The sequence below is a fragment of the Nesoenas mayeri genome (genome assembly GCF_963082525.1).
Source record: "Nesoenas mayeri genome assembly, chromosome: Z".
Classification (NCBI taxonomy): domain Eukaryota; kingdom Metazoa; phylum Chordata; class Aves; order Columbiformes; family Columbidae; genus Nesoenas; species Nesoenas mayeri.
Window position 1 is genome coordinate 1,052,810 of NC_137542.1, and position 514,165 is coordinate 1,566,974.

General features: G+C 39.9%; 7 protein-coding genes across 9 annotated transcripts; 3 read left to right on the plus strand and 4 right to left on the minus strand.

Annotated features, from left to right (window-relative positions):
- Nucleotides 1–21,646: 21,646 nt before the first annotated feature.
- Nucleotides 21,647–24,289, minus strand: RFESD (Rieske Fe-S domain containing). Its single transcript, XM_080362455.1, has 4 exons — nt 23,924–24,289; nt 22,922–23,102; nt 22,797–22,831; nt 21,647–22,573 (listed from the first exon to the last, which is right to left on the minus strand). The coding sequence occupies exons 1-4, from the start codon at nt 23,999–24,001 to the stop codon at nt 22,283–22,285; spliced, it is 585 nt and encodes a 194-aa protein (XP_080218581.1). The 5' UTR covers nt 24,002–24,289; the 3' UTR covers nt 21,647–22,282.
- A 3,676-nt stretch (nt 24,290–27,965) lies between these two features.
- GPR150 (G protein-coupled receptor 150) lies at nt 27,966–29,645 on the plus strand. Its single transcript, XM_080362750.1, has one exon. It carries the CDS (start codon nt 28,049–28,051, stop codon nt 29,273–29,275), a length of 1,227 nt encoding a protein of 408 aa, XP_080218876.1. The 5' UTR covers nt 27,966–28,048; the 3' UTR covers nt 29,276–29,645.
- A 425-nt stretch (nt 29,646–30,070) lies between these two features.
- ARSK (arylsulfatase family member K) lies at nt 30,071–53,431 on the minus strand. Of its 3 annotated transcripts, XM_080362985.1 has the most exons (10): nt 53,204–53,431; nt 49,031–49,160; nt 47,298–47,457; nt 41,535–41,817; nt 37,683–37,854; nt 36,023–36,247; nt 33,749–33,973; nt 33,397–33,663; nt 32,386–32,421; nt 30,071–30,485 (listed from the first exon to the last, which is right to left on the minus strand). In XM_080362985.1, exons 1-9 carry the CDS (start codon nt 53,315–53,317, stop codon nt 32,414–32,416), a joined length of 1,584 nt encoding a protein of 527 aa, XP_080219111.1. In that variant the 5' UTR covers nt 53,318–53,431; the 3' UTR covers nt 30,071–30,485; nt 32,386–32,413. The 3 variants fall into 3 exon arrangements, with proteins under 3 accessions (XP_080219111.1, XP_080219112.1, XP_080219113.1); XM_080362986.1 differs by lacking the exon at nt 32,386–32,421; XM_080362987.1 differs by lacking the exons at nt 30,071–30,485; nt 53,204–53,431 and having other exon boundaries at nt 32,154–33,663; nt 48,299–49,212.
- A 133-nt stretch (nt 53,432–53,564) lies between these two features.
- SKIC3 (SKI3 subunit of superkiller complex) lies at nt 53,565–102,991 on the plus strand. The gene is made up of 42 exons (XM_080362626.1): nt 53,565–53,596; nt 53,755–53,865; nt 55,484–55,585; nt 56,063–56,206; nt 57,252–57,343; nt 58,078–58,153; nt 59,964–60,104; nt 61,986–62,084; nt 62,178–62,286; nt 64,101–64,241; nt 65,925–66,026; nt 68,756–68,889; nt 69,339–69,425; nt 69,515–69,618; nt 69,730–69,856; nt 71,000–71,179; nt 71,998–72,122; nt 72,557–72,810; nt 75,227–75,329; nt 76,126–76,302; nt 77,230–77,374; nt 77,542–77,620; nt 77,745–77,806; nt 77,929–77,985; nt 79,053–79,121; nt 80,092–80,166; nt 80,795–80,936; nt 82,702–82,795; nt 83,339–83,416; nt 84,723–84,847; nt 85,723–85,846; nt 88,132–88,350; nt 89,139–89,211; nt 89,954–90,007; nt 90,114–90,225; nt 91,360–91,488; nt 92,069–92,190; nt 93,970–94,128; nt 96,847–96,999; nt 99,178–99,308; nt 100,983–101,106; nt 102,590–102,991. Exons 3-42 carry the CDS (start codon nt 55,496–55,498, stop codon nt 102,665–102,667), a joined length of 4,689 nt encoding a protein of 1,562 aa, XP_080218752.1. The 5' UTR covers nt 53,565–53,596; nt 53,755–53,865; nt 55,484–55,495; the 3' UTR covers nt 102,668–102,991.
- Nucleotides 102,992–108,906: 5,915 nt separating this feature from the next.
- Nucleotides 108,907–153,148, minus strand: FAM81B (family with sequence similarity 81 member B; the record flags this gene model as incomplete). The annotated part of the gene is made up of 8 exons (XM_080362178.1): nt 108,907–109,013; nt 111,331–111,526; nt 114,321–114,456; nt 117,782–117,888; nt 120,865–120,994; nt 127,186–127,304; nt 130,340–130,583; nt 153,048–153,148. 8 exons carry the CDS (start codon nt 153,146–153,148, stop codon nt 108,907–108,909), a joined length of 1,140 nt encoding a protein of 379 aa, XP_080218304.1.
- Nucleotides 153,149–169,785: 16,637 nt separating this feature from the next.
- MCTP1 (multiple C2 and transmembrane domain containing 1) lies at nt 169,786–443,321 on the plus strand. Its single transcript, XM_080362212.1, has 21 exons — nt 169,786–170,376; nt 272,005–272,119; nt 290,654–290,796; nt 294,186–294,265; nt 294,823–294,931; nt 301,198–301,250; nt 314,560–314,770; nt 316,431–316,561; nt 329,437–329,623; nt 334,523–334,616; nt 346,358–346,460; nt 348,500–348,602; nt 348,975–349,076; nt 349,441–349,515; nt 351,253–351,372; nt 390,521–390,640; nt 405,880–405,933; nt 435,555–435,664; nt 438,321–438,430; nt 441,717–441,814; nt 443,128–443,321. Exons 1-21 carry the CDS (start codon nt 169,801–169,803, stop codon nt 443,197–443,199), a joined length of 2,766 nt encoding a protein of 921 aa, XP_080218338.1. The 5' UTR covers nt 169,786–169,800; the 3' UTR covers nt 443,200–443,321.
- Nucleotides 443,322–457,595: 14,274 nt separating this feature from the next.
- Nucleotides 457,596–496,207, minus strand: SLF1 (SMC5-SMC6 complex localization factor 1; the record flags this gene model as incomplete). The annotated part of the gene is made up of 18 exons (XM_080362179.1): nt 496,131–496,207; nt 495,441–495,554; nt 494,793–494,868; nt 492,224–492,467; nt 489,894–490,056; nt 484,177–484,308; nt 482,700–482,753; nt 478,747–478,905; nt 478,012–478,178; nt 476,469–476,606; nt 475,619–475,784; nt 468,048–468,195; nt 465,702–465,847; nt 463,836–464,002; nt 463,210–463,343; nt 461,108–461,200; nt 460,521–460,703; nt 457,596–458,080 (listed from the first exon to the last, which is right to left on the minus strand). Exons 2-18 carry the CDS (start codon nt 495,552–495,554, stop codon nt 457,596–457,598), a joined length of 2,769 nt encoding a protein of 922 aa, XP_080218305.1. The 5' UTR covers nt 496,131–496,207.
- Between the last annotated feature and the right edge of the window lie 17,958 nt (nt 496,208–514,165).

A 514,165-nucleotide genomic window follows, 5' to 3' on the forward strand; every position in this document is an offset into this window, starting at 1 on the left:
AAACAAAAACCATCACAGAGTACAAATATTTTAGACACATTTCATTATAAATAAACACCTTGTATTATGCCAACACTTCCCACTGGCAAGAGCTTATTCAACACAGGTCTTGATACAATTATCAACAGAATAATTAACAGACCTTTGCCTGCAATGCCTCATGCTCTGAGAAGAAGGTTCCATTCCACCATTGGTGAATTTTGGAGATGATAATTGATGTCACTGCCAAAGTTTTATACCAACTTTGTGTTGATTGGCCGGGACATTTTTGAAGATCATAAGCATTAGTTGTATGCTAATGAAGTCATATATTAGTTTTTATATTTTTATTATGAAATCTGTGGGCTTTATTGAAACCAAAACTAAACCAAAACAATAAACAACAAACAAAACACCACACACACACAAAGCCCAAGAAGAACATGAACAAAGCCAAACATAAACCAAATAAACAAAAAGAAAAATTACCAACCTTTTTGTTTCCCCATGTTGTATCACATTCCCGTTTCTTCTGCTTTTCAATCTCGCTTTGTGTAGAAAAGCGAAAGACAAATGACAGATGGGGGTTTTGGTTTTGTTCCCTCCCGCCGTAAAAAAATAAAAGGTTTGGATCCGTGTTTCTCTGGTGAGTTAAAAAAATCAATCAAAGGGAAACACTGTTTTTTCCCCAGGTTATCCTCAGACCGTGTTGTATCATCCTCCACATCTCAATCTTCAGTAGCATCCAAACACTCCCTATATGAAGTTCATTTAATGAGAGCCAACATAGTCAGAGACATCACACCTTTTCCACCATGACTACTACTGTACTTTTTAAAGGGCACTAAATATCCCCTGGAATTCCTAAATTTGAACTTGTTGTGGCCTAGATTTTGAAAATGAGGCAACATTTGAGATAAATGTTCTGTACAACACTAGTGAACAAAACCTAGCGCAGCTAAGTGCGCACACACACGGATATATACACACACATATATTTAGACATATTTATACATCCATACCCGAAAACAAGCATACACATAGAATTGTAATACTGGGAAAAAATGGCCTGGTAAATAAGGTGGCCCTAGTGAGAGGTGACCCAATTAACACAAACAAACTCCAATTAGCGCAGATTAGTCGTTGCTGCAGCCCTAGCCCTGCCGAAGGGCACGAGGGGCAGAGGTACCAACGGAGGCGGACGGCCACAGAAAACACTTGTTTTCCTCTCGCTCCTTCTTTCAGCCCCCCGGGAAGATAATTAGGGCTGCACGAAGCTTTAATTCCGGCACATTGTGCAGATGGTAGATGTGGGATGTGTCTCACCTGGTGAGCAGCACTTAGAGCTTAGAGGCTGAAATACTGCACTCTTTTAGCAAAACTTCAGCAATCAGAAGATGTAAAACAGCATTTGTAAAGCAAGCATTAAAATTGGATGAAAACGCTGCCTTTTCTTCTGTGAAAGTAGGTCTGTTGCCCCGTTTTTGCCTGCACTGCTGAGAGACTGCGGAATATTTTTCAAACAAATAAACAAACACACACAAAAAAAGCGAATTAGTTCACTTTTGCAGGGTGATAAATATCACGAGCTGAGAAGGTGCTTGGTGCTGCTACCTCAGGTGCATTTTGCAGGTTGCTTGGGCACTGCAAGGGAAAGCCATAGAAGACTGTTTAACAGAGAGAAGAGGATTATAGAGGATTGTTTGACTGTTCCCTGTTTGGCAATGTGGAAGCCGAATATCCTACGACCAGCAAACGTTGCGGCCAGCAGGCATTTGCCATTGCTGCCGACATACAAACGACAAAACTGCAGAAAAAGGAGCCTTTGACAGGGCTCAGAAAACAATGGCTTGCTTGAGCTTGTGCATTTTACACTGGAACATTATTATTTTGTTTCAAATTATTCCTGTTGAAGCTCTCCAGTGAGCACCTCAGATAAAGCAATGAGAACAAGTATGCAGTTTTTGCTGACAACAGGATAATGATATTTTCCACAGCAAGAGGATAACTGCAGCCAAGTCAAGGAGGAGGGTTTTTTCCTTTCCAAGCTTTAGCCTTCCTTGCACTGATTCACATATGACTAACTGGCCCATATTTTCAGGACACTGAGGGGGTTTAATGCACTTGGACTGAGAAGTTGTTGCCAAGCCCAGTTGTTACTTGAGCCCGCACAGAGCTGCTGATGTTCTGGACAGAGAAACTGTGTTATTCTAGGAGAGGTAAGTTTTTGGGATATTTTTTTTCAAATATATGTTTTGATGAATAGAGGCGATGTTGCAAATATAACCTATGATAGGCTTGACTTGATTGGTGCTCATCCATGCTACAGACATTGCTGCTGCAGGATTCACCAGCCGAGACCTCGTGCATGGACAAAGCCTGAGCAAACAGAAGGACTCTTTCTGTTGTTGTCACCATCTGCCACATCCAAACCAATAAAAGCCACCTGTGTGTGGAAAAGCAAGGAATGAACCGCCAGTGTTAAGGAACACTAATATTTTTCAGTACAACTATGCCAGAAAAAATGGTGTAGGCTTGGTCGGGCTTGGGAGAATGGGTTTGATTATATTCCCCTGTGTGAATACTCAAGCAAGTTTCAGAGATGGCCCAGGTGCTCCTGGCCAGAGGTCACTGTCCCTCCAGCCCAACAGATTTCACTGTTTACTGTTTTCCAGAGATAGAGAAAGCAAGGAACATCAGCACACATCCCAAAGATTTGGTACCAAGTCTTGGGGTTGCGTCCTTGGAGGCATCGAAGGTTTCACTGGAAGAGTCCTTGTGCAATGTCAGCTCACTAGACAGCCTTGGAGTGGAAGCTGGGTTAGATGTCCCCAAGAGGTCCCTTCCGACCTGAATTGTTCCTGGAGAGTGATCGCTAAGCCCTGTCCTTCACTTCCTCTTCTTACACCAGCTTTCAACCCAAAAAACAACCTCTCGTCCAATCTCAGTTTCTTTACAAAGTTTAATAAGCTTTGCAAAAAGCTTCTCAAAGGCTTTTTGAAAATGCAAGAGGATTATTATGCCCACACGACCGCCTTCATCGGCATGCTTACCACCCTTCCTCCAAATGCCAGCGATGCTGGGCTTCACTGGAGCCTCTCCAACACCTTCCCAACAGACCGTGTTCACCCACGTGTCCCTCAGGCTCATTCTCCACCGCAGACTGTGTCACCTCACCAGCAACTGCTGATGGGCCCATTGCTTCAGCATTCCCCAGATCCTGATGAAGCAGTTTTTGAATGCACCAGCAGCCTCTGATGGCACCTCCAACAATACACAGACCCCAGACCCAGTTTTGTGGTTTCTTACCTGATTTGCTGAGGAACACTCTCATAAATGTTATCTACTCCCGGCCACTTGTTAACATCTACTTTAACTATTTTTTCTAGTATTACTGTATCAAGTAATGTAATATCAGCCCAATGTTGAATCAAAGTATGCAGGGCATGGAGAATGATCTGATGGGAGGAGAAGGAGAAAGAAAAAAATGACACTTTTTAAATTTAAACCAGATCCAGTTTGTAGTGCAACAGAGCTGTGAAAGCAACTACTGAGCAGTGTAAAGCTGCTGACGCACGAGGCTGAGCTGTGGACTACCAGGATCCACCTCTGCTGCTGCAGGAGCCCGGTGGAGGGTCTGTCCTCCAAGCTTGCTGCCTTTGGCAGAGAGGGGACAAGTTCCCGAATTATGGCAATGGGACTCATCTCCTGCCTGTGTGGTCCAACCTGCTGCAGAGATGTGTGCTGGTTTGATTGAAAATGGGTTCATTTTCTTCGTGCAGTTAGAAACCTTTATTTTCCGTAGCTAGTATGCTCGTTATTAGGACTTAGTTTGAGAACAAGAGATAACAGCCCAGCACAGAGTTAATGTTTCGAATTGCTCTGGTCTGAGAGCAGCTCTGCCCACAGGTGTGGGGCAGCAGGGATGGACAGACAGAGCTGGACTGACACCCAGACCCATCAATGGGAGTGTTCCAGCTCATTAGTGTCATACTAAGTATTCAAGGAGAATTAGAAGCTGGGATCCAGTGCTACCTCTCTCCTTCTCTTCGCTCTTTTTGCTGGAGCCAGGGGAATGCAGTGTGGGACATTTAGTTCATTTTTTTTGCCATTTTGCAGAGGCCTCTGCACTTTTCTGTCTTTTTCCTCTCCTTTCTCTCTCTGGGATCGTCTGTTCGGACCAGGTGTGTCTTACTGGGACTGGCTGCTCAATGTGGGCAGAGTTTGTGAGGAATTGCCTTGAGTATCTTTTATTTCTATTTTTTATATATCTATATTTGCTAGTAGTGTATCAGTATTTTGTTGTTTTACTGAAGTGTGTTTATCTTAATCCAAGTTTCTCCCTTCCCTCCTGATTCTCTCCCTGGCTGAGGCGGGGATCAGGGGAGCAGGTGATCGAGCGGCTATGGTGGTTGTATTGCCAGCTGGGGTTAACCCACGACAGGGTGCAAGGCTGAAACAACATGATGTGCTGCAGAAGACACTCCCTTCACGATGGGAAGAATCCCCAGATGCAGATGCACAGCTGCGCTGTACAATTCCCATGTCATTGTTTAACGAGTGCTACTAATTGCACTGTTTTAATCCACTTTATGATCACCTGGATAAGCGCTTAAGACTGAGTGACCCAGCATGTGAATTCTACAGGGAGGAGACCCTCAGAATTACTTAATGTGCTCCTGCAGAAGTTCTGCCCTTTGCCCACCCACAGCTTCGTTCAGTAATGTATACAGTTTGTAGTTTTTGTTATTAAAAATGCACTGCAGGGGTGCAGATAGGATTCACTGCATCAGGTAAAACAGAATAGTCTAATAATGTCAGATCAACATCGAGTTAATATGCATTTTAAGAAGAGAAAAATTAAAGAACAAAGTTTATACCTAGATATACAAATATCCACCCTGTATATATGCCTCACAGCACTAACTGTTCAGCTGTCAAAGTTGTAATTTCTTAATAAGTTATAAATTAAATTTAACCAGAAGTAAGTTTACTGTTTAAAGTTACCTTCTAACTCTTTTCATACAACTGCACCTCTCCAGAATTAGAAGACAGCACATAGTTACTCAGCTTTCCTCATACAGATGTTAAACCTCTCCACAGATGTCACTGGGTGGCCATTTCATGTTTTAAATGTTAGTTTTGTTTCAAAAAGTCCAAGGATTAAGTTTAGAGCTAGATTCTAAATTGTCTGCTTAGTAGTTCATTTATTTATCTTATTTCTGCTTTCTTATTTTCCCTTCTGTTACAATTTCATGGGTATTTAATACTCCTTCCACCTCTCACTTGTTCTCAGCCTCCTCTGCTGCCCGTGTATCTCTAACTACAGGAGCGTGTATCAGGGCAGCAGGAGAGAACAGCCCATGTATGAAAACCGAATGTTATTGCTTTCACTGTAATAAATAAAAACCACTTAATTTTCACCTCACAGCCTCTGACATTCTCCTTCATTCCCAGGTCACTTGTTCCAGAACAGTTGCTCAACACCTCAGAGGCATTAGCTGCTCTGGAGCCTTTGCTGGATGATAAACTACACGTGATGTGAGAAATGGGACATGATACAAGGACACAAACTGAAGTGTCTTTATAAATGGATTATTTTTAAGAGCAGAAGCCAGTGAATGACTATTTCGCTGCCTCAAGCGTTGGTATATAATGTGTAGTCACAGAAGTGCTCCTGTTGTGGCTGTTGTCTCTATAGGAGCATTAGTTGAGGTCTTGCTACTGAGCAGCCTATTTTTACAATACTAATAGGAATTTACTGTGTTCAAGGCTTTTCCACCATCTGTCCGCTATAGGTAAAGTTCACTACTAAGGGCTGGCAGATGGATGGTGTGATCAACATGGCTTTAAGTGTTTCTTTCTTGGGAAACGAGCCTGAAAAGGGCTCTCTCTGCCCACGAGGGAGATGGAAATTCACAGTGCGGTGTCATTTTCATTTCCACAACATTTTATTGGAATTGGTGGTGATGGTGGTGTCGTGGGGTTTATAAGAGAGTTTTGGTTTGGGTTTTGTTTGATTTGTTTTGGGCTTTTTTTTTTTTTTGGTGGGTTTTTGTTTGGTTTGTGGGTTTTTGTGTTTTTGCTTTGTCTGAAGGACAAATTTGATAAGTTTCCATGTAAAAAGCTTTCAATAAAAAGCTGACATTTCTGAATGCCAGCTCTCCAAACCAAAAATGTAAATCCGTAAATCAGTATTTTTCTTTTATGTTTTATTTTCTCTAAGTTGGCGTAAATAAAAAATAACCACAGACTACCTTGTATTTGTTATTGATCTAGAGTTGGCACAGATACAAACTGACTAATTAAGACTAGATGTTTTGTGGTAACTAGCTTTAATTTCTATTCTTTTATTAATAGTACTGTAGTTGCAATAAAAATGAGGCAAAAAGGCCAAAGAGATGGTCTGGTCTGAAAAAATCAAAACAGATTAGCATTGGAGTCCTAAACTTGTCATAGTGCAAAAAAGAAAAGAGCAAGAGGAATTTTCCTATATTATAAGAACGTACTATTCTTGATACTGCAGAAAAACTACAATAATTACCAAAGTTTGAAAAAGGGGCTGATAAACAGTTTCAAAGAGCTGGTTGAGCTGGATGGAAAGAACACACACACGAGTCACTTATCTGGTTTGTTTTGCACTTAATGTGTACAAAGGTGTAGCAAACACTGAAATCAGTAACTTGTCTAAACTTCCTCTTTTACTTCTCGTATTTTCTTTTCCATGGCGGGTGTGGTGCTTTTCTGATGGCAGAATACGTGTTATCACAGTATCACAGTATGTTTGGGATTGGAAGGGACCTCAAAAGCTCATCCAGTGCAATCCCCCCATGGAGCAGGAACACCCAGATGAGGTTACACAGGAAGGTGTCCAGGCGGGTTGGAATGTCTGCACAGAAGGAGACTCCACAACCCCCTGGGCAGCCTGGGCCAGGCTCTGACACCCTCACCCCAACAAGTTGCTTCTCCTCTTTCAGTGGAACCTCCTGTGTTCCAGTTTGCACCCACTGCCCCTTGTCCTGTCCCTGGTTGTCACCAGCAGAGCCTGGCTCCATCCTCCTGACACTGCCCCTTTCCATATTGATCCCCAGCAATGAGTCTCCCCTCAGTGTCCTCTTGTCCAGCTCCAGAGCCCCAGCTCCCTCAGCCTTTCCTCACACGGGAGATGCTCCACTCCCTGCAGCATCTTGGTGGCTGCGCTGGACTCTCTGCAGCAGTTCCCTGTCCTGCTGGAACTGAGGGGCCACAGCTGGACACAAGATTCCAGGTGTGGTCTCCCCAGGGCAGAGCAGAGGGGCAGGAGAACCTCTCTGACCTACTGACCACCCCCTTCTAACCCACCCCAGGTCCCATTGGCTTCCTGGCCACAAGGGCCCAGTGCTGGCTCATGGTCACTCTGCTGTCCCCAGGACCCCCAGGTCCCTTTCCCCTACACTGCTCTCTAATATGTAATTTCCCAGCCTATACTGGAACCTGGGGTTGTTCCTGCCCAGATTCAAGACTCTACACTTGCCCTTGTTAAATTTCATCAGGTTATTCCCTGCCCAGCTCTCAGCCTGTCCAGGTCTCTGATGGCAGCACAGCTTCCAGTGTCACCACTGCTCCCAGCTTGGTGTCACCAGCAAACTTGCTGATAGTCACTCAATTCCCTCATCCAAATCGTTAATCAATATATTGAATAATATTGGCCCCAGTACTGACCCCTGAGGCACTGCACTAGACACTGGCCTCAGCTAGACTCTGCACCATTGACTACCACTATGAACTTCTTCCTTCAGTTAACCTCACAATAAAATGACATGCTTCACTAATATATATGCAATTCTGTTTGAATTTCATAAACCTTTTTTTTTCTCCTTTCTTAATGTTATTTTTCTTCTGCAATGAATTATAAGAAATAAAAGAATTGGTACTGTTTTCAAAACGCATGTTCATAGCCTGCTAATGGTGACATCTCACCTCCCAGTTTAAAATTGAAGACAGAGGCAGCATATGACAAATAACATCAATTTTGTTGTGGCAAAGGCCCTATTTTTTTGCCTTATTTTCACTTCAGAGGCACTGCAGAAGCCTACAAATAATTAAGATGGTCTGACATTCTCATAATGTAAGTATAAACAGCAAATGCTACTGAAAGGTAATTTTTCAGGCACACATTTGACAGGTTTTTTTTTCTTCTCTGAAGACATTTACAAAAAATAAATCAAGCTTTTTTCTGCAAGGAAAGATTCGGCAGTTCTTGGTTGTTTGTGCTTTTGGTTTCGTTCTTTATTTTTAAATCATCAGTAATCTTCAGATTTCTACAGTGGGGAGCCTTAAATTACTTAGTGATTTTCAGTTATGTATTTGGCAGCAACTCGAGCTATAGTCTTGCATGCAGATCCGTATCTCCAGAGATCTTGCCAGGGTTACCTAACAATGCTTTTTCACCTAACAAAAATGGGAAATTAGGGGCATGATGTTCAAAAAAGACCAAACAAGGCAAAACACTTGGAAACAGGGTAAAATTAAGTGGAAAACTAGCTATAAATAATAAAATCAATTTTGTTTTCTCTTTAGTAATAATAGTGGTTTTCTATAAGCTTCTAGGTTTATAGACTCTCCCGTGTATTTTACAATAACGGTTTATTCAATGATATCCCTACATGACAGTTTTATTCTCTTCTTTGGTTTTCTTTTGACAAAAATGTGATCTGGTGGGACAGAACATTCTGGTTTTACACTTAATTTTCCCCTCTGAGCCAATTTCAATAAAGTTCATGTGCGATGATTTATGAAGCTCGTGCTTGTTAACGAAAGTCTTTTCAAGTGAGTTCAAAACTAAATAATATACAACATCATGACTAACACAGAAATAACTCATGCTTTAATTCCAGGAGTGGAATCAATGGCTCAATTTACTTTTTATTTCCTATTCACGACATGAAAACACAGAAATTTAAGAGAAAAAATATTAATGGGACTTATTTGAGAAGCTGTGGTCTTTAGGAGTATTTACCATTGTCTATCAGTATAAACATTTGTACCAATTTAAAACTGAGCTGTCAGCAAAGTAATGAGATAGTATATAGAAATATTTTATGTGACACATTTCTACAGATTGCTAAATAGGATATAATTAATGGAGTGTTGATCTTATTTTGGTGCGCCTATGGTTTAATATGTTCTTCTCTTCCAGTGAACCTGTCATTTCAAAATCCAGTCCTTCTATGAATTTAATTCCTGCCCAAGAGAAACCTTCAACGACTGGTCAGTAAGAGCAATGAATCTGACAATATTATCAATAAAATGCCTAAATCCTCTAAAAAATAATTTGTTCAAGCCAGATATATACTACAGAAACCTCAGATGGAGTAAGTGGGCTCTTAAAAATCTCAGCCACCTTCTTCCAACTCCTGTGCCATGGTACGGGGCATATATGGTAAATGTCTATCCATTAGATACATCACAGTATAAACATCTCCTCAGAAGCTACAAAATTTCTAAACAAGGATTAACTAATAAGTGCATGATAAAGATATTTTCTCGTGAGATAAATGAACTTTTTCTGGTTTAGATGTTTTGAATTCTGCCAATAGTGTTCTGCATGCATCTGAAATCATGGCTCGCTTGATTTATTATTTTATATATGAGGCAGTTTGTTGGCCTAAATTTGCAGTTTAATGCTTGGCTGCTGAAGACAGGAATAGCTCAGCAGTGGTAAAAACCAACTTTTTAAAGAAGGTAATAAATAAAACTTGAAAGAAAATTGATAGTGCAATGTTTTTCCTGTGACTAGCGCAACAAGTGAGGGATTTAAAGCCAAAAACTTCTTGTTTATATCGATCTCTAACCTGATATCAAGCAGACTTTGAAAGCTAATGAAGAAATGCTCTCATTCTTAGTTGATTCTTTTGATTCTGTGTCTTCTGTCTCATTTCAGTTGCCATATTACTCTGGTGGTAACACCACAATTTCTGCTATCAAGGAAATAATTTCTCCCCACTAACATGCAAAATCTGGACTTATTTTTTAACCTTTTGAGACTCCTGAAATAGCTGAGAAATGGCCTCAGTTTCTATATGGATTGCCCTTTTAGGGTGTCTTTGTACAACGTTCTACCAGCGTCAATTAAAGCACATTTGTCTGTTGTTCTTGTTGTCATCACTTAGTGCAGCCCATGTCTCCATGAACGTGCACCTTCTACTTCATCCTCTTTTCTCTAACTTTTTAAGTCTCTCGTTACATCCTGTGGCACGGAATGACCTTACAACCCTTGAAGTTATAAGGAAGGTATGCGTTTATTTACGAAGTCGGACACACAGGGAATCATTTCACCCAATGCATGTGTAAAATTACAGTAGTAGTTGGTTAAATGCAGTAAAGTGTTACATATTCATGAAAGTTTTAGGAACACCTGTACATATTCATAACCTGTCCCGGAGAAGGCAGTTCATATTACAATGAGTTCAGGGGACCATTTCCATAGTCTCCACCTCTGGCTCCTCCTGATTGTAGCTGTGCAGTGATTGTGAACCCAGGTCCTCTGCTCTGTACATGGTCACCTTTGGTCCAGTGTGATGAGTTGGTTGGGTCTCAGACTGCTGAGTTGGTTAAACTGATGTATCTCCTGTCCTGTGCCCAAGTTTCTGTTATCTAGTTCACCCAAGGATGCACCAAGGATGCACCCAAGGATTATTATCCTTGCAAGGCATCAGGGAAGTCCTATTTTTTGTACAATAAGTTACACAAAGCTAAGCAAGGGTGGGCAATAGTGATGTGGGTTAAAGGATTAGCTCCCTAAGTGTCTTTAGTGATGTGGGGTAGGGTTAGTTCTCTAAGTGTCAAGTGTTAGTTTTTTAAGTGTTAATTAGTTAATTGTCAGTTCCCTGTATCAATCCCAGATTACAAGGAAACAAGGAGGTAGGTTCTCAAATCCATTACCAAGGTGATAGCAGAGGGCTGGGATAGCAAGGATGACCATGACAGCATTAAAACATTCTTGTCTCAAATCTTTGCAGTACGCTGCCACCCGCAGCTTGAGTGAATGAGTTCATTCCAGGTGTGGAAAACTTGTAGTTACTCTTAAAGAATGTTTTCCTTGCTACAATTCTTAAATAAATCTATGCAAGTCACTTGAAACAAATTTTAATGGGCAGTGACTAATTGCATTTCTCATTTTCTTGACACTTCATGCTATGATTCATTTAAGTGCAGGGTCCTTACCTGAAACCACCACTGAAGCAAGCTGTCGATTCATATGGAAGTGCTGTATGTTATTTTGTACTCAGGAAAAACAAAGACAAAACCAGGTTTTCAGCATCTCAGCTCAGATATGGGACTGGACCCAAAGTTAACAAGCGCCATTTATGTTAATTGTTGCCTCATTTGTCAGGAATAGTGGGGATCATTATCCCTTCATCTTGCTAGAAAACTGTGTTTTTTCCCCAAAAACTTGGACATTACTGTGGTGCAGGTTGAGACATGCACGCACCAGTTAAGGTAAAACAAAACATCAGTCAGAGAATATTTAACACATAAGAAGCAAACTACTGGACATTAGATCTTTAATCCTTCAAAACAGTATTTCTGCCTTTGTCTTTATTCAGCTAATGAATTTTGCTAAGCCTACCTTTGCATCAGTGAGCATTAATTAGGGGGCAGTGTGGGATTCCCAAAAATTCGTATATGGGCTTTCTGACGAACATCTGAATGAAGAAGGGACCTCACAGCCACCTCATTTGTCATTTGTCGTGTGATATAGCCTAGCAGCTAGAGCTTTATTTATAAAGTGTGTACAATATGCTTATATATGCATGACTGTGCACCTTAGCTCCTCTCAATCCAAATTAAAAGAAACCTCTGACTAGGCACCGTTCCCAGGTCCACGCTGTGTTGTGCCAAGATCCCGTCTCAGCACAGCGAGCACCATGTGCATCCCATGTGCCGTGGGACAGGACACGGCTGCAGACAGTTCTCAAACGTGGGGCTGCCAAGTGCCGCTGGGTTTAAAAAGATCCTGCAAAGCGTGAGGGCTGCTTGTTTTGGAAACTTAGTTCCTTCCCTTGGAAATAACCATCTGAAGTTTGCTGGCAGCCAGACATGTTGCCGTCCATTGTTCCACCTCCCTGGCTGGGAGAAAACTTGGAGATGGGTGACACGTGAAAGACCTTGACAGTGGTTTTCTTAGAGGTATTCACTCTTTACTAATTGCAGAATCACAGGATCATTTTGATTGGGTGAGATCAAGATCATCGAGTCCACCCGCTCCCCCACCCCTGTCCCTGTCTCATGTCCTGAGAACCTCATGTCCGTCTGTCCAGCCCTCCAGGGCTGGTGACTCCAGCACTGCCCTGGGCAGCCTGTTCAATGCCCCACAGCCCTTTGGGGAAGAAATTGTTCCCACATCCAACCTCAACCTCCCCTGGGCAACTTGAGGCCGTTTCCTCTGCTCCTGGCGCTTGTTCCTGGGGAGCAGAGCCCGACCCCCCTGGCTCCAAGCTCCTTTCAGGCAGGTCAGAGATCAGAAGGTCTCCCCTCAGCTCCTGTTCTCCAGCTGAACCCCCAGGTCCCTCAGTCGCTCCATCACATTGTGCTCCAGCCCCTCACCAGCTCCGTTCCCTTCTCTCCACTCGCTCCAGCACCTCAAGCCCTTTCTTGGCGTGAGGGGCCCAGAACTGCCCCCAGGATCCAATTTTATGTTTATATTCCATGTTCATGTATATATTGTTCCTGAGGTACAGAGATTACATTGCAGAAGCTTGTTTTATGTCAAACACCAGGAGTTTGTCAGGGGTCCCGAGGTGAAGCGGCACTTTTCATTCCACTTGCCACAACTCTGGCCAAATAATCTGATATTCTCACTGTCACTGTTCCCACCTTTCTGAAGGATTTGGAGGGGCCACCAGGACGAAATGTTCCTCTGTAACCGACCTGGTCACCAATTCCCAGCTGCTCCACAGAATTTCACAAACATCACGAGCACAGTACCCAGGAATGGGCACAGACCATCCACCTGCACTTCCAGCTTTTGTCGGCAGCCACCCAAACCACCACAGCTGCAGCAGGAACCACCGTTTCTCAGGGATGTACGGATTTATTGGCATCCAGTGATGTCAGTCAAGGAATGAGCTATTGGAGAGCAGTATAGGGAAAGGGACCTGGGGGTCCTGGGGACAGCAGGGTGACCATGAGCCAGCACTGGGCCCTTGTGGCCAGGAAGCCAATGGGACCTGGGGTGGGTTAGAAGGGGGTGGTCAGTAGGTCAGAGAGGTTCTCCTGCCCCTCTGCTCTGCCCTGGGGAGACCACACCTGGAATCTTGTGTCCAGCTGTGGCCCCTCAGTTCCAGCAGGACAGGGAACTGCTGGAGAGAGTCCAGCGCAGCCACCAAGATGCTGCAGGGAGTGGAGCATCTCCCGTGTGAGGAAAGGCTGAGGGAGCTGGGGCTCTGGAGCTGGACAAGAGGACACTGAGGGGGGACTCATTCATGGGGATCAATATGGAAAGGGGCAGTGTCAGGAGGATGGAGCCAGGCTCTGCTGGTGACAACCAGGGACAGGACAAGGGGCAGTGGGTGCAAACTGGAACACAGGAGGTTCCACTGGAAGAGGAGAAGCAACTTGTTGGGGTGAGGGTGTCAGAGCCTGGCCCAGGCTGCCCAGGGGGTTGTGGAGTCTCCTTCTGTGCAGACATTCCAACCCGCCTGGACACCTTCCTGTGTAACCTCATCTGGGTGTTCCTGCTCCATGGGGGGATTGCACTGGGTGAGCTTTACAGGGCCCTTCAACCCCTGACATTCTGAGATTCTGTGATATTCTTGCACAGAAATAAACCATCCCTTGGGTCCCCACCACCGCTGAGGGGGCAGCTCTGCAGAGCCAGGCATGGGGAGGGTTCCAGACTTTTCTGGCAAGCAGCCTTGTACATGTCAGAAGTGGTTGAGCACGTCATTGCTTAGGTAATGGAAAAGCTACTCATCACCGCCGAAGAACAGCAGCGCTGCCCTTTGCAAGGGGCAGCAGCCACGAGCCGCCTTGCTTATCGGAGATCTCAGGAAGGGGATTAAGAACAGCTCTGGTTTTGTCTCTTTTGAACTTAAAAGGACAAGAAATAAGGTTTATTTTATTACTACAAAGGAAGTTTTGGATTCCTTCTTGTTTTTATTTTGCAACAGGGAGATATGGGGAGAATGTTTGGCTAAATGCCATAAACATGCTTTGTATTATTTTTGTTTAATTTTCAGTACTTAAAGTCTCCCTTTTTTTCCCTCTATTTTCTTTTTCTCCTACAGGAATATTCATCTGCACCAAAACTAGGGAACATTTCAACCATTAATTTCTGCTTCAGTTTCACAGCCATGAAGTACAGATAACATTATTCACCAAGGAACTGACTGACAATATTTGAACATGCAGGCAAAATGAGGCAATGTTATTGACCTACTGTATTTTATTGCTATGAATGTTTTCAGAAGGGATTCTTCCATTCTGCATAGCAAAGGAAAAATTTTGTAAAAGATGTGCATAGAAATGAACAGATCATTACGATTAAAGCTTGCATCATCCAAATTATGAAAGCAAAACCCAGAGATTGCCACAGAAGGATAATAGCACATATTTTTAAATGCCAGTATGTTTTGTCTATAACTAGTCATCAGTTATTTAAAAAGCAATGGAAAAAACAACCAGGAGTACAACATTTCATAAAATCATAGAATCACAGAATGGTTTGGGTTGGAATGGACATTTACAGACCATCTAGTCCAACCCTCCAGCCTGGCCTGGGATGTCTCCAGGGATGATTCATCCACCACCTCTCTGGGTACCTGGCACAGGCTCTCACCACCCTCAGGACAACAATTCCTTCCTCATGTCCGGCCTGAATCTCCCTCCTTTAGTTTAAACCATCAGCCCTTGTCCTGTCACAACAGGCCCTGCTCTAAAGTCTGTCCCATCTTTCTCATGGGCCCCTTTTAAGCACTGAAAGGTGCACTAAGGTGTCCCGGAGCTTCTGTTCTCCAGCTGAACAGCCCAGCTCTGTCACCTGTCCCCAGCAGAGCTGTTCCAGCCTCGGGTCATTGCTGGGGCTCCTCTGGCCCCTCTCCAGCAGCTCCATGTGTGTCTGTGCTGAGGACCCAGAGCTGGACCAGCACTGCAGGGGGGTCTCAGCAGAGCGGGGCAGAGGGGCAGGATCCCCCAAACCTGCTGCCCACGGGGCTGGGGATGCAGCCCAGGGCACCATTGGCTTCTGGGCTGCGAGCGCACGTGGCGGCTCATGGCCGATCTCTCAGCCCGGTGCCCCCAAGTCCTTCTCCTGGGCTGCTCTCCATCCTGCACCCCAGCGGGACTGGTACTGGGGGTTGCCCCACCAGGGCAGGACCTGGCACTTGGTCTTGCACATTAACTTACTTAAAATCGAGACTCCTTTCTGCTTTGCATAGGCTTGAGTAGCCAAACTGATAATGAAAATTCACATGAACACCTGCATCTCCAAGCTGACGTTGAGCTTCAGGTTTTCTTTCAGTGCTGAGTCTCATGAAAAACACCGTGAGCACTGCAAGGTGACACGGCCTCCTGGGAGGTGATGTTCATCCTCACCTACTGCTTTTCAGATTCATATGGTGGTGCTGGTTTCTCAGGTGCTGAGCCAGTCCAACACCTCATGTCCATAGAACCCATACGGGGGTGGCCACCAGCGCACCGCTCTTCTGTGCCTTCCTGGGCCAAACTGCATCTACAGAGGTTGCAATCTTCCTTGGAGCAATCCGTGCCAAATGAGAATGACATTTTTTAAGGTAAAAAAGATTATACTTTTTACTTGAATGAGGATACAGCTATGTGTCTTGGACATTAATTGAAATCAAGGCAGGAGATTTGCAAGCAGAAGTAATATTTCCTATTAAACAACTCATCCACAAACATGAATAAATCAGAAATGCTCTAAGGTGCTACAGCCCCACTTCAGTGTGCCTAAAAGCTTTAGCAATTATTCTAGCTACATTGCCTGGCTTAATAAAAAGATATTACCTTTATCTGTAATCCCTGTGTTGTCCCAAGTTAACCACAGCCTCAACAAAGCACCAAGAGCGCATGGAAGCCACAAACAAAATAATTTCCTTTGTTCACTGTAATCTGAAGAGTTAATTTTATATATACACATATATATATATTTATATATTTTAATAAGATATCTTACATTTTACCATAATCTTCAAAAAGGATAATTATTTCTGGAGCAGCCTTTCCTTCATAAGCCTTGGGTTTCTGACCACTACAGTTTGCAGCAACAAACAATGCTTCTCAAACATCTCTTTTAGCAAAACAACCCAACTGGTCCAGAATCACAGCCAGTGCTCATCAAGGCACTCTCCTCATCTCACAGAAGAGTCATTAATGAGATAATCAAGATATTTTTCATTGATTTATCAGTTTGTGTACCTACAAGCAAAACTGGCATTTTCCCTTTTAGCCTAGTTCAGTAATTTATACGTGTCAGGTGTTGAGAACTGTGCTTACTCTTTATTCAAGTAAAAAATAGCACTTAACAAAATCAGCAGGTTTAAATGAACAAATTCAACAAAAACAGCAGCTTGCTGGATAAGAGTCCAAAGACCTGACCCAACCCATCACACGCCCCCACGTTTCACCCCCTGCTCCTCCTGCATCCCCGCACCCCCAGCATGGCACAAGTTCAGCCGCTGGCAGAGATGGATGGAATTAGGAACCATATAACACTATTCAAAAGGGCTTTGGCAGTGAAAGAGTGGTCGTAAAATTGTTTTCCTACAGATCAGACATTTTTCCCCACCCGATGTGATGTCCTGTCCTGAAAAGACCCCTCTCACCATTGTATGTGCTCCATATGGGGTATGTTCATAAGCTTGTCAATCACAGAATCCCAGAATGTGAGGGGTTGGAAGGGACCTGGAAAGCTCACCCAGTGCAATCCCCCCATGGAGCAGGAACACCCAGATGAGGTTACACAGGAAGGTGTCCAGGCGGGTTGGAATGTCTGCACAGAAGGAGACTCCACAACCCCCTGGGCAGCCTGGGCCAGGCTCTGACACCCTCACCCCAACAAGTTGCTTCTCCTCTTTCAGTGGAACCTCCTGTGTTCCAGTTTGCACCCATTGCCCCTTGTCCTGTCCCTGGTTGTCACCAGCAGAGCCTGGCTCCATCCTCCTGACACTGCCCCTTTCCATATTGATCTCCAGCAATGAGTCCCCCCTCAGTGTCCTCTTGTCCAGCTCCAGAGCCCCAGCTCCCTCAGCCTTTCCTCATACGCGAGATGCTCCACTCCCTGCAGCATCTTGGTGGCTGCGCTGGACTCTCTCCAGCAGTTCCCTGTCCTGCTGGAACTGAGGGGCCACAACTGGACACAAGATTCCAGGTGTGGTCTCCCCAGGGCAGAGCAGAGGGGCAGGAGAACCTCTCTGACCTACTGACCACCCCCTTCTAACCCACTCCATCAATTCCAACTTTATAACACTTTTCACATTGAAGTTGTCCTTTATTTTGTGTAGAGCACCCACAACACGACATTGCAGAACAAGGCACTGCATGCAGAAGGAAAATGTACAGCACCCAGCCTGACAGCTGATATGGTCTAATTGAGGTTGACAGTGCAGCTACATCAGGTCAAGCCTCAAGCTGCAGTTCAACATGCTGCAGTCACAGTTTTCACCTGTCTTTATCAAAAAGGTGGCTCCCTGATAGGAAAAACATGATTTGTTTATTTTGTTGAAGCTGCTTGTGAAAGCGTCTTACAGAGCTTGAACGTCTCGCAGAGTCTTCCTGAAAAATTCTCAAGCCAAAGCACAAAATACATTTCTCTGTTCGTTGCCGGGCTGATTAATGATGGTAAAACAGATGGTGTTTTCTCATTTGTCAAATTAAACTAAACCCCGAAAACTATCAGCAACAAAACACTCCTCCTGAATAATCTGGAGGGTTGACCTTAACATCCTGCTCATTAACACATCTCTCCAGGAAGCTCTAATTATCCAGCCAGTGACTTTTTGGTCTCTTGCCCACAATTACTCATTCCTGCTGTCTTTGTGGTCCCTTAAATGCCATCCCAGCCCCGCTGCCTTGGCTTCACCGCTCCTCATCTCCCTCCTTTTTCCCCATTAGTTTCTAATTTGCTGATGACACCAAGTTGGGAGGGAGTGTGGAGCTGCTGGAAGGCAGGAGGCTCTGCAGAGGGATCTGGATAGACTGGAACAATGGGCTGATTCCAATGGGATGAAGTTCAGCAAGGCCAAGTGCCGGGTGCTGCCCTTTGGCCACAACAACCCCCTGCAGCTCCAGGCTGGGCGCAGAGTGGCTGGAGAGCAGCCAGGCAGAAAGGGACCTGGGGGACTAATGGACAGGAAGCTCAACAGGAGCCAACAGTGTGCCCAGGTGGCCAAGAAGGCCAATGGTGTCCTGTCCTGTATCCAAACCAGCGTGGTCAGCAGGACAAGGGCAGTGACCCTTCCCCTGTGCTCTGCACTGGGGAGGCCACACCTGGAGTGTTGTGTTCAGTTCTGGCCCCTCAGCTCAGGAAAGAGATTGAAGTGCTGGAGGGTCCAGAGAAGAGCAACAAGACTGGGGAAGGGACTTGAGCACAAGCCCTATGGGGAGAGGCTGAGGGAGCTGGGCTTGTTCAGTCTGGAGAAGAGGAGGCTCAGAGCTGAGCTCAGCACTCTCTAGAACTACCTGAAGGGCAGTTCTAGCCAGGTGGGGATTGGGCTCTTCTCCCAGGCATCAGCAATAGGACAAGGGGCCATGGGCTTCAACTCTGCCAGGGGAAACTGAGGCTGGAGATTAGAAAGTAATTCTGTGCAGAGAGTGGTCAGGCATTGGAATGGCTGCCCAGGGAGGTGCTGGACTCACCGGCCCTGGAGGTTTTTAAACTGAGATTGGACATGGCACTTAGTGCCGTGATCTGGTCAATGGGCTGGAGTTGGACCAAGGGCTGGACTGGATGATCCCTGAGGTCTTTTCCGACCCGTCGATTCTGTGATTCTGTAATTACAAACCAAGCCGTCCTCCACCCCACCAGCAGCTCCCTGGACCATTCTCCATGCCCTTCAGTCACCTTGCGCCCAAAAGTGCCTTTTCCTGCCCTTTCTGTTTTTTCCCACTAAAGTTTCCTTCCCCCATGAGTACCAAGACCTCCTCTTATCACCCAGCTCTGGTGTCTGCATCCCCACTCCCCGTCACATCCAAAATCCCCCCATGTTCCCCCTCCATCCTTCCCCATCAACCTCCTGGCTCCTCCCTTTCATGAAAACCCCACATTTTCCATATTTTTACATGATACGCCGGTATAACTAAAGACCTAGAAAAGGGCTGGCAGGACAAGAGACTCAGAAAAGTCCAAATCCGGGACACTAAATGGTGACAGTATTTTCAAATCAGGTGCATATTCTAGCACTTCAGAGCTCAGACAAATAAAACAGAATAGGGAGTACATATATATTTTTTAAAGGTAGCAACTGTAGGTTTTGTTCATTGCATCAAAAAAGAAGGAAAAAAAAGCAAAAAGAAAGCAAAAAGAAAGCAAAAAGAAAGCAATCCAACAGTCAGCCAACTCTCCCTCTTCTTTTTGCAGCCATGATCATCAACAAGAAAACAGAGGAGAAAGCCAACTGACTGATGAACTTTAGGTATTAAATTAAGACAATCTTCTTGAGAATAAGAACACATTTAAATTAAAAGCAACACCACCTTAAAACCTTGCGGTAATTATTATGTCTGACAAATACTGAGAAAAAAAGGGACTTAGCTAAGCCTGGGCATTCAGTCCCACTGATTGCATATGATTAACAGTAAACATATCATTAAACACTTTGCTGGATTTTAGCCAGAAAATTCAGTTCCACAAAAGCCTGAACACTCTTCCAGTAACATGATCACCAAACTTTCAAGTAAAACTTCCTGTTACTAACATTCTACTAAATGTCACACAGGAAACTGCATGTTGCTCATTATTCTTACTTTCCTGAACTGCATCTCTATTAATTTAAATAGCCAACTTTTATTAATGCAGTACTTTCAAAAAAACCCCAAAGCAATAAAAATGCTGTCTAAGCAATCACATGAGCCAATGCAGCTGTATATGAAGACCTCACAATACTTTGATCTGCGTTTTTCAAGAAGGAGAAGCGGAAGAGAAAAGGAGAGGGGAGGGGGAAGGGGAAGGGGAATGAAGAGGAGGAGGAGGGGAAGGGAAAGGGGAAGGGGAAAGAAGGAGAAGAGGAAGGGGATGGAGGGGAAGGGGAAAGAAGGAAAAGGGGAAAGAAGGGGAAGGGGAAAGTAGAAGGGGAAAGGGAAAGAAGGGGAAGGGGAAGAAAGGGAAGGGGAAAGAAGGAGAAGAAGGAGAAGCGGAAGGGCAAGGGGAAGTAGAAGGGGAAGGGGAAGGGGAAGGGGAAGAAAGGGAAGGGGAAGGGGAAAGAAGGGGAAGGGGAAGGGGAAAGAAGAAGAAGGGGAAGGGGAAAGAAGGAGAAGAAGGAGAAGGGGAAGGGCAAGGGGAAGGGGAAGAGGAAGGGGAAGGGGAAGGGGAAGAAAGGAAAGGGGAAGGGGAGGGAAGGGGAAGGGGAAAGAAGGGGAAGGGGAAAGGGAAAGAAGGGGAAGGGGAAAGAAGGAGAAGAAGGAGAAGAAGGAGAAGGAGAAGAAAGAGAAGAAGGAGAAGAAGGAGAAGGGGAAGGGCAAGGGGAAGTAGAAGGGAAAGGGGAAGGGAAGGGGAAGTGGAAGGGGAAGGGGAAGAAAGGGAAGGGGAAGGGGAAAGAAGGAAAAGGGGAAGGGGAAAGAAGAAGAAGGGGAAGGGGAAAGAAGGGGAAGGGGAAAGAAGGGGAAGGGGCAAGGGAAAGAAGTGGAAGGGGAAAGAAGGGGAAGGGGAAAGGAGAAGAAGGAGAAGAGGAAGGGCAAGGGGAAGTAGAAGGGGAAGGGGAAGAAGGGGAAGGGAGATGAAGAAGAGGGAGGGGAAGGGGGAGAGGGAGGGGAAGGGGAAGGGGAAGGGGAAAGAAGGAGAAGAAGAAGAAGGGGAAGGGCAAGAGGAAGGGGAAGGAGAAGGAGAAGGTCAAGGGGAAGTGGAAGGGGAAGGAGAAAGAAGGAGAAGGAAAAGAGAAGGAAAAAAAGTGTTTCTGTGCTGCAGTTCTTCCAAAACACAAAACTGAAACAGGTCAGCTCGGGTGCCACTTCTCCCTATCAACCACAAAAACAATGTAAGCAGGCGTGGTGGAGGCGAACCTCTACACCTGAATGCGGCGAAATAAATTCATTGTGTGCTTTGCTTCTTTTCATTGTGATCAAACAGGCACAGGGGTTTTCCTCTGGTACTTCCCTGTGCCTCACTGCTGCTAAATACATTTATATGAATAATGGTGTTGACACAGACCTACTTATCCTTTATGTGCGTTAAAAGGACAACAACCCACTGCACACACAAAACTTTCAGATGAGGCAACTTCAAACTGAACCCGATTATCACCAAATTTTGCATACAGCCAACAAATCACCCAAAAATGCGCCCCAACTTTTGGCTCTAAACCAAAAGCACGTGGGTTTTTTTTTTTTTCCAAATGAATGTATAAAAATGTATTTTAAATAAGTAAAAACAAACAAGAGGCACTACATTATGTATCAGGTTTTTATACCAAATAGCTTCTTTCTTGTCCAACGGAATCAGGAAGAACAAGCCATAAATGACAAATGCGTGTCACATTTATTTGGTGAACTACCAAAAGGAGTTCACTGGGGAGAAGGAAAATGAATACTTCTATGGAATCACAGTAGTAATAGACAAAGAGGCATTAAAAAGCTCATTAAATACACTCAAGTTTTGTACTTTTCTTTGTGACACTTATTAAACATCCAGAGATTGCTCAGGTATCTAAAAGATTAAAAATTTCCATGTCATTCCAAAGGCATCATAAGTATAAACTGTTAAGTATATATAAACATAACCTTTACACCTGACTATTTAACTTAAACTATGTAACATGTTTAAGTAGTAATATACTATATCCCCTCTGAAAAATTAAAACAATACTATCAAAATAAGATTTCTAAAATATCAAGTACTATGAAGCACTTTGCTGTAAATAATTATTTTTGACATGCAAGTGCAGATAAAAATTTCATTGGCACAAGATCAATCACATTTCTGACAATGCAGAGCTTCCTATCTTACCCAGTCCTATGTGTTTCAGTGTTTTAACATAACCTTAACACCAGAATTTAATCTGGAGACAATCTTTATGGCCGTGGCATGTTTTTTATCTCACAGTAATGTTTCTTCTTTGGGGCATTCACCAGCATTCTGCTTTCTGGCCACAACTTACTTGGCTGGTTTTGAGTTGCACATTTTTTCCAAATTTAATTCATTCTTTCTGTACTTTTCAGCAAAATAATCGGAGTCGAATTTCACGGAGAAATCTGGAGGGCTCACATAAACATTCCCACTGTCTACCGTGACTTTGTGAATCCTTTGTTTGACCCCTTTTGATCGCCACTGTGGTGTTGGTGATGGCTCCAAAGGATCTACTCCTTCATATAATCCTTCTCCTGTTTCCAAAGTAATTACGTACTTATGCCAAGGACAAACAATACATGCTTGGCCACCGATATCCTGCAAAGAAGAAAACAAAGCAAGTCATTATCTTCTGATTCTTCTCCTGGAAGTATCTGTGGGATAAAACCCACATTTGGTGATTTAGCTGTATGGCTGTCTGCTATTTTACATATACATCCATTTCTTTCAACGTTATGTTCAGATTAAAATATTCAAATAAACATGCTAGAGATTCCACACGTCTCTACGCCCCTACGTTATTTTTATTTTGCTTACGTACCTCGATGTCTCCCAGACGTAAAGCGCCTCCTTCATCTGAAACAGCGTAGAACACAGTATTAATTTACATAGCGGACTTTTTGTTTAATTGTTGCAATGCTGAGATCATACATGCAAATATCTTACGGTAGCAGCGAGAGTCCATAGCATGAAATTTCCCTTCATGGTAGAAAACAACAACTTCCCTGCCATCGACCTTGGCTGTTACTCTTCCAGACTTCTTTATGTCATCTTCTTTGCCGATTAATATAAGGCCATCTGGCCCCTTTTCAACTGTTCCTGTACTTGGGCCGTGTAAAGCCACATCCTTAAAAAAACACAACAAAATAATCAAGAAACTACTTGCAAAGCAGTTGATGTTTGGATTTCTATGTGTAGAAAGGATGTTTCAGTCCCAGAGAAAACCCCAACCCATTTCACACGTGAGGCTAAAGGAGCAGAACTTTTAGTGAAAAGCCATCAAAGTGCACATGAAGAAAAGCACGTGAGTTCGGTGATAATGTCTGGTCAGCGTGCTCACCGACAGAACTGGGACCAGGGAAACCAGCTGCTGCAAACCTGATACCTGGGGCTGAGGAGAGATAAATTCTAAATCACTATTCCCTTACTCTGCACTTAAACCACCATACCCCTGTGAAAGATGCACACAAAAAGATACAAGGGCGTTTCAGGTAAAATACTCTACTATTTAGTTTTGCTATCAGTAAACAGCAGGATCTACATGGAAACCAAATACCCTTTACATAATATTATGGCTAGAAATGCAAACAGATACAAGCCGAAAAAAACCTGAAAATGTCAACTCCAAGAGGGGAAAAAATTGTTTATTGAGAAGCTCAATCCAACCTGGGCTTTTCAGCACGTGTGTCTGCATTTCCCTTCCTCCTCTTACATATTTCAAACATCTAAAAGCCTCTCCCAGCAGACAACATAAGCAGTTTAATCACAAAACCTGCCTTCCTGTTAAATTTGCTTACAATTAGCTAAGCGCTCCTGTTCCCTTTGAAGTCCTAGTACAAGGAAAAATCTGATTTCTCATAAAAATAAGGCTGAGAAAGGCGTTAGCAGGTGCTGAGATGGGAGGGGAGCCCATTCAGGGCTGCATGCCCCAAGGGCAGCCGCCCGTACCTCACGTTGGCGCCAGATCGCGAGGGAGATGAGGAAGCAGAGGAAGAAGTGGAGGCTCAGGATGACGAGGTCCAGCATCGCCTCTCCTTGCCGTGCCCGCCACAGCTGTCCTGCCCGCTCACATCTGTAACGGCGTGCCCGGTGCGCCCGGCTTTACGTGCAGACTCCAGCAGAGGGGCTGGCCCCTACAGCGCAGGGGGCAGGATGTATAGAGGCTCAGCGCCGTGGGACACAGCTCTGCCAGGGCTGATAAGGAGCAGGGACGTGCTGGGGCTGCGCTGATAACGGGAGGGGAGAGCTGCAGGTTCCTCCTTCCTCCCCACCAGCCCGGGCCACCACCACGTCCTCCACGTGGGACCCGCCAAAGTGAAACCCTGCTTGGAGCCACCATCACGTTATGTGTTTATTCCAGATCAGCAGCTGCATGGTTCCTAACTAACCCTTGCACCATAGTTCCTAATAAACCCTTGTTCCTAATAAACTCTAATAAAACCTTGACACCACCATGTCCTGCACACAGGACCTGCTGAACTAAGACCCTGCTCAGACTCACCATCACATTATGTGTTTATTCCAGACCAGCAGCTGTGTGGTTCCTAATAAACCCTTGCACCACGGTTCCTAGTAAACCCTTGTTCCTAATAAACCCTAAAAAACCCCACCACCACCGCCTCCTCCACGCGGGACCTGCCGAAACCCTGCTCAGAGCCATGCGTCGTGTTACGTGTTTATTCCAGATCAGCGTCTGCGTGGTTCCTAATAAACCCCTGCGCTGGGTGTAAATAACAGCGTGGCGTTTTCAAGGGCAGTTGTTATCTGATTGGCACATGATCAACCATCAGGAACGACTCTGCTGTCCAGTTCAGAGGAACTTCCACCCAGTCTTACCTAGAAAGTGTCACTGTCAGGCTCACAGGACCATCCAATAAGGCATCTGCACTTATCTCCTTTAGGAAATGGGCACAGGGTGTAGCAAATGAACCACAAGAACTGGAACAGGAAATGCCTAACTTTACTATCACCTTTTGGCTGACTGTGCTTATAAACTTCCCAAACTGGCCATAATCTTAAAATGCAGAAGCCTGTACCTAGAAACACTCTTAGAAACACAATTCTAAAAAGTTTTGTGTCTATACATGTACACATATAGAGATACAGACACACGCGCGTATATCCACATACATCAACACACACATGCACACATACATATGTATGTCCAGACCAGAGTTAAAAGAACACTTGGCACCAAATCTCCAGTTCATTTAATGATGACATTCCTATGGTCGGCCTGGATTTTGTACACATAAATCACCCAGGGACCACGGGCTGAAACCTGGCTCAGACTGTCAGCGCATTGTGGACCTTACAAGGCCCAACTGGCATAAGGAATCAACAGCCAATGGCTTCATTTTACAGTAGAGACATCCATGCTCATCTAAAACTGAAGACTAAGAGTTGCCTTGATACATTGAGGGTCCTCCAGAAGAAAGCCATCAAGGCAATGTACACTTGTTAATACACTAATGAGTTTGTTAAATGCATGGTGGCAAAAGATTTATTCCTTTAGGAAAAGGGCGCAGCTAAGAACCCCTCATCACAAAAGACCTGTAAGTAGATCCTCCTACAACAAGCCTGCTGGTGGCAACTTTCTCATCCATGAGGAGGACGTGAATCTGCAAAGAACAGAAAATGAGACATTTCAACCTAGAGCAGACCAGGAGGCAGAGGAAGCCCCAGGGGAGGCAGCAGTTCTTGCCTAGAGGGTCCCCTGGATCTGGGACAGGACCATAAGGGAAGGGCAACAGACCTCTGGGTGTTTTCCACCAAGTGTGACCTTTTCCTCTTCCATTCAGCCCCCAGCCTGGCGCCACTGGACAACGCTGCCTCCACAGCTGGAACCAGACGAACAAACACCTGCTTTCTCCTCCCTTTCTTTAAATAGGCACGGGTGTTAAGCACAGACCAGGAGACAACTGAGCTGGTGAGCATCACCTGCCCGTCAAAGGTGCATTAAAATGGCATTTTGTCTGCCTGCCCTTTCACAATCCCTTGGAAACTGCAATCTTCAATACGCTCTAAGGTGAAATAAAAACCAGTTTTGCTTGCTCCTGTGTTTTTCCAGACTGATGACCATCTGAAAACCATCCATTCAAATGAGACATGGAGCACAACAAGTTGTATGTGCAAGGCCAAGTGCCAGGTCCTGCCCTGGTGGGACAACCCCCGGTATCAGTCCTGGCTGGGGTGCAGGATGGAGAGCAGCCCCAGGAGAAGGACTTGGGGGCACCGGGCTGAGAGATCGGCCATGACCGCCATGTGCGCTCGCAGCCCAGAAGCCAATGGTGCCCTGGGCTGCATCCCCAGCCCCGTGGGCAGCAGGTTTGGGGGATCCTGCCCCTCTGCTCCGCTCTGCTGAGACCCCCCTGCAGTGCTGGGCCAGCTCTGGGTCCTCAGCACAGACACACATGGAGCTGCTGGAGGGGGGCCAGAGCAGCCCCAGGAATGACCCGAGGCTGGAACAGCTCTGCTGGGGACAGGTGACAGAGCTGGGCTGTTCAGCTGGAGAACAGAAGCTCCGGGACACCTTAGTGCACCTTTCAGTGCTTAAAAGGGGCCCATGAGAAAGATGGGACAGACTTTAGAGCAGGGCCTGTTGTGACAGGACAAGGGCTGATGGTTTAAACTAAAGGAGGGAGATTCAGGCCGGACATGAGGAAGGAATTGTTGTCCTGAGGGTGGTGAGAGCCTGTGCCAGGTACCCAGAGAGGTGGTGGATGAACCATCCCTGGAGACACCCCAGGCCAGGCTGGACGGGGCTCTGAGCACCCTGAGCTGGTGCAGATGTCCCTGTCATGGCAGGGGCACTGAGGGAGCTGGGAAAGTCCTGCCGACACAAACCATCCTGTGATTCTATGGTACAACAGCCCACACACCCCGCTTGGGTCCCACAACAGGATTCTGAGCTACCAACAAGCAACCAGAGTGCCACCTATGAATGGAAGTAAAATCGTTTCAATCAACAAGACAAAAAAGTTATTCCCACACAAACACAAGTTCAGTTGATTTTCTACTAGATTTTTCCTAATGGTTTCTTGACAGTTTGGCTGCTTTGATGTTTTCTGAGTCACCACACACGGAGCTGAATGGAGGCGTCAGTGCAGCCAAGTGCCATCTGCTGGGAACAAGAGTCAAATAAACTGGTTTGGGAGCAGCAAAAGGATTTGTTTTAAAGCAAGAAATACAGCTGGGTTTATGAGTTGTAGCAATTCCTTGCTGTTCCCTGCTCTAAGTCCTTTTCCTCTTTTGGGGAAAGGGGGAAAAAATCACTGCTGGGGGGCGTGGGCTCGACGTGGTCCGCGGACACAGGTGCGAGGGTGGGCAGCTGTCAGGGGTCACAGAATCCCAGAATGTGAGGGGTTGGGAGGGACCCTCAAAAGCTCATCCAGTGCAACCCTCCCCCGGAGCAGGAACACCCAGATGAGGTTACACAGGAAGGTGTCCAGGCGGGTTGGAATGTCTGCACAGAAGGAGACTCCACAACCCCCTGGGCAGCCTGGGCCAGGCTCTGACACCCTCACCACAACAAGTTGCTTCTCTTCTTTCAGTGGAACCTCCTGTGTTCCAGTTTGCACCCATTGCCCCTTGTCCTGTCCCTGGTTGTCACCAGCAGAGCCTGGCTCCATCCTCCTGACACTGCCCCTTTCCATATTGATCCCCATGAATGAGTCCCCCCTCAGTGTCCTCTTGTCCAGCTCCAGAGCCCCAGCTCCCTCAGCCTTTCCTCACACGGGAGATGCTCCACTCACTCCCTTCAGCATCCCAACCAGAAGAAGTTGCCATGAGACCCCCAGCTCGCCGCTCTCCTCTGCCGCTCGCCCTGTCTGCCCTCCGGGGGATGCTCGGAGGGCCCCGCTCCGCCGGGGAGGTGCTGCCGGCAGCGAGGGGAGGAGGTTACTGAGCCGTCGGGGGAAGATCTCGGGCGGTGCATGGGAGAGGACTGACGGAGGATGATGCCCGGCGATGCCGGGAGGTGCAGGGGAGCGGACCGCCGCGGGATGATGCCCGCAGGTGCCGGGGGCGGGGGGCGTGCGATCCGCCGTGCGCGCAGCCCACCCCCTGTGCCGGATGACGGCGAACCCCTATATAAACTGCGGGGAGCGCCGCGCCGCCGTCGGGGAAATCTCGGGGGCCCGAGCGGCGGCTGCCCCGATGGAGCAGGACCCCTTACCCCCCGGCCTCAACCTCTCGGCCCCCGGCGCCGCCTCGCCCCTCCCTGGCCCGCGGGCGGCCTGGGCGGGCTCCGTGCTGCTGCTGGCGCTAGTGGGCAACGGGCTGGTGTTGCGGCGGCTGTGCGGGGGGCAGCCGCGGCGGCGGCGGGACCTGCTGGTGGGGCACCTGGCGCTGGCTGACCTGGCGGGCTGCGGGCTGGCGCTGCTGCCGCGGCTGGCGGCGGAGCTCCGCGGCTCCGCCGGGCCCCCGGGAGCCGCCGCCTGCCGCCTCCTGCCGCTGCTGCAGCGCTGCGGGCCGCTGGCCTCGGCCCACGGGCTGGTGCTGCTGGCGCTGGAGCGGCACCGCCCGGCGCTGCCCGCGGGCGCTCTGGCCGCCCTGGGCTGGCTGCTGGCGCCGCTGCTCGCCCTGCCCCACGCCTTCGCCTTCAGCCCGGCCCCGCGCCCCGGCGGGTCCCGCTGCCGCAGCGTCTTCGAAGAGCTGCCGCGCTGGCACGGCCTCGCCTTCGCCGTCTACGGGGCGGCCACCGGCTTCCTGGCGCCCGCCGGGCTCCTCTGCTGGGCCTGCGCCCGCAGCTTGACCGCCCGACGGCAGCGGATGCCCGGGCCGGGGGGCGGCCTGTCCCGCGGGCGGGCGCGGGCGCTGCGGCTGCCGCTGGTGCTGGCGGGTCTGTTCGCTCTCTGCCGCCTGCCCCGCTGCGCCGCGGAGCTCGGCCTGGCCTCGGCGCCCGGCGCGGGGCGGCGGGAGCTGCTGGCGGCTCTGGCCATCGTGGCGGCGGCCAACAGCGCCGTCAACCCCTTCGCCTGCCTGCTGCTCCAGAGCCGCCGGCCCGGGCCGCGCCGCCTCCGCCGGGACCTCCCCGGGACCGGAACGGCCGCCGCCGCCTGCTGCTGCTGCTCCGGCCTCGACGGCCAAGGGCGGCGCGGGGCAACGCTCCGCCGCCCGCTCCGCCGCCGCGCCGGCACCCCCGGGACCCTGGCAGCCCGCTGCACCCCGGGAATCCCCGACACCCCCGGAACGCCCGGAACACCCGGCCCCTCGGGAACCCCGGGCACCCCGGGCATCCCCAGCCCCGGCGCCCCCGCGGCCGCAGCGCGCAGGCCGAGCGCGGCCCCGCGGTGTTAGCGCGGGTGGGCAGGACTTGTCACGGAACAGCTGTTGTGTCGAGAACGGGACAGGGCTGCGACGCGTTTGTGCAGCCACACGCGTGGCCCGTGGTCTTTCACCTTAGCGCTGGCTGATCTTGGGGATATATATTATTTTTTTCTTTTTTTCCCTGTGTTTCAGTCTCAAACAGGCTTACGGAAGAGGGGAAAATCAGCAGGATGGCTGTTGCAATGCAAACTGCCCGAACGTTGTTCCCATTCAGAGCTCGACTTGTCATCCTTACAAAGCCTTATGAGTATTTTGTTAGTACCGTGCGGATTTTGTGATAACTCATTCAGAAATAAAGTCGGTCAGTCCAAGAAATTACTCTTGTTGTTTGAACAGACTAGAAAAGTGTGGATGTGACCTTTTCATCTCAAGCGGGCGGGTGTAATTCTTGCATTAATTAACCAATTCGGTGTACAGACGAAGCAGGGGGCTGGAACAGGCACACTCCAATGGGATGTATGTGTGAAAAATGTGACAAAAGTCTTCTAAAACTTAGTATTTATTCCTGTTTAGCGTGTTCTAAGGCAGAACAGTGAAGAAATACTGCACTGAGATTATATCCTCCTCATTTAGCTCCGGTTTTATTGCTAAGATTTCCATTACACCCACTTCACCAGCTGCATATTTTTTGTTGACTTTTCTGAGATGCAAGAGCTCCGTTTCTGTAGGACTGGGAATGAATGATGTGCAGTGTTTACAGCTCGTAGTATATGCACATCAATACCCTCAATATGTTGAGGATATTGATGAAATGTATGAAAATACATGTATGAAAATAATTGATAAACCAGAGCTGTGTTGGGTGCCCTCGCTAGACCCAGGAGGGACCTGCCGATGCCTGACGGAGCCCGAGACACTGAACACAACCCAAAATGTGCTCATGCTGTGGCTGCGTGAATCTGTTTCGCCCCAAAGACCCCTCTGGAGTTCCTGTGTGCGGGGAACAGCAGGGCTGGCTCCGCGGTTTTCAGCGGCCGTGCAGCATTTCTGACGGCAACGTCTGTTTTCAGGGAAAGCTGCCAATCGCGGCTTTTCGGTTCTTACATTCTGCAGTGGCGTGCGCGCGTTTGGGCTCTCACTAATGCTGCTCATGCGGGGAGCAATGAAGGTCAGCTCAGGGCAGGGATCCTACTTGTGCAGGGTCTCTCTGGTTCTTCAGCAGGGCTTTTTCTTGCTTATTCTGTGTAAAAAAATCAGCACTAATTCAGTGACACGGGCCCTGAAGCTAATTACATCCGTGCTGTCTATCTGGCTCTCACTAACCTATCCGATAATCTCTTCTCTACACTTTTTATCTATGAATATATGCTGTGTATCACATCCTGTATCAAAACTGTCTCCTGGTGGGTGCTCTTGTTGTACTGGGGTTACTTGTGAACGTACCAAGTGCTGACAGCAGCTGCAGCATCTCAGTCTCAATGAGCTTCCTCTGAGGAAGTTTGGCTTAAGGTGGCTGTTCTCAGAAGACACCATCACCCTGGAAACAATGACCTTGCAGTGTTTTAGCAGAACCTCACTGCAATAATTCACGTCTGCTCATAATTACTGCTGCTGCTAAGGGGTGATTATCACAGAATCACAGAATGTCAGGGGTTGGAAGGGACCTTGAAAGGTCATCCAGATCAATCCCCCCACTGCAGCAGGAACACTCAGGTGAGGTTACACAGGATTATAAAGGTAGGTAAAGCTGAAACTGCACTGTGTAAATGAGGCTGAATTTTGTTTAGTGAGAAATAAATAGTGGATGAGCCTAAATCCCCACCTCACATGCAGAACAGGGCTGCAAACAGCATCACGGGGTTCAGATCCCTGACCCCATGCAGGATCACACATACCTTGGCCATCCCTGACAAATATTCTCAATTTATATTTAATAAATTCCAGTGACAGAGTTTGGATAGCTTCTCTTGATGGGCTGTTTTAAAGTTTAACAATTTACAATTCCTTTTTTTCTCTCCAAATAGCTCATCAGAACAGCCCTACTTGAAAACCAAAGACATTTCTTTGTCTGCTCTCAGTGGCAGCGTTTGCTGTGCTCATAGTTATGGACTTGAAATGTTTTCTCTGATGGCTGAAATAAACCTAATATGATTTACAAGCCCAGTATTTATATTATCTTCCTCTGAATCCTCTCTTCTATATCCTTCTTGAAACATAAAATCCACAAAGTGGAGACAATACTATGAGGATTCACTAATGCTAAGAATAAAATAATTTCCCCTTGTGACTTACACACCACACTCCTTTAATCACCCTGGAACGTCCCTTGTTTCCTCCATCACCACATCACGCTGTTTGTTCACACTCTGCTTCTGTTTTTGCCAGGCATGTGGGGCTTCTTTTTCTTTTTCCTGCAAAACTGCAGCCTTGGGAATTTGTTGTTCACCATTTCAACATTCTTCTCCTTTTTACTTTAACTAAACCATGATGAATTTTGTCAGATTAATTTCAGGCAATTTTTCCAGCTAACCAAGACTACTTCGAATTTTAGCCTATCCTCAGGACTGCTGATAGCTCTGCCAGGGTGCATTTTTGTCATGTTTAATGAGAAACAAGTGCCTACTCCTGCACTCAAATTACTAAATATATCTGTTTTGGACTTAAATTAGCTCAGTTCTGTACCAACACAGGTAGTTTGTTTACTGCAGATGGAGACAGGAGGGTGTTAGAGGGCTTTTGCCTCCTCTCTCTAGCTCTTCCAAAAAAAAGTTCACACCTAAATAATAAATAACTGGCAGAAGTCAAAGTTTTGCTTTTAACATCCAATGTTTTCTTTTTAAATAGGCATTTTAGGAAGACCAGATACAAAAAGAAGCACCAGAGCAGACGTATTGATGTATGTGTGGTAAGTTGTTTATGAAATGCATGTGGTCACCAGAAAATACATCTATTTTTCATGTTTACTTTTACTAGCTTACTGTTACTTTCATTACAGATTCCAGAAAGCATTTAGGTATGAAGTATAATGTCATCCTGAACCGTTACTATAGCAGCAACAACTGTGATCAAGAATAAGCAAACCTAAGTGCTGCTACAATTATGTTTTCCCTTAAGCAGAAGAGTTACTAGCTAAATCTTACCTTCTTCCAAAACTGCTTTGTTTTGTTGTCACAACCCTGCAAAAATGTCAGATAGTATTTTTATGTTAACTTTCCCTGCAAGCTCCAATTGCATCTCCACTGTGTACATTTCAGGTTCCAGTTCTCCACTCCTTGATGTGCATTAAAACATTTCCTTGCAAAATCTGACTACATAATGGAGATTTATTCAGGCAGTTTTCATCTTATCCTCTGCAAATCACAATACCACTTTTCAGAGGACTGCTCTGCTCACAGGTTTAAACAGAGGGGTTTTGTTGTTGTTTTTGTTTGTCTGCCTTTAATTTCCAACAGTGACCAGCTACCAGATTTCCCTTCACTTGCACATATTTGATTAGTGGCCTATGCATAATATGAAATTTTAAACAGCACTAAATCCAAAAGCAAGCCATTAGAAGGCAGGGCTTGAAAGATGAAGAGTCAATCATGTATAAAACAGGAATGCTGACATAGTACTTGAAAAAACTGCATCTATGTTCAGACTGATACTAGTCAACCTTTTTATTTTATTTTAATCTCCATGGCTTCCCTAAGATGGATGAATGTGTATGCATTGTGGATTTAAAATCTGTCTGATGGGAAAGGGGCTCCAGCACATTCCACTGTAATTGGTATCTCACTACACTAAATTTTATAATCCTTGCTTTAGTCTCTCCTTAGAAATGGAATTTCCCGTTGAGTTTTAATGCTTAATACTCTGCATATTTGCAACCAGCTAAATATTCTGTGCACATGTACTTATGTACTTTCCTTCCCATGTATATGTAAGTATTACAGAATTATAACATGTAAAAACCTAGATTTGTTGTGCTGGCTTGTTACATAAAATGCTTTTGGCTTTCTAACACAAAGTAGTAATTGTTTGGGCATCTTTGCCTTCAGTAGTTTATACATGACAATAATTCTAACGCTTGAATACAGCATAACATTATAAATGCAGAATGTTTTCATACCCTCAGTCATATAAAATCTAGGTTATTTTTATTTACTTACTTCGACTAAGCCACTTGTCAATTGCGTTCTCGTATTTTTTTGGTTCCTTTAACCAGTCTTGATGCCACCTAAGGTTGGCAATAACGTTTGAGTAATTCTGACCCAAACTTTGTTTCCAACTGATAAACTGTCTTTTGTTGTACTCCTGAACAGAAGAAGAAACCTTTGGGTAATTTACTACAGAGCGGAGCTTTTTGTCCAAGGAATGTACAATTATTGGGAATTTTATGGCAACATTTGTTAGCTCATCTGGATCGGCAGAAAGGTCTGGAACAAACAAAAAGCCAGTTAAAAGCCAAGTTGCATTTAAGTAAACTAATCAGTCAATCGGGACATAGAAGTTGTGACGTACCAAACAGCTGTGGAAGTACTGAATGCCCATCTGAGTACGTGATATATTTCCACTTGCCAGTTCGAAGCATGTACGTGGAAGAATTCACATTGCATCCGTGGAACTCGCTCAACACCCATGAGGGCCGAGGACCTCTAGGTGACACTTCATTTTCAGCCTTTCCATGTAGCAACGGTATGAGAGAATATCCACTGATATTCTGCGGGACAGGAATTCTTGCTATATCTACACAAAGGGATACAAAGTCAAAATGCTACTGCAGTTGTCATAATTTTAAAAAGCCTAATATAATGGTACAGGTGTCTGAACATAAACTCAATTTCAGTACTAAAACATGCTTTCTTAAACATTCTCCTTGTAGAACACAAAACCCCACAAATTATAAGAAAAACCCTTAAGGAACTTTCCAAGGTCAGCTGCCTACCACATTGACGAAAAGCAGGATCAGCTATGTCTCAGTCAATCTTTAAAAGATGTTTGCTAAAACTATTTGTGATAGCCTATAGCCTTCAGTGATGGCTGCTGGTTTTTTTTTTTTTGTAATCATGGTTTTTGTACCCTTCCCTTCTGCTCTCATCACGACAAGCAGGAGAAAGAGATTGTCACAGCATGAAAGCACTCTAAAAGCTCCACATCCAACATGGTCTAAACGTTTATTTCTTTGATAATAACAATGCTAAGCTCCTCTGTAGCATTCTTCATCAGTGAATTACAAAACACTTTATGAAAGCTTATCATTATGGTCATTATCCCCTATAACTGGGGACCAGAGCCACTTGTTTCTCTAGTATGGCTGGAGACAAATGGTATCAGAGGTGGTATCAACACAGTGCACATACAGAGAACATTGGGTGGCTCCACAGCCTACTAGGTGGCCACCAGAAGATACCATAGATTGAATAAACTCCTCAGTATCATTAGATGACAAGTGTCTCTAGCTCCCAAAGATCAGGTTGACATTAAGAGACTACAAAGACACCTCAGAGACACTCTGAAAAACATAGCTGAGAATCCTAAGGGTGTTACATCCCGAACTCAACACTTTCCATTTCACAGAGCACTGTGGCAGTATTTTATCTTCTATTCTATGCTGAGTGGAGACACTCAATGCCTGCAGATCGCCCACAGGTGACTTCTTCCTTCATCAGCACGTACTTTCTTTTTTTGTCTCTGTTTCTACAGCATCTTAATATATACCTGTTATTAATCCATAGTTCTTCCTCTAGTAAACAAAATGGCCAGCATTTGTTTAGGAAAACCTGTAACATGTAAACCCAGTAGCTTCCAGTGTGTGGGCTAAAAACTTGAGCAAGGCACAAAGAAGAAAAAAAGGGATTTGTAACTCTCTATGTATGATACCACAATTTATGTAAGGACCATACATAATACAGATTATTTCATATATATAAAAGATTTGATACTGGAATTTGGAAGGGAAAACTATACAGCTTACATCTTCTTTTCAACTGGATAACTGCTTCAAAAGTTTTGAGAAGAGACAGGCAGATAAATACCTTTTGTTCTGTTTTTAGAAAATCAACTTAAAAAGATATGCAAAAGGATTTTTCACTGGCTTTTACTGCTCCTAGTACAGTTTTATCAACTGCTCCACATCCTCTCAGGCAATTGCAGTCTACTTGTAACAGTTCTTAAAAGAGCGAGCTTTCCAGACTGCCTTCAAAAGGACATTTGTCTGATCAGTAGCCTAAAATATCCCAGATAAAGTGACTTAATCTAATGTTTAGTTCCAGTGAGATTCATCTCTTGCATGATTTATCACAGGTAACTGCTCAAAAATTCACTCTTGAAAGTGATTTCCACCATGATTCTTCCATGTGACTCTTTACAAAGGACATTCCTTTGACAAGCTAATGAAGCTGCCTTCCTTTTAAGGTTTAATCTCATCTCTGGACACATTTGCTGTAATTTCTATAGTAAACTGTTAGGTATGAAGGCCAGCAAGGATTATTCATATCTAAAAAGCATCTGATTGGGTTTTATCAATTTTTCTTTTACACAAATAATCTCATACATAATCATTCACTGTAATTGTGTTGATCACAGTAATAAGGAACATCATCAGCTCCTTTACTTAATTTCTACAGCCACTTTTTTGCGTTTTATATTAATTCTGTATGTATGCTCCACAGATAAACTGTCCTATTGTGTTACTACATTGCCTCACAAAGTGGAGATGCAATTCTGACTATATTACAAATGCATAATAATAAAAGTAACTGGAAAAAAAAACCAATTTGAAATGACTTAACTCACCAAGCATAGTGGGGTATATATCCACAAGAGATACCACGTTTGGTACTTGCTGCTGTTCTTTTACGCCTGGCCCCATAACTAAAAGAGGAACATGGGAACTTCCTTCGTACATACTCATTTTATAGAACTGGCGGTGCTCCATAGCAAGTTCCCCATGGTCTGCAGTGAATATAATGATTGTTTTTTTCAGAAGCCCAGTATCTCTCAGAGCTGAAATAATCTCACCTGCAACAAGAAGAAGATACTGAAAAGGATATGTTCAAAATATTCCTTCCAACCTCTGCAAAGCAGCACATAAACCCGAATAAATCCTAGCTGGAGGGTTGGAAACTCATCCCTCTGCCACAGAAGGCAGAGCCCAAAGTGCTCAGCCCAGAGTAACATGCAGTCGGCAGTGAGTTGCACGTTTGGCTCTCAGTGAAGTGTGGAGGGCACGGAACAACTACCACAAAAATTTCCAGACACAAGGGCACACCACAGGACAAGCTGCATCTTCTCTATTGTCATTTTGTTTAATATTTCTAGCATAACTAATAATAGTTATTTCAACAGCAGCAGAACAGGTCAGCAGAAGCCCTGGAACTACATTTAGGTTGAAGAGCTCTTGAAAGTATCCACTTTACACACACATTTATTGAAGTTCCTCCTTCCTGTGCCTACATCCCCACAGGAGCCCCTTGCACATACTTTTGTGCAATGAATACAGAGCCAAGATCAATGAAGTCAGTAATTAAGCAAAGCACTTACACATCTTTAATGTTAAAACACTAAGATGATTTTTGCTTAGACTAGTTAAAAACATAAAATACGTTACCAAACTAAACCCCAGTGCAGATACTTTGCAGCACCTTAATTCCCCACACTGTAAGGTTCCCGTTGATCTCTTACTTAAAAAGTAAGGAAGAGCAATTCTGTATCTTTTAAAATATTGCTAAAAAGATTTGGTTATTTATTCATTGATTTCATATTAGCATGCAAGATGCAAATTCTTGCTCTTTCAGGGTCACTTTTCGAATTAAGAAAAATTACTGTAAATGAAGACCAACTTGGATTATAATTTTTATGTATGTAGACATTACTGCAAACTAGGAAGAATTCTGAATACTTAGTTAATATTTTTTTTTCTTAACTTTAAGTAATACCTTGCTAAATGAGACTTTTAAAATAACCTTACTGTTTAGTCTATGCGTAACAGCTGTCACCCAGTCTATGCATTTGAAATCAATCTCTACGGAAACTGCTTATGCTCTAAAATTTATCTTCCCTTCCAGCTTTGCTTTGCCCGTCAGTCACCTCCACAATTGTTTCAGCTAGCACTTAATCAAAGGGTATTTAGTTCCTCTTCTACATGGATCAAGCAATGTTTTGCTGCAGTTACTGGGCTTTTACATGGTCTCTGACTGGTGGTTGTGATTACCTTTCAGAGTGTTCTGAATTAATCTTGTAGTAGCCTTAAAAGCTATCCAGCTATGTATCATACAGATTCATTAAGCAATAATCATGTGACTTACTCCCAGATGTGAACAGTGATGCTGGTGTTGTGGTGTTTTTTTTTCCCTCTCTCCTTTTTTTTTTTTTCCTCCAGAAAACCAGCCCTATCAACATTTTCTTATTAAAAAAATGAACAAGAAAATTGACTGTATAAGGAAAAACCACCTACCCAGCATGGCATCTGTCTCTGCACACATAGCATAATAAAATGCTCTAATATTTCTCACTTCTTGCTTTGTAAACTCTCCTGTGCAATTCTTGGTGTATGATGAGTAATAGTCTACTGGATGCATCTCTGAAAGAGAAGACCACTTGGGAATTTTAATTGCTTCATAAGCAACCTAAAAATAAGAGGAAATTAACATTACTTTAGCAACTGAATTATACATATTTTTTTAAAAACAGATTTAATTTAACACTTTTTAGCATAAATTCACAGTTCTCCATTTGTGGTTCAGGGAATGCCAGCTGCTTATCTGTTACATGGTGCTTCTGCCTCCTCCATACTTTTCCTCTGCTTCCACAGGTATCAAGTAATTTTAAAAGACAACTGTAAAAATCAGCTAGAAACTCAGGATAGGAGCCAGAAAAATGTGCTTTACCAGCTGATATCTCTTTTTAAGAGAGATGTCGCAGAACGAGCTTCTAGAACTTCACTCCAGAGTAAGTACAGAAGTATTGGCATAGTGTCTCATTAACTACAGGATAACTATAAACCATATATATCAAAATGACTGGGTGTTACGTGAGCCTACATAACAACACAGAAATTTACTTAGTCTGGTAATGTCTCCAGGATAGTGGATGACAAATCTTGACAAATCACTACATTAGTCCAATTTACAAATACTTCTCTATTTTTTTTCCTAGAGATGTCAATCCATTTAGTTATAAAGAAGTGTTAAGATCAATTTCAAACTAAAAAGTAGGAGCCAATCAATTACAAAAAATGCTGGATTTTTATATTCAGACTGGCATGCTCACAGATACTGTGTGATGCAGTACCAGCTTTAGAGCCTCAAAGTTTGACATATACATTTGGCCTAGGCAGTCACACTTGTAAGCATTCCCTTAAGCGCGTGTTGCATTTAACAGCATTAACTATTTCTATATTGCAGACTTAGAGCACAAATTACCACAAAGCAGAGATTATGTAATCTCAGTATGGAAAACTTTAGCTTACTAAATAAAACTACACCTGTTGCTCTCTTTTACCTCTGAAAACCTGGCTTTGTAATAGTCAGATATGTCAAACTTAAGTTTCCCTAAGCTCTATGGAAAATAGGCTGAAAGAAGATAAAATAATAGCAGACAACTGCTTCAGTCATTTTCCTGTTGCTGAAGGTCCTTGGCTACATAAAGTCACATTTTAAACCCCTAAAGAGTTGCTCAAGATACAATGGGAGCAAAAAGTGTCCCTCTGCATTCACAATTTGTCAGAAGACCTTTTCTATAGGACTACAATCTACTTTTAAGGATTCACAGTCATAATCTGTTGGTTGTAATTCATAGCTAGGAAAGAAGATGCATGCCCTGAAAAACTGTCAGCTTGTGCAAAATACAGGGGACCATCTGCTTAGCAACACAGGATTTCATAAAGACACCATGTCAATACTTCGTTCTGTGTTAGATCCCCTGTAAACATATTTAATTCAATTTCTTGATCTGTGCAATCAAACTTCTTCATGAGACTGATCTCTGACATTTTCAAAGACTGCTTCTTTCATGGCCAAAACAGATACATTTTAGAACAATCAGCCAATGGTCAATTAATGGTAACATGTGGTTCACATAACTGAGTATGTATATGTAGTGGTGGAAGAGAACTCAGCAAACTATGGAGTTTAAGTACTCTAACTGGATTAAAGATGACAAAAAATTTGTCAGAGATGTTATAACTCCATCTGCGACTTGAAAACAGGTACCTCCACTTACCAAGACATGTCTAACCTAGCAATTAGAACCCAGGAAGTTTTCCTTGATATCCAAGCTAGATCTTGCTTCTTGGCAATGACGAGTTTTCCCATGCTCTTCCTCTCCCCAAACTACTGACCATTCCTAGAAGAACCCACAGACCTCACAATTACAAAGAAACTCACATCTCTCAACTTTCATTTGTATATTCTTTTTTTCTAGGTCTTTGTATTTTTGTCTTATCTAGCTAAAGAGACTTTGGAATTCCCCAATATGGGGTTTTTGAAGTAAGCATAAAGTCTTTCCAAACCTACTTCAGCTGTAGAGAATCTTAATGCCCTTATGCAGTAAAAGCTGTTGTAACCCATTTATATTTTTAAGACAGGTAAAGGCACCTGGAGACCACAAAAGACAAAAAAAATTACTTCTTCTTTGGCATGAAGTGCTGTTCCACATATGAACATAATGGAACTTTTCTGCACTGTAAAATATTGAAAAGCTACAGTAGCATGGAAAGAAGTTAATAGAAAAGACAGACTTCTGGTGTGTCTTGCTCATTCACATTCTAGCTTCATATTGCAGGAAAAGTCAATCTCTCACTATAAAACTCGGAATTATTACATACAGTGTCATTTATAACAGGCACAATACAGAATGCTATAAACCATGAACTTCATATCATTACTGAAAAAAATATATCTAAGTAAGGCAACAATTTCATTCTTTGTTTAATGTGTTTCTAGTCGTTGAACACCAAATTTCTTCATTGATTCACTGACTACTGTTACCAACCACTTTGCTACAACCGTGATAAATAATTCACTTCTATTTGCTTTGCCTTAAATCAGAAATCATAGAATCATAGAACTCTAGAATGGTTTGGTTTGGAAGGGACCTTCAAGATCACCTAGCTCCAATCCTCTGCCATGAGCAGGGACATCTGCACCAGCTCAGGTTGCTCAGAGCCCCGTCCAGCCTGGCCTGGGATGTCTCCAGGGATGGTTCATCCACCACCTCTCTGGGTACCTGGCACAGGCTCTCTCCACCCTCAGGGCCAACAATTTCTGCCTCTGTCTAATCTAAATCTCCCCACTCAGCTGTTTAAAGCCATCGCCCTTGTCCTGTCACTACCTGCCCTTGTAAAAAGTCTCTCTCCAACTTTCTTGTGGGTCCCCTTTAGGTACTGAAGGCTGCTGTAAGGTCTCACGAGAGCCTTCTCTTCTCCAGCTGAACACCCCAACTCCCTCAGCCTGTCCTTCCAGAAGAGCAGTTCCAGCCTTGGACCATCTTTGTGGCCTCCTCTGGACTTGCTCCAACAGGTCCATGTCATTCTTATGTTGGAGTCCCCAGATCTGGACCAGCACTGCAGAGGGTCTCACCAGAGAGGACTAGAGGGGGAGAATCACCTTTCCCCACCTGCTGATCATGCTTCTTGTGATGCAGCCCAGGGCACCACTGGCTTCTGAGCTGTGAGTGCACATTGCCGGGTCATGTTGAGCTTCTCATGAACCAACACCCCAAGTCTTTCTCCTTGGGCTGCTCTCCATCCTGCACCCCAGCCTGGACTGATACTGGGGGTTGTCCTGTCCAGGTGCAGGACCTTGCACTTGGTTTTGTTGAACCTCAGGAAGTTGGCAGGGTCCCACCTCTCCAGCTTGTGCAGGTCCCTCTGGATGGATCCCTTCCCTCCAGTGCGCCAACCGCACCATTGGGCTCAGTGTCCCCGGCAAACATGCTGAGGGTGCACTCGATCCCATTGTTTGTGTTTCTGACAAAGATCTGAAACAGCACCAGCCCCAATACCAACTGCTGAGGAACACCACGTGTCACTGCTCTCCACTTGGACATCGAGCCATTGACCACAACACTTTAAGTCCGACCATCCAGCCAATGTGGTCCATCCATCAAATTCGTGTCTCTCCAATTGAGAGGCAAGGATGTTGTCTGGATTGTGTCAACTGCCTTGCACAAGTCCAGGTATTTAACATCTCATTCAAGTACTTTCTTAGTGTGTACTGAAATATCAAAATGGGGTCTAATTTCAAAAATCACATGAGGAATAAAATACTGTTCATAAAAAGTATATTTAAATTTCATCCTCACATACCTTTTCAAGCCAATAGGGAGATGTTAAAAAAGTAGATGATCCAAAATTTTCTCCCATGTAGGGTGATGGATACGGGTGTGGTAAATTTAGTCCCAAGTAGAGAACAAATGGTTGAGTAAGGTTAATTGCTTCCTCCTTTATCCAATGTACTGCTTTATCGGTATTCCGCCAATCTGCTTCCATCACTCTCACATGCTTCCTATCACCAGTAAGTTTTACCATGGGTCTCCCTTCCTGCCGGAGTAGGAAGTCAACATCCCGAGTCCAGGCTTCCACACGGTTACTGAAAATATACAGACAAGATACATACTCAGTGGAAAATCTTTTCTTCCAAGTACAAAGAGTCCAGCATTCCTGAAGAACCTCCCCTATACCTGTAGCTGCCATCTATTTGTAATTTCTACATAAAGGAGAATTGTTATTCAATTGATCAATAGCTATTGTGCATTTAATTTTATACTTAAAGTTTTAGCCATTTTTTTCTGCTTCTGAATCTTCCTTCTTATTTATTATAACTTCATGTCAGAATGGTTCTTCTCACATCTGAAAAACAGTATTTAGAAATACCATTTCCTTCTGGTTGACCATACTCCTCATTTTGGTATGGATTCACATACTATTTTTCTGGTTAAGTGGGTCTTAGATTTTTGTAATTTGAAAAACTGCTGTGGGAAATAACTTGCCTGGAGAGGCTGCCTTTAGAAGCAACACTCTGGTTTTGAATTGTCATATTACAGCATTTTTAAACACTACCACAACAAAAAACTGTAAGAATGATTTATCTTGTACAATAGGTTTTGATGTAGTTGATAAATGCTACTGAGAAAACGGAATAACAGAGGAGAAAGCCACAGAGAAAGTAAGAAAGGGAAAAAAAAGACAACAACTTAATGAGAAAATACTATCGGAACTGATTTTCTAATATAATGACAACTGTTGCCTCCCTAAAACACTGAAAAAAATATGAGCTGCAGATGTCCTTGTTTCTTTGCCAGAGTGAATAACACCACAACTTCCATAAACAAGAGTTGGGAGGAAACGGCCCATTTAAGACCTTGACTAATCGATTTTGTTCATGGCCATTTAAACATCACAAAAAAAAATTATAAAAGAAAATATGTAACTGCTCAAGGTTTGATCATGTATTTTCATTGTTTGCAAAGCACCTAACCAGTTTTGTCCCACAATAATTTTACCAGTGTACTTTTAACCTCTAAAAAAATGATTCAGAATTACCTGTAAAAACAATTTTTTAAATTGTTTTAACTCTTTGTTTAGGATCACACTTTCAAGGTAAACAGAGTTAAACAAATTACTTAGAACAAATTAAGGTAGCTAGCTAGTCTATAAAGAAATCACATATCATAAACATTAAAATGAAATGATGCTAAATGGGGGTGTATGTGTGCCTGTGTGTCAAATTGCATCTGATGTCATAATGCTGACTTATGCAGAAAAACTTACTATGTAGGCCATAAACCTGCCTGACTATAAAATCAGATTCAGGTCAGGACCAGGTTAAAGATCAAAACCCTCAAATCTCAAAGGAAGTAACAAAAAAATTCCACTTCAGACCCTTTCCATATTCTGGAGCAAAAAAGAGAGGTTTCAACACACCTAAGAGGAAACCTAATTCTCAGGCAGAAGAGGAGAAAAATATATGCCAAAATAAGAATTTTCAAAAAGCCAGGTGGAGAGATGAAAACCGGAGCAATACTAATTTCAATCCTTGAATTTAAAAGGAAAGAGCGAGGACTTGACAGATAATTATTTAAAAGCTTCAGAAAATGAATTCCAATTTTTATCACTTTCAATGGGAATGAAGGGGGAATCATATCTCCTTTGCCAGAAGATAGTACTCCAGCAATTGTAAAAAACACACAATGGAAAAAAAGCCAATAAAAAAGGGTGGGAATACAACAATACAAAATTGTAGATAAAGCTTAACGAACTAGCATCATTATTAACCTAAGTGGAAGTAATTACCTCACAGTCAGTAACTGCACCTGTTTTTAAATTTAGGTGAAAAGGGCTATCAGCACTCAAAAGGACATTTGGAGTCTTTTTGACAGGAAGCAGAAGCTTCACGTATTCAACAGCCCAAAGGATGAAGATTCAGCTCTATGTCAGCGTATATTTCCTTGTACCCACTTCCTAGAAGGTCTCTCCCTCAAATCTCAGTAATTCACAGCTAGGTGTAACATGAGTAAGTCCCATTCAAATGGCTACTTTGTATGTTTCACTGTGTATTTATATTTTTAAGATATGTAAAGTCCTGTAGTTACAGATATGATTCCCCTTAGCAATGCACTATTCGTAACAGTTTAGGACAAAGCAGAATCAGTTTATGTCACACAACTTAAATATTGCAGCACAAAAGTTATAATTTCTTTTTTATTAGGTAAATATGGGATGAGGCAGCAGTGGTGGTTTTGTTGTTTAAAGAGACAACATATGTGCTTAAGAAAAGTTTCTAAAGAGAGAAGACTATTTGTAGTTTACTTAATTGGATACTTAGGGTTCTCAAATGCCTACACAGACGCCATGCTAGGAATGAGATGTACATTTTTCTCTAACTGAGGAATTGTATTTGCAGTTTTCATTTTTTTTAAATTAAAAACTGTGTAAACTGCCATTTTCCAGTTCCTTTTGTATAGCCATAGAAAGGCTGTGTGTTTATTTTCATTTACTCTCAACACCTAGCTGCACTTATTCAAATAAAACAACAAGGCCTTAATGCTGTTAAGTACAGATCTCAAACTCTCACTGAAGGCAAAGTTAGAAAAACATGTTTCAAAAATTTGCACCAGGTGAAAACACAGGATAAGGGCCTAGGACAAAGATAATTAAAATCTGCAACACCGTAGACTTCACAGTATTTTTTTGTTATCTCTGAAGTGTCCAAGAATTCAGTCTCATGGGACCAAGAGCTATGTATACATGATGTAACATATGGTTACATCATAATTTCTGTTTGTGAGACTCAAATCCTAACACTGAAGTAGATGAAGCTATACATGGCAGAATGAGAAAAATCACAGCACACAACTGTAACTCCACTGATACCGATGCTGCTACAGTTTCCACACCCCTGAATTGTCTTGTTTTATTTCTCATCTGTGGAGATTAATAACAAAAGTATTCAGAATGGTATCAACAGAACTATTCAAATGTCAGAGTACCAGACAAAATAAGTACGAGAGGAAAGCTAAAGCAATGGTGTGCATCAAATAGCCAAGAACAGGAATGACATCAGCAAAACAGATCAATCCTGAAGAAGGGGCTGTCAGTGTTAGGATCACTGTACAGATGACTTGCCAGCAATATCCTGAAAACAGGATGGCAGCCAGGTCATTGTTTACTCCGTGTGTCATTCCTCTCCTGTTATTCCAACACAAAACCAGAATACAATAACATCAGTACAATAAGGAAACAGAAAGGCTTTTGCCTAGTTTTCCTGAAGATTGAAGTAAGCAAAATTGAAAGGCAAAATATCACAAGATAGTAACTTTCACTCCCAACAGTGTAAAATACCTGTGCAAAATGCCATTTCACCACTGCCAGTCAACAGGAAAATAGGAAATACCTCATCAGGTTAAATCCCTTGCGCTAACACATGCCAGCAATCCTGTTCAGACTACTTGAACCGTGATCTTAGTATTTGTGAGTATAAGACTGTGAGTTGGCAGAGTTTACCAACTTAGAAACTTAAGCAACATAAAAATTATGTTCGTCTTAAATATGGTCTCACATCAAAGGGTGGTTGGGTTTTTTTTTTTTTGCATGAATTCCTACACAATAAAATTTATTTGAGAACTAAGGACTATCTGTTCAGCTTTGCACTCCCCATGTGACAACCTTTGTATTGAAGCCAGAATTCACCTACGGTCTTCAGCTCAGGCAAATGAAAGCAAGACTTCTGGAATCCAGACATTTATACGCAACCAACTTCTTTTCAGTGCCACCTTCGTGTTCCAGTTACCATATGAACAGCCAGGAACTTCTGGAATTACTTAGAGCTGCTCTTCTTTAAACCTGGAGTGACTTTAGATTAGAGATAAACAGATTTAAATGTTATAAGACATTTCTTCTATCTTAGTGAAGGGCAGGGTGACTGCATACTATATAACATTTAGACAACACAGAATGTTCTCTGCACAAAGAAGTATTCAGAAGAAAAGTATAAGGATCTGTGTAATACTGCAGGTACTTTTCATTTTTCAGAATAATTTTAATGTACTGAAAATCTATTCTAGAAATATATATGAGTGATGCACCCACAGAACAATTTCTGTATTGCTTCATTATAGAGAAGAAAATCTGACCCTTTGCCTTCTCAAAGAATGGTCTGTTACTGGCACCTTACAGTCTGCTCTTAACACTACACTCTTGAAAAGCATGACTGTCTGAGGCAGTCACGACAAACCATCTGTACACTACAATAATACAGACATCTGCAAGCATTCATCTTAATGTTCAGTCGTTTCTTGCCAGAGAGGAAATTTTTCCCAACATTCATAAAAGCAAGGACAAAGAATCATAATACTACTACTTTTCAGTATGTTGTAGAAGTAATTGTTTCTTACTGGGGAAGAAAAAAGAGTTTTAAGAATGATGCAGAATAGCAGTCTTCAGAAAAAAAAGTCTAAGCAAAAGACTAGACGTTGAACACCCATCTGTCCATATTTAGATGCTAAGTTACTAAGAAGAGCTGCAGACACAGACAAGACAGAAGCATCAGTAGTACACAAATATGTGCACTGTTTGGTAAAGTAAGTAAACATGAAAATTTTGCTGTAAGTCTGTATTTGAATAATGTTTTATTTCCAGTGTAGAACAGGAATATGGAAAAAGGGGAAAAAAAAGCTGTCTTATCCTTTTTGATAGTCCTAAACTGGGTAGTTAAATATTATTTTGGCCAGAAACTGAAGTGGATACTATTTATAAAGTTTTTTGTAGACGGAAAGCAGCGTGGAAGTGCAACATACTATTAACTGCTAATGTGACCTTTTGACTTCCAATTGCTCATGTGAAGTAAGTGAGGAAATTTTAAGTAACTCTAACCTGTTTAACATGAAAGAAAAGCCACTCGTTACTATAATTTCAATAATGGACATCATTATGAATAAGGGAGATAGTGCATCTTCTTAAAAACTACACAGAAGGAAGACAATGTATTTTGTCCCAACTGTCCAGGCATTTTATGTTTATTATTTTTTTAACATAACACAGTTAAGTCTCTACACATTAAAGTATTTTTCACAAATTGCTGTAATTCTAGTCACATTTTTTAAAATAAAGCTTTAAAGAATAGAAGTACAGCATAAGTATGCGAAAACACATGGCCTTCAAAATAAAAAATAAAAAAACCCCTCAAGTTTCATGATTCGAGAAGTAATATCAGAGTCCTGTCAAATATGTTTATGCTTTTCCTACACTGCTAGTATAATCAAGCCAGGAAGTTTCAAGGCAAGGCAAAAATGGTTTATGAATTTCATTTAGGGAGCAACACCAATGATCAAATATAACCTTAATTCATGCTGGGCAAAACCACATTCATCTTTCAGCTACAGGTAAAATCCAAAGTGCATCTGCAAGAGATATGCTTGCTTCTGCAAAAAGCTGCAGGACAGACCCCTGTTAGTTTCCTAACACAGTTTCTTTTAAATTAAAGCTACTACAATTTCAGATACAGAAACCACTTGCCAGACCATTCCGTGATTTATTCACCCCTCTCCACAGAAAGTGAATCTATCTGTTTACCTCACTGAATGATGTCCAGAAGTATAGTCTAATTTCCCATACTTCTGTGTGCGGTAGCCATATTTCTTCATGAGATCCATCCACGTGGTATAATTTGGATCTAGACCTTTGAAGTTATTCCAAGATTCTGTTAAATGAGTGAAAAGACCACTCCACATAGCTGGAGAAAAAAAAAAAAAAAAAAAGTGTTTATTTGACAAGTAAGTGGTACTTCCTACCCAAACGTAAGTTGAATATACTTGAAAAGAAATCAATCTTATTATTCTAGAGGTGAAAAGTCACACTGTCATTCAATAAAGTAGGTAATACAAGGTATTACTCTTCCAAATCATATTTCCATCATCAATATGAGTAACAATTTTTACTAAAATAATCTCCAGAATTGCAGAGCAAGGTGTCATCTTTCCAGGAGCTATGAAATTACTAAATTAAGCCTTTCTGTAGATCAGGAAATATTCTTACAGATTGCAGAAAGAAACAGCCATGGTAGTACTGATCCTGATACAACACTCATATATTTGCTTGTGTTCCAGAGCATAGCCTCCATCACTTTAGTTAGATTTTAATGTTAATTTACAGTTAAGTATGTTTGTGAAGGGAATTAGAGTATATTATTTTAATATATTTTAATATTCTTTTTAGGTCATTTACTTTACTATCAGCTGTAGAGATAAAGCAAGATTATAAAAGAGGAGGCCAAGAAGAAATGAAACCAAAAGAAGTATTGCAAAGAAACTATACGAAAAGGTTTTATTAGTGAATTCTGGTGTTTCTTTGCAGCTTGTTGAGAATTGTTCACTCTTCACAACACTAATTTAGAGTCAAAAGGAGTCCTAAACAAAAACTAATCTGCTCTTTAAGCGATGGATATATCATGTAAGCACAGTGTCAGCCCCAACCCCGTACTGTGACATCACTTCTACTTTCCCACCTTAAAGTCCTCCTTCCCATCATTTTTTATAGCATCGTCCCCAAGACCTCCACAATAGATGCACCCTCACCTTGCAAGGAAAGGGCTGGGCTCACTTTTACCTATAGATGAAATTTCATTTACATCATCTCTGGAGGGTCTTTGCAATAGTGAAAAAGATGAGAAATGTTTCAAGATGTAACATTTGATTCAAGAATATAGTCTCCTAATTTTGCAGCAAATTCTGCAAGATTCTGCGATTGTGAAATTGCACACAGGACAATGATTGCAGCATGTAAAGAAAAACAATGAAGTATTCAATTAAAACTACATTATGGATATATTATGTATTTAACAGGATGTCTGGAATTAATGCCATTGCAAGGCAGTGCTAACAGCCACCGATTTATTCAGCTGTTTTTATTTAATATTTTTTCCTGACAATGGGAAAGAGATTTATTAATTTGTATTGGGAAGGTAAAGTAGTCCTGAATGCAGGTTCAGCACTGCAGCAGACAAACTGATGATTTCTCTACAAATCCTGAAGATTTTTAAAATACATTGAAGCTTCAGTTAAGTTTGCAAAAAGATTTGGGAGCTCACATATAGCTGGAAAAAAGAAGAACAGAGAATCAGAAAAGAGAAACAGATCACATATGACAATACTGTATAAATTCAAACACAAACTAAAAAAAAAATAAAATTAGTCTTATTGAAAAACTAAACAAATCCCCCAAAATTCAATGCTTTTAAATTTCCTATCATTACCACACATTTAAATTGACATACACAAGTATTTATCTGATGTTTTGCTTGGTCCTACCTGCACGGGAAGGGCAACAAATTGGAGAATTGGTATAGGCATTGAGAAAAACAGTGCCATGTCTTTTGATAAAATTTATGAAAGGCAAATCCACAGTCTGATTTCCTGGATAAAATGTCAAGCGTCCATCCTGCAATCAAAGACAGAAAAACAGTGTGTAAACAGCATTATCCCAAACTATTGTCTGCATTAATTCTTAGATTTGTTACCTTGAACTTATACTACTCAAATGTTACCAGTTCTACTCAGGTACAGAAAACAAAGTGTTGAGAAGTTTTAATTAAATCAATATAAAATGGATTACTTAAGAAAAAGTATAATGTAAAAGTTAACTGGACTTCTTCATAGTAAAATTACTTCCTTACAGCTATAGATATTCTAAGCTCCAGTTTTTGCAGGAGAAGGGTCCTACGATGACACATTCAACAGGGATAGGTATGGGGGAAAGTTGAAGAGGAGTCAGTCCCAATGCAGTCGTGTGCACTGGTACATTGTTGGTCTCTTCCCACAAGTAGCCAGTGATAGGACAAGAGGAAACAGCATCAAATTGCGCCAGGGGAGGTTGAGGTTGGATGTGGGGAACAATTTCTTCCCCAAAGGGCTGTGGGTCATTGGAACAGGCTGCCCAGGGCACTGCTGGAGTCACCAGCCCTGAAGGGGTTGAACAGACAGAGATGAGGTTCTCGGGGACATGGGGTTGTGATAGAGTTAGGTTATGGTACGACTCGATGATCTTGACAGTCTCTTCCAACCACAGCGATTCTATGAAACCAGAACTGATCCCTCAGCCTTTTCCTCTTTTTAAAGATGTAACCACACCACATCTCTGTGAATTTTATTTTAAACTATGGACTAGAAACGTGATCAGCAAGCTGAAAGAAGCCTATTGCCCCACTGAAACTCCATTTGCATAGTTCCCTTTTGATACTTTATTGATCCTTCATGTTACCTTTTTCTTTAGCTAGAGTTTTTAACCAGTAACTTTAAACAAAGACACCCAATCCTGAATTGGTACTTCTACTGTACAAAATCATGAAGATGTAAAACCAGGTTTCATGTAAACTATCCTGTTTCAGGTCACTGTCTTATATGTTTTTCCTTGATTTGGAAAGATGTCACAACTCAGCCCCAGCCTCACTGGTCAGCTCTTTGGTGAAGGAACGGTTGACAGTGGATATGCACAGTTTTAACAGATCTTTCAGTTAAAATCATTACTCAGATTCAGGGACCTGAGTAACACTCTTCTAGATTTGAGAGAGAAGCACAAACACCTTAAAGCTTAAGTATCTTAGAAGCTGTGTTTTGCAGAGCATTTAGTTCACAAGAGCATATAAGCAGGCAGACACGAAAAGTCAGGAGAGTGCAGCAAATTCCAATTACAAATTCACCAGTTACCAGCTCATTTGTTCCAAAGACCATGTACAAATTATCACATCAGCCTCTGCAAAATAAATGCCAGCATTCAGATTCCTCACTCTAATCTGTATATAGGCAATGGACCATCTTACCAAATTTATTTAAATTATTTTTATTAAGTGAGAATAGTTACTGTATGAGAAGCCATAGCAAAACAGCTGGTATGTGATTGTTTGTAACCCTGCAGTAACTCCTCTGCATCACACACAGCCTACCAGCACCAGCAGCCTACAAAAAATGCTTTCCATGCCATACATCGGGCAAGCCTCATTTGGCACAACGGGTTCTTGGTGTCTGGTAACAGTCATCATTACATGACATTAAGTACAAAATTCCACTGTGGCTTTTACTGCAATATTTTGTTGGGTGAGGAATCTTGAAACAAATTATTTAGTGAGATTTTATCTCTTCAACAGAAAATATTCAACTGAATGACCACTTTGCTCCTGCTGAATCAGAACCAAAAATAAGCACATATGATCAGCAGTGAATCAGGGCAGTTGCTTCCTCTTAAGACTGAATACTTAGTTTTATTCAACTAATAAAAACTTCATGACTGCTTCAGATGGAGACCTTTGATAATCTATTTCAAACTATAGGGAATGTGTACAGTTTCAAGGGATGCAGGATCGAGGCTTTCTGTGAAATTTCACCTTTAAATAATGGTACCTCTGAAACAGATAAAAACACTTCTTGTATTTGATTTGAAAGTAACTGTTTGAAACAAACATTGTGTTTAACATAATATTCTCCTATATGAACCATTAGCCAAGATTACATGGAAAGAATAGCTTATTTCTTTTTTCTGCATTTAAGCAGACAGATCAGACAATGTAAGACTTCCTATCAATTTCATACCATGCTGTTTCTGCACATTAGCAGATGTGTTTCTGAATTTTCTCTTCAGTTTTACTAGTTTCATTTTCTGTAATAATTTGAGAGAGGACTAAAAAAAAAAAAAATTAAGAACTTAAGAGTCCATGTTACTACCCCTTCCATTACCCACAATTCCCTGTGGAAAGTACTCATTGTCCAAATGAAAATTTACGAAGAATACCACATATAATCAGAGTTCGCAATGTTTCAGAACCCAGTAAAGAGAGTTAAGCACAGCCGAATTGTGCTCCACAGTAGGAAATAATTCTTATAAACTACCGAAATGTTTTAAGATTAGAATTATTCTGTCATTGTTTAAAATGTTTTAACCTTACAGCATGATCACTTAATTTCCTCACTAGGCACTCAGCCGTTGTTTATATATTAAGTCCACAGTCAGAGACTAACATCATTTTCTTCACTCTTTAGAGTTCAAGACAGGGACTGCATGCAGAAGAGAACAATTTTCCAGCAGAAAATCTGTTAGTTTCAACTCTACCCAGCTCTACCTGTTCTCTACTAGAGACGTGATCAAAATGGTTAACCTATTTCTGCCTTCAAATCCATCTAATAAAAAATTTATGCAACATAATTATTCTTCGGTATATTTTTCTTTGTACACTCTACGTAAGCACCTATTGTAATACGGGTACCTTTCAGAAACAGCACCTTGTTCTTAATCATTTTTGTGAAGCACATCACAAATATCCGGGCTTCAGCTTTCATTTCTGTAAGAATTACCTCAGTAATCGTTGTAAAACAGTCATGAGAATCTTTCTGTTTGCAGGACAACATACAGAAGCCTTACTAAGATTTTCCTGCAGCTTCTCACACCATCTAGAGACACGGGTGCCTCATGAGCTGACTGAAAAGCAAAAAAAGTCATCATTTTGAAGTGTTGTCTTGTCTTATTCTAAGCAATAACAAACCACTTATTGATCAGATTGTGATGTGCAACAAACAGCGGATTTTATACAACAATCAGCAATGAGCAGCTCAGTCGCTGGACTGAGAAGCACCTCCAAAGCACTTCCCAAAGCCAAACTTGCACCCAAAAAGTCATGGTCACTGTTTGGTGCTCTGCTGCCAGTCATTTCCACTTTCTGAATCGCGGTGAAACCGTTACATCTGAGAAATCTGCTTGGCAAATTGACAAGATTCACTGCAAACTGCAACACCTGCAGCCGACATTGGTCAACAGAAAGGGCCCAATTCTCCTCCATGACTTCTGCAACTTTTTTTTCTTTTTTAGGTTAAAAATTGAGGTTAGTAGTTTAGCACAATATTTAGGTACCCAAAAGTGCTGTTACAAAAACAAAACATTAGCTACTAAACCAGGGGATGGTTTAGTGCTAGATTCAGGTTATGGTTGGACTCACACAGAATCACAGAATCCCAGAGTGTGAGGGGTTGGAAGGGCCCTGCAAAGCCCATCCAGTGCAATCCCCCCATGGAGCAGGAACACCCAGATGAGGTTACACAGGAAGGTGTCCAGGCGGGTTGGAATGTCTGCACAGAAGGAGACTCCACAACCCCCTGGGCAGCCTGGGCCAGGCTCTGACACCCTCACCCCAACAAGTTGCTTCTCCTCTTTCAGTGGAATCTCCTGTGTTGCAGTTTGCACCCATTGCCCCTTGTCCTGTCCCTGGTTGTCACCAGAAGAGCCTGGCTCCATCCTCCTGACACTTATCCTTTGTATATTTATAAACATTCATGAGCTGCCCCCTCAGCCTCCTCTTCTCCAAACTGAAGAGCCCCAGCTCCCTCAGCCGAGGGTCCCTTCCAACCGAAACGATTCTACGGCTCTGTTTTATGAGGTGCGGCGCCCCGCCCGCCGCAGCCCCGCTGTCCCGGGCTCCCCGCGCTGTCCCGGGCACTCACCATGGAGTCGCAGGCCACCAGCACCACGCTGCGCCGAGGCTGCTCCCCGGAGGCAGCGGCGGCCATGAGGAGCAGCGCCAGCCCGGCGCGCCCCAGCGGCCCGCCGGACCGCATCGCCCCGCCGCCGGGAACCCCCTTCTCCCGGAGAGAGAGAGAGAGAGAGAGAGGAGCGGCAGTCCCGACAGCCGAATCGCGGAGAACTACAGCTCCCGGGAGGCGGGAACTACATCTCCCACAGCGCCCGGCGCAAGATGGCGGCCGGCGTGGCGGTGCGGCCGGGGGCGGGAAGGGCGCGTGCGCGGGCGGGAGCGGCGGCGGGTGAGGGGAAGCGACCGGGGAGGGCGGCGGTGGCGGATCGGGCCGGATCGGATCGGAACGGATCGGGTCGGATCGGTCCGTCGTGTCCTTCCCCCGCTGTGTCGGTCCCCGCGGGGATGGCTGCCGGCGCGGGGCCGCTCCCGCAGGCGGGCCGCGGGCGCCCGTCGCTCCGGGGCCGGGCTCCTCCGGGGCGCCCGGTTGTGCGCTGACGTGGTGTCTTCGTTTCTCTGTAGGTGAAAATGGAGCTCAGGCTCCGGAATGTCAGCGGAACGGTGTGTTTGTGGTGATCGAGGAGTCTTTACCCTCTTAGGAAGAGAATTTGTCTCCAGGAGCTGTTGGGCGATGTAAGTTTGACAGATGCCATTTTTCTTTCTCTCTCTGAGGGAATCTTTGGGATACACCATCTTCCTTTGTCCTTTCCTTTCTAATTTCTCCCTAGGCCTTTCATCCTCTCTTCATCTTTTGCTCTTCAACTGCTAAAAGGTTTTTTGTTGTTGTTGTTGTTAAGTTTCTCCCTTTTTCAGCCTTTTTCAGTGCCTGCACCATCAGTGTTGTTCCTCAACCTTAGTTTTGACTGTGGTGTTTCTAAAGTGGATTTGAGGCAAAAAATGCATCAAAATACTGCATGATTATGGCAGATTTCAGGAGCATGAATACCTCTGTGATGTGTCCTTTGATGCTCATTCCTTTCGGGTGTACGGACACGGTGTCTGCTGTAGGTGTTGAGAAGGGTGAGGAGCATCGTGGCCCATGAACATGTGCGACAGGCGGGCCATGGCCGTGGTCCTTCTGCAGGCTCCACACCAGAACCTGAGCACATTGTCCAGGGTAATATGCCTCTTAGGCACAGTTTGATGCTTAGTAATTCCTCTTTTAAAATAAAATATAGGCAGGGTGCCTTCCTAGCAATCACCAGCTGCATGAAGTTTGAGTGCTGGATTTTGCACTTGGGACACGGCAACCCTGGCTGTACAGGCAGACTGAGGGATGAGATGCTGGAGAGCAGCTCTGCGGAAACCCCCAGACGGTTCTGGTTGACAGCAAGGTGAACATGAGCCGCCAGTGTCCCTGGAGCCAAGAGGGACCCGTGTCCTAGTGCATCCAGCACAGCACGGCCAGCCGGGCAGGGGGCGATTGTTCCTCTCTGCTCTTGCCTCACCTGGAGCATTCACTGTGTGCAGGGCTGGGGACGCAGGATAAAAGGAGATGAAGCTACTGGAGGGTGTCCAGAGGAGGCTACGAAGTTGGTGAAGGTCTGGAGGGGAAGCCATGGAGGAGCAGCTAAAGTCCCTGGGTTTGTTCAGCTGGAGCAGAGCAGACTGAGGGCAGAGCTCATGGGCTGCAGGTTCCTCAGCAGGAGCAGGAGGGGCAGAGTGAGCTCTGCTCTGTGACAGTGACAGAGCCCAGGGAGCGGCAGCAGATGTGCCAGGGAGGGTCAGTGGGACATGAGGAAAAGGTTCTTCCCCAGAGGTGCTGGACACTGAACAGGCTCCTCAGGGAGGTGTCACGGCCCCAACCTGACAGTGTTCAAGAAGAGACTGGACAATGTCCTCAGACACACGGGGTGACCTGTGGGGTTGTCATTGCAGGGACAGGAGTTGGACTCCATGATCCTGTGGGTCCTTCCAGCACAGGAGGTTCTGTGATTCTAGGAGTCTAAGGTGACTGCCATGTAACACCTTTCCTTCTGTTTAAATTTATCTTAAACCTCAAGTAAAATTTCATTCAGGGGTAGACACTTTGTGTCATTTAACTGTTTGGAATATTGACTTAATCGTACATTGAAGCTAAGTGTAAGTTACTAATTTTAACCATGTTGTTTGTTTCAGCAGCTTTTAGTGCTGTATGCATTTTGCTGTGTTTCTGTGTTTAAAATGCTCACTGTGCAGGTACAGTAGGATATTAACAATGTTTTGAGTTCAATATATCCTTTTATAAGAACTGTCTATATGTCCTTTTCAGTTAATAGCCACAATGTCGAATAAGGAGGTGAAGGCAGCATTAAAGAGTGCCAGAGAAGCAATACGAAATAAAGAATATAAAGAAGCCTTAAAACATTGCAAGGTAATTAATTTTTTACTTGGAAGGTAAAATGTTTTTGCGCATTTTGTTCGCTGTGCTTATACCCATACAGCTGTATGGTAATGCGGAATGTCCAGTACCTTGTTGTCGTAAGAGCTGAGATTGATTTTTCAAATTTAATTTCATTGATCATGTTAGCTGCCCACACGTAAACTTTTGTTGCTGTTACTTTTGCATTTGCATTTTATGTGGCAATAAGAATGTTAAGTCTAGAATGATAGAGATAAAAATCCTTGTCAGGAGTTCTTTAATTGCTGATCTACAGATACGGTTACTAGCAGAAGAGTTCAGATATGGAGCGTTCTCTGGTATGAAAAGCTGAAGTTATTAATCTTAGCCTTTTCCTAAAAATTTAACTTTTTAACTTCTAATGTTACCATATGGAATAGTCCACCAAACTGTAAGGATAAAGACAAGGCATTTCATTCATCAGTTTCACTTAAAATTGTGTATTTCTAGGCAGTCTTGAAGCAAGAAAAAAATAACTACAATGCCTGGGTATTTATTGGCCTGGCAGCTGCTGAGTTGGAGCAGCCTGATCAGGCCAAAGGAGCATATAAAAAGGCTATTGAACTTGAACCAAACCAGTTACTGGCATGGCAGGTACGTGAACGTCCAGATTCACTTTTTCTTTCCCTAAAAATGTCACTATGGAGTTAAATATGGGAATACAGCAGCACTGGGACTTACATCATGTTTTCCTGAGGCCCTTAGTTCTACTGAAGCTTTGGAGTGGCTGAGGTTCAAATTATTTGTGTGTCCAAAGTGAAGCTGTGGGTGGCTGCATATGTATAGCAGGGTGAACTTCAGTTTCAGTGTATTTAACTTTGTGTTTCTTGTGCAGACCAGATAGCAGTGAAACGTGCAAGGGATAACATGAATACAGTGAATTCATCCATGCTTAGGGACTCCCATGCTTGTAGCTCAAGAAACATTTGACAATGGTTCTCTCATAGGAGAAAAAATGTTTTACTCAGTATGTTCTTTTTCCAGCATTGGGGGGTTCGTTACTGAATTATGTTGTTGTTAGTTAAAAACAACAGTATACATTAAAAATAGCTGTGTGCTGGGTGGTGTGTGCATGGCAACCTGTAACAGTATTTATTTGCAATATGTGGTTGTGTTATTTGGAGACTTCTGAAGCATAAGGTTGTATGTTAAGTCTGTCTCCGGTACCATCAATTGATATTTTTCTAAGTTAGTAAGGTTCTTAGTATTTTAAATACAAATACATTTTAAAGTATAACCATTGGTGTCTGATTTCAAGGTATATTGAAGTTTCCTCAGTTTTGCAATCATATTCTGGATTTCTGTTACTGTACAAGACAGTATGATACTTGAGTATAGGTCTTTTATCATATGACTTAGTGTGATTTGTATACTGTCTATTATGAAAAAAGATTTTGTAATATATGCAAGTTTCAAATACTTGTTGGTGTTAGTTAAGAAAGTGAGAAAAGCTTTTAATTTAAAACAAGTAGCTTCGGAAGACTGTACAGAAGTATCAATATAGATACTGCTCAGAGATTTCTTCATGACGTCATGGAAGGCAATAGAATAATTTTTACAGGCAGAACTTGCAGTGTTTGCAAGGCACATAACTGTTGACATCAAATCTTACTTATTTTTAATATATATTTTTTTAAAGGGGTTAGCAAATTTATATGAGAAACCCAACCAAACAGATGCCAAAGGAGACTTAGCAGATGTTTACCGGAAGCTCTTAGAACTCTATGAAAGGTAAAGGAAATTCAATTCCATACTTTAGTCTTAAGATTTCTAGCTCCGTGAATGCCATTGCTGATACACAGGGTAGGACGTTTTTTGTTGTTAAACCTTGTCACAACAGTGGCTCAGCAGTTCTTACTCACATTTGCTGTGCCTGTATAAGGTTTCTTGATCCTGTCTCTTTTGATAGCACAAAAACTATTGGAATAATTGTACTTGAGGTTAGTAGTTTAGAGAATTCTGTGTTGTCCAATGTCCTCTGTCTAAACTCACTGCCTTTAAGCACTTAGCTCTGATAGTTCACTGTCTGCATTAATAAGGAGACTTATTTTTATCTGCTTTAAGATCACAGGTTATATGTCATCCGATTCTTCTAGGTACAGTTCTAAACAAGTCTGACTCTCAGCTGTTACTGGAACTGACTGGAGTGTTCGACTTGTTTCCTTAATCTGAAAATTGTTCAAAAAGAAAAGTACAATGGCTTGAAGTTTGTTTTGTTTTGTTTTGTTTTGTTTTGTTTTGTTTTGTTTTGTTTTGTGTTGGTTGGTTGGTTGGTTGGTGTTTTTTGTTTTTTTAATCAGAGCAGCAACAAGTAAAACTTTTAGGGCGATCTGTAGTAGTTATTCTAAATATTTGTTTGGCAACTGAACCTACTAAAATTATTTGACAGAACTTGAAAAACATCACACTATTTTATAGAAAACTTAGCTTGTTTGTGTTGAGTTTTCTTCCTTCCTCCCTTCTAGTGCTGACAAGCAAAAATGGTATGATGTGTGTAACAAGCTTGTGGACCTGTATCATCAAGAGAAGAAATATTTAGAGGTAGGTTGGCTACTTTATCTCCTAAGAAATTTCCCTAAAAGTAACTACTCTTCATCAAGAAATCCCCAATTTTTTGGGCTACAGAGTACTCAGGGTCCCTTTGTGGACAACTGCTAGGAAGAAATTATTTTAACTATGTTCCTTTTTTTTCCACTGTGTAACAGACTTGGATGCAATCCGTTAAACTGCCAAAACTTGTCAAAGGATGTTAGTATACAGGCTGAAAGATTAGAACATCATTTTTCTGTTTTATTTCCAGAAGTCAAGCATGATACCAAATGCACATTTACATATACATGCGAGTCAGGTATGCTTTGCCTGGCTTGGCCAGCTCTAGGTGTCTGATTAGCCCTTCACTGATGTGGTGATCCCTTCCTAGACTGTCCTTATATTTCATGCCAGGGATAGGGTGGAATTTGTAAACAACCTGAACTCGATTGCCTGTGGCTGATTGCCCTTGTATGGGACAGACATGGACCTGCTGGAGAAGGGCCAGAGGAGCCACAGGAATGATCCAAGGCTGGAAGAGCTTTGCTGGGGACAGGCTGAGAGAGCTGGACTGTTTGGCTGGAGAAGAGAAGCTCCGGGGAGACCTTAGTGCACCTTTCAGTGCTTAAAAAGGGCCCATGAGAAAGATGGGACAGACTTTAGAGCAGGGCCTGTTGTGACAGGACAAGGGCTGATGGTTTAAACTAAAGGAGGGAGATTCAGGCCGGACATGAGGAAGGAATTGTTGTCCTGAGGGTGGTGAGAGCCTGTGCCAGGTACTCAGAGAGGTGGTGGATGAACCATCCCTGGAGACATCCCAGGCCAGGCTTGACAGGGCTCTGAGCACCCTGAGCTGGTGCAGATGTCCCTGCTCATGGCAGGGGGGAACTGGGGGAGCTGGGAGGGCTCATGCCAACCCAAACATTTTGTGATTCTGTTATTCTGTGTGTTGCATTCCATGCACAATGGTCAGGACCTGTAAAGCTGCTTCAGAGCAACCCAAGCATCAGCCCAGCAAGCACTCCCAGAGTGTCCCTGTCAGCGTCATTGCAAAGTAGTTGTGGCTCTGGTCGCTTACCACGAGGTGGAGCTGTTAAATGCTTGAAGGGTTCGACAGAAACGTTGCTTATAGTCTCTTTAGTAATGTTAAAGGATACATGTTGTTGTAGTTATGCTGTTTACTCTTCCTTTGAAAGGGTTTCTTTCTTACAACATGGTGGATGGTCTTATGACGTCTTCTCACTGTTCCTCCAACAATGGAAAATGAAAAATTTTACATATTACTTAGCATCAGGCTCATTACTATTAATTAGCTCCAAAGCATCTTTATATACCAGTTTCTGAAATTAAATTCAATATTAATAGCATATGAAAGCAGACTTGTTCTCTGTGTAACAGGAAACTGCAAGTTAGGCTGCAGAGTCCTATTTACTCTTTTTCAGTTTTGTTGATTTTTCCACTCTGGAATTTCAACATATGCTGCTGCTGTTCTTCCAACCAGATTTCCCTTTTTTCTTCAGAGCTTATCAGAGGACTGTTTAGGTCTATTTTTACTGTTTTTACTATTTCCTCCGGGAGCCAGAGTCAGAATTCACAGTTTTGGTGTTGCCTCTTTTATTTACTGTACCTTATGAGGCAGACAGGTCCCTCTCAATGCTTTGGGCTTTGTTATTGCTTTTATCAGAAAGCAGGTAAATCTGGGTCGTTACTTTAACAGTTACTTTGTTGTCTCCCCTGATGTGGTTGAGTGGCCAGTAATTGGAAAGCTTGTATCCAGTTCTTTAAAGATTGGCAACATATTTTATTTGCTTCCTGTTGACAGGTGGCTGAAGCATGGCAGAAACTGATCCAGATGAAGCAGGAGGAAGGTACAGAAAAGGCAGAGCTTCATCAGCTTTGGAAGAAGATGATCCAGTTGCTGAAAGACAGTACACCGACCCAGGATAATAAGACCGAACAGTTGGTAATGTTTATCCCTCCTCATCTAGATACATACATATGCACAATGCAGCTGGACTTGAAATGAAGCCTTAAAACCCCTATAAATCTTGCAATTTCATGTCTCGTTAATCTGCAGTAGTACTAAACTTCTCAGGAAAAGGTGTGTGATTTTAACTTCTGACAGAAACGGTGAGGCGGCAGCTGCCTGCAGTGGGTCTTATGTGGAATAAACACCTAAATCCAAGCAGTCTTCCTGGAACTCCCTCATTAACTGCCTCCTAAATTCTGCAGGAGCCCCAGTTTGGCCTGTAGCACCGTGTAGCACTGCAGCACAGTTCTACCTCTGCATGTTATGAGAAGCATCACTCATAAGCTTTCACAGAGTCTAGAATGTAGGCATTATTCAAAACAAGAAACTTCCCCAGAGGTTCAAAGAATTAACACTGTTTTTCCTTTGTACATAGTGCTTAGCATTGTTTGGGTTCAAATTTTCCTTTCTCCTGTAGATTTTAAGCTCTCTCTTCTTGGGAGAATGTCAAAATTAATTGGAGCAAACAGAAAGATAATGAATTACACTAATCCTGTGTTCTCTACGGCTAAAGTTGGTTTTGTTTTATCTGGCTTGTCTGCTCTTGCAAGATGAACCTACTTCAGCATGAAAGGTGGAAATCACCATTCTGGTTGACAGTAGTGCTCCAGAAGGTAGAAAATAGAAATTGAAATACTTTCAGACAGCAGAAAATTGTATCTGGATCTCTACTTTTTGAGAAGGCAAATGCCTTACATTATGAGCTCTTATAGAAAAGAGGTGCTGTAGGCTATACTGCTTGCCTTTTTGGGGACATGAAGTTTCAGAAATAAATAAAATTACAAAAATATCAGGAATAGTTTTCACATGGAAATCTACAGTTCAGTTTACTGCAGTTTTGAGTAAAGCAGCTGAACCTAGAAGGATGTGGCGTTGAAGGCAACCTCCTATTTAGTGTTTTGCTTGTGACAAACTGTGGGCAACTTTTGTTTGGCATGCTTATTGGTGGTGTAGACTCTGTGGTATCTGTGTTATCCAATGTATAAGGAGTCAAGAAATAGAGGACTAGATTTCCAGACAAGAGCAGAGGGAAGGGCTGACACCTAATCCTAGAGGACAGTAACCTAGGTTTTGTGCTACCAATTCCTTCTTTGAATTTTGATTAGGTTTGAAGAAGAGTCTATGTTCTCACAAATTTCGTCTTCCTTGTGCCCGTCTTATGTTATGAAACAGTGTATTACTGCTTCATCTTGTAGCAGACAGTTAATGTGCTTTGGATTCTATTTGAGTACTACTTTGTGATAAGGAACTTTGAGACTTTCTCTGTTCACAGTACTAGTGTAAATTTAATTGGTAGGATCTAGATAATAAGATGTAAATATCCACTTAACTATGGAAGAGCTGGAAGGCAGGTCCTATAAGCGGCAGCTGAGGCCCCTAGGTTTGTCGAGTTTGGAGCAAAGGAGGCTGAGGGGCGACCTCACGGCTCTACAGCTTCCTGAGGAGGGGACATGGAGAGGGAGGTGCTGAGCTGTTTTTCCTGGGGTCCAGTGACAGGGCATTTGGGAATGGCTCGAAGTTGCAACAGAAGAGTTCAGGCTGGGCACGAGGAAGCATTTCTTTGCCGAGAGGGCGGCCAAACCCTGTAACGGGCTTCCTGGAGAGGTGGTTGATAGCCCAAGCCAGCCAGTGGTTGAGAGATATTTGGTCAGTGTCCCTAATAACGTGATTTAACTTTCAGTCAGCCTTGGGGTGGTCAGGCAGGTGCACTAGATGGGTGTTGTAGGTCCCTTCTGCCTGAAATAGGCTATGCTATGAAGATAACCTTTTCTTAGAGTCACTATTTCTTTCTCTCCTAATTATTTCTTATTTCAGCTTTTGACTGCATTTGAAAATGCGGTGAACTCTGCTGACCCTGTTCCTAGCGAAGACCACCGAAATCTTTACAAGGACTTTATTCAGTGCTTGTCAAAAGTAAGGTTATGTTAACCTATCTGCTTCAGTGAAGAGATATAATATTCCATATCTAATAATTCACATAAATAACTTATTTTTTTTCCTTTCAAGTTTCCTCATGAATCAGCTAGATTGGAAAAGGCCTGTAATGATATGATGGCTTTGTATCCTTCTGTGAGTTATCCTTTAGAAGTACTTTGCTTGCACTTTGTTCAGTCGGGTGAGTAGGATGGATTTAGATATTTTTGGGGCTTAAGTTATTTGTTCCATAGTTTTGTTACAATCTTTTTACAAGTTTTTACCCTTCACAACCCAATGCAAATGCACTATTTACTTTTATGCTATATTTGTGCCGGTACAGAAATGCAGTGTTTGGTCCTACGGTTTGCTGTTTCTTAGCTCTGTAACTGAGTAGTGACTGTAAATGGGCAAAAAACTTCTCCATGTTAAGTCCAACTCTGACAATGTGCAAAGTTGCAAAAAAAAAAAGGCCTTAAAAACTCAGAAGCAGCGTAAATGAAATTTAACTTCTTAAGCTTAGAAGAGAGAGTGGAGAATGTTAACCAGTGCTCTAAGGCTGAAGATGGGCTACACTTAAGTTATTATTTACACAGAAAATCTCTCTTGGCAAAAAGACCCAAACATTTGTGAAACTTTCTTCAAAAGAATGCATGGTGAATAGGGAATAAACAGATCTGTTTAGATATATGTTCTAAGTAGAAAAGGAGAATCAGTGAGGGGAATGAAAATACCATGGTATGTTCAATAGTGCAGGCATCTGAAAGTATACAATTGCTATTTTTGGTAGTTCATGAAAAACATTGCAATAGTGTTGGGTGCTTTCTCAGCATTTTCAAATATAACTACTGAATTTTGATCTTTCATTTTATTGTTTAAGGTGTCAGAAGTTGATTTTATTTCTTTTTGAAACAAGGAAAGAAAATCAGGGAAAAAAAACCAGTCTGATTTATGTAAAGAGAAATAACTTTCAGCTTAGGTAGAAGAATGCCTTTTCCAGTTTTGACAGTAGGCTTCATGAAATAGTGAGAGAGAATTTTTCACTTTGATTGAAAAAGGATGAAGATAAATGAGTCCTAGACCCTTATTTCCACTTGAGGATGCTTTACAGTTGAAACATGCAGAAACTAATTTTCAAAGGAAAAGGAGCATCTGGTCGGCACAGTTCTTATATACCAATGCTCTGACAACATCTCACCATCCCACAGCCGTATTGGGGTGGAAAGGATGATGCTCCAGTTTCAATGAGGCTGTTTGTTTTCATCTAAGCCATTCCAACCATGTCATAGTCCTTCAGGCCCCAAACTTGTGGGATGGTAACTCAGATGCATTATTAGTCACCTTTACCAAATGCAAGTCAAAGACAACCCTTATGTCAAAGGAGTCCCTATTTTTTTGAAGAAAATAGTAGTTCAAAGACTGTTACTGCAAGTCACAGCAGTTGCTTTAAGCAAGGACTGCCAAGTCTACAATCACGGCTAAACAGTCATAAAGAGTTAGTGGCATCAGTTAAAATTAAGCTAAGATATTAAATTATGTGGTTTCAAAGCAAGACAGTTTCAGCAGGCCTATCCCAGCAAGTTCGCAGGCACACAAGACCTACTGTGGAAGGAAATTATTTTGATTTATCAGTGGCAGATTTTGACATGTGGGCATTTAGCTGTGCTTACATGAAAGCCCATGAAGGAATTAGTTTCTATTTATAAGGAAATATACCTGTAGTAGTTTAACACAAGTGGTTAAAAATTCAGGTGTCAAACTGACAGTTTATTTTCTTTGGTGGTAACTGGGTACTTACATTACTGTGTGGTTTTCAAGTTTTGGGGGTGGAAGGTTTTGGTGGTGGAGGGTGATAAGTATGTAGTACCTTTAGAAAAAAGTTTAGTAAATAAATTTCTTACTTTGAGCTCAAAGGGTGAGCCTCATATTTATGTAGATAAGATGTGCTGTTGCATTTTTTAAAATCTAAAGCTCTGTATAATGGTTTGTTTGTTTGTTTCTCTTTTCTGAAAGCAGGTACTTTGTCAGAAGAGGCCCTGCAGTATATTTCTAAGCTTTTGGAGATGGATGCAAGTAGTGGTCCAGGCATCATTGGTTTTGGTGTAAAATGCCTCCAAGAAAAAAAATACAAGGAGGCTATTAAGAGTCTTACTGAAGGTAAATGTGTAATATGAGCTGTAAATAGCTTGAATATCAACAGGTTTATGCTGAACATTTTTGAAATCTTATACTTGCGTAGTAGTTTGCCCGTTCTAAGACCAGCTGGATTTTAAAAGACTACTCAACAATTGGGCATTGAAGTTCTTCAAAATATATCTTTAAGTAGGATTTTAGTGTGATCAAGTTCAGACTTTTTTAAAATCTGAGTGTTATTGGGGAAATACCTAGATGAAGCAGTAGTTACAGCAATACCAATTAATGAAGGAATGCAGAATTTATAAAGTAATATGTAATGCAGCTTCCTTAATCTAATCACTGCATTTATATACCTGAACAAAGGTGACTTCCCTTTAAAGTTATATCATTTTAAGGCCTCTTTAGCACTTATATTAGGTGAACACTTATATTGGATATAGAAAGGGAAGTATCAGTGGATTTTTTTTTTACAGTAGCCGGATTTACTGAAGAGTTGGCTTACTAATCTGTAATAATCTTGCTTGTATTGAAATGGCAAAGCTCTTTGAAAATTATTCAGAAGTATACCAGTGGGAGAACAGGACTCTTCTAATCGCATGGTGTTGGGTGTGGGAAATTCAAAGCAACTTACTGACAAAGCTGCGTAAATAAACATTCGGGTTCTATGCAAACATGAGTCAGTCAGGCTATGCTGTGATATCCTGCATCCTTTCTCCCAGGTTTAGAATAAGATTGTTTCTGAAATTAGATTTTGAGATATTCTACAATATTCTATGGCAGTTTATCCACAGTGGAAAAACATGTCTTGCCTAAAATCTGAAATAAAGTTTTCAGGTGCTTAAGAGGAAAAAGCCTTCTAAGGAAAGCAAGTTCTTCTAGCTCACATGATCGTTGGATGTTTTGACAAGACATACATCCTGGTTTTGGCAAAAGATACATCTCTCAAATTATTTTATTTATTCGTTTTCACTTTTACATCTAATACTCTGCTCATGAAGGGGAAAATGCAAAGAATAATGCAGTTGGTATCGCTAGAAATTTCTAAAGCTTGGAAATAATGTCTCCTCAGTAAGCCAAATGTTTGCATCTTAGGCATTAAAGCTTCAAGGCATTATTTAGTAGTTTTACATATATATATCTATATATATCTATACAGATATATACATATACATATGTATATATAGATATAATCTCAGAAGAATCAAATACATTTTTATTACCGAATCTCTACTAAAGGCAAGTTTATCAAGAAGTTTCAGTGAAACACTCTTGCCATCATTTTTTTACTGTCTTGAAGTTCTATTGGTGTTTTTCTCATTTCTAAGAAAAACTTTATAAAGCAATCTACAGGCTGCTGATGTCAATGTCTGGTCAAAGTGAAGGACATTTTTCTTTTTGAAACAAAAATGCACCTTAGGCTAGTGTTGTATATTTCCTCACTTCTTTTTCCTGTTTTTATTTTCTGTGTGTGTAATGTTATACACAAAAGTAAGCCTAACAGAAGCTTACGTGCTTCTTAGTCTTTGCCTTACTGCATGGAGGTCTTTATGTCTAAAACAGCTTAAAATAAGACTCAAATGAAAAAATAACCGCAAGTCTTATTATCTGATTGATAACATGTTTGGCATTATATGGCAATACAGCATCTGCCAGCTACAGTGTCTTTGCAGCGTTTTTTAATTGCTCTTTTTAAACTCTTACTAGGTTTACAGAAGACTAACCAGTGTCCAGCAGCATGGCATTATCTGGCAGAGGCACAGATGAAAATTCACAAACACAGGGATGCTGTCCTGTCCTGCAATCAAGGTAAATGTCTGCTAATTGTAAGAGCAGCTTCAGGGCTTCACCACTTTATGTAATCCTGCCAGTGTACCCTTAGTCTCAGGAAAGGAGGAATTACTTGGCTGATTAGAACCAGAAAGCTGTCTGATGGCTAATGTTTAAGAGGTTTGCATGTTCTGGTGTGCTTCTTCAGCTGCTGGTTGACCAACTCTGCCAAACAGCAGAGAATTGCCTGGAACCGCAAGGGCAGGTGTCACAGATTTTCAGTCTCATAAACTTCATATTTAGACTTAAAAGATAAGATTTTAGTCAGGTTAACATAAAATGCAGCTGTGTTGCTTAGTACAAGTACATTTTAAGAAACCTCAGTGTAAATCTTCATCCAGGCAAGCTGGGAATGAGGGCAGTTCCTGTGATCTAGTGATCCATACCTAATCCAAATTGAGCCATTATCTAATGGGTGTAATTGAAGGGACAGCCAAAGTGGATGTTTTTCTGAGTGGGACAAATGCAATGAAAAACTTCTCAATAAGGACTAGAAGAGGTAAAAGTGTGCAGACTTGGCTCAACAGTCATGGGAAGCTGTTAAAACCAAGAGGAAGTACTTGCCAGCAAAAGAGATTCAAAAGGTCTATAAATTTTGGTGAAGGAAATGTGAAAACAGAACAAAGTAGGTAAAAAGAAATGTGTTGCAGAAAGAATGAAAGTGACATGTTGTTTTCCCATCTGTGTTCAGTGTAGAAGAGCTCAGGGTGACTTCTACACCATGTACACCGTGACCTTTTTGAGGGGATTCATCAAACAACGTCTCTGTGATTACAGAATTAATAGAAGCTGCTATGAAACAAAACACAAAAAACTAATATCAAGGAACGATGAGATATTGACCTAGAAGTTGACTAAGGAACATAAAGATGAAATTGCTGAAGTACTGAGTGGTTTATGTAACTGCTTGTTTAAACTGTCTTGCCACCCAAATGCTTGAAGGTAGATAGTGTGAACATGACTTTTAAAAAGAGTTCTAGGAATGATCAAGGAAACCACCACCAAGGCTGGTATGTGTAGTGGTTAAATTAGTTAACACTGAAGGACAGAGTTAGGGAATTTATGTAGAGATGTTATTCTAGGGGATAGCCAGCATGGCTTTTGTAAAGTAAAGTTGGTTTTTTAGAACTTCTTGAAGGAGTTTATGAGCACATGGGTGAAGGAGTTGTGATATAGTCTACTCTGATTTCCAGGTAGTAACTGATAAGATCTCTTATAAGACTGTTAAAGAAACTGAGCAGCCTTGGTTTAAGAAGCAGAGTTGTAGCATTGAATGGTTTTGTCAGTTTTAAATAAGTTAAAAGCTAGGGCACAGTATAGTAACAATGATGATTTTCAGGCTGGAATGTGTCCCTGACACTTTCACTGGTACCTGTGTTGTTTATCCTCTTTTCTAGTCCTTTATGAATATCGAGTAATAAGGTTATAATGTTCGCTACCATTCAAAGGAGGCTGAAAAACTCTAAAATGCGATTACCGGAGGGGGTAACTAGGTGTTAAAATAATTAATGAAATTCCATAGTCGTAAGTGAAAAATCATGAAGTTGTGGGAAGAAATGTTCTCACAAAGCTGTCCTACAGTCTTGTTGAAGTAGATACCAGAAAATTATTCATTTTGTTTCTTTCCTTTTCCATGCTTTATAAGCAATTCAAATATTAGGAATTATGGGGAAGGGGACAGTTAGTGAAACAGGTCACCCACATCTATTTGTTTTAAGAAATTTAGCCACATGGTGAATTTTGTGTGCAGTTTTGATACCCGTCTGCTCCTTCTCAAAAAACAAAATAATAGTAGAAGTTAATAGACTACGAAAAAGGATGATCAAATGTATGGACAATGCAGCACATCAGAACAAGTAAATAGCCTCTAAAGTCCTTTTCCAGCCTGGAGAAGAGGTGATTTTGAAATCTGTGAATGAAGGTCAAGGGTTTTGTTTTCCTGTGCAAGGTCTGTTTGGTACCAAATGCAACTAAAAGCTGGTAGGCTCAGAACAAACAAAATAAGGTGTTTTTTTTCTCAATGTTAGTGTAAATTAAGCCATGCAGGAAATTTCCCAGAGTCCAAAGAAAGTGTGAAGTCTGAGAGAATTCTCGGGAAGGATTGCTTTATGCTTGGCCTGTTTACTGACTGCATCAAGTCAGACAAAAGTTCATCATATGTGAAAATAAATATAGCTAATTGAGTTATTCAGAAAGTTCCTGGCTTTGGAGAATGCTGAAGCTCAACAGAGATGCCCTCATTCTCTGGGGTGAGATTATATTGGAGAAGTAATCAGTGCTGCCTAAAAGTACAAAGTTACCTTTGCACAGGCACAGAGTTAAATCCCGCGTTTCAGTAATATTTTTTTTCTTTGAACACTGAAGTATAAAACAACTTTTTTATTGAAAGGTCACAGTTTCTTCAGAACATAGATTGAAAAATGTAGCATTCCAATTATAAGGCCAGCAGCTATAAAGCGATCAGTCTCTCCACACGTCTGAGAGGACCTTTCTAAAATTGATTTAACTTTTAGAAATGAATGGATAGAAATTTTACAGAACAATTCCTTCAGCATGGGGGAGAGCAGTCAAAAAAATGTTCCATTAAGTGTTGTTCTGTTAGACTGAAAAATTGTAATTAACAAGATTTAAAAAATATCGGGAAGAGCAGTGCTCTTTGTTGTTCCTTTTTCTACTTTTACTTGACGAAACTTTTGTTTCGTCAACAGCTCTTGAGGCTCTTGGAACTCCTGAGGGCCCCAGTCTTCGGTGGAAGAACCGTATCCTTCAGTTGAAAGCAGAGGCTTTGATTAAAATAGCTGATGCTGATGCTGCAGAAGAAGCCATTAAAGCACTTGAGCAGGTATTTTCATTGACTAAAATGTGTGGTTTTTCTTATTTGATTTTTTAAAAGTGCTCTCATCTTTCTGTACTAGAAGCTCAAGCTGTGTATTTGTACCCTTGTCTCCTTTTTATGTTCTGCATGGTTTAGATAATGCTTGCCAATTATTGTGTAACACACTGTCATTCTCTGTTTTTTAGGCTTTACTACAACTCTTTTTCACTAAAAATTCTAATTTTAGAAGCCGTCACTTTTGACCTGGTCTGGTCTTGCTGCGTTCTTGCTAGTTCTATGGCTGTTGTTCATCTTAATTTGAATTATTATTCTAATCCTACTCCTCCTTTCCTTCATTCACTTGTATTCTGTCTAAATGTTTTCTTATCTTTATGCAGTCTGCCTGATTTTGACACTCCCGTTTTCTTAATCTGGGGAGAGAATAACTTGGTCATGTGTGTTATTTGTTTTTCTAGATGGTGGATGCAAGCAGTGATCCAGTGGTTGTAGCTATCAGAGGTCGGGCTTATATAAACAAAGGTTTATTGGATCAAGCTTCTGAGGTTAGTGCTGTATTGTAATTCCTGTAAGCTAAGTGGAATTCTTGGTTTCATAGACAAAATATCTAGGGAAGAATTACATCCTTTTGCAGATCTCACAAGAGCTTCTGCAGTCCCACCCTGATCTCGCTGAGTCCCATGCTCTAGACGGTTTCATCCATTACTCCCAGAAGAACTATGAACAGGCAGAAAGAAGGTAGATTTATTTTTTTCTTTCCTTTAACAGGGAAATGTCGGGGAGAATAGAACATATTGTTTTGCAGATTTTGAGAGTTTGTCTGATCTGAGCTCTGTTCCTTTTATTTAGTTTCTTAAATGCTATTGAAAGAAAGGCTGAAACTGCAGAGTATCATCAGTACCTGGGACTCACATACTGGTTCATGAGTGATGAGACAAAGAAAGACAAAGGAAAAGCACTCACTCAGTTCTTGAAGGTAAAGGCTGCTTTAAGTATTCATGTAGAATTAGTGAGAGAAACCAAATACAGAAAATAACACTGACTGAAATGACAGGTTTGAATAGTCTGCTTGTTACCATTTACAGCACTTCAGACCCTGTAAACTGTGCAAAAAGGCATTGCAGGAACCTGTGCAGTTACCTGGAAGCTCCTTGCTTTTGTTTTCCTCTTCTCACCTAATTCTTGAGGCCTTTGATTTAGCCAAACGTAGTGGTGATTCTCATGATCTTCTCCCCTTGAGGACTGTAAAGTCAAAGTCTCCAGCATAGATACGTGAAAACATTTTGAAATGGGAAGGGCAAAATTCAAATTGGAAAAAAAAGTGAGGAAGGAAAAAATATGAGAATGGTGTTAGAGTTTCAATGTCTGTGCAGGGAAGTAAGTCTGCGAAACTCCACAATTAATATACTTTTCGTGACCTTTGGGATTTGGTGGTTGTGGCTTTTTCTCTGAACATATGTAAGGAATGTAAATCCAAACGGTTTAGTCTGACATCTGTATTGGGAACATGGAAATACACAAAGACATTGTAAACTCACAGTATAACTTCATGGTAGATGTTGACTACTGTTTGCACTTCAATAACAGCAGAATGCACTGGGAAGTGTAGTTGAAGTGAACAATACTTTTGGTTCTAAACCATTTTATGTGAGCTTTTGTTTTTATTGTTATCAAAGCTGTTTTCTGCTTCTTGGGGGCGGTGGGTTTATTAAGTATAAACGAGTCTGCCAAGTGTATCTAGAAAGAAACTTAAACTTCAGAAAAGACTGGAGTTAATTGTGGTGTAGTAAGCTAAGAGTGTGAGCATAATGATTGAAATAGAGTAGGATATTAAAATGATGGGATGCAATAAGGAGTTGTTTTCTCCTAGCACAAGTAACTTTTTGGTACTTCATGTACAAAATGCTTTGTTTCACAAGGTTTGTAGCAGTTTCTGCAAGTATTTAAAGGTCATGTAGTCTCTGAAATCTTAAAATATATGTGTGACTACTCAGATATATCGCAGAAGTAGCTTAAATAATTTGATAAGCAGAGACTGAACAAGTAGTTGTCGCTGGACCTGTCCATCAGTATAATCCTTCAAAATGCTGTCTTATATTGTGTTCATATTTCCTTTTAGGCTGCAAAACTGGACAGCTACTTGGGAAGTGTCTTTTGTTATTTAGGTAACTACTACAGAGATGTTTCTGGAGACAAAAGTAGAGCTCGTGGTTGCTATAAAAAGGCTTTTGAGCTGGATGGAACTGATGAAGAATCTGGAACAGCAGCTGTAGACTTAAGTGTGGAACTTGGAGACATGGTATTGTACATTCAGGATTTTGGATTACTGCTGTTTTGTTTTTCTGTCAATCGTGCTCTTTGAGGGGTCACTTCAGGTTTTCTCTATATTTGAGAATAAGATCTGAAAACAGATGTTCTGTCTTTGCTTAGCAGCTTTCATAGTTGGACCTGCTTCAGTTTCATGCTTCAGTTTCAAATTAAATCTATCTGGGGAGAAGCATAGGAGAACCAGCCATAACATTGCAGTCATCACATATGTGATTTAGATTAAGGATGTTTTTCAGCAGGAAACATGAAAAGGAAGTCAGTTTTGGTTTTATGTTTAACCTGTGCCACTTCTTTTCTCCATCCTCCATGTTGCTGCTTTCATTAAAAGCATACAAAGTCATCAGAACATTTAAATTATTTCTTATGTAGCATTGTATAGAAAGTTCTTAGCTATGACACTATAGAGCAAGAAAGCAACCCATACTTTGACAGACTCCATTGGAACATCTGGGAAGTCAGTCTAAGTATCTGACTTGCTGCAAATACTTGTGTCATTCTCTAGTTTAAAACAACAAATATAAAAAGTCTACAAAACTGCAGGAAGTTACTGTCTATTTGCAAAGACAGGTGCATAAAAAGTAATCATCTATTTCAATGTGATAGTTTCCTCTTCTAATCTGCCACTCAACCTGCCAGCTTTAAAAGTCCCTGTAACACTTCTTCATTACAGTAATTAATAGATTAGACAGTTTAATGGTTTGCTGGATTAGGAGTATTCTTCTATAACAATAACTTAGTTCTTTACACATATATATGTTTACTAACCTGCCATTTTTGGTGCTTGGTTAGGACACTGCTCTGTCCATCCTGAATGAGGTAACTCAAAAAGCAAGTCCTGGTACAGCAAAATGGGCCTGGCTTCATCGTGGACTTTACTACTTGAGAATTGATCAGCCGTCGAAAGCAGTGGCTGAGTAAGAGAACTGGTGGTCGATTTCTGTAAATCCCAATAAAATGGTCTTTTATCTTAGCAAGTATTGAAAATAAGCTAGCTGATTATCGCATGGCTTGTGCTAAACAATGGGAAATGGGTCTGAGCAAGCTGTCTCTATCTTCGATTCCAGAATTAGCACAATGCAGTCTTTTCTGCATAGCAGGCTCTGTACTAACAAGCCTGGTGACAGGCTTGTCATAGACAACCACAGTATAGCACTGAATAATGAGCCAAGATTAGGTACAATGTCTAACCTTGTATAATGTACTCTGAAGATGGAAACACTACTGGGCTATGCTTAAAAGTTCTCTATAATTATGCGTTTGTGTCCTCAGAATATGTAATGCAAGGAAATAATTTATGTTAACTTGTATCAGATTTTATTTAAATAAATTTATATCTCAATATCTTCAGTTTGCAGGCAGCTCTCAGGGCTGATCCAAAGGATTCCAACTGCTGGGAGTCTCTGGGGGAGGCTTACCTGAGCAGAGGTAGCTATACAACAGCTCTAAAATCCTTCAGAAAAGCAAGTGAACTGAACCCGGGCCTTGTGTACAGCATTTACAGAGCTGCAACAGTTGAGCAGATTCTAGGCAAATACGAAAATGCTATAGCTACATATAAGGAAATCTTGAAGAGGACAGAAGACTATGTCCCTGCCCTGAAAGGTAATATGTCTGAATTTGAAAGCGTTAACCCTTTCTCCCTCTGTGCACTGTAGGGTTTCAGTCTTGTGGAGAGGTTCTTGGTGTATCGAGGTTGTCCTGCATGTAAGGGTAGGGTTGAGTTTGGGTGTGTTGAGCACTGTGATCCCCTGCATCAAAGCGAGCATATAGTAGGCTGCAAATATCTGAAGAGCTCTTAGATGATGATGTAGGGCATTATATCTCTTTCAAGTAAGTATGAAAGGTAGTTATTCCTGTGTAGCTACCAGGCCAAATTGATAGAAGAGCGGAGTATAAATAGGGAAAACCAGCTAACGGTGCTGTAGTATCACCTGAGCAGTGAAACACTGGCTCAACAGTCAATGGAGTCAGGCTGCCTTTTCAAAGAGCTGGGCTGTACTAATCTTCTGCTGCTCCTGACCATGAGCTAACACCTTTTTTGTTAGCCCTGGTGATTCAGACCCCTCTGAGCTTCTTCAAGTGATGAAAAATACCAGTAAAGTATCCCAGCAGGTCTCACAAGCGTTAGAGGTGGCAACAGATAGAGGCCTTGAGTATATAGCGGAGAGCAGAGATAAGTTGGGGAACTGGAACTACTTTCTGGTGACAGAAATCTGATTTTCAAGACATATAATACTGGGAGCGTATAACATTTCAATAGCCAGTGAATAACTGTTTGGTTCACATTCTCCCTGCCACTTAGTCTTCAGTCTTTCTCACCCATACATGCATCTTCTCTCCTATACATCCATCTGAAATAGATGCTATTTGCTGCTTGGTACTGGTATGAATTTTTAAGCTATACAGTGTTCTTTTGTTGTATGTAAGGCCTTTTGATTTTTGGGTGAATATAACCTGATTCTTATAAGTCAGAACTGTTTGGTTACTGTTCAACATTAAGTTTTTCATCTGAAAGGGTGACAGAGTGGTTGTCCCTCTACCTTCTTCTGTACAATTTTGTTGCTTGGAGTTTGCCAGACTAAAGTGACATGGCAAAAGCTCCGTGATGGAGTTGGAGAATATTGCAGACAGGCAGTTTTACTCGTTGGACAGGAGGGCAGCAGCTAACTGCAGCAGCAGTTTGCAAAGGTGTTGTATAGAAATGTATATATGGCTATGTCTGTAGGTGGCAGTTGACAGCGTTACCTGGAATAAGATGCATAGAGAGGACATAAGCACACAGTATCAAGGTTTGCCCCCCTGCTCGCTTACCTCTATACTTAGTATTTTCTTAAATCTCCCAAGTGGTCTCTCTTAATCCCTCTCATCCTAATCTCTGATTTGTTAACTCTAGTTCCTACTTTAAGTCTCAAAACAGTCTTCACCTTCGTAGAGACCGTTTAGTGTTTCGTCTGGCAATGCTATTTTTTGTGGCCTTTCTTAAAACTCTCTGAAACTAGGTCTTTTGTATTTTTGATACTGTTCTGGCCAGTTTCTGGATTGAGTTGTTCTAAGCCTAGTCTCCTAGTAGGTGAGAAGCAACTAGACCAGTGTCACTTGAATGCATCTTTTAGATCTATTTTATTTTTGTGTTATTAAATTATCTGTTTATTCTGCCTCTGCTCCAGTATATCTTTTGATGAATAACTTTGGAGAATAGAATCAGTTTTGGTTTTAGATTACAGAGCTTCTTGACATCTGAGAGTCTCATGATCTTGGGACTTCTATGTGGTCAAGACACATACTTAGCGGGGGCAAGATAAAGGTGCTTGCAAAACATGACTGCTCTAATTAGTGGTTTGGTACGATAGCGTGAGGAATGTAGCTTCAGAACTGTGAAAATAACTCTGAGAATGAATGGTTGTCATAGCCAAGGACCTGCTGCCAGACAGAATCACTGCTGGTGCCAGCAAAAATATAAACCAAGCAGTTATCTTGTTAGTTCCAAAATGCTAGAAGTTGTGGCATTAGATGCAGTTCCTGTTTAACAGTTGGATTTATTTCCACCTGAAGTATATTCTTACATAAATAGGACTAAATAATGTTGGTTTTAAGTCTTCTTCAAAGAAGACTCCCCCATTTGCCTGCCTTGAAATTCTTTCTTCTTTTTCTGTTTTGGCAATGATTTTTGACCATTGTGAACTGAAAGTTGGTGTATTTGTCAAAGACTTACCAACAGATTTCTCATCAGGGTTTTAGTTAATATTTGAGAACAAACTCAAGGCTTAAATGTTTTGGGTTTTATAATTAATTAGGTTTATTTTAATACTAAAATTATTGTACACGTCACACTTGACAGGCTTGGTTAAAAGAAGAGCAGAAGAGTCACTGTGGGTCTTTTTATTTTCGCGTAACATGTCCAGGGTATAAATCTTTATATCAAGTAGAACACTGAGTAGGCTTCCACCCTCCCACCCCTCCTCCTTTATCAAGCAGATCATAAAACCATCTCCCTTCACAGAGGATATTTTCTTTTCAGGACTTGGTGAGTGCTATCTCATGCTGTCAAGATCAGCCCTTAATGACTATCTTGATAGGAAGGCAGTGGATTACATAGAACTGGCTCTTGAATTTTTTACAAGGTTAGTACTAAATATTTATTTAATTTACACTGGGATTGTGGGTTGATAGGCAGAAGAATAAGAGTTAAGTGTTTGAGGATTTCAGTTAAACTGAACCAAATGGACCAGGCTTCTGATCTAGAAGAATGTACCTATTAAAAGTGGTTTGAATAATACATTCTGGATTTAGGCTGTTTGAATGAATTGTAAACGGAGAGTTTTGTTTTTTCTTTTTAAAGAGTAACTTGATAATAACACAAGTGTGAAATGACACACAGTTCTCTCCAGCAGTCCTCTTGTATATATGAAACCGGAAGGAGGGGATTTCTACCAAAAATGGTGGATAAGAGGAAAATGTTCCTTCCCTCCCTCAATCTTTGTGTTTTCCGTTTCATACAAAATGCTTTAGTGTCCTAAATTAAACCTAGGGATAGCTGCTCTTACAGGAGAAGGTCCATCAGGTTTCTGCAGAGGAGTCGTGTCTGGTAATATAACATGACAGTGCTCTGAAATGCAAGAGTGGGTGTAGTCAGCTGACACGTTAATAAGGAATGGCTAATTTTCAGAACTGACTCTTGGTCCCAACAAAGTTGGGGCACATTGGCATTTCATAGTTTCTCTTTGTTTTGGCTATTGTTGAGCTTTTAAACCTATAGCTTTAATAGGAAGAAAACTGAATCAACAAAAATCAAAGCAGCTCATTGGTAAATTAAATTTGAGTTTGTGCCACTCTTCAAAGTGGTGAATTTTCTTTCCAAAAAGGATATTGAATTGTCTGAATGGGTATTGTGTGGGTTTTCTATATTATGGATTACAGGGCAGCAAAACACCGTCCTGATGTATCTTGCCTCTGGAAACTGCTGGGAGATACGTGTACTAGCGTGCATGTTATTTCACCAACCAAAGTGAAAGTTCAAGTTCAAGGATGTCTTGTGGGTAAAGATGCAGACAAACAGATGCTGGAGAAAAGTGAGCTGCTCATACTGGGAGGAAGGTAACAATTTTTATTACCAATAGCTTCTATGCAGCCTGAGACTCTCAAATATTCTAGACCATTTCTAGAAAATGAAAGACATGCTGATCTGTCAACACCTGCATATTGAGCAAAGATTAATGAGTTGATAAATGGATTGTCATGCTTCTTCCAAATCACACTGCTCATTTCAGGGTACGTTTCCTTGACTGCCAGAGTGGCTGTCAACACTTCATGTCACAGCTGCTCTTCTCCTTGTTTCTGTCTCCAGAGCATGGCTGCATCCTGCCTGTCACTCAACAAATTGTGCCTCTTTAAATACAATTCTCCCAGGACTACTGAAGTCCAGGATAATACTTTGAGCTTTATGTCTATGCTTCTTTCTTATAAAATTATCAAAAATTCTTGCTCTGAGTATGAGGTCTAGAATACACTGGAAGAAGTAATTCTTTGTTTGTGGGCCTGGAAGCTCATGATTTAGAAAATATTTGTAGTATTTCTATAGCCTGTTCTGTGACTCCCTCTGAGCTTTGTGCGTTTGGTCCTGTAAGGCAGGGAATGCAGCTGCTTAATAAATCTCAGTGACGATATATGAAGTCAGATATTTCCTAGGGGAAGTCCAATTAACTATAAAAATGACTGATGCTTGTTGTAAGTAAAAACATGCATATTGCAACTGACCTAACTCTGATTTAATGCACATCTGTGGCTTCACAAGTGGTGGGCACTACAGACGGCCTTTAGACCGGGGTAGATTCTGTGACGATAACTGTCTGAATGAAAATCGATTAGTTGTTGTTTGCTTTCCATTCTTGTCTGGTTTTGTTTGTATTTATGCATGTTTGCTTGGTTTAGGTTTTTAAGTGCTCTTTTGAATGTGTTTTTCAGCTTTTTGCTCTTCTCGTAGGGAGGCTTGGAATAATGCTTCTGTGATTCATGTTTCTGTAGGTGTTACGGCAGAGCTTTAAAATTGATGGCTCTGCCTAGCATATGGTGTGATCTTGGAATAAATTATTATCGACAAGCAGAGTACCTCACAGCAGTGGGCACTGACATGAATGAGATCAGTGAACTGCTGGAGAAGTCTTTACAGGTACTGCCTGTTTTTCCTGTTACATTCTTTAAAATTTAAATTGGTATTGATGCTTGTCTGCATACCATCTCTGTCCTCAATAAAACTTACATCTCTGATTAAGTAAGTGAATAAAGTCTTAATTTTTGCTCTTCTGGTGATATAGTCCACATTTCATTTTCTTCCAGTGTATCAAAAAAGCTGTGAGGCTTGACAGCAAAAATCATCTGTATTGGAATGCGCTTGGTGTAGTTGCCTCCTGTAGTGGTAAGTCTTCATCAAAACCCCTAGCTCCATAATATCCTAAACTGAAGGCAACTTGACTAATGGTGTTTATGAAATTCAGTTAGATTTTAGGTCTCCTTTTTTTTCTTTCTTTTTCCCCCTCCAGCTATTGGGAATTATGCTCTTGCTCAACATTCGTTCATCAAATCTGTTCAAGCTGAGCAAATTGTAAGTGCTGTAGGCAGCTGCCATCTGTTTCAAGTGGGCATTTAAAACTTTTTCTCCTGATGCAGTGTTATTTTTGAATATAGCAATAATACATCGGTTTTAACTTTATTTGTTCTGTCTAGAATGTTGTTGCCTGGACCAACTTGGGGGTTTTGTATCTGGTAACTAGAAACATCGAGGTAACTCCTTTTCCCATCTTCAGATATTGTTTTCCTCTAATTATTTCTTTTAAGGGTGTGTATGGGGGTGGGAGCATGGGCAAACAGTGAAGAACATCCCTCTCAGATTCAAGAAACTCATTTCCTTTGAATGACATAAAATTGGCATCTGTACTTTACTTGAGGAACACAAATGCCAAATATTTATTCTGGAGGAGATAAGTGAACTACTTCTGAATTGGTGAGGTTGCTGTCCAAGTAACTGTATGGAATTAAAAGTATTTGGAAGGACTGAGAAGTGGACAAGCATACCAATGCGCACCAGGTTTAGCCAATAAACCTTTTAATTTTAAGTCACAAACTAAACTTTGAGTTTCCCATAGATAGCTAATTTCTGCTCATAAGCATGTCATATGATTTACTGTAATTCTGTATAACCTTCAGAGTTTCTCTAGGGAAAAATTAGAGTATATCTTAACTCCAGAGTTCTCATGCAGCTAAAACTACATTCTGTCCTATTTGCTGGTCAGAATTACAGAAAATTTGTTTAATTGGAAATGTGATGGTCAGAATTATGTTTAATAAAAATAACTTGATACTGCAGACTGCTTACTGCTAAAACTGCTAATGCCAAGATTTTATTCACTTCATGCCATGTTGAAGAACTCTAAATAGAAGAAATCCATAGGGAAAAGATAATTTGTGGATGATAATCAGTTTTACCATTTCTAGAATGTGTTTAACTGTTTGCGTGGAGGAAAAGCAAATTTCCAAAACTGGATCCTCCAAGTGTCAGATTTTAAAATAATAATTGTTCCAAGAGGTAATCTAGCTGATGAACTGTTTTAAGAAGGAAATATATTTGGAAGGGAGGGGAACTTTGATCTTGTAAAGATTTTTATTTATTTTTAATAAGACTGAACTGGTTTATTTTTCTGGGCAATGCATTGCTCTGTATAGGACAGTAGATGTTTTTAGTAGTGGCCTGATTTTGCCTGTGAAATCTCTTCCAATACTACTGCATGTTGATACCTGTGCTCTGTTACCATGCCAGAAAATACAATAGACTGTTGTCTCTGGTTCTACAGCAAGCTCATGAAGCCTTCAAGATAGCCCAGTCTCTGGACCCTTCTTACTTACTGTGTTGGGTTGGACAGGTAAGGTGATGAAACATCATAGCACTCTGCACCAAAACCAGTTTTTAGTCAGAGAGAGTACTTGGTCTCCATGCTAATAGTTGACATTTAAGCATGCTCCTGAAAATTGCATGTTTTAAGTAAAGGGAACTTCTGTTTCCCTGAGGGTGGGTGGGACCCTTTGTTTCCATAGTGGTAACACAATGGAAGAAGCTACGTTCATCAAGTATCTTTATGTGATGTTTTTCTGCCTGATCTTGTGAGTTCTCTAAGAAAGTAGCCATTAAAAAACCAATCACTGTTTGTGCTCTGAAGCTTTTTATTGAGCATTGGCAACAAATAACCATATTCATATGATACTAGTTATTTCAGCTTCATCTGCACCTCTAGCTCATTATATGGCGCTACTTAACTCTCCTCAGCCCCTGCTTCTAACATCAGCATTAAAAACAGTGTGTCTCTCATATACCTGGGACAAAAGCAGTTCTTATTTCCTGGGAGGTCCCTTCATCTCCCTGCCACTGGGGGCTGGATGTGCTCCAACTGGTATCTAAGCTGTCGCTGAACAGTAGAAATACTTGTGACTCATATTTTTATGATCATTAAAGGTCCTTTACATAACCCTGTGCCGCTGACCTGGTAATGATATCTATTGAAACTGCATTATATGGGAGAACTAGCACCATCACATGCTGAAATTCAGCTCCTGTCAGATGCTGTTTTAAGTTGTGCTAAACACACACCATCTGAAGAATGTAAAGCAGCAGAAGCAGACCTTAAGCTTTAAGTACTGATACAGTGGAAACTGCTTCTGCTCCCTTTAATTGTGTTAACTTTATTCTTGAAACTGATGTTTCTTGGGGAGTATGAGGAAAAGAAAATGTCTCCATGCTAAATGCCTAAGATGTGCCTGAAGGAACGTGTGCTGGATTTCTTGTCAGTGTCAGTATTTTTGAAGTACTTGACCACAGCAACTCTTGCTTCTCTGTAGGCTTTTGTTGCAGAGAAGGTAGGCAGCTATGATACTATGGACCTCTTCAGGCACACGACTGAACTCAGTATGCATGTAAGTATAACAGTTGTATTCTACTGAAGTTTCTGCTTATCCAATCTCTCTACTTAGGTGATGTAATATTTTAAAAAATAAGCATGTGTTGATTGATGGAACAGCTATGATCATGTTCCAGATGAGACTGAATGACTTCCTTGTTGTTGTTCCTGGCCCGTACTGGCATTGAACAGCAGGCAGCTATTTTATTAAAAGCTTTAGTCCCAGTGGTCCAAGAAATCAGCACCATAAGTTGTGAAAAAACATCCTTGGTGTTCCACATAATCAGAGAGAGATCAAAGGCATAACCTGTTCCAGGAGAGCACAAGGATGTTGCCAATACACTGTGTTCTAAGAAAGTGGAGCACTTTACATTCTCTTACAGCTTTTGTCATCTGTCATCCCACCAGTGGTGCAGCAAGTGATATGTTAAAATAAGAATTCTCTTTGCCCAAAGGGCAGGTTTAAACTGTATGTGAAGCAATTCAGTTTGGTATTTTCTTCTCCTGCTTAGCACTGATGCAGATTTTTAGCCCAGACTCTGCCTTAAAACACAGAATTGTTATTATAATCTTTAATTATTTTGATGTCACTTGAGCAGGTTTAATGACTCCTATTTGAGCTTTTTGTTTGTTTGTTTCTTGAGACTGAGGGGGCAAAAGGCTACGCCTACTGGGTATGTTCAACGCTGCAGGACAAAAGCAACAGAAACACTGAACTATATCGATACAACATTGTTGAAATGAATGCTATTCCAGCAGCACAAGTGGTCTTGACCAAATATACAGGTAGGTAATTTAAAAGCCTCACCAAGGTGTCAAGTCTAACAGATGCATTCAGAATAAATGGATAATACACCTGTACTAGTTCTAGCAAAGGGTGATCTGGCTGGGCTGGGGAGAGGCTTTTGAACTATAAAGTAACCAGGGTAACTGGGCCACTGATACTTAGTATTACACGAAGATGAAATAGATGTGACTTCTGTCTTCTTATTCACTCACAGAATCCTAGAATGTCAGGGATGGGAAGGGCCCTGTAAAGCTCATCCAGTGCAATCCCCCCATGGAGCAGGAACACCCAGATGAGGTTACACAGGAAGGTGTCCAGGCAGGTTGGAATGTCTGCACAGAAGGAGACTCCACAACCCCCTGGGCAGCCTGGGCCAGGCTCTGACACCCTCACCCCAAACAAGTTGCTTCTCAAATTCTTCTCAAAACCTCCTATGTTCCAGTTTGCACCCATTGCCCCTTGTCCTGTCCCTGGTTGTCACCAGAAGCGCCTGGCTCCATCCTCCTGACACTGCCCCTTTCCATATTGATCCCCATGAATGAGTCCCCCCTCAGTGTCCTCTTGTCCAGCTCCAGAGCCCCAGCTTCCTCAGCCTTTCCTCACACGGGAGATGCTCCACTCCCTGCAGCATCTTGGTGGCTGCGCTGGACTCTCTGCAGCAGTTCCCTGTCCTGCTGGAACTGAGGGGCCACAACTGGACACAAGATTCCAGGTGTGGTCTCCCCAGGGCAGAGCAGAGGGGCAGGAGAACCTCTCTGGCCTACTGACCACCCCCTTCTAACCCACCCCAGGTACCATCATTGACCTTCTTGGCCACAAGGGCTCCAGCAGATTTTGTTTCAAAGACCAAAGAAAATTAAGACGGGAGCCTTTTCACGCTGTTGTCAGACTTCCTTCGGGTCTGTCTGTGTGCAGAGGTGCAGATTGGTGCCAGCTACTCCACCCTGTGCCGCGGTGTTTGGCAAAACTCGCTCCTGGGTGCTGTGTCGCTCTGTCACCTCAAGCACAAGGCTGTGTAACCTGCAGCAAGAGACAGACGGTGTTCTCAGGCACGGTTTCACATCAGTGTGACCTTTCTGTTGGCACACTTGTGGTGTATGTCTAGCCTGGAAGGTTGATAGGGCAAATGTGTTTTTTCTTTGTATCTACTGTAAATTAATCCTTTGATGACTAATCTGTTGCTGAGTTTTGAGAGCTACAAAATATGGTGCAAGCACTTAAAATGAGATAAATAAGAAACTGTATTTCTTGGTGAAATCCCTGTTCTTAAATGGACTACCAGAGAGGCCTACGGGATCCTTCCTAGTCTGGGAGAAAAAGTTAGAATCCTGAGGTGAGGTGACATCTGACAAATCTGTTCTTAGCTACTAATAAGTATGTCTAAGTTGCACCATTAAACCAGAAGGTTCTACTATTATTTTCCTAGAGTCAATACAAGCTGAATAGTTTCCTATTTTATTACCAGAAAAAAACCAACAAACCACCACAGGCTGAAAAATTTGAAATATATTGAGTACTTTAATCCCATGTCTTAAAATTTTAAATGTTTTTGAGCTAACATGATGTCATGTTGTGGATGTTATCTCTTCTTTATTTGCCTGCAGCCTGTCGAAATGATCCAAGTCAGCAACTGACAGAAGCACTTGGCAAAGTGTTTTGTATATATGCAGACACTGCAGCATCAATGTAGCAATGTTTTTGTAATGCTTTTTGACAGCTCCCTCTGATCATGTTCTCCTATACTATCAATTCTGATTTTTCTAGAAAGAAATCCAGACGATGCATCTGCTTTCACAATGCTTGGTTATTTGAGTGAGTATCTGCATCTAAAAAGACAGGCGGCAGATGCCTATGAGAGGTAAGCTATACATCCTGAAAAGTTTACTGATAGAAGCTCCTTGACCTCTTTCCATGTACCAGTTGAAAAAATTAAGGGTTTTTCTCTTCCTTGGATAAACCTTACCTGCTCAGTTCAATAGAACATTTCAGTTAAGTGTATGGGAAGGTGTGGACATGCAGAACACAACTGCAGAAGATATTCCAAGGCTTCAGGGTCTTACCAGGACATTTAACTTATTCACTGTGTGGGATTTAAGTGAAATTTGGGAGTTTAATAAGCTTGGTTTTACTTTTGGTCTCTACCCCATTCTAATGAGGTGGTTGGGTTTTGTTTTGTTTTGTTTTTTTCTGTTTTCAAACAGCAGGGAGAGGTGGTGAAGGAAACCATGTTTGGTGAACATGTCTATTGATGCATTAAAGTGACAAAATGGGCTCTGTTTGTGCTTAATTAGCTAAAAAAAGCTTCTCCATAAAACATTTGTCCATTCTGCTCTGAGAACTAATGTTGAAATATGCGTGTTATAGTTAGATGGTAATTATTCTTAATTGCGGTTATTTTCAGGGCAGCTGCATTACTGAAAGACTCTGGGGATACTGAGAAGTATTATACAGCAATGCAAAACTATGGCAGGTCACTGTGGTAAGTGTTTGTTGGCATATTTTCCCAGCTCCTAACTTCAACTTTGGATATAGTGAATACACTGACACAAAACATGGGTGAGCCTGAAAGGGGAAATGCTGTTGCTAGGAATAATTTATTAAACATAATTCTTAACTGTAGACAAGTTTGATTGAACTTTATATGTGTTCCAGAAATGGGTAGTGTACATTAAAAAAAGTCAAATTGCAAGGAGTTGCTATAGATCGTGATAGTTTACAATATCAGTGATTCCTTTATCCTTGGCTTGATACTTAAATGCCTTAACATAGTCTACACAATGTAGCTGTTGTATGGTCTCCAGAATAAAGTGGCTTTTTTTTACTGTCTCCACACTTGAGATATGTAGTAGGCTTAGTCTGAATAAAAGAGCTGCTTCAAGGTTTGTTCGAAATCCCTTCTACATGCTCTTTGAGTTTTTATTTACTTGAAGAACCTGAAGTAATGTGAGGCTGGGGTGTTGTATACATGTGTGTGATCTTTCTGCTGATGACCCTCTGTGCTGGAGTCCTACTCACAATTCTGAGTTCCCTTCACATTTTCCTTCTGGTTCTGAGGGAACGCAGGACACAATTCCTAACAGATAAAGACTGTCAAACTTCTCTTTGATATGAGACACTTCAAGCTCTGCTTTCTGCTTTCTTAGATTTCTGTTAGCTCTCTAGGGAAACTTCATATAGTCTTAAGTTTCTGTAGATCACACTGGGACTTCTAGACTGTGATAATGCAGTAAGTCATTATTTAGCTTCAGGGAAGATTTTAGAAGCAACTCTTCAGTTTCCAGTACTCTCACATCCAAGCTGTATGCATGGGGCAACTTATGCAAGAGCAAATCCGTAGTATCTAATAACTAGTTCTGATAAACACAATCCTGTATAATTTCTTCCATGGTGGTTTTAGAACAAGAATGCTGCATCTCTGTGTGTGTGCTTTCCTGTCTGTGTGCATGGATACTTTAATTTGCTTTTTACATGTTTCTCCTTTGCTCTTTTCTCTCACTCTGTTGTGTGGACTATTAAGTGACATCCTTACATATAGCTGTCGTGCAGATTGGGAGGATTTTTTGTATCAGTTATTCTTCATGCCACAGATAGTTGGAGAAAGTAGCTGCTGTAACAGAAGGAGAATGGGGTGTATATTACACATTCTTGTCTTAATCTTGCTCTTTTCCAGATGTCTGCATATGACTGCTGTGGAGAAGAGAATACTGGTCTGCAAGGACATCTTGTCTGCATCATAGCAGCTGTTGCTACCTCCTCCATACCAGTGACTGTTTTTGTTTTTACAGTGCCCTTGGTCAGTGTGATAAGGCCATTGAGGTTTACACATCAACACCCCTAACTGAGTTTGATGGCATTGTGGGGATAGCGTTAGCCTACTTCAAGAAAGGGCTCTTACAAGAAAGTATCAAAGGTAAGCTTAATTCAAATTCAGGTGCCTAATCCAAAGCATTACAGGCCACTTCTCTCAAGATGAAGCTTACGAAAATTTGTTAGTCTGACCAACCTAACTGTTGTTCAGTTTATTTCAGTCTTTCAGTCCTAATGCTGAAGTACAAATTCCACAGCTGTTTTAGTCATTAGGCCATTCGGCAGGGTACTAGAACTATTCAAATGTACAAAGGGAAGCTACATTTCTTTAAGTGTGTAATTCTTGTCCATTAAGCTGTTCTGCTCTTAGCTTCTGTTATTCTCAGATGAAATTACTTCCCTGGAAAAATCTGTTCTAGGTAGGAGATTAAACTGTTGTTCAAAGCACTTTACCTTTAGTGCTAAATGTAAGTGCTGTGTTGTTATGTTCTGCACTGCTAAGATGTGAGACGTACAAAAAGCTATACTGAATTGTCAGTGTAGAAGTGTAAGTACTCACAAAGGAGCAGCCAGCTCAGCATTTAAAATAACTCTTTAGTTTTTAATCAGAGTGATATGTGCCCATCTGAAGTTCTATTTCATAGATAAACTATGACAAGGGATTATTTAAACTGTGTTCTTTTGGGGTTTTTCTGGATATCCCAATATTGCTTTTCAGTTCTGTTTTCACTTGCTACATATTAAACAACTCCCAGGCTCTAAGCAGCCTTGAATATCTAGCATTTCCTAACCTACAGTTACTTCCAAAGTCTTGGTCTACTTTTTTTGTCTTCTGCCTATTATTTGAGGTATGAAAATATAGTGGACCTGAAACAAAGTGCCCCTGTTTGTGTGTTCTAATATCAAGCCTTTCTAGAGGCTTTATGAACGTTGTATTTTTTTCTCCTACTTAAATTTGGGGTCTTGCATTTTTACCAGCCTATGAAAAAGCCTTGTCTGTTGCTGAGTCTGAACAAGATAAAGCACATATCCTGACTGCCTTGGCAATAACAGAATATAAACAGAACAAAGTTGATGCTGCCAAGACGCTGCTGTTTAAATGGTGAGTGGAGAGAATAATAATCAGTATATGATATTTTGTTGTATTGCTGAATCCACAAATTTACTTTTTGGGAGATCTCAGGTGGGATTTTTCCTTTTTATGTTGCAGAGTAAAAGTAGGAGTGGAGGCAGTGTTCTTTTAGGCTTATTCATGTGATATATCTGTTTTGTTTTATGGTCTGTGTCTTCTGTATTCTTAAAGCAGTATGGAGTGGAAGGGTTAGTTGGCTGGGCAGTTTGATATCTAATATCCTTGAATGGTAGCTTTAATAGGTTTATCTTTTAAGATGATGTTAATCTGTAGCTGTCCTGCTAGCTGTGAGAAATTCAGATGACTAATGAAAACAATTTCTGTTTAAATAGTCTGAAATCTCCAGAACAATTGTTTTCCAAGCAGCATAGACATGGACAGTCTTGTAGCTTCCCCATGGAAAGAAACAGATCTGTATCAGTTTTTCACTTGAGTCACAAGTGTCATTTTTCAGAACTGTGGAGGCTAAAAGCCCCTGTGTCATTGTTAGTCTCCTGTTAGCTATGGATTAAGAGCTAACACCTCAGCCTCTCAGCATCAGCTCTTTGTTAGTAGAGAACTCCAGTCTCATGTTGCCAACAGACTCCTGAAGTTTCTGAAATAGTGAATGTGCATGACCTAGTACACTCCAAATCCTGAGTAACTGATGATTAACTAGCTAGGAACCTGATATTTCCTACCTCCTATTAATCAGACTTTATTTTTGTTATAAACATCAACGATGAGAGTTTTCTAGATGAAGTTAGTTTTTTGTGTTTGGAGAAAAAGTAGTGAATGGTTTAGGAAAGTAACACTACAGTGGTTATATCTAGATCTGAATTGGAAGCACAGTGCTGCAAAGGTACACAGTGCATTTTAGTAATAAGGTGCAATCTAGTAGGCAGATGTCTTTATTGATGAGAATTCATGCTAGAGCAAGACCATGAACAAGAAGCTGCCTTTCTTCTTATCTCATGGGCAACTTGACACTGAGATTTTTAGCAATGAGTATGTCTCCGTCGCTAATACGATAGAATCCCACTTGTCAACGGGCAGCGCCTTTGCACAGTGCTGGCTGTTCAAGTTTATGTTTAACAGCTCCTTGAATTTTTTCTTGCTAGGGAATGAAAACAAAGCATAGAATCAGAAGTTTACATTCTTGTCTTTTTTTTTTTTTTAAGGCAAAAGTAGTCATTAGAAGCTTGATTAGGAGCCAGTAGTCACCTGATAAGTGAAACTAAGCAGCACTTCATCCTGTAGTTATGTTTAGGACATGACAGTGAGGTAACTGCAGATTACTGTTGCCACGCTATGTTTTGCTGTTTGCCTCCATTCAGTTTGTATTGCAATAAGAACACCCTCACCTAGTACATTAGTCAAGGTCTTCGATTTTGGTTGTTTGTACTGAGCTCACTGTTTGTTTTACCAGAGATGAAGATCAGTGGATTAACTGAAGAGTTCTCCACCTATACTAGAAAAACTTGCTGGAAAAAGTCAGTAACTGCATCTAGTAGGTCTGTAATAAAGCTAGGAATAGAATCATAGAATCATTTCAGTTGGAAGAGACCCTCAGGATCATCGAGTCCAACCATAACCCAACTCTAGCACTAACCCATGTCCCTGAGAACCTCATCTATGCACCATCTGTACTATTGATGTGAGGTTAAACTGCCTCTCATTATGAAACAAATAGAACAGTGCAACTGGTAATGGTACTAAAACTAATAGATGGTGGAAAGTGTGCTCACACCACCTTACATAGGAGCAAATTTGATGTAAACAAGGGATAATTTCTCAGAACATCCCTGTTCTCAGAAAGACCAGTTCTGTGCAGCAGGCTCGTTTCTGGCTTTTTCCTTCCTGGATTTCTGTTGCAAACTGCAAGCAGGCATGCTAAACTTGGGTTTGATGCCAGTTAGATGTACAGATGCCTTCAAGAAAAGAAAATAGTTGTCAGTGTTACATGTTGTCTCTTAGCATTCATTTCATGGCTGCTGCTGAAGGACAGTTAATGTGTCAGAGTCTTGCCAGGCGGTTATACGTTATAGCTTGAGTGCTGAAATGGTACATAACCACTGCTGGTTTCCACATCCTGAGATCTCAAGGATACTGATCTAGCTTGATCCATGATCCCACCATGAAAGGCTGTTAATTCCGTAAACTTTACATGATGTGCATGAGCAAGAGGACTCAAAAGTAATGCGTACTCTAATGTTAACCATAAGTTTAGTTAGTGCTCCAAAATAGTCTCTCCTTCCCTCCCTCTTATCCAACAGCTCATTAAAGGAACCTAGTACGGAAAGTCTGAAGGCTTTGTGCACACTGGGACTCGTAAAGCAGGATGCTACGCTTGCAACAGCAGCCCTAAAAGAGTTACTGAAGCATGGAAAAGGGGATGACGGAATTTACGAGAGGTGCCTTATTGCATCTGCTGTTTATGCTTTGCAAGGTAAAAATGTGGCAGTCCAGAGAGAAATCTCCAGAGCAATACACAGGTATGTATTTTTCTTCAGATTGCCTTGTAAATGTGTTGCTTTGATTACATTTACTAGTAAGCAGACCTCTATTGGCCTGCAGTGTTCTTTTGAAGAAGTTATTTTTCAAGAGTCCTTAGTTGAAATTGTAGCAGCAACCAACAGAAGCTTGCTTTCTGATTTATGGGGTCAAAAGGCAAAAGCTTCATGGCTCATTTGGGGTTTTCTAGTTTTGTTTTGGTGGCTTCTTTGGTAGCTAGATCAGCTCACTGTGCTCTAAGAACGTTTTTCATCATATGTAGCAGAATTTTAAACCTAGAAAAGTCTTCAGGGCTTTATTTAATATTTAACAGTCTGAAGCTGTTTGTTCCATTAGCTAAATGTCTGTGTTTAAATGTGTTTCGATTAGCCTTAGCAATATAGAACGGAGGAATTTTAATGAATGCCTTTAAGCAAGCCACACCTCATACTCTCCGCAAGTGTTTTCAGAAACTATTCTTTATGCAAATTGCTTTTCTCCAGCTGTAACTAAACTTCCTTGTTCTTCAGACTGTGAGGACATGACCTGTGGTCTTAGAGTTTGTTTTCTTCACATGAATATTGATATGCATATTTTACACTTTACTTCTTTAGCCAGCAATATAACTTCAATGTTGTGTTGATTGAAATTACCACCCATGTCTGTTTTGAACCACACTGGATTAGTTTTTTAATAGAAAAAGATGCATTTCAGATTTATAGCAACTGAGTCATGGAAGACCAGGTTCACCTCTAAACCAGAAAGTCTAATATCCTTGTTCTTTTCCCAGGAACCCTGATAATCCTGCCCTCTGGTGTCTCCTGTCTCGACTAGTCCCCCTATATGCATCACAAAAGGCAAAAGTAAGTGTATGGCTGTAATACGTGTGTGCTGTTTACATCCTGAGTAGTCTGTGTTTTATCTAAACTAGTTTTCTTTACTACTTAATATGAAAACTTAAGGCTTACACACACAAGCACATACAGAGCAACACACAGGTACCTACTGAAGTTACACATCCAGTTACTTGCATCTTCCGTGGGGTTGTGATTCCTTATCTTCTTGAAATAAACTTACAGGAAAAAATAGAATTATTCCAACAGGAAAAGGCTGTACTATGTGTAATTCTTTTGTTTAGTTTTTTTACATATGTATGCCTGTATGTACATATATATGTTAGGATTTAGGTGGGTTGAATTTGGTTAATCTAGTCAATTTGATTTTTTGCATTAGCCAGTATTTCTTTGCTGCTTTTATGCTTATTATTAGTTCTTCTCCAAATATATACTACTTGTCTTAATTTATGTCAATTATGTAAACAGAAATAGTACCTGAAAACAAACCCCTTTCCCTAACATTCTGTGATTCTGTGTGATTCTATGTGGTGCTAAAATTAGAAACACAATGAATGAATAAGATCTAATCTTGAATGCGTCTTCTTAATTCTTTATAGAGAGATTGTTCTCTAGGCAAGAAAAATATCTCTTTGTGAAAACTTTGTATTTCTGTTTAACAAAGATTAAAAAGATCTTGGCTTTACATTTTGTGAAAAATCTTTAATTTATCAGTTGTATAACCAAAACAATTGTTTTTTTAATCTTACAGGGAGGAGCTATGGCAGGAAACATTGCGCATGTACTTGATCTAAACCATGGAAAGGTATGGCTTTCTTAAAATGCAGACTTTATAATTCCATAAACAGTCCTAAAATTAATTCCATATGATCACTTACAGTGTTAAGTCACTTTTATGTTCTGTTTTATAGGAAGCCCTGCTGAATATTGCAGTTAATCAGTTGACAGCAGGATGTCACATGTTAGAAGATAAGAAAAACAACCCTCTGAAAAATATTCAGAAGGCAATCCACCTTTTTCCAGGTGACTCTTGTTCTCAAACACTGCAGTGATATTTTTACTCATCAGAAACAAAATTCTTGTGCTAGCAAAAAGATCTACTTTTCTTGGGTTTTCTTCTTGTTTTGGGTTTTCCATGTATATTTTGAGGAAAATGCTTAGAGTCAAAATTTTAGCTGCTATTCCAAGTTGAGGCTTGAGAAATTAAACCAGTCAAGAAGAACAAAATGACTGAGTTTTAAAGCTAGTTCTGAAAACATGGGCAATTTGTTAATCCCTCAGCAGGAGAAGAGACAAGTATCATTCAGCACATTAGACAAAAAGGAAAAACACGTGTTCCCTCAGAGTCAGTATGCTACACCAAGCAGGAGAGATTTATTCATGTAGCTTGACAATCTGTATTTGAAATGTTCTGTTAAAATATGCTGGTTATGAACTACAGGCAACTGTTTACCTGTTACTAAATGGTGATCTTCAGTAAATGGAAAGCGCAAATCTAATTTTCACACGCCAGTTGCATATGTTAGTGAATATGTTGTTTCTTCTGCAGTGATTTTGCTCTGATGCACTAGTGTGGCCCCAAGTTTAAAATTTCAAATACTTTCCTACGGGTGCACACAAGACTGTGACTGCTATTCAAAAGCGGTGCACTTCACATTTTACTTCATTAGATCTTCAAACTTTGTTTCATTTTTACTGGGAAAATGAATTGTCTTTGGGATGAAAATTTCCATGGGTGAAATCTTTAGCTGAGCATTGTTCAGTTCAGGAAAGCTCTGAATGACTCTTGGGGTTTTCATTGCCACTGTTACCCAGCACTAAGTGATCATCACGTTTAATCTGTGTAGTCAGAAGTAAAGTGGCACCTTCAGGTCAGCAGAGCAGTGTCTACGTGAAAAATGTATTTGTTGGCTTTAGAAACATCATCTTTGTCTTCTAATTTGAAGATTCTTACTAGATAGAGGTAAATAATAATCACATGGGCTGACCTGATGGGAGGTTTTGATTTAACTACGTGCCTTGTTCTTGCCATCACTTATTTACAGTGTGTGGTTCCATTGATGACTATGTTTTTATGCTTAATCTAGTAAAGACCATTCTAGATGAACTACCACCATATGTAGAATGGGTTAAACACATTTAACCATCCTTTTCTAGATAATCCTGCTGCCTGGGCAGTGCTAATGGCAGCCTGTCATGCTGAAAACACCGTTGTCTGCCTAAACAACACTCAGCCAAAGCGAACAGATCTAGAGATGACACTTGTATCGACAGTTTCAGCCAAAAGTAAGCTATACAATTTTCTAGTTAAGAAAATAATAAAATAAAGTAGAAAATCTCTAATCTTGCCGTACTCTTCTGAATTTCAGAAACTTGCATATAAGCTGAGAATTGCTTAGTAGTGGTTTGAGCTGTATTTTATCCCATAAAAATGCTAAATCTTAATGCAGAGCTAGAGGTAATTACTTAAATGCAGCTTGCTTTCCCCTGCAAAGCTTCAAGTGCTTTTTTAACATAGTGCTTCTGAACTCTGATGTCTAAATGGATGGATGAATGTATTACAGCACAGGAACACTGCTTACAAGGAACTTTTCCAGTAGAGGAATAACCTCAGCCTCAGTCTTGCTCAACCTCTGTAGTGTTTTGAAAGCTGGAATTAAAATTCCCTGTTTGATTGATTGTTCTCAAACCATTAATTCAAATGGTGTAGTTTTTTTCCTCTCCTTCTTGTTCCTACTGATGAAGGAAGCCATGTCAGGTTAATACTCCTAAAAGTTCTTCTGTACTGTATCTAGAGCATGTGACATGATGTGACACTGTAGCATATAGAAGAATCTGTTTAAGTGTTTTATCTGTTTTTTTGCAGCTGGAGAAAATAACCTTCCACGTAATTATATCCAGACTCTTGAGGACTGGTGTCTGTGTCAGGCTATTACCAGTCTAGAGGAGGCTGGTAAACTCTCCGAGGCTGAAGCTCTTTGTACCAAGGTATAATAGCATCATACTGGCAGATTGTCTTAGAATTGTACAGATTTGTGTGCATTTTACAGAAAGGTAATCTTTGAATTAGCAACCGTCTGTTCCATCAGAGCTCTGAGATACAATATTTGTTGGTACTTTCCCTCTCCCCAAGATACTTACTCCGGTTGCAACACCAAAACCATGTTAAAAGTTGAAACAAGCAGTGTATGACATGACAAAGCTAAGTCTGCCCTTCCTGCCTTTATTCATTAACCTGGTTTTAAACAAAACATTACAGAAATTCAGGACAAGAATTCTAGGCAGGAGACTTAAGGGCCTTCTGCTCTTCTGTGTAGGTACTCCACTTCAGAGCCACAAGTGGATGCTACAAGTTTAATTATTAAAAAGAAAATTCCTAAAGCAACACAGCTGGGGACGGGGCTGCGTGTTAATGAGCCTCAAGTGTGTGTTTCATGTGTCCGTGAGCATAAGACTTGGCAAAAGATAGGCAAAAACACAACTGGACTCAGCAGCTCACATCCCCGACTTACATTAAGGAAAACAGCTAATCCCGTACAACTGTGCTGCTTCTTTATGGCATTTCTATATTAACAGGGAAGGGAGTTTAAAAAAACAAAAAGACAACAAAAGGATTCCATGAATATGCTGATTTTCTGGGGCTTAGTACTTGTCTCTTTATTTGGTGGTGAGAACATGATTTCCTTTTCTGGCCAGCATGTCTACTGACCTGTCTTAGGTTAACAAAAATCACAGATTTCTAGACATACAAGGTGGTATCTGATCATGTGAGAAGGTTATGTTGGGTTTTGCTTGTTTTTTGTTAGTTAAATAGCCACTGAAGAGGACAGTCAGTGCCTGCAATTTGTGAAGAAAAAGAGTAACATTTGGTACCACAAGCTCTTATTGACGGTTTTAGACCCCAGGATTCTCAGAAAGCAATATAACTGGGGATGATGAGTCAGGCACTGCTGTTGTTCCATTTGAGACAGGCAACGTGATTCCACATTTATTAATGGAGGAAAATTATGGCAAATACTAGAAGCTTCTGTTGTGTTTCATAAAGTATCTATATGTCCATGCGTTCTTCACAAAGCAGCAGATTGTTAACGGCTCACAACATATTTTGATTTAAAAAAAAATGAGTGAAAACTACCTGTATTGTTTCTTAGATCTAGTTTGAGTTTTAATTCTTGAAAGTATTGTGATTTGAACAGGTAACTTGCAGAAGCTTCACATGCTTCACCTAGGAAGGGTAAAGAATAGATGACTAGTTTTCTGTCCTTGCTTTTTTGTATGAGTCGGTTCCGAAAATTACTCTGTGGGTATCTGCTGTTATTGGACAGGTAATGTTTGGTAAAGTGCTTCTGTTTCAATGAAGATAAAGCACCTTAGCTGGGAGAACTGAAATTGCTTGGAACATACTCAAGGTCACTTTGAGCCATTAGACTCATTTTATCCTCCATTAGCCCAAAACTCATAATGATTGTGAAGTCAAAGGAGAACTAGAAGTCTGCTGGTTATCTGTCTGTCTTTCAGAAACCTATAAGGGTAGGACAGGTACAAAATTTAGGATAGACTTGAAATGTATTTTGAGGACAGAAAATATGTTACCTGTTTTCATCTGGAACTCTCCTTCGTGCAGAGTAGGAAGAAAACACCATGTTGCAAGCATCCTGAGAATGCTCTCAGTGCTCTTTTCTGTAAAGACCAAAATGGAAAAATCGAAGGATCTTGTGATGTTTGGAAATAATTCTGGTGTCATGTTGAGCCTTGTTTTTGTTTTAGGGTTTAAAAAGCTACCCTGAACACCCAGCTCTGTTTTTGCTTCTGAGACAAGTTCAGTGTCAGCAGCTGCTGCAGTCTCACAAAGAACTTCCAGACAACGTCCTGGAAGAGCTTCGCAAGACGGTCATGGCCAGTTCCCCTTCGGTGGCAGCCTGGCAAGTAAGTGTGGATTCTCTCCTGACTCAGTCTGCCACTCTCAGCAGAATTTGCAATATTAGTGGCTGAGAGCTTGTTTTGCTGTTTGCTTTTATTTGTCTGCTGACAGACAGTGACGGAAAAAACAACTCATTTTCGCTTGTAACATTTTGTTAACTGTCTTTAATAGCTGATGTAGGAAGGACTGTTAGTAAGAGCAAGCAGACGTGGAAACAGGAGAATGGCAAGCTTGAGATAAACCGCTGGCAGCTGTGTCTTTAGGGATCTGCAACTTGGCACATGAGCAGAAACCAGGGAAATATTTCATAACCCGTAAGAATAGATGGAAGTAAATGTTTTCCTAGTGTAGTACTATACAACTCCTAATTCAGGGTCTGAAAACCTGAAAAACTCTCTTTTCTCTGAGATCTCCTGGTGTCAAGTGTCAATGTTCCTTTGAGTAGATTAAGTCTGCAGGGAAAATAAATCACTCCTAGTAAGAGTGATCACTCACTCTCTTCCACGGCATCACAAGAAATCATTTTTAGTTAATATGAAGGTGTTAAAACTTGCTTTATGTGCTGCTTCTGTGAGACAATCTGAGAAGTCTGTCTCACACATGCCAAAAGATCTTTCTGGTGATGCGGCATGTTTATTTCTTTCCTAACTGTTGCTGTTAGTTACAGTTACTATCATCCTTTACCAATGTTAGACGCATGTTGTTCAGAAAAATTCTATGAACTTTTAAAGCCCTTTGTACAGTTGCAGGATTCATGGTGCTCCCTCTGCATGCTGAACAAATAAAACCCTGTTTGTGGTAAGATTCACTAAAGCTGATTTCAGTCTTAGAAGATCAGGTCAAGGGTGCTGCAGAGATCATTATCTTGCTTGTTATAAGGCTGCAGATGCTCTTCCCTTCTGTAACATGTGACTGCCATTTGTGGAAAGATGCTTTTTTGATGCTTATTTTTGTTTGTTTGTTTGATTTGTTAGACTTCATCTTTCTGAACTGCAGAAATGTTCAGACTGGATTTGCAAAATATGAGGCCATGATTGTATCCTCTATTTTAGTAATATATCTTGAAAATTGAATTGGGGCTTATATATATTCTGCAAGCATCCCTAGCATAGCCAAGTGTCATTTTGCTTACAAGCAGGGAGAATAAATGAACTGAAAGTGTATGTGATTGGGGGAAGGGTTGTTTTGCTTTTCTTAATCCAGACCACAGATAAGATACCTCTGAGGAAGATCTTTCCAGCCTTCAATTAAAGCAGGTATCTCAGGGCTTGGATAGCATTCTGAAAAAGCCTGGTTGCTACCTCTGTTCCTAATGGATAGATCTAGGCTTTTATGTTTTCTGGCTCTAGACTTCCCAAGAGTTTGATAAATGTTTTGGCTTAGTCAGAAGTATTCATCATGATGCCTTACAATTTTAAAAAGTTAGAGGGGGCATTGACTTTGCTTTTTCCTTAAGTCTTTGGCTTTTGTCTAAATGGCTGTTTTGCAGGATTCAGAAGGGCTGCTGTCCTGATAGCTTTTCTACTTTTTCTGCTGTGTCTTACCAGGAAAATAGAGAAAAGCTGATCTGCCAGAGCTGACATTGTGCCCTTGCGTGAGGGTTCTCTTCTCCTTCACATCTTGAGCGCTAGATACTTCCAGCTGCAAAGAGCTGAGGCCAAGGGGAGCCTTTTCTTTCCTTGCACATGAATGAATGTTTTACTTTACAAAGCAGTTCGGCAGCTTGATGTCAAGAATGCACAATCTCACTAGTGCTAATAAATACTTCCCAGTTTGTCTCTTCTTCTTTGCATCTTCTTTGCAATAACTTCTATGCATCAGAAAGAGTTAAGAATTTTACCCCTTCTAACACCAGGCACTCTTCAGCTAGCAAAAGTCTAAGGACCTTTGCTTAAAAGCAGTGGAATTGTTTTTTTTTTAATAAGAAATTGCTTTGTTTGCTTGATGATCCAGCAAAGAATATTTCTAAATGTGACTTGTACATCTTGATGCATATCGTGTACATTTCAGGGATTTGCAAACTTGTGGCTGTATCCACTTTAAAAAATGTGACAGGACTAGAGAATTAAAGAGGAGTTAGGATCCTTTTCTTTCTCTTCATGAGCGAGTCCAGGACATATTGTTCTGGCAGAGCAGGCAGCAGGAGCACAAAACTCTGCGCAGATCCCAGTGTCTGCTTCCTTTGCCCCATCTGACTCCTCCAGTATGACCCTGCTGGGTCAGAAGCTGTTTAACCCAAGTCTACACCCATCATCTGAGCTCTGGTTCACATTGTGGCATCTTTCATGTTCCTGGCATTACTCAGATGGGTTGGGAGAACCCTTGTTCTGGAGGAAAAATTATCTTTTCATCACTACAAAGCTTTTAGAGACAAATGAGGCAATACACGGTGCTCTTCTAGTCTGAAAGGTGACTTTCACAAAGCCAGTCGAGTAATTCGTTCACCTCTGAGCAATCTCCAGATTAACAGAGCTGTCAAACAGTTGTCCATGGGTGGTCTAGGGAACTCCAAAATAAGTCACCGTAGTGAGGTGAACTGCCAGCTCTGCAGCAGACGACATTTTCCTGCACGGTGTTGTTGGAATGAATGAGGTCTGGGTGGGTGGTGGTGTTTTAGCTAATAGTACGCTGTGGTACTCTCACAAATTGAACTAAATTATAGTACTTAATGGATGTGTATTTTGGTGGCTCCATAACTGGTTTTGTTGGATGTTTATTTTCAGTGGCTGGCAAAAGTGTATCAGTCTCAGAGGATGATGGTTGGAGCGGAGATGTGCTACAGGAAGAGTCTGCAGTTGGCGTCACAGCAGGGCAGCTGGCACGGGAAGTTATCCAGTCTGCTCAGACTAGCTATGCTAGCACTGGAAGTCTGCATGGTAGGATAATCAAAATTACATAAATCCATGATTTAACAGGAGTTCATGGGATGTAAGGCCTCTGCAGTCTTTAAGTGAAGTCCCTTGTTTAAATTATTTTGTGTTGTATGAAAGAAAACTAAGAATAAAATGAGACTGCAAGGGGCAATGGACTGTTTTTAGAATATCTTTTTGTAAGAGAGGTTTCTGTGAAATAATCGCATAGAACCACTGTCTACATTTTTCAATAAGGCTTATTTCTCTAATAACAGATTCAATTTTATAATCCAAACTGACATACCCTTCAAGTCTCTGTCCTCCTGTTCAGACAGCTGCCTTAATAAACATTTTTCCTGGAGACTTCAGTCAAGTTTCAAGTAACTTTATGCTGTATGGTCATTTCTGGATACGATGCCTTGCCTTGAAGTATAAAGACAATCTAAGGGAAGTGTACCTTGTGGTATAAAGAAAATCATTCTGCCTCTTGCACTGAGGGACCAGGTGAACATAAATTGTTGGCAAGTGTCTGTTCTCGTTAAGCATTGTCACTCCAGAAACTTGAAGTGCACTACCAGACTTCTTTAAAGCCAGGTGTGAAAGGCAGATACCTCTGTGATTTTAGGTAACTCTCTTTCATGTGTTTTAACAGATAATCAAGCTAACAGCCATCATCCAAATCAGGCAAAGGAACCCCATATGCCCTGAGTGCTTTAGCAAGAAAAGGCAGTCAGTTTTATGGAGGATAAAGCAAAGCTGTTGCTTCTGGTGGGAAAGGAGAATCCTCCTCAGTGTAGAGAAGTTTCTTTCTCACAGACTATATGCTTCGAATGGCAAGAATTTGTCAAGTGACAGGATTTTTCCTTCCATGATTCTTCTGTCCATTTTCTAGTGTTCTGCTCCATTGACCATAGCTCCTAAATATCTCCACAGGTTGCAAGGTACCCTCTAACTTAATTAGTACTCCTTTGTCAAATTCTGGCCCTAATTGCCCAACAGCATGTAACACTTTGTTTAAAAATGTAATTAATACAAAGTTGATTATCTCTGCTTTTTGAATGAGCAGTGCAGCTATCAGTGGATTTCTCTTTGGCCTCTCTGACCAGCACTAGCTTAACGAAATGTGCAAAAGTCTGGTGAAAACCTCGCTCAGATCCGAGAAGGTTCTGATTGAAAATGGCTTGTCTCCCAGTTATCTGTCCAAATGAAAATTTGGGCACCCCTTCAAGTGCAGTGCTTGGAATACTATCCAAACTCAATGGGGATAAGATTTTTCTTAAGCCAAAAGATACAGGGATTTGCTCAATAATTTCCCTATTAGATAATTACCATCTTGGAGTTGTTTTTTATTTCTGGTAAAATATGTTGTCACTTCTGGGGATAAATTCTACATTCTAGAATAGTCTTGTACATGGAATTAAAATTTAGAAGCTGAGGAGCAAACAAGGGTTTGTGATTAAAACAAGCATCACTCAAACATGCACAGAAAAAATGGAAAGATTCTTTGCGTAAACCAGCAAGTGGAATGCTGGCAAGGCTGCTTCTAGAATATTTGACATGACTTTTCCAGGCTCTTCTAACCAGTGTTTGTTACGTTGGTTTTGTTTTGTGTTTTAAAGAAGTGTCTTTCTAACCTACCAAATATTTTATATAACTCAGAACAGCTTCAATTAAACCTACTTTATAGTGACTTGCAAACAAAAACTGTTTTACACTACAAATTACAACAAAGCCCTTCTTTTTTCTTTTTTTCCTTTTTTTTTTTTTGTCTTTCTTTTTTTTTCTCTTCTTCTTTTTTTCTTTTTTCTTCTTTTTTCTTCTTTCCTTTTCCCTTTTTCCTTTCTCCTTTTTTCTTTTTTCTTTTTTTATTTTTTCTTTTTCTTCTTTCTTTTTTCTTATTTCTTTTTACTTCTTTCTTTTTTCTTTTTTCTTTTTTCTTTTTTCTTTTTTCTTCTTTCTCCTTTCTTTTTTATTTTTTATTTTTTCTTTTTTCTTCTTTCTTCTTTCTTTTTTCTTCTTTCTTCTTTTTTCTTTTTTTTTCTTTTTTCTTTTTAAAATTTTTTTATTTTATTTTTTTCTCCTTTCCTTTTTATCTTTTCTTTTTTCTTCTTCTTAATTATTTTTATTTCTTTTTCTTTCTTTTTTCTCCTTTCCTTTCCTTTCCCTTTCCCTTTCCCTTTCCCTTATTTTCTCTCCTCTTAGGCTAATGTCTCCAATGACCACTGGCCGTCCTTGGTTCAGGAGGCAACAACAGAAGCCTTGAAACTCACTCCTTGTCCCCTGGCAACTCTCCTGCAAGCACTGCTACAGTACACTCGCAAAATGGGAGCAAGGTACGGATGATCTGCTGAGTCTGAATGGAGCACACTGTACAAGTGGTCATTATCCCCAGATCAAGAACTAAAAGAAAATTGGAAACAGGAAATTATTCTTGAAGTAGTGTGGCAGTTACAAGGGAGAGTGGGGAAGGGATTAGTAGTGTAGGGAGCAGGAAGCAGCAGAATCTTCCTCCTTTTCTCAAAAAAAAAAGTGTATGACCTTCATACCATGAGGAAAAACAGCTGTAAGACAACTTTTATTTTAAAGCATGTTACCTACGTGCATACATTAATCAGGAAGACTATACATTTCTCAAAGATCTTGTTAAATAGCACCGTGGAAACAGGTATCACTACCCTGTCTAAGGCTGCGATTCATTTTGATCCTAAATTGGGTTCATAATGAAAGTTCGTGTTCATTCCCAAACAGTCACATGCTATTGTGGCTTTTTGAGGTAGGGGAGAAAGATCTGGGGGAGGGTGCTTGGAACCACCTCTGTGACTTCAGTTATTAGGTCTGGTTTGTCTTTTACAGTGTTTTTCCTTATGCTGTGGAAAATTGGAATGTTCTTGATACTTTTGTTCAATAATTTCACCTGGTTTTATAGGTATTTCTAACAAACTCGCTTACTTTGTAGGCTTTTGCGAAGGTGACAGGCAGCCGAATGTGATTGTGATGGTTGTCAATGATAACAAAATTGGGCTGAAAACTTATTTAATCAGTTAATATCAGTCATATTGCAATTTCAGATATTGACTTACATAAGCACTAAGGTATACCCCAAGATCTAATCGATCTGCCTAGGTGATTCAAATTCCTGAAACAATAAATTAAACTTAATTGCAAATAGAAAACAAAACCAAGATACAACTCTCAACAGCCTGTTAAATCACAATGGTTATAAAAGTCACAATGGTTGTAAAAATCACATTGTTTATAAAGGGCAGAGCCACTGATGATGGAGCACCAGTGAATAAACATGACATCCATAAGCTTGCTAGTTTTTACCAGATTTCTAATAGCATGGTGAACTTGAAAGTGTCTTGGTTAGGTATAAGCTAGTGGTGTTTGGAGGTAGTATTAGTCAAATAGAATTTTAGACTTTGTGTAGTATTCTATTCCAATTTCATTCTATTCTGCAATTTCACATCTTGCCTCTGTGCTTGCAAGAGCTGCAGAACCTTTTTTGAGTGCCAGGATTAAATATTAATATATTTGTGGATAATATTAAATCCTATTGGGATTGTTAAGATGTATTGTAGTACCTACTTCTCTCCAGTGCAATGTTTTCCAAAAGATTTATTTCATAGCTCTTAAACAGAATACCTTCTGTACTTGTTTAGCAGACCACATTCTGAAATCAGAGGTTGCGCTGAGTTCACAGGCAGCACAATGTTTGTCGTGTTATTGTAGCACTTATAAAATCTGCTATGTCAATCTATTTTGGGTTATTTGCTAATTGACACACTAATTTGAGCGCAATATATTAAACATAACAATGATGACAGTTGCATTCTGGATGCAACTACGGATGAAACAAAGGGATGTACAACTCTGTATCCTCGCTTTCTTGGGTGATGTGGAAATAAGGACCTTCCCTCACTACTCCTGATCACTTCTGCTTGCTCTGGGACACTGGTATCTTACACTTGCATTTGATTTGGATTACATGTTGGTTTTGCTTCTAGGGAGACTCGTCGAATGTTGGAGAGAGTGGTGTATCAACCGGGAAATCCAGAAACCATAGTGTCAGTGGCACGCTGGTACCTCTTGCGACACCTGTATGCCAAAGATGATTATGAATTAATAGATGTAAGACAATATATTTTATACAGAAATTCAATCTGTTTATGTTGAATATTGTGTTCACAACTTAAAGTGGGGTGTAGGGAGGCTTGGGAGGTGCTGGTTTGCCTGCTCTAGATGTTGCAGTGTTTAAGGATTCTGTACTGACAAAATACACCTGAATTTTCAAAATTGCATCCAGTTTGTTTGAAAGCTTTCCATTTCTCCATGCAATACTACTGAAAAAAATCTCTCTTTAATCCAAACTGGCAAGAATTCCACTAGTGACTCTTCAGTAAACACAGGGACTGTTTTAGCAGAATTTTACCAGAATGTATTAATGTACTAAAAATGTAAATTCCCTCTAGCCTAGCTGGAACAGTGCGGTATCCCTGACCCAGAAGATCTGAACAGTAGAGTGCTGTACATCCTGTACTTAGGATTTTTTTTATAGCTGTAATGGTACAACATTTTCAGTACATAGTAAATGGTACATTAGTTTCTGTTGGTAGTACTTCACAAATGGATTTGATGAAACTCACAAATCCACACAGCTCTTTCATGTGATGCAAAGGGGGGTTGTTCATTTGGGCTTGTAATTTAAGTCACTTCGAATACGTTCTGCTAATAATCTCCTCTCTGCTGCCGCTGGCACGGTGAGCTCTTTTGCCCAGTTTAACTGCTGTTCCCTGGTGAAATATTCAGTCTGTAATGAAGTACGTTTGGAGGCGCAACACATCAAACAGGCTCAGTGTTGATAAAAATCCATACACAGACACACAGGTTCATTAAAAACAAGCTAGAATTAATGAGTTCGGATGATCCTGATATGATCTCATTGCACTTCTGTAAAGTCATCTGCACTCCCTGCCAATGAGCACAGTAACCAAAATGGTTAAAGATTTGCTTGATTCTACTTAATGTTTTTCCTTTTTAATATGTATAATGGGATTGGATTACATGAGAGGTGCCAGAGGCTCATGAGCATCTGTGAACATTAGACTGTCGTCAGAGCTTTTTAACTAGTAGAAAAGCTGCAGATAGGAGTTATGGAAAATAAATCAAGGGTAAATTTAAATGGGAGAGACAAAAGGATACCTTGGCTGGTTTGTTTAGGTAGCTGCAGAGAATGCTCCCGTTTGCCCAATTTAGGTTTATATAAATGTACTAGCAAGAGGCAAGTGTGTGTCTCACCCAGCTCTGCTTCTTTCATTGCCAGGAGGTAATGTAATTGTCAAACTTTGTGTCAGCTTCAGGTAACAAAAGATGGTTTAGTCATTAATTGCAAGTGACCACAGGTTTAGCAAGTCACGACAGGGCAGGGGTTTCAAGTGCCTGATGTTTTAAGCTGATGTGTAATGTTAAGTATTTGCCATCTGGGCTTATGGGTTACTTAAACTTTTAGGGATATTGCACAGCAGAAAATAACATGCATTTGAGATTGCCAGTAAAAAAAATAACAGTGAAATTATGAAAATCTAATTTTTTCATTGTTTGTTTTTCTCTGCAGGTACTTATAGAAAATGCCAAAGCTAATGGGGATGTTAGAGTTCTGGAACTAAATGAGAAATTGTCATCAAGTGCCTAGTATGAACTGTCTCAAGTGAAAAATCTTCTGTTCACGCAACTTAGTCTGTCTTCCAGGACCATACGTGGTTTGGGCTTTTTTAATTATTTGTGTCTAGTGTTATTCTTTTGTTACATAAACTGCAGCTTTGTGTTTAGTTTTACTTTTTCTGCAACAAAAGTGGTTATTTTCTTGTTGACATGGGTTCCACCATAAAAATACTCTTGATTTGAAATGAAAAGCCTCAATTTTGCTTTTACACAGAATCACAGAATCGACTGGGTTGGAAAAGCCCCCAGAGATCATCGAGTCCAACCCTTGGTCCAACTCTAGTCCGTTTACTAGATCATGGCACTAAGTGCCATGGCCAATCTCAGTTTAAAAACCTCCAGGGCCGGTGAGTCCAGCACCTCCCTGGGCAGCCATTCCAATGCCTGACCACTCTCTCTGCACAGAATTGCTTTCTAATCTCCAGCCTCAATTTCCCCTGGCAGAGTTGAAGCCCATGGCCCCTTGTCCTATTGCTGATGCCTGGGAGAAGAGCCCAATCCCCACCTGGCTAGAACTGCCCTTCAGGTAGTTCTAGCGAGTGCTGAGCTCAGCTCTGAGCCTCCTCTTCTCCAGACTAAACAAGCCCAGCTCCCTCAGCCTCTCCCCATAGGGCTTGTGTTCAGGTCCCTTCCCCAGTCGTGCTGCTCTTCTCTGGACCCACTCCAGCACTTCAATCTCTTTCCTGAGCTGAGGGTTCCAGAACTGAACACAATACTCCAGGTGTGGCCTCCCCAGTGCAGAGCACAGGGGAAGGGTCACTGCCCTTGTCCTGCTGACCACGCTGGTTTGGATACAGGACAGGACACCATTGGCCTTCTTGGCCACCTGGGCACACTGATGGCTCCTGTTGAGCTTCCTGTCCATTAGTCCCTCAGGTCCCTTTCTGCCTGGCTGCTCTCCAGCCACTCTGTGCCCAGCCTGGAGCTGCAGGGGGTTGTTGTGGCCAAAGTGCAGCACCCGGCACTTGGCCTTGTTGAACTTCATCCCATTGGAATCAGCCCATTTTTCCAGTCTATCCAGATCCCTCTGCAGAGCCCTCGGGCCTTCCAGCAGCTCCACACTCCCTCCCAACTTGGTGTCATCAGCAAATTTGCTGATGATGGTCTCAATCCCCTCATCTGAATTGTCAATAAAGATGTTACACAGGACTGGACCCAACACTGACCCCTGGGGACACCACCAGTGACTGGCCGCCAGCTGGATGCAGCCCCATTCACCAGCACCCTCTGGGCCCGGCCCTCCAGCCAGTTCTTAACCCAGCGTAGAGTGCACTTGTCCAAGCCACGGGCTACCAGCTTTTGCAGGAGTATATTATGGGAGACAGTGTCAAAGGCCTTGCTGAAGTCCAGATAGACCACATCCACGGCTTTCCCCTCATCCACCAGGTGAGTCACTTGATCATAAAAGGAGATCAGGTTGGTCAGACAGGACCTGCCCCTCCTAAACCCATGCTGGCTGGGTCTGATCCCTTGTCCATCCTGAAGGTGCTGTGTGATTCCATTCAGGATGATCTGCTCCTTAACCCTGCCAGGCACCGAGGTCAGGCTGTTGTAGTTGCCAGGGTCAGCTTTGCAGCCCTTTTAGTGGACTGGGGTAACATTGGCCAATTTCCAATCATATGGGACCTTCCCAGTGAGCCAGAACTGCTGGAAGATGATGGAGAGCAGCTTGGCAAGTTCTTCTGCTAGTTCTTTTGTTTTCTTCCTCACTGAAACTTCAGCGCTATTTGCAATGAAGAGTACTTGTCTTTATTTCCCTCTTGGCCACATACAGAAGTACAATATTCACTTCATTGGCAGGGTGAAAAGGCTTCTACTTTTTCTTGGCACGGAATCTTACTTATCTAAGTAGCAGCAAACTTTTCTTGTCTCTCAGATGTTGTAAAACATTCAGATATTTAAAACACCTGTATTCCTCTAATATACTTTATTTTGCAGTTGAGACCCAAATCCACTGGGAATATCATGTGTGGTATCAGTTTATACTTCTAATTATTTTTTTTAACTAATCTTAATTGGAGTGGTGTATCCTCTTGACTGCAAGCTTCAGTAAACATTCCCATCAAGAAAAGCTTGTGATCATCAGGGACAGGGTCATATTTATAAATGTGTATAACAGACTCTATTTATGTCTTAGTAATTCTGCTGCTGACTGCCTAATTGGATGAATCATGACAGTGGTTCTTAAGACATGATGTTATTTTGCCTTTATGTACATGAAAATAAAAAATAATAAAGCAATGATTCTAATCTGTTAGTGTTGCTATTAGGGATTTTCAAGCTGTGGACAAGAGTCACAATAGCTGCCCATTTCCTGGCTTAGAGTTTCTTAAAATCGCTGTTAGAGAAGTTCCTTTTCCCCAGGTTTCCCGCGGCAGAGGCTCAGGCGTGGGCTCCAGGAATTCTTCTAAAATAAACAATTTATTGCAAGGTGCAGCGCAGAGCAGCTTGAGCCGGTGCCTCCTGCACAGGGACCCCAGCAGAAAACCCTTGGACAATTCACCCCATCCCGGTCTGCACCCCCGTGAGTCACTGGGTCAAGCGCGGAATTGGAGTCTGGGGTCTCCCATTCTTCACTAATCTGTTCATTTTCGTCAGGCGGGCTGTCAAGTAACGTTCTGGCCATCACCAGCTGTTTCACACCTGCAGCTGGAGAAAACAAGTTCTTGGTAACAGCCAAAACGTTCTTCTGTCAGACACTGTTCTGTTCTTATGCCCAGGACGCTGCTCCCCTTGGCTCCTCTCTTGAAGACTTCGAGGCCTTTTTTACTTAATGAAGCAGAAAGTTCAAAGGTTCACAGCTTGCAGAAGTTATGCTGAGCAAACTCACTTATGCTGAGGGAATTCTATGTAAGCAGTTTCTAACCAAGTTCTGTAGGAAGCAGCGTAGCCAATAATTCAATAAACTCGTGCAGTCTGTGCCCCAACAAAACTCCCTGTTCACCAAATCATACGGTGGCTTGTATGATCCCGTGTTGCAGAGGAGAAGGGGCACTTCAAGGGAGCCGGCTCTGTTGTGGTTAAAGAAAGACAGACGTCAAGCACAGGGGTGCAGGACACACATCTCCATGACCAGCCGTGCTCAGCGATCCCTGGAGAGTGGGTGAGGGCCACCAGCATCCCTATCACCTCAAAGAGGAGAACAGCCCTCAGTAGGCTGGGGTTCCAACTCTGCGGAGGTGAGTACAAACCTCCCTGAATGGCAGGAATCTCTCCTTGTCTCCCACACTTTCCTTCTCCCACCTATCTCAATGCAAAATACCTTCCTTAAAAAGACTTTTCAGGGTAAATTTAGATCCATTGTGGTTCCCTTCACAGCCTGCTGTCACATAGTCTTGAACTATCAGTAACTGCAAACGTTAAAAGGGAATATTGCAAAAGCCAGACTCGTGACTCTCAAGACGAGCTGTAACTTTATTTAGCTTGCTGCTATTAAAAGCCTGGAAAGAAGTTGCAGGCTATAGTTCGTATCCTTGGCGCATGGTCTTGATATTTGTGCCTCCTACTCTGGTGGTGGGAGAGGCATCATTGCGTCTGACAGCAGCTCAGGAAGCAGCTGCCTGTCCCATTAATGCGTTAGGCAGATATCCTTCTATGTAAGTGTTAGCCTATAACTGGTTCCACACTAAAGTACTAACATCTAGGGGAAAAATTACAGCAGGTGAAAGGAGCCGAGTAGGTAACTATCAACTGTGAACGCTCTGTGTCCTAAAGAAAAATAGCACAGTGTTTTTTCACTTTGGAAGAATGTGAAGTTACTTTTAGTGTGATCAGTGATGAACTCCTTGGACAAGATAATTACACAGCCCAAAGTTGTATTACATACCCTGTAGGAAAAGAAATAAAAATAAAATACATTTTGCTACCACCTACTTAGTGAAAAGTGCTCAGGAAACAGGAGTTTGATTTTAAGCATCTGCAGAATCCAACAGTATGAGGTAAAAATCTAGCTCTCCTCATTTTTTAACAATGCACATCCTCTACAAAGTCAGCACTTGTGGAAGGTGTGCTGTAACACTGAAAAAACAGAAAATTCACGCCGATTGAGACAGACCCGTATTTTACACCAGTGTAGAGCTCAGCTTTAGAATGCAAAGTGCTGTACAAAGGCACATAAGCACCATTGCATTGGGGAGCCGAGAGCTGGTTATAGATTTTGCTGCCTGGGAACTCATAAGTTCAGCTGCTATTGCTGTGAAGGGGGAAAAGCAAACATCCCCCACTGTAATTTGTTTTATTACATTGGTTTGTGCCAAAGGCAGAATGGAATGAGTTCTAATGAATTTCAAGGTAGAACTTTTTTACTACTTCGGATATGAAGTATTTTATATGCTTCTTGCATTTCCTTTCATACACACATGAGACAATGGCTTGCCTCTGAGATATTTATTTATTTGGGTCATGCCTGTTCATCTCATTCTCTGTATTTCCTAAGAATTACTGGATTGGATTTCTACTCAACTTTTGAGCTTATCTCAAAATGGTATTACAAAGTGTGGTATTATAGATGTGTGTACTTCTCTCTTCCCAATACCTTTTTTTGATGCCTTTTATGTGCAAAAAACCAAACCAAAACACACACACACACACAAAAACAAAACAAAACAACAACAACAACAAACCAACCAGACAAACAAAAAAAACAAACAAAACCAACACCACAGCAGAGATACAACCCCCCTGATAATGGTTTTAATGCTGCACGAATGTACCTTTGGAAGGAAAAGTACATCCCTAATCCTGCAGCTCAGTTGAATATCGTCCTGGATGTCTAGAGTTTACTTTTCCTACCCTCCCAGTTAATTTCCTTTCTACTCATTTAATTGAACTGCTGACAGTTAAATAACTTTTAGATTTAGTGTGTTCTCAGGGGAGAGAGAGGGATCATTTTGAGTTTGGTTGCAGCGTGGAGTGATAAATACTGAGATAACTCCTTTATGCACTGAGGTCACTGAGGTCGGTGTTGCTGATTTCCAGCTGCTTGTAGGGAATGTGGTGAACATGGATCTGACCCAAAAATGGCTGTGAGGCCAGGAGCCCTTCCCAAGGAGCTCGCAGAAAGGTTGTCTGCAAGTATGGTGGCTGTTCATCTTTTACAGGACCTGAGTGACTTCTAGAGCTTTTTACATCTAAACCTGCCCAAGTTTCTGCCTGCAGGAGCGAGGTGATTAATTGCTGCGGCAGCGTTCCCTGCTGTCCACATCGACTCGGTTTCACACTGCTTGGGTCCAGTTCTTGGAAAAGCCACCTGCAATCCATGGCTTGGGAAACCTGCTTTTCTGAAGAGCAAGAAGCACAACAGATTGAGGTAGGGATTATTGGAGGAGGATTCTCTGAGCCCTCTTAAATTTGGACTTTCTGAAAAACAAATGTACTGTAAAAATTCAGGTTTCTGTTGCAATTGCATGGTCACCTCCTTTTTTGACCTCCCTGCTGAAGTACTCATACTAGCTTCTGTTGGGGAAACCGTATGAGTCTATTGCCCTACCCCAGGGTTTTCCTCCTTATTTCTAGATTAGTCTTCTTGTTTGTTGAAGCAAAACAAAACCCACAGTATCTGATACATTATTTAGTATTCTAATGCAAATCAACACTTTTATTTAGTCAAACAGAGAAGACGAGAAATAAACCTCCTTAGAAATGCATCTACTAATAGTTAACTAGCTTTTTGTCACCTGTACCAAATTTATTAGCTACTTCTAATGATTCAGTGACATACAATAGGTCCAAATCAGGCATCAGTAGATATTTTATACCATTTTTCATAACACTATTATGACATACACCTCATGTGCGGCTGCAAGAATTTACTAGACCTGATCTCAACAGTTACACCAATCTAAAACCAGTGTAGCTTATGTCAGGACTGGGCTAACCACACTTAACAACTAAGTGCTGATTTTCTTAAAGTCCTTAAAATAATATGAATACTTTTGTATTAAATCACTCGTAGCTTTTTAAGTCGGTCCTTTAACTTCTGTAGTGAAGTATTCTGTAGTAAAATTGGTGTGAAAAATGACTGTTGGTGTTAAGAGAGCTGTTATTTTTGTGGCTGCACAGTATCATAAATAGCAATAACATCCTTCGGGGACAGGGGAGAACAAAATCAGATCTGTTTAAGGAGTCCTTTCTTTAATCCAATGCTGCTTCTCACTGGAGAGCACCTGCAAGAGCTGACAAAGCTTGTTCTTGGTGTTCACTCTTCTTCTTTCATTGTATCTTTTTCATGTCTTTCTGAATCTTCTTTTTTTCAAGTTTCAGCTTTGTGTTTTGTATTTGCTTAAGCAGCTCCAGAGACTCCTGAAGAGCTTGGAATCCTGGTAGAAAATAGGAACAATTAATTAGGTAGTGGTTGTTTTCAATACATTAAAAGACCCTTCTTTTTCTTTGCAAAAGTTTCTGACCCATGATAAATACAGAGTACATTAAATATACTTTTTTTCCATCATTTTACTGAATACCATATCATGCATTAGCAGCTTGGGTTGCAAGCTCCTTGCTATAGGAATCCTACCTTCCAATACATTGGACAATATATAACGCATAAATACACATAGCAGTAAGCTGCAGTTGACACCATATTTGTGATGTGGAATAAAGAAAATGCTGTTTGTCTTTAAAACCAAAGTTATTGCTAGCTTCATAACATTTTGTTCTCCCATTGAGCACTGGCGTTTTTTGCTTGGTTTGGGCTTTTTTTAAGTCCACAGTCTAATTTTTACTCAGAGACTCTGTGTTCTCATCGGATGTTGACACTTGCTCTGCAGTTTGCCCACCAGAGAGTGAGGTTAGTGCCATGTATCTCCAGAGTTATACCAAATGTAAACAGGAATTACACTTCATCTGAGGTGGATGTTGGTTTGTCCTGCACTTCTGTGAGAATGGGAGCTCAGCTTCACCAGCTGTTGGTGTTTGTAGGCGTAGAAAAAGAGAGAAATGGGAGCATGCAGACAGACTTTTTTCCAAAATGGAGCTACAGACTACCTGATGCACATTTTTTAAACCAATGTACAGTAAAATATTGTCAATGAAGACTGGAAAAATAGAATTGTGAGCTGCTGTTACCTAGCTGTTACAGTAGCTCTTCACAATTGTCCAGCATGTCACATATATGTTAACTTATTAGCAAGCAATCAGCCTCACAGTGGATTGATAAATTCATTCTCTTCCTCTATTTTATTTTCTTTTTTTTTTTTCCCCCTCTGAAAGTGCTCATTGTAACATGGCATCTGATGACATGTTTTTTCTTTTTGGAATGGTTGTTTAATATAGATTAAATTTGTCCCTTCTTCACTTAATATTCAACCAAAAAACTGCATACTGCTTAGAATTTTGTGAGTTCCAGGCACATCTCAGATTTCCAAGATTTCAATCTGTGCTGAAACACACACAGCCCAGAGGCTGCCTCTCTCCCCACTTTTTGGGGACAGCCCCTACCAGGGGACTGCGATGGCAAAGAGAAATCCCTGGACTTGGGTTTGAACATGTGCACGGCCAAAGTTCGCTATAAATGGATCTCTTCTGTTGCCTATTTCTGCAAGCAGGAATTTGGAGCTAAGAACTCTCTCAGCATCGGAATCTTTAATTCTGGCTCCTCTTAGCTGCAGCTTTCCCTGAGATGCTCTCTTGTGCTCACTCAGATGGTCTTGGAGACAGCCAAGAATTCCCTTCTCAAGATGCACGAAGACCTGAGCTATTTAGAGCTTGGTTTGCCTGGAGCAGGTGGGCTGTGGATCATGAAGGAGTCAGAGCTGAAGTAAAGAACTGGGGTCCTCGATCACAGACGGCTTGGAAGACGAGAACCAGATGCTTGAGTTTGAAGTGAGAACATGTAAGATGTGAATCCCTCGGGTAACAACTTTCAGCCATCTGTTCCCTTGGAGAGAGGGATGAGTGATTCTTGTTTCTTTGATGTGTCCATTACCAACTGCAAGTGTTTTGATAAATTAGGTTTGAGTGACGAAGGGTGGGTTACGGTGGGCAAATCTTCCTTGTGCTCAGTGCCAGGTGAAAGCCTTTCTAATTGCTGCTGAAAGTCAGATCATTGCAAATGGGTAATGTAATGTAGTTCGTGCTCTGTGAGCTACATCGATGTGATTGTCCCCATAAGAAGCAGCTGCCGTGTGTTCAGCGATGTTACCTGACTGCTTCCCATCTCGCTCCCACCACATACAGTGTGTGCTGGGCAGCTGTAGCTCATCCAGATGCCTCTTTCTGCAGCTACTGCTGATTGAGAATGGGGAGTGAAGGATGAAAATGGCACAAAACCATCAAGCATGGTCACAGCAGCAGGATCTGTGCAGAACGGAACGACCTATGCCTCCACGTGAAGGTTAGTGACCTTGCTAACAGGAGAAATACTCTAAAACATCAGGAAAATGGGTTCTGAAATTGCCTTTTAAATTATCCTGCCTTGAGATTCTTAGGAAGCAAAAGCAACCTGCGAGAAAATCTCATGCAGGCTGTTTGTAAAGACAAGCGGGCTGACCCTTACAGATCTGCAAATGGGGTTTGGGAGAGAGAAATAGTCATTTCAATGTCTTTCTGTCTTTACTGCAAAGTATTTTCTGGAGCAGTAAGTTGTGGTAGATATTTATTTAAAAAAAAAAAAATTGTGTGAAAGCCCCTCCTCACCTGATCTGTATTCGTTTTGGATCTCCTCAATCTCCTTCCAGATCTGTCTTTCAAATCTGGTGATTCTAGCCTGCAGGTTTTTTTCATCACTTTTCATCTGGTTCTTCTGCTTCTCATATTTCTGTGGTTTATCCATTTGTTCTAGCTTTAGCGACAGAAGTAGGAGCTTTTCTTCTACTCTGTTTTCTGTTCTTTCCTTTAAATACATAACACAAGGACATTTTAAATATGCCCACATTAACCTGCCTTCTGCCAATCTTGTGTTCGATCAGTCTTGACTCCTAATCCCATGCCTGACTGAATAAATGCAGGGGAGGTCTGGTACCCCAGGGGATGTGTCTGTCCTCCCTTCTACAACCAACAAAATAAACTGGGAAACTGGGCCTGTGCTGAGACAAAGAAACTTTTAAAATTGTTGTTATTTTATTTGTTTATTCATTTAAACCCAGTGATTTGTCATGCGAGACTGCGAACTCTGACAACGCGTTTCAGGTTGCCTTTGCGTGCCCATTCAAGCCCAAGCTTCCTGACCTAAGGGGTGCAACGCGGTGGTGTAAACCCAGCTTAACTGCTGGCATCGGTGAGGCTGAGCCCAGTAAGAGCTGTCCTAACTGAGGGGTGACCAACAGTGCTCTCTCTCTCTCTTCTGAGCTCAGAACAACTCTTGGAGGCAACTGCTCCTGCTCAGACCTGAGCTGAGCACCTTCCTTGGTCTTCAGGTTTCACTGAGTCCTCTGGTCAACTCTTTATTTGCCCATCAGTCTGGTCAAATCTGATCAATATGATCAAAATTGGGGTTGTTCAGCTGGAGAACAGAAGCTCCAGGGAGAACATATTGGGGCCTTTTTGCACTTAAAAGTGGCGCATGAGAAAGATGGGACAGACTTTTGAGCAGGGCCTGTTGTGACAGGACAAGGGGTGATGGTTTAAACTAAAGGAGGGAGATTCAGACCAGACACGAGGAGGAAATTGTTGTCCTGAGGTTGGTGAGAGCCTGTGCCAGGTACCCAGAGAGGTGGTGGATGAACCATCCCTGAGACATCCCAGGCCAGGCTGGACGGGGCTCTGAGCACCCTGAGCTGGTGCAGATGTCCCTGCCATGGCAGGGGAATGGGGAGCTGGGGAGGTCCTTCAACACAAACCATCCTGTGATTCTATGAAAACCATTCAACCTTCTTTAGAAAAATAAATGCACGCCTTACTCAACCCATTTAAGAAGGCTTTGAAAGCTTTAGCTCCTGTTAATTCTACCTGTTTTGGTACAGCAGTCTCCCCTGGGGGAGAGTAGCTGCATATATCTGTGTGTTTTCTGCAAAATAATCCCAGAAACTGTTAGTGGAGGAAAGGAATTCAAACAGAAGCTTTGAGATAGCGGCTGATGGTTTTGGTATCTTCCTGGCTGCACTACGTGTTGGTTGATTGAGTACAGGAGGTCATCGTCAGGCTGGATAAATGGAGATTAAAGCTCAAGAGCATTTTAGTTCCAAACGTCTGAATCTGGTGTTTGATCAGCAGTGCTAAGACAAGGTGATGGTGTTCCAGTCGCTTTTGAAGACTGAAGTGGAGTGAGCTGCACACAGCAAAGCAGGAAAAGCTTTAAAAGCTGTGAAGGAATTAATTAGAAGGTATTGATCCTGTGCCAAGCACTAACTGCTGCTGTGGAAGTGAAACAACACGTTTTAACACACTGACCACAGAGTGGTGAGGGTTGGTCTGTGTTTAAAACCACGCAGAATTTGCACAGACAGTCCCTTTGTTTTCTGAGCTTATCAATGGATGAAACTGGGTGGTGTTCAGTGCTGGCACCGGTAAGTCCTTTGGGAAAAGACAGTGTCACTGTTGGGTACATCAGGGTTACGCAGATGTGAAGCGGTGCCATTACCAGGGAAGATTTTGTTTCCTGGGATCATAAAATCATAGAATAATAGAATGCTAGGGATTGGAAGGGACCTTGAAAGATCATCTAGTCCAATTCCCCCCATGGAGCAGGAACACCCAGATGAGGTTACACAGGAAGGTGTCCAGGTGGGTTGGAATGTCTGCACAGAAGGAGACTCCACAACCCCCTGGGCAGCCTGGGCCAGGCTCTGACACCCTCACCATGAAGAAGTTTCTTCTCAAATTTAAGTGGAACCTCCTGTGTTCCAGTTTGCACCCATTGCCCCTTGTCCTGTCCCTGGTTGTCACCAGCAGAGCCTGGCTCCATCCTCCTGACACTGCCCCTTTCCATATTGATCCCCAGGAATGAGTCCCCCCTCAGTGTCCTCTTGTCCAGCTCCAGAGCCCCAGCTCCCTCAGCCTTTCCTCACACGGGAGATGCTCCACTCCCTGCAGCATCTTGGTGGCTGCGCTGGACTCTCTGCAGCAGTTCCCTGTCCTGCTGGAACTGAGGATGCCCAGAGTGTTGTGAGATCTCCATCCTCAGCAACAAAGATCACTCAGGTGAGACCCAAGTGTGGGACTACAGTGGGTCCGTGGATTCCGTGACGGATGGCATAGGAACAGAAATTAGCCTTGAAGATATTAAGGCCTACCGTGAGAAAGATGGGAGTAAAGGAGTATCCGGAGATGTTCAGGATGTACCCGTGAGAGAGAAGGGAGCAGAAGAGTAACATTGATGATAGCAAAAATAGCCAATGAGATGTTAGTGCTGTAACTTGTAACCAATAGTGAAGAGACACATGAATTGGTAGAACTGTATAAAAATGCACTCATGGCAATAAATGGCATCTACTAATTTCATCCTGGAAGAACTTGGTTTATGTCATTCGTCCGTCTCAACCATGACACTCAAGCCCTGACTTTACTGTTGGTCCTGGTTGAGAGAGCGGTTGAACCCTTCCAAAATAAATTAATCTATGATTACGTGATTTCCATAACTCATCATTTTGCGGACTGGCACCCGGTTTTGTGTTAGATCTCGGGTTTTGTGTGCGTGATTTGGCACCTGAAGGTGATGTGCCCTGGTTGGGTGTCCCAGAAGGTCTTACCAGTCTCTCCTCCACCAGGTTCAGCAGCTGGTGCCTATGCTGGGCTTGATCTTCTTCAGACCGTGTCAACTGTGCTTCCGTCCACTTCCGATGAGTTTGTATCTGATCCCTGAAGTCACTCAGAATACTTGTCAACCTAAAATTAGTATTATTTTTTTAGTAACAAGACTAAGACTTAGTCAGTTTTATGGAGGAGTCCTGAGTCACTTGAGTAAAATGTTTAAATTACTCCAAATTTCCCAAGTAGCTTTCTAACAAGCCCTAAGCTTTATTATTTTACTAATGCTTACCTTGAAAGTTGTACCTACGTGCCAAAATGTGATTTCTGCAGTTTGGTCTATGCTAAGAAAATATCTGAGGGCTGAAAACTGTTCATTTCCTACTTGAATTAACTCTGTTTGAAGTTGATTAAAAAAGCACAATATCCCATTGAATATTAACTGCGCTGCTGGACATCAGGGAGAGCAGCAAAATCGCTTGTGGTTTTATCTCTAAGGATTAAAGAAAAATAAATTATAACTAAAAGATTGCAAACAAAAGGAGAATGCACAGTTGCCTCTGAGGCATCAGTTGGGTGGAAACATGAAAGCTGAGCTGGAGAGAACAGACCAACAGCACCCAGAGGAGATGGGAACCGCGGGCAAGGGCGGCGAACAAACGCTGCTCCACTCAAATCTGCAGGAAAACACCGAGTTACAGGGAACTATGTGGTCTGGGTTTTGCTTTTCTTATCCTGCAGCAGGTAATTTACCACGTGAACATGACAAGATGTAAACACAGGTCCAAGCTGTGGTCATGCATGTATATATTCATGCTTACAGATGACTTGACTGTAAGAGTGTCATGAAAAATGTTGATGTAATTGTATTTATTTCTAACATGTGCTTTCATTAAAGCAATGAATACTTTAAACTTGCTTGGGCCTCGGGGTACAAATCAACAGGTGAAGAGCAAGATTTTAGAACTGGACTTAATGCTTGCAGCACTTCTAATATTTAATATCACTTTTCTACAGGGTGTTGGAGTGAAAGCATCTTTTATACACTGTGATTAACGACAGCTTTGTGTCAGTCTAATGAAGTGATAATTTCCAGCAGCAGTTGCTGTAGATGTGATTAAAAAATAAATTAACGATAGCAAAATCTCTCTAAGTGATATGTTATTGCAGTTTGCTATAGAGAGTGTCATTTCAAGATCTTCTATACAAGTAGCCTGTTAGGTCAGCTCATCGCTCTTACTCATTTTAGTTCAAAACTAAAGCTCATGTAGCTAGCAGCTGGAATTTGACTTTGCTCCGATTTCTCCAAAGTTGGAAAAGGGGGAAATACTTACAAATAAGTTGTGTGAGACTGTATTTGAGCAACTTAGAAAGGACCTGGCAACCAGTCCAAGTCTGGCTTGGGACGAATGGGAAGAACTACAGAAATAATTAGCACAACATTTAAAAAGGTCGTTTAGTGAATATTGAAAATGTGATGAGCCACACCAGCAGTTACATGAGGTTACACAGCTCGTGTGGTTCAGATAAAACTGCAATAATTGTGTATGAAGGGTGAAAAACCCACAAACTGAGGCCAGCGTGTGACAGTGGCTGGGACACAACTCCTGAGGGACAAGCCTGATAGTGGCAGGATGATTCTTAATAGTACAATCATTATTATCAGCACTAATAATACATAATAGTTATAATTACAACATAATTTCTTATTGATAACAAAACAGTTCTGTGTTTTACTCTGCTTGAAACTTCCTTTGGGGCAGATGATTGGCCACAGTCTTTAGTCCAGCAAAGCCCTGAAATATTGATAAGGGGACAGCCGTGGATATTTAATAAAAGCAAACTCAGGTAGTGCTACAATAAATTTTAATATGTGAAAATAGACCGATTGGCAATTGAATCGGCTTTGTGCGGTTGAATACAACTATTACGGGTGGAAGGATAAGCATCCACCCCTCTGCGAAGGGCTCAATTTCTGAGCAAGGCACGATTCCCGTGAAATCCTGAAATACGTTTAAAATCCATCCAGTTTTCAGTAACAATATCGGTTTGTACATTTACAGTTCAAGTTCCAGGGTGCGGTCAGAGATGACTGGAACCCACACAGCTGAAGAGTTGACTCAGGGCTTTAAAGACGATTTAAATGTGTCAAGATTTATGTGGAAGCCCCAGTCTGTTCCACAAGCTAAATTTTACTTCAGCTCTATAAAAGCAACACATAAACCTGGTAGACTTTTAAAGGAGCAATATAAAAGGAGACAGACATTTCCCAAAGGGCATGCTGTTTTCATTAAATTTTATGTTAACAGGAATAGAATGTGAACATTAGGTAAATAATAATTTTGGGTTTTATGTTGGATAGACAACGGCAGCACATCTCAGTGTCTTGAAAGCCACCTCTTCTCAGGTTTCCTGTTTCTGATGGCAATTTCAGTCAGGTCTCATTAACTCTTGAGAAACTCAGCATTTACTTTAATTCAGTTTTCAAATTTCTGTCTTTTCTGGCATTGTTCCATTTCCCTCCCCTCTTGTTTTGGTTCCATTTCTTGTGCCTTTTGTACCGTCTCAATCTCCACTGCTCACTGCTCTCTGTCTCCCTGTTCTTCCTTTTTCCCGGTTTTAGTTCATTGCTGTTATTTCTCTATTCACCCCCATTTCTTTTCCTGTTCTCTTGATGAGAACTTTCTGCTGTTTAAAGTTCTAGCCTTTTTTTTACCTCTGAATACAATTCAGATAGAATCCTTATTAAAAGAAATCTTTATTCAACTACTTCACCACTTTAAAGATGGGAAACTGTTGCCTTTGAAATATTGTTATTGCAGGATTATTATAATTACATTTTAAATTATTTGTGCTGCCTTTGCTATTCAATGCCGGGCTGTTTTGCATTGTTCTGAATACGGATGCCAGATACTTTTATTCATTTCATCCTTCCCTTTCTAAAACTCATCAAGATTAAAATGGCACCCTGAAAGTACTTCTGCAGCTAGAACAGGAAAATTACATTGCAGAAGCAAGAAACTAATCACAAATCTATCGTCATATGAGGCTCTGCAGCTGCTTTCACCTTGTGCCCAAGTTTCTTCATAAATGGGCAGAGTGCAAGTGCGTAAAGAAAATGTCTTGTTCTGCGTATTAGGCAAGTCACCAATTAGTCCCAATTATAATGGTAAATAGCATTTTGTATTTCATGCCTTTCTTTTAAGTATAAGAAGTTAATTGGTATCATACCTTTCTTCTCACAGGGTGCCATTTAGCGCCTCATTTTAACAATTAGCTCGCAAGACAATATACTTTCATTATGTATTTTCATTATTTTATGGCATAGATTTTCATTAACCTTCTCTCTGTGTTTTGAATGGATGCTAATTATCGGGTTTGTTTTGCTGTTTCATGGCAACCTGTTCATCACACTAAAGCATTCAGGGTGAATTATCATAATGAAAAACCCTCCATCACCTACTTGAAATCCAGAAGCTGCAATTCGTGATGTTGATCTCCCTGGACTGTCTTTAAAGTCAAGCTTTGATCAGAGTTGGAAGCCTCTATCTTGCCTAATAGCTGCATTACCTAATGAGAATTCAACAGAGAATGCCTTTATGAGCCACACTGAGCACTTACGTTTAAATACACATTATGATTGCAAGACAAAACAAAAAAACAGCTATCGAGGTACAGCTACACAAAAATGAAGTTTTCTCCCAAATAACTTAATGCGGTAAACCTGAATATTGAGCTCAGAGTCACCAAGACCTGCTGGACTCAAAGGCTTTGTTGATTCAGGCTTCGCTGCTACATGCACGGGCAAGGAATGAACTTGTTAATTGAACAAGACACTGGGCACCATTTAAACCTGCCCAGGGGTGTCCAGAACCACAGGATGAATCCCTGAAAGCACAGACAAGTTCCAAATGTTGACTATCCAGCACCACATGGGATCCCAAGAAGTGTGAAGAGAATCACAGATGGTTTGTGTCGCAGGGCCCTCCCCAGCTCCCCATTCCCCTGCCATGACAGGGACATCTGCACCAGCTCAGGGTGCTCAGAGCCCGTCCAGCCTGGCCTGGGGTGTCTCAGGGATGGTTCATCCACCACCTCTCTGGGTACCTGGCACAGGCTCTCACCACCCTCAGGACAACAATTCCTTCCTCATGTCCGGCCTGAATCTCCCTCCTTTAGTTTAAACCATCACCCCTTGTCCTGTCACAACAGGCCCTTATCAAAAGTCTGTCCCATCTTTCTCATAGGCCCCTTTTAAGCACTGAAAGGTGCACTAAGGTGTCCCGGAGCTTCTGTTCTCCAGCTGAACAGCCCAGCTCTGTCACCTGTCCCCAGCAGAGCTGCTCCAGCCTCGGGTCATTCCTGGGGCTCCTCTGGCCCCCCTCCAGCAGCTCCATGTGTGTCTGTGCTGAGGACCCAGAGCTGGACCAGCACTGCAGGGGGGTCTCAGCAGAGCGGAGCAGAGGGGCAGGATCCCCCAAACCTGCTGCCCACGGGGCTGGGGATGCAGCCCAGGGCACCATTGGCTTCTGGGCTGCGAGCGCACATGGCGGCTCATGGCCGATCTCTCACCAAATGTCTGCAGCACCAAGATGTCACCTGGTGAACCTGCTCAAAGCTTCCCCCTCCCGTGCCATGTCCAGGCTGGGATGTGCATCCCCAGCTCTGCGCAGACCCTCAGTCTCTGGGTTGTGGGGTGTCCCAGGTACCTGGTGCTCTCCCACAGTTCTGTGGCTGGAGATGCCCTCGCCAGGGGAACATTCATTGCTGGGGAGAGGGGAATAGAAGGTGCCCATGGCAGGGGTTGGACCAGATGAGCTTTGAAAGTGCCTTCCATCCCAAACTATTCTGTGATCCTGTGATTCAGCAACCTGACCTGTGGGCTCAGTGCCCTCAGGCAGGATTCAGAGAACAAGGAGGACTCATGTAGTGAAGCAAAGAATCCCATGTCCTGCAGGGATGGACACATGTCTGTTCTCCCCCTTGACCTGACTACATCAGTCCGTGTAAGCAGGTTATGCTGGAAAACATCCCATCTAAGAGCTGTGATTTCGGCCCTCAGAAGTTCTGGCAAACCAGGGCCCTGAGCTGCTGGCCCATCATCTGCAAACATCTGGCTTTGCACATCACAGCCGGTGTGCGGGCGCAGAGCTGAGGGCTCCCCATGCATCGGAGATGCAGCGTGGAAACACTGCGGATGCTCCAGCAACAGCGTCTGCTATTTCACGTTGGTCGTCCACCTGCCTCTGGAACGTGGCATGCAAGTGACTCAGGACACTGGAACCCACCAGAAACCTGTTTCTCCGACAGCCTCACCCTCCAGGACTTTTCTCTGGGCTGTTTAACCTGCTGCTGCAAGTAGACACTGGATCTTCAAGGGCAATATGATGCGAGACATAAGAGATTCAGCCTGCCTACCCCCTGTTAATGTAAACTTTAGGAGGACATCAAAACCCAGCAATTTTCTTCAGAGATTTTACACCAAGAAAGCACAAAAAATCATGGGGTTTTTTGGTAGCTGTGGCATGTCAATGTCAAAAGGGTGTCAATGTCAAAAACGTGTCAATGTCAAAAAGGTGTCAATGAAGACCCTTACACTGACTTGGTACCTTCTTCCTTCACAGGAACACCTGGCTCCTTTTCGGAAATCCTTTCCTTTCTTCTTTCCTACAACCATGTGAGGATTAATTTTCCCTTTTCAGCTGAGGAAGTTGCTTCTCCATCCTGTTCAACGTCTATCCTTTTTTTACAAGATTTTGAGTACCGTTTTGTGTGACTGACACACGCATCTGCTCCGTTCCCCATTTCCAGGTGAAGAAGAACATTTTTTACAAGTATTCAAGGAGACAGATGCTCAAGCATCGACAGAATTCCAGGTAAGATATCTCTGTTAAAGTTCTGTCATGGGTAATTTTTCTTTGGAGAAGACGACCTTGGCTAGGCAAGGTACATGACGCTGGCACTGTGCCTTGTGCAGCAGGGTTGCAGTCAAAATGTGGTAATGAGATTATATTTAATACCAGAGTATAACATAAATAAAGAAAACCCAGAAGATTTAGATGGCCTTCTTTAACTCCAAAATCCCTGCAACTGCAGCGTTTTTATTTGCCAAGAAAAGCTGGACCAGACAATCCCTGTGATCCCTTCTGACCTGTTATTCTATGATCCTGTGAACGGAAAGTTCCAGATGCTCCTGAACCAGAGTCATGATCTGATGAGTTCAAGGGACTCATAAACGATATTGGGAAAGTGTAATCAGCCATTTACAATGTGAGGATCTCCAAACCCTGGAATATTTTCCTTATCCGTTATCACCTTACATCTATTATAAATGCCACTACCATTCCATGGTATGTTTTATAATAGATGTCATGATACACTGTTAAATACCATATCAGCCTTTAAAATTGTTCAGCAATTAGGAAAGGAAGATAGATAGGTAGATGGATGGATGGATGGATGGATGGATAGATAGATAGATAGATAGATAGATCGACAGACAGGTAGATAGATAGACAGATCTATCTCACCAAGTATTGTACTCACCTTCTTCTCAAAATCACTAACACAGTTTTTGAGTGCAGAGTGAAGGCCATAAATCTCTTTCTCAGTCTTCTGGGCCTCATGCCTGATAATACTGATGTCTCCCGACAGCTTCGCAATGCTTGCCTCGCATCTGCAGCCAAACCAGAGACAGGAGAGCCGCTGACAGCGGTGCTGGAGGGTGGCTGAGGACCGATGCTGGTCTCCATGTGCTGCTGCTGGATCAAATCCAGACCCCCAGGACCATCTGGGGGAGTAGCAAATAGGCAGAGACAACCACCCTGATCCCCGATTTGCTTCCAGATGTTACTGCCCATTAAAATGCTGCTGGAAGTGATGAGGAAGGACGATCAGCCAGCGGCAATGTTCTACCCTGCAGCAGTGATGCCTGTGGGCTCCTAGTGCTGCAGACCCCCTTATTGTGCCCACAGCTCAGCCTACCCGACTGAGTCCCCCTGATTTCCCACTAGCCAATCTCAATAAAATAGATCAAATTAAATCTGAAGTGTAAATCGAGAGCGTGATCTTCACTCCGGGCACCCCCAGATTTTGGATGCTGACCTGGAGAGACACAACCACCCCAGTCTGCAGCCCCCGTGGGCCGAACACAGATGTTGGGGAAGATCCCTTTTAGACCCCAAAAGTTTGGTGTTTTGTAAGGAGCATTTGCAGTTTGCTATTTAGACTCTTTCAGTTGCAATCACCAAAATATCTCATCACATTTAAAATGAACAAATGAGTGATGCGAGAGTGGTGGCATTAATTGAGCAGTCAGAGATTGAGTACCATGCAACCAGCCACCCTTTCCAGGCAGAATAAATGGCTGTTTCAACCCCTGTTTTTCATGTGTAGATATATATACACAAACACGTATTTTGTATGTATAGTGTATATGTATACATGTCCATATATTAAAAAATATATATTTTTTAACATAAGCAAGAATACTTTCTTCAGTGTATAAGTAAATAGACATATAATATCATACATATACTTATCATGAGCAAGGAGACACAGATTTCCCCTCTTGCAGCGATCCTTCAGGCTGTTACGCAGGACTGACTGTCAGCCCCAGTGCCAGTACTACTTAAAACCAGAGTGTGGAACAAAACATAACTGAAGGCTGCAAAACAGTGAACAATTTAATAAAAATAACAGAATAGGAGTTGAGTGAGGAAAATAGTAAAGTTTTAAAATGCCAGAGAAATTATCCTCTAAAGCACGACCACTGAATAAAGTGGGTGCTGTTGACAGATAAAAGATCTGAAGAGAAGTTTGACAGTTTAAATAGACCAGCTTTTTGTCATCTCTTGGTGATGCTTAGATATTGTGATACACCTACGGAGCGTGTAGATCAAGGATATAAAAAAATAAAAATACTGCAGATAATAGAGGCTTTGTACAAAGGCCAGAACTTCGATCGAAAGAAAACACTGATTTGGAAAAAAACTACAAAATACCTGAGAAGGTGAACATGGATGTGGAGAGGGAGGGGAATGCTCCAGAGCTGGCTGCAAACCTGGAGAGCAAACCAGGAGCTGGTTTATCGTGTCCAGCTGTGGCCCCTCAGTTCCAGCAGGACAGGGAACTGCTGCAGAGAGTCCAGCGCAGCCACCAAGATGCTGCAGGGAGTGGAGCATCTCCCGGGTGAGGAAAGGCTGAGGGAGCTGGGGCTCTGGAGCTGGACAAGAGGACACTGAGGGGGGACTCATTCCTGGGGATCAAGATGGAAAGGGGCAGTGTCAGGAGGATGGAGCCAGGCTCTGCTGGTGACAACCAGGGACAGGACAAGGGGCAATGGGTGCAAACTGGAACACAGGAGGTTCCACTGAAAGAGGAGAAGCAACTTGTTGAGGGTGAGGGTGTCAGAGCCTGGCCCAGGCTGCCCAGGGGGTTGTGGAGTCTCCTTCTGTGCAGACATTCCAACCCGCCTGGACACCTTCCTGTGTAACCTCATCTGGGTGTTCCTGCTCCATGGGGGGATTGCACTGGGTGAGCTTTCCAGGGCCCTTCCAACCCCTCACATTCTGGGATTCTGTAAGGGGAAGGTGTGAGGGAACCATGATGCTGGGGGATGAAGGGTTCCAGGACACAGGAACACAACACAAGGGGCTGGAGGCTTCTTGAAGCTGGACAGCTGGTGGGGATGTTGAGGTAGATGTGCATAAATGAAAAGAGGCTGCAGTGGAGATGCTGGGGCGGTGGCTGCACCTGCACACAGGCTGAGTCTTCCCACAGAGACCAGGGATGGGGGCTCAGGGCTCCCTTAGGAAAATCCCACCCAAGGCAGAAATTACAAGGGCCTATGAGACGTGCACAGTGTGAGAACAGCTCTGCTGGGGACAGGTGACAGAGCTGGGCTGTTCAGCTGGAGAAGAGAAGCTCCGGGACACCTTAGTGCACCTTTCAGTGCTTAAAAGGAGCTGATGAGAAAGATGGGACAGACTTTAGAGCAGGGCCTGTTGTGACAGGACAAGGGGTGATGATTTAAACTAAAGGAGGGAGATTCAGGCCGGACATGAGGAAGGAATTGTTGTCCTGAGGGTGGTGAGAGCCTGTGCCAGGTACCCAGAGAGGTGGTGGATGAACCATCCCTGAGACACCCCAGGCCAGGCTGGACGGGGCTCTGAGCACCCTGAGCTGGTGCAGATGTCCCTGTCACGGCAGGGGGCACTGGGGGACACCTGAAGTTCCCTCCAACACAAACTATTCCATGATTCTGTGAGAATGAGAATTAATGTACCCGTAGCAGTATGAAGGCATAACTTCAGTTACAAGAGAAAGAAACCTGAACATATTCTACAGAGAATACTTAAAATAGAAGGTTTGATGTTAGAATCCAAAAAACCCAAGAACTAGGCTTGCAGCGTGGGGTTAATGCGACTACATCTGCATCGCTGTAGCCTGACGGACCAGAACTGAGACTGGGACCTGCAGACGTGTCAAGCTTTGCAAAGACCCTCAGCACTGCTGATGCGCCTTCAGCCTCTGGTCCTGCCCACGTCTCACTTCCCCTGCACATAATATCATTATTATGTGCAAACCAGTTAAATGTGTTATTGCTGTTTGGCAGATTGAAGACAACGGAGATATACTTGATTAAATTTGCTCTAATTTGATTCTTCACGTAGGAGACATTCACCAGCTTCTAGTGAGATCATGGTTTTGTTTTCCAGTTGTACAAAGCGGAGGCTGGAGTGAGCGACCAGCAGTGCAGATGGACTGGGATAGTACAGAAAGCATATTCCTATGAGATTTGCATATAAATTTAAAATATATAAAGAAATAAAAGCCTCTGAAAGTTAAATAACAGCATTTATTTAGAAACAGGGACATAGCTACCTGCTATATGTTCAAGGAGCTCTATCCTTGTCATGCAAGGAGTATCATATACTGGACTACTGTGCTTGCCAAAGTGTCTCATTTTCTGAATGGTCAAGGAACTTCATGGGTACACATCAGTTTTGGACTTTTTCTCCGAGCAACAAAAATCCTCACAAGAAAATTTAAGTAAAATGTAACCATATATGTAAAGTGCATTGTTTATTCTTTTGTGCATTGATTTATTCTTCTGTCAGTGAGCCTGAAGAGAATGAATTCATATTAATCAGAAGTATGGCTTTTTTGACAGCTGATTACCTATTTCTTATTACTGTAATACACATTCCCAAGCCCCCGCAAAATCTTATTAACAGTTAGAATACAAATAAAATGTATCGTTAATTCAATGGGAATGACATTATAGCTGAGATGTTGAGGGTTACTTTTTTTTTTTTAATTATTATTTGGCACATAAATGTTTACACGGCATAGAAATGTAGTCAGAATGTCCAAGAATTCATGAACAACCGCCTCAGTAGTTGGCAAGAGGTCTCTATCTATTTTACAGAGAAAGACAGAGTAAGAGAATAGACACAAATTACAAGAGCTAATCCACATTAATCCTTTACACATGGCAGACTGAAGATGAATCATCTCCTGTGAGGAAGAGCAGTGGCTCCATTTAAGGTTCATTTCATCCCAGATAGACTTGGATTAAGGTCAGGCTACAAGTCAAGAGGAAAACTGCCATCACAAGTTTGTATTTGGAAGATTCCTATTAATTCAATAAACGAGCATGTGCATTTGTCTCCAGCTACTCTGGTATCTCTTTAGTACACATGAATATTTTAAATCCTAAAACTCAAGATGAAAGAAATGTGGGAAATCCAAATATTGAGCGCCACTATAATGGTGGTCATACGTCTGTCCGTCTGTCTGTCTGTCTGTCAGTCCCGGCTCGCTCCTCAGCCACAACGCCGGGGGCCGGTTCGTGGTTAAGTCTCAGCTTTTCCCGAGGGGAACATCAGCAGCAAGAAAAACAAGAAAGTGCTGATGATTCATGGATCACATAAAACTATACTATGCTTTAGCTTAATGGCAATCGTTCACATAAAACTGCATTATATCATTGCTGCTGAAACGCTGCTAAAATGCCAGCTCTGGCTCTACACTACAAGATGTTCGGTGAAGCCATTTCCTTCTTTTTCTCCTTAAAGACAAAAATGGGGTCTAAGAAATTAGTTTCCAGCATCATAAGACGATGGCTTTGGTGTCCTTACAATAGTTTTTTGCGTGTAGTTGTGTATGTTTCAGGATCCTCCCTTCTACCTGTAGGAAAGGCCAATCAGCACACCCACAAAATGGGCAAGGAAGGAAGAGGAATTGGGATCCCATAAAAAGTGTTGTGGACCTCCATGGGTACTCAAACTCTTATTCTGGTTGTTACTTTCTTTACATGAGTAGAACTGGACTGGTCATTTTTTTCCCCACAATTATCCCACTTTCCTGTTTTTCCCAAGTGTTTCTTCACTCCTCTACTCCAGGGAGATGCTCGAGTGCAGGAGATGGGAGCAAGTCCCGGTGCAGCTGATGAAGGGAAACATCACACCTGGGAAAATACTGGGAAAAGAGGAGCGACACACTTCACCCATTGAATATTGCCTAAACCTGATCATCTCGACAGTCTGCCAACCCAAATTCAAAACATCAGGAGGCTCTTGTGGGATCACCTCCTATCTCGTTACAGTGCTAATCAGCCAATCTTTTTCCTGACAGCTTTGAATGTGTTGGCTTCAGCTTCCCACTTTGGATTCTTGGGTCTCTCTGCAGGAGTCCCTTGGTACCCTATGATTTCTTTTCCATTCTCTATTGGTAGTTATACATGAAAATGAAGACATCTCTGGATTTATTTTTTTCCGTGAACTATACATAGATGTATACTTCCCTCAGACAGAAATGTTCCTCATCCCACCATCACATTCCTGGGTCTTTTTTACACCATATCAAGTTTTTATTTTCAGGAAGAGGACTCTGGGTGCGGTACATTATTCTGCTATCTGTCTCTGTGCCACACACAGAGCTAAAATAACCTGCTGAATTTCTGGTCCTCTGCCTCTCTTGTCCAAGTCCATACATCTGGCATTCCTGATGCTCAATTATTGTAAGAGCTCATGGTAAGTTATTTACCTGCATTCCCCAAAATTTTTGGGGCACTCAGTGCTGAAACAGTTTATTTTTTGTGTTTATAAACTATATACTTTTCTTCTCAACCAGCTCCCATTGTCAATATTCCTGGTTATTTTTGATTACCACCTTGTCCTCACTTGACCAATTTTTGTGTTATCCACAAGTGTCAATAGCATTGTTTTATATAAAAACCATATAACTGGTCTCTGGAGGAAACAATAAAAATTAGAAAAATACACGTTCAGGAAGATTTCTTCCTTAGTGTTTACTTTTCCTGCTGTTTCGTTTCAGACAGTTCTAATCCATGTTCTCTCTTGATATTACATAGCAGAGTTTTACTTTGTCTGTCTTTTAATCGTAATATTTAGTGTTACAAGTTGTCCCATGGAAGTCCACCTATGTTATGTACACATAATTACTTGTATTAATGAAAATTTACAATTTCACCAAAGGAAGAAATGAAGTTTGCTCAAAAAGACCTTATTTCCAAGAGGGGAAGTAAAGACTTTGTTGAAACAACAGTAGAGTTTCAATAGGAGAAAACAACAACTTCAGCTGAAGTCCAGCCAGACTGGAGAAGAAAAATATCCCCAAAATGTTAAGTGAATGATAAAGAATTAGATAGGAAAATACAGTTGTTTTGTTTTGTTTTTTTTGTAGCTTGATAATTTTTCTTACATGGAGAGTGTGACAGCACAGATTTGGCACTAAAATGGCATCATAAAATGAGTGTGAAGTACATTTATGCCCACTCTGAATCTGCTCTGCACAAATCGAGTAGCAGGGACGGAAATGAGGGTGCGATGCCTCCCTTACCTTGCCACTCTTCCACGCAGGTCTCCAAGACCATGGATGTACTTATGGTCCAGACTTTGAACCGCAAAATTAGTTTCTACTGCAGCACCGTCCCTTGTTCTTATTTGCCTCTCCAAAACCTGTGAACAAAAGGCTATTAATGCACTTCAGTTTATTCTACTTTGTGTTTTCTTTGCATGTTTGTTTGTGTTTTGTTTGTTTGTTTTTTTGTTTGTTTTTTACATTTCAAAATAAGGTTCAAAGCACCATTTATGGCAGCAAGTCTAAAAGCCTGATTTTCTTTCCTGGAGAAAGTAACTGTATATTTTCCTCAAAAATCTATATCTGCATAAATAATATGTCATTTTTTCCCCCTTTAAAAATGTGCTTTATAAGAAGAAGTCTAGCACACGAAAACTTCAGAAATGCAAAAACTAGCTAATTAATTCTGTTCTCCTCCTCAAACATCTGCAATAGAATGCAGCCCATAATAAATAACACGGGGTTTTTTTTAATCAGTGTTAAAATTCTGATCTAAAGATGGGAGGACCAACTGCCCTGCAGGCTCCTCTGAAGTGGCTCATCCTGATGGTATCTGAGTGTGTCACAAGCATTAACTTTAGGAAGCCCCTGTGCAGCCACCGTGACCTTTTACAGATGCAGAGCAGAAGGAGGAGTGATTTATAAAAATATCCTGATTTTGCTTCTCAAGCTGAAAGGAGAAGCGATGATATTTCTGTGTAATTCAGCACTACACAGCCCTTCACCTGGTCAAAGCTTTTACCCCTTTTCAATGCAGATACTGATTTTTTACAAAAATGCAGTGGTTTTTATTGACTTTTTTTGAAATGTTCCCCATTGAGTGAATTTTTAAAAACTGAAAAAAAAAAAAAATATATATATATATCTATATATCAGAAAAGGACAAATATCAGGGAATTTCTGTGTCCCTACAAACAGAGTCAGGACAAACATTTTCCATTGGCCACAAGCATGGAAGGTGCGGTGGCGCATGCAAAAACCCTGAGCACTGAAGGAGACACTTTGACATCCATCAAAAGTGGGGTACAGGTGTGTGGAGAAAGTGGTAATAACTGGAGTTAAATTCAAATCTGTAATTTATGCAGTTATTCCTGAATAATCTTGCCCCTTCCAAACACAGTGTTGATAAATGAAATACTGACTATACCAGGCATTCCTATTTTTGTTCTGCATCAGAAAACAATGTTCTCAAAGGGTTGAATGTACTGCGGAACTCGAGTGTATTTTGGGTGGTTTATTTGGCAATGCAAGCCTGGTGCCGCAGGCACAGAACGGGACCACCAAGACGTGGCCATCCCATGGGTGTCATAAGAGGTGATGCCAGACACTTCACCCCTCTGCCCTTAGGTTTTTACTATCAATGCTTCTCCTCTTGCAATTTGCAATCCTCTTCTGGACCACGAATGATATCTTTGTCCAGGGTCCGGTCATTTTCCACCTGGCACAAATCACTTTTCTTCAGCCGGGTGTTTTTCTGGCTCTGGCAGAGGGATCATCACTCTCTAGAACTACCTGAAGGGCAGTTCTAGCCAGGTGGGGACTGGGCTCTTCTCCCAGGCATCAGCAATAGGACAAGGGGCCATGGGCTTCAACTCTGCCAGGGGAAATTGAGGCTGGAGATTAGAAAGCAATTCTGTGCAGAGAGTGGTCAGGCATTGGAATGGCTGCCCAGGGAGGTGCTGGACTCACCGGCTCTGGAGGTTTTTAAACTGAGATTGGCCATGGCGCTTAGTTCCATGATCTGGTCAATGGACTGGAGTTGGACCAAGGGTTGGACTGGATGATCTCTGAGGGCTTTTCCAACCCAGTCCATTCTGTGATTCTGTGATTCTGTGATTCTGTGATTCTATGATTCTGTGATCAGCTTCATTCCTGGTGGCAATGGCATCCCAACATCTTCCCCAAAGCACGCTTTTTTGAAAGATTTTCCTGCTGCTTTGGGGACGATTTGTAGTATGTGAGTCACATTTCCTGGCAGATCCCTTTTCAGATCCAGAGAAATTTACTTTGCTCAATCTCATTTCCTGTGTGCCAGGAGCAATTCTCCAAACCTCTGCTGATTCTTTTATGGCTTTGACTGTCAGGTCTCATTTTCTGTGCTGTTGGTGCTCTAACCTTACCAAATCTTCACCAAAAAAAATACACAAAGAAAACACGCACTAAAGAAGATTAATTTACTGTCAAGGGAAAAGAATAGATTTAGATGCTGATAGGCATTTTTCTAGTAAAACCGTCCTGTACATACTTGATCTGGGTAGGGTTAGAGGACCTGGATGAGTAAACAATTTTATAGCATTTCTTATCACTATAGTATCAAAATCTTGAAAATAAAATCAGTATGAAATTGACAACCTAGTTTTCATTCAGATTGATATCAGGTGAGTCATGATTACGTACTTCTTAAGATAAGTGCAAAGAAGACCTAGTATTTCCACAAGTACATGAAAAACAAAATGTGTTGTGATTTTAGTGACATTTGGAAGACATTTAATGCTTCAAATGACAAAACAAATCTATGGAGAAGTCTATTTCATGACATTTTTCTACTTTACAACTCTGTCCAAAAGGAAAAGCCACACAGTGCTGGTAAATTCCACATAGAAAGCTGACAAATAACAGCAAGGTCTTCAGCCAGAAAAAGAGCATCCCATGGATTTCCAGCACAAAATGATCAGTCAGTTTAAGTAAAACTTGAACGTGAACCTCCATTCCGGTCTGCAGTGTGCTTTGTGAAGAGTTTCAGCAATATTTGATCACGTTTACATACAGAAATTATGTAAAGCAGTAGAATATATGCACCAGGAAAACTCATAAGTTAACCCAAACCTGAGTTTTGACGTTATACTTTAGATGAAAGGACAACTTGCTTCATATTTCCCCTAAACTCTTATCTCCCGTGCTCAAACAAAGTGGAAAGCAAATGGAATCTGAATCTTTAAATTAAAACACCATCCAAACTTATTAATCTGATTTTTATTTCATTTTACTTTCATTTCTTTTTTTTTTTTTAACTTTCCCTGGTCCCTTCCACTCTGTTTTCACAAGGAACTGCAAATTCCTCTATACAAGAAAAACAGACCATGGGCGAGAGCTGCACCACCAAGGCAGGGAACCGCTCCTCGGCTTGTGTTACCTCAATGTCCTGGCTGAGCTTCTTGACTATGCTCGTGATGGTCTGGATGTGGTTCTCCAGCAGCCGCCGGGCAGCGGTCTCCCCATGCTGATAACCTTTGGTTCCCTGGAGGAAGGAGACGATGTCGTCTTTGATTCGGAATGCCTGATGGAGGAGAAAAGCCGTGGTCCTCTCCTGGCTGGACAACCGCTCTTCCAGCAGGTGAGCCCTGTCTCCAGGCTGAGGATGAGGGGACGGGTCTCTCCTGTGAATACCAAAACCCTCGGTGTCACACCAGTCATGGTGATCAAGCCAAGTGTTGATGGTCTCCTGTCCCCACTGAGGCCGGTCTCAGCCATGGCCATCCAGACTGTCCACTGTACCAGGAGTTTTGACGTTTCCATGCTTTGCATCCCTGACATGCCACAAGTAATAACAACCTCTAACTCAGGGCTAACAGGCATCCCAGACATCCTGGGTTTCGTGAGGAAGAGTGTGGGCAGCAGGTCAGAGAGGTTGTTCCTCCCCCTCTGCTCTGCCTGGGGAGGCCCCATCTGCAGAACTGGGGCCAGTGCTGGGCTCCCCAGGCCAAGAGGGACAAGGAGCCGCTGCAGAGAGTCCAGGGAGGGACACGGAGATGCTGAGGGGTCTGGAGCATCTTTGTGTGAGGAGACACTGAGAGAGCTGGGGCTGCTGAGTGCAGAAGAGAAGCTGAGAGGGATGTGATCAGTGATCAGTGTGTCAGGTGGTGTCAGGATGGAGCAGACTCTGTTCATGGTGCCCAGCGCCAGGGTGAGGGGCAGCGGGCACAGACTGAAGCACAGGAGGCTCCATGTGAACACGAGCAGACACTTGTTTGCTGGAGGTGCCAGAGCCTGGCCCAGGCTGCCCAGAGCGGGTGTGGAGTCTCCTTCTGTGAGCCATTCCAGCCCTGGGATCCTGTGTGATCTGCCTGGGACCTTGTGAGCAGGTGGGGCTGGGACACACGGGGTCACAAACAGCCTGGGGTGCTGGGGACACACGGGGGTCACAAACAGCCTGGGGTGCTGGGGACACACGGGGGTCACAAACAGCCTGGGGTGCTGGGGACACACGGGGTCACAAACAGCCTGGGGTGCTGGGGACACACGGGGGTCACAAACAGCCTGGGGTGCTGGGGACACACGGGGTCACAAACAGCCTGGGGCGCTGGGGACACATGGGGGTCACAAACAGCCTGGGGTGCTGGGGACACACGGGGGTCACAAACAGGCTGGGGTGCTGGGGACACACGGAGGCCACAAACAGCCTGGGGCGCTGGGGACACACGGGGGTCACAAACAGCCTGGGGTGCTGGGGACACGTGGGGGTCACAAACAGCCTGGGGCGCTGGGATTTGGTATTGGTCCCCTTAGTGGCCTTGTTGACATAAATGGCATTTTTGCAGCTATTATGGAAAACTCATACAGCTTGAGGCCCTGGGCTTATTCTCTGAGGCTTTGTTGTACTTCCAAAATATGTCATCATTACAATCCTCATTTCAAGCTCTTCCTGTTTCACTTTATATAAAGGCAAAAATGGACACACCCAGTGACCACCCTTCAAAAACAGCCCGGTGGATGTGGTGATGCTCATGTAGAGCATCTGCAGGAACATGCACCGTGTGAGAGCAGCAGAGGAAGAGATCGTGCCAAGTACAGCAAGGCTTGTGTTTGGTTTCTCTTTGTATTATTTTACACCTACCTAGTGGAAAGAAGTCTGAAATCCTAATGGTTTTCTCACGGCTACCACCTCCCCATCCGCCTGCTGAAGCCCAGGGGAATGAGCCGGGGGCTCAGATACGCTCAGTGAGACTGCGTATAAATGTAGAAGAGAGGAAGGATGTTGTGAGGATGTGAAACTGGCAGGTACAGAATGAAGCTCCATTTAGACAGGCACAATCTGGAGTTTGAGCGAAACGAGAGTCACCATTTAGCTTTTTGTAAAAAGCCAGAGAGATATTTAATTACTGCAGAACTTCAGGGTTGCATATTATCAAGAAAATGAAGTTTGTTTTATGTCTTAGTTTAACCTGAATGGCATTTTATGATCTCAATGCTATATGAGGTACCCTTTTGTCACACAGTTTAGCCAAATCCTGTAGCTTAATGATGAAAAACATCCAGTTAGTCATTCGAGAAAGAAGTCATACACATTTTCTCTTGATCTCTGCTTTTAGACTGCTATAAATAAAAGTTCTGATGTAAAAATAAATTTCTAAAGGGAAATGAGAAGAGAGTTCAGCTACCCTACTCAATCAATACACAAAATCCAAAGATGACAGTTTAATGACTGAAGTGCGCCTGAGGATACTCTGCAACAAATTTTACAGCCATATGGGCTGCAATGATGTTCTGCAGCTGGCTTATGTCTGTCTGTACCAGGGGCTACTTTACATTTGTCCGTGCAATTAAGGTTTTAAAATAAACATAACTTTTGGCATCCATGAAGTACCAACAAGATCTGAACACTTAATTTTAATCTCTTCCTGATAAGAGCTCTAAATATCAAGGGTAGTGAGAGCCTGTCCCAGGTTGGCCAGAGAGGTGGTGGATGAACCATCCCTGGAGACATCCCAGACCAGGCTGGACGGGGCTCTGAGCACCCTGAGCTGGTGCAGATGTCCCTGTCATGGCAGGGGCACTGGGGACCTGGGGAGGGCCCTGCAACACAAACCATTCTGCGGTTGTATGATTCTCTGACTATATGAAAATCTGGAAACCAGTGGTGATTCATCAGGCTAACGAGAAGTTTTGCTGTCACATTGGCTGTCTCAAGTACCTCATGAAGGGCTGGAGCTTGTAGGACACCTGTCAGAGACAACACCCGAACCTGGGGGACTTCTGAGTGTTTCCATGTCACCGGTCTGGAAAACCCCACGACCCTGTCAGACCCTGGGTAAGCTGCTATTGGCTTGGGATGCATCTCTAAATGTGAACATCTGGGAGTGCGGGACATCGCTACATTGAGTCATCCTCCATAAATATCTTCCTCCTCATTATGAGGCTGGGACTATCATCACCCTCAACCCTTTGTCACCTTGTGTCACTTTGAAGCCTCATATACATTATTAGGGTGATAAAACACTCTTGATCCTCTGCCAGCACTGGGAGATTTCCCAAAGATTTTGACCCATCATTTGCAGAAATTAACTTCTGCTACAAAATACCTTGGCCTTCTAATTTAATGACAATTTTAAGTTTGATTTTGTTTGGCCTTAATAGAACTAGCATTTATTTAGGGGGTCCAAGCCACATCGATTTTTTAATAACCTTCCTCAGAAGAGCTGAGTGTGTGCAATAAGCAAACCCTGCAATCTACTGCTGTGAACTCATCAATTATTATTATCAGTCATAATTAACTGCTGAGTGGTGAAGCCAAGAAGGTTTTAAGATTCCAAGAGCTTCATACCCTAGAAGTACTTGACACCAGTTGCTCCTCCCATGTCAGGATGCTTTCTGCAGGCAGAGCTGTCTCCTGTGGCTCAGGGACAATGCAAGTGAGATGCTCTATTCTCCAGATAAAATGCTGAAGCATATATGCTAATGACCTTAAATATGCAGGTGTTGCCAGCAGGCATACTGCTGGGCAATTAAGGAAGCTGATTGAATAAGAGCTCCCTGGATAAGCTGCAGTAGCTGCTCTCATGAGAGTGAGGAGTAATTGCCAGGAGTAATTGCCAAGAAGACATCTCAAACTCTGATCTCAGATGCCAATGGGATGTTCAAGAGAAAGTATGTCAAGCACTTGAGAGAAGAAAATGGAGTGGAGAAGAGAGATCAGCTGGATCAGATCTACGGTTTGGGTCTGAAGACTGAGACTAGCAGAGATGATGGGAGCTGGATGCAGGTGGGAAGAGGAGAGCCGGGAGGGATGAAGGCAATCTGGGTCATCCTGATCCCAGAGTGCACTGTCAGCAAGTTTGCGGATGACACCAAGCTGGGAGGAGTGGTGACACTGGAAGCTGTGCTGCCATCAGAGACCTGGACAGGCTGAGAGCTGGGCGGGGAGAAATTTAATGAAATAGAACAAGGGCAAGTGTAGAGTCTTGAATCTGGGCAGGAACAACCCCAGGTTCCAGTATGAGTTGGGGAATGACCTGTTGGAGACCAGTGCAGGGGAAAGGGACCTGGGGGTCCTGGGGACAGCAGGGTGACCGTGAGCCAGCACTGGGCCCTTGTGGCCAGGAAGCCAATGGTGCCTGGGGTGGGTTAGAAGGGGGTGGTCAGTAGGTCAGAGAGGTTCTCCTGCCCCTCTGCTCTGCCCTGGGGAGACCACACCTGGAATCTTGTGTCCAGCTGTGGCCCCTCAGTTCCAGCAGGACAGGGAACTGCTGCAGAGAGTCCAGCGCAGCCACCAAGATGCTGCAGGGAGTGGAGCATCTCCCGTGTGAGCAAAGGCTGAGGGAGCTGGGGCTCTGGAGCTGGACAAGAGGACACTGAGGGGGGACTCATTGCTGGGGATCAATATGGAAAGGGGCAGTGTCAGGAGGATGGAGCCAGGCTCTGCTGGTGACAACCAGGGACAGGACAAGGGGCAATGGGTGCAAACTGGAACACAGGAGGTTCCACTGAAAGAGGAGAAGCAACTTGTTGGGGTGAGGGTGTCAGAGCCTGGCCCAGGCTGCCCAGGGGGGTTGTGGAGTCTCCTTCTGTGCAGACATTCCAACCCGCCTGGACACCTTCCTGTGTAACCTCATCTGGGTGTTCCTGCTCCATGGGGGGATTGCACTGGATGAGCTTTCCAGGTCCCAGTCCCTGACATTCTGTGATTCTGTGATTTTATCAAGTAGGACAACAATGAAGGTGTCTCTGTACGACAGCCCCAGGCTCTCTCCTACCCTTGACAAGTGTCATCAAAGAGGTACAGAGGTTTCTACAGGTCCCGATGCAGATGACTGGCATGTTCACATCCCTCTTTCGGAAATCTCTTCAGTAGAGGTAAAACCAGGGCTTGCCGCAGGCCATCGCAGACCATGCTGTAATCTCTTGTATTCAACAGACCCACATTAAAACAGTCTGTGAACAGACTGCAGTTCCCAAAATCTGTAGTTTTACAGCCCCTTGCCAAAATCATCCCTGTTCCTGTTTCCTGTGACCTTCCTCTCCTTGCAGCCCAATTCCTTTGGCTCCTTGTGGTGCCCCTGAGACCTTCCCTCCCTCCCAGCAATGCAGATCTGCTCCACCAGCCCAGAGACATCCCGGGATAACTGCAAACTGTGCCTGTGCTTCTGTGTGCTGCTGGTCAGAAGACAGTATAGGATAGGATAGGATAGGATAGGGTAGAGTGGAATAGAGTGGAATAGAGTGGAATAGAGTGGAATAGAGTGGAATAGAGTGGAATAGAGTGGAATAGAGTGGAATAGAATAGAATAAGTGGAGTGGAATGGAATGGAATGGAATGGAAAAATAATAATAAAATAAAATAAAATAAAATAAAATAAAATAAAATAAAATAAAATAAAAATGACCCTCACTTCACACTGAAGATCAGCAGTGACACTGCAGCAATACAGGGGTACTGTTTATCTCAAAACTTGCAGGAAATCCAAAACTTTGAGCACCGAGATTCCACCAAATCTGTTTGAAACACCCAAGGAACTCAAAAATCGGTAGAAGCAGAAGAACTTCACTTCCCTCGAAAAGCAGACTGACAACAACGCTGGGTTATTTGCAGGGAACTTTTGCACAAAGGGAGAAAAATTATTCAAATGCATCAAATACTTATGGATACCGTATTTCCTGGATTCTCTTTGTTTATTCTTGTTACTATCGAAAGTTCTTAGTTTAAAAAAAGGGTGAGGGAGGGGGCACATTTTGCTTCTAGGAAATAACTCCATTATTCTGTCAGTGAGACCTGACCATTTCACAACAGACTTTTCTGGAGTCACAACTGCTGTTTCAACTTTAGGAAACCAAGTTAAAGTCAGTGGTCTGCAGGGTTAAAGAAACATCAAGAAATGATCAAGTAAATTCAGAGAAGGATCATTTATTAATGTGACATCAAGGGTAGCTGATCAATTTGCTGTTACTTTGAGCTATTCCCTCAGTCCTATGAAGAAAAAGGGTAACCTCCTGTGATGGCACTTCACGGTCGTGAGTGATCAACGTGCGCCTTCAACTCACATCAACCTTGAATGTTCTCGACAGATGCAAATCCATCCTCATTTCTCTGCTTATTCAGCAGAGAGAAAATACATCTAAGATCTGAACACAGAATATATTAATACTTCCTGTGCATCACTGCAGGATACTGCTGATTGAAGGATGGGGCTGAGAAGGCAGAGTTGTTCCTCAGAGCTGAAAAACAGCCTCTGTCCAACATGAGCTATTGCACCATGGAGTTAATTCATGTGTTGCATAAATCATTCATTTTTGTCTGGCTTTTGGAAATTTGTATCCAAGGAATAATTTTTATAACCAGTGATGCACAGTTTGCCAGCAACCACGTGTCCTGACAATTTCCACCCCTGCCCTTCCCACAGAGTCACGGTCACTCCGTCTTCCTCATTACAACCCAGTCACAGACTCTTTCCACCTTCCCTGAGCACCAGGAACTGAACCTGCTGTGCAGAACCTCTGTTAAAATATACCAAAGCCAGTTTCAAGGACTGTCTGAAATACACAGTAAATCTGGCCACACAGGACATTTTCACTGGAGTTATTTTAACACAGATCTTGCAAAAATATCTTCCAAACCTTGCAGAATTTCATTGCATAATGGTATAAATTACATGCAGCTGCTGTTGTGGTACAGTGATCACTATTTACCTCCTAGCACAGTTATTATAAATATTTCCCATACTTAAGCATGGTAAAAAATGTCTGTACAAAAAAAAATCCCACAGTTGGCCCTGTATCATCTCGTATCTCTTTTTCCCTACTTGTACAAATTACCCACAGCACATTCCATGCCTGCAGCAGCCCCAGACACAGTTCAGAGGGAAGGAGACCAGTGAACTGTGAGACTCAGCTGCTCTGAGACAGGTGACCTTGAAGAGTCATTGAAGCTAAGAGCTTAAAATGCCGCATTCTAGCCAATGAAATGAACAAATGAGTGTCAGCATTTTACGAAGAGTTCTTATTAGAATCATAGAATTACAGAATGTTTTGGGATGGCAGGGATATTTAAAGCTCCCCCAGTTCCCCCCCCGCCATGAACAGGGGCAGCTTCACCAGCTCAGGCTGCTCAGAGCTCCATCCAGCCTGGCCTGGGGTGTCTCCAGGGATGGGACATGTCCCACAGCTCTCCAAGCATCACAGGAAGCCAATCCTAACCCAGACACACAGCTCATGGAAATGATGGAGATGTTATTTCAGAAAAATGTCTGTGACTGGTTCCAGCAGTGAGCGAACAGAGCCTGGGGCACGCCAGGACGGGATGTTCCGAAAGGGCAGTACAGGTATCAGTTCACCACGGTGATCAAAACCAATGTCATGGAGTGAGGAACCACAACAGTTGAGGGCAGCTGCTGCCATGTGAAACACCACGTGTGAGCCTCAGGAGAGCCCCAGATCTCCCCAGAGCCCACAGAGGTTCATCATACCTCATCATGAACCTCTCACCCCTTAATAACATCTTCCTGCCCATTGTAGGGAGGATGCCACAGAAACCATCTGTCTGACATAAACGCTCTTCCACCTGGAGCAGCACATTTCATAACCGCGGTGTGATAACTGAGGTCACCCTGAGAGGGACTGTGGCTTGGGAATCAATGAATACCATGAGCTGGTGAATTGAATTTATTTATGTTGTTCTCAGAGTAACCTGCTGAACAAAATTATTGATCATGTGACTCATTTCCTGGTATCTAAAGAAATACGGATGTAAATAGTGATGTACATCAAACAATGCTGAACATAAGGCCTGTTTTCCAAAATTACTATCCCCTATAGCTGTGAACAAGCCAAGGATAAATTTGTCCAGTACTTTATTTTTAATTTAATATATTCAATGTTAATGCATATTTAATATTTTAAAATTTAAATATATATATAAGTGCCATTAATTATTAGCTGATTTTTATTTTATGCATTACAGTGCACTAACCTAATTTCTAATGCAAATGAAATAAATCATCGTGAAAGCTTTTGCATGAAGAGGGGCTATAAAACAGGCACAAAATTGCATGGCTGTTGAATAGACACTCTCTTAAACAACCAACACAAAACAAAGATGTAAACAATTTTTCCTAAAAAAAAATGTATAGCAAAGTAATGTGAAATGCAGCACTCAGCTGCAATTTCAGCAGTGTGCCCAGCTATACTTTTGTCTCTTTGTCTCATAGGGCTGTAATGTCAAGAGATGGGTTGGACCAGTTGCAGAACTAAGGTTTGAGCTCCTTCATCCCACTCCAAAATTGCTCCTGGGGGCTTCTGGCCATCCTGGAATAATGAGGATGGGGATTATTCAGTTGGTTTTCCATGTGGGTTTTGTTGTCTGTTTTGTTTTGGTGGTTTTTTTTGGTTTGTTTGTTTTATTTTGATGTGATTTGTTTTGTTCTGTTTTCTCAAAAAGCAGCAGAGCACAGTTTGGGACACAACAGAAAAGCCCCTGGGTAAAGGGTGGGCAACCTGGAATTGAGGTGAGCAGAAAGTATAATACTTGATGAGTTTAACCTCCAGCATGTTCCTTGCCAAAACCAATAACGAATGTTTTGCAGTGTATCCACAATGACTTGTCAGTGTTGCCTAATTGCTTCTGTCATGAATTAAATAATCTGGGTGCTCCTGTTAGCAATTCCTTGATAACATCTGTTCAACAGGAGGTTTCTAAGCAATAACAATGATCTAAGGAGTTCAGCAAATGGCTTCACTCAGATCTGTCTCCTGAATATTTATTTAAAACAGGCTGAAACATGAGCTCTTTCTCCCCATACTGAACGAAACCCAGACAAGCGGGGATGCCTTGCAGAGCAGGGTTTACAGTTGTTGAGTATAATGAGTGTACCAAGTACACCACGTATTCTTAAGAATAACAGTTAGCAACAGGAAAAACTAGCATCAGGGAGTACTTTTTTTGGGGAAAATCACTCAGACTAGGGGACTGCCAGTGATATATATTGAAATGACAAGGAGTGATGATTTTAAACTAAAGGAGAGAGATTCAGGCCAGACATGAGGAAAGAATTGTTGTCCTGAGGGTGGTGAGAGCCTGTGCCAGGTACCCAGAGAGGTGGTGGATGAACCATCCCTGAGACACCCCAGGCCAGGCTGGACGGGTCTCTGAGCACCCTGAGCTGTGCAGATGTCCCTGTCATGGCAGGGGAATGAGGAGCTGGTAATGTCCCTTCAACTCAAATCACTCCATGATTCTATGATCTCAACATATGTTTTGCCATGGGATCAGATGTCCAAAACTGGAGTCAAAATCTGACCTTTTATTGCCTGTCTGCCACATGTAAAATTTTAACATCATTAGTGATATAAATTCCTTCACATTTTTATCACCACTACAAACTGGTGGCACGTATGCCTATAATAATGTAAAAGTACAGATATCAAATGCATGCAGAACATTTTAAAATAGAAAGTCCTTAAAGAGAAATCAGTCTGCGATCTTGTGCAGGATATGGATTCAACTAGTACAAAATTGTGTAATTGTAAATATTTTGTCCTTTTTCTTGGCCAGTTTCAGTCTCTGTCTACACAGGCAAAGGTAGAAAAATAATTAACACTTGCAATCACCTTAATTAACTGGCTCTGCTAGTCTGAGTTTGTATGGCTGTGCCTGCCCTTGAGGAGGATGCTCTCTGCAGATGTTTTAGCTCATCTGTTCTAAGAAAGCCAGCTGCAGGCCTGATTTGCTGTGACACTTAATTGCATTTGCAGAACATCACCCCATCACCTGCACATGATGGTTTTGGTGCTGGAAGAAAAGCACCTGCAAAATGATCTGTCTTCAGCCCTCCACCCTGGCATCTTCCAGAGGCTTCCTCTTCTTTTGAGGAGCATCCTCTGAGATGTCTTCCTTATTCCAGCCACTCTCAGAAGATACAGATGTGCTCAGAGAAGTCATCAGACCTTTGAAAAGCCTCTCAAAATGAGGCCAGGAAAAGGCTCAGAGGGTGAGGCTGTTTTGTGTTTTTAGTGTCTGGATGTGGTCATACACATGGACAAAGCACCAGGAGATGTTCATGCCATGGACTTGTGTTACCAGCTCCTCTGTACTTCTGCTCATCTCTGCCTGGAGAGCAAAGCTCATCCTCACCCCCAAAGTGCAGAGGGCTGGGACTCAAGTGATGGGCTCAAGGGTTTCAGGTGGGATTTTAGAGCAACTGCAAGATGTTCTGGATATTTCTGAGAGCAGGACACTGTCTGTGTCAACCTGCAAATGCTCAGAGAATCACATTTGACAGCCCTCACCGTAGCAGTAAAATCTTCTAGTGTTTTGCTTGTGTTACACAGTGTGGATGTGCAGGGGACAACACAAAGCTGATCATGTCAAGATGCAAAATGCAAGATGACAGTCCCTTCCTTTTTGTTAATACTTCTGCAAATCTGAAATGACTGTGATTTTCTAAAAACATATGTCAGAAGCAAGAGCTGCATATGTAAGCACATGAACTGCTCCAGACCCAACAGGTTTGAAACTGATTTCCCAGAGAAAAGTCTGATTTCAGATGCAGGAGGAATGACCTTTGCTTTTGTCTGGCTGTATCCTCTCCCCATGGAGGATGATGATGGGGATGGCCACACGGTGAGGAAGAGGAGTAGCTTTCCAGGTTGCACCTGTTGTGCAAACAAGCAGGGAAGCCACTGGTTCCCAAGGCTGCCAACCCTGCAGAAATGTTCATTTTCAAGGAAAAGCAGTGAAAGTTTCTATTACATAGCGTAAACACTGCGAAACATGCTGGCTGGCATCAGAAAAGGCACATCAAAGAGGATATCCAGACCGGTAAAGCTGGCAAATAATCATAGTTTAAAATCACACACACCAGGAAGAAATTCTGTTTTCAGTGATTCAGAAACAACTTTCTCAAAACCCGTATGTTTGTATCAGTGTTGTCAAAAACAACACTTTCAGCCCATAAATGTCTCCAGTGACTTCAGTACTGTAAAAACTTACATAGAAGTTTAATAAGAGTTTGACTGGATAATAAACATTTTCCTAATATTGCTAATGAGAAATCCGAGTAAATAACCTAACATACTTCTGTCTGTCTGTACAGTATTGGTTGCACTGCATTGTGAATGACAAATACAGGAATCAAACTTGATAATATACACAGTTATGATTCTGTAAGAAAAGCAATGGTAAGGAGTTTCTGGAATTCAAAGGTCTGAGCTGGTGTTATATGTGTGATACTGGTTTAAGCAACAGTAGTTTAGTATATAAGCTTCTTAATTAAAAAAAAAATAACTAAAATTTAAAATATAGAGAATAACAGAGCTGCAGACTGGGGTTTCTTGTACAAACACCACTCCAGTGGTACAGCAGCACTGAACTGTCCCCTTGAAGCAGCTGAAAAACCCCAGGAAAGCCACAGAGTGACTGCTGTACCCTGAAACTGATGGTTTCTTCTCCTTTTGTCTTTTGAAACTTCAGATTTGGTCTCACTAATCTTAATCCCAGACAGCAGGAGCTCCAGAAACAATTGCCACGGAAACAAGGGTCAAACCCAGAGCTCCAGGCTCCAACTCCCCCTGCAGCCAGCAGACGCTTTGCCGGTCACACAAGCAAGCCACAGACACGCTGCTGCTAACCTCCCCAAAGTCCCGTCCCCTGGGAGCAGGCAAAACATTTTACATTAAAATAAGATGTGAAAGGTGCACAGAACTTGCCTCCTCAGCATGTTGCAGCAGAAGCAGCCGGGCAGAGGGGCCAGTGCGTCCCTGGTCGAAGAGGACGGCTGCTGCCAAGAGGTTTGTGTTTGGTCTTGTCTCCAGGAAACCCTGGTGCCTGCTCCGAGGAGGAAGTGTGCTGAGGATCAGCAGCTGTGATTCTCTTACATGTGCCGTCTAAATTGCCATGCTTGAGTCATGATCACAGCATCACAGAATCCCAGAATATGAGGGGTTGGAAGGGCCCTGTAAAGCTCATCCAGTGCAATCCCCCCATGGAGCAGGAACACCCAGATGAGGTTACACAGGAAGGTGTCCAGGCGGGTTGGAATGTCTGCACAGAAGGAGACTCCACAACCCCCTGGGCAGCCTGGGCCAGGCTCTGACACCCTCACCCCAACAAGTTGCTTCTCCTCTTTCAGTGGAACCTCCTGTGTTCCAGTTTGCACCCATTGCCCCTTGTCCTGTCCCTGGTTGTCACCAGCAGAGCCTGGCTCCATCCTCCTGACACTGCCCCTTTCCATACTGATCCCCAGGAATGAGTCCCCCCTCAGTGTCCTCTTGTCCAGCTCCAGAGCCCCAGCTCCCTCAGCCTTTCCTCACACGGGAGATGCTCCACTCCCTGCAGCATCTTGGTGGCTGCGCTGGACTCTCTGCAGCAGTTCCCTGTCCTGCTGGAACTGAGGGGCCACAGCTGGACACAAGATTCCAGGTGTGGTCTCCCCAGGGCAGAGCAGAGGGGCAGGAGAACCTCTCTGACCTACTGACCACCCCCTTCTAACCCACCCCAGGCACCATTGGCTTCCTGGCCACAAGGGCCCAGTGCTGGCTCATGGTCACCCTGCTGTCCCCAGCACCCCCAGGTCCCTTTCCCTATGCTGCTCTCCAACAGCTCATTCCCCAATTTATACTGGAACCTGGGGCTGTTCCTGCCCAGATGTAGGACTGTACACTTGCCCTTGTTATATTTGCTTAAATTAAATACAAATTGTATTTTCAGACAGATGGGCTCCCACGTATCTCATACCTCAGAAAACTCTCTGGGGATCTAGCAGAGCTGCCGGGTAACCATGTGTTTCTGAAGGCAGCCCCTGCATGGCAGGCTCCGCGCTCTATCTTTAGAGTTGGGATGAACAGATGGGCTGTTCGCACGGTTGCTCTGCGGGCTGGATTCCCTCAGTTTGAAAATAAGGCATGCCTCATCTCAATGAGGTTTAAATGGAGACAGGGAGGATTCTTGTGGAAGAGCTGCCTGGCTGTTCCCTGAAGGGTTTTCATTGACGGTGCACTGCTAGCAGGAAGGTAGTTTGCTCCAAAATCAGGTTTCCTCCAACTTGTCCACTTACTGCAACTCTTCTCAATTGTATCACCATGTTCTGCACAGACAGTACTGTCTACTCCTGTGTGGACTCCTGAATTTGTGTCTTTGTTTCTACTCTTTCCAGTTACTGGGACTTCATTTGGTATTTTAGTTTTTGGTCATTTTGTCAATGCAGGTTAGAATCATATAATCATTTTGATTGGAAAAGACCTTTGAGTTCATCAAGTCCAAACATTAACTGTGTACTGCCAAGTTCTCCTGTACCCCATGTCCCTGAGGACTTCATCTCTGCGTCTGTTCAACGCTTCCAGGGACAGTGACTCCACCACTGCCCTGGGCAGCCTGTTCCAATGCCCCATAGCCCTTTCCAGGAAGAATTTTTTCCTAATATCCAATCTAAATCTAAGGGTTAGTGCAATTCTTTCACTCTAGATAGTTAAATAAGCCACAAAGTCAGTAGAGGCAAAAAGAAGAATACAAACTTTTAATAGTCACTTCAGTGGCCACCTGTATATATTTACCAGCTGAATACTCCCCATGTTGTTTTAACACAGATTTTATTTATGAAGCTGGAAGATTTGATAAGCAAAATGAAAAGCAGGCCCCCATTCATGTAAAAGAAATCCAAAGTTCAGAAAAGCACGCTGTAATTAAAACACACAAATACAACATGGCTAGCTCAGAGGTGGAGTAGAATTTCGTGAAAACTGTGTTGTAAACCAGAGAACACCGTGCAAGGGAAAAAACCCCACAGAAGATCACAGAAACACAGAGAATCCCAGAATGTGAGGGGCTGAAGGGCCCTGTAAAGCTCATCCAGTGCAATCCCCCCATGGAGCAGGAACACCCAGATGAGGTTACACAGGAAGGTGTCCAGGCGAGTTGGAATGTCTGCACAGAAGGAGACTCCACAACCCCCTGGGCAGCCTGGGCCAGGCTCTGACACCCTCACCATGGAGAAGTTTCTTCTCAAATTTAAGTGGAACCTCCTGTGTTCCAGTTTGCACCCATTGCCCCTTGTCCTGTCCCTGGTTGTCACCAGCAGAGCCTGGCTCCATCCTCCTGACACTGCCCCTTTCCATATTGATCCCCAGGAATGAGTCCCCCCTCAGTGTCCTCTTGTCCAGCTCCAGAGCCCCAGCTCCCTCAGCCTTTCCTCATACGGGAGATGCTCCACTCCCTGCAGCATCTTGGTGGCTGCGCTGGACTCTCTCCAGCAGTTCCCTGTCCTTCTTGAATATAATGAAGGCTTGATCTTAAAGCTGATGTCTAGTTCCATTTCATTACTTTTTTAGCACCGCCGTGCACAAATGGAGGTGGCAGGAGCAGATGGATAAGTGAGGGGCTGTGTTGGGAGCTGTGGGGTGGCTGCTCCCTGGTGTGAAGACCATAATCTCCTTCAGCCCCAAGGTCCCCAGAGCCAGCAGGAGCCACCAACACCCGCAGGCTTGGGACAGGCACCCTGGAGAAGCCATTGGGAGCAGAGATCAGAGAGAATCACTCCTCCTGGAACCAGCAACGTGCAGTCTGTAGTTACTCAAGAGACTGGGGTGGGAGATAAAATGCTTAATGATACTTTTTTTGTTCTTTTGTTTCTGGAATCAGATGGATGGCTTGCATCTAAATAGCACCAGGCTTTCAAATACTCCAAAGGAAAACGTTCTATTTGCCTTCAGTTGGGAGGAGCCATCAGTGCAAACCTGCCTGGGAACCCAGACTTGATTTGTTTCTTTTTTTTTTTTTTCACATTCCAAATGCAATTAAAATTATTGCTGATTTTATATCAGTGTGAAATCTGGCAATTCTTGCTCTTGTGGACAGGAATCATGACATTCTCTCATAATCATACATGCTGAAATCAAAAGATGTATGTAGCAAGAATACAAAGGGTGTCAGAGGAAGCAAAGACGATAGTGCAGCAGATTGTATATGTGTGTATAAACACTCAAACAGTGTAAGGTGCAAAAGTCTGAAGCACTGAACACTTGACAATCCGGGTCACTTTATGTTAAAACCTTTGGAAGGCAAAGGTAATATGATATTACTGTGATTCCTATGCACCACACTACCAGGTCTAGTGCTGTTTTACTGGGTTTTATTTACTGAATGACCAGACAGTTACTCTAATCAGATTTTATGGCTTCCTATCCAAAGCATATCAGCTCTACATAAGTAGGAAATGTTTCAATTATCTTATCTGGACATATGGTCATAATATTTTTCAATGATGAGCTCTACAGAAATATTTATTAAATTCGGTGAATCAGATCAAATACACTGGCATACCTAACATGGCACAACAATCAAATAAATATAAAAAATCTTGCAAAAATGTAAATGTTTTATCTCATTATTAAATTGAGACTTACACTGCATGTAAAACATAGTAAAGCCCAGGTCTGGCTATACATAGAATATCATAACGAGCAATTCAGATTTTGCTATAGCTTTTTTTTTCTTTATTTGATAGGAATAAGATATTATTTGTAAACAAATAAGGGAACTTGACTTCATAACTTCTTTTTTATTGCCACCTGACTTTGCTGAAGGGTATACTTTGCCTGAGATCAATTACATGTTATTGTAACTGAGAAAAATTGTTATATATTTACATTAACACAAAGATTCACTTGCACAGCACAGAATTTCCCTGGGAATGTGATCTTTAGCAGACATCACTAATACAACCTACTCTGTTCTCTATGTATGTTTATTCTCCTCTTTACTTTCTATCAGAATGAAGGTCTTGTAAATTCTCCTTCAAAACAAGAAACATGTGCAAGACTTACTTCTTGATAGAACAAAGAAAGAAACATGGAAATTGCTAAGTAACTAAGCCTCTATTTCTAACATTTTAATTCTAATGATAGTATGTTTATTAAAATATATAATATTGAGTAATAAACATAACAATTTTAGGTATTAATTGAGAAAAATTTCAAGCATATTTAGTGGCATGGGTCAAGATGTTAGAGTATCCACAGACCTTCATCATCTCTGATCAACAGTGTTGAGTCTGCAATAGATGGGCAGGAGAATATCTTCTACTCTATATGCTCTCAGAAGTGAAATCCCCTCTGAGCATCAATCATAATAAAAAGATTAAGGAAAAAAAATATCTTGTGGAAAGAAAAATAAATGTGGTCCCAATTATTATTTCTAGTTTCTCTTCAATTTGGATTCTTTCTAGGCATGGTCTTCCAGCAGCAAACTGCTGTTCCTACTTTTATTACAGAAATGAGTGCACTTTCCTACCTTCATGTAGCTCTTAAAAAAAACAAACAAACAAAACAAACTTCAACAACAATGAAAAGATGATGAAATCTGCTTAATATTATAAGCTCTAATGCTGATGAAATGCAAAAAAAAAAAGTGGCTGGCAACCTCAGCTAATCCTAAAGGAGAAATACCTATGCAGCTCTTAATGGGATTACATACGTGTGCAGGGAGGTGATGTTTGATACAGTTCTGTAGAAGACCTCACAACAGACTAATCTCCCTGTTATAAGTAGAAATGTTCCATCGTGAATACATAAGGTCTGCATGTAAGATGTAAAAAAGATGTCATTTTGCATTAGTGACATAGTAATGTTGTTAAACAGACTGTTTTAAATACAAAAAAGTACTTGAATATGCTGTTTCGTCATTGCTAATCTTGTGTGATTAACCCCATGGCATGTTTTTATCAATGATTTATGATAGAATCACAGATGGTTTGGGTTTGAGGGCCCTTCCTAGCTCCCCAGTGCCCCTGCCATGAGCAGGGACATCTGCACCAGCTCAGGGTGCTCAGAGCCCCGTCCAGCCTGGCCTGGGGTGTCTCCAGGGATGGTTCACCCACCACCTCTCTGGGTACCTGGCACAGGCTCTCACCACCCTCAGGACAACAATTCCTTCCTCAACCTTTATTTGTGTCATATCAACCCAAAATGTTAAAGTTTGGCCAAGTAACTAAGACATGTACCAGGAATGATCAGGCAGTAATAAAATGGACCACCCTTCCCATAAGCTCCCCTCTCATTCAAAATAATTTGTTGTTCCAGTTGATGCTTAGGACTGGAAGACACTTTCTGTAACAAAACTCAGTGCAATGAGTTTAATTCATTTACCCCTGTCAAACCCTTGCTGGTCCTCACAGCCAGCAGCAGCAGGGGAGAGCAGGACCAGACCAGATAGGTCATCACCTTCCACCAGCCGGCCTCGAGACCTGCTAGCGTGTGCATGAGGACATGTCCCCATTCAGAAGCTGTGCAATTTAACTTGAACATTATGCTGCTTACTTAGGCAACTGATTGTTTTTATCACTAGTATTTACTGTAAGAATGGAGTCATGATGGTTTTAGAAATTGCAGTGCTTGCGGTGGTTGAGGCAGGGTCAGTTTTAGCATGTTCCCCTCTTTGGTCAACACTTAACTTGTATTTCAGGGCCAGGCTGGATGAGGCTCTGAGCAACCTGAGGTGGTGAAGATGTCCCTGCTCATGGCAGGGGGGGCACTGTTGTAGGAAAATAGTCAATTAGGATTTTAGGCCTATATCAGTGTTATAAGCTGTGTGCTGCTAAGGCTGCAAGTCTCAGCTTGTCTCCTGTGTAGCCCTTGCCCAGAACCACGAGCGTGGTTACCTTATGCTTGCTTTGTACCCTTAGACACTGATAAATGCTGTTCTTAAGTTTGCTGATTTCTGTACTAGACTGATGAACTACGGATAACAAATGAGACAGGTAGAACTTCAAAGCCAGCCCTGCAACCCGAGGACTTTTCGTTCAGTACTTGTCAAAGTGCAACATGAAGGAAGAAGTGAAACCTGCAGACCACTGGGACGGAAGGAACCTGAAGACATCGACAGTGATAGACAGGGATAAATTTTGCTTAGTTGCATAATACCTGTTAGAAGCCTATATAATGACTAGCTGTATGGCTGTATGATAGTCACTCTCCGAGGAGGTGACCCAACCCTGCTTCTACAATAAATACTGCTCAGAGTAACCCACGAGAGTTTGAGTCTCTCTCCAGCGCCTTCTTAATAACCTTTTTCAGGCACTAGGGAGGGTTGGGGAGGTTAGGGAGGGCCCTCCAACCCAAACCAACCTGTAATTCAATATTATTTATTTGAGAGATCCAGTGAAAACATGGAATCATATAGAATCATTTCAGTTGGAAGAGGCCCTCAGGATCATCAAGTCCAAACATAACTTGCATGAGCTATTCTACAGAAACTCAAATGTAGAATGACTCTCTTGATAGCCATGGAGAAGTAAAATCAATATCCTTTAAAGCTTGGAGGAATAAAAGCATGAAATCATCTCCACAGGGAGAGTGGACATGTAGTCACATTCCTCTGAACTGTCTTGAGAGTCACAAAAAATGTCAACATGAAAAGAGCCTTTTGGTCCGTGAAGAAACAGCAGGAGTTGGCTCAGAGAAATGTATCTTGTGGTGTAATTGAAGGAAAGAATTTGGCTTAGAGCTGATGGCAGAAATTAAATATGTTTGGTTTGAATATTTTTCAGTCAAAAGACAAAAATATTTTATTGCCAATAGAGTAAACCAAATTTGATGAAAACTGGCAGAATCCAAGATGAAAAAAAGCACAAAGATAAACACAGGGAGCCCAGGAGCTTTTCCTAGACACCACCAGCATGAAAATACTGGAAACTGCCAGAGAAAATGGGAGCTTGCCCATTGACATCATGCTGGATGGAAGCAGAAGAGCGAACTCTCAAATCCCATTCCTATTCTAGAAAATAAAGCACCAAAGTCAGATATCGATATAAAAAATACCAGCCTTCCTCATGACTCTAAAATGACAGAGTCTCTTAGGAGACACCTCTGAGTGCACTGATTTCATGTTGTTCTGCCATTTATAGCCCATTTTTTTGGCTGAACACAGTGATGCCTAACAAGAGTCATGTAGTATTGTTCAAAGGAAGAAAAAGCTGCTGTGAAAATCATATAAAGTTTTGTCGAGCTTACAAATACTGCTTCAGAAGGGTTTTTTTAATTGTCTTTTAAATTATTTTTTGCTGAAGTTGATGAAACATCCTATAAATATAAATTAATGTTTTTATTGTACAAAAAAGCATACCGAAGTATATCTAGTACGCAGTATAATGAAACAATGATATTTAGCTATTCTAATGACATGACATTTCTGTTTCTCTGCCTTGAACATTTAAGTCCTGTCAATGACAGATCATTGGCTTATGAAGATCAGAAGGATGTAGGTATTGTGTAGTCAATTCACATTTATGTGTTTATGACTAATCCCCCCGATGTTTTTCTAAGCATTACTAAGTAAACATCTCTCCAATACATTTTCCCTATATCTACAATATTTAATCTACTTGCCACTTGCCAAACAACTTTTCAGTGAGACTATCATTCTGAAATAAATGGAAGGGTGAATCCTCCTGACTCATGGAGGCCACTGATCTCGTGTCCCTTTTCATCCGTTTCTTTCAGGAGGTCACACCAGATGTAACCAAAAGTACTCAGGAGCCTCCTCTGCCATTCAGGAAGAGCGGACATGTCCCCATGGCAGACCTTCTGACCTGGTCTTTCACCTAAACTGTGCTGGGACAGCTGGAGCAACCTTAATTCCTCACGCAAAGTACAACTGAGAGGGCTTTACTTTATTTTTCACCACCTGACAGTGACTTTCCAAAGCTACCATGATGATGAACATGGAGAACTACTTTAAAAAAAAAAAAATCAATAAAAATTGAACATTGATATATTCTAGGCACAAAAAGACTCATGAACGGTTTTAGTGTTTTAATACTTGTCACTTGATAAATATTCTATATAGGAAATTTGAAAAAATACTAGATTTGCCTTTTTTTATGGTCTCTTCTTGCTATTTCGAATGACTTGGTGCCAGGTAGTTACACATACATTTGTACAGACGCTGGATATGGTTATCTTTCTATACATAATGAGACAGGGAACACTATTGCACATATTCACTAGGGAAAACAGGTCCAGCATTAAAATGTCATTTATCATATTATTAATTCAGATGAGTGCTTGAAGATGCCTAAGAAAGTTTCATCATCTGTAATAAGAGAGAAGGCACGGAAAAACTCAGTACAAATTCCTGTGGAATATTGCTACTTTTATGGTCCTCCAGCTCGGCGCAACCCTGGAGTGCAGGTTGACCTGAATTCAGCGAGGAGAAATGTCATTTTGACTTATACCGAACAGGCATCACCCTGCCCGCAGATCGCGGTACACGGCAGATGATGCTGGTCCCTGCGAGGAAGCGGCTCTTGTAAACAATCCCCTGCGAGTTCCAATTATGGGAGCTGCAAAGCGCTGGTGATGATGGATGGAGACCACGGGTGTTCTCAGCGGGTGACAATCCACCTTTGTTAAATAAGCAAAACCTGCGGCCTTTTCCACATGTATCACTGCTGGTCTCAACCGAGTGTCAAGGGGCTGTTTTAGGTGGGAAAGACACGGATGTGGGTCCCTGTTGTAGAATTACTTTTGTAGTGGTGAATTTACCGTTATATGGAATATTCTCCTTCTATGGTATCATGTACTCACACAATCTTTCTGATAAAATGTAGTTCTTTTCCCAAAAGACACAGCCATCAAGTTTTGGACGTAATAATTGTTGGCAGTATTGAGTGATTAGTCATTGTTTTCCACCTGACTGTGGAAGACTGAATTAATTAAGCTTCTCAATGTCCCTGTGAAGTAAGTGTTACATTAATTAAAACATGTGTGGCCCCGAAAAACCTACTGCACATCTAAGAACTCACATTTTAACAGAAGAAAATACAGGTCAGCTTTCTGGTACAGTAACAAAACCAAATGAAAATGGATCTGCACACCAGCTTATTAAAACACTCGAAGTGAAAGGCAGATCAATGCTTTTTGTGGGTTTTATTTCACACCATCGTTTTCCATTGGAAATCCATACCAATTACAAGACACTAGAAGGAGAAAGCCAGGAAGCCTACTCTAAACCTCAGAAGAAAAGGGACATATGTGGGTTTTTATATCCATCTAGAGCTTAATAGCTGGTCCATCTTAATTTAAAAATAAATATGATTTGTGTCACAGGGAGCATGAATTTTCCAAGATGTAGTTTGATTCTTTGTGTTTAAAAACATTAGGGAATGACTGTGTCAGAATCAGGTGGATTAATTAGCTTTGGAGGCTAGCAGATGATGGTCATGACCAACTAGGCTTACTTCAGCATCCCACTGCTTGTGATGGATGATGAATAATGTAATCTCTATTTAGTCATATTGCATCTTTTCCTAAAGTTTTCAGGCCTGCTGAACAACCTGTCAAGGGATTTCTTCAGAGAGGAAGGATGGTCCATCTCAGATGTTTTGGGTCAATACTTTTACCTTCGGGTAGTATTATGACTAACCTAAAATATTGGAGATGGAAGATGTTATAAAGACAGTAAGAAAAACAAAACAACCCCAGAATGTTCCTGTGTCCTGTACTTATTTTGGAGTTTACTGAAGACACTGTGATTGCTCAATAGAAAAGGTATCTTGGGGCATCTGCACAAGATTTTAATCATAAACATCGAATTTAGAAGCATAATTGCTCTTGCATGCCAGCTGACACAGGCGGTGATGTCCTGTACAGCAGGGTACTGTATCACTGCTCCAGACCTCTGGAAAGACAAACAGATTTCGGGCTTTTCTAAAATTCTTCTGGATGAGTTTTCTGCATGTGCCAGTGTATAGTTAAATGCCTCAAGGTCAAATAATCGAGCACTTATACAATGGTATAGCTCTGCACATCACCATGTAAATAGCGCACACCAACCACCCTTTGAAAGTGCAAAGTCTACAAAAGTGAACACTGCAGTAGCTGCCTGTGATCCTCACCTGTAGTTATTTGTACATGTATTATTTGTATTTTAAATACAACTGAATAATTTTTGTTTCACAGACTGTAGCCTTCATTTCAGAGATGCATTATGCATCAAACCATTTCCAGCAATAGTCAGTCATCCATTAAGCCTTTTTATCTGTTTGAAAATGTTCACAATAATTTCTTTAGACAAAAATTACTTTTTCAATGCATAATTAACTCTTTGACCAGCTGTTGGCACTGCTTCTTTCAGAAAAACACATAAATATAGCTAATTACAAAAGAGAAATCACTAAACCTAACTCCTAATTTCCCACCAGTGACTAGGTTTCCCGTGAATACATTCAAGACAGAAGAAAAAATAAGCAAGTGAAAAAGCACATATGTCACAAGTCAGAAACACATGAAATACCTTTCGAAAAAACATGTTTAAATACCTATGTACTGTAAGCAAGCAGGGAAACGTGCAAGTGTTTTTCAGATGGATTTTACTCCTTTATTTTTCATCATAATATTCTCTAAAGTGTTCTGACACTTTGAACTTCCTAAATCTGCCACTCAGAATGTGGCATGACAGACAGTAGGGCTGGATCCAACAGAACTTCACTTGAAAGCAGCGGGCAAAGACAACTCTGAAAAGCAAATAAATCAGAAGAAGAGTGAGTGAGATGAAATAACACGCAGAAAGGAATAAACACAAAAAAGGCAGAGAGTAATCACAGTGCTTGAGAAATTAGTGGGAGTGAGATGGTGGAAAAGGTTACGTGGGCAGCAGGAGCACGCACGATGTGGGTAAGAACGTATCATCACGGTAGGAATCTGGGTACCAGCTCCCACATTTTGGGATGCTGCTGGAAGAGCGCATCGTGTTGTAAAATAGAGCTATAGCTCAGCACAGATACGTTACCTCGAGTGCTCGTTATGTCCCACATCTGCCCAGGGTGGCCCGAAGGAAGCAAGACACATGCTGACTGTGCTGCTCCATGGGGACCGGCAGGAGGAACCAACCCCTCAGGGGGAGTTTGTCATCCGATAAAAGCACGTGGGAAGCACCGTGTCGGACTTGAAAGACAAAATCCTTCCTGCGCAAACCATGAGGTGTAGAAAATCTTTCAAGCAAAGCGGTAATTGCTTGTTCACTTACAATGTACATAAAAGAAAGGGTGATAAGGAATCCTCTTGTAGTGCAACAAAATTGGGTTGGTCCTACCCTGTTTTCCCGAAAATAAGACAGGGTCTTACATTAATTTTTGCTCTCAAATTTATTACTTTTTTAACTGTATAGCTGCCTGGACACTACTCAGTTTGACTTTTTTATGAACTCTAACTAGCGTTTATTTTTGGAGTAGGGTGTATATTTCAAGCATCCTCAAAAAATCCTGAAAAATCATGCTAGCATTTATTTTCAGGGTAGGTCTTACTTTTGGGAAAACACAGTAGAACAGAGGATTGTTTGTTTGTTTGTTTCCAAACGCTAGTTACTTTGGCTTTTTACATAATTACAAAGTCCCGCCACAAGTAGTCTGTGTAGGGCCATCAGACAACAGGTCCACTCCTCACTTCTCCTCAAAACTAGTTCTTGTTCAGCAGAAAACCCGGCACAAAATGTTGGAAACACAGACAAATGCTTCTGAGCTCTGAGTTTTCTCTGGGTATGTTTCAATATACACACATATATGTTTATAATTCCACACATTCATTGAGAAAAAAAATGTGCCTTTATATAAACAATAAACAAACAGAATACTATCTTTCATTTTCCAGAGTTAGGTCTCTGCTTCAAAATAAAGGTTAATTTTTTTGTGTTGAGAATGTTCCCATTACAGATTACATCAATTCAGACTACGACACCAAGCAGATCATCTTGCATAGACACACTTATTTCTTTCTACATCCTTGTTTTCAGCTACTCTACTTTTTCTAAATTCCTGCTTTTCCAATTGAAGTTCTCTGATCATAATTTTCTAGGTGAATGGGATTTCTTAGATAATTTGATAAAAATAAGAATGTTGCTCTGCAAAGTAGCAGACAAGGGCTGGGAATACTTATTCTGCTGCTGAATAACTGGTAAATTTTTAATAGCTTTGTAAGCAAAATTACTTTTGTTTTCTGCAGAAAATTAGTTTACCTGAACCGAGTTATGAGGTCTCTCCTCTTCTTTTACTACCCCCATTTCTTCAGTATTCTCTCCCAGAACTTGTGAAATAAGCTAAATGGTCCGGCCTTCCTTTATGACCTTCTGGTAAACACACTGTAAACCTGGAAACCAAATAATTGCTCATTTTCAGTAGTGTCTGGCTGCATTTCATGCAGCAGAAACCAAAGCAGTATGAGAGTCTTCTTTGCATCTTTACTACTTTTGCTCAAGACCGATTTTAACAACATATAGGGAAAAATCTTAATGTTTTTATTTGCAATGCATCAGCTATACAGAGATTTTTCACCACTTTGGCTTGCAAAGATAGCATAAATTCTGAAACGCTGAAGTTTTGAAGTAGTAAATGGCTTTGTATCCATGTGTGCTCTTGTTTAAATACTTGAAATCAATAAGGAAATTGACAGGCAGAGCCACCTCTATTAATTCCATCACCTTATAAAGACATAAAATCACTTCCAATAAGTGACCACAGGTAGTTCTGAGTGACTACAACCACGGCATGCCCCAATGATGCACCTACGATGCATCACCCAGCCCTGGGATGCTTAGTGGTTCATTCCCTGTGAATGGGACAGAAACTTTCCATGACACTTCAGTTTTCTGAGGCTTTATATCATTCCCTGGCACACAAATTGTTCGGTCACAAGTTAAAAGCTTCTTCAGCTTCATTTTTAGAAAGAGTCTGTCTCACATCTATTCACAGATGTAAAAACACAGATGCTCTCTTAATTGCATATGTGACAAACCTATAGTAATTACAGCAGTTGCTTAAAAATAGACAAGTACCTCGTTTTTGTCTTTTTTTGGTGCCTTCCAGTACAAGACAAATGAACCCTGTCTGACAACCAGCCATCTGTGATGAGTAATGAGTATGAAGAAGCGTAACCTGTAGTTCTAATAACACACCAAGGAAAACAGGTGCTGAATATTAGTGGGTAAACCTTTTCTTGGCTGTGAAAGACAAAATTCTGGGTTAACAACCAAGTGCTAGAAAGGACCTGCATGTTATGAAATGAGAACGTACATACCCAGGACTCAACGTGCAAAATTAAGTGTACGTTTTGCACATGAGACCACTTGGATTTCAGAAAGGTGAGATCCCAGTCTCTTCCATGTCATGGATCAGCTCCCTGAAACACTGTGCTCGGTGCTAAAATCCCAAGAGTCATGACGAATCTCAGAGAGCAGGTAATGAGAGTTTGAGAGTAATGCATCATATATATTCATTAAATATATTCAGATTGCCATCTCTTATATGAGCATGGGAAGTCAATTCATCTGTAGGATGAGATATTGCTACAGTTTGAAAGGACAAGAGTTGATTTCACTTGGCTGAAAAAAGGATCTTCCCGGTTGTAAGGATGCTCATTCCTTCAAATGTGTACCCTGTAGAAAAGATACAAAGTGGAAAATCATTAGAAAATCATTCAGATGTATTAAATACTTACACAAAAAATTTCAAATGAACTGTATACATAATCTCCAGTTGATAAACAGGTGGTTAATGACATTAATAGTGGGCTACAAAGTCTCCGGTTTCCGATACGAAAATGGATGTGAGCTCAAAAATGTTATATTCCCATTGCCCAAATCCTTTTAATGGAAAATGTTGGTTTGTTGTGCGTCCTGGTTTCGTGTTTTGTTTTTGTTTGTGTTTATTTCTTTTTGTTTGGTTGGTTTGGACGCATGTGTGTCGTGGGGTTTTTGTTGATTTCTTTGGTTTTTAATTAAACATCAGCAGTTTTAGGAAAGTTTATCTAACTATGCTATATACATATGTAAAATGCTGAAATACATATTTCTTGTGCAAATTGGTAAGTAGTGGAAAGGTACTTTTATTGCAATGTAGTAACCCTTTTTCCAGAACATAAGAGTGTGGTTGTTTTTTTATTTTAAGCACTAGTAATACTTTCAAAACTAAGTTATTGTTACTGGTAATGTCTCCTAATTTGAATATTAAGGATATATAATCTGCCATTAAAACATGCAGCAGAATAAAATCTCATAGACAAAGTTGAATATCATAAGGGAACTACTTTTGTGTTACTAAATTATGAAAAATAAGTGGTACTTATTTGTCAAAATCTGGATTTTATATACTGACCTTTAACTATGTGATAAATTCCCAAAGCCAAAGAGTTTAATATCTTGAACAATAAAGTGGTTTAATTTTCTTTCATACAACCAATGGGTCTTACTCCAGCTTCACATTTCTTTTTTTCCTCCCAAGAACTATGATGAATAATTAAAATAAGGCTTGGGTATGTTTAAATTAATCTGGAATTAATCCGAGATTTTCAATGCTCAGTTCAAAACATAAACCATAATAAAACATGTATGTTCCATACATTTCTTCAGAAGTTTGCATGTGCAGGGGAGTAATTAAATAAGTTACTACTGCTTGCAGCTGTCATTTCAAAAGTCCAAACACAAAAGAATACGAGAAAATATGACATTGCACACACAGCTATGGAAATATGCCTGTCAAGGAACAGTAAATTCACCATCTGTCTTCTGCACTGTAGATGCTTTTGCAAACCTTTCAAAAATCAGTTTTGTTTTGGCTGGTGCAGGATCCTGTGCACCAGATGGCCCTTTTATTGAACTTGGCTCTCAAGTAGATAGCCACAAATCGCTACGTGTTTTATCAATGTTGTAAAAATGTTTGTTGTTAAAGGTAACTCTGTCTTACCTTCAAAGTTTGTTACTCCCATTTGACATGCAGAAGTTCGTCTGTCTCTCTCTCATGCAACTTGAGTAAATGTGTTTATGAACTTTGAAAAAGCTGATGTCAGAAAATACATGGCAAAAGCAACTGGTAAAATGAAGGCCATAAACATTGTATTTTTTCATGAGTTTCATATTTAAGTTATTAAAGAAAAAAATGAAAACAAGGTCAAAACAGTATTAGACCAAATTATGTATGAGGAAAATGCATGTTATATTTAATTGCCTTTGTCCACGGGAAGTATAATGAAAGAATAGTGAGGGTTTTTTTGAAGTATTTGGCCTAAATTAGAGGTAGCGAATGCAGACCTCACCTAAAGGAAGAATTTAGCAATGTATTCGGAAAATGAAGCTGGTCCAGCGGGACCATGGAGTCTTTGCTTTCCAGGAGTCTAAGTAACCACTGGGAACAATTTCCATGTTATTGTGTCTAATTGCAGTTTCTCTTTATCAGAAACAAGAGTGACATTTCACATTGACAATTTTACGTTGGCTAGAGATGCAGGCACTAGTAAGGTATTTAATTACCCATGTGCACATGTACATTCTGTCAGGGTAATACAAATAAAATCAGAGTGAATTTAGGATTATACAGGGTGTTTCAGAAAGATGAACCTAATTTGAAATCACTTTACCCTTGAAATTGGGTGCATTATGAGGCTCAAAGCAAGCCCATTGCTTTTTACAATAAAACCCACAACACTAGCCTATGAAGCTATGGATCCAATGCATACATCTGTATTTCCCAGGGTGTAACACAGCCCGTGTGTGAAAGGTGTACTCGTTTCTATCCCCCCACCCAAATGCAAGGAGGAGTCGTCAGTCAGAAGTTGCTCCATCCACCTCCAGGGCTGTTCCCAGAGATGTTGTGGCACACAACAAGCAAGGACAACGTTAGTAATCTGTGACTGCAGTTATTCTTCTTATAGAAGATTTAGTGTTTTACACAGATCCTAATTTTATATTTACCTTTTTCCCCAAAATTTAACCCACAAATTATCCAATATATTGCTTTTTTTCCCCGTCCTTTTAAACTTCTTTTTAACATCATGCCACGGATTTTTCATGTTACTTTCTAGTCTTTTTACTCTGGGCTTCGTTGTTTGTTGGATTGTGCCTCATCAACACTGAAGTTTCTATTTCTTGTGTAATCTTGTCTTCTTCATCTGGAATCATGGAAGACTAAAGACATGTGAATCTGAGTGGTGCTTTTGAATCCCATTTGACTGAACCTCAAATTTAGGCAAAATACAATTTCCTAATTTGCCTGGATGATGTAGAAGGATTTTATTGGAAGATGTTTTATTACAAAAACAAACAAACAAACAAACCATATCAAAACAACAACAAGAAAACACACACAAACAACCCAAACCAAGCCAAAAACCAAAAAAAACCCCAAAACCAAAATGCCAAAACCAAAACAAAACAAACCAAACCCAACAACCAAACACACAAAACCCCACAAACTACTTCCTGAGAAGATGATCTATCACACTCATGCAAATTCAGAAAGTGTGTTATTGGCTTTTTTTCATCTTTAAAATGCTCCTGAGAGAACAATGTCCAAGGGCATTTTGGAGGAATGGACAATGCTGAATAAAGCCACTTGTTTTTGTTGTTCTTGTGGTGAAGACTGGGCCATCTCTGACATTGTATCAAATAGTGATGAAACAGTATTTAGATTATTATGGTTCTTTTATCACTGATTTGTGTAGACTACCTTTGAAATGCCAAAAATCATGAAGTTCTGTATCACACCCATAATCCCACAATAATCAAGTTAATCAAGTTGTTTCTTTCAGAAAGCTGTGATCCTCACCTAAGCACACAGTATAGGTGTGGAGGTGACTGTCCACGTTGCCCTGAATTTTGTGTTCATCTTTGCAGCCACTGGTAACTCCCAAATGGGGCTACATCACATTTCTTTGAGAAGCGTGTTATAGAAATAACTTATAAGTGAAATACTTTTGTTTATCTCTTATCTCATCTTAATAAAAAAAAGTATTTTTCTTCTACACTGTTAAGAGCAGCACAATGTTGTAATGTTTCAGATAAGTAGATAAGACTCTTTTTTAAAGCTTCATATATGTTAGTAGTGTATTAGAATAAAAGATAGTTGTGGCTTACACAAAAATGTATCAAGGAAACCCTATGAAAACCTTCTTCATTTCCAACGTCAGTCATTTAATGACTCAGTAAATGTTCTCCTTTCTCAGATCAAATGCCATTCACACAGAGACAGAGAAACATAAATCATAGGGAAAGCTCAGAATAAGATCTAACATTAAAAAGCTCACCCAAATTCCAGAAGACAAAGGAAAAATATCCAAAATACCAACAGAATGATCAAGGCCCACAGTGGACAAATAGTTAAAAAATAGTCACTTTAAAGCTATCAAAATCATAAAGCAGATGTGTATCAATTACTTCTTATGAAAAAAAAATGAATTGTTAGCACTTAAAGGTACTAGTTATGACCTGAAAACCAGCAATGAAGTTTTACTAAATACACGAGCTTCCCTGGGAATACATTGAGTATGTATTCGCGTTTAATTGCAATTCTGTTACTAGAAGAAAAGCAGGCATCTTGCAGATGCTTGTTCACAATGTTATTTCTGATTTACCTTCTCCCAACTACAACTGCAAGAACCACCGAACAGTAATGAATAATTACTGGATTCCCAGAAGGAAACCACACCGAACGTGTTGCAGTGGGTGCAGATAAAGTACAAGAGGTGTGATATGACTAGACAGGAGAAGAAGTAACATCATTTTTTACCACCAAATATTGCTGGAGGTTTGTCAATCTGCCACTTGATGCTGTCTGAACTTCTGAAAAGTGCTTCTGGCTCAAATATATTCTGCACTGAATTGACCTCTAAATGTCCTGTGGCAGCTGAGGAAGCGGCTTCATCAGCTTCCAAATCTGCTTCGCACTTCGGCACATTCCTAGCGAAGACCTTGCTGTGTCCGAGGGACCCAAGGATGATGGATCATGGCAGGAGGTGGTGGAGGAAGTGCTCCGAAACTACCTACCTCAACCTGCAAATTGTGTTCATCAGGAGAGATTGGGATAGATAACCTCTGAAAGTCCCATTCAACCTAAACTATTTTATGTTTCTATGAGCAATGAAGAGGCTGAGCTCCCTCAGTACTCAAGCATGCAAGGAGAACAGACAGCTGCTTCTCTTCCACCAGCCTCCAACCCCTTCCCCAGTGCAGGGAGGACAATGTGATAACATGGCTGTAGAAGACAAGGTTTCCCTGGAGCCATGATCAAGATCAAGATCTATGCTTTCACATATTATAGAATCATTGACTCATATAATTGTTTTGTTTGGAAAAGACCTTTCAGATCACCAAGTCTAACCGTTCCCCCACCCCTGTCATTGCCCCATGTCCTGAGAACCTCATCTGCACATCTATTCAACTCCCCCAAGGATGGTGACTCCAGCACTGCCCTGGGCAGCCTGTTCAATGCCCCACAGCCCTTTGGGGAAGAAATTGTTTCCCAGATCCAACCTCAACCTCCCCTGGCGCAACTTGAGGCCGTTTCCTCTGCTCCTGGCGCTTGTTCCTGGGGAGCAGAGCCCGACCCCCCTGGCTCCAAGCTCCTTTCAGGCAGGTCAGAGATCAGAAGGTCTCCCCTCAGCTCCTGTTCTCCAGCTGAACCCCCAGGTCCCTCAGTCTCCATCACATTGTGCTCCAGCCCCTCACCAGCTCCGTTCCCTCCTCTGCACTCGCTCCAGCACCTCAAGCCCTTTCTTGGCATGAGGGACCCAGAACTGAACAGTATTCAAGGTGTGGCCTAGTGACAAGGAACTCCTTTGTTTTCTGGGGTTAAAATATAAGCTTACAGCCATTTCTCCCTTTATCCTTCCAAATTCACCATTTTTGTGGTAACCACTACTGTCACAGGGCATCAGTGAATGTGACAGTCATAGAGTTTATCGGTAGAAATAGTTCTTTCCTTCCCGCTCCTTTTCCCAAATGTGCTCTAGGTTTGGATTAATGCAGTCACAAGGGGGCTGGGTAATGGCTGCAGACCAAAGAAGAGGAGCAGCAGATGGCCTTGTCGTTGATCCAGCATGCAGATGATCAGCAGCTCTGAAAGATGCAATGAACGGGAAGAGCAGGAAAGCAACGAGGTAAACTCAGGAAACCGCCTGAGCAGCAGCTTTGTAGCTGTGGGGATGGCAATACGAGAGTGGCATCAGGAATTTCTGACAAGGCGGTAGTTATTTAGGGAGCCAGAACAAAATAGAAATAAAATATTATATTTATATTTATATATATATATATATACACATATATATATATAAATGAAAGAGAAAAAGCTCGCAGTAGTGAATAGCCGGTTGAATAAACTAGTAATGACAGCTACAAAGATGGGTCCTAGTACTGAGGAAGGATTTGAGAATAAAAGAGTGTCACATAGTGGAAATTCACAGCTCTGATGGTAATATTATTACTCTATGACTGCTACAAGGGCCCAAGAGCAAATTGTCTGTGCTGTGGCTTGAAACATGGGTTCTCGAAGCCTGGAAGATGGCAATCAAATAAAATTGCAGTTGAGAGGATACATCTGAAAAGAAACTTCATTAGAGTACATTCAATTAGAGCACAATTGTGCAGTTACAGAAATCTCTTCTGATTCTCAGTGCTGCCAGAATGTAAAACAAAAACAAAACAAAACAAAAAAGCATGAGACAACCAAATTGAAAAAGATAAACACAGAGACAACAGAGTATTCTTTTATTTGGGCACCATGACAGGCAGTTATAAGGAAAAGGTTGAATTTACAGACAACCAAGGTGCTAAAACTCTCAGTCAAAATTAAGAACCAAGGCATTTTTTAACTTCACACCAGAAAGCTTTCTATGTCCTTAGACATGAAAATAGTTTAAAAAATATGACCCAGGCACCTATCAGGCAGCTATAAACAACCAGATTTATAGTTTGTACAAGCAGTGTAACATAGCGACTAAATTCACTTCTCCCTCAATAAATTCAGAAAGTGAAAACAGCAGTAGAATTGCAGGTAATAGTTTTCCTAGAACAAAAGTTTTGCAAAAGAGAGGGGAAAAAGTTATGCAGAATACTAATGACTGTGTTAGGAAATCCTGTGTAGCCTCCAGGAAATAGTAAAGTGGTTTAGGAAAAAAGCAGCAATTAAGTATTTTGGGAAATGCAGAGCAGATGGATAAATAAACAGGGAAGGTCCAGAGCTAATATACTGTTGGATCGTAGTATGTTCATGCTGAAATGCATTAAAGAGAGATATTTGAGGTCAAACAACAGCAACAAACGAACAAAGTACTGAACTCATTAAAATAAAATAACAAGGCTAGACAAGATGTGGGTTGAGGATTGATGCAATTGTATCTCAAACTGATAGTCCAGAAGTCCAGCAGTCAAAAAGTATTTATTTTTACATAGAATGGAATACTTGACTGGTCTTACATAAGGTGTAATGTAAGACTAAATGAAAAGCTCAAAGATTGAAAAATGAAGAATTTACATTCTGTGCCTAAAATCACTATGGTCTATGGAGGAATTTATCTGGGAAAAGAGTCTGCACAATACGTAGATGTAAGTCATATGTTCAAAACTAGAAAGAGTGATAATATGAGTTTAGCTAGATTGTTTCCTTTATTATTAATACTTCTAGAATAGAGGAGAACAGAATAAACTATTTGTATGAGAAGTTGTAAGTAAAGGAACTTGACATTTTGGTGACTGAAGTAACAGAAAAAGGCAGTATGATTCAGATTTTATATATATATATATATGTAAGCTCCAAATGACTCTCCAATCAGCTTTTTCCTTCCTCACTCATCCTAATGCTGGTACTAGGATGGAGGAGGAAATGGAAGAGACCATATGAGTCCTCCACAATCTCTCCTTTCAACTGGAATTGAAATTTCTCATTGTGTTGCAGGACCCTGCTGCCATTTGAGGAATCAGGAGGCCGTTCTAAATGTGAGCAATGTTAACATGAAAAAAATCATAAAGCTTATGTCCTCTTGGACTATTGAGACCTTATAAAACAAGAAGGCTGTTTGGGAGATTATTTTTAAGCAGGGATGACATGCAAAAAGTTTAAGAGATAAAAAAAAAATCATTAATCTCTCTAAATGTATTCTCTGCTGGTTGAGATATAGGTTAAATGTATTGACTGTAAAGATCAATAAATGTTCTGTGTAGCGCAGTATTTGGAACTCTGTTTTACAATGAATGTAGTCAGGTCTCCATATAATTATAAAGGGTCAACAGGAGACACCTGAAACAAACAAGCAGGAATAGAAAAAAGGGCTCACTGCTCGTGATGCTTCAACAGATGTGAAAGCGCTCAAGGATTACTGCCAGAAAGATTCACTCGATGTCTGAGATGCTTAACACCCAGATAAACCTGCAGAGATGCTTTTTTGACCAGAGGGTAAAAATATAGGACAGTGACAAAGAGTAAAACTGTTATGAGAACATTTAAGAGGCTCTGTGTTAAGATGGCTAAGGAACCAGGCAGGATCTGAAGGATGAGATGCTTAGCAACAGAGGATGCTATAATAAGATGAATACAGAGTATTTCTAGTTTTAAAACTTTTTTTTTTTTTCCTAATCCTAAAATAAATGATGTTCTGGTTCTTAGACACTCACCTCTGTGGCTACTCTGTGTGCAAAGGAAGGAAATAAAGATGCCTGAACTTCATACCTGGAGTGATATAGGAATTATGGAGAATCACAGAATCCCAGAATGTCAGGGGTTGAAAGGACCTGTAAAGCCCATCCAGTGCAATCCCCCCATGGAGCAGGAACACCCAGCTGAGGTTACACAGGAAGGTGTCCAGGCGGGTTGGAATGTCTGCACAGAAGGAGACTCCACAACCCCCTGGGCAGCCTGGGCCAGGCTCTGACACCCTCACCCCAACAAGTTTCTTCTCCTCTTTCAGTGGAACCTCCTGTGTTCCAGTTTGCACCCATTGCCCCTTGTCCTGTCCCTGGTTGTCACCAGCAGAGCCTGGCTCCATCCTCCTGACACTGCCCCTTTCCATATTGATCCTCAGCAATGAGTCCCCCCTCAGTGTCCTCTTGTCCAGCTCCAGAGCCCCAGCTCCCTCAGCCTTTCCTCACACGGGAGATGCTCCACTCCCTCCAGCATCTTGGTGGCTGCGCTGGACTCTCTGCAGCAGTTCCCTGTCCTACTGGAACCGAGGGGCCACAGCTGGACACAAGATTCCAGGTGTGGTCTCCCCAGGGCAGAGACATGGGTCCCAGCCTAAGAGAGAATCATGAAATCCACCTGAATTCTGGGCAAAGGCCTAAAATAAGTTCCCTTAGAAAGAGGGGCTGAAAGGGGAGGGAGCTACAACTGGCCCAGTAACCCTGTCAGAATCTAAGGGAAGACCAAAACCTGTCCTAACCAAAGTGCTGAGTGGAAGCATTTCAAGGTTTTCCCATTGATCTAACAGATTATGAACTTGGAATTTTGTAAAGATATAAAACCACTTGGGTCAATAAGCAAAGATAACTGTAAAAGTCAACTTGACTATCAGTTGTGAATCATAAGCATTGATGGATTTTACAATAGAGGAACAAAGAAAACAAGGCTGAAGTCGAGATGAATCATGGAAGAGAAAATAACAATTGATGGATATATTTTGTTGTGCAGAAATACTGGTCATGCTAGCAAATAAAGATTAGACTAGGAGAGAAGGCCAAATGCTTAATACTACCAATTTCTCAAGACCCTACAAGAATATAAGGATTAAAAATATTTATTAATATTTATTCACATTATAAAATCAGCACAGATAAAATACAAAATAGGCAGAGGGTACTTTGAAATGTTGTATCACATGTAGACTTGCTTGCTAATGTTTACACTACAACGTTAATGTAGTTACATTAACTACAGAAATCCTGAGGGTGTCAGACAAATTTAGATAAAATTGAGGCTTTAAAAATAATTTCTAATTTTTAAGTTCTAAGTTCAATTTCTAAATTAAAATTACAGCAAAATTTTCTTTCCCTTTATTCCCAGAAGCTGAGTTAGACCTTCCCGCACATGTTATTGTAGCAGCTGTGTCAGGCACCAACACCAATGATTAAACAAATAGCCAAGGAACCTTGGCAGAAAGCTGAAACTTTAGAGAAAAAAGATGTAAACAAAATGAAGGGAAATCAATCTCCAGTAAATTGACTCAAGTTCTTGTAACAGTGCATCCTATAAACTTCATGGCACTTTGCTAATATAGAAAGGGAGTTATTTTACTTCAGGAAAACATTTTGAAACCAGTGCCATCCTGGATTAATGGCTGAATCTGTATTGTCATTGCTAAACCAAAAAAAACCAGTAGCTGGTTAAAAATATTCAAAACTGCAGCAAGACGACGAAGCATTTTGCAGAGCTAAGTTGCGATTGGCTTTGTGAGACGCTGTGTTTTGTCAAATTAGAAGAGCCATACGTGGCAGGAGCATAATTATCTGTATAAAATCCAAGAAGAAATGTACTCATTACTGTGTACTTGTGGGTGAAGACAGGACTTGTAGTACTGCCTATAGCTAAGGTTGCCTGGAGCTTCGAACCATATGACATGGTTTCAATACTTTTTACATTTCAAAGCTCTTAGCTACTGGCTACAATGCTCTGTACCAGATTCCTGCCTCATGCTGAATCCCAATCAGAAAGTTTCTGGTAAAAATACTTCAGGTGTGGACAAGAAGGTTTAAAGGACAAGTAGTTGTCTGCATAATACAAAATGTCTCGCAACAAGCTGGGGAGAAGTTGCCTGAGATATCGCTTATCATGCCAAGACCTGAAATTCATTTGTGGGTTGTCTGTGTCCCATCATTACTGTGGGGAGAAGAGCTAGCAAAAATCAGCATTCAAGGCTGTACTTAAGAACTCCATTATAGACATGAAATTTGCCATTGGAAATATAACTACGATGGAAAAAGGAGAGATAAATTTACAGTAATTCACACTGAAGAGACACCGAGAAAGAAAAAGACAAAATGACAGCAGTGAACACGTGCAAATGGTGTTAAAATATGGTTCCAGGCTGAGAAGACCTAAATCATGTTCAACCTTTGAGTCTAAGGCCATGCTCCAGTCAAATATCACTCCATAATCACCTGGTATGTATTTCAAAATGCTACCGTCTTTGCTGTATTTTAGATTCTGAAAGGGAGGATGTTTCAATAGGAGGAGTTAAATAAGTTTTTAAGTGTGTTTCCAAACACAAGTACACATAGGTAATGACCTAAATATCAGAAGCTACAAAGTAGTGTGTGTGGGTCTTTTGTTTGTTTGTTTGGGGTTTTTTAAATTATTATTATTATGTTGTTGTTGTTTTGTTTTGTTTTGTTTTGTTTTGTTTTTCCAGAAATAACAAAAACCAAACTGAGAGATATTTATTTGAACTAAATCACTGGAGAAATTTGGGGCTTTGGGTCAATCTTCAAGAATGTTAGAAAATATATCTTATAAAAAAGCACAGTACTTTACATTGAGTGGTACATTTGTTTCATTAGTTTCAATTACACTAATTGGTGTAATGACATCTATAGATAGATCAAATACAGTTCTGGGGATATCGGTAGCTGCTTTCCTCAGGAAAAGTTCTTCTTTTTTGACATGTACAATTGATATGTTGGAAATAAAAAAAACCCTACTATGAATCTCCATGGTTTCATATTTGAAACTTTTTTTTTTTTTTTTTCCCTTTTTCTAATGTTCTGGTTTAGCTTACAAAATATTGATGCAATAGGGCATCAAGAAATGTTTTCAGATATCCTTCTTTTATTTCTAAGGCTAATAAAGGATTATTTGTACCCCTTGAGAAGTGTCATTCCCATCTGCACAGGTGTTACATCCATATTATTGTTAAATGTTGAGATTTCCATCTGAATGTTGCTTGAAGTCTTGCTGTGATCTTTCTGCCACGTTCAGCTTCAGATTTAATAAATTAAGATACTCGGAGAGTTCAATGTGCAGAATGACTCATTTTATTATAAAACTGTTTATGGCGAATTGATTTGATGTAAGGCTAGAATAATCCCAGCCTGCCTGTTACACTGTGGCCATATCCTGCCTTCTGGTCCAGATCCACTTCACCCCCCGGGACAATGAGTGTTTCGGCAGCTAAACAGCCTGAGCTACTTTGACCTTTTGACCATTTATAAGCAAACCTACTTTCTGGTTAGATAAAAGGGACATGGACTAGATGTAGTTAGAAATGATGATACAATGGCACAATTTTAATGTGAGGAAACTCGTTCTGCCTTTTGGGGAAAAACAACCAGGAGGCCTACCAACATGTTATTTGAGATCACTCAACACAGGGGTCACAAAAATGCAGCAAAAGCCGGACTCAAAACACAGTTCTGCAGTTCTGTGGCTTGTGCCCACTATGCCTAGACCACGAGCTTCCACGTGGTACTATTGCACTTATGAGACTAGTTGTTGTAGTGAGTTTATCTGTACATCCAACAAACTTCTGGTCTTTTAAATTTATCTTTTGTTTTTAAAAGAGGAAAGTTTAATCACTGCTGGAAATAACTGTCACTTAAAGACATCAGAGTAGTTCAGTATTTTGTCGAATAAGCAGTTCTGCATACGATGTTTACCCTTACTGTGCCTATCCACAACTTTAATAGAAATTATTCTGTATCTGAAAAGCTGCTTATTCTAAAGCTGTTTAACTCTAATGTGAAAATAAAAAGAGTAAAACAGAAGGCAGAAACAGATATTATGATCCTCAAAGTCCATTCCAACCCAAACTGTATTATAATTCGATGATATATTGAAATGCTTCTTTAGATAGCCTTTGTCACTCTCCCCAGTATAGACAGGAAAAAATTAACATTTTCTTTTATTCTTTTGATTCCCGCTCACTGAGTAAATCTACTATTTACAAGAAAGCAAACCTTTTAAAAAGCTTCCATTTCAGCACATTTCTTCTTTGATTTAAAGATGTCATCTCAGAAATGGAGACACATAAGCTTCCTCCAGGCCTTGATCCATTTGAGATTTGCAATCTATCTGATGCTTTTGCTTCCAGGTGGTTAGAAGCAGATTATTTGTATTTACTTCCAGGGATCAAAGTAGGTTGACCTATCTGTGATTTTCTATCCTCAATGTTTTTTTTGGACTATGACTATGCTTGGCTTTTTCCGGTCTTGAAATGTCACTTATCTGACAGGGCTTCTCAAAAATAATCTCCAGTGGTTCAGAGGTTATTTGGGCTATTTTCTCAAATGTTGTAGACTGAGCTCCCAAGGCTCTGGTGAATTGAAAACGTCCATTTTATCTCAGTACTTGTAAATTGTATTCTTCCTGCTCTGTTCAGCAAAAGTTGTATTCTCAAATGCCTGGTTGCACACTTATTTTGGGAAAGCTCACCAGAATATAGGTGGATGAATCCTTGATGGTGTAAAGAAGCAACTTTTGAAAATAAACCCTCGAGTACACTAGATAAAGGCACAGTTCGGTGTACACAAGAAAGATTTCTTTTGCTTCAGTTTGTTTCATGAAATATATAAACCTGTTCTGAAATCATGGAATCACAGAACAGTTTAGGTTGGAAAGGATCATTCAAAGGTCATCCAGTCCACTCCCTGCTATGAGCAGGGATATCTTCACCCAGAGCAGGTTGCTATTATTTCAATTGAAAAACAAACTAGAGAGTATTAAGCATTCCAAGATGCAGTGTTGGGGCCATTAATACAGCTTACTATGGTGATAAAACAATGTAATTATTTACAATTATATATATATATTTTTTTTTTATTTTTTTTTTTATTTTTTTTTTAGAAAAAATATGAACGTGACAGATGAGCTGAGGGTTTTTACAACGCATGTCTCAGTGAAGCTGCCTGTCCGGGCTGTGCATTTTGCATCCAAAGGGCAGGGTTGCCCACAGGTATCTTTGGTACCGAGGCTAGTGCCACCTGAGCCATCCGAACCTTCCCACGACAAGGTCACCGCGGGCCGGGACCGACGCTGGAGCCCCCTGGAAGCTGCCTCATGTCCCCACCTTCGCCCGGAGGTCTGGGGGTTCCCCGGCTGCAGGGACCCCGCAGCATCGCCGCGCTGCCCGGACGGAGCGGGGGCTGCAGCGCCGGGTGCCCCCTCCCTCCTGCGCCGTGCGGCTGCCACTAATGCAAAATACAGGTGGGGAGGGGGGCAGGATAAGCCCACTCTCGCTATGTCCTTGCATTGCCGCACGTATATATATAGGCGAGCCTCCGGCGGCCGCTCCGTTAACTTTTCCGCCGGGCTCCGCGCCGCTGCGCAGCCCAGCTCCGCGCAGCCCGCCCCCGCCGCGGCCACCGGGGGAGCGCCCGGGGGGGGCTCACGGCGGCAAACTTTCCATCTGCTGGGGCCGGGGAGGAAGAGATTCGTCCTTCCTTTACCTTCCCCGGCGCGGCTCCAGCGCCAGCCCTGAGCCGTGCGGCGCTGAGCGCGGGGCGGCGCGGCGGAGCGGAGAGCGAGACCGAGCTCCGCGCTCGTCCCCGGCGGCGGGCGCCGCTCCGGCCCGCCCCGCACGGGAGTGAAGGCGCCGGGCTCCGCCGGGCTCTGCTGCTGTTGCTCCCGTAGCCGCCGCCGCAGCAGCAGGAGGGGGAGGATGGAGGCGGGCAAGGAGACCCGGGCGGCCGCGGGGGAGAAGCCCGGCGAGCCCGAGCCCACGGTGTCCTTCCAGGCCCGGCTGTGGAAGAACCTACAGCTGGGGGGCAAGGGCCGGAGCGGCAGCGGGCGAGCGGCAGCCGAGCGCCGCACTGCAGAGCCCCCCGCCCCGCCGCCGGCCAGCGGCAAGGGGGACCTGCCGCCCGCCGCCAAGTGGAGCGGCTTCAAGCGGCGGAGGCAAGTGCTGGACCGCGTCTTCTCGTCCTCCCAGCCCAACCTGTGCTGCTCGGCCGCCGAGCCGCTGGAGCCGGGCGGCGAGACCGGCTCCGCCCTGCGCCGCTTGCGGGAGCACCTGCTCCCCCAGGGCAAGGGGCCGCCGACCGGCCACCGGGACGACCCCACCGCCGGGGATGAGGGGCACAAGGGCGGGAAGGAAGGGCGCCGGCCCGGGGCGCACCTGTCCCACCAGAAGAGCTCCTCGCTGCCCAGCACCGCGTGCCTGGAGCAGCTGCTGCAGGGCTCGCCCAGCGCCGGCAGGAGGAAGGAGCAGCGGGCGGAGGAGGGCGACGGCAGCGAGGTGAGTGTCGGCCCCCGCGGGGCTGCGCCGGCAGGTCTGGGCGGGGGGAGGGCGGGAAGGTGGTCCCCGGGGAGGGGATGGTGCCCGCTGGTGCGGGGCGCCCTTCGCCTCTGGGGAAGAGAGAACCGCTCCGGGGAGGGAACCGGCTCGGGGGGGACCGCCCCGTGCCCCGCGGGGCTGCCCTGCCCGCCTTCCCCGCCGCGGGGCTCGGCTGCCTCCTCCTCCGCACGCCCGCATCGTGACGGGCAGCGTGGCGGGGCCGTGTCCGCTGTGCGTGACAGGGCTGCTCGCACTCGGGAGCGACCTCCCGCGACCTTCCATGTGTAGACTGCACGGGGAGAAGGTGCCCCGCAGGATTAAGTTGGGGGTTCATCCCCGCAGCGCTGTCCCACCTGTCCCCAGAGCGTCTCTGTGACAGCCCCTCGCTGCTGGTTTCTGTCCTTGACGCTCCCTGCACGGCTTTTGCTCGGGTAACCTCCACTTTTTCCTTGCCTGCTTATTCCAGATTTGAATTGTTGAATTTCTGCAGGACACACGAAGAACGACCAATAGTACAAATTTAATAGACAGTAGGTAATTAATTGGCACAACATACCAGGCGTCATCATGTGCAGCCGCCGGTTCAGGCTGATGAAATAGTTGTTCTTCTCCCGTTGGTGGGGGCAGGCGGTGTATAAAGCCATAGCTCTTCCGACTGTCAAATCTGAATTAAGTGTTGAAGCTAGTGTTGATAGGGGCTGCTGAATCCTGGAATAAATTTACTGTGAGAAAAGTGCAAAACACATGAGTCATTCTGGAGTTTGTGTAATTCTAAGCAGTCATCCACTTTTTGCTAGAATAGTTGGCTAATGCTTATTATTATATATTGTCTTCTGTCTTAATTAGGGAGAAATGAGTGACTAAAGTAAAAGGCATGTTATGTGTGTTTGGTGTCAAAAAGAAGCTGTGGTCCTGATTTGAAGAAGGGAAGTGGTGGTTCTGTGATGACTTCTGAGTCAGCCCTCAGCTTAACACGGGACCCAGGCCTAACTTCATGTCTTAGTCCCATGGGTTGTTCTGGGGATAAGCCCCATGCTGAGTCGAAATTACTGTGGTTATCCCTTGTATAAATCAAGTTTGTAAATATTTTAGGCTGTTGCTTCTTGACCTGGGATTATTTTGATTTGTGTTTATGAAGTGGATGTTACCCTGCAGTCGTCAGTCCGTTTCTCCCCCCACCCCGGCTCGCAAAAATGCATCATGTGTTTTGAGTATTATTACTCAGGACTACAGGATATTCTTCTGTTTTAAAGACTGCTACATCTAGCAAGTAATGGGTATGAAAAGGTGTGGGGTTTTTTTCAGTGATGTTCTGCTGTTTAGCAAAGAAATAGAACATTTATTTACAAAATATGTCAATTGTTATTTAGTTGTGTGGGTATTACGCTTGAACAAGGTACAGTCATAACATTTGGAGAGAATATTGCTAATGAAAACAAAGTGGTACCCAAGCTTTCTAACACTTGTCTTTAATTAGCATGATTATGGCCAATTCCTCCAAGCAGTTTCTAGTATTAACTCGGGCTGTGCCTGCATACCAGAATTGCTACTTTTGGTACTAAATAAAGCTCATTATGTCCCTTGTGTGTTGGTGGAGTTTGCAGAGTTGCTGATCACGGTGTTTGTTTTGGTGGGATGATTTGAAACAGCTGTTCTGCTATTCCATAGTCAGTCCATCCTCTGCACTTCTCATCTCTAGAGGTATAACCTCGCTTAGGATATTAAACCTTATTTAATTCACCAGCTTCATTGAGCTATGGGATAGTTGGGGAAATGAGACCCAGGCTACAAAGCACAGTTGGACTGTCTTAATTTGTGTCTGATGCTCTTCAGTGGTCTGTTACAGAGCAAGTACCTCCCATTGTGACCAGTAGGAGTTTCCAGTTCAATATATGTCAGGAGTCAAGTCTTGCACACCTACATGCTGCACCCCCAGAGCAACAAGGTCCCTGCATAACTTCAGTCATGGCATTTACACCCCTCTAAGGATTTGGGCCTACAAGTCTGGTAATGTGAGTTAGGAATAATGTATATTTTTCAAATCCAAATTTTACTTCAGTACAGAATTTCAGAACTGTCCTGATTTTGATTGCCCAGTAGCCTTACATGTCCGAAGGTCAAAAAAAATTCTAGTAACTAACAGAATCACAAAAAGTAAATTATCTAAAAGTAAAATGATGCTGTAATTACAGCTTGCTTTAAAGTGCATTTAAAATGTGATTGAAATACAGGGGCAAGCAAATGCTGCCTCCTCTTGGATCAAGGATCCAGACAGTTGGAATTTTCAGCAAATAAGTACACAAAAAGACCTATTTGGTTTTTTACAGGAGATGGTGAGGAAAAGTGAAATCTCATGAGAAGTCAAATTTCTTTTGCTTTTAAACTGAAATAATACAGTTGTCATTAGTGAAAAGCAACACAGGTTACTGTGGTGGATGGGAAGACTGACAGTGCAAATTTCGCTGCTCTGTGTGGATTTACTCTTGGATTGTACTTTTTGACATAGACAAACTATTTCTATGATTTTAAAATAGTTTCATTAATATGATTCTATGATTATAAAAAATAATCTAAATTAATTAAAGTATGATATAGTGGTATTACATTGGGCATGGGTAACCCAGAAGAGGTCTAGTTTTCTCAGAATTGAATAAAACTTCTGTTACAGTGTATAGGATTATTACCTTGATTCCAGTAAAGGACAACACTCAAGAGAAAAGTCTTATGTGAAGAATAACCCTTAAATTTGAGTACTAATGGGAAGGAAGGACTAGGAAAGTTGTTGTCCCTCTGTGCTGAGCACTGGGGAGGCCAAACCTCAAATCCTGGGGGCAGTTCTGGGCCCCTCACACCAAGAAAGGGCTTGAGGTGCTGGAGCGAGTTGAGAGAAGGGAACGGAGCTGGTGAGGGGCTGGAGCACAAGTGTGATGGAGCAGCTGAGGGACCTGGGGGTTCAGCTGGAGAACAGGAGCTGAGAGGAGACCTTCTGATCTCTGAACTGCCTGAAAGGAGCTTGGAGCCAGGGGGGTCGGGCTCTGCTCCCCAAGAACAAGCGCCAGGAGCAGAGGAAACAGCCTCAAGTTGCCCAGGGGAGGTTGAGGTTGGATGTGGGAACAATTTCTTCCCCAAAGGGCTGTGGGGCATTGAACAGGCTGCCCAGGGCAGTGCTGGAGTCACCATCCCTGGAGAGTTGGACAGACGGACATGAGGTTCTCAGGGACATGGGACAGGGACAGGGGTGGGGGAATGATTGCACTCAATGATCTCGATGGTCTTTTCCAACTACAACATTTCTATGATTTTTAAATTCTGATCTAGTTCTACTCTGAAGACTGATTGCTACTCAGAGCTGTCCTTGAATAGTTTTTCGGAGAGAAAGGCATCATAACTGCTGTATTTGTTGGTAAGAAACTTATACACTGTTGCTACCCTTTAAAAGGAAAATGGTTTATTAGGACGAAGAAATAAACATCATCCTTCTTCCGGCTTCCAAAGGCCATATGGCAGGTTTCCATGGCCAAACCTCTCCTAACCCCAGATGTGGCATCCAGTCACCTCCACACAGCTGAGAGCTGCAGGACTTGTCTTGCACCCTCGAGCAAGCGACCGGAGGGCGATGGAAAGCTCTTGGAGTGTTTCATGGGCAGGAGATGACAACATCCCTCCAGGGCCACTGCTGCTCCCCTTATAATTTGCATCTCCTTGCCAGCTGGAGCTTGGCTGATTCACCAAGCTGAGTGAGTGGGCAGGTTCTTACCCACATCCCTCCCTGTCTGTCTCCAGTTCTGTGGTTATGAGGGTAAACAGGAGATGCAGGAGGTCTCCAGGCTCATTGCAGAGGGGCAGCTGCTCCACTGCTGGAGGCACAGCCATAGGAAATGAAGCTTCATTAGTTTTGCTGCGCACAGAACTATTTGCCTAATTAATAAGGTGTCCTTCAGACTTACGTTTGTGGGTCTATAAGATAACAGTGGTCCAGGTTGCACAACACAAGATGATGCAAGCGAAAGGTGAGACAAGAAAAACTGGAGATATGTGTTCAGATCACAGAATAGCAGAATAGTGGCAGGACCTTCCCAGCATCTCGTGTCCCACCCCTGCCATGAGCAGGGACATCTGCACAGCTCAGGGTGCTCAGAGCCCCGTCCAGCCTGGCCTGGGATGTGTCAGGGATGGTTCATCCACCCCCTCTCTGGGTACCTGGCACAGGCTCTCACCACCCTCAGGACAACAATTCCTTCCTCATGTCCGGCCTGAATCTCCCTCCTTTAGTTTAAACCATCACCCCTTGTCCTGTCACAACAAACCCTGCTCTAAAGTCTGTCCCATCTTTCTCATGAGCCCCTTTTAAGCACTGAAAGGTGCACTAAGGTGTCCCGGAGCTTCTGTTCTCCAGCTGAACAGCCCAGCTCTGTCACCTGTCCCCAGCAGAGCTGTTCCAGCCTCAGGTCATTCCTGGGGCTCCTCTGGCCCCTCTCCAGCAGCTCCATGTGTGTCCTGTGCTGAGGACCCAGAGCTGGACCAGCACTGCATGGGGGTTTCAGCAGAGCAGAAGGACAGATACAGGGTCTCTCCCATTCTCTCAGTAATGTATGAGTGAGCTGTGGGACACACGTGATGGATCTGCAGATAAAGGGGTGTTTAGTGAGCTGGGCTGCATGAAGAGAGGTTGCACCTTCAGGGCAAGGAACATGGTGTTGTACTGACACGTCTCAGAAGGAGAAAGGGAAGAGTAGTGATGGAATAAGAGGCACAGGAAGCCTGAGGAGAGGAGGATTTTGTGTTTGGTGTGAGAGAGATGCAGAGCAAATGAAAACATGACTGGCATACCATACACATTGTTCTACCTATGTCAGAATGAATGTATATCTGGCTTGGAGCCACTGGAGTTGGTGAAGTTACCCAAGGGAAAAAAGTTCTTTGTTATAATTGGTGTATGTCACAGGTCACGTTTCAGTAATTGATCCAGCCAATGAAGGCAAAAGAACAAAATAAAGACAAAAGAGGCAGAAAATGTCAGTGAAAAGCTACACAGATAATGTCACCCAAGAGAATCTTAATTGCTACTTCATATTTCTAAGAAACTGCACTGAGAAAGGTGAAGGTGGTGAGGAAAATCGAACACTTTTGTCTGTCAAGGATTACCTTTTTCCTGAGATAATGCCAATACAAACCAAGAAGGGTTGGAGAAAGCTAATTTGCTTGGGCATTTGGAGCATGATATGAGGGCGGCAGTGTAATAAGAGGGTGAAATTTTAGGAAACAGGAGAAAGCTTGCTTTTGGGGATCTGGTCTCTGATATGTAGGTAATAAGTAAATAAAATGTTTAAGCTGGGTCAGAAGAGCGTGGGTGCTTGTCAAGAGATATTACATAGAAATAGCAGTAGTAAAAAGCTGTTAGTAAAATTCATTCCTTTTCAAGAAAGCAGTTGCAATCTCTCAAGGCTGTTTGTTTATCCAAAAGTTTAATTAGACATCTGATTTTATCCAGGGATGGTCTGCATTGCCCTGTTTTGTCATTGTATTAATTTTTGATAAAAGGGTTAATCCTTCAGCAGCTTGAGATGCATTAATCTGTTTCTTACACTGTCAGCCTCTGACCAGTCCATCAACTTACAGTGTATTAATACAGTGTGTGTGTTACTGACATGAAAATCAAGAGATGGCACAACAGAATTGTATTTAATTGTACCTTGAATAACTTCTGCTTAATTAACTAAAGGATGTCTCCAGAGTTTTCAGTGTGAGGTACATAATTTTTCAGAATTGGCCAGTCTGCATTTATCCTTATGTGAAACACTTAGATATTTTAAAGTTAAGTAATAGCAGCTGTTGATTTATTGTTTATCCACGACCTTATTCAAGCTTTACTTTCTCTTTTTTTTCCCCCCACCTTTCTTGATCATAGAGGTTTATAGTAAAATAATTGTGTTAAAAATAATAGGTGGTTGGTGGATAGGAATTGCAACAATCCTTGCACTGAAGGAACAAAAACCCACTTATTTTCTACCAAGTGACTCTGCTCTGAGGTGATTAATTTTCATTGTAGGGATTCTAGCTGGGTTTTGAGTGACTGTGTCAAAGCTCTTTTACTTCAGTGTACTTCATGCGCATGTATTTCATAACATACTGAATCATGTTGAATTTTTTAGATGTAGAAAGATAAACATCTAAACATGGCTATAGCATTAAACTTTTTTTTTTTTTTTTTTTTTTTTTTTTCCTGAGGAATGCTACAAAATGTTCTTTCCCTCTTGTTGAAATGTTGGATGCAGAATTTTATTAGGTATATCAATGAGGCATCATCAGTTACCGTATTGTTGCAAAAAGAGCTTTATAACCAAAGCAGTTTTGAAACATCCAGCGTGTCATTCAGCACCCAGCTCTGTAGTTAGTTCTAATTTAACTGATTTGTCTTGTGTTGTGGTGATAACATATTAATACACCTCAGTGGTGTCTTTGTTTTTTCTCCTTGGATAAATTGCTCATTTTTGGCAAGACAACTGGGAACTTTGCATTGATCTGAAGACTAAACTTGGCTTTTCCTCTCTAATCTTACTTTCGATCCCAGATCTCAGATATTACAAGTGTTATCTTCTAGGGAGTTTTAAAAGCTAACTATAATGTAAGACATGAACCAGTTAAGTTTAAAAAAGAAATGTTGTCTTCTTCCCTTGTACAATAAGGCAGAATTTCCCTAACCTCTTTCTGTGGTAGGCTTAGTTTATCAAAACTACAAATTAGATCACCTCTAGATCAGTGTGGATTTTTATTTGATGTAGATTTTATGTTCTGCTCAGAAAAACAGCAGTGTATGTTCCTTGTGTTTCTGTAATGCTGAACCAATGACAAACCATAGCAAGTACACAATAAAATGATCCCTCTGGACTTCAGTATTGAAGTATTGTGGGGCAGCTGATCCATACCTTGCCACCAAGCCAGAGGTTTCCCGCTTCAAAGACTTAGAGCTGGGATAGATCATCACTGTCAAAAAAATCTAGTTTTGGAAGTTTTGAACTCTGCATTTGAGATACGGGATCTGAGGATAAAACTATTGCAATACTGGGATATTTGTCAATGAAACCACCTGGTTACCTATGTTCCATCTGAGTGACTCATGAAGAGGAAGAGTGTCTCACCAAATCAGGTAATTAATAAAGATAGTGAGCACTCTTTGCTCCTTCATATTCTGCTTGTATGTTGCTGACATACTCACCAGTGTACAAATTTGACCAAATATTCAGATTATTGACCAAATAAAATTTGTAGTTTCAAATTCTTAAAAGATCTCAAGTGCTTAATTCACTCTCTAAAGAGAATTCCTTCTCCTAAGGAGTTAACTATGTAAGTGACTAGATGGTGATAAGTATATATGAAAGCCCTAAAATAGATTCCTTTGCCTGTTCCAAACAGAACTGTTAACAGTGATTAACATGGAACGATGCAATGTAGAATAAAGGTTTTCTGGAAGGGTAGAATTTAACATCATGCTGACATACCTATAGCAAAGTAGTGCTGAAAGGACTTGTATTTTCGTTGTTCTTTTTGTATTATTTCCTTTCCTTCTTTTGTAGGCTATATCTACCACTGCAGGTTAACGGTGCTGTAAGGTAAATAGATCATTCTTGTCTCTGTAGTAAAACACCCAGCTCTGCCTTGTTTGAGCTTTTCTGTAGCCAGTGGAGCTGACATAGTTTTGCATTTGTCTGAGAAGAGATTCAGTAGTAAGTCATTAACAGAGCATATGATATGCTCCCTCCAAAAAAATCAGTCAATTTTCCAGGTGTGTAAGTCCAGTAACTTGACTTGTTTTAGTAATTTGGCCGTGGCCCATCATGAGCACGTCATAGGGAGGGCTATGAGATACTTGTGGCCTTGGTCCAAGTGGTTAGGTTTAGTTTTGCATGTTTGAGAAGATGGGAGAGACAGTAGCATGGTATACACCATAACATGTTTGGCCTTCGCATCAATACTTTCAGAGTATCATCCATTAAATCCTATTGCTTCTAAAGAAATGTAGTTTTTCAGCTTGTTTTTAAAGAAAAAACTAAATATACATACTGTTTGTGTTAAAGTTTCCCTAAGGGAGTAATGATTTCGTGGTCTATTTGTGTTGCTCTGTCATCAAGTTTATCTGTGGATGGTCATACCAGTTTCCAGTCATTAGCACTGACAGCATCTGGTAATTACTTAGCATTTTATACTTAGAAATGAGGGTTTATATTTAAAGCACCCTTTTTTCCATTTAAATGTGGTTCTTGCCCTGATATGTTTGAGACTTAGCATCACTGTTGCCTAAAATAGAACTTCTGTCTGTTGTTGGATATTGTCCAGTGTTCGTGTTCTATATGTTCCCATTTCAGCAGGGAAAGCCTTGAGCTGCTAAGTTGGGCAGCAGGTGGTATAGCAAAATACCAAACAATGGCTGCTGAATTCTTCAACAATTAATTAATTTTTGCTTGTGTACCCATGTCTTAATAATCCAGAACACGTGGGCTACCACTACAGGGAATCTGGAGATGGTGATCAGATGCTACCACAGAAAGATCCTGCCCCAGTGTTTGATGTCTCTAGTGAAGTTCTCATGACCCGAAGACGTGGGTTAAAAGAGCACGTTGGCAGGTTATTTTCTCTAAGAACTCTGAACGCAACTCAAGTCCTGTCAGGAATAGTGTGGTCACAAGATGGGGGGCCGAAGGTGGAATTCTTCACTTTATTAGGCTTTGGGATTATGTCACTGCGAAGCTGAAGATTTTTTGTTTCCCACTAAGCGGAGAAGTTCTAGAATTGGTGACTGGTGTTTTAACCACCTCTTGTCAAAGGCATTTTGATCAATATAAACTGGAGATATATATTTTTTTCTCTCCTCCCTTCCATAAGTGTAGCAGAACAAAATTCTGAGTTGAATTACAGACATGCTATTCTGATGATGTGTTTTTTCACAGGTGAAATATAAGCCATGAATGTTGGACAATGTTGAGGCCAGGTAATGGCACAGCAGAAACACATGTAGAGCTCTTGCTGTTGGTAGGAGGGGAACTTCAGCTATGGGGACAGATTTTGTTGAGCTGTCAAAATTTTGAAGTATCTGCAACACTTTTTCTGAACTGTCTCTTCGTATTGACATTGGGAAGTGTGAACCTCTGTGAGCAGAATTTATTCCTTCTCTCAGTCTGTATTCTCTGTCATTCTTGGCTGTTTATTCTCTTAGATCATTTAAAAATTATTTTTTAGTTCAAACCCTTCTTATTTTTCCCACTTCTGCATTACAACCTCCATACTAAGATCCCAAGTTCCTGCAAAAAATCCAGAGGTAGCAAGTGTGTACTTCTGAATGAAATACTGTGTTTCAAACTTTGCTCAAATATGTGTAAATCTAATTCTTTATAGCCTTGTAATTTTCCTCTGTCTTCCCTCTTCTCTTTCTTTTATCTTCCCTCTTTGAAAGGCGAGGGAGGAAGTAAATTTCCTTCCAGAAGAACAATGCCAATTTAGTAAATTATTTAATTACTCTTGTAACTACTAGTACTGTTAAGATGCTCTGTAAAACTCAGTATCAAAACAGTTTTTAAAATGTTGCATGTTCAAACTTATCTCTCCTCCCTCAGTCCTATTCTTGGGAAGCCCTGCAACTGTTTCTCAAACAAATAATATTTAGAAGTGAGTCATGAAATGTGGTATCAGATGGATTAGATGGTTTTGGGGGAAAGCCTGAGTGCTGTTTGCATGAGGAAGCTGGCCTTAGTCTGCTATGGATAGGATGGTGTTGGTTTTGATGTATTTATTCATCTGGAGTCATTCAGTTTGCCATCTCTGTGTGTTTCTAATCAGGTGATCATATTAAACAAGATGAATAATCCTTTGAATGCTTGCAGACATTTGATGAACAAGATGAAACTGGTGTTCCTCACAGATTCTTTGTGCAATATATGCAATTAAGCCATCAGTAGCTTGCAATTAATGAATAATATCCATATTGGTTTCTCACCTCGTGCAGGCTGTTCTGCTTCATGCCTTTCATGTGTGCTGGTGAGATACTTTTTTGCTCTTCTGATGTGAGTTATTAGATCAGCAACTAGATTGCCCTGTAGCTAATGGTAAATATTTTATGGAGTTAAGTTTTGCACAAATACCAAAATCTGTGTAGTACCAGAGGGCTGACAACCGGGACACTTTTCTGTTGCATGTGTTTTATTAGGATGGCTTGTGCTGCTCCTCATGTAATTATAAGAGATGAACTATAGCTAATGCTTTTGTTGGTAGCTATCAGTGAATTTCCCTTTCCTTGCCTTTTCCACCCAGTTCTGGAGCCCAGAACAAAACACGCAGCAGAGGTGACCAGCTGAAATAAGTTTGTCTGTGCTGTCAGACCCAATCCACGGGAAAGGAGTTGAGACCTCTTCCAGAAACTGATTCTTGCCCAGTATGGACATAACTTTATTTTCAGCTGTGGTGAAGCTCCTGTGCTTTGTCTGGAAAACATCAAGGAACTCTTGGATTCTTTCTTTTGTTCCTAAATTTAGAAAATTCTACGTATTAATTTAAGTGCTGTTTCAAGAAAATCCCACTGATGCTAGCTGGCAAATAGCTCCAAATTCTTAGAGGGGGGGACAAAACTCTTTGCAGCAGGAAAAAGTAAACACTGGCTTTTTATTGTTGTATTTCCTGGGTGGTGAATGGTCATCAAATGAAACTTTGTCCACAGCAGAGAGAGAGCCCGAATTCTATGAGGCCTGATGAAAAGCAGGAAGAATTATTGAACTCTGTTACTTGAAGGTGAGAAATGGAGCTTCTACTTTCATTTTAAGAACATCCTTACTCTTGCAATTAAAGATTTCTAGTCCTCTTCAGCAGATAGTTTTTATATTCTGTTACAGTTTTAATAACTCAGTTTTAAAATTTTGAACATTATTGACATTAGATGGTTGTTTTAATGTTCTGCATTATGGTGTTAGCATAGAATTCATATGAGAACTATTTTGTGCCACAAGAACTCACTTTTGCGATTTGGTTTTCTTCTATATTTTAGAAGAAAACAATAACAATAACAATAACAATAGCAGCATGTGGGAATCAGCTGGAGTCCAAGAAATGTGAAGGAACAAATTCATATTAATAATGTAACCCTTGTGTGATGCATGAAAATCCCTCTCAGAGTTACATAAATAGGGAATTATAATCTTTGTAAGATTTATATCTAAGATTCAGCTAATAAATGTGGTTCAATATGCAGGGTAACAGTGAAACCTCATGCAATTTACATGTTAAGATTTATGGTACAGTGTTTTCTGTGAGTTAGTGCAGAATAACAATAGAAATAGTCTCATCATCTTGATGTGCTGGGGATCTGCATTTCTGAAATGATCTACTGAATTAAGGGGTTTTCCTTTTAGAGTTTTATCTACACAGTGCTTGGAGAATGTTATGATGTGGGGTTTGTTTTTGTTTTGTTTTGTTCTTTTTTCTTGCCCCTGTTAGAGCAGTCAGATGCTTTGATTGCCTGGCTTTCAGAATAGAAACATGGTGGGTGACTGCATGGTTCTGTGTGGGGAAGACACTGCGTGTGAGACTGTGGCCGTATTTGAGCATATAGCATGTTGTATATAGGATTCCAGATCATATGTTCGGTGTAAGTGACTTTAAAAGGTTAGTTTTGCTAGTTCCTCAGCTTTAGGGAGCGTTATCAGTCATCTAATCTGGAATTTCTGTATTTCATGTTTCTCTTATAGAGGTAGTGTTTCTTAGTCACCTAACGCAGAGGAACTGAGCCACTTCCCTGTTTACAGATACCTCCTTATGTTAATTGAGACTAGAGAAATGAAATAGAAATTCTCCTAAAAATTCTGATGTGATAGAAAAAAACATGTCTGTAGCATCATGAATTATACCTCTTTCTGCTTTTCCCAGTAGACCCTACTTAGCACTATGTCAACATGCAAAGTGCTGCCTTACTCCGGTTCCAAATTCTTGCTTCTTTTGCTTTCTGATTTTCCTTAAAACTTGGGAGCTTAAAGAAAATTCTGTTCACTTCCTGTGAGTATAAAGTGCTAGAAAAATTGTGTCTAAAATAATAAATATACACAAATAGAGTTTTTAGGACACTGAAGGTTCACCTGTCCCCTCCCCAAAGGGATGATATATGGAAGGACAACATGTACCTCAAGCCTCGTTAAATAATTTTAGATGCTTAGAAGCCAAATATTAACCACAGCTCTACAGTTTCCTGCTCTTTCTGCTGGTGTTCGGTCGTGCTGTTCCTCCACACAAACGTAAACTTCAGGCCTATTTGTAGCAACATCTTGAATAATACAAGCTGTAGTTAGTCATGTATTGCCAGGAGCCTGTGTCAGTTGCAGAACTGCAGGATAATAATGAATTTACTTGATCTTACTAGCTAGTGTTTTAAATATGCATACCATGGCATTGAAGGCTTGCCGTGCTCTAGATAAACCTTCTACTACCATAACAAAACCAAAACAAAAGCATAAAAAAGAATGCTTTGAGATTATTTCTTCTGGTTTCTGCTTATACTTTTGTTTTGCTTCTCTGATGACCACAAATGACAAAACTCAGGTGGTGGGTACATTTTATTATTTAGAAAATAACACCAGCACTGCCACTTAAGGGTTTATTGGCCGGTTAATGTGTTGCATATCTCAAATACGAACTTTTGTCAAAATCCTGGTGTCAGTTGATTTGGTTATAGAATGAAAAGCAGCTGCATTAGCACATAAGAATTTTCCAATTTTTCCAAATGATTTAAAATATCTAGATGAAAAGGAAGAACTTTCACCTGTCCTTACATGGGGCAGCACAGGGATGGGAGCAGGCAAGATGCTGCACACAGTGGTATTTTGTTCACTTTTGATGTAACAAGTGATAGAAAAGCACAAAAATGTTGACATCACTGAACTACAATTACGTATGGGCTGTTGTCTTTCTAAGCACAGAGATCATGACATATTTATTTCCTTGACAAAGGCACTGGAGAATCCATACCAAACTTTTGAGAGTTACTACTCGAAGAGGTCGTGATGTGCGGAAGAAATGTGACCTAGATGATGCACAAAAGCATTTTGGGATGTAGTAGTTATGCAAGACAAAGCTGCTCAAAATCTTTGCGAGTCCCTTTCCAAGGAAAAGGATACCAGTCAGTTGTTTCCTCTGTCACTCCTCTTTTTTAGCGAAGAAGAATGACTTAATTCTGTTGATTTATTCTGATGTGATTGTTGTAACGTCTGCTACTTTTATTGTTGTTGAGATAGCTGATGAAAGCCATGGAGGGAGAGAGAGATGGGGCGGTAAAAGTGGGGTGATAAGTACCATTCTTGGGATGCAAGGAGAGGTGTTGAGGCACAGACGGGTGCTTTGGTCTGTAAAACTGCTGTCGCTGTTACTGGAAATTTATTTTAGCAAAACAGGTTTCATTTGTTTCCAGAGTTAGGTAAAAATGGTGTGTGTGTGCATGAAAGGGGGAGGGAAGCAGGTGAGGTGGAGGGGAGGACACAGGGAAGATGAGCAGAAACTTTTGTATTGGACAGAAGTCCCTTCTGCTCCGTTCTCTCATTGTCACATGTCTTTATTAGTGCAATAACTTCTGTACTAATGGCTCATGTGCTAATAGCAGAGGCACCATAAAATCCCAAGTTTTACCTAGTGAATTCCAGCAGCTATTCTAGTAACTTGTTTCCTGGTCTCTTAATTCAAATTTCTGCATGGAATGGGGGTTCTTTTCTGCCCCAGCTGTTACTGTCATCAGTGTTTATAATGGACCCTTTCTGGACCATTTATTTCAAATTTTGTCATTATCGCAATAGTATTGCAGTGATAATTCAGTACTTTAAATCATCAGTACCTCTTCAGTCCCTCTGTCTTATGTAACATTTATGGTTAGTGTTAAGGTTATGGGTTTCCATACATGCCCTGTGGTTTGATTGCTTGAAGAGGCAGATTTGTGGGTCTCGCTTATGGGAAGAGCACAGACTTCTGCTGCACATGGGTGTGATGAGCGGTGGCAAAGTGGTACCAGACTGCAGAGGGGTTGCACCAGTGTGTCACTGTCACATTGCTTGGGTACATCCTTCAGAAGCTCCTGCTCTGTTCCCTGTCAGTGCCCGGGACCTGCAGGCATGTTGTCCTTCAGGAGACACTGGGGAAAGAAGACAGGAGAGGTTTTCTGTCCTTGCAGCTTCCCAGGGCATCCTGGCTGCGATAGTCATCATTTGTTTTTTATGAATTCATTGGGGAATGGAGTGGTTTTCAGCTATATGTGGTGCATAATGAAGTCAACATTTCAGCACTTTGAGGTCTGGCAGAAAAAAGGATTGACATCTTTTATTGATTGAATTTGTTAGGAGCAGAGCAGAACTACAACCCATAGATTGTTTTTGGAAATATGGAAAGGTTTATTACCATGTTGCTGAAATCTTTGTTGTTGGGCATAAGGTTGAGGTATTAGAGACTTAGAGAGTGAAAGTATTTGATGTTATCCTTGTTCTCAGTACTAAAAATAAAGATTGAGATTTGAAAAATATATACTAGTACCTAGAAAAAATTGAAGTTTTAAATATTGTCTTCTATCTGAAATATTTGACATTTAGGGAAAAGGTTACCTATCTTGTAAAAAGTGTACAAATTACTTAATTTGACCTACGCTGTATACGCTTGTATCATTTACACTCCTTGTCACTTGTCGATGTCTCTGTTTATAAGAAGCAGGGCTAATGTATGAATTTTCACAAAATCCAAGATCCTCACTTAATTCTCATTAGCCAGGTATACTTATTCTGGTCACTGGGTTGCCCATTGTCCAGGTTGTTGCATGTGAATTATTTGTTATGTTGTGTAATTTAGTGAAAATTGTTCCTGTCTTCATTCACTGTGTAGATGGGACATTTAGATGTTCTTAAACAGAGTGAAAAATTACAAAAGCACTGATGATAACAAGCAAAATAGCTCTGTTCTAGTTGTTCAGCAAGATTAGGCACTTTTGGTGTTCACTATGTGTGCGGGAGAAATGTGTATTTGTGGAACTGTATTTGTTCATCAGAAAAAGAAGCATTTTAATAAGGTTCTCCTCTTAGTCTGTCAGAGGAATTGCATTCCTAAACAGAGCAAAATGTCAACTGAGTTGTGATTCTCAATCCTCTGTGTCATAGTTTTCTTAAACAAACATAAAACAAATGACATTTCTCCTGGTTGTGAACCTACTGCTGTAACCCATGGGAGAAGAATGAACTGGCATTATTTGTCTATCTATTGTATACCAGAATGGGCCAACCTGCTGTAAGTAACACATTTTATTTGTGCTGCTGCTTGATTGCCCTTAATGGAAAAAATGCCTTGAGGCCTAAAATACCTTTAAATGTGTTTGGTTTGTGTCCTTTTCTATTTTATTTTTCTTTTCCTCCCCCAAAATGACACTGTGGCTTCCAAAAAAATAATTGAGTGAAGTTACACACTTCAGTTATTTTTCCCCAGGTAGAAGTCATGCATCAGTTCATGAGCAGTGTCAGCATCTAGATGAAGTGATCACAAAATGTGAAAGACAAGATGATTACTGGACTGGCCATTATCACAACAAGCAGGAAGAGAAATGCTTTGTGTTTCTTTCTGGCAGATGTCTAATGTTGTTTTCTGCAGTGCAGCTGTGGTTACTGTAAAGGGTTGTCATTAGACTACTCCTCTAATAACTCAGAACTAGATTCTGCATCATGTCAGTCATCAGAGCCCAGATATGTTTGTTTATAATTGATAAATCTTAAAAAAACAGGCAGAAAGCCCTATCTCTCTTCCCGCCCTTGCTTAGTCCCAACAGCTTTCCCTGTTTTTGTAGGCTTAACTTTTATAGTACTTAATACCAACAGGGGGCAAGAATTATTTTGTGATCCAGAATGATTGTATTATGATTCATCTGTTCTGCTTGTCTTTATATGTAAAATATTTCTGTTCTAGAAGCTGGCTTTCATTCACAAGGCTCTTATATTTATCTTGGTTGTATTGACATCAGTTTAAAAATAGACGTGCAGGTTAATCTGTGGTGATGTAGTAGTATTTTCCTTAAGTGTCTGTACTTTTCTGTGAGTTCTCCATTGCCTTACAATGCCAAGAGAGAAAATTAGGCATGTAATAAAGTGGCCTATGAATAATCTGCTCTTCAAGTCCAGCAGCTTTCCAGCCCACGTAGGAGCTTTCCAGTACAATTACTTTCAAAACATGTAACGTACTTGCCGAATGACCTAGTAATGGCAGCATGAGATTAATGTGCTCTGCTTGCAAATATGACGTTGAGCTGCATTTCGGGAAAAATCTTTGTGCTTCCTCACGTACATTATTTTAATGATGATAATGCACATGTTTTGTCATGGATTTTCTTACTGGTTCATTTAGGAGAGGGAATTTTTATGGTAATTGGTGTCTTAGTTTCTTAGCACATCAATAGATCCAATTAAAAAGCTTTTGTCAGAAGTACACCAAATTTTTATTTTAAACTTAAAACTGAAATAATATGTTTTGTTGTTGTTATTACCTAAAGATGCTAAAGCACAAACATACAGGGAAAGGAAATTTTGTTCACGGAAGTTAAGGTGAGATGTAATATCATAAAAAGTGATAGCAGTCACAAGCAAACAGCAGAAAAGGACAGTGAGACAGTTAAAAGTAGAATAAACCACCATCAGCTACTCTGTTCAGTAACTGCTGTTTCTAAGGAAGCTACTTAGAAACAGACATATGTGGTATCTTATGTAGAACTGTGGTTAATTTGTTTCCTTGCCTGTCAGTGGAATATGATATGTGGAAAATATGCCAGGCTTTTCCATTAGGATGGAGAATATGCTGCTAAGATAATGATGAAATTTTGATAAAGCAAGGAAAACTGTATTTCAGTTGAAATGAAAGCTAGCTTTTCTCCCCAGAGTATTTATTTTTCAAAACTGGACCATATAAAAGGGAGCTTGAGCCAGCAGAGTGCTGGATCCATCACCAGGTTCAGGATAGACTCACTCGTTACTCCTTCCCACCTGCATGCAGATCCTGGTTGCCTCCTGTAGGATCCGTTTTGGGCCATCAGCATGAATTAATTGACTTCAGCTGCTGGAGGAATGAGTGTGTTTCACATAGTTGTCACAATTGCTTGATCTAATGCTTGGGAAGAAAACCCACCTGGGAAGGATTGGGAAGGATCCCAGATGACCACAGTCTTGTGGTTGGTGCATTTAGTTGGGTGTCAGCTGGCGTTATTAAATTCCAGTTCCAAATGAGTCAGAACAAGACGTGGTTGAAGTTGTCTCAGCCACATTGTAAGATCATTCTACAGTAGGCTATCATGTTTAAAGTGAATGCATTACCTCTTTCTGTTCATTTTCTCTAATGTCCTGGATAGTGGACATAGAGTCATACACCAAACGTTCCTCCCTTGCAGCTTGGGCCAGGGTGGCCGGGTGAGAAGGTGTTTTTTGTGAAAGCGATGAAACTGTTCAGACAAGGGGAGGGGTTCAGAACAGCTCTGTGGCACCCAGTATCTGAAACCTTGATACCTGGAAGGCTTTGCTGGTGGAAATCAAAATGCAGACTTCACGTGCACCTACAGGTAGATGGCACTTGGTCAGGGATGCTGAGGGTCTTGGTGTCAGTGGTGGATACGAGTTCCTCCAGGTTCCCCTGTGTGTCTCATGAAATTCCTTCAGTGCTAAGTCCGAAGATGTGACTTTGAGCCAAAAAGCTGTCAAGAATGTTATATGATAAATAGGAGAATATTTTTTGTTGTTGTTTGGTTGAGAATATTGCATAAGGACTTGTGATGTAAAGAGAAAAAATAGGTATGAACACCAAGTCCTAGAATCTCTAGCACTTCAGTATAACAAAGGCATAAGTGCCTGCAGAGATATACGAGGTTCACAGATCACACGTGGTTTACACTGCTTCACTCACCCAGAAATTTTGCTCATGCAATGTTAACTTTATTTCGTGTCAGGAATTGGAAGTTACCCTGTCCTACAAAAGATTTTAGAAAATTTAGTATCTGCAGTCTTTCAACAATCATTTCTCACCTGTTTGGGCCTATTGCAAACTCATAGCAAAAAATAAAGACATCACATTTCTGACCCAATCCTGACAGGATCTGTTTTTGCAGCCTATAGTGTTACCTGCACTGTATTTAACATCATGTAACTTCTGAATAACTGTAGTATTTGTGGGTTTTTTGTGCTACTGTAATATCTGACAGTGTTAATATTATTGTTTGTGCAGCCAATGTTCTGCTAAAACAAAGCAGTTGATGTAGTTGATCATGTGTGGTTTTGGTTGAAGCAGAACTTGAGAGGTTGTGAATTGAAAGTTCAGTATTTTTGTGCATAAAATGCTATTAATTATTTGTGAAAATGAATCATGACCTTCCTCTCCCATGTAGTCTAACAGCAGCTTGACAACACATGCATGCAGGTTATACACAGAATTTATTCAGGAGCCTTTCCACCCAAGAGTTTGTGTGCCTGTGATAACCCAGGAGCCCTCTTGCCCTTGAGCTCTAATATTCTGTTATTCAGTCCCAGTGGTTCTTTTTCCTTGCCACTCCTTGCACTCACACATCTTCAGTTTTATTTGCGTCGTGTTGGTTTCCTCTTCATTTGCTTTACTTTGAATTTTATTACTTCAGATGTGAGTTATCTGAATGAAAATACGGTGAGTGGTTTAAATGTATGCTTATTTTTAAGGTGATACTTGCTTAATATAGATATTTCTATCATTCCCCTCACCTCCTTGTTTTTTTCCCCAGTAGGAGTGAAAAGTTGCATTGACAGTGAAATGTTCAGCTTCTCATGGTCCTAAACTGTGAGACTTGGAAATTGTGGTCTTACTGTTTCAGAATGGTCCTGTGCAGTGATACTGCTGTGCACTTGGAGATGTCCGGCACCCACCCTCTTCCTGCTCTGCAGCTGCAGTCACTATTGATTTATACTCAGTTCTGTGTATATGCTTTTTCCTTTTTTTCCCTTCCTTGTGTGTTTGATCCAGGCAGAGAAGCAACACAGATGAAATTGAGCAATATTATTTTAGGAGGTAATTGAAGAAAAGCTAATTAGCATTTTAATTGTCTTGAATTTTAAGTGGCTTCTGCTTATTCACTATGGGTTGAAGAACTCCCTTCTATGCCTGACCTGATTACATTAATTACTATTCTTAGTGTAGACTGCTTCTATTACTTGGAATTAATTTTAGTATAAGGTTAGATCTTCAGCTGATGTTAATGGGTGATACAGAAGGTAGAGGATCAGTTTATACCTGCTCAGGTTTGGCATAATTAAGCCGTGTTCTAGGGATACAGGAGGGCTCTGCAAAGGGATCTGGATGGACTGGAACAATGGGCTGATTCCAATGGGATGAAGTTCAACAAGGCCAAGTGCCGGGTGCTCCCCTTTGGCCACAACAACCCCCTGCAGCGCTCCAGGCTGGGCGCAGAGTGGCTGGAGAGCAGTCAGGCAGAAAGGGACCTGGGAGACTAATGGACAGGAAGCTCAACAGGAGCCACCAGTGTGCCCAGGTGGCCAAGAAGGCCAATGGTATCCTGTCCTGTATCCAAACTAGTGTGGTCAGCAAGACAAGGGCAGTGATCCTTCCCCTGTGCTCTGCATTGGGGAGGCCACACCTGGAGTGTTGTGTTCAGTTCTGGAACCCTCAGCTCAGGAAAGAGATTGAAGTGCTGGAGGGTCCAGAGAAGAGCAACAAGACTGGGGAAGGGACTTGAACACAAGCCCTATGGGGAGAGGCTGAGGGAGCTGGGCTTGTTCAGTCTGGAGAAGAGGAGGCTCAGAGCTGAGCTCAGCACTCTCTAGAACTACCTGAAGGGCAGTTCTAGCCAGGTGGGGATTGGGCTCTTCTCCCAGGCATCAGCAATAGGACAAGGGGCCATGGGCTTCGACTTTGCCAGGGGAAATTGAGGCTGGAGATGAGAAAGCAATTCTGTGCAGAGAGTGATCAGGCATTGGAATGGCTGCCCAGGGAGGTGCTGGACTCACCGGCCCTGGAGGTTTTTAAACTGAGACTGAACATGGCACTTCGTGCCATGATCTGGTCAATGGACTGGAGTTGGACCAAGGGTTGGACTCGATGATCTCTGAGGTCTTTTCCAACCCAGTCCGTTCTGTGATTCTATGAACCCCGAGGAAGGGTGAGACATTTGGTTCTGCCAGGCAGGAACTTTGATTTGAGGAGACAGTTCATAGTTGGGATTCACACCCGTTAAATGTATCTCTGTTTGACTTTGGAGCTCTCCAGAGGCAGGTGAGTCTGCTTGGTGCATGTCTGCAAGAGCTGCAGCTGGAACAACCCCAAAAAACCCCCAACCCCCTGGATCTGTGTCTAAGTGCCCTGGAGAGCCTGTTTTGATAAATTGCTAGGCGCTGCCCAGCAGTGAGGTTGGGATCCCTGTCAAAAATCTGGAGAAGCTGCTTTTTATATCAAGTGATGGCAAAGGATGTGGTCGTGTCTGCCTCCCAGACCATCATGGTGTAAGGGGTAAAATCTGCCATCTGGGCATTGGGAGACCTTGGTTCAGTGCTTTCCTACACAGAAAATGTGGAAATTCTCATCCCCTGCCTCCTGTCAAGCTCTGATCTGTTCTAGATTATTGTTAAATGTGTGCTACTGTAAAGGAAAACATTAAGGCTGCAGTGGTTGTAGAAGACACAATGTGAATCTATCACTTAGGAATTAAGAATGCAGATGCTAATACTTGTTTGTCTGTTTCTGCTTTGTTTGGTGCAAGGTTGTTGTTTTGGGCTTTGTTTATTGTTCTGTCGTTGTTACATAAAACTTCCTTAAAAAGTTTTTTTTTCCGAGAATCAGCTTAGGGAAGAAATCTTAGTCCACTTTTTTTCATGCAAGATGATACTGAATATGATACTGAAATTTTTAGCAACCAGCAGGAAAGAAAATAGAGACTGTGCTGAAGGAAAAGCTTGTTTGCAGGAAAAAACTGTCTTACCATTTCGATGCCAGTTTACAAGACAGGTGAAATAATTTTTGTTTCTTTTGTATGTTACATGCTATGCTTTTTTAAAAAAATACATTTTTATTGAATTTATGACATCGCTGAAGTCCTCTGTTAGGAACTGGAGTGTACATCTGACATCAGGTGCATTCATAGCTAATTAATAGTCAAAGCTATCACCGTGTGTGTTTATTCCTGTGTTAGTGCTACAGACTTGTCCACCTCATTTACTCAAAATATCCTCAATCAGAAGAACATACTGACATTCAACTTTCAATGTTGTCATTCCTTTTATAACAAAATAATAAAAAGTAAGGACTAATATACCTATTTGCCACGTAAATGTAGGTAATTCTTGATAACTGTTCTTACATGGTTGTTTGGGATGTGATACCTGTGATGGTTAAATATTTTTCCCTGTGTGTGCATGTTATCTAAAAGCAATTTTAGTAGTAAACCCTGGACGATTTAATGAACTTTGCCATCACATGAAGCTTGTCCTGTCATGGATGAATAGTTTTCTTTTTGAAAGTATTTTGCCGAAGGCAGCCTGTTTAAATTGTCATTTTAATGTGTTTCAGCTTGGTGTTTGTAAAAGGTGGATGTCTGCAATAAACCTTCTTTTGATATTTTTTCCACCACTTCTATGTGGAGAGCTACCATTTGGATGAGACTTTTTTTTTTTCCTGTTTAGTATCTAGCTTCTTAAATGTTTATGTATTTTCATATTGTGTTTTATTGGAGAGAACATATTGCTGTCTGCTTGTTTAGACTATCAGATTGCCTCTCTTACCTGCATAGTGATTAACAGCCTTATGGCAATTTCAGTGGGTTACAAGTGTAAGGCGGTATTTGTAACATTTGTATTTATCTTTGTTTTAATATGATTTAGCAGAGGAAACTATGTGAATGCAAGAAACCCCCTCGATGATGCTTTCCCCCTCACCCAGCACTATATGACAAGCCAGCTGCTGACTTACAAACCGTAAAACTTCTGAATTGCCTTGGAGTTATTTTTAGAGTCCATCTCTTGCTCCTCCTGGAGAAACTTGGCAAGAGTCACCTTTCTTTTCATCTGTGGGACCATGTGCTATTCCCGGCCTTTCCTGACCCTCTTATATCCTGATTAAGTGTCTGCCAGGGGATGGAGGCAGCCCAGATACAGGTTTTTGTGGTGTTTTTGCTGCTTTGCACCATTCTGAAAATGTTTGAGCAGCACTGAGGGACTCAATGTGCCTCTCCTCTGTGATTGCACATTCAGGTACCTTCTACCTGCACCCAAACCTTCTCTTTGTGTAGCTGTGTCAGGTGTTCTGTGCACCCCTACTTTCCAATATAATGAGCAATGGACCTTCATCCTTGCCTGTGATTCCATCCCTCCAGTGCTTGAGGTCCCGTTTCAGGATGTTTAATGGTGGGGTTGTCTGGGGAGATGAAGCTGGAGCAGAAATTCCACCCAAGGAGATCTCCACCTGCCTGCAATGTTCTCTGCTGGCAGTCCTTGGCACCCAAAATTTGTCTTGAAGAAGTGCCCCTTATCTTGGTTGTTAGTATTCAGTTTTAGTGGGGGGGAAAATGTCATTCTGTTCTTGGTAACAGTGTTTCTCATTGCTAATAATGCAGCAGACAGAGCCAAACTTAATTTTGGTCTGAAGGTTTTCACAGGATTGAAGGGAAACTGCAAGCATTTGGTATGGAAAACACTGAAAAACAATAAATAGTTTCATGCTGCAATTTTTATAGAAAAAAAGTACCTGGCTTAATTTTGAAGAGGAGACAAACTTGGAACTATAACACTGTATAGACTTGGAAATTTGGAATAAAGCTACACTTTTTCATTTTGACTTGGAGTACCTTTAAATGAGAATTTAAAAAATATGGATGAGTGATAAATAGGGACAGGCCACAGCTACAATGTATTGAAAACCAAAAGGTACATAGATTAAGATTTTTTTTTTTAATCCAGTGACCTATGAGGATTTGTTCTGGAGGTTGTACATTTCATCTCAATAAATTCAAAATCATTGCATTTTTAGGTCAGAGCTGAACTGCAGAGTTAGATTAATCTCCCTAATATATTCCTTTGTGAATGTTCATTACAGAGCTTTAGGAAAAAGGCTTTGGCTTGTAAGGAAGAGCTGAACTAAAAATACCAGAGAAACAGTTCAGTCTCTTGTAGATAATAGATGACTCCTATCTAGTGCAAGTTTAGTTATTCTTTTTTGGTGTTGTTGTTCCCCAATTTTGTAGTTATTTAACTGAATTTCATGTGGCTTTATTGTACCACTAGTTACGATGTTTTTCATTCGTCAGAATTTCAGAATCTTGGGTTTTGAAGGAACTCTGCTTTCACTGGCATGAAGGTTTTTCCACCCAAATGTACATGGGTTTTTTAGCTAGTTTTTATTGTGTCGCTGCTGCTGCTGCAGTGGCATGTTGTGTTGGATGGTTTATTCTCTCTTCCCTGTTTTATTTATGAATAAAGCAGTTGATTTAAAACCAGCAAAAAAGCAAACAAACAACAACAAAACAACCCATCCAAACCCAAAAGAAACCAACCAAACCAACAAAACCCATCAAAAAAACCTTTAAAAAACCCCAACAAAACAAAGCACAAAGCCATTTTTTTTTAAGTTAAAATGTCATCTAATTAATTATGCAAATTTAATTGCAAATGGAAGGTGGGTAAGTTGGGCGCTGGAATTGCTGAGGTTTGGAGGTTTTTACCTGATTGTGGTGTTTCCTGTTTGTATCCAGTGGATAACTACCCAAATAAGAACAGTAACCACATTAATATTTTTGATACATTATATTGTTTTCACTCTGTAATTATGTTACTAACAAATGTAGTAATAAAATATCAGAAGGTAGACTTTAGGGGTAACTGTTTTATTTTGAGTGGTCAGATACTTAAGAGTATGAGTGTTGCAAATAATAAATACTAAGTATCATAGAGTTTTTACACATTCTTTAAAGATCATTTTGCGGGGCAAATACAGCAGCAGCAGACAGAATTAAAAATAATAAAAACTGGGGTTCTTTGATAAGTTTATTTTTATATAGTTTTATTTCTTCAAGAAAGTATTTTCAGACTACCTGTTCACCCTCAAATACATTGGCTCTTTTTCAGTACTGTGAAGCAAATAACTGCTTTTACCTTGCAACAAAGAAAATTGATTGTTTTAATGTATATACACCAAGCATATGCATGCAATATTCACTAAACCTCAGTATGTTTGATGCTGAATTTAAAAAAAAATGCCATATAAAAAAATGTGGTGGTGTATATGTACTCTTTATTCCCAGTGAGACTGTAACACTTGTTTAGAAACAAAACACTTTTTAAATAGGGGTGTTTTATTTAAGTTCTTATGTCCATGTTTTAACATTTCAGTAGGAAACCTGATGCCACTTGTGCTGCAAATGGAGCTGATGAGGACTCTGAACACCAAAAATCAAGCTGCTTATTTAAGCTCTGAAATACAGACATGTCTACCTTCAGCATTCATTGGAAAGACACCAGATCTTCTGTGTAATCTGTAGTCATTGTTAGGCAGTAATTCTGCTTAAAAAGGAACATACCATTTGGAACAGCTACAGAATTTTCTAATAATGCTTTTTCCTGCCTTGGAACTTATACCTGGAAGGTGAATTAGCAGCCCTTTGTTCTAGCAGGGATTGCACAGAGACTTTATCTTTTAATGCCACTAACTGCTTTGTGACAAGGCAAAGCACTAATGCGTAGAAAACCAAGGAATTACCTGAGCAGTTTGGCTCATATTCTTCACATAATCATAAACTTTAATCAGTTACTAGCAATACTTGAATCCTCTGTTTGAAGGAAGATTCTGCTATGAGGAAAATTACCTTTTGAGCAGCTGTTCCAGTTAAAGTATTAGAATTTCAGTGCAGAATAAGAAGGCAAAAGCTCGTGACATGAGGGTGACACACAGAACATAGTGGTTTCCAGTGCCACATCCATGACATCATTTTGCACCTGGAGCAGCTGGTTTATTATAAATGAGGTAAGAATGGCACTCAAAGTGGCCCTGAAAATGCCCTTCATTGGAGCCAATGCTCATAAGAAGAAGGGATGTATAAGTAATTTTGCATCATTTCAGGTGCTGGGAACCCTAAACAGGCCTGGTATCAGGGTGGGGCCCTGCCTGGGGAAAAATGATGTGATTTTTGGTCTTTTTGAGTCCTTCAATAATTTTCATGGGAAAAAAACCCAACAACAACAAACAAACAAACAAACAAAAAACCCAACTCTGCTCACTGTTTGTGTTGTCAAACAAAAAGGATGTTGCTGTGATCAGCTGAGGCCAGGCAGGTGTGATGGGGAGTGCAGGGTGGGAGCTGCCCCTGTGTTGTGGCTTAGCTCAAGCTGCAATTGAACCATGATAGCCCCCCAATAGGGGAGAGAATCAAAAGGGATGGGAGAAACATGTATTGAGATAAGCACAGTTTAACAAAAACAAAATACCAATACACTATTAGTAAGTATATGTATAATAAAAGATACTCCAGGCAATCCCTCACAAACTCTGTCCACAACTAAGCACCAGTCCCAGGCAGCAGCACCCTGTTCCCAACAGCTGATCCCAAAGAGGGAAAAAAGAGGGAAAAGGCAGAAAAGCTCAGAGGCCTCTGCAAAATGGCAAAAGGTTGAACTAAATGTTCCAAACTGAACTCCCTGGCTCTGATAAAAAACTAAGAAAGAAAAAAGAGAAGAAAAACACTGAAGAGTCAATGGGGTCAACGGTTGGACTCCAATGGTCTTAAGGGTCTTTTACAACCAAAATGATTCTGTAATTCTAATGTTGCACAACAAGCCTTGAAAAGTCCCTGTGGGTAAGTAAAGGGATCTGGGTGTAGAGGAGGAAAGGACAGAGGAAGAAAGAGCCAAAATGTATTATTTGCATGTTTTTCCCACTAGACTTCTAGATATATCCTCAGCTATTCTCTGCTTCCCTGGGATGCTTACCTATAACAGAGCTTCTCAGTGTGTGACGAGAATCAGATTTTTAGAATGAATGAGTTGGTACAGGCTTTCCTGCAGGAGGGTAAGATAAATTTTTACTTGACTCTAGTAGCATACTCTAAATAAGTAAAAACGGAAACAAAAAGTTGTTGAATCCTACTTATTACACTTCTAAATGCTTATGTTCTCATTATCTCATTTTTGAGGAATCCATATCCTTAATTTAAAGAAGTGCCTCTTTTAATCCAGACTTCTGGCAGTTACTTGAATTCTTCAGAATTCAAGTTCTGCTGCTTTACATTACTGTAATGGGACTAAGCTGCTGGGATGATTTGTGCTGTCACTGGTGAATTCCTTGCACGTGAGGAATTCCTGGGTGCTGGAGGCCCCAGGCACACTCAGTTATTAAATGTATAGCACAAGAGGTGTTTGCAGACAAACAAAAGTGCGTAGGCAGCTGTGTGTGCTGACAGTCCCTGTGCTCCTCGATACTCTTGTTCTCCCATAATCAAGCTGCAGTTTTGACTGGGGCAGCGGTGCAACTGGTCCAGAGCCAGAGAGGGATGAATTTGTCCATCTGCTTGTCCTTCATCTGACAGGTGTTGTAGCATGTTCAGCTCACCAGTTGGGAGAATCTGCTCTTAAATTTGCTTTTTATTTTCAAGTTGTTCGTGCACCCCCAGAAAACGTAAACTATTTATGTGGAGGTTACCAGCCCATGGACTAGCTGCTTTGTACAATATGTGCATGAGAAATGATTGTCAAAGATGTACCATGGAGCACACCTTCACTGTGTCAGCAGTGCTGAGAACTGTCAAGATTCTGACTGGTACAAAATGGAGAATTCCTCTTAAACATTTGTTACATGTTTGTAACTGAGAAGACCAAAAAGCTCGCTGGGAAAAATGGAATTGTCAAGACAAGTAAGTGGAAACACATGGAGCAAAAGTGCTATCCTGTTAGCGTGTAATTTAGACTTAGAGTAATCACTGCAGGCACCATGTGTGCTCTGACAACTAGTTGGGAGGGGAAGTAATAAGGCATTGATCTTTCAGAGTGGTGTTGTACTGAGTGTTCAGGAACGACTCATGCTTCTTGGAGTTATGAGCCCAGAAACTGTGAGAGCAGAAGTAATGTTTTGTTTTGGAGGCTTCCTTTTGATTTTCAAGAAACATTCATTTTTCCTGAATCTTCAGACTCAAGAGCACAATGGTTATGAAAAATAAAAAATAAGAATAATACATATATTTTTCTTTTAACTTAAGTTTTAATGTTTCACTGGATGTATTTGTTGTAAGAGCTCTGAAGAAAACCTCCAAATATCATAGTGATAAAAAAAATGAGACACTTTTAACACTGGACAAACGTGATGCTTATGATCCCTTGTGGTACAATAGAAGAAATTCCACAATAAGTAAATGTGAGTAGACAGACTGAAGGTATTTTGGTACCTTCTCCAAAGTCTCTCATGATAATCTTATGAGAGAGGTGAAGCTAGTCTGCAAGTAGAAAGCATTTAATGGAATAAAACCAAAATACAGTTTGGGGTGAACTTTCTGATGCGGTTTTCATCTTTTCATTCTAAGACTAGTTTCCTTGCTTGATATAGCCCTCAAAGTGGAGCTCTCTCGTCTGTGTCCTTGTTCATAAAAACAATAATGATGTCGTAAGGTTCTCTGGTGGGAACCCTCTTTACAGGAAATCTCAAAAGCATTTATCAGTGGTTTCCAAATTTCCCCTTTGCACGGTGGCCTCATGTGCACATAAGCACTTTATAACATTTACCAGTTAAACTGCTGACTGAAGTTCACCTAATTCTTCAAGCTCATGATGTCAATATGTCCAAAGTCAAATCTCAACAGCCACTTTTTTTTTGTCTCTTAGGTGATTTCTGAACACAAAGCTACAGATGTTACAGATAACTGCTCAAGTTAAATATTTGTAATCACTAACAAAATTAACATCAATGAAAGATTAGATTGTACAGTAGTATTAAACTATTGCATGTGATCACGTTAAAAATACCTGAGAAAAGCCAGCTAGGTTCTGATTTTTTTTTTTTGAGGTTTTTGGTTTATTGTTTGTTTGTTTCTTAAAGAGATGTTAATTTTTAGTGGATTTATCTTAAAGAATGAAATGACTTTGTTAAGAAGCAGACAGGAAGGAAACTAAACTGTAACTATTCAGGTTGAAGTGATCTAACAAAACTTTTATGCGGAAAAATTAAACAAATGTTCAATAACACTTTTAAATAATGCAAATATTGCAGTGCAGCCGTATGTTACATAATTGCAGCTGCAAGGAGTCATGAAACCATAAAGGGATAAATCTATGTATGTAAGCACAGCATTGAAAAAAAATTGCAGTTCTGTTTGTAACGTGGCCTGTATTTTATCTATGTGCTTGCTGAGTTCCCTGCATACTTACAGAGCTGTGCAATTAATACAAGTGAATATGTAGGTATGTATACGTCATGTATGATACTTTATGGCATTACACAATTTGTATAGAGACTACACATGTACTGTAAATGGAAGATCTGTAGTTAGTGGGCACTGCTGAACCAGAATAGTCAGCATCACAGAAATTAGAGAGTACGAATTTCTCGTCTAAGTTTGTTTCAGATTAAAACCAAACAAACAAAGCAGATCAAAACAAAACAAAACAAACACAAACAAAAAATATGAAACCTGATATAATGCAAATTCTGCCCTTCTTTAGACCTGAGTGCTTAGAGCCTTGTGAGATGCTAGGAGGAAAACTTGTGAGTATCTTTCAAGTACAATCCTGTTAATTGATGAAGAATGTACAACAGTCCCTTCTGCCTCTCCTTTTGCTGGACAAAGTAAGAACAACAACAGAAAAAGACAATCTCCTTAGTCATAATTTCAGGCTAGCTCTGCTCAGCTTTACTCTTCCCAAATCTTCATTGACTGTCACCTTTTATTTCTGTTTCTTTGGTTGCTTTTGCCATACACACATACAAATTAGTTCCAGGCTTCTGTGTTTGTATTCAGCCTAGTCACGTGGCACTTGTCAGGGGTCCCTAGGGTTGTATTTTTCACAGTTTTGGCTGATAAACATCAAACTTCTCTTTCATTTGTCTACACTGAATGTTGCTGTTGCATTTTCAGCTTTGCCAAGGCTTGTAGCTGCCTGTGAATCAGCATGATCTTGCCCTATGCTTCAAATGCAGGGAACACTCAACAAAGCCAGCACCCTAAAGAAAAAAAGCCTACCTCCAGACTCAGAAAAATCACCCTTATGTTGTTCCAAAACCAGAGAACAAGTACAGGCAACTTCAGCCAGTGAGGTTGCTAGACCATATTTTATTTTACATTTGCAATGGGCTGAGGATCTTTTCATGGGTCAATTAATATAGGTCGACTGACAGCCACTTATAGAAGCACAACAAGTCAAAAATATTTAAGTGACTTGCATGTACATGTGTGAGAAGACAGAGAAGGAAGAGCTATTGAGCAAGGCAGTTTGTCTGCGTGACTAGAGAGGTGATTGTGCCACTGTGCTGGGACCTGGTGAGGCCCCACCTTGAATCCTGGGGGCAGTTCTGGGCCCCTCATCATCAGAAGGACATTGAGGCACTAGAGAATGCAGAGGAGGGAATGGAGCTGGTGAGGGGCTGGAGCACAAGTGTGATGGAGCGGCTGAGGGACCTGGGGGTTCAGCTGGAGAACAGGAGCTGAGAGGAGACCTTCTGATCTCTGAACTGCCTGAAAGGAGCTTGGAGCCAGGGGGGTCGGGCTCTGCTCCCCAGGAACAAGCACCAGGAGCAGAGGAAACGGCCTCAATTTGCGCCAGGGGAGGGTGAGGTTGGATGTGGGAACAATTTCTTCCCCAAAGGGCTGTGGGGCATTGAACAGGCTGCCCAGGGCAGTGCTGGAGTCACCAGCCCTGGAGAGGTTTAAAAGGCTTTTAGACAAGGTTCTTAGGGACATGGGTTAGTGCTAGAGTTGGGTTATGGTTGGACTCTATGATCCTGAGGGTCACTTCCAACCAAAATGATTCTATGATTCTATGAGGCAGTGGAAAGCATGGACTAGGAAAAGGACCAGTAGCTCTGATGTACCCCCGGTTCCTATTGTTTTGTGCTTTTGGTTGATCTTGCAGAATGTGCTCTGCTGCCCCTTCCTGGTGGTCAGGAATGGTGGGAACAACAGACTCTACATCTCAAAAAACACCTAAGCGAAATGCTGCTTCTGCTCATTTGTTGTTACCAATGTCGGTATGAACAACACATTTGCAGAGACATGTGTGAAGGAACTAGACTAGCCAGAGATTAACTCATTTTCACAGAGAAATGGAACTCTGAGAACAAGTCAGGCATGAGGGAAAGGAAGCTGCTCGGATTAGAGGCTGATACAAACTCCTTTTCAGTGTCACCTTAACCTTATTCTTTTCTTCCTTCTTACTCCTGACCATTGCTCATAAACCTCATACAGTGAAAAATAACAGAATGTTTTAATTTTTTAAAAAATATTCCAAATCACTCCAGAGATTAGGGTGTACATTTAGGCCAAGGACCAAATGAACGAAGTTTTCTTGGTTGCATTGATCAGCTGTGGAATTTAAGATTTTCAGGGTAGATTTTCAGGCTAGATATCTTAAGGTTTTGGGGTGGTAAGTTTGTTATTTTTGTTAGCTGTGCCCAATCTCAAAAAAACCCTATAGTTTATTTTAAGATACCAGGAACCTTCGTTTACTTTTTGTTAGATCTATCTTTACTTCTTGCTGAACATCAGAAGAGTTCCAACAAAATCTGAGTGCATTGCATAGACACTGAAATCAAAGCAGTAGAACAAAAACCCCAACTTTGTCTATTTCTTGTGGTCTCTTTTCCCTAACTTTTGAAGATGTATCTTTTGATTCTCTAGAGGCATATTTCACCTAGTATGTTACAGAGTGGTCTGAGAAAAGGATCTATGGTTTTATCTTCTGACAGTCTCCTTTGTGCCTGTGATACAAGGTTGTTCTGCAATTCTTTTGTGCAGACTAATTTTGAACCACAAACTGGCTGCAGGCAAGGAATGTTATTTTTTAAAAATAAACCTAAAACTTTTCACAGAATCACAGAATGTTAGGGATTGGAAGGGACCTCAGAAGATCATCTAGTCCAATCCCCCGCTGGACAGACATAACAATGTAGAATTACTATAACTATCTCTAGCACCAGATACTGGACCTTCTTTATCTCGTGAGTCGTGTTTGTGTTATTTTGTTCCATTTAAGGTTAAGTTGGTTTGAATGCCTTCTGACATTAACAGATTTTTCACATGGTGGAAAAGGAAAATAATGCCATGTTTCTTATTTTAGTTGATACCAGCTGGCTGTGAGCAATTTTTTGTGTGTATTGTAATTGAAACAAGCAAAATAGATATCTTAATGAGCCAGGTCAGCTGGAGGAGCTGATGAGGTCATGCTGCTCTTTCTGGATTTGAGCTGTTTGTTCAGCAAAACATGGCTGTGTTTTTCCCAAAGGTTTTAAGGAACAGTGCCTGATTTATAAATTCTGAGATATTTTCACTTCAGGGTCGCAATTTACACATTAAGGGCATATTTTTTCCAGTTCCATTATAGATGTGTATTTGGGTTTTTTTTTACATATATCTTGCTTATATCTGCAGAGTAACCCACATTGCCATAGGACCGGCTGTAGTTGCTTTCTATAAATGCTGCTGCACTATTTCCAGCACTGAAAAATAACTGTGATTCTTTACAAGGTGACAGTCGACTCTGGCTGCTGTACACTAATGTGGAGAGCATGGAAGACACCACTATTGTATCCATGAATATGACTCATTTGCCTAAATATTCTTACGTCATGGGCGGTGTAAATTCAAGGAGTTAACTCTTGCTTCAATCTGTCCATCTAGGAAAAGGGGCAGTGAGGTGAATTGTTGTGTCTTGCACTTCTCCTTAATCATAAGCACAGTAAGGTAGTAACTGGCCAAAATATCTTTTCTGTCTTAAAACTAAAGGGGAATATCTGAAGCAGCCAAGCATGAAATTTTGAGATTTAGTTCTGTTGAAAATTACTGATATAGATACGTATCATGAAACTTTTGCAAATAAAACCCAGAAGCTGCGGTGGCATTATATAATAAGTAGGGACATCATGTTTTCCTGTACAATGGGGCACAGGACAGAGATGCTGTTACAGAGTGGAAAAATCCACTTATACTGGTACTGTTCAACACATGCTCATGTAGGGGGAAAAAACAAACAAACAAACCACCAAAAAAAAGGTCCTGCTTTGAAAAGGACCAGGGAACTTGTTCATGGCAAGCTCTGGACATCACAATACTGTCTCCTGTTCTGGATTTGCTGTAGTCCTGCCAGGGTAGTTCAGATCTCTACACTTAGCTCTGCACATCCTGAGGGCACATCCTAAGAAAGGAGAAACTCACAAATAGCTTAAGTCATGAACGCAGACCTTCTTCATCACTTTAATCAGAACCTCTCAAGTTCTATGTTTCTTTGGATAAAGAAGAAATGGAAAGATTTGGCTTTATCTGGTGAGTGGAGGAAAGGGTTTGGTTGGATACTAACACAGTATGGATCCTTCTGAGTGAGCAGGGGTGACATTTAGAGATTAGCTTAATGGGTGAGAAACTGTAGGATGGTTGGCGAGGCTCTGAGGTGGAACCAGATAAAAGAAACGGTGTTTGTGCTGCAGTCTGGTTGCTGTACACCTTTGAAAAGTTAGCTTTTAAACTGCCTTCACAGAATGAGATGTAACCTAGTCTTTTAAGTCCTGAAAAAAAAGGCTTATTTGTTTGTTTCCAATACTAGTTTTGTGGTTCCTCAATGTCCTGCTATGTTTTCCAAATGCAGCATGTTTTTGAGTGGCAGTTGAGAGCAGCAAAGCACAGAGTTCACCTCTACACTCTGTGTTCAGGCTACTTGCTGAAGACGAGCATTTCTGGGCTAATGGAGCTCTCTGCTTTATGCTGCTTTGGCCTGTCTGCCCAGCAGAGAGGGACCAAAGTGTAACATACAAGAAACATGCTCAGAATTTATTGTACAAGTGAGTGCAGTCACTGAACAGTATAAATTGCTTGTAGCTAGTCAACACTTCTAAGGTGAGTTAGATATGTTAGCTGATTACCAAGCAAAAAGTGTTTGCATTTGCTAATGTAAGTTATTGTGCATTTTTTAATGCAAAGTATTACAAATAGGCATTGCATTATGAGTAATTCTTACAAATAAGGAGCTTAACTTTGATGCCAAGCTGTGATAGTGTTGTTGGCTTTGTTTACCCTTGGAAAAAAGGTGGATACAGTTGTGAAACACAGGCAGTATGCCACGGCCAGGTGAGTGTGAGCTGAAGTTGAGGACAAATACTTTTTTTCAGCATCCTTTTTCTGATAACTGTGTACATTTATTTATCTTTGAATTTTCTCTCAGTCTGCACCAGGCTTGTTAAGTTCTGGGCTTTACAAAACGTAGGTGACATTTGTAGCTTATTCTCCTCACCCATCTAGACTGGAAAACTTTCTAGAGAGAGCTTAAAACAAACAGAAGATATCATTATGAACCTCTCTGGCTATCACAAATTGCAGTTTGAAATTATCCCACCCGATTCTACCAGGCATAGCATGGCAAGCCTATATTGCTTGGAATTTTGTGTAATTCAGGCGTTTCTACTGTAGGTGAATTCTTCCTGTTCTTTTTGTTGCACCAGTTACAAAGTAATGACAACTCTATTTTTAGGTACCTACATATTAACCAAAGGAGGTGACAAAGGTAGTGATTTTTTGTTTTAAATGTTTTTTTAACAGACTGAGGTTATCGAGAAAAGTAGGAAATTGTTGTTCCTGGCACAAACCAGAAAGAAGCAACTTCCTCAATCACAAAACTGAAAAATGTGCTGCCAGCGTAAGAATGAATAAGCACAAGTAAGCTCCAGATACCACTTAAGAAATTGTGGCAGAAAGGCACCTACAAAACAAAAAATTATTTTTACCTGTCTGTGTCCCCAGCAGACTGAAGACAGAAGCACAGATGGATCCATCCTTTGGTGGCTTCTCGACTTTTGTGGTCTGTCTTCATACCTCATGGGTCACACAAAGGCATGGGGTGCTGTGACTATGGACAAATGAGTGAGATGGACAGTGGGGAGGGACCTTGCTGTTTTCTTTTGCTACGATAGTCATGGCTGAACATGAGCCAGCGTGTGCCCAGGTGACCAAAAAGGCCACAGGATCCTGGCTGGTAACAGCACTGGGGTGGCCAGCAGGCCCAGGGCAGTGACCGTCCCTGTGCTGGGACCTGGGGAGGACAAACCACCAATCCTGGGGGCAGTTTGGGCCCCTCATCATCAGAAGGACATTGAGGCACCAGAGAGAGTGCAGAGGAGGGAACGGAGCTGGTGAGGGGCTGGAGCACAAGTGTGATGGAGCGGCTGAGGGACCTGGGGGTTCAGCTGGAGAACAGGAGCTGAGGGGAGACCTTCTGATCTCTGAACTGCCTGAAAGGAGCTTGGAGCCAGGGGGGTCGGGCTCTGCTCCCCAGGAACAAGCGCCAGGAGCAGAGGAAACGGCCTCAAGTTGCCCAGGGGAGGTTGAGGTTGGATGTGGGAACAATTTCTTCCCCAAAGGGCTGTGGGGCATTGAACAGGCTGCCCAGGGCACTGCTGGAGTCACCAGCCTGGGAGGGTTGGACAGACGGACATGAGGTTCTCAGGACAGGAGGCAGTGACAGGGGTGCGGGAACAGTTGGACTCAATGATCTTGAGGGGCTTTTCCAACCAAAATGATTCTTAGACACTGTCGTTTTCCCCTTCAGAAAATCAAGCTGTGTTTGGTAAAATATTTGCTTACTATTCATTAGAAGATGCTACTTGACAAATGCTGTACAGGACAGAACTCTTGGCTTGATGCTGTGACGGAATGTGACTTCCTAAACTTGGCTTGTCATTTATGTGAGGCAAGGTTTGTGCATTAGACACTCACGTTCTCGTGTTCTATCAGGTCTCCCAACTTTCCGTCTCATAAAATATAAGATACAGATTGACAAATCTTATCAAGGCATTATTAAAAGACAGACAGTTTAATCAATGTTGTAAACAAGAAGTTTGTGGAAGGATTATGCCAAAATGACATGACAGAAGAAAGAAGCCATGTACCAGCTTCTGATGATTATATTTTAAAATTCCACATAAAGCTTTTGTGAGACTGAGATTTATAACAACTCCAAACTTTATCTGTTAAAGGTCTTATTTAAGCATTAATCAAGATTTTAGTGTACCACAAGTTAAAGTTTGGTGAATTCCATGAATATCTATCTTAGATATCAGTTTCCTTGTGTTTTCTTAAAAACTTTGAAGACCAAATTGTTCTAAATTGACATTTACAGGTTCTCAGATGTTTCCACAAACTTTTTGTTTGACGAAGATGCCTCTAGTAGCAAAGAAATGGAAGAAGAATAGGAAAAGCATGAAGAGGCAGAGCAATCTGATAGAGTGAAGCACCAAAAAGGAATACAGGGTAGGAGTGGAAAGTATTCCCTTTTCTGTTTGCCAAGTAATGCGATCTTTCCAGGTGATTGTCAGCGTGCCAGAGAGAGTACTGTGTTCCTGATTGTTTTATGGTCTCCTGTTTTTTTAGCCTCAGCCCCTCAGGGAGGGGAGTTCCCTACAGGGAACTCTCCTCAAGGATGAACCCCATAATCACAGATTGGGGTGCTGGCTTCAGCCGCTTGTTTTTATCACCATTTTTCCAGCAAAAGAACTTAAACTCCCAAGCAAGATTTGGGCTCGCGGGGAGGTATGCAGAGAGGGGGACTCTTACTGCAACACATGGTGACCTTTTCAAAACAAGCCAATGTTTATTAGTCACCTCGAATGCAGCACGTTCTGTTCTTGGGCTGCAGTGTTGAAGAACTTTTGTCTGTGCTGGCAGCATTACCTGCTTCTCCATCAGACACGGCCGTGGTTTTGTCAGCCTTGGTATACGTGGAGCAGCCGAATCCTCAGCCAGATACGTGTTTCATGTCTTAAATCTGTTTGCATGTACTTACAGATGATGAAAAGTAATGCTTAGACAGCTACGTGCTGTGATGGTTAGTTTAGAAAACTAGTTAGTGTCAGCCGGGACTTGATCTGCTGGGTGTTAGCTATTGCTTTTTTGGTCCTCTCTCCTAGCGAAAGTATTTTAACCCTTCTGTCACAGAGTGTATCAGTGTGTGGATGAACTGAGTGATAGATACTTTTCATAAGTGTAATTTAGAAATTTCCACATTCATCATAGGTATGTGTCAGTGTTTGCTTACCGTTGAGCCCCACCTGGACACTGAGGACTCTGCGTTTACTATTAATGACATTTATTTATGTATGGAAACTTGTTAAGTAGTATGATTTAGCTCAATAACTCACTTGAAGGTCTTAGCTGCAGAGACACTCAAGGCTGATCATGCAGTCTGACTGGAATTAATCTGGTGAGCTGCTGTGCTCCCAGCAGGTGTTACTGCTTAGGAAGAATATTTCCTCCCCCATTTCCTAAAGAAGACAGAGTTGGGATCAGATTTGTGTTCTGGTGGGTGCTGTGGTGGTGACCCAGAGATGGAGCTCCTCTGAGATGCAAAATCACGGCCAAGAGTTGCAGTTACTGCTGCTAAAAGCTTTTTGGGAACTGGACTCAGAGGGGTCCAAGGAGGGAGCTCTTGAGGTCCGGGAGCAAAGCAAGAAGTTCACATAGCTATGTCTCTTCTGAACGGGGGGCAAGGGAGCAGAATTCCAGTTTCTGACATCTAAAATACAAAATATCTCTGTCAAAAGTGGGTTAAAGTCTCCTTTTGTCAGTCAGGGTATGAATTATTTCATTGTCATGTATATGGAGGTCTCCGTGTTCAGCTATGGAAGTGCTGAGCACAGGGTGAAGTGCAAGGGTTGCTGTTGGTTACTCTTCTGGAGAGAGAACATTTCAGTCTTGAAGAATAAACCCCATAATTTGCAGAATGACATTAATACCACCCCACCCCAAGGTTTCTTGTGCAAATTCCCTGTACTGGTTTGAACTACAAATTTTTTGAAGTGACATAAAATCAAAATGTGGTAAAAATAATAACTGAATGCAAGGTTTCAGAAAAATAGTGATTAAAATCTTGATGTTTAATTGTTTAAGTACCATTTATGTAAACTCACATGTCGGTTTATATATAAACCCATATATATGTGAGAAATTTGTTCTGTGTAATACCTCATGATGACTGTACAAACTGTATCAGACTAAGTAAAATAAGAACTAGCGGGTCAGTTCAGTCTGAAGGTTCATCTAAAATCATGCTAGCAAGGGTTTTAGTTCTGTTAATGTGCATGAAATATTCAGCTTTTGAAATGCAAATGCAAAATGAGTTTTGGTGACTTAGAATCTGATGAATTATATGATATTCTCATATGGACAATTCAACATGAAGGGATTTTTTTATAATTAGGATAATAAATTCTGTGATGTATTGATATAGCAGGATGAGGATGTATCAAGTAAAAGACATGACATAAAATAAATGACAGTTATAATCAAATTTAGGGATAACTATTTTGATAAAATATCTGGCATGTATGTTCAAATTAAGTAAAGATAGTACTGGAACTCAGTTTTCATGCCAGCATTAGATTAAGTAATAGACTGTTGTATTCTGAATTTACTGTGGGTCATATATACCATATATGACCAATCAATGAACAGAGGAATAAGCTAGCTGCCATGGGGAGATGCTGCACTGGTTCTTGGAGGCTGTTCTTGCAGGTGTTCTCTTGGGTACCTGCTTCTGACCTTCATTTAGGCAATGAATTCAGGTAAGTCTTTTGGTTTTTATGGTAAAAACTAAACCCCATGTAATATTTTCATGTGATCATTTAGCAAGACGAAGCCAACAAAAATTAAGAACGTTGATCTTTAATAAATAATTACAATTTATTCTGGTTTTCCTACCAGTCTCCACTAATCTTGGACTCAGAAATTCCTGAACTACAGAGGGATCCTGCTCAAACTCATTCAGCTTTTTTTTATGTGTTGTGGCAACACAATGAGTTATTTTTGTCTTTGAAAGTTTTCAGTAGGGAAGATAGGGAAGGAACAACAATAGACTACAGAAGAACTCCTGACAGTGAGCGAAGCTGAGATTTCTCACAGAAAAAACACAAAGAAAGGGGAGCAGGGAAGGCAAAAGTAGTGTTGATATAAATTTTGGTAATGTTGAGGCAGAAACTGGTGCATGTCGTTTTGGGAAAGCTCCTGCTGATTATACTGAAGGATCTAAAAGAGAACACTAAAAAGGGAGAAAAATTCCAAATAAAAGCAGAAAGCATTGAAATAGCTTCACATCCACCTGCACTGTGCTTGAGCGAGAAGCAGAAATCCGTACTGAATGGGGGTTTTTTGGGGTTTAGGGTCCCTGTGTAAAAATAGGAGATTGAGTTCCCATGTACTGCAGGAGCATGAAAAGGAATTAATAGAAAACTGAAAGAATGGTTGCTTTTTATTCATAGGACAACAGAAAGGGTCTCACTTTTAATAGCAAGTAGTGTCCTTCAGTTCTGGAAAACTGGTAAAACTGGAGATCAGAAAATAAATTAAATATCTGGAATAAACAGAAAAAAAGGAGAACTCATATACCTGATGATCAACGTTTAAAAATTAGTATGTGGGATGCTAATTTCTTGTGAGCCCCAGAGGAAAAAGTATTTTAAAAAGCATAGAGAGTGGGTTTTTATTTCAAGCATTTTGTCAAATATCAGGAAGTTTTTACCACTTCAACTTCCTTAACCATTTAGATTTGAAAACAGAAATAAACATGTTTATTCTTAGAATGTAAGTTGCTGGGATATTATTAAATACTAAATAAGAACTTCCATTAAAAACCTATAGATTGAAACACATTAAAATCAAGAATCCAGATAGGATAGATGCAGGGAAAAAAACTGTGTACCCTAAAAGTCAGTGAGTTGTTTTGAAAAGTAACATTTCTGAATGTACCCCCCCCAACTTCAGTTCATAAAATCTGATATCGAGGAAACATAGAACATGTTAGAAGAGATCAGAGACATTTTGCACATTTTTGTACAGATACACAAGGGCAAAGGATTCCAAACATGACTAGGCTTTTGTTTTTTGGGTTTTTTTTTTGTTTGTTTGTGTTTTTTTGTTTTTGTTTTTGTTTTTTTTTAAGGTAGTAATAAATTTTATTATATTTTAGAATTTTGATATGCAAAATAACATTTTGAGGCTACTAACTAATTTCGTGTTTGCTAATCACCCTTCACTGAAAGGGCAATCTCAAACAACTTGCATGTTTTTTTCGTTTTGTTGCTATGGTTTTGTTTTTAAGGTCAACACGTAGAAAAACAACCGAAAGGAAAATAACCAAGTTTTAAAACAAATGGAAGTAGATTTTCTTCTCAGAATTCTTCCATTAATGCTTAAAAAGAATCCTCCCAAAGAAACAAACAACAAAAGCAGGGATTTAAGCCATGCCCTGGCACTTAGTCTTTTATAAGGCATATGGCACCCTGCAGACTGACATAAACAGATTAACCTGACATTCTTCAAACTGGGAGTACTTTTTAAATTATATTGGGTAGGATTTATTATTGCCTGCATCTTTGTGTTTGAGTGAACTGTTCCAGAAACACAAAAAAGTGCATCAGCTGGGCACTGCAGTTATGATTTTGCTTTTTTATTTTCCGGCTGGAAGATGTAGAAATAAAATCTGATGACCATGTGTGCTTGTCGATGAGGAACTTTTTCAGGGGTTTAATTTCTGTGTTAGTATTTTAAAAAATATTTCTAACAAAGTATTTTTCAGCACAAAATAAAGCAGTTGAGGCCAGCAGCTGTGTGGGGAGTTTTTCACTCACAGTGTGACCGGCCCACACTGTGTCCAGACTCCATCTCCCAGGTGGATTTTTTTGCTTACTTGCCAAGTTTTGCTTATTTCGAGGTCACAGCTGCTGTTGAGCGGCCAGAACTTAACAAGAAGTCAGATTGCTGCAGGAATGGCAGAGCTTTGCGCTCAAGGCAAACACTGCTCAAACAGTGCTGGGAGTACATTTCTAATTTTAATTCCACAGGCTCAAGCTTATCTTAGGTTTGTTTTTTTTCCTATGAGATAAGTGAAAGTATTTACCCCGTCTGCAGAGCTGCAGGAAGAAGGAAACGGCACATGAAGGGAGCAGCCGTGTTATGAAAGTGTGCAAGTACATGTGAGCTTCCAGAGCCGTTCTCAGAGCTTTACGGGCACATACGAAGAAAATGGTCTTGACAAGACGAGTAAGTGTTTTGAATGTGTAAACCAAAATAATTGCATGATTGGCTTGTGATGAGAGCCTGTGTGAGCCATTCTGGCAGTTCATATATTCACAGGAACTAATTTAATAATTGCTTCTCTGTTCGGTGCATAGGGATTTTCTTTTTTGTTGTTTTTTTGTTTTAACAAATCTTTTTCTCCTTCCCTTTACCTGTGCTGTGATAAACCTGTTGTATTTGTGTAGATTCTGGTAGTGTTAAGGCTCTTCTGGTAACAGGTAATGTGTTTCTGTGGGAAGGACGCTGATCCTGGGACACCTGGATGCTGCTGCTCAACCCTCGAAATCCTTTCACCAAGTCCTATCTTTCTGTTTCTGTGATAACCAATGTCATAATGGCAAAGATGACTTAATTACTAACCACTGATATCTCTGTCAAGCATTGTAGCTGCAGCAGGAAGGGTCTTGGCTTGGGTTGACTAGCACAACCATTGCTGCTGGTTCTGGTGCTGGTTTGTTCAGCTTAGGCTCAGCTTAGGCTCTGCAATTGATCTGTCCTGAGTTAAAGCCCAGGCAGCTGCGGCCACTCCAAGGTGCATCACACCCAAAACGGGCAGCGTTTCAGCCAAGATTAGGAGACCTGATTCTGCTTCTTGGAAAATTGCTTAGCTTATTGCTTAAATAATATTAAATGCTGAACTTTGCAGTGTACCGTTGTGCAAAATGAAGTGCCGCACAAATCTACTTCATTAGGTGTCTGGAGTGGAATACAGTCTCAGAATAATCATCTTTACTTAAATGAGGCAAGTCCTGCACTGTAGATGTTTAATTTATGACTTTGACATCAGTCTGGTAAAATACTTTAACATGCACATCATTTTAAGATTAAAAGGGAAGGGTTCCATGGGCCTGTGTTCTGGTGCCAAATAACTGCAGGCCCTTGTTGTCCCAGAAGTATTATATTTTTGATCCTGCTGATCTTTTTTACTCAAACCCAGCAGGTATATTCTGAATCACAGTTGAACAGATATATAATGAAAATAGTGAATTTCACCGAGTTAAAATGGTTCTTTCATGGTAATTCTCTGAAAGGAAAGATTTCTCTGCCTGTGCCGCTTCAGATAAGTTTTCATTCTGTGCTATTGAAGTTAATTTAAATGTAGTTTATATTAAATATAATGTCTAGTTAGTAGCCTTCAACAAGTACACATTACTTTTCAAACACTGCATGTGTTGAAATCCATAACACGTATTTTCCATTTATGTGTAACAACAGAGACATTTCCAGCTTTATGCATAACAGCTAGAGCATTTTTATTTCTTTAAGCATAATGCAGCAGGGGATGAAAGCCTTTAAAATAATTCTTCAACAGAAGGTATCTATGAAAGGAATCCCCAATAGAAATGCTAATACTGAATTCCAGGAAGGAAGAGGCATATTATCTTTTACAATGCAAAAGTATCACAAAAAATGTATATATGCATGTTTGTGTTAGTGATTTCTGAATAATCTGACAAATCGCACAATTGGTTTCTGAAAGCAGATCTATTCTGGATCCTGCTTGTTCATTTATATTTAAGTTCTTGTTCTTGTAGTGTGCAAAAGGTATAGTCAAGACGTCATTTCACTTTTCAAGTATACTCTTTATCCAAGATGATAGAGTATATGCTATATTAGTTATTTCATCCAACCATATTTACACTATCTTTTAAAATCTTGAGATTTCTGTCAATTAGTTGGGAGTCAGTAAAGCAAACATTTGTCTGAGTTCTAAGAATAAGGCAAAGAAGTCTGTCCGTTAGAAAATGAATGTTTTTTGCTGACAGTGATCTTTGAGTTTCTGAATGGTTAAACCTTAGAGGCTTTTTTGACAAGTTACAAGTTATTGATATATTTATATGAATCACGTTTCTGTCTTCCATCCCCAGTATTTTTGTGACTGGTGATAGTGGGTGATTGTTTGCAGGGAGGCGCTCCAGTGCCATTACTCTCTGTTCATTAGATCTTTGTTGCAGTGAAGGAGGCTATAATGTGTTCACCCACAGGTATGCATTGGGGATTGTCTCCTGTGATACAGCACATCTGCAGAGATAAATGTGCAAAGAGACTACAGCTTATTCTTTAACTATTGAGCTCTCAGAAGGCAATAGAAATATCTGTGCATGGAGCCCTTCCTGAAGGAGTGCTTTTGTACTGGATAAAATTGACAGCCAGGTAACTTAACATGCTTAAGTTCAGATTAGTTCCAGTCAGAGATTTCTGGCCCTTCCACATGTGGGGTTTTTGTGAAATAATTAAACAAATATGCATGTACATTTGTATGTTTACATACAGGGCTATGCATATGCATAAAGTGTATCTTCATTTACGTACATCAGCACTATAACAGAATAAACTTGAGGTTTCACTGCTCTCTGGTTACATGGCATTATGAAGAGCCTGCTCTAAGCTGCCTCTTCTCAGTGGTGATTTCATGCTTTTATCAGTTATTTTCTGTGCCACTGCCAAACTCTGAATTTCTTTTGTGCAATCACCAACGGAAACCGTTTTTCACAGAACTGAGGAGGAAGAGCATTTGTCATGTGTGACACCAGAAGGGCACCAAGACATCCCACCCTCCTCCTCTGCTTTGCCCAGGGCAGCTGGCTGATGCTGCTGTGTAATTCAGATTTGGTGTTTCATGAATGTCCTGTTTATTTAGTCCTGGTCGCGTTAGGGGATTACCTTAAAAGAACGGGGACAGACTTCTGGCAAATCCTTCTTGGGTTGAAGTGAAGTTCACCAGTAACATTTTAATAAGTCCCAAGTGTAGTGCAGGAGATACCAGCAGTCCATTGTCCTAAAATATAAATTAAAATGTTAAATATATGCAGTTGGGTTGCACCTTAGTGGTAAAGCAGTGCCTCATCATGCGAAAGGAGAAACTGATTCACATGCTGCCTTTCCAAATGAGAGAGAGTGATGTGACTAAGATTTCCTAGATCTGGAGTCTCTATGGACAAGGATGCTCCTGATCCTGCACGTCACTGGATGTGGAAGTAGCAGGTGACTTTTCCAAGTATCCCCGAGCAGCTGGTCCTGTGCATGAAGGCAAAAGACTCCAGCAGCTGCCTCCTTAAATTAAATAAGGGACAAGGAGAAGAGCTTGGCTTGTTGCCCCTCAGAAACTGGATCTGATAGGGAGAAACTACATTGAGTAGATTGCTTTTAAACCAGGGCTTTATTTGTAGCCAAAAATCAAAACTCTTTAAGCATCCCTAGTCTAGTAAGGAAACCTCTGAGATAGATGCTGTGAATTTTCTCACTTAGCAAGTACTTCACTTCTGTAGGCAAGATGCAATAGTGATAGAGTTTTTCAGCCACTGCTTCACCTTCCTCTCTTTTAGGACATAAAACAAGTTCGAGGTAGATGGAGAATAAACTGCCATTGTTTCGGTTTTATTTAACTGTATCATTACATAATTGTTCTGAAATTAAACTCTAATGTGTTAAACTCTAATGCTCTAATGCTCCTTCATCCTAATTGGGTTTAATTAAACTTACTAGAAGTCTTTGAGAGAAAATAGTTCTTTGAAAGTGATTACAAATAGCTATTTTATATTGCCTGTCACTTGAAAATTAGCATTAGTAAAATGAAGCTCTACTTACTTTTCAAAGGAGAAAAACTGTATTATAGCTGTATTCCTAGGAAATATTTTGAACATGCTTTTCAGGTAACCATAGAGGCATAAGCCAGCAGACTATTTCTTGTGACTGATGAGGAACACGATAGTAATATTGCTCACTAAATCACTGCTCTCTTAATCCTTCAGAAGTGTATGCTGCTGACACTGGAATATTAGTCTAACCTGTCTTCTGTTATTTCCATCCTCTGTTTCTAGCACATGAATAGTTGGGGTTTTTTTTGTAGTTGTTTTGTTGTTTGTGGTGTGTTATTGTTTTGGGTTTTTTAAAATCATATTTACAGTGGTTACAGTGGCACTTTGTAAGTGAACCAAATGCTTTTACTGGTGATATTTTCAGAACTGTTGTACTATGGCAGTACTTTAATAAGCATCAGTAATTAATTCTTGCTGTTGTAAACATCTGTGTCTTTCAGTGCCAAAGATGACTGAGATTGTTCCCCAAGTGCCCACTGAAATCTTCAGTGACTGCAAGGCTGTGCCTTATCCAGTGCCAGCTGGCCAGATGTGTTATAATACCATGGTCATGGGACTTCAAGTTCCGCTGCTATAATCGCTGACTTTTTCCTCATTGTTGCTTAATTCTTTTTGAAAATGGAAATTATTATAAGAATATCTAAAATAAGATAGAAACCTGTCTGCAAAGTGATTCTTGAAGTATTAAGTCTAATCAGAGTACTAGATAAATTCATACTGCTAATGAAAATGTAGAAAAAGGTCTCTTGAGCCATTTAGAAGTACCCAAGGGTTGAAAATAACTTCATCTTTAGAATTTACTTGCAGGTTTTCCATTTCTTTTATGCTTATTCTTCTTTTGTTTGCATGCATTCTAACAGAACTAGCAGGGTTTTTTTTTTATTGTACATTTTGCTGGCTAGCACAATTAAGCAAGTACTTGAAGCATGAGCTGACACTCTAGATTCTTACGGGTCCTGTGCTTTGCCCTACATTTGTAAAGGAAACTCATCCTAGCCAGAATTACTAGGTAGTGAATAGGAACTAATCTAAACACTTACTGCATGTTTGAGTGCTGCAAATACTCCCTCTGATGGTTTTAGTAATTTATTTCAGTCTTTGAACTCCTTTTCTGGTTGTATTATGTTCAGTGTTTCACTGCCATACCAATGCTCTTGTGTGCGTGACCCTGTGACAGGTGCTACATTTTCTGAGCAAGATTTGTACCGGCAACATCAAGTTGCAGATTTTTATGAGACGAAAGGACTCTGAATCTCACATTCTTTCTCATTTTCATTCGTGATTATTCATTGTCTTTCGGCCATGGAGTTTTGCCATGCTGCCCTGTATCTTGACACCAGTTTTCCAATGTGCAGTTTTCCATTCATGCTGGAATTATCAGGCTTTATTCAATGTCTTTGAAGGTGGTGTGGCTGTAGCCAAGGTGAAACAGTGTTAATCTCAGAAATTGTCAGGTTTTGACAACTGCAGATTTTCACAAGATGCTCTCCAGGTGAACATTCGTTTAGGTTTGACCTCATCATCCAGTGGGAGGCTGAGATTTGTCAGCCTTCCAATCTTAGTATAGTGTTCCTAGCAACCTTTTTTCTTTTCTTTTCTTTCGTTCGTCTTCAGGTTATTTTCAGGGGAGGGGGCATTTTATGCATGTCTAGGAAATCCAGATCCACATCCTTGTGTGTGATATTTCATATAGAGCAGACGCTGCCCCTTGGGTAGCTGTGGGCTGGTCATGCTCTCCTTTGCTTCTGTAGAAGGAGCTACAGCTGAATCATTCAATCAGCAGATTGACTGACAGGTGTTGGTAAGTCTTTATTTTAATCACTGATGAATTATGAATTATTATTATTATGAATTACTGTTGGACTCGATGATCCTGAGGGTCTCTTCCAACCAAAATGATTCTATGATTCTATGAAAAAAAAAAAAAGTTCTTTGGCAGGGCAATTGTCTGTAAAGAATTGCAATAGGTTTGTCTTTGAATGCATCAAAACATGCTCAATGTGTAGTGCTGGAGTTCATAATTTGATACTGATGGCGTGTAACATTTTTTGGTGTGACTATGAGAATGTTTTCTCATTAAAGAACATAACTAGTATAAGATTTGGAAGGTAATGTAGCTTATTACAGTTTTATTTTTCTCCAGGAGCAGAAACTGGTCTTAATTACATATGTTTGAAGTGACTGAAGAAACACTTAAAAATATGAAATATTTTTAAAGAATAATCTATGCGAGGAATATGCTAAAAAAGGCAAAATGTTGACTTGCAGTTCTCTTGGTGCAAATAAGAATGAAAGAAATATAGTGAGTTCATGTTATATATCTGGTATATTTAAATAGAGCAAGTGATCGCAGACTGAACAAAGGTCCGTAACTGATGCTTCTGTTGGCAGGTATCTAATAGTACTGCTGAAGCATGTCACAAAAGGGATCGCTCATGCTTATGCAAGGGACATCTACTGAAAATGCCTTAGAAACACGTGGAAGCTGCTGTGAACCAGCTGCTGGGGGAGATTTGAGGCATAAACTCAGCCTTTGCCTTTCATACCCATGGCAGCATTACAGGGAACTGATCTGATGCTGCACAATTACTTCTAAAAACTTTTGCTGCGTGGTGTCGTTAAAACTCATGTTAAAAATAGTCATGCATAAAAAATAGAGTAGTTTTCTAGCATCACTGAACAAAAAGATTTCTGCTGAGGTTTTTCAGAGCATTCCATTCAATGCTTTCCCACACTTCAATTATCAAGAAGTAAATACATTTGCTGTTAATAAAATTGGCAGGCAACACATTGCAGAAAGGCATAGCTGACAGCTTGAGTGACTTTATGAAGTAGCCCCATTTGAACAAAGAACAGTTTTTAAATACAGTCAAAACTGGTATTTACCTGTGTGCCGAGGGATGGGAAATGCAGATCTCCTGTTTCTAAGAGGGGAACAGTATCCTGGAAAGGAGAAATTATAAAAGGGGTCTAGGAGTCACAGTTAGCAAGCAATTCAGACAGAGAATCTAGTGTAACATTGCAGCAAAACAATCTATAGTGACCTTGAGATGTATAGAACTGAAAATCCTGGCTGCAAGGAGAGTTGGTTTCACCTGTGAGTAAGGAACATCTGAGAAGGATGTTGGAATATTGCACTTGGTGTGTGCATTTTTAGGAAGATGTTGAAAAAGAGAATCTTGGGTTGTCACAAAAGCAATTTGCAGGCTGAAGGAAATACCGAACAGAGAAAACATTAAGAGTTCAATATGCTCAGCTTACCTAAAAGGATGTGGAGGAGGATGGTGACAATCCAGGAGTCCCTCAGCAGGGCAAGAAGGGTCTCTTCGGTAGATTTTTTTTCCTGCGATATTGGTGGCGGTGAGAGGAGGGGACAGGGAAACGGTTTCTTGCTTCTGCAATGTTACATAAATATAGGCACGTCAGCTAGGGAAGGAGCTCCCTGCTTTTGCTTCCTGTCATGTAAAAAGATATATCTAACTTATTTTTATTAGCTTTGAGAGCAACCCGTCAAGGTGCGTAGCAGATTTGCTGCCTCTTGCACCTCAGGATGTTCTGTTTTGTCTGAGCAACGTGGTGGACCTGGTGTATATCAGGGCGCTGCAGAGCAGGCAGTGTGTGAGATTCCATAGTCCTGTAGAGTCTTAAGCCCCCAAATTGGTGAAATTCTGAATTTATACATGTTTTTCTGATCCTTTTTTCTTTTCTAATCGTTATGCTGTAGAATTTATTGAATCAGACCACGCTTGCTTGTTCTGTTTCTCATGATATGTATTTTGCACTGTATGTTAAACCTGATTGAGTCTAAAGGACATTCTTCTCCAGAAAGCATATGATATCCTTAAATAGGTTTGAGCATTTTTTTTTAAAAAAACCCTAAATTATTCATACATTGTACTTTCCTTGACATTTCTAAAAAGTACTTGTGTGTAGCAGGGACATACTTTCATTGCTCTTTCCACGGATATAAACATTTTTGACAGATCTGTACCTTACTTAAATGAGGAGACAGCATTTAATCCCATGATTTATATACCCAAGTCAGAAGAGCTTTAAAGGAGAACCCCTTTTACACAGTAGACACAGTAATTGTTTGCAGCAGTGGTAAGTCATTCGTCATTCCTATGATTAAGAGCTTGGATTATGATATACATTCCTCTCTTTTTTCTTAATTTAAAATTTTTCTTTCCTGTGTTCCAAGCTGAGGACCTGGGTGGAGTGGTGCTGAGCTCCCAGGGGGTCAGCGGCACGAGTGAGTTTGCAGGTTTTTGCCTGAGTTCAGAACCTTTCGGAGCTGGATGCTGAAGGGACAGATTTCCTACACATGTGAATGAGTTTGTTTGCCATTTGTCTTCATAAATTCCTGTTACAAAGGTGCGCTGACCTGGAGGGAAAATGTGCCTTCCTTTGGGACCTAATTACAAATGAGACGGGGGTTAAAGTGTTAACTCTGCAAAACAAAGGAGTGAGGGAAAGACGGCAATTTGAAACTGCAAGGCTGAAGAGAAGCTATTACACTGTATAGAAAATTTAACTAATTGACATACAGTACCCCTGAGCTCAGTAGAGGAACTAGGGCAGAATTACTGAAATGCAGGACTGGGAGTCCTTTGAATATGGTTTATAACCATGTCCTCTTGTCACACTGGAAGACTGACACTACCTGGGGAAAAAAGGTACACTTTCTTTCTCCTGTTTTTGCTTTTGCTCTAGAACTTCACTACTTGAGTAAGGGACACTCTCTTCAATCTCCAGCCCAGTTTTGTTCATCATCATCATCACTGGCAATGTTATACTTAAATATCTAGTCTGTGCCTGCGTGATCTGTATGCGGACCACCATGCACCTGCTCCAGTTTAGATTATTTTTGTTCTTTTTTAAAAAATAATTTCTGCCCCTACCCATCCTCAAAGAGGAAGATGAAGAAATGTTTTGATATTGGATACCAAATTACAGGTTGTTTTTTCTACATTGTTCCTTGAATTAACCTAATGCTTGTGAGAAATAGTTGAATATTGCTGGGCTCTGCACAAACAGTGTTACCATGATTCCCTCTCTGCATATAGAACATTTTTTGTTTGTTGTCTTTTTTTTTGATCCGTCTGTTAGATGTGTTGAAGTTTTGTAAGACTTTATTTAATGAATTAAAAACAAAAACGTGGCAACTATACATATGGATCCTTATCAGTCATTCGTATCCTGAGTTCCAGTCAGCCCTGTCCTGCTATTTGGGTGATGATCAGAGCCTGAAAACACCACAAACGCCCAATTCTCACTTAGTGCTTCTGCAAGCAGAGGGCATTGTGCAGTTTCCACCACTTTTAATTTGATTTACCTATTGAGTCCCATGGGTAGAAATGAATCTGCAAAGTAGAGCTGATGTAGAGCTTGGGGGAATAATCCTTTTAAACAATAAACAAATATTTACTAAACAGTAAACCTTAACTAGTTCAGAGCCATTCTCTAGTATTACTACTTATTGTAACTGTCACACAAAAAGGTATGTATGTCTGTTATTTAGAAAAAGCATCTGGAAGGTCTTACTTGCTAAAGCATTTACTTCAGTGATTGTTGATGCAGCGGTTTTAAGTGAATATCCAGTGTCTCAGATCTGCTAGACCATACAATGAGTTTTACTGCATATATTGTACCTTATGCAGATAATACTGGAGTTGAATGGATAAATTTGTTCCCAGCTTATGACTTCTAAATACAATTAGAAGGATACGAAGTTGATATTTGCTTGGGCAGAAAAAAATTGAAGTGATCATAGAATCATGAAATAATTTCTGTTGGGAGAGACCCTCAGGATCATCAAGTCCAACCATAACCTAGCTACTGTTTTGAATATAAATAGTTAGTAATAGGAACAGGTAAAAGCAAACCATAGATGTACCAGAAAGCTCAATCTTCAGTCCTGAAAAGTGTAGCTTGTTATCTTTTGTTGTACTTATGGTGTCCTGTCTAGGTCTAGCATTTTTGTAAGCCTCAGAAGTCACTTTTTTGCAAATGATTGGGAATTCAACACATCAGCACAAATGAGTTTATTGTGGATAACGTCATTCTTTCAAAATCATCTCTTCACAGAGTAGCTCCTTCTATGTGCCCCCAAGCACGCACAGAAACTCAAGGGCACTGGAGATGTTCAGCATCACTCAGGAGCGAATTCATTCACTACCAGATCTAATTCCAGGGTCTCTAATAGGAATCGGTTCAGAATCTGTTCCCGGACTGGCCGTTGTTGCATCTCCTTCAGTGTCCACCATCGGTGAACTTTGACAGTTGACTTTCATGAAGTTTCGTACAGTTCTTTTGATACCCCAAATATTGGAGAATCTCACTGGTGTTGTAATTATGGCTTCTACATGGTTAGGGCAATCTGAACAGTCTTCCACGGATTTCTTCCGCAGAGGTTTTTGAAGTATCTCAACACAAAAAGCTGCTTGTCCTACGTTTGTTTTCTGCCTGGTAAGAAAAGACAGCAGCAGTACAGCATGTTTAGGCCATCGCCATTTCATATACACTTGAAAAATAGTAATTATCTAAATTTTTTTTTTTGAAGCACTGTAATTCCAAAACTGATCTGTGGGTTTGCGGGTTGTTTGTGAGGGTTTTTTTGTTTGGTTGTCTTTTTTTTGTGCCATTCCTGCTGAAATGTAAGCAACTCTTACAGCCTTTTGATTGTTTGGCCCATCACAGACATTGTGGTCAATGCTCACAAATTGTAGAGTAGCAGAGATTTATCTGTTCTTTAAATGCTCAATTACATCTCTCAGTCTAGCCTTTGTCTCTGTTCTGGTAAGTGTTCTTCCATTTACTGGTCAGTAGCTATTTTGGTTTTCAACTTATTTAACAATTAAATTTATACCTCCTGAGTGAGGGATGGAAGATAACAAACGCAGCCCCTTCCCTGTCCAGAGCTACTCATTAAACAGTTATAGTAACTGGTTTTACATTACCTTTGGTATGTGTGTAAAGCTCACATTAAATCATCTTCGAAATGTGTATGTATGAAATGCACTTCAAAATTGTCTATTCATAAACAAATGCATCATGTATATATTCAAAGTGAGTGGTTCATAAAAATTTTAGCAGGGAGGTAATGCACTCCTGTACATTTAAAGCCATATTTAAAAATTCACATTCTCTCAGGAATTAGATTAACTGAATATTTGATAAGGACTCCCCAAACTCATATGAGAGACTCATGTTACTCTCCAGCTCCTTCAAGAGACAATGCAGACTGGGAGTCTGGCTTGTGAGAGCAAGAGCATTAATTTTTAATATGTCACAGTTTTATATATGTGCAAGCAGAGGGTTGGAAGGGTTTGTAAATGAAAACCCTGAAACGCCTTATATAATTCAGTGCTTGGGAAAGAAAAAGTCTTGAGTGAGATTGGACTTGGGACAGTTCTTCTCCCTCTGTATAGAAATAAGTATAAGTAAGCTTGAATAGTTTCAAAGTTCAGCTCTGTGTACTGACTGACACATCCTACTTACTATATCTTGGCATTTTGCCTCCAATCAATGTAGGTTTTGCTCTGTGCTTAGGAATAATGTGTTGCCAGAATGTTTTGTTATTTTTTCATCTTTCACATGAAAAGTTCTTGGGTGTTCTTGTGGATTTCTGCATTCCTGGAAATGTTTTCAAAATTAAGAGATTTATTACATGCATCCTGCCCTTCCATTAGATCACGGATATTATGTTCACATTTCATCAGTGGAAAGGTGTGAATGTAAAAGTGGATGCAGATGTTTTGGACAACATAATAAATAATTTGCCTGTAATATGTCCATTGTGATATAAGTGTGAGAGCTTATTTGTCTGACTTTTAGTCTGTTCTAGACATTGTATTTTGGCTTAGGTATGTGTGAGAATCACTTGTGTTTTGACATTGGTGATTACAAGCTAGCTAGCAAGTTATGTAGTATCATCCCAAGAAGAGTCTGCCTACTAAGGTTAAAACTTGTGCCTTTCTCAGTTATTTGGTGTACGGAGAAGCAGAGATGAGCGCTGCTAACAGTGCTCTGATTTGCTTGTATTCTTGAATCGATGTCGTGGTTCAACCCTCAAAAAGCCTTATTAGAAAACTCACATTTGAGAATGCCGGAATATGAATGATTCCTTGGGCCACTTGTCTGGTGAATCATTGCAAATACAATATTAATGTAGTTCTATTAATATGGTGGTCAAAAATGTGTGCAATTTCGTTAGCAATCAAGTGTTCTCAGTAGATGAAAAAAAAGAGCTGTACTTTTTTTTCCAGACAGACTTTAGAGCAGGGCCTGTTGTGACAGGATAAGCGGTGATGGTTTAAACTAAAGGAGGGAGATTCAGGCCGGACATGAGGAAGGAATTGTTGTCCTGAGGGTGGTGAGAGCCTGTGCCAGGTACCCAGAGAGGTGGTGGATGAACCATCCCTGTAGACATCCCAGGCCAGGCTGGACGGGGCTCTGAGCACCCTGAGCTGGTGCAGATGTCCCTGTCATGGCAGGGGGACTGGGGGTGCTGGGGAGGGCCCTCAAACCCAAACCATCCTGTGAGTCTGCGATCTCCTACTGATCCCACTGTTACAAACGTGAGTAGCGTGGAACTTAATGCTTGACCACAGGAAAACACATAGACCTGTGTTTCTACAGGCCTTGTGTCTCTGTACACACTTGTGGTTTGCCCATATGTCTTGCATGTGGCCATCTCTGTGTCCCTTTTGGGAGATGTGGCCTGCTCCCTGAGGCCACCTCTTCCTTCTTGCAGAGCTCACACAGGCTGCTTTAAATGTTGGGTCTGTTTTGGATCTAATGGTTGATGTGTTCAAATACAAACACCCCTCAATGATGTCCTCTACTTCCCGTGTGTCTTGGCTCTCTGATTTATTCTCTTGGCTTGACTGGAAGATTTCTATGATAGTTATTCTGCACCTCTCCTTAAAATGTGGGAAACAACCATCAATTTTCATATTGCTTTGTGAATACCCAATAAACTCTGATAGTAATACAAATATTAAAGCACATAACTACAACAAAAGTATCCTCAGCTGTCTGAGACATGCAGGAGTAAGTTCCCTAAGCTGTTAGTAGTGCCACAGAGTATGATTTTTTTTTTAATGTGAGTTTTTGTTCTGAATTCTGAAGCACTATTTTAGGTTTATTTGCTGGTCAGAAGCTGGTAGAAAGCTGCTACACCATTTAACAAGTGCAGAGATTGGAGGACACTAAAGAGAAAACTTCTGATGTTCTGAAGTGTAGAAATGAACCTGACTAAAGGGATTGTTTCATCATCCAGCACTAAAACATTCTTTCAAAGCTGTGTTTTCTATTCAGCAACAAAATGTGTTGCAGGATATTATACCTTTCTAAACTCCACTTGGAGTTAAGAATATAATTAGCTGAGGGGCAGGAGAATAGCAGTGATTGGCAGCAGTCGTCCGTGTGAGTCCTGGGAATAGACAACCAGCAGGGCACATTATGAATGTTAAAAACACACACTGGCTTCTGGAGACCACCAAAATAAGACATTTCTGGGTTTAATGTGTTAGTCTGAACATTACTAGAAAGTTGAAGCTGTGACATGCATAGTTCCTCAGTGTATTTGTTGTGTTTCTTCATCACCAAAATGGATTGTCAAGGACACGTTTTTGGGCTTCATTAGGCAAAATGTACACAAATTTCTCATGTTACGCAATTTTCTTGGAGTGTATGATTTTTTTCACCACTGCGAATTATTAATCTCAAATGTTTTATTGTAAGTGTTGCTAAATATTTGTGGGAGCTTGTTCTTAATTTGCAATTATTACCAAAAACGGGTGTTAATTATTTAGAGCTAATTCAAGACTCTCAGCTTCCACTGCTCCCTGATATATAAGTTACTGTTATCTCAAAATTGTTGTTAAGTTACAAGAGAGCAAAATTATCAGTAATCTACCGATTTTTTTTGCTAAATGAAAGATCTGAAGTAAGCTGGTTAGGACCAAGCTTTATTCTGTTTTTGTTCTTACAGGAAGCAGTTTCTATTTCTATTTCTGTCAGTTGCTGTTTGCTGTAACTGAGGAAAAAAATCCTGGGGATCTGAGAGTTCTCACTCACGAGTTTAAAATGAGAATGCTGTACTTTCAGCACCAGCCATTGGTTACCTGTCACCTAGACAAGCAGAGTTTTCTCAAATGAAGAGGCTAATGAGGGAAAGAAAAAGAGAAAAAGTTGTACTGTTGTTCCTCCAAATTTATATTTGATCTGCTTGGTCCAAACGTGTAAATCCGGTGTTTCTAACTAATGTGCTTATTAGATTGATGGTTTGGAGTTCCCTTTGAGATGGGAATTATGGGATCAGGTTCCTCAGACCTAGAAATCATTTAAGTCAGAATCTCTGGCTGTTCAGGCAAATAACATTTTAGTGAAGATGCTGGAGGGAGGAGGGGAGGCCCCTGTCCCTCCAGCCACAGGGAGCCGGCTGCATCACCTCAAAGAGATTTGGGGATCCTGTATCGTGACGGTTCCTTTCTTGCACCTCAGGGTGAGCTGCTTAGATCGGTAAGAAGGTGTAATCAATTCCCTTCCCTTTTTAGCATCAACTCTGAGGCACATCCCCACTTAGATGCCAGTTTTTGTGAAATCTCAGCGGTGCACGAATCTCTCCTTGTATTGTGAAGTAAGACATAAACTTTTTGGGGGTTGCACACACCACAGAGAAAAATAGGCATCAGTGTAGTGAATCAAAACTGATTTTCTTCTCCTTCTCTTTTTTTTTTAATGAATACCTTTCTGTACATTCTCCTCTGCATTCATTCAAGTTCTTCTTTCCAGCAGTCTTCCTTGTCTTTTTAAGGATTGTGGCTTCTATTAATGTTCATGTGCTGGCTTTCAGCTTTGAAGCGCAAAAAAAGATGTGTGAGAGTTTCACTAGAGGACACAAAAAACATACTGAAGGACTCGTAGTTAGTGGATCTAAGGTCCTAAAATTATCAGAGACTACCCAAACTCAGTCTACTTCCAGCTGGAAGCAGTTTGCATCTAGTACTGCAGGGAGCACGTTTGTTTAGGTGGCATTACTATCCTCCATGCACTGCCTCATAATCGAAAGCCAGGAAGCATATTTTATCTTAAATATCAGTTCTATTCACTTCACTATTAGATAATGAGCTTCCAGAGCAGCTAATCTAATGTACTGCAGAGGCTGTGTTTTAATTAAGATAATGTTGCTTTTAGTATAATATGAAGTGTTCATAAGGTTTTTAGTTTTGCCGTGGTATTTTTCAGAGAATATTAGTACTAGTTTTGCTAATGGGCTTTACTGATCCCCCAGGAATTAAGACATTTTATAGATGAGCTAGACTGTATAAATGCATAAAAAGTTTTTATTTTCAGGCACTATAGTCTTTCATTAAGAAATACCATATAAACAAGGAGCGAAATGTTTTTCTGGTGAGCCAATAAGGCAGCAGTTTTGCCTGAGATTGGTTAAAGACCTTTTATAAGGATAGCTAACACGGCATGATTAGAAACGCAGAACCAGTTTCTGAGAAGAGCTCATTTTAAGGGAGGTCAAGAACTGGGCTAACAGGTAAATTTTAGGTTCAGTCAAAAATTTACTCTGTGTATTGAAAATTGCAATGCATTTCCCTGCACTACTTGGTTCTGTCACTCTATAATCAAGGGAAGGACTTAATAATTAAGGAATTAAAGTCTTATTGAAGGTCTAGTCCAAGATATAGGGGGAAAAGAAAGAATTACGAGAATCTCCTTTTCAGATACCGGTTGACATTTTACATAACACAGAAGTTCTGTAATTTGCACATTCCACCAAAGAAACTTCTCAAAGTTGCTGAGAACTGATGAGGAGCTGAGGTTTGCTAAGAAAAAAAAGGAAGCTCGTTCTGAATATGGAAATTATAACAATCTGTGTTTCTGGATGAAGTTGTTGACTAAGCTCAGCTCTCATTAAAAAAAAGAGAAGAACAAGGTCAAAAGACCATACTGCTAAAATTCTGTAAATAAAGCATACATTACTCAAGGTTTGTTTCAGCCTGCTTCATAATTTTATGGACTTATGTTCCTGTTCTACTCTTCCAGTTTTTACCAATAGGAAATACATCCTGCAAGCAGTTTTATTCCCTGCCCCCAGACTTGCATAGTTCTCAGTACCATGTCCAAGAGCTACAACCAAGCTTTTAGTTTCTGTAGGTTGTTCTGTATCCACCGGGGTTGTGAGTTGACTTCTTCCTCCCTGTTTTGTTTTGCCTGATCATTTTAAAGATGTGTATCTCTGTTTTTGTCACATAGCTGCGTGATGGTTTGCCCATCCTTTTTCGGAATCTTCTGCCAGACTTGCAGCTCAGGTTTGAGACAGAAACATGAGAGAAACATGAAATGCATTATTTTCTACTAGGAAGGCATTAGGACATCAAACCTCTTTAGTGTTCCTGCCTCTTTTGCAAGACTGGAAGACCCAATCTTTCTGAAGTATTCCTCTAGAAAATATTAAATTATGTTCTTGATTACTTTTATCACTTTACATAAATAGAAACATCATGTGATGGAGGTTATCAGCACATATGATGAAAAATGGTGAAAAAACAGAGGGCTTGGATGAACAGGAAGAAAAGTGTTAACTTCGTAGGAGAGCCAATAAGCCTGTTTAGAGATCATGCACTAGAAGTAAATCATTACACATAGGGAAAGGAGAGATCATCCCAAACCTTCATTGGAAACAAACAAAATGTCAAACCTCTTCTGTCCCTGTTCATGTTCAAGCAGCCTCTGCATCCTCTGGAAGGTGAGGGAAGACTTAATCTGGATTCAGACTTTTTTCCCTAATTATACCTATTGTTAGTCCACCAGGTGAGCTACTGTCTTCCTCTCCAGACAGCACACAGTAAAGCAGCCTTTTCCATTCCAATCAGCATCTGTGATTTAGTTAAAACATTAAAAAAAAAAATTCAAGATTCAGAGCTGTTGACTTGGGAAGGAGAAGGTTGACTGTCCTGCTTACAAAATGTGAAATTAAAGTTGTACAGCCAAGAGTCTTGCATGCCCACAATTGCCATTGTTGAGTGATGAGTTTTGAAGGCAGTCACAACATCTTACCAAGAGTTTCTGGGCTATATAGCCCTTGGTTTCTTTTCTCCCTACAGGAACGAGACAGTTGTTCAGAAATCAATAGGTTGCTTGAATAATTGCAGTTTACCAGAATCCACGTGCTCAAAACACCAAGGTGTTTAACATAATTAAAATATTTGAGCACCCTACACAGATTTTCTTCACCAAATAGCATTCCCTGTTATATACTAATTATTTATTGCTACCTGGAAAAGCATTATTTTCATGTCTGTTGTTGGTTGACAATCACTTCTCTACCTTGTTACCCCTTCTGAATTCTTGCTATTGAGGAGGGACATGACTGGAGACTCCTGATTCCTTTTGGCCATACAGATCAAATATGTGTGATTTATGTCAGGAATGTCCCCATTTGTAGAAAGCAAGCTAATAGAGGACTGCGCTTTTGGGGACTTTTGATGGATCAGGCTTTGTAGTGTTTTCAAAGAGCTGTCAAACCTTATTGTGTAATAATGAGACTGCAGCGTTATTGGTGTTTTTGCTATCTCACCATTGCTGGCTGTTTTAATTAATAAAGAATTTTGTGTGGTAATTAGAATGCAATACACTATAAGCATCAATTATTACTTGTAAAGATTAAAACCTGCTTGTTAAAAATGAAACATTTATGAGCACATATTAGAAGTATGAATTTTAATAAGTCATTTTTTATTATTTTTAGCTACATTTTCTATATGCTTCTAATATATATCATAAGTATTTGGTTAGTCAGTAATTGTGCATGAAGATGGCAATGTGAATAAATAATGGCATGTTATACAACTGTGCATTTCGTTTTTATAATACTAAAGCATATTCATAATTTCAGTCAAGCCTTCAAAAAGGAGTTATCTTTATCCTTAGATACAAGATCATGTGCTTTTTATATTTTGCTTCTTGTGGTATCATGCCATACTTACTAAAGACACACTAAGTAGTTGGAAATGAGCTGGGTGTGCTATGATTGATTTTTTTCTGTAAATCCTTCCCTTTATCTGTTGAAAAAATGGAGAAAGGGAAGCCAAGGAGAAAAGGAGGTTTGGAAGAGAGCGATGGACAAGGTCAAAGTAGTTAAATGCTGACACGGATAATATATTGTATTCTTACTTTGTTGCAGTGTTCCTAGAAGGTGTTTTGCTTTTTTCCATGCACTGAACTTGGAGTGCCCGGTCTGTGATTTGCATCAGTGCCACAAGGTTCATAGATCCAGAAAATTTCCATTTGTAAAGCATGGATAACTTAATTCATTACAGGATTTCTGTGACAGTAAAATAACATGATGAAAAATTATATTCTGATTGCTTGTTGGTTCATACTTACCAGGAGGTAAATTTGAAGCAATAAATTTGACTGAGCATTTTGTTTTGGCCCTTCCTTGCCTTAGAGAAAATAAGATACCATAGAGGTTTTTGTAGGTATCCCATAATTCTGACACAGTACACATTTACCTGCTACCATTTTTTTTTCTAACATAACACCTTCAGCTAACTTTCCTGAAGGGTTGTTTTTAACATGATAGTATTATACAACTAGCAATTAATTTTTGTATACTTTTGTCTATGCTAAACTATTTTTATTGCAAATACAGATAAATAAATGTGATTCTCCAAAACATTATAAAATACTTCTGTTACTGGTATACCCACTAGCATGAATTAAAAAACATCTTATTACCAATTCAAAGGCTTATTTCTTTAAAATACGAGACCTTGCTTTGGTTGCAATTTGAGGAAGGTGTTTGTATTTCAGTTGTGTTGTATCTGCTAAAGCACCAAGCGACTAGAACAAGCTTTGCCATGAGTAAAGAATGTCACAAAAAATGGAGAGGTGCAGAGAACTCATTAAAACTGCTGAAGGATTCTGTTAGGTTTAGATGATCACATTGCAGTGCCATTATATAGATCCACGGTAGCTGTTTACGGTACAATCCCAGGAGTGTGCAGTCTACTGTATCAAAAGTACACAATAGTCACCAAATTTGGGTGACTGCTGAATGCTATCAAACTCAACTCTTTGCTTCTGTCCAAGTTCCTTAGAATTAGGGTGGGTTTTTTTCACTATTTCTGTATGACTCTGCATAATTTAGATTTTGAGCATTAAATTATGGTTTTAATTAGTAATTTAGGTATTCTGTGAATTTAAAGTATTATGGTCCAAAATGTAACATGTCACTCATAGCTTGCTTCTAGTAGCATAAAGATATTGAGTTGTTATACCCATTTCTAGTCAAACCCATAGCAATTCAGATAGTACATTATATGCTTGTCTTCCCTGACTCCTGGGTTTACTTTTTTTTCTCCAAAAGATGTCAGTTGTCTCCAGAACTGCTCAGAAGGAGCATTGTGTTGCAGGTTTGCTGGTGTTTCTATTTTCTGCTGTGTTAAAGCACGATGCTGCATCGTCTAGTGCCAAGAAGAGCGTTTCTTTAAGTAAAGATATTCATTTGCCTGGAGTTATGTTTTTAGTGTCAAATCATGGTGTATGTCTGTCTTTTTATGTTAAAATGGCAAAATTACCAAATGTAGACAAAAGATGTACTAACAAGAAAACAGAGCGGGGGGGATTCAATCTGTTGTTATTTTCTATGCCTGAGATCAAGGAGAATATTCAAGTGAAAAAACTTTATGTGGAATATAAATCTAGGCCTGAAATTGGTCTGGTTGGTAGTTCAACATATTAGACTATAAGCAAGAAATTTCTATACATTATAAACCAGTCTCATTGTTTAGTCACTGACAAATTTGGTGCTTAAACAGCTGCAGATGGATTCCTTGGTTGTACATGGAAGCATATGGATCCTCTGAAACTTGAATACAGAATTAGCAGTTTTAAGATCTATCATGTTTTCAAAAAGACGTGAAAGAATTCAACATCAAAACCAGCAACTTTCTACTGAGCGATCGAATAAAGGCTTAGAAATTGCTAGAAATTTTAAGAGGGAGGGAGGGTAAGGAACAGAGTTTAATTTATTTTGGCAAAGATTTTCAGCAATCCAGTGGGTATGACCCAGCTTTTGTTGAACTATATTAAAGTGGATTCCTCTATTATCATGATTTGTGTTCTCCTAGTAACGTCATCATTCACGACAGCTATGAAATGAACCAAATTTAGAGTAGGATTAAGTGGGAATAAGTAGAACAAGTGCCATGCATGAGTCAGATGAGCTCATCATGGAGTTCAAAACCAGAGTGAGCATTGTTATGTAGGATTTATTCATAGCTACCTGGGAAATAATGCATGATGTTAATGCCTTTTCTAGATCAGACCATCCATAGAGAACAGAGGATACTTTGCTTTTAAAAGGACTGAACTGTTAAACATTGAGAACAGAGTGATGAGAACTCATCCGTCCGTAGTTGTCTCTTGAACTGCTCCTCTCTTTTGTTAAAATGTTGTGCTGCTTGAAGCCGGTGACCCTTCCTCTTCCTCCTCATTTCCAGATCATGCTGAAGGAGAGAACAATATTAATACAAATACTTCTGCAACAGCTATTTTTCTGCTGTGTTTATTTTGTTGCTTTTAGATACTGTGTAGGGAATATTCGATTTCTCTGTCAAGTTGTGTGCAGAGCAGCAGGGCAGATGTTCCTTCAGGGACTCGGCTGCACTGCCTGTTGAGACCAGTCTCTTGTTTCGTCTCTTTTATACCCTCTAAATGGTTAAAAAAAATTAAAACTATTTACATGGTTTTTTTTTCACAGGAGTCTATCCTGGTGAAACCATCTAAAAAGCTATACTCAAAACGTGTTGTAAACTATTTCTTAAAATCTTTTAATCACCAAGATTGGTTTATTAGATAATATTCTAGAATAGATTTCCTGTCAGGGAACCCTTCTCCTTTTCTTAAAAGTAAAATCTTACTCATATTTAATTTCATCACCTTTCCATTTATCTTTACTATGGCTTTCACTCCAAGTTACATTTTACTACAAATCACTGGAAATAGTCATAGTGACTTTATGATGAATTTTCTGAGAAAGCTCAGAATGCACGTGCACTCCCAACCCAGGTATTTTTGGTGTTGGGGTGGGAGGCTGGCAATTTGTCCTTCTTCACCAGGTATGGTGCCCTGCTATGTCCGTGTCTCTTTTTTCCTCATTCCTGCAAGTTTGGGAACAAGTAAGAGCAAACTGGGTTCATTTTTCCCTTATGGGAGGATATACATGAAGGACATGCTTGAGGCGAGGATTCCCACCAAAGTATTATACATTATACCCCTCCTCACATCATCTTCTATGATGTTCTGCTGAACCTCTCAGGTTAACTCTTTCAGAGAATCTGTTTATTTTACTATGTCATGCAGAAGGTCTGCTTGATCGTGTACTCTCTGAAGCCCAAGATTAACCTATTTGCTGGATCAGATTTCTTCACCCGTGAGAAGCAAATGAGAAAATCATGGACTTCAATACAATAGGTCTGAGAATTTAGATAGTCTGGAGTTAGTTATCCATCCTTATACTAGGTGTAGTTTTGTGCCTGTTTGTACACACTGTTCCAGGTTAAGTGTGGTGTGATAAAGCTAAGTTGACAGTAATTAATGATGCCAGGCAGAGCATCCACACTGAAAGCCAGTGGCTTTTCTGAGCTCTTAACGTTAATGGAAGAAATGGATCTAACACAATAAAGGATATTTTTTTCATTTATTTTTTTTTTTTTCTTTTCTATTTTATCAACAAAGTTTATTAGACAATTAATTGTGTTTGTATGGCTGCTGTTGAGGAAGGCTCTTAGATATTCGTAGGGAAGAACACCTTGAAGGCATCTATTGAAATAAAATAGGAAGGAAGGATTTGAAAATGAGAGCCAACTTTCCTGGGGTCAGTGAGCATGCATGCCTCCTTTTTATTTTCCTCTGTCTTTACGGATCAGCCTTGAACATCTCAGCAAGGTTTTTAGTTTAATCAGAACCACATGATATGAAGACTACATAATTAATTTGGAGGGACTTGATGGAGCTCGTATGGAAACAGAGGTAAAGAGCAATTGCCTACTTCTATTTGAAGGGAAAAGAATCAGGAGAGCAGCTGATTCTCTGGTTTGAGGTTGTGTTTTATATGGTTGGATGTATCTTTTTTCTGGCAGAAAATGAAGCCAGAAAAATAAAACAAGAAAGCTCTGGGCTGTCTTGGAGAGTAGGAAGGCATGAAGAGGTGATGAGGAGTTAGGATGATGCGCCAGGAGATAATCCTTGAAAAGCTTGACCAGTAGAGCAGTAACAGCCATTGTGGCCACCACGAGGTTTGATACATTCTGTGTCCCTTTGAGTCTGAGACCTTGACAAATAGCCCATTTTGGAGGGAGGGATTACTTTTCTCAGGTGCAGCTCAAAAATCAATTCTCTTTGACCAGTTCCTGAACTACTATAAGAACCAAGGATGAACATTGCTTCTGGGGGATAGGAATGGATACAAATGTTCTCTAAATTAGTGATTTTTTTGTTTTGCTTGGTTTTTGTTTGCTTGTTTGTTTGCTTTTTGTTTGTTTTTAGTTTTCCTCAGTCAGCTATCTTCTGAGGGAAGCTTTAGCTGCTGTGTCAGTTGAATAAATGCTCCTTAATGTGTCTCCTGTGAAGTAGTTCACTGCATTTTTGAGTGTTCTGTATCACATCAGTGGAAGAATGAATGGTATGTTCAAACCCAGTCAGTGATGGTTTTGAGTTAATAGGAGAAAGCTGATAATTAGGAGACTGACTTTTCTGAACAAATATGTCTTCTTAAGGCACGCAGATTACTTACAGAATATTAAAGATGCACATAATTTATTAGTTGTAATCATTTCGCAAATACAATAGCACTGTGGTTTTTCCCTGTCTCCAATATGCACTTGGTATTCTCATGTTTTCTTTCTAGATGGTGAATCAGTGTTGAGTTTTGGAGAGAGTGAGAGAATGATAAATAAATTGGGTTCCTTTACACACAACTTTCTGTTTGAGGGGATAACTTACACTTCCTCAAGTCAGCCTTTAAAAAAAAAAAAAAGGAAGATAAATCAACCATCAAAAATACATAAGATGAAAGGTGTAACTGAACCTGTAAAGGTAAGGCAGGACCTTCCAGTCTGATATTTCTGACCAAAATTAAATTTTGAAAATGTCTCCTCAGAAGAACAGGACATGAAATCCATCTCCATGGCCTCATCTCCACTGGTGGGAGATGGTAGAATTTCTTGTCCAGTTGAAAGTCCAAACTAATCTATTCTCTGCATGTACCTGGAGGAATTAAGCTGAAAAAGATGTTCAGTTTTGGGCTGCCAGTCACATTTCCAAATGCATCCATGTATCCAACCTGCAGTGTTCCTTCCATTGTCTGTCCTCTTTCCCTTTTGGCCTCATTCTTGCCCTTCGTTGTGCCCTGGTGAGTCCTGAAGCAGCATTTTGTTTCCAAGGACTCTGTGTAGGCATGTTGAAATTTCTGCTTGAATCTGAGCTCTCCAGAACTGTGACCATAGCCATTTAAATAATTATGGACATAATGTTTTAAATTTCATTTGAGTGTGTAATCCTGAATATACCAGTGCTGGAACAAAGTCGAAGAGTTTGGTGAGGTATAAGCCAGATATTGAAAAAAGTGAGTGTCTTTTTTATTGCTGTGCTGTCAGTATTCTTCATCTTCACTGGCTTCAACTTGTCTCTCTGTATGATTCAATTCTTATTCCATCTTGTCCTGTTATGCTGAGTACAAACTGTGCCAGATTGTCAGTTTTATAAGTGGATCCCTAATGAATATAAAATCGTACCTACTCTACCGTGTGAATTTGATGGATTAGCAGTATAATTTACATGGTAAGCTTATTTCTGAAGAAATGATACAAGTTTCTATACAGAATAAATGAGTTATGGAGACTTCATGTTTTCATTACAAGTGTAATTCAATTTGTACTTTTGGAATAATCAGCAGTGAATATAAGAGATTTTTCTGACAGTCTTGCTTAAATAATGCTTTCTACCTTTTATACTTATAATTCCCTTTTTACAGTCTAATAAAATCAGAATCATTAATGGGAAAAAAGTCTGTAAAATAGCCTTCTTTTTAACATTTTTTAAATTATTTTGATGCTATGACTTCTTTATGTTTAAGTGTTGATTTTCTAATTGTTGAAGTTGTCTGGAAAGGTATGGGCAATAAAGGCAGGAAATAAAAAATTGTTACAAAACATTACTCACTTTCATTTGCCATTAGCACAAATTAAGAGTAAAATCTAATTTGCCCATTTTTGAAGTTTCTTTAGCCACCTGTATCTTTCCAGAGGCAAAAATGTCTCTTTCCTGCAGTGTTCTCTCAATCAAAAGTTGCACCAGGGTAAAACTATTCATTTAAGAACGACACACTGCAAATGTTTCTTTATTGTTCTAAATGGAGCAGTAATCTCAGCACAGTTTAACTGAGCTTAGAAGTTAGTCCACATAAAAATACAATACTAATATCATTTTCTGAAATTAGCAATGTCATTATTTTAATATTCAAAGTATGAATGTTCTGATTGTTCGTTCATGCTCTTGACTGATTCAAACTCCCACAATGGTTTTGAATCTCACTGATTAATTTCTTTTCTCATGAATTTATTATGCCGTATTGGAATTTTAGGGTCACTGTTACTTGTAGTACCAAGACTAAGTGCTAGAGAACATAGGTTGACATTGTCAATAGTAGTGTGTTTAGTTCAGGGATCTGATTTCTGATTATTTTTCCTTTTATTTTTCTTTTTGAGCTGAGCCTCCTGTAATAACTTGAATTGAGGGCTATCAAACATCATTCTCACATGAGGAACTTATATTTTTAGCGGCAGCTAATTAAGAGATGTGAAGAACTGAGCCCTGATGCTTCAGTGAGTAATTACCTCCTCTTGATACTCAACATTACTTTAAATTTGGCTTATAAAAGGAGTAACTTGTGGCTTCCAGCAGGAGCGTGACAGCCCCTGGGGATGGAGCGAGTGCCACCGCATAGACTGCTGCTGCTGGTGACACCCAGGAGCTTATACCTGTATTTTTGGATCCCTGGTGCTGTGTCACATAGTTACCCTTCCAGCCATTTATTTCGGCAGTGTGCATCAGTTGTCCTGTTCCTAAAGTATGGACAATTTCTGAAATAACTTACAGTTTAATATAATCTCAATAATAATAATACATTTAGACGTATTTCTGTAACTTAGTAAGTATATACATAACTGTATAGTATAAGTATAAGCATTACTGTATAGCTTTTGTGTAGCACTTTCTGATAGACATGCTATTAAGGTACCATTAGAAGCAAACAACTCTTCAGTACTTAATATACTACTGCTTTATTTCATTCAGTGCTTATTTGCCTGCATCAGTGTGCTCTGCATATTTCCTGCTATTTCATGGATACTTTGTGCACCTTTCTGTATCCAGGCAAAGTTTCTTTTAAAAACTCCGCTTTTGTGAAATGCAGGTTTCAAGTATCAAATATTTATTTTTCTGCTGTTGAGAATTAATCACAAGGATTATGAAATGCTGTCTGAAATTAGTTTTGGAGAATGGAAACAATACTGTGACTGGTGAAGAATAGCTGAGGAAAAACTGTGCTTGAGAGGATTTAATAGCATTGTAGGACTGGAAGTACTCGAGTTTCATTGATTTTAAGTGTGAATGGCAAAACTGGAACACTGTAAGGATGATTGCTCGAAAACGCTTGAATAAATGCTCAAGTAATTTGTTCTGGAGGGTGTTTCTCAGGGTTCTGTAGGTATCTGTGGTTCATAAGAATGGTACCGTGCTGAAGCATTTTAAAACAGTTTCTGCAAGAGGGGTTTGGAAGCACCCCATGTCAGGATTGTTGTGAATGGAGCCAAATCCGGTTGGTGGCTGGTGACAGGTGGTGTCTTCAGGGCTCAGTATTGAGGCCAGTTCTTCTTAATCTCTTTATCAATGATCTGGATGAAGGAATCGAGTGCACCCTCAGTCATTTTGCAGATGACACCAGGTTGGTTGGGAGTGTTGATGTGCTGGAGGGTGGGATGGCCATACAGAGGGGTCTGGACCGACTGGATCGATGGGCTGAGGCCACTTGTCTGAGGGTCACCAAGGCCAATGCCGGGTCCTGCACTGGGGTCACAACAACCCCATGGACGCTGCAGCTGGGGAAGAGCGGCTGGAAAAGGCCCTGGGGGTGTTGGTGACAGCGGCTGAACATGAGCCAGCGTGTGCCCAGGTGGCCAAGAGGCCACAGGATTCTGGCTGGTACCAGTACTGGGGTGGCCAGCAAGACTGGAGAAGTGATTGTGCCGCTGTGCTGGGCACTGGGGAGGCCAAGCCTTGAATCCTGGGGTCAGTTCTGGGCCCCTCATCATCGGAAGGACATTGAGGCACTAGAGAGAGTGCAGAGGAGGGAACAGAGCTGGTGAGGGGCTGGAGCACAAGTGTGATGGAGCGGCTGAGGGACCTGGGGGTTCTGCTGGAGAACAGGAGCTGAGGGGAGACCTTCTGATCTCTGAACTGCCTGAAAGGAGCTTGGAGCTGGGCGGGTGTTCGTCTCTTCTCCCAAGTAGCAAGTGATAGGACAGAGGAAACGGCCTCAAGTTGCATCAGGGGAGAGTTAGATTGGATATTAGCAAAAAATTCTTCATGGAAACAGTTGTCGGGCATTGGAACAGGATGCACAGAGCAGTGCTGGAGTCACCATCCCTGGAGTGGTTTAAAAGGTGTTTAGACAAGGTTCTTCAGGCGATGGTTTAGTGCCAGAGTTGGCTTATGGTTGGACTCAATGATCCTGAGGATCTCTTCCAACTGAAATAATTCTATGATTCCAGTATAATTCTATATTCTATAATTCTATTTGCTTCCAGTACCTGGCAGCAAATATGAAGTGGTTTGAAGTTGTTTTGTCTTCTGAGACAGAGATGAGTCAGGCTGGACGCAGCATGCAGCCACATCCTGAGTGGAATGTGAATAATAATACCATCTTGTAATTTACGGCGTACTTTTCTTTGTGTTTGGTATAAGGGCTAAGGCACCAAAGCAGAGACTGGGGTTTTTGGTCTGGCAAGGTAAAATTCTCTGCTTTCCTCTCTCCAGAACAAAACTTCTTATTTGGAGGGTGAAAGTGTATTAAATGGCTGGTGTCACTTGCCAGAGGATTTTAGCTAAATGTGCAGTTGGTCATTTTGACAAGAGTCATGAATAAGACGCTGCAGTTTGAAAGTTGTTATGGACTTCAGTAAAATATTTAAACATTGATATCTGAAGCAGAATCAATGTTCTTGCAGAACTTCTGGCATAGCTTCATATGGCGTGGTCTTCCACTGACCTTTTTGGTCTTGACATGTAGGCAGTGTTCCCTGTAGAACTGGAATCACAGAGTCGTAGAATCATTTCAGTTGGAAGAGAACCTCAAGATCATAGAGTCCAACCATAGCCTAACTCTAGCACTAAACCATGTCCCTAAATTATGTGATATGTTAAGTCCTCTGTGTGTATGTTTTGACATTATTTGTTAAACTGGCACTAAAGCTGCAAATAGTATTTGAACGCTCTAGGTGTCTTGACCAATAGCTCAGCAGCCTTTGCTGGAACGTCTAAGATCAGGACATGGGCTCCAAAGTCGGTCCTCAAATGAGTGGAGGAAGCGCAGTGTAGGTACAATGTGTGGGTGAAGAAAAGCAGTAATTGTGAATTCTGATGATCTCTCCTCATGGTTTTTCATAGAGACTTAAAATAACTGCATTAAATGCAGTGTGGGTAGAAAGAGAAGCATAGTAATGATTTAAGAATTGCTTCATGGGAAGATTTTCTGCTTCTTAGCAAGTTTGAAGAGTCTTCTCTCTGCTGGGTACCGACAGGCACATATGAGTTAGCATCTGTTATCCCATATAGAAAACCCCATAATTTGTTTCACAGAGATTTTAATCATCATTTCTTATCATAGGTATAATGGAAAATTATGCAGAAAATAAATGGAATTTATGCAAAATATTGGAAAAAGAATGGTTTTTTTGTTTCCTAGAACATTTTGAATGTAAGACACTGACTGGTCATTTACTGCATTGTACAGTTCTCTAAAATAATGGACTGATTTAAACACAAATTCTACATAACTTGGGTTTTTTCTGCATTTAAGATAGGTTGCACATTCATACCAGACAGAAAAAATATTATTTAAAGCAATTTTGAAAATTAGTATAATTGTTTTCTGAATCCTGATTGATTGCTTCTTTTTACCTGCTGTTTCAATTCAAAAGTACCTTGCAAAAGAATGCTTTTTCTTTAGTCTTACTCTACAAACTTTTCTAAAATTAAAGGAACTATTTATGTCAATAGAATCAAAGCAGGAAAAGAGCATGAAAGAACTGAGAAGTTGCAGATTGCAAATATTAAGACTCTTGCTGTTTATCTTAATTCTTGCAGCTAGAAAATTGGCTGGAAGACTGTTGGTCAAGATCTGAGACACGTAACAATGATCTGGACTGAGTATGGCTCCAAATCCTTACAGAGGCTCATGAGATGATATTATAGAACTGGGTTTGTAAGACAGAAATATGAGTTGATTAACATGACTGGCTTATACACTGATGGGGAAAAATGATTCAAAGCGCAGTGTCCCTATTATGTGCGATTGTACCATTTAGAGACAGAATAGAAACATGGTGGCACGTAACTTCCTGAAAAATCTCTTGTTTTAGGCAAGATTTAGTGGAAGAAACCAACAGATCCATTGTAGTGATAATGTAGTTGGTTTGTTGGCATCTAGGTCAATGGTACCACATGATAAGTGTAGTATTGGGTGAATTATGTGTATATGTATAGATGCGCTTATGAATTCATGTGCAAGAGTTAAATTTACACTTCAGTTTGTCTCAGAAGAGATTTTTAAGACTGCTGTCATAATTTTTGGTGTATCAGTTTATGGTTTTATTTGCATGTTCTTGCTTGTTCTAATACAAAGATCTTATGAAAACTTCATGTGCAGTTACATACTTTTATCATTCAGCTTTCTCACTCTTAATTTTAGCTGCACGTAAAGAAGAGACCCTGAATAACAACTTACAAATTTTAACAACCATTGTGCATCCTTTTTTTATATTCCAGACTTCAAAATTTATTTGAGTATTGTTTGACTGACAAAACATTCTGGTGATGTAAAAGTTATATGGCAATACCATTTCAGTGATTCACTTTGCTTTATATGTGTGTATTTTTACTTTAGATATGAGATTTAGAGGCCTAGCAGAAGTCAGTCCTCCTCTGATACATCTGATTTCTTCTTTTTTTTCACTTCAGATGTCTGTTTTCAGATAAATTATTATGCTTTTCCTAACACACAGGAGAAAATGACTAGGCTACATAAAGGAGGGAAAGGAAATAAGCATTATGAATGTGAAAGCAAAAAATTGTTCACTATTTTCCAAACTCTGGGGCTCATTTTATCAGAGGTGTGAAAAGTATCATAGAAGTTTATATAGTTGTAATATATGACATATATTCTTGCCAGACATCTGAGACTCTTGGATATCACTCAAAAATAGTCGTCTCAGTGATAACTTTGGTAATTACTTTTATTCCCTAAGAGGTAGTCAGTGCAGTGTAATAAATTAAGATTTCGCTAATGTGTAACAGTGGTGAGGGTTGTTTGGCTCTAATTGCTGAGATAACTATTGTTTCTTAGCACTCTGGAGGGTGAAATCCATGCTGAATATTTCTAGGTTGTGATCTCTCATTTCCTCTGAGACTCAGTCAATTCGACTCTTTCCTCCGCCCACAGATTTATGTGCAAAAGTACCTGCAGTGTACTGAGGTGATTGTATCCATGTAACCACAATATTTAATGAAAAAAATTAATCTCTCTTCATGCATTAGCTGCTTTCATCTCTACAAAATGGAGTTGCAGAGTAATTTAAAGTGCTTTACTTGAGTTTTCTACTGCATGTACTCCCTCCATCTGAGAGGCAAACTGTTGAATCCATGTTAAGCTTCTGTTTCTGTAAATCTAAGGGACAGCAATTAATTTTCCAAAATGCCTTTTCTCTGCTTAGAAATGGCACCATTTTTTTAATCCAAATGAAACTGGAATGCACAGGTAGTACCGAGAGAGATACTAGCCTTTTAAGTGCAAACCTTCTGTTGTTTACAATGTATAGAAGAATAGGAAACCAGGAGAAATATATCATCTTTGTTGGAAATGTGTCACAATGCACATAATTATGTGCTTGCACATAAATATGTATTTGTTTGAAATGAGAAATCTTAAGAAAGCATTACTGTTAAAATAGAGGTGGCTAGTGTAAGTAATTCTTACAAAGAAATACTTGGTGCTTTAGTGCTAGATTTAGGTTATGGATGGACTCAACGATCTTAAGGGTCTCTTCAAACCAAAATAATTCTATCATTCCGTGATACTATTTCAATATTTACATTTAAAGGTGAGTTCAAAATTCAATCCTTGGCTGATGGATTACATAACACAGACACTACCCTATTTTTTTGAGTCTGCATGCTGTGAGCATGGTACAATATGGAACTAGAATATTTCACTTTAAAATATCCTATTATTGATAATTCTATTCCAGATAAAAGAAAAAAAAAAATAAAGAAAACAAAAGTGATTTGCTGAGTAGCATTTGGGAAACCAGTGTGTCTTGCCTGTTATCACCGTGAACTGCTGTTTTGTACAACAGGCTTGTGCAGATTCTTCTGGATTTTGGCAACACCTTTCCTCTCTGCCTCTCCCTCACTTTGGGTGGCCTTGACACAGACAACTCAGATCATTTCTGGGTGGCTTCTTCGCCTTTGGGAACTATTTTGGTCAGGGAATGATGTAAACCTGCTGGTCGATTATCACTGGGAACAGATGCCTCACTTGAACTGTATTCTGAAGTGTGTGATATGCAGAGTCTTTCTCTGCTTAGTCACTTAGCATAAAAGTCTTATAACTTCCATGAAAAGTATAGCAGTTCATGAAACCTTTTGAAATGCATATTAAAAGCTTTAATATAGAGAGAAAATAGATCAGTTTGCTTGTATGAAAGAGAACTACTTTCTAGACGTCCAGATTAAAAAAAATAAAACAACAAAACACAACAAACTATTACAAAAGTTTTTTTACTTTACTGCATTTTTACTGTAATTTTGAAGGGTCTGTCAAGTGTGCATAGGAATTATGCAAACATATAAAATAGAGGAGCTTTTGCCCTAAGCTCAGTGATAATGGAGGTTATAGATTCCTTTTTCCTTTTTTTTTTTTTTCCTTCCTTTAAGCCATTCTGATGTTACAAAATGTAAAACTGATGGAGCGGAGCAGTGGAGAAGCAATTAGTGAAAGAAGGTTGAAGGTATAACAGAAATAAATTAAAAACCAAAAGAGCTGAGGCTGGGGAGTAGCGAATTAGGTGGAACATCTAACTGACTTTGAAAGCTTTCCTTGGTAAAGGGTTGGTGATCCTGAAGGTTGGCCACCAAGGAAGAATTCAGGAAGGGTGGATTGTCAGTGTAACAACTCATTTCTTTCAGGTAGAGGACATCCTGAAAGAGAATACTTTGTTGTAGTTGGAGAATGACAGAAAGACGTTCCTGCATGCAGAGTTTTTTCTTATCTGTATCCTTGATTTAGCTATAAGGCATGCACTTGCTTGCAGCACCAGGTTGTTAGGGGGTTTGGCTTTTCCAGTGATTTTTATCTGTGTTTTATCTATGTTCTCAAAAGTCTTAGAGACAGTAATAGAATGTATTCAACATAAATCAAACCCTTTTTTGCACAGTTCTGCAGAATGTGACCCAACATGAAGTTGGGATTCTCTTAGAAAGAGTTTTCATCTTGCAGAATGTGCACTCACAAGAAGGCTTTTTTCTAGATGGAAAACTACCTCTCAGTTTCAGTCATGCTGCAGGTCTATGCAGAAAATATGGGCTATCAGGTTCTTAGGTTTATTTGGATCTGTTGCCCAGCCTCTTAATCACTTCACTTTACCCTAATGAAAGGTTGCAAGTAGTCATTAAGATTGCTTATCATCATTGTTGGCATCAATCCAATGTGTTCTCTTTCGTGGCCACCACACCTTTGGAATAAACTCAGCTTTCCCATCCAAGAAAATACTCAGTGTTATTTGGAATGTAGACAAAATATATCCTCCTTGATTGCTCTTTTCAGTCTCACTAATGGCTGTACTGAGATGCTTGGGATTGTGTATTATTTAGGAAGCATTTAGGCAACTGTTGGGTTTGTTTTATTAAGTGCTGCAAGGTACATGTATTGGTTTTGAATACGTTGATCATGGCTGAAGCAGCAAAGCAGATTATAGACAACACATTTTGGTATTTTGGATTGATAGTTTTCATAAAGTATTTTTCTTAGGTAAGACGTCCTTCTGCATGAGGTTTAAGTGATGAAATACTGAGAGATGTGACAGCTTGTGCACTGATCCGTGGAGTCCAAGCTGTGCTTTTCATCAGTGGTTTACTTCTGTATACGTGCGCTATTGTCATGATTTCATTCCAAAATGTACTGCAAGAAGAACATGCAGAGGTGGAAATCCTTTAATTCTATTTTTTTTTTTTCCTAAATGGAAGACTTTACAAGTACTGTCACTGTGGTTTCACCCAGGTATAATCAATAGAAGCTCAAGACCGTTATTGTGCTTTTTCCTGTATATCTCAGCATTTACTGGTCACATGAAGGCGATTTTTGCTTGACTGGCCAGAAAGACCTCTAGTTAAAACAAAGAGTTGTGTATGACCTGTCAGCATCCTGCTCATGGTTGCCTTGTGTCACTTCTGCATCACCTTGGGCTGCTGAAAATATTGAGTTTCACATTTGTATAATAGCTGGAGAAGAACTTTTGTGTTTTGTGATCAGATATTTGGACTAACTCTTTACAGTAATAGCTTTTTGTGTGAATTAAAAGAGGACAGGGAAAATTAATTTGGCTTTTAAATGACAGAAAAATGCTAGGAAATCAAACGTGCCCCTTTTATCCCCAAAGGAGCAGAGAAATGGCAGTAGTGCTCTGGGCTTGGTCTAATTAACATAAGTGGAGCATTAATAACTGACTATTAATGTGAGTTACCATAGTTTGTGTGAAACAGTGGTACTTGCAGTATCTGTTTACTCTAAGGTTTATTTCCTGAAAAATCTAGTAAAAATCACTATTTAAGAAACATATTCCTATTTTTATTGAATTATCTTTTTTTCTTTTTTAATGGAAGATAGAGTGTGTATTAGTGGATTTGGCTGAAGAGGTTGTACTTCTTTAAAGTGTTTCTAGAAGCCTATGGCTTCTTACACAGTTCTAGTTCTATTTTCTTAGTTAAAAATTTTGCTATTCTCTCACATCTCTGAACAGTTTCAGGTTTCACATGAGGGCAAGTGATTTTTGTGAAAATGCCAGACGTAATTAGGAAATACGTAATTCATTCCCGTTCTTGAATTACCTACCCTTGGTCACACTGTGTTATTCATAATTCTCACTCTTTCCTATTCGAGTTAAATGGAATCAATCTCTTTTTGTACAGGTCACACTTAAAGCCATGGTGGGGGGTCGGAAAATAGCATGACAGAGAAATCATGATCCTGTTATTCCCTTGTGTGGTGGCTGAGCCAGGATCTCTCACCTCTTGGGTGGTGGTGTCCTACAAAACTTTAGTCTTATTTCAATCTAGTACTAACTGCAGATTTCAGCAACAATCCTGCAGTGTTTGGTCTGCTTGTTAAGCAAAACCTGTATATTTACAAGTGTAAATATAAGCTTGCCATCTGACCACAAAACAAACTGCCTGTGCTGGCCCTTTGGTATGTTCTAAGTCTTGTTTCTTAAATTAATTGGCTAATTAGAGCATGAGGAGAGATGAAAGCTGGGCATGATGTAGAAATGTTTTCTTTCAATCTAAGTTCTGTTGAAGAGGAAAATATATGCGCTCACATGTTCAGAAGACTTTTTGTAAATGATGACTGGTGTGATAGCTTTGGGCTTTTTTAAGCAAAACACCGTCTGTAAGGTTTTTCTTGAGATTAAACATTTGTACAAATCGTATGCATTCCTACCTACAAAGAACAAATTAAAATGTAGTGTGTTAAAATGATGCTTTTCCAAGGTGTTTTGCTTTTCTGGAGGAGATGAAGAGGGCTTGCACTCTGTTCTCTTCCAGAAAAGTCTTCAGTGTTCCAGTGAATAAAACATGCTGTGCTTTGAAAAACACTGAAGCAACTATTTGATGCAATGCTGTCTCCATCATTAATATTTGCAAAGATGTTGTGAATCCAGCACAGGTTTGGGAAGAAGTCTGAGGAAGTGTCATAAATGTATTTTTTTTTATTTGAGTAGAAAAAGATGCCGCTCTTCAGGTTTCCAGACTAGGAAATGGCTCTTGTAGCAAATCAAAGCTTTGCTCAATCTGTTCAATTATTGAAACCTCTTGGATTCAGTCTTTCCCTGGAGCTCATGATAAATTCTGCTCTCTGATTATTTGGAAGAAATCGTTATGGAAATAAAGAAAAAGCCATACAGGCAATCATAGAGGAATGCTTTGAAAATCTAAAGTATGCAAGCTACTAAAATAAGAAAATGCCCATTCCCTTTTTCAAGAATAAGACTTAGCACAGAAAATACATTTTACGGTGGAATAGTTTTATATTTTTGCACTTATTCTGTTCATACTGTCCAGGAGAAACTATCTAAAAATTCATTGAAAGGTGATAATGGAAAGTAGATTAAGCATTCTGATACTGGAGCTTTATAACAACAATTAAGCAGTGTACACAGATTTCGAAATTCACTGAAGCACTTAAAAGTTTCTGGGAATTCTTGCAGCAAGTTCCAGAAGTGCCTGGCCTGACACCAGAAAGCACGGTCCTCATTTGCACATTTCAACTCCTTGTGTAACACAGGGCACCTACTACTAAACTGTTAGTTACTCTTAACACCTCATTATTATTAATAATATTTTCCTTCACAAGAAACTCGGCATCCTTCACCTCCTTAAGCTGAAGAGACAAATGTCAGAGAGGTGTCCTTGGACTTCACAGACCAGCGCTGCTTCTGAAAGTGGCTATTTCTGTCTTTGAAAAAAGTGACAAAATCCCACATCCAGAGGAAAACTCTTGGCTGCCTCCTTCCTTACCTCTACACAATATAGTGCTATTTATAATGTCCGTCCTTGGTTGAAATTGCACACAAAACTACGCAAAAAATCACGCTCTAATACAAAAGTTAAAACCTGGTGCCAGATTGATTTGGAGGAAGTATCTTTATGAATTTTGTATTACTTCTGACAGTTTTTATGTATCTTTCTGTCTAGTGGCCATGTCCCAGCTTTGATCCTCTTTACTGTGGTTATTATAAAAGGAATGTCTTGAAGGTCAACTGGAGCACTTTCAGGGCAGTCATGTCTTTGATGTATTGAAGGTGACTGCTTTGTAGGAAAGTATAAAGTTTAACCCTCTTTGTCAAATCAAGGGAAGCAAAGGGTTGTCTTAGGGGAATGAAATATTTGTGCTGTCTGAGGTATTTGTTTCATCAGTTCTGGAGACAAAGGTGGCTTAAGTTTGTAAGCAGTGTAACTGATAGACGTGGTATATTCTACAAGGTGATCAATAAAAGTCTATAAAGCTACTCCAAACCTACTTTTAGTTGCTTTAGCATGACTTCAGGCTATTTTAGTTCAGCACAGACTCCTTTCTTTTTTCCTATGTGACTTTTTTTGTAGAAGTGTCCCCTGTCATGCTGGTCCCTGGGCCTTTTTGCTTCTCTCTTAATTTGGGATTCTGTTATAACCAAACATCTGTCATAGCACATGTTCTGTTGACATCTGAACTGTACCCTCAGCCATAATATTAAAAATATATGCATATATATTTTTAACCAGTGGAAAAGAAAAACCTGTACAAACAGAGCATCTTTCTATTGTGCTATGGAGGTACACTGTACCTTTTCAGTGGTTAAAATAAAGAGCTGTGAACGAGTTCTCCAGAGTCTGCTTGTACCGAGTTCATGTCCATGTTCCATTGGACCAGGGCTACAAATCTGAACTGAGGTGGTTTGTTCTTCACAGAGCTTTTTCATAAATGCCAATAGCATTTAGTAAGATGACAGCTTCCTTAGTACGTAAGCATATAACTATAAGTAGATAGTCTATCATTTACATGAATAACTGGTTATTTAAAAATCCTTAGTGGTTTTTCAAATTAGGTAAAGTGCAAGACCTTGTACAAGATTCCTTTCCATGTCATCTTTAATGGGTACCTTTTTTAACAAAGCCTATGGCCATAAGGAAGAAGAAATCAATAGCACAATTGCAAGTGTGCTTGTGTGTGTTTTAAACATTTTTGCATTCCCTGGTTGTCTACACAGATACTGGAAGTTCCAGTTGGGTTACAAAGTGTTGAGACATTTCGAAATTGTGCTATTCAAGATTGTGTTTCTAGACCTACAATTTCTACTAAGATGTTAACATCTCACTTGCAGAAATACAATTACATCAATAAATTCTAAATGAGCAGTTGCATTAAGTTTTGTTCTTCACCAGGAGTTCCCTTCCCATAAGCATTTCAGTAGCTCTTTATTATGTGATCTCTGGGTAGTTTTTTAGTCAGCTGAGCTGCGAGATTTATTTTACAGGTGACAGGAACAGAAACAGAAATTTCAAGTAAAGTATGTACTTCTTACTATGCAAAATGTAAGGATTTAATCTGTTTGTGTTGTTGCACGTTAGCTGTGATTTCCACTTAATTTACAAAGGGCAAACTGACTTGTTCTAGTCTTCAGGCCAGAGTCCTGTGACTTGTGCTGCCAAGTGAAAACCTATGGGTCTGTCTGTGAAATCCACCTGCAAGAAGTTAAACAGCTCTTGGGTTAGGTGACAAAAGCCTTAATTTCTCATACAATAGGTGAAATAAGTGTTAAGGTCTATGGTAGCTTTGCCTCTCATGCTGCTATCAAAGTAGATTTCTTCCCCCAGGAATTCCCATTATTTGAGGGATGATAAATTAGGCAAAAGGAATACACAGAAGAGATCGACCCAAAGGACATTACAGGAAATACATCAAGTATGTTGTCCAAGACAGAGGACAGGAAAAACAAAACCAAACAAAGCAAATCAAGATGTGAATTCTGCTAGAAATACTGCTTGATTAGTTCAGGTAGGAATTGCCTTATTGCACTTGTGTGAAGATGTGAAAAGAGATATTAAACTGTTTTGCATAGGAACTGAGACAGAGACTTAAGAGTGTTTATGGAACAATACACCTGAACAGATTTTCTGGTTTATACAGCAAGGCAGTAGTGCAACCAAAATCACCTGAACTTGTATTCACTTCTCTAACAGACATGAATGAAAACTGATTTGGTGATGAAGCTCTAGAATGGGGTTCAATATATCTAATCCAAAAGGGCCTGGAGGAATATTTCCAGGAGTCGATATATTATAAAGCTATAGACATTATCTTCCATAATGCATGAGCAATGAAACTAAATTCCTAATTGAGAATAAATAAAAGTATTTTAAAATATATAAATAAATAAGTAGAACTCCATTAGCTCTTATCATTGCCTTTTTGGACCTAAGTTTTAAATGCATCAAAATGCATTTTGCATTTGCATGATTCAGCAGTGCTTTAGAGGAAGAAGCACTCTTTATTTTTCTTCTTTTTACTTTTTTTTTTTTTTTTTTGTGGCTAGCTTTTCCTGTTAAGAAATGAAAAAGAATGTGTTTCAGTACAGTTTGGTGCTGAGTACCTTGGGACATGATGACTCTTTCTAGAGTGCATCTGCCTGTAATGTGTTTATGTTGGCATTGGTTACATATTTTCTAGGTCAAGCAAAGCTTCCACTGTGCTTTTCAGGAGGAACATGCAGTCGATTCATCCCCTTCTCTCTTCTGTAGGCTGCACACAGTTTAAGTGACCTGAAGCTGTGAAAACTTTAGGTCCAGTGGAAAGGAGGGAAATTATGTTTCCCTCTGATTCCAAGCACGAATCAGCTGCTCAGACAGCTTGGTCTAGGGGCTGTATTTGTTTGCTCCCCTTTCTCTGACCCTGGAAACACACAGTTGCTGTGAGCTTGACTTTCTCATAGTGCTGAAAAGTCAAATGTCATCCCAGAGTGACTCTTCAGAGGTTGGTGTATGCACACCAGTCAGGTAAAGGAAATTTAGAAATCTGCACCAGTAATTGTTGAGGATTAAAAAGAGGATGTGATTATTTAAATGTAGTAAGTTGTATTTGACAGTGTTCCACCAATATCGAATTGTGATAGATGCTATCCTTCTGCTAAATCAGAAAAAGAAATCCGATTTGACATATAAGTTGGTGTTTCAGGTTGACAAAACTTTCTAATTTATGAAATCCTGCTTGTCGGTTCTCCTCTAAATTTTAGAGCACAGTATCTGACAAGTAATGGTGAGGTCTTAAACATAGTACGGTCTAAGTCAAATAGTAATTAGGCCAATAATAAAAATGGTCACCTTTATTGAACAACCAAGGTCATCTTTTGCATTAAAACTATGTATAAGAGAATGTGATGGGGTAACCTTATACTTTAGGGGTGTGATTTTGTCAGATTACCAAATGCAAAGCCTGCCCTTGTCCTTAAGCCTACCTACCGTTTGATCATTTGAATCTTTTAAGTGAGCAGACTGCTTCAGAAACACAACTGTAATTGAAACAAAGCAAATCTTTAAATAGTTATGCAGATTCACAGCTTGTGGCTTGAACAGACTCCACTGCACAGGGCTTATGAACAAGCCCTTGGGCTCCAAATACGAGTGTTTTAGTGAGTGATGGAACCACACATATGTAAACGGTGCCACGAAGCGTTTCTGTGCACGGCAGTCTGAAATGAGAAATTTCAGAATACTTTATGGAGTAAGATAATGTGTCATTCTGTCATTTTTATCAGAGCAGTCACTGAATGATTAAAGTGCTCAGGAAACCAGCGCGTTAAATAATCTAGCTTGTTACATTTTTGTACATACTGTTTGTGTTGTTGTACACATTTGTGTGCAAAACCATCTGGATACAGCTTAGAGCATATGAAAACAGATATTTTAATAGTTTGTGATAAAATAGGAATTTACATTTGTTATTTCTATCCTTAATATGCATTTTCCTTTTTTTTTTTTTAATTTACTTTTATTATATGGTTCATTAATTTGGTATCAGTGATTATTTCATAATGAAATGTAGGAAGACTATTAGCTTGAACTGTCTTGAAAAATGAGATCCTAATCAGTAAGTCCCCAAACATTTATTTTCCTTTTACATTATTGGATAAAACCTGAAGGTTTCCACAGAAGCACCAAGCGTCTGAGGTTGTCAGGGACATCTTGACATAATTTCATCCAGCCTGCTCAAAGCAGGGGCCACCCAGAGGTGTTTGGCCCTCACTGTGTCCGGTTGGGTTTTGAGTGTCTTCAGAGATGGAAACTCCACAACCTCTCTAAGCAACCTGGTTTTGTGTTTGACCACCCTCACAGTAAAAAACTTTTAAATTCATGTTCAAATAGAGTTTTCTCTGTTTCATTTTGTGCACGTTGCCTGTTGTTGCCATGCTGGGCTCAGCTGAGAAGAGCCTGACTCTGTCTTCCATACTTCACCCATCTGGTATTTATACCTATGGGCAAGACTCCCCAAGTCTTTCCTTCTGCCAGAGGAGCAGTCCCAGCTCTTTCAGCCTCTCCCATGCGACAGACACTCCAAACCAAGGGAACAGCAGAAGATGTGCCATGGAGGGTCAGTTGAACATTCAGAAAAGGTTCTTCACCCAGAGGTGCTGGACACTGAACAGGCTCCCCAGAGAGGTGTCACAGCCCCAGCCTGACAGTGTTCAAGGAGAGACTGGACAATGTCCTCAGACACACGGGGTGACCTGTGGGGCTGTCATTGCAATGACAGGAGTTGGACTCCATGAGCCTTGTGGATCCCTCCCAACTCAGGACGTTCTATGATTCTGTGGTCTTTGTGGTCCTTTGCTGGACTCGTTACAGTAACTTTGTGACTTGGCTTGTTTATTTGTTTGTTTGTTTGTTTTAAATCTCGGGGAGCTCATGACATAGCACTACAAATGTGGCCCCACCAGTGCTGAGCAGAGGGGAGGGATCACCTCCTCGACCTACTGGCAAAGCTTTGCCTCATGCAGCCCAGGAGACCCTTGGTCTGCTTTGTTGCAAGGTCAGGTTGCTGGCTTGTGGTCAGCTTGGTGTCCACTAGGATCCCAGAATCTTCACTGTAGAAGGTAATGCTTTCCCCTTTTTCCAGCCTGTTCAGATCCCTGGGGATGGCAGTAGGACTGTCTGGTGTGTTGGCCACTACTCCCCATTTTGCATCATCTGTGAATGATGAGGACACATGCTGCCCCATCTTCCAGGTGATTAAAGATGATGCTGAGCATACCCACCCCCGTATTGCTCCTTGGTGTACACTGGTGGTGACTGGCCTGCAGCTGAACCTTGTGCTGCTGGTGACACCACTCTGAGCCTGATGGTACAGTCAGTTTTCATCCTGCCCTTCTGTCCATGTAGGCAGCTTTGTCATCTCCTCAATGAGGGTATTATGGGACATGGTAACAAAAGCCTTCTTAATCATAGAATGGGTTGGAAAGACTTTCCTATCTCACCCAGTCCAACCCATGAGCAGGGACATCTTCACCAGCTCAGATTGCTCAGAGCCCCGTCCAGCCTGGCCTGGGGTAACTCCATGGATGGTTCATCCACCACCTCTCTGGGAGAGATGAACACCACCTGTAGCCTCCCTTCACCCCACGAGCCACTCATCCCATCGTGGCAGGGCACCAGCTTGGTTTTGGTGACCGCATTCAGAATTTGCCAGCTTTGGTCTGTCTGTCATGCAAATACCTTCTTTTCAGATGAGCAAAGCACAAGTGCATGCCACTCGGTATCAGCAGTAGGTGAGCAGAACTGCCGTATACCTGTGGAATCCCCGAATGTTTCAGTATTTATATACCACAGAGGATGAAATAACTGGTATAAACTGTATTACCAATGTAAAATGTGGAAAACCAAATAACGCCTTTGTCTTATTGTCTAATTGTTTTTAATTTTTATTCTTCTGTGCTTCTCTATACAAGCATATGACCGTATGATCTTTCTGATGTTTAGAAGATTTGTTGTCAGCTTGACTGTTGTATAGACTACTGACTCCTTACAGGTAATGGGTTCAGTGAAGCCGCGGTCTCTACCTGACGTGGTGGCACAGGACAGGGTGCCAGTGTCAGCGTCCACCTCCAGCAGCTCTTCCAGGCCTCCTAGAACTCCTCTTGGTGTAAATATTGCGTATTTGTATTTTTCTCTGTTAAACATTGATGTAACAGTTTCTCTGATATCCCCCCCACCTCAGGCTATTCTTTTGTGAACATATTGTGATAAGCGTTTTTACTCTCTCTTGTCTGGCAGCATGAAAGTGGTGGGATTGGTACCAGATAGCCCAGTTCTAGCAGGCTGTTTGGTAGATGGTGTCTTCCCTGGGAAATTCATAGGTGATCTTTTCCATCTCTTCCAGGCTTGCTGCTCCTCATCTCTGTAGAAATCTCTTCTAACCAGGCTTTTTTAGTGAAGTTCTCGGAAGGGCAGTTGGGGTACTTGTATTTGAAAATCTTGCCCTGATTTGTGTCAAGGGCACCTTCATCCTTGTCATCTGTACTTTTGCCAAGAAAGGTAGGACCAGATGATCCCTGAGGTCACTCCCAACCTGGTATTCTACGATTCTTTTGTGTAACAGACAGGCAGGTGTGAGAAGCCCCATCTTCTCCTCCTAGCAGATGCTAGAATAATCACTTCCAAGGCTTCAACAAGTACAAGGAACAGCTGGTTTCAGTTTTCTTTCCAGCTGACAGCATCTGACTCCTTAGTGATCTGTAGGGGTAATGCTGGAGACCTGTAAAAGCCTATATAGTCAGCAAATTTGTGGGGTTTTTTGTTTCATTTATTTGTTTTGTTTTCATTTTTTTTTTTGTTTGGTTTTTTTTTGATGTTTCAGTAGGAAGCTCAATATCTTAGTAAGGTGTATTTGATTCCATCTGGAAAAAATAACCAATGTGGGCAGTTGTAATTAATAAGAAATTCAGATGAAGTATGCTGTCACTAGGCAGAGGAAAACAGAGGCATTAGTGAAGGTATTGGGAAATCGGCATTAGTAGTCTAGCTCACATAAATTATTCACAATAGCTGCATCATGGTTCTGGTACCGTTATTTGTAGTTAACCGTTGCTGCTAATGGTGATGGTTTCAATCCTGTCTCTCGGTTATGAAATTAAAGCCCCAGGGAATGAGCAAAGGAAGGAGCACTGGACCATCAGCATCCTCAAATTTGCATGTGGCTACAAGATTGGGAACTCACCAGTGAAAGTATCTGCATTCTGTGAAATGAAGAAAAAATTGCTATTACATTAAGGAAAGTTCTTGAGTTGAAAGAAATACAGTACTTGTCAGTTTAATATTGAATGCAATGTGCTTGTATCCTTCTAATCAGATGCTGTTACAGCGTTAAAATTGCTGTCTTTTCATGAACTGAAAATTAGTTTTCCCTTATCGGACCAATACCAACAAGAGCTATCTCATTAATTCTGTATTAATTTAAAAGGACAAATCAGGAAGTAATGTTACAAAACTCTTGTAGGTATTATTTCGCTTTTGAATAGTGCAGCAAACTGTGGGAAACTGGGGGCTGCTCGTGAAGCCGTAAAGTTTTCAGCTGTAAAGCTCATGTTTTGATTTAAGAAAAATAACATAACTGTTGGGTAAGTGGAACAGCTTAAATAAGTTGTTTCAATATTTTGGGTCAATGTACAATGCTTTACTCAAATGAGTAGATTTGGGTGTAGTTAATCACAGTTTACTATTTCTTTATATGATTGATTAACCTTGTCAGATGATCATTTCAAAAGCCAAGTTATCTAACTGAAATGCACACGTGGATTCTGTAGGAAACATTTTTATCATATTTATTGGTCTATGAGCTTCATCAGAAAATGCATATTTTAAATACACTTTACTCGGTGTTGCAAGTCCATTTTCTGCTGTTTAATTTCTCATAACAGAGAGCTACGTGACATTTTGCCTTCCAAATAACTGATTTCTCAGCCATTGTAATAGGGTTTCAAAAATGAAATTTGCAAAATATTTGTTAGTGTAACAGTACATCATGATGTGCACATTCTGAAGTGAAAAAGAGTATATCAAAAAGAGACTTTCTGCCACCGTTGTGGGAGATGTGCACCATTGTGTGTTTGGTGCTCAGTACCAGACTTTTTCATCCAAGCATCCATAAAAAAGCCCCTTCTTTTAACTGCATAAAAAATGATGGCTGTTTTACCATCTTTCAAGCCATATCTATGAAGAGCTCTTCCCAGATGGATTTTGACCATACATAAGAAACTGCCTTTTAGAATTTATTATTTTGGAGCAGATGGGGTTTGCTGGATTGAAGGCAGGCAGCACTGATAGATTACATTGCTTTAAAAAATGTATGCCTTACGATTTCTTCTTGCTTTCTGTGGGGCGTTGTCTTCCGTTGCTTACTTTTCCTCCATGGCAAATGTGTGAGGTTCTTTGGAAATTGCTGTTAAATGGGAATGGCAGCATATGTGCTACTTATCCATGAATTAATTGTTCTCCAGAGCCATGGTCTGGTAGATAATAAATGTTGCTATTCCTTCCATGGTTCCTTTCACAGCATTACCTGAGTGCTCTGCCGTTCCTCTGCAAAGTAAGGGAGAATTATTACACTGCTTCCAGGGGTCAAAAATGAGGCATAGAGGGATTAAAAGGTATGGGCAAGGGCAGGTGTGTGTATCTGAAGCCACAAAAGCTACACAGATCCTTATCTTAAAAACAAAACCATCACTCCTTATCATTTTATAGAATAAACCTTTGCTGGTTTCAGGAAAATATACCTTGCAGTAGAGAAAGTAGATGCTTTACTCCTTATTAATGCGTTCCTCTAAGTTACTTTGGGGTGCTGATAGAGAGGAGTTTGCCAAAATCTAACTTGTCTCTTGGCATGAAGATTTCAGTAGTTTCATATGTGTGGTCATATATATGTGTGTCATATACATGTCACACACGTGGTCTTTCTTCATGCCATGGGAGTGATGACTTCTTGAGGTTTCTTCTGCACCTGTTTCCTATGATTTCCGTTATTTCTCTGAACCACTGCTCATCCAAGTCTGTCCAAAGCCTCCATCCTTAGGTGAGTAATTCTGGTATGTGCTCTTTTATCTTTTGGAGGGATGTTTTTTTTTTCTTTTTCCTAAAGTGAATGCCAAAAGCATATGTAACTCCAGCATTTTGAAGTGATAAATTAAACTTAAACTAAGTGAAAGGTAGAACATTCTGCCTAGGTCTAGTGTTCAAGCTGGTTACTCTGCAATATAACTAATCCCACCGAAGTCCTCTGAGACAAGGGGCTATTGAGGGAAGAATCTGTAATTCTTAATGGTGTTTCATTACAGCTGTTAAAGATATATATTAAATCAGTTATTTCATTGTTTAAAATATGACTTCCTGAGAAAAGTGGTTTGCCAACTTGATTGCCATCTGCTGTGTGCTCCCTGCGTAACCATGAAGTTTAAAAACTAGTATTTCAAAATCACACCACTGGATTTACATCTGGACTTGCACATTCTCCATGGTCCCAAGCATCCAGCTTTGTCCCTGTGGAATGGAGATGTCTAGGGAGGGAGAACCCACATTTCCAAGTGGTGCTCATTTCTCATCACCCATGGAATATTATGTTTGCAGCAGAGAAACCGAGCCCCAGAAAACTGAGAACCGGTGGTTCAGAAGCGGTCTCATACAGAGGGGCGCCAGAGGAACAGAAATGACTGCAAAAGGTAAAAGACATATAGAAGTTTTAAGGAGAGACGTTTCACTTTCCATATTCAAGATTCAAACTAAATTGAAGCAAGATTTTCTTCAGTGGGTAGAGATTAAAGCAATAAATTAAGTGTTGTACTAAAGGTATGTAAAACTGGACAGGCTCTAATATCAAACAAATAATGATGTGTATCCTGTTGTGGAATAGTTGTCCAGTCCTAACTGGATGTATACTGAAATGCAATTGGATAACATCTGCATTTTTATTGCTTCCTTCTTATCTCGATTCCTTCTCTTTCAGTTTCTGTTATTTCTGTAGTGGCCAAGAAGGAATTTTTCTGAAATGTTATGAGACTAATATCAGGTGCTATGTGAATACAACATTTAAATCATCTCAAAATATCTTCAGAGTTAATATGCTAGGATAGAAATTCATTGAATACTTCTATACACATATATTAAACACACATTTAACTTTAGTGTGTCTCCACTCAAGGTATTATTTGAAAAAGAAGTCAGTGTAGGGATGATCTACAATGCAGTGCTCACTGCTTGAGCTTCAGTATTTGTTTCATACCAATATTTAATAAATAAACCACAGAAAGCTTCAGTTTACACCATCATCTGCCGAGAGGGAGGAGGGAGGAAGCAGCTTTTACTGCTTGAAGATGTGGAGATAGTTGAGTCATTTCCTCTGAATATGTGTTGAAACACTCATATCGGGTTTGAGTTTCGTTCTGAGTCGCTGCAGTTCAGTTGGTGTTTGCTCAGAGCTGTTGCTTCCAGCTGCAGGTGAGCGCTGTTACCGAGCAGCCGTCAGCCCCGAACACTAATTCAGACCTGCAAGTGTCTTTGTGAAGCAAAAGATGTTTAACTTGCTCCTGTAATGCTATTTTTAGATAAGTGAAAGCTGGAGGAGCTTCTCAATTTGGACCTGATAAGGTAGGAATTCAAGTTTTTTATAAAGTCTTACATGCTCTGGTATAATATGCATCCTGCTTTAAAATGTAGGTAATTTAAAACTCTGTTTTGGAAATAATTAGATGTTTGCATTTGATGGAAACTGCGTGTCCTAAGTAGATAATACAGAATGAGGAAAACAGTTTGTTCGGTTTAGTATACAAAATCACACGGAGGAGCATCACCTGCTCACAGATACACTGATGTCTGCAGTAGTTCAGATTTTCTGAGATCTCAGTGTTGTTTTTCTTCTGCTGAACTCTCCACATTAGCAGAAGAGTTGGTTTATTTAATTACTTGCATGTTGGATAGTTTGAAGACCGTCATTCCTCCTTTTGAATTGCTCTCCCACTGAGCTGTTTGTGGAATTTGTGGCTGTAACACACTGTCACTCCTTGATGGTAATTGAGCATATTTAAACATCTAGGCAGCACTTGGTCAGTAAATCTAGCTTTGAATATAAAACCGGAATCTTATTTTCTAAATGCTTTTGCCATTTTAATTTAACAGACCGGTGTTATCTTCATAACCTCGGTCTTTGGAACTTGAGCACAAGCAACAGTAAGGAAGTTCCTCTTCGGAGCAGTTTAGTGTTATTTTATGGTAGTGACAATGTTGCTGTATTTGCTTTAAAACTGATTCAAGACAATTCAAATGCCATGTTCTAATTGTTATATTTCCCAAAATTGAAAATATAACTTTGTCATAGAATTTAAGTATAAAACTACTTCTGAATAACCTATGTTACCTGAAGTGTGCGTATATTTACATAATTGATTATTATGAATAATATGGAAAATTAAGTTAGAATATTTTAGTATGATTTTCTGTTGTGAAAACATAAACAGTATATTTTTAAGTATGATTACTGAACATAATATTTTTTTCTGAGGGAATGAGGCATATGGCATGTATGTTGGCTTCAGGTATTTATCTCGTTTCGAAACAGAGACAGCTCGTTCACAGATCATCTTTGACATGGATGTGACATCTGTCTCTAGTTCCCAATTGACTTATCCTTCATGTGTCATGTTTGACATAACTTGCGGTGTAATTCTGCACTCTTCAGGCAAGTGTGAGGACTTCTGTGCGTGATATTACAAATTTCTGTAGAGATGACAGAAGTGTTAGCAGTCAGAAATTAGGATAGTGCTGCATCTACCTGAGACTTAATCTTGGAAAAAAATTGAAAAACAAAACACATACCTAATTTTGGTGTTTCATGGTTGGATAGTTTTAGGAATTTTAGGGTCTTTTTAAACAGAAAAAGTATATAATTTTAGTGTTTTCATTGTATTTTCATCCCCTTACAGACTGCTTTTATTTCCCCATTTAGTTTGTCTTTTCATCACGTGCTCATGAGTGGAAGTGCATGTACGCTTGCAAAAATTTATTCAGACAGCCTGTGTAGCTTCCAATAATCTTCTTAAAACCAAAACGGCACAAGAGTGCTTGTTCTTTTTGCTTGTCCTGGGAACTGAGTAATTCTGCACAGATGAAAGTCAGATCTAATTAGTTTCATTTATACTGCTTAAAGAAGCATTTCTTGTGTGTTTTTGAAAACGATTGCAGTGTTGGGATGTTGAGAGTGCAGGTAAATGCACTTTTAAGTGCACGCAGGAAACCACTTCATGTTTATATTGTTGTACACACATCTTGCTGCACCTTTGAAAATAACGTGTTTCTATACTGTGCAGGGGAAAGGTTTGAGTCACACTGTATGTCAGCACTACAGCATAAATGCAAGGCATATATATATAAAGTTGTTTTAAATTTTTCAGGGTTTATATGTGTCTTGGTATCTTGGACCAACTCTGTTCTGAAGGGGTAGAGGCGGATGTCAGTCTGGATGCCAACCCATCCAACCAGGCGTAGAATGCTTTGAGGAGAGGTAGCTGAGGGCAGCATATACTTCATTTATTGTGATATTTCAAAGCAACAGAGAATCACAGGGTGGCCGAGGTTTGCAGGGACCTCTGGAGATGGCCCAGTTGAACCTCTTGCTCAGAGCAGGTTGTCCAGAACCATGACAGAGCAGGTGCTGGGTATCTTCAGGGGTGTTCCCTGGGCAACCTCCTCCAGCATTTGAAAATATATAATATAGGAAAAACAGGTGTGGCCCCAGTAGTGTTGAGTGGGAGGAGAAGAAGAGTGACCTCCTAAAACTGAAAATAAGCTGACAAAAAAGGAAAGAGTGGTCACACAAAACTCCCTTTAATTACCTTTTTTCTAGGGTTATATTTTACACTTAAAATAGGTTTTAAAGTGATACTCTCTAATCAGTTTATCAAGGCCTTTTATGCACTTAGTATATTTTTTTTTAATTACCTTTCAGTCAGAGGTGATAATTTTGTAAACAATTGTAGGAAATTATGGTAAGTAAAGGCTGAGGCCAGTAATTAGCTCCATGTTCCCATGGGATAAGATAGCCTGTTGATAAAGTTTTTCACAAGTAAGGTAATAATAATAAAATTTGCTCTAGAAATATTTCACATACTATTAGTTATTTAGTAATTAATGAAGAGTGGCATCCTCTTTTCTAATATTAGCTCCAGAACTATGAGTACGTGCTTCTCACTTGTGCCTCTAGAAAGTTTTTGCTCAGTTTCCCTCTGAAATAAAAATGAAAGTTGTGGACAGAGTAGGAAATGAGATCAGGGAGGATGATCCCACAGTGAGTTTCATCACACTTGACCAATTTGCCTTGAGTGTGGAAGTTTCATTCTGTTTGGCAATCCTCCTTGAAGAGATCAACCCAGCTAGGGAAACCACCAGCATGCACATACAGCTGGGACTCTATCAGTTGTAGCACAAAGAAAGTGTCTCCTCTGGGATCCCACTTACATTTGAGACAGTTTTAATTATCTGGGAGTATACATGGGATTTCTTTCTGCTTGTGGATGAAAATCAATTATTCTCCTTACTCTGCTGTGTGTGGGCATGTGTCAGTGCAATTGAACTGAAGAACTTTAAGTCAACAGTGATGAATGAGGCAGACATGGAGCTACCACAGTGACATGGATGCTGTAGGAGAAGGAGTAGCTCTTGGGGTAACGCTTCTCCAGCAGCAGCTTGAGCCAGAGCACTTCATTTCTCCAAATCCTTGGCCTCACTTGTCCTTAAAAATCAGTACTTAACAGTCGGTTGATTTGTTTATTTTTTAATTTCTATTTTACCTTGTGAAATTGGCGTTATGTTTCCCTTTGTGAGACTCACTATGGGGCTAAGTGACAGAAATGCAAGATGTCAATGTCCTCTCCTTCTGATGGGACATCAGTGTGCCTGTGTTGGAACAGCAGGTCCTCTGCCTGCAGCCCAGGCCTGGGGTGGAAGACCTCAGCAGAGGCTACTGGTCAACAGTGTGACTGAATTTACAACAGGCATTTGGGGTTTGGAGGTGTCTGTTGCTTCAATTTCTCATGGGACCTTCACCAGGTGTTGTCACCTGGTGCTGGTGGTGGCTGGGCAGGGACTGTGCCAGTGCAGCTGTGCAACGGAGCCCTGTCACGTTCATAAAATCTTCCAGGGAGGAGAAATAATCTCACAGTATTTATGTGCATCACAAAGATCGGCAAGGTCTAGGTGTTGTCCACCACGTTCCCCTGTCACCAGTGCTGGTTCTTCTGAGCTGACGGGGTCTTGTTCCTTGTTTGAAGCCATTGGAGCAGAACTGACCTGTTGATACTAGGTTACGGCTTTGTCAGAAGATGTAGATTGATGGGAATGTTTATTCCAATTGTCCCGACTGTATATGAATTTTTAGATTTACATTTTGGTATCTTCCTTCCACATGTAGCTTCCCTGGTTGGGATGATGCTAGCTTTGTGGGCACTCACATATTATTTTGCTTCCAGAAATTTCTCAATTACTATGCTGATACTCTTGTTTTACTTGAAGATGCTAAAACAAATTAATCTTTTGAGAGTTGTGCATGATGCTTTTTGTTATAATGGCATTATATTTATTATGGAAGGGACCAAAAATTTTTTCATAGCATAATTTTGTGAGAGAAGGTGAGCAGTTCCCTGCTGAAATACAACAATTACCTATGTTTGTTCTCCCCATTCTAGGAAGACTTTCTGAAACTGAGAGTTGATAAGAATGATAATGGTTCACATGTACTTCATTATTACTGGCGTCATTTAGGAGCAGTTTTCACCACTTGCAAAATTTTGGGACTCCTTGGGCATCATTGTAATGATAGACTATATTTAAAAACTATTAATGAATCAGAAATATATCTCTTTACGAATTGAGATGGGAAGCATCTTTCTCAAGAGTCAATTCCTGAACTATGAGCTGCTCCTGTAAAAAACACAAGGGCTAAAACAGGTAATAACTCAGCTTTCCTCATCCCTCTCTGGATGACAAAGCTGTGTTACCAGACCATGTCTAATCGTACAATATTATGAGATCTTCAGTAACTGATGGAGTAGAGTAGCGATGGTGCCCCATACACCCACTGAGAACTGTTTGCTCAAAACCTGTAGGCTGTGCACACTTTTCAATAAATGGATTTCTCTTAAATTGTGTTTTACTAAAAAAAATAAAGCTGTTGGAAGACTAGAAGAGAACTTGTATCCACTTGCAAAAAAAGAAGGTTGATACAGAGCCTCCAGAAATTATCAAAAGTTAGGCATAAGTTCCCTGCCTGAAACTTGGGCATTGTAATGTGCAGCTTAATAACCATTTACATATATTTTAGAAAAAAACCCCATCAATGCAAAGTGCCAGAAGAAAATATGTAGTAGCTTTTGTGGGAAAATGCTCTACATTTGCTGCTGCCTCGCCTGCACAGCTTCATAGTTACTTCACTGTGGAGCACACAGGCATTCTGTTGGAAAGCTGTTGGCATTCTCTTCCGTTTTCTCTGGCCTTTATCAGTTATTTATGACGTTAGGGGTTATCCTGGAGCTGGGAGTTGTCACTCTCTGGTACTTGTCAGAGATGCACTGGATAATGCTCATTCAAAAGCACTTTCCCACTTTACCCGGCATTCGGTGATGCTGGCCCCAAGTTGATGTGTGATGATGGAGACATGTGCCCTTGGTGGATCCCACTGTTCACAGAAGGTTCATTCCTACTTAGGAAATCAGTACAATGGGTGGGCTTTGTCTGTTCTGTTTGCAAAGGCTTTTCCCCCCTCTGATATTTAATAATCAGTTTGAGATCCAGATGTATTCTTAAGGACACTCGTACAGTCCAGTCCTCATTTTCACAGCATTTCAGGACCTTTCTGAGAATTTCTGAGTTGGTTGCTTTATCGCATTTTCATCTTACAGCAGCCAGTGATGGAGCTAAAATGCGAACAGTCAGTCAGGTTTCTGAAAGATTGGCTTGATTTTCTATGGACCAGGCAACAGTGGGTTTTGCTGTGAGAGGACTGGGCCTCCTCCTGTTCTTCAACAGATACTTGTCCTTGAAAGCTATATTCCACCCTACAGCTGATTTCTCCATTGGGAACAGTAGATTCTCTGAGTTGGTTAGAGCTTTTTCATATCTCACCACCTTTGTTTGCACTCTGGAACTTGTGTTTTCTGCCATCCCCAGCTATTTCTGAGGGCTGCAGAATGACAATGCCAACTGTCTGCCATCACTGGGGCTTCTATGAAGTTCTTGAGAGGCCTGATCAGTATATCAAGGTCTGCAACTGTGAAAATGTTCACCCCAGTGAAACGCTGTGATCTTGTATCATGAGACCATGGTCTCCCATGTCAACATCAGTTGTCATTCCCAATGTGGAATTCTGCATTGCTGGTCATCACTAACGTGAAAATTATCTACATGTGTGGCTATTGCAGCTTTTGTCTGTGGAATGCATCAATTATTTTTTTCCTGTATTTAAACATTTTTTTGGGTCAAGACATGTGGAGAGTGTCTTAACGTATCATGCAACCAATCTAGGCTTTGCTGTAGATCGGAAGAACATCTAATGACTCTAATTATGGTTTCTTTCAGACTGTTAAGCCTAATAGCATTACAAATCTCCTCAGTACAAAGTACCTACTTTTTGTCATGTTCAAAATTAGGAACTTTCAATTATTCCTTAACTGGCATCTTGCAGGTGGGCTGAGGGTCTCATTCCCCCAGATGTTCCAATATGGGTATTTAGCAGTTGGATAAATGACTGCAGAAGATGTTTGTGGTCATTACTTTGCACCTTATTCTTCTATCAGAGGTTACGCAGTAGATGTTTTGGTTGAATTAAGGAGCTTTCACTAACAATATAATACCTGAAAGGCTGTGGGGTCTCTTAGGGAAAAATAGTAATGTGCATAAACCTATCAGAACTAATAACCACCTCTTAGATGTTCGTCTTAGATGTTCGTAGACTTTCCTAATGAAGAACAAAAGTTATATGGTTAACACTTGACTGTCCTTCTCATTACAAGTTGTGATTTGTGTGTTGTTTTGTTTTATTTTCTAGGAGATTCTACTTCGCCATTAATTGTTGCAGTGCTTACCCTGGATTTTGGGTTAACTATTTGTGGACTTAGGAGTTTAACCATTGTCAATAGGAAGCCTTTCTGTGACCAGCTTTTATAAGGAATATTAAAAATCAGGCAAGAAAATGCCTTTAAAAAAACAAGGACAGTTAGACACTCTTGGTCTTGTTCAGAGACTTTGAGACCTTCACTAGTGGGGAGCCTTACTCTACGTTTTTGATTGTAAACTTCACCCGAATAGGGGTTGGGATTAATGTAATTTCCAGTTTTTGGAAGCATTTTCTTAAGATCAAAGTGCCCCTGATTGCAGTTGCTGCCTGCAAACATCTTTGCCCCATTTGTCTGAAGTCCCTGGTGAGTAATTGTACTTATGAGACCATATTGAAACCCTGTGCCTGTCTTCAGTGCAGTTGCAAGTTTCTATGCAGTGAGAAAAGATAATTCTGTAAAGGTATTTATGGTACATTCCAGTAGTGCTGGTTTAACCGGAGAAGTTTTGTACTAGGAACATGTCAATAGCAGATCTTCCTGGTTTGTATCTTGCTTCTGAAAAGGAAGTTATTTCTGGATGTCAGAAAATAAAGCTTTTTTCTTGTTCTTTAGTAGAGATAATGCCAGATAACTATATACAGTCAGGAATGAGTTATTTTTCTGCTGTCATTGCTTTCAGTCTTACAGAAATAGGCATCTGAATTTTACAGGCTGTTAAGGCAAGGCAATTTAGATAACGCGTTTAGAAAACGTTTTCCTCCAATACACACAAAACTTCAGTTTATACTGGGTGTTGCAACCACGTTGTGAGTAAATTTGTTGTTGGTTTTCTGAAATAGCAGTTCACAGTATCAGTTTTTGCATGAATTAAAACCTAGCTCAGTGCTGTGAAGGGATAGAGGGCTAGTGGTGCTGTGTGTTTATTTGTATTCAGATATGTGTGCATTTGTGTACACATTTACAGGGTTGCAGCCACTTTTGTTTAACGTTTTGTGTAGTTTGCTGCTGAACAGCTGAAAGTGTGACTTAGAAATATGAGTATCTTTTGTAGAACATAGTTTTCTGTTAAACAAAGTAGAATGTTTTCTTGTTCTCTGTCACAGAGGATGTTTTTTAAGAGAAAGCAATAAGAATACTCTAGCTGTTGTGCCAGTCTGCAGTTTTAATTAGACGTGTCAAATCAGAGTTGCATCAGTTTATCCAGCGCAACTACTTAATTTGTTCCAGCTCTGGTCTGTAATGTTATTCAGAGGGGAACTGTAGACAACCCATCGCTCCCTTCATCCCCAGCAACCGGCTGCTCCTGTTATGGTTTGGGAAGGTTGGTCCTGTTGCAAAGGACCATAGGGGTTTCTCCACATCAGCCCCACCACGGGGGCTGTTGGAGAAGAACCTGCTCTGGATGTGCCATGTCCTGGTTTAATGGAGAAGCATTGTCAGTGAAAAAGGTGCTGAAACAAATGGTTCCAGAGCAAACTAATTGGATATAACAAATCACTTTGTTCAGAGAGTAAAGTCTGAGTGCTAGACCAGCTGAATTTTTAGCAAAAGCACATTTAGCTAAAAGCAGTAGCCATACTGGAGTACTGGTAAAAAATATGCAGCTTTAAAGACAATGGACTGATACCAATATTTCTGTAATTACAATATTGATCAAACTCTAGTTCCAAATTCATAATTCTATAGCTAAAATACCAAATATTGTAGTTTTAAAGTCATGTCTTCTACAAAACAGTTGCTCATCAATAGTAAATTAAAAAGCTTTGATTTATCCAAGCAGTACCACAGAAGGGGAAACAAAGATTTTGCAATAATTCTAACAGAACCTGTTAAAAAGAGGTTGAGGCAATATACTTTTAAAGATGAAAAGAGGAAATGGAGTTGGAAAATGCAGCAAAGAGTTACCCACCCTCACTTACATATGAGAACAAAGACTTGAGTCCCTGAAAAGCTTGCTGTCTAAATCCCTGTGCGTACCATTTGCTGCATGTAGGTGAACTATTGTGTCTGTAAGAAACACCGAGAACCCCAGAAGGATTTGGCATCGTTACAGCAGCTGCTTTTCGCAGAAGAGACCAGACAAGAGCTTTTAATTTGTGATCTAACAAGCAAGGATAATAACATGGGGGAGGGCGGGGAGGCCAGGGTGGAGTGTAGCAAAACTAGGAAGGAAGCTGTGGTTGCTTTATTCAATAATGAATTTATAATCTTGGTGGAGAAGGGATTACTTGTTTTTATTTTTCGTTTGCTTTCCTACCTTAGTGATACTGCAGTAAAATTTCATAGTAGATTTGAATGAATAAGTGGCATTAAATTGAGTTCTCCAGCTCCAAAACAGGATATGGAGACAGACAGAAGGAGGAAAAACTGGGTGGAATCTCTTCTCATCACTTTGTCAATATTGGTATTTGTTTGGTTTCCTTTGCTGCCAGACAGGGTTAGTCCTTCAAAGTGATTTGAAGTGTACTTCTGAACACCAAAACTTTCAAAATGTTAATATGCTACCATATTTTATTCTTACACATATTTTATTACAATTTCAGCATCGTTAATTACATTTTCATAAGGAAATCTAGCAAGCTGTTGGCAGTAACTAGTTTGATTATGAAAATGAGCATTTGCTTTTGATCGCTTTCAAATAAAATCAAAGAGCAACAATTAGCATAGATGTCACAAAAATATTCACATTATTCTGCAGATGTAAGTGGTCAGTATTGCTATTTGATTCTTAAAGGTTTTCTTTAATAAGTGGATTAAATAGCTCTTTCAGTCATTGCCAAAAGAGGCTCAATCTTTTATGTGCTTGTGACTCTTCCCTAGACACAGTGAATTTTGTGACAATATGAGCTAGACAGTCATATGCAGAGCATAACAACATACGTAAAAATGTTTGTATGTACGTGATTAATGCAAACTTTAAAAATGTCTTTGTTCAGCATAAATAATCTTGAAATCATAGTTATTGGTAATCCAGACATTTCCAGCCAGCCTGTATGCACTGTTGCCATTATGTGATAAAGAGCACATGTGCAAAATCTGATTTTTACAGTTCCTCAGTACATTTTATCCGATTCAAAATCTTCACAACAACAGTTGAGTCTTTTCACATCCGTTATAGATACTCGTGTCTTTTCTATGAGAAACATATGTTATGTGACAAGCTTTAACAAAAGTAGCTGGTCCCATCCAAAGCACATACATGGTTAATCAAAAAGCACATTATTAGTGCATATAAAATGCTGCTAATAACTTCTGCATATTTCCAACTATATTCAAAATTCCTGAATGTTCTTTTATATTGCTATTGAAATGGATTCACATTATACCTTTTTATTTAGGGAAAAGAAAATTAATGAGGTGAAGCGAACTGAATAACTGTTTTTAGTCAAAGTTCCTCAGTTCTTCCTGACTTGCCGTCAACCAGAACAGTCACACACAAGGTGTTGTGTAGAACACAATCATCATAACTCTTAAGTTAGATTGGTAGACACTTTCAGCAAAATTGAATATTGCTTGTCACTTTATTGTCATAACTTTGAAACACAATCAGTTCCCATTGGCTGCACTGACAAGGAACCTGCAGCCACTTGGATATTCAGAATCTCCTGATTTCTTGCAAGCAGGTGTTTCCAGAGCAAGAAGCTCTGACAAATGAAGATGATCCGAAGAAATCACTTTGAGCCAGGCAGTAACTGGAGTGGAAAATTCTGCTTATGCAATATTGAAGACACAGTTACGTTGCTTCAAATGTTTCACTATTTTTTTCTGTTTGAAAGCTGGTAATACTTCATGCCATGTGGTGAACCTTTGGCTGCGGACTTTCTGCTGCTTCCTCTTCGCGGGACACTTTGATTTCATTTCACCTGTTGTGCGGAGCTATGAAAAGAATGTCCAGTTCATTATTTTTGTTTCACTATCCAATTTTCTGATGACAACTCCGGCACATGGACAGTCAGGGCAATCAGGTCTCCAGCTCCCCTTGCCACTCCTTTATGTGACTTGTGTTACATTCCCCTTTTCCTTTGTCTAGCAAAGGAAATGCTGGTTTATGCCTTTGTTTTATGCTGGAAAAAAATAAGTACTTTTTTCTTATCTTATCAGTGTGTTCTGTCAGAATATTGATACAGAACAGCAAATGGACAGAGCTGTAACCTGTCTTTTAAATGTCTACAGAAACGCTGTTACTTCTATCTAGCTCATATGCCTTTTCAGGTTATACTTTTAAGCACAGGAAAGTATTAGATTTTGGGTTGGATTTGTTTCTTTGTTTGTGGTGGTGTTTGTTGGTTTTTTTGGTTGGTTGGTTTAGGGCTGGTTGGTTGGGTTTTTTCGTGTGTGTTTTGTTTTAAAGCTGTATTACTAATGATTATTTTCTCTTTCCTTTTTGGAAGGCAGACTATATTACAGGAGTACATTTTTTTTAAATTATTTTCTTCAAACTGCCGAATATTTTCCATTCTCCAAACTACATCAAGTTTTAGGATCTGTTCCCCTGAAGTGATGTTGTGTTCTGCAGCAGAGAGTTCCTTGAATCTCTTACATCCCCTGAATTGGTGACACAGAGTCATGCTAGTGTACGGTCTATAAACTGTAGGAGAGCAGCAAAACGGTTTGTTGGGTTGTTTCAGCTGATTAATTGTTTGAAACATTAAGACCTTTGAAGGAGAATGTTGGTGTTTAAAGTGATATAAAAAAGTGATAGATTTCAGTGGCAAAAAATGGTAGTAACCTTCGTAGTCTCAGTCTGGGAGAAGTTAATGAGTTAGCCTGAAAGTTGGTTTGTAAGAAGACAGCACAAACTATATTACCAATTCTCATCTTTCAGCCATACATTTCTAGTCTGACTTCAGCGGATTTACCTCTGACTTTGTCAAGGCTTGTTGACCATGGTCATATTCCCCATCTATTTTGTTTTACAGTGTATTTTAAACAAACAGTGAAAAATTAAATGATGTCAGAATGGTGGTGATTTTGGCCATCCTGTCACTTTCAAAGCAGCATCATTTTTGTTGAGTGCTGAGCTGGGACTGGGTTCTGACCACTGAACATGTCCTGCGACTGAAGTATTGGATGTACAAAAGGATTACATGTTTTTTCCTTTATTACTGGTGTGCAGTTACATATACGTAGCCGTCAGCTACCTTACAGTCCTTCTACATGCTCGATATTTGTTCAGCTGTGAAAAATAGTCTTTTCATCTAGTCGTTGAGCTGCTAAATCTGGAGAACATAGCGAAGTGTCTCTCGTGGTGTGAACAGAGGTGGAAGCACTTGCCTGACTTTGCACATTATTGAATCGCAGAGGGTTTAGCAGTGAACAGCTTCATGATGTAGCTGTAGCCAGAGCTTCCAGCTGCTCTGGGAATATTTTTGAGAAAATTCAGTTAATTTTATTTTTATATACCACAGAAATAGTGGTTTTTGGTTTTTGTTTTGTTTTTGTTTTTTTTTAATCAAAACCTTAAATTACCCTCCTGACAATAATTTGGGCTTCGTGTTAGCTTGGATAGCAGGAACGCCTCATTGATACTAGTCACAGACATCACAAAACTGATTTTTTTGGGTGTTTTTTTGATGCTAGGATGCACAGACTCTTTGCACTGGTGTTCATGTGGCCCATAACGTGGCCATGGCCAGGGCATGACTCCAGAATGGCAGGTGACTCAGTACATGTCCAAACCTCAGAGCTTCTGTAAAAGTGAGCAAATATATTATTTCACACCATTACACTAACAGCTTAGCTCCATAACTATGCTTAATACACACTCATGTAGTAATGCTGTCTTTTAATTTTTGTCTTAAAATTCCATACTGGGTGTTTTCCAGTTAGAAGTTACCCATTCTGCGGTTTGTTGGTAGTTGTTCTGGTGGAGCATCCCCATCCATCATGGGTTTGCCTTTTGTACCCTTCTAATGTTAAAGGGTTCTGCTGACTTAGAGCAGGTAAGTAACCCAGGTGAATAACAGAATTGGAACCTAACTGAAAGATGTTTTTATTTCTGCTTCCTGGCTTTGTTGGAAATACCTGTTTTTCAGATGTCAGATGAGTATATGTAAATGGAGATAGTTCTTGGAAAAACAGATGCTTGGAGAAGTAGCACTCATAGGGGCCACCAAAGCGTGGCAAGTGAGAGCTCTGTGTTCTCCTCAGCTACACATACATTTCCCTTAAAACAGATAATTTCCCATAAAATTAGAATTTATAGAGTCCAAAATTTAGTTGTAGTTCAGCTTGAAAGAACATTCTAAAGTAAACTAATGACAGACCACTACTAAAAGTTAATCTGAAGGAATTAATTCAAGCATTGCCTTCCCACAGGAGATTTTGTATACACAAAAATAGCGTTAGTTGCCTTTCTGGTCTTTATCTGGAACCTTGTTAAAGATTAAATATAAGTAATTTCAAGACCTTCTGTACATTTTAGACACTAAAAGTGAAGTCATGCCCTTGCTTTGTCAGGCTTGGTGTCACCATCCGCAGCACTCAGTAAGAATCACAGAATCACAGAATGGACTGGGTTGGAAAAGACCTCAGAGATCGTCAAAGTTCAACCCTTGGTCCAACTCCAGCCCATTGACCAGATCATGGCACTAAGTGCCATGTCCAGTCTGAGTTTCAAACCCTCCAGGGCCGGTGAGTCCAGCACCTCCCTGGGCAGCCATTCCAATGCCTGACCACTCTCTGCACAGAATTGCTTTCTCATCTCCAGCCTCAATTTCCCCTGGCAGAGTTGAAGCCCATGGCCCCTTGTCCTATTGCTGATGCCTGGGAGAAGAGCCCAATCCCCACCTGGCTAGAACTGCCCTTCAGGTAGTTCTAGAGAGTGCTGAGCTCAGCTCTGAGCCTCCTCTTCTCCAGACTGAACAAGCCCAGCTCCCTCAGCCTCTCCCCATAGGGCTTGTGTTCAAGTCCCTTCACCCTTGTGAAACACCCTTGTGGCTCACAAAAACTTCTAGTTGTGATGATCTTTTTTTTCCTTTCTAGCTACATACATCTTGTTTTTTGACGTTATTAGCTGGAATCTAGGTATTCAGAAAATTTGGTTTTGGAGCTGTTCCATGGCTGGGGTGGTTGTGGGCTTTCACAGATGCTCTCAAGTCTCTTATCTAAATATTTCTCACTTCAGTTCATAACCACAGACCATGCAAAAGTGGTTGTTTTTTATCTAGTTGCAATTTTATCTTTGAACGTGTTAATTTTACAAGGTGGCTGAAAAATGATTTATTGATAGTTGCATTTATTGTGGCAACTCCCACTTTTAATTGCGTATTTGAAATGCTGCTGTTCTGATGCAGAAATGCTGATTTGGCTTTGTAATAATTAGGAGTAGTTAATATGTCTTTGCTTTTTATTTCATTTGTGTAGCTGTTTATGCCCTGTAGGCTTGGTACGTTGCTTGTTTCAGTGATTCTGGCCTCCTTTAGCAGCTCTCTGAAAAAAATAACTAATGAAAATGTTTAAAAGAAAGTTAAGTTCTGTTGCAACAAAAAAGGAAGGAAAAGCACCGATAAAGGGGTGAGAAATGGAAAAAAGGAAGCATCATGACGAGGCTTAAACCATGGGATTTTAATGTAGATCTTGTGTTGTAGCTCAGAGGAGAAACGGGGAGAAGCCATGAGAAAGAGTTGGGGAGAAGGTTATAAATGTTGGGACACATTGCAATTCTCTTGTGTCTGCAAGCTCTAATAAAAGGGCAAGGAAGGGGAAGTGAAGTTTTGGTGTTTATTATTTACTTCAGAGAACAAGTTTATTCTTTCACAGTGAACCAATGAGCGCCAGGGCCTGGGATGAGGATCAGGACAGTCTGCAACTTTTAATTGATTTCTCACTGGACTAGATGTTAAATGTTGCAGAGGTGGGGCAGAAATTCATCGTTGTCAACCTCATATCCTTCTGCAGTCAGTGCACTTTTTTTTAAAAAAAAAGGAAAAAGAAAGAAAAAAAAAGAAAAAGAGATGGTGAATGAGATGTTAGTCATTTAAAATAAAGTGATGGGTGCCTTCTGCAAGAGTCTTGTAAGGTCTTTTGGTAGCTCCAGGTACACTTCAGCGGTTCCTTTATGAAGACAAAATTAGAAGACAAACATTGAGAGATTTCAGGAACAACATCCCCCCTGCCAAATCAGAGCTCATCTACCCATTTTCTCTGAATTGTAGTAGTTTTGGACAGTTTCAATGCTGAGATGTCACTATGTGACGTGTCGCAGCAAAGGTCGATGTGTCAGGGCTCAGCATCCTGGCTCTGGAATAACAAGAATAAACCATATGTTAAAATGCATTTACTCTGTGCCTTCCTTCATGCTTTGGATTTATTACTACTTTAAAAAGAAAAGGGGGGTGGTAGGAAGATAAACAGCCGAAGTTTGTTGTTGAAGCGGTGTAGTGCTTAGCACACATGCTCTCTGAGACTTTGCTATCATGGTGCTTTTTTTTTCCTTGCAGGAGACCCTTAATCGCATAATAAAATATTAATAGCACTGGTCTTAAAAGATTTAGCTGCCAGCATGAGAATATGTAACAGTGGTGCTCCGTGTGTATAATACATGAAGCTCCTGTGTGTACTGTGAATGTATAATAGATACAGTTGTTCTAGTCTTAAAATTAAATGTGATGTGCCAAGCATACACTGTAATTAGATGCTCTTATAGAGAGGTAGATTAAAAACTATTTTGCAAAAGTTTATACATATTCAGAAATATAATTTCTATCCTTTGTCATTGGGGACAGAAATGTGGTTACTATTCATGCTGTCCAGAAAGCTTCTTTTATTCTGACTTACTTTATTTTATTTTATTTTTTATCTTTTTCTTATATAATTTATACCAATAACTACTTTAAGAATCTTATATTTTCCCTGGTATACAGGCAGGCTAAGAAGGCATGTGTTAGAAATTAAGACCTACATCTGCATTTTATGTCGTTATGGTTTCCTTTTGCCACTGCAGTTTCCCCCATAACTCCATGGAAAAAAAAATACGTATCTTGCAAAATACTGCAGTAGCTGTCAAAATCATAACTCACATATTTTTATTCAATGCTTAGCTTATCACTTTTGAATAAATACAGGATTTGAGGGTACTGGTACTGACTAGTCCAAATATTGCTGGAAGGTTTGGGTCTGTTCTTTCTTACTTACTCTGCTCTAGTGGGCCAGTAGTGTATGTGAATGTAATTAAAAATTGAGGTTGCCATACTAAGGGCAGCAGTCAAATAATTGTTTTTTTTTCAACCACCTTTTTAATTTATAAATTTAACCATTGAGACGTCAACCTTCTTTTTATAAAAAATAAACAAACAACAAAAAAAAACCTACTCTAATGTGGGGGAATGGGATACAGCCTTGTTGCAGTTCAACAGGATGGTGATATCAAAGAAAATAATACCTTACACAAAACTTTAAATAACGTTAGCTACTGTATTTTTTTTTTCCCCTCCAGAGAATACAGGTGCTTGGAAAGAGTAATGCAGATTTTCCCTCTGGGGAGCCCGGAATGTACCAGCTGGACATTACACTAAAAAGAGGACAGAATTTGGCAGCCCGGGACCGTGGAGGTGAGCATGATGTTGTGGAAGTTACATGTTGACTGGGTGAATTTATATGAGAGTATAAGTTACAACTAAGGTATGAGTTGTAAATGTTAGTTAAACTCTGCTTAAAATCACCTAGACGTTCTTTGGCTCAAAAGCATGAAGGAAAAGGAGGTAGGGCCAGCTAAACACACACAGGAGGAGAAATAAGATTTAGCTAGTATTGGTTTAATTTTTCTGCTAGCTAATTTTCCTCCTTTTTTTGGAATGTTTCAAACTGAGGAAGGTATGATAGATTTGCTTTATCCATGAAGATTCAGGCTTTCTTGCTCACACAATTGCTGTGGTCCTTTTTATTTTATTCCTTGACTGGTTGAGGGATAAATACCAGAGTTGCATTTAAATACAATAGCAGTAAAAACTCCTCTATTAGATGTGTCCAGGCTTTACCTGTCGGCCACATATTGGTGTTTTACGTTCTGCTCTGAGACATGGAGCACACACCTGGTTTGGATGCAGAAAGGATTCCTAAAAGGTATTCACCCACAGGAACACAATGGGCTGACTCAGTGACTCTTCACGCAACTGCAGCTCATATTTAAAATTAGATAAGTCAATAATCCACTTCCTGAACAGCAATGTGGGCATGATAAATCTGAATAACAACCTATTTTAGATTTCCAGTAATAGGTTCCTTGTGAGAGAGAAAAGGTTGCACACAGTAGAAATTTAACTGTAAAAATAGTATTGCACAGGACCTTTCCATGCTTACCTGATGGAGTTACCTGACTGATTTCGGATCTCAAATACGGTAACAGAAACTGAGAAGGCTCTTTAGCTTCTTAGGAAATTACTGCACTGAAATTTATGTCACTGAAACTGAAATTTTAATACACTTATTGGTGCAAGAATAAGCTTTTACGTATATTCTTCCCCTAGATATACTGGTTTTCTATCAAGCTTTGTATGACATTCATTAAAAATAGATGCTCAAAGGTTTATGCACCACAAGCTAGAGATACTTGTCCAGCTTCTGAATTGTATGTTGTAATTCAGTTATATGCATCACTCACATTATTTATAAATATTAAAAAAAAATGTGAATGTATGATTATTTGTATGCAAGGAGAACATATGTATTTTTTTTTACCCATGGTACAGGTGTTTCAGTAGGAAACTGGACATGTAAAACTCAATTCTTAGTGGAGATTTTAGTGGGCATAAGAGGAGATTCAGTGAGTTCATGGAAGAAAAGCTCACAAAGAACATTGAAATGCAAGAAAACACATCTGACCCTGGAGATTTTCGCTCCAAATTCTTGGTGTCTGGGAGGACATTAGAGGACATTAGCATTTTGATATATATTCTTACACAGAGCTACTAAGGCAGATATGTTAGATATTAAAACCAGAGTTTGAAAGATTTGTCCCAGGACTGTCTCAGAGCAGTCTCAGGCTCTAAGTCTGTGACTCTTCACTCCTCCAGAACCTTCTCCAAATCCTCTGCTTAAAGCCCCAAAATTGAATTTTCTCCAAGTACTGTGAATTTCTCTCTGAAAGAATACTTGAACTACATGGTGGAAAATAATTACATTTTAATTTTAGCTTCTTGTTCTTTGATTTCTGAACTGCAGTGTCACGTATCTTTAGAAACCTGCTGCTGAACATGTTGCAGTCTTGGAAGGCAAAGTTGAATTCTCACTTAGTGAGTGTTCTGCACACTTTGTCTTCCCCAAATTCATAGCAAGAGACACCACAACAATCTCAGAAATAAAGGGGAAAGATTGAAGCTACATGCATGTGGCTAGCAGTGCCAGCATTAATTATGACTGTTCATTGATAAATAACACCACTGATAGTCACAACAAAAGGAGAACAGAATGTTCTTCATGAGATGACCTGCTGTTGTCTTCCCAAAAGCTTGACAATAATCCTTCTTTATAGCAGGCAATATTTATGCTTTGGTGTGTGAATTGTGACAGGAGGAAATGTAACTATTCAATTTAACTTCTCATTTTCACAAGAAATGCTGTCGTCAGTCAGATCCAGCTTTCCTTCCAGCTGTGTGATCAGACAGTTTCATTTTTGCTTCTGCAAAAATCCTGGGGTGCCCTCAAATGCAGTTTATAAAATCTGCTTTATTCAAGCACATCAGAAAGTAAACCATATATTTAGCTAGATTTCAAAATTCGTTTTCCAAGCCTGTTTCTCATGAGATTTGGGAAAAACTGTGCAACGTTGGATCTGGTATGCTTGTGATATAGCAGATTAACCTTATACCCTACATCTGTATGCTTTTCTTTTCAGTTTTGATTTCTCATTAGCTTTTTGTCGTTTACAGTGTTTATGTAATATCATGTGCATTTCCAAGTTAAGATTTTTAGGGTAAAACAACCCCTTTGATTTATTGTTATTCTCTGACTTCTTGCATGTAGAGTTTATGTGGCTACTTCATATTGGTAACATGCTTTTGTAGATGTTTTGAAATATCTTAAATGCTGTTTTAAAACCAACAGGCAAGCAACCAGTGAACCAACCAGCCCTTGTGGTTGGTCCATTTTTGCTTTAAGAGAGACTTATTTTGAGATGCCAACTGAAATGTTACAGCACAATTGGTGAAAAGGGGAATTGCATCTCAGTCATTGGTTTTCTACCATTCCCTTTTGTTTGCGTTTCTGTTGCTGTTGTTTGTTTATTTGTTTTGGGGATTTTTGTTTGGTTTTGATCTTTTTTCTTCTTTTTCCTTTCTTTTTTTTTTTCCTCATGTTTATCAGAAATAGTGTATTTTCTGCACGAAATCTTACAGGAACCTTTCCATTCCTGAAGACAGATGTTTGTCATTTTCTGAGGCCTTGACCTCTAAATGGATGAAATCTCTGCAGAAGACAGTTCAGCAATTGTTCCTAAGACTAGAGAATCTGTCTTTGTAGCAACAGCTGAGGAATTGATCCCTAAGTGGCTGAAACCTGCCGCCAAAGAAGGCAAGAATTAAACCAGAAATAGTGCAATTCGTGCCCTTGTGCAGTGCAAAGATTGCATTTTGATTTTACTGTTTACTGATTTTTACTGTTTCTGATGTGAAATATTCAAATCAGTGAGAAACTAGCTGCTTAAATTGAGAATAATTGGGAGACATGACTCCAAACCAGGAGAATCTGAAGAACTGCAGTAGTGCAAGAACATACACTTTAGACTTTATATTTTGTCGCCCAAATAACTCTGCATAACATCTACACTTTCAGAATCTAGAAGCAAAGCAAGTGCCGATGGGATAATAAATAGGACAGTTAAGTAACCCTTTAAGATGCTCCTACTTTTGCGCAATGATACAACATTAAAAGCAAACCTGTGTATAAGGCCACAGTTTTAAAATATTTAAAAGACTTCATTTTAACCTAACTGCAGAGCAGGTTTTTTACGTTTGAACTGTGGGTTTCAGCGACGTAAGATACTGATTAAAATATAATGTATGCAGCATAGTTTAGAGATAGAAAAATTCATCCTTATGATTCAGGTGGACCAGGATTATGGAACAATTTTATTTATTGCAAAATATTGTTATGTCTGTCACAGAGTTGAAAATGATTGGAACATACCCCTGTTCTGTTTCCTGGAGAGGACAGACAGGAGGATTATTGGCATAAATCAATCGTAAATCTCTAGTGTAGTCGTTGTGCCTCCTCTGAATGTGGCAAATAGTCACAAGGCAATGACCAAAGGGAAATGTTAGTCGTGCTATAACAGGTAGCCAGATGCTAAATTATTTTCAAAGATCCTCTTGAATCAGTATTTTCATGGTACTAATTGTGAACATTCCTCAAAGTAGCCTTTAATTATATTTTTATTTTAGCACATTAAGGAGCTATAGAATTTGAATGTTCTTTAATAGAAAGGAAATCAGATATCATTAGTTTTTGGATGCAAATCAAAGGGTTTATATTTAGTTTAAATCAGAATGGGCAAGAATGCTAGTGTATATGAAGGTGTTTCAGAAGGGTTATATTAAGTTTTATCTAAGTCAAAAATACACCTAGCTATTTTTAAGAACTCCTGAGGATATGAATGTCTGGCAGAACTAATTTTAAAATGCTGAGTTTCCTTATTACAGAGATAGAAAGGATAAGATGCTAAAACAAGAAATGGCAGCTTGGCATGCTTGTTACTCTGGAATTCATGTAAATATATGTAGATAAGCGTGCCAGCATTCATAGTGTGTAAAACCTTTTACAGAATGTTTTATTTAAAGGTACATGCTCATTAGGTAAGCAGCACTTTTTGTGTGTGTTTGAGTAAAGATGTCTGAGGTTCAGAAAGAGACTACTGGAGTGTTGTCTCTTCTTTTTTTCTGCAGAGACAGGTCAGCTTTGGTTAACAAGGTTTGTGACACTGGATTCCATTCTAATTGTCACCAGCTACAGATCAGCGCTGACCAGTGTAAAACGTAGACCAGGAAAATACTTCTCCCTTTCCCTTGGGCTCCGCCGGGGCCGGGCTGCTGCGGTTCTGCTCGCTGGGGTGGGTTCTTGCAGCCTGGTCTCCTGCAGCTCTGGAGGACACCAGTGGTATGTTCTCCTGACCAGGTCTCATGTGAGGTCTTGGTGGCAGTGACTCACATGTGGTGGTCACAAGGTGTAGTTGTCCTGTTTTGACGTGGAAGAGCAAAAAGAGAAGGAGTTTGGTTGCACACTCTTGTAGTGCACTATGGCAGGTTTGTGCATACGAGCAAGTCCCTTTGCAGAAGGTGCCAAAGACCTTTGGAGATGAGTTCAATGACAGACTGTCCTGAGTTGGAAGGACCCACAGGATCATTGGTGCCAACTCCTGTCCCTGCAATGACAACCTCACAGGTGACACCGTGTGTTGTCCAGTCTCTTCTTGAACACTGTCAGGTTGGGGTCGTCACACCTCCCCGGGGAGCCTGTTCAGTGTCCAGCACCTCTGGGTGAAGAATCTTCTCCTTATGTCCAACTGACCCTCCCCTGGCATCCTGGGGTGGAATAGAAGGGGGGTGGTCAGTAGGACAGAGAGATTCTCCTGCCCCTCTGCTCTGCCCTGGGGACACTACACCTGGAATCTTGTGTCCAGCTGTGGCCCCTCAGCTCCAGCAGGACAGGGAACTGCTGCAGAGAGTCCAGCGCAGCCACCAAGATGCTGCAGGGAGTGGAGCATCTCCCGTGTGAGGAAAGGCTGAGGGAGCTGGGGCTCTGGAGCTGGACAACAGGACACTGAGGGGTGACCTTATTAATGTTTATAAATATATAAAGGGTGAGTGCCACGAGGACGGAGCCAGGCTCTTCTTGGTGGCAAACAATGATAGGACAAGGGGTAATGGGATCAAGCTGGAACACAGGAGGTTCCACTTAAATTTGAGAAGAAACTTGTTGGGGTGAGGGTGTCAGAGCCTGGCCCAGGCTGCCCAGGGGGTTGTGGAGTCTCCTTCTCTGCAGACATTCCAACCCGCCTGGACACCTTCCTGTGTAACCTCATCTGGGTGTTCCTGCTCCATGGGGGGATTGCACTGGATGAGCTTTCCAGGTCCCTTCCAACCCCTCACATTCTGGGATTCTGGGATTCTATGATCTTCCTACCATTCCCTGGGGTTCTGCTATTGGTCACCAGAGAGAAGAAAGAGATCTGTTGCTCTGGTTTCTTCTGCTCCCAGCATGAAGCAGTGGCTGCTTTCACCACCAGGTCCCTCGCACCTCCACCTCTCCATCCAGAAAACAGCTCATATTTGGTCTACAGGCAGTGTTTTCTTCTATTGTCTTTCTGTTTCTATCATAGCCAGGAATTCTTAGGTGCATGGGGAATTTCTCACCTATGGGTAGTACCCACTGTGCCCTTGAGAACTTCAGAGGGAACAGCTTCTCCCCCTTGCAAGAGGAGCTGTGAAAAAGTCAGTCCATCACTTGTACCCTGCTGAACTCTTGTTCTCCCTTGTGTTTTGATAGACATTTGATCTGTTGTGTTTCTTGTAACACACTGTGGCCCTTGGGGGTTTTTGTCCTCATTTCTCCATCCCAAGGGGAAGGAAACGCCTGAGGAACTGCATGGGAGCCTCCTAAGAGGGTGACAAAATGCCCTTTCCTAAGCCTTTAAGGGGGACTCTGCTCTCAAGTAAATTGTGGGACTGTTAAATAATTTGAGAAGGCGGCTTAGCAGATGTTCCTTGGCATTTTGAAGTGAACATTTCTACAGGAATTCCAGAATTAACTCAGTCCTGGCAGCTCTGGAGGGAGCAGCAGTTGCTGTAATGTCCCCTGGCAGAAGCTGCTGTCAGCGCTGGGACACCCCCTGCAGAAATGGGCAGGTTCAGGCATTTTTCAAGCACCCGCATCAGCATCTTGTACCCTTTACCAACCTCCTCACAGCCCCGCTATTCAGGCACTCAAATAAAAGGCAGTGTTTTGGGGAGCTGGAGGGTGCTTTCAGCAAGAACCTACGTCCGTGGTGTACAGCCTGTTTAATTTAGTGAATAATTTAATAAAAAACCCTCAACAATAATAATTCTCCAAATGGTGATTCATTTCTGGACCATATGCAGAAATTATTATTGATATGACTGAGAGGATATTGAAAAAATATAATTAAGAAATGCGAAAATCACTAATTATTTTTTTTTTTCCAAACGTTTTTTGATTAGTTGCATTCAGGTGCCTGAAATTGAAAATGTCATTTTGCAGTAAACTGGGAAAATTCATATGGAGCAGAGATGGCAGATATATTGAGTTGTGAGCTGAACAGGTTTATTGTAGGTTCAGAAATCATAAGCCATTTTAAACATCAGGCTTCCTGAGCATTTCAGGTACACTCTAGATTTTATGATTACTTAATTTATTTCTGTTCTGTTGAAGCTGGTGGTGGAATCTTCATCAGTCTGAGTGGGCCAGAATTTACTCTCCTGTAACAGCCACCTGTATAAAATAGTCTGTAAAATATATTCGAATCCTATAAAAATGCAAGAGGAAGGACATAATAAAATTGTCCATACATTTTTGGGACAAATGCTGTTTGAGGGGTTGAGTTTTGCAATTAAGAACAGAAGCTAGAGAAACTCTCCAGTAAGCCCTCATAAATCACCAATCCAAACTATTCTATGATTCTATAATATAACTTAAAGTATAATGCAACTTGAAATTCAGAGTCTAGCTCTCCAAAAATCTTTTCTCCAGTGTGTGAAGTCAGGGATTCTTTTTTTCCCTGTTTTAAGGCATTATTGGTCTTGTCTGCCCATCCAGCTGATCTCATGATGCAGTATGAGAAAGAGCAAAGGTGATGCTTAAATCTCTTTGTAAAACTTTTCGAACAATGTACCATTCGATGGCACTACCGCAATCACATTGTTGACACTCTTAATTACAGAGTCATTCTGGTTTTTGCTGATTACTTAGTGAATACTGTTGTAATTAAAGGCAAAAATAGGAATTTTCAGAATTACTCATTGCAGAAGGGTGAATGAGACAAAAAACCTCTCGCATAACCTAATCATATTTCCCCTCTGTATCTTTCCCTTTCTACGCTCCTGTTTCAATGCTTCAGTTCTATCCAAAGCAGTATTTTGAACTATGTAGTATATGTAATTTCACTGGAGATGCCATGAGCCATACAAAGTGAAGATCTTGTATTTTCTCAGTCTGCCACCTAGTTACACTTTTCATTATCTACACTTTCATAACTGGCATTTCTAATTGCAAAATATCCCTTCCCCTTTATGGTCAAGAAGACCTTTTTAAAATAAAAGATTGTGGTTCACTAATCCTAGCTTCTGCAGTCTTTTTGGACTGATTTCTCCAGTGACATCCTTGCAAAGTGTTTAGGAAATGAAACAAGGCAAAATCATTAGAGGAGTAGTTATTTTTCATTGTTAAGAAAATGAGTTTGACTGGCAGTATTAACTTTGTATCAGGGGTAAGAAATCAATTGATTTTCAATCAGAATACTGTATCTTGATTCTGGTGATGTTTGTTTTCTCTATGGATTTCTAGCTGATTTGCTACAGTCATATTCTTGGTAACTCTCACAGTACTAAGAAATTAGACTTTTACCAATAGGAGAGGCTAATTCTACTGTAGATATTCCATTTCTGGTTGCTTTCTGTTATTGATACTGTTATTTTCTTATAATACAGACTTTGGAGAAAGACTGTTGACATCTAAGTTAAGCTATGTATAACGCAAAAGGCAGCAATAATGGAAAATGGACCTTTGGCTAAGAGCAGTAAAAATCTGTCATTAAAACCTAACAGAAAAATTAGATGAGTTGAAACTTTGCACTGCTGAGGCTGTTTCTATCTCTGGTGTGTCTTCTCCTGTGAGGTCTTGTGACTGTAAGAATCCAGAGGTCATTATTCTCCATCTGAAAATTATTTCAGCTTTGACTGTGCTCAGAATTTGACTTCAGCCCAGGAAAACCAAACTGCTATGTTTCTCTGTAAAATGGCTCTAACTGCACTTTTTTGTGTGTGTTTTGGCGGTGGTGGTTTTTTGTAGGTTTTTTTGTTTTTTTTTGGTTTGAGGTTTGGTTGGTTGGTTGGTTTTTGTTTTGTTTTATTTTGTTTTGTTTTGTTTTTCTGAAATGATATAAAGCTCCTGGTAGGCTTGTATTTTTCGTTTATTTGTAACTGTGTCCCAAACAGGAAAATGGATCAGAGTCACAATCTATCCCCGGGTGATCTTGATCTGAACATGTAGACATGCACAACGGGCAGATACAGACAGATGAGGAAGTGTGAGAAACATCATTTCATCAGCAGAAAAGCCGCATTTTTCATAACAGTGTCATGATGTGGAGCCTTTGGTGTGAGCTGAGTGGCACGAGACTGAGAAGGAAGGAAGGAAGAGCTGAGTTTGAGGACAGTCTGTTATAGAGCAGCCTAAATTTCTGTTGTAGGGCAAAATGTTCCCTATGAGAGCGGCAGGACATGCTTATGGGACACAAGTTGAGGTTTCTTATTGTGTGACCATTATTCCAATACCTGAAGGCTTTATTGACATGTGAGTCACGTTATTTGCCTGTTTGTTGACCAATACACTTGGTCCAAAACACCCATGACATGGCCTAGTACTTCTTCAAGTTCTTCATTGCAAATTGTTGTAGTGTAGGGGCATAAGTTGGAGCGATTTTTCCCCAAAGTATAAAACTGTAGTTATGGTTCCACTTTTGTTACTTCCAAAAAAGATAAAAATAATCAAAATATGTTTTCAGATTCTAGTAAAAAAACACTAGGGATCAGCTTTTTTGGGATATAGCTTTTGAGTTTTTGTGGTTTTTTGTTTGGTTTGGGTTGGGTTGGGTTGAGTTGGGTTGAGTTGCGTTGGTTGGTTGGTTTGTTTGTTTGGGGTTTTTGTTTGTGTGTGTGTGTGTGTGTGTGGTGTTGGTTTTGGTTGGTTGATTGGTTGTTTTTCAACTCCTCTACTTAGAAATTGTTATTTCTTGTTTAAGACTAGTACTAAGAATAAAACCATGTCTTCTCTTTCTCTCCTCAATGATAAATGCACCAGGGAATTGGTTGTTCAGCAAACACCTTTATTTAATAATGAATCTCAAATGGATTTGCCTTTCAGTTTAATTGCGGTGGAGTCACCATCCCTGGAGGAGTTTAAAGTGTGTTTAGACGAGGTTCTTAGGGACATGGCTTAGTGTTAGAGTTAGGTTATGGTCAGACTCAATGATCTGGAGGGTCTTTTTCCACCAAAATGATTCTATGAGTCTATGATTGCCGTGATTCTTATTCTTTAAGTGTTGTAGCAGTGTGTTTATTATTCACTTTAATTTCACATGACAATGTGTTGTGTAGCTAAGTGGATTTTTTCTTTGCTAGGCATGCGGAGCATTGTGCAAACATTGCACATTGCAGATGTGTTCACTGGTTCTCTTTCTAGAGGCTGCGCTTTCATACCATTTCAATACCTTTCATTCTCAAAGAAAATTGGAATATTTATAAGAGGGGAAAAAGCATGTATGTTTGAGCATACATCTCTGGATCATTTTATGTATGTAGGTGACCACCAAGTAAGTCTTCACAAGTCATAAACATCTCACTGAAGCTTTGGATCATATTATTGCTCTGGCTAAGAATTTGTGGAGGTAAAGCAGGAGAACTTTGTTATCACCAGAATAAGGTGAAAAAAAATAGAAAGTCATGTTTTGTCAGCGTAATACTACTGTGTCCATTTTTTCCAGATTGCCATATGCAAATACAGAAATAACGGCCTTAAGATTTTCTAGCTCATAAATTAAAATATTATTTTAATGTGAGATTCACATAGTGTGTTTCCATGAATGTTTCTTAGTAGTGTAGGTTTTCCTTCATGTGACTTTAACTAAGACTGCATATGCAATGAGTATCAGCTTCAACCAGGTTACTAAATATACATTTTGCCTTTTTTTATTGTGCCAAATATATGCCAAGGCTTCCATTTTTGCTTTACTCAGCATTTTTGTTTTACATTTTAAGATTCAGCTTTTATTTCAGTTTACATTCAACATGTTCATTGACTGTATTGTACATGGACAAGGGCAACTCATGTGTGTGTCAGTTACAAGTGTATATCAAAAAGATTATTTCTATAAAATTGGGAGATATAAAGTATAAGACCAGCAGTGAGCTCTGTTTTTTAGACAAATGTGTGTTTGTCCCAGGAGAGGTGAAACCTCGGATTGATTTTGTAAAAGCTGGCTGTCCTGACAAAAAAAAAATTGGTGTTGCTTTGAACAATTTCAGGAAGATTTTAAACATTTTTGGGAAGATTGCAATTTCAGTCCTGAGGTTTTAGGGGTGGAGCAAACAGTGTTACCTTTGATTAAGGGATGTAATTCTGTTTATATTAAAATATATTAAATATAATAACAATTTGAGCTGAAAGGAAGACATTTCCACACCACACTTAAATCCTATTTAAATGAATCTGAATTCAGCCATGTTTAAAATGAAATATAAATACTCACTCGTATTTAGGCTGACTATTGTAAATAGTCTATTTGTCTTTTTGCCTATTATGTCCTGTGCCAGTAAGGTTTTTTTCATTCTTTTGATTTCATAAGCATAATTCATGTTTGTTTAAATGAGTATTTTCTAAACTAAGTAAAGATGCTTATCATGGGCTGCATTGAAATAAATTACTAAAGCTGCCTTATTTGTGGCAGGAGTGAGTCTTCAAGAAGAAGATAAAAAGCTGTGATTGTTATAAGCAATATTTTTTTAATAGGCACTGAATAATTGAAGTTTTTGTATTCCCTGCTGACTTTTGAGTAGAAGAACTCTGCATCCTGCAGAATCTGTGTGCTCACTGTGAATTTGTAGTTGGCGTTTTCATTCTTAGGATATCAGTTTTCCAGAAGTGTTTATTTAGTGTCCTTTTTTCAGAAAATTGGATGGATAATTCCTTGATAGGTGGATGGAAGAATAGAAAGTGGGATAATTTATGAAAAAGCTGTAGTTTTTAGTGCTATAGTGTTTAATTCTGGTGTTCAGGAGGCTGCTGAAGACCAATGAGGAGGCTTGTCAGCTTTTGTAAAGGACAAATAATATTAATTATATTTCTATTATTTTGTAATTAATATACAATAATTGGTGGTAAGTAGTTTCCCTACTATTCTGAGTAAAAGATTGGACATACTCTTCCATCTCTTTTTATGAGATGCTTTGTATTGTAGTTTGGATCGTAAAAATCCCCCACTTTTTCTTGGCTGTGACTGGATGGAGTCAGAGAGAAGGGGAAGGAGCTGGATGTCAATGCTCTTCATGCAACCAATCCAGAACAAACATTTGTATTAATAATTAAGCTTCTAATGGATTATGACATCAAAGTCATTGTACATCTCTACTGGTTTCCTTCATTTCCAAATACTTGTAGATTGAATGAAGCAATTCCAAAAATGAAAGTAAATTGGAGAAATACTAGAAAACCGTGACAGATATTTAGTTATAGTTCTAAGTTGAAATACATTAAGAACATGCTCTTACCTTATCAGTACTTTTAGAAATCTGTACATTGTCTGATTACTTGCAATGATGAAAAATTCTGTTTGCCAATTTTTATCGGGTATTTGCTGCTTTTGACATTGTTCTTATTCCCACAGTGTTCCTCATACATCCTGTACAGCAGCAAATCCCATTTAATTACTGCAATTTACAGTTGATGGTATTTGAAGGCTGTATTTTTTCAAGCTTCTAGGATGAAATTGGCCTAACTGTGTTATTTACTGTGTGTGTGTGATGAATCCAAAGGGACTCACAATTTACATTAGGAACTGGATGGGGCTGCAACCTTTGTAAAATTACTGCTTAGCCTTTGTACCACTGTAGATGGAACAGAAATATTTTGCGTCCAAGTGGTCTGCTTTGCAGCAGTGATAACTAACTACAGGGAAAACCTGAATTAATTGGCTTGTTTGCCTTTTTACCTATGATTAAAGCCACAGGGAGAAGAGGGTAGTTTCTCTGATTTGCTTCTTTTTCTTTTTGAAACCTTTTTCTCAATGTTCTGAAAAACTGGTGATCTAGGGGAGAAAGTTAGATTTTTAACTTTAAAAAAAATAACAAAACTAGAATCTAAATTGTGCATTGATGAGCATCTGAATCATGCAAAAGCTTTTCAAAGCAGGGTTGCATATGGCTTTTGGTTCTGTTTCAGACGTTAGACTGTAAGTGAACAGCAGTGGTGGAAAAACAAATGTACTTGACCATTCTGCAATGGTTTTAATTGAATCAGTTATTTAGCTTTCTAACTTGCAAAATGTGATTTTTTTTCCTCTTGTTATATGAAATATAAAAACATCTCTACCTGAAGTAACAGCTGTTTTTCAGTATTATTCATCTATATTGTATTCTGGGTTTTTTTAGATTTAAAAATTTTCCATGAGGATTTCAGTGTCTGGTTACCAGACAGTATAGGTAGATTTTCATCCAGAGTTTTCTAGACATGCTGGTAGTTTTATTTTGTTCACACTGAGACAACTGCATAAATTCTTCAGAGGAATCTGGGAACTTTTGTCTCATCCTTTCTGTCTCATTAGCGTCAGTTACAGGGAATCAGTCGCACACTCATTACTTGGTCTTGCGGATACGTTCACCTTTGAATTTTGTTCAGTTAGCAGTTTATTGCATTATTGCATTATATTAAATAGGATTTCATTAAGGAAAAAAAGTGTTCAACAAGTGGCCTAATAATGTTGAAAAGACTGTTATGAACCCTTGGGAACAAATTACATAAATGCAATACAAATTTAATCATTATTTTGGCCAACTTTTATTTTGTCATATTTCCACTCCATTTCACTGCTCTGGCTCCTTCTGAAAAGGAGTTTATTCAAAATAAACATTTTTAATATTTCTGCAGCATTTTTTAAAAAATTGTCTTCTATGTCTGCTTATGAGATCTAGTTAGTGCACTGAACTTGAAAAGCAAAATCCATGTTAGGAGGTGTTTGCACAGAGAGAGATGTGTTAGACCTTGATGTAACGATGGATGCGATGGTAGATGGAAAAGAGAGGCTGCCACCCTGTGCAAAAAGGAGGACAATGTCTCACAATTTGTGGGTTCTTTTGAGAGAGGGTTTAAGCTAGTGCGTGAAAGCTCATAATGATTTTCTTAACTTCTACATCTAAGACAAATAGTTAAACAATTGTAACTTAGTGCATCAGATTCACTTGTATGACTTGATAAGAGGGAATCAGATTAAAAGCCTGAGACATGAATAACAAGAGTCTATGACAGATACCAGGTTCTTGGAGGCTGTTTTTTTTTTCTGGTTTTGTGTAATGAACTTGTAATCACTGTTAACAATAAGGCCACAAGTGAACTGGACTTTCTCCGTCAAATACATGAATTTAATTTTTGATGTTGATTAAAAGTATATATTATTGTATTATTACATAATATATCTAAATGATATAGTAACAGATGCATTATATGTTAGTAATGGTTTAATATTAATAGGAATGCACAATTAATATATAGAAATTATATAATATTTGTGAAAATAGTTGATGTTGTTGTTATAACAGATAGAACTAAACCTGGTCAGGGACTTTGAGGGTAATAAGAAAAGCTTTTATAAGTGTATATGTGTTAAAAGGAAGACTAGGGAAAATGTTGGCCCTCTGCTGAAGGAAAAAGGATCCCTGGTTACATGGGCTCTGAGCAACCTGAGCTGGTGAAGACGTTCCTGCCCATGGCAGGGGTTGGACTGGATGAGCTTTAAGGTCCCTTCAACCAAAAAAATTCTGTGATTCCATGATAAAATATATTAAAATTGGGACCCTGTGCCATAGAGCAGTGATGGAGGTGGCTTGATGTGGTTTAGCAGGACTGAGAGAGAACCAAGTTTTGGCCTCTGCTTTTCCTTTCGCCCTCCAATTAAGTGAAGGTGTTACTGGAAGATCTCATGGCTGATTAGTTTTTGTGTTGTTATTTTTTAAATCTTGTTGTTCTTTATACATATACCTTTAAAATTTGATGGTCTCCCTTCAAGAATGGGAGAGGTCTGTGAAGGCTGTGGGGCTTTTAACTAAGAGGACTTAATGAGTTCTCAGCTTTAAAGTGGAGATGGACCAATGTGAGCTTAGTGGATTTCTACCTTCATAGCACAGGAACACAAACACTGAGGTTTTGCAATATATATTGTAAGTAGAACTAACATTTGACTCACCCTGTGTCACGATCCTCTCGGTGATGGACTCATTGTGGTTCATCTACCTTGATCTCAGAGCGCAATATTAAGGCAACCAAAAAGCCAAGGGGTTATGATTCAATCAAACAGTGTTACTTTATTAATTTGTCCGTAAAGCGGCACACGATAGAGAGTAAGTAAAAGAAAAATAAAAAGAAACGAGGAGAGTAAAAGTAAAGATGGGAAGTGAGGATGCATTTACCACCAGTGAAGCTTCAGAGCTGTCCCTCTGGTCTCCGGTTCCGTAGAGTCCGGCCGGTCCTCCATTGTGGTTCAGGATCCTCTGGTGGGAAGATCTTGACAGCATCCCTTCTGGAGTCATCTCTTATGCTTCTTCACCCCCCCTCGCTCCCATTGTTTTAGGCCATTCTCCGCCTTGATTTTGCAATCCAGGCTTGTACTGTGAGGGCTCGAAAGAGTCACACTTTCTTTTGCCAAGCCTTACAGTCTAGCATTAAGGGGTCTCTCTCTGGTCCATTGGGTGACCTCAGGGCCCTTGGCGAGCTTCTGGCCATGCTCCTTTTCATTGGCCATTGTTTGGGGGAGAAGGTGGGGGGCAGGAGTGACTGAGGCTGCAGGTGAGAACACATCTTCTGGATGGCAGCTCTTGTCCCTGGGTCAAAGAGACCCTCAGAACAATTGACTTTTAGGAGGGGGGGGCTGGTTTGGCTGAAGCAGCAGGCAAAGTCCACACAGCAGTCATTGTTAGCAGCAGCCCCGCCCCGTATTGCAGAAACAGTGCAACACAGTGCTTCTCCTCAGGCCTCTCTCCAAGTCATTGTCCATGCATTCCTTCTGTCAGGGCCTCAGTTCCCTCAGTTCTTGATGGTGATGTTCAGGCAAATACTGCTCCACCTTCAGGCCGACTCTCACACCCTGCTACTAAATTTGACACATAAAAATGAATTAATATCAAATTATTTGACAGCTGGATCTGAACTATTCATTGGGTATGTATCTCACAACAACGGTTTATATCTATTTCAAATTTCAAAAGAGTTTTTGAGATTTGTGAAGTCTGTAAAATGAAAGATGGTGCTCAAAGGCCATCCAGCTGCACTTCAAGACAAGAGTAGGGAAAATCACTTGGAGAATTATGACTCGTGGGGGACGTATTCCTGGAATTACTGTGGTTGACGTATGGGTGTCCACGTTCAAAGCATTCTTCCAGTTTCACAAAATGAATTCAAACATCTGATCTTTGCCTTAAAACACATCACCGGTACTTGAATAACCAATGAACAAGTTACCTGTGCTAGATCAAATATTTTTACGCCTCTGTAATTCTGCTCCAGTGATTTCAGAAGAGAATGACCGTAACCCCACCACATGTGCGGTCACAGTTTTCCACCGCTGCAGTTTTTTGAAAGGGATGTATAATTTTAGGAAAAGAGTACTGACATCTTGTGGCTGCATGAAATAGTGCAAAGAGTTCTGGTCATACCAGTTTTTCTGTTTAGAAGAGCATAGAATGTTGCAGTTCTGACAAAAGGTAATCACTGCATTTCCCAGCACGTGTAAACACAGACCTGTAGAATATGCAGATTTCTCTCATAAAAATTTTTTGAAGTAAAAAAAAAAAAGTCTGTCTTATAATTCTGCTGTTTCTTATGAAGATGCTATTATTATTCATGTTAGAATTATTGTTTATTTAAGACAGTCTTGGGTCAGTTAGACTCAAATATTATAAGGGCACAGAAACAGCTGACAGAGAAATAGAAACACGACTTTCACTAAAATGAATTTCATTTATGTAACAAACTGGCTTTTGGGGGAAGGTATTAGTTTGAATTCTCTATCCAGCTTATTTTCTTTTGTGTAAAGACTTAGCTGTATTTTTTTTTTTTGCAATCAAAATACTCAAGAAAAGATGAGTAGTGTTTCTTCAGCCCCCACAGAGGTTGTGGTTTCATGAGGGCAGCTGCAGCCACAGCTTCTGCGTCTTGCAGTCGTGCTCCAGAACTCATCCAGATGAAGATGGCAGCTGGACCACCTCCCAGATCCATTTACTGGCCATTTCCCAGAATGCTGGTGCAGGGACAGTGATGAGCCCTGTGGATGCTCCTTCCAGAAGCAGCGACATCTCGCTCCAGCTTGAGCATTCGTCAAGGGGCAGCCTTATGCTGCTCAACCACTGGTCTGTGGTGGGACCACCAGACACAAGTGGAGGGGGCATTTGGCCACTTCTGTCACCGAATCCCAGAATGTCAGGGACTGGAAGGGCCCTGGAAAGCCCATCCAGTGCAATGCCCCCATGGAGCAGGAACACCCAGATGAGGTTACACAGGAAGGTGTCCAGGTGGGTTGGAATGTCTGCACAGAAGGAGACTCCACAACCCCCTGGGCAGCCTGGGCCAGGCTCTGACACCCTCACCAGGAACAAGTTTCTTCTCAAGTGTCTTTCTCAAGTTTCTTGTCCTTCTGAAGTTTCTTCTCAAGTGTCCTTCACCTTCCCCTGGGTTCACTCTCTATCACTGTGCTGGTTTGACTGAAAATGAGTTAATTTTCTTCATGCAGTTAGAAACTCTTACTCTGTAGCTAGCACAGTCGTTGTTTAGATTTGGTTTGAGAACAAGAAGATAACACTTTGGGACAGAGTTAATGTTGTTCTTAGGGCAGCTTTGCAGTGCCTTTCAGCTGGAGCCAAGAGAATGTCAGATCTTGCTGTTCTCTTGATTGGTCTGGGAGCCAAGGACATTCTGAGCCCACAGGTGTGGAGCAGCCGGGGAAGGGACATTGATGGGACAGACCCATCATCTCCAGTCAGTGCATCATGAGTTGAGGTTTGGTTGTATGAAATTGGACCTCAGTGTGGTAATGACGATGTAGCAAATCTCAGCACAGAACCTTGTGGCTGAAGAAAATGATCGTATTTTATACCAAAACTGGTCTTAGTAATTTGCTGTCAGGCTCTCACAGCTGCATACTCACATTCTCCAGCACAGATGTGCTGTTCAGGTCCCGCATGACAGGGAGGGAAGGGTGCCAGCCAACATCCTCCTCGCATCCCCAGGGCTCCTGCCAGTGGGGTGACCATGTCTGTGCTGTTTTGGATATGCCACTTTGGCAGTGATTTACCTCCCAGTCTTGCCATGCTCTGTGCACCACCAGGTTTTTCCTTGCTGTCCCTTATCTCCCCGCATGAGTGTCTTGAGAAGAGGACACAGATGTGCCCATGGATGGCTGAAAATCTCTGTGTCCCCAGCACGTGCCACCCCAAGGGTCCTTCTGACACTTCCACACCCACATCCCGTTCATTCTCTCTTCATGCCATGTTTCCTTCAGGGTTGTCTTTCTGGTCATAGTTGGTCGTTATTCAGTTGTATCGGGGTGCTTAGTGCTGTAGGTCATTGCTGGAGGACACATGTGAGTGTTGTGGGCCGACTTTGGACTCAATTTGCTCATCATGAGTGCTGTAGGAAGTGTTTGTGGAAGGGAGAAGCCTGGATGCAATAAGGTCCATGAAGAGTCACACTAGTCGTGTCAGTGGAGCCTATGGCTTTTCAAAGCCATAGAATAATTAAATTAATATTTTTGCATAAATAATTTTAACTTTATAATCTAACCTCAGTGATTGCTTTAAGGTAAAAACCTAATCTTAATAAGGACACAGTTCTGTTAATGAAAGACTAAACAGCAATAGCCAATATTTCACATGTGACTTTGAGTGTCGATTGCAAACAACAGGTGTCAACACAGTGAATCTCCTGAGTATTGACACTATGGAAAATAACAAGTTGTAACAATTAAAAATTATTTCCTTGGCCGCTGCTTTTAATTTGACTGTGTATAGAAATTACATTTAGTTCTGTTTAAGGTACTTAAGTCTCCATTGCCTTAAGGTGTCACAGGGACATAATTAACAGCATATATGTGTCTTTAACAGGAACCAGTGATCCGTATGTCAAGTTTAAACTTGGAGGAAAAGAAGTATTTAGAAGTAAAACAATACACAAGAACCTCAATCCTGTGTGGGAAGAAAAGGCTTCCATTCTTATAGATAACCCAAGGGGAGACTTGTACGTAAAGGTGAGACACCATCTGACTTCTGTCTGTCAAATTACAACAGAAGAGTTATTGCAATAATTCATATTTTGTAATTCTTGTGTACGGAAAAAAACATAGTTCAATAGTGCATTACTAAAGACTAGAGGTGAAAATTATTTGAATTAATTCCACATAATGATAATGTCGACATTTCAAAAAGAGAAGGGTGAATATTTTAGTTTATTTAAGGCTGTAATATTTTATACTTTTCAGGTTAATTTAAGAACTTACCAAGATGTGTGCTAGGTTTTGTGGGTTTTTTCTATTTGTACCTGAACACAGTGAGTTTGCTTATATGTTTTGTAATGCTTTATGCTCTTTTTTTTTTTTTTTTTTAACATTGTAACTTTACATATATATCACAGGTCAGGATGATTTTGTCGTAATAGAGTGATCCTTTGTTCTGAAATAACAGATAGCTTGAGTTTAAATCAAAGAGAGGCCAGCAATGCCCAGAGCAATTAGCAACAGTGCTACTAGTACTTCTTAGTATTGCAATGGACATTACAAAAAGTGTGATCATTATTTTATAGGCATGAAATGGAAAGACCAGTAGTTTATGCTAATCCACACCCAAAAGTGATCCCTAATTGTGTAAAATAAAGTAGGTATATGTTCTAAATATGTTATAGGAAAAAATATAATTTTAGGATTCTAATTAGAATATACATAGGTCCAAAATACTTTGAGAAAGACTGTAAACTTAAGTCTTACCTATGTAATCCTTTTAGTTTGTCTGAAATGCTTCAAATAGATCTCAAATAGATGACAAAAATTTAAACTGAAATATAGAATTGTAGATTTTTTTTTTAGCAGATGAGTACCCCTTAAACAGCCTTTAAATATTGATCTGTACCAAATCGCATGTATTCTGCACAAGTAAAGCATTCATATTTAGAAAAGCATAAATTTAATTATAATTCTCAATTAGCGTTTTCCTCCCCGTATTAAACTTGGTGACTCATAATGAATGAACATGTGCCCAACCCTGTGATAGAAATAAGCAGATTCAAAGAAGGACACTTACAATATAGCTACCTGTTTCATTCATGCCAAATATCAACCCTGTAGTAGGATCACAAGGGAATAGGTTTGTGTATTTGTGTGGGGTTTTTTCTAGGAAGAGTGTGTCAGATGGTGTAAGCTCTGTCCGTATTTGTATTCTGAATGCACTGTGCAAAGTATTTCAGGTTTTGTAGCTTGTTCACATATTTTAAGACACAGTTAAATTGTAGTATCATAGAGTCACAGAACCATGGAATGGTTTGTGTTGCAGGGCCCTCCCCAGCTCCCCATTTCCCCCCTGCCATGACAGGGACATCTTCACCAGCTCAGGGTGCTCAGAGCCCTGTCCAGCCTGGCCTGGGATGTCTCAGGGATGGTTCATCCACCCCCTCTCTGGGTACCTGGCACAGGCTCTCACCACCCTCGGGGGACACAATTTCTTCCTCATGTCCGGCCTGAATCTCCCTCCTTTAGTTTAAACCATCACCCCTTGTCCTGTCACAACAGCCCCTGCTCAAAAGTCTGTCCCATCTTTCTCATGGGCCCCTTTTAAGCACTGAAAGGTGCACTAAGGTGTCCCGGAGCTTCTGTTCTCCAGCTGAACAGCCCAGCTCTGTCACCTGTCCCCAGCAGAGCTGTTCCAGCCTCGGGTCATTCCTGGGGCTCCTCTGGCCCCTCTCCAGCAGCTCCATGTGTGTCTGTGCTGAGGACCCAGAGCTGGACCAGCACTGCAGGGGGGTCTCAGCAGAGCGGAGCAGAGGGGCAGGATCCCCCAAACCTGCTGCCCACGGGGCTGGGGATGCAGCCCAGGGCACCATTGGCTTCTGGGCTGCGAGCGCACGTGGCGGCTCATGGCCGATCTCTCAGCCCGGTGCCCCCAAGTCCTTCTCCTGGGGCTGCTCTCCATCCTGCACCCCAGCGGGACTGGTACCGGGGGTTGTCCCACCAGGGCAGGACCTGGCACTTGTCCTTGTTGAACCTCATGGTGTTCCCATGGGTCAACCTCTCCACCTTGTCTGGGTCCCTCTGAATGGATCCCGTCCCTCAGATGTGTTAACTGCACCAAGTCAGCTGAAAATATTTATTTGACATTTTCATCTTGATAATTTGTAGAGAGACAAAACAATTATATTTTTCAAAACGAACTAAGATGTCATCATTCGTTTTCTATACCCACTAGAATGAATTTTAGACAGAGAAAACAATGGAAGTACCCTCTGAAGTAGATTAATGCATATGGCAGTTGAGCTCAAATAGTTGCATTCAACTATTTGAGTCCCACAGCAATGCTGTAGACATTGGGCTGTGGGGTTTCTGCTACTGCTGTCTTAGCTCAGTCCATATTAAAGTATTTTTGGAAGATGAACATCTTTAACTGTAATAGATTAGTTGAAGTATTGATATAAAAATTGAAGACCTTGAGTCTAGGCCTGTCACATCTCTGTTAAATGTTATCATTACTTGTTCACAAGCTTCACTCTTACTTAGACCTGAAGGTATATTCTGGTCCTCAGAAATTCTAGTGACAATATTTGCCAAGAAAATTCAACTTATCTAGAAATTTTGATTTTGATAATTGACATTTCCCCATTTTTATTTTTGTAATTTTGTGTCACAACATTTCTTGTGCAGCTGTCCACCTTTTTTGTTTCTTTCTCTCCAAAAGCTGTCCCTAATTTATTTTTTGTTCCTCCTTCTGACTTGGGAAGGCATAATTCATCTGAAATTACTGATACTCTTCCACATAGTGGCCGCAAAGTCAGTAAATTTGTCTGAATGCTTTCTCTTTCAGGTCGCAAGTTAGCAGGCAGTATGCTCATAGCAGAGTAATCACTATTTCCTTACACATATCCATTAAGTTTCTGTCTTAGATTATAATATTTTGAAACCCTAGAAACTTGTACAGCCTACAAAACCTGAAATGTTATCACTCCTAATACTGAGGAAAACGTTGTAATAACGCAGTTTTCACAATCATGTCCCACCCTTCTCCTTGTATTTTGCGCATTTGCTAAAGTTACCAATTAATGTACAGCAAATCAATAATTCTGCTTATTTTCAGTTATTCTTTTCGTCTTCCTTCTGTTAGTGCCTATGTTTATAAAAATTCTTTAATCATTTTTATAAAACTGATAGTGTTCCCATAGGCAGTCTAGGAGCATTACAGCCCCGTGCCTGTGCATTCTGACTACTACATAAGCAGTTCCAAACTGCCAGATAGTCACAGGTTACTCTCTGATAGTCCTGGTTTGACATGTGAAAAAGATGTGGCTGGTTTCAAGAACCATTCATAAAGCAAGAAAATATTTTTTTTTTTTTTAGAAAGTCCAATACTGAAAAATGCGCTTACCTTTTGTTCATCTTAGGTCTTTGACTATGACTTTGGACTTCAAGATGACTTCATTGGTTCGGCATTTTTGGACCTCACTTCATTGGAATTAAATAGGTATAGCACAAACAAGTTTACAGAGTAATTCTTTGTGGTTGGCTACTAATATCACATTTGTGGAAGTGCAAATAGAACATTATGCTGGAAAATAATTATATAAACCTACAGTACATAAACTTAGCTGAGGAAAAACCTTATTTTTAGGGAATTGCTGTAATATGAATGCTAATATATTAACTGATCATGCACAGTGTTCCTTACAGTGTCTATGGAGAGGTTAGCTTTATAACTATTTTAATCTTGTTTTTATATTATCTTCATTCATAACTGTACCACATACTGCTTAACTTTTTTTCGTGTTTCTTAATCCATTAATACTACAGTTCTGATTTGATTAATTCAGTACATTTAAGTACTTAATACAGTTGAACAGTATTTATTATTTATTTATGAGCTTTTAGACTGCAGTACTTAAAAGCAGAACTAGGATGAATTTGTGACACAATTTTCAAGTAGTTGTATATAAATGCAGATGCCTTTAATTCTCATAATTCATAAATTTCATTATCTGAGAGCCTGAAATAAAAATAAATGTATATATCTTTGCCTCCTAGGCAAACAGATGTTACCTTGAGACTGAAGGATCCTCATTACCCTGACCATGATCTGGGAAGTATATTATTGTCAGTTCTGCTTGCTCCTAGAGAAGAACAGCGAGAAGCGGTAATTTTAAACATTTTGATATGTCATCACTCTGTTCTGTGGTTGGATGACTTAAAGCACAAAAGTAAACCACATGTTCTGAGGTTCATGTGATTTTCCCAGTTCTTAAAATAACACTGAACAACATTTCTGGTATAGTACAGCATACTTCCCCTGAAGTGGATCCTCCCTGAGATAGCACTGATGGACCCAGATGAAACAGAGCTGTTCAGCCATTTCAGATAAAGGTAGTTGCAGGTGAACGGTGCTGATTAATATGGAAAAATATCAATAAACCACTGTTGAAGAATTTTGGATCTAGTGCTGCCATCTCTTGATAAGAGTGTTTGAATTTTATTCCACACTGAAAATCAAGAAACTGGAAGAAAGGTGGTATTTCTGCTTTTCGGCATCTAGTGATGAAGTGCTATTTGATAGCTTTCAATTTTATGACCAGGTTTCAATTACAGAATTGTGCAGGTTTCTACACTTGTTGTAATTCTCTCATCAGTCTTAGTTTTCTGAGGTTCTTTGTTGTAAGTGAAAATAGTTTCAAATTTTCTAGATAGTGTTAATTGTGATAAATTCTGTCTCTAGTTGAATCCATTTTATGAGATTTTTGTCGGTTGACTTTTGACTCAAGCAGTGGTACTGCAACCATGCAGAAATAAGAGAGATGACATCTTGCTCAGAGGTTTTGAAATAATGCATATTCCTTTGACTTCAGAGAGGCCAAAAGAAAAGTATTAATGTTGAAATTTTCCATTGATATGATCAACTATATACATATATTTTTAAGAGCATATATGTTTGTGTATGCTGCAGTGTAGCACATCATCCTGTCTCATACCTGAGGAATGTTTGCGAGTTGTAATATTGTTCTTTTTCCACTTTCTCCTAGCTGTTATTAAATAACCTAGTAAGTCTGTTATTGGAGCTAAATGTTTTATTATGACAGAGGTGTAGAGTTTTGAAGATAGGTTTCTCATCAGTTAATTTTCTTCAGGGCACTGGACGAAAACAGAAGTAACATGCAGAAAGCTTATTTAAACAATGCATTTTTCTTTCTTTTTTTGCAGTATATTTGTCCAGACAACTCAGAATACTATCTTGCAAATTTGCACTACAAGATTTTGTATTGCTTAAATTGAAAATATTTCATTCTAGGACTTTATTTTTTCTGTGTATTTGGGTAAAACCAGCATTTCTGAGTAATCGAAAACTACTGGGAGTGCCACAGACTTGCTGGATAGCAATTTGTTTTATATCCAGCTGGCTGGTTCTAATAGGAGGAAGAACTGGTTTTGTAGCCTTATGTATTTCATCATTACCTTTCTATTTTGGAAGCTAATCCTTTTAGTTTAGCTCAAGTGGCCAGTTTTTCTTCCCATTCATTCCCATGTTGTTATATGGGACTTCATTCTGAAAATGCCCAGGATTTAGATTAAGATTCTGATTCCTAATCTGAAATTTCAGATTTATTCTTAGAAATAAGTCTTCCCAAGATACGGATCTCAGCGCAGAGATCTTGTGATGAAGTTGCAGTCAAGTCAGAGAGTTTGTGTCACAATGCAGGGAAGATGAACTACAAAATTAATATTGGGTTGCTGTGTATGAATGTGTCACGAGTTTAAAAACTCAAGGTGCAGTTTTATTCAGTCACCACGTGTACTCATTTATTTATTAGATTTTATTTTCTTTCTAAGAAATAGATATATTACAAAATGTGTTGCTCTATTTGAACTGTCATACTTGGTTATTTTTAAAAGGTCTTGTAATAATGAGGATAATTTTTATTGAATTTAATATGGCTGAGATCAATACGTTTTCAAAAGTCATATTAGGCAACTGAGGCTTATTCTTGTCCACTCTGGAAATATGCACCATATAAAACAACTCTTACATTTCCAATCTGTGTAGCATGCTGTTTGAATGATTACTCCTTCCCTTCCCTTCCCTTCCCTTCCCTTCCCTTCCCTTCCCTTCCCTTCCCTTCCCTTCCCTTCCCTTCCCTTCCCTTCCCTTCCCTTCCCTTCCCTTCCCTTCCCTTCCCTTCCCTTCCCTTCCCTTCCCTTCCCTTCCCTTCCCTTCCCTTCCCTTCCCTTCCCTTCCCTTCCCTGTCTATAGACAGGTAATAACTCTAATAGTATACCCAAACATTTGTAGATAAAAACCTGTGAGCACCTTTAAATATGCTTCAATGACTGCTGCACAGAAGTCATAGAAACACTGTCCCCTCACAACACGAGCATTTTTTCCTGTATTTGCAAATTTTCTTAAATCCTGTAGGTATGATATCCCTATATATCCTACATTTCAGAACTGTATTTTCTTCTGAATAAGTTTTAGTTTGTTCAGGTGATAATTCTGAATTATTTGCCTGTGTTGCCACACATAAACAGTGTAAAACTGTTAAATCATCAAGCTGAAGAACTTGGAAATTAAGTACTAGTAATTAAATTTCAGGTACTTTAATTCCAGGTACTTTGAGAGTTTATTAAGACAACTGGGGAAATAAAAACAAAGGAATCGCTTCAACACCAGAAGTCCCAGCTTTCCCATGGAGCCATGGAAGGAGCTTTGTGTCTGATTCTGTATTTTAGGCAGCCCTGTAGCCATAATCTGGACCCAGCCCTGTTGAGCAAGACTTGCTGTTCATGATGTCTCATTCAGTAGCTTTTTTAATGCGGATTAGACCTTCCAGGAAGATCCTTTCACTGCCCTAATTGAGGCAACTGAGAGCATTTTGGAGATTGTGCATTGATGTGCAGATAAATTCTTTTGACAGTACTTTTGTGAAGATGGAGGACAGGTCGTGTAGCAAAGTGTTTAATTGACGTATCAAAATAACGCACCTATGCGTTACAGGAGATGCGTCCTGCCTCATCATGTGAGAAATATTTGCACTGCTGGAGGATGAGTTACTTCAGTTGGAAGTTTGGAGTTAAACGGTACAAAATAGGGGGCCGTGTTGTATATTGCCGCCTGTCTCTGAGAGACGTGTCATTACCTATGATTTAAAAAATAAGCAGTCAGTTTGACAGAGCAGTAGTTTATTTTGGTTCAGGTGGAACTGTCTTTTGTGAAGCGCTGAGGTGTGCGAAGAGATAAGAGAAGTCAATACACACAGGAGCATTCTCTTCCTTCCCTTTCTGAAAGAAATTCTGACGAAATGCAGATTTTCTGTGTGCTGACCAATGAGATATTCTTTAGGATTTATAGCTGAAAGGTCCCGTTTCCTAGGATCAAAACAGATTACATCTTTGGATTCAGATATCAATTCAGAATATTAACATACACAAATGTATGTATAACCATATTTTAAATTAGGTAACAGACTAAGAGAGGGGAGCATTTTATCTTTCAGTCCTGTTTGATTGCGAGAAATAGGGCTTAAATAGTTTGCAATTTGTGTTTTTCCAATAGCAGCATGTTGGATGTGGTTTCAACTAAAGGAGGTTTGGTATACTAGTTTCTCAATTAAGAGCACACTATTTGTTTTTCATGGTACATATTATTGGAAGAAAATGCAGAAGTAGCCTGTGCTTATCATAGAATAATAATGTCAGAGTGTGGTCAGGTGAACAGAACAAGATTTCTAGCAAATCTTGTATATAAGTATCTTTGCCTTTCATGACCTAGTGCTTGCTCTAAAGGCATAAAAATGTGAACTTTTAAAGTAAAGGTTTTGTAATTTTCAAACTATGTACATGAACAGAAGTCCTATTCTTTTGAGTTTTGGCAACTGAAGGCAATATGATTTGTTCTGATTTTTGAACAATCATAAATTGTAAATGAAAAACGATGAATGAATTATTCTAGTACAACTATAAAAATAAGAATGTCTTCAGTATTTGTGAAAAGTACAACCTATTTCCAGCCTAACTCAATTAAGTTGCAATAGCACTAGTTCCAATAATTCAATTGCTCCGTGCAGTAAATATTTGTTCTTTGCATTAATGAAGCATTTTTATTATTGCGCTTTGAGAGATGGCTTAGATAGCTAGTGTAAACTAAGAAGATGTTAAATAAATAAATATGGGGAAAGTATATATATATAAGAATGTTAAAAACCATGAGCTCTAAAAATTGTTGTTCTTTTTAACTCTTCTTTTAAGAAATAATGTATTTATGGAGTAATTAATTTCTGTTTTTGATGACTAGTTTAAAAGAAGTCAGAACTAGCAATGACTTGATTTTTTTTCCCTAAACATGCTCTTGTTTTATTCCAACAGTGTTCTATTCATGTTTCCCTGTGGCTACCCGTGGTGCTGAGCATGCCCGTGTGCCGTGTGTAATTGCATGTGTGCTGATTAAAAACGTGTACGCATTGTCTGCAGGTTTTGTGTGTGTGCCACGGTGCACATGCGTTTTTCTGGCTCTTTCCCCTGCAGAGTTCAGGGCAAAGATTTCGCCCTCTACACAAAAAATTGGTAACTTGATAAGAACTGTTGCATGGGGGCCAGCAGAGATTGGGGACGACTGTTACATCACTGCCTGAGTGTCACAGAAAATGGAAAATGGAACATATGAGTGCTACTTGGATGTTGTTATTTAATGAGAATGAAATTCATGGCATTGTTGGTTTTTTTTTCCTTAAATAATTTGTCCCAAATTATTCTGAATATATTTTTTTGCTTCATATTAAATTATTAACAACGTTAATATGCTTCGATTTTCTTGCTATCTTAAACCTTATAATGCAATTATTATTTTTTTCTTAGACTTGCCAGAGGGGTAATTAATAGTATCATAGAAAAGAAGAATGACAGAGACGGACTCAGGGCATGCAATATTTTCAGATTGAAAAGCTCCATGTAGATCATCCATCCTATTCTGCCCTGTGCTATGAATTTGTATTCTTGGCTTCTAAGGATGGTGATGATGGCATCGGTGTATCCTGCTGCAGCTGCTGGTGGTGCTGATGCACTCAACAAGTATGGCCATACATTTCAGCAGCTGCTGCTCAAATTAAACTGAAAAAAAATTGAAATAACATTTGATACGTGGTTAATTCAGCTGTTGACCTTATTCTCTTCCTTGCTCAAGGTGGAGCTGAGTTTGTGCTCAGGCTTGTAGTTGTGTTAAATGAGTTAAATGGCTTTCTCCAACTTCATAAAATGATTAGTATCCACGTATATTTTCCAAAGCCACAGTGCTAAAATTATAATAAACTTATCATACAGCCTTTAGGCTTGAACTGTCCATCGCCACTTAAAAATTTTCCTCAGCAGATAATTTTTTTTCCTTCCTCAAAAAATGCATCTATTTGATGAATTTCTGGATATTTCAATAATATAAACCCTACACATTTTCTCCATTTTTTCCCCACATAATACTTCTAGTGCTTAGCAAGGAAAACTTCAAAATTCATATCCGTTATCTGAAAAAGAAAGTGGGTTTGCAATGGTTAATAAAAACGAAATATGATATTTGTTTTTCATACAATTAATGGCCTTTGATTTATTCTTGCTCAGTGGCAACAGCAGGCTGCTAAATGTTTTTAGACTTTATAAATTAATTTCTCCACATTTCCACAAAAGTGCTTTAAGCAAACAGTTGTGTAAATTGTCCTCCTCCGTCTTGAACAGCATGTCTCTTTTATTTAACTATTAAGAATCTGTGTCTGTGGACACCCCAGCATGTCAGAGGATTGTCTATAGCAGTGCTGAGGTTTTACAGATTATTTAGGTAGCGGGGCAGGTCTCCTGTATTTGGGATTCTTTACACAGTCAAAGTACAGATTTTTTCCATCCAAAGTGTACAATTATCAAACCAAACAGCTATTTTCTGCTGTGAACCTCATTAGCAGTGGTTACCTTAAGGATTTAGTAATAGATGCATGTTGTCCAAGGAGCATTTGCAGGATTTCTCTTTATATGGCTACAGCGGTGAGCTGAACACTAGTGTTCCACAAAATTGGAGTACATTAATATTAGAAAAACCCTATCATTGGAGTATCAGTCAAAATTGAAGTCTCTATCACTGATAGCACATTCAGTTTTTCATTTGCTTATCTAATTCTTTCTTTTAAAAAAAACCAAACCAAACCAAACCAAAACAAAAAAGAAAAACAAAACAAAACAAAGGAAAAAAACAAACCACACACAAAAATCAAAACCACCAAAAAAATAAAAAAAGAAGGAACAATTATAGCTGGGTACAACTGTTCTTGTTGCTGCTTCACTCGTAGTGCTGGTTCCGTGTGGGTTGTCCCACTGGAGACGTTGCCCTCCTCTTCTGTATTGCAGAGAAAAGGTAATTAAAATGCTCTATTTTATTTTCAGACAATGCTAATGAGGAAGAGTTGGAAAAGATCAAGTAAGGTAACTTTTAGCATGTGGTCTTCCACCTTTTTTTTTTTGTTGTGTTTGTTTTTTTTACCCAAACATGCCATGTAGGACTGGAACTCTGTGACACAGGATTATTTCTCCCTCAGATTGTGTTTTAACAACATCGTTTTGTGTTCCATCAAATCAAAATCGTGAAATGGCCAAGCTTCCATTGTGATCATTAAACCTTCCACTTTGTCACAGCATTTTAGCCAATCTTGAAGTCATCAGCTTCATATAAGTGTCAAGCATCCGGATTGATTTTCTAAGAACTTTAATTTCTCATGCATAAATGGTTTCCTTAAACCTTGTTAACAAAGATTTCACTCCAGAAGGTAACTTTCAATTTTCCTGTTACTTACCCCTCTTGCTGATGGGGTTTTGTGTGTGGAGGTTCTCACAGCGATGCTTCTCAAAGACTCATTTCACTGGTGGCTTCACATATGCAGAAAAAGAAAATGTATATAGTTTCTGAGTAGTTTTCTGGCCCATCTTGCCTAATGCTGCTTCCAAGTTGTAAGCCTTCTTATTATTTGCATAGTTAAAGAACACAATTAAAATTTTTCCGAGTCTTGGTAGATCTGGGTTGTTGTTTTTTTTGAGATATTATTATGTAAAGGTGTTAAAATGAGGAGAACGAAATAACTTTATGGAGTGATGTCACTTACTTTGTAAAGTGATTTACTTTTCTAGCATACTGATGCAGAAATCTAAATAGAAGGCTGTTAAACTACAGGGTATAGTTTGTACATAGCGCTTGCTGACAAATGTTTGCATAGTATTTTTAATGCTTTAAAATATAGGGGAGGGTTCATGATTCTTGGCTTAGGGATGGGTTTTCACACACTTTGCTTGTGCAGTGCAGAACAGTCCTCAGACTCTATTTTCTTCTTGAAATCTGTGAAGCAAAGGTGCTTGCTGAAGTGATGATGACGTGCAGTATTTTGATTCACTAATGTAACTTTTCCTGAAATACCTAATTTGCTCTAAATTCTGCAAGGGTGGTGAAGGGCACGGCTGTTTCACATCATGAAAGTGATACATTAACTCCTGATGTGCTGAATATATTCAATGATAATTTGTAAAATTAGTTTATTAACAATTTTCTGATACTTTAAATTTCAAATAGACAGAAGCATGAGCTTTGATAATCCTGAGTGAATGGCACAACAAAATAGTTGGTAATTCTTCACAGCTGTTCAAGATAATTATTTATCTATGTTCTCCTTTGTTACCTTCATTTAACAACATTTCATTCATCAGTTGCTATTTTTGCAAAGGGGCATATCAAAAGATTTGGCAAGTAGCAAATGTATTAATTTAAATATTGCATTTTTCTACATTTATCTCAGCTGAAGTAGTAATTTTACCTAGAGATATAATGCATGTACTACACCTTACATGTGCTGTTACGCGTGATTTATATACAGAAGTATCTCAGATAAACCACAGGAGCTCATTTGCCTTGTGGGGCTGTTCCAGAGTTCCGAATATTTGATCTGCTGTCAGGAAAACAAATTTTAAAACCTATTTTTCACAAAGAATTCCTTCCAAAAATTGCTGCTCTCTGGTGTGCAGAGTGATCAATATTAAATAAGACATCATTTGCAGATTTTAAAAAATGCCTAGAAACAGGAGCTTAATGCCATTAGATAATAAAGTGCTCTACATGGGATTCTTCTTCAGGAAGTGTCTTACACTCCTGAGAGCTGAGAAAACACAGAATACTAAAATTTTTTAGAGATATCACTATAAAATTTCCTAAACCTGCTTTTTTAGCTTGCAAGAGTCTTCACAATGGCACTTCCAGTAAATGAATTTGATTGTACATGATATTTTACTTCTTAAAGTTTATGTATTTGAAGCCCACCTGTTCTGTAACACACGTAGCCTGACGTTCAGATATCGCAGTGCAGACACGGTGGCATTGCATATGTTCATGAACTGAGTTGCCTGCACATATTTCCTTGGGTGTGTATTGTAGATGTGAAAGAAACAGTAACTGATATTCTCTATTATGGTACCAGGTACTTGCAAACCCATATTCTGAGCCTTTACTCCAAATATTGCTCCCCCTATGCACTCTAACGATGAAGTTACGGTCTCATGAAATACTCAGTTCAATGCAGCTGTGCATTTTATCTATTCTGTGTGTAAACAAGTGTTTCCAAACACACCAGTATTGTAAACGTCTGTTAGCACCGTTGCAAAAATGCGGCACCACTTTTGCTTTCCTTGTGTAGGTTTTTTTCTTCTGTTGCTGTTTTTATTTTTCCCTGTCATGTTTGTTTTATGCCAGACACACTCTTCATCAAAATTCTTGGGAGCCAGATCACTGCTTGTGCTGTCTGGGTTAGAGGGAATACTCATCTTTCACTGAACGTTTCAAATTCAAGCTCAAATTCAAGCAATTTTGAAGTCAGAGTGTTTATGTCCTTGTTCTTTGAAGAGAAAACTCAAGCCTCCTGTCCTCAGTGGCAGGAGACTCCCCGTGGGCTATTTAAAAACAAACAAAGAAACAAACTAACTAACTAATGCAAAACAAATCAAAAAACACCTTCTTATGGGAAATTACAATTTGCATTTGATTTCAAAATGGGTGTTTAATTAAAGCAAACCGGTGATGATGAGCTCACAGATGAGCTGTTTGCTGCATGGTCCAGGAGGGGAAGCAGCTCCATTTCTACCACCACCACCTCTGCACTAAGATCCATCACACCTCAAGTAAAGATGCAAGGGGATTATTCCAAGTTTCTTTCACTTTTTTATAGTCCAGGTTCTTTGCTCAATAACCTCCGTGTGCCCATGCCTCCATTCCTGTGCTTTGGAGTTCAATTTGTTAGATATTCTGTGTGTTAGCAGGCAACCCATGCAGCAAAAAGACAGCACTTGTGGGGTCTGAACAGTCAGTCACTTGTTTAAACCAAATAAAGGATATTTTTTTAGCCTTATTTTTCTTTTTAAAAAGCCATTGGAAAAACTTTGACCTGTGCAAAGTGCCTTTCTGCCTGTGGACCTGACCTGTTCTGCTCTTGTGGTTCTCGGCATCCACCACTGTTTTCTCTTTGCATTAATTCTTCTGCAGACTTTCCTGATGTATCTCATTCTTTGGGTTGAGAGAAACAAACTACCTGCTTCTCTCCCACTTTCTAAACTGTCTGGCTACCAATTCTAATTTGGTAAAACAGTTCTTGCAGTCCGGGTATAAAAGGAGCACAGAAAAGCCCAAGCCTGCAGGTGACATAGTTTATTACTAATAGTGATCAACTTACTAACTAATAGCGAGCACTGCCTACGACAGTGAGATAAATAGTGCTAGTTGCTGAAGAGATTCCCCTTACAAAATCCTTGAGGTGCAAACTATGATGAGAAATAAAGCTTTGCCATTTCCAGCACGAGCCGGCATGGACAAATTGGCAAGCGTTGTTTTCTCTTTTTCACTCTGGTTATGAAAACAACAACAATAAAATCAGTTCTGACTTCTTGCTAATTCTCTGCAGCACAGAGACCTAATCAATAGCTGAGGAAAGGGTATGGGAAGGCTGCCTATTAAAATGTTGGCAGCATGAAACTGAGTTAGAAATGCATGCGTTGCTCTCTTTCTCCTCGCTGTTTTTGCTCAGTGCAATGCTGCCAAAAATAATTCTAAAAAAAAAAAACCCTTAAAATTTTCTGTAGCATTATTAAATCTAAAGCTGATAGCAAAGTAAAGAAGAGATTTAAATGCACCAATTTTCTCATGCAAAAATCATTTTCTATTGAATTAAGTGCTTCCTTTTCATTCTTCTCCTAGCTTCTAATGGTGAAATTCCATTGTTTTGCTGTGCCTTTGCTACTATCATTTTTAAAAGATGAAAATCTTACTGCTTCTAGTACTTTTTAATGTGAAGTGGTGTTTAACTTCAAAATCAAAATCATAAATACTAAAGCTGGGGTCAATGAAACCGCAACTATAATTCAGCACTGAAAAATGTATTTTCCAGTGAAAATCAAAACTTTCCCTTGATTACAGGTGGAAATGAGGGAGGCAAGAGCCTACATACATTAAAGAATAAAAAAAAGCACAACTGTTGTTTGGTTTTGTTTGTTTGTTGAGTTGTTAAGTAATTCTCTCTGCATTTGACAATTAACTTTTTGCATTATCTTGAGCAGAAGCCTTTACTTGGATACCGTCTCTCAAACAACATTTCATTTTATATAGAGCGGGCAGAACTTTCTTTTGCATCGAGGGTAATGCAGGCAGAGCTCGCTTTGAAACCTTTTCCTCCCTGTGCTGAGTGGGACAAATGGAGGTGAAAGAATATAAGATAATGAATTTCAGGAGATAACAGGAATGTGTCTGGAAGGTGAGGCTGATGGCAAGGCAGGTAGCGTTGATGGGCACACCAAACATCAGTCCCAGGATTTCAGGTGTCTGGGATATTTAAAAATGTACCTGTGCACAGTATAGGTGTGAAAAAGACAGAAAATAGGATTAACAGCCTGAAAAACTTGTCTTCCTGCCCTAAAGTGGAAACAATGGCAGCTAAATTGTGTTTGGCAGGTGTTTGTTTTAACCTGTCGTTAAAAATTTGCAGTGATGGATATTCTACAACCTCCCCAGAGAGATGGTTCCAGTGCTTAACTACCATTTCCATTAAAGGCTGTTTTGTTGTTTTGTTGTTGTTTTTTTCCTGGTGTCTAGCAGTATCTCCCATGGTGCAAATTAAGCTAATCTCTTCCCACAACATAGATGAATATGTTTTATCACAGCGATTTCAGCACAATTTATACACACATTTTAGAGTAAGTCTGAAAAAAATGATCCTTTGAAATATATATGTGTGTGTGTGTACATATATGTCATTCAGAGGGAAGTTTTGGGTGCTCAAATAATAACAATTAGAAGCACATAAGAGGGAACAACACCAGTAGTATTCGTAGTGAAGTTCTACTGTCAGCAGAAAATGGGTCAGAATGAATAGTGGGAGAAGTTAAGCCTGGTGGGTTGAGCCCCACTTCTGCCGTAACAAACAGTTTCCAAACAATGCAGATTTACTGGCCATTCGCAGAGAAACATGACAGGAAAATGTATTCTGGTTTCATCCAAGAACCTTTGTAAGCATCATTGTGTTCATAGTCCTGCAGGACAATGAAGCAAACAGTCTAAAATGAGAGCACTGAGGTCCGATACCTGCTAAAAAGTTCTGGTGGTTTATATAGGGCACATACATTGCGCCAATCAAGGCAGCAAATGTCGGGTTTTAACACAATAATTGAGAGGAAGGCACAGCACCTGAGTCATCATTTTCTAAGCTTTCCAGGGCAGAAAACGTTTGGAAATTAAGGCTGGTTTGATCAGTTGTCAACATCTTCCCTTTCTTCTTACTTTACCAAAGAGGAGTATGGGAGCAATCAAGCTCTGTCTAGTATTAATTGCATCTGTTGCTCTGTAGGCAACCATTGTCCTCCTGGTTGGAGAGCTGGACCATAACCCTGGTATCTGCTGTGTTAGATTAATGATCCTGTAGATACTTGTGGGGAAGATGGGTAACCAAAAGCCGTAATACTGATTGACCAAGTTCTTCATCTTCCTCATTTTTTAAAAAAAGTTCTGATGAAATTGTCATGTTCTCACAGAGAGGTTTGATTTTCTCTGAACAGCATTTCCTGATGGTAAGTTATCTTGAAAATTTTTGACCAGTGCAGCCAGAGGATGAGTGAGGTGCTATCTCATATAAATTGTTTATTTCAACAAATCACAGAATCACAGACTCATAGAATCGACTGGGTTGGAAAAGCCCTCAGAGATCATCCAGTTCAACCCTTGGTCCAACTCCAGTCCATTGACTAGATGGACCAATCCAATCCAGTCAGACCAGTCCAATCTCAGTTTAAAAACCTCCAGGACGGTGAGTCCAGCACCTCCCTGGGCAGCCATTCCAATGCCTGACCACTCTCTGCACAGAATTGCTTTCTCATCTCCAGCCTCAATTTCCCCTGGCAGAGCTGAAGCCCATGGCCCCTTGTCCTATTGCTGATGCCTGGGAGAAGAGCCCAATCCCCACCTGGCTAGAACTTCCCTTCAGGTAGTTCTAGAGAGTGCTGAGCTCAGCTCTGAGCCTCCTCTTCTCCAGACTAAACAAGCCCAGCTCCCTCAGCCTCTCCCCATAGGGCTTGTGTTCCAGTCCCTTCCCCAGTCTTGTTGCTCTTCTCTGGACCCTCCAGCACTTCAATTTCTTTCCTGAGCTGAGGGTTCCAGAACTGAACACAACACTCCAGGTGTGGCCTCCCCAATGCAGAGCACAGGGGAAGGGTCACTGCCCTTGTCCTGCTGACCACGCTGGTTTGGATACAGGACAGGACACCATTGGCCTTCTTGGCCACCTGGGCACACTGTTGGCTCCTGTTGAGCTTCCTGTCCATTAGTCCCCCAGGTCCCTTTCTGCCTGGCTGCTCTCCAGCCACTCTGCGCCCATCCTGGAGCTGCAGGGGGTTGTTGTGACCGAAGTGCAGCACCCGGCACTTGCCCTTGTTGAACTTCATCCCATTGGAATCAGCCCATTGTTCCAGTCTATCCAGATCCCTCTGCAGAGCCTCCTGCCTTCCAGCAGCTCCACACTCCCTCCCAACTTGATGTCATCAGCAAATTTGCTGATGATGGTCTCAAGCCCCTCATCTAAATCATCAACAAAGATGTTAAACAGGACTGGACCCAACACTGACCCCTGGGGGACACCACTAGTGACTGGATGCCTGCTAGATGCAGCCCCATTCACCATCTCTATCTGGGTACTCCTGCACTCCTGGAGAACTAATTAATATACTTACTGACTTTATTCACTATTTCTATATGAAGAAATAAGATTAGCTCACGTTTTCCTGTGTAACTATTGAAACAAAGGTATTTTAATGACAACAGTACCTTTTAACAAAAGCATACTGAGAAAGAGCTCTGTCAGAAATGTGGTTCATTTCACTGAAAATTATTTTCATTCGAATGTCTGCTCTTGCCCTTTTCACATCTGTGGGACAATTGTCATCAAACTGAAATCAAACATGATCACATTAAAGTGACTACATTAAGAAAACATCAGAAAAACCCTTTGAGTGCTTTAACTTAAGGACAAGCAGGGGAACAAGTGATTTGGCATCTCTAGCCAAACACAGTAGGGGGAAAGTTATTTAATAACTATTTGCTAAGACCTACAAAGTCACCGTATTCCAGTAAAATCTGGAGGAAAACATAAGATGTCACCTTCTGTTTTACACCTTCTATTGTGCGTCCTATTATCAACGACAAGTTTAGGACTGGGAATACTAGAATAAACTAAAACGTAACATTAATTTTAATTTGTACTATTAATACATGATGAGCTGTTTCAACATGACTTTGATCAATTGGAACCAATTTCTTCCCAGAAATGATGACACATTATTCTGGGTTGCAACAGGTCATGTATAAACTAAGGCTAAAATTACATTATCATCCCAAAGTTACAGCTGAGAAGCTCCTTCTGATTAATTATATTTGGTGATTAAAGAGTTTATTTACTGCCTAAATCAAGTGAATTAAAGTGATTTTAATTTGAGTTTAGATAACTGTTTTTTATAATTGAGCTTTGGAATTTTTTGCATATACTTTCAAAAGGAAAAATGCAATTTATGAATATTTTAAAGACAGAAGAATTGCAAAATGTAATGCTTTCAGCTACTAATTACTGTTTTAAAATTTATTTTAGAAGTTTTTCTAAAAATAAGTTTGTTCCAGTTACACAAGCTAAAGTGCTGAAAACCATGGCCTCATTAACTGATGCTTTTATGCCCAACTCAAAATATCTCGTGTGGCTCTCCTGTTTTGTCTATTCCTAATATCAAAATTTTAATGAAGCATTTTTTGCTGTTTTAAAATTGAAACAAATGCCTGTACTCTGGAATCAGATGCCTCGAGTAGAGAATAAAATTAGAAATAGCAAATCATGGTCTAAGGATTGCAAAGACCAGCAGAAGTGTAGAGTTGTGGGGTAGTTCTTAATTGAAAGAATTTGCAAACAGTTCCATCTTTCAACCAAAACTGTGTGGAACTTCAGAATAGAAGGTAGAATTATTTGGTTTGGGTTTTTAAGCAGAATCTTTTTAAGACTGAGAAAATATTTGCTTTTGTAAGCCATGAGGCTCTAGATGTCAGCTTATCAGCTGTAAATAGTGCTTGATGGAAAGCTGCTAAATAATGGAATAGAGGTAAAAAATGTCAGAATAGATACAATTGTTTGTTAGACATCTGGTTAGAAAAATTATGCAAATATTTGGTGAGGCTTATATTTGCATTACTTGTATGTGCGTGATAACAGCTGAGAGGTTTAGCAGTCAGAGCAGCATTTTAGTGTGGGGCTGTTTTCTGGAAACACCAGAAGGTTCTATCAGGTCTTGGTGGCCACTGTCCCCTGTGTGTCACATTCACGTCAGCGCTGAGGTTGTGGTGCCACTGGTCACCCTGGGTGGTGACAACATCTTCAGGAGACCCATTCACTTCCCAAGAGGAAGATGATGGTGAAGACGGGGATTGCACTGACACAGCCTCTGTGACAACTCCTGCCAGCACTCCATTCTCTCGTATATACATATATCAATATTTCTGCCCTTTTCCAGAAAATCTAAGTCATGGCGAGTGCTTAATAGAGTCACAACCTTCATCATGTTACACCTCATCTGGTGCCAGCAAGTGTGCTGAAGTAGAATGTACAATTGCTGCATTTAGCAAACCACCAAAAAAGCGTGAAATGATGCAAAAGTATCAACTCTTATTACAAATGTTGTAGATTGCTCCTACACTAATAATATCAAGTTGTTAGAGCAAACGTCCTATACCAGATTTGACATGGCAGTCATATTGAAAACACAACAAGTGTATAGGGTGTAAGTTTCTCAACTACAGAAACTTAGATTAGCTTCACCCAGAAATAAAATATCCTAAAATATAAAATATAGTTGACTGAAAGTGAAGGTAAATGCTCTTTCGTCTTCTCATATTTCATTATCAGTAGTAGCCTATCTACAAAATTTGCTTAGTCGCAATGAGCAAACATTAAAAATAAATCATCATGATCCCATTGAAGGCATTTTTGTTGCTCATTGTGTACGTATTGGTGACTTCTGCAAGGTGTTATCCTTTGCGTAGTTTCTGGTGAACTGTTGTGAATCCCTGTGACTGTCTGTCCATCTTTTCATCATATGGTCAGGGTCCATAGAAGTAGCAGCTATATCTATTGACATTCTCCATCTGTATTTTAAAAGTTTTGTGCAAGCATCCTGGAAACTGGGGGAGGAGAAATACGTTTACTTGAGTTTCCTGCAGTCATTTGCAACACTAGCTTTGATTCACTTTGCTGTATTTGTGTATCTGTCCTCCGATCAGCAACGGAGAGGAGTATCATTCCTTCCTACATTCTTTCACTAATTTCTTGATTGGAATTTAATTTAAAGCATCCAAGCCAAAGTAATTTTTTGGATAGAGGTTCCTCTGCAGGACATATAGCTGCATTTGAAGAGGTAATGACAGATCATGGGGTTTCTCCAACTCATTGTGGGCTAGAGTTTCAAAGGTCACTTGGATACCCAAAGATAAACACTTACAGAATTTTCAAAAGCACTTAGTAAAGACATCTCTTCTTTTCAAGAAAGAAACAGTAAAGCTGTGGCAATTAATACACTCATCAAGAACAAGGTCTTGATGAACCTGGGGCAACTCTCAGATTCTGGCTAAGCCTAGTTGTTTCCCCATCCAGCAATGCTACCCAGTAATATGTTGTAAGACCATCTTTTAGCTTTGACATTTTATTGGGCTAACTACATAAATCATATCTAACAGAGGAAACACATCTGTGTCAGAAGATCTTCCACTGTCGGCATCACTAGCCTTCCCAGTACTCCACATGAAGACAGAATAGGTGAAACACAAATGAAAGCTTGTTTTATCATATAAGAAAATGTCAGTTTCGCATGCTGTTTATATTAGAAGCATTAAAGCAGTGTACGGATGTGAAAAAAATGGGATTTTTTCTTTTACAGGCAGCTTTGAGTGTCCTTTGACATGAAAAACTCCTTTTCAGAAGTCTAATTTTAATTTCCTTTTAAGAAAAGAGAGAGAGAAAGCTTCATAATATGGAGGATGCAACTTCTTTGGGTTCCCGCTCCCTTTTCCATTTCATTTAGTTTAGAACATGACAAGTGGGAATCTCTATGCATGCATATAAATTCACAAGAATATGAATAATAATCATATGTTAATGACCATTGGTTGCGGCCTGAGATCTTGACCTTGATTCTTCGCAAATTGTGGCATTATAAAGACAGTATGGCCAATTTCAGACAGAATATTGCGAAATATATAACTTTCCACCTATTCCCAAAGAAATCAAAAGCAGTTTCTTCCTGTATTTGTTTGTTTGGGGCGGAAGGATGAAGACAGACACATTACCTGCTTTCTGACTGAAATTCGTTACTTAAGAATTCGTCTTCGGAAATATCCCTTCATAGGAGAAATTTGGAAACATCTGTGTTCATTTATTTGTTTTGCCCTCATTTCCCTTCTGGCTTTGTAACTAACTTGCTGTGGGCTGGATTGCAGAAGTTTGCTTAAATATCTAAAAATGTACCTAAAAAATGATGCACCCGTATCGCACTATGAAATTAAATTCATGAGGGAAGAACTCTAAAATCTGAAATCAGTCTTATTATTCCATCTATTATTTTTTTGTCAAGCTTGACTTGAAATCTAAACATTCTTATTTATTTTGCTTCCTCCAAGAAAGGTTTATGAAATTAGAGATTCTGTCAGTGTCTGTAATTTCCAAGGATAAGGATGACTTAGACTGGAAGAAAAGTTTGTTTTAGATGTCAGTTCAGATGCTGTTCAATCTCACTTGGAAACAAGAAAAAAGTGGTTTCACTGTTGGTCAACATGCCAAAGTGTCCTGTGTGTCATAGCGGTGAGATCTGGCCAAAAAGGGCTTTCCCCAGCAAATATTCATGTTTCCAGGGTTTCTACCCGGCTCTTGTAAACTCCTGTCCAACCCATTTGTCACTTTGTGCTCTGAGCTTCGTTGTTCAGATCTTGCCACCTTGTATATAAATTACCCACATTGGTGAAACTCCCTACTGGTCATAAAAAAATCAACGTGTTTTATGTGGTGGCAGCTGCTCTAATGCAGCAAATTATTTGAAGAGCTGTTGAAAATGTGGAATTTAGATCAAGTATACTCTCTAAATGATTCACTGTCTCATTTGTGATTAGTGGAGAGCTGTGCAGTTGTGCTTAAGCTTGACTTTGAAAGAGCTCTGAATGCAAAGTCATGCTTACTTTCCATGATAGAATCCTGAAAATTGTTTGGATTCCCATTCAACTCCTAAACACAACCCCAACAATTGTGTATTATTTGTCAACACTGCTTCTATCGCAGTATGAAATACCTTCCTAACTGTGCCTTGTCTCTTCTTTCTTTATTATCACCTTATGTTTCAGGGCAGAGTCAGTTTTAGTTATTTACTATTCAGTGTTTTGCTCTGAACTTTCTAAGAAACTGGAAGAAGAAAAAAACCCAAACACCTACCGATTCTTCACAAGTCTTTGCAATGTTGATTGTATACCCACAAATAAGAGGTATTTCTGCCAAGAAAATATTTATTGAATTTAATAATGTTCCCATCTTGTAAATAAAATCTCTTCTGGCAACTGTGTTTCCCACTTGTGCCTTAATTTTTGTAGAGTTTCTGCTTTCTGATGTCCCACTGCTGCTCATGACACAAGTTAAGTTAAAGGTTATTATACTTTCAGTCCACAGTTCCTTGGTTGCCTTCAGAGAAACAATACATTTGTGGGAAATCTCTCGGCAGTTAAATCCTTCAGTTCAGGAAGAGGAATCTTTAATAAATTTAGTGAAATATTTTTCCAGTAACTGTACTACTTGGAATGAATAGCCATTAGAAAATATAAATACATACCAATATGATATCTGAAATACCACTAAAAGCATGTTGTTTGTGTTTGTTCCAACCTCAGTGGCCACAGTCCTTGTGTATAACTCTTCTCTCTGGGTGCATCCAGATTATACCCCAGTGATTTTACCACAGTGCGCTTTCTGTAATCTTCTCTGGGTAATAAAGTAAAATTCCTGCCCCACTTGCATAGCTGTAACTGAAAGATTCAAACCAAATTTGCATGGAAAGCCTCTAACAGAGGTACCAGGGGTTCAAAATGATGAAACCAACACGAAACTCTTTGTGTATGACGGACTGCTGAGCCTACAGAGCCTTGTTGCTGAAACTATGTTGCATGATAAATAAAATGCATATATTTGATATCTTTATAGCTGAGTATACATGTAGACTTGCATATTTTATTTTTTTTTTGATTCCTAGGAAGAATAATCTGTGAGTTTAAATACTGTTTAGGTACATAGTGTTCTGATTTTAGACACAATAACCTTGAACTAATGCAATTTTGGGATAAAAGTGAGAGCCTTTGGTGACCTTGCTCCTCCTGGGATGTGTTTGCCCGCTTCGGGGTGCCCAGGTGATCTTCCCAGTCTGGTGCCTTGTATCCCTGTAGCTCAGAGCAAACCGGAGCTGATCTTACGTCCCACTCTCCCACTCTTGGAGAAGTTCACTGATGGATGCTGTGGCCATCTGGTTTATTTGGGTGCATGTGAATTTTATTTTAACCCCCAAAATCTGCGGCTGAAGGTTCACCATCCACAAGTGTCTGCACAGTTCCCATCAGAAGCACCGCAACGTCTTGTTCTGAAACTCTTGAACTGAAGTGTTGGTATTTAACTCAGTTTTCCTTGCTGTTTCTGGGAATACTACATCATTTATAGGCTGAGATAGTTGTCATGTGCATGAGAGTTTATTGACTTATTTTTTCTTGGTCCATACACCTCATGGTGGCTTTATTTTGTTTGAATGGAAGTTTCATTTTTTTTCACTGTTTTTTATGTTTTAGTGTTTGTTTAAGTTCATTCAATCATACGCTACTAATAGAAGAGACTTTGTGACATCCATTTCTAATGTTATTAGTTCTATTAGCACAGAGAGAAGTCAATCAGGAAAAAACCACTCTTTTTCTGAACATTTCCTTAAGTGGCATTTGTTCTGCTTGCTTCTGCAGAAGCAGTATATGACACTACTTGCATATTTGTCACTGTTTTGTTTCTCTCAAATAATTCTTTGTAATATAGTTTGCATATGTACTGTCAAATAACTTCAAAATGGCTTAACATGGTTGTTTTCCATTCATAGCTGTATGATGTTGAACGTTAAAATGCAAGGGGAAGTTTTTAGAATTGTTTTAACTGAAATCTATGTTTTTATTTCCCTAACATCTCAGACCCAGAGCTTACGTCTCTCAGACCTGCACAGAAAATCTCAGCTATGGAGAGGGATTGTCAGCGTAACCCTAATAGAAGGTCGTGAACTAAAGGCGATGGATGCAAATGGACTCAGTGATCCTTATGTGAAGTTCCGGTTGGGGCACCAGAAGTACAAGAGCAAGGTAATTTTAGCTGTGACCTAAATGGCTGCATTCAAAATATTTTGTTCCTGTTTTTGGCTTGCATGACTTATTCCAGTAGTGATGGAGATTTATTTTGTATTAAATAGCTGCCAAGGCACATGGAGCTTTGTTTAGATGTTTTTTCTTATTTTGTTATATGTAAAAATAAGACTAGAGGGTGGAGAATGTAGCACTGGAAAATGAGGGGTAGTTGAGAGACACACCTGATTTTTCCATACAGACTGTATTGGGGTTTTTTTCCCATTATGGGTCATTCTTGGTAGGGGGAAGATCTGGCATAATTTTGACAAGTGGATCCCACCTTTGTACGTCTTTCAGGCAGCTTCTTGGATCTTTTGCAGGGTCTTATCCTCAAATCAATGTCATGCTTTTATTCTCACTTGCCTCAGCAAGTGTCATTAAAGATTTTTATATGTAGAATCATTAGAGTTGGAAGAGACCCTCAGGATCATAGAGTCCAACCATAACCTGACTCCAGCACTAACCCGTGTTCCTAAGAACCTCATCTTAATGACTTTTAAACCCCTCCAGGGATGGTGACTCCAGCACTGCCCTGGGCAGCCTGTTCCAATGCCCCACAGCCCTTTGGGGAAGAAATTGTTCCTAATATCCAATTCAAACCTGCCCTGGAGCAACTTGAGACCATTTCCTCTTGTCCTATCTCATGTTACTTGCATGACCTTAGGAGGCAGAAACATTTGTTCAAGCACAAAATTATTGTGGAGACTTGCTTAGCATTCTTAAAAATTTTCATAGCATTTTTAATCCTCTTTGATTTTTCTGGGTTTTTTTGTTTGTTTTTAGTTTGGTTTGGGTTTTTTTGTTGGTTTTTTTTGTGTGTGTGTGTATGTGGTTCTTTTTTCAAGCCAGTGGAACTGGTAGATGTAGAAAGGAGCAATTGCTACTTAGGGAAGGTACCAGATAGTTTCCATTGTCGCTCAGGACAGAGGTGACTACTGTGACTACTGTGACTACTGCTATTGCATTAGGACAGAAAAATCTGCAATCTCTCCCTTCTGCAGAGAGTGGTCAGAAGTACATGGACTGGATTCCATTGAAGTTACTTCTTTTGTCAGAAGTAACTATACTGAAAATGACTGAGAAAGCGACTTTGATCTGAGTTGCAAAGGAAAGGAAGTAAAACACAATTTTGAAAGAGAAGAGTATTGCATAAAAAGTAAACCGTAGTATCATCATTCTCCCAGTATTACTGCATCTGGGGAAAGAGAAGGTGATAAAATTGTTTCTGTTCAAATACATACAGTCAACATCTCCTTGTCATTGCAGGTGCTTTGTTTTCTGTTAGGCTCAGATTCATACCTTTGCAGCAAACTGACACGTAAGAGAGGCCATAATTATTCTACAGAAAAATGGATCCATTCCCAGGATAAATCCTTTGTTCAGGAATCTTTTGAAGGTGACAGGTTGCAGGATTTTGGAGGTTGCTGTTGTGTCAGAGGGGCATGAGGGAACTGGCCAGCAGTATTTTCTAATTACTATTTTTTGATTCCCACCACCTAAGATGCTCATACTGCAAAGGAAAAAAACTTTCTGAACAGACTCTAATGATCAGATTTATAGTTGAAGAATGCATATGCCTACGCAATGCAATATGACTTTCTTTTTGCTCTCCTTTCAGATTGTGCCAAAAACTTTGAATCCTCAGTGGAGAGAGCAGTTTGACTTTCATCTCTATGAAGAACGAGGTGGAATTATTGATATTACCGTGTGGGACAAAGATGTTGGCAAAAGGGATGATTTTATTGGCAGGTTTGTGCAATTACAGCCTTCTTGTTCCCCAGGGATGAGAGCAGATGATTAAAATGAGCTTTGCCATTGAAACTACTTCTTGAGACCATTTGTTCTTGCCTTTTTTGTTTTTTCTTTCTTTTTTATTTTCTTTTTTTTTTTTTTTTTAAGGTAGGGGAGGAATTTTTCTTTTTACGTATCAGTACAGTTGGCTGCATTGATGTAATTCTTTACTTTGATGGGGTAAGATAATTTTTAGTGACCAGTAGGTGGCAGCTTTTACCAATTGATAGACTTGATTTTCCAAAATATAAATCCCGCATTTAGAGCAATAATGAAGGTTCAGGAAGTTCCATTTGGCAACGTCCGGCTTGGAGGAGAAATAGGTCTTGTGACTTCTAATAGGCGCATAAGACCAAAATTATGTACCTTGGGTTTTAATCTGTTTGGCAAATGAAATGAGAATCTTGAAGGACTACATACAGCTTTTGGGGAAAAGAAATAAGATCATTCACCTAATTCATTTTCAGGAGAAGTGAATAATTGGGATCTGTCTTAAGAGGTCAAGAAATGGTGTAGATTTGTGTGGTTGTGCTCAGTGTTATTGTGTAGGAAGATGAAAGGTGCTGATGTTTTTTACTACTAGCTTTTAACTAATGAGAAAACACTGTCTTGTTGTTACAGATACTGTGCAAAGTTGGTGCTATTTTGAAAGCTCAGATATTTGTTCACATCATGCTTTAATTGATATTCATGCATTCATAATAATAGTAATTATTATCAATACTATATACTCTGATTGTTTGCTAATATATTGGTTGTAGGTGCTTTCACTAGGACATTGATGCTATAAACTAGTAGAATTACTTTTTTTGGTAATTAAAATCAGGAATGGAATTCTCACAGACACTTTTGATGTCAATGTGGTTATGTTTCTATGAACCTTTTCCTCTCCCTTGTTCCATTTAGGGTAGTGGCTTTCTTTACCAAGTTAGATCAGTTGGTTAATATTCTGTGTTTATTTCATACCGTAAATTGTGGTAACTCAGAATACATACAGAGTCTGTGGGAAACAAAAAGCTTTACTATCAGACAAAACTTTTTCAAAAGTGTACACAGTAACATTTTATTTTACATGATGAAACCCTATGGATTGAGTGTTATGCTTATATTTGGATTTTATGTTGTATTTTTTCACTTACTTGATTTCAGTCGGGGCAGATGGTAACAATAGCTATTTTTCTGAAATAACATAATCATTTAGTTCTACTTTAAAATGTGATACATCTTGGGAAATTATTCTTATTTTCTGCTTAACTTCAACCTTTTTATCCAAAAGAAGGTGAGATTCAGAGTTTTCATGTGTAATTTTTCAGAACACTCTCATCAAAGCAGCACTTATGTTGTTACTTGTACCAGTAATTATAAAGTCTTTTTAAGAGCCTTACATAAAATAAAAGACACCACTTTTGCTCCAAGGCACGTGCAATCTAAATAAGAATGTGATAGAGGAAGAGATTAGAGGAAGAAAAATTGTAAATTCAAACACATGAGCTGCTCAGGTAGCTTTTCAGATACCTAAAAAAGTTGTACGTCTTAAGTGTGCATCTATTTCTTTATAGAAAATGCATGCTATTATTCAAGTAATGAATAATTTCTACATTTTATTTGGCCTCAAAAAAATAATAGCATGGGAACCTGGTCTCCAAGAAGAATGTGTGAAGCCTTTAGCATTTCTCAGTGGGAGAACCTCGTTTCAATGATTTTCCTAAATGGGCGTAATTCTTGTATAAACCAAAAAAATATGCTCCTTGAACAAAGTGCTTCTGCAGCATATAACTGATTTTAAGAAAGTCAATGTTTTGTTTTGTTTTGTTTTTTCCCAAAATCTTGCTGCTCTTGGTTGTTTTGACCTCTCTGCTGTCAGTGTATATATAATCCCTCTTCAGTTTGTCCTTTCAGACTCTCACTTCACCTTCTGTCAGTACGTTATCTCTGGATAATGCAACCTGCAAACAAATTCCTCTCCATGAGGATTCCCGTGAAAAACTTTGTCATTTGTCAAGCTCAATCTGAATGCAAAAATAGGTCTTAATAAATCTCCCTCCCCAATGCTTTCTTCCAATCACTGTGGATAAAAATCACCGATACCTGACAGCTCCACTTTACATTGACCTCCCTTTCCAGTTTCTCATTTTGAGGCTGCCTCTAAAGGCTGTAAATACTCTGGTACAGACACCACAGACTTGCTGTGCTAAATGTGTGTTAATTTTATAAAGCACAGCGAGTCACACTCCATGACTAAGTCTCTGTGGCTCTGAAGGCACATGCAATAAATCGGGTGTTTTGATCCAAGATCCAGGAAAAGTGATAATGAGCTGTGGGAGGGAAACAAAAGATTTCCTGGTAGTATTCTAGCATTGCTCATCATAGAGAGTATTCCTTTTTGTTTTATTGTGATCTTCCCACTTTCTTGAGTAGTGTTCCAGCAGCAGCTCTTTTGTCATATAGGAATATTTTTATTAAATTCAAAGGAAAACAGTTATTTCTTGAAGATGTCCTACTTGCCCCAAGTGTGGTTCAGGAGGAGCCAAACTTGATTGAAGGAGATGCCCAATTGAGAGAAACAGCAGACCAAACTGAGAAAACAGAAGGAAAATGTTGTTTAAGGGGCAGTTCTCACCTCTCATCCGTGGTGTTGGCTTTTTGTGTCCTCCTTATTCATCTGTTGCAGAGCACACATGAAGGTCAGCAGAATTTCCCATGCAAAACAGGTGTCATCGAGCTTCTTCACCAGGGGATCTCTTTGAAAAGTGCCATCCCTAAAAGGGGTTCAGCACTTCCAAACTGAGCTGGCTGTGGGGGGACAGTGTTGTTGAGTGGAAGACTGAAAGCTGGAACTCCAGGTTCCTCGTGGAAAACAACACGGGAAGCTCGCTTGAACTGGAATATTCCTGCTGCGCTGAGCTCTGTAGCTTGCAGATTTTATTCCAGAGCAGAATGTCATAACTTCTCCTGGAATGACACTCTGTCTCAGCTGCGCTTCGGTGAAATGGAAGAAGTGAGAAGTCAGGAGCGTAGACTTCTGTGTGCCCTGCAGGTACCACCATACTCATTGGGCTGGAGCATGGCAAGGGCCAGGGGGAAGCTGGGAGTGTGACAAGGCAGTGATGACACACATGGTCAGACTGCGAGTGCTTGTGGTCCTGTTTTGAGGGCAAGAAGATGAAGGGAAACCTGAGCTGGTGAAAATGTCCCTGCTCGTGGCAGAGGTTGGACTAGATGAGCTTTGAAGGTCCTTCCCAACCCAAACTCTACTGTGGTTCTCTGTTTGAGAAGGCTGAAGTCATGGAAGTGAGATTCTAGCTTTGCGGGGGCATGATAGGAAGAGAATGGAAGTGGAAGGGGTGGCTTCTAAGAGGGAGGAAGGTATTAAAAGGTCAAGAGTGACAGCACGGCATCCTAATTCAGAGAAGGAGCAAGATACGTCTGTCACAGAACCAGAGTAAAGCTCTGTCTTCATCTCAGTGCCCCGGCATGTCCAGTATGGTGGTTCCTGAAATGAGATGCTGGCTGATCGATTTCCATCCTTAACTTTGAGCATAACATGCTTACGAAAGTAATTTGAGTTTCAGTTGTGTACGTTCTCTGTGAGAGTGTAAAGGATGTGGCATCTTGCGAACTTCTGTCATATAATGCTCTAAAAAACGGAAATCCTAGAACCATTTCAACGTTTATTCGGGGATTTCAAAATCCTGGAGAATTATCTTACAGGAAAGGTTCAAGGAAAATAGATTTCTGATCATATACAAATTTTTATGAGGAACCACTGGGCTTGACTAGAACTGAGCTTCATCATACAGGAGATTAAATTCAGACATTCTTCTGAATGTCATTTCCTAAAAAACCCAACATTCCAGGACCAAAGACATGAGGTCTCAAAGTTCTTTTTTTGGAAAGCAACATCACCTAAAGCCATAGGGGTGGCCTTCTCATGTTCAATTAAGCTTGCAAACTTGCATGAGCAGTATTAGTCGTTGTATGTATGTATGCATATTTTTCAGTCTGAGTACATTTAGTATTCACATTTTTTTGCTACGAGTAAATAATTTCTCTTCCGTATTGAGCCAATATACTCCTGTGATTAAAAACATATACTGGAGTAAGTTTATGGAGGTAATACTAAGATGAAAATGAAAGTGAAATGATTTTAATCTTCGTGTAACTATTTAACTTTCTTATCATCTGCATTTTTGAAGGCGATCCTGACTGTCACCTTTACGATAATCAGCTAATAAATCCTCATGATTTTTACACCTTTATGCATAGCAGTAATCTGAACAAATTGGCTGCTGACAGCTGCAATAAATTGCCAAGAATGAGTGCTGTCAGAGAACAAGTTGTTTCTGTGAACACACAGGATAAGTAAATCCCATGTCATGCAGTTTTATTCAGCTGAAATTATTTGCAATCCAGTACGGCAGAATTTATAGCACTATTTATTGGTATGAAAAATGTGTGTTTATCTTTAAAATGACATTGACTTCTACTGATATTTTGTGCCAGGAAATTACTTTTGACTTAATCTATATCTATTTTCATCAGTATTTATGCATGCTACTTCCTTCTTCCCATCTGATGCAAATTAAGAACAAAATACCTTATTTATAGTATATTAATTAAAGCTACATATTAATTTTATCTGTAGCAAACTGAAATAACCCATAATCTCTCTGGATATTGTCATGGAGATTCAGATCAACTTTGTGTGCATGTGTCTACAGGTACAGACCATGTAATAGATGTTATGAAATACAAAAGCTAAAATATTGAAAATTAAGTATTTAGGTTTTCAACACTTAATCTGCTATGTCTTCCTTATTTAGTTTTTTTCGTGGTAATGAAGCCATGGAGGGTTTTTGGGGTGCACGTAAATACAAGCAATATGTAACCTGTGGTGCTGCGTTATTAATCTGAAGCACAGGGATACACTGCCCAAAGCTCTAAACTAAAGTGGGATTTTTATATAAAATATTTATAACTTTTTTTCCTTTTTTTCCCACTGAAATCAATGTAATTTCATTGTGAGAGACTGAATGTTATCAGACAGAACCGAGTGGTGCTGTAAAGCTGTGTATGGATACTCCAACACATATATAAAGTTGAGTGAAGGACACTAAATATTCTAAATATACTGCTAATGTTTCTTCCTCAATGTTGTGATGGCTGTGATTTACGTTAAAATACTGGCAATTTTGCTTTTTAAATATTGCTGCCCAAGATAGAGGTTTTGAATAGTAGGTGTGAAAGTCTGTGTTAATCTTGAAACTGACAAATCTTGAAGTTTTCTCGATTTTGCAAAACTCTAGAGAGAAAATGGGTTCCTCTGGAACTGCAAATTGTGCTTTATTTTGGTGGTTTTCCAAATATTATCTTTCATGTGGTGGTTAGAAAATTTCTGTATGTTGAAGTAACTTTGGAAGGATATCTTCTTTTCAAACTTTAAACATGACAGTCAACACACTGTTGTAATTTGAGTTTTGAACTGTATGCATCTCTGAGTTACACAGTAGTTCTGTGCAAACATAGACGAGCACACAACAGCCTGTGTGTATAATAGTTCGTTCATTATACATGGTCACTAAAGTTAAATTATTGCAGATGCATTTCTCTACGTAAAATGAAGATTTTACCTGAAGCATTAAAATCTAAAAATAGGCTATTGGTGGACCTACCCTTGACAAAAACTGAGATATGCTGAGCTGTCTCCATTCCTGGTTGTTGTCAGAGGGAATTAGAAGTAAATACTGCATCTCAAAATTCAGCCTTCGGGTATTCTACACCTTATTTAGTACTGTTTCTGCATGTTTCAACTTCTGTTAGTGCAGAAGCACTACTGTTCTGCTAGAGAGCCAAAAAACATTAAGTTTTGGCTCCCAAATCTTCAGTAACTTTCTCTTACAAGATACCGTAGTAGTTACAATTCTTGCTGGCAGTTGTTATTGTCACGTACTGTTGCAAAATTTATAGTGTTCCCCAATGTATTCTGAAATACAGAATGCTGCATGTGGGCCAGGTTGTGTTTACAGATCCTTCTTCTGACCCTCTGTGGAAATATACTCCATGGCATGATGTGGGAATGGCAAAATAAGAGGAAAGCAGAAGGAAAAGTGGCTGCCAAGATGTGAGGAACATGGTATTGAGTGTAAGACCTGGTTAGGGGGTGGAGTATGGCATGGAGGATTTCTGGAAGGCAGAGGTGGGAGCCATACAAAAGCTCTTACAAAGTTGCTTGGACCAGCTTGTGATGGAGAACTGTATAGGACCAAAGACATTATATTCATCAAAGCAATAGACTGGTCTCAAAATAGACTGTATCCAAACCAGCGTGGTCAGCAGGACAAGGGCAGTGATCCTTCCCCTGTGCTCTGCATTGGGGAGGCCACACCTGGAGTGTTGTGTTCAGTTCTGGAACCCTCAGCTCAGGAAAGAGATTGAAGTGCTGGAGGGTCCAGAGAAGAGCAACAAGACTGGGGAAGGGACTTGAGCACAAGCCCTACGGGGAGAGGCTGAGGGAGCTGGGCTTGTTCAGTCTGGAGAAGAGGAGGCTCAGAGCTGAGCTCAGCACTCTCTAGAACTACCTGAAGGGCAGTTCTAGCCAGGTGGGGACTGGTCTCTTCTCCCAGGCATCAGCAATAGGACAAGGGGCCATGGGCTTCAACTCTGCCAGGGGAAACTGAGGCTGGAGATGAGAAAGCAATTCTGTGCAGAGAGTGGTCAGGCATTGGAATGGCTGCCCAGGGAGGTGCTGGACTCACCGGCCCTGGAGGTTTTTAAACTGAGATTGGACATGGCACTTAGTGCCATGATCTAGTCAATGGACTGGAGTTTGACCAAGGGTTGGACTGGATGATTTCTGAGGGCTTTTCCAACCCAGTCCATTCTGTGAGTCTATGATTCTGTTTAGCAGGGGAAAGTATTAATTTTGGTGCAAAATATTGCAGTGGTGGCAACACTGACAGTGCATGGCTCTGATGTCTGGTCATGCCATGGGCACAACATAGGAAATACCATACCACGAAACATCCACAAGTACTTTTTGTTTTTCTGTCTGCACCATTTCAAAGGTAAATCTGTAGCTTTATTGTGAAGAGCTACGCATAGGAGACTGTTAACTGGTCATTTCAAAATCCATCAACGGGATGTTGTGGCATGGGCTGTGTTTCTTTCAGGAAGCAATAAACACTTGTTGACGTTCAGGCGTCGCTCAGTGAACAGTGTGTTTGTCCTGTGTTTCACGCAGCTCTGGTATCTCCATCACTAAGCCCGACTTATCGCACAGCGCCAGGCTCTGCTCTGTGTCTGTGTCTTGCTGCAGGAATGCTGGCAGCACTTTCCCTGTTCCCACTGAGCTCTGCAGTACATCCTCAGCCCCCGGGCATCCTCTCCAGCCTCCCGAGCTCCCACCGTAATCCCCTCCATCACTGTCCTAGTCAGCAAGTTTCAACCTCCAGCATCTTCGGGAGCTCCCCTGGTTTTCAGTCCATCACCTCTATCCACCGCCTGCCCAAGCAGCGTGTGGGGTCTGTTGTTTTATTTCTTTCTCGTTATCATTACACTTAAAAGCGCCACGCTCTGATTCCCCCAAGAACTTCACGTTACTGCAGTCCTGTCTCTCGGAGCCATGTCATTTTCTGTCGGCGCTTTGCAGAATTTCCCCTCTCCGTTTGTTTCTGGGTTTTACTGGAACATTGTACTCTGCTGATAAAGGATAGGGAGTCTCACAAATTGTAGCAGTTCATGCCTCGCTGCTTCTGATGTGTGTCCAGCTCAGTTCTAATTGCAGAATCGCACAGTTTCCTCTCCTTGGCATCCTTTGGAGCAGCATAGACCTGGATCACAGTGGAGTTAAAAGGCTGTCTTCCTGAACAAGTCATGATGATAATTAAGTTGCCTGGGTTGTAGCCAAGTGGTGCTTTTCTGTCCCTATCACTTAGGATTGTGCCAATTCTTCTTTTATGCTTTATTTTGTCATGTGAGAAAATGATCTCGCTATCTGCTGCCTCTCCCTTGCCTGGCCACCTGGCTTTTAAGAGGCCTTCTATGTCATGTCGCTACCTTTGTAATTCATTCATTAGCAAGGATATTTCACCAGGGTGCCAACGCGGTCTTACATTCCAGGTTCTGTTAGAACTAGAGAGGGGAGGTGATTTTTACCTCTTAGACATGCTGATAATAAAATACTACACATAGTTCTGGCTTCCACACTATAAAAAGGATGCAGGAGAATTTCACTGGATCAGAAAAGTTACAAAAAGTCATTTGAGGGCTGTAGGAGATGTGTTCCAAGGAAATGTATAGGGAGCTGAAGGTGTTTAGCATATCAAAAGGAAGATCAAGAAGAGATATGATTATGGTCTATGAGTACCTTCACTAGAAGAAGATACAGGGCACTGAAGGCTTTTTCAACCGAGTAAAGAAAGGCATAAAAAGAACCAAAGGCCAGATATATTCAAATTAAAAATAAATCAGAAATGTATTTCTGGCAGCTTGGACGATTAACGCACTGAACACAGTTTCAGCGAAGTGGTGGGTTCCTCTTAAATCTTCAAACCTTCCTCCACGGGAGCCGTGCCCTGTGATGCAGCCACCTTTCCGTGGTCCTCTGGCACAGGAGCTCGAGGTGCTCACCTGGTTTTTCTCCCTTCAGATTTCTCGAGGTCTGAAAATCCAGATTCGCAATGTGCCTGATGATGTTCAGGCTGATTTTTGGGGGACGTGGCTCTTCCCAAGGGGTCAGCCAGCTCGGGGGATGGTCCCAGTGGTTCCAACATGTCCAGTGGTGACACTGGTGTGGGCTGAAGGAACCACAGCATATGGAGCAGCAGAGTAATGCCAAATACTCAAACCTGCCCTAAAAAACACAAAATTCCCTGAAATGTGATTTGTAGCCATGCTTGAAAATCTGTCTGTGCATTTAATGGCTATTTCTGCCGGAATTTTTCATGCTGAACTCCTCACAGGTGGAGAACAACTCTGCCCAGGGCAGTGGTGGAGTCTCCATCCCTGGATGGGTTTAAAAGGTGTTTAGACAAGGTTCGTAGAGACAGGGGCTAGTGCTAGAGCTGGGTTATGGCTGGACTCGATGATCATGAAGGTCTCTTCCAACCAAAGTGATTCTATGATTCTGTGGAGATTTTCTTTCAGCAACAACGTATAAACAGTAATTCCATGAGAAAACAAATTCTCCAAAATGACTATTATCTCCTGCTTTCTGTGTGACAGCTGCCGGTCCTGTGCAACTTGTGACCTTCTGAAAATGGCTGTAATTTTTCATGATCCTCAGTTTGAGAATGCAAGGCAAAAATTTCTACCACCATGATGCTCGTTCTGCACCACTTTCCAGTAGCGTTCAAGTTCACCTTCATCCTCAAAACACCTTTGTTCTCCATGGAAACAGCTGTAGGTGACAAATGTCTTTTAAGGGAACACCTTAACTGTTGTGAAAGTAAGCATTGCTAAAGCTTCCAAGCTTGGAATACTTGCATATACTCTCAGTAATATCTAAAGGGGCATTGTCAACTTGAACTTTCCAAAGCTATTTATCTGTGGAAGGACTTTGTTAGCTTCAGTGCTTGTGAGGAAATCTAATCCAAAAAGGACTTTTTGGGTTTCTTACTGATTTCTATAGAGGTTATTCTAGGATAGGCTAAGTGCTTAAGTAACGCCTTAGTAAAACCAGGCTTCTTTCACTGGTCCCATGCAAACATCTGGTGAGGGCAAAGTAGAACTAGTGATGGTTTGATTTGGTGTGAGAGCAAAAAAAGTTGATTTTTTTTTAATTAAAAACTCAACTTTTGATGGAAAAAATATTACAATTTTTTTTAAAGCACCCATAAATTAGAAAGTATCATCTTTTGACTGAACCTTCTGTGCTTCTGGTGCTCTCCTTGAGCCTCAGCACCTTCCAGTTAGGCACATGAGCTGCATCTCCTGCGAGGCCGGAGGAGAAATGCACTTTCCTTGACCTGTACACACAGAGATGCTCTTAACCGAGATGTCCATAAAGCTCAACGGTGACTCTCCTTAATGGAATAACCTTAGTTTTTTATCTAATTACCTGAGGGCCCTTCAGAGGGTATTTTTCCTGTAAAATAGTTAAAGCTTTCACTGGAAAAAGCTTCCAGATTACTCCCTAGCCTTTATATGGTTTTACAAAATAACAAGCGGGTGACGGGCCGTTCACGGAGATCTATCAGGCAGACAATAGAGATGTATTTCTCAGGCAATCTGTTATAGATGTGGTGCTATTAGGAATATTTCATAGCTGTATGAACGGTGCACGGGTAAAATCGAGTTGTCAGTCGCTTCTTTTAGCCTAAATAAAAAATAGCATGGACTGCTAATGTTGCAGAAGTGGTAACTTCAGGAACTGGAGATCTTGTATTACATGTATTACCCTGTAACCTCACAGTCGTTGCAGTTTTCTGATGTATGTAGGGTTTTCTTCTTCCAGTGGAAGTAGGTTTTTGTTGCCTATATTTGAACGAGGGGTGGATTATTTCTGCATTACTTTTATAATAATGACTTTCTAAATCTTTTGTCTACTTTAGGAGAGTTTAGACTGGTTCTTTCAATGATTATTGATTAAAGTCTCAGTGTTGTTGCAGACATATTTTTGAGAGGTGTCTGTTTTGAAATAAACTAGGAAAGAATATTTAATACCAGGGGCATCTTAGCCTGCTCCAGCTTTGAATGCTTGATTACAAGATTTGTCATCCTACAGAGGACTTTATACTCCTCACTGCGGCCTAAATAAGAAATTGACAGCCAATGTATGTGCTCAAAACTTGTATTGACCATCAGTCTGCACTGACAGCAACAGCTTTAGTCTTTCCTTGCTGTTTTTAATTTTGTTTCTCACTCATCACCCAAAGAGTTCAAAATAAAAGGTAAACATTAAGCTCAGTATGCCGTGTCAGTCAGACTTTTTTTTCATTGTAAAATAATTGAACCTTGTTACTGTTTGAGCTTTGCGGTAGTTTAATTTTGACAGCTGCACAACAGACAGTAAATGTTTAAAAAGAAAAAAATTAAGAGGGAATTTTGCTGTAGCAAATCTAATCTGCCTGTGATAGCACAGTGCCCATTTTATGAGGCAGCATTTATTCTCATAATTGGCTATTTCCTATCCTTAAATGCCTATTTATTCATGTCTGCCACCTTTTTCTCAGTTTATTGGCCCTGCGGTCACCACATTATCTTTCTCTTCAAAATCAATTGACATTTTATGAAAAGAGTTTGCTAGATGTTTAGTTTAGTGAGAGTGGCATATAGAACATGTGCTTGTCACATTAAATAATTGCTGTTAAGAGTGTTCAGTGGCTTAACTATATATAGAATATATTCACTTACTTTTTTGTTTTTATTTAGAGTGATGAATTGGCAAAACATTACTCGGGGATGCTATCAGTAGAAGTATTGCAGATAATGCTTTATCACAGGAATTCCTGTGCAGTGCAAGCTGGTATTACATTACAATTTTCAGAGATGCTCAGAGCTGCAGTCTAGGAAAGTTGAAGCCTGTGAATGATACAAATTAAAATACTAAAACATCTGAGCTGTGCACAGGCTAATTACCAACCCTGAGGTGCTCTTGTTTTAATTAAAAGCTTGTGGTCAGCTCTTTGTTAGCAGAGACACTGTTTTTCCTCCCTGCCCTACCTGTGTGTTTCTAAGGAGGTTGCTGGCAGGTCGGAGCCGTTCTTTGTTAATTCAGCGTAGGGACCGCGGGGTTACTCGCGAAGGGATCAAGCCGGGTGGATGGGCTTCAGTTGTGAGCAGTCCCTGCTCATTACTACCTGAGATACCTTATTATACAGAGGGCTGCAGCACTGGATTTTATCCCAGGTGCCTTCACAAAGCTTTGACCCTGATCCACGCAAGCTTAGCACAGGAGAGACAAGCCTTTTGGGTGTCGCTCGAGTCGTGTTTTTCTGTGCTCGGCCACGTTAACTCCATCACAATTAAGTCCACATAGATTTATTTTTTTTTCCTTCTTCTTTTAAGAGAGGATTTCTACTGCTGTTTGATGATTGGTATAAAAAACATTCACATCAAAACTTATGATTTATATGAGGTGTAATTAAAAAATACAATTTGCATCTGAAGCTGGATTTTTTAAATTCTCTTTGACCGTGTTAGCTAAGCTCATTTCTAGTGTCTATACATTATTTTTAATATTTATTGCTCACATGTGTAACAGATTGTAGCCTTAAAAAAAATAACATCAGGTGAGCAGCATGGGCTGAAGCAGAAGATAAATCCTTCCAGAAGATGGAAAGGAATTTCAGCTGATTTGTTTTGATTTGTTTTGGTTTGGTTTGGTTTGGTTTAGGTTGGGTTGGGTTGGGTTCGATCGGGTTGGGTTTGGTTTGGTTCATTTTGGTTTGGTTTTGTTTGGCTTGGTTTTGGGTTGGTTTGGGTCAGTTTTGGTTCATTTTGGTTCGTTTTGGTTTGGTTTGGTTCATTTTGGTTTGGTTCATTTTCATTTGGTTCGTTTTGGTTTGGTTTGGCTTGGTTTGGTTTAGTTTGTTTTGGTTCGCTTTGGTTTCAGTTTGGTTTGGTTTGGTTTTGGTTTGGTTTGGTTCAGTTTGGTTTGGTTTGGTTTGGTTTGATTTTGGGTTGGTTTGGTTTTGGTTTGGTTTGGTTTGGTTTTGGTTCATTTTGGTTTGTTTTGGTTTGGTTTTGGTTTGGTTCGTTTTGATTTTAGTTCATTTTGGTTCGTTTTGATTTGGTTTAGTTTGGTTTTTCCTCCAGGTGAACCCAAGCAAGCCAATGTGCTCCTGCTTGATGTGGAAAAAATCACCCACTGACGGGGAATATTTTGTTCGCAGGTGTCAGGTTGACCTGTCCACCCTGAGCAAGGAGCAGACCCACAAGCTGGAGCTGCCGCTGGAGGAGGGCGAGGGATGGCTGGTGCTGCTGGTCACCCTCACGGCCTCGGCCGCCGTCACCATCTCCGACCTCTCCGTCAGCTCCCTAGAGGACCAGAAGGAGCGAGAGGAGATTCTGAAGAGATATGTATGGAGCTCTTCTCTTTTGCCTTTTGTTTGCAAAACATTTGCTTATATAAATAATAAGTACGTGGTGGGGGATCAAATCTAAATACACCCCTTATATCTTGATCGCACTTCACCAATCACAATCATTTAAAATAACTGCCCCTATTATCGTATCTGGTATAGGTAACGTCAAGAACGCTACAAATCCTCTTTATACAGTAAGGTTGTTTTTACATAGTAATTCATCATGTGACATAAAGAAGTTAATCTTACTGCCAGGCAGACAGTTCTTAGCAAGCACAAAATAAGGGGACACGCAGTGACTACACAGTTTTTAGTGAGTGTTTATGCCAAGTGGTCTGAGGTGCCGGTAGTTTTCAGCTTTATTTTTTCTAGAATATACTAAAGGGGAAGAAAACTCATTTTTTTTCTGCACATTAGGGGCTGGAGCATTGTTTCCTGTCATCAAAATAATTGTTTTAAACAATATTTCCATTTCAAGCTATTCTGAAGCAAATTATTTTCATTTCCCAGCATCCTCACATTACACAGAATCTGTGTAGTTTTATCAAAGCAACAGAGAGGGGAGCTCTTACTCCAGCATTCGATAATTCCTAAATCACTAAAAGTAACTGTCTCACTACACACGGAGAAATTAAAAAAAAAAAAAAAAAAAAAAAAAGAGAAAGCTATTTCCACTTAAAATTACAAAGCTTTTATTGTACAATGCTGCCAGGTGTTTAGAAAGGCTTCTCTAGACACTCAGCCATTAAACCAAGCTCTGACTAACAAAGAGCTGCTTAATTTTTTTTTTTTAGAATTTAAAATATTCCTATTCCATGACTGACATCCTTTCAATAACTGAATTTAATAAAGATGTACCTTATCAGGCTGTGCAGATAACATGAAGTGCTGGTACTAATGCTGTACGATATTCTTCAAACAGATTAGCAGGATGTGCGCTTCAGCAAATTTATTCTGGCTATCTCCACTGAATCAGCTGTCTGCTAATGCTTGTACAACTCATACACCAATAGTGTTATCATAAACACAGTTTAATAGAGGTGACTTAGTGAGGCTAAACATAATATTCCTAAACCAACTGAGAGTTAAGGTATTGTGCACCATCTTTGAAAAATAATTGCAATTAAGGAGAGTTATTGCACGTTTTGGAATCCACCAGGACATTGTGTGGTAGTCAAAAGGGATCTTTGTAAATATAATAAATTTCCAATTGATGTGTTTTTGAGGTGACGTGCTTCTTGCTACCAAGTGCAACAATATCCTATTTCTGTGGATTATTTTGTGTGATGATATGGCAGTCAAGTGATACTGATGGTTTCGATAATTTAGTAGCAGTATAGAAACATGTTCCGACTCTGTATTATTAATTGGTTTCCCTAAATTCTCAGTTTTTTGTCCCCAGTGTAAAGCATAATTACGTGGTGTAAGATTGATCTATTTATTTCCATTTCTTACATATTCATGCATAGGACTCTTTTATTATATTTACATTATTACATGCATTTGAAAACGTATCTTTTTGGAGGATGTTCATATTGCAGAGACATGAATTTCTCATTATAATATATATTATATATTATTTGGAAAGCTCTAGCATCGATAAACCTTTTTGATAATGTTTTCTGTTTCTGTTAAAATTACCACTGGACAGCAGAAGAGAGAAATGACGAGGATTAATGAAAATTCGAATAGTTTATTTTCACTGATGTTTGATTTATCTTTGGTATTTTTACCTCTACTTCAGAACCGATACAAAGAAAGATCGTGCGATTAGCAAGGTGCTCTGTTCCCCATGGAGCGTCTGTATTTTGGGCTCTATTTTTTGTCCTCTTAAAAAAAATTTAGCCTCCGTTTGAGAAATGTATTTTGCACCCTTCCTGCAGCCAAAAACAGTTAATGAGCTGACCTCGCCATCAGATCAAATAGCCTTGGAAAATGACTCTATTACTGTCATTTAACCATTTGTAGCTGAACATCAGAGCCTTACAAATTAAACAGGCATTACCGTTTGAACCATTATTTTACCACAATTGTCTGAAAAGATTAATTCCTTTTGGGGTGAGGAGGGGGGCGCATTAATGGGTACAGACCAAGAGAGATTGTATGACCTTTTCAGAACGGGTGTGCTGAACCCACGGTCCCCCTTGTCACAGTTTAAAAACCAGAGGAGCTAGTTTAGAGAAGAAGTTGTTAGCATTCCATTTTTATTATGACATTTCACAGTCATCCGATTTAATGTCCCTTGACCAGATTGTCCACCGTGAGACGATGGGCTTGAAATGTTATTTAGAGCATTGATAAAAGGTGAGCAGTTCTAAGATGACAGCGAGTCATAAGGCTGGTGGTGTGACATTAATTTTCTCCATAACAGAGATGGAATAAGACGTCATGGTGACAAGCTGTCAATCAGCACTGGCCCCTCAGTGTATCTCGATGCCATAGGATGGGGTATTGCTTCTCCCATAATGGAGCTGAACTGAGATGCTCTCCCTGACAGCTGCTGCAGCCATACAGAAAATATATTATACAGCCTTTCATTAAAAAAATAAAGAGGACTCATCTCCCGAGCATTTCAATCTTTTCCCATCTATTGAGGGCTGAAAAGATTCGCAGCAAATCACGGATTCCTCTGCTATGGAAATTTAAGGCTTCAGAAACCGTGCGGGTTTTGAGGCCTTCAACAATAATCATAAATAAGGAGACAGAATATCGTCTGATAAATCATTACTTAAAGTTATGTATTTAAAGTAATGTATTAAAGTCATTTGCTTCTCCCAGAGCCTCTGTCGTGGCAGTGTAGACATTTTCTCAGCCACGATGTGCAGTAAATGGATCCAAGCCAGCAGAATCACTGCGACTGAAAGTTCAGAAATAATTAATCTGCTGGATGTTAACAACGGTAGCAAAGTAAAGTGCAGCACCAGTGCCTGTTTGCAGATGAAACCTGGTTAAAAAAGGAGCTGTGTGGCATTGCAGGAAGGGGGGCAGTCGCTTGGCTCACTCTGTGTTTGGTTTTTGATTTGTTTTCTTTCTGCAGCTTGGTGTTTGTTTTGGTCATTGGGAAACTTGGGTAAAATGTGGAAACTTTTGTGTTTGTAAATCCTTTCACTCCCATCACGGCATTAGGGCAGAATTATCTCTGTTGTGGCACCAGTTCTGATAAGAAGCTTCCAAACCTTGCTCGTTATTGCAATAAATGAGAAGTGGTGCCAAGGTGCTTTTGAATTACAACAGTGATTTTCTGCAACACCATCTCTACCACCCTTGGCTTGCAGACACGCAAAAGAGGGAGTTGAGTGTGTGCTGATTAAAGCTGACCATCAGGTTTTTAAACCATATTTCTGATGATCAAGTTATTAAAAATGCTAAAAACTTATTAACCTGAGTTTACATGCATGCATTTGTATGTAGCATTTGGGGTGCTACACCTAGCTGGATTCCTCAGCCCAGTACATACCAAGGTCAAACCTTCACTGTAAACAGTAAATGGTCAGTTGGAGCTCATCAAATTAATATCGGGGTGTGATTTAACTGTTAGAATTGGCTCACTAATGAAAAGACAGGGATGCATATTATATGTCTAACATTTGAATAGATAGGTTACCTGCGCACAAACATACTGTGGTTTCTTACAAGTCGACATTTAATATTACATTTAGGCAGTACCTGTGTTTTTCAGGTCAGTGATGTTATTTATTCTGGTTTTCCATAACAGTCGATTTTGCCTTCATAATAAATTAAAGAATTGTTGACTAGGTGTTTTACCTCATGTTTGCTTTTTCTACAAATCTAGACATGATCATAAGTAGTGGAAAAGGATTTACCTGGGCTACATTAAAATTTTAGAAATGCCCACAGGCATTAAATGAATTAGTCCAGATTTTAAAATACTTGAAAATAAAGGTACATGCTAGTATTTATGAACAAGACTTGCAACCACAACCAAAAATTAGGCCATATAGTTATAGATATCTCTATCTATCTATCCATCTATCTATCTATCTATCTATCTAGATATATACATATATCTATATCTATATATATGATTTAAAGTGGATTTGAAAGTCTAATTTTAGTCTCTCCTTTTGAAGTTTCTTCCTTTAATTTATCTAAAAACTAAATGATAATCTCAGGTTTGGTTGTAATTGATTGCAAGTTCAAAGTTGCATTCGATGTTCTGTCATTTGAGAATTTTGCAATATCAGGCCTAACTGGTGCAATACTCCAGTTTGTTACTTTTACTTATTTGAAAAAAGAGCAGCAACAGAATACACTTTCCAAGCAGCTTTCTAAAACTATGCTGGATGAATAAATGCAAGTGTTAGTCTATTCTTTATTTTTTTTCTTCCTCTTTTTAATATATGTAGATATTGCAGAAATTTGTGTTTAAAAAATATATATTTGTAACAAGTGCTTTCTGCTGTGGCATTGGAATCATCTTTTAATTAATTTTTTTTCTAATCTTTTTTGCAGGTCATTATTTTGAAAATTATTTATTTTGATTGTTTTCACTTATGTTATTGGCAAGCTGCATGCAAGCTTATATATGCATATAGGATATGTTGAAGCTTAGATATAATGATCAGCTACAACAGAAATTATATTGGCCCTAAATCACCGTTCAAAATGTTATTGGAGGATTAATTCAGTAGAATTACTGTTATATTTAATCATTCATATTCTTATTTTTCCTTTGCATTTTTGATTGATAGGTTAAAGTTGCAAAATACTGAAAGAAACACAGATAACTGCACATCCTTTGGATAATAATAAAGTATAAGTATGCTAGAGAATTACGCTAAATTATATCTAGGCTAGGGAGAAGACTATTAATATTGCATTCAGTTCGTCTTCTTTGCAACCCAGAATTATTTTTCTTCTTATTATTTTTTAGAGCCTAATGTCGATGTTCCATAACATGAAGGATGTGGGATTTCTTCAGGTGAAGGTCATCAGGGCAGAAGCGTTGATGGCAGCTGATGTCACAGGCAAGGACTCATTTAGTTTCTGTGACAGTAAATACCGTCCTAAGACCGGGCCTTTTAGAAAAAAAAAACATGTTTAAAGCAGAACTTTATTGAAAGATTATTGTCTGTTTGCTCAGTCTGACCTCCTGCTCGTTAAGGAAAAAATCCTCAGAGAAACAAACAGAACTTCTGTAAGCAAGGCAGCGAGATGCAATGTTATCAGAGTCCTACATAGGTTATTTCTCAGGTGGGTGAAACACACATTTTTCTCCATCTGAGGTCCTGCAAAAAATAAATAGAAAATAGATCATTTTCTAGCAGATAAAATAATGCAAAACTTATCCAAATTAAAGCTGAATTCCAGAGGACAAGACAAATGAAAGGTGTTAGACTTAGATGCTCCTTTAAAGTCGTTGCCAAAAGAAACACTTGATATATTTGCTAGATATTTAGCAAGTGCCAGTGGTTTCAGACATTTCCAATAAATTCAGTTTCCCATAACTACTGTTGATCTGTTTAAGAAGAGAAATGAGAAAACCTTCTTTTCTTTTCTATTTTATGTGACGTAAGCTGAAAGGCTAATTTAACCTTCTGCTTTTCAAAATAAGTAAAAAGTATTTCAACCATACTAACCACATTTCTCCAGAAATGTCCAAGTTATCTCCTGTAAGTACAGTCACCTTCACACTGCACAAGCTGAATGGAGCAAAATGAGCTGCTTCTGTGTCAGAAAATGGCCCTTTCTGCCTTAAAAAAACAAACAAACAAATAAAAAAAACCAATCAAAAAGCCCTATCTATTAATCTAGCTGTTTTAACCACATTTGGACATAAATGTTCTGTTACAGGAGCAGATGCAGATATATATAGCAACATACTCACTTTTTAATAGTTTTTGTCAATTAGCATGAGTATCACTATTTATTTTCTTTTTTTCTCAGACAAGGTAATAGAGCAAATATTTTATTGCTGGAACAGATCTTTAAGTTCGTGGCATGCAAAATAACAGATTCCATTTTCGAGGAGGCAGAAGAAATGCTTCTAAAGATTCCTCACTCTGCTCTGACCTTCTAATCCAATGTGGTCTGAACAGAGAGAGAGATTAAGTTATTCAGGGGCAAATGGGATAATTCAGTCCCTGACCTCGTTCAGTCTTCGACTTTTCCAGATCAACATGTCATTTGTGCTGGTTGAACAAATTTTTTGGAAATACATTTGATTCAATTAAAGATGTATAGGGCTACCAAATATTTTCAGGCATTGCATTTAAAGCGACAGTCAGGAAGACAGGGAATAACACTCAGCACCGTCTCGTGTCCTGCATATTTTGTTCATTAGCAAGTAAGATGTCTGTGCAGACTTTATAGAAATCATTGTATATTTTGAACAAAAATACCTGATATTTCTAAAAGAGGACAAAGGGGTTTTGTTAACTAGTACAGTAATTTATAGCTATTTTTTGTAGCTTGTCGGTATGCACAGATTATTCATTTCAGATTAAACTCTGAATAGTAATATTTAGAAATAACTCAAGGTAATTATTTGGTGATTATCAATAAATTGTGTTTGCAAAAAAAGGTGTAAAAATTGACCCTCCACCTTTGTTTAAATGGGCAACACTTATTAGTCTGTGTGGAGAGCACTATGATCACTGGTGTGATTTACACAACTAAAGATTGCTCATGTGAGTAAAAGCTAAGGACTAGTTTGATCTTCTTACTATATCGTTTTTTCAGAATTAATCTTTTTCCTTCCCCTGAGTCTGAAAAGTATCTGAAACACCTGTATAGTACCTGTGTGGTTTGCTCTGTTTCCTGCCTGCTGAACATATCCCGTTTCACTTTCAGGAATCTTCTCATGTAAAGTAATAAATCAAAATTTATTAGTTTGGGCTGAATGGGTTTTAAAAATCCTTGATATTCCATCATTACGCATAAGCATAGACAGAAAAAGATTTCTGTAATCTTTTAAGTAGTCATCAATCTTACTACAGTTGCAAGGATTTTTTTTTTCCCCCCTTTCAAAATGTGAAATTTTTCTTTTGTTACCATACATTCATTGAGCGGCATTGTAATACTGTATTAACTCTGTGTGAATAAAGAGCAATTGAGACTCCCGTTGAATGAATGAGTAAAAAGCACAAATTGCTTTTTAATGAAACCCTCAATTCTTCTCCTTTCCACAGAAAGCCCATAGTCTTGTTCAGCTGAATGCTACTACAGTAGGTCACTTCAGTTAAGCCCCTAATAAACTGTTGATAGTCGAGGGCAGGTTTTTCTCCCGTCTCAATAGCCCAGTGTTGGACAGTGCACTTCAGATCGTTAAGGTTAGTGCAGATTTTTCTACTTTTTTTTAAAGAAAGAGATTAAGGATGGAGGTTCAGGCCTCAGTTTACAACCCCCCGACACGTCCACGGGCGTTAAACAAGATGCTGAAATTTGGGTGAAGTTTCAGGCAATGGGAGCAATTGGGCACTGTCAGTTTGAAAATGGGGCACTGCTTAACGAACTGTAGCTGGATTTGAAAAATACCCCAGAAAAGAACAAAAAGTGAGAATTCTCCTCGCTCAGCCCACTTGCAAGGACATCAAGGACAGGGACAACCAGGGAGAGGTTGAGAGGTTCCCTACCAGGGCTTGAACGCTCACCTTAATTTCAGGGACAGCTGAAAAATGGGGCATCTTCCAGGACCAGAGATCTTGTGAGAACTTGACAGGTCTGTGAGGGTGTTTTCCCTGGAAAAAAAATAACACAAGTGTCTTTCCGTGGTCAAACACAATTTTAGGGCTTCCACCAATGCAAAACTATGTTCTGTTGGAAACCGCAGTCATAGCAAATACCCCTTCCTGGAAAACATGTATTTTTTTTAATATGTGTTTTTGAAACTACAATCTAGCAAATGGAAAGACGTTGAGTGTAGCGTTCACTTTTTCTTTCTCTTCCTGAGAAGAAGGTTTCATCTAAATCTTCCATTATGTTTTAGCTATTCAGGCTCTTTTCTCCCTAAATCTTCAGCTAAAAGTTACATTTTCCCCTTTCCCCACATCTTTGCTCACTCGTGGTTCTTCTTGAGGTTCCACCCGCCTTCTGGAGGGTTCGGCTGCTTGGGGAACCCTGGCATAGCAGCCCGTGTGCCTACAGCCACCTCATTTTACATGAAAAAATGTTCCAATGGTGCAGGAGAACGTCAGGTGTAATGGACTCACCATGTCGGTTCACCTGTGAAATTAGTAATATCCTGTTCACCTAACCTGTGTGAGTTTTGCAGAGCAGTAGGACCCTCACCATGACATGGTGCCACTTTAGGCAGTGGTCAGGTAAGAGGATTCGCTCTGCGGCAAAGTATGTGTAGGTGGGTCATGGGGAAGGCTCTTGGCTTTGCTGGGGCAGACACTTTCCTCCTTTTCCTTGTACCATGGAATAAAACTCAAAGCCTCTCCCTTCATTATTGACGAGAAGCACCCGGGGTGGGAAAAGACGTGCACACAGGTTTGATCAACTTCAGCGGAAGTCCCGTTTGAGCAATAATAGTTAGCAACTCCGATTCATTAGCAGAGCAGCATCCGAGCTCACAGCCCGCCTGGAAAACAGTTTGTTTTGCTGTCTTTGGGCGTTAATTAAGACGTGTTCAGCCCCAGCCCCCCGGCTCCCCTCTCCCCGGCCCCCACCCCGCTCGCCGTGTCACAGACCGGCGATCAGACGCTTTCAGATGGTCCAGCCCATGACTTTGACCTTCCGCGCGGTCCAGCGTTCCCTGGGGAACCGTTCAGCTCATGAGGTCTGATTTCACACTTCCAGGATGCCTCGGCTCTCTTAACAATGACAGGGAGACAAAGCCCTTTAGAGCGGGCCGCATGGGGACTTGTTTAAATTGGAAACTAGAGAGGAGTCAAGGAACAAGGTTACAGGCTACAGAATAGTGCTTTTAATAAAGAGCTCACAGCTCTGGTTCAGCTCAAAGAGGGCTACCTCTGTACAATTAATTGAGACATTTATCTGGAGCATCTTAGGCCTCTACTTTCTCACAGAATTATGTGATAAATATCAGCTAAGAGGCAAATGAGATGTGCATGAAATGAATTTTTAACACTTTGATTACTGTGTCTCTAGTCTTCATTAGAAGTAAATTTGTTTGTATTTCTGACCTCATTATTAATCAATTGTCTGCCTGGTTTTTTGGGTGCTGTGATTTCAAAACCTGGCATATCAGATAGATTTAACTAAAGACCTCAGTGGTGTTTAGGTTTACAGTCAAAGGCTTTTTAGGATTCTGCTCCTCTGAAGAACTGAAACTAAGCAGAGAAAATGAGGCAGATTCTTTTTTTTTTCTGCTTTTTCAGTTTTATGTTTGATTTCAGCCTCTCTTCTAAGAAAACTCCATGTTAAAATTTTGATTAAAGTACTTGAAAGTAGGATGAAGATACAGAGATGGCTAAATGTGCGGAATGTAAATGAGCTTTCTAAAATCTGTTCTGCTAAAATGTCCTAATACCGCATGTGCAAACATAGTCTTTGAAATCGTTCTTCAAATGCTAGGAAATGTCAGAGTGATGTACACAAACGTTAAATTCACAGAGGTATGGAAGCCCATACATGTAAAATTGAAGGAATAAATTCAGAGGCCCTTTGGAAATATGGTTCCTAAAGTAATTTGCTCTGTCAATTAGTGGAGAAAGGTTTCAATATACACTTGAATTATCTTCACAAAGTATGGAAATCTACTGGATGCACAGTGTTCTGTGGTAGATAAAATCTCACCTGGTCCTGGTCACCTGAAGACATCAGTCCAATATCACGTACTGCAAATCTACATATTTTTAAAGAAAGTAGCAGTTTTAGTGCACTAATGGAAAAAATAGCATTTAAAAGATGTTTTTGGTTAACTGTAGCATTTAGAATTGAATATACAGTAAAAGGATGAGTTGTGATTGCTAACATTTTTTTTTTTTTGTCTGTAAATATTCTGTGGAAAGTGATTTTAACACGATTGTGGCACAGCACTGAACCGCCTGGTAAAATACCGCACTCATTCGCGACATCAGTCCGCTGCAACACATTTACAGCAGCACCATTAGGGAAGAATTATCATTTCCATTGTAAAGATGGAAGACTAAGGGAGGTTAACTGACTTGACTGAGGCCAACGGAGCAAGTCCTTGTCGAAGCTCTCATTCGGCTTGGGTCCTGCGCTGAATCCATTAGATAAGGCGGCTTGCCGGGCTATTAAGCCATCGGTCCCTGGCCAAAGGTTGCGCTGGCCGCTCCATCGCAAGCAGCTGGCTGGCAGGGAGCTGGGGACAGCATTGGTGACATTAGTGTCTGCCTGAATGGCACTGCCCCCTCAGAGTCATGAGCTGCCTATCTTGTCTTCCTCAAAAATAAAGGGCTATTTTGGCTGCAGGGACTTGGATCCATAATGGACAGGCATTGCTGTAGTGGGGGAGAACCGTAACAGCCTATGAAATATTCAGACAATATTTCAGCTTTTGGAACCATATTAAACTTGGTTGAACTTTGTGGAGTTCCTGACTTTTGAAAGCAGGAATTGAATTGGAATCTCTTATTAAATTTTTGAACTGTCTTTGTGATTCTAGTTCTGTTTTGATAATCTAATTTGAGTAAAGCAAAATAAAAAAAAAAAAACCACCTCATGTAATACTTAGTTCAGAATTAAGGTGCCAGTTTTCTTAAATTCACTTCATGATCTGGCCAGCGTTGACTTTCTGTCAGTTTGTGTAACTTTACAGACTGATCGGTGGCAGGTAAATGTTAAATGCCAATCTACATTTAGCCTGCCACGTCGTTCCTTTTGTTGAGAAAACTGCTGAAGGAACAAAACTAGGATGATTTTTGCGTCTTTGGATGCATACTGAAGCAATGCATGCCTTCCATAGACATGGTAGAAGGCTCTCCCCAAGGCTCATGAGGAGCCACCCACACGCTTCTTGGCTTCCATCCACCTTGGAAAGCAATTGCATCACTGGTAGCTCTTTAGCACCGATTAAGAAAGAGAGAGTCATTCTACAGTGACTGATGGTCTTTGTGATATTTTATTTTCTTTCCTACAGGGTGGATTTTCAAAGACTGAAACAGAAAAGCATGATGTTTATGACTGTAGACAGGTGTTTTTTTTCCTCTTTAAAGCAGGGAATCATCTTGCTGCATAAAATATGGATGTTTCCATATGTTTGTTTACTAAAGTCTCCTTTTTTACAATATTAACTGAATAAGATGCGGATGACATGTGGTTTTCTGGAGACAAATGCTGCATGTATTTAATCAAGTTTTATAACAAAAGGACATCACAGTTTGACTTGTACAAAACACAGCGAGCAAGAAATGTAAATTTAAGCTTCGACAGCTTTTCATCAAGGGAGACTCTGCTTTGTGTACAGTGGAGCTAGAAATTAAGTGCAAAAGTGCACTTATGTTGAATCAAAGCCCCTGTTTGGAAGAAATGCTGTGCCCCAAAATGATTTTTTGCTAGGAAAACAGTCTACCAAGAATCAAAATTTTTTATAGCATAACTTCCCTTCAGGGACCATTGAAGGACACATCTGTTTAACTTGCCCAGAAATATGAATTATATTATATTGCAGTTTGACACCTCAGCTGTTCAGGTAAAGTTCATATTTACACAGACAAAAGATGCTTGCGTCCAAGTTGGCTGTGTGTCTTTCGATCTCTTGTGAAAAATCAGTACTTTTGGAGTTGAATTTGAGATGACGCCCAACATTTTGTTGGTTCAGCTGCCCACTAGGCTGAGTCCAGCTCAGCTCCAGCCTGGACAATGGGCTGCAGTGGTGGATGTCTGAGACGAGTCCACTAGCCCAAGAACATCATTTCGCAAGGATTCAGAAGACAACTAACATCTTCGGTGCTTGTTGATGGTTTCCAGCATCACAAGCCAGCTGATACACACACATGGAAGTCCTGTGGCCTTTGAACTGATGTAAAAGGCCTTTCCTAAAGTTTTCCAAGAGAAAAATACTGCTAAACCGTTAGGCAGTGTGGTGCTGTAGGTACTTCAGAATAAAATTCGGAAGCTAAAATTGTGTGGAGGTTGAGTTTTTGTTGCTCTGATTTTCAGAAAATTTTGAGAAGCAATTAAAAATAATCAGTGTTTAAGTCTCTTTTCTACAATGGAAAAGTCTATTTTTTATACTTACAGGGAAACAAAAAAAAACTGTTCCAGTAGCCAACCTTCTGAGCTCCAGATAATGAATCTGAGCTTGAACTGGCTTCATTTCTTTCGTGAAGGGCTTCCTGGGCTGTGGGGACTTTGAATTTTGAATTTTGAAGCAAATAACAAACAAGACCTCTCTAGTTCCTGGTTATCCTCTCCTGCAACTTGACCACTGTTACTGAGTTGGGCTGGTGGATGTACAGTTTATCCAGGGACGTTCAGCAGTTCTGAGGAGTCAGATGACAAGTGAAAGACCAACATTTTAATTAACATGTGTATAGTGTGCAACGTGAGGGACACGGTGCTTATTGAAGTAAAATACTTCACTTAGGTCTAAGTAATCTCAGTTTGGGCTCTGGTCGCACCAGCTGTCTAAGGATTAAATGCAGTACAGCATCGTACAAACAAAGATATCTTGTCAAACTGGATGCAATGTGTGTGGCATGGTGAATGAAATAGGGAGCTTCAAAAGAAAATTAGGTTCTTTTTTTTTACAGTGGGAGCTTAATGTTACAACATAGAATTCCTTCTGGGGGACTTTCTCAGATAGTCCAGGCCTGTAATGGGTAAAGGGGAAAACAAATAGGTGAGGGACATCCATCAAAACAGGCTGATTTCCCTTCCAGATTATTATGCGTGTTATTAGCACACTATTTCTGTCATGTCAGGAGCCCTTAGTACTGCACAGGTATAGTCCAAAAGCACCAGATGTTACAGAAACAGTACGAATTAATGAATTAACCTCTTACTGAGGTTTACTGCAGGTGTGATTCCAGTCAGTGGTTTTACTACCTACTGGTCTCATGAATTCCTTCCAACAGTGGTGGGTGTAACAGTGATGAGTCACACTGCGGTCATGGGGATGACTAATCAATCCTAAGTGCTGGTTTTGGTGGTGCTGAAACTGTGCTTTCAATGTGCAAGTAAATTCCTTAATCAAGCGGTGGTCGTCTTACACTGGCACAGTGCTGAGCACACATTTAGGGCCAGATTCAGAAGTTTTCGGATGTCCTCCTGATCAATAAAGCACCTCAGAAGCCAATGGAATAGCAGCTGGAGGTCTACGAGAGGCACAGAGCAGGGAGCTGGCTGGAAGATCCTCTGTAGACAGAGGCGTTCAGGGAGAATTACTTGACATATGACAGGTGATATACATTGATATATGACAGTTGAGATTTAGTTGGTAGTAAAAGACGTACTTGTGGTGACAACGTAATTTAGAATGCTGTGATTGAGCTTAGGCAGCACAAGACTAATGGAAGGTTTTTAAGTTTACTACTGGAACTGCTAGATGGACAGCACAGCTACCTCTTGTTTGAAATCGTTGGTTGCGTTAACTTGACAGAATTTGTCCAAGTCTGCCTTGGTTAGAGTATGTGTTGTGCTGAAGGTACTGGTTTTAAATAATACAGTCATAAATAGACACTGTAAGTTCCCGGATTTCCTTGGTCCTCCTAGAGACCTAAGAGACCTAATGACAACATCTCTTAATATTTTAGCGATATCTTCAGGCTTCCATTGGGAATTATCCCATTATTGTGAACACTTGCAATGCAGCAGGTTGCCGTGGCTGTCAGTGAGAGTCAAGATTGCAATTACTCTTTCTGATAATGAGAACCTGAAAGATAACTGATGGATGTGAGTTTCACCAAGTACTTGTACATTGCTCTGGCTTTGTGTGTCTGAATTTTGTTCGCTTGTTTGGGTTGGTATCCAAATAACGTTTGCACTTACCATATGTTTAGAAGGTCAGCAGGGTGTTGCCTTTCAGATACCCAGCGTGGCTATGAGTGTTTAACGTACAGAATTCCCATAGGCGATGGTGAAGGGCTTTGCACATGGGAACTGCAGAGCCCCCTCACATGGTAAAAACACTATTCCTTAGTAGAGATGTTCATAGCAAGGAAACTTCTACTTGTCAGCCGTGGTATCTGAACCTTCTCTTGTACCATTTCACAATACTCCTTTTTGTAAAGTTTAAACTTTCTCAGGTTATAGCACTGGGGAGACATGAAATCTTGAGTATGAGAGGGGAATTCTCTTATTTCTGAAAAACACTTTTCATTGGTTTGATCCAGAACCTCTGTGATTAATGTTACACGTTATTTAGCCTTCTTAAGTGAACTGATATCCATATAAATCTGTAAGAAGGGTCATTGAAAAAGTGTATGTCAACAGATGCAGAAAATAAATGAAAGTAGTAAATATTTTCTGTTTACAGAAAGCGGACACTGCAGTGCGTTTTCCTGTGTCTGCATACAATTAATAAGCACAAATTACATTGTACCATCATCTACAAATATGCTTGATGATATTTTAAAAAAGGAGGTAAAGTAATATCACATCGTTTACCTCCTCTGTCAGTTCTGCCTTGTTATTTTAACTGTCTTCTGGATGTTTCTTTTTCAAATACTGAAACCTAAAGAACCTTAATGAATATTAGTTGTTTAACTTTCCTATCACCTTTTAGGTTTGTGAAGTAAGGAAATGTTGAGATGTGCCAGATATCCATCTCTGCTGACTAGTGAATTAATCATTTTTCATGTTCAATGGGAAAGACTCAGCGGTATATTGTTTTCTAGAGAAAGTAAACACCAACTTTAACTGTAATCCACAATGTGTTTTAAACAATTATTCTTTATCGTTAAAGTTAATAATATGCACATTAACCTCTGATGTCGTCTGAATCAATACTGCAGTTTGGGAGATGTGACCCCTAGACAGCTTTGTCTAAATATTGATTTCATTGTCATTTGTATAAGGTATGAAACAAATTACATGCCTCCCTAATATCATTAATGTGGCCCCATTGAGCTACTCAATTTATGGCTTCTTACAATGCATGACAAAGCATTACGGAATTATTGAAGACATTGTGAAATACAATTGCTTAGCATGCTAGATTTGATTGTGGAAGGCCAATGCCAACACTCAATACCTTTCAAAGATTTTGCGGTCCAACAGAAGTCCAGAGACAAGAACGGGACATTTTTTAGTGTGCAGCTCAGTCGTTAATTGCCATGAGACTAAGTTCCCTTGGGTTCTGGGAGCAGCAATATATTCTATAGCTTTCTGCTTATATATTTGTAGGCTTCCATGAAAATAATCCATACAAATGTATTCCGTGCTGAAGGCAAAGGTTGTTCTCCTCAGTTACTGGAGGAAATCAGAACAGGTAGGAAGGGATGGCATCTCTCTGTCTTGGCCAGCATTGGTGGTGGTTGTCATTACTATCACAATTTGAAACGCGAGTTAAATAATTTACTCCACATCGTGATTTCTTGTCCTTATTGCAACTCTTTTCTCACCACTCCCCTTATGTTATTGTTATGGCTCCTTCCAGCCTCAGATCTTCCTTGCGACACTGTCTTACCCTTCCAGGAAAGTTCAGCGTTGCCCTGAAAGCCTGGAGATATTGATCTTCCATTCTTTGGCTACCTCCCTCTTCGGAGAGCTCCTTTTTCACACAACCAAGCTGTTGTTAAGCATGAGATCCAGGTGTCTACTCTCCTTCTCCTTTCCAAATGCAAACTTTGGCTTCATGAATATCTAAGGAAAAGCTTATTTTCATGTCTCCCCCCTAAACTTTCGGATGGGATGATTTTTCTTGCTCTTTGCTTGGTATCTAAGCAGTGCTCACCTGCAGTGATAGGCTAAAAGGTGCTTATTTCACATTCAGGGGCAAACCACCTAACACACAGACACTTTTCTTTTCCCCATTCTCTTTTTTAAAAAAAAAAATCGACTTTCATGTCCAGTCTAGGATACTGCTTCCATTATCCACATATTGCATTTTCAAAGCAGCATCTTCATACTTTCTCCTGTGGTGGCTTTCATGCTGAGGGACCTTCTTGTAAATATATGCAAAGCTACTTCATTGTGCTTTAATGTATACAAAAATCTCAACCACGTTTGAGCTTCTGCTGTGCTGAGACTACAGCCCATCATTCCAGCTGATATCACCTCATTGTTTAATTGTACTTGCCCATTTTCTCTGGTGTTAGGCTTTTATCTGAGACTGTTTTTAAGGCTTTTTGATTTTGGGGAGAGGATTTGTACAGCATGAAACATGTAGGGCATAGTAATCTTTGGATGAGTATCATAGGTGCTATGTTATTACAAATAATATGGAATAATACAATTCCTACATATCAAAATGCTCTAATTACGTTATCGTTACAGTCAATGTAGGATTGACACCATTAAAGTAAAGTTCTGTTAGCTGTCTCAGAAGGGTGCTTGGCTCCTTTTAGGAACATGCTGTTTTTCCATCAGAATAGTCTGTACGTTGATTCTTCCCTTTTTTTTTCTTTTTTTTTTTTAAAAAAAAAAAGACAGGAAAGATGTTCTTTTAGTGAAGAATGTTAATAGATTGCAAAGATGAACAGCCTGTTATGATAATCTTGAATACAATGCAGACCATAGGACTTCCCTGAATTAATTCCTGAGGGAGTTACAACCCAACTTAGGAAAAGAGAAAAGAAAACAAAACAAAAACAAACCCCCTAATTTTTATTCAAACCTTGCTCATGGTGGGTTTTCTTGGTTCATAAATTTTGTTCTGAATTTTCTCTTACAGGTAAAAGTGACCCATTTTGCGTAGTTGAATTGAACAATGACAGACTGCTGACACACACCGTCTACAAGAATCTCAACCCAGAATGGAACAAAATCTTCACATTGTAGGTGTTTGGATTCTGTAATTGGGGTGGAAGAGGGAGGTTTTGTGCTTCGTTTGGGATTTTTGGGAGTGGGGAGGCTGTTGAAGGGAATGTACATGTGAAACAAAGATACCTACTGCTGATTCTGGAGAAGGATAATGATGATATACTGATATTACTAAACCAAACAGCTGAATACCTTTTTGGGGGTTAAAAACATGAAAAAAGTTAGAGAACTACTACCATTTTGAAGGCAAAAAAGCAAGGCCAGTTTCTTGGAAACCAGGTTTATGTAACACTAAGCACTCTGGACTCCTGGTAGCTCAAGTGAGAGTTTCAAGGGCCAAATCCGTCACACTGGATGAAAAAAAGGATATTGTGTTTATGGCCTTCGTTGAAACGTGCTTGTTAACTTTAATAAACATTAGATGACTATAGAAAGAAAGGAAATTTAAATGCATTTGTACTTCTCTAAATTATGATCAGATACTTTCCACTTGTTATTTCCATCTACCCACAGTGCTCCTCACAATACATCCAGTGTCACACTAGTACAAAGATGCTGTTGGGTGAAACACCATCTTAAAGATTTAGTTTATTGGGAAGTGATGCGTTTGGGTTTTATTATGCCCCTGTTACTCTGAAGGCATTAACAGACCCTGGCAAAACAGAAGAAAAGTCTTCCACAAACAAAATGTTTCTGTATTTGCTTTGCTCCGTTGCCTTCTTTTTCTCCATGCTTCTCTCTGTCTGACTGCAACGTGACACCGATGAGCAGAAAAATGATCAGCCGCAGGTCTCTTTGCTGCTGAAATCAGCTGACAGTCCCCTGCGAACCAGAAGCAGCTTTAGCTTTGTGTACCCTTACTTCACTTTATCATAAATTAAAATACTATGTTCCACCCTTGTCTCAAAAGAAACTCTATTTTTTATTATTTTTTTTTAATTCTAAATTTGACATTCATATGTTTGGCATCCGTGTCTTTTCTTGCCCTGCAGTGAGCTCTCAGGAATGAACTCAGGACAAAGGGAAAAACAAAAGTCACAACAGTTGTACTTCTCATTAGCTTATTAACGTAGGTCTCATCTATGTATCTGGAAAACCATCCTTATTTCTTCGTTAATTTATTTTTAATTATCTACTAATGGAGTCAATAACTAATCAACCTTTACTGCTCAGCAGTGTTCTCTGCATAAGAAATTGCCTGTTTTTGCAGAGGACAAAAGACTAATCAGGAATCAAATAGGAAAAACTCAAAAGGCCTTCAAGGAGAGTTTTCACCTCTCTTCTCTGTATATTTGCATTGACTGCCTTATTTATCCTCAGATTTGTTAATTACTTTTCAGCTAGCAATCCAGTTTCATCTGGAGGCATATATTTTAGCGAAGTTAAACTGCTTTGTTTGAATTAGTATTTCCTGGATCAGCCATTTAATCAAAGATTAGTTCTTTCAGACAATTCGATCTTTTTCTCTGAATAAGGACTGTGAATTTTTCACTGGAGAGTTTACAATAGACAGTGACTTTTGTCGTGCATGGTGGTGGAGCGTTCAGTAGCTCGCAGGCAAAAAAAAACCCCAGTAATAGCTGAAAAATGCATCCTTTCGTAATTCTTGCTCCTAATTTGCTGCAATGACTGTTGCACGCTTGTAATTAAGCGAGGATTTTAGAATTAAAGGGCTTGTTCTCAGTGCGAGGATGCGCTGCGGAGCTCGTCGCTGTTTTCGTTTGCGGAGCCGCGGGTTCCGCAGCGTTTGCAGCAGGAATCGCTGCCAGGACCGCGGTGTCGGGGATGCTCTCCCCAGGTAGGGGATTTAAAGCAACATCCTTCAGGAAACTCCTGCTGGAAAAGCCTTGTAGAGACAGAGCGACGGCTGCATCCCCTAGCGCGCCTTTCAGTTACTCGGAGAGGTGCCTCATTTGCTTAAGTTCTGTTATTTGCCACGGCTTGAAAAAATAGATGGGTATCTGTTTTTTGTTAACCTTTCACGCTTTTGTCCTTGGTACCCACTGGTGTAGGTGACTTCTTCTCTCTCCTGTGTGTGCTTCTCCCTTTGTAGCAATATTAAAGACATCCACTCGGTGCTTGAAGTGACAGTTTATGACGAGGACCGCGATCGGAGCGCTGACTTTCTAGGCAAAGTTGCTATACCGTTGCTGTCTGTAAGTTTCATTCACCTGACATATCGCTCTCTATTTTTTCTGCTGAAGGGGGAAAGGAAGGAATGAAAAAAAAAAAAAAATTTTAAAAAAAAAAAAAAAAAAGATTTGCAGCTCTGTGTCTGTCATTTCTCAACCAAGGTCTGTAATAAGAACACTAAAATTTTAACATACTCAATTCACGGCCATGTTGAATCCCATGATAGTTAATTTTTCCTGACAGACTCGGTCCTGGTAATGAACAGGTACTTGTCAGACTTGCCACAGTTGTTTTGGGTTCTCTGTCAGTTTCAGCAGCTGGGGGTCAGGGGTCGCCGGGGGGGTGTATTCAGCAGAGACCGCCAGACAGACGGCTGTCATGTCCTTTTCCTGCAGATTCAAAATGGTGAACAGAAAGCCTACGTCTTGAAAAACAAGCAGCTGACAGGGCCAACAAAGGGGGTCATCTATCTTGAAATAGATGTGATTTTTAATGCTGTAAGTCTTAACTTTGGCTTTTTTGTACTGCTAAAGAGTTCAGTTTCATGAAAGCTTTTGTTCCCGATTTGTAGAGAATTTCTGTCATTCCCCATTTTCTCTAAACCTTGATGTATACTGCAGAATACTCTTCTGCCACTGCCTGGCACACCCACTCTTTTTGTTGCCGCTGCTGTTGCTGTTAATGTGCGGAGCAGCATCTCGCGCCGCGGTTCGCGTCGCTGTGTCGCGGGCTGGGCAGCCCCGGCTCCCAAACTCCACAATTACTAGTATTATTATTATTATTATTTATTTTTTTTTGCAAATTGAAGCATGTGTTATTAGCAAGGAGCCTGAAATACTGACAAAACGTTTCAATGCATAGGTGAAAGCCAGCCTACGAACCTTAATGCCCAAAGAACAGAAGTACATTGAAGAGGAAAACAGACTGTCTAAACAGGTAAAGAGTAAGGAAACACTAATCCTTTCCGAAAGCCTTAATATCAAGTGTGCACATCCAAATATCTGGTATCGCACCGCTGAGGGTAAAGAATAACATTTTCATTACCTGTTTACAAAAGAATATGATAGGTCGGAAAAGGCAGAAACAAAATACATGGGTTTATTGTGTCTCCTCTATAAATTGCAGCTTAATTTCCATGAAATACGTGAATAAGAACACAGTTGAAACCATCAGGTTCCACACGTATCGGATTATAGCACAGGTGCATGTAAACTAAGTCTTGCATAAATTTTTGCTGTTAACCTTGACCCGAAAAAATCTCCATTTCTTGCAGGGCAGAGAGGCTTTCAGCATTCTTTTCACCAAATTTTAAATAAGTTAGTTGAGTAAGGTTTCAATCAAAGGTGGAACCATAGCGGATATTTTTTCCGCTCACAGTCTTAATGTTTTGGCAAAAAGTATTTAAAAACGTCTTATCTTTTTCTCATCTTGAACTACTTTTGATTCTGTTTTTCGTGTTCCACAAATTATGTATTTAAATGGGGTGAACTGTGGTTTTGATTGGACTGTTATGGGAAAAAGATTTTTGTTGTTTGCAGCAGGAGGGCAAAGGTGTCAAAACTATTTTTTATTTTCCTGAAAGTTTATAGACCTGAGCACAATTTAACTTATCTGCTGGATGAACTTTATATTAGGTGTATGGAGTATTTCATTAAGATTTCAAGATGCGAAGTATTTTCTTTACTGTTGTAATGTAGTCACCAGAGCTGCATCTTTCATTACTATTCCAGCAAAGAAAAATCAAGGCCTTTTCTTCAATATTCATTCTTCTCCCCATTTTCATAATGGAAAATGGCATTGAGCTCTTTGCAGATGGCAGGAAGAGTAAACTTTAAATTCATAGTTTGGGTTGTTTTTTCTTTTAAATTAGCTTGCATGATGTAACTCAGCAAAAAAACACTTGGCAGTGGGGGAAAGAATCTTTATTTGTGACTGATGTGGCTGCATTTTAAAACATCCACATTTTCTGAAAGTGAATGTGTCTTACCTATCTTGCATTTTCTATGCTATTCAACACACAAATTATTTACTGGTTTATTCACTTTTTTTTTTTTTTTTTGGTCAGGAGAATTACCATTTTAGAGGATTTATCAAAACACAGCACTGTTATGTCTCCTCTCTATACAGATTGAATGTGGGCAGCTAAAGTTACTTTGAGAAATACTTAAAAACATGCGGTCTAAATACATCACAGCAGACTAATTTGTTAGAAATTAAGGAAAAAATGGATGTAACAGGTGGAGGTGATCTTAATTAGATTAGAGCAGTAATTTTGCACAGCTTCAGGTCAGTGTCCTACAGCATCTTTTTTATTAAGAAAGGCCAGAATTTTCTAAATAATTGAGAATGGGGAAAGCCTTGCCTATGTAATGAAACTCTGAAATCTTAATAACAAAATCATTCATCAAATTTTGTAAGAATTGGTCTACAGTTATGGAAATTAGGACAACAATTTATGTCTTTAGAATTAAATCCAACAAATATCAATTGACACAACTAACTAAAATTTTCCCACTTCCATGTGTCCCAAATTTTAAATCGTCATTCCCAATTTGTGAGCTAGAGAGCATAACATGTTGTTTTCTCAGTCTGAATAATGGCAATATGGTAAGCATGAACCTCTTCTGAAGTTTCTGAGGTTTGGAAACACATTATTCTTTCATATTTTAACAGCTACTGTTAAGAAACTTTATCCGGACGAAGCGTTGTGTCATGGTGCTCATAAACGCCGCCTACTACATTAGCAGTTGCTTTGACTGGGATTCTCCCCCAAGAAGTCTTGCTGCTTTCTTGGTATGATCTTCTTTATATTATTGTTAATGTACTTGTGTTCTGGACTGAAAGATAATACAGTGTTGGTATGGAGGTTTCTGATTTTTTTTTAATTTAAAACTTTGCATTATGAATATATTGCAAATCATATTTATTTGCTATTTTTTTTTTAAAAAAGTAAAATTATGTTTAAAATGTCACACAAACAAGACAGGTGGTTTTTTTTTTTTTAAATTTAGATTTGTATAAATAACATAAGCAAGTGATACGACTCAATTGCAGTCAATGAACTCTGGACAGTGGATCTTGAGATTCTCACACATTACCTCTACTAACTTTTATTTGGCCCCCTTGTATGTTACATATTTACTCTAAAACTTGTTCTGAATGTTTCATTAATACTTTTACATGTCACTAATATAAAATTAGTGTTATTTTGTCCTCTACATATAAATATATATTGCACTTATAACTTTTCAGAAGTACAAACCTCTAGACTCAGAATTATTTTCTTGCAACAAGACAAAATAAAAACCACCTCAACTTTAAAATAATGAATCCAAACATAGTAATATCTTTGAGACATCAGGCTCTGGTCACAGTTCAATTTTTAGTGAATTCATTTTCAGTGATTTAAATGAAACTATTATTTCTCCATAAACATTGGCTTCTTTAATATTAACCTTTATTTTCATGCAAAATTTGGAAAATTCAAAACATAATCGTAGATTAGATTGTGTTTCCCAGATGGGTAAGTTTTTATTTAAAAAAAAAAATGAGCTACGAACAAGACTAGAGTCCCAGTTTCTTTTCAGCTTGAGGGAGTCCCACCAGGAGTAGAAATGTATGTGTGGACACGCTTTCTAGAACATCTAAATTTATTAAGCTGGATGAAAAACTGAAGTGATGGGCCCCTCCACAATGAACAGGGAATGGTCTTGGTCTTTCTTTGAATAATTATAGAGAGACTCTGGTGACATTGCTCCAAGCTTGGGTGCCTGGAGCTCAGGTGCCTCAAATTTGGAGAAATCAAACCAGACATTGGAGTTGGCTGCACTGCCGCAGTAAAAAAGGGTAGTCTGGTCCTAAAATATGCTGTTTTGCAGGAAGTTTCTTCTAGTTGGACTTGTTAAACCCCCGTGTATCCTATCAAAGCACGGCAGAAGCTCTTGGTCATTTATTGCAGTGTTCATTGGGAGTGCAGGAGATGACACGTGCTGTTCAAACTCTTAGGGTTTTTATCTTTTTCTGATGTCTGCAGTGGCTACACTATAAGCAAAAATCAAAATACAGTTCCTACTGTTTACTTCAGAATGATGACCTGTCGTTATTTTAGTTTAAATGGGTCCAAATTTCATAGGAAAATGCATTTTTCTGTCTAAAACCCAAATGTTCCTTTTACTATTACTGCTCCAGTTAGTGAATACTCATCTATCCACATCTGATTTTAATACAGATGTAGAGCACTCACTTGTTAACAGTGGAAGAAAGGAAAGAGATCTCATACTCTGGGCAAATAAAATAATTTCTTTCTCGTGATATGCTGCTATGGCCATGGAAAAAGTTGTGTTGCTCTTAAGTTCTAATTGTTTCCAGTCCTAGATAAGTTCAGTGTCATAATAAGTACCTGCAAATACAGAAAGCAGAATTTGAAGAAGGTTTATAAGTCAGTATGCATCATTGTTGTAGTAGAAAACATGTTCCTGATTTTATTTGTGTATATGTATTTTTTACATATCTCTCTCAAGAGCCTACTTTTCTTATTTTCCTGTTAGTAATTGTTTTGCTCTATGGTGGTTGTGGTAGTTTTGGGTACTATCAGTGCTGTGACCTCACAGATGTGTTCCTGCTCTACATCCAAAGTCCATACCGTGCTTCTCAACCTGGTGTTGTTCTGTCCAATGATCAAATCATCCATTTGTTGGGCAAAATGTTGATAACCTTTTGTTAGCTCGGTCAAATCTATGCGAACTTGGATTGTGGTGGTAAGCTTTGGATTTAGATGGTTCCTGGAATTTCATATCTATCATAGGCCCTTGAAGAATCTTGAGAGTGGTTCACTTGCACGTGTAATGCTCAATTACACTTGCACTAAGGTTACACTGGAATTTAGTACATTCCCTAAAAAATCTGTACTTATATGTATAATTTTAATCTCTTCACTATTACACGAATCGTATCTCCTCTTGAAGTCATCTTCCAGAGGCTGGAAAATGTCACGGTGCCAGAAACCAGATGAGACACCATTCTAGAAGTTTCCAGTTCCGTAGGCAGATAAATAAATAACATACAAGAAGTAAACTTTAAAACTAACCTTTAAAACTAACCATTCCTTCCTTACTGTTGGCTTTGAAGATGTACCACCATGGGTAATGTCACAATACGGATTTATAGCCATTTCACATAAGTTACATACGTGAAGGTTGATTGTTTGGATGTCCCATTGCCCCAGGTTCTTGGTATTACAGGTGCCTTTTTCTCATACCTCATCCCATGTCTTACCTTTCTGTTGGGGCTACTCTTACAGGAGATGGCGGGTGTAGAAATTTTGGCAGGCCTGCTCTATTTTTAGAAATGTAGTAGGTTAGTTGTAATCAGTCAGAGATCCAACAAGGAGGACTACTCTTGGAAACCCAGAGAAAGCCTTAAATAATAAGTCACCGTCATCTGCTCTATGCTTTTCGCATACTGAAGTACTCACTGCAACTTTCTCTAAAGTCATTGTCCTTGGAGAGTCACGTTGTTAGGAGTTGAGATTAAAAGTGTTCAATGAAGGGGCTTGTTGAGTATTTCTACTCCAGACCTTGGTTGTCTCAAACCTTTTCATTATTTGGGACAGTTTAGGAAATGAAATTCTTTACTGAGTGTTTTGCATGGTTCTTCCTCAAGTCTGTCCAAAGGCAACAACTCAATGACTGTTGATGCACATGAAGTACCTAGAAGTACAGAAACCTGGAAGTTAAGTTTTCAGTGTTCTAGATTTTACATTTTCTCAACTAAACATTGTTTCACCTGTTTCTGTTGAATTTCATAAGCTCATTGCCTTTGCTGGGAATTTTACCTGAATGACTTAAGGTTTAGATTCCATTTTTTCTTTGCCTGTGCCTCAGTAATTCCCAGCAGAAGAACAATTGCTACCCACACGTATTTTTTATGTTTATATCTACATACGTATATATTTATATATATGCTAAGGCAACCATGAAGTATTATTAGCAGTTATTTTCCAGATATTGAAAGATACTTGTAAGTAGCTCATGAAACATAGGCTGATCTTCCTGTGACTTTGGATTAGAACTGTCAGAAGATCTGATATTTTCTCCCCCTTTTTCGTATTTATTTCATCTTAAATAAAGGCACTGTATAGCAACAATGTTAAATTAATGTTTCGGTTCCGGAACAGCTTTATTATATCACATATAGCCCTGTTGTGTTTAGAGGCTGATCAAAAATGTGTCACATGTTTGTATTTATGCTTCATAAGCACCTAAGTGCAATGCGGAATGAGAATACTAGAATACATAGAATGAGAATACTAGAATACATAGAGAGAGCCTTTGCTGTAAGATATTTAAAACAGACCTTTGGATTATTTAGTAGTTAATTTCGTATTTTTTTTAATTCAGTAATTAATATGTTTCAAGCAGAAGAACTTTATCAGAACGTGCAGAAGTGGATGGCTTTTCTTTAGATTAATCTGCTGTGGGCCCTGAAATGTCTACTAAATTGGGCCTAATTTCCATCAGCTTCTTGACCAGACATTTGTGTTCTTGCAGATGTCAGTGGGTGCAACGTAGGGGGAAAAAAGTGTACAGTCTTTTTTTCCAGTACTGTCATTTCTCACTGTAATGAGCACAAAAATAATTGGACAACTGAGCTATCAGTAAAAGGACACACTTCAATGTGAGTCAATGAATTATTTTACGGGACAAACTTTAGTCTTTAAATGTGATTGTAGATAATTTGTGCTACCATCTGTCCATTTGGAATTCTTTTAGCCTTTTCAGTCGTTATACAGTAAGTGCTGCTGTGTTTAACATTAACATTTGATATTTTACACATTTAATTTCTGTACTGCTGCGTGGTCCTTGGGGAGCTTCGCTCTAGTGCTACATGAGAGAGACAAAGTATTGATCAGTTAACATTTCAGCTACATTTATGTATGTCGCAAAATTAATGAAAATGCCAGACAAAAATGTCAGAGTGCACAAAAAGGTAGAATTTAAATTTGGTAGTTTAATGAAAAGTTTAAGATGTGCATTATCAAAAATGTCCCCTTGCCTTTAAAGTACAATTCATAACTGAGTACCTAAAGGGAACCACATATTTTACTTAGAGGAACATTGAACATGAAATATGAGGGAATGTGTAATCTTCAAAGTGTTTGGTATCCCAAAATGGCCTCGGTAAAACACTTTAATTGCCTGCTTGAATGTTTAACTGTTACTCATAAAATAAACTTGTTTCCTTTCTCATTTGGAAGCAGGGTACCCTCACCCAAACAAATGCGTACTTTCCAGTGTGTCCTCAAATTAAATCCTTCTGTGAACATGTTCTTTCTATTCCTGTTCTTGTTCCTCTGAATCTTTCTATACGTGTCTATGCATGCACACAGAAAATACTTCTCTTTCCTAGGCTTTGAAATATTGATAAAATGACTCGCCCTGAATCCGAGTCATTTGTCAGGTCTAACTCACCTTCGCTTTGTCTTCTAATGTTACACAATTCATGTGTGAAAATGACATGATAGTGTCCCTAGCCTTTGATTAAGTGTTAGTTTTCTTGCACATACACCATTTACTTGCGGTGTTGTCATGCTAATTAATTGAACCTGAGAAGGAAACAGGAGGGAAAAAAAGAGGTGGTCCCTGGGAGGAAATGAGACAGTAATTTTGCAAACTTGCTTAGCTTTTACCTTTTAAAAAGGGGAATAATCATTATTGTGTATCTGACAAGCAACGTTCACTAAAAGCTGAAGGACAGATTTTATGTTCTGGGGGAGACTTAATGTGGTACCATCATGAGTGGGAATACACTTGTGTGAGTTATTAAACATATTCCTTTTTTTTTTTTACCACATTGTAATTGTAGGAGAATCAGAATGTTGCAGATATTTTTAAAAGCCCATAAATTTTGCCACTGTTGATACCATTATTGAGGATATAATGCATAAAGAACTTCAAATTGATTTTTACTGGACCCAGGTGAAGTGGAGCAGCAGGTCATCTTGGCTGCCTGTTGTGTAGAATTTTGCAAAAATTCCTTACATCCCAGAAAAACGCCTTTCCAAAAATTCCTGTTACTGTCAAAACTGCCTGTTCTCAAAAGGGAGATTGCAGAAGTGAGGTGACATGGTAGTGGCAAAGCCAGGTACAAGATTCATTTCTGATGCAGGTTGCACACACGTGCAAAGAACCTTTCAGCCTTTCATCAGCTGCACCTTCACCAGCAGGAAGGACAATGAAGTTGACCAGACTTCTGTGCTTTTGGATTGTTTTTTCAGAACTGGAGCAGACAAAAAGAAAAGTGATCTGAATCCTGTTTCCTCTTTCATAATTTTCTGTAGACCAGCAGAACTAATGTGAGACCGCTGCAAAAACACAGTGGGATTTGAGCTTTCTGCAACCCTTGGCTATGCTGTGTTCCAGGTTTGGGAAAGTGGGGTAGGAAAGTAACAGATGTCAGTATATGTGACCATTAGGATCCATTAACAATTCATACCTGAAGAACGTACCGTCAACGGCAGTGGTTTAAAAAAAACCTCCATAGTTAACACAATAACTGAGGAACGATGCTGGTGTGGAAATACTTGGTGTCACCAATCCATATCTCCTGCAGCGCTGTGATGACTTTTGGGACATCATGTGTTCAGCACATTGTGTGCTTGCAAATCTCATACACGGAAAGGTTGAGCACGATTTATAGGTTTAATAATTTTCTTTAGTATTTTGTTTCTAAAGAATCACTTTAATTTTACTTCATAGAGTGAATGCACACTTGCTGAACCTGTTTAGCAGTGTGTTTTGTTGTGTAAGTGCAGACTGGATGTCGCTTTAGGTAAACTAGAGCATCCTACGTGCCATCCTGCTGCTGTTCCAGGAGACCATGTGTCTGTCTTGGGTTCTGTGTCACTTCTGCCACCACCATCCAGGTGACTGGGGTACCCAGGGTATCTAAAATGGCAACAGCTCTAACTTTAGGCACTTTTATATTTTCCTTAGGTGTTTATTTTACCTGCATATTTTAGGTACTTACCTAGATTACATTCAGAGTTCTTCATAATCTTAAAGTGTTTAATCTCAAAACCACTTATGCATAGTGGGGAAACACTTCATTTATCTTGCATGACCAGCTGAGGTGAAGAGGCTTTATGATTTCTCGAATAGGAAATACACAGCAGAATAGAGCATGGGCATGCCAGGTCCTGGACTTTCCCTTCACTATCAGACCATTTATGGAATCACAGAATGGTTTGGGTTGGCAGGGATATTTAAAGCTCCCCCAGTGCCCCCCCTGCCATGAGCAGGGACATCTTCACCAGCTCAGGGTGCTCACAGCCCCATCCAGCCTGGCCTGGGATGTCTCCAGGGATGGTTCACGCACCACCTCTCTGGCCAGCCTGGGCCAGGCTCTCACCACCCTCAGGGACAACAGTTTCCTCCTCCAGCCTGAATCTCCCTCCTTTAGTTTCAAACCATCGCCCCTTGTCCTGTTGCAACAGGCCCTGCTCAAAAGTCTGTCCCCATCGTTCTTACTGGAACTTACTTACTGCAGTAAGGTCTCCCCTTTTTCCCATCTGTTTTCTTTTTCTCCCTACTTAGAGAACAAACAACTTTGCACTGAAAGTATTTGGTTATCAAAGCTTTTAGAATGCTATTATAGCCTGATTCACCAAAAAGTCTCATGCACCAAAACATGGTTGATCAAAACTTATAGAAATTAACAAAAACTATTAGTTACCATCCAGTATTCAGTGTTGTCCAGATAGTTCCAAAAACGAGCCTAGATTTCACCTTAGGGCAGTGATGTGGCTAGAAACCTTGGCAGGAAGTTTGTGTGAGTGTCAGTCTTAGTCTGGAGCACATTTCAAATGACATTAATCATGCACAAGGCCTAATTGCTCACCGCCTAGTGTTGCTGGAAGAGTTGCAGGGTGATTGTGTTTGACCCGGTCTGGTTATATGTCCAGGCATGGGTTCATTGCACCGTGTATTCCTACCTGCACTTTCCTCTTGACTGTACAAAGCTCTCATGAAAAAAACCTTTGCACACAAGAGACTCCCAGTATTAAATCTGGTTAATTATTTAGTACCAGTGTACCTCATCATCACAGCCTTCCCTGAATTGCTGTTTCACGGTCCTTGAAGGAAACCTTGGCCATTTAAACTTCCATTACTTAAACAGTGCACATAGGTGGATTGTAAAATATCTTACTTGTTCGCCGTCTTTTAGTTATGAGTCATACGAGAACAAACACATTATAAAATCTCGTCATAAAAAGTGTTTTACTTCCTTTCTATTTTAGCAGCGTTAGGTATTATAAAGGTTTGCCTTGATGTGAGAGGACTATAGACCACATTGACTTTGCTGAACCTTTCAGTAGTTAAAATAATGTAAAGTTTTGCAAAAAGTTTCGGTGTAGTAGAAGAAAGAGGCAACAACCAGGTGTGTTGCATGCTAGTGAGAAATGCCCAAGTAAGGAAAATCAAGTAGAGAAGTAATATTTCAAAGCTTTTGAAAACTAGATGTACAAAAGGCTTATTAAGGCAAGCTGTTCCAAAGTGAAGCTACTAGATTTTTCCTAATTTAAAGCATATTCAGTGTGCTTATGTCCCTATAGGGTAGTCACTTGTTCAGTAGGTATGTAGCTGGCAGGTGATACTGTAAGCAGCTGTGCCTGAGTGGAAGAATGGATCAAAAACAAGTACTTTTCAACATGCTGGATTTTACTGCAGTGAAAACACTTGGGGTAACTTAGTTATGATGTTTCAAATATGCATCATGAAAATATTTGTCCTGCTTATATTTTTAACATGCAATTTCATAATTTCTGCTCTGTTCGCAGAATGTGAAATCCAAACCACTAATATAAAAAAGGCTTAGAACATATTTTGTTTCTACTAGTGCCACACATGCTGTATGACTAACGGTAATTGGTTTTATTAATGTTGTAAATAAAACCTCAAAAGAAAAACACTACGAAGTTACTATTGCAGGAGTTACATGGGAAGTTTAAGGCGGTGTTTGCCACACACAACTTTATCCTGCCTTTTTGGCAAAAGAGAGATGCTGAATGCTTCCCACTCCAAAAATGGCTGCTTTGGACCAGGGAGAGTTGTAAAGCTTGCTTTCCACTTGGAAATAACTCGGATGACGATGCTGCTTGTGATGATGACGATGATAATCTCCAAAACCAACAGTGCTGTCAGGGAGAAAAATGATTAGTCTGTTTTCATTGGGACAGTAGGAAATTGAAGTGAAAAAAGGCTTCTGTCCCCTTTCTTGTGGTCCCTGTGCCTCCCTCCTCAGGGTCAGGTGGACTTCCCATACAAGAAGTCTTATTTTCACCCAGACAACATCAACCTTTATGTAGGAAAATCCTATGAAGGAGCTGGACGTTTACAACTGCACTGGGAGAGCTGCTCATTTTTCCATCCAGGGAATTTCCTCATGACAGAGTCTGAAAAAGCAACAGCACTAGAAGTTGTTCTCTGCTTGGGATAATATGTCTCTGTGTACAAAGTAGGCCATCAATTTCAAGTGGACAAACCACTGAAGCCTGATGCTACAGAAGAATACTTAAGAAGTTTACAAGCAGTGGATTTTTTTTCATGTTTCTTATAAATTAGGCACGAGTTGTACAACACATTATTAATGCAATCTTTATAGTGTATTTTACTCAGGGTAAACATTGTATCCACCTAGGGTATTTTCCATACCTGAAGAACTAGGATTAAATCCATTCTTTCAGAAAAATGGGGCAACCCTGAACTACCTTTCCAGGTGCTTCTCCCTCTTCCCTCCTGGGTGTTGGTCCAGGGCAGGAGCTGCAGATTTTGGTGACAAAGGAGCACCAAGCAGATGTCTGTCTAGGCAGAGTGTTTGCTTCAGTTTCTTAAATCAAAGGCCAAATTAATGATTGCAAAGTTGCGAAGAAGATCTTGACATAGCCTTAGCCACGTTGTTGGTAAAGTTGGGTGTTGGCAACGACCCATCTTGCACAGTAACTCTTTGTAATGGCCATGGCGAGATAAAGAGGAGCAAAAACTGCCTTGAAGATCCTTTTAGTTCAGTATTAATGCAAGAAACAACGTTGTCTACATAGTGGTTTAATACATGAAACAATCAGAGCGTGGGCAGAATGCTAAATTTTTACCAAGCGTCGTGCTTAAGCAATTTAGCTCCTGCACAAAAGGAGAATTTCAGCTGACCTTGAAATAAAGAGCTTGTAAACCTCATAGGTGCTTTTCTTGTTGTTGTAATGTTTTTGTTTATTTAATTTTCTAAAGAAAAACAATAGATTTTTATATCTCCAAATCTATTCATACCTTTGCAATAAACAAGGAGACATAATTTGAAAGCATAATTTATTTTGGTTTCTCTGGTAGATTTTATTTATTCCACCATAAGTGTTAATACCTATCCAGTAGAGATAACTAAAGTTGTGACTAGAATTGTTACTGAAGAGAAGAAAAAATAATAACTGTAAGCCCAAGGGCCACAGATGGTACTGAATAGACTGCAACTGCATGGCAGATCTTTGGAGTTTGTACATTTCCATGAATAACACCAGAACAATTACTGTAGCTCTGAAGTTACAAGAAACTAAGCGCTTTTCCAGAGATGCGAGTACTGTAAAGAGAACCCACTGATTTGCAAAAGCAAAAAATTGGCATAATTTAGTCTTGTTTATTTGAGGTTGGCCATGGCTCTCACAGCTATTATTAGCACTGCAAAGTTATCTGTTAAAACTGGTATTATGCAATTGGAACTTGTTGGGCAATTAGCGTGCAGCACTGGCTGAATAGGAGACGTGATTTTCTCCCACAGCCGTGTAGTAGCTGTGATTAGACGTGCCTGTATTCCAGCCCTAATTGACTGGCCTCTGTAAGTAGACACTGCTCATTAATGAAAGGAGACAGACACTTCCTAACCCCATTTAAAAAAAAAAAAAAAAAAAAAAAAAAGAAAATAAGGTAGTGAAGAAATGTGCTCGAAAATGAATAAAATTAATTCTGTTTTGATATCCTGAGTGCATATTTTGCATCCATCACTGCAGGAAGAGGGACTGCATACTTGGGAAACCTGTGATAAAAAAAAAATCAAGCCAGTATTAATGCCTATCTGTGATTCTCTGCACTCAGTGCAACTCCTCTAAATTATAACTTGAGGGGTAAACACGTTAAGCTGAAGGTAAATTTCTGCTTTAATAGCAGCCCTGGCAGGATGAATGCATGAGTTTTTGCTATTTCCTTACATTTCTCCTCATTTCTTAAGTACAGGAACGCTTGGTGTCTGTTTGGCTTGAGATGCTGGACTATTCTCATCTTAATAAAGTCAGCTTGTGTGATATTTCTGTTCTCACCACGTCTCTCCTGAGGTCTGTCTCCTTCTGATGCTCGTTTATAAGGGAGAGGGAAAAAATCTCTTCCTTATCTCAGAGCAGAAGGCACAGGTGTACATATTTGAAACTCTATTTGCCAATGACAAATTCTTCCATTTCCAGGAAAAATGTATTTATAATAATTAAAATCAGCTAATTCTTGTGATGAGGAGTGATCAGTACTGTAAGGGATACTACTAATGACTATTTAAGCCTGATTTCCTTAATAAAGAAAGAATAAGTATTCTCCACTTGGTACACAATATTCTTTTTGCTGTTTTCCCTTAAAAAGGCTCTAGTACAAGCAGATAACGTATGCCTTTAACATAACTGAAAAATTTGAAAGTAGGTGTTTTTAACATTTGCTGCCATCTTAATTATTACTTGCTTAAAGCACCACTGTTAGCAGAGGCATTAGGAGTTAATAAAAATGTCGTAATGTTAGTTTATAAAACACGATATAATTTTCCCAAGACAATGATTAACAACATAAGGCCACACTAACAATACTGAATTCTTATTCCTTAAATGTGTTTGATTTTCATCTTTTAGGAACAGTATCGTAATATCATAGCAAGTAAACATTTGGGAGTGATTCATTTTAAAGAAGAAGTAACTAATGAAATATCGTGTTTGAGCTTTGTTTCTGTGTTGTGTCACGATCTTCATAGCATTACAGCTTCACATCAATTTGAACATTGTTTTTAATACTGGATATTAATATTCTCTAGTGCAACTCCAGTGAAACACATTAAAAAGTTATTTATTCATCACAGGCTATTAGCTAGAGCATTTGGAATATAACTGTAGTAGGCTGGTAGGTCGTTACTATGCCAATGTGCTTTTCACATAGTAGGATCGCTTTGGGTGTGGGTTGTGGTCTTTTAACCTTTTAGGACATTTTTTGCTTCGTTGTGAGGCTGCTTCAGGTTTTTATTATCTACCAGTGTCAACAATAGATATCTTTATAAAAGGTTGATTTGCTCAATCTCACTTTTTGGCCAATTTGTGGAGGAAAACTCGCTCAGCCCGTCCAAGGGATGGCGGAGGAGGCCGGTGTCACCTACCGCAGGCCGGGGTGTCCCCCCGGGTGGGACACCCGCCCGGCACCTGCAAACCGAGCCCCAGCCCATTGAGCACGGCAAGAACAGGCCTATTGTCGGGGGAAGAAACGTTTGTTTCTGAGAGAAAATCATTCCCGTTCTGCTCCTGAATGAAAGACATGGCTGTGGTTACTCAGGGGATATTAGGCCTCACTGCTTTTTGGAGAAAACAAATTTGCTGTAACTTTATCTGTAATTCGCTACCGCACGGGGGCAAATAGAGTCACCATTGTGTGGAACAGGAGCAAGGGTTTGTTAAAGCCATAAAAGGGTTGGGTAACCATTATATTTCCGAAAGCGACCTTATCAGAGCCATAGGTTAAAATAAAAATCATTATGGCCCTATCATTAACCTCTGTTTTAAATTTGGTTTACAAGTAGTATTGAAGAAGTAAAGTCTCTGTCTATATGCAAAATATGGCCAAATTACAAGTTTCCCAGAAGTGAATATACATATTTTGCCTTGAACAGCCTTACCCAGTGAATGGTTATGCTAAAGGCTACTCAGATCTTTATCCACAAGGTTTATTTATTTTTGCTTTGTCACAGTAAACGTAGCGGAGATTTTCTCTTCTCAGGTTGCACTTTTTTGAAGAATATGATGTCAAAATGCTTAAATAAAATTTCTCTTTTGTTGGCTGATTCTTGATTGCCAGTATTTGATAGGAAGAAATAATATTAATTGTTTAAAACCTTCATCCTGTATGCATAGGAAAACTTAACCCTTGCAAATGGCACTGTTGAAGCTGGTCCGAATTAGACAGGATTTTATCCCATCAAAGTTCATTTTTACAACTGTGCACCAGTTCACTGCCTCACATCCTGATAGGGTAGCAAATGTGCAAATTAATTTATTGATATTCTTTCTCTTTTTTCCTTTTTTTTTTTTTTTTTTTAATAATAGAAGAAATTCCAATTTGGTCCTAGGAGTTTGATCTTGCTGATTAGTAGAGTTGAAGTTAAGAACTTAACATGGTTTCTGATCACCTGGCAGCTGTCATTAGTGAGTGACAATGTATTTAACCCCCCCTCGAGCCCCCCAACACACAACCCTGCTCCTTCTTTTCCCCAAAAAGCATCGGCCACCACCTCACAGATGGAGCTGGGAGGGGGGAACACAAATCTGACCCCACGACCAGGACCCAGGATCTCTGGTTAATACGCTTCATTGCCCGCGGGTGGCTGCACTCGCCCTTCTGCTCCCGCGCTCGCAATGTCTAATACGCCTAATTCAAATTAAATTATTTTAATTAAATCATCCGTTTCTCGTGGTGCAAGGGCTGTAGCTGGTGGAGTTTTAAATCAGGTGTCTTGGCTTGGTCGGACTGAAGATGAAGGTGGAGTCCTGCGCAGGCAGAGCAAAAGGTGCAGAGACAGTTGCAAATTAAACCCGAACTCGGAGCCGCATCAGTTATTTTTACAGGCGTCAGTAGCATTCCTGCTCGGCGTCGTGCCGCAAGCACCGGCTCCCCAATTTGCAGAGAAGGCAAAAGGATGAGCAGGGAGTTTGTGATTTGGGGGTGGAAATAGAGCTCATCTCGTTTTTCCTCCTGATTTGAGCAATCCTGTCATTTGCCGCTCTGCGAGCGCGGTGAATCCTCTGCTGCATCAACTGCCGGGGTTTCTCACAGGTAACCCCTCGACAGCTGATGATACCGCCCTGTGCTCCTCCGAGGCTGGCATTTATTTTATTTTATGCAAACATCCACTTTTTCTCACATTTCCTCCATTAAAAACTCAAAATATTTCCCTCCCCCCAAGCAACAAAAAGCAAAGTAGACCCAAAACCCCACAGAATTCTAATGCAGGAGGAGTGCTTTAAAATGCCCGTCTCTACTCTAAAATGCAGGTATAGACTAATTAAACCCTGTTGTCTGCCTGGCAGTGACAAATATGGCACTTCTTTGAGACCACTTTGAGATCCGGGTGGTGGAACCAACACCCCCACGCATGGGACCATCTCATCTCTCTGTGATGCATTTGGTCTCTGCTGATTTCTGATTTTTTGAACTGATAGCTGAATGCAAAATATAAATTGGTTAAAAAAATGACAAGATTATTTCCGGGGACATTTTCAGTGTTCACTTTTATGATGGTTACATTTTTTTAAGTTAATGCGGTTTAAAAATCATTTTAAGTTTCCCAACACGAAGGAAAGAAATGAGATATTGGATTCACAAACAAAAGCTTTATTGGTTTATGACAAGTGATCCATCTTTTTGCGTTAGCGTAGCGTTCTACCCCAGATTATTTTTCATAATTGATAATTTGTGAGTCATATATTTGTTATCTATTCTTTTATGGGTTTTTAAATAGTGAATGATGTCAAAGGTCACTGAGCTTCCATAAAGGAAATGTTTTTTATTTTATTCTTAAGTTTTTATATGTGTTCTGAAGAACTTTCTGAATATTTCAGGGAAAAGTACAAAGAAAAAAAAAAAGTGGTAGAAGTTTTCTTGGTAGGAACTTCATGGAACATAATGTTAAAGCAATTCAAAGAGGAAATGACTCTTAGGACACACATGTAGTCCTATAGCAGGGTAGAAATGTTTAACTAGAATTATTTTACCTTAGAAGTCGGTTTTGATTTATTAATAGTGCTTATGTTTTAAAAGTTGGAAATGCATGTACTGCAAATTCATGCAGCAAAATTAAGAATTATGTTTGCATGTGTCTGATTCATTTTGGGCCTTTTTCCTTACCAGAAATAATTTTGTGATAATCAACAAGCCATTGTTTTCCTGCTACTATAAAACTTGGAGTGGGAGGGTATGAGACATGTGCCACCCCCAATTTTGGGGGGAACTTAATATTGGTAACAGATTAAGAAAATATAACAAGGGCAAAATAAAAACTGCCTTTGCATCTCAGCCATCAGGAAACACCAAAATGAGGTTATATGTTGATGCATTAGTTTGTCACGGGCAAATAATTAACAATAATATATGGGCATACGACTTAAAATTTAGTTTACCTAATGAGAAAACTCATAGAAACTTCTCCCTTTTTCTACTGTTTCTCTAGCAGCTCATCAACATTACCATTAACTGTGCTAACAGAGCTTTCTGATGCAATTAAAAATAGGAAGAACTGAATAAAATATGAGTAAGTTCAATCAGTGGGAAAGACAACTTAAAATAATTTACAGACAACTATATAGGAGGCATAAAGTATTTTTAAATTAATTTAATATTAATTTCAGAGCAAATTTGTTATGAATATACTGTTTCAGCTTGTGTGGTTCTCTTTTCAACATTCATTTAAGTGTCCTCTGAACTATTTAATTATGGTGAGACATTTCTATTAAAGAAATGATTCAGGATTGTCTTCTTAATTAAAATAGAATTGAGCTCATCTAATTGTGGTATTATTATATATAGAATGTCACTAAAATAATGTAAACATTTTTTTCCCAGTTTCCAAAAATATGAAAAAGAGTAGCTGATATGTTTTGGTACAAGTATTATTTAAATTTAATCTAAAAATCATGAATAATTGAATATTTCCTAAAACAATTTTTATCTTAAATCACTTATAATATTATTGGAATCAATATGTTTTGTCCTTAAGAATATTTTAGTGCCTAAGAATAAAGCAAAAATTATGTCTAATTACTGACTAATTTTTATTTAATTCTGAAGCATACATCAATACTGTTGCTTCTTCTCTGAGATTTTTTTTTAATGTTTTTTATTATGTTGTCAGGGTTTTTTCCTTTGTAATAATGTTCCTAACCAAGCTGGAATTAGTTAGTAATGTATCCTAACTGTTTCAGAAAAGTGCTTTAATCTAGATGCTTTGTTGAATGGGGACTTAAAATAAAACGTTTTTTTCAGCTCATTGGATGGTTACAATTTTGAGTATCATCATTATTTTATACAAATAAAAATACATCTTGACTTATACTCCCCAAAAGGTATTCAGGACTCGGACAAACAGACCCAAAAAAGACTCATTTTAAAATTCCCCTTTCACAGCATTGCAGTGATACTAAAATGTATCTAATTGTACTTGTGATGGGGTGATGCCCTTTTGCCGCTACGGATTTATAAATACAGCCTTTATATACAGAAATGCTGTATATGGAAATTCTATATATGAAAGGAAAAATAGTCAGTTATTACTCTGGTATATAGTATTAAATGGTTTTAAGATTTATTTTATTTTCTGTTTTTATACTACTAGTAAAACTGTTAACAAAAGTTAACAAACTGAGTCTGAGCTGTTAAATTCATATCAAGTTCAATTGAAATCAGCAGGACTGCCCCCAGGAGTAAATTTACACGTATGCATAAGTATTTCCCATATCTGACCTGCTTGAGGAAGAGGCAAATATGTAGAAGACTCAGGGAAGAAAAAACACACACTCAGGTTAATTGAGCTTCTTGAGCATCTCTTCATTATCTCAAAAATATTGGAAATACTGTTGAATTTAGGCCATTGTAAGTAATTCTCAATATGGTTACACTGTGTTGAGTGAAGCATTGATTATACAAGAGGTATAGTATAGAAATATATTTAATATGGCACCAATACTTCCTGTCTGGCAACTTAAGGTATTTATAAGATCAAGCACTAATTGTGATCTTTGAATGTAATCTTTCAACAGTTACGGGTGAAATTGTCAACAAAAATACACCTGAAATACGTCTGTCAGAGGAGTATAGAGGTTATTTAGTGTTTGTTGGCTGAAAAAAAAAAACCAAAGTTAGGCTATTTTTCGTGATATTAAAAAGTATTTAAAGAAAGAAAACTGTAAGAACTATTGTAAGGTTTTAGGAATAAATTGGGTTAACCGAAAATCTTGGGGATTATGGATTTTTTAAAACATACAGTAAAACATATATTCTTTAGCCTGAAATTAAGAAGGATTTAATTTAGTGATGATGCTAGTTCTGTCCTATTTCCTCGTAAAAATAGGATATATTTTCCTAATCTTCCCTGGCTGTCATTCACCTCTCCAGCCTGTAGGTAGCACCCTTGCATCACACAAAAGATCGCTGCCTTTTCTGAGACACAATTACTATTTAGGTCGGGAAGTCTTTACTTGTGCAGACCTCTAAAAGCAGCTAGTACTATTTGCATAATTTCCAGACTTTGATGACAATCTGTGATCTTAAAACAGTAGCCTAAAGATTACTCATTAAGTTGTTTGGCCTTGTGACTCACTTTTTTCTTAAGACTCTCCCTTTTTTTATCTGTGAGACGGGTGGAGGAAGGCACAATAGATCACTTTCATGAGGAACCTCAGAGGTACAAAGTTCCGTCGTAATTATTTGTATTAACGCATTGTCCATCAGTTATTAATACATGAGCATAACTCTACATTTCCATCTCACATTATCTTCTCTATTCTGCTAGATACATGACACTCATGGTCTCCTTTACCTCCTGTGTGAGGAAAACTCTACGATTGTAAACAAAGTCTATGCATCCTCCTAAGGTGGGCTCAATCCAACCCTTTTTCAAGTCCGGAGCTGTCCCTGGAGGTGCTGGTCACCGATGGGGTGGTGACCAAACTCCACCAGGCCCACCACAGTGCAGGCTCAGGCCACCCCAGGAGGACAATGACCCATTACTGACACTGCTCTACGTGCTTTTCCAACTTTTAAACTATGCAGCATCAAAAAACTCAATACAGGCCCCATTTTTAAGCACAGGGCTGTTCAGATAGAAAATTGCTCTGCAAATTATCTTTCAAGTTTAACTTTCATTTTCTTTTCCCCTCGGTATATTCTTCATAGTATCACTGCTTCCTTTCCAGAGCCCAGTGATAACGCAGCATCTCATAAAATGACAGATTTTATTTTCCTTCCAAGTTGCTCTTCTGTCACTTAATGCTGAATGTCCCTGCATTTGTTATTTCTTTCCTTCCTAAGAGGTCATGTCAAAGAAGGTATGGTTATCAGCCCTGCCCATGATCCCAGCATGCTGAATAAAATTGTTGGCATTTGCTCTATTTTGAGAAGATTTATTTATTTTTACCCAGATTGAGTACGAAGGGTAAAAAAATTTAAAAATAATAAAAAAGTCATACAAAGCTCTTGTTAATGTACAAGTTAATGATTTTGTCCGTGTGCTGGACTGGGATATTTGAGAAGGTCTGAGCGTCTGAGAGAGCCTCCCATGAACAAACTGGTTTTTAATCGTATTGTCTGAATTCTTGATTGTGTATTAGAAGCAGCAAAGTGCGACGCAGGTGGGAGGGAACTAACCTTTGACTCACTGCAGCAGCAGAAAGAGATCAGGACTATCAGCATGGGAGTTTCCAGCCTTTCCCTTTTTTCGCTAGAACAGAAGGCATTTTTGTCGTGGAGGAGAGGGGCACAGATTGAGTTCCCACACACACGGAGCCACTCTTTGTCTGGAACTTTTCTTTTTTTTGTAAAATGCAAACCTCCTCATCTTTCAGATTGTTACAGGAACCCAAGCATTACAAAAACCCGAGAACAGAGTGGGTTTTATTGGTTGTTTGGCCTGGGCAAGTGCCGCACGGTTAGCAAGAAAAGCTGGCTTGTGTTTGAAGGCCCTGCTTCGGTTTGGGGTGTCAGTGGCCAAGACAGAAAAGCACCTGCTGCCCACAGCAAATGTTCATATCGTAATTTGTTAGGCAAGAGAGTCATTTTCCAGCGTGGGGGTCCCTGAGGGAATTGGGACACCTGGGGGGACGACCGCATCCTGACTGACTTATGTCAAACTAAAGTGTATGCTTGTATAGACAGGAGAAGGAAAAAAAAGACATGAAGTGAGGCAAAGAGGCTTTTCCATCCATATATTAAGAAAAGACATCTTGTTTTAATAATATTTATTTTTAAAATCTCCTGTTATATCCTCACAACAATGCACATCTTCATGTCAGATATTTTATATGCAGGCCATCCTTAGGTATCAATTTGTGTAGCAAGGAAAAACCAACCATGTACAGTCTGGTATATTCTGTATATAGTATATTCTGTATATTGCGTTCTCTATATTTCTGCTCTCAGTGAGAGGAAAAATAAGTCTACACAAAGCATGACAGGAAGCCATTTAACTGCTTGTCTGGAGGACATGCTATAAATTATCTTTTTAAACTTTTCATAGTTAGATAGCAGTAGGTTGAAGTCTGTTGGGGTCTGTAGCAGAAAGATTTCAGAGAAATACACTTATGTACCTCTATGTTAGATTACTTTAAACTTGAAAGAAAATCTGATGTGAGAGTATTAATACCTCCGGATAAACTTATGCTAAAACTGTATTACTGCAATTCTTTCTACTCTGTTTTCTCTTTGGGCTTTTTTTAAGTGCACTAATTATTTATTAAGCATTATCCAGAATACAAATACTACACAGCTTTTTTTGTGCAGTGGTGTAAAACTTGAATTTCACAAATAACTGTGAACAATATGTTAAGAAAAATAGACATTTTTAATGTTTGAAGTCATTTAAAATTTACCTGGTAATCTATTTTAAGATGTACTGTCCTATAATGACATTCAAGCAATTAGATCAAACTCTTTTTCAGTAAAGGGCAGGCTCAGTCCATGTGAATGTGTTTACCTGAAATATTCCTTCTCTTGGGGAAGAATATCTTCTATTATCGGGAAGGTCCACCGAGTGAAGAACCAGCGATTTGTCACTGTCAAGACACAAGATCAAATTTTCAAAGGGAAAAAAACTGGAATGCAATCACAAGCTTCCACGACGCAGACACTGAGTATCGTGGTCCTACTTTTAATGTATTTTTCTTTTTGAAATCTGACGCGGATAAACATTATTGAAGTACTGTTTTAGGGGATTACTGGTATTACTTTGTTGTTTGATGTGAATAATTGCGGCCCGATTCTGCTCTCATTGGGCTACTTTTACATCAGGATTGTAACTGTATTGAATTCTCCATTTATACTTTTTTTTTAATCAAGTTTCAAGTATTTTGTTGCAGAAACCAGTTTGCTGGGGCAGACAGCCGGTCATGTCATTTTTTAGGGGAAAAAGAGTGATGTGTTTCAGCAACGTCACTTTCATTCGACTCAGGCTGGTGCTGGTGGGATCCAGAAGTCACGGTTTTCTGGATTTCTGGCATTGGTCTTCACCGCCACGTGCATTTCTGTAATTTCTGTCATTTTTGTGGTGCTGTCCTGCCCAGGAAGGGGGTTTTCACTTGCTCATGTTGGGATGTTGTTGGCTGAAGCTTTGGTGAAGTGAATAAAGATCCCCGAGAAGGGAAATGAGGAGGTTACTTACAGCCAGGTCCTTGTGATGTAAGATCTCTGATCTTGGTGTCGTGGTGTTTTAAAGTGGGATGTAAACGCTGCTCTGTTTTCAGCTTTCTGCCCTTTGAAATAACTGGACCCTTTCATATTATTTGTGCCTTTATAAAAGGAAGATCACCAAATTTTTTTCTTTCACTCATCTGTATCAAGAAATTTATTAACTAAGAGCCTTTGCTCTTAGTTAATCACCCCTCTCTGCTTGTTTGGAAATGTCACAGTTCTCAAAGTTACTACAAGTTGATCCATGAAAGACCTTTCTTACATCACTCCTATCCAATTTCCACCTTTATCTATGGTGCCTGTGCAGAGTTACCCTCCATCTTTGGGGTGTCAAGATGCAATCCCATCAAAGAAATCTCTCTTTTTTTTCCTTGAGTGAATTCTTCATGATCAAATCAATAAACCTTGTGATCCCGTTTTCAAAATCTTTTGCCAGATGCCTCCTGGACGTTTTGCTAAACTGATGTCTTCAAGAGAAAACCAATCAACAGTACTGCCATGTTATATCTTGTCCTTCTGCTCACAGACCAGACCAATCATTTGACTCTGAAATGAAGTGTATTAATTTCTGCCATCGATCAATGAGTTTGCTACCTAACTTTTCTCTTTGTACCAGTAAAACACCTACCTTCATATGCAGAAATAAACCCACCCTTTAAGTAACTTAAGGATAATAATGGTTAATGATACTGTAATTATCAGGACAGCCTTTCCAAAATTGCTTTTTATAGTCCTAAACTTTGCTTCTCTTTCTATGTGTTATGTGAAACATCCTCTTGTTACTTCTTTTTTTACTGGGAAGACCAAATTGTCCCTCCAGTAAAAAGTTTAGCTTAGTATTTCCTCCTACTGGGATAAAAAGCAATGGTTCTTCATCCTGGTTACTCCTTTTCTCCCTTGACCGACCAACCAAATGGCCAAGCATCATTCATCCCATTGCCCGTATTCTTTTCTCAGACCATTTGTGATGGCGGGACAGCTTTTGTGACATGAGAAGATGTCAATAGAAGGCAAAACCAAGTGACTGCCTACTGATGGTCCCAAATGTGAGCACGGGAGATCAAAATTTGGTCCCTGCCTGCCCTTGGACAGCCAACTCTGGCTCAGATTCTGATGGACTAAGGCATCGTGGCTCAGGTTTCCCTCTGGTTGCTGCTAGAACTTCCGAGGCACTTGGTAAATGGAAAACAGCAGTCACCCCACTGTCAGGAAATATGTCTGTGTGCTGCCATAATAATTTTGGAAATGGGAACAGTGCTGTAGGAAATACACATTGCTCGGGCATTACCTAAACATGAACCCCCGTGACTCTGATGGGTTTTAGCTTCTTCACCACCATCTAGACACGATCTCTTTTCCAAAACAGACATAGTGCAGCTGAAGCCCAATGCCCTGGGTGGTGTCCAGTACTTGGGGACAGAGCTTCGCAACTTTTGCAGGTTAATTATGACAGAGATGTTGCTTTCCAAAATTTACATCTGTGCTTGTACATTTTTAATGCCTCATCTTACTGAAATTCAACATTTTGGACACAGGGAGTTGATTTTCCCTTTCAGAGTTGCATATCTGTGTTGGAAGATACCCTTTCTAATTAAGGAGGACTGGCAGTATTTAGATTTGTTTCACATTCTCAGATAGTGAATAGTCTCATTCTCCTCTCTCTTGAAACTGTCTCATCTCCTTGGCTTTCATTCTTGCTTCAAACCTTCTGCGAGTGGATGAGCATTCTTCAGCTCGTTTGGTTTGGTTTGGTTTCAGTCATGTCTATTTTATTACTCTTCAGTAGTATTTGTGAACTGCCCATGAAATAACTAGAGTTTAATTAGCAGACCAGTGCAAAAGTGCCCAAGATCTTTGGAATAATTTCAATTACCATTTAAGAGCAGTTAAGTTGCTTAATAAGATTTGTAGCTGTGAACATTTGGAGATTGCTTTCGCGTCCTACTTTTGATGTGGCATTATGTTATTTTCTGTGTGTGTGTGTGTGTGTGTTAAGAAAGCAGAAATTATGAAATGGCATCATGCTTTCTCTCATAACAAGAAAAATTGAAAGGAAAAGAGGACTGGGTTGGAAAAAAAAAGAGAGAAAGGAAGTAAAGAGAAATACTTCATTTTCTTATGCTTTTTTATTCATTTTCAGGCCAAGTTGTTTTCACATATTGATTATATAATTTCTTAAAATAAAATAAAATAAAATAAAATAAAATAAAATAAAATAAAATAAAATAAAATAAAATAAAATGTAATATCTATCTGGTTTCTACCTGAAATTTAGGTAACAGCAATTTCTATCTCAGCAGACAGTATTGTTAAAAAATGCACCCTATATAACACAGGTTTACCCATAAAGTCAGAAAATAATCTTGATTGTAACTTGGAACCAAAGGTGTTAGTATTGACTTTGTCAAAAGTAGCATTAAAATCAAGACAGGCGATGCTACCTTTTGGATATTTATTATAAAAGAACTAGTAATGTCTTTACGTTGTCTAGTTATTCGCTAGAAAGCAAAGACATCAAGTGAATCTGAGCCTGTTTATTTCACAGCTACTTTAATTGTACCTTTTTTTTCCCCCTCTCTGTCTGAACGTTTAAATAGACCTTTTCTTTCCGAGTCTATTTAAGCAATGCAAGACCTAAATCAATCCTAAGTGGCAACCACTTCTCACAGCGTTGTGTGCGGCTGTGTGTTAATTAGCTGAAATAGATTATCCCCTGGTGTGTGGCACAGTGTTTGCGGTAACTTTTAGTGTGCACAGTTTGCAGTGGATTTCGTGTTTATTTTCATGTACAGAGGCAAATTCTCAGTATGTCTTCAAATTATCTCCTTGGGGGTGTTTTTTCCTGAGCTAATCCTGACAGACTCTCCCTGCCAGATATGCCCATCATCAAGAACAGGAGAACACTACACATGCAGGAACCTCTGTGCTTGGGGCTGTATGCAAATTTAATGCCCAGCTCATTTCTGTTTCTCTTACATGGATGACAGACATTTTAACAATAACTTTCACATTTCCCCATGGAAATCCCATTGTATTACGGTATGTATATGAGTGCATACATGCATTTACTTTGTGTACGTGTTTGAATACGGTATCAGGAACACCTATGCTCGTAAATATGTTTTATGCCCTTTTTGTATATTTACATATAGATAAAATGTACGTAAGAAAGCTTGTGTCAAGAACGCAATTGTCAAAGAGCTCTTTATCAAAGATGTAGCTAGATCCCGGGGAGACTTATCAGATACTAAAAAATAGATAGGGTGGAAAATGTGATAAACAAGAAATTGACACTAAAAATAATTCTGCAGCATTTGGGGGTTTCATGGCTTCATATGGTAGCGAGAAGCAAGAGCATAGGAAATAAGCTTTTGTTTTCTGATGTTTGAAGTTGGCACAGTCAGAGCAAATGAAATTCCAGCAATTGCAAATAGAGCTTTCTCCAGATATGTCACAATCTTTGTGACTGAAATGAATTCTTCCTGGTGCTACAGGTTTTGGAAGAGCTGGGAGTAGCTGAAGAGCTACTAACTTTATTTTATTTTATTTTTTTCCTGCATTTTAAAGGCTGTAACTGCAGTATGGGCAATTGGACACCAAAATTATTGTATAGGCCTTGATATTAAAAGTTATTTGAGTGTTAGGGGAGCACCACAGCGTGTGCTTTGGTGTGCACATGTGTGTCTTTCTGAGAGGAATTACGAAGGGATAGATCCATGTCCCAAACTGGAGATGGGACACATGCATGTTCCTCCATCTCTGTGAAACCAACATCCGGTTTTGCTCCATTATGTCTTTAAATTCAGGTCACACAAAATCCTCTCTTCAGAAGAATTTTGAAAGAGAGATTCCAGAAATATGAAGAGAGGATTTAAAGAGATTTTAAGAAAGAGAATCCATACAGACTGTAAATACTATTTTTTCATTTGATGAGGTATTCTACCTCTATGCCAAAGCTGTCTTTCAATAAATCCTTCCTTCTCTGTTAGTCATCATTCCTTGTTGCGTTTTGTGATTTAAAAAGCCACAATTATCACCATACTATTTTTTGGCTTAGTGTACTATTAGAAAACCTGTTCTGCTTATTTTTTTTATTTTTACTGCTCAAGGTAGGAATGGCAATTTCATGGCTGTGATGTGGAGAAGAACAACAACAACAAACACCCACCTACTGAAGTGTTCAAAGATTGCCATCACAGCTCAAGAAGTTCTGTAAAACTAATAGTAATATACTCAAGTATAAAAATACCTATAGAAGTAATTCAGCCAATTGTCTTTCTTTTTATTCTTAGAAACAAAATTGTTATTCATATGGAGAGATATAGCTAAATACACGTGTAGATGTAGTTGTAAAATATATATGTATATAGATATGGTTTTCTCTACCTTCTAACACTACCTGCTCTGAAGTTAGATTAAGGAAAATTTTAAAAATTATGTCCTAATTGTGGTTTATTTGATGTAACACATTACACCCCGTCAATTCTAATATTATTTCACAAATAATAAATACTATGTAGTAGTATTGAATAGTGTGTAATAAAGTGACGGGGATGAAAGGAGTTATATAATTTTCTGACATGATTTTGACACTGCTTTTATTTTTGTAACTGCACGGGTTGATTTGTTTTAACACATAAGGAGTATATGCAACTTTCCAAAACGTCTCTTGCTGCAGCATGTTTTTATAACTACTGGTATTACTTCTGTCTTTTACTTTATTATTACGGCCTCCTTTATTTCAGATTGCATTTCTTCTGTTGCTTCTACAATCTTCTATTGTGCTGCATAATAACTTGTTACACCACTAGTTCTCAGGCTGTGATTTCAAGTCACTTTCCAGAGCAAGCCATTCCCAGTTATAAACCCATATTAAACAGCACGTATTTAAAAGTTTGGTGATAAAGGAAGACAATGTGATAACTTGAAATGGCCTATCATTTCAGAAGCTTGAGAAGCAGCGCTCCAGGCAATACAGGCTCAGGGAGGTACAGCCATGACTGAAATTATTTGCAGGTTAATGTGAATAACTCACTCATGGTGTGCTGTCTCCTCCTGTCAGAACATGGCTTTGTCCCTCTAATGCAAAAGTGAAATAAGTTATCCAGATTTCCTGGAGTGGGTGAAGCCTTGGAGAACACGGCGGTGACTCCTGCGCCTTGCAAAAGCGCTTGGGTGGGATTGTGTCTTGGGACTTAGGCCACCACCTTATTTAATTTATTTCCAACCTGTGTAGTGGTCAATACACTTCACAGCAGTTTGTTTCTTGGAAGTTGTGCTGCTCGTTAATATTGGTGGGAAATTGCAGGTAGAAAAGCAGCATAAGCAAGCCTGGAAAGGTAGAAAAAGTTCTGTGATGCTTTTGCAAGGTTCCTGTTTTATTCAAAAAAGTGCTTTTTGCATTGTTTCTATACCTTAGTGACAACACTTTAGTACTAAATTATTCACATTATCTCAGTATAGAAGACTAAATTGCGGTGGGCCTTGATATAACGTATTGGATGATCTATTTAAATAATGAAAAAAATTATGCTAAAATGTTCTGGACAGTAATGAAATAGACTTAAGAAGCTCACATAGATCATGGATGATTTTACTTATGTGCTGCAGGATGAAAGGACATCCAGCCAGATTTGTTGCCTGTAGTATGATTAAAAAGCCTGTAAAGTTCAGAGAAGACGGCACAATATCAACCATTTGTTACTAAATGTTTAATTTTATCTATGTTTACCCATATCTGCAAAGTCTTTTTCTTGATGTCTTTGTATAAGGTTCCAAAATTAACTACTGACTAGTTAACTGTAGATGCGGCACCAAAACAAGAAATGCATGACTCTTAAATACTGTCTTATACATTCTGAAATCCCATAGCAAAAACAGGGTACTCTAATAAAGCAAAAGGAATAAGACCAAAGTGAAATTTTCCAGCATTGCCTGTAAAATTGGAGTTGTTTTCCTTTCAAAAAGAGTAAACGTTATGTATCATTTTCACACAGGCAGAACAAGTAAAAAGTAATACACAGTTTTTCTACTGTGTCTCAATTCTTAACTGTGCAAGAATGTAAATGATCAAATGAGGTACCGAGCAAAGAAAACACATCTCAACAGTGATGTTACTAAATGGTGTATGTGGCCCAAAGGACCTATGTAAGAGGTGTAAAAATGGAATTAAACAAGATGTGGAGGAGAGATTACTGTGCTATGTAAATACATAGTTGTATCTGTGTGTGCATACATATAAAATTATAGATGCACAAAATGTGTATTTATCTATTGATTTGGAGCTCATCCATTTACATTTTTAGCTGATGTGTGTCATTTTTGGTGCCATTAGAGGTATCTTACAGGCAAAGTGGTTTCCACCTCTCCAGTATTTAAAGAAAAAAATTACTGTGGAATCAGACAACAACATGTCTTTCCTAGTTAAATTCCACTAAGGGTTTTCAGAGACCCAAGAAGAAGTTTTGTGCTTTTAGGATATGAAGAGAGACTGTAAGAAGGGACTCTTGACAGTTTGTTCTATTTTGGACGAACTGTGCAGCTGTGAAACCGTTAATGAGGAAGACAGCTTTTGTGATTATCTCAGATCTCCATAGAGACTTTTTCCAATAAGTCAGATCCTGTTCTGGTTATACACCCAAATTCCTTCTTTCTGCCTGGTATTTATTGCAGTTTATTTCAGTGGTGCTCTCTGTGGTTAAGATCTGTCTGTAATTCCTCGGTTGCCTTTGACTTTGTCAGTCTTCTAATTCTAGGGTTGAAACTTTTCTCTGAGCCAAAGCAGCAACGTAATTTATTTGTTTCTGCCGTACAAAAATTATATTAGCACCTTAAAATATCTGCAACCGTTTTGAGGATGTATTCCTGTAATTTTAAACTTACCAGAACTTCCTAAAAAGGGGCCAATGTCTGATGTCAGTGTTTTACCTGTTCTTTTCCGCCTGCACGCTGACACGCATTGGCCTCAAATTTGCCTGTGTATTGTGAGAGACACATTAAGTATCCATCAGGGTGACACCATCTTGTACACACTCTTTTCCCCTTTGGTGCTCCATCCTGAAGCACCAAGGGCTGCAAATGGTCTTTCAGAGCCAGTGTGGGGGAAGGAAACATGCAGGAAGTGAGAGATAGAAAAACTCCCATGTTTTCTTTGAAGGGGTGTGCTGAGCAGGTAAAGAGAGGTTCTCCTGCCCCTCTGCTCTGCCCTGGGGAGACCACACCTGGAATATTGTGTCCAGCTGTGGCCCCTCAGTTCCAGCAGGACAGGGAACTGCTGCAGAGAGTCCAGCGCAGCCACCAAGATGCTGCAGGGAGTGGAGCATCTCCCGTGTGAGGAAAGGCTGAGGGAGCTGGGGCTCTGGAGCTGGACAAGAGGACACTGAGGGGGGACTCATTCCTGGGGATCAATATGGAAAGGGGCAGTGTCAGGAGGATGGAGCCAGGCTCTGCTGGTGACAACCAGGGACAGGACAAGGGGCAATGGGTGCAAACTGGAACACAGGAGGTTCCACTTAAATTTGAGAAGAAACTTGTTGGGGTGAGGGTGTCAGAGCCTGGCCCAGGCTGCCCAGGGGGTTGTGGAGTGTCCTTCTCTGCAGACATTCCAACTCGCCTGGACACCTTCCTGTGTAACCTCAGCTGGGTGTTCCTGCTCCATGGGGGGATTGCACTGGATGAGCTTTCCAGGTCCCTTCCCATCCCTGACATTCTGGGATTCTATGATTCTTTCTCCCCTCGTTGCCCTCCATGTGAGGTAAAGGAAGATGTATTCTGATTTGAAACCAGGGCTTTTGGGGAGAGAAGGAGGAAGGGAATGGCAACTATCCCGTTAGAAAGGATGGGAAAGGGGACAAGGCAGGGTTCTGCTGAGGATCATGACAACTTGGGAGGAGAGCAGAGAAGAGAAAAAGAGGAGGGTGCAGTTGGGTAAGGTGAGACCCAGCAGCGGACAGTGAGCTGGTTTCCTTTCCATGGGAGCTAGATACAGGCAGAATAGGTGGAAAATAAGGGAAGAACTTCCATGAGAGCTGGTCAGAGGTCTGGTGAGTGTCAACCATAGAAGGGTAGAGAGGTCTCTACCCTGCTGGGACACACTTTTCCTAGAGAAGACGTAGTTGAATTCCTGGGTCTTGCAAACAGCTCCACTATTGTGGAGGTGTTGGCCAAGCACTGCCATTGTGCAGAGCATGACCACAAGTGGTCAACGCTGAGACACAGTTCTGAAGAGCCCAGTCCTGCTCACAAACCGTCAGTCCACCTCAACGTGACAGGTCATCTCCATATACCTTGATAGGTTTCCAAAACTCCCAGTGCAACTGCCCCTGATGTCAAGAGAAGCTTAGGCGAAAGAGTCAGGGAAGGAGGAGTTGACATAGGAAGGAAGGTCTGCTCAAACCTCAAGTCTGCTCTCTTGTATATTAACAAAAATATAAGGTCAGTAATTATACCATACAGCTATGAGAATCACAAGGTCAAGTCTGCATCATGGGCTTTCAAGGTCATTGTTATTTTGGCTTGCTAGCAACACAAAAGTGAGCAGGCAAGTGAGGTTTTTCACAAGTGTGTAAATCAACTAAGCAATAGTGATTTTGTGTTTGGAAAAGAGAATGCACTTCTTTTGCCCTAGGGATGACTTCTTGTTGCGTTTCCAAGTCCCTTTGTGATTAATAAATGCATTAGAGCTTCTATAAAATTGCAAAAAAATCTTTTAGAATGGGAAGTGGTAGGCAACTTAATAATGAGAGCTTCTGTAATACCATATTCAGGTGTTTTGGTTTGACTGAAAGATTCTGAGGCATGAATAGAGTGTTAAGGTATAGAAACCATATACTTATAATCCAAAGATCTTCAGTTCTGATCACTCAAATTTGTGAATTGTCTGATTCCACTCCTTTCAAGGAGAATATTTTTGAAAACACACACACACACACGCACACACAATCTGTCCTTGTTTTGACACCAGTGCTCTCATTGCTATGTTATTTTGAAAAAAAAATATATATATAAAAGAGAATGTAGCAATGGCTATTAAGAATGATGATACACTGTTCAGTAGGTAGCAATAAAATACTCTGCATTCCCCTATTCACCTTTTAAGGATGTGGTTTGAAATGAGCGTCCATAAAATGTACTATTCTTCACTGGTTAGTAAATGTTATTGATGACGCTGCTGCCTCAATAAATGTTTTGTTAGAGCTGTGGAACATTTCTATGTTAAAGTGCGACCAAACATCTTGGAGTGGCAGACATCTAAATAAATGAAGTGTAATGTTGCTGAAACAATGAGCGACTGGAAGGTGAGGTAGATTCTATGAAATATCATATATTTGGGGTGCACAACCCACTTTCCGTAAGCTACTACAGCGTGGAGAGAGATGATTGTAAAAAGGGAGACAGCTTGGGTTGCAGCATGTGCTGGCTGGAAAGAAGTAACTATAAAAACAATAGGAAAGTTGCCAGGGCACACCTCTCTGTGCTAAATATGATTAAATGTAGTTGTGGAAATATAAATATAGTTAAATTTATTACAGAGAAACAATTGGAAGGGTATGTTTGTTTTCTACATAGCATGAAAATACACTTTTCCGTGCAGAAGCATTGCCTCAACAAAAGCAGCAGGAAACAGTTTTCCACTTAGGATCATAAAAAAGAACATCTTGTTTTGTTGAATTTTGTCTTGACAAATTACATTACAAGTTATAGTCTAAGGATGATGCTGTTTTAGGAAGGGCTGTATGAATCTGGTGCTGCTCCTCAAATGCACCTCAGAGGAGCTTTGCAGACCAGAGATGTTTAACAGAAGCATGAAGAAGTAAATTCAGCCAAAGACCAAGTGGTGACACAGTAATAACTGCTCAGTTTTTCTTTAAATTATTTTTATTTATTCATTCATGACTGATTCCACCAAATTGTAAAGGGATTGTTGTAGCCATCTTTCCGCTCCATTGCACTATGTTTTACAATGAAAAGAGTCAAACTGAAAATGTACAAGATACTTTACATTTCATGAACTGTATTCTAGATACTGTCATATTTATCCCATTGAATTATTTCAAATTTCATACTGTTGATGCTAATAGCAGCAGTCATTCTGTTATTTACAATGCAATTTTTTAACTTTTACCTAGGAGGATGTGAACATTGGGATCTGCTTAAGGCTACTGGAGAAAACTGCCAAGTAAAAATTAACTTGGAGAGTTTTGTTTTGCATTGCAGAACGTAATTATAGTTATCCTATCTTATAACTACAAATACTGAAGAAAAATATATACCTAGCATGCTAACATGTAGATATCTCTGGCATCTATGTAAGTTTAAACATCATTTGAGGCAGAAGGGAGGGATACTACACGATGTCCATAGAGAAAAACACCGTAAAGAAACAAGAAGTCAGTAATGTCAGCTCTAGATTAATATTAGAGTTGCAAAGAGAAACAGGCACATGTTGCTAGAGATAACTGCACAAAACTCTGCAGGTTTTCAGAACTGAAGTTTGGGGGGGAATTCTTGAGATTGGTGAAGGAGAAAACTCGAAAATTATGAGACAGACTGGGAGATGAAGTCACCAAGAGTGGTAAGGTAGCTGAAATGTATTATTGTTCATTAGAATTTGTTTATGAAGAAGAACATTGAAAGGTAGAAAGACATTTTCTTACATTGTGTGAACTTGCAGGTCAGTCTACATATACTGAAGGAAGGATGGTCAATGAAAAGCAAACAAATCCTAGGCTTTTATTAATTGATTATTTTACAATTATACTCAACTAAGTCTAGAGACATCGCAGAACAACAAAATTAAGCAGGTGTTAATCCCAAGTATGAAAATCAGCCTGGAAAGCTCACTACGGTTGACTGATGGATAGTCTTGAAAATTTAAAATAATCCAACAATAGACTAAGTTACTTGATATCAAGTGACACTTCATGGCACCTTCTGAAATTTCTCCTAATATGTGAGAGTATTTCAAAGAGATCATAGGGAATTTTGAATCTCTATGTGTATTAGTGCTCTAGTGAATGGATGTTCTCATAATTTTGAAAAGCAATGGTCCTGCCTCTTGGTCATTTTCCTGTCATGCTATTCTGTGGTGCCTTTTTAAATGTAGAACTAAAACACACAGACAAACCCATATCAGAATATTTTTAAGGAGACAGAACAGAAGGGGGTGGACAGGGGAAATCATTGCTTGATTCAACCTTAATTTCAGCTCCAAGTGAAGGGATGGACTCAGCCAAGAATTCTTGTGTGTGAACAATTGACATCTCCTGGACATGGGAGAAATCAAGGTATCGATGCAGGTATGTCCAAATAGTTGTGGAAACAAAATTATCAGATTAAGCCCTAAATACAAGTTCAAGCCAGAGTACCCTCAATATAAGTAGAGTTCCAGTCTGTGAAATGATCCTTCAGAACAGCTTGTGGAAGTGTCTCTGCTCTTCTATGGAATCCAATATTTCTGTTTGCTCTGGACATGTGGGCAGTTATCAAACCAAAAATCAGTATTTTTGCATTTTATCACTTGAAATCACAGACTGACCATGTACCTTTAACCATGTACCTTTAGTCTTGACTCATACTATCGAAATTTTATTGCTATCCCTTTCACTTCAGACAGACAGTTGGCAAAGTGTAGTTTTTCCTGCAGCCAAAGGGCCTACTTTTTGATATTCAGACTTTCTAATAGCCTAACAATCCATTTATTGCAATGGTAGTTGAATTAATTACGAGGACAGGTTGTTTAGTTTTTCTGTGGTTCCAATGAAGATGAGCATAGTTTAAACATTTGTGAAGGTTAAGTAGTTCTCATTCAACTTTATAAAGTATATCACTTATTTTTCTTTTTAAAAAAGTAAGTCTGCAAGTCTTCTAATTTTCCAGTGTTTGAGTGATGGTGACCATTTCTACCATATTAAATTTTTATAGTGTTTGCCTTAAAATGCTGAATTATTTCCCTTGACCTGCAAAAATGGATGGAATATTAAGGGCACAAATGAAGAAAAAGTTAATCTGATGCAGTACGGGATGTAAATGAAAACACAGAATTTGGAATGGCTTCTGTGCAGATGTCTGGGGAGTATATCTGTTGTTTGGATGTACAGTGAAGCCATTCTCAGCAAACCAAAAAAGATAGAAAATGGTGGTTTTTTCTCTGTACCCAGCTTAACAACTTTTAACAGACAATTTAATTTTACAGTCTTCAAGATTTGGGAGGAACAGGAGGCAGGTTCAAAACCCGCCAACCCTGCTCAGTAGCTCAAGCTGTAAAAAAGAAAGGGAGCAATCCATTACACATAAATAGCTGTAGTTATCTAGCTTGATCCACGTTGCGGTTTTATTCTTCTCACAAAGTCAGCACTTGAGATTTTCCTTCTAAATTAACACATACATTTACACTTTCAACAGTCCAACCCTCATAGCAGTGTGGCTGTAACAGAGGAGAAATCTACCAGATTCCACATTTTTGTGTAAAAGGAACATAAATATGGATTTGTGACATAGATCTGTGTGTGCAAAAAAAAAAAAAAAAAAAAAAGAGAGAAAAAAAGAAAAAAAAAAGTGAAATGTGAAATGTACTTTTTAGAAATAACTCTTGTAGTATGACACTTCCAACAGAAATGGCATGTGTGATTATATGTGTAACTATTAGCCAAATTTTTGAAATTAAGAAGTACAAGATTGTTTTTTGGGGTGGAAAGAGGTATGTGCAATGGGGAGAGGCCTGAAGCACATCCTTTTAAAAAGCCCAGAGTAAAACTGGACAACTTGAATTATAGAATGGCTTCAATCTTACAGCTGGTGATTACCCTCTGTGCTAATAAAGAACAGGTCAGCCCAAAAGTTATATATTAAAGCAAGCAGGATCTGTCTGGGGACAGGCATTAAAAGAACATTTTCACTTGGAAAATAATGAATGCATAGGACAGTCTTCTAGGTGGTATCACTGGAAACAAAGACATGGGTCATTCCATAAACAGTTGGGTATTGTTCAGAAAACACAGTATGAAAATGAGCTGGAGGTTGCATGAACCCAATATCCCATTCTCAGATATACCTTTTATCTGGTATGTCCTAGTTGGGCATTTGTTACTTGATACCAGGTGTTATTGCTTACATGGAAAACGCTATCAATTTCTCTTAGTTTGTGTGCGTTTCAGCAGTCTGAGAGAACAAATCTGTGTTGAAGTGCCCTGAGGATGGTAGGAGTTTGTGTGTATGGGACTGGCCTCAGTGAACTGTAATTTGCTCATATTTTTAACCTGGATACTAACTACACATCTGTAATAATGTAGCTCAGAACCTCTTAAGGCAAAAAAATGACCCAAGATTCCACATTCTGTAAATATTTACAATGGGAGTGGGAGCGGGGGTGTTTGTCATCTTTATTTCCACCTCACTTTTGCTGTGTGAAACTGGTTACAGCGATATGACTTCTATATTGGTAATTCACGTGCTGTTTAGAATAGAGCTGTATTCATGCTCTGGGGTTCATGTTCTTGGAATTGTCGTCATTCTCAATGCAGAGTCATAGTATTTCTGGAAAGTTATGTGAAACATCAGTTAAAATTTGGAACTAAAAAAGTAAACAAAAATTACATGAAAATTTCTGAGCTTTTACCTAGAATTTTTTCTTGGTGCGAATAATCTTGTGAAGACTCATTATGACGTGATCGAACAATAATATCATTATGATGGTTTTTCAGATGAAATAACTCTATCGTCTGGCTGTAGATGCGGTTTGAAAACAAGTTGGGTGGGTCGAAGCACATCAAGTGAGTCATGTCTAATTGTCAGGATTGTGTCTTTAATAACTAACAATACACCATACTTAGATGAAAGAAGAGCAATGAAATAGAACCATGGTTTGTTGTACAGGTTTTTGACATGGAAAAAAAAACATGACCAGAAGTGACCCAGTAAGAAATTTATTATTGTTTTTTTCTGAATGTTGTTCTAGATATGGGGCCCAAATGCTCTAACTAGAGCTACCATAGGTCTTTCAATACACCAAAAGCCTCATTGAGACTGGATTTAAAGTAATAACTTCATGCAGTGTGCTTAGATAATATTATAATTATGTTTATTTATCATGGAATTACTTCCATTTTCTTCTTGTACATTAAATAAATATATGGAATGAGAGTAAAAATCTAAATCACAGTGAACTGGTCTGTTCTACTTCCAGCGAAGAGAAAAAAGATGCAGGAAATCCTCTAAGTTTGTGTCTGTGTTAAAGGAAAACTTATTGTAGGATCAAACCCACTAATTATTCAGCAGTTCTGAGACTACAAAGATCTCAGGCATTTAAAAAGGAGAACCAACACTAATTCAACATTGCATTGAATATCTGTCAAAATAATGCAGTGGGAATGAATTTTTTTCTGCATTTTTTTTACACATTCCACGCTTTTGCTATTTCCAAGTTGACTTTTGCCTATTCAAAAAAGCGGAGTAACAGATAATGTGTATAAGACTCAAATCTTTCAGATTGCCTTCTCCTGCCACTCAGGTAATTGGAACTGAAATTGCAAAACTGCTAAAAAAAGAACTTGGAGGATGCTTTAGAATATGTTCAAAAGGCGCATTTCTTCCAGACTTACCTGAATGAGGGCAACGTGCTTGAAATATATTCCCATAAGAGTTTACATTAATAGAGGCGTGCTTGGGATCTGATACAGCTAAAGGAAATGCTTCCTTTTTAGTTTTTATAATAGAAGTGTTATACAGGATGAGAGGCGCCGTGATCGCCAGAGGTAACTGACTGGTTTTGTGATGGAAGAGGCTGCTGACTCTCCAAGGTACAAAAAAAAGTATTTTCAGGCATTTCACAGTGTAAACACCGTGCGGGACTTCACTGGAGCATTGAAACCTGCAGTACTTGGTGACAGTCTGTGCCATGCAGAGACGTGGGTTATCCTTCATTCTTTCCAGTCTACTGAGAACACAACCAAGGGACAAAGCCTCAGGAAATACGATTGTCTTTTTAAGCTTAAAGGGCAAATGGATGATCTTGTGCTGAGAGCGCAGTGTTTGGAGCTGCAGGCCTCAGCCCTCTCAGTGATTGTGCCAAAAACCGTGCAGCCAACATCGTCCCTCTGTGCTGGGCACTGGGGAGGACAAACCTCGAATCCTGGTGGCAGTTCTGGGCCCCTCACGCCAAGAAAGGCCTTGAGGTGCTGGAGCGAGTGGAGAGAAGGGAACGGAGCTGGTGAGGGGCTGGAGCACAAGTGTGATAGAGCGGCTGAGGGACCTGGGGGGTTCAGCTGGAGAACAGGAGCTGAGGGGAGACCTTCTGATCTCTGAACTGCCTGAAAGGAGCTTGGAGCCAGGGGGGTCGGGCTCTGCTCCCCAGGAACAAGCGCCAGGAGCAGAGGAAACGGCCTCAAGTTGCACCAGGGGAGGTTGAGGTTGGATCTGGGGAACAATTTCTTCCCCAAAGGGCTGTGGGGCATTGAACAGGCTGCCCAGGGCAGTGCTGGAGTCACCGGCCCTGGAGGCATTTAAAAGATGTGTAGATGAGGTTCTTAGGGACATGGTTTAGTGCTGGGGTTAGGTTAGATTCTGGTGTGACTCAAGGATCCTGGGGGTCTCTTCCAACTGAAGTGATTCTATGGTTCAAGGACATAGGCTAGTGTGACGGTTGGGGTAACAGTGGGACTGAATGATTCCAAAGTTCTTTTCCAACCTAAACAATTCTATGATTCTTAAACATTTGCATTTTCAGGGTGGTGAGGGGTTGGGTAATGTGTATAATGCAAGGACTTGGGTAATAGGTAAATGAGGCTGTAAGGATTCTCTTTGAAAATTATGAGAGCAAGCCGTGACTTGAAGAGAAGGCCATGGAGTGGGTGGCATGGCCTGTGTGACATGGCAGTGGTGGGAATGGCCGTGTGTCCCCGAGCTGCCAAAAAAGACATTCCAGCTCCTGAGTGCAGATCTCGGAGGGTCTCACGTCAGCCTGGGGCTGGCTGGTTGCTTCACCATGGAGGTGCCCCTGCCCCACCAGCTCTCACCCGCGTCTGAGGATGTGGGTCAGTGTCTTCTGTCAAAACAGAAGCCAGAGGAAAAATAAAAAGAGCTGGGAAGCACAAGGGTTAATGCTGCATAGTCTGTGGGTGCAAACAGGGCTCTGTTAAAAATGAAATGGAATTGGGTGGAGGTAGATAAAAAGAAATCTGAAATAATTGTTCTGTGGAATATGGCCTTTCCACACAGGCAGAAATCTTTCTCTTCACTTCTGTCTGAAGAGAGAGTCAAATAGAGAATCTCATCTCTTAATTAGAAAGAAAAATACTCATCAAACACATCTCATCACTGGAAAGCTAATGATCCACAGCTGCTAGTCTGAAAGGGCAGGCTTTTTTTCTGAACAGTAGGAAGTGTTAATCATTTTGGATGAGATTTCTTTTTAAAATATACTGTAGTTTGCAAAAGAATAGGATATTCAATATTCTAACTTAAATTATTTTTTGAAGTGTTGTACACCAGGGATAGTGTCATGTGTCTCCCTGAATGATCATTTAATGCCTCTGTCTCTCACTAAGAGTATCAACTGATGTGATATTGTAAATGGCCAGTTCATGCCTGTGACTCTGAAAATCTTGATCTCATGGGGGAGAAGAAAAAAAGTCCTCCCTTATAGTCTTCTATGTGGGAAATGGCAGCTATATTAAACTGTAACCTTTGAGACTCCCACTCCTCCCTTAAAATAGTTGGCTTGTTTCAGTAGTGATGAGGATCCTTTTTTTAGACACGAGTTAGAGCCATTATTTCTTTGGAGGAGATCATACCAGACACAGTCCAAGTTCCACTGGATGCTTTATAGGCATGGACAAGTCCCAGAACTGCCCATTTAAGATTGTTCCTTAGTTTATCTAGATTTCTTTTATCCTATAGTTATTTAATGAATGGATATGTAGGTTTTCTTCCCCTTCATGCACGAAATAAAGTTTTTTATGTATAACTTCCCTTCTTTCCTCTCCCTCAGCTGTCAGGCCCTTCATGCCTAAGAACTGAGCCCCCAGATTTTGTTGCTATTCTGCACCAGATTTTGGGGTTGATCATGTTTACTTAAAAGTTTTGTATAATGTTGAAAATCTGCTTGTTTTGGGAGTACATTTCTCTTCTGGGGAGGACATTGCGGCCATTTTGCTTATGGTGCCATCACTTTGCTGATCTTGCACAGCAAAAATCTCACCTGTTTTGCAAATATAGAGTCTCTGTTTGCCTTGTCCCAGGCTGAGATGGGTGCCTGAAAGGAGGAACAGGTTAAAATTCATCCAGACAAAGTGGAAATGAAGCTGACAGGTCAGTGAAATCACCTACAGGAGGTAGTCAGTGTAACATGCAGTTCTTCAAAACGTATGTCCATAGAATCATGAAGAAGTAGTATCTTAATATAACATTTTAGTGGCCTACAGAGTACAGTACTGTAAGGAATTAATACTCTAAAGGATCTTCAAGTGAGGAGTGTTTGGATGAGAAAATTACATTTTGGAGATCAACGTCCACAATGACCATGGTCTTCAGTCTCTGGTCAGGTCTGTACCTCCTGAGGCTCCCTAGGTTTTTGGCTTCTTTTTCTCCGGGGATTATTTGGATATTACTTGATTTTCTTTCTGTCTTTCTAACAAAAGTTCAGATAAGACTGTAAGAAAGATGGTATGCATTGCCACTTCTCAGCAATTCATCTCTAGTATTTGCTTTTCGGATACTTGGGTGTTGTTTGGCGACCTCCAAACCTTCTTCAGCATTTATCCACTGACTGAGGGCACTTCTGGAGTTAAAGGATACAAGGGGTTTTTGTTTTCAAGATGTAAATTCCACTGTAAGCTGACTATATCAAATTTATTGCATCAAATCCCCTTAGATCTTGCTCTCAGAAGGGTGATTAACAATCTTACAGAAGGACTTTCAAACTTGTTGTTCATTACCATTTATAACAGATTTCCTTTTAAACTAAGCAACCTAAAAATAAGACACTTTTCTTTCAAATAAAGTATTAACTGTTAGAAGTCTCAATATTCTCTTACACATGTCACACACACTGCTTTTTCAGTTCTTTTAGTATTTATCACGTTTGTCTTGCACTCTCATAGGATTTCCGTATACATAGCACTCAGTGAAAGCAAGCAGGTGGCTAAGTTGAGATGGGATGTTACATCTTGAGACGGGACATTACTTAAAATACAGACTTTTTAATATATATTTAATAAGAGCATTTTGTTTTATCACTAAACAAAAATCCATCAGAAGACTATTAAAATCCCTGTTTTCTTCTTACTCGGCTTTATATACATCTTGGTAACTGATTTGGGAAAACAAGCCTTTTTTTAGTTTGCCTAGGTATTGGTATTGATTTAGGTTTGCTAGTTCTGTATTGCAACACCTTCATTTATTTTAGTAGGTAGGAAAAACACCAATATTGAAAAACTTAACTATTTGGATGAAAAAGGCATAGCAAGGTTTCTAGGTATATAGCCATCTGTGGTACATGGTGTGGTTTGCTATAACACTTCCAGGTTTGGTTTTTGACATATTAGAAGAAAACAAACCCAAGTTATGGCTAAAGGTGGCTAAAATGAGGTGGGGTTTGTTCATAAGGAAAATTCCATCTAATTCCAAACAGTTCTTTCCTACAAACCAGTAGTTTTGCAGCAGCAACAGCATTCCTTTAAATCCTATTTTCTACGAATCTGTGCTCAGTACAGTTTTACCATGCTTTCACTAAAATAGTTGTACGTTTTTAGCTTTCAGTGTGATTTTTAGCTAGTTTTCTGTACAAAATGGTGGTTTTTTTAGATTTAGTTGTTATATTTACTTCTGCTTGTTTGTGTGACATTACTACAAACTGACCAAGTTCTTCCTTCTAAACAGCAAATTTATTTCTATCTGTGGAAATAATTAACCTTTTCTTTCTTGCTTTGTGATCTTAATTTTATGCCATTTTGCATTATTTCATCCACATAAGCATTATTTTATGAGAAAAAATAATATTCTTCTTAGACTACACTGTTTTCCTTTTGCAAGAATTAAGGTACAAGGCAATGGGAAGTGTAGCAGTTGTTTCATGCAGGTAAGTGGTTAAACCACTTTCCTGCCCAAGGAAAAGTGGGTTTCTTTAGAATCATTTTAATTTGTTGGTCTTAACTGTGCACAAGAGTTTAATGTAATGCTGATTTGATTCACTTTTTTTTCTCTGCTCTGTCTTCTAGCTTTTTCTTTTTGTGGTCTGGAACTTTGAGCTCTACATGATACCACTGGCTTTGTTGTTGCTGCTGGCATGGAACTACTTCTTGATCGTATCAGGGAAAGATAACAGGCAACATGATACAGTAAGTCTTCTCTTCTTCAAGTGCATACATGTCCTTTTCTTTTTTTAACTAGATAAAATTTTGCAACTGAGTTTTAATACATTTTTTTAAATATGACATCTTTTTGAAAATAGTTCACAATGCTCGATGGACACTTTTCCCACCTGCAATTTAATGTTTCTCCACCTGTCCAATAAATGTGCCTGTTTTTGTTGAAAATGTCGTGTAAAAGTGCAGTAGAACATGTACCAGCCTCAGAATCTGGTTTGTGTGGGAGCAGAGATGAGAGATTTATTGGTCAGGAGAAGGAAAATTCTTTTAAAATGGTTTTGTGTGGCTAAGTCCTTATGTTGCATTTATATTTCACATATTGAAGTTAAAGGTTAAAATTGTTCCAATTTGTTAACAGTTTCAGAATTTATCACAGTTTATTGGATTTCACAGTTTATCATTAACATTGAGCTTAATATAAGCCTTTTCTTATTTTGTTCTCCTCATCTAGTGCCATCATTTAATTAAATGAACGTAGTTGGGAATATAAAGTAGCAAACATTTACTAATAACTGACATTTATTAATAATAAAAGCAGATTTTCAGAAGTACATATGAAAAGTTCAAATTGTGTTCTGTGCTGTGCAGATTTCCTAGTATCGAGGCATCTTAAGGAATTTGCATGCATTTTACTGCTGATCTGCATGAATTTGATGTGTGTATCAGTTTTCATGTCCCAAAAGCAGTGTGCTGTCTAGGACGTTATGATCTGGTTGGATAAATGGATGGGTGGAAACAAAAACCAACAGGTTAGATACTTGATCTTGAAGAGTAGTGGTTAATGGAGGTTGCTAACAAGTGGAGTACTAACAAGAGGAGCACTAACAAGTGGAGTACCATAGTGCACAGGACCTGTCCCGCTTAGTATCTCTGTCAATGACCTGTAGATGATGGAGTGCACTCCTGTCAAGGGTTTTGGTTATGAGAAGGATCAGTTGATAACCTAGATCTGCCAATTAATGAGACCTTGTTAGGCTGGAGGAACGAGCCAATGGGAACCTCATGAAATTCAAGAAGGAAAGATGTGAATTCTAACTCTTGGGAAGGAGTAGTCCCTTTCAGTGATACAGGCCGGGGATGGATTGCTCTGATGAATTGGTCCCGGACATCTTGGAAACCTGCAAGATAAACCTGATCCAGCAGCATGTCCCAGAAGGGAAGAGCTGACCTGTGTGCTGCTCCAGCAGGAGCACAGCCAGCGCAATTATCCCCTCTGCTCAGCACTTGTTATGCTGCTTCTAGAATAGGATTTGGCACCCCAGGTCAAGAAAGGCATTGACTAAATTGAGTGAGTTCAGTGGTGGGCCACCATGATGGTGAGAGAACTTGAAGACTTGCCCCATAAGGAGAAGATGACCCTGGAGAAGAGAAGGCTTCAGGTGACGTGAACAGCAGCCCTCCACTACCTTCAAGGAGTTACCAAGAAGATGGAGCTGGGGCCTTCAAAGTGACGTGTGGTATAAGAGACAACAGGCATAACTTGAGCCTGGGGAGCACTTTCTGCCATGAGGATTGTCACACAGTGGAAGAGGTTGCCCAGGGAAGTCGTGCAGTTGCTGTTGGAGGTTTTCAGGACCTGATCTGAGCTCACGGCTGACCCTGCTTTGGGCAGGAGGCTGGAGGTCCCTTCCAGCCCAAACTATCCCATGACCTGGTCTCTAGCATCTGCAGTTACTAGAAACTGGTACAGCCCTGGTCCTGGCATTGGTATTACCTGTCTACATCACTAAGACTGTTACTCTTCCAGGGGTCATCTAAAATTAAGAGTGGGAATGATAGAGGTATTCCCTAATCCCAAAGGTTGTTACATTTGTGGAAAAAGCCTAAAATCAATATTTAAAAGATGCATTGCTTAATCACAGCCCTTAGTCTCCTGCTGCCTGAAATGCTTAAAGCTTCTCAACCTGAAGATTTTATGAGCAACTGAAATCCCTTGTGAAAGGAGAGATTTCACTTGTGAGCCGCAATACACTTCATTTCTCTCTGAAATACCACCTGCCTGTGAAGATTAATTGGGTCATGTAACTTTTCTAACAAAATAATGAACCTACTGATGAGCTCTCTATTGAGGACACCAAATGCTGCTCTAAAAATGTTCCTCTTGCTGAGATTGCTTCAGACCAAGCTATACAGCTTATGTCAACCAGTCACGTTCTTCCCAAATATTTGATATCAGTGCCATTAGTTACTAATTTTTTTATTTAGATTTTATCATAAGTAAGTTGGGATCATATTTTTAATGAATCAAACTTAATTATCATCATGGTATCTGTCTTCTGTGAAGAGATCTGCAGATTTTTTTGATTTCTTTCTAATTAACTCATAAACCTTCAGTAACATCACAAACCCTTAGATCAGGTCATTACCACAATGTCATTAGATTAGGAGTAATTTTAATATTTCTGTTTTCCTAGGAAGAGTGTAAATATTAACTAAATTAATTAAGCAGTGTTTCCTAGTGGCTTGAGAATGCTTCAGGATTTACATGATCTGGCTTCTGTTCCCAGGTCTCCAGACATTCCTGGTGTGCCTCAGTGAAATCATTCACTACTTAGGAATATCATCGATCTTCAGAAGTTACTTTGAAATCCTTAAGCTAACGATAAGACAAAAAGATAAATACATTAGTTAACTTTTCTTACTGAACGCTAGACGTTAAAAATTGCATGTCGTGTTTACTTGTGTAGAGTCTATGGAAAATACATACATTTGAGACCTTCAAAAGTAGCTCTGCAGAGTTAGTTTTCATTCTAATTTCTCAACAAGAAAACAGTTATCAATTGTCTCAATAATTTAGGCATTAGACACTGCACTCTTCTGCAGGTCAATGGGACGGTGATCACTAAGGTTCTGTCTGGATATGGCAGATGGACCAGCCTTAACTCATCCTTTTTTTATTATCTCGATAGACAAGGTATCACTTGCTCTGTCCTCTTGGGCACCAGTTTCCTTGAAGTAGTTTGGAATTTACTTATTTTCTCATCTTATAATTCACCTGCAGAATGGTCTGGGCTGTTCTGTCACAACGTGAGCCTGCGCTGCCCATTTGAGTGTCAGTATCATTATTTTGCCATTTACTCTGACTCATAATGTTGAATGTACAAGTCCTTTCATGAATTAAAAGTGCAATGAGGTTAGGGCAAGGGGAAGACACAAGTGTATTTACTAATAGAAAATAAGTCTGATGGAGAGGTGAAGCAATGTATTTGGTGTTTTTGCTTTCATGGATTCTCTTTGTAGGGTTGATCATCATTGGGGTTTTAGTCAAACACTGCAACAAATTTGAAAAAGAAGTCTTGAATTCCCTGCCTTTTATACATTGAGATCAAGATTAGTTGTGTTTCTAAAAGACATGCTTTCATTAAATACAAACTCTTGCATTGTTGGTGTAAGCAAAGGTAGAAAGACATGGGTTTAGTAGATGGTTCTCTAAATCTGTGAGAAATCAGAACTGATCTAAAATGAATGAATTTCTGGCACTGAGTCACAGGACAGGGGTAAAAACATCACAGAATAAATACTTCCTTCCAAAATTAAACAAGGAAAAAACTGACTAAACCAGCATTCCGGAAGCTTTCCTCTGGAACCGTGTGTTCCTGAAACATAACTGGCTGCATTTTCTCCAAGGATCCCTGCACTTCCCCGTTATCGTACTTCTAAATACCTGACCTCACCAGGTAATTTATTTTTAGCACAACTGCTGTTGTCATCTCAAAGCATCACCACCTAAACACAAAAGACTGAGTGGATCTTATGGGGTTTTTTTCTTGATTTTATTTTGTATTTTCCCCAGCATCTTTTTCACATCTCTGAGGGAGACGAGAGGTACCAGCTACTGCCACTTTTCTGTCCCTGCTGCTTCTTGTCACCCACGCTGGATCTATGTGTTGGGGAGCAGCGTGGAAGTGCTGCCCCTATACATTGCCAGTCTATGGCAGGTATAGGGTGGTGGAGCATGGCATGGTGACAGACCACCCAGAATCCTTGGGGAGAACAAGGGTAGAGGCAGAGCAAAGGACTGGCTTATTTCATAGCAGCCTTGACTCTCTGGGAACCCTAAATCACATCTTTCAATAGATGGACGAACAGAAAAGTTCATCCTGCACAGCTGTAATTGAAAGACTTCTAGATATATCGAAACTAACAAAAAGTGTGCTGGGGTTTAAAGCTTCTTTTCAGTCTTTTTAAGAAACTACTTAATATTTTTATGTTTTCAAATGCATTGTACAAAAAAACCCTCACCTTTATAGCTTGGAGAAAACAGCAGCACTGCTATCTGAGGTCTTTTTTCACTTGTATTTCTAAGTAAAAGTCACAGTTATTAGAACTGCATGAAGTTAGTGGAAAAAATATATCTTTCTTTTTTTTTTTTCCCTGCTTTTCTACTTCAGGCTGTGTTCTGGCTGCCTGCTGGAGCTGCCTAACTTAAGGAATGGTCAGATAATCCCTCAAAGTGATTAAAAATGTTCCCACTCTCCAGCTGCTCTTGCCCCCTTTCCTGAGATGAAACAGTGGATTGTGTGGTTGGAATGTGTCATATTGCGAATGAAACCTGGTTTGCATAGTTATCTATTTTTTTTTTCCCTCTGTATATTTAATCCTGACTGCCACAATTAGGACAAACTCTGACAGACTCTCAGTTGTTGGGCCACAATTCTTAACTTCAGTAAGAGGCACATTGGATCTCCTCCGGTGACAATTGCAAGGTCTTGTTCTTCCTTGACTGCACGGGTAGCAGACAGGGAGCCCAGGAGGTCGTCTTCTTCATACTGCATTGAGGAGGAAGGGCTGGAAGAGGAGGGGACAGATCTGGCAGGTCAGCAACCATTTGTGCAGCTGTTATGGACAACAGTGGCTTGTTTTTTACAACTATGGGATCCTCCTTGAGGACTGAGAACCTCAAGGGAGAGGCAAGATCTGTGGGGAAAAATCTTTTCTCCGGAAGGCTGGCCAACATGATGACAGCATTAAACTAGAGGGAGGTGAGATGACCCGTGATCAAGTGAAGAAGCTGTGATCTAAGTTGGCAAACCAGGTGTGCAGGGTGGATGGGAGAGACCTGAAAAACCAACCAAGCAGGGCAGAGGGTGCCCACCCCAGGTGTAGGCACACAAATAAGGAGATGCTGCTCTGAAAGAGGTTCTAACACCCTTTCTGAGAAGCTAGCATGCCAGAGGGTCTCTCCCTGTGGTGTCTGTACATTAGTGTGCACAGCAGAGGAACCAGGAGGAGTTAGGAGGTCCATGTGCAGGTACATGCGCACATGACCATGAAGATGTGGTAGGGTTACTTTCACGACCATCATGCAGTGGGTGTGTACTGGCTCTTTAGTCAGGACAGGCCAGGAAGGTGAGAAGGGGCAGCTGCCGTTCAGCCTAGCAAAGGAAAGATGGTGAAGCAATGAGATCACCTGGCAGACAAGGAGAGGATGAGCAAGCTGGGATTGCTCTCCGTGGAGAAGATGAGGCTCAGCAGGGATTTTGACAATGTGTATAAATACTCAAGGGAGCAGAAGAAGAAAGAGATGGGCACTTCTCTGGTGCCCTGTGACAGGACAATATCAAGGGGCACAAACCCAAAAAAGCAAAATTCCACCTGAACACAAGAAAGCACTTTTGCATTGAGTGTGGTCACACTCAGGACTAGGCCATCCAGAGAGGTTGTGGAGGTCCATGGCAATATTGAAGACCTCACTGGACATGGCATTGGTCAACCTGCTGAGGGGTGACCTAGCTTGGGTAGGAGGATTGGACAGGAAGATCTGACTGAAGTTACTAATTCTTCCCTCTTTTAGGCCTCTTATTTGTTAGCTATATTTCCAAGGAATTTAAAATTAATAGAACAACGTACATGACTGGAGCTACCTACGAATGTTCTTCTGCCATATGTATCCCTTTGGAGAAGAGGTTCAATCACTTCCATTTCACATCCTGCATCTATAGTTAACACTTAGAGCCTTTAAGGAAATATTAGATAGCTAATTTCCTCTTGAAGTTTTGAGTTGCACATGTCATTGCATAGAAAATCATGGTGAGCAGCTGGGAGTTAATGTGCCATACACAAATTCTTATGAATCTCTATAATAGAGTGTATACGCATATTATTAATCTTGTAAGACTGATATAAAACAGCACAATACATCTTTTAATTTCACTGGAGATTCTTTTGCAAAATAGGCTTTGATGACTCATGTTTCTAGAGTGTATGTTTCTATTAAAATTTAGAGCTGGACACATTTAGGATGAAATTTTGAGAATAGAAGAAAAATAACTTTTGTTAAAGACAACCTTTCATTTTGAGATTTTAACCAGTTTCCGTGAGTACTTTTTATGTAGTGCTGCCATACCATATGTATACTCAGATTTTTTTATTTCTCTTTATGTGTCTTCTGGAAAATACCACATTAAGAAAATGTGGGGGGGAGAATGGAAAGAAGGATGGTTATGAATATATCCATCTCATTGGATCCCTTCTTTCCTCAAGAAAGGGTGGTAAGCTTTTTTCTGGGGGCAAGACAACCGTGTCTGTCAGAGATATTGGTGAATTTGGGTGGATCGCACCACTTTGCTTTACGTTTAATACAGAAACCAGCCCCTCCAGAAAAGTGCCTGACTATAACCACCTGTTCTCCTGCAAACTGAAAACTGATTTACCAAGAAAATAAACAAGGTAGTGACTTGATTTTTCTGTGGTTTTTTCACATTACGGTGTTAAAGCGTGGAAGCATGACTCCACAAAGTTCTTAGACTGAAAGGGTTTCACCTGCAGATGAATACATGACAAACACCAAGTGCTTCAGTTCCGTTGCCTGTGCAGTACTGAGGTTTTTTGTGCTTGGCAACCAGATGTCACCAGTGATTTCTATCTAAGATTGAATTCTCGCTACAAAAATATGGGGGAATAAAGTAAATCAGTGTCCATGCATTCTAGCTAGAGTGCCTGGAATATGTCATTTGCGCAAGATGATACTAAAGGTTGTTGTGAGGTTGGCAATTACCTCTTGACGTCATTTTGACTGCACTTTCCTGAGAAGTTTTGCCTCCTGTGTGGTGGCAACAGCAGCGGCCACAAAATCTCCAAAGCACAGAGCTGGTGGGAGAATACAGAGTTAGGCATAAAAATAAGCGTGTGTCAAGCTCATCTGATTCACGGAGCCTCAAAAAATGAGGAGAATACAGTTGTTTTTTATAGAATTACTTCAGGCGTTGTACGGAAAATGTTTTACCTTATATTTGCTAACCGCTAATTAAACTTATGTCTGTGCACCTCAAAATAAAAGTGACTCTCCTTCTGCTTCTGCTCGAGCCGGGTGGTGACCAGCCCATTGCTACAAACAATACAGCAAAGTTCTCGAGCTTTTCTTAAAATGTGCCAAATTGGCTGAAATAATGAACTTGCTCTCTGTTGTCAAGAATAAGAAAAGTTAGCAGAGCTTTGCAAGCAGGTCATGGTCTCCTGTGCATTCAGTCTGGGTTCAGTTCTGCTAAGAACCATCACTGCCTTCCTGCAACTGTTTATTCTTTCTATACTATCCATACAGTCAGGAAGGAAAAATAGGCTATAGTGTCCTGCTACAAGAGAGGGTGGGATTATTTTTTTAAATAAATCAGAAAAGAAACATGAAAATGTCAGCTTAATCAAGCATTTAAATTTTATTAATCAAGTCTAATTTTTATGAGTGCAAATAATCGCTGAAGCTGGACAAATTTGCTCTAGATTGCATCAGAAACATAATTTTAATATTTAATGGCCTGCTGAATTTAAATGGAGAATTATCTTTATGAAACATGCTCTTCATAATTTGCCATTAAATGAGAAATGAACAAATCAACATAAATCTTACATAAAGGTTATTTAACTAAATGTTGGTACTATAAATATTTTAAATGCATTATGCACTAATTTAACAGTCACACACTACACTATATAAAGATATAGGTTGGGCAGAAAGCATTTCTCTCCTGCAGCATAATCGAACGTAATAGTGCAAGTGGCGACCTGGGTTACGGCTGAAAGAGACTCTTCATGCTGCAGATATAAACCCTGCATCTGAGGTTTACATACAGAATCAGAGTTCTCATCCCAATAGCACTTAGAAAACCAAATGCACCAAAGAACTTGAATATTTGGTCAGGTTTTGGTCACCTGAAAACAAAACACCAAAATCCCACTCTAGATACCTACAGCATTTAAAAATATTGTGTGGGTTTTTATCTAGAACAAACCGATTGATTTTTAAATTTCAATTTTGCCACATTTTTTCAGGTGTAACCTTCCAATATTGTAGGCATCTAAAATAACATTAAATTTCACTGCACATAGAGGCATTTTTTTTTCTATGAGACTGTATTGATTTGTTTTGTTGTTATTTTTTTCATTTGCATCAAGATTAACATGGGAACAAGATTCACTTGAGAGGTTGTACCGGCTATTATAAATAATCAATATATACAGCCAACATCAGCTTAGTTTTTAGTAAAAATTCCCAAAGTCATGTGAGATTTGTATTAATCTTTGGTTTGTTTTTCTTTGGCTTTAGCACATTTTAATTCAACCTAGACTTTCAGAACTTTGGGATTGTACTGCAGTTTAAATGTATTTACCCAAATGTATCAACACCTGGAAAAGAAAAAAAAAACTGAAATTACAATAATATGTATATTATATGCATTGTCACATGAAATACATAACACAGCTTTTTTCTACCAAAAATCTTGTGACCTCCAAAATTGAATGTAATAGACTGTGTCACATCTACAGGCCCAAAATTATTTGGATAAATGTTGTTTTATGAGAGGAGCATATCTGGTTCTACTATAATCTCAAAACTACTTGAAGAGGAGCAATAACAACAGTGGAAACTGATACTGAGCCATTGTGTTGTTAATAAGATAGTTTGTCATGAGGTTTTGTCCAAGAATTCGAGCTCACAAAATTTTGTGAGGGTGTTATTTTTAATAGTTCTGCACGGTAAACTTGCCATTGATATTTAGGCAAGCAAAGAACGTGTTGTTGTGTTTTGTTTTGTTTTGTTTTCATTCTGCTGAACTAAAAATGAAGCATTCTGAGATAAGAAAAATCTGACATTTCAAGTGTACAGTACATGTTGAAGCCTTTAGATGGAGACATACTTCAAATAAACACCTAATATTTGGTTCATAGTGCATTGTGTAAATACAAGAGCTAAAATAAATGAGAAGCAAATATCAAAAGAAACCTACAGAAAAGGGCCTACTATTTGTGCCATTTTTATGTTAAAAATGACTTAGTTTTAACTACTTTGGCAGCTGAACATTGAGGGCACATAAAGCTGGCAACAGGAAAAAGGTTACATGTTCTTGTGTAATAAACTGTATTTACAGCGCATGCATGTTGCCAAGAAATATATTATACTGCAAATAAGAATTCTGTTGTTGACATTACAGAGCTACACGTAATCAGAAGCATGCATCAAAAGGCATCTGATAGCCATATTAAAGTCTCATTTCCTATTAAGAATCAGACTAAATTACAACAAGGGCAGTTCCCAGAATAAGCTAACAGAATGCGTTCTGTTAGAAGAAATAATTGTATTTCAGTGTCTTTGTAAAAATCAGGAAGTGTTTTAGCAGTAAATACTAATGCTTTTCTTTTTAGTCTGCTGTCTTCCGTACTGCAATATATTCAACCTTACTGGCAAGCTTATCACACTAATTATTATTACATCTAGTGGTTCAGTTATCTTGATCATTATTGCAGATGAAATATCCGTAGGTCAAAACATTAGTGGTATAAATCAGGATCAGTTGTATTCCGGATATACTACACTGTTAAATCAGAATCTGTTCATTTGATTTTTATTTTCCTTATAAATGTGATGTAAAAAAAAAAAAGGTGGACATTTTAATTAAGCTGTTCCTCCTGTAAAGTTTCTCCTCCACAATTCCATGGAAGAAGCAGATGTCACGTTGTGAAAACGAGCACAAAATTGGTGGTGTCGCAGTTTACTGGCAATGGACGTCTTTGCTTCAACTTGAGCTACCTGGAAATGACCCGGTAGAGCCCAAGTGGTGTTACACATCCTTCTTAATCCATACACACTGCACAATGTTATATTACATTTACACATAAACGCTGAATTGAGCGACACACAAACATACAGTACAGTTCATGTCTGGTCGTTCAAATTAACATGATGATAACACGATACTGGCCACGTTTCATTGTACATCTAAAATGCATTTAATTTGGAAACAAATCTCATTCTCTTTTTTGTTTTGTTTTATGAATGTTAATACCTATATGTGAAAATACAAATGGCTACTGATACTTTGACACCGTAACATGATATAGCACAAAAAGTGTTTTGTTTTTCTTTTGAAACCCCCTATACTTCAAGGGTTACACCAAGTAAGTTACAAGCAAACCTTGAGAAGTGCTAATGGGAGTTGGAGGGTGTTGCTTCACATTAAAGAAGAGTATTAACAGTCCTCAGGATTATCTGCAGTTAGTTGCCTCTCCTTTTACTTTTTTCTTATTTTGCATATTAGCTCAGGGCAGATAATCTGGTATTGTTAACATGCGAAGTATCTTCTGTGCAGGTTTTTCTGTGGGATCAGCCAAAGAAATTAAAACAGAAGACAATTTGTAGAGTGACTTGTGGTTTGCACATATTGTATGGGAAACTGCAGGCTGATGCCAAGAGTGAGGGACCTTTCATTAACAGTGGTGTTAAACTTCAATGTGCCATTTTTCCGCGGAGTCTTTAAATCCAGGAGGTGTTTTAAAGTTCTCTGCCATCATGAGGTTTGCATTCAATGTTCCTGTAACTAGAATCCAACCTCACATTGCAGGTGTTGAGATTAGATGTGAAAATTAATTATTTTCTCACAGATCCCATCATGTTTGATAGCCAATGGATCATCTTTAGAATAAATGCAAGTTGTATTTAATTGCCAGCTTCCTCAGAAGACTGTATTCTAGTCCAGAAACACTGGGGTGGGTTTTTTTGGGTTGAAAATGTGGTGGTTTGGCTTCTTCCTGGTAACCCAATGTACCCGCCGCTGCTCCAATATCCTGTGGATTATGGATCGTATGTATAGACTGAGTTCCTCAAAGAGGGTGGGAATGGATCAGGAGCAATGGCAGTAGGTAAGAATTACACAGCTTGCTCCTTCTGATTAATTAGCTTTTAATAGGGCTATTTTGCCCAGGAAGGATCTTTGCAACATTTAAACATCATTTAAACATCATCTGCTTATTGTTTGTCCATGAAGCGGCTGATGAACTGTATTTGGGGCCGCCTACGTCTGTTTTTTAAAATGTCATCTGTATTAGTATTACATTCAAGGGACAGTACCGAGAAACAGGTTCTTTCAAGACCTTCTACCACTATGCAGCATATAAGTCTGTGACAAGTGACATTACAGAAGGTCATGTCACTTTTAACTGCTTGCATTAGATCTTTCTGATTTCCCCAGTGCCCTTCCTTTGTTTGATTAATACTACTTGATTTCAAGCAAGGTATCGGAAAGCATAATTTAGAGTGGGTATTCCAGGGGCAATCTGAGATTTTTGCCACAGAACTTTGAATAACGTAACTCCAATGTTCTATTTTATCTTCGTGTGCTTTTTCCTGTCCTCCCTCTCTCCCTCTGCCTCCTTCCCTGTCTCCTCCCTCCCCCAGGTACAATGCTTAACACAGAGATCCGAATAACTACCATGTTCCTTCAAACCAGAGCAGCACATGTGCACTTTATTTGAATAGCAACGAGGCAGAATCAAAGGAGAAAAAATTCCATTGTGCGATTTTTTTTCCTACAGAATTCCTGTGACAATGTTAAACTGAAATCTGTTGCTCAGATCCGCTGTACCTCTCTTGAACAGCCTTGCTTTGTTCTGCAGAAATAGATTTTATTTCAATATACAGCTTTTGTAAGGCTTCAGTGTACTGATTCTTAATATACCATAAGATCATGAAGAATCTACTTTCCTTGTTTTAATTTCTGTCAAAGTTCTGAAAACACTTGTTTCGGTGGTTTGATAAACTGTATTATTGTGTCCATATTGTCTGAATCCCTTTTTTATTTTCTTTTTACTCTTCCTTTTGAATTTCAAGACAAGGGAAAGCATGAGCTCTGTTTCATATACTTTAAAGAATCATTTCTGCACCTTGGGCATGGGAGCACTTTTCCTGCATTATATTTTGATACAATAATTGAATCTGTTTTCCTTTCTAGACAATTCAATACTCTGAAGCTCAATGTAATTGATGATATGACTAACCTAGAACAAGAGAGTAGACTGGTAGTGGCTTTTGAATTAAAAGTTGGAATGGAGAAGCTGGAAATCTAGGCTCAGTCCTGGGCTTCAAGCGATTTCAAAGGACTTTTTATGTCCCTTGAACAAGATAACATTTTGCCGTTCTATAGAAGCTTGTAAAATAGTTTGAGATCATTAGATGGGGAAGAAGAGAAAAAAAAAGAGTTTGAAGTATTATTATCTGGATAATTTAGAATGGGTATTGTCATGCAAGCAATTGCAGTGAGGTGCCATCATTTGCAACAATTTTAGAGGTTTCCAATTCAACTAATTGTCTCAACGCCAACTTTAGTGCTTCTGTGAGACAGGCATTCTGCTGTTCAGTCCTGTCAAGACAGGGAATTTCTGGATGTACATAAGAGATCTTCAAGTGTATTAATGTTGAAAAGTAAGAGACCTAGTGAGTTTAGTCAGCCTCAGGCGTAGGCAGCATCTGAGTCAACAGATTCAGGTTTATACCTTGGGCTTTAGTCACCTAATAATGTAATTACAGAATTTTTTTGGCGTGTGGCAAAACTGATTTAAGAGGGTTTCCATCTCACTGCCACCCTTAACCACTTGTTTTCATCCTCCCTTCTCAGTTCATGGTTTCCTCAGTAGAGCTGATGCCACATTGAGGGACTGAATCTGTCCAGATTAAAAGTTTTAGACTGGGTCTTTTTGAAGAACTTGATCAGGCCAATGATGTAGATTACAACTCAGCTTCCCAAACACTTGGAGCAGCCCAGGGAAGGTCACGGTGAGCTACCAGCAGAGGAGAGGAACAAGGACATGATGCAGACGAATGAGAAACTGAAAACGCCTTTGCATCTGCAGGGAGGTCCATGAAGGTGGGACTTCTCGGTCACCTCCAAGTGAGATGTGTGAAGTGATGTACTGAGCCAAGCAGGAGCTGACAAGCATTTCAACAACATGCTCTCAATGTTTCCCTCCCTCAGTGCTGAGAAGTGTGACCATCCCAAACTCCCTGGGCACTGTCTCCAACCCTTTTTCTTTAAAAAGTGGAGCAGAGCTGGTCTAAATGTGGAAACAGAGGAGAAATTGGTGAGGGAGGCTTCTTCTTCATAGATGGTGGCTAGTGCGCAGCCTTGATTCCATCTTCAGCCTGGGGGGATTCACAAATGCATCCTCCTGCCTGGCATCACGTCAGAGGCTGCAGAGGATTTGGTCAGTCAGGCTCCTCCTGATAAAATTGTTCTTCAGGGCAGGAAAGAATTCGAGAGTAATTCTTCTTTAGTTGCTCAGGGCATGCTTCTTCTTTGGGCTTCTGGACATGTTCACTCTTTACTGTTTCCTGGTGTTTCTGGTCTTTCTTTTGACTTCAGGCTCCAGGGCAGAGTAGACAGGATTGGAGGCTCCATCCCCAGCTCATTGATAGAGCTGTTTTGGGACTGGGTTCAAACAAGAATGAACAACTGAGACTGGACAGATTTTGGGCCATGCAGTTGACTTGCGTGTATGCAGAGTGGTCTGTGCATGTTTCATCAATCTATGTCATGTTTACATTTTGCATGAGCCCATGTAACGTGATTAACTGGGATTTTATTGATGGCTCAGCTAGCTCAGAGGAAGATGCCTTATGTGCACGCTTCTCCTTTTTAAGTTCTTCTTTTGCCTGAATTTGGCTCTTCAATAGTCTTAAAGTCCCTCTAGGTTTGGACTTGATGCGAATATCCTTGGAGCTGTGTTTAGGGAGTCATTCCGAAGTTATAATTTTAATGCATTGTCTTAAATGACAAATGCACTGAAACATTTGTAGCTTCACCTACATAACAAAGTAAACAAAGTCTTAGTTGGTGGAAAGCCTGTGAAATAGACAGAAGTATTAACGTGCATCAACAAGTTTTTCCTTCTCTTATCTCTTTTATGCATATTTTATAACACATAGGATACAAGTTTTGCATCCGTAATATGACATGGGACTAGGTGGATCTCTGCTGACCTTCTTTATGGAAGTTCCCATACCCTAATAAGTACCTACATATAAATAGTGATATAAAGAGCCACATTATTTTCTGCTCATAGGTAGGTACAACTTTACTTCAGTTGCACCAGCAGCACGTTTTCCCCCTCGGTGATACTGAAGACTTGGTGACAGTGTTATGAAAGAGGGATTTGTGAGTTTTAAGGCTGAATCTGCCACTGGCCATAGTCAGAAAGTCATTTAATCTCTCTATGGACTAAATTTAATAGTGGCTCACTTCATGTTGTGATAAATAATTATTAATATTTGTAGAATTAGTTGAATGCATGTGTATATTTCGTAGTGTTAGACTGAAGAGACTATTTAAATCAAATAACAGGTAGATGCAGACATTTGGCAACTGCAGCTTGCAATAAATGTGCAGAATGTTAGATGCACAGATTGTAAAAAATCACTATTAAGAAACACAGTGCTAATGCTGATAGAGCATATGGTATATATAATTGTTGTAGGTCACAAGGAGATAAGCTAGTATGAATTTATTTCCAGCTTGGTATTCTACAAAAATCTCTTGGTGAATGCTGTAAACTCTATTAAAAATGTTGCATGTTTCTGTAGGTAACAGTAAATTTAAAGCAAGCATTTGTGTGTGCTGTATGGGGACTAGTGGAGCTGACAAAGGATTCCTTCAGTTAAAACAATCGTACATTGAATTTTGAACTACCTTTTAAATACTTAAATTGTCAAGCAGGCATTTTGTACAGGAATGGTTTCAGTATATAATTCCCTAATGTAGGTCAATTAGAGCTATAACACTTTCCTAAATTTGAATCTGTAGATCAAGTGTTTTTTCCTGGTTGTACGTTTTCCTTCTGTGCATTTATTTCAAATGTTAATAAAGTTTTCATCTACAAAAGGTTTAGAATTGACAGAACAAAACTCTTCCTTTTTAAATCATGACAACTACTACTGTTTCTGTCTGCAGGTAGTGGAGGACATGCTAGAGGACGAGGAAGAAGAGGATGACAGAGATGACAAGGTAATTATCTTTCCTAGCACTTGGGTATCTGGGGATGGGAGAATTTAGACATGACACTGTTTTTACAGACAGTTAAAAAAGGAGGTGAAGTGTTTTAGTCCAGAAAATTGGACAGAGCTGTTTATCATCCTAACAATGCTACAGTGTGTTGCAGGAAAGGATAGAGGACTATAAATCCTGCTTTTTTTTTCCTCTTGGTCCAGAGCTGGGTCAAATATTTTTTCTGCCAGGAACAAAAATAATTCAGCCTGTCTGGAACTTGATAGCTCTTGTGAAGATAACTGCAGTGACAACTGTTTTTGAAGGACAAAAATTTGTCCTGTCTTGAGTATTACAAATAGGGCTGCACTTTAGGGGGAAAAAAAAATGGTGTAAAAATAGCAACTCCATACTGGTTAAAGATGGGATGTTGACGCCTATAATTTTCAAAGAATGGCTGAAAATTTCCGCGCTCCGTATGACATTTAAATAATCACAATTCTCACGGACGGCCGCTTGATTGGGAGTTGGCTTTGCGGCCGGGGAAGCTGTTGCGGATCGTTCGGCTATTCGGGCGAACGCGGTTTGGTGCGGAGGCTGCCGGTTGGGCTCAGGGCTGCAGCCGCACAGTAAATAACGGCTCATTTCCACGTCTTATCGAGCCGAGTGATGGGACTGCTCGGATTGTTTGTCCCTTGGGGAGAGGGAAAAAACAGAGAAAGTAAATTAGAATGACCTTGCGCCACCGGAGCGATGGCCAGCGCTGGCGGGACGGCGTTGTGGCAAGATGAGTGCACTGAAAAAGCACCGGTGTTGCTGCTGTTTTCATACCGGGAAGGTGATATTTGTGGGAAAAAACAAGGGAAAAAAAAAAATAGACAATTTTACAAGTACTCTGAATTAAAATACAGATGATTTTGACCTTCACATGTGTTCCCCCAGTTCTCTTGTAGTAAAGCAATGATTTCTTTTTTTTTTCAAGAGGAGAAAAACAGTGTATCTTAATTTATGCCCTTGACCTTTGTTTCTAGTTGAGATGTACAGTTATATACCACTGTAAGAATTCATACGCTGACAGCAGCATTTGAAATGTCAGAAAATTCGCCATGATTAGTTAATCCCTTGAATGATTATTTTTCTGTTAGCTAACACCTAGGATATGAGATGATAAAAAAGAGTATTTTCCTCATTCTATTCCTAGCTCAAACATTTTACAATTGACAGAAAGTTATTATGTGAAATTCTTCTATACATCACTTAAATCGTTAGCTACATCATTTCAGAATCGGCCAGCACTGTAGTAACAAAACCTTTTACAAAACACATATGTGATGGTTTGTAACACTAAATGATATGAGCATACACTTCTGGCAATAAAATATATGATTTATTGCAAAGGTCAGTCGTGTAGCTGTGGAGAGCTTGTATTTTAACTCAACATGCTGGCTTTGAATCATCATTTCTCTTCTGATAAACACTGATCTGCCATCCATTTGAAGCCATTTTCTCCCATTTCTTCCTGCTTTATTATTAGAGCTGGTGCAAAAAGTATCATCCCAGTAGTGTGCGTGTTCCTGGATATTTTAATAACTGTGTTTATTTTACAAAGAACAGTGCTTGACTGCTTGTAGTTTAAGCTAGCCTATGTAGTTACGGCTTAGTGGTTTTTGGAAACTGCTAAATAAACTGCTTTAAAAGGGAAGATGAGGGTGGGGGTCAGCTCCCCCAGCCCCCCTTCTCTGGGGATTAACGGATGCCGGGCAAAACGTACCCAATTAGAAATATCACTCTATGTTTCAGTGTTGTGATCTAATATTCAGCTTTCTCAAACTGACACCAGAGTTCAAACATTTTTCTAGATCTAGTTACCAAGGTTGAATAAAAGTGAGTACTGACATTACCGTGTGCATTCAGGGAGCCCTTTTATTGAATATTTAAGAGCTGTCTTTCTATACAGAAGGTGTTTAGTTTGATTTTTATGAATTCAAAGCTGTCTTCATTATTGCAAACATTTTGAGTTCTCGTGATTCAATATGCTGTTTGAATGGAAAATAAAATTACACTTCTTAAAATAAGCACGTATGGACTAGCGTATACGTTCAGGACTCTTCATAGTGGGCATTATTTTGCACTGGGCTAAACTGTAAAACATAAATGTGTAGTCAGGACTGAGTCGTTCATCATCAGAAGCTCAAAGGGTGCTTTTTCCTGTCTGGTGCACTAGACATACTCTGTTAACTATGGCCGTTCCTCTCACATCCTTTTGTCAAAATGTAAGGGTGCAGTTGTGTATTATTCTAATTCATATGTGTGTTTTCTTGAAGCTGTGTGCAAAATGAAGTTCTGTGAGAAAACAAATGCACATTTTGTAACACCAGCTGGTAGTGGCCTCTGGCTTTTATTACTTCTCTGTTTTTTTTCATGTGGTATAATAGAAAAATCAGGTAAGTGGGTCTTCTTAGGCGATAAAAGTAAAAAGATTAATAAATGTGCCAAAGCCTCACTTTAATTGAAACTGAAGCATATGTGGCAAGTATGTAAAATATGTCCCAGATGTTTGAGCATGGCCAGTGTCTTTGCTTTCCCTGATTACCACAAGGCAGCTATTAGTCCTGTAACCTTTGGACTTAACGGTAAATGGGGTATTACATGGCACAGAACCGGAGCACCTGTTTCCCATTCAGTAAAGACCCCTGGAAGGCTTTACCTAAGCCTACCCATATGTTTTCACTTAGCAGATTGTTGAGCGATTATGAAAAGTGTCTTTCTTTAGAGCCAGCTTAGATTTTAGCCACTTGCTCGCAGTGAAAGGGCAACTCTTTGGCTACTTGATGAGGCCCGCGTGGGCGAGCGCTGATGTAGGTTACGGGACGTTGTTCGACATCCCAAAATCACGGAGTTACAGAAGTAATAAACTGAGGGATGATGAATGCTCAAGTGTGTGTAATTAGTTAAGGTAATGCACTTTATTAATAGTGGCATGTGATACGGAGAGGAGTTTGACAAGGTAGATTTGTACTTACAGTGTTACTTGCTCTCATTCTCATGTTCTGGATTTTTGTAACTCTTTTTTCCCACCTCTGCTGCAATTAAAGTAGACAGGACTGTCAATTTAAGGTCATAGATATTGTTTCTTTTTTATTTCACTGAGAATGTTAACTTTCATCTTCAGTTGCAATATGACTAATGAACTAAAGTGGCAACTACACTTATTCTTGCATCATTTATGAAGTGGTGCTTAGCAGTAGAACACTTTTTTTCCATTTTTAGCTCTTTGTCATATTATGTATTTAGGAACTGGAAAAGATCCTGCAGTTTGTTTGGCTCAGGCTTTTGTCCTTAATTCGATACTGGTTTTTCCAATAAATAGCACTGGAATCTGTGTTCCATGTGTTCTGTAGTGCTTGCTAAACCTATGCCAGACACAGATTTACAGTTTAATCTGATTTCTATCTCGCCTCTCTTTTTTTTCTTTGTTTTTGGCTCGCTTCCAAACGCTGCCTTACACCGTATCTTAGCAAGTAAGGGTCAGTTGAATTACACAAAGTCAATTTATCAACAAGCTACCAAAAGGATTTTTAAACAGTTATGTTATAATAATGTAGAGGTCGATATGCATAATCTATGTATTTAAGAGTTTAGTTTGTCATAGAAGAAGTTCAGATATGCTTTTCTAATAGCTTTGTTCTTTGAACAAACTCCAGATGATATTTCAGATAATCACAAAGAATTTCAGCTCAGCATTTTGTGCAAAGCTCTCAACATCAGGCCAGTGAGCAATGCTGCTGTTGCAGATTTAACTGGAGGAAGACGCATGGTACTAGCACTATTCTATATTACCCTTTTATTAACAATATCTTATTAATACAAAATATTCAAATCATTTGCACCTTCATCTACTCTCTCTTCACTATTTCATTCTTTGAAAAATTCTTTGCAGTTCTCAGTCCATGAAGTTCCATGATAACTAGAAGCTTTTATAATGAAAGATAGTTGAGTTGAATTAAAATATGTTTTAAAGCTTTTAATCACCCCTGCTGAGAGGTAACAACTTTGTTTTCAAGCTGAGATGCTTCTGTAACCTGTCTCAGAAGCATGCTCTGTATTTCTACTATGAGTAGATCATGAGCAGGAGGAAAGGTAACTCTGATGTAGCCTATATTTTTATATTCTATAAAAGAGAAGATAGTAATCTATTTCCTTATAAAATAAATTATGAGAACTTATTTCCTATAAAATAAATGATGGGAAAACAATAAAGAAAGAGGGAGTAAGTGGAGTGAAGAGAAAATTCCAGAATGAATAAATTCATAGGTTCACCTATAGCTTGATTTCCCCATTACATTCTACATGAACATAGCACCTAAATATTAACCATACATAAAACACATTATCTTTCAGTGAAAACTGTAGCTGCATGTATGCTGCCTCCTAAAAGCTTAGCTGAACTTATATAAAACTTATAGAAAAAAACCTACGGCAGGGCAGTCTGAAGTCAGACTTCTCAGTGCAGTTTGGTTTCAGCTCGGTGTAGTTATTCACACAGAGACAGCAACAAGAGGCGTGTTTTTAATTAAAATTGTGCATAATAGGACAGATGATGGTCCTGAGTCAGGACAACCCCCGGTACCAGTCCCGCTGGGGTGCAGGATGGAGAGCAGCCCCAGGAGAAGGACTTGGGGGCACTGGGCTGAGAGATCGGCCACGAACCGCCATGTGCGCTCGCAGCCCAGAAGCCAATGGTGCCCTGGGCTGCATCCCCAGCCCCGTGGGCAGCAGGTTTGGGGGATCCTGCCCCTCTGCTCCGCTCTGCTGAGACCCCCCTGCAGTGCTGGTCCAGCTCTGGGTCCTCAGCACAGACACACATGGAGCTGCTGGAGAGGGGCCAGAGGAGCCCCAGGAGTGACCCGAGGCTGGAACAGCTCTGCTGGGGACAGGTGACAGAGCTGGGCTGTTCAGCTGGAGAACAGAAGCTCCGGGACACCTTAGTGCACCTTTCAGTGCTTAAAAGGGGCCGAGAAGAAGGATGGGGACAGACTTTTGAGCAGGGTTTGTTGTGACAGGACAAGGGGTGATGGTTTAAACTAAAGGAGGGAGATTCAGGCTGGACATGAGGAAGGAATTGTTGCCCTGAGGGTGGTGAGAGCCTGTGCCAGGTACCCAGAGAGGTGGTGGATGAACCATCCCTGGAGACATCCCAGGCCAGGCTGGACGGGGTCTGAGCACCCTGAGCTGGTGAAGATGTCCCTGCTCATGGCAGGGGGGAACTGGGGGAGATCTGAAGGTCTCTTCAACCCAAACTATTCTATGATGCTATGGTGCAGTCTGCTTTAGCCCATACACTGGAATATCAACTAAAGATGATTCTGATCATTAGATCACCTTAAAGTCACAGCCATGGAGTTACTTTTGCCTGGGTGCACCTTGGATCACAGGGAACCTTTGCAGAGGTTCTTCCACAATGAGCAGTTGTCATCCTGCCCTGTCCTCGGGCATCAGATGGGCTTCTTCACGACCGAAGTGTGCACCTTTGAAAACAGGTAATGTGAACAGCCTTCTGAGTGGTTTAGTTTTAGCAAGATCAGGCTTCTTCATCTCAGTGCGGTCTTGAAATACTATCAAAATTAGGGGAGTAAAATGAGTATTATTGAGTTCAGAATCTGAGATTTATATCTGAAGTTTGGCACTTGAGGAGGTGTGTGTGTGATGGTTCCTGGGGGACCGTGGGTCTACAAATTGTTGAATGAATTACACTCATCCATGTACATTTTTTTTTCACCTGTGACTAATATAGTGTGGGTAATGTTCTTCATTTATTAAGTCATCCAAGTATAATTCAATAAATTATTAAATCAAATGAAGAATATGTCTTAATTATGTTAGCTGCTGCAGGATGTGACATAATTTCACCCTACATTTTTCCTCTACGCTTAGTATTATTTCTTTATCATAACTAAGCAGATTTAATTTTTTTTTGAGACCTAATGAAGGTTTTTTTTCACCTAGCTCCTCAGAAAGTGATTTTATAGAACAGGATGTAGTTAAAAAATCTCTGTGGTCTTCTCTGTGACCCAGGGGAGAGAAATGATGAGTGTTGAAGGAAATGACCAAAAGCTTTTATTGCCAGGTTCTCCTTGAAACCTTCTTACCTGTGCAGGTTAGCTCCAAAGGCATCCATCTGTTAACGTGGCTTCAAAACCAGTGAGAATGGCTCATTCTCACGTTCTCTAATAATACTTTTAAATGTCGTTCCACCCAGAATCATGAGATCTGCATTCTGATTAACCTGCTGCCACGAACTGCTTGAGACTGTAAGCAAGCCATGTAGTCACTGATATACGAGTATTTGCCAGCCACCTGAATATATCTTCAGGCTTATCCATAGCTCCCAATTTTAGCATTCTGAAGAACAGGCCCAAACACCTGTTTTAGAGAGATGCCTTTTGAGCTTTTTCTACAGCAAAACATGGGGTCCTTAATAAAGAACAAGCTTCCAGCTCAGTCAACGGTAAGCAGAGACGGTGAGGGGTAAGGCACAACATTGGAAACCTGATAGAAGAAATGCAAACTCTACCTCTTAAGCCATGTGTGTACCTTTCCCTTCACTAAAATGCTTGTAAGAAAAATTGCAGTCTCAACTACAAAAATTTGTCAGGGCAGTTGATCAGGTATTGCTGTGCTTTATGGAGGAAGATACAGGAATATGGGGAAAGAGATTGCAAGCTTTTGCAAACAATATACCTATATTAGTGGTGCAGTTTGAAGTATCTGTGTGTCAATAGGAGGTTTTATATTGTTTACTGGGCAGGAACAACCCCAGGTTCCAGTATAGGTTGGGAAATTACCTATTAGAGAACAGTGAAGGGGAAAGGGACCTGGGGGTGCTGGTGGACAACAGGATGACCGTGAGCCAGCACTGTGCTCTTGTGGCCAGGAAGCCAATGGTACCTGGGGTGGATTACAAGGGAGGTGGTTAGTAGATCTAGAGAGGTTCTCCTTCCCCTCTACTCCACCCTGGTGAGACCACATCTGGAATATTGTGTCCAGTTGTGGCCCCTCAGTTCCAGCAGGACAGGGAACTGCTGGAGAGAGTCCAGCGCAGGGCAACAAAGATGATTAAGGGAGTGGAGCATCTCTCTTATGAAGGAAGGCTGAGGGAGCTGGGGCTCTTTAGTTTGGAGAAGAGGAGACTAAGGGGGGACCTTATTAATGTTTATAAATATATAAAGGGTGAATGCCATGAGGATGGAGCCAGGCTCTTCTCGGTGGCAAACAATGATAGGACAAGGGATAATGGGATCAAGCTGGAACACAAGAGGTTCCACTTAAATTTGAGAAGAAACTTCTTCTCAGTGAGGGTGTCAGAGCCTGGCCCAGGCTGCCCAGGGGGTTGTGGAGTCTCCTTCTGTGCAGACATTCCAATCCGCCTGGACATGTTCCTGTGCGACCTCACCTGGGTGTTCCTGCTCCAGCAGGGGGATTGCACTGGATGATCTTTTGAGGTCCCTTCCAATCCCAAACATACTGTGATACTGTGATACTGTGTGATACTGTGATACTGTGATACTGTGATACTTAATGTTGACGCATGGATCAGTGATGAAGTTGCTGGACAGATCGTCCAGGCAAAATAGAATCTTGACAAAATGGAAGAGGCACCCCAACCCCGAAGAATTTAAGTGCAAAGCTGCTCCTAGAAGAGCATGGCACAGAATTACAAAGTTGTCATTGTGCAGAAGCATCCACAAGGACAGAGTGCAATGTGGTAGAGGTTTCATCTGCTGGCAGATAAAGAGATAAATTTGGTGTCAATAAACCTTATGGACAAACAGTGCATGTAACTAGCTTCATTCTACTTCTTTTTCATTTTTTTCAATGTGAATTTTGTGTGTTTATTGATAACAACTATAAAAGCTCCAAAGACGTGGCAGTTCACTTGTGCAGGTTGTCCCGTTGATGAATTATTGTGATCATCTGCTGCAGAAGCTTTAATTACACTTCCATTCGGAAAGGTAACTGCTTCCACCCATCCCAACAGAAGTCTGCAGACATGCAGCTCCTAACTAGCAGATGTCCATGTGCCCACTTTCCAACAGGAATTTTCTTACCAGGCACCTTCCCATCCACTGCCCTGGATACAGAATACACTGCCCAGAATACATGTATTCTGTGGGAGAAAAAGTGCATGAGAATACTGACGGATCAGACAACATCATCCCTGCCAGAAAGCACTTCTGCCCAGTCCTCAATCTTGCAATTTCAGTTCCCACTTTCTGTTTGACTAGAAGCTAAGCAGCCCTTTGCTGCTTTGGTTTTTGTAGCTCCTCGTTTTTGTGTCACCCGTGCACTGAATATCAGATGTGCTTATTTTCCAGTAATCACAGTCCAGCTTTAGAGATGATTCTTTAATCATGGGAACTTTCCATTGAGACACTTCTGTGGCTTTTAAAGCATAAAGTGCAGGGAAGTATATATTCATTTACAGAGTGGAAAACTTATTTATTTTTATTGATATCTACTCCCTCTCACTTGCAGAGACTTGAAAATAACCAGAGAGACAAGTGACTGCCATGTGGAGGATGAGGCTTTCCTAATCCCTGTGAAACTCTGCTCCTTTTTGTGCAGTTTATATGGCTTGGTGGGAGGTCTGGCTGGGAGAAGAGGCAGCCCGTAGAAATTTGCTGAAGCCACATCGCTGGTTTGTGAATTCCCACCTTTGTCCTCTCAGAGCATCCTCCAAGTGGGGCAAAGACCTGGAGCCAAGTACTTGGGTGGGCGGTGGGTGTTCTGTGATTTTTGAGTCATACACTGAAAGCAGAGATGTCCACCTGTGAGCATTGTGGGAGCAGCTCTGAGTCCAGGAGAACATGGGAGCAAGAGCAGGACCAGGCAAAAAGAGATGCAGATATAAAGGAAAAGTAACACGTAGGGACATCTTACAGCTCAGGGTGTCTGGGCCCTGGGCAGGCAGGGATGTGGGGAGGATGCTGAGATCTACAGCAGGAGAATGGAGATGGGGAGAGGCCACAGACCTGGTGGAGGGGCTGGGGGAGCAGATGTGGGTTGAGCATCCATGCACTACCCATGGTGGGTAGTGCAGAACGTACCTTAAATCCCACACAGGCTAATTTCAGAGCGGTTGGCTTTGCCATCTCAGTAGCCCTTTGAATGTAGTCTTTGGTGTACAATTTAGATACGCTCGAAAATTAGAATTTATGGCATATGGAAAAGCAATAAACAGTTGGTTTAGTGCTCTGGCTTGGTATTAAGTGTGGCTTAAGGACTGGGGTGGTATCTGTCTTATCTGCATGATCAGCAAATGCACGTTTGACTGGTTTGGGAACAGATGAGGTAATACGATAGGTTAACATACATCTGTAGCAGTCCGATAATGCAGTGTTTTTATTGATTGCCTAACTGAGTACCTACACTGGGTATTAGGTTTGCTTGTCACAGTGCTTAGTGCCTGGGGTAGTTGAGCAAGTTACTTTTCCACTGAGCTGACCCCAAAGTCCCAGAGTCTTTCAATCCAACTCCTCGGATTTCATACACTGGCAATTACTTTCCTTTTCTAATGGGCTATATTAAAGAAAATGTGTCACCTTTTGCACCATGTAATACTAAATCAGATCAGAATTCATGCACAATTATGTCAGTGGAAATCTAATATTACAGACCTGCTTATCTGGAGATAGCACATGGAAAAATAAACGTGCACAACTGACAGATTTACTTGATTCCACAGATAAGTTATTTGTAAGTAATTGAGCTGAGGAATGTGTATGGATTATTTTCATAGGTCTCAAAAAACATATAAGAAAAATGGCTAATAAATATTTAAGTAGTGTTTCTTTCTCTTTCTCCTGATTCCTTTCCCTTTTTATCTTTTCTTGGCCTGCTCAGGTGCTGAAGTAACGAAGTCCAGGATGGTATAAAGATATTTTATGTAGCAAATTGTTATTGTTCCGAAGGCTAGCAAGTTTAGAAAAACAAAATGGACACCATTGGTTTATGTAGTGTCACAGATATCTAACGGCATCTAGGTAACACAGAGCTCTGAGAAAAAAAGCATTCTGCTGAAAAGGTATTGCTTTCTGTTTTTCTTTAACAGTGTGAAAAAGTCAAAACACCGTTGCTAATCTGAAGCTTTCTTGCAATCAGAAATAGTAATTTAAGATCAATTGCTCAGCAGATGTGCTTTTTAGAATTTTACACAAAGGAATAGTGCAAATCCTCCTGCCTTCAGCATATACGGTTGTGCATTGTTATCCCTTCGGTGTATGGTATTACCTGTAATTTAAAATTAAGCATACAAAAGATATTTGTTGGCCTTTAATTACTGCTTGGTGAAAATTTTAAATACCAATAGTGAAAGAGTAGACAGAAATAACTTGGAATATTTTCTCTGCTGCTGAGTAGTTTGCTAATGTGTGGTTGGATTTTCTTTTTTTTTTTTTAATTTTGGGGAAATTTGAAATTTGTGTATATGATTATGTGCACCAAAACATCTTCTTGTCTATCCTGTGAAGTCCCAGGTTGCTTTCCTTCCCACTCGCAAAGAACAAATGCTGCCTGAATATTTTAGGTCAACACAAGGCATCTAGTGAAGATCACTAAACAATTTATTCTGCTATCTTCCTCAAGTACGATACAAACCCGTGGATTTTGATAGAGGAATGGTTTGCATAGTTGTGGTTTCTGGAAGGCCTATTAAAAATTAAGATTGTGCAGTCTGTTCAGGGAAGGCTTGAAGATGCATTATCAGAAATTACATTACATGGTGTTATAGGCCAAGATCTAGTTTGTTACTAAATAATTTTTTCAAACAACTCTTATGTTCTGCAAGCCTCTTCACCCAACTTCCTCAGGATGCATTGATTCAGAAGAAAATGTGTTCTAACACTGTGATTTTTAAAAAGAAAAGTTTTATGCTGCATTTTGAAGTCTTATTGCATAAATACAGAAAAATAATTTCCTAGAGATTTTTTTTTTTTCCCAGTGAAATATTTATTTGATAATGGGCTAAAAGTGATCAAATGCCAGCTGTATAGTCCTTTTGTTGGTTTGCTTTTGCAAATCAATGCCTGCGAATTAAGGAGAGGAACCACAATAGCTCACTGCAAGTTGTTATAAAACCAAAACTAAAAGTGCTTTTCAAAATAATCTAATAGGGAATGTAATTAACATTTTCTGGAGCACAACCCACCAAACAAGCGAAGGCCACCTTAAGGACATCCTGATATGATCAAAAAAGAGGACAACATCTTCTTGGGAGCCTGTTGGAAGATGCAGGGAGAGGTCAACATGTTTTATAGCTCCGAATTATTGTTTTGAGAAGGAACTCTATCACCTAGATAGAAATTATCTGTTGAGTCTGAAGAAATACCATTTGCTTTTAAAATGCAAGGAAAAGTAGAACATTTTCCAAGATTTGACAAAGTCTGTAGAACAGAGCCAGATCTTATTTTTCCAGATGACCAAATCAGAGTAGTTATAAAAGACAGAGTGTAACTATTGAACCCTAGGGAGTTTTTTCAATTACATGTTTTGGGCATTTATTTTTCCTGCAAATACACTGCTTATTTTTTGTTATTAGAACAGCGGAGGAAACTTAGTTTGCTGACGCTTTTAATTTTTTAAAATTTTCTGTGTTCTGGGAATCAAATCACTGATTTCCCTCCAGTCCCCAAATCCTGAACGCTTTGCTCTGCAATTCATGTTTTGATGCCAATGACTGAGGTCCTTAACCAGGACACCGCAATGTCTATTTTATTCAAAGTTCATCAGGGAAAAGCAACAGTTTTAACATTGTACTTCCAGGTCATTCACAAGTATTGCTGGAAGTGCCTCAAGCACACAGCAATGTTTAACAGACCTTTCTTCTTTATTCTCCTTCTAATTCCCAGACATTTTAGTGTGTGATTTCAGATGGTTAACGTTCAGCAGCCTATCCGTGTATCCTGAACTAGGGTGAGAAAATAGGGGTCTTTTCTCTTTCCTTTAAATATTTATTCTGTGTGTTTCCTCTGCGTTGACTAAGCGTGGTGCCAAAGCCCGGGGGAGCGAGTTTGTGAATGGTGTCATTTGTCAGAAGTATTAATAGTTCCAGGAAATTACTGTTTGATGAGTGGAATAACTCCCTGAGCAAATATGGTGAGTGTGAATGAGGGGAAAAGGTGCAGAGAAGGCAGAGGGGAGAAGAGAAAGAAGATGTCTATATGCTGTAGGTGAAGAATTTGTCAGAAGATTGTCTGTAGAGCTCTGTTGGTAGAGCCTTTCTAACATGTACATACAATATGTGTGAATTATGTCTCAGAGATGAGAAGCACACAGTGATTTTGGAATTTGTGGCCAATACAGTTCAGCACAGAAAGGGTTTTGGGTTTTTTTCCTCACAAAATACACTGAAGTTCAAAAAACCCAAGTGATTTGTGTTCACAAACCCTTTGGGTGGAAAGGATGGCCAGAAGCACCCAGTCGCTGTAGTTTTGCAACCTATTGCTTCAAGTTCCAAGGTTAAAACAAAATTGTATTGAAATTGTATAAAAATTGTATAAAAAAGAATTTGACCAAAATTAATCACAAACTCAACTAAGACATATTAGGGAAAGGGGTAAGAATAGCAAAAAGGGACAGCCTAATCAGATGAAAGACATAAGAGGAGTAGGAAGAGATTCCTGCTTTAACAATTAAAAACAAAATTCCAAGGAAACCATGTACCCCTACTGTATTAAGGGGGGAAATAAAACTAGTTGTTTAATAACTACCTGGTTTTGGTGATCCTTTAAAAATGTTTTCAGCAACAGAAAACAGGCAAAAATACCAGTTGTAAAGAAAATATGCCACATTTCTAGAGACTGTTTTGGGGAAATACTCAGTGGTGATACTTAATAGTCTTATTAAGGAAATTATCCAATAATCTTACTACTCTACTGACATTTGTCATTCCAAAGTCATGGCAAAACACAAAAGTGCTCAAAGGTGGAAGCGGGTTAAAACTGAAAAGGGGATTGATCCTGACAATTACTGTTATTTTAATCTCTTGTTCTCTGTAAATGATGGAACAGACTTGAAGACAAAAGTGGCCAAACATGGGTGTTTATTCCTATATTCAAACAGAGAAACTGAGAGGATTTCATGACAAACCCTTTGGGACCATTGACATCAGTGAGCACCACATATTCTGTGTGCTGCTCAACTTCTCCACCTGAAATCTTTGAATTATTTGCAGATCATGAGGTTTACCACACATATTTACAATCCCAGCCACCACTATTAGAATTATGATGTAAATCTATGCTTCTGTTTCAAAGCTTGTGATCATTATTTTTGGTCAAAGTGGTCCCCAAAACCATTGTGAGGATTTGGGCACCAAAGATGGTTTCTATACCTCCTTTCAGCCTCCCAGGTAGGTAAAGTGGGTTGGAGGAATCAGTTTTCACAATTTGAGCACAAAAAGACATTCAGAAAATATAATATTAACATTTTAAAAGACAGTAAAAAATAAAACAGAAGAGTGTGCATTCAGTGGGATTCTACCACATGTTTTTATTTAATTTTCTTTTCTTTTTACATTTTGAACAAGGACAAGTTCTGTAATGGCTTCCAGGGAGTCAAAAATAACATATTTTCCCAAAGATTAAACTAAACAACAGAAATATTGTTACCGTTATTCTCCGGTAATGTCCTACTTTGCTTTGTCCACCGTTTATCTAGTGAAGGGTTAGAGCACTCTGCAACCTCGACACAGAAGTCCATACCATCCAGACACTATATATTTCTTCTGGACACTACCAATACCTTTATTCTGAGCTGCATCCTGACAAAGCACGTGAGGACAGAAGGCAGAAGCACAGCCAGGGTTTTGGCACATTTACAAATACGATACACAAGACAGGTTGCATTCTGTTAGACTTTGAAAAGTTTCCATGCTTAGGATATCTTTATTTTCTCCCTTCATCCCTCCTGTTTTCTATGTATAATTCTTCCTACTCTTACACTTCAAGAGAAAATTGAAACTGTGATTAGATATGCTAAATTACCTCCACTGCAAACTACGTATAATTTGCAGCATTTAGTTATTGCGGTTTTACAGGTTTAGGTGTCTATTTAAACCACTTTAATGGTGGCTGAGTTTTTTTCAAATGTTTATTGAAAGCAACGTTTGTAGCAGCAGTAAGGAAAATTGAATGTGGTGTGGATGAGATTAAAACATATAGATTCTTAATAATATTTCAGGTGAATAACTTGGATCGTTCTTTTAATAATACACGTTCCTTCTAACTGAGATACTTCTGTGTTGCTCTAGTATTAGACAGGGTGGGGAGAGCTCAGTGCAATACTGTTGCTGGAATCAGCCAGGAGGATTTATGCCACTTAAATGGAATATTAAAAAGTTTAAAACAAATGATCATGTGGAAGGGTGTAATAAATAATAACCTCTTGCCATCGAGCAGATCTCAACCTCTCTGATGCTGGGACTGCATATAATGGCACAGTGATGTACATAATGGTGCCCTCATATTTGAAAGGGCCTTTTAGGCACTTATAAAATACAAGTAAGGACACAACATAGCAGCAACGGAGGAGGGTAAATAGAGCCAGTGACTGAAATATGAAAAAAAAATTATGATTACCAGCTGTGAAGAAGGCATCTTTTTATACTTTTATATATATATATATATATATTCTATCTTATTATACTATTTTTCAGAGAAGTGGTGTTGATTTTACTTTGGTTTAACTGGACTCTGTAACCTTGCATGCTCAGAGATACCTGATAACTTAGTATTGAATGCTCTTTTGCTCTCTTCTCCCATTTCTATGGGACAGCGAATTGTTTTCCTGCCCCTGCTTTAAGGTAGATCCATCCCCTGGGGATGCTGGGACCCACCAGCCTCTGCTCTGGCAGGTTTGCTCTCCCCTTCCTTGGGCAAGCAACAAAAAGAGCCGTAATAATGATGGTTGTTAATTATTAATATTAATAATTTTATTAGTTATTAATGCTAAAAATGCTGAAAATAAAGACCTTGAGCCATCTACATACGGTGAGAAGCAATCTTGAGCACAGCCCTGGAAGGGCACCCGGTCAGGCTGTGCCATCCCCTGTTGCCTAGGGACGTTCCTGATGTTCCCTTTGCATTATCATAAACATTGACAGTATCTCCCAGGTGCTCGCAGGTACTGGAAGGAAATGCTTTGCACATTACACACAACCACACTCCCCTGCTTTTCAGCAAGCCTTGTTAGTGAATTCTCCTCCTTTTCCCTCCCCTGTAGCACTATATTAATATTTTCCACTGCATGCATTAATATTTTCCACGACACGGGAATCAAAAGCGCTGAAGTCAAGACAAAGGGATTGAGGTTTCGGTGCAGTAGGATGGATGCAATGCAAGAGATGCTTCTCCAAATCTCTGAGTCTGTGTGAGAGTGAAGATGAACCCCTCAGGAGAAGAAAAAATTCCTACAAAGTCTGAGGCTGGTAGCAGCTGATTTCTAAGCTCTATCTACCACATAAACAAAAAGCAAGAAAACTCCAAAGAAAAACGCTGTTGTGTTTTTGTACGTAAAGCCGAGGTTCTCGGGTGATTTTCAGGTTGAGGTTGGGTTGAAGGTGCTCAGATTTCCCCTCTTTCCCAAGAACGCTGGAGATCTTCTTACATGTTTGTACACGCTGGTGTACAACCATGTAATAAAAATGAACCCGTTTCAAAGAGCGGATTGGCAGAGTTAAACAGAAAGAATCATAAAATAGCTGTTAGGACATAAGTATTGGCGTAAGTTACTAAAGTTATGACTGTGGGCATGCATTTATTCTCTTAGCTCTGGTCTCTGTAACCAGAAAAGCACAGTAAAATTAACCATTTACTCATCCAGCCTGGGAATGGTTAGCAAAATGTAGAATTTGCAAGTTTGGGGGGTTTGTTTGTTTGTTTGTTTGTTTGTTTTCCTAGAATAAATCAGTGCTGTAGCTGGAAAACACTCATGTGACCCTATTTGTTCAGAAAGTTTATTGGAAGTTTATTTTCACTATATGGCTGAGGTGGAAAAAATGGAGACATTTTTTTGGTGTATTTGTGCAACGACTTTTAGGAAGAAGTGGGCTGTACTTTTCAGTACTTTTTTCCTAGGCTACAAAATCAGCAGTTCCATGATTCTATCTGTTGATTTCTTGTTCTACTAATACTCTGATGTGTTGTAATGAAGATGCAGGTTTTTTCAAATAATAAAGTGGAAAGGTTTCAGCCCATATGTGCATTGTATATGCTTAGTTTTCCTAGTAACTTCTACTCTCTCTGCTGACTCCAACTCTTTTTTGAGTTCCACAAGAGATTTTAATTGTGTTGTATTTTTGTCTGAAATGATGGATAGTTGTTCTACTCACTGTTGTGATAATTTCACAGGAAAATGATGGTGTATGTGCTTAATTCTGTTACTAGTTTTATTAAGCTCTTCATATTAATGCTGTTTTGGCAGTGAGTTCCACTAGTGAGTGTTGCATTGTATAGAGAACAGAATTTACTTTTATCAGTTTTACCTCTGCTGCCTTTCAAGTTCATGGAACATTTCTCTACAGCCTTATGAGAGTAATTAAGAGTCCCAATTTACTTTCTCTAAACCATTCATTATTTTGAATATCTTGATTATGTTCATTCATCTTCTTTGTAAATTAAAATGTCTCATTACTTTCTGTTGCTCATTGTCTTATTTTTCCTCACACTGTTTTCATTATTTCGGTAGCTCATGTCTGTATTTTTTCTGAATCTGCATTTTTATTTCTATTTTTTAACTTGATTTCAGCACTTCAGCTACAATTATCTCATCGGGTTACATAATGGTGCTAGGCAAAGTTAAACCACTAGTGTCAGTTGTGAATATAACCTGGTTACATTCCTCAGAAATATAACGTCACCCCCCTAAGAAATTCTGTCATGTATTAAGTTGGCATCTCAACCTTCCTTCTTTTGAATCCAGATTAAGAAATACATCTCTAGATTAAGAAATATTAAGAAAACCAAATTTTATGATAGTTTACTATTAAACTTCTTAAATATATCTACCCTTTAATGTCTTTTGCCTTGCATATTTATTGTAATATCCTTTTTCTTTTAGGAACAGTCTAAAAGATTTCATTGAAGCACAATGCAAATTATAATTTGCTTAGCCAGTATTGTTTTGGCTGGTTTTAAATTCTAAAAATTTTCAATATATTTGTTGTAAATTATTTTAAAAGTTCTGAAGTTATGTTTATAGTACCAGGTGCTTTTAAAAACAAGCTACCTATTCCTAATCTCTTGCACGTCCATTCTTAATGGAAGAGCTTGGCGAGGTTTCCACTGGAGTTGTGACAGAGGATCTGCTTCAAATCGACTGTTGGGGAAAGAAATGGTAGAAAGAATCAGCAAAATGAACAACAACAAATTATCAGGACTGGATGGTGTTTGCCTCCAAACTCTGAAAGAACCTGGGGGGAAATTGTTGAACCACCGACAGTGATGTGGGTGCTTGAAGCTTTTGTAGGTCCAACATGAGAATGGGTGAAGTCATGGAAGATAAAGCCATTTAGAGTTATTTAGAAGAAGTAGCTGTGGAAGCTTCTGAACCACAGATCTCTGAAAACTTGAGAAATACTCAGGGAAGCTGTTTGACCTCAACTTGACATTCTATGATTCAATGATTCTTGAAGACATCCCAGGCCAGGCTGGATGGGGCTCTGAACAACCTGAGCTGGTGAAGATGCTCTTGACCACTCTGTTTCTGTACAGGCTTGTGTCTTGCATGATCCAACTTTTCATGTATCTAATAGCAAAGAACTGTAGCACAACCCAGGTATTTCCAAATATAACACAAATATGGCCTTTTTTTTTATTTAAAAAAATGTTTTAATCCAGGAAAGCTGCTTATTGCAGCCTCCTTGCTAACTCTTGTGCAACAAAGCCTGAACACCTCAAGAATTTGTGTGCTTAATCTCAAACCGTGAGGCTGGAATAATGCAGCTCTTCTTCCAGAGCAATGGCACCTGCCCTTTTCCATAGTTTCTTTAGAAAAAAAGGCCGAATATGGTGTAACCTTCCAGACAGATGATAAAAGTTTCACAGCCCTTCTCCTTGTTTACTTAGCATCGCGATGCCCTAGATGTGACAGTGTGCGCAGATCCAGGAGAAATAATGAAATCTACAGAAAACAGGCACATAGGAGAAGAACAAACCAAAACAAACCAAAACAAAAACCATTTTACAATGGCAGCTTTATTCCCTGCTGTTGTGGGCCGCAAATGGGTACTGAGTTTGCAACCAAGGCTGAAAAGCGTTTAAACTTTGTTTACCAGACAGTAAGTAATGCAAAGACTCTTTGCTGAAAGTTGAAGAGAACTGTCATTAAATTCTTGCACTGTGGCTGGTGGTTGTTTTTTTCCTGAGTGTCACTAAGATTAGCCATGAGTTTAAAGTTTTGGAAGAAACAAGCTTTTTTATATGTCAGCCTAATTTTCCTTCTCTGCTGAAGTTTTTAAATAGGCAATACATGAGTTAGGAAGTGATGAGAAACAAAGGTAAAGTGGGGAAACGCATGGCACATAGTGACTGGTTAAAGTACTTTGTTTCTTCAGGAAAGCAGATAAATTGCATTGAACACCTATTTTTCATCTTCTCTGAATTAGATATCTCAGCCGTTGTTTTTCTTCGTTAGTTGCAGGGTTTAATGTAAATAGTATCATCCATGATCCACTATACATCCTATGTCAGGAGCGCTCAGTGGTCAAGTTGATATCGCCTGAAGGACAAGAAGTTTTGGTATTTCTTGCAGTTTATTTTTTCAGCTGTCATTTCAACATTACTGCAATCATCTGTATTTTGTATTTTTTGTTTTGTATTTTATTTTAACAACATGTTGCTTTCCTTTTTCCTTCTAAAGCATCTCTGTTTGTTATCAATTCAACTAAGCAAGTTTCATTATTCATTTATTGAGAGTAAACTCACCTAAGGTGACTGAAGACACGCTGGTAGCTTTTTCTGTGTATTTCCTTGTAAAAAGTAACAGATATACGTATAGAGTACACAGTCAAAGCTTTGGCTTTTGCTACAAATGTTTGCTTTTCTGGAAAACAAACAAACAAACATATATATATGTTTGTTTGTTTGTTTGTAAATGTTTGCCTTTGAGCTACTCTCTTTCTTTTCGGTATTGTCTGCTGCACACATTGTCAGAATGTGAGCACCTCTGAAGAAGTTTTTGGAGTATCATTCACGGTGGTCCAGCATAAATATGTGCTTTTTTCCTTAAAATGGATGTAGAACAGACTACTGCAGTGGTTACACATTAAAATAAAATTGTAACAAATTATGCTTTGTTGTGATTTTGCATATTAATGGACCCACCCTACCGTCACTAGATTACTCAGCTTTAGATCTTTTCCAAAATTTCAGGACTTCCTAATAAACAAGGAGAGACTTTTTGTCTTGTTTTCCCCATTTCAATGAAATAAGCAGAGAGAAAATATCAGCAATGGAGACTTCTCTGGATTTTGTCCAAAGGCACCCTAGAATTCTTGGTTCACTCATCGTTCTTCACCCACTGTACACTCCAAGAATATTTGCAGGGATATTTTCTAGGTGCTGTTCTTTTCTTCCTTTTTATATTGTTCTGCCTCAGATGCCAAACTATTTTTCTACACTATGCAATTTTCCAAAAGCACAGCTTGAGCATTCTTTAGAGGTCCATTCCAACCCCTAACATTCTGTGTGATTCTGTGATTTATACAGGTAAATTATGTAAAAAAGGAGTGTTTTGAAAGGCTCTCTTTCTTTCTTTGATTTATTAATATTTGATAGATTATTTGAATAATTCTAGCTACTATTTGAAATGTGCAGGTATCTATGGAATGTTACTTAGTCTTTCTTCCTCTAGGCATGGCAATATTTCTTCTGAGTAAAGCAGTGGAGCCAGTGGCATGATCATGCCATTGTGCTTTTAATTTTTGAGTGTTAATGGTTCTTCTGACCATCATCTTGTTCACCACGGTGAAATTCAGTCCTGAACTGCTTCCAATAAGATATCGTTTAAACATTCAACTCATATGGATAATGTTGTCCAGATCTCTCATGTTTCATCTTGATTGCTACAGGTCCATGTTTGGAGTAAAATATTTCAGGTAATCTACACTTGCTGACTTAGCTGAGCAATGGGCTTAATGCTTTTCTTCTCCGGATCAGGTTCCCCGAGAGACAAATTTTGCCTAATCATTGAGAACTTGACAACAATCAAGTATTTCAGATCTTAGGGCTTGGTCTTCAACCAGTATGAACCATCTGGGCTCTGTTGACCTCAGGATACAACCACTGACAATCTCACCTGTTGTTTTCAAGTCCCTCTGAGCAGTTGCTCTTCACTAACAGTGTCCTCAAGAAAATAGTTTTCTTTGCCTTTTTCTCATAGCAACTTGCCATTGAGTTAAATGACTGGAACCCAAAGCAGCCAAAAAGTTTGGCCTGATTGTTCCAAAAGGGCTTTCTTTGTGCAGCAAATATCAATGATGAAAGTATTTCTGTAGTCCTCTGCTCAGCATTCTCCAGGTAATTCACTGCTAAAGCTGTGTGCCAGTTTGGGTAAGGAAATCTCAGAGTAAGAAATTCCTTTTGATTTCTGTAGACCAAAAAACGTCAGCAGTCCAAGGCTTGATCCCATGAGGTTTGAAATACAAAATTGGGTTTGTATGTGTTTTAATCTAAACGTAGTAAATAACTGAGAGCATAAGAGAGACATGTCAGAGCAATAGCTCTGCTTAAAAAGGAGCTGGATGTTTTAGCCTGGTAATCGAAGGATTAAGACTCCTGTCACTGATCTTCAGTGATACGTTGCTGAGGTGTCTAAACCAAGGTAGTGGTATGGGAGGAGTCCCACGGAGAACACTTCTAGAGAATAGCTCATATTAAATCTAAAATAGTCTAAGTCTGGAGGGCAGAGTCATCTTTTAGACCAGTATTTGACTTGTTTGGCTGGCTCTTGTGGTGGCAGTTCATGTAGTGGTGGTGAGAACTTTGAGGTGACCCTCTTCAATCCTGCACTGGAGATGCAGGTTTTTTGGCAGCAGAAGCAATTACAGCTGCTAACTCCTAGGCTTGCCAGGTCCGGATGATAAGTTAGGGTAAAATCATTATCTCCATTTGTTTAGGTGAATGACTTACACAAGAATTCTAAGGTCATAATAACATGTCAACACAGGACTGGAAAACTTCCAGAGACCGTAAAGTAAATCTAAAAGCAGACTGCGGTGCAGGTAGTTTGGCATGGAGGTGATCTTGAACAGTCGCTATCCTCTGCCCAAAAGCATGTTTATCATTATCATAATCTTTTCAAGGAGAATATGAAAATTATGTTTTACATACACTAAAACATCAAATTAACTTTTACATCTGCTATGTTCACATCAATGTATTTCAGAACAGTAACTGAAATTTTAAATGACTGTAACTCCAGCAGAACTCCATAATCTTCATCTCATATCAATCAGTGACAGCTGCTTAGACATTTATTGAAATATAAATTTTGAGGCTCCTTTAAACTTTCAAAACGGAGCACTATATTATTTTGATGAGGCTCTCATTGGTAACAAGTGGACAACAAAAATGTGCGCGTATGATTTAGATAAGCTTCTCAGAAATTCAGGTGTTTTGCTAAATGCAATCCTTCAGCATTTCCTTTCTGTTTTCTCTGTTTTTCTCACTACCAACAAAATGCAGAATCTTTTATACAAGTTTATACTTGTTTTGACCCCATATTATTTCCAGGCTCTTGCAGAGCAGGGCTCATTCTTACTGAAAATAACCTTTCCAATAGAACGAACAGGCTCTTTCCTTACCTTATTAAGATTATTAGAGCTTTCAGACTTGACTTAACTTCTAAATTTCTCATCCCTCATATTTATATCTAACAACTTGAAGAGTTCCATTAAGTAACACCTTTTTAATTGCAGTTTTGTGTTCAGTGTAGATAGAGGGTAAATGTTGTTAGAACCACTGGAACTTCCAAATCCAACTATAAGATCATGGCCAAAAATTTGCTCGTCAGTAGAACTTCAGGACTATATCCTAAGGAAATTGGCTATTGCAAACACCAAGATTTCTGTGTTAGACTATGTTGGATGATGATGAGACTGGACACAAGAGGAATATTAATTACATTAGAGTCAAGCTCCAGTATAGCTCTGTCTTGCATAAAGTAAGAAACTTTTCCCTTGGTTAAATACAGTAGAACAGGATGAAAGTGAGAAAAATAGACAAGTGACAGAAAATTTTCAGATGTTTCAAATACAAACATAAAGCAAATGCATCTGGTGGAATCTTATTACCCACCGATTAACCTCACAATGTCTTAATTCTTTAAGCTTCCTTCAAAAATAATGTCAAGAAACGCATGGTGCTATTTAGCATTGTTGTCTTTTTGCCCCAGAATGTGGGGCAAAAACAAGTCTCCATCCTTCTCAAGTAATATATTTGCTTGAAGTATTTATGAAATGAACACTTTATAAAAGGTTTAGCGCTAGCCAAAAAGTTATAATGCAAGGAAAACTTAAGTTTTTGTTTCTCCCCACTAGATGGTCCTTCAGTGAAATGGCATGGCACTCCGTTAACAGGTTCTATTGCCGTCATATTTCTGTGTTTTATCTAGAATGTTATCTTTATAGTATCAAAATGTGTGGTGAAGGAGAGATGAAGAAGGAAAAGATTTAAACTGTGGATTTTAGTAGAGAGAAAAGGAAAATAAAAATCATTGGCAAAAAAAAAAAAATTTACATAAGATTTGCCATTAAAGTGTTATTTCTCTACTTTGCAGAAAGCTTGTAATATTATCCTTTTCACTGGAATTATTACTGTATATATTTACCTTTTTGTTTTTTTCTGATTTATATTTATGTTCTAGTACTGCAGCAATTCATTACATGTGAAAAAGTGTAATTCATTATAGAGATGGTAGTGCCAAAAAGTCACAGAACGTTCAAAATGCCTTTTATCAACTCTCAGTGTATGTTTGAAGAACAGATTGTTGTAATATTCGTGCTCACATTGAATCTTCAGTGTTTTTGTCCGCCTGTTATATGGTTTCTATTGTGCCTGCTTTCTTCTGTTTTAAATATGGAATGCTTACTAGGCAATAACATTTTATTGCTTCTTTCTTCGATAATCGTGACCATAAATACCTGTTGTCTCTCTAAAACACCGCTCTCTTAATAATTACGTGGTTTTCTTCACATTTTACAGTCCTCAGCCTGATTTCCATTTGGACACGCACAGTTATTTCCAAACCTACTCTCTGTGCACATGTAAAGACCCACGTTGGTGGGTGGACTTTCGAGATGACCTATCGAGCATTTGTCAGCAGCTGACAGCATCTTAAAAAGGTGGTCACCGGAGGTGCGGTGCCAGATGATGTGGGCAAAAGTGAAGCCCGCAGTTTAAAAGCTCATACCTGGTTATTTGCATAACTCTGGAATTTGATGTCTGATGTGAAGTTGTGCTGGAGCTGTGAGGAAACCTGCTCCTGCTGTTCCTTTTCAGGATGATGGAACATCAGAACACTGGCCCAGGCTGCCCAGGGGGGTTGTGGAGTCTCCTTCTCTGCAAACATTCCAACCTGCCTGGACATCTTCCTGTGTAACCTCATCTGGATGTTCCTGCTCCATGGGGGGATTGCACTGGATGAGCTTCCCAGGTCCCTTCCAACCCCTCACATTCTGGGATTCTGTGATTCTGTGGTGTGAGCACCCAGGTCTTCTCTGTTCTTGATGCCAAGTGGAGAACATACACTCATACGTGTCAGTCACTAAATTAACTGGAAGTCTGAAGAGGTATGAGCTGGATTACTGGAAGAGTGGAAACATGTGCATTGTTAAGATCTTCACTGCAAGGTTTTAATATCTCCAAGAGTCTTCCCATACTTTTTCAGTTTAGGAAGTGGCAAGAGCAGACGGTTGTGGCACTCCACAAGTGGCAGACTTCAAGAAGGAAGAGTGGTTAAGACAATCTGACCCTTTCAGTTTATTATACACATAACGGAGGAAGCCAGCTTCAGGTCACCCCGTGCACCTTTCCTGGTCCTGTAGACCATTCAGCTTTACCTCATGATTGCACATCCACAGTCAGCTTGAATATAACAATGTCATCATGTTTGCCTGACCTTTTTCCATTTCCTTGAGAAAATGATAAAATAATGGCTTATCCATGTATCCATCACCAGATGTGAAGCCTTCTGATAGTGGTTCAGAAGACCTGGAGGAGATCAAATGCCTCCAGAGCTGGAACAATGTTGGCTTTCTACCTTTTTCTTAATGACCTTCCCAGAAAGCAGAGGTTGGAATCAGGGAGGTAAATGCTGAGGCCGTTAATCCCCAGTGACAGGTTTTTGAGCAGCAGCCAGACTGTAGGGTGGTTTTCAAGACCCAAAGTCCATGTGTCGTTCCTGGGAGGTTCCAATGAATCCTACCAGTAAAGGTTCTGCATTTCCTACTGACACTTCTGGGTGTACATCCTTAGTCTCCAAAGGGAGATCTAGCAGGGCATTGCTCTCAGTGGTGGCTTCACATCCTCTCTCTGTACCGATAATGAGTTCATCTGGCTTTGTCAGGTTGGTTGATACAGAGGTGCTCTACCACATCGGCTTGGGCAACAGGGGCTGGTTTGGAAGAGACATCTGGAGCTACTGTCTTTCCCAGATAGCATCTGCTAAAGATTTCGACTTTACTTCTATTCTTGAAACTCTCCTATGATTTTGGGGTTTTATGCCTTTCTCTCCCACTTAGCAGTTACCAATAGGACAGTTATACACCATAAAATTTTCAGAGCTTTATTCTCTGTGCTACAGATGTCTCCTTTCACTTAACCACCTTCCCCCCACTTTTTTTTTTTTTTCATGGCTTAATTCCATCAACTTTATCAAAGCTTAATTTGAGTATGGCTTATTTATTTTTCCTTCTTTCCCTGTCCCTTGAAGTGTTTGTTTTATAAAAGCATGTTGACCAGGAGAACAGAGAGGTTTGGCATTAAAGATATAATCCTTTCATGAATGACCCTATTTTATCATGGGATTGGAAGCATAGTCCACTGAATAAGGAGACTGAGACAACATGGGTTGTATTCAGGGTTTCGTGTGAATTAGCTCCACACAGACTAGAGCCAGTCATTCACTTCATTTTGCTTTGCTTTCCCCAAATGTAAGATGTGGTTATACCAAAAATCAGTATACAAGATTTAAGTATTATTGTTGACCAAGCAGTATATCAATCTGTAATCTACAATTCCCTATGAAGGAAGGAGGGGCATGTAGTCTCACTCTTTGAGTTCATTCCTTTTTGTAAATTCAGGTCAGACTATCAACATCAATTTGACTTTGCTTTCACAGTTTATGCGTAAAGCCAGCCCCTAGCAAATATTTTGCTTTTCAGATACCTTAAGCTTACTGCAAACAAACAAATCGTGGAAATTAAATGGTAATAAAGCTGTTGTTAGCTTTGTATAATAAATTTTATCTACTATTTAAATGGCAATTATTTCCAGAAACTTGGCAATTGTAGGCATACAAATGATGAAATTGATTCCAGTCACAGCCCATCTTTCTTTGGAAAGGAAATACCGGTAGTGTTTGAAAAATGGATTATTAAGAATGTTGGTTCACTCAAGGTGGCTCATGTGTTGTATTTGCTCATACAGCATCTCGCTGGAAGAAAATAAGTGCAGCTTTTCCTTAGCCTGGATTATTTTCTCCACAAATCTTTGGAGCAGGAAATAAAAAGCAGCGAATAGTTGTGGGGGCATGTAGAATTAGTTTAAGCAAAGCCAAACCCTGATCCTTCTGACCACCTCCTTTTGCATCTGCTGTTTTGTCTATTCCTGCCATGGAGTACATCAACAAATGTTCTTTGAGCTCAGGAGAGGTGTGTGGGGATGTGGAAATAGTGATTGCTTCTCTGTCTCTTTCTGCATTTTGGGTTTTTTGGGGAGGGGTTGGGGCAATTATTTAAAACAGATATGTTTTCAAGAGAACGTACAAGTTTGTCTTATGTTTGTAAAGAGAAAGAGCTTCATGTCCTCTGAATGTTATCACAGTTGAGTTCTGTAGACGCCACAAAGGGTACTGGGTTTGTTACAGTGACATAGTTTTTTTCTCACACAATCATAAATCAAGATAATTTTACCAAGAGGACAGAACATGTTAAACAAAACTGAGTGTATATGTATCTGAAAAACAGAAAAATACCTGTGATTTCTACACGGCTTACGGCTCACTTCTGCTGTATGAGAAAAGTGATTATTTTCATGTTTCTTCAGTACTGGAGGTGTGTGTTTTACATTAAGCAATAGAGTAAATGTCCCTTTCCTGATGACAAATGAAACACACTGGATACGTGCTGCACCTCCTCTGGAGATGTAAACTTGGGGACAATACTGCTGTCACTGCCAAGACTTCAGAAATGTGATAAATATTAAGGAAATAATAGCTTCACAAATGACTCAGTATTGCTGTGCATCACTGGATGTAGTTGATACTGGTGGCTGTGGTTATGGTCATCCTCAAAAACCAAAAATATGTATTTGTTTAATAAATAATGAGTAATATTAACTGGGAACCCAAGCAGTTTTGCTGTGTCTGAAGTCTTTGGTTCTCTAGATTGCACACAATCACAAGAAGTAGTTTTGCTATCTCTGTCTGCCTGTCTGTCTCCCTCATGATTGTGCTTAGACAATCTGTGTTCTGCAGCTGAATACTTCCAATGTCTTCACAAGAAATCTAGACAACATAGATGCAGAACCAGTGTCACTGAAGTAACTTAGATGATCAAATGATCGAATGTTAAATGAAGTTTTCTTCATCCAATCTGGTTTATTAAGACAGCAAAATTTACAACAAAATAAATGAATCAATACACTGCCTGATAATTAAACATCAGGAGAAGAAAAATTAAATGCATTGTATGGTGACTTCTAAGGTGCTGGACTTTGGAATCAATTACAGAGACTGTTGTACTGTGTGATTTGCGATGGCAAGATCTTGAACTATTTTTTATCATAGATTTTACTGATTTTGAAACATTTTTCTTTCCATTTCTCATTTTGATAAACAGTGATCAAATTCAAACTAGACAGGGTAATACAGCATCAGTCCACTGGAAATGTTGAACATGAGCTTTTGACTTACCTGTAGCCTCTCAAAAAATGAAGAGGAATTGTGATTTTTTTTTCCATGGTGATGATTCATTGTAATCCCATCCAACATATAGCATCTTTTTGAGAGGACTGATGGTTCTGCACGGGTTTGATGCTGCAACCTGACTGGGTTTAGAGATAGAAAGCTTTTGGGGCAAAAAAGAACAGGTCGTTAGAGCAGGAGAAGGCACAGTTGAGGAATGGTCCATGGAGTGTGTTGATGTAACCGAGCAGCATCTTGTTGGGTTCTTCTAAGAGACAAAGTCTACTTGAGTTGGCAGAAAGAAGGAAAACATGCACTGATGGCAAATCTATCAAAGAACCCACAAAATGTCTTAATAAGGGTGGTTGGTACTTTTGAGACACTGTTTAGAAAAAAAAAATAAAAATAGGGACATATAAAACCATAGAATGTCCTGAGTTGGAAGGGACAAGGATCACTGAGTCCAACTCCTGTCCCTGCTCAGGGCAACCACACAGTTCACACCATTGATAAATTCAGCAAAAATGAAATTGTGGTTAGACTTTTCATTACCATAATTGATGGCTTTGTGAATAAAAATCTACAGAAACCTGAGTGAGTAAGGAGGTAATTAAATTGCTTTCTACAATGACACCTCCCCTGCATCTTTCATTTTGTCCATGGCTGTTGTTTTATATGCTCTAGGAGCCACAGGCTGCACTAATCATATTGCAAAGGTGGTCCAAGTAGCATCTCCCATATATTTCATGTGCAGTGACTCCTGAATATTCGTAAGGAGAAATGAGAGAGCGAGCAATCATATGCTCACTGGCCAAGCAGAAACATAGAATAGATGGTGATGGGGGACATGGGTACATCTGACAAGTTAAACATGTATTTAGTGTCTCGCCTGCCGCTGAATGATGTGCAGAGGTTCACTTGGGACCGGTGCCACCATCTGTGCTGTGGGTATGTGGGGTGTCCTAATGCTGTGGTGCTGATGGATGGAGAAGCAAAAGAAGCACAGAGGATTTGCTAACGGATGGGCAGAGTTGCCGCGTGTGTAATAGACATGTAAAACTGTGTATAAAATAGTAGCACATGATGCAAAATGCTAAATATGAGCATATCTTTTCCAAGCTAAATGAACTGCCTGTGATGGTCCCAGTTAAGCAGAAGGGCGGCACATCTTTGTATCATGTCCTTTATACCATTTTCTGTTCCATCCTTGTGGTCCAACATGATCTGAAGGAGCAAGGAAGGCAGAAATCCCATGTGGAACCTCCCAAGCTGATGGGGATGGTGTCTGTAGGAGCTGAGATGTTTCTGGTTTCTTGCTCAGTGCTTCCCACAAGGAATGTTTGTCTTCCCGGTGCCTAGATCAGTGCAAGAACCACCATTTCGACAGACTGCCCTTATTCCACCTTTGGCTGTTATCACTTGAGAGAACAGAAGAAATTGTTGCCCTGAGGGTGGTGAGAGCCTGTGCCAGGTACCCAGAGATGTGGTGGATGAACCATCCCTGAGACATCCCAGGCCAGGCTGGACGGGGCTCTGAGCACCCTGAGCTGGTGCAGATGTCCCTGTCATGGCAGGGGGGGCACTGGGGGACATCTGAAGGTCCCTTCAACACAAACCGTCCTGTGATTCTATAACATGTGAGGTTGGCACCTTCAACCTGTTTATAAACCAAAGACTTGGCTCATTGAAATACATATTTAGAAACTAAAGCTATGACAAAATCATGTGGTGCTCAGCATATAATACTAAAACATATATGTTGTCAATACGCACTGTGTAAAGGACAAGAAAACAATCTTTGCTGGCCATGTTAGTAACAGAACCAGTTTTACAAAATGTTGCTGAAAGGATGAATCAGTTTTGTAAACTGTCCCTGAAAGGATGTTCAAGCATATCGTGTTCAAGTACACTCTTATCTTAACAACCTAGCTTTATCTTAGCCTAAATACGCATAGAGTGAGGAGAAGTACATGCAGTATCTCCAGAAGTTGAGCAAGTCAGCAGTTATCTAACTATAGAAGTAGTATGTGAAAGGGACAGAAGTGATGAAGACTACTTACTTCATCCTGAAGACCCCCTGAAAGACCACCAGAGGACACTGCACATGATCAAAATAGTTCCAAGATGTTGCAATCGATGTTGCAATCAATGTTGAGTAACTGTTACGTATCTTAATGAATAAATGAATATGTATGTGAATGGACTGTATAAATACTGTGTAACTTAAACTGAGCAGCGAAGCCAGCTTTGGGTGCGAACCCCTGGTTTCCCAGCGCTGAAATAAAGCACCACATATAACTACGCCCGTGGTTATGTGTCCTGATTGATAACAGCCAGGTTTTACCAATTACTTCTAGACGAAGCTGTAACACGTACACTTTTGAAACTTAGCTGGTGGACACATGGTCCTTTTCTTACAGTCAGAAATTCTTTTATTCAGCTACTCTTGTTCTTTTATTTAGGACAGTGAAAAAAAGGGATTTATGAATAGACTTTATGCCATCCAGGAGGTGTGTGTCAGTGTCCAGAATATCCTTGATGAAGTGTCTTCCTTTGGAGAAAGAATCAAGAAGTAAGTACTGAAACAGGTGCTGGGTTTCTCTCTGATATTGGGGGTATAGCTGGGGTACAAAGTGTTAGACATTTTCCCTTCCTTTTTTTTTTTTTTGTTTTTAATTTGTGGGTTTTTTTGTTCTGGTTTTGGTGGGGCTTTTTGGTTGGTTTGGTTTGGTTTGGTCTGGTTTTGGTTGGGTGACTCCGTTTTGCATGATCCACCATTGAAACACATCTATATTTACTTTGCTCTGTGGAGGTCCTCAGTTAATGAAAATCCGGTTATGTTAATTTTGGAATTTAGGTATACATTCATTGGGGGAAAAGATCAGAACTAAGGCTTTGAAGTAACACAGAAGGAGAATCCACTGAGAGGCCAAACAGTAGTTATTTAAAAGAAATAATAAATGCAGCTTTGATAAAGGACATCAGAAGAGCTGAATAAGGGTCTCAGATGTTAAGGATATACATATGTTCAGTTGCTGGAAGTGTTTTTATGTGAGTTAGCAAAACCTTTCCTTCTAGAGCACGTGTAATTGGTAACACCTAGTACATGATATATGAGAATTACCAGCAAATTCAGGCCTTAAGCAAGAGACGTTCAGAGATTTCTGGCAGGAGATTCAGCGTATTTTTGGCATGGTCACCAGGTAGCAGTGTGAGGTTTATTATTTGAGATCAGATGGGTTCCAGACAGACATCTTCCATACATCAGCTGGGAAGCAGGGACAGGATTGCCTGTTCATTCTACCTCCCAAAAGCCAAGAGCATCTTCATCCTTGATGGATGAGAAGTTGGGAGCAGTTGGGAGCCTTTGCAAACACTGTTCTGCTGACCCAGTAGCCATCATGAGTGAGAAAACCTTCACAAGAGGCTTCTCCCACTGATGCACACAGGGGATCTGGCAGGAGAGTTGACACCGTGTGTTCCCTTGCTCTGGGGCTAATTTTGGAACATGAGGCACCTGTCCCATCCACTGCTGTTGCCATCTGCGGTGCACTGATGTTCTACACCGCAACCTGTGCAAGGGTTATAGCCCCAAAATAAATGCTGATTTCTGGAAGTTAATTTTAGGAAACTGGTGCATTGGGCTGAGGTCAACCTGCAGGAAACGGGAGGATCATCTACCATGCTATTCTGCCTTTTTGTTTGGTTTTTTTTTGTTTTGTTTTTTCATCTATCAGCAATGGCAAGCACATCAGAGTCAGGATGAAGAGGCGGTTGCTATTTATGCATTTGAGAGTAAAGTCCCTAATGGGAAGGCTTAGGAAGCGTTCACGTGGGGTCACTTCCAGGCAGGCTCTGTGCACAAGCACGTTGTGTTGCACAAGTTTTCCAGACAAGCAAAGTGAGCCCCTCTCCAAAAGCAGTCTTTTATCAAAAGGCTGCTCATGGAAGTTGTCTGGATGACTAAGCTTTCCTAATTGTGCATTTTGGAGGTAGGGTTTGCTCTGTTATACGCCAGACGAGAGCAACAGAATTTTCTAAACCGAGTCCTCCTGTAAATCTTGGTAATTTGTTCTGAAGACTATAATGGGAAACCTGTACTGAGTGCTGTGCTAACAGGGCACAGAAGGAGGTTTGCTGAGCGGGGAGCCAGTGTTCCCACACATGGCGTGTCTGTGATCCGCCGCACCAAGCCGAGTCGCAGGAACACGAGCAGACCCTCAACCTTCTGTTCATCCCAAACGCGTGCAGAAGAGGGGAAAAGAGCAGGTGTCCCCCGAGGAGAAAGGGAGTGATCCTACACCGAGTGACACTGACATAATGTTCGCTCTGGAGGCATGTCAAAATTTCCAGGGAGAAAAGAAGACAAATAAACACGGGAAGCCAGAGCTCATTATGAAAAATATGGCTAGCAATTCAGATAATTGCAATTATTCAGCCAGAGAAGCCAAATCATGTAATCGCACTGATTGGGCACGTAGTTGGTGGTGATACTTTAAAGAGCATCGTCAGGCTATTCAGAGCCAAAGCCACATTTTCCTTCTGGATAAATGTCACGCGACACCTTTGCCCCGTTGGTGTCTTCATAGGATCCTTATTAAGTGTGTTTTAATCTGGGACTTTATTTTGAAAGTTGATGTCCTGAAAACAGAAGTTCTCTTCCTTTATCCATAAAGTAATAATCTTTATTTTATTTTATTTTATTTTATTTTATTTTATTTTATTTTATTTTATTTTATTTTATTTTATTTTATTTTGTTTTATTTTATTTTATTTTATTTTATTTTATTTTATTTTATTTTATTCTATTCTATTCTATTCTATTCTATTTTATTTTATTTTATTTTATTTTATTTATTATTTAATTTATTTCATTTCATTTCATTTTTTATTTAATTTTATCTGGAAAGATAAGGTTTTTCTTTGCTTTTCCTGCAATGTACTTCATCTTATGCCACTCCCTCTTTTTTTTCCTCCTTCCATTCTTTTTGTCATTTTTCCCCCCCCACACACAAAGTGTTTTTATTTCCTTCTTTCACCACTGCTGTTGCACTATCCCTGTCTTTGGGACTGACTGTTCCGTTCCATCCTCTTCTCTATCCCTCTCCTTCTTAGGTGCAGGGTTGGGTTTCCAGCTTTGGATTCCCACACTGTCCTGCCCCTTGTTTGCTCTTTTATTGGCTCTGTCAGGCAACCCAAATTCTGACCGTTTTTAATTCTTCTTTCAGTACATTCAACTGGACTGTCCCATTCCTGAGCTGGCTGGCAATTGTTGCCCTTTCTCTGTTCACCATCATCCTCTATTTCATTCCACTGAGATACATTGTCCTTGCCTGGGGTAAGTAAAGCCTTTTTAAACTGTCTGTGCCACTTAGAAAAAACTGGTTTTTAAGGGATGACTTAGATTGTCGGTACTTTTCTGTATTTATGGTCATGAAGCTGCCCCATGATGGAAACAGACAGGTTAGTTAAAAATCACAACTGCGTAAAGATTTAGACCCAGCTGCAAAATGCATTTTTCTTGGCTGGCATTGTAGGCTTCATCATATTATAAACATGTAGCCATGAGGATTCTTCATATATCAAAGTGTAGCTTTGTCTAGATATTACTCTGATTTATTTTCACCACTTATACACAAACAGAGTCATTTCAATCTATGTAGTGCATTTAGGACAATATGCCTTTTTTACTGCAGTACTTTATCTTGTGAAAGCGTATGTAAACGTAGCAACAAGAAACCTGTTTAAAGGGTCACCTTTCGTCCGACAGAACGGTATACGTGGTATTTGGCTGCTGATAATGAATAGAAACTGGGGAGGCCAGAGGGGGGTGGAATCGTGATTGATCCAGGCTCTCACTGCTTGTCCTTATATTTATTCTTTATACTGATTTTAAATAGCTACCATTACCACGTCTGTTGTAAATAATGCTCCAAGTTTTCATCTGTAATTTTTTTATGTGTCTTTTACACCACGAGCAGCTGTACCCTTGTTCAGTAGTGCAGACCTGTGAAGAGCACTCTCTCAATTAAATCTGTGGCTAAATTTTCTTTCTGAAGAAAACAATAGCAAAAACTTCATAAGTCGATAGGTAATATAAAATCACTGAACTGACTCCAAACAACATCTTTGTTATACGTCAGTGTTAGCAATAGTCTCGTAGAGTCTTCAGAAATAAATGCAGCAGACTATACTAAATGGAGAAGAACCAATTAGGAGCATTCGAACAAAAAATGTTTATGAAACTAAACGAAACAAGTGTGTGGGCTTACCGTCCTTTCCTGTGTCATAGTTTCATTTAACCCCCACATACAGATATCACTTGGGTGAGACCCAAACTCTTAGTTTGTTCCCAAAATTTCATTCTTCGTAGCACACACATGACAGGAAGGCATCTCATTACTGAAGTTCGAGGTAGTTGGTTTATGTCCTTTTTTCTGTCATTTTTTGGACAGATCTTGCATTTTGTACACTTGGTTTCTTACATCCCCTTGGTTTCATGCAAGAACCTGACATTATAATTCCCCTGTAAGACCCATGGAACTATAGAGTCAGCACTGTAGTTTGAGAAGCTCCAGACCCGAACCTCCGACATCCTCCAGGAGGGGTCACATCCCCCAGAAATGTCTCAGTTTCAGGTAAAATGCAGAGCTTGGACTCTCAAATTGAAGTCTGTGCCTTCCCAACCATGGGTGGATAAGAGAAGCACCAATTAATTATTGTATAATAAATGTGCCTTGCTCTCTTTCCAGCCATCTCTTCCTTGCCTGTCCCCAAGTTATCCGATCCATCTAGATATGGCTTCAAGCACCTTTCTTCACTGGAGGTTTCAGCTACACCGTTTTCTCCTGTATTTCACTTTAGGTGGCTTCTTATTCAGCATGTGTGCGGGGATCCCTTTCTTTAGGGGACTATTTCTCTGGTGTTTTGCTGGGACAACAGACAGGGAACATTTAGCCACAGCTTCCCCGGTCCAAACCCCATGTTGTGCTGTGTGTAACTTTGATCAGCTATCCCTTCAAAAAATGCAGTGTACCAAACACACGCCTGTTTTCCCCAGTATTTCTTGTTTTTAGCCTCCCACTTCTACTCACATTTCTTCATCCCAATTGTTCATCCTTCACTTGTAGGCAGAAGACCTCTTCGTCTGACATTTTCCATAGGAAAGTTTGAGCTGGTCTGTAGCAGCATTTGCCCGTTTTGTTCTTTGGGAAGACAGGGTTTTATTTAATGAAAATTTACACCTATTATGGCTTGCCTTTTGTATATCTGTGTAGGAACCACCTCTTTTTGCAAGAGTGCAGAGTCCTGGTAATCGCTACAGCTGCTTCAGTGGAAAAAAGAGTGTGAAGAAAATAATTTTAATCTAAAAACTTCCAAGCTTTTTAAAAAGGCCCTAATCCCTTTGTATTTTGCTTCTCCTCTAGAGTCCTATCTCATCTGTTTGGCTCTTTTCTTGAGCCTTGACCATGACTTACTTATGCATTTACTTTCATGGGGTGGCTGGTACTTTGTCAGAAGCGACGAGGTGGGACCACATCAATTCCAGTGCCCACGTGCAATACACGGCAGGGCAGACTTCGAATTCCTCAGTTACTGCCTGATGTAAAGAATCTTCTTAGGTGTCTGAATCTCGGGTATTCTTTCTCAATGCTCGTTGTTGGGTCACCATGTAAGGGGGTCTCAGCATCTCCCATCTGCACCACAGGACTGGGAATTTGGGCAGTGGGAAGCAAATCGTGTGCTCCATCCCCAAGCTGCACGTCTTTGCTAAGGCTTGGGCACCAAAGACTTGGTGAAATATAAACTGTATTATCCTATCTCTGATGCAGCCTTGATAAATTACACAGAACGGCGCATTTTTTATGCTCTTTCAGTTTTCTCTATGAGAGTCTGTGTGGTTTGTACTTGCCTGTGTTTTTAACATATATTTACACAAGGATCTCATGTGAAAACTGTCTGAATCTGACCCAGTTTGTAATGAGAAGAAAAAGAGTCTTTCAGCTTATTTTGGGAAGGATTTTCTTGGCGCTTTCCAACACTAATGGTCAACAGGCATTGTAAGACCTTGATGTCTCAGGGAGACGTGGCATCCCTCCTCTGCACTGCCATCGTGTCACCTGTCACTCCGGGACAGCGGTTTGTATAAGCTCATCCTAAACCCTTCAGGTGATGAAGACTTCATCGCTTCACCATCCTTCGCACGGGGGGATTTTATTGTGTTTTAACTTGATTCTTTTATGCCGCCATTAAGCCTGTTATTGCTTGTCCTCTCTGCCACAGAAATGGAGTACAATTTATTTCTCTCCTTTTTGCAATCTCCACATAATAACCACAGTTTCTGTTCATTTTAATTAAAACAAAAAACAACCAAAAAAAGAAGAAATGTTGGAGGAATTTGAAATTATCCCCAGAACTTTTGCATTTGAAGCAGAGGGAATCACAGCAGCAGGTTCTGACTTTCAGAGCATGAGTTTGCAGTTCACTCATTCATTAATTCAGTGCTAATGCCAGGCGTGGAAATGGGTCCTAAAATCTTTTTTAGAACTTTGCCAAAATATATATATATTAGGGTATACAAAGTTTAAATTATGCTAGTAAAATTCAAACTCTCATTTTTGCAGGCATCAACAAATTTACAAAAAAGCTTCGAAGTCCGTATGCGATTGATAACAATGAGCTGCTTGACTTTCTATCCAGGGTTCCTTCAGATGTGCAAGTGGTTTGTATATTTTTTAAAAATATCTGTACAGTAGGTAATATGATGTGTGGCATCTTGACTTTCTGGTGGTTTTAGACACATTTTAAAGCAGTTCTTTTGATTCAATATTATATTCTTTGACATAAAGAAATTGCAACACAAGTTGGGGACCGTCCATGAACCTTTAAGAGGCTGCTAGGCTATTTGCACTGCGGAATTAACTACTAAAGATAATTCTGACAACACTCAGACAACTTCAGCCTTTTCTAGGGTGAAAGTTTTTGCTGTGGCCACAGTTTAACTGTGCTCATAAACTCCTTTAAAATAAGTTGATTATGAATTACAATCTTTTGTAGTGCAGTAGACAATCTCTTGAGAAGGTGAAAGCATTAAAATCACGTCAGGCACATACATCACCTCCAGTATCACGAAGATGACACAATTCCTGTATTCTTAGGTAAGAGTTCCAGTTCAGAGCTGGTATAAATAGGAGGGTGCATGTACCCCCTCTGAATCTGATCCCCTCTGTGGTGCGCTTTTGGAAATAAGCAAGTTTTTAAGAACTATTGCAAATAATATTCCTCCAATCCATTGGAAAGGAGACCGTTTAATCCCTGTTAGATATTATGGAGAAAACAACAAAAGTAGCCTTTCTAAAGCTGTTGTCAGAGCACAGTTTTGCTTCCTGGCAGGATTCTCCTAGTGCTGTAAAAAACTTACTCTGGATCTGCTGCTGAGTCGCAGCTGCAGGTCCGTGTTGTTTGCAGAGGGATGGTTTTCTTTTCCTATTTCTTCTTTTTCTTTTTTTTCCTTTCTTTTATTTTTTTCTTTTCCTTTTCTCTTTCCATTTTTCTCTTTATCTTTCCTTTTTTCTTTTTTCTTTTTCGTTCCCTTTTTCTTTTTCTTTTTCATTTTTATTTTTATTTTTCTGTTTATTTTTATTTTTCTTCTTTTTCTTTTTCCTTTTCTTTTTCTATTTGTTTTTATTTTTATTTTTCCCTTTTTCTTTTTCTATTTATTTTTATTTTTCCTTTTCTTTTTTTATTTTTTTCTTTTTCTTTTTTCTTTTCTCTTCTTCTTTTTCTTTTTCTTTTTCTTTTTCTTTTTCTTTTTCTTTTTCTATTTATTTTTATTTTTATTTTTCTTCTTTTTCTTTTTCCTTTTCTTTTTCTATTTATTTTTCTTTTTCTTTTTCTTTTTATTTCTTTTCTTTTTTTTTTTTTCCTTTTTCTTTTCCCTTTCTTTTTCATTTTCCTAGGAAAAAAAATAGAGATCTGTCTCTTTCTAGCAAGCACCTCCTGACCGGTTTCTTTCTGCACGTCGTGTTCAAACAGGTGCAATACCATGAGCTGAAACAGGATCCCAGTCACAGCCCGAGCAAGAGGAAGAGAAACATTCCTGTTTAGCCACCTTCACGTGTTGAGGGCACTAACACCTGCTGGGAGAAGATGACAGAAGAATCAAGCCTACAGCCTAAGCAGCGATTCCTTTCTCTAAGCTTTTTATTTATTTTGCCTTTTTATCTAATGGGGAGATTTTGTAAATATTGTAAAAAGGCATTTCTCATTGACTGTATACTTTGCACTGTAAAGACACGTTTGACGAAGGTTTCAAGTAGGGTTTTTGCCATTTGAAAGCCTTGTTAGAAACAGCATAAGACATTAAAGGAATCAATCTAAAATGGTAAATATGCACTGCTACTTGATGTTCAGAGATTCCTGAAATACTCAAATAATGTTGACTAAATCTGCAAAAGGTGTAAATTCAAATCTGACTCAAAAATTCAGTCAGGTTTTATTTGTGAGCATTAATATTTTTATCCAGCAAGTCACCGTAACTATTTTCTATGTTTTATACATTTCAAGACAAATACAATGTAGTGGAGCCTACTGCACTTAAGTTTTAGCAGATTTTTTTGAACACCTGACCCCGATGTTAACTCCTGGTGCAACGTTTTCCTGTGCAGTAGGGCTGCTTATAAGATAAAGAGAAACACCAAGTGCAAATCTCTTTCTGGAGCTCCCGACAGAAGTTCCTGCCGTTTTTATCATTCCATTATAAGACCTAAAAATCTCTGTCTCTCTCAAAATACTGCCAGGTTTGTAACAGATTGCCTATCTGATTTTTCTATATGTACCAGTAATCTTCATTTGTACTACATAGTTTAGTGAATGAAGTTCATAGTTCTGCTGTAATGGAAATACTATCAGACTAACTCCACGTTGCTTTGGGTGTCATGCCATGAACACCTTTTGTGCACATAACTATTTTAATATGGAAGTCTTGCAGAAAATGTTTTTGCTTTCAAATCACAAGATCATATTAATACGCTTTATGATATAACACATTGCCTGTTACCAATGTGAAATATAGTGTAGAGGAAGAAATGCAGTTGTGGTAAAACTGATACACCGGTTTTATTTCCTTAGATAATAATGTAGTCAGTTCTGCTGATACGATTGTGCCCTACTGCATGGAGTCTGCATTATTTTGTAAATTACATGGAACATAGATGAGAAACGTTTACATTTCAAATGTCTTAGTGGCCACTGCATAACGAGTACCTGGGGATATATTCTGACAGCTGCATGTAGACTTCCATGCTCAGCTCCCCACGTAGCGAGCAGAGACTTCATTCCTGAGGGACGACCTGTGCACAGCTCTTAGTCATAGCTCCTGGTGACATTAAAGGGGATTTTTGCCCAGGGGAGGAGGTCGGGACCGCATTGCGTTCCTGCGGTCCCCTCTGGGTTACCTCTCGTTGGTTGCACCTGCTGTTGAAGTTATATTGCACTACTCGAACAAAAACTTTTTGAAAAGACTATTTAGAAATACTTTGCAAGCGAATGTAGATATATATTTGTCTAAAGAACTATACGTTGGCTGCATTGCTCATGAAAGATCATCCTGGATTTGTTTATTTTACAGATGTCTTGACAGCTGGTTTCTGACGAGACGGATATTTTGGTATTTCTGTTTGTTTGTTTGAAAGAATTCCGGTCAGATGATTGTTCTGCAGGAAGTCTTGGACCTAAGTATGCTCCCATTACATCACGGCTTTAAAACAATTCATTTGTGAAGCTCATGTAACCACCTTTTCACTGTATGCTGCCGGAAGACCAACGTACTATTGATGAAGTCAGAATCGCCAAAAAAGCCTATTTTGTTTAAAAAAAAAGCCAAACTTTTGACTTGACAATGTGCGGATGTTTGTTGCCAGCTGTCAGTTTTGCAGTGTTCCTTGATACTCTGCAAGCTCTGTACCTTCCTCATGTTGCCCATCCGTCCGCGTCCTATTGTGTTTTTTCTTCTTTTCTGTACTCAATTCTCAATGTCTACTTTGGTGGTAATGTCTGAGTTAGTTAAACACATTTCCTGCATTAAACACCGCTTTAAGCATCTCTCTACCAGGTATTACGAAGCCTCTTTCTTTGAAGTCCTACACTATCGTTTTCCCATGAGTGGTGCAAAAGGCAAACAAACGAAAACATCACATTTATGTGTGCAGGATTTCAGTACTTTAAGCTCCAAAACATATAATTGGAGGGGGTGGGATGGGAACATCTGTTTGTTGAAAATTGGCGAACCACTTCTAATGCCCCAATCACCCAAATTCGATCTCACTAAAAACATGTTGCACAAAGGCAAGGCCAAGAATACGCATTGATCAAATGTGATTCTCCTGCCACAACGGGGCATTTTAAAGTAATTTGTCGGTGAACCCATGTTCACCATTTGCAGTCTGTCCACTTTGCTTTGTGTAGGAGGCCTCTGCGGAGAATCAGTCCTGCCGTATGCCGTAGATATTTCAATGTATATCTCCCATTTCCAGGTTGTTCCTGAAGCCCATTTCTCACCTGCTACATTTGCTGCGTTTTATTCCTAAGCAACTTGTCCATTCAGAAACAATCACAAAAGAATAATGCATTTCATGAACATGGAACTCTGTTGGCTCTCAGAAAGTGAAATTTAGCAACTGTATTTGCATCCAGTGAAAATGAGTAAATTAACTGGGGTCCACACCTGAAGTGTGTGTCAGAGCACTCAGGACCCATTGAGAGTAATTGTCTGAGAGGTTCTAATTATAATTCTGCTGATGACACAGACTACAGAGCTCGCTCACCCCATTTCTACAGTTGTTTGTAGTGAGGAACAACTAACTGTGTTTCACAATAGCAATGAGCTTTAAGAGCTACTGTACTGTAACTTAGCATTTTAAATCCAAGTGGAATAAAACCCAGAGTTGTTTTACTATCACAATTAAAACAGTGGAATAATCAGACAGTAATTAAGAAGGCTGCATAGTATATATCTGTTGAGAACAACCTTTTTTTCTCCCAACTGGGCTGATTTCCAGGTTGCCATGCAGCTGCTTCTATTAAAGACAACTCATCTCCCCACCCTCCACCAAAACTACCATTGCAAACTTTCCGTAAATACCTCCTCCTCAAGAATTTCTATGGAATCTTGCAAAGGCGAAAAGCCAAAATTTTTAATGTCAAACGCAGCTGCAATTACAGCTCTGAATTTCCATTGCTTTCTGCGTAAGGAAGGTATAGCATAGAAGGAGCGCATCTTCAGACTCTCAAAGGGGAAACTCAGCTACTCCCAAATAAGATGGAATCTTTAGACATCACCCTATAAAAACAGGAAGGTTTAATAACACAGACAGTTCCTTGCTCTCTCACTTGGGGAAATTGCTGAAGTGCAACTGGTTCAAAGACCCGTGCAACTGCATTAGAAGTTTTTGGCTTCTTTCATGTCATAGTAATCAAGAGAATGGTTGTTTCTCATAAACTAAGAATTTTAGGTCTTAATTAAAAATAAAAATAGTGCATAAGCTATCATTGTGCAAAAAAATAGAAATAATTTTAAACTATCTGTTGCTCAAGGCATTGAACTTCTGGATAATTTCGTTATTCTCCATAAGAGTTTAATGCTCAAAGTCAGGTTTAGCCATACCTCAAACAGGATAAATTCCTCATCAATGAATCTTGAGCGGCCAACTTAAATTTCTGTAAGTTTGAAATTGAGTTTCTTCTCCAAAGGAGCCAAAAAGAGTATAACCACCACTTTCATCCTCATCAGCCACAGCACTGAATTAAATCTAAATGTAAAAAAATATGTATGGTTCAGGTTGCACAATACAGAAGCTTGAAACCGTTAGTTAGGAGCGACGTGGTAATAAATATTTTCCCATTTTTATATAATCAAAAGAAATGGAAAACTGCTTTTCTCACTCAACTTTAGATTAAATTACAGCAAGTGATTAAAGGAAGACCTAAAAGGCTGGTCATTGATATATACATATTGACCAAAGAGTGCTGATTAATATTTTCTGGAATAAGTTAGTGATTCATTATTGCCTGACTTGATTTACCCTGACATGAAGACACATTCCCGAAAGTTCACTTTCTGCACAGTTGCTCATGCCCTTTTTCACAAAAAAACCCAAATGAATTAAAGATCCCCAGTCAAAAGTAGCAAAGAAAGGTCAAACACATTGCAAAAAACATGCTCAAATTTGCAGGAAGGGGCAATTTTCTCTGGGCAAGAACAAGAGCTGCAACTGGGGAGCTTCCCACACTTTCAGTGCATTTTCTCCACTGCAATTGCCACAAGGACCAGAACTTTGAACAGAAAATAAAAATATCAGACAAATATCTTGTTCAGCTGGAGAAGAGAAGCTCCAGGACACTTTAGTGTGGCCTTTCCGGACTTAATCACCAGGGCCTGAGAGGATAACGGTTTTAAACTAGAAGAGGGCAGATTTAGATTGGACATATGGGAGAAATTCTTCCGCATGAGGGTGGTGAGGCCCTGGCACAGGCTGCCCAGAGAAGCTGTGGATGCCCCATCCCTGGAAGTGTTCAAGGCTGGACAGGACCTTGAGCAACTTGGTCTAGTTCAAAGTGTCCCTGCCCATGGCGGGGCTGTTGGAGTTAGATGATCTTTAAAGGTCTCTTCCAACCTGAACCATTATGGCTCTTGGTACAGCTGGCAGTGGCAGACTGTTTTCTGGTTGGTACTTAACATAAAAACGTGAATAACTTGGATTTACAAGGAAGAAGTACAGCAAGTGGCATTGCAAGACTTTTGTAGAAAGCATACCAGGTCTTCAAAAACAGGTGCTTTTGATTGGTGGAAGAAGAAGGCTTAAAAACTTGCAAGGTTCAAGTTCAGAGAAGATCTGAAAGCATCCTATGACCCAGCCCACAGATGAAATAGGGAGAAGAGCAAGTGACATCAAAGCTTCCATACTTCCCATTCATCAAAGAACACATGGATGGGAAAGGCAACCTTATGCAGTAGCTCTTCTGAAATGAAGACCATGATTCCACGTGGGCTGATAAAATACCTTCAGTTTCTCATAAACTGTTAAAGGTTTTTGGGACCATCTTCCCACACCAGAAACAAGTCTGGCTCTGCTAACAGAGGCAGGAGGCAGCAGCTGAGAGGGATGTTCGAGAAGGCCCTGAATACTCTGTCAACCTTGACCTCTACCTGCAGCACCTTTCCACCTCCACATGGAGGTTGTGAAGGGCAGGTACAGGCATTCAGAGCTGTAACAGTGGCAACCACAGCTCCAGTAAGATGAAGGTGACTCAACCTGTAGCACCTTAACTCCACTGTAGTGGGATGGCACCTTCCCAAGGTGGAAGGAAGACCTTGGGTTTATTTTCTGTTTAGTCTGAGTGGGCCTGAACTCTGCTGCACATTTCCAAAGAGGATGACGCCGTAGACGTGGGGCTATTCAGATGGAAAAGAGAGGGGACCTAGTTAATTGGAGTATTGATCCTCTTGCAGCTGCAGCTTGGTGCAGAGGAGGATGCAGGGCTGGCTGTAAAACAGACAGCAGAGGTGGCCCGCAGCATCAAGAGCGATGCTTCCGGTGGGTAAAGGAAAAACTTGGAAATAAAACTGTAAATATCTATGCAATTTTCATGTAGATATTAGGAGGAAAGAAACCAAATGTCTCCTCCCCTTGAGAAGGTGTCTGTAGCTGTTTCTGGGGGAGGGTGCAGTCAACATAATCCTCATTGTGCTTGGTGGGGACCTCTCTACCCGTGTCACTACACAGAAGCCTGGAGAGGACCTGAAACTTGACTTCAGTAAAGCCTTTGACACAGTCTCCCGCAGCATCCTCACAGCTAAGTTGAGGAGGTGTGGTCTAGACAGTGGAGTAGTGAGGTGGGTTGCAAACTGGCTTAAGGAGAGAAGCCAGAGAGTGGTAGTCAATGGTGCGGAGTCTGGTTGGAGGCCAGTATCTAGCGGAGTGCCTCAGGGGGCAGTGCTGGGGCCAATATTATTCAATATATCCATCAATGATTTGGACGAGGGAATTGAGTGACTGTCAGCAAGTTTGCTGGGAGGAGTGGTGACACTGGAAGCTGTGCTGCCATCAGAGACCTGGACAGGCTGAGAGCTGGGCGGGGAATAACCTGATGAAATTTAACAAGGGCAAGTGTAGAGTCTTGAATCTGGGCAGGAACAACCCCAGGTTCCAGTATAGGTTGGGAAATTACATATGAGAGAGCAGTGTAGGGGAAAGGGAGCTGGGGGTCCTGGGGACAGCAGGGTGACCATGAGCCAGCACTGGGCCCTTGTGGCCAGGAAGCCAATGGGACCTGGGGTGGGTTAGAAGGGGGTGGTCAGTAGGTCAGAGAGGTTCTCCTGCCCCTCTGCTCTGCCCTGGGGAGACCACACCTGGAATCTTGTGTCCAGTTGTGGCCCCTCAGCTCCAGCAGGACAGGGAACTGCTGCAGAGAGTCCAGCGCAGGGCAACAAAGATGCTGAAGGGAGTGGAGCATCTCCCGGGTGAGGAAAGGCTGAGGGAGCTGGGGCTCTTTAGTTTGGAGAAGAGGAGACTAAGGGGGGACCTTATTAACGTTTATAAATATATAAAGGGTGAGTGCCACGAGGATGGAGCCAGGCTCTTCTCGGTGGCAAACAATGATAGGACAAGGGATAATGGGATCAAGCTGGAACACAAGAGGTTCCACTTAAATTTGAGAAGAAACTTCTTCTCAGTGAGGGTGTCAGAGCCTGGCCCAGGCTGCCCAGGGGGTTGTGGAGTCTCCTTCTGTGCAGACATTCCAACCCACCTGGACATGTTCCTGTGCGACCTCACCTGGGCGTTCCTGCTCCATGGGGGGATTGCACTGGATGATCTTTTGAGGTCCCTTCCAATCCCAAACATACTGTGATACTGTGATACTGTGTTCCAGTCTTCCACCAGTGGCTAGAAAAAATCTGGAGTTTCTCTATTTACAAGGAGTCCCATGGAAAAGACGGGGGGTGATGGGTGCGAAACACTCATGGGTAGATTCCAACTGGACATGAGAGGGAAATTTCTCCCAATGGGAGCTACGAGCCATTGGAATAATATCCTCAGGGCAAGGGTGGGTTCCCCAACATTGGACACGTTTAAGATTTAGCTGGAGAGGTGGTGGGCCAGCTTGTCTAGACCAGGCTTGTGCCAAGAAGGGATAGACCAAGTGATCCTTGTAGTGCCTTCCAGCCTGGGATTCGATGGTTCATCTCTTATTTACAGGCCTCTCTTCAGGATGCTGCACAGGGTGAGAAAAACAAAACAGGTGCTTAAATCTATAAAAAGGAAATATTTGAAATGGCATCCTGCTTGGCTGTTTGTAATCCGTGATGCAAAGCAGTTTTCCTTCTTTCCCCTTGGGCAGAAGGATAATATCGTGTCACATCCTGGTGCTGTGGCAAAATTCACGTTTGAAAGGATTTTGATGGATTTGTGGAAAAACAAAACCAAACCAAGTAAAGCACAACCGGAACCTGGTGGTGAAGTGCCTATAAATACAGCCATACTGGAGCCCTTGATAACTGTACCCACCATTTAACCCTATCATTTCTCTCTGCACATTTTGTGTGGAGTTTGCAAAGGCTGATCACAGAACAGGTAATTCTTCATGTTCTATGAACATAGGGGTAGATAGCATAACATCATTAAAGAAAATCAAACTTGCAATATTAGCGAGAAGTAGAAAATGTCAAATTTTAAGACTAGATGGGTAAGTAAGGCAAATAACAAACTAACAAGCTGAATTATTGACACCACAGTTCTATGATTTTTTTTTAAATATAGATCTCTCTAGATTAGTTGTTACTGTTGTTGTTTTTTGAGGTTTTGGGGTTTTTCTTTTCACTTAGCTTTGCCTTCTCCAAATTTTCCAAAGCAGCACTGGTTATAGATGAGATTCTGTATAGAGAGTTACATACCTTGGCAAAACATCCATTACAATACAAGAGCAAGGTAAGCAATGAGACCTTCTTTACATGACTCTCCCAAAAAAACTATGACATTTAGCAAATGTATACAAGCTCATTTAGCTAAAACAACACTTATAATACTTAGACTGTGTCCAAGTGACAACAGGTAAACCTCCCTGTGTCAGCACTCTTAACAATTTGTATAAGCTGACTGTTCACTCTGCCACTGTTTTATTTCCAGTGCGACATTCAAGATTAATGACAGTTTTCCAGCATCAATAAGATGGCTTTCCTGAAACGTTAATGAAACTTGCTTTGAAAGAACCCTGGAGCTGGATCCCAATGTTTCTACAGGACTTGAGTGCAGTATTTTTACCCTTTTCCTTTCCTTTTCCTCCCCTTTCTTTCCCTCTCCACACAGCAGTGGGTGGTAACAGGAATTCCTAATGTTGATAAAAAGCAACCAAATAGTCTAATTTTCCATTTTAATGTATATCACCCCCAGCTTTAGGCGTATAGAAGTATTGTTTCTCAATATTTATAGTTGGTTTTGGAGCAATTTAACCACAGGTGTCTGTGTGGATAGAGTAGCCGCAGCCCTGCAGATTGACCATTCCAACTCTTCTGCATCGGGTTCCCCTCCTGCCTGTAGGACACAGTCTGCTAAACACTGCCCAGCTCATCCTTTTTTAAAATAAGGCATTTTGCATTCACTCAACTGCCTAAAATATGCTACTATCATAGTACCTATTGATATCCTGACTTAAAGCAACTTGTTAGACAAACCAGAATACTACTTCTTTTTTTTTTTTTTGACAGAGATTACAAGTTTTCTCCATAAATTGTGTGCATTTTCACTATCTTCATCTTAATATGAGAGCAGAGATGAATATTTTGCAAAGTGTAATTTTTAGAGCTGTTTTCCTGAAGAAGCATTGTTTCACATCCTGGTAAATACGATGATGAATTTGTGAACCTGTAAGGCTCCTCATATGTTACAGTTTGGTGATCGTAATTATTTAATGCACGTTTAACAGATTAAGAAAGGACATATATGACGGATTTTAAACAATATGCATTTGGGAATAATCACAGAGCATGAAATGTTTCTCATGGTGTTCCTCTGGCATTGGCACTCAGACTGGCATGTTTCGCCAACAAAGTAAATAAATATACATCCATTCATATTTACATACATACGCACAGGAGGTGATGAAATGACCACTCATGCGGATTGGTCTGGTTCAGTCACTGAACTGGTTCCCTGTTAAAAAACTTGTCTTCATGCAGGCAGTGCTAGTTCAATGTGAGGCTGTACGTACCTGACAATGCGCTGGAGATGGGCAGCTCTGGGTTTACTGGGCACTCCGACCACACGGGCACACAGCTGAAGGAGGGAGATTCAGGCCGGACATGAGGAAGGAACTGTTGCCCTGAGGGTGGTGAGAGCCTGTGCCAGGTACCCAGAGAGGTGGTGGATGAACCATCCCTGAGACACCCCAGGCCAGGCTGGACGGGGCTCTGAGCACCCTGAGCTGGTGCAGATGTCCCTGCTCATGGCAGGGGTGGGACACGAGATGCTGGGAAGGTCCTGCCACTATTCTGCTATTCTGTGATCTGAACACATATCTCCAGTTTTTCTTGTCTCACCTTTCGCTTGCATCATCTTGTGTTGTGCAACCTGGACCACTGTTATCTTATAGACCCACAAACGTAAGTCTGAAGGACACCTTATTAATTAGGCAAATAGTTCTGTGCGCAGCAAAACTAATGAAGCTTCATTTCCTATGGCTGTGCCTCCAGCAGTGGAGCAGCTGCCCCTCTGCAATGAGCCTGGAGACCTCCTGCATCTCCTGTTTACCCTCATAACCACAGAACTGGAGACAGACAGGGAGGGATGTGGGTAAGAACCTGCCCACTCACTCAGCTTGGTGAATCAGCCAAGCTCCAGCTGGCAAGGAGATGCAAATTATAAGGGGAGCAGCAGTGGCCCTGGAGGGATGTTGTCATCTCCTGCCCATGAAACACTCCAAGAGCTTTCCATCGCCCTCCGGTCGCTTGCTCGAGGGTGCAAGACAAGTCCTGCAGCTCTCAGCTGTGTGGAGGTGACTGGATGCCACATCTGGGGTTAGGAGAGGTTTGGCCATGGAAACCTGCCATATGGCCTTTGGAAGCCGGAAGAAGGACGATGTTTAATTTATCATGTTTACTTCTTTGTCCTAATAAACCATACACTGTTGCTCCCCTTTAAAAGGAATATAAGTTTCTTGCCAACAAATACAGCAGTTATGATGCCTTTCTCTCCCGAAAAGTATTCAAGGACAGCTCTGAGTAGCAATCAGTCTTCAGAGTAGAACTAGATCAGAATCTAAGAATCACAGAATTGTTGTGGTTGGAAAAGACCTTTAAGATCATCAAGTCCAACTGCTAGCCCAACACTGCCACCTCCACCCCTGCCCCATGTCCTGAGAACCTCATGTCCGTGTGTCCAGCCCTCCAGGGCCGGTGACTCCAGCACTGCCCTGGGCAGCCTGTTCAATGCCCCACAGCCCTTTGGGGAAGAAATTGTTCCCACATCCAACCTCAACCTCCCCTGGGCAACTTGAGGCCGTTTCCTCTGCTCCTGGCGCTTGTTCCTGGGGAGCAGAGCCCGACCCCCCTGGCTCCAAGCTCCTTTCAGGCAGTTCAGAGATCAGAAGGTCTCCCCTCAGCTCCTGTTCTCCAGCTGAACCCCCAGGTCCTTCAGCCGCTCCATCACACTTGTGCTCCAGCCCCTCACCAGCTCCGCTCCCTCTCTCCACTCGCTCCAGCACCTCAAGGGTTTCTTAGCGTGAGGGGCCCAGAATTGACCCAGGATTCATGGTTCGTGCTCCTCAGTGCCGAGAGCAGGACGGGGCAGGGGTTTGATATCAACCCTGCACGGGGCAGTTGTGATGCTGCCCCTTTGCAATGCAGCAACTTAACATCATTCAGGACCACAGATGGTGCAAGAAAGAGCTTCAGGACTATTTAAATAGTTTAGAGGGAGCTCAGGCTCTGAGGTTTGAACTTCCTCCCTGTTATAACAAATTTTAAATCGTTATTGAAGCCACAGGAATAGGTAATTTTTGTAAGCTAAACTTAGATCCTACACAAAAGTCAAACAAATCAGCAGCAAAATTGGTGAGCCCAGACTCCCACTACACCAGCAGTAGCGATTCACTTGCCAATGAGTGTGACCATTTGGAAACCAAGAAAACGCTCTGTAAAACATCTTACAAACATCAAATTTTTGCACATAAGCTGATGTGCTCTGTGTGGCAGTGGTGTGAAACAAAGAATGCGTGTCGGAGAAAACGTAATACTGAAATTCGGCTTAATGCAGCTTTCTCTTACACAGCTTTCAAAGCCTGACCTGCGTCTTTGTGTGCCGTTGTAAATACCGAGTGCACATCCCAGCGTGTCCTACCTGCTGTTTTGCTGCTACCGAGCTCCACGCTGCTGGTCTGGGCAGCACCTGGTAAAAGGGACCTTGCCCAACCCCATGCTGAAGGTGAATAATGAAGAACTTTCCAAGGGTCTGGGAAAAACAGGATGGAATGAGGATGAAGATGAGGATGAAGCACCTTAATCTTGTGGACCACGTCTACGTGTGAAATGTGGACACAGAAAATGTGGAGGGAGGGCTCGTTGGCTGATTTTGTTTGTTCTTTTAAGCCAAGAAGTGGGAATTATCCTACGTACCAGGAGGGATTTTAAAAAGCAGACAGTTTAATCACTTAATAGATCTCACTTTATTGCAATCATGATTTAACAGGAAAGTTTTGCTATTCTGAAATAGAACAGGTACTCTCTAATAAATTAGATGAAGCACATAATTTTATGTTAAATACGACTGAGATATACTTAAGATTTTTTTAAGGATACGGAGTTTGCAAACTTGAGTATACATAAAACCGAACATGTATAAAACTGAACTCTGTTAAGAGCATAACTGGGAAATAACAGGAAAATTTTCAATACGTGATCCTTACTTAAACTGAGAGAACACTGGAGAGAAGAAAATTGTGTCACCATATAATTAAAGACTGACGATGCACACAGACAATATTTAAGTTGGGGCTACATGTGGAATATTAATTCAGACATTTGCTAACTTTTGAATGTTTCATTTTGCGATGTTAATAATGTTCATTTAGCACATTATCCTCTTCACAGTACGTTGGAGAGATGTACTTGAAATTAGTTTAAATAGGTAAGGAGGACTCAGAAATGACTGACGTGCTTTTTCTAACTTTTTACATGACATAATAGCAAATAATTGTGGAAGTATATTGGATATATAAGCAGAATCACTCGCTGATTTTCCTGCTTTCACTTCAGTCACTGATGTATTGTATTAGGACCAGAATTCTTTTTTGTGGTTCTCTGGGTCTTGATTATTTTAAACTCCTAAATACCTACGAAATTCACAACTAAAGAAAATGTTACTATTGCTAACTTAGATGCATATTTTGCACTCTTTAGAAAGCATGCACATGGATTTTTTCATCCCTGCAACAGAGAATACTGATGTTTATTAGTCTATCTCATATACGACAAAGATTTTTTTTGGTGTTGCTTTCTAACTACAGAAAAATCAGAAGTGCACAAACGCACACAAATCAAATACGCACTGACACTTTATTCTGTTAGAGCAGGCTGCTCTGCATGCACGTATAAAAATAATAATTGGTCATTAATAAACGCTGAACATTTGTCATGAAGGTCTGGTTCCAAGACCAACTCAGTCTGAGCCTCTTCAGTGGATTAATTGCCATGAGATCATGTACCTCGGCTGCAGAAAGGCTAAATGGAAGTTTTAATGTGCTGCAAGCCAGCTGCATCAGTGTAACTTATTCCCTCTAGTCAAGCAACATCAATTTCAGAAGCAGCTATTATCCACACCCTTTCTTTTAGGGTTCTATTTTTAATATTATAAATTACTATTACAGAAGAACTGGAACTGGAAACATTGCTAATTAGTACCTTCCTTTTGAAGGCTAAGATTTTAAATTATTCCTGACCTATTACTGAGTGTCTCAGAAGAAGATCACGTATCCACACTCTAAAGCAGCACTCTTCCCTTGGAACAGATAAACCTGCCTTAGAATTGCAACTCTTCCCAGACCATAATCTGAAATCTGGATCTCTACAAGGATGCAAGAGGCAGGAAGAGTTGTTGTTTCTGTATAAATGTGCTCTCCAAAACAAGCAACTCTTCCACATCCCCAGCCCCATGCAACACAGTTATGTAGAGCCTCAGTGCCTTTAAGGAACAGCACAGGATTTTCCCTTTTTCTTAATTAATTAAAAAGACCATCTGATAGAATAAGTATCACACAAAGCTAAATTAGGTTAGAGGATTAGTTTAGAGGATTTATAATGTGCAGTTAGCATGTATTCGCAGAATGGAGAGCAAAATTCTCACATTAAAAAGGGTGCAATTTTTAAGGAGATCCATACTTAGTGCCAGCATCTGATGCTCAGCACATACTTAAACTGTTTTGCCTAATCCTTAGTAAATTCCCCTGCCAACATTTGTGCCACTGCCTCCAGCCGCACCTTCACTTGAAGGAATCCCACTAGTGTCACCAGATGGCTTTATACACTGGTTGTGTAATGGATTTATTGAGCCAGTGCAAGCCAACATGAGCCAGAGCAGAGCCACAGACTAAGTGGCTTGCACTAAGTGACTAAGATTTGGCCATTTGCAGCAACGTTGGCTTGATGGCTCTAAACTCTCACCAGCGGTGCCCACCGGAGCTCTGAACATCGCCTGGGACGTGTGAAAATGGACGTGGCCATGATGCTCACAAGGGAGAAGAAGATGTTACAAACGTCTTCATGCGACCGCTTCCATCAAACTATGACAGACGGGAAAATGGCAGTACACCGACTCTGTAAACACAGACATATTACCTTCTGTTTTGAATTTTACAAAATTCAATTAATTTATGCAATGTAATTTAACTTTTTACAAGACAAGGATAAAAAGAAGATAAAAATTGATAGGAAGAATTTGCTTCCCCATATGTTTTTGTTTAATGACAGGTATTTATAATATCCATTTTAATGGAGGATATTAAAATACACAGCCACAAGCCTTTCTCAAAGAAAAAACTGCTTGTTGTAGTATTTCAATTTCGTTTCACTTCAGGGTCACTACTCCTGGAAACCAAAATGAACTACAGTGTGAGACTGTGAGTAATAAAGATTTCTAGAAGAGAAAAGATAAAGTTTAAATTAGTGCAAATGATATAGCACCCTCCTGGGGTGGTCACAGGCAGCCCCATCTGTCAGAAAACTAGAGGATACTAGCGTTTGGAACAATTTCACCTAAAAATGCACTGAATCAATGCCTCTGACTTCCAGGTTCTGCTAGAGAGAAGATCAACAACTTGGGAGACACTAACATGTAGTTCTCCTGCAAAGCTGCGAAATTTCTGTTTTAGTTGCCAGAATAAAAGTTAGCCCAACACCAAGGGTTAACAGCCAAAATTCAACCCACGCGACTTGTTTGGGAGCTAACGGTTAAAAAGATTTAAGTAAAGAGCTGATAGGCCTCTACCATGGTTTCCAGAGTTGCTAATAAAGCCTCTATCTGTTCTCCAGGGAAAAAAGCCACGTTTGCAGATATTTCTTGAAGAAACTGTGGTAGCTTTTGAAAAGTTTCTAGCTCTCTAAAATATGTATCTAGTAACCAATCTGCAGAGAATGTATTTTTCATCTTACAGTTATCACGAGCCATTACGGGAAGTACATTTGAACAAGCTGCCTCTCCGGGAGTTAAAGTAAAGGGGGAAGACAGATTATAGACTGAACAAAAATTCAGCAGCATCTTATTAAACAAAATCAACCACAGCTCTCTCTGCTGACTGCAAAACTCTTGTTCTGCGCGTTCATCAAAGCTTTCGATGTTCTCTTCTGGATGAACAACATTCAGAAGTTCTTGCTTCACCGGGACGGACTCAACATAATCCAGGGGCAATTTTCCATGGGAGTCCCTCGGCTGTAGAAGGGCTGGTCCTGTAGGGAAAATAGAAACGTTAATAATAACAGCACATTCGATTTGGCAGACAAACAAGATTTTCGTATGTTTTTTTTTGCCAGAAGCTAGGAGTCTGTTTAAATCCCTTTCTGTACTAAGTTATGTTGATGTAACTGATGAGTCATACATTTGCAATACAATCTAGAAGATTCATAGAGACCCTTTGTAAAAGTATCTTTAGGATATTGTCGTAATTTTCTTCCCACTTTTGCTAAGTTAAAAGCCGACGATTTTATCTAGAAATGGAAAAGAAATGCAAAAATTGCTTATTCTAAAATTTCAAGTAACATAGATAATGTAAAAATGTTATTACTGCTGTAAAATTCCATTAGGTATTTTACAGACCAGGTTATGTGCCGACTCCAAATGGAAGGCGTGCTATTATGATGGCCTTTATTTTACTTTTCTGGGTGGTGTGGTCAACCTTGCCCTTGGCTAGGCAGCAAGGTAAACTACTGAGGCAGTAATTCTTGTCTCTCCTAACAAATGAGCTTCAAAATTCAGTCTTAACAGCTTTCTGAATCTCTAATAAATAGATTTAGTCTAAGTAAGCAGGACACTTTTTATCTGTTCAGATTATACCACACACTTCTGCTATTTCCTGTTTATTAGTACAATGGAGTTTTTAATATTTAAATAGTCCACAGATGTCTTGATAAGTTTACTGAAGACTGCATGAATAAGGAAAAATGCAGTTAGCACACTACAGGTAGTGCTTTTCAAAGACGAACACATCAGGAATACTTTTACATAAATTTGGGTTACTATGCTAAAGCAATGATGCAACTGTAACTCGAATACATTTTCAGAAATATGTGTTAATTACAAAAAGGTGATTCACCCCATCACACGTTCATACTAGAGGTTCTAACTTTGCTGTGATTAAAGCTGTATTGTTTTACTTCACCGCCGATTGCGCAATACAATTAAATTTCGCAAGCCGAAGGTTTTTTTAGAGGAGGTGAAAGAAGTTTTTGCGGAGATGTGTTCTGAATTTCCGAGCTGAGTAAATCCAACGGGTAATGGGCTTCCTACCACAGTCTTGTCACCTGCTTGACAGGCCAAAACCCAGGCAAGGATACGGGAACCCGCAGCCTTACGGTTGCCAGAAAACCTTGATGAATGCAAGTGCAAGCAGAGCTCTTCCCCCAGGACAGCAGGATCATCCCCTACGTATTCTTCATGGTCGCCTGGAAGAACGCGCATCTGTCATTTCCCATCGAGGAGCCGGGCGAGCGACAATATTGGCTGTTGCATCACTTAGACGGATTGAACCGAGCACAGGTATTGGCTCGGATTGTCAGACACACGGACCAGCAGATACATAAAACAGCTGGGAGGCACCGAGCCGAAGCTCAGCAAACACAGAACTGCAGAGGAACGTATTGATCGCGAGCACAACAGGCAGAGAAATAGCCTTTAGGGGGCAGGAGAAGACTGTAAATACACAGGGTCTCACGCCAAGAACGAAACAGAATTTTGTTTCTGTACCTTAATTAAGTAACAGGCCATCTCAATACAGCGTGTTCCTCCGGCTCGTGGCCGCACGCAGAATGATTTTTATTGAAAAAATCTGGAGTCAGCACATGATGCACGGAGATTAAACTGACACAGTAGGTCAATGGTAAAGGATATTGCAAAACCTCATTTTAGTAAACGAATTAAAAGGAGGAAGTGTTAATATCCAAGACCATTCTTTGCGGTTGTTTTCTTAAAAAAAAAAAAACATGCTAAGTTAATTATATTGATATAGTATATTTCAAAACAAGATACAAGTTCCCTGTCACTGAACAAAAAATGTTGTTCAAAACATTTTTCGTGTGTCTGCCTAAGGGGCAATGTATCTTTTTTTAGAAATGAAGGCATCCCTCCCACTATTATCCCTGAACAGCAGTTATCACAATTACAATATAGATTCCTTTCTTAAACTAATTACCAAGCTAATTGCGTTCTTCAAAGACCATCACATTAATTTCCATAAATGCTGAACAAATTTATGTTGAAATACATGATTATATAGAGGTTTACTGGTCTATTTTTGCATCATGGTAAAAATAGATCAAAACAAAAGAAAATCCTTTGCTTTTCCTGGTGACTAGGTAATCTTCACCTTCATTAATGAGTTAGGAGAACATAGTTACAATGCATACGGTGTAAAATGCAGAATGAAAACATTACCATATTGGAAAAAAAGACGTGAAAATCCTGCTTAATTTCATATTCAGCTGATCGAGATAAGTGTGAAAACAGTATTATTTTTTATGTGACCAAAACAGCTCGGCTTAAAAATGTTCTAAAATAAATATTCCATAATAACATTGCATTTCAAGCAACTATTGAGGAAAAACGCCACGAACTTCATACGGACTCAGAATAACGGACAATTTCCCTAAACCGGTTTAGCATAAACGCACTCACCCCCATGCTGAAGTAGCAGCTTGGCAATTTCTACGTGTCCATTTGACAGTGCATCATGCAAAGGAGTCACCCCGTCCACTTCACTGAGCAGGTCTACCTCCGGACAACGCTGCAAAATTTCACGGACACACACTGTGCTGCCATGGTTACAGGCTTCATGCAAAGGCGTCCAGCCAGCATAGTCTGAATTATAAATCAAGGGAAGTTTTTAAAAGCGGCAGAAGTAACACTAAAAACGTTAATAATGCACTTCGTTAGCCAGCAAAACACTTTGCTTTTCTAGCATTCGTCACGGCTGCGGTGGCAGGCTGTGATTTCAAAACAAGAAATTCTATTGAAAAACGGCTGGGAAAAAAAAAAAACAAATAGCATTTTTAAAAAAATCAATAGAAAATGTCACGTTAAAGTGCACTTTAGTTATAAATTAACCTTTCCACAGTGTTTGCTGTGAAGTCATCATTTTGTGTTGTTTGAAATAATAAAGGTAGTTTTAACAGTATAAATATAAACTTAATACCAAATATATATTAATACAGTCCTTTATCTGCCTTAATTTCTTAGCTCAGTAGAAAAAATGAATAACTTACCTTTAACATTAATGTCTATTCCAGGGGAAGAGAGAAGCTGAATCAATCTCTCCACTTTGTTACTTATGCAAGCTTTATGCAGGGCTGTCTCTCCTACCATAAAAAATTAATAGATTACACTAGACTAGGCAAGATAGCAACTAAAGAAAATAATCAAAGTGCCTGGAACTAGGAGACCTGGCTATATGCCAGAAAATTCAATAATGAGTAAGATTTTCCTTTATCCTGTTTAACCATCTTTTAAGAAAATTCAAAAAAAAGAACCCAACCAAAAACCCAAACCACAGAGCTTCTGCTCCACCAGAGATCCAGCAATGAAATTGTATTGCAAATGGTTTAGCACAGGAATTATCTCCCCTCAGTTCAAGGTTTAAAGCTTCAATCACACTATAAAAGCACCAAGTGATCACAGAACACCAAAAATACTGGGTTTTGAAGCAATAAAACTTTAGAGTGCAGTTGCCCTCCCTTAAATTTATTCATGAAGCTACGTTAAAATGTATGGTTCTTTTTACACAGCATTTATAGCTTAATTCAAATGAATGCTTCTGGCTAAGCACGAGTGCCTCTACACACTCAAGTATAATTCAGAACTTCAAATCTGTTAACAGATGGTTTGCTGTTTCTCAATAGGCTGCCTGACTTGGCTACAGTAGCGAGGGAGGGGGGAAAGAGAGGAAAATAAATGAAGAGGCCCTAATAATAATAATAATACTAAAAAAAGAAAATCCTCTGGAATAATATCCCAGTCCTCAGCACCACGTAAAGCTGAAGTTAAGTGTGAAAAATTGACCAGCAAGCAACTGAGAACTGCTGCTTATATGCGAAGACACCATTAGTTTCTGCATGATAAAAACTTCAGACCTGTTCTAAATGCTGCTCTGCTTTCACTAAATGATTAGGTTTGAACAAGAGCCAGAGGAAAATCTTGATGCCAGGTGAAAGATAATGCAACAAACATCTTAGAAATGAAAAATATCTCCAGCTAAATCTCTCATCCTTTGCAATAAGGTTTACATGGTGTATTTTGTTACATTAATACCACCACAACGTAAATCTGTCAGCTCCATACTCACTCTGTCAACAGAAGATACTACTTACAGTTTTGGCAGGGGAAGAACAGGAGAAAAAGAGGTTGGGTTTTTTGTTTTGTTTTGTTTCCCCCTAGTCCTTCAGTTCACTTTTCTTTGTAGAAGTCAGCATGTAATAATTCACATCAATGTTACTTGCAAAAGCAATAAACAGAAAGGGAACCAATTTTAAAAATGCATGGCCTGGCTCTGTTACTGAAGCTCTCTGAAATCCCAAAAGAGGGTGAGGGATTTTTTGCCTTTCAGTGTTTGTGACACAATTCTGGTTTTAATTGCTTAAACAATCCCAGCTTGCTTTTTGCAGTTTTTTCTAAGCCTTCTCTTGTGTGCCGTGATTAATACAGCTGTGTTTTAAGTGATAAGGTAAATTTCTGGTGATGAAGATGACAAAAAAGTAGTTCCAGCAAGTAATTCTGTTCAGGTAAAGACTCAAGTAAGGTACAATTTATTAAATTCACGTGATAAGTATGAATTGAATGAACTGCTGCAGTGCTGTTTTATTCCATAGGTACTTGGGTTCCAGTATAGCTAAGACAAAAGCCAAATGCCTTTCATAGTCTGGGCTGAATGCCTGGAAGAAAACAGTCCATATGCTTAACACAGCTATGTAACATAGCATACTCCTCAGTCTTTGTTCACAAAATGTCTAGGACTGAAAGAGATGAAGACTGAATTATACTTTCAAATCAGAAGACGTTGATCCTACCAAGCACAGGTTGAGGTGGATTAGCAAAGTAAGGCGGGCAAGACTGGAATGAGCTCACACAAGCTGTACACTGTATTTAATATCTGGGAGGGGGAGGGGGATGAAGAAGGCAGCTTTATTCCACCATATATACAATTCCCCACTTTAAACAGACACTGGAAGAAACAAACATGAACCATAAGACAATAACTCTTGGGCATAGGCCATCATTTCAGTTCAGCATTCATCAGGACAAGGTTTTTAAACCTGATGCTGTCGATTCTAACCACATAAAGTTCTTAACATAAATCAGATATATAGAATACCTTTAAGATTTCTCTTGTAAAGATGTACCTCTTTAGCCAAAAGGTAGCAACTGTCTTTGGTGTATGAAGCCTTAACTTCTGCTCTTGCTCTGTGCCTCCTTGTCAATGAAGGGCACTTACTGAAGTTTAAGTCACTGAAAAGAGAGCAGAGATGGCACGTCTAAAAGCACTCTTTCATATTTTAAGATAATGTATATGGACTCAATGCTTTTAAATGTGTATATACAGCATACTTAGACCTACCAACTTCAGAGTTACTTCTGGAATACCTTAATTACGTAATTTCTATGTAATTTAATTATAACTGTATTTAAAACACTAATAAAATTAAATCACCCACGATTAAACTTTCTTTAAAGATAATTCTACGAATGGTTCAACTTCTCCACGTACCGTTTAAATTTAATATTGGGAAAATACAACAGTCTTCATAAACGCTGAGATGGAGGATGGGGAGAAAGGGGGAACCCCAGCCCAGAAGTGTTACAGGTTTGCAATGGAGCTTTCTGTCAGTTGCAGTAATTTGTAGACAACAAAACAGGTCATATAAAGTTCAAGAAATGTGTCAGGTCAGAAGCTGTCCCCCAAAGCAGAATAAAACTGGTGATGTTATAGGTATTACTTACGGTAGATCAGGCAGCACTTTGACTTCGTTCTGCTTATCGCCATTTAGCATCCGTAATGCCCTTTGAGACTCGGGGCACGGCCGCTGACCTGTTTTCTTCTTCTTTGCTTTGTGTATCATCAACTCATGCATCCCTACCTCTCGCAAAGCAGATGAATAGGAACAGACCTGTTGCAAAAGTCATATTTTCAACAACTCTGCATACAATAAATTAAAATCCGGCCATTTTCTTTTGTTGGGCTTCAGGCAAAGCACCTCGCTGTATCTAAGTTATTTAAAATATGATCCATAAATTGCTGCATATATAGTTCATTTAAAGTTGTTTTCTGCATTTTTTTTTAATTGTAATTCACTATTCGTGCTGACCTCAGAGGCTGTGTCTCAGTGAGAAAGCTGGGAATTCTAGACCTCTCTCTTTTTCTTGGTAGCTGAGAAAAGTTTCATCAACTTAGCTGGACCTAAGACTGAAGCAACGTTAATTGATTCTCAGGTAATTAAATTTCGAAAAGTCATTTCTGCAGTTTGGGAAAAGCACAGGAAGAAATCCAGCGAGGGGACTCATTCAAGGATCACACGATGGTGACATCTAAGAAAGGCATTAAAGAAGGCTTTGAGTATCCAGCAGATCACTGTGGATTCCGCAGGTAAATTGCAATGGGCAAGGGACACTTTGCACCCTCACTGTGCACCGAAAACTTAGAAAAACTGTAGAAAACCCATATGAAAGTCTAGCTGATAAGATGCTGTATGAGAAGAGCCAAATTGGACAATAATTGACATTTATTGTACAGAACAAGAAAGCAAGAATAGTAATGCTAATGAAAGCCGCAAAAAAGCATATGAAGTTGTTTCAAGCACTACAAAATGTACATTTAAGTAGTTGCAGTGAGTGATCAGTAGTCATGGCAATATTAAAAATAGCAATTGCTGCTGCCTATGTGTTGGCAACATACATTAAATATTAGATATATAGTTGGTTTATTTTTAAAATTCTGACAGGCTTTTGTTCAAGTGCTGTTTAAACACGATGTATTAATAAACAACGATCCCTGTTCACAACAAACTCCTGTAAAATTCAGGAAAACTTCTGTATGGAAAATGTATAAAGGTATAAATTTGCTTTTTTTTACTTTACCTGTGGAATGTCAGGCCATATAGAAACAGTTATGGATTCTGTGTTTTGGTTAGTCGTTAGTATTAATATTACTGAAATGAGGCTTTAAGTTAGACCATGTAATTACTGTGTGATCTCCCTGACTTGCCTGCATCCTGCCAGCAATCACGGTTTTGAGCATTTCTTGCACAGCTTTCATTGTGTATTTCCTCATCAACAACCACAAGTTGTGATTTGAAGGCAGGAAGAGGTTTGCAAGTAAGAAAAGGTTTTTAAGAGGAGAAATTCACAGGAATAAACTATTGTTTAAAATAATAAAATCTTGTTTGTAACAAATATTTGGACCCAGTATAATAACAGACTGGCACCTCTTCAAAAAACCTGAAGATAATCCAAGAAAATCACGCTATATTTGGCATCTTCCTTAATTACAAATTTAATATCGCAATAAAGTGTTCGTATCGGAGATTATTATAAAAGCTTTCATTGTGATTTTTCACGTTAACTGCATGTAAACATGTAATTCAGATGTTAAAAATTCTCTGGCAAGAATCTCGCCATTGTTTTGAACCCAGATCTTGGGCAAAAAGACATTTAAATGCAGTAGAGTCTATCTACACGTGAAAGACAATGCACGCTATGAGCATGACCTTAGATCATAAAAGAAAGATATTTTCCAAGACCTTCATGAATCCAATTACCTGTGAAATACTTAAGTGTGATAGGTTATTAAGGAATAGAAGAGTTACTTACTATTTTCTGAAGAGAGAGAGGTTCTGTAGAAATAGTTATATGCCTCTGTAAACACATTTTTTTAAAAACTGCTTCTGCAACAAACATTTGAAGCCAGAGGGATGGTATGGAACAAATGAACATTTTTAAGTCGCATATTGAAAAATCTGGATAAAAGCAAAGGGGGAAAAAAACCTCGAAATGAGAACGTACAAACTTGTACATCTAGAGTTATCTAGAATATAGCTCTTCAAGACTCTTTTTTTCTGCCGTTGAAGGTTCATAAGCGATTCTCCATGAGAATTACTAAAAATACTTACAATGAAAAAAGATTTTATCCATCATCTGATAATAAGACCAGCTTCTAAGAGAACGATCACCAGATTTTAAAAGGCAAAGCACCACTTTTTATATGAAACTTCAGAAAAACCACTCTAAATACAATCTTATAAAAGTTCTAGTTTGATTATGAGAATGAAATTACTTATTTGGGAAGTTATGCAAGTGACTACCTTTAAAATCTATAAGTGACACAATAAAAACAGAATTCATAGAGTGTTAACAAAGAACATCAACAAAGAACGTGAACAAAGAAATGCGGGGTGACCCACAAATTCTATATTAAGAGTGAACTTAAGTAAATTTCAACCCCATCCAGATGTACCAAATAGTTCATTCTCTTTTAAAAAGCAAACAGTGGCAGAAGAATGTATACCTATTTCTATCTCAATATACATCAGGCATATGTCTGGTTTTTGGAAAAGGAGACAGAACGACTGGTTTTTCTTAAGGTGGTATTTGTGTTTGGATTCTAGCAAAATAATTTTGTCAAAATAATTTTCTCGAAGTAGTAACTGAAACAGGTGGAGAGCAAGATTTGCCATGAGGAAGAAAGTCTTACTGTACTGAGTTTTGTGTCCTGCTGAGCAGCGCTCGCACACTACCTGATCTGCTGAGACATGCCCATACATTAAAACATCTGTGGACTCAAAACAGATAAACAAGTTTTGGGAGGACGAGGGCCAGAATTTAGGAGAAGTCTGCGATAGATTTTTGGGCTTTAAGTGGTGTGGCCTGAACTGAGGGGCAGCGATAAGCAACAGCTCCAAGAATCTTTAATCTTTATAAGCAGACTGTGAATGTTGTTCTGGTGAAGGACAGCACAGAAAGCATAATTTTCCATTTGTGTACAGGAGAGTATGAGTGTCTTATATGAATATATGTCCAAGATCCTCCCTTTAACGTAACAGCTAGAAAAATTTTGGAAAGGTAGCAATAGTAGTAGATACTAAAAGCTCCATTGATTGAAACACAATAAAGTTCCAATTGATTTGGCCTTCTAAGGCAGGTTATAATGGTTCTGATAATTTGCATTCTGTAAGACTGGAGTGGAACTGTTTGTTCAGATACTACGATTTTAGTTCAAATTTTTCAGGATAGTTCAGTGTCCAGTTAGGAGAAGGCAGCAAGACTTTACATGCAGACTATGTGCACCTATGTCAAGAGAAAATGATGACCAAAACCAGGATACCCATAAAGGTGTAACAGCTGTGCTACAGTTTTCCCTCTATTTCCTAATTGCGGGGGGGAAAAAAGGCTTTGGAGGGAATTAAATTTGAAAATTAAATTAAAAACATTCAGTAGTTTTCTTGAGATTACTTTTTTTGGTGTTTTGAGTTCTTCATCTCCTAGTTGCAAGAAGAACAGACACCTCCACTGACATTCCATGTTAAACGGCAATGGTTCATTTGAGTTGTGACATTTCTTTTTATCTTCTATGTTTAATGAAGAAGAACCAACAGTGATTCATGAGACTAAATGGAATTTTCCCCCATGCCTCAAATAAATTCCATTACGTCTAAGGATTTGGAACAGGACACTGAAATGTTTAATTTGAAGACTGTACGGGTCAAAGATTTCAGCATAGCTTTTGGACTTGTGGCTGAAGTGTCTTTAGCAAACAAGATCAAGTTCGTGGAGCGAAAAATTTCATTTGCAAATTGGCCTGAGCTGTCTTGAATTGCCTCTCCAAATTTATGGCTTATTATGAGATGCTTAAAGCTCTTCTACACTGACAAGAGAGCTACAAAGTTTTGTTTTGTTCTGTTTTTATTTCTTCACACTGCGTAGTCTTGCTTTTGCATCAACACCTATTAAGACTGATCTAGAGGGATTTTAATAGGAAATCCTGTTCCATCTGGTCTTTTCCTGGGACAGACGGACAAGCACACAATAAAACAGAGTTCCCTGCATATGTACTAGCAGAATAAGACCACTTGGCTGCAACGTAAGCTAAATCAGAACTTGAATGTAAAACAAGGATTTAAGTTAGGTTAAAAGACTTTGAGAGGAACGTCAAATACTCACCATCACATGAAATGGCAATGTAGTCTGACAAATCATCAGCTATTTGATGAAACATATTTCTGTCCATAAGCAAGCTTGAGATGATCCAATATTCCACTACAGTTCCAAGAATTGCATTTAACAGACCAGCTATTTCACGTCTGAAAGCCTACACGAAAAAGAAAAGTACCTATAGATCAGTATCATATAACAAATTCACACTGATAATGTACCAGTAGTAACACTAGAGAACTTCTCTAGATGAAAACCCACTCTGTTGCCACATCACTTCTTCATTGGCTTTTCTGCTCAAAAGGAAACCATTGCAGCCAGGTAGCCTTATGTTTCATTTGACACTTAGAGAGATCTTGTTCTCCCCTCTCTATTAGTATTCTCTTTCCCTAAAGATTTCATCACGAAAGTAAATCTCCTTTTGTGACTAACCCTACATGTCCGTGACAAAAGGGGAAAGGATACAAGGTGTTATCTGCACACAAAAAACATCGGCAGCCAGGTTGTGGGATCAGGAAACTTTCTTCTGCTACCAAAATATTCCAAAGAGACTAGCAGCTGCAAATTTAGAATTTTATACTTATGGGTATTAGCCTTATATTTTTGTCCCCAAACCTGCACAAAATAGTCATATTTAGATAAAGAAGCAAAACCTATCTTCTTCAGGAGGCATCAAGACAATATACAACACTTTAACATGCTATTCAGGAAGTACCATGAGACAGACAAACATTTTTTCATCCGTTTTTTCATTCACTTCATCAGTTTTGGTTGTGTAAAGCACTGCTGCTGGTGTCTGAGTTAGTCTGTGCCAAACAAAGTCATATCTGTCTACTTAAAACACCTTTCTGTGCCATGGAGAAATATTTTATGTAATGATTCTGAAAGAAGTTATTCCTTCGACCACTTGTACAACCATAGAAAATTCAGCATTTCTATGTCAGTTTTGAAAGTGCAAACTGGAAGAATACATGTACCACCACAGGAACACACAACATTCATTTGCCCAATGACCCAAGAATCACTGTTACACCAGAGCACCAGGTGATACTGAAAGAGAATGAGTCCTTCAAAATGGACAATTTTGGGTAAGAGGGAAATTGAACTGAATACTCATTTGTCAGCTTGAGATTTTAAAGATTTACTCAAAGGAAGCAAAACTTTTTTGTCTTTTGTTGTGCTATCACACCACAGTCAATGGTTTGTCCAATACTCCTTTGAGAACAAGATACATTCAAGGTTGGTTTAAAATAACTTAATAGGATTCCGTCAGGAGCTGGAAAGCACCAAAGACTGAAACAGTTTGAGCTTCATCAATAAATCAAACAGACATACATAAGAGTAACAGAGACTGTGACACAGATTAGATTTATTATAAAAAGATTTCAAAGTAAGTTGTCGAAAACCTACATAAATACTGTCCCTACAGTTAACCAACTTGTCATTCAGGAGAAAAGGAATAAACTCAACTACAAATTAATACTGTGTTGGGAGGCTGTAGAGTCTCCATCACCGAAGCCTTTATGAACCAGCAAGGGAAAATATGTTAGGAACGTGATATCCGAGATCATTTCCATCCTCGCTTCCTCTTACTCTGCTGAGCTCTACCTGCTCTGGTTTGCCTCTTAATCCTTCATTGTAGATGAACTGTGGGATCTCATAATAAAAAAAAAACAACTTGAAATCGTTTGTATGACACGTCAATTAAAATTTAAATATTTTAAACACTGCGCTACTCTCTACCTTTTGAAGATTCAGGAGCAGAAACTGAGGAACTGATTTAAAACATCTGAAATGTATTTAAATTTCCCTTAAGTATCCATAGCTCTTTTATCATTGGACCCCAAAGCAAAATACTGGGTGAATAACTTAACTCTATCTATAGTTCTTTGCAGGAGATAAATTACACAAATGCAGCAAATAAGCATAATTTTAATGGAGGTAAATGACAGGATCAAGGACATATAAATGTAATCTGGGGTAGATGGAGGTGTAAAGCACAAGTATTTACACTCTTTTTCTCGTTTCTAAATCATAAGCTTGTATTACTTCATCTATGAAGGAATTTTCAAAGGAAAGGGGTGGGGAGTGGAAGCTGACCTCGAGGCAGCAGATCGAAATAATGACTCTTAATATTGCAAGTATTAATAATGTTTGCAGCCAGTTCTTAAATATGCCTGATACAGTAGTTGCAACTACATTTGCTCAGCTGAGTATCTCTGCACACTGACAAAACAAACCAGATACTGCCAACTGGTGTAGGCTTGGTTGGCATTTTGGTAAAACAACGGTGGTACAAACCAAGAGCTTCTCCTTAACATTCTGAAATAAATGGCTCAGTGCTACAGATGAGGGGTAAATGCTCCAATTTACTGAAAATATCATCTGTTCTAAAAATATTTAAATATTAACACCTTAAAAATATTTTCATTTTCAACCACAAAACAATACAAACATAGTAATGAAAACACACGCAATATTAAAACATTAAAAAAGCAGCATCATCATGGAAAATGGGAATTGCTACTGTGAACAACAAAACATCATTGTGCACATAAACAGCTTTTGCTATCAAACTCAAGAGGCTGAATCTTCAAAGGAAAGGTCTCTTCTACTGCTTTATACAGCTCTACTGCTGATTTAAAGCCAAAGTTTTTCTGAAGTTTAGACGATATTTTCCTTTACCAAACTAACATAAAGTGGAAAATACCAACAAATTAAAAATAAAAAAAGTTTAAGCAACAATATATTCAGAATGTAAGAATAAAATCTTACAAAATTGAGTGATCTCTGTAAATTAATCAGAGAAGAAATTAATACACAGGAGCCACCTGTTTCTTTGTATACATCTAAAAGCAATATTCAGAACACTGTAAGGAAACTTCTATTCCTGGATATGAAATAACAAGTTACCCATATAAATTACACAAATTGTTATTTTATTAACAAATGCAATTTTGGATTACGTAAAACCACATTGAAATGAGAGGGTTTTGTTTACATTGCCATCTAGATAGTGGTGTGACTACCCATTATGGGAACACGAGCCTTCAATTAACAAAAATTGAGAAGACTCAGAAACCACTGATTTTGTTTCTGTTATTAACTACTTAAATCTTTAATCCGACTCCAATCTGATTTAACAGTTTATTTCTTTAAAAATTTGCAAACAAGAACGTGAGATTTGGAGGTGTGTTATAAACCTCCTCCCCATAAATAATGTATTTTTAAAATTAAAAATAATGTACTACTATGAAATGTACTCTTTCAAATCGTGCTGAGACGACTCTTAATAGAACTGCAGTATTATTCTTCCTTATAAACCCAAGTGTACTGGGTCTGCCTGGGATGGAGTTACTTTTCTTCATAGCAGCTGGTGTTCTGTTTTTGAATTTGTGCCTCAAACAGTGTTGATAACACAACTACTTTAATTTTTTATTTATTTATTTTAATATTTTTTAGCTAATGTTGAGCAGCGCTTGGCTCAGTGCCAATATCTGGGGGTGTGTAAGGAGATGGGGGGGACGCAGGTGGTGCAGAATGACCAGAGGGGCACTCCAAACCACATCCATGTTGTGCTCAGCAATAAAATCTGGGGAAAGGAGAAGGAATGGGGGATGTTTGGGGTTATGACATTGCATTGACACCTAACGGTGACACCATTCTCCAGAAAGGGGCTGGACACCCACCTGCCCGTGGGAAGGACAGAATGAATCCCTTGGTTTGCTTTGCTTGCACACACAGCTTTGCTTCCCTTAGTGAACTCTATCTCAACCCATGTGTTTGGTAGTTTTTGCCCTTCCCATTGTCTCCCCCATCGCACTGTGGGGCAAGTGAGCGAGTGGCTGCGTGGGACTCACCTGCCACCGTGGCCCAACCCACTCACCGCACACACAAAACTAAGATCCAATTAAACCTTCTTTTTTTTTTTCAAAAAACTCTCTTCCTTGTTTTAACTGTGAGAATCAAAGCTTTCTCACCAAAAAAAGCACTGATGTGGGAAGAGGCTGTTGACTGTATTGGCATCCAAAGGCCACATCCGTACAACTGATGTTCGCCAGCTTAGCGAACGCAATTCCTACATTGCTGTTCCATTTAATGCTCTGCCAAGCCAAGTACAGCACTACAGTGGCAAAAATTTCACAGTGTGTTTTAGTACACATAAGAGTTCTTATAGGAAAGCTTTAAAGTCATAGGAAAATTCATTTTAACTTCTTTACCTTGGATTATAGAGTTATTTTTGAGTTGTTATTTAGAGTTCTCTTTCACAGGCTGTAAATGTTTTTAGGGTTATGCCTAAAACACACTTCCAAAAAAGCTGTTGGAAGGAACAGACAGAGCAGAAAGACATTTAGTTCTACAAATTTACACTACACAAATGTATAGCAGGTAACAATACCTGATAGATGAAAGAAAACAAATTAGAAATATGTAAGATGATGAAGCTAAAAAATAGATCAAATGCTTTTTTTTCAGTCCTTCGTTGGGAGTTTTAAAAAAAACCCAAACGTGGTTTATCATGGATGAAAAGCATTTCTGATACCATTTGCGACACTGTGAAAACCTATGCAACAGCTCAACGCTACTCCAAGCGTTATAAGCAATATACACATTCCTTTGTAAATTCTAAAACTGAATCAACAGCTTTGATTCAAGGAGCCTTGAGTGGGACTTTCGGCATCAAACCTATTTAAATAATAAATAATACATTTTATTTATATTAAAATGATATTCAATACTGATTTGAAGATCCCAAGTGATGGAAAAACTTTATGTTCCTTGGCAGTGCACGTTTAACTACAAGGGTCGTGTATCAGTTTTATTCTACCAAGTTGTCCCAGTAGATTAATACAGTGATGAATAAAGGCATTCAATTTCCTGCCACTAATTTTATTCTTATGCTTTTAAGATAAAGTAAATTCTATCTAACACAACAAAGGAAATGCACTCATATATGTAACTTAGGTCTTTACCACACTTCATTGTTTTTCTTTTTTATAATGTAGGTTATAGCAGGCCTGAAAAATGGAATACCTCCAGAGTATGTAAGACAAGGAAACCAGTAACTCATAATTTCAGCATGGATTTTCTCACTTTGAATGCTGTAGCTATTTCTGGATTGCTCTTTTAACATGCACACAAATACACACATATATGTTTATACACACACATATATATAAACATAATTTTGCAACAAATCAGCACTAGAAGAGAGGAAAAATACATGGATATTTTCCTGCTAGCGCTGATCTGTTGGAATCTCTCTGAATCACAAAAAGTATAATCTGATTCTAAAAAGCTAACAGAAAAAAATATGCCCACTTCTACCACTTACAAAAGAATGTTAGACATGCTCAAAAAAAAAGAAAAAATCTGGTTTTATTTACAGATTTTTTCACCGGAGAATTAAACAGAAGTTTGGTATATCACAATTGGCATGTTTGTTTCTTCCCATGAGCTAATATGCTTCTGTAAGATGGAAAACATGGTCACTTCTCTGCATGCAACTAGAGAAAACCTAATTCTGTGCCCATGCAGATATTAAGAATATCCACAGTCATTCCTTTCATTTAAGGTTTCTGAATGGCCAAATGTGCTTCTTCCCAATGCGTTGCCTCTTAAGCAAACAGCTTTCAAGAACCAAAACCAGTAACAATGACTCACACCATTAAACTGAAGACAGGAAGGAAAGATTTGCACATAATACGCCATAGTTAATGACATGGAAATACTGAGGTTTTATTTATGTATCTCTAAAATAATAAAAAAAAGAAGGATAAAACACAGATCTGCCTGCATAGCTGGGGAGGATCTGCTCCTCTGGCTTTGTGAATGACCTTTTCAACTGTGTCGTGGAATTTTAAATGGAGTCTCTGAATATATGGAAAAATCAGCATATCAAGTTTTAGTATAACAAAAGTGAGAGCGCAAAAAGGGATAATTACAAGTTTTGAATGTAAAAATACGGTATTTTGTTTTAGAGTTCATTTTTGCCAAAAAATGCAAAAGGAAAAAAAAAGCGCCACATATAAATATGAAGTTAAAGAATAGGGCTGTAAGAAATAACATACAACACTGCAGATATTGTGAGGCAACAAGCTGCTTTTTAAGCCTAGAATTCATATCTGCAGGGATATTGTACATTACAATGCATAAGATCAAAGTGGGAAAGCAATAGGCATCTGGGTTTTGTGCTGAAAGTACAATTCTTACATATATGTATATAAAGAAAATAGAATCTAAACAAGAGGTAGGTCTCTGTTTTATGTTGTACTTTATTCTTTCTTTTATTTTTCATATACGTACCACACTCTGTCTGACATAAGTAATTATTCTCCTTCTGCAAAGAACAGTTTATGAAAAAGGTACAGCTTACAGTGCTGGAACTTAAAAAAGGTGGCATAACAGAAAATAAAGAAAACGATGCCCACACTTAAACTGCAGATTCAACACCAGGAAATATATGAAAGCAGTTTCATTTTCCAAAGAAACAGAATGGCCACTGACACCAACTGAATGTAAGCCTGCTTGGTGCTCAGTACCTTTGAAAAGGTAGGTTGTTTAAATACAAATATGGGTATAGAAGCCTAAATTTAGGCACTTTTTAAATATCTTGACCAAGGATAAAAGGCAGCACTCTATCAGAATGTCTCGCTTTGATAGCCCTCAAAAAAGGTAGGAGGTCTGGCTAGGTAAGATGAGTGAAGCTCTCATTATGTTTAATCTTTCTGCTTTCTTAACATAATGAAGAATTACGAGGTATTATATTGAAAGTGCTTTTTTTCCTCTGGAATACCTGATTTTCTATTGTTGTTCTGTTATTGTATTCAAAAAGTGAATGAAGTACCTATTTATACCGTGCTTTCACAATAATTTAAAAGAGAATGCAGAGACAGCAGTAAGTTTGTATTTTATGTGAGAATCTAGAAGTCAAAGATGCTTTACAAGGCCTCTACCTTCTGAAAAGAAAGAGGAGGTATAGAGGACACTCAGTATCTTTCAGGTCAATGTCCTGCTGGTCAGCAGGTCACAGAACAGCAATTAAGTTGCCTTCAATTCCATTTTTATGAAAAGGCCTAGGGAAGATACCAAACGAAAATAAAGGACTTGGGAAGAAAACTGGGGCATTTATTAAAATAAAATAATGCGTATCTGTTGAAAACAGCAAAAAACTATTGGTTTTGTTCACTTTCGCCTTCCAACATTTCCTGAATACAATGACTGTAAAATAAGATAATAACTCCTTTCGTTACACCTTATTGTTTGACAGGATGTGTTAAGCTAGTGTCCCTAATGACTACGGTAATACCTGCTGGTAAGGGCATGTGAACATCTGAACGTAGCCAACAAGCTACTCATGACTCGTTTCTTCTCTGCAGATCAATATGAGAATCTTATGGATCAATTCATTTCCTTTAGTAGAGCAAAAACCAGCATGCTTCACAACAAAAGACAGCTATAACAAGCAGCTGTGATACTTACATATAATTCCTCACAAAGGAATGAACAAAGGAACGCCTTTAAAAATATATATATATATGTCGGTCTTCATTATTTTGAAGTATAAAATTCATACTCACATCATTTTTTCTGTTCAATTCTCGATGGGAAAATATGACCCAATCTGCTAGAATATTTATCTGTTTGGTAAAAAGCACCGAGGTGTCGCTTCCTAGCCAAAAGGTCTTCAGAAGAACTGTCTGTGGCATGACTTGCTGATGCTGAGAATTGGTCCCTTCAACCAAACTGTAAAAAAAAGGAAGTAAAAAACCTAAATCTTTATGCCACTTTGATTACTATAGTTACCAGACAGAAACCTTGTCTTCTGTCAAAACACACAAAAGTTTGGCAATTTTTTAAGTATGGAAAGATCAGACACAATTTCTGGTGAATGATAAGTAAAATAATGATGACTATTAGAGTCACACTGAAGGAATTCTAATATTGTGCTAATGCTACATAGAGTAAAGGCTGCCTTTACAATATAAAGGCAGAACAAAACCAAGACAGTTTTTATACTTCATAAACTGAGATAATTGTCTCCATAGCAAAAGATAAAAGTTAATTGAATTTAAAAAAAAAAATCAGTATGTTCAAAATGCTGCTAGTTTACCTTAAAGGATACTGAAGCATTGCAAAGCTAAAAAATACAACTTCACGAACAAAATTAAATGCTTACTGAAACTTGTAATATAGTGGAATAATACGCTGTGAAAAGTTAGAGGCCTTAGAATACGATTAGAAAAAAACCCCAATACAAATTACAATAAACTAAGAACTGGGAAATATAAAAGGAATGCTAAACAACTGCATCTCTGTAGAACAGTATCTTATTAGAGACAGAGAAAAATCACAATACAACCTGCTGTAAATACAGAAATGTGAAATGGTAAAAAAGGTAATGAGAAAGTATTATCCTATAAACCCCACCTTTTCGTCAGAAACTCTACTTCAGCTTTTACTAAATCAAAATAAAACTTCAGTAATGTTTTGTGAACTGTCCTCTGTTCATCTTCTCTCCCTGAGACTGTAACTGCATGACAAATGGTTTTGCAATAAAGGCAAGACCTGAAAAATAAACATAAAAAAATCCATTTGTGTGACAGAAATCACAGTCTGATCTACTGGCAAAACAGTCAGTTTTGACTTTGGCCATTTTGACAAGGAAGTACCTTGCTCCCCAGCAAAACTCATCACTTTAAAGCCTAACTTTCTGGTCCTAAAACTGTATTTTACAAGTAAAATTAACATGTTTGTGACTGGGGCTTTGTATTGTAGATTAAGATTTTGTATTATAACCCAAACTAAATAATTTACCCGTATTCATTTTTTCTGTCTCTACTTGAGGTACTGTACAGTTACTGAATTTAATAGAACTTATTAAAAATCCTTTAATTACAAGGCAGTCTTGTAATATTTTGTAGACATTGTAACATCCTACAAACCTTAGTTCAGATAACAGTTCACAAAAACTATTTTACAGGACTAGAGTTCGTGAACAAATCTAAGGATTGTCTAACATGGAGATAACTTTCAAGTAAAGTACGAACGCATCTTTTTTGCTAAAATTGTGAGTATTAGAAAGAACAGGTACAAACAATCCCACCAGGTATACAACTGTTGCGGTATTTACTTTATGACAGTAAGTACTAAGAGATAAAATACTTTATCTAGAAGATAAATTCTCTTCCACTACACGTGATATGTTCCTAATAAAAACTATTAAGTGTCCAGTGACAGTGATTCAAGTACTATAGACATGCTTACAATCCTACACATTCATGTATCTGTGATCATGGTTGTACCGAAGTATTTAGATGTTAGTGATAGCTAACTTAACAGGTGTAAAAAGACATAGTTTCTCTTTCAAATGAATGGAAGAATTCATCTCTATTGATGTAAATTACAAAACAATCACTAGCTACCCAAACAGATCCTATATACCAAGCCTTGTATTCATAGACGTACATGATATAACCAGGATATAGATGGATATATACAGGATATAGATGTACAGGATATAAGACTTCCTGAACAAGATATTAAAGTTTATGATTAAAATCAAAATACAACATGAAGCTTCATGCTTGTTAAGATAGGACTGGAATTTTCTTTATATGTGTGTGTACGTATATTTTTATATATACACTAGCACTGCAACAGTACATAGATCATTCTAATCTGTAGAAAGCGTAGAAAAACAAATCAAATAAATAATTTTTAAAAGAGAGATGAGGACAAGAAAATGTACATACTTCTTCCTTTCCAAAAAGACCCTCTGCCTGTGAGCTAACGCTTATTGAAACATAAAGTTAAAGGTCCGAATCTCAGTTACAACTGAAGACCTTCACGTACACTTTACTTGTTCTGCTGAGAACGTGACTTTGACACAATTGAATTCCAAACTCCGTCCCCTGTCCCTGAGTATGAAGATAACAACTACTGCATTCAAAATGTCATTAACTCTTCTTACCTTATAAGCATGTCTATCAAGGACCATGTGCCTGCCTTACAGATAGGACACTGAAGAAGATCCAAATAATAATTTAACATAGATGGGGACTTCCAAGGAGGATCATGTTGGAGAACGAGGTACAAAATGTCATGAATTTTAGCATAAAATACTGCATCAGGATTTCCCTGTAACAAAATGAGAAAATAATAACGGCTACATGCTGGCCAGAGATCCATAAGCACTAGGAGGTCACAGATTTTTTATCCCTTACAATCTCAAATTACCAAATTTAATTGGCAAAGTAACATACAATTTAATGCATAAATACAAGCAGCAAAACTGAGATCTTACAATAATAAAAAAAGAAGGAAACAAGGAGAGCTTGCTCTAGTGTGATATTCCAGCTGAATGCATCACTGCATAGAACAAACCTTCTCAGTTGACCTTTTTATCTGTGGCCTACCAGATTAAAAAAGTCACACAAGTGCTGTTTCTAAAAGTAATAAAAAAATATCCTCACTAATTTTTCCACAATATTTAGAACACTATGTTCATATGGCTTGTAAATAAATAATTTTAGAAATTCCTTAGGTATTAAATTCTTTCCTTTTTAACACAAACGCATTGATGGATACAAAGTGAAAGGTGAATACATCACTAAAAAACCCCACTAAATACAATGCCAGAAGCAAAGATCATAATAGTCCCATTCCTTGATTTAATATTTATAATACTTTAGTCTTCGTCTCTCACCAATAGGAGATATTGCAGAAGAGAGTGAAGAAGCTGCACAGGAGGGGTTGAGTACTGCTGTCCAGCAGCAAGTTCTGTGATTACATCAGCAAATAAATACTCTTCCACGAATCCTTCAAGTATATGCCACGCGCGTCTGGACAGGTAAGTACTTTTAACCTAGGAATGAAATATATTTATAAATAAATGAATAGCTTAATTAAAAACAAACAAACAAACAAAACCTTACAGCAGCTACCAGAAAATCTCTAGGTAAATGTTGCCGATATAGTAAAACAGGGAGAAGATTACAAACTACATTACAAACTACACAAGAAATGTTACTCATTGCCTTACCCAAGGTGCTGTCGTCTATAAAGGGCTTTACTCTTACTAAACAAGGCTCTCATTGAAAAGACAGTAGGTTTAGAATGTGCTTCTCTTCTTAGAAGAGATGCATACACCTACCCTTTAAAAAACAAATTACAATTCACACAGTCAATAACTTGTCTATAATTTATTCTGGAAAGGCTCACAAAGGATTGCTAATATTTCCAGAAGTGCAGAGTACATCCCACAGCATGTGACTGAAGCAGTAACGTAATTAGCACCACCAAACAGCTAAAAAAAAATACAGAGGAAAATGTAAAATCATTAAATACACCATTTATGAGCACACATTATAAAACCATAAACCATGTAACTGTTTTATCTCCCTGGTTCTCCTATTCCCACATAGCATGTCAGGGACGCAGCTAATGCTACAGATAGCACAGGTATTGATCCCAGTGGATTTTAAAGCTCTGAAGATCATCTTAATTGCACGGGGCTTCCTTCTTATTCTCTGCCACTCGTGACAGCAAAACGCTTAACTTCTCAGGCTTTCAGAGGACCCAGAAGGATCTAATGGCTTCCATGAAACGCCGTATCTGCCGTGCAATTTCCCTGTTATTGTCTGTACTCTCAGCTCTCCCAATCTTTATTTCCACCACTGAAGGACATGAAAGAAGAGCTATTGAAGATCTCGGCTGTGCTGCTATTTATGTCTTTCCTCTAGCCCAGGTTCAAGGCAAAGCTAAGAAGCACAAGCCAGTTGCAAACACGATGCTAATTGAAGCACGACTTCTCTCTGCCTGGTAACTTCTGTTTTGAAATCCAGCTATTTCATTTGATGACACAGCCTGAGGCTCTGGTAAATTCAAAGAAATTGGGATAGGGAGTCACAACTGAGAGAAGCAGAGTCAGGATGATCACTGATTGGACTGCTGGGAATTGAACTTCTACATAAATTTATTATTACTTCAGTCTCTAACAACTTGTAGACTTTATGGTATCTGCCAAAAATATCTGCCTCCTAATGTACATTAGATAAAGCCACTCGAGACATCCTACCAATTGTTTTAAGGTTAGTTTAAAATTTAAATTAATACACACTATGAGTCCAGCTGTGGCTTAGAGGTTGGCAGAGAACACTGCTATCAGCAAGATAGTTTCCAAAAATGTTTCAGTAACAAATTAAATCATTACAAGCTCAGGTCAAACTTAAAAAAACTTTTGGAAGAAACGATAGTGATCCTTAAATCACAGATAAAGACTCAAGGAATGAGCTTCACCTTAGCATCAGATATTTAGTTTCTCTGCAAATGTTTCATTTCTCAGATTCCTAATGTCTCCTGTTATTATATTAACAATAAATAAAAATGTTCATTCAGACATTTTTTTTTTAAATCAAGTCTTGGTGCATCTGGCACTTGCAACTCACCTTTATTTCAATTTTCTCATTCATACATTTACTAATAAAACCTTTACGTTATTTCCTTTGGAAATGACGGTTGCATTCAGACTTCTGTAATGTTAATAGTATGCAAACAGCACATCTAGAGAGCATCGTAAAGCATTTAATGGCAGCCAATGAACAACTTCACTGCCACCTGGATTTAACATGCCTGAAGATGACTCAGTGTATTGTGCATGTACAAGCACATTACTACTGGCCCTCATCTGGTGACTGCACCAGCATCCGTATTTTTATGCTGTGATTTTAAGTTTTACCTCTTGAAAATTCTGGTACTAGAAGAAATGGTGCCGTGGATGTGTTATTTAGAAAGTATACAGAAAAAAAAGGGTGTTTTGGGAGACCACGAGGCATTTTGCATTACGCTCACAATAACAGAGAAGTGAAAAACTGGTTTTCACCGTTTTTGGAAGGGGTAAGGAAGGATGATAGAAAACTGAGGTGACGAACAACTTGCGTACCATGAGACAACTTCTGCAGTGTCTCAATATTCAATAAGCTGCACAAAGCTGCATTGTCTCAAATTCTAGCTGATGAGAACTAGCAGGTTCTTGTGAAGCGCTGCTGGTACAACCATAAAAACTTTGAGCAGAAAAAAATGGAAAATGAAGGTACACAGACAATAAGTTGTGTTTTCATACAGCATAATATGGAAAAGGAGCTGACAAAACAGAAATAAATATTTTAGGGAAGATGACAGACAACAGAACACTTAGCTGAGTTAAGCCTTCCTCGCAGACACAAACTGAGATGACTGAAAACAGTATATAGTTTTAATCTGTTGAATTAAGTTTCTAGGTTTCATTTTACTTCACCAGTATTACTGGAAATGTTTATTTGAGCTGCTTTTAAAAGTCGTATTTAAATTGCCTATAGAAGTCCCATATCGGATACAAAGGCTAGCAACGGATATTCCACAAAGCAATAAAGTTGTAGGTCATGCATAACAAAAGTATTAGAATTATGCTTAAAATTTCTAAACAAAAAATTGTATTATTATTAAAAGTACAGAATAACAATTTCAGCTTACATATATTTTTTCCCATAAACTCAGTAAACTAAACATTATGCTAAATTTCAATGGAACGCAGACAGCATTTTGCCCATCATGGTACTGTTGGACAACAACAAAGGCATTTCAGTGCTCATGTTTTAAAAACATTTTTCTCCTCTCTTCTTTATTGTGTTAATTGAAACAAATCAGACGAAAAGAGATTTTTGTGCAACCCGAGAGCCCATTTTGACAGACTGGGACGTCATTTATATATCAAGTAACTATTTATGCAGCACAGCTCATGGAGACACTAAATCTTCAGCTACCACGTAACAGAGGAAGCCAACAGATATTCTTTAAGTGCTTCCCATTTTAACTTTTAAATAACACAAGTTACCATATAAAGTGCAGTAGCTCAGAGCTACTATGTATAATGCTTTTTAAGTACTAAGATGTAATGTTTCAATATTATGTAAAGATTTATTCTTAGTATTATAGATGGAAAAGGGAAAAATTTTAAAGTATTTATTTAAGATATAAAGGCTTAACAAAACCTGTTGCTGGCTTGTACTTGATTCATGGCACATAGTTGGCTTAATGGGAATAAAAGTGAGAAATTAACTAAACAGTACAAAAAAATAATAAGGTAAAGTAATTATGAAAACAGGACTGGAAAACATAATGTATTCTACTTGCCATCTGTGCTTCACCACACTCTGAAACCTGCAGGATGATGTTTAAAGCTTATGCTGTAAAAACAACTATTCTTTCTACAAAGAGGCTACCTTTAGTTAAAGTCTGACCCTGCCAGCAAAAGACAGCGCTGCAAAATGCTGCGTTTACTTTCTCCTTATTGCAGAAATACAGTGCTTGAGTAACTTAAGATGCTCTAAATCACGTTAGGGCATCTTTGCTTCTTCTGAAATCAACAGGTAAAGTTATCTTAAGCAACGGGATTAAATAATTTCTGAGCAATAAATGGGACAGTACTGGAAGCGTTGTAAGAATGAACAAAATTCAACAGTATTCCAATTATGCTCTTTAACTCTTCAATAATTTTATTAGAGTTTTGGACAACATGTTGGGGGTTTTTTTTGATAGCTAATTACCCAATGGAAGTAAGTTTGTCTAACTTCATCATAAAATTCCAGATATGCAATATGCCCTGTTTGTGAGAAACCTTACCTCTGGATTGCATTTATTCAGCTGGTCTTTTTGAGAGAACGTGTGCTTCACAACCTGTAAAACAGGATAAAGTCAACCTGCACACTGGATACCAAAAAAGCATATTTGATAAATACTGCATAAAAACCCCCAAATGGTAACCTTCGTGAAACATAGTTCATGAAAAACATTCAAAAGACTGATCTATTTATATTTATCTTTTTAATGTTTGGATGGCAAAATTGTGAAATAGAGGATTAGTGACCTAGAAGGAAAATAATATGGGCAATTTTTATTCCCATTTTTCCTGTTGTTCGCTGCTTCTTGTATGTGTGGTTGCTACGTAAAGAAAGTTTTACAATGGTTAAAAACATTGCTTTTGGTATTTCTGTTTGCAAAATACAAACTTTGGGTTCCTCTTGCAAGTTACCTATAATGTGGCAGTGGGTGCAAAAACACATTACTATTATTACTGTAATTAGTTATGGCCTAGAGTTATAACATTGTTAATATGTGTTACCAAAAAAGTCTTTTAGGGCAGATTGTCTTTAGGATTATGATTACTCCATATGCACATAACTACTTAATAGTTTGAAGGAAACATAATCTGATAGGAAGTATGCTTGTTGCGTGCAGTATACATAAGAAGTCAAAGACATTCATTTTTTAAAGGTCTGGAGGTTATAGTCTTGATAAAACGTCTCTAATAAAAGATGCAGCATTTGAAGGTGTATAGATTTAAGCAGATTTCTGTTTGTTAATCTCGTGTTTAAACACTGAGGATTTAAAAGTTCTAACTTTTTTTTGCTAATGAGAACTAATGTTAGTACACAGAGGACCTGATCTTGCAGTTACAATATCATCCAGTGCTTCACGCATGCAAGCAAGCTCCTACAAAAATACTTACACACCATCAGTTACATCACTGTAACTTACAGCAACAATATATCCTAAGCCAAAGTAATTTTTTTTCTAGATATGAAATAAAGTTTTTAATTGCTAATGTAGCACATTCATCAGGATTAGATCTGTGACAACATTAAAACAAAGGAGTGTATTTAGCTCTATTTTTCACCTGTAATATGTAACATTTATATGAACCAACAAAATAGTTGCTCCAGGATATGGTTAGTTTTAAAAATGTGGTAGTGTAAATTCAGCTAGATAAGAGGGAAGTCACAAAATGACTGTAACCCTGTGACATTTTGTTGAACAATATCAGCTAGTATTTATCTCACATATCCCACCAAGATTTCAAGTAGTCCACCCTGTCTTCACATACTCATGCCTACTAATTACCACTACTAAATTATATTTTATCTAATGGTAGATGTAGTAAATATGGGATTATTAAACACTGCAGGTTAAAAGGCATTATTACTATTTCAAAAGATGATGAAATATCAACTTTATTAGCTCAGTACTATAATGAAATATACATTTCATAATATAAATTTTATATTTTATGCTAAGAAAGTATTAAATGATTGTTACTTACTGCAGCAAAATACATGTGTTTTATAACAGCACTTTTCACTTCAGCAAGCTGTGCGTCAGACACGATTGGGTCGGTTTCTTGTGCAGCCAGGAAATGGTTCATTTTGATATCTTCAGTATTCTGCCCTTCAATCTGTGCAGAGAAAAAAAATACCACTTTTTTTTAGTTTGAAACCTAATGCTCTAAAGAAGCTTTTATGTGCCAAGTCTTTCTATATATCCCATTGTGAACCTTTGTGTGCATATACATGCTTATCTAGTCATTCGAAGGTCTACATTATGTGCCATACAAACAGCTGGTGGTTTGGAAACAAGTCACTGATGTCATAGGAAGCTATAACACAGGAATTATCAATGTAAGCTTCCCCATAATTATCTTTCCTAATTGACTTTAACTCTGACCCAATCCCTGTGGCTGAAACAAGAGCTGTGTTTCCATAATGGATCCTCCCTCTGGATTTTTCAAAAACTAAAACCAAACCCTACATCTTTTCAATTAGTCAAAAATGCAGTAAGGATTTTTTAAAGACATTTTTTCATCAATTTACCTATGACCATGCATTCACTTCATAAAGGTCACTATAGTGAAATCTGAACTAAGCTGGTAATTTAAAAACTAATAGTTCTCTGTTTTCATTAAGTAGTTTATTCTTTAAGTCCACCTATTGCTTGCAGCTATTTCTTCAGCAGAGGGAACGAGGAAGTGTTTCTCAAACTAGTTTCCAAGTCATTCTGAAAGACTCTCAGCAAAGCCACAAGATATTTTTTGTTAATTAAAAATAGCTACAAAAAAAAGATTTTAAAGTTATTTCAGGATATGAGAAAGACACATTTCAGTAAGAGTTTCAGTATATGTTTTTCATCAAAGATAGAGACCAAGAATAAAACACTACCTTTGTTTTAGGCAAATACACATGTAACTACAAAAACAGCCTCCTCCTGCAGAATGATGAAGTAAGAACATCGATACAGGTAAAATGTTCCTCTTATCCACACTATTGATGGCCGTATTTTATTGGGAGCAGGTGTGGAAGGCTTGCAGTAGCTTGCCTTCTAATTTAAACACCTGAATCTGATGGTTGAATCAGGTATGGAAAATATGGAAAACAACATTAGGCAAAAAAACACAGCAGGACATGCAATGATAAGACACAAGCCATGAACAGTGTATACTTTTAAGTTTTCAAGATAAAGTTTCAAACACTGCATGTTACAACCTGTTTTCCAATTTTCCCTGAAATGTATAATTCAAACAAGAAGCATTTGGCATGTGCATAACTGTATTTCTAAATAAATACCGAGTTTGTCGCATATTACAGAAGAGAGTTAAGTACTGCATGTTATTTTCAATGTGCTTATAAAAAGACCTACATTCAAGGAATTTACTGTACCACCTTGGCAAAATTTTATGAATTCCAGAATGCAACCAATAAAGCATGTAAAGTCTGTTTAAGTATGAAACTAACTCCCTAAAATAATGCATGTGCTTTAAGATCTTGAACCAATAAACTTGACATATTGTAGGATCATTAATGACAATCTCACAGAATATTTTAACACTAGAGTTATGACTTTGAGATTATAAGGATACTGAAATATAAAGATGAAGTAAAGGCTTAGTTCAAAAAAATCACAGCAAGAATAGTATGAATGTCAGTGCAGTTCCACTGGAAAAATGAATATAATACTGTTTCACTGAATTCAGCATCTGGACATATATGTGGGTGCTTATTTTTGCTAGAAGTAGCAGCCAAATACCAGGACTACAAATTCACAAAGTTGGAACATTCTAATGAATTATGTGCCAAGTATTTCTGGGAGGGAGAGAAAAGAGCATGTCCATAGCATTCTTTGATAAAGCCTAATACATTTGGACAAGTGTTGTGATTTGATTGCCTATGTTTTATTCTTTTCCTTTTAAGAGACTAGAAGTCTTGGCAGTTTTCTGAGTTCTTTAGATGCATTTAAATAGAAAGCTAATGCTCTCTTGGCCTCTGAGGTGAGTTACTTTAATGAAATCTAAGAAAAAAGATACGTGCAAGTTAATAGACTGGTTAAGATGGAAACCTGTTATCACACCTGGGAGGAATTCAGGGTGTACAGCGAGAAACACTTTACTCTTACAGAGATCAATAAAAGGTGAAGTAGCCATAATAACTTGACACTCGTTCCTCTATTAAATGTAAATGTCTATCTTAGCTGAAAGGTGTAACAGAGAACAGTTTCCCTGAACAAGTTTCATTACGGGAGTAAGCACTAGACTGAGATCCCATGTTGATACATGTTTTATTCAGGGTGTAAACATTAAGACCTTTCAACCCTCTTCTCACCCTTTTGTAACAGCTTTACTGCTCATTAAAACAGGAAGACCATAGTATATGCTTTGATCTGAAGAATCCAAATTTTCAAATTCTTAGTAATAAACATGGTTTTGGCTCCTACTTGCTTGCAAAGGTAGTATTTTCAGTTATGTAAAATCATCCCACAGTCCTTGGAAGCAGCAGACCAGGTCTTCTGAGACATTTAAGTAGTCCCAGGTCAAAATGCTAGGAAGTTCTGAGTAGTGTGTCTGAGTTAATATCACACTTGGTAAGCAAACTACTGTGAAAAATGAGGCATCTCTCTCTTGGGAAATAGTAAGAGAAAGTTCTAGTTCTGGTGAATTCTCCACATGCAAGAAAATTCACTAGACATTGACACATCCCCTCATAGTTCAGATGGAAAGATTAAAGAGAAACGAGCTGCTTTTCTTACTCTGCCATATCTTTTGCATCACTGTAAATTTAACTGATGCAATTTTGGAGCTGAACTGTAAACCTAACACTCTGAACCATTTGATATTGCACGGCATGCTTCATCTGGCTAAGCCATTCCAATGAAAAAAAATCCATCTCTCTGGAATTATGACTTCTAGTGTGGCTTCTCTGTTCAAATAAGGTCCATCCATGTCCTCATGCCTTAGTGGATCAACGATGCACTGTGTCATGTTCTGGCTTGGTTGGCAGAAGAAAGGAACTTCCTGCTGGAAGGCAGGAGGGCTCTGCAGAGGGATCTGGATAGACTAGAACAATGGGCTGATTCCAATGGGATGAAGTTCAACAAGGCCAAGTGCCGGGTGCTGCACTTTGGCCACAACAACCCCCTGCAGCTCCAGGCTGGGCACAGAGTGGCTGCAGAGCAGCCAGGCAGAAAGGGACCTGGGGGACTAATGGACAGGAAGCTCAACAGGAGCCATCAGTGTGCCCAGGTGGCCAAGAAGGCCAACGGTGTCCTGTCCTGTATCCAAACCAGCGTGGTCAGCAGGACAAGGGCAGTGATCCTTCCCCTGTGCTCTGCACTGGGGAGGCCACACCTGGAGTGTTGTGGTCAGTTCTGGGCCCTCAGCTCAGGAAAGAGATTGAAGTGCTGGAGGGTCCAGAGAAGAGCAGCACGACTGGGGAAGGGACTTGAACACAAGCCCTATGGGGAGAGGCTGAGGGAGCTGGGCTTGTTTAGTCTGGAGAAGAGGAGGCTCAGAGCTGAGCTCAGCACTCTCCAGAACTACCTGAAGGGCAGTTCTTGCCAGGTGGGGATTGCGCTCTTCTCCCAGGCATCAGCAATAGGACAAGGGGCCATGGGCTTCAACTCTGCCAGGGGAAACTGAGGCTGGAGATTAGAAAGCAATTCTGTGCAGAGAGTGGTCAGGCATTGGAATGGCTGCGCAGGGAGGTGCTGGACTCGCCATCCCTGGAGGTTTTTGTAGGTAGTTAAGGCCCGGCGACCGGAAGATCTCGCGCTGTACGGAAAGGTAGTAGCCCCTCCCTAGACAGGTAGAAGTGTGATGTAAGCAAACGGAAGTGACATTGTAACCTCAAGGTATATAAACCTGTGTTACCTGCCAATAAACGCCATTTGCCGTCCACCACATTGGTGTCCGCGAGCTGATGGACCGAGCGACCAGCACGTGGTCGCCGTGCTGTCTCTGAACCAGGTCGTCACTACCTTCTTAGAAGGCAACAGGTTTTTAAACTGAGATTGGACATGGCACTTAGTGCCATGATCTAATAAACAGACTAGAGTTGGACCAAGGGTTGGACTGGATGATCTCTGAGGGCTTTTCCAACCCTGTCGTTTCTGTGATTCTGTGATTCTACCAACTAAAGAAACACAGCGCTTGCATTCCCAAGGATTTAACACTTTTGACTAGTAAAAGAGAAAGCAGCTTTGTCATGAATCGAAAGAGAAAGCCGAATCTAGTCTTTGCACACGTGAGCACCATGTGCATTTTCCGAAACACAGGCAATTACACCCCTTCTGACTCCACGGATGAGAGTTCTGAAAATGGAGAAGCATTAGTGTGTAAACTGTTGGTATCTGAGACATTCTCAACAACTCTTCTTGTCATGTAATCTGTTCTCATAGAGATGCTGGCTGCTCATGGAATCCTTCACTTTAAATTAATTTCATTTATTTTTTTTCTACAGTAATGGAGAGTTAGATATGCTCAGATATCAGCTCACACAACTATTTTAAGAAATTATAACTCTTGCAGCACCAGGCTCAGGGTGTTGATTGAAAAGCGAATACAGGAGAACAGCTTACATTAGATTTCTAGCACAGAAACAGTCTGAGTGAATTTCCTCTGTCTACTATAAAGTCTCCTTACAAAATTCACATTGCAACCACCAGTTCTTCCCAGCCATGAAGGACAGCTAGCAAACTGATTTTAAGAATCTGCATTTTAACAATATAATTTACAGACTATTTTACCATGGTCTATCTATAATGTTATGGAAAAAAGGTAGAATAATTGAGGTCAGTTGACAAAATAAGTTATTACAGTGACCTTGAAGACTCAAAATACCATTACAATACAGCTTAATGGTGTGTGCCAAACCCAGGAAAAATGTAGATATTCAGATACACAGGTACACAGATAGACAGATACATACACTCATTTGAAATCCTTACCAAATAAGGAGAATATAAATGAAAAATAATATTTTTTTTCTTGGTATTTTGTGAATAACTGTTTAGATGATGGTCATTTACACTGGAACTCCCCTCGATGTCTAATTAATTTTTCCAGTACAAGCAGCACAAAGCAGAAGCCAAGGAAGAACGTGAAGAGGAAGAAGAAATAATGTATGCTGCCTTGGTGTTATTTTTTCTGGTCTGAAACAAAACATTGCTTTTGGAAAGACAATTTTTCTATTACAGAATAACAGAGTGGTTGAAGTTGGAAGGGATCTCGGGCAGATATTTGGTGCAAACCCCCAGGACAAGAGAGGCCGCCTAGAGACAGTTGTCGAGGACCATGCCTGGGTGGCTTCTGAATATCTTCCAGGATCGAGAATCCACAGCCTCTTTGGGCAACCTGTTCCAGTGCTTCATCACCCTCACAGTAATAAAAAAGTGTCTCCTGACTTTCAGACGGAACATTCCGTGCTCCAGTGTGTGCCCATTGCCTCTTGTCCTGTCACAAGCACCACTGAAAACAGCCTGGCTTCATTGCACCCTACCTTCAGGTATTTATATTCATTAACAAGCCTTTTCTTCTCTTGGATAAACAGTCCCAGAATCAGAAAGTGGTATTACCTTTAAGCAAACTACAAAACATTCAGGCTGATCATATTCCCCTCTATTATTAATGTTGCACTGTTTACATTAAACAGTAAGCCTGACATAAATTGCTGACAATGAAAATCTTACTTTAGATTTGTTATTTAATTTACTTACCCCAAACAGGTAATCTCCCACATATTGCAGAGGGTAGTACCGCGCTTCAGAGAGACACTTTTTGTTTTGCATGTGACAAATCTTATTATGGATGAATACATGAGTTATTTCGTGCTCTGCATTTTGAGATGAACATATGGTTGCCTTTCCAGCTTGAAGAACTCTAAATAAACATATTTGGAAATATGTATTTAGTGCATTATATTAATACTGCCTAAAGCTACATTATCATTCACAAACTACAAGCATGCAAGTGCAAAAGAATAAGGGTTCTAGATGTAAAACATGGCTGAACCTTCACTACGAGGATAAAAGGGTGCTTAATAGTCTTCAGAGAAGGAAAAAGCCTACTTAACAAGACATTCTTCTCTTCACAATGTAGCACTGTTAATTACAATCAATGTACATCTACATATCTGATAGAGCTTTACCTGTGCATTTTTTCAAAGATCAAATCTGGTGACAGCAGCTATAATCTATAGCACGATGTCCCCCACATGGTAATGGTCTTTCAATTAAGTTTTACAGTAAATTAAGTGGTTTACCAAAAATGGAATATTTTCATAAAACAAATACATTTTTGGACTTCATTGTGAAGTCATTTACAGCATTTGGTGCTCTCCAGCGCCATATACAGAAAACAGACTGTTTTGTCTTTGAGTCACTACTACATGTATGAGTTTTCCCAAGGGCAATTTTCAGAGTTTTACTGCTGCAACTATTCCTCTTTCAGAAAAGATACAAGACAAAACAATAGTGGAAGAAATAAGGTCTCTTGACATGCTGGATATATGTTTTAGTTTTCGTAACCCAGGTATGTAAAAAGAAAATGATGCTGGTCTCACACACTTACCCATCCAACAGCTAGGCATTAAAGGCAGGAAAAGCATAGAAGGAGGAAAAAAGGCACAGTGTTGTAAATATTAGAGAAAAATCAATTTTTCCCTAAAGCTACAGTGGCCTTTATGAGTGAAGACAGTATTTGCTGAAGTCAAAAAATATCTATCTTTCAAAAGATCTATCTTTTCTGACTAAGTAAAAGGATTCCCACGTTGGTGAATGGGAAAGCGTCTGGAAAAAGAGATTCCGTCCACAAAACTGCCTGTTCACCTCTCTTGCTGATGTAGTTCCTGTTAAAGGTTATTTCCTTTCAGAGAGTTCTGCAAGACAGTATGCCAGATCACAAAGATCTGCAGTATGTCAGATCATAAAGATCTGCATAAGCATTTTTTTACAGAAAGAGAATTTTTTGCAAGCGTAGCAGGATCTCCCGGCAAGATGGCACACAGTAAACTCTTCCACTCAGACAAGAAAATAGCCTGCTAATACAAAATGTCTTCGGTTGTCAAAATCAGATGATGGTAACCTCAGCTACACCTCACTTGGTCTTTAGGAACTGCAGACAGAAGGCATCCCACGATGCAGCATGCAGCCCTGGACCACGATCAACAAACTGCATTTCCCTGTTTGTGCATCGGTGTTACGCCCAGACCTGAGCCACGCTCCTAAATAACTGGGATTTCAACAGAAACTGGGACAGTGTCCACTCCTGCAATGAACATAAAGCTCTAAAAGCATTGGGGGATGTTTGCTTCTGGTACAGCAGCAGCTTCTGGTACTTCTGGTTTGCTTCTGGTACAGCAGAAGCAAACATTACGTAATATGCTCTGGGACTCAATGTAGTATTTAAACCATGGAATCCAACCAAATGTGTAGGAAGAGTATGGGGAAGCTGGGGAAATAGTCCTAGAATTCTTGCACTTCAGCTGTTTTCCTTGTCTCTTTTTTCTTTTATACTTTTGTTTTTTCCCTTCTGAAGTATCTCTATCTACATCATACCAGAAACATCTAGAACAGTACAAATTAGGTCTTCAGGGCTACAAGAAGCTGTTGCATAGATGTGACACAAAAAAACCCATCAGGTCAGTCACAGTGTGGCCCAGACCCCTAAGACACAGTTCACAGCTGGTCAGGTCACCCCCGCAAATGTATCATGTTCCAGCTACCATTTAAATATAACATCCACATAAAGTAAACAACTACTCTTAAAAAAATGTAAGCCCTTGTTTCTTGTCTCATGAATAAAGTTTCTGGAAGCAGCTAAAATGAAAGTGTATGAGAATGTGTGTTATTTTTGACTGTATACTAAAAGAAAGCAAGAAAAGCGGTTATAAAAAGTATGGACGTATATTATTGAAAACAAATAAGAGTTTGAAGAGCCAGAGGTTGTTAAGGACCAAATGAAGTGAGATGGAAGAACAAAAATGTGGTCAACCACACAATAAGTGTACCATCGTTCATTATTTAATCTTTAAGACATATCCTCCTACCTTCTAATGGATGCCATTCGTTTGTCACCTTCCTTAACAGGGAGGACAACTTTCCATCTGTGGAAGGCCCCTGGAGCACCAGAGAGTGTCAATTCTTCACGCCATCTTTTAGGTGCAGATTGCATTTGAGGTGAATAATGGGTGTCTTTTTCAATTTCATATCCCCATTCATACGTTGTTTCATCAAGCCATCTGCCACTTTCGGCACTATTAATTATGTACTCCTTAGTTAGTATCCACTTTCCTAAAAAGCAAATGAACTGTCAACCACAAAAGATTTTCTGTGCAGACAAACGGCAATCAGCTGAAGATCTAATATATAATAAACTTCAACCTTTCTTGTGCAAATAAAAGCCAGAACTGTAAGTACCATTTAAAAAACTTCTGCCTACCACAAGAGTTCTCTTCTTCACACTTCAAAATCAGAAATCCCATAATGCCACTGAAAATGATCGTTTTGTTTTCTTTTAACGATTAAGTACCTTTTTACCCTTCCTAGATAAAATACTTGTCTATCTATCTCCTCAAAAATCTGGAATTTCCGGCTTTGCAGATTTTGTCCTTATGACTTCCAAAGAACGTTACTTAACTCTTTGTTTTAATGTAATTTGACACTTCTACAAACGTACTAAAACACAGTAAACATGATAAATATTTTACCACCAATGATTAAAAAGAAGAAGGAAGGTTTTAGTAAGTAAGCTGCTTCTATGTTCTTAACATTACTTGCAGTGTGAGTGTAGTGAATACCAATATTAGGGGGATACAGTTTTAGACTTTTGTCTTTCCCCTTTCTTCTTTTGACATCTTTTTCTCTCATCCCTTGGCTCCACCTCCTCCGCCTCTCCTCTTTCATCTTCCGCATGTATGCTTTTGATACGGTACGTAATGATCTTCCCCTTTTTCTCTGTCTCTCTCTTCTTACAGGTTCAGGTCAAGAGCCGTGGTTAGTACCCTGCTCCTGTATTGAAACACTACCTACAGAAGACACTGTAAGAGCAATTGACTGGAATTGTGTGAAACTAATTGGTTTCGCAGAACAGCAGGGTTGACTGGCAAAACGTCTCAGTGCAGGAGCACAGATGGTACTTCCACACAAACCGGCACAGGTACCAGTAGACTTACGACTGGAAAAGGTACGCCGTGCACAACCTAGATGTTAAAATCACTTTAGTTTCAAAGTTTCCGTCTCAAAACTTCTGTCAGCTAAGCAGGCCAAGACTGGCATCCTCTTTAGTATTCCTTTCACCTCTAGGGAGTTCTAAGTGGGTTTAAAAATGACATTTTAGTCTTACTTGGGAAAAAAGTGCTGTAGGAATTAACATGCTCTCTCTGCCATCAAGGGCAATGATTATACAAAAACAGTACCTCTTCCAGGATTAAAGTAATACATGATATTGGGGAAGATTTGCAAGTATAGAAACATCAGAGGGTTTTGGTTGCCATGTGGACACTACATATATCATTTCCACCCAGTTCAAGAAAACATCTTCAGATGTTTTAAATCCTGCGAGGTAAGAAAATATTAATTCAAAGGTTTATAACATTTAAGATTAATTGCTGTTCCACAAATCTATCTGCATTTTGTTTCCATCATGGAAACTTTTCTTCTATTTCCTTTCTGACTAGAGAACAATCAGCATTTTACATCAGTACAAGGAATCATCTGTGTATGTACACATATATATATACTTATATATATATGTACACCCACCCTAAATTCTAGCAGCAATAGATGATTGAAAATGCCTTCTAATACAGTCTGTAAGTACCAATACGAAATAAAGAAATTTACTTGTGTCTTTAAACCCAATCCTATGTTTAGTTACTTCTGTCTGTTATCTCTTAGGTTTAAGTTTATCCACCCTAAAAATTGCTTTAGCACTTTGGTATAATATGATATAGGGAAATCAAGATCATACTTGACCAGTTAACAGATTGGTATTGTGAAACCTAGTTAACTGCACAAGATTTTCCAAACTCATCATAAAATCCTTCCATGTAATCTGCGTATAAAGAAATCTTAAAATACAGGATTGTCATTCTAAAAGCATTTTAGTTGCTTCTGGACAGATTTCAGCATCAGGCCTCAGGTAAAAGAAAAGCTATAGGAAAGACCAGAGCCCTATGCCAGAATTGCTGCATAAACAGGAATTTGCAGATAGCAACCTTTACCAGGGAACGCTGTGAGTGAATTTGGTGTTAAAAATCCATGGTGACTACAGGTGTCCATACTTTCTCTGCGCCCTTTTCAAGTGAAATGTTTTGAAGCACCCATATCATTTGAGTAGAGTTCATGATCTAACTAACGTATAACAAGGTTTTCTGTTTGGGAACAGACGCAGACTAAACAAAGGAAGATACCAGGAATACAATTTAGGAAAAAAATCCAAACCAAGAACTAGAACTTAATACTATGTTAAAAATCAAGGTTCATGGAACAAGAAGAATGAGGGTTTGCCATACAATCCATTGATGAAATGAAAACATAGAACTAGAAACCTTTTAAGGGTCATGTCTATTTTTATATTGTGATCCTATGAAATTTTACAGCAAACCTTTTACTTACCAGCAGCACAGGCAGCTAAGAACTTTTCACTCTTGCACAGCTTTTTTGCTATAAGATGCGTACAATTTCTGTATTTCTAAAAAACAAACAACCAAACAAACAATATATGCTTGTGTCATTGGAAATAGTTTAACCTCCTTGGGCATTTATACATAACTCTGAAATACCACACAGTCTTTTATTTTAAGCCTCACATTTTTTTCTTTCTGTGCTAAGCATCAGGTAGTAAGGAGCATCTGTTCATTAGAAGAATTCAAGAGAGATTAAGAACATGAAAAAAATGCTACACAAACGACTGAAACAAAGTAGATGTCTTCTGAACTGTTAACATTTAAAGAGTCTAAATGTCAGTCACAGTCTTAAAAAGATTTTTTAATCAAATTTAACCTGATCAACCTACTAGAGACTTCCCTTTTAATTCAATATTACCATTAAAAAAACAATAAAACATTTCCATAGAAACTACATGACTTTTCAGGACTTGAGATGATAGACAAACACTGGATTTAGCGGGCTAACACTGATATAAAATGCATTTCACGGTCTATGATTTCTCACGATACAAAAAGTGTGTTTGTAATACAACTGAAATATGAAGTGAAACTTAGAGAGATGTATGTTCGATTACTTAAAAATGGCAAGCAATACCTTATTATCTAGAAAAACACAGTCCAGTTTCAACAGCCATTTGAGCAGCGCCTTTTTCTCTTGTTTTTTAAATCCAGTTAATTGGATTATCCGCTTGCGGCTGTGACTAGCCATCTGTTAAAAATAAAAAGGAAACCACAAACAAAACGGAAACATTAACATACAAAACACACATCGCGAGGTGCTTGAGTGAAGTTCATAGTGCTTCCTGCTTGTTTTCGCGATAAAAAGGGAAAACACACGGGGAAGAACGACCCACCCGCACCCCCCGTGTCACCTCACGCTGTCACCCGTCACTGTCCCGCGGCAACGGGGTGGGACAGAGACCCCTCCAACCCCAGCCTGAAGGACCGAGCCCCTCAGCGGCTACGGGGGGACTCCCCGTGAGGGAAAGCCGCTTCCCTTCCGCGGGTCCCGGGCGGGAGCTGCGGGGAATCGAACCGCGGTCCCCTCTCACGTACACACGCCATGAGGGCGGCGGAAGGAGCCGCTTCCCCCCCGGGCCGCGCTGCGACCCCCGGCGCGTTCCCGCCTTCCCCCGCCCCGCCCCCGGATGTGTCGGCGCGGCCGTTCCGGGCCGTTGTCACTGACGCTCCGCGGTCGCCGGGGCCGTTCGGCGCGGAGCCCGGGGGGGAGCCCGGCCGGGTAAGTGTCCCCGGCGGGGCTGCCCTTCGCCTCCCCTCCCCTCACCGTGCGGCGCCGAGCGGGACGGGTCTCGGGAGGGCCCGCTGGGACCCGCCGCGCAGCGCCGGCGTTCCTGCAGCCGCCTCGGGTGTTGCGCAGTTCCGAGGCTTCCTGGGCGGTGACGGGGCCGCTCCTGGGCGGCTTCGCGCCTCAGCGCTGGGCGGGCAGGGGCGGCTTCGCTCCCGGGCGGGGGGAGTGTGGTGGAGGGCGGGCTGGGGAACGAGCTGGCGCCGCCTCAGTGTCCAAAAACCAGCGTTTGTGTGGCTCAGCTGAGTTGAAAAGAGCGGGAAGCGGCTGGTGGGGGTGCGGGCTGGGCACGGAAGGGGCCGCGCTGGCAGGAACCGGGCGGAGTTGGGAGTGGGCGCGGGCTGGGGTGTTTTCCCTCTGGAACGTCTGTGAGAGGGACCAGGGATTTCTGATCCTTTTCACAGTTACCTCAGAGAAACTTTCAGAGTGTCTGGTGCCACATGATGGCTGATCCTCAGGGGAGACGGGCAGGAGCCGCTTCAGCCAGATAATCACAAATCACGGGATAGTTTGTGCTGGCAGGACCTTCCCAGCTCCCCCAGTCCCCCCTGCCACGAGCAGGGACATCTGCACCAGCTCAGGGCGCTCAGAGCCCCGTCCAGCCTGGCCTGGGATGTCTCCAGGGATGGTTCATCCACCACCTCTCTGGGTACCTGGCACAGGCTCTCACCACCCTCAGGACAACAATTCCTTCCTCATGTCCAGTCTGAATCTCCCTCCTTTACTTTAAAACCATCACCCCTTGTCCTGTCACAACAACCCCTGCTCAAAAGTCTGTCCCATCTTTCTTCTTGGCCCCTTTTAGGTCCAGAAGGGCTGCAGTAAGGTCTCCCAGGAGCTTCTCTTCAGCTGAACAACCCAACTCTCTCAGCCACATATTTTGGCGAAGGGTTGCTCAAGTTGGTACTGACTCCTCATTATGGAAATCAGTGTTTCATTTTTTAAAACTGGAAAGCAACATGAAAAGGTCAAAAAAAAAAGTTCAGATTGTGTCTCAAGCACTCAATTTAGAATTTAAGGATGTCAAATGGCCAAGATTATGATTGATTGTGAAACTTTATTTTGGTTCCCAGTGTATTTAAGAGGTGACATTGACTCGATTCCTGTGCCATGTTATGCACTGAATGGATAGCACATGAGAAATCTGTTAAGTGCTTTATAATGAATAAATTTAGGTTTGTAGTTGGAGAGTAGAAGGCACACATCCAGACTCAAAAAAAGGAAAAGATAAATTGAATTCCCTCCTTAGAGAACTGAATGCTGCTCTCACCCCTTCCCTGAAATTCTTATATGGTAGTGGACAAGTCTCTTCATACTAATTGAGGTAGCTGTTTCATATATAGAACCTGTAAACTGAGAAACGTATGGCAGAACTTTCACAAGTGCTGAACATTTGTCACTGCAGCTCAGATCAACAGAAGCAATGCAGACATAGGTATTCCTGTGGAAAGAAAACGAAAACCACCTACCTTCAGACATGTAAAATCTGGCAGCACATTGGACCCTTGGTTTTAAATCTGTCCATGTTTCCCAGATATCAAAAGGGAAAAACAGTTCTGCTGGGCCTCACGTGGGCCTTGTGTTGCGGTTTATAAAGTTTTCTGGTACGCTTAATGCTTGCTGAACTTTCTCCCATTTTCTGTTTCCTTAACGTTGCAGCTGTATTTTTGTATGCAAGAATGAGGTAGTAATCATTAACAACTTCTTAGTTTTTTTTTATATGTGGCACTGCAAAATCTTTAAACATCTACTTGAATATTCAGTTTTAAATGGCTACATGAATTGCTTACATTTCTTGATAGACAATGAAGATTATTTGCATTTTCCAATTTGTATCTGTAGCACCTTTTTTAACTGTTTGTCACTGTGGAGTAATTTAGAGTTCTGCTCACTGCAGAACAATGTTTAGATTGCTCGAAGAGAAGTGTGACTTTAAAGAGTTTGGTGGCAGGTTCACTCTATTATTTACTGCATGGGGGAAATATGCCACAACAAATGCTGCCGACCTTCTCTCCAGGTGCCTGTATCCGTTGTGGTGCAAATTTTCTGGATTCTTCTCTCCCTGATAAACATTTGCTCTGGAGTCTGTATTTTAGAGCTCCAGAGGCAAACTTTGAGGGAAGGCCTGTACCTCCATTTGTAAAACCAAACTTTTAGGTGTTCCTTCCCTGATAACCGTTCACTCTGGAGTCTGTATTTTAGAGATCCAGAGGCAAACTTTCAGGGGAGCCCTGTACCCATTCGCAAAACCAAACTTTCAGGCATTCCCTCCCTGATAACCGTTCACTCTGGAGTCTGTATTTTAGAACTTCATGGGCAAACATTCAGGCGAGGCCTGATAACTGTATGCAGAGCAGACTTTCAGGAAAAAAAAATTCTCAGGAAAATCGAAATTGAATGGAGTAGAAGAGCGGGAGGGCTGGCTTGAGCTGGGTACCTCTATAGAGCTCCCCCCAGCCACAGAAAAACTTAGACTTTTATATCTCTACAGACCATTCACACCATGATTCAGTCCAATAGAAAGATTTCACTTTGGGGTCGTCTTGCTTCTCATTGAATTCTTTTCACTGATCTCACATGTGCTTTTGTTTTGCTGTAGACATTGCTTGTAGTCCATAGCCTTGCAGGTACTGTTTTGTCTGAATAAATCCTTTCATCTCAGCAAAGTGCAAAACAGCCCTTATCTTGGAACTGTTCAGTGTCATTTGTAGTTGCTTTTACAGAACTTCACAGCTTAATATTTCAGCAAATCTAGTTTACCAAGTAACATGAAGCAGAGAGTGTGTTAAAAATCACACAACTTTATACTTTTAGATGATTCATTATCTTCAATATGCATTTACTTAAGCTAAATGATTGACATGAAGCTGCTGCAAGTTTGGCTGGAGGGGGTCAAGTGCATCCGCCACACTATTGAGTTGTCAGCACTGGAAAGGTATTAATTTTATTTCTTGTGACTGGAGTGCAGGAAACAAAAACCCTGTGTTTGTTTTATAGAATGTAATCTAAAGTTTAGCCCACACATAATCTGTTGTCCCTAAATACTTTTTTTTTAATTTTGATAGTAAAAACCTTTCTTATTTAAAAACTAGGAACATAGTTCATATGAATACATAACTCTGGGTTCATTTACTCTCATAAAGCTGAACTAAATACTGCTTGGATTAATATTTTTAATGGTAAAAATTTAATTCTTATTAGCTACTACTAACTACTAACAATTAACTAGTTACCAACACCAGTTTTATGCCAGAGGGCTCTTAACAGGCTGGAGAAATCTTCAGCATACAAGACAATAAATTTCAGCACGCAGTGCTATAAACAAGCTGCTCATGAAAAAGTTGCATACTTATGTAATGATCAATTGTTACCTTTGAGACTTAAAATTTTCTATGTTATTTTTTGATCGGTTGGTTTGTTTGGTTTGGTTTTGTTATTCACTTGTCTGTGAGGTATAAACTATGTGGAATCAAAATAACTGAAACCTCAAACTTTCCTGTCTATTTTTACTTTAATATACATTGTTACTGATGTGTAGCTTTAAAAAATCAAGAACATGTTTTTACCTTCAATTTAGTCATGTCTGATAAGTTTGGATTTCACTTATCCTCTCCATCTATCAACTATGTTTATACAGCTCCCATGTCTTCAGTTCTTTTGGAAGCCGAGATCCAATTCCAATAAACAGCTTCCTTTTACTCTTTCACAAAAGAGTTTACTTATGGTGTTCAAGGTGCCTCTCTCTTTCGGAATTCTGTAACTGCTTCTTTCTTAATTTTATTTCCTAGAGAGTCACAAAAAGAAGAATTTTCATTTTCATTCTGTTATCAATCAGGACACATAACCACGGGCGTAGTTATATGCGGTGCTTTATTTCAGCGCTGGGAAACCAGGGGTTCGCACCCAAAGCTGGCTTCGCTGCTCAGTTTAAGTTATACAGTCCATTCACATACATATTCATTTATTCATTAAGATACGTAACGGTTACTCGACATTGATTGCAACATCGATTGCAACATCTTGGAACTATTTTGATCACGTGCAGTGTTCTCTGGTGGTCTTTCAGGGGGTCTTCAGGATGAAGTAAGTAGTCTTCATCACTTCTGTCCCTTTCACCTTTGGGTACTGCACAGGCATACTACTTCTATAGCTAGATAACTGCTGACTTGCTCAACCTCCGGAGATACTGCATGTACTTCTCCTCACTCTATGCGTATTTAGGCTAAGATAAAGCTAGGTTGTTAAGATAAGAGTGTACTTGAACACGATATGCTTGAACATCCTTTCAGGGACAGTTTACAAAACTGATTCATCCTTTCAGGAACCTTTGTAAAACTGGTTCTGTTACTAACAATTCCAGTCTTCTAGCTTTCTACCATAAGTTTTTGTTTCCTTAATGTTCTACGCATAATTGTATTGCCAGCATGTCTTAGCCTTGAAATTTCACTCTTTGCATTTTCCTTTAGATAGCTATTTTATTTCACTTGAAGTGTGCAGTTTTCTTTCTCCAGGCCTCATTAGTGTTGCCATGATCAACGTGATCACCGCTGAACCTTGTCCTTACGTGTCACAACCTCTTTCTGCAGGCCTTCACCACCTTATCCTTCACTTTGCAACTTAGTTTTCCTTTTCTTGTTGTATTTTTGTTTGGTTTTGCATTTTTTTGTCCTTCAGTAGTGTTTTGACTTCCCATATTAATAATGGTTTGTGATTTCTTGCAGTAATTGGGATAGTAGATACAATCCATGCGTAAATATCTCTTCCATTCTGAAATATGATCTGACTTTTTTTTTTATCTAGCGGAAGATATTTTGCATTATGTGCATAACATATTTTCCATCACACAAAGAAGTTTATCAGTTGACTGATTAACAATTTCAGAGTTGAAAAAATTATTAATTAGAGCTTTTTACTTCTGTTGCCTCAGCATAATGTATATATACTTAAGTAGTATTATTTGACAAAACAAAAATCACAATGCGTAGGCAAATTGTGGTTAAACGTTTAGTAATCACAGCTTTGAAAAAAAAACCCACAAAACACAACAGAAGCTACACTGAAAAGTCAGTTACGAAAGCTAAAACACTATGAAGTGACTCCACACTGCCTTCATGTGGAGAAAAATCTGACTTTGTGCCATGTTTTAAGTCAATTTTGTAAGTTTGTCTTCAGTATGAAGGAATAATGAAGGAATTTTAGTTTTCCTACAGTGGTAAGGCATTAGAAGACTTGGAAATAATATAAATGTAAGAGAAATCCATAGAAGACAGAATAGCTTCTGAATAATAATTATTCTTCTATAAGTATACCTGTAGTTTCTTTTATAGGCTGATGAATATTGCAATGGCAGAACAAGCATTGTGGAAATCGTTGCTTTTCTTCAAGGCTCACTGATTATGTAAACTCTCAGTTAGCATAGCTTTGTACTTATATTTAAAAGCATCTTCTTTATGGTCTTGTTCAGTAACTCTTCTGTAAATGATGCCAAGCTATATACTTTATGTGTACTAGTTTGCTCAGTAGTGAATTAGTGAACCACACTCATGACTTGGAATATGGTTTTGTTTCTTCTTTCTTTTAAAATACAAGTACTGGAATACTTTCATTTTGCATTTAGTACTTACTTTTCCTAACACATAAAGTTCAAGTTTCTTGTCTCTGCCTGATATGAGTTAGTCCCTGGCTGCTTGGACCTTCTTTTTTAATCATATTGCTGTTCTCCTGCCCTGACCTAAATCTGCTAAACCTGCCTGGAATACTTAATTGACCTAATTCCCCCACTGACTTTCTAATGTTTTCTCCTACATAGGAGATCTATTCTGATGTAATCAGCAAATTTTCCTTCATCAAAGTCCTTTCACCCTCTGTTTTTTTGCGAATCCACATAAGCTCACTCAGATTGTGTATGTTAATTTTCATTTTTTGGGGGGAGGAGGAGTATATCTTAAAATGTACTTTTCTTTTGCATATTATTCTTCCCTAAGTAACTGCAGTCAGAATAGTAAAGGTGTGTAATGGTAGCAGAAATTATAATTTTTTCTTAATAATTGTATGTTGTTAAATAGAAATGTATATACTCAGAATATTCCAGAATGGCTTCTTCTTTGCAATAACTGCTCTCCCAGCCCAGTTTTATTACTCATTAGGCAACTGCCAGCAGCACGATTGATGCCCTACAATGCAGATAAACATGAATCTTGGCTTGTAGACATCAGAAAATCAAATTAGGCATGAAATAACAGGTGGGGTAATGTGTACACTTTTTACCCTCTCTACTCTTTCGTACAGAGAGCAGGCAAAAGATGTAAATGATGGTGGATGGATGGAGAAAAGAAAAACAGTAAACAAAAGTTAGGAGAAAGTATGACTTAAATTGTAGTAGGAAAGGTAATGATGATGCAACAAGCACAAGATAGTATCAGAATACCATATAGTATGTTACAGTTCTATTTATGCATTTTATCAATATGTAACTGTAAGTTTCTACAAAATTGTGACATACAAGTATCTGATGCAGATTTAATACAGAAGGTGAGGTTAACAGAGTGTCGTAGTGGTTCGTTGTAGCTGTTCAGTTGTCCCTTAAGTTAAGGTGAAACCCTTGTCATCAGCAGATCTTGCAGATAACTATTGTATTCTCACAGATTGCTTTGTCATCTGTCCCTGAAAATTCCAGATTGCTGGGGAGGGCAAACTTACCCTGGGATATCAGTCTCTTGAGTGTTTCATGAAGATTGTAGTAGAAGCATTCAGTACTAATATAATATGTTCATTAGTGGGTGTTTTTATTTTATCAGAAATCATTTTCTACTAGACTCCAGAAGCAGACAACTTTTACCAAAGAATAAATCCAAAATTAACTGTCAGAGTAATAGAAAAATATAGATCTTATTAATGTGGTAACCTGTTGCCGTAAGAAAGTAGATTTCTCTTCAGATAGGTTTTGAGATCTGTTGCAATGCCAAATAAGTTGATACATAATTTTACTTTTCTCAGTGAGACTTGTGAAGAATTCACTTGAATGAACAAGACATTTTACTTAATGATTGGTTGTTTCCCACCACACTTGTGGAGTTGGGAGTTAAAAGAAGTGGAGTTTTGTTACTATGATCATTCCTGTGTGGTTCTGCTTGGCTTTGCCATACCTCAGTATGAGACATACGAGTTTTTCTCCCATCCAGAGTTACTACTCTGTGCTATGAGGCAGATGTTCCCTCAAGGAAAGAGACAGCACTGCCCTTCTGTGATCAGTAGTCCCAGGAGCTGTATGAGGATTGGTGAGGTCCTCCAAATAGTTTCCTGAAGATAACCAGAGGATTGCAGAAAAAGTGTCTAGAACTTTTGCAGTAGGGGTGCTTTGGCAGTCCCTTATGCACAGCAGAATGAAGGCTTCCTTTGAAGCAATGACAGAGGTAAGGTCTCTCCCTCTTTTGTTCCACTTTCTCGATGAAGCATTTACCTTTATTGGTGTGGAAGGTTTTTGTTGCCAGTGGTTTCTCCCATCTGGAGTGCCAGTAGAGACAGAAAGGCTGTGTGGTTAGCAACATTATTAGAATCACAGAATCATTTCAATTGGAAGAGGCCCTCAGGATCATTGAGTCCAACCATAACCTAACCTAAACTTAGCACTAAACCGTGTCCCTAAGAACCTCCTCTATACGCCTTTTAAACCCCTCCAGGGATGGTGACTCCGCCACTGCCCTGGGCAGCCTGTTCCAATGGCTGACCACTCTTTCCATGAAGAATTTTTTCCTAATATCCAATCTAAACCTCCCCTGGCACAACTTGAGGCCGTTTCCTCTTGTGCTACCACTTGCTACTTGGGAGAAGAGACCAACACCCTCCATGCTCCAAGCTCCTTTCAGGCAGTTGTGGACAGTGATAAGATCTCCCCGCAGGCTCCTGGTCTCCAGGCCAAACAGCCCCTTGCTCACAAAGACCATTGGAAAGGGCTGAATTAAGAGCAGGACTGAAATTCCTGGCTGGGAACAGAGTGTCTTTTCAGGAAGTATTAGGAAGAGGGAAAACTTTCTCTAGGAAGGCATTATGGGCACTTCTATAGGCACAAACTCTCTAGGGATGCCAGCTCTGTTTCTCTCCTTTTCCTGCCTCCACACTCACAGCAGTAGTCTCAAAGATTTATTAGGGAGAACGGAGTAGAATTTAGGTACCCAAAGTTGTTTAAACAGGAGGTCCTTTCACGGAATCTAAGAAGGACTTTACAAGAAGAGTTGCTATTACCAGCAGTCAATAGGGTATGGATCTTTTCAGTTATAGTACTGTTATAAGTCAAATGATTTTGAATTCATTTCACTAAGGCATTCCGGACACAGGTGGCCTTTGAGGTGTCTCCTCAAAGTGGAGATACCACTGTACTCTTTTCCATCTGCAGCTATTCCCATGTTTTGGTGAGGGAAACCTTAAACAAATATGACTGTTCCACCCATGGGATTGTAAAGACAGTATGGCAGGAGATGGAACAAATGAAAAAAGAGCAGGATGAGAATTAATGGAGGGACTAATTAGCAGAATTGCATGTGTAGCGTATTGGACGTACACAATGTAAATCTTCTGAGGTAAATGGTGATTGAAATGTGGTAAATTGATCTGTCAGTTTTTAGTTTAAACATTTAGAGTTGCTTTCAGAAACTGATTTGTTGCAATCTGTGGCGACATAAATAGGCCTCAGTGAATTATATTTGGAGGTGTTTCCATATTTAAGTTACTCATATGCCAATTTTTTCTAAGCAAAATGTCCATATCTTAAATTTTCAGGGTAAGTGTTACATAGGAATGGGCTTCTCTCTGCAGGAGGCAATATAGAATTGATCTGAAACACTGCATTTAATTAAAAATGTATGTATGTACCTGTGGCTGTATATAAATATATAGAAAGGTATTATGTGCTATACATGGGCTTTTCTTGAACAAGGCAAAATTCTTTGCTAATCTAGATAATTCCTTGCAAAATATTTTTATAGTGTATTGACATATTGAAGTCAAAAATTCTGGTTGTTGGTATTATTGGTTTGTATTTGTTTTGTTTTGTTTTTAATGGATAGATATAGGTCTTTTTATAAGGAATTAAATGGAAAATTATGTTACAGAAAGAATCCCTGATTAAGATTATTTATTTTTTTTTTTCCAGTTTCTCTGTATACAGTGTAGCTTAGAATTTTGGTACATATGTGATTAGTCAAATTTAACCCTAAGTTGTGTTTAGTCCTCAGAAGTATTCTTTTTTGCTTTATCTTTTCATCGATTCAGTGAAGCTCCTGCACTGTGATTTGTGTTCTAAAGACCACAGTGATAGAAAGATTTAATTCTTTCTGGGCTGAGGAGAAACATTTCCATATTGTCCCAGGCAATGATATTCTAAGACGGAGTTTGATTGGGTTTTGACTGGTTATATGTGTTTCAGCTGTTGAATTCACCACTCTGATAGGCCGTGCTTCAAATACCAACTTAACTTTATTTATGGACCCTTCTATAGCCTTTAGTTCCTATACGAATATTGGTCTTTACCTAAAAGTGTGAGTAATATAGTTAGCAATTCTTCCTTTTATAACTAAATATGTCAGCTAGCTGTCAGCTCTGTGATGTGCCTGATCTTCTCTTGCAGAATTCAATTCAATATAAAATCTAAGTCATCTGAATAGCAATGCAAAATGCTACCAGAATGCTACTCTATTGTACTTTGTAATTTCCTCTTCATTTTTAAATTTTATGTTTGATAAAGTTGAAACTCTTATACATTGTTGCTTAATTTTATTTCTCATTAGTTAATATAAGTGAAATAATCAGTGTGAATGTTTCTGCTTACAATTTCAGTTTTAGCAAATACGCTACTTATTTAACTTGTCCAAACATGTTGAAGGTATTGAATTTTAAGGCAAAAACATGCACAATCTGAAAAGGGAACACTGACAAGTTCAGTCAAAAGGGAAAAGAAGAATAATTTATAAAAGGAACTGCAGATAATGATGCCATCCAGTTGTTTTAAAGTGCATCTACCTCACCTTTAATGAATTAGATTTGTCAACAGCATATGTTTTATGCACTGCTTCTAATGAACTGGCACACCAGCACTACAGTATACTTTGAGGTTTATTCCATCAAAGCTTTTTGCTGTCGTAAAGTAGACCTTTTTAAATAATAGATACTAAAAACTACATTTAAATAACATTAAGGTTGTGACACAAACACCAAATGACAAACTTCAGGCAATTCAAAGTTAGGGCTGACAACTCATCATTAACTTGCATTGTTGCTTTTTAAAAAAGAATCACAATTGCATGATTTAAGGCTTGAATGTCAGACTAACTTTAAATTTTCTGGCTTTTGTGGGCTGGAGTTACAACCTTACTGTCATCTTTTATTTAATGTTTTGCATAGCCGCTGTTTTCAGAAGAGTAGTAGAAGCTCTGGAAAAAGTACACGCTTTGTTGGCTTTGTTCTTAATTTAAAATACCAATGTGAAAGTATTGGTCAAAGAACAGGACTATCCTGTTGTCAAACTTACATGGGGCTCTTTTAAACTTCCTTTGCTCTTGTCTTTGCTGATTTTTCTACAGAACATCTGAATTGCAGAAGTTATATTCCTGGGGTACTTCAGCTAAACCCCTGCATAGTGCTAAAGGTTCCCCAATTATTTTCCATGTAAAGAGCTACTTTTGTTTGAATAAACAGTACTGAAAAAAACTAAGAGTTTAATAGCTGTAGAAAGCCTTGTAAAAAATATTTTAAGGTACTTAAAATATAATGAAACAAAAGCAGATGAACAGGATACTTCCTGTTATCATATTTATTACATATGCTTGTCCATTTTGTTGCTGTTAAACATCACGGAACTTTATATTTAGGTGTGTTGCATGCATGTGCAAACACCATCCTTTCTGTTCCTCTGTAGAGATGATTTCTCAAGGTCTCTTAAGTCTAATGCAGGCATATTCATCATAATTTTATTGATTTAATCCAGTATAAACTGGCATTCCTGGACAGGGTAAGTTGCTGGGGCAAAAGGGTGGTGGGATAGTTTTGCCATACTAGTTTTTACCTGTCTGATTTGATTCATTATGTTAGTATCTACAACCACTACTGGATGCAGCAGTTGATCTTTAGTTCTTTTAATATAATCATAGAATCACAGGATGGTTTGTGTTGAAGGGACCTTCCAAGCTCCCCCAGTGCCACCCCTGCCATGAGCAGGGACATCTGCACCAGCTCAGGGTGCTCAGAGCCCCGTCCAGCCTGGCCTGGGATGTCTCAGGGATGGTTCATCCACCACCTCTCTGGGTACCTGAGTTTCTTATGAGCCCCTTTTATTTATTGCATGTTCATCTCAAACTTCCACCTCTTTTATTTTCTAAGTTTCGTTTTCTACAAGTGGGTGACCACAAGGTAGATTGTTCTCAGTGGAACTACTGAGCTATGTAGACCTTGTGTAAACATTTGTTACAGCTGCCATATGCTATTTGGGGAGATTCTATGGCCTTCTAATTTCCCATCCTGTACGTATCTTCTCTCCATTGCTTTTATACCTTTAGAACAACAAGATGAAGTGTTACATAGCACCATGGTTTGTATAAATACCAACAGAAATGGGGGCTCCTGAAGTTAAAACTTTTTTAACATTTTGAAGCTGGACTGTTATTTACCAATGGGAATTAAGAAGCATAGTCTCTTACTGTATGACCAGTTTTATATTATATTTAAGCAATTAGGATGTTTGTCTGTGAAAGTGTTAGTTCCTCAGCTGCTGCCAATTAGTAATTTATCCACCTTGTTTTTACATAGGACCACTGATGAGCTATTAACTACATGTTCCTCAAAATGGAAAACCTGTAGATTTCAGTTATGTAGAGGCTATATTGACTGAAGGTATGTATTTATGTAAATTGTACATTGATATGTTTTGAAATTGACTTGCTGTAAACTATAAACACTTTAAAAGTTCTAACTGCGTGGTTAGATGAGAGCTGTGACGTTTATAGGAAAGTGCTTATTGGTACCAATCAAAAATACATATGTATTTTTTATTAATTGACTAAAATATAGGAGATGCTACATTGACACTTAAGAGGTTTTAAAAAGTTCTAAGCTAGCTTTTTTCAGATTCTTATCTCTTTAGAACATATAAAAAATTGATAAAAAATTACTAGCTGTTTTAACTGTTAAGAAATGTATAGGTATTAACTTCGGATTAGTGTAATTTTGTAAGAAGTCTGAATTAGGGTATCTCTTTGTAGTAAGGACTTACGTGGTTATTGGAGAGGCTAATTGCGAGCACTGTTTTTGAAGTGCGTGGTGTAATTGCAGCATTTGCTGAGGTGCAGCAGTCACTAATATCTGTTATATTTGGAGCAGTCTGTTGTGTAACATATAGAAAACCCGAATAACTTTTCCTGACCCTGGGAGGAAAGGGTTGGAAAGCGTGGGCCATCTCTGAAGTTGTCTGAATCTCTTTTCTCAGTGCAGTCAATCTATTAATGTCCACTCTTTTTATTGCAGTGCCATTAGTGCATAATAGTACAAAAAATCTAAGTTGAATAAAGCTTGTAGTCATTTCAAGAAGTGGTTTAGGGAGCTGTATCATCCAGTACAACAGATAAAAAGTGGATTATTTGAAATATGAATGGTAGGCTTGACAATGTTTTTAATTCTTACTATGCCGTTGGACTGAGAGCATGTGAGTTATGCCAGGCAATGCAGATATAGGGTGGTGTGAAGAATACAGCCCGCTTGGTGCTTTTCCTGTGATAAACATACCCCTGGCACACGCTGTCACAGAAGGAAAAAATGGACAGCAATAATTGCAAAGCGATAAAGGTTGATTTTTTTATTTGGAACAAACTCAAAGTTTCTGAATAATGTTCAGCCGTGAAGATTAGCACGAGGCACAATATTGCAATGACACTTATTGCCAGTTTATCTAGGAAAAATATGTCATTTCAATAAATGCTCCCTCTCTTTTTGATCTCTGACCTCTTTCTTAATTTTTCAGAATACATCCCATTAATGACTGTTCTCATTGGCTGTTTTGCTTGTTACATCCTCCAGTTTCTTGGTGGTGTACCAGTGAATATTGGGTTGAGACCACCTGCTGTCTGCTGGGTCACAGCAAGCATAATTTATCTTACAGATTAATAGAATATAGTTGAAACTTAAAGGTTCACCATAGAACTCTTCTATAGAAATAGATTTGGTCACAACTCATGCTTTTGAAAGATATTCTCAGTTTTAGGCAGTTAAATTAAGAAATATATAGATTGAACCTTAAAAATTTCATTGTTACTTAAGTTTCTAGCTTGAATCTTATATGGCTTATTAATTTTTAACTTTACAAAAGTTGTAAAATGCTATAAAATTACTGGAAGGAAAAAGAAATTTGCCAAAATGTTAATGTGACCCTAGAAAAGAGTTTTTGCTCCGTTTTCTTTAGTCTGTGATGTCCCCCTCTCTTTCTCTCTAGCAACTTTAAAAGTAGTCTTCCTTAAAAAAAATTAGGTCTTTAGTTTTCAGTCCAGTTTTGTTCTGCAGCAAAAGATTTATTTCATGTGATAAGCAAGTAGTGCACATTACTTACTCTTCTTGACTGGTTGCACAACTCATTTGAGTCTTGTAGTTATGTGAGAAATAACACAGTCCATGGTGTTTGCTTGTAAGATATTTATGAACACTTGCCTTCTTAATCTTTAAACGAAAGGCTAAGTGTGTTCTGCTCTGGAGAATTTAATATAATATCTTTGCTTTAGTTGTTTAAGATGATAGGGAGGAGGAACCCCTTTCAACATCACAAATCAGCTGTTTGTCTCTCTTTTTTACACCATAATTTATGGCCTGGCCTAGTTCCAAATAATATTTTGTTTTCCCCTGTGTGAACTCATTTTGTTGTGACTCCCCCTATTTTGAAGTAGTATTCTTGACCCCACATCTTCCCAGAATAGACAGTAGAATGTATTAGAGTTCTCCATGAGCATTCTTTAGTCATACTCACGTGGCATTTCCATGGCACATACAGACTGACAGTATAGAGGTGGATTAACTTCACCATGAAGTACAAGATGTTCCAGCTGCAGGACTTTTAGTTGTCCCGTGATAAGGAGCTTCAGGCTGGAGCGTGAGAGTACCGTTTAAGAGATTCTTGAGAAGAAGGAAGTTCCTTTCATGATTAACAATTCCTTTATTTTCCTTTCTGATTCGGCAGCAGTGGAAAGGTATTGTGGATAAATATTCTTTAAAGGTGCCACTTGGTTATGCATTATTCTACTTTTGTAGCCTCATAGTTGGGATGGCTTGGACTTCTGCCGGGAAATAAAGATGTAACATCTGATAATGTAAGTTATCAAGTGAGGCAGAACTGGATTGAAATATAGAGAGGACACTCTCGAAGATAAAGGCTACCTCTGAACAACTAGTTGAAAACATCATTCATGTATGCCTTATGAATTAATAAGAAGCTTAAGAAAAAAAAAAAAAGTAGCTTCCCTGATAATTACAGAACTGCAGGCCAGTTCAACACAAGGTTTAGTTTTGTGCAGTTATTTTGATTACCATGAAGTAGATGTGGTGTAGTACATGTCAGTTCAGTATATTTGCACATTTCTTCAGATGTCTTTCCTCTCTCCTACTTGCATTCTGATAGTGCTCTGCTCTTTCAATGCATAAAGGTAGCTACTATCAGTTACCAGTTTCACTCTGGATTCAAACTGATAGATAACTAGAGGTCAAGACATAGTCAAGACTAATCACTTCACTTAGAGAGGCTTAAATCAATGTCCTTTTAATTAAAACTGACAATAGCATTGGTCTATGTGTTACTCATGTATTTTTTTTCCCCTTCTTTAAGTGATTTCAATCAGATCCTTTTTTTTTTTGAATAAAAGAACATACAGGTCCAATCTGATGCATACTTTATATGGTAGAATCAATATAGCACTGAGTATCCAAATTGTGCTTTGGCTAGCAGTGCTAAAGGAGGAAAATACAATAAGCTGTTAAAACTTTTCACTAGGAAGCAAAACAGAATAAAAAGGTAAGCAGGAGGATGTCTGACCATGAAGATGAGTGGTCATGGAGAGACTGTTGCCAGCCTAAACTGTTACAAGAACACTAAAACACTGCTATATTATTAGAAAGCATAGTTATCTTGCTGTGGAGCTCTAAATACCATCTAGGCATACACCTCTGCATAGCGATGTTATGGATTCTTCAAAGATAGGCTTTTATTGTTTCGGCTGTATTCTGACTAGTTACCAAAGAATCTTTTAAAACAACTTTGATTAGTCTTAGATTAGGCCTATGCATGGGACAGGCAATCTGAGGTATTTAAACAAATATTTGGATGGGGCTTCTGATGGAAAGTATCATGGTTATTCTATTTATTTTTATATAGCTAGTAAAACTTCAAAACCTGATTGCAACTTCAAATAAGTCAAAATACTAAGCAATAGACTTCCGGATGATTAGAGAGACTGGTGTGTCTATGTGAAGAAAATATTTTATATAAAATTGTATTATGCTTTGATTAATCCACATGAACTTCAAATAGAATGCTAATTATACAATACTGTGCCTCATCAGAGAAATCAATTACTTTTAAACTGATATATGTGAAGCAGCGAGTTATGTTATCAAGCTTACTTTGAAGGCAAGCCGAGAGGAGAATGATTACAGATCACATCCTTCCACGAAAGCTTATTTGCCTTGAACGTATTTCCTGTTGTCAAACGCTAACCTTTCTGAGGCTGTTCCTGATGTAGTTGAATATAAAGTTGTCCTCCTTGAAATTCTTATTTATATTACATGTTAGCAGCAACCATTTGGTCAATCTCAGTAACGTAAAATGATCTTGAAACAGATCCTATGAGATCTACAGAAATTATTTGTCTAATCTTTTTCTTAATTCAGTTATCTTATGACATGCAATTGTCACCTCTTGCAAGCAATTTTTTCTGTGACTTGAAAGTGCTGGCTTCTTTAAACACAATTACAGTTGTTGGTTTGCTAATCCTATGAGTCAATCTGCGCTAAACAAGAAGCTTATATCAAACCCTTGGCAGCTTCAGTGAAAATTAAAAAGCATGCTTTACTGTAGAGATTGTCAAGAGTGAAAATAATATTTGTCCAGTCGGACAGCTTGCTTTTGTAGTCGCTAAATGAAAGTTGAGATTCTGTCTCTTCCTTGAAAGCTTCTGTGTCAAGAAGGTAATTTGGACTGTTTGCGGTTTGACAGGGATTATTAAAATCAGATGAAGTGAAGGGAAGGAAGTGTGAGAAAGCAAAATTGACAGTGACACTCTCTTATTATTTGCAGCTTGGATCATGATGACTATGTTGATATGATAGATTCTAAATATTAGGTTCACTGTTGGGAAATGTTAAGCAGCAAATACAGTAAAATGCAGTTTTAGATGTTTTCTCTGACTTAACACAAAGCCATCTGCATTTATTTTCATTGGGAAACTTGAGAAGGGGGAGTATAGCGAAAAATTAAAGACTAGAGGGGCAAATGGAAGGGAAAAGGGAGTGGTTCAGAAAGAATTTAATTTTCTCCTTTGTGATTTGATTTAAGCCAGCAACTCTTTATCTTTTGTTTGTTTGTTTGTTTCTTCCCTCTGAGTTCATGCAGCTTGTTAGTATACTTCAGAGGGAATAAAACTGAGGATTAAGAATTGATGGAACAGGTCATAAAATTTATTTTTCCCGTGACTTGAATTTGAATTTTGGTAGGAATGTTTTAGCATTAATAGTTTTACATAAAGTGAGCTCCAGTCTTAAAGATCGTTGTTTCACATCAATTTTTCATTACTTGCATCTTGCATGTTATTTTTAAATAGTGATCTTTTCTGCCGCTTTGAGATAAATAATTTAAAAACTTAAATTATTGCAATATTCATATAGCTGAATTTTTAATTGCTGAATATACATTAGCTACACACAGTATGCGTCTTTTGGTTTCTAGTAAATATACAATGTATTATTTAATCTTAATCCTTTATCCCTTGGTTGTATAGGTAAACTTTCGATTTTTGAATAGGCAAGTTAGTTTGGTAGTGAGACATCTGATTAGTCAAGTCTGAAGGTTGCTCTCATTTCTGTGTGGTTTCATTTTCTGTTTTCCAGTACAGGAACTTTGTGAAAAACTGTATTTTGGAGCAATTTTCAGTGTACAGCCTTATGATTTTATAGGAGATTAGAGAACTGAAAGGAAAACAGGTGGCACATGGAAGCCTTTGCTGTTATTTAGCATGGCCATAACTTAATCTTTCAAACAATCTCATGCAACGTTTGAAGAGTTAAGCCGTGCCAGTACAGCAGGTCCTGTCCCTCATCTTCACCTGTCTTCACAGCAGAGTGAAGCCTATGAGCATCCCGAGTGATTCATCTCCCAGAACAAAAGGGTTCATAGAGTCATAGAGCTGGAAGGGACCCACCAGTCTCATGGAGTTCAGCTCCTGTCCCTGCAGTGACAACCCCACAGGTCACACCATGTATCTGAGGACGTTGTCCAGTCTCTCCTTGAACACTGTCAGGTTGGGGCCGTGACACCTCCCTGGGGAGCCTGTTCAGTGTCCAGCACCTCTGGGTGAAGAACCTTTTCCTCATGTCCCACTGACCCTCCCTGGCACATCTCCTGCCGTCCCCTGGGCTCTGTCACTGTCACAGAGCAGAGCTCACCCTGCCCCTCCTGCTCCTGCTGAGGAACCTGCAGCCCATGAGCTCTGCCCTCAGTCTGCTCCGCTCCAGCTGAGCAAACCCAGGGACTGCAGCTGCTCCTCCATGGCTTCCCCTCCAGACCTTCACCAACTTCGTAGCCTCTGGACACCCTCCAGTAGCTTCATCTCCTTTATCCTGTGTCCCCAGCCCTGCACACAGTGAATGCTCCAGGTGAGGCCGCCCCAGTGCAGAGCAGAGCGGGACAATCCCCTCCCTGCCCTGCTGGCCATGCTGGTAGGGAGCAGAATGACCGAGGGAAGAGTGGTTACAGAGAATGGTTTGCAGACTCACAAAAC

What these genes read in the sequence shown, in the direction of transcription:
- GPR150 (XM_080362750.1), top strand. Translation starts at nt 28,049, where the DNA reads ATGACGGCGAACCCCTATATAAACTGCGGGGAGCGCCGCGCCGCCGTC.
- SKIC3 (XM_080362626.1), top strand. Translation starts at nt 55,496, where the DNA reads ATGTCGAATAAGGAGGTGAAGGCAGCATTAAAGAGTGCCAGAGAAGCA. An exon ending in CCGTCGAAAGCAGTGGCTGA is followed by an intron (nt 72,123 to 72,556) that starts GTAAGAGAACTG and finishes CAATATCTTCAG; the next exon opens with TTTGCAGGCAGCTCTCAGGG. An exon ending in AAGACGCTGCTGTTTAAATG is followed by an intron (nt 85,847 to 88,131) that starts GTGAGTGGAGAG and finishes CTTATCCAACAG; the next exon opens with CTCATTAAAGGAACCTAGTA.
- MCTP1 (XM_080362212.1), top strand. Translation starts at nt 169,801, where the DNA reads ATGGAGGCGGGCAAGGAGACCCGGGCGGCCGCGGGGGAGAAGCCCGGC. An exon ending in TGGAACAAAATCTTCACATT is followed by an intron (nt 346,461 to 348,499) that starts GTAGGTGTTTGG and finishes CTCCCTTTGTAG; the next exon opens with CAATATTAAAGACATCCACT. An exon ending in ATACATTGTCCTTGCCTGGG is followed by an intron (nt 438,431 to 441,716) that starts GTAAGTAAAGCC and finishes TCATTTTTGCAG; the next exon opens with GCATCAACAAATTTACAAAA.
- ARSK (XM_080362985.1), bottom strand. Translation starts at nt 53,317, where the DNA reads ATGCGGTCCGGCGGGCCGCTGGGGCGCGCCGGGCTGGCGCTGCTCCTC. An exon ending in TCTGGACATCATTCAGTGAG is followed by an intron (nt 41,818 to 47,297) that starts GTAAACAGATAG and finishes GTATATTTTCAG; the next exon opens with TAACCGTGTGGAAGCCTGGA. An exon ending in AGTACTTCCACAGCTGTTTG is followed by an intron (nt 33,664 to 33,748) that starts GTACGTCACAAC and finishes TGTTTGTTCCAG; the next exon opens with ACCTTTCTGCCGATCCAGAT.
- RFESD (XM_080362455.1), bottom strand. Translation starts at nt 24,001, where the DNA reads ATGCTGGACCTCGTCATCCTGAGCCTCCACTTCTTCCTCTGCTTCCTC. An exon ending in TATGGACTCTCGCTGCTACC is followed by an intron (nt 22,832 to 22,921) that starts GTAAGATATTTG and finishes ACGCTGTTTCAG; the next exon opens with ATGAAGGAGGCGCTTTACGT. An exon ending in TACGTCTGGGAGACATCGAG is followed by an intron (nt 22,574 to 22,796) that starts GTACGTAAGCAA and finishes TCTTCTTTGCAG; the next exon opens with GATATCGGTGGCCAAGCATG.